The sequence below is a fragment of the Callithrix jacchus genome, chromosome 11 (genome assembly GCF_049354715.1).
Source record: "Callithrix jacchus isolate 240 chromosome 11, calJac240_pri, whole genome shotgun sequence".
NCBI classification, from domain to species: Eukaryota; Metazoa; Chordata; class Mammalia; order Primates; family Cebidae; genus Callithrix; species Callithrix jacchus.
The window spans coordinates 125,640,144-126,127,730 of NC_133512.1; the positions used below are offsets into that span (position 1 = coordinate 125,640,144).

At 37.0% G+C, this 487,587-nt stretch overlaps 3 protein-coding genes, 2 non-coding genes and 1 pseudogene across 37 annotated transcripts; 3 read left to right on the top strand and 3 right to left on the bottom strand.

Annotated features, from left to right (window-relative positions):
- The first annotated feature begins 39,123 nt into the window (after positions 1–39,123).
- On the top strand, positions 39,124–39,842 carry LOC100386429 (large ribosomal subunit protein uL6 pseudogene; annotated as a pseudogene). Its single transcript, XR_013524305.1, has one exon. The product of XR_013524305.1 is annotated as a large ribosomal subunit protein uL6 pseudogene (transcript).
- Positions 39,843–71,382: 31,540 nt separating this feature from the next.
- FAM3C (FAM3 metabolism regulating signaling molecule C) lies at positions 71,383–119,483 on the top strand. 25 transcript variants are annotated; one of them, XM_078343905.1, is made up of 13 exons: positions 71,443–71,595; positions 72,132–72,150; positions 74,567–74,680; positions 79,691–79,750; positions 85,425–85,479; positions 89,363–89,467; positions 96,249–96,278; positions 97,015–97,138; positions 104,748–104,806; positions 105,940–105,990; positions 108,426–108,510; positions 117,082–117,208; positions 117,801–119,483. In XM_078343905.1, the coding sequence occupies exons 5-13, from the start codon at positions 85,467–85,469 to the stop codon at positions 117,888–117,890; spliced, it is 684 nt and encodes a 227-aa protein (XP_078200031.1). In that variant the 5' UTR covers positions 71,443–71,595; positions 72,132–72,150; positions 74,567–74,680; positions 79,691–79,750; positions 85,425–85,466; the 3' UTR covers positions 117,891–119,483. The 25 variants fall into 25 exon arrangements, with proteins under 25 accessions (XP_078200022.1, XP_078200026.1, XP_078200032.1 ...); XM_078343904.1 differs by having other exon boundaries at positions 79,704–79,750; XM_078343907.1 differs by having other exon boundaries at positions 74,593–74,680; positions 79,704–79,750.
- Positions 119,484–132,671: 13,188 nt separating this feature from the next.
- WNT16 (Wnt family member 16) lies at positions 132,672–144,615 on the bottom strand. The gene is made up of 4 exons (XM_002752073.6): positions 144,229–144,615; positions 143,799–144,049; positions 141,661–141,947; positions 132,672–135,016 (listed from the first exon to the last, which is right to left on the bottom strand). Exons 1-4 carry the CDS (start codon positions 144,321–144,323, stop codon positions 134,552–134,554), a joined length of 1,098 nt encoding a protein of 365 aa, XP_002752119.3. The 5' UTR covers positions 144,324–144,615; the 3' UTR covers positions 132,672–134,551.
- Positions 144,616–168,628: 24,013 nt separating this feature from the next.
- Positions 168,629–484,754, bottom strand: CPED1 (cadherin like and PC-esterase domain containing 1). Of its 8 annotated transcripts, XM_078343913.1 has the most exons (26): positions 484,552–484,754; positions 484,188–484,256; positions 483,838–484,071; positions 483,592–483,747; positions 459,317–459,464; positions 453,876–454,059; positions 417,351–417,457; positions 402,234–402,309; positions 366,678–366,810; positions 364,563–364,731; positions 339,041–339,183; positions 337,597–337,669; positions 336,236–336,403; positions 334,898–335,002; positions 333,183–333,352; positions 329,542–329,612; positions 328,737–328,781; positions 323,755–323,941; positions 322,612–322,780; positions 232,401–232,518; positions 225,194–225,330; positions 198,413–198,633; positions 198,047–198,148; positions 197,564–197,651; positions 193,247–193,393; positions 168,629–170,671 (listed from the first exon to the last, which is right to left on the bottom strand). In XM_078343913.1, the coding sequence occupies exons 6-26, from the start codon at positions 454,045–454,047 to the stop codon at positions 170,459–170,461; spliced, it is 2,814 nt and encodes a 937-aa protein (XP_078200039.1). In that variant the 5' UTR covers positions 454,048–454,059; positions 459,317–459,464; positions 483,592–483,747; positions 483,838–484,071; positions 484,188–484,256; positions 484,552–484,754; the 3' UTR covers positions 168,629–170,458. The 8 variants fall into 8 exon arrangements, 6 of the variants coding, with proteins under 6 accessions (XP_078200039.1, XP_054093740.2, XP_009001437.4 ...); XM_054237765.2 differs by lacking the exon at positions 459,317–459,464 and adding an exon at positions 191,073–191,159 and having other exon boundaries at positions 168,629–170,667; positions 483,592–484,071; XM_009003189.5 differs by lacking the exon at positions 459,317–459,464 and having other exon boundaries at positions 483,592–484,071.
- On the top strand, positions 269,580–269,685 carry LOC118143931 (U6 spliceosomal RNA). The gene has a single exon (XR_004728416.1). It is a non-coding gene; the product is annotated as a U6 spliceosomal RNA (small nuclear RNA).
- On the bottom strand, positions 307,395–307,496 carry LOC118143941 (U6 spliceosomal RNA). The gene has a single exon (XR_004728424.1). It is a non-coding gene; the product is annotated as a U6 spliceosomal RNA (small nuclear RNA).
- Positions 484,755–487,587: the final 2,833 nt, after the last annotated feature.

Sequence of the window (487,587 nt, forward strand, 5' to 3'; positions counted from 1 at the left end):
ACTTTTTCTTCATTATTTTCTTCTAATTCCTATGAAATTTCCTAAAATTTACCCTTCATTTTAAACTCTCAAGTGAAGATTTTCACGCTGTTTTCTTAATTCTAATTTTCAATTCCATGTTAAATTCTCTGGTGTTTCTTTTATATGTCCTTCTTCTTATTGTTTCATGATGCAATATCTACATTCTGAGTCCAAAAATTATTGTGTTTTAAGAAGTTGTCTTCTACATTCTTCTCTGCTTTCTCTATGTTCCTTTTTTTTTTCCTTCCTGTTTTTTCTTCTTTGGGGGTCTCTTTATACTGGAGGTTTTTCTTAAATATCAAATTCTTAGCTAACCATTCTTGTTAAATTTGAGGCAGTTAAAAAACTTGAAGAAAGTTCTGTGTTCATAGGCAAAGCTTGTTAGTGAACTTCTCCAAAGGATAGTCAGTGGTGAGTGGAATTTTTCACTGGGTGACCCAAATGTCAGTAACTGAGGTAATTTTTCCTGAGGATGTCATTCCTGTCCTCTTCTGCCTGGGAGATTTATGCCTAATTCCTGGAGTCTTGGGAGAAGAGGAGGTGGGGCTAGGGACTTCCAATTCCATTTGCTGATTCTCACTTTATTTCCCTGCTTTTAGAATTCTCTGTTTGCCTGAATAAGTAGCTTTTTAGTTCCGATTTCTCCAGAGGAAAAATAGCCTCCTTCTCCTTCAGGGATAGAAGGTAAGATGAGGGTAGTTGCCTGACCCTGTGAAGTGCAGGGGCCCTTCAGAACTCCCAGATCTATTTCCAGACTCAGAGAAGTCCCCTCAACAATGCCTGGTGTCCCAGGTCCAAGATTTCCTGGGACTTGCTTCTTGTTGGCACTCTTCCTGGGTGGCCTGTAAGTTTTTTTTTCATCTTCCATATCAGGAGATACTCCCTGCTATTCTTTCTATTTTCCAAAAACTTATTAACATCTCTTGTCTACTGTTTTTGCTTCTGCTTGAATATTGCCTCCTATTTTTTTCTTGGTGGATTTAACCTTTCTCCTTCCTTGCGTGACATTTAACAAAAACTTTAGAGGGTAGACTCAATAGCAGACAGGAGGGTGACTAAAAACTATTATTTGACACCAACCTTTCTTTACTGGTTTGAATACTATGTTATCTAGAAATAGCATACATTGGCAGGGCTTAGTGGCTCACACCTGTAATCCCAGCACTTTAGAAGGCCGAGACAGGCGGATGACCTGAGGTCAGGAGTTTGAGACCAGCCTGGCTATAATCATGGTGAAATCCAGTTTCTTCTAAAAATATTAAAAAATTAGCAGGGCATGGTCATGTGTGCCTGTAATCTCAGCTACTTGGGAGGCTAAGGCAAGAGCGTCACTTAAACCCGGGAAGTGGAGGTTGCAATGAGCCGAGATTGCACCATTGCACTCCAGTGTGGGAAACAAGAGTGAAACTCCCTCTCAAAAAAAAAGAAAAGAAAAGAAATAGCATACTTCAGTGCAAGTTGTGGCTACGAAAGCATTCTCTACTGCATAATAAAACCATCATAAAATGTTTCTTTGACCTTTGAAACATTAGAGTTTACTTTTAGGAGCAATAATTAGAGTATGTCATACTGAAAAGCTCTAAAGTGTCTAAATTACCTAATCAAAGGTTTTTAGGTATTGAAAGAAAATAATAAAGAAACTAATACTTCCCAGTGTTGCTTATGTGTGCATCACTGAACAGCTGCTTTCTAATTTAGCTTTCACAAAAATCTTTTGAGGTAGGTTCTACCATATTGTCATTGAAGCTGGAGCAGCCGTGAGAGAAACAGACCTCTTGGACACCAAACTAGAAAGAAGGCGTTTTATTACTGCCCGGGAGCAAGGCTTTATGTTTTGTCCAAATGGCCAAGCTCTCCTAACAAAGAGAAGCTCTGCATTTATGTAGGCTTACACTCTAGATATTACACGTGAAAGGATCTTAGGTTTACAGCCTTAGAAATTACAAGTGAAAGGGTCTTGGGTTTACAGCTTTAGAAATCACATATGAAAGTGTTCTGGTCTCCAGATGGAGGAGTGGGGTGGGGGTTTGATCTTATTTAAGTAAAAACAATGTCTTCTGGAGAGATTCCCCCATACCACACCTGCTATCTTATAGGAAGGTGAATCAAGAGGCGCTGCCAGTCGGCTAGCCTTTTCTTCTATTGAAATGCAGTGTGGAGGTCAAGGGGTAGGTGATCCTAGATGCCTGGGTCTCCTTCCTCATCATTACTATTTTTATACTGGGAACCCCAAATCAGAGGTTAAAGAAACTTTCTTAGTGCAATGCATAGCCAGAGAATAAAGGAGTCAGGGTCCAAGCCAGGACTGACTTCAAAGCCTACATTCTCCCATAATTTAACCAACTGATGTGACTCATTGCCTCTCCCAAGGTGAGACTGACACATTCTGGGTAAGTATTATCAGCATTCAAGTGATAGACTATGATCAGGTATCATCTCCTTTTAAGTTTTTCTGTAAATCATGGCTTACAAATTGTGTTCTATATGTCATAGCTATCTCTAAAATTATATATTCACACTGAAAAGTAAAAAACACATTTCAAAAAAGACTCATACATAGTTAAATGCATTTTTCTTATTAAAGTATTTTACTTTTAAAAATAATTTTAAAAACACTACTTCAGGACACTGTTCTTTTGTTTTTCAACTTAGAACCCACCTATTAAAACATTACATATGGACACAAGAAAGGGAACAACACACACTGGGGCCTGTGGAAGGAATCGGGGGAGGTAGAGCATCAGGATTAATAGCTAATGCATGTGGGCCTTAATCACCTAGGTGATGGATTAATAGGTGCAGCAAACCACCATGGTACATATTTACCTACATAACAAAACTGCACATCTGGCACATGTATTCTGGAACTCAAAATTAAATTAAATAAATAAATTAAAAATTAACAACAACAAAAACCCTACCTAGATGCAATTATTTGGCATATGTGGAAAACGATGGTATTTGAGCAAAGAAGGTTTTAAAATAATTGTTTTGTTTTTGTTTGTTTTATACCTGTATTTTTAAAAATAATACAACATAAAAGAACTTTAGCACTTGTGATACAGTTTGGCTGTGTCCCCACCCAAATCTCATCTTGAATTGTAGCTCCCATAATTCCCATGTGTTATAGGAGGGACACAGTGGGAGATAATTGAATAATCATGGGGGTGGTTTCCCCCATACTGTTTTCATGTGAATAACCCTCACAAGAATTGATGAATTTATAAGGGGTTTCCCCTTTCACTTGGCTCTCTTTCTCTCATTCTTTCTTGCCCACTGCCACATAAGAAGTCCCTTTGCTCTTCCTTCATCTTCCGCCATGATTATGAGACCTCCCCAGCCATGTGGAACTGTGAGTCCATTAAACCTCTTTTTCTTTATAAATTATACAGGCTCAGGTATGCCTTTATTAGCAGCATGAGAACAGACTAATACAACTTTGGAGCCAGACAGTCCTGAGTTTGGTTTTTATCCATGACACCCACTAGTTATGTAAATCTGAACAAATTTCTTAAACTTGTTTCATCTCCATTTTCTAAGCTGGCGGTGATTATAATTAACTCACAAGTTTGTTGAGATGGTTAAAAGAGGCAATGTCTAAATGGCTTTGTAGAGTGTAGAGTGCATCCTTAGTGCTTGTCTCAGCTAAGTTTGTTTGTTGCGAAGAGGAGTCTGACTCAAGCTAGCTCAAGCAAAAGGAGTTACCCTAAAGCTATGTGTGAATGGAAAGTTCACTGAGGATCCATCAGGAATGGAGACAACTTGAGAAACGGGTTTTGCCTGCTTTTACTTGTACTGTGTGTGGTCTCTGTTTCACAGAGCTATCTCTGCTTCTTTCCAAATTCCTGCTTCCTTCTCTCTCTACCAACCTGCTTCCACGGCTCATTCATAATTTTTGCTCCATATAACTTCTATTTGTGTGTTTTTGTGATTACAGTATCACATATCTTTCAATGTACCTTTTGCTTCTGCCTCTGCTAATAATTGGCAGTTTACTTCATTTTTTTTTAGTCCAGATTTTCAGGAGCAATTATCAGATTGACCCAGCTTACCTTTTCAGTTTTTGACCTAGCTTATAGGTAATATAGGCTCCTTGCCAGAGCATAGCTTAGTTTCTTTAGGTTTGGTTCAATCATTGTTAACTAGAAAAGGAAAGACAGATGACCCTCCCATGCAATGCCACTTACCCTTCGGCAAGTGATAATATGGTAGTTTCCTTGGAAGTTATATGAGTTAAGCAGATAAGCCTAACATCTCTAGAATCACAATCTAGAATTTTTTTTAATTTCATATGCTTGAATGACAAAAGTATTTTACAGATTTATCATTTGTTCCCTAATCTCATTCTATTTCTCTTTCATCTTGGAAGATTGAGTAATGTTATCAGGAACAGAAAACAATAATTTACCAATAGTTTCAGCAGTCAGTTTACCATTTATTCTGGACCTGTCAGAGTTAGTATAGGCAGATGGCAGAATTGAAAATCAATTTACTGAATTTTTGCTAAGATTCCTCATGAGTTCATCACAGTGCTAAGTATTATGGTTCATTTGAGCAACTGTAAGAATCAAGTGTTATTGCTAAATAATTCAATCTTATTTATTTATGAGATAGTAATTCAGAAGAAAATTTTCTGAAACAATGAATAGGAAGGTAGTGAGTGCAGTGGGAAGACAAATGCATTTGACGCTATATTTTGCTCTTACCCTGACTACCTTTACCAGTCAGCTTGTTTTCCAGGCCTTAGCTAATTTAAGATGAGGAAATTATGGCAGGCTATCTCTAAAATTCATTTCTAATCAAAAATCCACGTTGGCATTTTTTTCTTATAAGACAAAAAAAGATTTTGTTTTTATTATTTTTCCTCTTGCATTTCGCCAATTGAATTTAAAATCAATGTAGTTGCATAGGATTTCTACTATGAAAGGTTTATCCATCCCTTATTCCACAACTTGTGAAAAGTCCAATGTCCTGAACAAGATTTTGGTAATATCTTGGTAGGTTTTTTGTTTAAAAAATTTATTCTGACACTTGTTAAGATGGTAAGAAGACTCCATTCCAGATTACTGCAATTGTGATCAACTCTGTTGAAACAGAAGATAGAGAGAGCTAAACTCTGAACTCTTTAATAATAAAAAAGTTGGAGATTTATAGCCAATGAGCAGAGTGAAGAGGTTAGTGGATAAGAAAGTAGTAAGAGGAGCATGAAGGGTAGGGGAATTCTTACTTAAAAAATCCAACATGATTCTCGCTAATGGCAGGCCAAAGACATACATCAAAGATTGGGTAAAGAACCTGATCAGATAGCAAGGGCAATCATATATATATGATTTTATATATCTATATGTGTGTGTGTCAACCTGCTATAGCAAGGATAATCATATATGTACATACACACACCCCTACATATTCGCATACATATATACATATGTAAATCTATATACATACATACACACAAACCTACTGTACTGCCACTTGTATAAAAGTATATAGCACAATTATGTACCATATGTAATATTTGATGATGATAATAAATGTTAGTTGGTTCAGGTATTTAGTATATCATGCTTTTAATCTGTAATTTAGAATGTATTCCTTCTACTTTTTTTTTAAGTTACCTGTAAAACAGCTTGAGGCAGGTCCTTCAGAAGGTATTCCAGAAGAAAGCATTATTACCATAGTACATGACAACTCCATGCCTGTTTTGTTATTGCCCCTGAAGACCTTCCAGTCACACAATATGTGGAGATGGAAGACAGTGGTATTGATGATCCTGGCTCTGAGTAGGCCTGGGCTAAAATGAAAAAGTTTAAAAAGTTATAAAAATTAAAATAGAGAAAAGTTTGTAGAATAAGGATATAAAGAAAAACTAATTTGCACAGTTGTACAATGTGTTTGTGTTTTAAGCTAAGTATTATTACAGAAGAGTCAAAAAGTCTTTAAAAATTTAAGTTTATGAAGTAAAGAAGTTACAGTCAGCTAAGTTTAATTGATTATTGAAGAAGAAAAAAGTGTTGTTATAAATTTAATGTAGCCTAAGTTTACAGTGCTGTAAAGTCTAAGGTGGTTTACGGTTATGTCTTAAGCCTTCACATTCACTCACCACTCACTCACTGACTCACCCAGAACAACTTCCAGCCCTATAAGCTCCCTTCGTGGCAAATGCGCTATACACGTGTAACATTTTTATCTTTCGTACTGTATTTGTACTGTACTTTCTCAAATTTCGATATGTGTAGATACACAAATACTTATCATTGTATTACAGTTGCCTTTGGTATTCAGTGAAGTAACAACACTGTACAGGTTTTTAGCTTAGGAGCAATAGACTATGCCCCATAGCCTAGGTTTGTAGTAGGCTATCCCACCCAGGTTTGTGTAAGTACACTCTACGATGTTCACGCAACAACAAAATGGTTTAAGGATCCATGTCTTAGACTGTCCCCCTACATTCAATGACTCATGACTGTGCATACATGCCATCGTGGGCTGAACCTAAACTGTAAAATAATGACTGAAATTTAGTTGAAGTAGTGTGTAGAATATACATTTTCTGTGACAGAGAGAAAGGCAGAGAATTTGAAACTTTACTAATAAATAACTACAATTAGTTTGATAGTGATTATACTGTAACTTAGCTCTCATTTGATACGTAGTTCTAATTCCTTTCTTTATTGGTTTTCACTTGAGCTGGAGTTTATATTTGATCTCCCCTGGACCTTATTCTCTTTTACCCACTTGTTCTCTTTAAATGAACTCATTTTCTTGCCCTAGTGAAAATTCAAATCCTTTTTGATTTCTTATCCTTTTTGTGATGATTAAGGGTGTAAATCTAGAATGCTAGGAGTTATTGTCCCTTCCCTCTGCTTTCTCTCCACTTCCAAATTGCAATTAAGTCTTTTTATTTCTTTTTCTTTTCTTTCTTTTTTTTTTCTTTTTATTTTTTTGCTTTTGAGACGGAAGTCTTTTTTTGAGACAGCCACCTGCCCAGGCTGTAGTACAGTGGCGTGATCTTGGTTCACTGCAACCTCTGTCTCCCGGGTTCAAGTAATTCTACTGCCTCAGACTCCTGAGTATCTGGGACTATAGGCACGCCCCACCACTCCCACCTAATTTTTGTATTTTTAATAGAGACGGGCTTTCACTATGTTGGCCAGGCTGGTCTCAATCTCCTAATCTCGTAATTCACCTGCCTCAGCCTCCCAAAGAGCTGGTATTACAGGTGTGAGCCACCACACCCAGCCCAGGTCTTCATTTCTACCATCCAAATACAGGACACTAGAGTAGAGTGGAATGACAGATGGTAGAGCAAGATTATGGCTTTCCTTGGTTTTGAGTATTTTAAACGCTTTCCATGACCTATGAAACTGATTCCAAATGTCTTAGACTGACATATAAGGCCTTTATGACTTGACTATCCTTTGCCAACTTCACATCAGGTTGTTTCTTCTATTCATCTCTGTTGCAGTCATATTACATGACCTTTAGTATGTCCATGCCCAGCATCAGTTGTTCTCTATGCCTCTCACACTCTGCATTGTCTGGCACATAAAACTGTATATATTTCAGCTCAAATATTACCTCCAAGAAAACTATTTCTTTTTCTTTCCTTTTTTTTTTTTTTTTAGACAGAGTTTCGCTCTTGTTACCTGGGCTGGAGTGCAATGGCGTGATCTCGGCTCACCACAACCTCCGCCTCCTGGGTTCAGGCAATTCTTCTGCCTCAGCCTCCTGAGTAGCTGGGATTACAGGCATGCCCAGCTAATTTTTTGTATTTTTAGTAAAGACGGGGTTTCACCACGTTGACCAGGATGGTCTCGATCTTTTGACCTCGTGATCCACCCGCCTCAGCCTCCCAAAGTGCTGGGATTACAGGCTTGAGCCACCGAGCCTGGCCAAGAAAACCGTTTCTTTACTGCCAAATTTGGTCCCTGCCTCATATCCCTTTGCGTAACATTTTATTTTGGCATATCTCCTATTGTTTAGTAACTTTCTTGCTTGCAAGCCTTTTTCTCCCACTAGATCAAGTGAAAACAATTTTTAATTTGTCTTTGCATCCTTAGTATCCAGCGTAGTGCCTGACACAGAGTATGCACTCAATTCATGTTTGTTGAATGAATAAATTATTTTATGTTACAGGTTCTTTAGGAGAAGTCTAATTTACTTATTATTATTATTTTTTTTTTTTTTTTTGAGATGGAGTCTTGCTCTTGTCACCTAGCCTGGAGTGCAATGGCACAATCTCAGCTCACTGCAACCTCTGTCTCCCAGGTGCCAGTGATTCTCCTGCCTCAGCCCTTCAAGTAGCTGGGATTATAGGTGCCCATCACCATGCCCTGCTAATTGCTGGGATTACAAGTGCCCACCACCATGCCCTGCTAATTTTTTTATATTTTGAGTAGAAACAGGGTTTCACCATGTTGGTCAGGCTGGTCTCAAACTCCTGACCTCAGGGGATCCACCCGCCTTGGCTTTCCAGAATTCTGCAATTACAGGCACTAATTTACTTTCTATGACATAGAAAGTACCTTCAAAGAGTAAGCTTCACTGTTGCAAACTAAACACTTGGTACTTTTAAGAGATTTGTCTTTAGTCTAAGATCTGAGAACACAACCCACATTGCTCTCATTCTTTAAAACCCTCTACTGTACTTCCTCCTAATAATATGACTAGGAATATCATACCCAAGTATACATTTAAAGTATAAGAAACCATTTTACCCAAATGTGAGAAGTATAAAATCTTAGTATCCACCGGGATATTAAGCTATAATATAACTGTTATGGATTGACTTGTGTCCCCAGAAAGATGTATTAAGTCCTAAGCCTCAGTACCTGTGATTGTGACTGTAATTGGAAATAGAGTTTTTGCATAGGTAATCAAGTTAAGATGAGGTCATACTGAATTAGAGTGAGCCCTAATCTAGTATGACTGGCATCCTTATAAGAAAAGAAGAGACTGGGCATGTTGGCTCATGCCCGTAATCCCAGCACTTTGGGAGGCTGAGGTGGGTAGAAAACCTGAGGTCAGGAGTTCGAGACCAGCCTGACCAACATGGAGAAACCCCATCTCTACTAACAATACAAAAATTGGCCAGGCATGGTGGTGGGCGCCTGTAATCCCAGCTACTCAGGAGGCTGAGGCAGGAGAATTGCTTGAACCTGGGCGGTAGAGGTTGCAGTGAGCCAAGATCACACCACTGCTCTCTAGCCTAGGCAACAAGAACAAAACTCCATCTCAAAAAAGAAAAGAAGAGGCACAGACACACAGGGAGAACACCATGCAATGACAGAGGTAGGGATTGGAGTGATGCAGCCGCAAGCCGTGGAACACCATGGATTTAACCACCAGAAGCAAGGAAGGATTCCACCCAGATATCAGAGGAAGCACAGCCCTGCTGACAATTTGATTGCAGACTTCTAGCCATCAGAACTGAGAACATATTTCTGTTGTTTTAAGCCACACAGTTTGGGTAGTTTGTTACAACAGTCCTTGGAAACTAATATAATAACCCAGGTCTTACTTGATGTTTTCAATATTGAAAATTGTGCTTGGGTAATTCCTGAAATAGGAGACTTACTACATCCAAAGGAAATATATTTGGCAGTAGTAGAGCCCAATGTGCTGGAATGTCTCAGGAGGATTTTCCATTTGCTTCTTGTACCTCTTGCTTATTATTCTCAAATGGAAGATCATGCCATCTTTAAATCTCACCATTTCAGCAGCTTTTAATGATAATTCACATGAGGGTGTTTCTACAGCAAATAAAATTGAAAAATGGAGTCTCCAAGTGTCAGGCATCTGAGCTTGATGGCTATTTTCCCTGCATTAACTAGAGACACTGATATTATTTCAGAGCAACCTTACTCTAATTGAAGGACTGTTTACATTTGTAATTACATCCTTTCAAGAAGAGGGAAATTATGTGGCTGCCTTCCCCCTACCCAGGCCTAATTATATGAAAGAAAGGGTTTGCCAGCTTTCTGATTCCCTAGTTGTCCTGGCACCTATTCGTGTGGAAGACAGGAATAGATATCAACAAGCCCTAACACTAGATTAAAAGAATCAAAAGTCAAAAGCAGCTAAGAATCCAAGCAATATGATGGGATTAAGAGAATGAGAAGGCTGCTTGTAAAGTGATTAAGCTTCTCCTGGCTATAAAGTAAAAGAGAAAAACATCACTTAAGTTTAGGATTACCATCTCTGAAGAAAGGACAACAAAAGATTTTTGTGTATTTTTACTTTCCAATGCCCCATGCGGTTGATGTAAGTTGTAATTTGAAGATCATTTCGCTTTTTCAGTTAGCAAAGCTTCAAAGAAAACAGAAAACAATTGCCAGGAAAGTAAATGAACACTTCAGACAACTGCCAACAGAGGAAAATAAATGTTATCTCTAAAAGAAGTGAGTGTTTACCAAGATAGAAGTATATATAGGATGCTCGGATAACCATTTAAGATGTTAATCAATGTGAACACTGAAAATTCCTATGAATGAAAAAGCTCCAGTAGTTACTATTCTCCTCCCCCTTGCTTCTTCACCAATTTAAACCATCTCCCCCACCTCCACCACAACACAAATGACTTATTTGTAAGGCAAAGGAAATTAAAGAAACCAAAAACATAATTGCCATGCATTATCCTTTACACAAAATAACGAGTAGAGAATAGATTAGCTTATAAGCTTTGTTTTCAGAGTTTTACCTAGAACACTATTTTATATCATTAAAAGTGTGAAGTAGTACCATGGGCTTCACCTCACCAGTCCAGACCCATGGTACAGTGAGCAACATGATGTTCTCATGACACTGAAGAAAACTCTGGAGGAAGACATGGCTGTTCCCCTCAAAGTTTTCAAATACTGAGGTAAGAGCTCTCAGATGGGCTACTGGGCCTTCTGTATTTACTTCATTTGGGTTTTCTGAACATCATTCTTTCAATATAATTTCTAACAGACTCAGCTGGACTAACATGGAAAATAAAATTCAATATTCTTTTTTTGAGATGGAGTTTCACTCTTGTTGCCCAGGCTGGAATGCAATGGCATTATCTCAGCTCACTGCAACCTCCAACTTTTGGATTCAAGTGATTCTCCTGCCTCAGTCTCCCACGTAGCTGAGATTATAGGTGCCTCCACCATGCCCAACTAATTTTTGTATTTTTAGTAGAGACGGGGTTTTACCACATTGGTTATGCTGATCTTGAACTCCTGAGCTCAGGTGATCCACGTGCCTCGGCCTCCCCAAATGCTGGGATTAGAGGCGTGAGCTATCAGGCCCAGCCCAACATTAATTTTAAAGACAGGCCCATCCCTATTCTGCACTAGCCAGGCCTGCCCAGAACTGGGGAAAGGGGAAGATTTGGAGATATGCCAACCATCACTGCGTCCCTGACTTTAAGTCTAAGATAGTATGCTGCAGCCTCTACTACTGTCTTCCAAAATCAAGCATAGAAAGAAGCATGTCAAATCTAAATCCAGGAAATCACATAAAAGATTTACCAGCCAGGCATGGTGGCTCATGCTTGTAATCTCAGCACTTTGGGTTGCCGAAGTGGGCAGATCACCTGAGGTCAGGAGTTTGAGACCAGCCCGGTCAACAGGGTGAAACCCCATCTCTACTAAAAATACAAAAATTTAGCTGGGTGTGGTGGCACACACCTGTAGTCCAGCTACTCAGGAGGCTGAGGCAGGAGAATCAGTTGAACCTGGGAGGCAGAGGTTTCAGTAAGCCAAGATCACACCACTGCACTCCAGGCTGAGTGACAGAGAGAGACTCGGTCTCAAAACAAACAAACAAAGACTTAGCAATACTCCATTATTTCCTTCTATTTCTTCCTTGAATTTGGCCAACTGCCTTTTTCACTGTGCTTACTTATTTATTTCTCTGGTTCTTTCTTCCTCATACTCCTCACCAGTTATTGTCTAGGAATCCCTCTGGTTCTCCAACTGAAAACAAAGCATTCTTTACCTGTACTGAATGAGAGCACAAAGTACTCAGATTACACCTCCATAGAGATGCCTTCCAAAGAGATCTTTCCTTTTCAGTTGACCTTCTAGATGTGAGGCCAAATGTCCCCAGTCCTAGAGATCTCTTAGCCTGCTATTCCAGTCATGCTAAATATTCTGCAGGAGTTAATCAAATGGGGTGATGACAGCCTTCCACCCAGAGGGACCACAGTATATAGAGAATTTACTACAACAAAAAAGAAAGTTTGTAAAAGCAACTAAAAATTGGTTTGCTTTGTATCATCCAGTAGCTTGAAAAGTGAGTTTTGTGGAAAAAAAAAAAAAAAAAAAAAAAAGGCTGCTTAGGAGTGGCCAATCACTAACCGGCATACCAAATCCACCTCTGTCTCTGATTATTTGCAATTCTACGCTTTTTTCTGCAGCTTTGTTAAGATATACTTGACAAATAAAAATTAAATATGTTTAAGTATGCAACTTGATGTTTTCGTATATTTATAGTGAAATAATTACTGAAATAAAGATAATTAACATATTCATTACTTCACATTTTTGTGTGTGTCAGGTAAGAACACTTAAGATCTACCCTCTTCTAAATTTAAAGTATACAATACAGTATTAATTTAATATAGTCACTGTTTCTGCTTTTAAGAGTTTGACTTTTTTAGATTACATGTATAAGTGAAATAATGCAATATTTGTTGTTCTGTTGCCTGTTTTATTTCACATAGAATAATGTCCTCCAGGTTCATACCTGTTGTGGCAAATGACCACCTTATTCTCTTTTAATTTCCAATTAAAGCCTTATTTTGGTCTTACCTTCCTCCACGGAAATCATCTTTTGTTATTTAAGAATACCTTAAACCGGAGTTTCTCAAACCTTAGTCAATCTTATACCACCTTCATAAATCTTCCTGTTTCTAATTACCACTTAAACAACTATTCACTTAATGATTGTTAACATCATGGCTCATTCCCTCAGTAACTTTAGGAAGCCTAGTTGCAAACATACAGTATCAATAAGACACCTTTCCACTGAAGAAAAGGTAGGCTATTCCTTTTCAGTGCAGTATCATTTTGTACATGAATCATTTCCTAGATGAAAAGTACTATTATGTAACTATGTTAATTTGGTTGTTACTATGTACTTGCTATTGACATTTGTTAATGCCTTTTTTGAAAATCAAGAGTGAAGTCTGTAAATTTAGGAACAAATTGTAAAAAAAATTAGGAGACTATATTCGTATAGTCTTGGAACAGAGCCCTTCTAATTTCTCTACCTTTTTTAAAATACAAAATCTAGGAAATTCAAAACTCTGAGGCATCTAATCAGTTGATTAAATTATTAATCAAATTCTTTGCAGGATCTAAGCTTTTTTAAAAAACAGACACTTTTATGTCGATGGTATACTTTTGTGTAAATTTTCAATAATTGAAATTTGAGTAATCTGTACAAGGATCATTGAATATTACAGTGAGATTCACTACACACAAAATCTTCCATTTTGTTGAGTATCATTTACTAACAAGCTTATTTATGTTTTTGGCTTTCAAAGTGGCTTTCTCCATGAGCTGTTTTTGTTAGAAATGAACTTCTGTCATCTGTTTTTAATCCTTTTTTATATATAACCTTTGAATCACAAGAATGATTATGGGAAGGTATAAGAAAGCTGTAGCTTTCAATAACTACTACAGACAGTAGGAAATGGAGTTTTTCCAGTGTTTAGTAACTCGAACAATGATCAAACACTGAAATATCCCATTCTAGTTATTTTGCTCTTCAGAATTCAATTAATGTCTTTCAAAGACACTGGCGAATTCAGAAGCTTTTGAGATAAAATGACTAGATTCCCCAAACTGTGCTGTTTTTCATCACTCTCATGAGAAGGGGTAATACAAACTCTTGGAATCAAAACAAAAGAGGAAACAAACAATGACTTGAATGTCTTTTCATCTGCATGGTGAGATAATACATAGGAACTCCTGGGTTAACATGGGTTTCTTAAGCTGCAGCCTCTCAACATTGAGAAAGCAACATCACTCCACTATTCTTATTGTCTAATTGTGCCCTTATTGTCTGAACATGGTCAAGATTAGATTCAAAATCTCTTACACTTCTTGGGATGCAGAATAATCTTATTATTTGGAATTGGGTCCTGCTCTGAGTCCAATAAAGTCAGGGATATTTGTGTTTAATGAGTAAAAATGTCATGTGCCATTATTAGATCATCATGGTTAAATATAAAGTGATGTTGTGAGAAGACAGGATTGGACATTAGAGATGTTTCATTTGAATAAATTGGATACTAGCAAATTTTCTAGTATACTGAGCATAACATTTTAAGAAATACTGTGCTTTTATTAACTGAATTGGAAATGCTTGATTAATTGATGTGATAGATTCTAATTTTTAATCCCGATGAAAATTTTAGATTTGTAAAGTGAACTAAACCATGATTCTAGTAGAAAATACAAGAATAGAAAGTGCCGTGTTGCTACGGAAATTCAGAGGATTTCAAGGCTGTGTTCTAAAGAGTTGGACAGGCTAGAAGGGTAGGCTCCAGGTACCTGTGAGGCATTCTCGAATACAGTGTTGCATCCACATATCAGGGTTAGAGGTAAAAGTTAACCCTTTATGTATCATATACTAATGTAAAATGTTTTATGTAGGCAATATATGTAATGTAAAAAGTCATATAACAAAAATAGGCACAAATGAAATGAGAACTGAATAGCTATAAAAATAAGTTAGAAATATTGGAAATGAAAATGATAGACTTATGGAAATGGAAATCTTAAGAACTGGGAAAGATTCTAGGATTGAGAGATATCAGTGAGTTAAAAGACTGCATTGAAGAATTCCCTCATAGAACACAGAGACAGAGATTCTAAGAACGTAAAAGATACGGATTAGAAATTAAGAGGCTCCAAAATGTTACCAATAGGTGTTACAGAAGAAAAGGAAGGAGCAGAGAAGCAACATGTGAAGAGAGAACTAAGAATATTCCTAAACGGGGGAAGAGTAAAAGTCAGGTTGAATGTACTCTCTGGTTGTCAAGGATGTATAAATAAAGACAGATCTGCTCCTGGACATTTTCTAATGTAACTGCAGAGCATCAGGCTTAAAAGAAAAATCTGAAAAGCAAGTAGAGAGAAAAGACAGATCACTTAAAAAGAAATGCTAATTAGAATGACAGAAGACTTTGGAATATTGCAACATATGTCAGCAATCATATAATAATAAAAGTAAAAAACACCAAAAAATTATAAAAGTATGACATTATGTTTCTAAGGCATAACTTTCAAATATATAAAACAAAAGCTGAAATCAAGCACAGATGGTGAGTAATCCACTATTATAGGAGGATATTGATTGTAGTATTATTTATGGTATTAAAAGCTCGAAAACAAAAAAAAAGTACATCATTTGGGTAATAATTTAAAACACAATTATATCCATAGCATGCAACATTATTCAGTCATTTAAAAGATTGCATATACATTTGTGTATGATTATGTGAGCATGAGGAAAGTTATGGAAAAGTACATACCAAGTTACTTAAGTCTTTTGGGGAGACAGTGATGGGCGCAGAAACAGGTAGTGAAGGAGATGGGAAAATGCTCAAAATTTTAATAACTACAGAAAACAATAATTTTGATAAAAGGCATTCATATAAAACTCTTCAATAAAAGCTCCAAAGCAAGAAGGAACAAAAACTGGTGAAGGGAATCCAGAGTGGGACACAGAAAAGAGGATCTTTTTCTTTGTTTTTGTTTTTGTTTTTTGAGATAGAGTCTCACTCTGTGAGATGCCACCATGCATCTCGGCCTCCAGAGTGCTGGGATTTACAGGCATGAGCCACCAGGCCTGGCTGGATCTTTTGTTATAGCCACACTAAGGGGACAGAAGGGACTATCTGGCCCTTATACAGATATAACTTACCTAATGTTTTGGATAGCCACACTTTCCTGTGTAGAATGCTCATGTTTTCATTCCTTCCAGTTATTATACATGTGTCCTTATTACACATTTCTGCTTAAAAATATTTCTTGTTATACGTTGATCAAGAAATTAGGAGAAAGCCACTAAATAATTTCATTTTGTGCTATATGATTTTTGAAAAACTAAAAACCATACATTTCTCCAAATAAAAATTTCATTCATAATTCAAATTTTCTATAATAGAATTTTAGAATTTAGGTATATCTCAATAATACCTCATAAGTCCAAGTGCTCTTCTCTTCTGTGTAAAATGCTTTCAAATACTTTACACATGTTATTTTTGTTCATTTAACATGGCAAGCACATTAAAGGGGAAAAAAATCCCCTTCTTGGATTATTAATGAACTTTGACTTTCTGGTCTGCAAACGTTAGAGTGTCACAGGATATTATTATGAACTAGCCAGGATTATTGCCAAGTTAGTTTTGCGTTGGTGACTGTGGCATGTTGAAATAGAAGAGTAGGCTTTTTTTTAAAATGTGGAAACTGTTAACAATAACTGGTAAAAATTCCCTGCTTATTCTACCTATAAATTTGAATGGGAAGGCTATATATAAAATAATAATACCCAGGGTTTCATAATATTAAAAAGAAGTAAAAGAAAAAACAAAAACAAAAAACTTCGTTTAATAATCATCAGTTTTGTTAAAAATAGCTGTCAGTCTTCCCGAAATGACAGCAGAAGGAACTATGATCTGGGTCTTGCTGGCTATGGGTCTAACACATATAAAGCAGAAACCAAACATAGGCAAAATTAATTAGAATGAGAATACCCAAGAAACAATTTTAGCAATTTCTATCCACTTTTTCTAGGTCTAGGTACTTAAGAAAAGCCACACTGTTGTTTGGAAAAACTTCACAAATACACAAAAGTAGAAATAACTATTTAAGGAACCCACATGTATTTGTCACCCAGCTATAAGGATGATCAACCCACAAGCAGTCTTGTATCGTATATGCCCCACTCACTACATACTCCTCCACTGGATTATTTTGAAGCAAATTCAATCATTATTTTATCTATAAATGTTTTAATATCTGTCTCTAAAACATAATGATACATTCGTCTTGGGAATTTTGATGTCTGAATTTGTAGGAAAGTCTTAGACTTTTCCATGTGGTGTCAAGGCAAAGGAAGTACTCTTCAAGGAGAAGCAATATCTTCGTGTACCACAATGGATGGCCAGGACAGTTGTTCTTCTTCTTTTGTAGGGATAAGTGCAATTCCCTATTTTAAGGTTACCCAAACCTTAGCGTTTCTAACAGCTCTTTCTAACCTCATCTTCTCTTTCTGTTACCTCTTTGGCCCTATTCTTTCATTTCAGTAATGTGTCACTACTAAAAAGTCAGGAAGATCATGAGCTATATTAATGGAAAAGAGTGTGCAGATTTCAGAAAGTACATTTTCACCATAATTTACCTAATTAGTTGCTTGGTTTCTGAGCACCTCATTTAAGTGAAGCTACAAAGAACTGGGTGCTATATGAAAAAAGGGAACCAGGATTGTATGTTGGTTAATTTTACGTGTCAACTTGACTGGACTAAGGGATGCCCAGATAGCTGGTAAAACATTATTTTTGGGTGTGTACATGAGGGTGTTTCTGACAGAAATTAGCACTTGAATTAGTAGACTAAGTAAAGAAGATATAGCCTCACCAATGTGGTCAGGGATCATCCAACCCATTAAGAACCCTAAAAGAACAAAAACTGACTTGCTTTGCCCAATTATATGTATACCAGGACCCTAGATTGAATCCTGAGCCAGAAAAAAATGTGGCTTTTGTTGTTATTATTGTTTTCCAATAACGACTATTATGAAAATTGATGAAATTACACAAAGCTTTAGATTAAATAATAGTATTATATCAATGTTAATTGTTCTTGATAATTATACTGATTTTGATCATTGTACTGTGGTTAGGCAAGAAAATATCCTTGTTAATAGGACACTGAAGTATTTAACTTAAAACAGCATTATGGAGGAGGCAGAGCAAGATAGCCAAATAGAACCCTCTAGTGATCACCCCCTCCCCAACAGTAACACCAAGTTGAACAACTATCCACACAAGAAAGCACCTCTATAAGAACCAAATATTAGGTAAGCAATTACTGTACCTGGTTTTAATATCATATCAAGGAAAGAAGCACTGAACAGCATAGGATAGAGAGTCTTGAATTGCCGACCACCCCTTCCCTATACCCTAGCAGTGGCTGCACGGTGTAGAGAAAGAATCTATATGCTTGAGAGAGGGAGAATGCAGTCATTTTGGGACTTTGCATTGGGACTCAGTGCTGCCCTGTAACAGTGGAAAGCAATACAGGGCAAAATTCAGCCCACACCCACAAATGTGGCATTTAGACCAGCCCTAGCCAGAGGGGAATTGTCCACCCCAGTGGTCAAAACCTTAGTTCTGGCTAGCCCCACCACTGCAGGCTAAAATACTCTGGGGTCCTAAATAAATGTGGAAGGCAGTCTAGGCCACAAGAACTGCAATTCTTGGGCAAGTGTTGGTGCTGTGCTGGGATAGGAGCCAGTGAATTTGGGGTGAATGCAACCTAGAGACACACCAGCTGGGGGTAGTCAAGGGAGTGCACTAGCTCCTGGGTGACATTTCTAGACATACCCTGGGCCAGAAGTGAACCCACTGCCTTTAAGGAAAGAATACAGTGCTGGCAGGATTTATTACCTGCTGAGAAAAGAGCCTTTCTGCCTTGAATAAGCATCAGCAGTAGCCAGGCAATTCAAGGTTAAAAAGGACTTTGTCTTGCCACTTTGATGCCACACAGTCTCACTAAAATAAAGCACCAGACTCCTGAAGTCCCCAATTCCAGGCCTTAGCTCCTGGTTGCATTTCTAGACCCATTCTGAGCCAGAAAGGAACCCACCTCCCTGAAGAGAGAGACTCAGGCCTGGCAAGATTCACCACAAGCTGACTAAAGAGCCCTTGGCCTTGAATAAGCATCGGCGGTAGCCAGGCAGCACTCACTATGGGCCTAGGGCACTGATGGCCATGGGGAAAGACTCCTTCTGCTTGAGGAAAGGAGAGGAAAGAATATGAAAGATTTTATCTTCAAACTTGAGTACCAATTCAGCCACAGTTCAATAAAGCACCAAGTAGATCCCTAAAGTTCCTGATTCTTGGCCCCAGCACCCAGGTAGCATTTGTAGACCCACCCTGGGCCAGAAAGAAACCCACCAACCTGAAGGGAAAGATACAAGTCCCGTAGGACTCACTACTGGCTCACTTGGGTTTTGGGCTTGGGCCTTGACAAGTCTCAGAGGTACCCAGGGAATAGTCATCACAGGCTTCGAGAAAGGCACCGTACTGTGCTGGCTTAAAGTCCGACCCAGAGCAGTCCCAGTGGTGGTAGCCACAGAGGTGCTTTTGCTACCTCTCAACAAACTCCAGGAAGCTCAGCATGGAGAAAGAGCCTCTGTTTGTTTGGGGTAAAGGAAGGGAAGAGAAGAAGAGACTGTGCCTGGTAATCCAGGGATTCTCCCAGGACTTACCCAAGACCATCAAGGCAGTAATTTAACCAGTCTGCAAGAGTCACAGTGTTGCTGGGCTTGAGGTGCCTCCCAATACAGATAGAGCTGGAGTGACAAACACTTTTTTCACAACACTCAATTCCCTTTGAATAATTGGAAAGTATTCTCAAGAAGGATGAGTGCAAACAAGACCAGACTGTGAAGATGATAATAAATACCTAAATCTTTAATGCTCATTCATTAATCAACATCCACAAGCATCAAGACCATCCAAGAGAGCACAACTTCACCAAACAAACCAAATAAGGAACAAGTGACAAACCCCAGAATGACAGAGGTATGTGACCTTTCAGATAGGAAATTCAAAATAGCTCTTTTGAGGGCACTCAATTAATTAAAAAAAAAACACAGAGAAGGAATTCAGAATCATATTGAATATATTTAACAAGATCAAAAGCATTTTTTAAAATCATGAGAAATTTAGGAGTTGAAAATTTCATTTGACATACTGAATAATGTGTTGGACCTCTCAATAACAGAAGAAAGAATGAGACTGAAGACAGGCTCTTTGAAAATAATGATCAGAGAAGACAAAAGAAAAAAGAATAAAAAAGAATGAAGCACTCCTGTAAAGACCTAGAATATAGCCTCAAAAGGACAAATCTAGGAGTTACTGGCCTTAAAGGGAAGTAAAGAGTGAGACTGGAATAGAAAGTGTATTCAGAGTGATAATAACAGAGAACTTTCCAAACCGAAAGAAAGACATCAATATTTAACTATAAGAACATTATAGAACACCAAGCAGATGTAACTCAAATAAGGCTACCTGAAGACATTTAACAAACTTCCGAAAGTCAAGGATGAAGAAAGAATCCTAAAAGGAGTAGAAGAAAAAAAATAACATACAAAGGAGCTCCAACACGTCTGGCGGCAGACTTATCAGGGAAAACCTTACAGGCCAGGAGAGAGTGGCATGGTACTCTTAAAGTGCTGAAGGAAAAAATAAAAATTCTTCTATTAGAACTGTACATCTGTGAAAATATTCTTTACACATCAAGGAGAAATAGAGACTTTCCCAGACAAATAAAAGCTGAGGGATTTTATCAACACTAGACCTGCACTACAAGAAATGCTAACAGGAGTTTTTCAGTCTGAAAGAAAATAATGTTAATGAGCAATAAGAAATCATCTGAAGGCACTGGTAATAGCAAGTACACAGAAAAGAACAGACTATTACAATACTGTAATTATGGTGTATAAACTCATATCTTGAGTATGAAGACTAAAAGATGAACCAGTAAAAATAATAGCTACAAGAACTTTTTAAGATATAGACAGTATAAGATAGAAATAATAAAAAAGTTTAAAAGTTAAGGGAATGAAGTTCAAGTGTAGAGCTTTTATTAGCTTTCTCATTGCCTATTTGTTAGTTATTTTTGGTTTTGTTTGTAGTCAGTGTTAAGTTGTCATCAGTTTAAATAATGGGTTACAACACATTATTTTCAAGCCTCGTGGTAACCTGAAATCAAAAAACTTAGACAGACAAAAAGTCAAGAAATTAAAACATACCACCAGAGAAAATCACATTCACAAAAAGGAAAACAGGAAGGAAAGAAAGAAAGAAAATCAGAAAACAAATTTTAAAATGGCAAGAGTAAGTTCTCACTTATCAACAATGACATTGAATGTAAATGGACTACATTCTTCAATCAGGACTTAAGTAGATAAAAAAAGACAAGCTGAACGAATAAAAAAAAGCAAGCCCCAACTATCTTCTACCTATAAGAAACTTCCCATATAAAGACACACATAAACTGAAAATAAAGTGATAGAAAAAGATAGTGCATGCAAATTGAAACTGAAAAAAAAAACCATAGAAATAAAGAAGGTCATTTCATATTGATAAAGTGGTAGATTTAGCAAGGGGATACAATAATTGTAAATATATATGCATTTAATATGGGAGCATCCACAGATATAAAGTAAATATTACTAGAGCTAAAGAGAGAGATAAGCCCCAATAAAATAAAACCTGGAGGCTTCAGCACACCACTTTCAGCATTAGATGGACCACCAGGCAGAAAATCAACAAAGAAATATTGGACTTAATCTGAGCTATAGACCAAATAGACCTGATAGATATTTGCAGAACTTTTCACCCAACAGCTGTAGAATACACATTCTTCTCTTCAGCTCATGAAACATTCTCAAGAATAGATAATATGTAAGGCCACAAAACAAGGCTTAAAAAATTCAAATAAATTGAAATCATATCAAGTATCTTCTCTGACTATCATGGGATAAAACTAGAAATCAATAACAAGAGGAACTTTGGAAACTATATAAGAACATGAAAATTAAACAATATGCTCCTAAATGACCAGTAGATTAGTGAAGAATTTTGAGGAAAATGAAACAATTTTTTGAAACAAATGAAAATGAAAACAAAACATTAAAAAAAACCCATGGAGTTTGGCATAATCTGTACTGAGAGGAAAGTTTATACCACTAAGTGCCTATATCAGTATATTAGTCTGTTCTCATGCTGCTGCTTAAGACATACCTGAAGCTGGGAAAATTATAAAAGAAAGATGTTTAATTGGACTCAGTTCCACATGGCTGGGGAGGCCTCACAATCATGGCAGGAGGGAAGGAGGAACAAGTCACATCTTACATGGATGGCAGGAGGCAAAAAAGAGAGAGCTCTCACAGGGAAAATCCTAATAATGTCAGATTTCATGAGACTTATTCACTATCACAAGAACAGCATGGGAACCTGATTCTGTGATTCAATTACCTCCCACCAGGCCCTTCCCACAACATGTGGGAATTCAAGATGAGATTTGAGTGGGGAAAAGGCCAGAGCACATCAATCAAAAAAGTGAAAAAGCTTCAAATAAACAATCTAATGATGCATCTTATAAAACTAAGAAAGCAGGAACAAATCAAACCCAAAAATGGTAGAAGAAAATAAATAAGATCAGAGCAGAAATAAATGAAATTGAAATGGAAAAACAATACAAAAGATCAACAAGATAAAAAAATTTTTTTTAAAAAAATAGAAACGAAAACAAACTTTTAACCAGGCTAAGAAAAGAATCAACTAAATAAAATTAGAGATGAGAAAGGAGACATTACAACTGATACTTCAGAAATTCAAATTACAGACTACTACGGGCAACTATATGCCAGTAAATTAGAAAACCTAGAAAAAAATAAATTCCTAAACACATACAACCTACCAAGATTGAACCATGAAAAAATTCAAAACCTGAATAGAACAATAACAAGTAATGAGGTTAAATAAATAAAGGTCTCACAGAAAAGAAAAGTCCAGAACTCAATGGCTTCAACTGCTGAATTTTACCAAAGATTTAGTGAAGAACTAATACCAGTCCTACTCAAACTAGTCTGAAAAATGGAAAAGAAGAGAATACTTCCAACCTTATTCTACAAGGCTAATATTACCCTGATAGCAAACTGGAAAAAGACACATCATAAAAGGAGAACTATAGGCCAATATCTCTGATGACTATTGATGCAAGAAACTCAACAAAATACTAGTAAAACAAATTTGGCAACACATTAAAAAGATCATTCATCATGACCAAGTAGGATTTATCTCAGGAATGCAAGGATGTTTTAACATATGCAAATCAATCAATCTGATACATCACATAAACAGAATGAAGGACAAAAACCATATGATCATTTAAACTGATCCTGAAAAAATTTTGAAAAAACTCAACATCCCTTCATAATTTAAAAAAAAAAAAAAAAAAAACCCTGAAAAACTTGGGATAGAGGGGACATACTTTAACACACACACACACACACACACACACACACACACACAAAACCCATATATGACAGATCCACAGATAGCATCATATCAAATGAGGAAAAGCTGAAAGCCTTTTCTTTAATACCTGGAACAAAACAATAATGCCCACTTTCACCACTGTTATTCAGCACAGTACTGGAAGTCCTAGCTAGAGCATTCAGACAATAGAAAGAAATAAAAGGCATTCAAGTCAGAAGAAAAAAGTCAAATTATCCTTGTTTGCAAATGATATAATCTTGTTTTTGGAAAAAACCTAAAGACTCTACCAGAAAATATTAAAACTGATATACAAATTCAGTAAAAATTCTAGAATACAAAATAAACATACAAAAATCAATAGAATTTCTATTTTCCAACAGCTACAATCTGAAAAATCAAGAAAATCATCTCATTTACACTAGCTACAAATAAAACGCATAGGAATAAATAGAACAAAAGATGTGAAAGATCTTCACAGTAAAACATTGATGCAAGAAATTGAGGAAGATATCAAAAAAAGGAAAAATATTCTATGTTCATGGATTGAAAAAAATAAATATTGTTAAAATACCCATACTTCCCTGTCTACAGCTTCAATGTAATTCTTATCAAAACACCAATGGCATTCTTCACAGAGATAGAGCAAATAATCCTGAAATTTATATGGAACCATGAATGACCCAGAATAGTCAAAGCCATCCTGAGCAAAAGGAACAAAACTGGAGGAATTATGTTACCTGACTTCAAGTGATATTACTGAGTGATAGTAACCAAAACAGCATGGTGCTGGCATAAAAATAGACACAGAGACCCATGGAACAGAATAGAGCATCTGGAAATAAAACCATGTATCTACAGTTAACTCATTTTTTATAAAGGTGCCTTCATAAATGGTGCTGGGAAAACTGGATATCTGTATGCAGAAGAATGAATCTAGACCTCTATCGCTCACAAAAAATCAAATCCAGATGGGCTAAACACTTAAATTTAAGAATTCAAACCTATGAAAACTACTAAAAGAAAGTATTGAGGAAACTTTCCTGGACATTGGTCTGGGCAATGATTTTTTGACTAATACTCCATAAGCACAGACAAATAAAGCAAACATGGACAAATGGAATTATAACAAGTTTAAAAGCCTCTACCCAATAAAGGAAATAATCAACAAAATGAAGAGATGACCCACAGCATGGGAGAAAATATCTGCAAACTATTCATCTGACAAGGATTAGTAACCAGAATGTATAAGTAACTCAAACACTCAACAGAAAAATCATTTAACAATTTGATCAAAAATCAAACAATCTAATTTTAAAAAATGGGCAAAATATCTGCATAGACGTTCCTCAAAGAAGACATACAAAAGGCAAACAGGTATAAGAAAAGGTGCTCAACATCATTGATCATCAGAGAAATGTGGTTCAAAACTACATTGAGATATCATCTCATTCCCCTTAAAATGGCTTTTATCCAAAAGATGGGCAATAACAGATGTTGGCAAGGTTGTGGAGAAAAGGGAACACTCATACTCTGTTGGTGGGATGTACATTAGTAATACCACTGTAAAGAACAGTATGGAGATTCTTCAAAAAAAACTAAAAATAGAACTTCCATATGAACCAATAAGCCCACTGATAGGTATATACTCAAAAGAAAGGAAATCAGTATACAAAAGAGATGTCTGCACTTCCATATCTATTGCAGCACTATTCATAATAGCCAAGATTTGGAAGCAACCTAAGTGTCCACCAACAGATGAATAGATAAAGATGTGGCACATATACACAATGGAGTACTATTTAGCCACCAAAAAGAACGAGATCCTTTCATTTGCACCAACATGGATGAAACAGAAATGTTATGTTGAGTGAAATAAGCTGGACACAGAAAGGCAAACTTAGGTTCTCACTCATTTTGGGGTGCTAAAATTTAAAACATTTGAACTCATGGAGATGGGGCGTGTAATGGTCATTGCCAGAGGCTGGGAAGGGCATCAGGGGGCAAGGGAGTGAGGATGGTTCATGGATACAAAAATATAGTTAGATAGAATGAATAACACTACAGGGTGACTACAGTCAACAGTAATTTCCCGTGCATTTAAAAATAACTATAAGAGTATAATCGGAATGTTTCTAATGCAAGAAGATGATAAATTCTTGAGATGATATAGATGCTCCATTTACCCTGATGTGATTATTATGTGCTATATGCCTATATCAAAATATCTCATGTACCCCACAAATATACACATACTATGTACCCATAAAAGTTTAAAAAAATGAAATATAGCATCATGGAGAGACAGTAAATGTGATAAAATGATAATGATTGAAGACATGTGAGTCTCTAATACTATTGCAACTCTTTCATAAGTTTGAAATTATTCCCAAATAAAATTATCTAAAAGACTTTGTTGTATATGTCAATAGTTTTCATTATATGCTTTCATGCAAATAAATCATACACATACACATAGGAAAGAATAAGAGGTGAGAAAGTAGGGTTGTTGAGTATGGAGAACACTTTTTTGGAATTTTGCTGTAAAAAAAGAGATATGAAACAGAGGCTGGAGATGTTGGAGTTAAGAAGGTTTGCTGTAATTGCTGGTATTTGAAGAGTGACATTAAAGCAAGTATATAATAGAAAACGAGGAACATCCAACTGAGGAAGGCCAATGGATGAGTCATGACAAAGAGATAATATTTTCAGAAGCAAAACCCTTCCACAGCTAAGCAGTGATGAGTTCTGGTGCCTACATAACGGCTTAGCCTTGTATTACAGCATGGACAGTTCACCCACTGTAAAGGAAGGGACAGTCTGGGTGTGAATGCAATTAGTTTAGTCTATTTGATGTTAGAGAGACAAGAAGTGCTTTTCTAACAGCTTCTATTTTCTCAGTTCAATTAGAAGCAAGGTCTCCAGCTACAATGGAAAAGGGGGAGGAATGTTGAAAATTTAAGATGACTACAGAGACAAAAGCGGAACTGCAAGAAAGCAGAGCTCAGGTGAAGAAATCAACAATAGTCTCAGCAAACATATATTTATAAACGAACCATGAAGCTACCTTACTTTAAAGAGGAAATAAAACTATTTAGTCACGCATCACTTAACGATGGAAATGCATTCAGAGAAACACGTTGTTAGGAGATTTCTATGGTTGTGCAAACATCGTAGAGTGTACTTACACAAACATAGATGTATAGCCTGCTACACACGTATGCTATGTGATACAGCCTATTGCTCCCCAGCTACAAATCTGTAGAGCATGTTGCTGTACTCCGTACTGTAGTCAGTTGTAACACAATGCTATTTGCATATCCAAACAGATCTAAACATTCGAAAAGATAGAGTAAAAACATGGTTTTAAACTCCTATGGAACCACCATTGTACATGCAGCCCTTTACAGATGAAAATGTCGTTATGTAGCACATACCTTTGTTGATTTCCGATTAACAGAGGCCCATAAGTGGGTAAAAGGTTTCTAAGGACAAAGATCTCTACAAATCTGCAGCGTATACATCTGTTAGAATAGAAGGGTGAATCCTCATCACGTCCTCACTGATCTAATAACTACTCTGGCTTCCAAGGTGCTTCAAAAACTCAACTCAGCAAAAAGTGCAGCCCAAATATGTGGCAGAAGTTGAACTGAGCTCATTAAGTTTCATATTATGTACATCCCTTAATATAGCCTTTTAATGCCAATAAGTGTGTCATGCATAGATGAAATGCTAGACTGTATTATGGCTTAGCAGTATTGGTCTTGGTCTCAGATGGTTATTTAGAACTCAGCCTCTCTTAAGACTTTTCTTCTCTGCCAAAACCTGCTTAGTCACCATCTAGAGTACCCCAAGGTTTTGTTGCTGTGCCCAAATTTAACTGAGAAGGTATTCGCTGTCCTAGGCAAAGAGCTTAGTACCAGTTAAACTATTTCTGAGGAAAAGAACATAAGTCAGTCATATAGTGCCAGCGTGTCTGAGGAAAATGCTTTTAATCGAATAATGCTGAAATGCATAATAAGAAATATGATGAGAGAGTAGGATTCCACTAAGATGCTTCCTACTCATCAAATTCTTTCTAAAATATAATAATCTACCAAAGTGCTTTATGCTTCAATCACAGAAACCAATTCAAGCTTAGACTCAGACTTAAGGACGATCCAAAGATTATGCCACTAGCCATATGTAAAGTTAAATAAAAATACAAATGCTGCTTCTCAGCTGCACAAGCTATGTGTCCAATACTTAATAGTCACATGTGGCTAATAGCTACCATTTTAGTGCAGATATAGAACATTTTATCATCACAGAAATTTCCACTGGGTAGCAGTGGTCCAAACCATGGAAATCCCCTGTGGTTTTTTCCATTTTTAAAATTGTTACTGGTCTCAGGGAAGCATAAAGAAATATGAACTTCCGATGTAACCTCAGAACCACCTTGGACTTCCAACTGACCCCAAACTGTAGCTCTGAGCTTTCCCAATCTGGATCTGACTCAGGATGGACCCACATCAACCATCAGAGTTTAGGAGGAGGAGGAAGCAGCACTTCCCTCAAATGACAAAGTGATGCCTGGGAAAGTCCTTTTAAAACTATGAAGTGCTATGCAAAAATATTCTTTCTATTTCCCTAAGTGATTGCCTTCACTTTGTTGTGGGGCTCTCCCTAGATTATTATATTCATTATTGGACTCCAGAGCTTAAGATAAATGCAGAAAATTTGGAGTTCAGAGGAGACACTCAAAGATGATGAAAGGTTTGAGAAATAAAATTTTGTGACTAAAAAAACAGAAGTCATCCATCCTGGAGGAAAATTGTATGATTGTCTTCAAGCATAAAGATACATATTATATAGAGAATTATGTCCAGCTACATTGATAAACGCTGCAGACAGAATCGAAGAATTAACAACAGAAAAGTAAATTTCCTGATAACGATGGTTGTGCTGACACAGGCTGTTACAGAAGTTTAAGAAACCTTCTCTGGATGTATTTAAAAGCAGAAAAGTTTCCATGCACAACATTTTCCGGTAATGATGCCTTCTGAGGAAAGCAGTCAGATATATATGCATTCACATGTTTTGTAACGTGTGCAAATCTGGTTCCGGCTGGTAGGCCTAGGGATTGCTTCTGCTGCCTATCAGGAGTCCTATAGCCAGGCAAGTGGCTACGATGAGAGCCCTATTCAACAGAGATACTGTATGCTCAGAATAATTATATTAGAAGAGAAGGTCATTGCTTCCCCAGAAGCCACATCTCCTTTCCCTATATCATATCCCATGGTTTGTCTTGTGGTACTATCCTTCTCTTATCCTACACATCCCTGGTCTGGTTAATCAGAGCATCCATTCTCCTTGGCCAGAGTGATTGGTTCAGCAATAACAAGTAACCCAAGTCAATCCAATATGACTTGACTCCAGGACTATTTTTTTGTTCAAATTATTGGGAGCAGAGAACCACTCTCTGTGACATATTTGAAAAATATGAGATTTAAGCCTGGTTCTAGTGGTCTGGGGTGGGTTGTCATTACACACAGAGTACAGCAACAAAGTGCTTCTGTAGGGACTTCCATTAAATTTCTCCAGAGCAAAAGCACTGGTTCTCCTGCCAAGAAGCAAGAAGCTAGAGATGGTGAGTAACCTGCTAAGCAACAGAGCTAGAGAAGGGGAAAGAAATAAAGAAGGAAAAGAAGACCATTCTTCAGTACACAGACTTTCAATTCATCACCTTCTTTACAGCACCATTCTGTCTCTCTTTCAATGGTCCTTGGCCCTACCAAAGTTCTTTGGGACAAATAAGCACTCTTCTAAACGGCTTCCTCTGTCCCTAATTCAGTTATCACTGCTCCAGGCTTTCCCTCTGCTAAACATTTACGCAAATTTCGCCACCACTGATACCCTCTTTCCTATTTATCCTTCAAGGTGTTTTTTTATTTGTTTGTTTTTGTGTTGTTGTTTTGAGACAGAATCTTGCTCTGTTGCCCAGGCTGGAGTGCTGTGGTGCAATCTCAGCTCACTGCAATCTCTGCCTCCTGAATTCAATGATTCTCCTGCCTCTGCCTCCCAAGTAGTGGGATTACAGGCATGCACCACCATGCCGAGCTAATATTTGTATTTTTAGTAGAAACAGCGTTTTCCCATGTTGGCCAGGCTAATCTCAAACTCCTGGCCTCAAGCGATCCACCAGACTCAGCCTCCCAAAGTGCTGGGATTACAGGTGCGTACTACTGTGCCTGGTCCTTTGAGTATTTTTATTGTTGTTTGCCATCATTTTAGCATGCTTTCAGGAAGACAGCAAATATTCATGGTCAATCAATCCATCATCTTTAAACTACTTTTATGTTAGGAAAAAGCCGAAATACCAAGAAGAATATAAATAGAATGAAGGAGAAAGAAAGAATTAAAGCAACACATAATGTCTGCTAGCAGCTGTCATGAACATAATAATAGGGACTAGGGTCCACTTACTCAAGCATCTCTGGAAACCCCTTATGCATTTGCAAAAGCTCAGAGTGACAATGCTTCAGTGAGGCTGAAGACCAAATCCTGCTGGGTCTAGGCAGACACCCAGTCTGTAGATGTTTGAAACTGAAATTTTCCCCTGCTCCACTGAGAGAGATAAATGTGTTCATTTGGTTGTTTGGTCTTTGTTTTTTTGGATTGATTTCAGTTCTCTTAGGCATTTTGTTTAACAAATATTTACTAAGCAACTAATAGGCACACACAGTATTATGTTATTTCCTAAAATACAACGAGGAAGACTCAAATCTTGCTTCAAAAAAGTATTGCAGTCTTTTGGAGAAAGTAACCTTTATCTTAAGTTATTTTGGAAAGAGGAGGGTAGAGCAGGGAGGGACGTAGGATAGAGTGGTTGGAACAGTGGTTATAGGAACAAGAGGAAATGTTTGGGAGGAGTCAACCCTCTGGTGCCAAATTGGAACACTCATGTTTCCAGATGTCTCTTTAAAATCCTGTCTCACTAGCAGGATTAATATTGAAGAGACTTACCCAAATTTTGGGGTGGAAGAATTGGCTTGGTGAAGGTATTATTACTAAAATAGACAATTTCACTCTATTCTAGAGCTATAATCTACAATCTTTTGTGACCCTTCACTTCCTCATTTAAAACTTGAAGGTTGCTTTCAGTTCTAAAACTTTAGTATTTGAACCCAAATTCTAGCTTCTGGGCAATCTTCCCATAGTCTTTCTATTTCTCTCACATCCTGTCCCCAAACCATTGTATTTTTTTACTTTAACCCTGATTTGGAATTCTGCATTATTTATTTCAGTCCCCACCCTAAACACATTTTTGCTTCCCAATTTATTCTAAAGGTTGAAATAAAATTCAAATGAAACCTAGCAACACATAAACCTAGAGAAAAGAAGTAAATAATTTATTTTCTGGTATAGAGGAAACTATTTGTAGCTAAAAATAAGCCAAATGTTCTCAAATATGTGAATGGAATTATATTAACTGTATTTTTTCAAGAATATTCTGAAATGGAATTTTTCTGACCTAAATGAATCATCCAACTGTTATGATAATAGCCCTCCCAAGCTGAGGAAGCCCAGATTTTTTGATAGTATAATGTACTGTAGAGTCATCTATCATATAATTTGAACAACAATCTATAATTGTGTTTTCCTTCATAACCAAAAAGAGCATCTTAAAATTGGATGACTCTTCGAAATGGTCAGGAATTCTTCATTTTTGTTCTTTGAGTATTAGAATCATCCAAGATTATGCCCAAAGACATTTTAATGCTAGCATTCACTGAAAAAAAAAATAGTTCTACATAAGCAGGGCCTCCCAGCATTTTTTTGCGTTATGACACACATGAAAACTGATTATATTAGCCAGTCATGGGGTCTCATGCCTGTAATCCCAGCACTTTGGGAGGTCAAGGCGTGTAGATCACAAGGCCAGGCGTTTGAGAACAGTGTGGCCAATATGGTGAAACCCCGTATCTACTAAAAACACAAAAATTAGCTGGGTGTGGTGATGGGCACATGTAGTCCCAGCTCCTTGATAGGCTAAGGCAGAGAACTGCTTGAACCCAAGAGGAAGAGGTTGCAGTAAGCTGAGACCATGCCACTGCACTCCAGCCTCGTGATAGAGTGAGACTCTGGAAAGCAAGGAAGCAAGAAGGAGAGAGAGAGAGAGAGAGAGAGAGAGAGAGAGAGAAGGGGAGAGGGGAGGGGAGAGGAGGGGAGGGAAGGGAAAGAAAGAAGGAAAGAAAAGGAAGGAAGGAAGGAAGGAAGGAAGGAAGGAAGGAAGGAAGGAAGGAAGGAAGGAAGGAAGGAAGGAGAGATAAAGAAAAAGGAAGAAGGAAGGAAGGAGAGAGAAAGAAAAGAAAGAAGGAAGGCAGGAAGGAAGGAAGGAAGGAAGGAAGGAAGGAAGGAAGGAAGGAAGGAAGGAAGGAGAGAGATAAAGAAAAAGGAAGAAGGAAGGAAGGAGAGAGAAAAGAAGAAAGAAGGAAGGCAGGAAGGAAGGAAGGAGGAAGGCAGGCAGGCAAATTGATTGTATTTGCACAGCATGCTGGGATCAACTTAGAGTGACCTCAGCTAGAAGCAATAAACCTAGGGGTGGCAGATACCTGCTAGCTGGGGAACTAGTACTTTAGGGTTCCAGCTACACAGCCAAGGCATTAGGGAAGCTTTAGAGTAGCATAGGCTTTCATTAGGGAGTTGCCTAAAACTCCCTTTAATCTTCTTAATCAAGACACCTATCTCTCTACTCCTACCCCAATCCCTGGCAAAACTGCATTTTTGCCCAAGGTGGGCTAAACATATGCAATTTTATTTTTACATTGGTTTAGTACATTTAAAAAATCAAAAGAAAATAATATACGAAAATAGAATGTGGGTATGGTGCATTAGAGTAAGTTGGTTGCATTATACATATGATTTTAGAGGTAGAGCTGTTAGGAGGAATTGGCAATAAAATTAATAACTTTCATAGTCTATATTTAGCAATCACATCAACCATAAGTTCTCAATGTTATTATCCATATGATTTGAATTGCATATCTAATCAAAAGCCCACTGAGACATTATGAATTCTAGAAAAATGTCTATGTTATTATCCAGGAGATTAATAAAATTTCCTAAATTCTCTGTTCATGGCTTCCTACCGGCTTAGCTTCATGAAAGATGCTATGATGATAATTAAATTAGATGCTAGTTAGTGACTGCTATTGTACAGGACTTTCATTTCCATTTTATAGAACAAAAGAGTGCTGGAGAGAGTTTGTGGCAAATGGTATACATCTTGCTTCCTTTTGCAGAAATTATTTTTGTAATATAAAAGAAATATATAATTATTATGAAATCTTTAGAAAACAAGTAAAGGAAGGCTTATGGTAACTTTTTCAGGTGACTTATTCATAGACTTTTTCTTTTTCTTTTTTTGAGATGGAGTTTGGCCCTTTTTGCCCAGCTGGAGTACAAGGGACCATCTTGGCTCACCAAAACCTCTGCCTCATGGGTTCAAATGATTCTCCTGCTTCAGCATCCTGAGTAGCTGGGATTACAGGAATGTGCCACTACGCCTGGCTAATTTTTTGTATTTTTAGTAGAGATGGGGTTTCTCCGTGTTGGTCAGGCTGCTCTCAAACTCCTGACCTCAGGTGATCCGCCCGCATTGGCCTCCCAAAGTGCAAGGATTACAGGCCTGAGCCACCGCGCCCAGTGATCTTTTTCTCATAAACATGAAACATAGGTTCAAAATCCTAACAAATTGTAATGATGGCTAGAATGTATCAAGTTCTGGGTACCAGACTTCATGCCAACAACTTTCCAAAACCTTCCAAACTCATTCCATCTTCAGAACAATGCTATAAGGTGGGCACATATATCTTTGTCATACAAATAAGAAAGCTGAAACTAAACAAAATTACCTGGCCAGTCTGTGGACATAGAACCAGCAGAGGTTGAGCAGAATTAAGAAGCAAGCTGTCTGATGCAAGTGCCTGCAATCTTGACCACATTGCCTTAGGCCCAACAATTGCAAAAACATCAACCTAATACATGACAAACTAGCTCATTTTACTAATTTAGAATAATACCAAATATCAGCAGTTTCCAAACTTTGTTCCACATTAGAATCACTTGGGGAAATTTTACGATTCCTGTTCTCATCCCCCACCAATTAAATCATCATGTCTTGTAGAGTTAGGGGCAACCAAATATCAGTATGATTAAAGATTCCTAGGTGAGTCCCTTTGCCGCAAAATTTGGGGACCACTGACCAATAGTGATTTTGGAAGTCTCAGCTTACAGCTGGTCCTATAGTCCTAAATTTCACTTAGGAGAAACCATTGTGCTACCTGGAACTAGACACTTAACTGTAGACTATGACTAGTCTCTGTTCGTGTAAATATTCTCTTCCATGTCTCTACAACCAAAAAGAATTTCTATCAGTGCACTATTTAATTATAGGAAAATGCATAGGTGGACTGAGCAATGATAGCTTTTTTTTTTTTTTTTTTTTTTTAATGTAGTAGAGCAATACTGGTTAAGCATACAGAGAAGGGAGAGAGAGATTTGGCAATTAGCAGTTATTTTGATACTGCTAGACAGCCAAATAAGAAAATTAAGGTCCTCCTAAAATCCACTTCGGAATCTATTTATCCAATTTGACTCCTTATAATCAAATTAGCCAACAAACTGCCTTTTCACTTGTCCTACGTATTCCAGTATATTATAAATGAAAACGTAAAAACTTCCTTTTGCTATTTTTGCAGAAGATGAATTAAAAAGAAACTCGCAGTGGGCGAGGTAGCTCATGCCTGTAATCCCAACACTTTGGGAGCCCGAGGCAGGTGGATCAGGAGGTCAAGAGTTTGACACCAGCGTGACCAACATGGAGAAACCCCGTCTCTACTGAAAATACAAAAATTAGCCGGATGTGGTGGCACGTGCCTGTAATCGCAACTACTCAGGAGAATCGCTTGGACCCGGGAGGTGGAGGGGTCGTGGTCAGCCGAGATGGCGCCACTGCACTCCAGCCTGGGTGACAGAGTAAAAACAAAGAAACTGACAAGTCATTTGAGCCAAGCCCTTCTTTTTTTTTTTTTTTTGAGACGGAGTTTCGCTCTTGTTACCCAGGCTGGAGTGCAATGGCGGGATCTCGGCTCACCGCAACCTCCGCCTCCTGGGTTCAGGCAATTCTCCTGCCTCAGCCTCCCGAGTAGCCGGGATTACAGGCACGCACCACCATGCCCAGCTAATTTTTTGTATTTTTAGTAGAGACGGGGTTTCACCATGTTGACCAGGATGGTCTCGATCTCTTGACCTCATGATCCACCCGCCTCGGCCTCCCAAAGTGCTGGGATTACAGGCTTGAGCCACTGCGCCCGGCCCAAGCCCTTCATTTTAAACTGAGGAAATGAGGTCACAGATTACTGCCTTACTCTCCCAACAAAGCAACCACAGCCCTCAGGGCCCCTGCTACAGCTTACTATGGCAGGAAAAGACCCAGGGGTGACGCAGTGCTAAAGGGGGCTGTTGGGATTCCCAGCGGAGGCAGTCTCTCCGGGGAGGGACATGTGATTCTGATACCCACCATGTTTGAATCCTTTGGGTTGGTGATGCAATCTATTTGGTGTTCTGAATACAGAAAAACAAAGCCAATAAAACATAATTTGAAGAAAAGTTGTCTATAAGAATTCACTCTCAGGGTTGGCTGTGTTACAGATACTTGGCCTTCCTATGGTGACTCAGCTAACCAGGGACTTTCAGGGGAGAGGCTGAGGAGTCAACGCTCCTGCTGTCAACTCGCTACAGATAGTGAGGTGTTAGAGGGTGGGCTGTTTCCTTGGCATCAATGCTTACAATCTAGGGCACCCACCTGCAGACCTAGATGTTTTGTAACCTCAGAACTGTTGTGGTTCCTAGGCCTTTGCTGATGTAGTTTACTTTGCATCCCTCAGTCAAAACTAGAGGGGCTCAGCAAGGAAGGGAAGAGGGAGTCAGACCTGCAGTAGCTTCTTGGGGTTTCTACCTCTGACCCTCCCTGCACAATTGTAGTGTAACACTCTAGCTTCCAAAGTGTAATTACTTATCTTTTTTAAAATTACAATTATTCTCTTAAGAGCATCTATATAGAGGGGGAAAAAGGAACATTAACAAACCAAACATAAGTTTTCCATTGAATTAAAAAAAAAGTGCAATGACTATTCACTTTATAGAAGCAAAATCTTATTGTGTCTTAATATGACCAAATAAAAACTGAAACAAAACAGAACAAAAAAAACCCAGCTAGTTCATTAATGACTGTACTACCGATAGATTCCTTACTATGCTCCAAATGCTTCCTTTACTCCCCGTGGTAAGTACTGCAGAATACGACTACACTATTACAGAGACTATCATCGCATTCATGCAGCCTAAGATACTAGTCAGCTGTTTTGGCAAATCACTGGACTTGTTTGTATTGAACTTACTGTGAACAAAACCCCTGGCCTTTTTTCCACATCTTAGGCCAGTCAACATGGCTCTTTCAAAACACGCCTGGATATAATTGGCTTATTTGTGTACACTTTTTATTGGCTCCATATAAATGTGCTGTCTAGGATGCTGAAAACAGATGGGTTGTCTTTCCTGTGTTTGTATTTAGGTATTTATAAATCTCTATATATGTAAACTATCCTTTTAATATCCATCTAGCTCTCCCTACAAATGACTAATAGAAATCTTTTCCACCTTCAGCTGAAAAGCTCCCTCCATCTCCTTTTCTTTATTTTACTGTTCTGGGCAAAAGCCCATTATCCACTCCTAAAAACTCTCTTGAATTCTATCCATCCCAAGCTCATTTTTTCCTATGCCAAATCCTTCCCTCTGTTATTACTGTCTTTGGCAACAATGCATTTGTAGCAAGAAGACAAAATTCCTATTACAAAAGATGACTCAAGCTTGCTTTCATAACATAGGAGAGCCATATAAATAATGACTTTGTTGTTTAGGTTCATTTAGTTAAATGTAGGTAGGCCTTAGAGCTCAGTTAGAATTGAAATGGTTGAGAAAATGAAGAAATAAAATTCCTTGCATAATGAAGAATTGTTTAAAAGAAATATTCCATTGGAAGTCAAGGGAGACAAGGAATTGGGGGTCCTAGGACTGGAAGAGAAGCTTTAGAAGAAAGATTTAAATAGAGGGCAAGAAAGGCCTGAGGGGAAAAAAGAGAGAAAGCGAAAGTGAGACTACTCCTCTGATAAGGATATTTAGGGCACTTTAGGAAAAGTAATATCTGTGGTCAGGAAGGGTTAGGAGAACTATCTTTATCTAGTCAGAGACCAGAGACCCTCTCTTTTATTTGGTCAGAGTTCCTCCTTTTCTGCACCATTTTCTAATGGAGTGTATAAAATACGAAGCTACCTGTCCTTGTTACAACAGAGAGAGAAGGTTTGCCTCTGTAAATTGCTAAGATAAGTAAAGGAAAGAACGTTAACTGTAACTATTAATCATGAGTTAAGAACTGAGAGAGTTCCAGAGAAGAGTTGTCTTAGCACTAAGTGGAAGCCATTTATCAATGCGAGAGGCATGAGTGCAAGTATGTAGGGAGGCTCTTCCTATAAGTAAAAAGGAAAGGACCCACACCCTGGAGGAAGGTTTCAGCTGATATAAGGGGGGTGACTTCAAATGTCAGATCATCCATTTGAGGAGATAAAAATCTGGGAAAATGTACACTAAGACAGACTCCCTCTCCAGAATTCTGTGAAGGTGCCTCACGTGAAGTTGTCTTGTTACCTTTTTTTTTTTCCAAGACAAGGTTTCACTGGAGTGCAATGGCACAATCATAGCTCACTACTGCAGCCTCCAACTTTTGAGTTCAAGTAATCCTTATACCTCAGCCTCCTAGAAGCTAGGACTACAGGCGGACACTACCATGCCTGGCTATATTTTATTTTATTTTATTTTTAGTAGAGAGGAAGTCTTGCTGTGTTCTCCACGCTGGTCTCCAATACCTGGCTCAGGCAGTCCTCCTGTCTGAGCCTCCCAAAATGCAGAGATTACAAGCATGAGCCACTGCACCTGGCCTGGCCTGTTGTCTGTAGGAATCCTCATCTGATCACCTTTCTCCCCTCATTTTTTCCTCTTTCTTTTGTTCTTCAGAGAAACACAGAGGTGTGGGAAATAATAAGGAACCCATTAAGCAATCATTTAAAGAAGCCAAGCTCTAAATTTTTCTAAATTCTCAAGATCATATTGCCACTTTGTCTAACAAAGAAAATTAATTGCAACCTTAATATAGTTTTTAAAATTACTTGCTGTCTGTGATCTAAATAAAATGTAAGCAATATGAAGAAGTAGATTTTATCCTCATTGTTCCATGCTTTGTGCCCATCACCTAGAAAAATGTCTATATGATGTGGTAGGAGTTATTAAGAAATCATTTTAGGCAGATAGAGAGTAAAAGGGGTCCCTGGAAAGTCTTCCTTTTTTTAAAGCATCTCAGGAAAAGTTTCTTGTAAAGCTCAGGCTCTTAGAGCCAGGCCAGGAAGCTTTTATATGCAAATGTTGAGCATTAGAAACTGGGTCCACCCAAGCATGGCAATTCCCACAGCCTTCTTGCCCTTGCCTATGTGTTCCTGGCACCGTGGCCGCCCCCACATATCCCCATGTATGTAGAACATCATGGCACGTATGTAGAACATCATGACACCCTACATTTGCATATTAAAAACCTAGGGTAAGACGGACAGCTTTTTCATGGGCTACATAAATGACATGCCTCGTCAAACTAATCACCTGAGCCCCATGCAAATCAGACACCACCTCCTCCAGCCTCTGCATATACCTGGCTGGTATCGATCGCACTTGGGGTTCCCTCTCTGGACTTTGGAGCCCTCCTCTGTCTTTTTTTTTTTTTTTTTTGAGACGGAGTTTCGCTCTCGTTACCCAGGCTGGAGTACAATGGCACGATCTTGGCTCACTGCAACCTCCGCCTCCTGGGTTCAGGCAATTCTCCTGTCTCAGCCTCCTGAGTAGCTGGTATTACAGGCACGCGCCACCATGCCCAGCTAATTTTTTTGTGTTTTTAGTAGAGATGGGGTTTCACCATGTTGACCAGGATGGTCTCGATCTCTTGACCTCGTGATCCACCTGCCTCGGCCTCCCAAAGTGCTGGGATTACAGGCGTGAGCCAGCGTGCCCGGCCTCCCTCTGTCTTTTTATGGGGGCTTTCTTCCTTCTGCCTTCTTTCTTTCTTGCCCGTTAATTCTCCACCCTTTAAAACCACACCACGTGTAGTTTTATCTAATTCGACTCGAGACGAATAACAGGTGTTCCTCCACTCATCAGAGCCGTGTCAATAACAGTTGTTAAAAACTATTTACTAAATGGGATGAATGAATGTTCCTGTGTTCCTATTATTTTCAAACCATAGGCAGACATCTATCCCATAAAACAGCCCAGTGTTCACAGTGCTTTGCTGAATGCCGGTAGGAGAACAGTGGCCATGTGCAGAGAAAAGGAATCAAGGGCATAAATATGAGATAATAATTAAGAGGGAGCAGGAATTATGAGTAACAGGAGAACAGGAAGACATGGAAATGTGAAGGGAATGTGCTTTCTTTCCAATAGCACATGGATTCTGACACCAGCTAATTATTTGGATTAAAGCAAAGGGTGAAACTAAAAGTCAGGAATTTTGGAAAAATTGACTGAGTAAATTGTAAAACTATTCTTTCACTGTAGACAGACTCCCTTTCAGTTAAGTCCTTTATTTCAACTGAAGATTTAGAAGAAAAGATGTAAACATCAGTCACAACTTATCAGATGAAGGCCCAAGAGCCAATTTCACCCTGCCCCATTGTTTGTTCTTAAAACTTTGCCGCGTTTACTACGAGAATGAAGACGATTCTCAGCAATCAGACTGTCGACATTTCAGAAAATGTCGACATTACTCTGAAGGGACGCACAGTTATCGTGAAGGGCCCCAGAGGAACCCTGCGGAGGGACTTCAATCACATCAATGTAGAACTCAGTCTTCTTGGAAAGAAAAAAAAAAGAGGCTCCGGGTTGACAAATGGTGGGGTAACGGAAAGGAACTGGCTACCGTTCGGACTATTTGTAGTCATGTACAGAACATGATGAAGGGTGTTACGCTGGGCTTCCGTTACAAGATGAGGTGTATGCTCACTTCCCCATCAACATTGTTATCCAGGAGAATGGGTTTCTTGTTGAAATCCGAAATTCCTTGGGTGAAAAATACATCCGCAGGGTTCGAATGAGACCAGGTGTTGCTTGTTCAGTATCTCAAGCCCAGAAAGATGAATTAATCATTGAAGGAAATGACATTGAGCTTGTGTCAAATTCAGCGGCTTGGATTCGGCAAGCTGTAACAGTTAAAAACAAGGATATCCGGAAATTTTTAGATGGTATCTATGTCTCTGATAAAGGAACTGTTCAGCAGGCTGATGAGTAAGACCTTAGAGTGGCCCAGCTACAGGAACAAGATGCCTATCATAGCTGAGACCTACTTGTGATACTAAAATGATGCAATAAAAGACCTATTAATTTGGAAAAAAAAAAAAAAAAAAAAACCAAAAAACTAGACCAGACCACCCACACCATGAATGGCTGAAGTTTCACCAATACTGCGTCCATGAATCCTCCTTTTTCTTTTCTTTTTAATTGACAACTAATAATTGCATATATTATTTTTATGAGGTACAGTGTGATGGTTTATATATGTTTACATTATGAAATGATCATTTGTCCTCACTTTTTCCTTAATTGCTCTTCATCTCTGGTCCATGCTCTACCCAGCTCTTGGCCCAGCTGTGCTACTGTTGGTCTTTTAAATTTGAAATTAGTTATTGGTCATCCTGGCATTTGAATCTTGGTTATACCCTTTGAGAAAAGAGTGCTTATTTCTCCAATGTTGAATGAGAACCCATGCCCAAGTTGCAAAGTCTTGGCAATCTGACACCAGTTATCCTCTGCTGGATTGACTCCAATTTCTCTGTAAAGTAAGAGTTAGGGACATTACTTTAATACATTAAGATAATCTATTTAAAAACCTAACAAGATTAAAGCAGATACATGTGAAAGTATTCAGGAAAAGGCAAGTATAAGCATGTGTCATTTGTATTCAACAAAATTTATCTTAAGTGCTTTGTTTACTAAGCATTATGGCTTAAGTGCTGCTGTTATGTCCCTTAATGTCTCTTCTCACTCAGGCTGATAAACACACTTTCTCTCTAACAGTAACTTGTTGCTCTATTACTCTCCTATAGTTGATTGAAGAGAGATAAGTAGTAATTTTCTTCCTCGGTTTCTTGGTTTTTTTTTTTTTGGTTGCCTGTTGACTTGTCTCATTGTACAGTCTGTTGACTGTTATTTCTTTCATTGTACAATCCCTCTCTTTCTTTCTCTTTCATACACACACACACACAGACACATACACATTCTCACACACACATGCATACCCATATTGCCTTAAGGGCAATGCAATCTTTACCATGTTCTGCAGATCTTATCTCCATATTCTTCACACTTACACTTTTGGCTTATAATTTGTTTCTCTATGAGCAATGACCTCAGCCCCTTCAGTAATCTTATTACTAAGCTGCTTTGATGCCATATTTACTGAGTTTGTTGCCTTAACTCCTCTGCATTTCTATTTAACATCATTTACACACCAGGGTAGTAATATATCACAGCTCACTTTTTTTTTTTTTTTTTTTTTTTTTTGAGATGGAGTTTCACTTTTGTCAACCAGCCTGGAGTGCAGTGATGCAATCTCAGCTAACAGCAACCTCCACCTCCCAGGTTCAAGCAATTCTCCTGCCTCAGCCTCTTGAGTAGCTGGGATTACAGGCATGTGCCACCATGCCCAGCTAATTTTGTATTTCTAGCTAAGACGGGATTTCTCCATGTTTAGTTAGGCTGGTCTTTAGTAGAGATGGGGTTTCTCTATGTTATTCAGGCTAGTCTCGAACTCCTGACCTCAGGTGATCCACCCACTCAGCCTCCCCAAGTGTTGGGATTATAGGCCTGAGCCACGGCACCTGGCCCAGATCTTACTTTTAATAGGCATTCCTACTTCTCTAAGATTCAACCATGTGCTCCTTACCTGCTCTATATCAAATTTCTCTGTGCGTCTCCTGCCCGCTTTTTCACCCTTTAAAACAAGCACTCTAACTTCAGAGATCCCCAGGCCTCCAGTGTCCTTGAATTCACTGCATCCTATCAGGGCCCTCCTTATGAAACTAGAGTTTGTCCTCAGACTGAGCAGCATGGTCTACAATACTTCCCTCTCCACTAGGCCAGATGTCCTGAACCCTGACATTTTGCAGAACTGGACACCATTGTCTTATATAAAGGGCCACTACCATGGCTGGCTTTCTCCACTGTTGCTTCCTGGCCACTGAGGATTCTTAGAGGAGGATGCAGAGTGGTTCAGAACTAACTCAGCTTTGTTTTCAACTGGATCCTCATGTTCTTGCTTGATCTTTTCATTGTTTTCTCATTAATACTCAGTAAATCCCCTTCTTACAAAAGATATTCCAGGCTCCAATCACAAAATCAAACACAGAATGTTAGGGACTTTAGAAATTGAGCCCTGTACCTTTACATTATAGGTGAAAAATCTGAAACTTGTAGATTTGCCTGAGGTCAGTAGATATTCTTAGCCAGCTGAAACTCAGACCTCCTGACTCCCACCTGATACATTACAGCCAGCCTCCTTATTTTCCTCATGCTGCTCAAGTCCGGATTCCTGCCTGATCATTTAGTAGGTGATGTTGCCTTCCTGTCACACAAACGATCTGGGCCATCATCTTCAGTATACCCCAGCATTATCATCTTTAAAAAAGTCAACCCTGACCTAAAGAAGCATTATGGCTTTTTGTTTGTTTGTTTTGAGACAAAGTCTCACTCTGCCTAGGCAGGAGTGCAGTGTTGCAACCTCTGCTCACTGTAACCTCAGCCTCCCAGGTTCAGGCAATTCTTGTGCCACAACCTCACAAGTAGCTGTGATTACAGGCAAGCACCACCACACCTGGCTAATATATATATAGTCTATTTAGTAGAGGTTTCACCAAGTTGGCCAGACTGGTCTTGAACTCCTGACTTCAGGTGATCTGCCTGCCTCAGTCTCCCGAAGTGCTGAGATTATAGGTGTGAGATACCGAGCCTAGCCAGCATTATCATTTTTGATAGGACTTTCAGTCTCTGCCATAAGTTTCAAAGGAAGAGACAATCCTCTTTATTTCTGAAAAAGAATCCCTCTCCTCTTTCACGTATACTGCAAAGTCCAATCCTTCTATTCTCCCTGATTTTTAATGGTTTTCTTCTGTTACAATTTCAATTCCTCCTTCTCTGAAGATACTTTTATAAAATCATGCTTTCATCTCCCTGCCCCAATAAACAGCATTAAAAAAAAAAGAAGCAAAACCAAAACAAACAAACAAAAAAAAAACAAGGTAGATCCCACTATTTTATTTTATTTATCAAACTATTTCTCCCACTGTTAAACTTATGAAATGAGTGATGAATGCCTGGTAATTCTCTCCTTCTACTCCTTACTCCAAAATGTACTAATTGTATAACCTACCAAAACTGCCCTTGCAGATATTATGATCTCCTTTTCTTCTTTTCAAAGCCCAAAAATTCTGTTATATTCTTATCCAAAAATTCTGCAGAATTGTATTGTGTAGAAGACTGTTTTCCTTGAATGTCTCTCTTCTCTGGAGTTTCATGTTTGTTCTGTTCTTCCTTCTCTGATCGCTGCCCTTCTACTTCACCTCTTCCTACATCTAATACACCTAACTCTCAAACAGAAGGTCCTATCAAAAGACTTGTATTTCTTTTCCTTTTTGAGACAAGGTCTGGCTCTCTCATCCAGGCTGGAGTGCAGTGGCGTGACAGCTCACTGCAACCTCCACCTCCTAGACTCAAGTGATTGTCCCACCTCACCCTCCCAAGTAGCTAGGAATAGAGACACACGCCACCATGCCAGACTAATTTTTGTATTTTTAGTAGAGATGGGGTTTCACCATGTTGGCCAGGCTGGTCTTGAACTCCTGTCCTCAAGTGATCCACCTGCTACCGCCTCTCAAAGTGCTGGGATTTCACTGTCACTGTGCCCGGCCCCCTTTTTTTTTGTATCTTCAACTCTTCTGCAAGCTCTCTCAATTTCAGAGTCTCAAATAGTAAATCTATTTGGATAATTCTCAATCCAACATCTCTAGTACGTAAATCCTGCCTATAAACTAGATTATATTCCAAATGCTTAATAAGTCTTATAGGAGAAAATACATTTTTAAAAAAATATATGTATATTTACTTTTATTTATAGTGAAATACCCACATATTAATTATACAGCCTGATAAATATTTCTCTCTATATATACACACATGTTTATATATTTCATACATATGTTTACATGCCCAGATACATTATATATACCCATATAAACATAACCTAGATGAAAATATGGGACATTTCCAGCAGCATCCCAAAAGGCTATCTTGTGCAAGGATGAGAATTTTGAATTGTATTCTGGGTAACATTTGAAGCCAGTACAGGGAGTGGCATCATCTGACTGATTTTTAAAAGGATTACTCTGGATGCCACACAAAAAATATACTGATGACATTGCAACATCCGAGCAAGAGATGAAGGTAGCTTGGACCAAGTGAGTGGGGGGATGATTGTAAGAAGTGGTCAAATTTTGATTATGTTTTGAAAATAATGTTCTCATGTTTTATGATAAATCTGAACTGTAAGATTAAAAAAAAAGTAAAGAATGTCTGAGAGATTTGTGGCCTGAAAAATCAATGAAGCTGCCATTTGGTGAGAGGAAGAACCAGAGGAGAGGAAAGTTTGGAAACTCGAGGAATCAATAGTTATATTTTGGTTATATTAGCTTGAATTGGATACTAGACATTTAATCAGAAATATTTAGTGGAGGCCAGACACAGTGGCTTTAAGCCTGTAATCTCACCACTTTGGGAAGCTCAGGCAGAAGAATTGCTTGGAACAGGGAATTCGACACTAGCCTAGGCAACATAGTGAGATCTTGTCTCTACAAAAATAAATAAATACATACATTAATTAATTAAATTAAAAATGAGCTGGGCATGGAGGAGACTGAGGCGGGAAGATTGCCTGAGCCTGACAGGTAGAGGCTGCAGTGAGCTGTCAGAGTGGCACTCCACTCGAATGTGGGCAATAGAGCAAGGTCCCATCTCAAAAAGAGAGGAAGAGGAAGAGGAAGAAGAAGGAGGAGGAGGAGGAAGAAATGGAAGAGGAAGAAGAAAGAAGAAGTGTGGCAATGTGTAAATAATTGATGGCAATGTCACTGACTACTGACAATTCTTATCCTCCAGTAATTTCTCCCTCCATTCAAATTGTGTGTGTGTTGGAGGGGAGGATTTTTTTTTTTTTCCTTTCCACTGGTACTTGATTAAAGACTGGTAATTTTGCTCCTTAAATGGGTGCTTATCCTACATAATTAACTTGTCTTCATTCTTTAAGAATAGATTATTATTCAGTAATTTTCGTTTCCCTTTTTCTCACCATTATAGGCATAAATTTGGACAAGTGATTTAAGGAAAATGATGGGTAAAAAAAATCAGAAATCTAGGCAAATAAGAATTAATAAGCTTTTCACAAGGCATATCTAAGAAGGTTGAAAGTATTACCTGAAGGATGCATTCCATCTAAAAAAATACTCTAGTAGAGATACAGCAAGGAATAAGATGATGCAGATGTCAGTTTAATATTAGCACAAAATAAAGCTATTGTCATAATCACCTCAACAAAGTTTAGGACCCTAGTTTGGGGATTTTTGTTTCTATGAAACAGTTATTAGTGTTATTCACATATTTCCAATTCTCTGCTTTCTAGCCATATGCGACAACTTTATTCCCCACCTCTTTTTGAAGTTAGACATGCCCATGCTATGTGTTATGGCCAATGACATGTGAGTAGAAGTGACTCGTGTCATTTCTATTTGATAACTTTGCAGAGTAATGCATAATTTTCCTGTTTTCTTGCCATACTGATGTGACCACAAGTGTGAGTTAAGAAAAAGCCTTCAGTGGCCTGGATTCCTGAGTAACTATGATATACAAAGCCATACATCTGGCTTTCGGTGGACATGTAATATGAATGAAAAATAAATTTGTGCATTAAGAATTTCATTTTATTTTGCTTATTTATTGTCTTTTAGAGAGAGTCTTGCTCTGTCACCCAGGCTGGAATACAGTGGTGCTATCATGGCCACCGAAGCCTTGAATTCCTGGGCACAAGCTATCCTCCTACCTCAGCCTCCAGAGTAGCTAGGGCTACAGACACACACAACTATGCCAGCTAACTTTTACTTTTTTTTTTTTTTTTTTTTTTTGCAGAGATGGAGGTCTTTCTATGTTGCCCAGGTTGGTCTCAAACTCCTGGACTCAAGTGATCCTCCTTCCTTGGCCTCCCAAAGTGCTGGGATCACAGGCACTGTGCTCAGCCAATTTTTGCCTTTTTAAGCAACTAAAATTTGGGGGTTGCTTGCCTCTCTAAAAAGATCTCGGCCAACCTAACACACACTATTAAATTAACCTTTGATTAAGAAGTTTAAATGTTTTCATCACCTGCAGAAACTTATGGTAACAGAAAAAGTAAAATAGAAAGAAATGAGTATTTACTTGCTGAGTTTTGGGTGTCCATGGAAAATATGTTCTGGGGTAGTAATATCTTGATATTCTTCTATTCTGCAAGCAGTTCCTAATGGGAGAAAGAACAAAATCAAATAAATCATGGTTCTCTCAAGTTTTATCTACAACTTCATCCTTGCCTGGAAAAAAGGAGTAAATACAAGTTGCATTTTATGTTATACATGACCGAAAAAGTGCCAAATATTTTTTGAAGGCTTTATGAGATAAACTTACATAACATAAAATTTTCCATTTTAATTATTTTAAATGGTCTTTAGCATATTCCATATGTTAGGCAAGCCTCACTGCTGTCTAATTTCAGAACATTTTTATCACCCCAAAATGATAACCTGTACCCATTAAACAGCCACTGTCCATGCTTCCTCCCTCCAGCTCTGGCAATCTCTCATCTATTTTCTATTCTGTGGGTTTGCCTATTCTGAATATTTAATATTAATGAAATTGAACAATATGTGGCCTTTTGTGTCTCACTGCTTTTACTTAGCATAATGTTTTAATGTTTTAGAGGTTCATTCATATTTACGGATATGTCACATTTCCATTCAGCAATTGATGGAAATGATGGTTGTTTACACTTCTTGTCTATCATGAAGAGTGCTGCAGTCAACCTTTGTATATAAGCTTTTGTGCAAATATATGCCTTCATTCTCTTATTTGTTTGGGGCACCACAAAACTGCCTTCCACAGCTGCTGTACTATTATATTTCCACCAGCAATGTATAAAGTTCCAATTTCTCTACTTAAAAAAAAAAAACATTATAGCCATTTAGTAAGTGTAAAGAGATATCTCATTGCAGTTTGGCTTTGCATTTTCCTAATTATTAATAATGTTAAGCATCTTTGGCCCGATGTGGTGGCTCACATTTATAATCCCAGCACTTTGGGAGGCTAAGGCGGGAAGATTGCTTAAGCCCTGGAGTTTGAGACAAGCCTGGGCAACATGACAAGATCCCGTCTCTACAATGAAAAGAAAAAAAAAAACATGATTAGCATCTTCCCATGTGCTTATCGGCCATTTGTACATCTTCTTTCTAGAAATACATATTCAAACATTTGTCCATTTTAGCTTCGATTATTTGCCTTTTTGTTACTGAGTTATAAAAGTTTTTTTCAGTATATATTTTGCATATTAGACTTTAATAAAATACATAGTTTGCAAATATACTTTTACATTCTCTGGGTGGTTTTTTTTTTTTTCATTTTCTTGATAGTGTCCCTTGATGCACAAAATTATTTAATTTTGATGAAATCAAAATTTTCTCTTTTGATGTTTGTGCATTTGGTATTATATTTTCAAAATTATTGCCTAACCCAAGGTTACAAAGAGTTGTCCCTATGTTTCCCCTCTAAGAGTTCTTTTTTTTTGAGATGGAGTCTCAGTGTGACACCCAGGCTGGAATGCAGTGGTGGTGCGAACTTGACTCACTGCAACCTTCACCTCCTGGGATCAAGCGATTCTCCTGCCTCAGTCTCCTGAAGTAGCTGGGATTACAAGCTCTCACCACCACAGCTGGCTAATTTTTGTATTTTTAGTAGAAACGGGTTTCACCATGTTGGCCAGGCTGGTCTCAAACTCCTGCCCTCAAGTGATCTGCCTGCCTCAGTCTTCCAAAGTGCTGGAATTAATTTGTATATATGGTATCAGATAGGAATCAAATTCATTCTTTTTCATGTGGTTATCAATCTGTCCAGCATCATTTGTCAAGAAAGACTTTCTCCATTGAATAGTCTTGTTATACTTGTCGACCATCATTTGACCATAGATAATTGAATTTACCCCTGGACTCAGTTTGATTGCTTTAGTTTATATGTCCATCCACATGCCAGTACCATACTGTTTTGATTATTGTAGACTTGTAGTAAATTTCAAAATTCACTCCCTAATTGGGTTCTGGGCTAAAAATGGAATATACAACTATGATGCTCTGTTTTTAAATAGAGTCCCCTCTCAAGTCAGATTATCATTTAACCCCTTTATATCCATCCACTGCAGTGTGGGCTGATAATGTGTAATTCATCCCTGCTTTGCACAGTTCTTTTCTCTCACTAGATGTGTTTTTTTAACCTATCTTAGCTTGGGCAACCATGCAAAATACCATAGACTGGGTGGCTTAAACAACTGGAACTTATTTTTCACAGTTTCATAGGAGTCTGAGTAATCCCAGATCGAAGTGCCAGGCAATTTGGCTCCCCGGTAAGGGCTCTCTTCCTGTCTTGTGGATGGCCACCTTCTTGGTGTGTTCTCACATGATGAAAAAGAGAGTTCTAATCTTTCTTCTTCTTCATATAAGGACATTGTTAAAAAGGTAAGTTTTGGGCTGGGCGCGGTGGCTCACGCCTGTAATCCCAGCACTTTGGGAGGCCGAGGTGGGTGGATCACGAGGTAAAGAGGTCGAGACCAACCTGGTCAACATGGTGAAACCCCGTCTCTACTAAAAATACAAAAAACTTAGCTGGGCATGGTGGCGCGTACCTGTAATCCCAGCTACTCGGGAGGCTGAGGCAGGAGAATTGCCTGAATCCAGGAGGTGGAGGTTGCCGTGAGCTGAGACACGCCATTGCACTCCAGCCTGGGTAATAAGAGCGAAACTCCGTCTCAAAAAAAAAAAAAAAAAAAGGTAAGTTTTAAGGAGTATATTTGAGCAAACAACAATTATGAATTGGGAAGCTCCAAACCAAAAGTGGACTGGGAGCTCCACCAAGGAAATGCAAGAGAGAGGCTTTTACAGGAAAAATACAGAAGCAAAACAAAGAAAATATGTACTTGGTTACAGTTATAGAGTTGCTTTATTAGGTTTATCTTGTTCCTAGTTAACATGATTTTAGGCTTTTTGTCTGTTTCTGAGTGGTTGGCGCCTCAATTCTGTTTTTCTTTAATATAGGCATTTATAAGAAACTTAGCTCAAGCTAAGTTTTGCTTATGTTTGAAAATTGAGCAAGGTTGAAGTTACTCATGAGGCCTCACTGGCAATATCTGCTCAGAGATTCTTCAAGCCTGGTCTCCATTTTCATTTACTTTAATGTCACTAATCTTATCATGGAGGTCCATGCTGACAACCTCATCTAAATCTAAACCTCCCCAAGGCCCCACTTCCAGATATCATCACATTGGTGGTGAAGTCTTCATTACACAAATTTTGGGGAAAAGTACATCCAGTCTATAACATTACCTATCACTTCAACAGAAGGTGGTAATATATGAGAGGGATAAAATCCTGTAGTTTTATAAATTCAGAGTGATTGTTAACAGCTCCTATGGGACAAAAATAAAAAGAGTGTAGGTTGGGAAAAATATAGATCTACCCACAGTTTGGCAAGAATTTTGACTGCTGCTTCTTCCCAAGCAGTGATAATAAGCAGCTCAGAATTAATTAGATTTAATAGATTTTTAAAAAATTGTGTAGCAAAAGAATCCTCTTCTATTAGGAGTTTCTTGTTTCGTATTCTAATGGCATAGCCTTTTAGTTGTTGATTTAAATTTTGTAAAAACTGGGGAAGTAGTCAAGACCCTTAAACTGTATACTGAGCTTTTATTTTAATTTCAAAATTATTTAGTTTAATTAATAGAGACAATCTTTTATTTGATTAAACTTATTAAACTATCCAGGGTTGCACATTTTTTACATCATAAACAATTAGTAAGGGACAATAAATGTCTAAATTCTCCAATTTTAGAATTCTTTTACAATTTGAATATATAAATACTAGTGATTTGGACATATTTATATATTAAGGTTGATACATCATTTTATTGTTCTCCTTTTAAAATAATTGTTTACCCAATGAAATTAACCTGAGAAAAAGCATCCAGATCTTTTCTGAGATACTGAACCACACTTATGCTGTCTGTTTGTACAGTACTTGTTGATTTTACAACACTGAAATTGACAGCTGATTGTCTACCAATATCTGTTCTCCCTATTTCTTTTTTCCTTTGTTTTTTGTTTTTTGTTTTTGAGATGGAGTCTCACTCTGTTACCCAGGTTGGAGTGCAATGGCATAGTCTCGTCTCACTGCAACTTCCGTCTCCTGGGTTCAAGTGATTCTCCTGCCTCAGCCTCCTGAGTAACTAGGACTAAAGGTGCATGCCACCATGCCCAGCTAATTTTTGTATTTTTGGTAGAGATGGGTTTTCACCATGTTGGCCAGGAAGATCTCAATATCTTGACTTCATGATCCACCAGCCTTGGCATCCCAAAGTGCTGAGATTACAGGCAGAGCCACCACGCCAGCTGTTCTCCCTATTTCTTAATAGTACAGCTGTGTCTGGCACATGCCCTTCTTGCTAGAGATGATTGGACTCCCATGATGCTGGATATGCCCAAGTGAATATCCCAAGTGGAATAATGTATTCCACTTGCTTAAAGAGAAGGATTTCACTTCCACTTCTCACGTTCCCCTAACCTGTAATCTGGACCATGCAGATGAGAGAAAGCCTAGAGCAGAGCAGCTGGCTAGAAGGAGCCCAAGACCCTGAGTGACAGATCTTATGGGGCACAACTGCCCACCTCTCTAAACTACCACCTTCTTCTAACCTGTTGCATGAGAAAAAAAGATGTTATTATACCATTTCACCCTATGTAATAATATAGACACTATAGAATAAGTGCACTCTATTTATTTAACATTATATGTCTTAGTTTTGAGGAAGAAACATAAGAATATGTAATATTTTCTCTTCTCTTACTGGGTTTCTAAGTCAAGGAAAAAAACTAATACAGGAGAGAAAACCTGGACAATGAGGCACTTCACCTAACTAGTACAGAACATTAATGCTCTTAGCGAAAGAACTGGATTAATTGAAGAAGTTTATGATGATAGAAGAAAAATCTTGAAATAGGGGTAAAAACATTTTCAGAAGATGAGAACAGGAAGAAAGATATTCAAATTTACAGAAGTAAATGTATGGGGGCAGAAAGAGTATGTTATGTGAAGAAAATAATATGAAATTGCATGATTGGCAGGTACGTTTCATAATGTGAGGAAAGAGTGAGTATGTTAGGGCTGTGTATGCAGAAATTTAGGTTCTTAATCCATAAAATAACATTGATACAATGGTAAGAAAACCAGATCAGCATGGAAAGAGAGTGGAAGCAAGGATGACCACTTAAGCTATAACCTGAATCCTGGAGTATGACAAAATGATTGTAAAGAGAAAACAGAGATTATAAAGTTTATAAAGAGACAGAACAGAAAACAAGACATATTTGCTCACAGAATTTGCATTTGTAAAAGTCTAAATCTATATGAAAATCAAAGTTTTCATGAAGCATTTTTACTCTATCAATAATGCAGCTAGCGGTAATTCAGGATAAAATTACTTAACACATAATTGTTTTCCATTTACTATCATTGCTACTGACACTCTTAGCAACAAACTTTCTGTCATCATGGGAACTTAATCTTGACTTATTTATAGTAGGATTAGTTTAGTTAGTTGTTTCACTAAGATAATATTTTATAATCTTAGTCTACTTGATTGCAAATACAATGTCTGTTACATAGAAAGGGTTCATATAATTTTTGTTGAACTGAGCTGTACAAAAACTGTACAAAATTTCTATTGCAAAATTTCCTACATATGTTTGGCATAGATGATGAAGATGGCCTCTCATGGGATAACGGGACTTTATAGAGTATTCAGTTTAATAATTTAGAACAAACCCTTTGAGAAGTGATTGTGTCCTCACCTACAATTGCACTTTCTTTGTTGCAATACTTATGCTCCAGGGAAGAGGTTACGCTAATCATAGTACTGTTCCCTTGATTCATTCTTTGAACAAATGTTCACTGAGTGCTATCGGGTGGTAGGCCTTGCTCTATGTTCTAAGGAAACAGTGGTTGAACAACCTCCTTGCTCTCAGGGAGTTTAAAGTATTATAGCAGAGATAAACGATAAATAAGTTAAAAAAATTAGTGACAGGAACTTACTATTTGTACGATGAAGAAAGTAAAGTAAGAGTCTACTGAATATTGAAGTAGGGAGATCAGGTAAAGACTTCCTATTGGTAAGTGGTCAGAGAACTGAATGATAAGATAAAGCAGTCGTGCAATGTCTGGAGAGAGCAAATTCCAGGTAAAGATAACAAGAAGTATAAAGTCCATGAGGCGAGAGCCAGCCTGGCAGGTTGACGAAAAAGAAGGCAAAATGACTAAACAGAGTGAACAGCTGAGGGAATGAGTGGAAATAAATGAGGTCAGGGAGATAAGAAAGCACCTGATTATACTGGGCTATCTGGATAGAACAGAAATGAATTCTATGTATATCATAGAAAATAAATATGGTTGTGGTTGGTATCATAATCTGCAGCTCAACTTAAGACAGAAGCACTTATACAGTACACCACAACTACGCTTAAAGCTTCCAGTAAGTTTTTTAAGGGCCCCATCTTTGACGTAAGCTACACAAAGTGACACCAGGCACCCGAGGGAAGCACTAGAAGAACGTCAGAAATCCAAGCAAATACAAACCAAGAAGGGGACAGTGCAATAGCAGGAAAATTGCCATTTTTATTCTTATTTATTTGTTTTTCAATTGGCCAAGTCAATACGTATTAAGAAAGACACAAATACATGCACAGTGGTAACAAAAGCAGAGACAGGGAAAGGAAACTCAAGATCTCCTATCTGGGAACAGGCTGACGGCACTGCATTTCCACAGAGCACGCCTCACTTTAAGAAAGAAGACACCTTCAAGACCAGATTAACAAGCTAGATAATGAGGAGGTATCTTCGTTTTTGTAAGTGAACTCATTTTTTGAGATGGAGTCTTGCTCTATTATCCAGATTGGAGTGCAGTGGTGTGATCTCGGCTCACCGCAACCTCCGCCTCCCGGGCGCAAGTAATTCTCCTGCCTCAGCCTACCAAGTAGCTGGGACTACAGGCTAGCGCCATCATGCCCAGCTCATGTTTTGTATTGTGAGTAGACATGGTGTTTCACCATGTTGGCCAGGCTGGTCTCAAACTGCTGACCTCAGGTGATCCACCCGCCTTGGTCTCCCACAGTGCTGGGATGGCAGGCATGAACCACTGCACCTGGCCTGTAAAAAGGCAGTTTCACTCCTCTGAGGAATGGGAAGTAGAAGAGATTTGTGCAGCAGTATTCACACCCCTCCAGTTGTGCTAAGAGGGCTCATGAGTACCTAAGGTGGTACTAGAAGCAAGAAAGAAGAGACTTGATTTCTCTTCAGACTATTTTCCTTTCCCAGAAGAGGAGAAATATCCTCCAAAGAAGACTGGAGATAGAGGCTCCCCCTAGAAGTTCTGGGAACAAGCTTCTTGGGAAAGCAGGAAGCAAGTGCAGTCCCATGTTGGTGCCTGCCAGCCTGGCCAGACTTTGGCACAGGAACACAGGTCCAGAGCCTTGCCTAGGGTCACTGGTCCTTCTTTCTATAGAGCTCCGTAAGGGCCCAGAGCCTGCGGCTTCATCAGATAGCTACATCTGTGGCTTGGGATAAGATCTTGTAGGACAGCCATATGCTTGCCACACATGATAGATGGCCACAAAATCAAAGATATGCAGTCAAGAGATAGGAGAGGAAATTACAGGCCAAAGGCCTATCACTTGCACAATTCTTTCTGTTTCTCATCTCTATACCTGTTACCTGTATGTATCTGGCCAGAAAGGAGCTTGGGTAGTCATCTGACACAATCATCTCACCTCATCCTCACTCAGGTGCAAAGATGAAGCCAAGAGAGGCCCAGCCACTGGCCTTAGGTCCCCTAGGTTGGGTCCAAGTCGGACCTGGCCACCAAGCCTCTGGGTCACCACCCTCGGCCCTTCTCATTTAAGCTTCAGTGCCAACATGTAGGTTTATATTTACAACTGTGTTGGCTGGATGTGATTATCCACTCTTCCTACCAGTCCAGTTCTAGTTGTAATGCTTGAAAGCCACCATGAAAGAGGTGATTAGGAGGTGATTAGGACATACAGGTATGCATGCAGAAGAGGTGGACAAGAAAAAATCATGAGGATCATCAGGTTGAAAATGGTGACCACTCCAAATTAGCTATAGGTGCTGTAGTCAGTCCACAGAGAGCTCTGAATGCAGATGAAGGCAATCAGCAGGGTAACCTTGTCATTTTCTAGTAGTGGTGAACTCTAAAAGAGGCCCAAGGCAGGGGAAGCCATTCTCCAATGGAACAGCCTTTGTAGTGATTTCCTAAGTCCCTTGAAAGACACAGTCTGCCAAAACTCACAGAAGGAGAAATAGATGATCCAGATGGGTTTAAGTTTATTAAATAAATTGAATCAATAATAATCTTCTAAAACAGCACCAGATCCAGATGGGTTCACAGGTGAAATTTACTAAACATTTAAGGAAGAACTTCTAAAAATTTTCCAAATCTCTTTTAGAAGATAGAAGCAGAGGGAATAACTGTTAACTCATTCTATGAGACCAGTGTTAAAACTGACAAAGGCATTATGAGAAGGGAGAACTACAGATCAATAGTTCTCATGAATATTGATGTGAAAACCTTCAGCAAAATATTAGCAAGTTAAATCCAGCAATGAATAATATATATGTATACATATAATGTGTGTGTATGTGTATACATACATATATATATACACACACACATTATATATGTTATATATATCACTATTAGATTTTTCAACATTTTTAGCTATTTTTCTTCTGGTATTATCAACTACAAGCCATCCTGAACACACACACACACACACACACACACGAGTTCACTTCCCAATGTCTTTCTGATGTATTTATACCAGTGATATTTTTCATTTAGTTTTAATCTTCTCAATTTATCAAGGTAAAACATTAAAGCACAATTAGTGATCACAATATTTTTTGAGAAAAATTATTGTTGTGTTTATTGTTATTGCATTATAATAGGTTTGTCAAAAAAGGTCTTCCAACAAAATGAAAACACAAGACTATGGGCTAAGCAGCCTCAATCTAGCTGAAGTGAGCGCTATGAACTCAGCTGTGGGTACTGAGAGCAACAGCAGGCAAAGAGACTATGAATCTGTATTTTTCAAGCACAGGACTGTCCCTAGAAGAAAAGAGTAAAAAAATATTGTAAAAGACTGATTATGTTCCCTCAAGTTCCCAAATGCTGTGCAATCCTAACCTGCAATGAGATATTATTAGAAGGAGGGCCTTGGGAAGTGGTTAGGTCGTGAGAATGCAGCTGTTGTAAATGAGATTAGTGCCCTTGTAGAAATGGCCCCAGGGAACACTCTCACAGTCTTCTCTATATATGAGGATACAAGGAGAAGTTGGCAGTCTGCAACCCAGAAGAAGGCCCTCACTAGAACCTGACACTACTAGTACCTTAATTTCAGACTTCCAGCTTCCGGATAAAAATAAATATTAGTTGTTTATAATCTACCCCATCTATGGCACTCTGTTGCAGCCACCTAAGCATACTAACAAATAGGAGCCACAAAATTGAGAAATCACAGAACGGAAGCTTGAGGAGAAGGCTAGCTGCTGACAGATGTCTATGAAAAGTAGACCTTGACTGTAGTTTGGAAGAATTTTTCCAACACGAAGAGTTTGACATTGAGATACTTCGTATAAACATCAGGATTTCCCTATGAAACAAGAATTGAATGGTTATTAAGCTGTGATGAGTAACGTGATGGGTTCATGATGACTTTTGCAAAGATACATCCACATTGTAATGACCAGATCCTGTGAACATTGCCTGACTTCTAAAAAGGGTATCTGCATATGTAATTAAATTAAAGACTTTGTGATGAGGAGATCATCCTGGATTCCCTTGTAAATCCAATTGTAAATGTTCTAACAAGAAACACACAGATGAGAAGACAAACAAAGAGGAGAGGCAATTTGAAGACAGAGACAGAGGTTGGAGTGATGTGGCCATAAGCCAAGGGAGCCCAGGAATGTCTCCGGTCACCTGGAGCTGGGAAGAATTCTCTCCTAGAGTCCCAAGAGGGCTCAAGCCTTCAATACATTAACTTCAGACTTCTGCCCTCCAGAGAGAAGAAAGCTTTGTTTTAAGCCACCAAGTTTGCAGTGCTTTGTTACAGCAGCCACCTGAATCTATTAATAAGGCATTATATATATAAAATGTAGGTCAAATAAATAAATATTAGGAATAGGTGACAATGCGTTTGCATGCACACACACACATACAAATTAGGGTGAGCAGTGGGAAATGCAGGCCATGACTATGCCTAGGATATTCCTTCAAACTCTTTAAAATAGGTGATAAGGTAGCTTTTAGTCTTCCTTTGTGACTTCTGATATACTTTTCCTTTCAGGCAATAAGAAAAGAAAAGAGATAGATATAAATATAGATATAGAATGGATATAAACAAATTTATACCATCAATTACATTTACACAGGTTGATTCTTAACTTTTTTGGAGATATCTAATTAAAACACCTAACCACCATGCTGCTAATTTCCATCTATTTTGATGTGAGTTTGCTCTTTTTTTGTATAATAGGGTTAAAACAAATCTGATAAATTACTTTAAATGACATTTTAGTGGTGATATTTCTCAGCATATTCTTGTATTTTATTAAGGGACTATTGAAAACAATGAAACAACTTTTAATTGTTTGTTTTGGAGGTTTTCTTAGATTTCAACTTAAAGAGCAGAAATTCAGGTCATCCTCAGGTTTCAGTAAAGTGGAGGTCATTATTCAAATTTCTGTGCTGCAGTTGATGTTTAAAAAATGATATGTGTGTGTCTGCATGTACTGAAATATTTTATCAGTGAACTGAAATTTATTATTACTAAAAGGATATTGTAGGTGTTATTAACCTCTCTTTTCCTCCTTCTCTTTTTATTTCTTCTATATAGAAGCAGAAAAGAAAACAAAGCCTATAAAAATCATAACTTCAAGCAATTCTAATAAATTAGCATAACTAAGCATTAATTTATGATTAGAGTAAACCTTTTGACTGGTTATAAACTTTAAATTTAATTTCATCTTTCCTTATAAGTAGACAAATGCTATAACAATTCTTTTCTCTGTTTGTTACTAAAACTTAATGTTTTCTGGTATTATAAAATCCCTCTCCATTTTGATTTCTGAGGGTTAGAAAGATACACTGTGTTAGCTTAATTCATTGCCTTTCAAAAAATTTCTAACTGTGTAAACCAAGAGTTGAATTAGAGTCCAGAGGCTGACATAAATTTGTATTTACTCTTCCCTTGATATACATTTAGGTCAATGACAAGTTCGCCTTCCTTCAGGACCCAGAAGACTCTTTCCCTGAGCCAGCTTTCCTCCTTCATTTTCAATTAGATCTCTTCCATGTATTAGTCTTGGTCTCTATTTCTGAATTTGCAGAGTTTATCAAATTCTCCTACCCTGGAACCTACCATTTTGGGCCCCCTTTACCCTGACTTCTCCCCAATTTTAATGTAAGCTCTTTGAGGACATGGACTTTTCATATTTCTCTCCAACTCCCCAAATCTCAGAACTGTTATATGGCACACAAGTAGATATTCAGTAAGCATTTGTTCAGTTAATAAATTCTCACAGGCATGAGATTGAAGTAACTAAAAGACAGAACTTTCTTCTGCTAATTATCATCATTCTTTTCTTAAAGACTTCAAAGGATTTGAATGAAAAGACAAAGAAGGTGGAGGAAGCAGAAAATTCCGTCCTATGAGAATAGTAAACCTCTTCTGGGAAAAGAGCCATCAGCCAGCACCTGGGAAACTGGATTGCATGCTTATTGGGTGAGGTGCATTGAGTGATTACATCTGTACCACTAGCCAACTAGGATGAAGTTATTTATCTGAAATTTCAAGTCAGAACAGTGGAGAGTGCATTGAAGTATGGGCAATTAGGTTTTTTTTTTCTTTTTTTTCCAAAAAGGACTTTTATGATGGGTAGAGAGCAAGACAGACATGAGATGAATGAACATTTTATAAAATGGCACAACCATCAAAGGCCATGCAGCTGTCACAGAGATTAGGACAAGATGTTATCTGAGGCCAGAAGTGAAGAAGCCGTCACTAAAAGATGAGATCACATTAATGTCCGATGATAACGGTCCTCTGAAATATGGATTTCCCCTATCCATAGGCTCAGAATTAATTGGGCATATAGGAAAATTATATATGTGGGGAGAGAAATCAAGGAGTAAAAGGAGGCAAAACATTATAGTTATAAAAAAGGAAAAAAGGGGGCAGCCTAAAATCATAGCTTTCTTAACCAGTTGAGGCAAAGAGCTCTGAGGAAAGAGAGAGTCAGACAGTTGGAAACCAGAGCAGAACCAGGTGACAGTCAGGAGCATAAACTCAAAAAGAAAACCAGAAAGCAGTCTCTGGGGGAACAGAGATTCCCAGTGACCGATCCACCTTTTCTAGCTCTAGGGAGAACAGAGATACCAGAGATTGGGTGTCTCTGACTTCTTTCCTTGGATGCTTGAATGTTTGTCCTGAAAACTTTTTCTAGCCAAGTCTATAGCTTCACCTTGCTCATTTTTAAGGATGCCATGTTGCCATACAATAGCTTCTCCTTCTATCTTTCTGTTACTTTTCTTCATTTCAATTTTGTTTTCTCTTAACTCCTTAATGAATTCATTTTGTCATATAACTTGCTCAGAAGTAATCAAGGTGAAAAGATTTTTCATCTCCTACCTTGAACAGGAAGCCAAAATAGCCTCAAAGTTGGTTTATGCTGGTGGTGACAACAAATAAAATCCACAGAACCTGATGAGCGGGTTCCAGTGAGGAAGTAGCAGATAATTGTGGTAAAAAAAACCCCAGGAACTAGATTTTTAGAAAGGTCTCAGATTACTATATCTTCCTTTTTACAAATAGAACATGGGGAAAACAATAGAAGATAGTAAAATTGCATATTAAACATCATTCAAGTGTCCATTTAAGGTCACTGAAACTTTACCATGAAAAAGGACTATGCAAAAAGTATAAAGGTTTTATGCGATAAACTTTTAAAGTCCTGAAGTTTTCTAGATTAAGAAATGAAAATTAAACATTTTAGGTATGCTTAGTAACATTTATCAGTTCTTGTGGTCAAATTTGTACAAATAACCAACCATGTACCCTTCTAACTATGGCATTTATGAAAGTTTCATCAAATGCTAACCCTATAAAGTGAAATTCTGAACACAGTTATATCCCTTGCATTATATGTGGGGGAGAAGTACTTGAACAATATTACATAAGAGATAGTCTTTCTCCCAGTTCATTAAATTCATTCTACCTTAGGAAAGCCATGTTAGCCCTTGGGGAAAAAAATAATTGTATGAAAGGGGACCTAGCCACTGAGGTGCTTTGGTTAGCAACCCTTTGGTAATTGGAAAGGTAGCTCAGGTGATCATAATCTGATGTCTGTTGATGGGCTTCAGAAAGTTCATATATCTTTTGAAATGATCATCATTTCAAGAAGGAAAAATGCTATTTTGAAACAAAACTTGCTTCCAAGAAAGTTTAATGTGTTACGGGAAACCATGAGGTCTCAGAAAATGCTTGGTGCTTCTTGCAGAGTAGATGGCATCTTTGTTGGGATGAGCATTTCAACCTGTTTTCTTGGCATCTGATTTCTGTACATTACATAGAATGTACATCATGGGATTATTCTATGTAATGTACATGGGAGAAAAGGAATAATTGAAAAGAAAAGAAACTAATAGGAACACTTTTTAAAAAGTAATTTTATATTGCATATTTCCAGACTTCCTTGTATTTTAAAAAATCTTCATGTGCCCCTTTTTTACAAAGACAAGTCAACATATCCAGGAAATTAAGTTTCCTTTTTGGCATTTCCTATTTTTCTTCTTTCTAGTTATTGTACTTTGACTTTGCTGCAAAGATCTTTTCAGAGCCAAGATAATCCATCCTTTCCTTGGATTTACTTTTTAAATTTTAAAGACAGATTCTCTGCCTTTCCTTTGTGAAACTCACTTCACGAATTTCCATTAGATATAGACTGGCAACACGCCCAAGGGAATAACATCTGCCCCTTGAATGTCTATATGGGGCTGGCATGTGAGTGCATGTATAGTTTAAGCCTGTTCTAAACCAATTTGCTCCTTACAACTTTTAGCTTAATTGTGGTAGCTAATAGTAGTTGCCAATAGAGGTGGTTAAGGGTTAACTAATATGTACAAACTTGCTAATGGTTTATAATAAAAATGAGTCTCAAACTAAAATCTGCTACATTCACATGTGTTAAACAAATACTCATTAGCAAGTGGGCACAAAACAGCATAAAGCTGTTCATACAGCCTATTCTATAAATTCAATGAAATTCCAGTTCTCTGGACCCTGAAGAGATTTGAACGCAACTTGCATGAGAGGTTCATTTGATATTGAAATAATATTCTGGCAAAAACATTCTAGAGGCAGTACCTTTAGGGATTACCCTTAAGAATACAGCCTTATAAGATTCTTGTATCTCGTTCATGCAATGGAGAAAAAGGTTTCCAAATTTTTTTTCTTATATATATATTAGTGTTTATATATATATAATATATATATATATTAGACTATATATAAAACATATGTTGGATATATTATTATATATAGTCTATATATATTCTCTCTATATATAGTCTAATATATATTATATGCATATCAAGAACACTAATTTCACTAATAAGGCAATATCTAACCTTTGTTACACTAATCAGGAAAGTCATTGGTATTGATGGGAGATACAGATATCCAAAATACTTGTACCATAGCTGCATCTAAGGGACAACTTTTATTAAATGTGAACAGGCAATCCCTAAATTGTGAATTTCTGATTGGAGCAACTGGCTACCCTAGAATTTATCTCAAACTAAAATAAATATTTTCTCACACTTCCAAGGCTGAAATGCTTGACAGTAAAATACATACGTCACAACAGCCCTGTAAGCAAGTCTTTCATTCTTGAGACATCTACCCATGACCACTTCTAAGCTAAACCAGCTATTTACACCACATGCAAAGAGCAGCATTTGAGGCGTTGGGAGAGTGGAATGTTTGGTGGAAGGAGGACTCTCCAGAAGTAAGGTGGGAGCCCCGCACTTTGAACGTCAAGCATAAGGAGCATATATGGGTCCACTCAGTGAGCAGAACCCAAACGTTATTCCTGGCAGCCTAGGGTTTACACAATTTCACAATTTAACACCTCTAACGATGTGTGGTATAGTCTCCATTTAGTGTGGCTGTAAAGGAATACTTGAGGCTGAATAGTTTACAAAGAAAAGAGATTTATATAGCTCATGGTTCTGCAGGCTGTACAAGAAGCATGGGCCAGACATGATGGCTCATGCCTGTAGTCCTAGTGTTTTGGGAGGCCAAGGTGAGAGGAATGATTGAGGCTAAAATTTTAAGACAGGCCAGGGCAACATAGGGAGACGCTGTCTCTACAAAAATTTTGAAACTAGGCCAGGCCTGGTGGTGCATGCTTATAGTCCCAGCTATTTGAGAGACCAAAGCAGGAGGATCTCTTGAGCCCAGTAGTTTGAGGGTAAAGGTGCAGTGAACTATGATATTGCTACTACCCTTTGGCAGTCTAGCCTGGGCAACAGAGTAAGATCTGTTCAAAAAATAAAATAGACTTTAAACCAACAAAGATCAAAAGAGACAAAGAAAGACATTACATAATGGTAAAAGGATCAATGCAACAAGAAGAGCTAACGATCCTAAATATATATGCAACCAATACAGGAGCATCCAGATACATAAGGCAAGTTCTTAATGACTTACAAATAGACTTAGACTCCCACACAATAATAGTGGGAGACTTTAACACCCGATTGTCAACATTAGACAGATCAAAGAGACAGAAAATTAACAAGGATATCCAGGACTTGAACTCAGACCTGGACGAAGCAAACCTAATAGACATTTACAGAACCCTCCACCCCAAACCCACAGAATATACATTCTTCTCAGCACCACATCACACCTACTCTAAAATTGATACATAATTGGAAGTAAAGCACTCCTCAGCAAATGCAAAAAATAGAAATCATAACAAACAGTCTCTCAGACCACATTGCAATCCAGTCAGAACTCAGAAATCAGAAACTAACTCCAAGCCACACAGCTTCATAGAAACTGAACTGGCTCTTGAATGTTGACTGGATAAACAATGAAATGAAGGCAGAAATATGTTCTTCGAAACCAACGAGAATGAAGACACAACATACCAGAATCTCTGGGACACATTTAAAGCAGTCTCTAGAGGAAAATATATAGCAATAAATGCCCACATGAGAAGCAAGGAGAGATCTAAAATAGACACCCTGTCATCAAAATTGAAAGAGCTAGAGGAGCAAGATCAAAAAAACTCAAAACCTAGCAGAAGACAAGAAATAACTAAGATCAGAGCGGAACTGAAGGAGATAGAGAACCAAAAAAAGCTTCAAAAAATCAATAAATCCAGGAGCTGATTTTTCAAAAAGATAAATAAAATAGACCACTAGCCAGATTAATAAAAAGGAAAAGAGAGAATAACCAAATAGATGCAATAAAAAACGATAAAGGAGAAATCACCACAGATTCCACAGAAATTCAAACCATTGTCAGAGATTATTACAAACAATTCTATGCACATAAACTAGTAAACCTGGAAGAAATGGATAAATTCCTGGACACTTGCATCCTCCCAAACCTAAACCAGAAAGAAGCTGAAACCCTGAATAGACCAATAACAAGGTGTGAAGTCGAGGCAGCAATTAAGAGCCTACCACACAAAAAAAGCCCAGGTCCAGATGGGTTCACAGCCAAATTCTACCAAACATGTAAACATGAGCTGGTACCATTCCTTCTGAAACTATTCCAAATAATCCAAAAAGAAGGAATCCTTCCCAAATCATTTTATGAGACCAACATCATCCTGATACCAAAACCCAGCAGAGATTCACTAAGAAAAGAAAACTGCAGGCCAATATCCATGATGAACAAAGATGCAAAAATCTTCAATAAAATACTGCCAAACCCATTGCCCCTCCGCTAGCTGCTGGATCACCTTCCAGGCTAAAAGTCCTCTCCGCAACTTCTAGGGAACAGGGACCCACATGATTGCAACCTCCCTGCCAGGACGTGCTCAGTCCCTGGAATGGGGAAGGGCCAGAAGCTCACTCTCGTAGAATTGCCCATTAAGCACAGCAAGGCTCTACCAGCTAGGACTGGGACAGCTGTCTCCACGCTCCTTCCCATGCCTGCACCAAGCCCCACCATGAGCATAAGGCAGCAATAGTCACTACTTTGGAGCAGGAAGGAGGAGGTCAGACAGGCTTCAGGACACCAGGAAATGGTGAGGCTGGAACCAGAGAACCTGTCTTGGCGAGAAGAGACTGTTGGAGGTGGGATTGTATGTGAGCAGTAGCTCCAAGCCTCTCCCATTCTCCCATTAGGTTTTGCTTACAAAGCACAGATTCAAAGAGAAAATTAATAAGAATTTTAAGATGGTGACACAGTGTATCAAAGCCCAAGCAGGGCCCTTCTGAGTTTAAGATGCTTCTGAGTTCAGAGCCCTGAATAACTGCTCCTATGCTCATGAAGCTTGCCCCTGGATATCTCCCATATCCTTCAGTTTCTTCAATTCCCATTGTTCCTGGTTAAACTCAGACCTTTATCTCTTCTTACATGCTCTATGCCAGAGCTCCCTAGCTGCTCCCTCCCTTTGGACAATTCCCTTCCAGAGTTCCACAAATACAATCAATCAGTGACACTCTTAGTAAAGAAACCTCCCATAGTTTTCTATATTCTTAAGCTTCCTTAGTTGCATTCATTACCCTTTGGCATCTAGCCTCAATGTACATGTTCTAGTAGTAAAACGCAATATTAGGCATTTGTCCTGGCCATTTTTATTTCCTGCATACTTGCATTCGAACACTGGTTATTTTCACCACAGTGCCTTTATTCCTTAAGACAAAAATGCAATCCGCCACCCTTTCAGGTCCATCTCAAGCTACCTTACTTTGATAAGCTCCCTGGAAATTCTACCTCAATCCAGTTTCCAATGCATCAGCCTTCTCCCATCTACTGCCTCAACCACTGCCCTCACCTATACTTATGCATTCATTTTATCTATTGTCCTTAAGCTTTGGCAAGTCCCCTCAATGTGACTGCAAGCTATTCAGACATTGTAGTGTATGGACTGTCTTTCATAGAGTGCTGCTACATTCCTATTAGGGGCTCAAGGGACATTTCTTGAAAGAGTAAATGGATGAATTGATCGTTGTTCACTGTAGTGGGTTGAATGGTGGCCTCCCCACTCCCCGACCCTGCCACACACACAAAGATATGTCCATGTTCTCATCCCTGGAACTTTTAAAGGTGATCTCATTTGAAAAGGAAAAAAAAAAGGTTATTTGCAGAAGTAATTAAATTAAGTGTCTTGAGATGAGATCACCCTGGATTGCCCAGGTGGACCCTAAATTCAATGACAAATATTCTTATAAGACACAGAAGAGGAGAAGATCATGTGAAGATGGATGCATTGATTGTCACGATGCATCTACAGGCCTAGAGACCCTACGTTGCCACCATGGAATTCGTGAGGCAGCCAGAAGCTTCAAGAGGCAGGAAAGAATTCTACCCTAGAGCATCTGAAGGGAACTCAGCCCAGCCAACATCTTGATTTCAGATTTCTGTTCTCCAGGATAGTGAAAGAGTACATTTCTGCTAGACAAACCATCTAGTTTGTGGTAATTTGTTATGGCAGTTCTAGGAAACTAATACATATTTCATTCCCTTGGGCTGTTTGTAGAAATTAGTCTCTATGGATGATAGTATAACTATTTTTATGTTAGAGACTGAAGGGAAAATTGCCCCAGGCACCTTACATAATATGTACTATCTGAATTCTTTAAAATGGCATGTGCAGAATCCCTTAAGCTTTGTCAAAAACTGACATTTGAATTACACGATTCTTCAAGTGTGCTGTCTTTCTCTGCTAGTCATAAATCCCTTTGGTATGTTCTCAATTAAGCTTTTTATTTTGAGGTTATTGTAGATTCACATGTAATTCTAAGCAATAATGGATCTATGTAGCCTTTATCCAGTTTCTTCAAATGGTAACATCTTATAAAATTATTGTGCAATGTAACAACCAGGATATCCGCATAGATAGAAATCTACTGATCTTCGGATTTCCCCAGTTTTAACTGCACTGACTTGTGTGTACAATTTTGGTCTATGTAATTTGACCCCGTGTTGGTTGTGTATCCACTGCCACAGCTGAGACACAGAACTCATCTATTGCCACAAGGATCCTTCATGATGCCTCTTCAAAAACACACCCATTTTATTCTCTCTTTTCTCCTAACCTTGAGGATAACAAATTGGTGAGTCTTAAGGGAATTATGCTAAGTGAAAAAAGCCAATCCCAAAAGACTACATACTGCATGATATCACTTCTATACCATTCTTAAAACGACAAAATGATGGTGATAGATAACAGGTCAGTGGTTGCCAGGAGGTGTGTATCCTCTTGAAAGTGAGATGTATTTAAAATTTTCAGGGGTCAGGTATGATTCCAAATTGTCCTGTATTTCAGATTAATTTATTAATTTAATGGACATTTGAAGAAATCGTTTGTGTACCTGCTTCTATTCAAATGCCGAAAACATTTCATCACTATTTCAGGAAATGCTCAAAGATAACAAGTGAGAAGCATGAAAATGAAATCACATGTTAAACTCTTGGTGAGATCTGTCATGAATGAGAAGCTCCAATTAAAAGCTCTGTCTCCCTCAAGGAACTGCGAGAAACTGTGAGAGGATTTGTCATCTGAGTTAAGGATTTGGGAGAGTAAGCCTCTGGAGTCCTGGAAGAGGGCAAATGGACCAGTAATGAGTATGAGCATGCAGTAGGTACCCAGCACACCATTGCTGGGCTGGATGGAAGCAATGGAAATGAGGAGGTGGAAAATGTTGGCTTCTATGAATCGGTGCAGGCTGTGTGTGAAGGGCAGTGCAGAAAAGAACAAAACACAAGGGAAAAAAAATCTCTGTAAAATGAGTCCCGAGTCTTGGAGAGTGCTATAGTGAGACCATGCAAATGAGTTCTAGGACGACTGGTAGCTTGAACTAATAAGCAGATACCTCACCAAAGTTTTGCATGCAAATCAGGGGAGAGTGGGTAACGGCATTTAAGAATTATTTGGAACCATAGATCTGATATGAATTCCACCTCCCGTGCTAAAAACTTTATTAAACATTCTCCAATACCAAAACAAAATGGAACAAACGAACTAAAAATCTGTGAGAGAATTGTTCTTGTTCTCATTTACAGGGAAGAACTGGTTTGGGCAGACTAAGCAAGTAGCCTGAGGTCACTCAGGATCTATTAACAGATGTAGCCAGGATCCAAATTCATCTGTGTGACTTCAAGTCCAATCCTTCCATCTCAACCCTTGCAATGAGTTAAACAATGATGGGGGGCAAGTTAACCAATGATGGTGGTATAGAAGAGATAGGGAATTTTGGAAGGTGAGATTATCCTGGAATCTATAGAATCTGAAAGTTTGTTAATTCCCCATGCTTGATTTTTCAAAGTAAAGTGAGAAGCTTTCTTGGTTTTGGCATCATGAATAGAGATGGAAATTTTGACTACTGGATAAAATGCTCTGAAATACCAGATGCTATATTTGAGCAGAGCTTCTCTGAGTAAATAAATTACACTTAAAAATACGTCCAAGCCTTAGCAAGGCCACAACAGTTCTACAGAAAATATTTCAAAATAAAAGTGCAAAAAATGAGCAGCTGAGGGGTTCATACCTTTTCTATTTAATCAGAAAACAAGTTCACAACAGCACAGATGTGGAACCTTTGTGTGGTGGTGAGGGGTGGGAGAGTGACCTAGAATTGGAAATGCAGCCAGTGAAACATATTTGGAAGGGTAGGCTGATTCCAGCTTCCTATCTAGGTCACAGGTATACCACAGAAAAGCATTCTTGCACATAAAATACTGTCAGCCTGTAAGCTTTGAAGGTCAATGTCATTGACTAGAATACAATGGTTCTATCTAATTCCTTGGGACAAATATTATTGACATGTCATGTTAGGAAAAAAATGTTCAACAAATTTATAAGACTATATAACACATGAAAAAGCATACAAATATTGCAATAACAATATGCAGTATATTTTGTTTTGCTTTGATTTATTTTGCGCTGGTTTTACTAGTTGTATATTTCTTAGACTTGTTATGACCACATGGGATTTTGGCCGGCTGGAGTGTTGCTGAACTATCTGTAGCAATCATGAAATTCACTAGAGAACAAGTTTATTTTATTTTATTTTATTTTGAGATGGAATCTCACTCTGTCACCCAGGCTGGAGTGCAGTGGCATGATCTTGTTTCACTGCAACCTCCGCCCCTTGGATTCAAACAATTCTCCTGCCTCAGCCTCCCGAGTAGCTGGGATTACAGGCACCTACCACTACTCCCAGCTAATTTTTGTATTTTTAGTAGAGATGGGGTTTCAATCTCTTGGCCTGCCTGGCCTTGAACTTCTGACCTCATAATCCACCCGCTTAGCCTCTCAAAGTGCTGAGTTGCAGGCATGAGCCATCACACCCGGCCAAGAACAGGTCTTAATGCAATACTAATAATTGAGTGACATGTATTGAGTGATATGACCTCTTGATGGTAAAAAACAAAGTGGCAGAACTTAGAGGAATGGGGGAATTGTTGGTAGCCATATTTGGATATAATTTACTACTCCATATACAGAAAAATGATACCAAGTGGACTTCTCTTCTTGAGAGTGGGTACAATTAAAATTCTAAGACTTTGAGTAAACTTTGTATTTAACAGTATTATCTAATTCATATACATTTATTTTTATATATATTCTTACATAGTTTTAGTAATATGAAACAGGTTAAATTTTTTATATAGAATATGGTACCCATTGAAGAGAAAATTCAATTTTCAATGAATATTCTTTTTTTTAAATCATGATCTGTGGTTTTGCTTTTAAGTCTTATGATTACACATAATTTTAAAATTTGTGCATATCTCCTCTGCTTTAACCCTTTTAAGTTGGCAAAAGCACCATTCCAGATCATAAATACACAGCAGTTCAACAGCTCTGTTTCTGAATGGCTGTTTAAAGACAATCTTAAGTTATAACTTAGTTTGACTGAGATTGGAAATAATTCAAGAGTGGAGTTTAACTTGCTACTATTTTAAAAGCATGTGACCTAATAGATCATTTATAAAATGTGAGAAGTGTTAATCTTTATTTGATATTACATATAAACCACACTAAAATGCCTTTCAATAAGTAAAAGGAATACAGAGAATTCTAATTAGACTGGAATTGTTAAGGCCAAAAATATAAAGTAGACTTTGCTACCTTATCTTCAACCCTTGCCTTTAAAAGGCAAGTGAACACAAAGGATGGTTGAATGTTGCTTGGTTCTGAGATAGTGAAGGAATTTCCCTAGTATTCAAATTTATTCATATAACCAATTATATAAATCTAAATATAAAACCAATCGCCAATAAGTTTTAAGATGGCACTCCCATCTTTGTGAAAAGTTGAATATTCCCAAAAAAGTGAGTCTAATCATATTTTTAGAAGGGGTAAACAGTCATAGCATTTACTAATTGGAATTACTATTAAAATTCAAAAAACTGAACATATTCGTTTAACCACAAGCCAGTCACAGTTTTACATCAGGACTGCCCAACAAAATATTCTGTCAGTTATTCATGATCTGAATTCTGGTGTATGAGGTCTATTAAATTATGGTACATATAAATAAGTCATGAGACATTTCTGTTTTGTAATAAACAGGGCAATGGCCAATTATTATTCATTAGTAGCTTTTTTTGAGATAAGCTATCAAGTCTTCCCTTTCTGCCTTCTTTTTAATGCTGGCAAAGATCATTTTTGTCCAGGGATGTACTTCTTGGGATTCTCCAAATACTCCACGAGTGTATCCTCTCCCCAGGTGATGCCTTTGTTCTTATTGGCATCTGTGTAAGAGAATTCAATGGTCTGACCTGTCTTCTGCCCAAAGAGACCATGGAGATTAGGCCCAGTCTTGTGCTTGGCTCCCTTTCCACGGTGTAGCACTAGGCACACTTCTGAACACAAATCTTCTTTCCTTTCTCAGCAGCATCCATATTTAAACCTCTCTTTCATCGCTGCTGCTACGAAGGTTCCCACTCAGAAGTCAGATGTCCCACTCTCTAAATTTCTTTTCAAGTCAACAAAAGAGGTGGGTTTTGAAGGCGAGCACATGGGTTTGAATCTTAGCTCTTTCTGGTCATAGCAGAAGTACCTTGAGCAAGTTTCACTTTTCTCCTCTGTATTTGTAGGATTATTGTGAGAATTAAATAAGTCTATCTACATAAAGTGCTTAGAAAACTGCCTGGTACATAGTAAGTATACAATAAATATCAGCTTTATAAATATAAATTATCAGTAACTATTATTATGTAACAGCAACGCCTTTGGCTTGTACCTACCTCCTGGAGCTGTAAACCTCTTTGTGGTTTTATTAAACTTAATCATTAATCCTGATTATCTTCTCCTGGCTCCCCCACTTCCTGCCAAGTAGAAGTAGGAAGTTATCTTTGCTCTTTTTTAGGTGGAAGAACTGGCTAATTACCAGGAGTCCTAAAGAAGTAATTTGCCAATGTTAAAAAAATTGAAACCCATATAATTTCTAGTGTATCCCAGAACATAAACACAGACGCTCACCCACACATAACACTGTACAAATGTTTCATAGGCCGGCGCGGTGGCTCACGCCTGTAATCCCAGCACTTTGGGAGGCCGAGGCGGGTGGATCACGAGGTCACGAGATTGAGGCCATCCTGGTCAACATGGTGAAACCCCGTCTCTACTAAAAATACAAAAAATTAGCTGTGCATGGTGGCGCGTGCCTGTAATCCCAGCTACTCGGGAGACTGAGGCAGGAGAATTGCCTGAACCCAGGAGGCGGAGGTTGCGGTGAGCCGAGATCGCGCCATTGCACTCCAGCCTGGGTAACAAGAGGGAAACTCTGTCTCAAAAAATAAATAAATAAATAAAATGTTTCGTAAATACTTATCCTGAATTTATGCTTTGAACTCTATTTTTGTTCTTTTTTCAGCAAATCAACAGCAAGGAAATGTTGGTTGTGACCCACTGTTACTAATTTCATTACCTACCAAAGGGTTCTAAGCTATATCTTATGGTCAATGGAGAATAGGATATTAACACATTAGACTTTACGCAGAGGAACTGATTCAGGTGTGGTGCTATAAGAATATGTCACGTGCTCTGAAAGAGCAAGCTCTTTCAGAAATTCACCCTGACCTCCCTACTGAAGAAGCTTCATAAATTCTTTCAATGAGACATACTAGTCTAGGAGAGGCATGTGTACAATAAGTGCTATGGTTTTTTGGTACTATAACAGGCAAAGTGACTTTTTGTTTATTTGGAGCTATATGAAATTAGACTGGAATTCCAACTTCAGAACTTAACTACCTTGTATTTCTGAGCAAGATATTTAAACTCAGTTTTGGAGTCTTGGTTTTTCTTTTTTTAAATAATACACAAATAACATAATATTGGCACATGGAAGAAACTCAGAATTCATTTAATGCTTTCTCCCCGAACATAGATCACTCCAGAATTCACAGTTATTACTAGTTTACACAATCTAATTTTTAAAATATTTTTGGAGAAAAGCTAAAATTTGGTAGAATATCAATTCTTTATCAACATACTATAGTCAAACCCTATTTTTTAATGCAATTTAATTTCTGCAACCACTGATGATCCCAATATTCTATCAAATAGTCAAGTTATTCATTATTTTATAATATGTATCTGAATTATAAAATATTTTGCATTCTCGGGTCTTGTATAGTAAGATTTGAATTAATTTACCAATTATCAACACAATTGTGGGAAAATGTCCTGAGAAAAAAACCTTTCTAACTGTTGTGTAGCTCATAGTTTAAAAAATAAACATGACTTGGAAAAGGCAAGCACTACTCTTCTTCTTGGGTAGTGCATTTAAGATTATCAGAATTCTAATACGCTGGACAGGTAGAATTTTCAGGATCAGTTTCCTAGGGTTCAAGAAGCCAAACGGCAAATAACGCAAGGTCCTTGGTTGATCTGACCATCTCAGCTATCTCAAGATATCTAAGATGACCTAACTGGTGAATCTCTAGGATGGGTGGGTCATTTAAAACGTTCTGGCCTTGAGGCTCGGATTTTGTGCGTGTGAATGGTGGGGAGGAGACGTTAATACGTTTTTATCCCTTCCCTAGTGCCACCCAGCGTAGCGCCGCCACCGCGGCAGCTCCCACGTGGCAAGTTCAGACTGTGCAGCGCCAAGCGGGGGGCGGAGGGCGGGACGGCAGACCCCTCCCTCCGCTCTCCAGCCCTTCCCTCCGGCCGGCGCCGGCGCCCGCTCGGTCCTCCACCACCAGGGGGCGGGCGCGGCTCCCCAGCGGCGGGGGCCCATTGGTCGCGGCGGGGAAGCGTGGGAGGAGGCCCAGCGGCGAGCTGGCTTTCTCCCGGCCACTCGCAGGGGTGAGGGGAAGCCGGAGGACCCTGGGAGGAAGCGGAGGTGCGAGCTGGAGGCGGCGGCGGTTCCCGTCGGCCTCCGGCAGGCCTGAGCGCGGGAGGCCGGAAGGCGGTCGCGCGCAGCGGAGAGGCGGGCGGGAGGCAGGCCGGTGAGACGGCTGGGAGGCGGACGGAGCCGGGGCTCAGCTTCGGGGAGGGATGGAGGAGGCTGGGGGACCCGGACACCCACCTTCGTCCTCGGCCTCCGTGCACTCCGTGGTCGCTGGCCAGGGGCGGGCCCCGGGGCCCGACTGCGTCGTCACGGCGTGTCCGGCCGGTGGGGAGGGTGCAGGAGGGACTGGGGGCCCGGCGGCCGCTCCGTTGAGGGCATCCCTGGGCTCGGCGGAGACGGGGCGGCGTCTGCACCTGGCGCTGGCTCTCGGCGTCCTGGCCTTGGGGCGACACCTGGGGCGCGCCGTCCTCACGTCGGCGGCGGCTCGCGAGGGCTCTGAGATGCGGGGACGGAGTGGGGTGTTGAATTTCAACTCCGCAGGGGGCCGTTTTGACTCGCTTGTAAAGTTTTAGTGTCTCCTGTACCAGAGGCACTTACGGTTTTCACAGCCTCTCCAGCCCTTGTTCGGTGTCTCTCTTTCTTCCCACTTGTCTGCTCCTGTCCTCACAACTGGGGCCCACGGATGATGATTAGTGCCCCTAGATCTGAATAGGTGAGTGACGGATTGGCAGTTTGAGATTGAGCTCCCCAGCTGTGTTATTTGTGGGAGGAGCTGTTTCCATCATCCTCTTACCTTTTTTTTTTTTTTTTTTTTAAATATTGCCTGTAATACAGAACTGCTATATAATTGATAGGACATTTCTTTGTTTCTTTTTGGCGAACATGGTGAAATTCTGTTTCTACTTATAAATACGAAAATTAGCCAGGTGTGGTGGCAGACGCCTGTAATCCCAGTTACTCGGGAGGCTGAGGCGGGAGAATCGCTTGAACCCAGGAGGTGGAGGTTGCAGTCAGCAGAGATGTCACCATTGTACCTCAGCTTGGTTGACAGAGCAAGACTCTATATCAACAAATAAAGTTTAAATGTGTGTGTGTGTGTATATATATCCATATATATGGATACAATGACGTAAATAATACTAGATTGCTTACTTTGTACTAGGCGCTGCCGAATGCTTTCATGTGCTCATTTTTTCTTACAACAGCTCAGTGAATAGGTCTCTTTTATCTTTCCCAATTTTACAGATGAAAATATGAACTCCCAGAGAGTAAATGTCGATGCTGACAGCATAGGCTCAGATCTCCTGAACTTATGGCCAATTTACAGTTACGTTTTCTTTTTTCTGTTTCTTTTGTTTTTGTTTTTGAGACGGAGTTTCGCTCTTGTTACCCAGGCTGGAGTGCAATGGCGCGATCTCGGCTCACCGCAACCTCCGCCTCCTGGGTTCAGGCAATTCTCCTGCCTCAGCCTCCCGAGTAGCTGGGATTACAGGCACGCGCCACCATGCCCAGCTAATTTTTTGTATTTTTAGTAGAGACGGGGTTTCACCATGTTGACCAGGATGGTCTCGATCTCTTGACCTCGTGATCCACCCGCCTCGGCCTCCCAAAGTGCTGGGATTACAGGCTTGAGCCACCGCGCCTGGCCCTACAGTTACATTTTCTAAATTTTGGAAAGCGTGACTGTTAGTCATACAGTATCTTAGTACCAGGAGATCTCCACTGAATTTAGAAGATAAAAGTTAATCGCTTACTGAAAACCATTTAACAAGAAATTGGCAGAATCAGCAAATTAGCATCTGGTTTTGTTCACTTCAATGACCTGTACCTCTTTCTAGGGGCTGCTCTTAGTCTCTTGCGTTTCGTGGCTGTTTACCAATTAAGTCACAAGGTTTGAGTTTTGTGCAGGTGTTAGGAGCTTTGTTTCACAGATTTCTTGTAATGTTTCCTCAGCTCATTAAAGACTAGCGTTTCTTCATAGGAAGAAATAAGAGTTGGAGCCAATAAAAGGAGTTCAGTCCAGCGATTCTTAACCGGAGGACCTCTCTGAATTAATTACCAGTGGGAACTTTGTAAGAAGGACACAGGACAGGTTTCTCAAAATTCTCATTGTAAGGGGCTTCTGTTTCAAAAAGGAGTCAAAATAAGGCAACACTGTTGGGTTAAAGTGAGTTTAAAAATAAACTTAATGGATGTCTTATTACAGTTACAAAGTTTTAATATGGATTGCTGCCTTAAGCATTGCCAACTAATATTTCATAATTTATGAAGATGCATTAAAAAGAAAAAGGAAATTGGAAAAGGGAGTCAAAAGGTTAAGAGGCTATGGAATGGCAAAAAGTAATGTTCCCTGTGGGGGTATCAGAAGACTCTTATTTTTCACTATATTTTAGGTTTTTAAATGAGTCATCTCATTTTTCAAAAATGTTTATAGTCTTAAAAATATTGGCGTGCCTACCCATGTGCCAGTAATTATAGATGTCATGCATACTATGAATAAGAGAGCCTGGGCACTCAAAAAGCTACTTTATTTTCTCCAAGGCAGGGAGCTGAAAGGTGTGAGACCCAAATAGCAAACGATTTTTGTCTTAGGTCTGAGCTAGATAGATTTTTGTGAGACCTTGGTACAATAGCAAAATTTGTCTTGAATTTAGGCCAGAAGCATCTCTGTTCTTGGGATCGAAAGATCAGGATTTTAAGCTTTGGTTCTGTATTTGGTTATTTCAAGTATGGCATTGATCAGATTAGTTAATATCATGCAGTACTTGATTAATCTAATTGAGGAGACTGAACCAGGTAATTTCCCAAAATCTTGAAGCTTTAAAAGGTTTTGTACTTTCTTTTAATACAGTTCTTTGAAATGCAATCAGCTGACTTCCTCTCAGAGAAGAAATTAAGTGTTCTGATACCTCTGAGTCTCTCCAGTGTACCCTCCATTTTCTTCTTAATTGGCCTACTCAGTTTGATTGAAGCGATTCTATTTCCCTTATTTCCAATCTAATTTTTAAAATCTGCTATTCATGATTTTTCTAGCTTCATTTCAGTGAGATTCTTTTTTCAATTTTCTATTTTAAATTAAATTTAATTCCTATACAGAGTTTTTTATTTTATTTTTGGATTATTTACAGAGACATGGTCCCCCTCTGTTCTGCAGACTGGAGTGCAGTTGTGTGATCATAATTCACTGCAGCCTTGAACTTCTGGGCCCAAGTAATCCTGCCACCTTAGCCTGTGGAGTACAGGTATGTGCCACCACACATGACTTAATTTTTTAATTTTTTATTTTTTTAAGATGGGATCTTGTTATGTTGCACAGGCAGGCCAAATCTGCCCTCAAGCGAATTCATCCACCTCAGCCTTGCAAAACTCTGGAATTACAGATGTGAGCCCCTATGCCTGGCCAAATTTTTCATTTTAAATTGTGGCATTTATTGGCACGTTCACAATGTTATGCACCCGTCACATTTCGAAAATGTTTTCATCACCCCAAAAGGAAACCCCATTTTTAGTAAGCAGTTGTTGCTCATTCCCTTCTCAGTCATTCCCTTGCTCAGTCCCTGGCGACTACTCATCTGCTTTCTGTCCGTATGAATTTATCTATTCTGGATTTTCATAAACATTGAATAATACAATATGTGTTTTGTGTCTGGCTTCTTTCACTTAGCATGTTTTATAAGTTTATCCTCTAACCCAGTAGCAGGTATCAGTGCTTCATTACTGTTTATGGATAATACACCATTGTACATTCCATTCATATACACCATTACATATATATCATTCCATTGATAACGTACCACATTTCATTTACTGAGTTTTTGTGTGCTGTTGAGAAAGGTATATGAACATCTCTAAATTGACTTTCATCATAATCTCTACAAGGCTTGCGAGGTATTGTTATGGTATCAGGTGTGCTACCTAACATACCATTCATTATCTAGTTAATTGATTATTAAATGAGTTTTGAAGGACACAAAGTCAATAAAAATGGATTTTTAAGTTGGTTCAGTTGATACGTGGTGTGATTAGGCTCTGCATCCCCACTCAAATCTCATCTCAAATTGTAATCCCCATGGGTGAAGGAAAAGAAGTGATTGCATCTGGGGGCAGCTTCCCCCTTGTTCTCCTGATAGTGAGTTCTTACATGATCTGATAGTTTTATAAATTGCACTCTTGCTCTTTTCTCTTCTGCTGCCTTGTGAACAAGGTGTTTGGTTCCCTTACACCATGACTGTAAGTTTCCTGAGACCTCTCAACCCATGTGGAACTGTGAGGCAGTTAAAATTCTTTGCTTTATATGCTGGTCCGAGTGCAGTGGTGTTTACAACTAATTGATCACAACCAGTTACAGATTTCTTTGTTCCTTCTCCACTCCCACTGCTTCACTTGACTAGCCTTAAAAAAAAAAAAAAATTCTTTGCTTTATAAATTACCCAATCTCAGGCATTTCTTTATAGCAGTGCGAAAACGGACTAATACATTTTCATAAAATTTTACACAGAAGCATCTTACCGACTGTTCTTTGCAGGTGGTTGCTGTTAAAAAAAAAGTTAAACCAAGTCTGATAAACTTCAGAGTTTATTTGAAGAAACAACAATTCATGAATTGGGCAGCTCCAAACCAGAAGTGATCTGGGAGCTCCTTCAGGGGAATGCAGGAGGGGGGCTTTGATAGGTGGGTCATAGATGTAAAGCAAAGAAAATATTTGATTGGCTACAGTTTACAGTTGTTTTATTTGGTCTGTTGGAAGGTCCCTTAGATGTGTAATTAGAAGTTTGTTGGATGTTTCTGATTGGTTGAGCTTAAGTTCTGTTTTTCTGTAGCATAGGCATTTATAAGAAGTAACTTCAAATTTCGCTTATATTTGCAAATCAAGTAAGGTTGAGGTCACTTATGAGGCCTAGTTGGTTTTGTCTGCTCAGGAATTCCTCAGGCCTGGTTTCCATTTTAATTTACTTCAGCAGAGCTAATTCGCGTTCCGTTTTTGTGGCACAAATAGTGTGCCAATACTGCATTTCAGCCAGGGCCATTGGGCATTGGAACTATTCTGTTTCTCCATTTCTTCACTTAGAGAGTGTGAGTGATGGAGTTATGTCTATCCTGGTATACTTAAATTCTGCACACTATTTAAAAACAGCGTAAATAGAGTGGATACCTAGGGGAATTCTTCAACATTTAGAACAGAAACATAGAACTTCTTGTATAATGTAAAATAGTTACATGAGATGAAGATAGCAGTTCTAGTGTATGTAACTGTGTACCTTTCTCTAATCTCATTTTAGTAGTTTACAAGCAGGACACTTCATTACTCCATTTATGTTCAACCTCTAATAGTTCAAATGTATTTCATTTAATTGTTGTCATTGTTTCCAAAAATAGCTGTTTCTTTTTGTCCATCCATTCATTCATCTATCCAACTCTCCCTGGGTGGTGTACTGTAGGATTAAGGTAGTTTAGATTACAACTGTTTAAACAATTGTAGAACTCAGCAGTCCAAACCGAATGTCGTTTTTAGAGTTCTGTCCTGTTTTCAGTTTTGGGCATGTTTATGCTCTGCGTTACAGAAATCCAATCACTATTTCATTTCTTCAAATGGATTATAACTTTTTAAGCAAAATTCTGCTTTGGCTTATAAAACCTGCAAGAAAACATTTGAGTAATTTTAAGTCTAGTACTTAGGTTTAACCACTGCAAACAGGAGTTCTTTATTACTTATGCCTTACCACGTTTTCTCAAGATTTATCGCCCACTGAAACTGAAGACCTGTTCTGGAGGCAGGTTGATTTCCATTCATTGTTCAAGAAAGAATGAAAAATCTTGTCATATGAATTTTACTTTTGAATTTTTTTGATTTTTTTGTTTGTTTGTTTAGGTCTGTCATACCACCACCGCCCCCTCCCCGGAACCCCTGTAGCTTTCCTTGACCCTTGTAGCCTTTCCTTGTGTGTTTGGATTGATGTGCTGTAGATCTGAAGCTCAGATATGAGCACGAATGACAGTCATCTGAGGAGCTTGTTAAACATGCAAGAGTTTTAATCCCATTCCTAGGGATTCTGTTTCTCCAAGTTTACTGTTGGCTCAGGAGTTTGCATTTTAAAAAACACTAGTAATTCTGGTGTGCATACCATGGGTAATCCTGTAATAAGAGGTTCAAAGAACATACGATGTTTCATTGAATCTGTGATGCCATAGTTTGTAAGGGTCAGAATCTGGTAGCTTTCAGCTGCATGACTCCTAAACCCTAATTTCTAATCTTGTGGCTAATTTGTTAGCCTACAAAGGGAGTCTAGTCCCCAGGAAAGAAGGGGACTAGATGAAATTAATATGGGGCCAAACTGGAGTCTGTTCCACCCCCATATTGTTTTGGGAAAGGTCTGTTTTAAACTATAAACTAAGTTCCTCCCAAAGTTAGTTTAGCCTATGTGCAGGAATGAACAAGGACAACTTGTAGGTCAGAAGCAAGATGGAGTTGATTAGGTCGGATCTTTTTCACCATCTCAGTTATAGTTTTGCAATGGTGGTTTCAATACTAAGAAATAAAAATGTGGTTGTAAGCCTCATCCTGAGTTTAGTTGAAATGAGGGAAGCAACGTATACTTTAAGTAAAATAGGGTATTAAGTGCCTGACAACCAGAGGCTCCTCTTATTATCTTAACAGATTATTATTAGGCAAAGTGGATATGAGATTTTTAAAAATTATGAAGCAACAGTTCTTCAGATTTTTTACTATGTGAATTATTTGATTGCAATGATGTGTTTATGTAAGGTGTCCTAGGTTGACATCTATTTGTAATGAAGATTGTACTGATAACTTTGTTTTAAAGTGCAACTTAGGTGTATATGGGGGTGTAATAGACTACAGTTTGACCCCATATTAATTTCATCCTGCTTATTTCCAGTCATTTAGATGTTGCTGGCTCAGTTCAGAAGACTTATTTCTATCCTCCTTGTACTTCAGTGATTTCTGTTTTGTAGTTAAGGTCCACTGAAATAGTAATGTGTGACATAATCATTTGATTTCTACTTTTTTTATTGCCACTTTCCTGTTAGAGAGTCCACAGCCCTCATTAATGCCAGCTTGCTGATTATACACATATACACCAGTCACGTAACATCTTGTACTGAGCAGTGGTAGGATGTAGTGGCAGTATTTGGGGTAAACACCAAATTTGTGTCAGTGTAAACCTGAACTCTGGCTGCCAACTCAAAGAGAAATGCTGTAGTGGCATATTGGGTACTCAATGAGGGTATATCTAGTATGTATGTTAGAACAAATCTTTCCCCATGAATGAGAATTCAGTGAAGAACAACTCCACTTGCTTAAGATGCTTCCTTCAGTAGTATTATCTTGGAAAACAAACTAACTTTGATAGGAAAAAGTTGCCTAGCCATGTTATATTTGGGTATAGAGGAGCAGAAGAAATACATTTAGTTTTTAAGTCCTTAAAGTGTTTTGGGAAAACGTGGTTAAATACTGTTAATCCACTAAATACCAGATCTGAAAAGGAAATAATAACTCTAGATTGCTTTAGCTAATTCACATTGATTGAAGGGGTTGTACTGTGAAATTCTTAATGTTGAGATGAATCATGTTGGAATACTTTTGTTCTCAGGATGTAGTGTGTGTGGTCTGTCAGGCTTGGCTGCCTCTCCCTATACTAAGATTTTGGGTAAAAGTTGGCCTAGATGGGGCACTTTCATGATTTAGCTGAGTACTTTTGCTAACCTGTTTTTAAGTGGAGGTCCAAGTAGGTATTATATTTTACCAATTTCATTTTTAGAAGAATGGAATTTTATGTAAATTGCTATTGATAGAAGTTTTCTGAAGTGTTTTTCTCTATTTACTGTTAGGAAAGCCAAATGAAAAGCAAGGTAGAGCAGTTTATGGTGGGTTGTGGAGGAAAGCTAAACTTGCCTAGTATAATCCTAATTTGCTTCATATGTAGTATTGGTTAACTTTCTAGGGAATGTTAAAAACACTTTCTGGCTCATTTGTGCATTTCCATAGTATACTTCTTCCTCTATTTCTGTTTCTTAGCCACATTTAGATGTTAGTTCTATTTTAAATGTAATTTCAATATGATGCTACTTAAGAAAACAAGAAAAGCCAGATGATGTTGATTCATGTAACTGTCAAAAATCTAGGCATAGATCATCTATATTCTTTTCTTCCCAAGATTTTCCATATAACATTAAACATTTATTATAAAACACTTATTGGTTCACTTATAAGTTTCTGGTCTATTGATTTGCAGTCTCATCTTTTAGGGGGCAACTGTGCAGAAGGAGTGGATGCATTTACATCGTAATTGTCGGTGAGCTTTTGAAAAATTGGTTATTGGTATTATAGAATTCATATGGATCACCTCTTCCCACACCCCAGTTTTTTTTTTTTTGTTTTTGTTCCTTTTTTTCCCCTTTTTAAAATGTAAGTTTAGCTTGATTCTTTAAAAATCTGTGATGGTTTTCTAGTTGCTAGGTAGTCATGTAAAAATTTCCCTTTATTTATGATTAGGTCATACCCACCTTTAAAACTGTGTAATAGGAGAGAGAGAGAGTGTATGTGTGAAAAAATGGTATTTTCTTTTAAAAGAGCATGTCTTCTAGGATTCGGTATCCTGCTAGTATTAAATACTTTCTTAAGTTAGTAATTGGATTTTTCTTTTAAGCTTTAATGTTAAAAACTGTTAAATTCTGTTAAATTCACAATATTTCTAACACAATGATAGTGGCTCAGTTTTTCTACTGAGTTTTTAAATGTTAATGTTTTTTTCAAACGAATGCAGTCATCTTATTCGCTTCCATTTTGTTATTTCAAAAACCTAACTAGCTTTGCAAAGATGTGTGTATAGTTGCATTCAAGGGAGACAGGGTACTTGACAGCAGTCTGTATGTGCAGGAGTTATTAAAGAGAAGTTTTTTTAAAGCTAAATATTCAGAATTTTAGAAGTTTGTTAAGCATTAGATGCACATTTACCTCTTTTTAAAGCTTATCCCAAAAATAATCCCGTATAAACACCCACATAAAGGAAATAGTAATGTCAGTTTTTTTCCCAATAACATAATTTTATAGTTACTGAAGTGTAATATAGTGAGATTAATTTTTATCGATTTCTTTACATTTCCTGGGATTGGTTTGGAAACATAACAGTGTCTAGATTTATTTCCACCTTTGCTATAGATGGATAGCTTCATCTACAGGAAGGGAAGGACTTTTTTCTTCCTTTTAGAGAGGATCCATTCTGTTGTTTCTCATGGAATTATGCTTCTTTCCATGGAGAGCAGAGTATGAAAATGTTTGATGAACATGTATGGAGCACAGAAATTATGATTGTTTTATCTGTCCTGCTTCTGTAGTAGGACTTCTAAGAGGATCTATGGAAGCTAGGTGGGAGTTTCATGTCCTGCACGTTGCCCAGCAAAAAGAGTTGTGCAATGAGGGCCTGATTGGGAAGATGTTTATTCCTTTATTTTTAAATTTTATATTTTTATTCCTCTTCATTAGGGGTTGGCAGAGTTCAACCCATAGGCCAAGATGGCAGCCCACAAGTCAAAATTGATTTTTCATATTTTTAAGTGAGCGGAATTAAAAAAAGAATTTTGTGACGCATGTTTTATGAAATTTAAATTTTAATGTCTATAAAGAAAGCTTTATTAGTATATAATTAGACAGATTGATTCACATGTTGTCTATGGTTGCTTTCTAGCTACAACTGCAGAGTGGAGTAATTGCAATAGAAATTGTGTGGTCCACAAAGCCTAAAAATATTTACCATCTGGCCCTTTTACGGAAAATGTTTGCCAACATTTGCCCTATTCTACTCACATAAAAGTAGTTATTTATAGCAAACAGTTTTTTTAAAAAAAATACCATACTCTTGTTTGTAAGTGTAACATCAGAGTAACTTACCCTAATGACTCTTCTAATTGTAGCATTCTTTTGATTTCAATATTACCTCATTTTTCTTTTTTACTTTAAATGCTCTGGAGATAAAAATTTGATTTTTTGCATTATGTTTTTGAGGGGATCTGTATTAGACTGAGTTCTGTAGAAAAACAGAGCCAATTATATATATAGGTGTGTGTGTGTGTGTGTGTGCATATAGATAGAGCTCTAGATAAATCGACATATATTCCTTGTAATGACATATGGAGATAGTTTTATATACAGGTGTATGATTTATATGTGTGTGTGTGTGTGTGTGTGTGTGTATGCATATATGTTATAAGGGATTGGCTCATGAAGTTATGAATGCTGAGAAGTCCAAGATCTGTAGTTGGCAAGCTCTGACAGTTCAGGAGAACAAATGGTGTAGTCTGGTCTGAGTCTGAAGGCATTGTCTCAGTTTGAAGATAGGCAAAGAAGGTGATTTCTCCCTTACTCAGTTTTTCTTGTTTTATTCAGGTCTCCAGTGGATTGGTTGAGGCCCACCCACAGAGGAGAGGGCACTCTGCTTTACTCAGTCTATGGATTCAAATGTTTATCTCATCCAGAAGCACCCTGACAGATATACCCAGAACTGAACTAAAATTAAATATATGGGCATCCTGTGGCCCAGTCTAGTTGACACATAGTCCATCACAAGACCTAAATGTACTTTATGTCTGTCTGTTTACACTTTGACCTTTATTTTTACACCTCTTGTGAAATCCCAGGTCCCATGATTATTAGAATCATGGGAAGTTTCTAAGTTGCTTCAGTTAAAATGGTCATTTGTCCAGCATTGAGTTGAAGTTGGATTGAATTGAAAGATAGTTTCTCTATTTGTAAAGGATAACTTGTAGTATTTTCCTCTGGTTTAATTAAGTGTTGCTTGTTAATATTAAGTATGTACATCAAAGGGTGTATTTGTATGCTTCGTTTTCTTGTATCATTTCTGTTTTGAAGAGGGATTCTAATACCCAAGCTTAGTCATTTTGACATACTGTTAAATTGCTGGAGTGGGTAGGTTGCAGCAATTCTCAAAGCAGTTTGCAAAAGCCAAGTTGATTGGCATGACATTTTGTCAACAAGCCTCTCATATTAGTGTGTGTCAGTGAACAGCTGGAGAGAAAAGGAAGTGGATTGGTTTGTAGCGTGAGCTTCTTACTTACCCTTCATGTGACCCTAGAGAAATCCCCTGACCTTGTCTATGATGCTGTTTTAATAACCCCTGCACCTAGAGGACTGGTGGGAAGATTACATAAAATAAGGATGTGTGTGAATTGCACTGACACATATATGTATTCTTACTTAGTTTATGTTAACTGGCAAGACACCCCCCTCGTGGTAAATAAGTTTTTCATGACGGTTTTATCAATATGGGATGATGTTTTTGTGGTTTATGTGATTTAGTCTATTTCTCAAGGGAAGAATGGAAGTATCACTTGACCTTTGATTTTACTCTGTTGTTCCTGAAGTTAATTGATCCTAGAACAGTGACTCCTTATTCACATAGTAGCTTGATTTCTACTGAGTAACAAAACTTCACTAAATGAAATCAGTGTAGATAGTTGGGCCAAAGGGAATATTTAAATTGTAAACCATGTAAAGAAGTTTAGTAGGTTCATCTGAGGCCCTAGTTCAGGCACTCTTTCCAGCTTAGTGTTTTATTGACATCGTGGTGGGTGTGCTTGCTGTTGAATCTCAGGTGATTGTGTATTAGCAGCCAGATTTGATACAGTGACATATTTATCGAAAACACTAAAGCAAGTTTTGGCCTATGTAACACATTTTGGAGCAAATGTATAAATGGACTAAGTTGAGTTTTGGGGTTTTTTTTTTTTCATCCTAAAAGTATCCTACTATGGCTTATTTTCTGGTTTTGGTAAGTGGCTCTAATTTCTGTATTTCTACCTTTTAATGGACATATAAAATTGTATAAGCTCTTTCACCTGTTGCCTCTAGATTTAGAGTTCTGAATTTCTACCAAAGGCCTTTTTCTCCCTTTGCTGTTGTGGTCATTTTCTCTGGACCTGTTTGATCTTTAGTTAATCGTTGATGGTTTTCAGCCTGAAGTTTCCATTAAGTTTTTGCTTCTCCCTCCATAAGATTATATGTAAATATTTTATTTGTTTTTAAATGCCCCCTCTAAGAAGACAAATAGAAATAATTTAGAATTAGCACATTATCATCATACATAGATGCTCCTTAATTTGCCGTCAAATATATTCAATATTCCTATGCTGATCTAGATTCTTGAATTATTAATTTGCTTCTTAAGCAGATTAATTGAGGCATGTTATGGCTGATATTTAATTTGATGAGATTTTAATTTAGAGATTTTACTAAATGTGAATTCTTTGAGTTATTTTAATGGAAAACAGTTGTATTCAGCTAGACAGCCCTAATAGCTTATATTGTGGTATTAGGGATGAGTTTAGAAACAGCCTTGTTGGGAGGTACAAACAGGTGGCAGGTATATCAGCAGTCACTATAAGGTGTGGCCCCGGCAGGCCACAATGAAATAGAACATCAAGTACCTGGTCATAACTGCTTTCACACTTTCAAAGAAATTTTCCCAGGTCATGCTCAGATAAGAGTGAAATTATTTTGGAGTATTAGCTGGCAGGAAAGGCATGTATGTGTTGTGAAAGCTGAGTTCGATTTTGCCAGAAGCCAGAAAGAGGATGTATAACCAGATGGGGTTTTCATTTAAAAAGCCGAGGTTTTTTTTCTGCTTTTATGTGATGGTTTGTGGATACTTCAGTACCTTGTTTCCTTTTAGTATTTTCCTAGCCTGTGGCTAAGTAGTTAGTTGAAATAGATATATAACATTGACTTTTTCTATTACGTGGAAGGCATTCAGATAATTAACAAAGGAAAATAAATCAATAACACAAAACTCAATTTAAGTGTCATTTTTTCCTTAGGGCATATTGTGCAGAAGAAAGAGAGCTAGCTAGCTAAGAGTGTTGGACTTTTGGGTGCTGTCCAGCCCCCTGCCTAGTCCAATGAATAAGAAAACTGCATGTCTTTCTTCTTTTTAGTGTCCTTCAGAGATGTGCCATTATTATTTTCTTGACACATTCTGTGAATTACTAGATTAGGCAACAGTATTGAAACATAGGTATCAAAATACAATGTAAAACAGAGAAATATGTGCTGCTGGTAAATGTGATTCATCCATCAAAATTTCCTTTTGAATTCCATTCCACAGTCATGTGCAAGCTCCCCAGCTAAATTTGAATGTGGCTTGCTTATCGAACTTACTTATTTTTTCATTTTCTTTTAAAAATGTTATCTCTCTTGACTTATTTCTTAGGAGGGAAATACTCATGTACATACAGACTTTTTCCAGCGTCTGTTTCTTGTTGATACCATGGTAATATCAAAGAACAGTTTATCCATTTGATGTATTCATATTACTCTGTCAATCATGATAATTGCTGGGATATTTAAAAATTGTAATTGTGTACTTCTGAACATATTATTTTACAAACTTGAATTGAAAAACATGAAGAGGTTTCTGGTATTGAAATTGGAAGCCCTTGCTGTAAATGCTTATGATAGTGACACTTGAATTATGTCTTATCAAAAATGAAGTGGCATTATATACTGGAGTGAGCCAGCTGGCCTAAATTCTTTCCCCGTTTCAACAAATAATTTGTTCCACAACTACATAAGCAGCTTAACCTCTTTGGACTTCATTTGCAAACTGAAGATTTTGAGCTAAGCATCAAAAGTTTCTTACAGATGCATAATTACTGAGAATAAGAAGGCATTCTCTTCTATTCACAAGCTTGATATCAGACTTTTACTCTTTGGTCATTCAGTTAGAGAGCTGAGGACACAGCAGGATAAGACACAGACCTTCCTCTTGAGGTCTTATGGTCCAGTGGAAGGAAACAGGCCCAGTGATGAGATTTTTTTTTTTAATGCCAGTGTTGGCATAATACTTAGAAATGTCATAAAAATTTATTAGTTTGTATACCCCATTTCAAACTCAATTTAAGGAGGAATGTTTGTTCTAGAGCTATTGATATTTGCTTTTTGTTTTGATTTTTTAGGAGCATACTTAATGAAAAGCGCCATAAACTGAAAAACCAAACATGAGGGTAGCAGGTAAGATATTTAATTTAGTAGAAGTAATTGTACTTTTTAAATCTGTTTGTTAAAGAATGACTAAAGGAGAGGGTAAATAATCTTTCTTGATATTGAGAAAGTTAAGCTGAAATATAATCTAAAGAATTATTTAGTCCTTTATTTTTAGGTAGTTGGCAAATCACAAATTGGACATTTAGTCAATAATACATAAGTTTTTTGTTGTTGTTGTTCAAGTCTTGTTGAAATTACAGGTGAGCATCTTAAATCTGAAAATCTGAAATGCTCCAAAATCCAAAACTTTTTGAATACCAATACGTGATGTTCAAAGGAAATGTTCATTTGAGTATTGAGGGTTTCAGATGATCAGATTTTGAATGTTTGACTGGTAAGTATGATGCAAATATTCTAAAATCTGAAAAAAAAATCAAAAGAATATATATAATGCCCAAATAAAGAATGGTTTGACAACCTAGGGAGGCTGATTTTTGTTCTAGCTTCTTGAGAAAAATGAGTTATGAAGTTTTAAAGTTGAAATGTTTCATATGTATGTACTTAAGAGGTATGAAGGATTTGATAAAATACATTTTTGCTCAGTATTTGTTCAAGTTTAATCTGCATAGGTGAGGCTATGTATAAGAACATTAATCTGTTTAAGAAGCATATTGAGAAAATTAAAAAACACCATTAGATATTCATAATATTAAGGTAGTTATATTTAAATATTCTAAAAATGGAGGGGCTGGTGACCTCTTCCTGCATGTGTAGTAAAAATAATTGTGTTTTCTCCTATCCTTCCTATCAACCAAAGCCCTAGAAGAAATACATACTTTACATGGAAATTTCTACTAAGCATGTGCCCAACATAGGTAACTTGTAATTTCTCAAAATCAAGATAATTAGTCTTTTTCTTAATTACCATCTATCTCACCAGCAAACCAACTGTTTTCCTAAGGGTGCATCTCTTAGAAATGCGTAAGGTCAAGTTGGGTGAACAAACCAGTCTTCATACTGTGGTCATACTTGTATAGATTCAGGGGCAATTGATTAAACATCATGATTATTAAACACAGATGAGGGCTGTTACAAACACTTGTAGAAACTTGAAAAACTGACTTTCTTGTGAAATTATAAAGCATTTTTTAAAAGTAACTGTACAATTGTTAAAGAAAAGTATTCTCAGAAATGAAGAGCTTGTTTGTGGTTAAAATAAATATTGTGTTTTTATGTGTGTGTGTGCATGTGTGTGTGGTATATGATCTTTGAGTACAGCAAGACTTACTATTTATGATTTCATGTCTTCAGATGATTTTTAAAGTACATTATTTAAACATGCCAATTTGAAATAAAGTAAGTTTCTTCTTCTCACATAATTTTAAATTCATGTTATTTGAAATTAACTTTGTCATTTAGTCCGTTTCTCTGGTTCTCTGACAATTCCCAGGTTAATTGATGAGTAATTATTCACTGAAGCTTATTTTGTGTTTGGCACTCTTCCTAGTATAGGTCTTGAGGGAACTGCCTTGAATGAATGAATAAGGACAATTAGCTATTAGTTTATTGCTTTTAACTAATTAATCTCTTCTAATTTTTTTTTAAATCTGATTGCTTTGAAATATCCTCATAGCCATTCTTCTTACAGTGAGGCATGAATATCTGAAGTGTTTACTTTTTGGCTAATGAAAAACTGGAACACACTCAGATAAGTGCAGTATGTGACTAGGAGGAAGTGAAATCTTATGGAAAGCTAAGAATGGGAATTGTGGTTGGTATGGTCATTTGAGCCTAAATGGCTCCATCAAGTCCAGAATGGGTTGCTGGTTCTGGACGCAGGCCAGCTCTGGGGGCGATCTCTGTAACAGAAGTTCCAGAACTCTACCCTCAAGGAGTCTCTGCTAGTTTCTCCACCTAGTTGCTCTGATGGTTCAGTATAAGTGAGTAGGTCTTGGTTTAAAACTCAGTATTGCTGCTGACTAGTTATGTGACCTTAGACAAATGATGTAAAATTTTAGCCTTGTTTTCCTTATTTGTAGAAGAAAAATAATGCCTTGAAAAGCTATGCAACTGAGATTATGCTTATAAAGCATTTAGTGCTACAGAAGACACTAAGGAAACGGTATATGTGAGTGTGTATTACGTGTGTGTGTGTGTGTGTATATATATATATATATAATGTTTGTATATTGCTTTTTTTAAAATTTTAGGCTCAAGGGTACATGTACAGGATTGTTATCTAGGTAAAATAAATTGAGTGTTGCAGGGGTTTGGTGTATCGATTATTTCATCACCCAGGTAGTAAGCATAGTACCTGATAGGTAGTTTTTTGATCCTTATCCTCTTCCCACCCTCCACCCTCAGGGAGGTCCCAGAGTTTGTTGTTCCCTTTTATATGTTTGTGTGATCCCTTCTCAGTGTTTAGCTTCCATTTATAAATAAGAATATGTGGTATTTGGTTTTCTGTTCCTCTGTTAGTTTGCTTAGCATAATGGCCTCCAGCTTCATCCATGTTGCTGTATATAGCTTTTTTAATGTAGGCTCATATTCAGCTTGGTATAGAATTTAGTTTATAATGTTCATGTTACTGTCTTGATATTTTAATTATTCAGTTTTGAACAATGAAGTTTTCATGTGATTGTTTTATGGGACAGGGAAAAGTTATCTCTGGTTGCATGTGCCTATGATTGCTAGAAAATAATTTGGTAAGACTATCATGTGACATGTAATTTTCGAGCTTTTGGTCTTAGTCTTAATTGATCAAGAAGGACTATGCCACCTGTTACTACTTATCTACTTAGCAAACAGTTGTTGATAGTATTACTATATAGAATGCACTCTGCCAGATCCTGGGGAGAAGAGTTCAAAGCCTAATGAAATTTTGCTGTCTTACTTATGCACTAAAAATGTAGCCAACTTCTAGTTGCTCTTGAAAATAGGAAGCATATTTTGGAGGGAACAAGGTAGGAAATGGAGAAGAGAGGCAGGAATTGATTAGTAGATTAGTATTGTAGTTAGGCTTCCTCATTGATCTTTCATTTCTATATTAATAGTATTTCTTTTGGCTTTTTTAAGACTTTATTTTTTTTTAGAGCAGTTTTAGGTTCACAGCAAATTTGGGAGGAAGGTACAGAGATTTTCCACATACTTCCTGCACCACTCTTCACATAGTCATCAGTAGAGTGTTTCTAAGTAGAAATGAGTAGCCTCTGAGAAGCAGTAGCTTTCTAAGCATCTTCAGTTCATTGAAGAGTCTGCCCACTTGGAGCTTTCCATGCAGCCATGTTATGAAGCATATGCGACAGATACCCAATTATATCTTGCAGGAATGAAGAAGGCCTGTCCTAAGGTACTAATGTATTCAGTATGAAGAGGAAGTCTTTGCTGATTACCGTACCAGTAGGGCTTATATAGCTCCAGGAGATGTGTGGTTAGTGATAGGACAACAAATCTAACATGTCACTCAAGAATTCCTTGCTTAGTGGACATCATAGCCTTAGCATCCCCGGAAGGTCCACTGTTTTTGAAACATCCTATATTGTATTGCTCTATATATTTGTAAAGGATAAGGACTGTGTCATTCAACAAACTTGGTGGTGGTGTTCCATTAGTCATGACACTTTTGAGTAGTCAGCAACTAATAGGTAATTTTTTTGCATATAAAACTAGGCAGATGGTTCAAGCAGTTCTTTGTCTAGATAGCTAGATAATCTGAGAATTCTTTGGTCAGGAAAATTCTTTATCTTGAATTGTTTGTATAATTTTTGTGTAACTCAATTAAAATTAAGAGCTAATAGATACAAAGTAGGAATTTATTAATCTTAATTCCAAACATACATTTTTTCATTGAAATGCAAAATAAAAGTTCTGTAGGCTTATAAAATTATGCTGAAATATTTCTGCCTTTTAGGTGCTGCAAAGTTGGTGGTAGCTGTGGCTGTGTTTTTACTGACATTTTATGTTATTTCTCAAGTATTTGAAATAAAAATGGACGCAAGTTTAGGAAATCTATTTGGTAAGTTTTATTTTTTTTCCTTTCTGAAATCTTATATTTGATGTGGCCTAAAGTTTTATCAGTTATCAGCACTGAGTCACTCAGCAGTTTATTTAGAAAATGAAATGTAATTGTTATATATCCATAAATGTGATTTGTTAGAATATTTAAAAGTATAATAAGACATCTTGGAATTAATTTAGTATAAAGTATGAATATTCTATTAACATTTGGAACATATGTAATGAGTCTCTTTTATACATTTTTAGAGGCATTAATCATGACATTCTAACTGCACTTCTAAAACATAAAATACCTCCAGGCTTAAACTGTTTTCCCATTTGAGTTGGCTGCTAGAAAACTTGAAGCCAAATCGAGCCCTCAGTTAACCATATGATTCGGAATCACAATAATCCATTTTAGATACCAGCCATAGAAATCCATCTTGCAGCTGGCTGTGGTGGCTGGCACCTGTAATTCCAGCTACTCATGAGGCTGAGACAGGAGGATCACTTGAGCCCAGGAGTTCAAGGCTGCAGTAAGGTATGATCATGCCGCATTGCACTCCAGCCTGGGTGACAGAATAAAATCTCATCTCTTAAAGAGAAAAAAAAAAAGAAATCAGTCCATTCTGCTTTCCTACCCTTATTTTCTCTCTGTGGAGTTTTTTTTCTAACCCACTCATTTAATGTTGCCATGCCATACTGTAAATGTACCATTATAAGGTACCTTAACCTAGTTTGTTTTTTTTTTTTTCTGAGACAGAGTTACGCCCTTGTTACCCAGGCTGGAGTGCAATGGCGTGATCTCGGCTCACCGCAACCTCCGCCTCCTGGGTTCAGGCAATTCTCCTGCCTCAGCCTTCCGAGTAGCTGGGATTACAGGCACGTGCCACCATGCCCAGCTAATTTTTTGTATGTTTAGTAGAGACGGGGTTTCACCGTGTTGACCGGGATGGTCTCAGCCTCTTGACCTTGCAATCCACCCACCTCAGCCTCCCAAAGTGCTGCGATTACAGGCATGTGCCACTGTGCCCGGCCACCTTTACCTAGTTTTTTAACAGAATCCTTAAGTTCATAAAACAACATTTGAATGTTTTTATAGGAACTAGTTATACATAGTGCTATTGTAGATGATTGTTTATGAATATCTTATTGAATCTCAAGTAATTGCCAAGCATGCATTTCTTTTCTATAAGTATAGCATTATGAGAGTGAAGAATGTAATTTAATGTTGACATAAAAGTGGAAAACAATTATTAAACCAAGGTGCTATTTAAGAGCACAGTCATGTGTCACCTAAAGATGAGGATACATTCTGAAAAATGCATCATTAGGTGATTTATGTCATTGTGAGAACATTACAGAATGTACTTACACAAATCTAGATGGTATAGCCTACCACACACCTTGGATACATTGTACAGCCTGTTCCTCCTAGGCTATGAACCTGTACAGCATGTTACTGTACTAAATTCTGTAGGCAGTTGAACACAATGGTAAGTATTTATGTATCTAAACTTGGAAAAGGTGCAGTAAAAACATAGTGCTATAATCTGATGGGACTGCCATTCTGTGTATGGTCTATTGTTGACTGAAACGTCATTAGGCAGCACCTGACTGTAACTCTGAATCTCTTCTGGAAGCTGTTTTCGTAGACTTTTGTTATTTGAAGCTAGTGAAATGATGAGATTCTTCATAGATCCTTGTACTTACATTGAGTAAACTATGACTAAATTGTTGTTTATAATATTACATAATTAAGCATGAAAAATGATTAATCCTAGAAACCATATTTTGATGTAATAGGCAGAAGTCAGTTGAAATAACTGAGATCTTTGGACTAGCAAGTTTTGCCTTCCATAAATTCATGTTTGAAAAGAAAAATCCCCAAGACCTAATTCAGTTTCTGTTCTCATGCTGCTGTGAAGAAATAAACCAGACTTGGTAATTTATAAAGGAAAGAGATTTAATTAACCGACAGTTCTGCACGACTGGGGAGGCCTCAGGAAACTTATAGTCATGGCAGAAGGATAGCAAACGTATTCTTCTTCACATGGTGGCAGCAAGGAGAAATGCAGAGTGAAGCCAGGGCAGGGGGAAAGTCCCTTATAAAACCTTCAGATCTTGTGAGAACTCACTATCACGAGAACAGCATGGGGTTAACTCCCTGCCATGATTCAGTTACCTCCCACCAGTCCCTCCCACGACACATAGGGATTATGGGGACTACATTTCAAGATGAGATTTGGTGGGGACACAGCCAAACCATATCACTCCCTTTCACATCTAATCTGAAGACTCCATTATTCCAGTGCTTCTCAAACATTAATGCCAAAAATATCTCCAGAGAATCTTGGTAAATGCACATTTCAGATTTAGTGTCTGGAGTGGAGCCTGAGATTCTGCATTTCTGACAGTTCCAAGATGATGTTGAGATTCCTATCCATGGACTGCATACAGAGAACCAAGGCTTTAGACAATTCTGATATGTAGTCTTCAGTTTTGGCATAAGCCTTTTCAGGTGACTTTTCTTATAGTGACTACTTAAAAGTACTTTCTTGTACAGGTTGAACATCCCTAATCAGAAAATTCAAAAGCTGAAATGCTCCAAAATCTGAAACTTTTTGAACATCGACATGATGCTCAAAGAACATGCTCATTGGAGCATTTTGGATTTCAGATTTCTGGATTAGAGATGTTCAACTGGTAAGTGTAATGCAAATATTCTAAAATCTGAAAGAATTCCACATCCAAAATACTTCCAGTCCTAAGCATTTTGGATAAGGGATTCTTAACCTGTATTGCACTGAATTCCTCCTTTTGTACTCTCAAGTGATTTCAGTTCACTGATCTTGTTTCTGCCTGCTGGAGCTCCCTTTTTCATCACTCACCGCTCTGTTAAATTGTAGTCATTGTCAGACCTTTCTTTACAAGTTTTCATCTTTTCTAATAATGGAATCCTCCCTTTCAGCCATTCCTCTTGATAAACTGGTTATTTTCTTCCTAAACTTGTTTGTTTTCCAGCACACATCCTAAAATGAAGTATCCAGGTTCCAGCATAAAGTAGTTATTGCAAAGTATAGTGAGATTTTACTGTACTTGTTCTGGTCTGTGTACTTCTGTTATTACCTAGTGGCCAGCCTTCTGGCCTTTGAGAGTATAGTTGGTTTCAGTTGAATGACGGGGCGGAAACCACATCGAAGGCATAAAGGACTTGTTCCATGTTGCTCTGGAAGCAGTGTGTATGGCTAATTATTCTGAGACATGTTGAGAGTAAGGGAAGAAGCTTATGAGATGGTAGCTTGACCCAAAAGCACATTGCACATATTTTTCTTTTTTAGAGTAATAGGCTCTCACTTGTCTATAGGCCTTAAGTGAAAGTTCAGTGAATGACGAATGCCAAGAGACTGAACCAGCAAGCAAAGGAGGATCTTTGGGAAAAGGAAGGCAGTGGGACCATTGGTACAAATAGAAGTTATATGGGAAAAGACCCAATGTTTTTAGAAAGAAGAGTAAAGAGAAGGCTGGTTGAAGCTATAGTGTGATATAGGCACTGTGCACATGCAGCTGGTGGTTCTTCTCTGTGGTAACAGTCATGTCTGTCCCCTTCCTTTGTCCTCCATCTTTACCCTACTTTAATCTAGACTGTTTTTATAAACACATAGTGATGTTCCTATGTCATTCCTCATCTCTGATACCTGCCTATCTCACTACTTTCAGAACCGTTTTCTTAAAACTCAACAATCTTTAGTATTTCCTATTACTAGAGGATAAAGCCCTAACTCCTTACTTAGGGTGGCACCCAAATTCCCCCAGCCTGCCTTTCTCAGCCGTTCTTCACCTCTCCTTCCTGCACAGGTCACACTCTTGTGCCAGTCTGCAAACCTTCTGCAACTTCAAATCCCCTCCTGTTCTTGAAGCCCTAGCCTTTGCTCATCCTAGTTCCTCATCCTGCACATCTTTCTCACTTTTCAGAACTTTGCATAAATTCCCCTTCTTTGGAAGAAATTGTGTTTGAATCTCCCTCTTTAAGAATGTATTGCTTCTTTTTCTGAATGTTTGTTCTAATTTCATAGTACTTATACTTTAATTTGGCACTGATTTTAATCAGCCTTACATTAAATAACTTTATTCTTTTTTTTTTTTTTTTTTTTTTCCTTTTTTCCTGTTTCTGTCTCCCTTCACCTAAGAATGAATCTTAAAGGCAATATTTTGGTGCTTCACTCAGCATCTAGCATTGGGTGCTACAGATAGTAAATGCTGATTGAGTGAAAAAAATGTAGGTAACCGAGAATTAGGATTTCTACATGGAAAGGAAGAATATTTCCAAAGTGAGATTCACAAAAAGCTATATTAGTTGGAAAATCACTCATAGTCGACTATGAACAAATGTTGAGCTACTTTAATCTCCTACTTTTTATTTTTTTGATTTTTCCTAATGTTGAGAAGGTGCATAGTGTTCTCGCATGCATTTTAGCTATTTGATTTAGACATTATTAGGGCAGGTGGTTATTTGATGTCAAAACTGAAGTGTAGTACTTTGTAACCTCACTGGTTGCCAATCTATTGAATTGGCCAAAATTTAATTTGTGTGGGTTTATTCTCATTTCAGACTATTTTAGCGAAGATGGATGTATGGTTATCTTTGTCATCTGTTTAGTATCTTAGTATATGAAAGGATAGTGAGTTTAATCCAGCAGGAGAATTCTTGCTATAATTACTGTCTTAAGGACCCATAAGATTAAATAAATACAGCTCTTTTGGTGATTAGTTTTCCATTTTTTAAACTTACTTGACAGTTTCTATTAATTATGTAGATTCATGTTTATTATATAGTATTAATTTAGAAAAATAAAACACACATTTCTAGAAAGGAAGAATGAAAATTTTGTCCATAATTAGTAGTTGAAATTACCAATATCAATTGTGAGTTTTTAAAAACAATTTTTATAAAACTTTATTTTGAGATAATTGTATTTTTTTTACAAATGCATTTGAATATACAGAGAGATGCTGCATACCCTTTACTCAGCTTCTCCCATTGATAATGTCTTACAAAACAATAATACCTTATCACAATCAGGATATCAACACAGATACAATTCACCCATCTTACTCAGCATTGTGGCTTAATGTAGTGTTGGTTTCCAGTGTGAATACTTAACTAGTAAATGTACTAAACACAGTCCGAATTATTTTTGTGTATACTGATGCAGTAAATACTTAATGTTCTATTGAATTGATTTATTTTTATCCTTTCAGATTTAAACTCTTGACAAGCAGTATATATATATAAATTATTTGAGACATTATTATAAAGTACAAAATAGTTCTGATTCGTTAGCCTGACTTATTGAAAGACATTCATTGATGAAATGCAATAACTAAATGTTTATTATTGTTTCTTGAAGTGAACATTGTATATGCAGAAAGAAATTAAGGATTAAAGCTATCAGTGTATTTTGAGGGGAAGAAAGTTGTAGGAGAGGAGAGATTTCTGTATTTGGATGTTGTACCTGTATTCTGTACTTGGACAGCAGCCTGTTTATAAAAATCAGTTTATCTGTTTAGTCACCAGGTGCTAAGACTTAGTTTAGGCCCTTTGGATTTGATGTGTATTGGATGAAAAATGAGGTTTTTCTGGAAAGAAAAGTCTCTCACAGGAGTTTCTTTACCTTTAACCATCTACTCCCCTTACTCTTACATAAATTAAATGGAGGTGATATTATTTACTAAAAGCCTGATGATTAAAAAACTGATTTTCCCAAAATTATATCCCAGAAAGTTTTTTTTTTTTTTCCCCCCTGAACTGAGTGTAGATAAGGTTTGTTTTCTGCTTTGTTTTGGGCAGTAAGCTTTTTCCATGTTATTCTATTACCTTCATGGTTTTAATGGTGCATAATATTCTACTGAGTGTTCTGTTGAGTTAAGGAGCTTTTATTTACTTGATTGTTTTCCTCTTTTTAAACATTTCAATACAGTCTTTTAGCTTTAACTTTCAGCTTACCAGTTTGAGTATTGGACTTACAGGAAATTCACAATTATCTAAAATAGTACAAAACTAAAAACTGTGTGACTATTTACAGCAAGACAGCTGGTTAACATTTATCACACTGCATGCTTATTAGTCAAATCAGGAAGGGCTGTCCATGATACTTTGATGATCTGAGTTGTAATCTTCCTAGGCTAAGATCAGATGTTACTGCTTTTAAAAAACCCTAACGGTAATTATGATAGATGGTCAGGTTGAGAACTACTACATTCAAGTTAAGATTTGACTTCATGGATTCCATGAACTGATAAATTATAAATCTTTGAGTAGTGACCTTCTTCATCCCCCTCCCTGGCCCTCGCAATCACCTAACCTCACCACTAAGATAAGTTCATGTGTATTCTCTAGGGCTTTCTTTGCATATCTATACACCACCCTACAGCAGCAACAATTTTTAAACACCATCATAGTCACCAAATTAATATTTATAAACATTAAAAGGTAGGTTTGTATAATAACTTCCTGATTTAAATTTAAATTTATAGTAACTAAAATTCAAAACAAAATGGAAAGGAAAAAATAAAACGTTCCATTAGTATTAAAGTACTACCCTCCATTTCTCTACTTAATAGTTTATAATGAATTCTACAGTGTAATGTTACTTTCTCACTTTTTCTTATGAAGTGATATTCATGTTTTATTTGTTGTATACTGAGTAATTAGTTGAACATTTATTTTAAAATATATTTTAAAAGTGGGTGCTTATCAATAGGCTCATTCCTTCTAACAAAAGTAATTTTTTTTCCAGCAAGATCAGCATTGGACACAGCTGCACGTTGTAAGTATTTCCTCTCAATATTTTATATGTGATTTATTCTGCCTTATCTTAGGCATATGCGAGCTTACATTCAAAGTGTCAGTATTTCAGTGTGAGCAAAAACTGATTGAGAAATTGCTTTTTAAAGTTAGAAGGATGCTATTTGATTGGACAGCCCAAATACTTTTGGTAGTTATTCATGATGGATATTTTGTGTTTTTTTAGCTCCAGTATTATAAGTACAGAAATCGGTGTGAGGAGTAAGAGCAGAATTCCTAGTTAGAGCAGTACTATATATGGGCGGGTAGTCAATGGGACATTAGGCTTTTTTTTTTTTTTTTAATGATCCTGGAGGTGACGATTTTTTTGTGCATGTATGGACTAGAAGTGCAAAGTAACATTCAGAACCTCCCACATCCTGAAATTTAAAAATAAACTCATAGTTAGAGAAAATACATTTACCCTGATGAAGATCATATTACTTGATCCGTTTATGTCCATTATTAGTTTGTTTTCTAGGAATTTCTGGTGTCTGTTGTGGGGTTTTGTTGTGTTTTTTTTTTTTTTTCTTAATTTTTTTGGAGGTTCTTTGAAACCCTCTGGGGGAAAAAAATAGCATGTATTTTAAGATATGTGTATTTGATGTTTTACGTAATGCCCTTTGTGGTTTGAGATTTGAAACAAAGTGAGGTAGTCTATTAACTTGTTTTCTAAAAAAAAAAATAAAATAAAATAAATCATGTTTTCTCCCTCAAAGCTACAAAGCCTCCCAGATATAAGTGTGGGATCTCAAAAGCTTGCCCTGAGAAACATTTTGCTTTTAAAATGGCAAGTGGAGCAGCTAACGTGGTGGGACCCAAAATCTGCCTGGAAGATAATGTGTAAGTATTTGTTGAATTGAGATTGTGAGATGTGCTATTAAATTACAGCCAATTGAACCTGAGTTTAATGGATATTTTGAAACCTGGAAGATAATGTGTAAGTATTTGTTGAATTGAGATTGTGAGATGTGCTATTAAATTACAGCCAATTGAACCTGAGTTTAATGGATATTTTGAAAATGTATTAGGCATACTTTATTAATGGAAAGTGATTTCAATTTTATTAGTTTTTTTTTTTTTTTCATGAATTCAAGGGGCCTTAAGTTCTTAAATTTTCTATTAGCGAATGACTAAGAACATAACACTTAGGTAGCTTTAGAGAGATGAGAGATTTCCTCTGAGTGAATTCTCTAGATCTGTACTGTCCCATTTACTAGCAACAAAACACATTGGCTATTTAATTTTGATCCTTAAGTATTAGGAAGAAAGTTAATTCACTTAAATTAAAATGAAAAGTTCAATTCCTTGGTATTTGTCACCACATTTCAGGTGTTCAGTGACCACATGTGCCTCATGGTCACCAAATGGAACAGCAGAGAGGACATTTTCGTCATGGTAAAAATCCCATTTGCAACATTGCCCTGGACAATGAACATGTTCTCTTATAAACCTTTCACTTAAAATATTTGAGTGCTGTTTGTCGAAGTATGACGTGATCCAGTGATAACCTGAGGTTCATCGCAGCACAAACTGGTTGCCACTAAGCTGAATGGTTTCATGTGTTGAGATACTCTCTAAAGGATGTTTTTTAGGATTTTTCATATTCTACCTCAGTATCAACTGTTGTTTGAAGGTTCCTGCCACTTAAATTGCAAACCCTACTTTTAATTGGTGGCTTTTAATATGCTATTGCCTAGAAAACTAGACATGTGAGCTTATTTAAACTTCATATAAAATAATACATTTGTCACTAATTATATCAAAGAGATAGTTTTATAGCAGAGAGGAGACCTAGGCAGATTTTTTTTCAGCTGTTTGTGTGCCTCTTCTTTTTAATATAAAAGCTCTTAAATTTTTATCCTAGCTGCTTTTCAGGTAGTTAGCTATAAGAAGTTTATTGAGTTTCATGGGACAACACTTTTCTTGTAAAATTAAGGGACTGAGCTAGACGATCTTTAAGGTCTGTACTCATTTTCTTTTTTTCCTTTATTATAATGATGATATATTGTTAATCCATTTGTCTTCTGATTTCTCATTAGAATAGTCCTGTTTTACTGACATGTAATAAGACACTTGCATTTTAGAAGTTTGTATGTTTTTGAAAACATTTTCATTTTCTCTTTCTACCTCGTTTGGTTAAATAGACCCCAAATTTGATTCTAAATAACAGGAACAAATTTCTTTTAGAATACCTAGCCCATAGATTATCTTGGATATCTATTCTGCACTTTCGATGCATGTAAATTTTAGTTCAGAGAAGATGAGATCAGACTGTTTTTACTAGCAGGTTATTTATTCACAGATTAAAACCGTAAACAACAAACACACTCAGAAAAAAAGTTCCACTGTTTACCCACATGGCCTACCAGTTCCTATGTGTCCTGACCTTTATTCACTTCTCTCCAGAGCTTCCTGATCCTGGAGGCTTGGAGCATGCTCTTCTGTCTAGGATGATCTTTCCTCACTCTTCACCTGGCTGTCTTCCTTCTTGTCCTTCAGTTCTCAGAGTACATACCACTGTCTTAGAAATTGTTCTCTATCCCTCAACCTAAGTTAGCCAGCTAAAGATCTAATGTCAAAAAGAGAACAGTGCATAGACAGTGGAGCTTGGTAAAATACACACTGGGTTTAGAGCCAGAGAATTTGCTTCTAGCATGGTGGACATGTCATGTAGCATTTGTGTTTCAGTTTTTTTTTTAACTTTAGATGGAGGCAGGCCACCTATCCATCCTTTTTTCAGGAACCATTCTGCCATTACCATGAGAGATTAAATACTTAGCAGGATTTTATATCCAAGCCTCAGCTTATAAAACTAGTTGCCACAAAAGGGTTGAATAATTGGCCCTGGATCCCCAGTGTAGACACTGCGGGGACCAGTGCATAGTCCAAGGCATTTTCCAGTATAGTCTGTTTTTATGTTGAAAGCTTATGAAAAGGTGTTTTTTGTTTGTTTGTTTTAAAGTCCAAAGAAAGAGTCTTGAGTTTTCTGAGGATTATTTATTCACCTGTTCAGTATTTTTTGAGCATAGTCCCTCTTGTCACAGAACTAACAGTTTAGTAGGGGTGAAAGATGTTTTAAAAGTGAATGCAAATATGTACTTATAAATTGTGACACCAGCCCTGCAGAGCAGCAGGGTGTGATGACTACTGGTGGAAGTGGATGAGAGGAGGTGTCCAACTTTAGATCGAGGATAATGGAACAGTTTCTAAGACTGTGTATTCTGAGAAAGGAAGGATGGAAGGGAAGGACATCCTAGACAGAAGGAAAGAGCCTGTTCACAGGCCTAAGATTGAGCAGCTCTAGATAGACATGAATTAGGGACTTATAGGCCATGCAGGTTGTATAGGAACTTGTAGGCCATGCAGGTTGTATAGGAACTTGTAGGCCATGCAGGTTGAGACTTTTTTTCTGAGTATATTGAGAGCTTGTGGAAGGATTTCAAATTCTGGCATGTCACGATTTTATTTATATTGAAAAAAGTTATCTGGCTGTCATGTAAAATAAGTAAAGAAAGAAGATAGAGAGGACAATTGCAGCCCATTGCCAGTCACTGCCACAGCTCTTTGCTACTGCCTTCCTATTGGTAACAGACTTTACTGCTTGTACATTCACTAAAATTATATAAGTAGATAACAACAATACATAAGCAGTGAGTTTAATATTTTCAGATCACCTGCTCTGAGTACATGTAACTCATTTTGGAAACTACTGTTCTTGGATCAGTGTGTCTCAATGGGGGCAATTTTGCTCTCCAGAGGACAGTGTAATTTTGGGTTGTCATACCTATGGAGGTATTACTTGGAGAGGCCAGAGACACTGTTAAACATCTTTCAATGCATAGGTCAGCTTGTCCACAAGAATTATCAGGTCCTTAAAATTAGAGTCTGGATTTGAGAAACTCTGATACAGACAAATGATAATTACGATTAGGATGGTGGTCATAAGTAGATCAAGTCAAAATCTATCATGGAGATGTATTAGGTGCCACGATGGCTCACATAAACATCTTTCAGTGCATAGGTCAGCTCGTCTGCAAGAATTACCAGGCCCTTAAAATGAGAGGCTGGGTTTGAGAAACTGATACAGACAGATGATAATTACAGTTAGGATGGTGGTCATAAGTAGATCAAGTCAAAATATATTATGGAGTTAAATTAGGCACCACAGTGGCTCACACCTGTAATCCTAGCACTTTGGGAGGCAGAGGCCTCAGGTGTCAGGAGAAACAGGAATTGCAGCTTCCCCCCCTTTCTCTTTCCCCTTCCCCTTCCCTTCCACCTCCCTTCCCCTTCCCTTCCCTTTCTTTCTCTTCCCTTCCCCTTTCCCTTCTCTTCCCTTCCCCTTCCCCTCCCTTCCCCTTTCCCTTCCCTTCCTCTCCTTTTCCTATTTTCCTCCGTTTCCCTTTTTCCTCGCTTCCCCTTTCTCCTCCCTTCCCATTGCCCCTCCCTTTCCCTTTTTCATCCCTTCCCCTTTCTCCTCCCTTCCCCTTTCTCCTCCCTTCCCCTTTCTCCTCCCTTCCCCTTTCTCCTCCCTTCCCCTTTCTCCTCCCTTCCCCTTTCTCCTTCTTTCCCTTTCTCCTCCCTTCCCCTTTCCCTTCCCTTCCCCTTTCCCTTTCATTCTCCTTTCCTTTCCCTTCCCTTCCCCTTCCCCTTCCCCTTCCCCTTGCCCTTTCCTTTCCCCTTACTCTTCCTCTTTTGTTTTTTGCTTTATTTTATTTCACTTAGAGACAGGATCTCACCAGGCTGGAGTACAGAGATGCAATCATAGATTACTGCAACTTTGAATGCCCGGACTAAAGCAGTCTTCCCACCCCTGCCTCCCAAGTAGCTGGGACTACAGGAACATACCACCACACCCAGCTAATTTTTCTATTTTTGTAGAAATGGGGTCTCACTGTGTTGCCCAGGCTGGTCTTGAACTCTAGGGTTCAAGGTGAACCCTCCCACTTCAACCTCCCAAAGTGCTGGGATTACAGGTTTTTCCTTTCTTATCAGCGCACTCATAGAACTAACTCATATTCCAATAATAACTTTCATCTGATGCATATATTCATTTGATTTCAATTTGTATGAATTTGATACTAGGAATAGTTCTTTATGTTTGATTATAATGGTGATGTTTGCTGCAGGAATATATAAAATGGTTTTGAGGGATTTTTTTTTTTAACAAGGGATCAGATAATGTTTTTGGCTATGAGAGCAAAGAGGTAAAATCAGTTATTATGTAGGTACATAATCATTTAAAATGTAACCATTTTAAAATGTAAAATCTATTCTAAACTCATAAGTAGTAAAACAAATTAAAAAAACCAATTGGTGGGATTTGGCTCAGGAACTATAGTTTGCCAAGCCCTGCTTTAAACTCACCATCTTAAGAGGTGGTAGCTGACATAGAGTAGCTATTCAAAACAAAACTATATTTGAAGATACAGTTTATCTACAGATGATGTAATCATTTCCTTTAGAATTTCGCCTGGAGGTGCGGGGAGGGGGACCTTTATATTCATGAAGGATAAAAGAAAAGATTTCAGCTTGTGTTAGTAAGGTGACTAACCTTTATACATTTTAAACCTCAGTGGGTTTTGTATGTTAGATTTTGTTTGAATTTCAGTTTTTAAAAACTGATGAGCTGCTGCCCTCTTGTGGGAAGCCTATGTCATTGTGCCTCTTTGTTACCTTTATTTCTTTGCTTTATAATAGATTTCAGTCTGTAAAATGTAACATCCTACTCCTAGATCTTTACTTGGAAAAGTCACTGTGGCACTTAACCTGTTAATCACAGCAGTTGCTTCTTAATGATGGAGTTTACTTATCTAATATATTTCTAAAAGAAACAGAACAAAGGAATTCTGAAACTTCCCTCTTCTTTGGTGCAGCTGAGCCAATAGTTCAAGTAATAAAGCATAGAACTTTTTAAATGTATGTGCCCCAGACTAGTACTTTTAGACAGCTTTGAGATATAATTCACATGCCATCCACTTTTCTCATTTATATTATATTGTCAGTGGTTTAGTATATTCACAGATATGTGCAATCTCTGCCACAGTCAATTTTAGAAAATTTTTATGCCCCAAAAAGAAACTATGTACCCTTCAGCTAATACCCTTCTATGCCTTTCTTATCCTGCCCTACTTCCCCATCCCCAAACCTTAAGTAACCATTAGTTTACTTTCTTTTTTTATAGATTTGCCAATTTTGGACAATTCATATAAATGGTATATAATATTTGGTCTTTTGTGATTGGCTTTTTACCATAGTGTTTTCAGGCTTCCTTCGTGTTATGTCATGTATCAGAACTTTATTCCTTTTATGTCTTAACAGTATTCCATTGTATGGATGTACCACATTTTCTTTACCCATTCATCAGCTGGTAGATATTTGAGTTGTTTCCACTTTTTGACTATAATGAATAACACTTACAGAAACATTTATGTCCACATTTTATGTGGACATATGTTTTTATTTTTTTATACTTCCAGGGAGTGGATTTTGTTTCAGATGTTAACTCTGTATAATTATTTGAGGAACTGCCAGATTGTTTTCCAAAGTGGCTGCATCTGTTTGCATTTCCACCAGCAGTGTACGACAGTTCCACTTTCTACACATCCTTGCCAACACTTGTTATTATCTGACTTACTGATTATAAACAGCCTAGTAGGTGTGAAGTGAAATCTCATTTGCATTTCTCTGATAAATAGTGATCTTTTTGTGTGCTTATTGGCCATTTGTGTATCTTGGAGAAATGTCTATTACCCATTGATAAATTGGGTTGTTTCTTTATTATTGAGTTGTAATTTCCCTTTTGATTAATGTTTGCATAATGTGTGTCTACGCTTTCACTTTCTACTATTTATATCATTATGTCTAAAGTGAGTTTCTTGTAGACAATGTGTTGTTAGTTTCTGTTTTAATTCACTGTGCCAATTTCTATCTTTTATTTGATATGTTTAAACTATTTTCATTTATTATAATTATTGATATTTGAGGGCTTAAGTCTACTCTTTTATTATCTGTTTTTATTTTATTTTACCTGTCTTCCTATGAGTTACATGAATATTTAAAAAATTGTTTCTATTGATTTATTTATAGTGTTTTGAGTGTATCTCACTATGGTTTCTTTAGTGCTTTCTCTCTTTACAGAAAAAGTTTGCAGACTCAAGTTCTAGACATCAAGTGAGGGAGAAAATATTATACAGTTTAAATTGAAAAATATGTCATGTCTATATCTGTTAATATGGTGGATAGCACCAAAAATGTAGGAAGTAGTCTTCTAATATTTGAAAACTCATTATCTGATTCAGTTATCATTGACAGGCAAGTGGAATTCCAACATGAATCTTCATTATTTGTTTATCTTACTTATCAACATACATTAAAGTATCATCCAACATTTGTTAGAACTGAGCTCATTCATCAATTGCAACCATAGTTTAGCTGCAGATATGAGTTTTCTGAAAAATCAACTAAAACATTCTGTGAGAATCAATTGACTATGGGATTTATAATAAAGTAAATTATAGATTTTATTTAGGAAATTGTGTGCTACACATCCTTTATATCAGTAGTTTATAATAAATTATTTGCCTATATGTATATATGTCTATCAATATATGGATATATGTGTTCACGTGTAGTCACGTGTATGCATACTGCCTCTCTCTCCTAAATACAGACCAGTTGTTAAATATTTAACAGCACACCATTGGGAGTATTACTTATACCTTGAAGTTTTGAGTTAAAAGAACTCACAATTTTGGTTTAATAATTCTAATTTGAACATTTGAACAGACTGAACTGATAACCAACGAATGTGTCACTGGTTCTTTCCATTATACAGTGTGATTGTCTTTATATCATGGTCACTGAACTGCCTGTGGAAGTCAGTTATCTCAGGTAGTCACCATGTAAGTGACTGTCATTCAATGCAGTTATTTCATAAGTACAATATTCCCTCTTAGTATAGAGGAACTTTACAGTGCTAATCGCTAGGAGAATGTTCACAGTTAGGTAAAACATTCATGAAAGAGTGCTCCTCAACTGTTTTAAAGATGGGATAGTATCTCATGTTCATTTCATGTCACACTGATATTGCAGAAAGCAGAAAAGAGATTATCTGTTGTTTGATACCTTAAGAATGGTGCAAAGTATGTGCTTAATTCCATGGTCTAAGAATAATCTGAAGCAGGACAGTACAAAAAACGGTCTATTATTTCAGCTCTAATATTTTAAAATATATATTTCTATTTGTGAATTATTTAAGGATGTTGCTTTAAAATTATTCAGTATTAGACTGTCTTCTCTTAGACATGTTTTTAATTTCCTCTGCAGTGCTGAACAATTGAAAATATGTATAATGTTTCTCTAACCTTTTTTTTGCATGACTTTCTTTTTCTGATATGTTATTGTATAATATTTAATTCTAAATTTATTTCAATTTCTCTCCCTTCAGTTTAATGAGTGGTGTTAAGAATAATGTTGGAAGAGGGATCAATGTTGCCTTGGCAAATGGTAAGAACAATTATTATAGCTTATGGATGTAATCTGGGTATTTTTGTGTTTCAAAGTAAAATGCACTATCAAGGGGTCAGGTTTGAAAGTGCTGCCCTTGATGATAAAGCCCTGTCTCCCATCCTTGCCCTGCTAAAAAAGCTATAGGTAGAGACTTGGTATCTAAGAACTCATAGCATGTTTCTTGAAAGTATCCTAACTTGCTGTGCAAGAGCTTCCCACAGGATTGTTAGAAAACAGGCAATCTAACATCACATTGATAAAATCTTGCTTCAGATTTTGGAATCCTAACAAGAAGATAGGTTGACAGGATTAAAGGGGTGTAAAATGACAAAGGATGGTGGACGATTAAATAGTATAGGGGGAGGAACAAAGAATAAGAATTTATTGTAATTTTTCATTATTGGCCACATTCTTCTGGTAGGTTAATTAGTATGAGTAAGTTCATTGAATCCTGAACATCTCAAGTTTCCCTTCAAAATCAAAGCCGAAACCCTGAAACCTTTAAGTGAGGCCTAACTGCATATTGATCCTCTCTGTTCTGGTACAGTAAGTATTCCATAAAGCTGTGTAGGATGCTTGTGGAATATATAGAAACCACTCTAGTTTCATAGTGTAAAAAGCTGTATTTTACTACTGTCACAGCAAGAAGTAAATTTTTATGTTTCTGCTTTCTTCATTTCCTTAAGTAAACGGTTTGGCATCTATCTATCTATTTCATTAATAGCAGAAAATACATTTTATAGGGCAAGTTAATGTAAATTTTATTTTAAAAATGGATTTAATGTAGAACATAGCATCTGATTCAAGGAGATACTTTTTTGTAAAAAGTTTATTTTTGAGTAATTTTAAAATAAGAGAATATGATAACAAGAATGAAATATAGCTAACTGAATTAGAATGGTCTACAGTCAGTAATGAACTTCTGTTTATCATCCTTTGGCTTAAAAGATTAATGAGAAAGTTCTATTAAAAAATTACCCTTTAAAAATATATTCAGATTTTACATTATTCTTAAAATAATGTTTTCTCTCCTAATGAATTCGCATCAATCATTGGATAAGATCATTGGTCTTCCACAGTGTATGATATATATCAGTTGCATAATTTGATATGAATTTAATCTCTTTTAGGAAAAACAGGAGAAGTATTAGACACTAAATATTTTGACATGTGGGGAGGAGGTAAGTGTAAATAGCATATGACTTTGTGTTCTTTTGCTGGGACTGACTTAATCACCTCAGTACAATGCAGCCCATTAATGAGAGAATGATGATGCTATTTGTGTTAGTTCATTTTGTTTCTCTCATTTTCTGTTCACTAATTGTCCAGTTGTATTTAAGTTATCATTCATGTTATATATACTTTGTTCTTAGAAAAAGTTTTTGTGGTGTGTAATTGAAGACAGTAATGTCAAAATTGAGATTTGAAAAAAAATTGTTTTCTACAGGATAATCAATTCAAAAGCTTTGGGCTCCTTTAGGTTTCTGTCTAAAATTAAAAAAAAAAAAAATAGGTAATTTGAAGACGAGAATAACCAATGTAAGCATTCCTAAGTGATAGGAATTGATTTTTTTTGTTTGACGTGTGATTTTTCAATCTCAGAAATAGATAAGAGCATTAGAAAGACAAGATAAACTATCAGTTTTAGAAAAGCAGTTCTGTTATTTATCCCAGTTCTACCCTTTGACTTGTGGCTAATTTTTTAGCTAGATGAATATTTGAAGGAAGAAATAGAATTTTCTTTCTTGTTCATTGGACATAAATCAATACACAGATATTTTCCCCTTCCGTATTTGGAAGTCCCACAAGGAGTGGGAATAAGTCACCAGCACGCGGAGGCAAGGGACTGGCACCCCAAAGAAGAACGCTTTTCAGAAGAATGGGTTTATTCCTCAAGTCTGAAGGAAGGCCAACACAATCTTTTGATTCTCTACGTTAATTTGAGAGATTTAACAGTATGAGGATCTCCTCTGCACCTCCCCATTCCATTTATATATTCCCTAGAAGCCAACAGTGATTAGGCTTCCTAAAATTCACATGAAGAGTTCTCAGATAATTTAGCTTTTCTAACATATCTTCAGCTTGTAATAATATGCCATGTATTATTTTGTTCTTAAATGAGATTAGGACAGAATTCCATAGCTGTCAAAGCTGTGTAAACTTAAAATGTGACCATCCATTTTAGATTCTAAAGGCATAAATTGGTCTTGACAAAATTTATTAATAGAACCAGTCTTACAGAACTGTTACTGAAATGAGTCATGTGACCAGAAGCTCTGATATTCCCTACTCCTCTTGTCACAGGTGGATTAATTACTGCCAGAAACATTCTTCTAGTTAGGAAATGGTTGCAGTTTATTGCCACCTTTGCATTTAAATTGAAGTAATGTGTTAGCTGCTTTGTTATATCTTTTTGAATTGAAAATGCTATTATAAAATATAATCAATTACAGAAAGTCCTTGGAAACTCTGCTGTGGAAAGAAACTGAGTACATTTGAAGTAACCCCATTTTGGAGTAGAATTAGACTTTGGAGCTATAAGGAACCCTGACATTGTAAAGAGTTCAAGATGTTAAGTGGTGTATAGAATATGACCTATGTATCTGGCATCAGCAGTTTATAGTCACTGAAGTGGTTTGTTTTGAAGTCCTTATGGATTTTGATGCAGTAGATAAAACGAGTAGTGACTGTAATATTTGGTAAAATTAGTCTGGCTTTTAGACCTAACCTACATTCCTTCTTCCAGTTTATAACAAGTGTTATACCCAAAATATTCTTTAAATCTGTGTATATGTGTATTTTTAGATTTTCTAAAAATTACAGGTATCTTTGAGAATTGGAGAAAAGCTGTGTATCCTTTCTAGTAAAGTTCCCTTACAAACAATATTATCCTTTATTTCATTTGGTTTTTGGTTTCTTGAGACAGGATCTTGCTGTCATCCAGGCTGGAGTTCAGTGGTATGATCTCAGCTCACTGCAACCTCCACCTCCTGGACTGATAGCAGTCTCCCTGACTCAACTTCCTGAGTAGCTAGGACTGTAGGCACATGCCACCAAGCTCAGCTAATTAAAAATTTTTTTTTGTAGAGATGAGGTCTCACTATATTGCCCAGTCTTGTTTCAAGGTCCTGGAGTCAACAGATCCCACAGTCCTGACCTTCCAAAGTGCTAGGATTACAGATGAGTCACTGTGCTCAGCCCATACAAACAATATTACATACACTTAGGGAGTTCACAAACCTCTCATGTCTTCTTAAGTTTACGCATGGACCCCAGAATGTTTTTCAGGATCCTAATTAGTCACATTACATTTCTTACTTCATAAGTCATGCTTTTACATGACTTACTATGATTTTTTTCATATTTAGTCCCAGGAATATCAGTACAAAAGACACACGATAAATCAGAAATGGGAAATCGTAAGTCGATAGTGGAATTATATTAAGGGACAAAACTTAACAGTTTTTCTCTATAAGATTTGTCTATCTTTTGGATTACTTTATGTTAGAAATTGTTGATTTACAGATACTTTATGTTTTATAATATTACTTTTAGAGATGATCATGATGGCTATTCAGTCATTTTTTAAAACCCTTAACGCTTTATTTTTCTTCAGATGTGGCACCATTTATTGAGTTTCTGAAGGCCATACAAGATGGAACAATAGTTTTAATGGGAACATACGATGATGGAGCAACCAAGTATGTAAACTTAAAACTTTACAGAACTTTTTGGAGCGATAATTTGTAATTATAAAGGCATTACATTTTCATTAAAAAAAATCTGTAACATTGAGCAAAGTAATCAAACCACCAGATAAATATAACTAACAATTTTTTTTCTTTGCTTTCTTCCTGTTTTTTTTGTGTAAGTATGTATCATGCATATATTGTCATGAAATTAGAATCCCATCATATATAACATTTTTTATACTTTCTTTTATATTCTGGTGCTTAACGTCCTCAAATTATTTTTCCTGGCATTAATATTCTTCAGTAGATACTCACCTTTATTTAAAAGTGACCCTATTATTATGTCATTAGGGTAAATTTCTAGAAATGGAGTTAATTGTCAAAGATACAAGTGTGCTGTATTTTAAATAAGTTTAATAAATAGTAGTTTTATAACTTTTTCCTAAAATAGTGTATGTTGTAAACATTTGGAAAGCAAAAGAATAGGCCAAGTTTCAGTCCGTCTCACAGTCCAGCAGTAACCATTGATGCTGTTCCAGTTTCCATTCCAGACGGAAACTTTTTTTTTTCATTTTAAATATTTAGAATGATAGTATTTATAGTACATCTCTTCACTTATGTGGTGAATATTTCCCCTTATTATTAAATATTTTTTATAAAAAATTGTTTATCTGCCTAGTCTGGTTTTTTAAATGTTATGATTTATAGCCTGTTTAATGGGTTGCCTATTGCTGGACTCAGGCTGGTTCTAATTTTTGTACTTAGCAAAATAATCTTAAAGTGGAAATGATCAATTAAAGGATTTGCACGTTTTTAAAAATGGATTTTAAAAATTTTTTCCCAATTTTTTTTGTAGAAGTTCCGTGGCACCAATTCTTAATTTTTTTAAGTTTCATTTCTAAAAGTTTGAAAAGATATTTTCTTTTAATTTTGTTGGTTTAATTTTGAATTTTAGAAGTTTAAACTAATGCCTATATAGTCAATTCTGTGTATTTTTCTATGAGTCTCATCTACTTTTATACTTGAGAAGTATTTTTCCATCTCCAGATTAGATATTTAGATTTTTTTTTCCAGTGATTTCACTGTTTTCATCTATTTTTAAAAATCCGTTTGTAATTTCCCATGACACACCGTGCCTGTGTTCTTATGTAGATTTGGCTTTATCTCTGGAATTTCTGTTCACTGTTCCATTCATTTGACCTGTTTATCTCTGTTCCAGAAAGACACTATTTCAATTATTTTAAAATTGTTTTATAAAAGTAATTGTACTTTATGCCTCTGGTTGAGATTAAATCCCCTTTAATATTCTTCTTTCTGGAAAAAATAAAGTTTTCTCTGACTTTTGTTAAGATGACTTATCAAAAATAAGAAACATCCTTTATAGATATTAATTGACAGAGAACCTTAATACCACAAGATTTATACAAAAATATGCCATGTCTTTTTATGTATTGATTTTTATTAATGTATTATTTTATACCTATATTATCACAGATTTACATGAAGAAAACAGTTCTACTTTATAAATGGTTGTAAGCTGAAGTAATTTCATTGACATTGTGCATTTTATCTGGTTCAACTAAGAATATTTTAAATCCATAAGTTGAAGGTTAGCATAAAATTTGCCTATTCATGCATTTTCGTCTGCTTAAACAGAAGAAACAGGATGTAATTAGGCTCTCATTATCAAAAAACAGGTAATTTGTTATTTGCTTTTGCTGAGAGAATAGGCTATGACGTGCTAAATTTGAGGTTTTTAACTCTAAAAAGAAAAGGCCCCATTTTGCTGAATTGACAAATATGACCTCTATTTTTCACCAGATTATTTCATTATACCTGATGGGAATCAGAATTGTTTCCTTAATCTGCTAACATGCTAATAATAAATTGTAACCACAACTAAGAACTAGGGCAGGAACGATGTTTACTCTTCTACAGCTAGTTTTTGGTGCCCATTAAATACACCAGAAGCAGCACTGGAAGAGAGTTGAACCTATAGAGCAAAACTGAAAATCTAAACTTTTAATTTCTTTACATTTGGTCACCTGGTCAATATATGATTCATCCTCTGTGTTTTTAAATGAATTGGGTTGTATGAGTTTGGGGCACATGAATTTATATTTCAAAGATTTCCTTTTCCTAAATACTGGTAAAAAGGAATTGTAAACGTCATATCTTTTATATTGAAATGGACAAATCTTATGAAGTCTACATCTGTTAAATATATTTTAAAAACATTTTATCTTGACAGGTGTCTGACTGTGGCACATTTGCAGTGATTTACCAGTTGTGCTATACCCTCTCTTATATATGAATAGAAATTCTGCTTACTGCTGCTGATTATTTCCTTATTTAAGGCCATTGAATTTTACCTCATTTTCTTCCAGTTACACTCAAGAATGTTAAGTATGTAAACTGAATGCCCCTGCTGTTTCCAAGAGAGAAAGTTGGGTGGCATGTTGACCAGAGAAAGCAGGACCCAGCTGTCTCTGATCCTAGTTTCTCCCAGTCATCATGAGCCTGCTGTAAAGTGCCATGAACTTCAGCCTATTGACTAGGACTGATCTCTATCACATCGTTTCCCAGAGTGTGTTTGGTAGAACCCCGGTCCTTTACAAGCACATGCAATGGTCAAAGAAGTTGGAGGATGGTGCCTTGTATTTTGCCCCTCTTCGGGATTTACAGTGAAAGGCTCTGAAGTGCTGCCCTAAGGAAACCTCTTTTCCTATGTTAATCATGGTGTTTCTTGATTCTGTGAAGCCCATTTATAAAACAAGATAGAGAAAAACTTACATGTAAGAAAACTTATACTTGAGGGAATGTAGTTCTCTAATGATGCCTACCTTCCTCCCCGACTCTCATTAAAATAAGTTGTTCTTTGTTTATAAAGGATATAATGGCTTAAATGAGCAAGCTAAACTTGGCAATTGTATTTTTCCTTTTGGAGAGAATACTCTGACATGTTATGCCTAAGTGAAGGGTTTCAATATGAATGTCTTGGAGTAAGAAGGGATCTTATAAAGGTCACCTAAAGCAGCATTGGAGCCTGGGCAAGCTTTCCTTGTTCTCTATGAATACCTTTGCTTAACTCCCTACTGACTAAATGTGCCAGTACCCTTTGATTTCTCCATTTGAAATAGATTGAAACAAAATAGTCACAAGACAATGTCATGTTCTCAGAGTGTTCTCCCTCTAAATTCTGCATGATGTTCTTTAATTGGGATAGATGAAACAACAAAACAGTAAGTGTATTCCCGAAATCATTTGATACTTCAAGTATTTGAAGCTAATTGGTATTTTTTTTTTTAGTTTTCTCTTTTTCAGGTTTAATACACAGGCTCTTTTCACTTTTTATCATGTTGAGTTTCTAATTTGTTTCATCCTCCTGGCCATATTTCTTAGGCATTCTCTAGTTGATTATTGTCTCTCTTAAAATGAGTGCATCAAATCAAACACAGAGTTCCAGATGTGGTCTGGCCAGTACAAGGTACAATGCAGATGCTAGCTTACCATGTTGTAGAGATTACATTTCTTTGATTATTCATGCAGACTAGAATTGTATTAGCTTCCTTTAAACAGTCACATCACATTTTTGGCTTGTGAGTTTTTGGTCAAGTTAAATTCTCAGATCTTTTTATTTGATGTCGGGCTTTTTTTCTTTTTTCTATAAACCACTGTCAAATCAGGTCTTTCTCTTCATTCAGAACTGGACTTTGTTTAATCTAAATGAGGGCCTTTATTTTCATTTATCCTTGTTAAATTTAGTTTTGCTGATTTTAGGCCCACTTGGTCTTGATTCTGACATTTGTCCTGTGACGTTTCCATGATCTAGGCTTTGTACTCTCTCCAAAGTCATACTTATGTCTAAATATAAGTCATTGATAAAAGTGTTTACCAAGGGCAGTGTGCCACCCTGCTAGAAGCTTCCTCCAAAGGATGCATCTGTTAATCAGCTGCAGAAACTACTTTCAAACAGCTGCCAGTGTACCCTAACAGGATACCATCCAGTTGCTATTTCATTATTTTATTCATACAGATTATTTTCTGAGTCTATCAGATGCCCACTTGAAATTCATGGACTGTGCTAATTACAGTACCCTGATCTACTGCCTGAAAGCCTCTTCAAAAGCTGAAATAGTTGAGATGACGCTAACTTGGCTTTACTTATTTTCCTCTCCTGCCCACTAGTTCCCCTTTCTTTCCATACTGCTTTTTAATGCTTATAGGATCTTCTCGTCATCCCTTCAAAGATTTTGGTAGGAATTCACATTATTGGACCTAATTTCTAAAATTTTCCTTTTTTGAAAACTGGGATATTTTACTTTTAATGTATTAGCATCCCCCATTTTCAATGATGCTTCTAAAATAACTGACACTCCCTTGAAGATTACGTCAACAAGTTCCTTTACAATCTAAAAGTGTGGAGGCAGAGGTGGGTTCACAGGACTGGAGGCTTCAATTTACTTTAGAGCACGTATATGGACTTCTTGAGCTACTATTCCCTTTTTATGTGGATCAAAGAATGCTTGCCTCCCTGGAAGAAATAGTCATGCTTTAATCTGATGATACATCGTTTGCATGAAACAGTGGGTTCCTTTGTTATTCATGCTTAGTAGCAAAAGCTATTTCTGTGGCTTTTATTAATTTTATGAGTTTCATCATTCTGAGCACCACAGATCTTCCCTGGTAGTAGTATTAAAAATTCTGTCATTAGTAATGTGGTTTGTTTTGTAATTTTGCACACTTCCTTTCTTAAGTTTCAGCCCATCATAAAACATTCCTTATGGTAGCACTAATTTAGAAACTATGCTCCATTTTTTTTCTGGGAGTGTTAGCAATTATATAGTGAAAATTATCGAGTTTTTCTGTTGTTCTCAAAGAGTTGTGTTCCTTCATAGAAATGTGTAATCTGAACTTTCTATAATATGTGTTTTAAATCTAGGCCGGGTCACCATTTATGCCATATATCATTAGCATTTCTTATCCTTCAGCGCCCTAACGTAATATGGTGGTTTTCTTCCACAGTTTCTCACACTTCTCCTTCCCGGCTTGTTCTTCCCTGTTAATTAGAAATGAGCCCATAATATTGTCCTTGTTGCTTTCTGTGCTTCCAGGAAGGCAGCATTGGCTTGGTTTGATGGTGCAAGCGTAGGACTGTCAGATGTGCCTTCTTTCCCAGCAAGGATTGAGGCAGACTCCTGTGTCTAGTTTCTGCTTCCTCCCTTTTCTACTTTCGATTGCCTCAGCGCAGCGTTAGATTGTTTTATAGCCAGACTTGATACCTTTCTCTGTCTGTCCTGGTTTATTGCAGGATAATTTCTGTTCATTTTGAAGAAAAATCTTCACTAAAATAATTCATTTGACATAAATTTTTAACGACTCAGCAAGTTAAGACCATTAGTAAGGATTAAAATATATGTAACAAACTCAGGGTGCTCCTGTGTAGAATAAAAAGCTTCTATCTCTAACCTTCATGCTATAAACATCTGTTTGCTGCCCTGGCTTTTAAAAAAGGGGGGCATTTTGACACTTCATGTATATTCAATGTATTGTCCAAAATACTGGCTGTGTTACATGATTTTAAACTTTTGAAATACAAAGGTTTTCTTTACTTAAATAGAAGGTATCTAAAAATAATAATAAAATAATCCACCAAACTCTACATAGGCAGATCAGAAAGTGTTAGAAGTCATTGACAAAGTCATCTTGTTATAAAACTATAGTTAGATATAAAGAGGGCTATGTGTCAGGTATCCCCTAAATCAACCCCAGTTTTGATAGTTCTCCAGTAGGTCTCAGGGCTATGATTTGTTAAAGCAAAAATACACAAAGCAAAAGCAGCAAAGGGAAAAGTTCATGGGACAAAGTCTGTAGGGAACCAGGAGCCTTCTCCCAAGTGGAGTCAAACAGGGCATGCTCAATTCTTCCAGCAGCCAGTTAGGACAACACATGGGAAATGTCTACAAGGAAGCTTATTAGAGACTCATTGTCCAGGGATGGTATTAGGAGCTGATTGTGTAGGCACCCTCTGCCCAACCTATTGCAAAAACCAGACTCCCAGAGAAAAAAACAAGTGTTCAGCATAAATTTCATTGTTTTGCCCACTATTTAGACACAGTGAACCATTCTTACCAGTTTTGAAAATGATAGGAGCCCTCCCCAAATTCAAGTGGCCAGATGTCAGTCAAGGGTCAATCTTGCTATTAGGCCTTTCCAAGCTCAGGCCTGCTATGTTAATACGTGTCTGCACAGGATCTCAGTATCTTCTAATGGAAAAGCAAGAAGAAAGATTAATGGAGTCAAAACATAAAGCTCAGTCTAAGTTGCCCCCAGATCTCTGGCTAAATAAGCTTGGTTTATTCATACAGATCATAACGATCACTTTTGAAATTCAGAAGTACAAAAATAAGAATGCCTGACTGCCCTTCATTCTTGGATAAGATTTTCCTTTTTGCAGCAGGCTAGGCCTGCATTTGGATAACCTCTTACTATGCAGGGAGTTTTTCCTGTATAAAGCAATCTCTTACCATTTGTGAACTTCACATCCACTATTTCAGCTGTTTATGAGCAGCTCTAAAGGCCTGTGAGGTGTCAATTTATAATTTTTTGAGATGTAAATGTGAATGGAACCCCAAAGCCTCTCTGCAGGAGGCAGTCCACTTAGCTGACCACTGAGCCTACTGCCTTGTGCGCCGCACATTTCAATACTATTCTTGTTACAGCAGCAAAACTTATCACTAGCGCAGATGATGCAAGTGTAGATTCCTGTAGGTAGTTAGAAAGTAGAATATTTGGATAAGCTATGCAAGTGGAATTTGCCAGTCTTTTAGATCCATGGCATCCTAATAGCATTTGGAAACAAGAAAACAAGGTACAGGTGATAAATTTGTGGCATTTCCCTCTAGCACAAAAGTTGCATAACAGGTGAGCAAACAAGTGAAAAGTGATGGATAATTCATGTCAGGGTGGACACAGGAAACAAAGCTCACAGAGGAACTGTGGAGGGAAAGCCAGTGCAAATGCGCAGATTTCATGTGAAAGCCTCACAGTCTTCACAGAGACTGAGATTGGTTATTTTGCACAGTCATTTCACTTCTTTTTAGTTCACTTGGCTATAATGTACCACTTTATATAGGAGGTGACTCTGAAAAGCTAAATACTCCACAGGCTATGGCCTATTTTCTTGCTGATTCTAGTGAACTTCCTCCAGGTGGACAGCACTGCCCAGGCTGTGGTCGTCAGAACAGCTTCACTGCCTCTACGGATGTGGTTGGCATCAATCATGAAAGTTTAATGATATGTGTAGTTCTTTCCTGTTTCATGAAGCTTTAAAAAAAAATGAGTATCCCGTTTTCTTTAGTTAAATGAGAAGTTCTATGTAGTGTTTCTTTCACTAAGATATTAAAGGAGCTAACTGATACTAGCATGAGATATTCGAAAGAATAGTGTAGAATGATTAAGTGCTTTCCTCACTGACTTTCCTGCTTTCTGCAAATATAAAACTTACCTTGCCTCAGGTTTTAGCAGTACAGACCTCTCTAAGTGACCTATTAGAAATGTCTTTTTGGCAATATATAGGACTCAATGCCAAATATGTGCCCAAGTAGCCCTTAGTTAACTTTTTGTTCTTTTCTTTTTTTTGAGACGGAGTTTCGCTCTTGTTACCCAGGCTGGAGTGCAATGGTGCGATCTCGGCTCACCGCAACCTCCACCCCCTGGGTTCAGGCAATTCTCCTGCCTCAGCCTCCTGAGTAGCTGGGATTACAGGCACGCGCCACCATGCCCAGCTAATTTTTTGTATTTTTAGTAGAGACGGGGTTTCACCATGTTGACGAGGATGGTCTCGATCTCTTGACCTCGTGATCCACCCGCCTTGGCCTCCCAAAGTGCTAGGATTACAGGCTTGAGCCACCGCGCCTGGCCTCTTTTCTTTTCTTTTTTTTAGCTCTACAGCTAGCATTTATCTACTGAGTTTCTTTTTCCGTTAAAGGAGAGAGAGAAAATCATTGAACATGAGGATGTTCACTTACATAAAATTTTTTAGTAACATCTTTCAATTAGTAGTTTCTCTAGTGGTGGAGTTTTGCCACTGCTTCTCCTCCTGCGAGTAGGCATTTAGCTGCTGTGTGGTTAAAAGTTTCGTTTTTATTAAGTAACTACTTGGCAGTTATCACTGAAATATAATTTATATCCCTGTTCTCAAAATTCATTTTCTTTTAAATAAAACATAGTGTTAGAAACATACAGATTTTTGTCAGCATTTGCCTTTATTCCTTTCAAATGTAATTTACAGAGGATTTAGTGGAGATTCAATAATTTAATAAAAATATTGGTCACTTAAGACCTTGGGTTAGCCTGACTAGGCTTCTACTAACTGTGGTATCCCTTATTTATTTGATGAGTGTAATTTAACAAGTTAAATGAAGGTGAATTGTTGTTATTAAATAAAAACCTAACAGGTACTTGTTCTGTTATTTAAAGTCTCATTTTGCCTCATGTTACCTGTTAATATCCTAGTGAATCAGTGTTAGCATATAGTACTCTCTGTTTATTGTTGTATTCTTTCTCTCCCTCTTCAAGACTCAATGATGAGGCACGACGGCTCATTGCTGAATTGGGGAGCACATCCATTACTAATCTTGGTTTTAGAGACAACTGGGTCTTCTGTGGTGGGAAGGGCATTAAGACAAAAAGCCCTTTTGAACAGGTTAGTATCTTAGACTCTCAGAAATAACAAAAACAAATTGTGTGAAACCTTACATACATATTCCCATCCCAGCTATTTGAAAATTAGATCAAGCAAATAGTAATATGATCATATATTTGTCATAAATACTTGGTAATCAGTTATTTGAAAAAACCATCATACTTTTAAATTTCAAAACTTAAAAATTCTGCACGGGAATATTTTTTTCCTTCATGACAATGCAATGGAATAGGATTGCCTATCTTAGGCCTTTTAGGAAGCTTTAGTTATTAAAAATGTTAACTGAACTTTGGATTTTAGAATAAGTTAAGTTTGGAAATAATCTAGAACTTAGTAGAATGTAAATGTTAAGTTTTGACTAGCAAATAATCCTTTAAAAGTATCTGTAGTGTCTAATTCTTTCAGCTGTTATTTGAGGGTCTGCCATGTGTGTGATACAGCCTGAGGGTCACTCATTTAATATCTTGAACAGTAATTTATATGAACTCATTGTTGACTTGAGTATTACTGAAATGAGAATGTGAAAAATGTTACTGCAAATTAGTTCGTAAAGGTTTTTTTTAAACTGTATACTATTACTGTGTTCCAATAGCACATAAAGAACAATAAGGATACAAACAAATATGAAGGATGGCCTGAAGTTGTAGAAATGGAAGGATGCATCCCCCAGAAGCAAGATTAATGGCAATGTGGAGAGAGTTGAAGAAAGCGCACTTTCATTATTAATGGGAGAGCTATAAAGGGGAAAGCTATGTGTAAATATTTTAAGAGCATGCAGCCATCTTGGTGTGTGCATGAGTATTGTCTCTTTTGATATCAGGATTATTTATTGCTAACATATATAGATAGCATTGTAAATAGTCATCACAATGATCAAATCACTGAACCATGTCTCAGCACATTTCCTTAAAAGTACAATTTGAGACTGCTATGGTAATACATACTTTAATTCTAAAATCATACCCAATGTGTAACTGAACAGATTGTGAAAAATATATTGATATATGTACTAGTTGCTGTGAAAATGTCATGGAATAATACGGATTTTAGGGTGGGTACTTTATTTTCTATTACACCTCTATATATTGCCTTGTGATGACATTATCTTTTAAATTAAAAAGAGATTTGGCTAGTTGTGTGTACAGTGTTACAGTCCAACTCTCCTGATGTACCTCTTTTCATGGTCTTTTTCTTTCCTTCCCAAGAAACTGAGAAATGTTTAATATGAAAACATACATCGGATATGAGAAAAGCACAACAGAATTCTTTTTTAATGTACACAGTAAAAAAGGAAATATGTAAATGTAGATGGCATTTAGGACCACAACTTGCTGGATTTGTGTTAGCTGTGGGCATAACTTGATTTTGTATAAGCTATTTAGAGTAAGGCTGGAGGTGGTAGCTTCACAGAACTGGAGAACCAGGCCAAGTCCCCTCCCCCAGTCTAATTAGGTCATTCAGGACAGCTAAGTCAGTATATTTAGAGCAATACTAGCGTATGTTTTTAATTGTTATCAGCATTGACCAAGTGGTTTGGAAGGAGGCATGCTTGAATATCACAGCAATTTTGATTTGTAAACCAAGAAATTAATCCTGTGTTTATCTTACTTCATAATAGCAGTTATTGCCCGAAGCCATAGTGGCATATTTACAAAAGTTCTTATTACTGGGCGGACTGATAACATTTAAAAAATAATTATATTTGACCCCAAATGACTTTATACTCAATTCTACATAAAAATATAGAAGATCTAACTTTTTTGTTACCTTCAGATGTTCACTAAATAACTCAGTTTTTAAGCAGAATTTTTCAGAGCATTAAATATATGTTGTGTATGAAGTATCTCAAACTGGAACAAATTTAGTGGTTAAACTGCCATTCACAATATAAGGAGTATTTAAATTTTGAACCTGAATTTTAGGTAGGTTGGATAAAAAAACCTGAAAGCAGTATCTGTTACTTAGCTGTAAACCAACTTGGAAGCTATTTGGATATTTCTTGATTATTACTGAACTTTGGAGTACTGTTTCTTCCTTTAAATTGAATGTAATTCATGAATAAATGCACCTTATATGTCTAAACAATTTTTGTATACTTGGGATTTTTGGTGCTTATATGTTTAAATCACCTTCAGCATGTGTATTTTGACATTTAAAATACTTCCCCCCCAATTCTGTAAATTAAAAGAATAGTTATTTTACAGTTCCAGGGATTGTGAAATATTGCATTTTTAAAAAATAATGAAAATAAATACTTTTGGTTTTGCTTTGTGAATTTGTTTTGTATTATCTGGCAAAGTAATATACTTACAGAACTTCACAAAAACTCAACAAAAGGTTTTTCAGACATTTATTGTACTGCTTAACATGGAAAAATATATATTGCTTTGGTTAAAGACAGTAATATCCTTGATGTATCTTAACATGTAAGAAGTTAAGTAGCTAGATGGCAGGAAAAGCCCTTTTATTAAGACTAAAACGATGGCTTTTCCAGATCTATAAAATGTCAAAAGAAGACAAAGTTTGGTTGTGTAACTGGTGCAGTTTGCTTTTGTCTCAGTTCAATCTCGTGTAGGTTGTGCCAATTTAACTTTGAAAGCAATAATTTTATACTACATTTTCAATCTCTTTAAAATATGCTTTAGATGTGAAACTGCTTATTTAATGTTTAGAATTTTCTTTATTAAAATCAAATTAACATTGACATAGTATTTGAAATGGTGCTTAAGGGCTTATAAGTGGGTATTTTTTATTTGTAAACAATACTGTCCCAGAATAAGTTTATTGTAATGTGAATGTTAAACAAGAGAAAGCAGGAAAATAAGTGGTATTTGGGAAATTAAAGAAAAATTGAACCAAAATCTTTATAGTCCTGAATTTAATTGGATTAATGTAAAATTTATCATTGTTCTTTCTATATTGGACTTGTTTTTAAGTGAATCATCTATTTTATCATTTTATGACAGAAAAGCTCAGTTCATTTAGCCTGTATTGTACTTTATACTTTAAAATTTTACGTAAATCATAAATAACTTGACCAAAAAGTTATTTGGTCAACAAACTCTCCTTTAATTCAATGCAAAATGTGCCATGTTCAGTTAGTAGAGCAATTAAAAGTGGAAATTGATTTAGAATACTTTTTCAAGTGAATATGGGAGTGAGAAATGGTGTTGATCAGGGAGAAGAGTGCCACTTACACCTCTTTAATTATTTTAACCTCTTGTACAGCAATAAATCTATGTAAATTTAGAGCTATAGAATAAAGTAACAGATTGCACCTTTGCATTCCTCAAAGGATTATTCTTCTGTCTCTTTTCAGAATGAGTTTTCTACCATATACTTTATTTTTGATGATGCTATAACTAATTTATATTTATCTCAAAACTCCCTCAATTTAAGCCTTTTTTTTTTCTCTGCTTGCGCCTTACTGCGATCCCTTTTATTGAGTTTTCAGTCAAATCAAAGGCTAGTTGGAGTGAAAAGCAGGCCTGGCCAAGAAGTGTCAGTCATTTGTTGCTAGACAGCATGAAGAGAGCATCATAGGTTCGTTCAGGCAGTATGGCAAAAGCCCTCCATCAGAACCTTCCTCCTGGCCAGTGAGGGGGTAGAGACCTTGAGGGCAGCTATACTGGGGAAACACTTTGGACAGTTGGATGTCTCTTCTGGGAGTGGTCAGAAAGGAAAAGGGACTGGGAAGTTCTCAGGTTAAAACAGAAGAAATATTTCTCTTGGGCTTGCCCTATGGCAGTTTATAAGCATACTTAACATTGGGAAGACAGTCTTCTCAGTACAGCTAGTTCACAGGTACAACTTGTTGCCATTACTAACCTCACCATTCAGCTCTGCATCAGTTATGCCAACCATTGGGGTGCATTTAATGTTGAAAGAACAAGCTGAGGCTATATTGATAAAAGATATTCCCTTTTGTCAGGGAAAATTATAACCTGCAAACTTGTGATATTCCATATTGTCAGCCCATATTTCTTTCACTTGATAAGCAAAGAGAAAAGGGGCTGTAAAACCTTTAAAGAAGAGAAAATTCTTTAGTGGGCAGTGTGGTATAGTGGTTAAGAGTGCAGATTGGGGGTGGAGCCAAGATGGCTGAATAGGAGCAGCTCCGGAGTGCAGTTGCCAGCAAGAACAGTGCAGAGGGTGAGTACTCACAGCATTTCCAAACAAATTTTCACTGCCTACAGACCAGGAGATTCCCGGGCTGAAAAGCTCCACGAGTTTTCAGCATGGAGGTTTCAGCCAGTGCTGGGTTGGCACACAGAAACTCACACAAGTCTGGGTGGCCATTTCAACTGGCACCTGGAATGCCAGAGAGAGCCTCCCATTCGACTGAAAGTGGGGGGCTGAAACAGGGAGCCAGGTGATCTGGCTCGGCGGGTACTGCCCCCACAAAACAAGCATTCTGAAATGCTTTGGATTGAGAGTTTCACAACAAGTGTAATTGGACCCAAGACAGTCCAGCTCGGTGCAGGGAAAAGCAACCCCACAACTGAGGCAGTTCGCCACTACCGAGGCAGTTCACAGAGCAGCTGGGAAAAGCCTGCGGCAGCTCAGCAACACCTCTGCTGGCAGACTGTGACTAGACTACTCCTTGTGGGGCAGGGCTTCTATGAAAAAAGGCAGCAGCATGACAGGAACTTATAAATAAAGCTGACCCTCCTAGGACAGAGCACCTGGGAAAAGAGGCGGTTATGAGTTCAGCTGCAGCAGACTTAAAGGTACCTGCCCAGCAGCTCTGCACAGAACAACGGGGCTCCCAGCACAGCACTTGAGCTCCTATAAGGGACAGACTCTCTCCTCAAGCAACTCCCTGACACCTGTATACCCAAAGAGACACCTTATAAAGGAGAGCTCAGGCCAACAACAGGCAGGTACCCTTCTGGGACAAGGATAACAGAGGAAGAAACCACAGCAACCCTTACTGTTCTGCAGCCCCCATGGGTGATCCCCAAGTCAGTGGGGTCTGGAGTGGACCTCCAACAGTCCTCCAACAGAGGGGCCTGACTGTTAGAAGTAAAACTAGGAAGCAGAAAGAAATAGCTTCAACATCAACAAAAAGGAGGTCCACTCAGAGACCTCATCCAAAAGTCACCAACTACAAAGACCACAGGTAGATAAAACCACTAAGATGAGAATAAACCAGTGCAAAAAGGATGAAAACACCAAAAACAAGAACGCCTCTCCTCCTACAAGGGATCACAGTTCCTCACAGCTAGGGATCAAAGATGGATGGAGAATGAATCTGATGAATTGATAGAAACAGGCTTCAGAAGGTAGGTAATAACAAACTTGTCAGAGCTAAAAGAACATGTGCTAACCCAATGCAAAGAAACTAAGAACCTAGAAAAAAAGGTTAGTGAGATGATAACTAGAATAAACAGTTTAGAGAAGAATATAAATTACATGATAGAGCTGAAAAACAGCACGAGAACTTCGTGAAGCATACAAAAGTTTCAATAGCCAAATCAACCAAGCAGAAGAAAGGATATCAGAGATTGAAGATCAACCCGATGAAATAAAATGAGAAGGCAAGATTAGAGAAAAAAGAGTAAAAAGAAATGAATAAAGCCTCCAAGAAATATGGGATTATGTGAAAAGACCTAATCTATGTTTGGTAGGTGTACCTAAATGTAATGGAGAGAATGAATCCAAGCTGGAAAACACTCTTCAGGATATTATCCAGGAGAACTTCCCCAACCTAGCAAGGCAGGCCCATATTCAAGTCCTGGAAATACAGAGAACACCATAAAGATATTCCTCAAGAAGAGCAACCCCAAGGCACATAATCTTCAGATTCACCAGGATTGAAAAGAAGGAGAAATGCTAAGGGCAGCAAGAGAGAAAGGTCGGGTTACCCACAAAGGGAAGTCCATCAGAATCACAGTGGATATCAGCAGAAACCCTGCAAGCCAGAAGAGAATAGGGGCAAATATTCAATGTCCTTAAAGAAAAGAACTTTCGGCCGGGCGCGGTGGCTCAAGCCTGTAATCCCAGCACTTTGGGAGGCTGAGGCAGGTGGATCATGAGGTCAAGATATCGAGACCATCCTGGTCAGCATGGTGAAACCCCGTCTCTACTAAAGATACAAAAAAAAATTAGCCGGGCATGGTGGCGCGTGCCTGTAGTCCCAGCTACTCGGGAGGCTGAGGCAGGAGAATTGTCTGAACCCAGGAGGCGGAGGTTGCAGTGAGCCGAGGTCGTGCCATTGCACTCCAGCCTGGGTAACGAGCGAAACTCTGTCTCAAAAAAAAAGAAAAGAACTTTCAACCTAGAATTTCATAGCCAGCCAAAGTAAGCTTTATAAGCGAAGGAGAAAGAAAATCCTTTATGGACAAATAATTGCTGAGAGATTTTGTCAGCACCAGGCTTGCCTTACAAGAGCTCCTGAAAGAAGCACTAAACAGGGAAAGGAAAAACAGCCACTCCAAATATGTACCAAATGGTAAAGACCATTGACACAATGAAGAAAGTGTGTCAATTAATGGTCAAAACATCCAGTTAGCATCAAAATGGCAAGATCAAAACAATATTAACCTTAAATGTAAATGGACTAAATGCCCCAATCAAAAGACACAGATTGGCAAATTGGATAAAACATCAAAACCCATTGGTGTGCTGTATTCAGGAAACCCATCTTACGTGCAAGGACACACATAGGCTAAAAATAAAGGGATGGAAGAAGATTTATCAAGCAAATGGAGAGTAAAAAAAAAAAAGGAGTTGCAACCCTAGTCTCTGATAAAATGGACTTTAAATCAACAAAGATCAAAAAAGACAAGGGCATTACCTAATGGTAAAAGGATCAATGCATCAAGAACTAACAATCCTAAATATATACACATGCAATACAGGAGCACCCAAGTACATAAAGCAAGTTCTTAACAACCTACAAAGAGACATAGACTCCCACACAATAATTGTGGGAGACTTTAACACTCCACTGTCAATATTAGAAGATCAATGAGACAGAAAATTAACAAGGATATCCGAAACTTGAACTCAGATCTGGACCAAGCAGACCTAATGGACATCTACAGAAATTTCCACCCCAAATCCACAGTATATACATTCTTCTCAGCACTGTGTGGCACCTACTCTAATAAAACTGACCACATAATTGGAAGTAAATCACTCCTCAGCAAATGCAAAAGAACAGAAATCATAAACAATCTCTCAGACCACAATGCAATCAAATTAGAACTCAGAATTGTGAAACTAACTCAGAACTGTACACTTTCATGGAAACTGAACAACTGGCTCCTGAATGTCGACTGGATAAACAATTAAATGAAGGTGGAAATAAAGATGTTCTTTGAAACCAATGAGAATGAAGACAAAATATACCAGAATCTCTGGGACACATTTAAAGCAGTGTCTAGAGGGAAATTTATAGCAATAAATACCCACATGAGAAGAGATGAAAAATCTAAAATTGACACCCTATCATCAAAATTGAAAGAGCTAAAGAAGCAAGATAAAAAAAAAAAACTCAAAAGCTAGCAGAAAAAAAAGAAAGAACTAAGATTAGAGCAGAACTGAAGGAGATAGAGACAGAAAAAAATCCTTCAAAAAATCAATAAATCCAGGAGCTGCTTTTTTGAAAAGATCAACAAAATAGACAGACTGCTAGCCAGATTAATGAAAAAGAAAAGAGAGAAGAATCAAATAGATGAAATAAAAAATGATAAAGGGGTTATCACCACTGATTCTACAGAAATACAAACTACAATAAGAGACTACTACGAACAACTCTATGCACATAAACCACTAAACCTGGAAGAAATGGATAAAATCCTGGACACTTGCACCCTCCCAAGACTAAACCAGGAAGAAGTTGAAATCTTGAAGAGACCAATAACAAGGGCTGAAGTTGAGGCAGCAATTAATAGATTAGCAATCAAAGAAAGTCCAGGTCCAGATGGGTTCACAGCTGAATTCTACCATACATATAAAGAGGAGCTTTTCTTTATAAATAGTTTCCTTCTGAAACTATTCCAAACAATACAAAAAGAGGGAATCCTTCCCAAATCATTTTGTGAGACAAACATCATCCTGATACCAAAACCTGGCAGAGACTCAACAAAAAATGAAAACTTCATGCCAATGTCCATCATGAACATAGATGCAAAAATCTTCACTAAAATACTGGCAAACGGATTGCAACAGCACATCAAAAAGCTTATCCATCATGATCAAGTAGGCTTCATTCTGGGGAAGCAAGGCTGGTTCAACATACACAAGTCTATAAACGTAATCCACATAAACAGAACCAAAGACAAAAACCACATGATTATCTCAATTGACGCAGAGAAGGCCTTTGACAAAATTCAGCAGCCCTTTATGCTAAAAACTCTCAATAAACTAGGTATTGATGGAACATATCTCAAAATAATAAAAGCTATTACAACAAACCTACAGCCAATATCATACTGAATGGGCAAAAACTGGAAGCATTCCCTTTGAAATCAGGCACTAGACAAGGATGCACTCTCTCACCACTCCTATTCAATATAGTATTGGAAGTTCTAGCCAGAGCAATCAGGAAAGAAAAAAAAATAAAGGGTACTCAATTAGGAAAAGAGGAAGTCAAATTGTCTCTATTTGCAGATGACATGATTGTATAATTGGAAGACCCTATCATCTCAGCCCAAAATCTCCTGAAACTGATAAGCAACTTCAGCAGTTTCAGGATACAAAATCAATGTGCAGAAATCACAAACATTTCTATACATCAATAACAGACTAACAGAGAGCCAAATCATGAGCATTTCTCCCCATGTCATTCCTCCCCAACCCCTGCTCTCCCTTCCTTGGCCCCCCACAACCGACACCAGTGTTTGATGCTCCCCTCCCTGTGTCCATGTGTTCTCATTGTTCAACACCCGTCTGTGAGTGAGAACATACAGTGTTTGATTTCCTGTTCTTGTGTCAGTTTGCTGAGAATGATTTCCAGATTCATCCATGTCCCTACAAAGGACATGAACTTATCGTTTCTTATGGCTGTATAGTATTCCATGGTGTATATGTACCACATTTTCCTTGTCCAGTCTATCATCGATGGGCATTTGGGTTGGTTCCAGGTCATTACTATTGTAAAAAGTGCCACTGTGAACATACGTGTGCATGTGTCTTTATAATAGAATGATTTCTAATCCTTTGGTTATATACCCAGTAATGGGATTGCTGGGTCAAATGGAATTTCTATTTCTAGGTCCTTGAGGAATCGCCACACTGTCTTCCACAATGGTTGAACTAGAGTACACTCCCACCAGCAGTGTAAAATTGTTCCTATTTCTCCATATCCTCTCCAGCATCTGTTGTCTCCAGATTTTTAAATGATCGCCATTCTAACTGGCATGAGGTGGTATCTCAGTGTGGTTTTGATTTGCATTTCTCTAATAATCAGTGATAAAGAGCATCATACCCAGCCAGAAGGGAACCATTAAATGACTTGAGCAGTAAGTTCCCATGATGAATCACAGGAGAGGATTAATCTCGTCACCTGAGATTCTCCTTGACCTCCAAACCTCTAACTTTCATGTACTACTTACCTTTTCACTTATTACACATTGACACCAACTCCCCTTCATACGTAGAATTCAGGCTTTTATGTATCTCCAGGTAGCTAGCATTTTAAATGGTTATATATATTTTTATTTTTATTTCTTATTACACTTTTAAGTTCTGGGTACATGTGCAGATTGTGCAGGTTTTTTACATAGGTATACACATGCCGTGGTGGTTTGCTGCACCCATCCCCCCGTCATCTACATTAGGTATTTCTCCTAATGCTATCCCTCCCCAATCTCCTCATCCCCTGCTATCCCTTCCCTAGCCCCCTCCACCCCCTGACATGCCCCGGTATGTGATGTTTCCCTTCCTGTGTCCATGTGTTCTCATTGTTCAACACCTACTTATAAGTGAAAACGTGCAGTGTTTGGTTTTCTGTTCTTATGGATGAAGCTGGAAACCATCATTCTCAGCAAATGGTTATATTTACCTCCAGGTTTCTCTGTTATCTTCAGGTGGATTGCATTTTAAATGGTTATACTTGCTTGCTGGTCTGGCCTTTAGTGGAAAGTCTGTGACAGGCCAACGAGGCTGGGAGCTCTTGCTGCTCTCTTCCTGTGGTAGCAGGTGGTTGATGAGCCTCACTGCAGAGTGCGGACCTTGATTTCTGCTCCTAATAACCTCACCACTCCAATTCCTGCTGCAAGGCAGGATGGCATACTGATTATGGTGGGGAAGATGCTGGGGCTTAGCTGGCACCCTCTGACACAGAACAAACTCAACAGTGAGGCCAATGACTTCCGCACCAAAGTGTAGCCTCCTGTATCACCAGTGGAATAAGATGGCTGATTTGGATATCTACCTGTCGAAAAGAATTGATCTGTTTTCCATAAGTATATCCCTCAAAGCAGAGGAGACTAATGCTTACGCTTGGGAATCTTGTCTTTTAGCTAAAAGCCTAGTGTGAGCCTGTGAAGTTCTCTGTAAAACTTCATATGAATTTTGCATTTTGTTTTATTATATACAGATGTTTGTATTAACATGGAAATCTCTTAAATTATTTTAAGTTTCAACTCCAAAAACTATTTAGCCTGTGTATGCTCTGTATTTTTGAAGGCTGGTTACAGAAGTACTATGTGCTCTATTTGGCAAGAACAGAAAGGAACCCCAAGGAGAAGGTATTGAGTCGAAGCTCTGAGAAGAGGAGAAATTTAAAAGCAAATGATGGTAGGATTATTGTTAGAAATATGTTGGGTTAGTGGAGAAGGCAGTATTCCCTGAGAGTTGTGGTTTGCAGTGGGTGGAAGTGGGAGAGTCAATTGGTGAGAATTTCCTTAGGTATGAAGAATGAGCAAGAACTGGGCCTTAAGTCCTGCCTCCTCCTTACCTGAGGACTGTAGCCTGCCCCAAATGGCTTCTAGTTCGCCCTTCAGGAAAGGACCTGAGATTTAAGGTAAATGTGCTCATCTTTAGAATTCTGTAGAAATCTGAAGCTTTTGGCCAAGAATGAGATTGACAGCTAATTCTTGTGGAACTGTTAAAAGACCTTACAAAAGGGTGTTAAAATTCTAGTATGGAAATACTCTGGATTCGGTTCCCTGTGGTTTTAAAGCACTGGGTGTGAAGGATATGGGCACAGTTACAGGAATTGTGACAAGTGAAATTTTGAATCATTCCTGTGTTTAGTCAACAAATTTTAAAGTACAGTTTCTTAAAAAATGATGAACTGGGCATTTGGGGAAAGCAAAACAACTTCAAGCTGGTGATGGAAATAATTTCTCACACTGAGAATTGAAATGTGTCTTTCAGTTTGCAAAGTTCCTGTGCTCATTAAGTAGGGGACATGTTAGAGAGGATTTGTCCCATTCACTTCTTCAGGTTTCCCATTTTGCTGTTGTGTCCTATGCCATTTCTTACCTTACATAAAGCCTTGTTGCCAGGGAGTTTGAGATGAAACAATGACAATGGATAGGACTAAGAGAAAGTAGGGATTATGTACTAGCAATAAATAGGTTATTATTGATTTCCATTTTGTATATCTACACCTTTCTTTGATTTCCAGAGAATTTGAGGTGTATTTAAGTGTACTAGTATATTTGGTGATATTTCTCTCATCAAAGAGTAATTAGGGGCCAGGGCCTGCCCTTTCTTCTTGGCTAAACAGGGCCAAGTAGATGGGGCCATGATCATGGGTGTCAGGTGATTACTAAAATGTAGAAGAAAAGGCTACTTGGCCTCTGTGGAGCAGAGCTAGCCTGAGGGTTCCAAATGGTCATCTGATAGAGAAAAAGGCAGCCCTGCATCCACCACCCTTTCTGCCATTCCAATTCGCACACACGAATCAGATGCTTTTACTTGCTCTGCAAATTATAAAGTCACACACGAAACTTTGGTTTGTGTTGACTTCTCATTTATTACTTTATAACCACATGGGAGAGGCTGCTTTTGCTAATATGATTTTGCTTCAAAAGGTTTTAATCTGGTGCAAACCACCTCTAGTGGTTTTCCTTTGGATGTGAGTGTAAACCATTACAAATAGTAAATTTTAATGCAGCTGTTAAAAATAACACCTTATGTAACATTTGGCTGTAAGCACAACAATAAAAAGGACGTAGTATTTATTTTATGTCACACCAAATTAGTTTGATCTTTACCCCCAGTTATTTTCTTTTGGAATGGTTGTTACATTCTTGCACAATCCAACTGTTAGCCACATTGCAATCTAAAATAGAAGTGAGCGTAACTCATTTTGGGCTCAGTAATCAGGAGACAGTGTATTTTAATCATATTTCATAGTAAATTCGAAGATCTCAGTTCTCCCATCACTTTGCTCCCTACTTTTCAACCAAGTTTATGTAACGAAACCATGAAGAACATCCTGTAACTTTCATTACATTTACAAATCCCCCAAACTTTTTTTTGTTTTTGAGATGGAGTCTCACTCTGTTGCCCAGGCTGGAATGCTGTGGTATGATCTTGGCTCACTGCAACCTCTGCCTCCTGGATTCAAGCGATTCTCCTGCCTCAGCCTCCGGAGTAGCTGGGACTACAGGTGTGTACCACCACTCCCAGCTAATTTTTGTATTTTAGTAGAGACAGGGTTTCACTGTGTTGGCCAGGGTGGTCTCGATCTCTTGACCTCATGATCAGCCCACCTCGACCTCTCAAAAAGCTTGGATTACAGGCATAAGCCTCCATGCCCAGCAAAAATCCCCTAAACTGTTTAAATGATATATGTTTGTAAACATAGTCTGACAATTTTGATACTGTGAGAAGCACAATAACAATGTGGTGGTCAAGGACACAGACACTGAAGCCAGATCATTCTGTGTGACCTTGGGCTGGGAACTTACTGTGTGTCCCAGTTTCCTCAGCTGTAAACAAAAACCACAATAATGTACCTACTTTACGAGATTGTTGTGATGGTTGAATTTATATATATATATATATATATATATATATATATATATATATATATAAAAGTTAGCCCTTTCCTGGTGTATCACTGCATTCCTCGTCATGCTATGCCATGTGTCATCATCCTGTCCCCAAGAAATGTCATGATTTATCACATCTGGTCTACAGTAAAAGTTAAATTAATTTTAAAAAGGAGGCATCTTAGCCAACTTTCTTTAAGAAGGGCTTGTCTTGAGGAGCATTCTTGGTTTCTGGAGATACTATTCAAATTTTTCTTCCCTCAAGTCACCCAAGGTAATCAGTGTTTAGATAACTATACCTGCCTCTAAATAGTGAGTTGAATTTCTCAGTCTTTGACGACCTTTGGGAAGTGATGCAAAAAGGATAAACAACTCACCAAATTGCCTAGAAATAAATATTTTGATGAGAAGCTTTTCTGTTTCCACCTTTTAAACTAAGTACAAACAAATATATTAGTATTAACAGTCCTTGAGAAAATTAAAATGTGTTTTAAAATATTAACCGTGTGTATCACATGGTTTTAAAGCTGCCAAAACATATAAGTTCACAGCGTCTAATGTGTATAATTAAAAATGTATTGTTCTTAATATAAATATTATAGTCTCTAAAATACAAAATGAAATTACTACCATCCAAATTGTAAATAAAGAAATAATGCAGTTGTTTATATTCAAAAGAATTAATGTGTTGTTAATGTTGTGTAAAGTACAGTTATCAGGAAAATGCCTTAATTATTTAACTTCCTAATCCAGATATTACAGATAATATCAAAATATATTTTTCTTGATTTTGTTTCAGGATGAATCATAGCCTCTTATCACTGCCTCTGTTAGTTCCAAATTTACAAAGAAGTTGAACTCCTAAACTGAAGAATAATCCACTGGAGCACCTCCCTTCCCCCTTTAATATTACGAAAGGCATTTAAACAAATGGAAGCACTTCATAGCCACATACATAATCCACAGTGCTTAGGGCTTGCTTTGTCTGCTGTGAGCTCCACGTGACACCAAAGGCGATCTCCTAAACAACTCCCGAGAACTAAGACATCTAATGTCTTTGCTGCCCAGCGTCCAGGTACTCATTACCAGTAACATAACACCCTGGTTTTCCTTTAGGTAAACCATCCCCCTCTCTATTCTCATGCTGTGTAATTTTAGTTGTGGGGAAACCCACTTCCAGACATGGGTCATGATGGCCTTAAGATGGATCAATGTCCCTATGACTCACCCAAAACCCCCGATGGTCATGGTGATTGTTTCAGAGAGAGGCACATTTAACCAATTAGAACCATCGAGACTCAGAAGACCTTTGCTGAGCCCTCTGAGAAAGACAAGGTTTTCCTTCCATCTGTGTGACCAAACCAGGAAAAAATCTCTCTCTCTTGAGGATGGGATCTCTCTTTCCTTAGAATGAGTGGTAGGTAGGAAAATGTGAGGTCTGGAAGCTTGGCAGCCATGTTGCTAAGAAAAGTAGACTGGAGATTCAGGGGGTGAGAGCGTTTCTAAGAGGTTGATGCATAGCACTGTGTGGACCCTTAAGTAGCAGACTGCCAGTAGCCAGCCTAAAGAGATGGAGAGACCTGAGCCCAGGGAACATGGTGTGAGCTTATGGATCAAGCTTCCCCTGAACCAGTCATAAGTCTGGAGTTTTTAGTTACTGAGTCACCACATTTAATGTTTAAATGAGTCTGAGTTGATTTTTCCATTACTTGCAACATACGGGGTCTTAATAAATACAGCCCATGTAGTTTAGACTAGATAGGAGCCTTTGGGTCTCAGAATTGTGTTCCCAGGAGCACCATGACTGGGAGTGCAATGGAAATAGACTAAGGGCAGGGTGTCAGCCAATAAGACAGACAGGTGATGGTCGGGTTTGGTGGTTCATCCCTGTAATCCCAGTACTTCGGAAGGCCGAGGTGGGTGGATCACTTGAGGTCAAGAGTTTGAGACCAGCCTGGCCAATATGGTGAAACTCCTTCTCTACTAAAAATACAAAAAGTATCCGGGCATGGTGGCACATGTCTGTAATCCCAGCTACTTGGGAGATTGAGGTGGGAGAAATGCTTAAACCCACCTCAATCTCCAACCAAAGTAGATTAGGCTACTACACTCCAACCTGGATAACAGACTGAGACTCTGTCAAAAAAAAAAAAAAGACAGGTGAGAAACTGAAGGATGGCTTCTGTGGTGATATCAAAGGTGAAAAGAAAAGAAGAGCCAGGAGACACAGGTTTGGAGTTAGGAAGAGGTTTTGCTGAGGCATCCCAGACAGATGTGCCTGAGTTAGCATCATTGTTTTTAAAACAATGGCTACACAGTAATCAAGTGTTTGGAAATTAGACGCTACCAGATTCTCACAGTCAGTTGATAAGGTAATATGAAAGGTTTTCTAATTAATAGAAGAAATTGGTTGTTAATAGACACTACAGTCTTTCTGTGGGTGCTTCTGTTCGACAAAGATAAAACAGATTTACTTTGAAAAAATAAGCAGGAAAGAGTGTCTATTTTCAGATTATTCTATTCAATGGATGTTAAAGAATGGAAAACCACTTTTAAATATGCACTATATTTATATTTGCCATTTCTGTGTCTCTCATTTAGTAAATTATAACTTTGTCAAACTTTACGAGTCACAGTTAAATGCTTAGTCTTGATTTTAATATTAGACCTGAGACTTTTTCCATGGGTTTGCTTTTTTCCAAAAATTATTGCTCTTAGTGAGTAAAATTAAAGGGAAATAGAATGAAGACTGTGGGACAGGGAAACATTTCTTTGTCTTATTAATATGAAAATGAATATTCTCTCTGTTTTCATTCTGAATTTAGGAAATCTGTTTTTTCTATATAATACCGAAATATTTGACAATTCATAAAAACATAGGCATTTACATTAAAATACAATCTTAAATAGAGCCCTGTAATTTTTACCAGGAATCTTGTAAAATATGATGAATATACATGCATGAATATTAAAACAAGAAAGACCACTCAACATTCAAATAGAAATGCAGCATTACATAAAATATAATAAATATCCAGGATATCAAATCCATAAATTGATCACTATTCTGAATTAGGTGCTTTTTTCCAGTTAAGACTTTTACTATATAATTTATTACAACCTTATGAGTTAAGCATGACTAATGTGAAAAGAGAATTCAATTAATCTGACTGCTGAAATAACACAATTTTTGATATTTTGCAGCTTATTTTAATCTATAACATTATTTTAGCAAGAAGTACACCTCCATATAACTAACTGCTAAATTGAATTCTCTTCTGTGTCCAAAAAAAAAAAAAAATAGTCAGTGTTAATAGTATGAAAAAAAAAAAGAAGTTAAACTTATTTATGAGATAATTTTACTGCCTTAGCTCTTGGGCTTTGTCAATAAATGTTTTAAGTTTTAATATAGATCATATAACTTAAATACTGTATTTACAAAATAGAAACATTTTCAACAAAATACTTTACAAAATACTGTCTTTACACATTTAAAGGGTGCTTTTCTTTACAATGTATGAAATTATATATTTTTTGCCTCTACTTTTCTCGTATGTTTCAGGATGCTCCCTGTAGTATCTCAGAGGTGGGTTTTTAACAGTGGAAACTGGTCTGTAATCAAAGTATGAATCTAAAGATGAAAGACAGCTATATACCTTATGGACCTTTTTCTAGATTCTCCCACTTTAAAGGCACTTAAAATAGAAATCATCCATTTTCTCATTACATATTAATTCTTTGTCACTAAACAGCTGCAACAAGTATTTTTTAGGGATATCGTATCACTTAAGAAGATTCTTTTTTTGATTACCTTTCTTTGGAAGTGCATGAAAAGATAAGTCAGCACCCACTGCTTATGTTAACTTTTCAACATCTTCTGTCTATGCCCAAACAGTATAATCTCTTCAATTAAAATACTGACAGAATAAATGAGATTCATGTTAACGTCTCCTTGTTGCTATTAGAGGTGTCTTTTAAAAATGACTAATGATCACCCACCACTATTCAGTCCTGTAACTAAGTTCCATATTCAAGGATCTTATCCTGAGTATGGCAGGCCTCCTGGCATGAGGAATCTTCCCTGTTATTTCTTGCTTAGGAAACAGATTATCTTCCTTATATGTCAATATATAGTCCCCAATTCACTAAAAGATGAATATAAACCTTTTTAATGTTAGAATTCCAAGAAATCCACATGATCAATGGGTTGATCTGGCAAAGGAAAATATGTCTATCAGGTAAAGGAAACTCTTAGAGAGATCCAGGGTTCTGGGGATTTCACCGTAAGAATCAACTTAACTAGTGCTGCACAGGGAGAGGCACCCTCTGCTTGCAATGCCATTGTATATTGCTGAGGCGTCTTGCCCAACGCTGGATGGAGTGGTTACTTGCACGTGTGGACATCAGTCATGCTTTCACACCTCCTGCAACGGACATAGCAGCACCAGATGAACTTACACTCACACCTCTCCACGTGCCTGACCACATGGGTGTTGTAGCCTCGGCCACAGCAGAGGAGGTTGCAGCCGTCTGCACCCTCTGACGTACGGTTACATTCTCTGCCTTGTGTCCCTGGGATTCCCAGTTTCTTATCTTCTACACAGTAGTTGGGAGATTTATTAACATAGAGCAGATCATCCTTGTGGATTGGTATTTTCTTCTGATCTTTTTCTCTCCTGCGCATTTTCCTCTTTATTTTGTCTGATATCTGGATACTGTTTTCATATTTATCCTTCAACAAATGGCCAATCTTTTCAAAAGAAGACATCGTTTTCCAGCATGTTTTCACAGCACAAGAGCCGGAAACTCCGTGGCAGCGACAGTCTACTGACATCAGCTTGGCGACAGCCTGAAACCAACAGTAATTGTGTTCAACTATCAATCATAAAGTGTTTTACTCAACAACAGAAGCATAGTTAATCTAATCACTTAATTTTCTGGGTCTGTTTTTTCTTGAATAAAAATGATGGTTTTGAAAATAAACAGTCTTTTAAACTGCGTAGGCTTCAAATGTTTCGTCCTTTGTTTTTTGTCCCAAATGTTTGTCCAAATTTCTTGACCATTCAGAGCAAACCTTTCCAAGTTGTACCTAAAGTAGTGGACCAGACTAATATTATTGGAGATTATCTGAGATAACAAAATGAAATTACTTCTATTTCTAATCCCTGGTCTAATTTTGAATGCTCATGCATGTCCGTATGTTCCTGATACAATTCAACTCCTCATTTATCAGATTTCAGCTCAGGGACCAGCAACATCAGCATCACTTGTGAGAAATGTAGGCTCTCAGGCCCCACTCCAGACCTGCAGAATCAAAATCTGTGCATTTTCACAAGATTGTCATTAAAATTTGAGAAGCACCAAGTAAGAAGTTACCCTCAGCTCTCATGGTGCATGGAAACATCATGGAACTTTACAAATAACGCTCAAAGTTCTCAGACTCTGATTTCATTGGTCTGGCCGGGGATGGAGTGTCCAAACGATGGTACGTTCACCAAGCTGCTGAGATTATTTTAATGGGGATCCAGGGATAAGGCCTATTGATTCAACGGGGAGTTCTCAAGTTTGAACACTAGAAAAGTCAGTTACATACAAAGGGAGGGGGAAGGTGGGGAACAATGCTATCTCCTGGTTCCAGGCCACATAAGAAACTATGACAAATCTGGTTTAGTTCGTAAGAAGGAGAAGGGGCTACAGTGTGGTGGCTCCACCTAACAGATTCTCCTTTTCTGGGAAATTAATTCAAAACATAGGTCCTATCCTTGATTAATCAGTAGCAGTATCCTAGCATGGAAAATAGTAAGGCGATAATGTTTATGTAAGTTTCCCAATTCTAAGTGCTAAGTTCAATTTAAACAGACCAAGAAATTAAATGAAACTACATATATTTGTAATAGCCCACTGCCTGGCACACACTAAGATCTCAATAAAAGCCCCTTTCTCTGAAAAAGAAGGTACAGTTAGAGTTGAGATAAACATTTCCAGTGAGGCTAGGGGTGCAAAAACAATATAGAGATTTCAAAAGTTTAGGGCTCTAATCTCTTACATAGCAGGCTAGCCAGCATAGCTTCCTTCAATCCCCAGATGATGGCAGAACAGATTAATAAATCATCAGGGCTAGCTGTAGAGTTGACGTTCTATCAACATACTGGGTAAACTGAAAGATGGATCCATCCATTCAATAACTTGGAAATTATGGATGTAATCTCACCAAAGAAAGGAAAAACCTCACAGTTTAAATTCCATTTATAGTTCTTATCAAAACTACAAAATTGACAGGGGTCTACACTTTGCTATTTTGTACCAAACCTGACATTTGCAGAATGTTATGTTTTCAAACAATGATAAAAAAATCTGAACTATCTAATGAGACAATATTACACACAAATAATATTTGCAACCTCAAATAAGAGCAATGCTTGATATTTGTGCAATGCTTGATATTTCTTAGTAGTGTTTAAAATCATAAACAGAATAATATTTAAATTATGTCCTTTATAGCATATGGCACATATGCTTTTTTTGAATTCACAAAACTAAGAAACTAATAGATGTATCTATTTCTTCTTAACCCAGGAAAAAGGTGTCCTGCGATTATATGACAGCAATTTATAAAGTATGTCACAGAAGCTTATTTGGTTAAATTTATGGCATTTCATATTCACAAAGCCCTCAATTCTTTAAAATACTTCCAGGCAAATAAATGTGATCTGCCTACCTTTGTTCAAATTTTAAGCTCCAGAGGTTATGAGAAAAAGAGAGCACAATTAGTGCTAGGTAATAACAAAACAAAATTGTCCAAAGAACACTAAAAACATAGCAATGTATGTTTACATGTTTGACCAGCCTTCTTTACAACCATCACTTAGTGATTTAAAGCTGTTTCTCCCCCTGGATCATGACTGAGGAGCCGACTTTTTCTTTTATTGGCCATTTCAGACACCATGTAAGATGCTGCCAATTTGCACAGCACAAGGGACAGAGTACATGCTCATCAAATGCTTATTGAATAATTGGTCCAGCTCACTTGAACAGTTTTATCTCATGCTCTGTTGGTAAACTCAATCAAGAGGGAGTAGTAAAAACCACTTCTTAAACAAGTGTCACTGCTAAGAGGTTAATGGTATCGTTTTGAGCTGGCTGGGCTCTCGCTTTCAATTCCCTCAGCTTTAACCCCGTCCAAAATAGTGTTATTCTACCAAAGCTACAATATCTATATCTATAAGCATATATATATATATATATAGCTATTCTGGAAAAGAAAGATAAATGATTTTCAGGGAAAAAATTATCAGTAACCTGACTTAAAATTTAAAAGATTATTCCCTCATAATACTCCAAGGAAAGAACTTGGACCACCTGGAATTAGAATAAAGCAATGTAATCACCACTCAGAACTGATGAAATGCAAAATTCAAGGGCAGTTAAACACGCACACATACACAAAGTTTAATTCTACAGAACTTAGTGCTTCTCAGAGCTCATTTTAATAAACATTTTACCTGATTTAGTTTTAGAGGAAGAAATCTGTTGCACATAGTAGGTAGGTAGTTAATAAGCAGGTACTTATGATTTAAATTTTACAGAAAAATAAAGTCTGGTTAAGACGTTTGTCTTACAGAAGGAGAGTTGGTGATAAATGACATAAAGTATTTATATGCAGCAGGATAATTTTAGTAGAATAGGAAAAGATAAAAGTAGAAAATGCAAGCATATTTAAGAAAATTGCATGAACATCCCCCAAAAAGTATATTCTGGAGATTTTCCTCTAGAATTCTTAATTAATGTTAAATAGCCATTCTGAATTGCAGCGATAGCACCATTATTTTCTGCTAACAGGAACATAAGAGAATAGCAAAGGAATGAGTGCTGTGTGGTTATGAGAAAATTCCTTTCTCTCCTCTAGTTGAGTTGTTAAGGTTTATAACGATATTAACAGAAGAATGTTTTGTTAACTATTGCAAACAGATGTGCACATTTTGGTGGAATATTTTTAAACTATGTCAGAGCAATCAGGAGGGTAACATTTAATCTACTGGGCTCCTTGTGTGAGTTTTGGTTTGATAAATTTCTAATGAAGTGAAATAGGAAAGATGCATCATTAATACTTAATGTAAACATAGAAACCACTTGAGAAGTGGTTTAAGAACTGATTGGTTCCATAATTTTGACTCAGAGGTAATGTGGCAGTTGGTGATTGTTTTTCAGTAAATTGCTTTGTCCAAATTTTACAAAAATGGCCAGAAAATTGTTGTGGAACGTTTTGTGACTTAACATTTCATTTTCTCAACTATCAGATGATTTAAGTTTTCATAAAAACTGCGACATGAGGTTGGATGGGTATACGTAGGATTCTTGTTCCTCTGACCCATTTTGCCCTTTCTGTCTAAAAATATATTTGAACCTACTGAAAAGCAAAACACTATGTGTTGGTCAACTACTTATAAATATTCTTGGAATAGGTCAATGAAAATTTGGGATTGAGCCCTTCCCACTTTGTTGAGTTACTCATCATAAAACAAATTATGGGGTAGGGAAACTTAAAAGTTTATGAGGTGGACATGGGAAGAATGGAAATATTTTAAGCACACCAAAAGAAATACCCATAAATATTCCAAGTCACATTATTCCCAGAAGTTCTGCCCCTGGAAGACATCACATCATTCTGTTAGCCAATCACCATTCAGGAACATTATTCTTGGAGTCATAACTTTAGGAATGGTGTCAGAAACCAAGTGGGAATCAGAGTATTTAAGGTTAGCGGTTAGAAAATCATCTATCCTGCTCACAGTACTACTAAGCGCCAGTACCCACATTTTTCTGAACGCTTTCCTACATTTTGAGTTTGGGATTTTGAGGCTAAAAAATTAACTCAATTGAATACAGACCTGAATTTTACTCAGAAGAATATGCCCATTAGATTAAAATTCTAATTGCCAATGTTGAAAAAATTGAGTTGATTGTTCTTCCATGTTAGGTAATAACCAGGAAACCTGTTTTTTGGTGTTTTTGTTTTGTTTCCCATCCACAGAAAGAAAAATACAAAACTATGTTGAATTATAATACCTCATGAGAAAATAAAAACAACAACAAAAACACCAGCATAGTACCTACCAAATAACCAGGTAAATGTTTTCTAATATTTTAAGATTTCATTTAAATGTGAAACAATGTGAACCAAAAATGAACAATGTGAAAAAAAAATTCAGTAGAGAAAACTCAGAGATTTATACAAAATGTACATATATGCATAGGTTGAATTGTTTTCAAGCTAGTTAGAATAATAACAAGAACCTAGGTGATGTTAGAAAATTATTTTTGCCAATAAAAGTGGATTAAAATTAATGCTGAATAAAAGGTATGCTTTTAATAAAGTCAGAATATAAATAATAATTTAAGATTAACATTAATGGTTACAGAGAGGAATATTACCTACCTAATTTGAAAAACACACAAGATAAAATAAAGCCAGATAGCTGCCGAATGCTACCAATAAAAGTACATTTATGTTTTTCGGTTATTTACAGGTCCCAAGATGATTTTATTTAAGAGAATCAATTATAACATGAGATTTTGTGTTTTGAATTTCTAGTTCATTAAAAATCCCTACCAAATTTCCTTAAAAAATGGCTAAAGAAGACTTAAGGTCTGTTAATAACAAGCATTCGTTTATTTGTTTTCTTGTTTTAAAATTATATTAATTTGAATAATCTTACCTCTAGTTTTGACTCCAGAGTTTTAAGAACATATGCTAATTAAATTTGACCTCTTTTAATTAGTATGCTAGAAATAATAAAAATTATTTTATTGGATAGTATTCAAATTGAGGCAACATCTCACTCATTTTTTTTTTTAATGTAAAATCTTAAGAGAAAGAGACGTGCATAACTATGGTGTTAGGCAAGAGTTATTTTGGTAAAATAAAATAACATTGTTAAAGAAAAATACGAAAAGCTTACGTGGCTGTTTACTGACATTCCTACTATTTTGCTATTTTGAATTAAATATTTAAATGGAATTAAAATTCAAATTTGAATTTGAAGTGTTACGGTGATGGTGATATATTTACTGACTTTTCTGTTTTTGTATTTGAAATTGACTAAGTAAAGATAACTGGTAGTGACTTGTAACTATTCTAAATGGGTTCCATTTATTCATTTTCCAAAAATGAAAAACAAATGCAACATATACTTTAAAGATTCCTAAGAGATATTGCAACTTGTTTTACTTATTTCAGAAGAATGTGGCAGATTGAAATGATTACTTTGGGACCTTTATAAGTTATTGAATATTTACAAGATTATATGATACGTACTAATATTCCTGTACTGAAAAAGTTTATTACAACATAGAAAATATATATTCGTATAAAAGATTTAGACTCTTTTAGAAAAGTCACTATGAATTGCCAACTAAGTTGTAGAACTCAAAATTTATTGTGTCAATATTCACTAATATGAATATGTATAAGTTAAATGTAGCTAAAGAATGATCCATTTTAAGAAAACTGTAAAAATGCAGAATTCAAAGACAGTAATTAAGTAGCAGTTCTTCAAAAGTGTCTCCTCTGTATCTTTAAGATACTTATATTATAAAATATCTATGTTTAGCATATCTATAGCTTCCTTATGCTTAGGTGTATTTATGAATTAGAAATGAACCTACATTGCTTTCTAATAAAATAACTATTTATCTTTTAAAAAACTTTCCTTTACAAAATATATTAGTTAAGCGTGTGTATTCCCTAAGAATGTTTGCTACAAAAAGCTAAGTACAAAACTCACAACGTGTTTAGGAGCCACTGCCCACTAAAAAGTAGATTTCAAAAAGTATAATAAAAATTTTAATTGGGGGAAATGAAATTTGATTCAGTCCTATAACAAAGGCATATGCTGTAGATCATATTCTGGCTCTGCAACTAAGGGGGTAGAACCAGCGAAGCCTATAGGCACTTGTGCATCTATTATATTATAATTAAAGTTTTAGGCATACGCAGTATACAACCACAAAGACATCCTATTACACGATTTAACTCATATCAGATAGAGAACCAAAATTGTGATTAGTACATATTCATGAAAGAGTGTATATATATATATATATATATATATATGTGTGTGTGTGTGTGTGTGTGTAAGTACACATATGTAAAATATATGCAAATGTGTGTGTACACACAAACACACACACGAACACATTCATTCTGAACAAAGCCTTCTATTCATCCTCTTACTAGAGAATAAATTTTTCTTTTTTTTTTTAAGAGAAGAAATATTTCAATTGCTTACCATGGATGCTTTAATGCATATGTATTTAGAAAAGAAGATTTTCTGTGTCTGTCGTCTTTTGAAAACAATATTAATTCTCAGCATCTCACTTGAAGGCTGCCAGTGTTAGGTTTTTAAGTCTTTTGGACAGATTCATCCAGATGTGCTATCCTAGTTATTTACCTAAAGCCACTGGATTTTGATTATTCCATTTTCTAATACATACCTGCCTTCCAGCTTCATTGTTATGTAGGTTCATGGCTAACAGTACTTTGTTTTCTTTGCCCGTGGTGTTTTTGATGGGGAAATCTAGGAACTTTCTGCTGAACCACATGCCGTACTGGACATCATCGGAGCAGCCCCCCCAGTGCCAGCCCTCACTTGCTGAGCCGCCGTTCTGCAAGGTGGCATCACAGGAACACTCTGTCATGTTGACTGCACTGCATGACCTGGTCACAGAATGCACCAGGCCTGCAGCCATCACGGCATAAATAAATGCTGTCTCTTTGGTGCCTAGAAAAAATATAAATGGCTAAATTAGAGAGCCAGGCAACTCTCTGTTTATGTTCAGAACAAAGCCTCCTACTCATCATCTTAACTAGACAAGTAATTTTCCAATTGCTTACAATGGATGCTTTAATAAGTACCTATTCAGAAAGGAAGATTTCCTCTTCTTCTAGTCTCTTAAAAAGCAACATTAATTTTCAGTATTCCACTTGAAGAGATTGTCATATATTGTATGATCATACGTTGTCCCTTTACCTTAAAATCATCTCTTTATTTTTAAAATGTAAACGTACGTTTTCACCCAGTTCAGTGCGTAGTTGACAGTCATAGCTCAGTGATGCATGTTGAATTAAAAATTCTTTGCATGGATACTATAAACGATAATACAACACCCAAAGAAAACCAGATTATTTTTCTTTTCAAATTTAAAATGTGCTCTCACAGAACACAAGCTGAACATTTTGGTGTGATTTTTGTTTGCATAAATAATACAAGTCAAAATGAAAATTAAAATTAAGGAAAGACCAAAGCAATTAGTAAATGATACAGTATACTTTCACATTAAAGATTAGTCTTACATTAACATGAAACAATTAAACATTTTATATAATACTAGCTAGTCCTCTTACCGTCTTAAAAGCAATGCAAAGTAAGATAATTAAAATGTCACGGGCAAAACAAAAGTTCTATTGAAAAAAAGTTGAACATTGAAAATCGTGCATTTAGCACTCCTGCAGTAGAGTTTGAGCTAAAATCTTTGAAAATTAAAGTCCATCAAAACACTAATAACACGGACTAGAAGGGAATCAGCAGGCAACTTTTTTTTTTTTTCTTTCCAGATGTTTAGTTTGGAGTAGAAAGAGTTTCATGCCCGTTGTCCAATAAACCTTTTCAACAGCTGATGCTTCTGCATTTCAGCAACTGCGAAGAACGCGTCTTTTTTTCTTTTTCTTTCTTTCTTTTTTTTCCCCCCTACGGGGGCCACGGCTCCTTCGGAAGGGCGTGCTGGCCAAAACGCAGCGGGGGAGGTGCGCGGCTCGGCGGGGGTGCGCGCAGGGACCGCGTGGAGAAGGGTCAAAGGCGGAGGGGGAACGGAAATGAACATGAAAAACGATAGCGCATCTATCAGCGCCCCAGTCCTAACTTTCTTTGGATCTGCTGATATTCCAGGAACAATCCTGGCTCCCTGTACCTTTATCCTACCAAGTATCTACGCACGTGGAAGTCGAATTTTGTTTTCCCGCAGCTTCCCGCGCCTCAAGAGTGAGCCGAGGAGGGAAGAGATAGGACAGAGAACCATGGAGCGCGCAAGTGGTCCCGCTCAGGTTAGCCACAGGTTGGGTGGTCGCTGACAGTCGCTTTAAAAATCACCATTACTCTGTCAACTCGGTGCTCCTAGGAGCCAATAAAGGTGGGGCTTCGCTGCAATTAGCCACTTGTCCAGGGCTTGGTGCGCAGCGGAGCTGGTTAAATCAAAGCAGATGCGGCAGCCGCATTCCCCGTGGCCGACATCATGTTTCTCCAGCTGGTCACCCATGTAGGGGGGCGCTACGGGGTCCGAGGGGGTCGGCGGGGTAGGAGAATTAGAGTTTTTTTTTTCAACTCTGGCGGGGCGCCGCAGGAAAGAGGAAGAGCTCCAGCCCCGAGCGCTCGGCTCTGGACCTGGGGAGTCACCTCCCTCCAGGCTCGCACCTGCCCCCCAGGTCTGGCCTCTGAAGCTCTCAATCCCCCTGCACTAAAGGGCCTCTTTTGGAACTCGGAGAACTACAGAGCCAAGTAGCACTATTTATTTGAAGGAACCGGTGGAGGAGTTGTCGCCTTCCGTCCCCCACCAACCCCTAAGGTCCCGGAACTCACCGCTGCTCAGCTCGTAGCCAAAGAGGGGGCTGGCGCCCGTAGGGGCGGTGGTGGAGGCCGCGGTGATCATGCAGTTCCATCTCTCGTGTCTGAACTGGCTCCTGCACTCCTGAATGCCCAGCCGGGCGCCCTCTCGGATGCTCGGCAGCAGGTACGGTTTCCTCTTGCACAGCTCCTTCTGGCGGTTGTTCAGCGGCAAGTTGGCACAGCCCAGCTTCTCCGGAATCCCGAAGGAGGCAATGCCCAACCACCTGTAAGACACCGCCGCCCGTAGCGTAAGCCTCTCCCCAGTCCCAGATGTTTTCCGAAAAATTACGTCAACTCCTCCGAGGGTCCAGGCCCTTCTCCCTCAGCCTCAGTTGACAGTTCCCCGGGATTGGGCACCCCTTTTGCCATCTACCCGATGCGTCCCTGCCACCTCCATACTCACATCCAGTTTCCTTGGGCTCCGCAGGGGAACAGCACGAGCAGGGCTGCCCACAGCGCGCACAGGCGGGCCAGTCCCAGGAGCGCCGCCCTGCCCATGACCCCCGCATCAAGTCCCCCAGCCCAGCCGCTCCTCTTTTGCCCTCCCTCCCCAGAGGCCTTTCGGGTCGGAGGTCAGTTGCCCGGCTCCAAGTTGTCCCTCGCCCTCTTCCTCCTTGCATACAATATTAAAAGGCTAGCGGTGTTAGGGGCTCTCAGCAGCTTCCCCCTCGTTTGCAACGAGCAGTACGAGAGGTGGAGAGAGCAGCTTCGGCCCCTCTCCCGCGCAGAGGTGGAGATACACAGGAGATGAGGGAGCGCCCCTAGCATTCCTAGGTGAGAAACTTCTGTTGATGTATCAGCCTCTCCATCGCCCCGGGTCTCTCCTCCCATCCCCTCCCCCTGGCCGCGCCTGGCGCCTGATTGGCTGAGCAGCGGCCCCGCATCTCATCATCTCGGGACCTCAGGCTCTCATTGGTGGAGAGCGGCTCCGAGGGGGGCGCGCCCGGCCTCCGGGACAGCGTGTCCAGACCTGGGTGTGTCATGACCTTTCCTGCTGTCACAGTCTCCTTGGAGTGGGTCGCCGTGGGGTTGATTCAGCCCGAAGACTGACAGGGCGCTTCTATCTGAGGAACCTTGGGGGAAGGCGTGGGTTGGTGAGTCCCACGCATCCCACCAACATCTGGGTTACCCTCTGGGTGTAGTGGCTGGAAAATGTCACTGTCCTTCTTTTTTTTCTTCTCCTTCACCTCACAGGAGAATAATCTTTCTGAGTCAGAGTTGGTACCAAACAAATTGACCTTCCAGTCCCCTGCTTGAGGTCCCACTGTCAGGAGACTTTGGAGAATGGATGAAGTGCTGTCAGGCTTACAGTCACCGTCATTTATGCATGCATTTATTTTGAGCAAAAGAGAAGATTCCAGCCTAGCATCTCATCTGCCATATTTAAATCGTGCTCTGTGATTTCCTTTTCCCTGTTTGTCTTATTTCCTGCAGTCCCTGAGAACGCTGTAGGTCCTCTGCAGAAGACAGGGACAAAGAAAGTGAGAGCTGTCTGGAGAGGTCTAGAGTACATGAGAGATGTACTCTGACCTTTTTCTTCAGTTCCATACGGTTTTCATGGAGACCTTGGGCAGGGCTACACATTGAAGACGCATTTTTTAAAACGTACTTATTAAACACCTGCTGTGTGCCTAGTCTTGTGGGAATTCATAAAAACAAGATCTTTTTCAGCTGTGCAAATCAACCACAAACAAGTGTAAAGGAAAATAATTTTAGATTATCAGTAAGAGAGATTAAAGAATCTAGCAGGGTACTCCATGGAGCTGAAGATGGTTCAGAAGCAGGAAGTGTTCCAGTGACTGGCAGACTTGGAAGGTTAGTTAATCAATGCTTTGTAGGATGGAAGGTCTCTGAGAGCTATCTAAAGGCGAGTGGAACATGTTTAGCTGTTATCAGAAAAGCCCGCCTCACCTAATTAGACACAAGAGGTGTTTCTAAGAAGCATCATCTGTCCTCAGAGATCTTCTGAAGTGCTGATAAATTCTCATGGTGGATGCATCAGCTCAGTGGGTGCCCAAAGCCAAATTACTTAAATAAAGGATTTGGGGTCAGGTGCGGTGGCTCACACCTGTAATCCCAGCACTTTTGGATGCCAAGGAGGGTGGGTCACCTGATATTAGGAGTTCAAGGCCAACCTAGCCAACATGGTAAAACCCTGTCCCTACTAAAAATACCAAATTAATTGGGCATGGTGGTGCATGTCTGTAATCCCAGCTACCTAAGAGGCAGAGTCAGGAGAATTGCTTGAACCCAAGAGGTGGAGGTTGCAGTGAGCTGAGATACTGCCACTGCACTCTAACCTGTGCCACAGAGCAAGACTTCAACTCAAAAAATAAAATAAAGAAAAAACCAAGAAATTGATTTCATAACATTTGCTGCTCCTATATCAATCCACTTAGAGCAATAAAATCCCACTGAAATTTTCATCCTATCCCATTCACTACTTTATCCAACAAATGTTTATTGAGTGTACACTATGTACCAGGTTCTAAAGCCAAATTTTAGAGAACCGAGTTGATGATAGAATGTAGATACTGATCCAGAAATGTTTTGGCTAATGGCTAGTGGCCTCTGAAAGTCAGAGACTTCATCCAAGCTCATTTTATTCTGTGAGCTTCTCCAAGAGGGACCATAGTGGATTCCTTGCTGTACCCCTGCCATTGGGCCCAGTACATGAGATCCTGTTTTTGAACACAATTTATTGAGTGGATTAACCATGAGGAACATCCTGAGAAGATATCTAAGGGGCCTCAATGCTGGAACTAGATAAATTACTTCATTTCAATCTTGGGGTTGGGGATGCTGGGCAATATCCATACCTTAGGCTGATTTCAGGGCTAACAGTGGTAGATGCTTTATAGAGGTTGTTTGAATTTTTAAATTTGAAAATATATATTGAGTCTCTATTATGGGTTAGAAAGTGGGATAGCACCGAGTCAAATGATTGTGGCATTCACAGTCTACTTGGCAAGACAGATAAGGGAGCAGGCCGCTACAATACAGTGCAATAAATGTATGAAGTAGAGTGTGCTGTGAACACAGAGAGGAAGATTATTTCAGTCTTGAAGATCAGAGTGGGAAAGAGACACTTGAACGTTGAATTCATTGTTATTCTGGGAATCTAGGCATCTGGAATCTAGAATCTGGTGAGTCTAGGCATCCAGATAAAGCCTTTGGGGTGCAGTCAGAGGGTATTCTGTCCTTGTAGTTGGATACCACTGTGTAACAAACATTCTCAAACCCAAGACACAATTTTAAGGCCTGAGTCATCTTTCACCTCTTTTATATGGGCTGGAGCCTTAGGGGTCATTCTGTCTTTATCTTCAAAGCAAAGGAGACATATTTTTAGGAGTTGACCCAGCTGAAGAAGGAGACTTTTCATTCAGCCACCAGACATTTGAATGACGATTTTGTGCCAGGTATTGTGAAGTTTCATATTCTGAGAGCTGTCATGGCCCCAACTCCCTCTTACTCTCTTTCTTTGTCTCCCTGTTTCCGTCTCATTCTCCATCTTTCTCTACACCAAATTGATAGTCACTTTACAGATGAGGAAACTAATTTGAGGAGATTAAGAAACTTGCTCAAGGTTACTCAGCTAATAAGTAGTAGGGTAAAACAAAACAAAATAAAAACCTTCAACCTTATTTCAGAGGCCCCTCCTTTTTTTTTTTTTTTTTTGAGGTGAGGTGTCACTCTGTTGCCCAGACTGGAGTATAGTGGCTCTATCATGGCTCACTACAGCCTCAACTCCCAGGCACAAGCGATCCTCCCCCTCAGCCTCCTGAGCAGCTGGGACTACAAGTGTGCACCATTATATTCAGTTAAATTTTTTATTTTTTGTAGAGACAAGGGTCTCACTATGATGTCCAGACTGGTCTCAAAACTCCTGGCTCAAGCAATCCTCCTGCCTCAGCCTCCCAAAGTGCTGGGATTATAGGCATGAGCCATGGCACCTGGCCAATGCCCTGTTTTTTTCACTACAACGTACTGCTGCATAACCTAATTCAAAACATATCTGCCAGGATATATATATACATACATAAAACATTTTTTCCCAATCAAATTCCCAAATCTCAAAACCCAGATTATTGGGTTTTGAGTTGAAATTTTTTACTGGTGTCTTATGGTTCCTTACATCACAGTTCACAGATCTCTCCACTGAAACATTGAAAAAATTGTTTTGTTCTCCCAAAATAAACAAAACCTACCATAGGGAGGTCTTTTGAGAAGCCCATGTGAAGCGGGCCTCTCTGAGGCAAATGGTGAGATGCATGGGTGCCTTTCCATCTTTCCGGTTTTGCCGTCTGCGGTTTTTGCAGGCTGAGATGGGCAGTGGAAAGAGCACTGGGCTGGGTTGGGTAAACTAGGGCTCCTGTCAGCAGGTAATGATATGTGGACTACTCATTTCAACTTTGAGTCTCAGTTTTTTCATTTGTAAAATTATCAAAATTTATTTTTCAGATCTGAATCTCTTACTGAAGCTGCCATAGGGCTGGAGGGAGGAGGGTGGTATTTGTGTGTGTGCACGCGCACGCACAGGTCATGGGGAGGGCAAAGCTGCATTTGCTAGGGGGCTGCAGGAGGAGGAAACCATAGCCACTGACAGGGCCTTGTATACCTGAAAGATGGTTCAGTCCCCAAGGTGGCATAGGCTAGGGTGGCATGGGCTAGAGTTTTTTGGCCCCCATCTTGTATTAATATCTCCAGTTTCACTTTTGCTTCTGGATTTCAAGGAAAATGAATCTATGTTAATTGCAGAAATCATTTAAAATTGTAAAATGGTTGAATTTTAAAATATAATCTTGCCAAGTCATGTGAAATTTTATTTGGAGAATATAAGAAGTTATAGATATTTTATTTATCCTGACATGAAAGTGAGGAGCCCTTTCATAATCTAATTTATGTCTATTAATATAAAGCAGCTCAACTCTACTCTCATTGGAAGGGATTATGCTATTTAGACTTGACAAATGAAATAAAGGATAAATCAAATCCAGACATGTGTACAATTGCATATTTCGAATGTTTATTTCTTTCGCAGCAAGTAGGAGCTTCTTCTCCTATTTTTTATTTTTTTGTTTCATGACTGAAGAGAGGACAAAATATTAACTGACCAATAGAATGTGAGACCTGAGGCTTACTGTATTGTACACACTTTTTAAGCTTCAAGGATCCATATATGTAAAATGTTGTAAGGATTTTATCATTCATTGTTTAATAAATAAATAAATGAGAGCTAATTTTATGTCATGTCGTGATCTGAGCCCAGTTGACTAGAATTTGATTAGTGATACCAAGAAAATCACAAGACCGCAAGTTGCATAGGTTATGCAAGCACGTGTAGTCTCTGGATTCCACATAGAGGGCATACACTTAAACTCATTTTCCTAGCAGGAGGTAAGGTGCTCTGAGCTGCATTCTGGGAAAAGGATTTCAAGCATATTCATTTCATTCAAAAGAGCTTTCTTAAGATGCTGAATCTGTTACTGTGGTCATCTCCAGTCAGCGGAGCCAACTGAACCAAATAAGTAGCTGGACAGCAATAAATCCCATCTTCCACCCAAGAGAGTAGTAGATTACTAGTTGTAGAACACAGGGGAGCCTCTTCCTTCTGATAGTTTTCTCTCAGTCCCTAGGAAACTCAGCAAGAAAAGTCTGCCTGCAGAGATATGCCTTGGACTCTGCCTCTGGCAGCCCATCAGAGGACAAGACTTCTAAGGGCCCTGTTGTAAGAATTTCTGCTGCAGATCACAGAGACTTATGTGCTGGAAACTGATACGAGAAGCACCCCAGCTGGTCTTAACTCCCATGATAGAACAGAAGACCAGAGGTGACTTTTTACATAACTGGGTCCCCATCCATTCTATTTTAAATTCCACCTGGATGCTACAAGTGTGGAACAGAGCACAGGCTTGTGACCACTGACTCTCAGGAGGGGGTGGAGAATGGCATTCTGGATAGCTTTCTGTCCTTTAGTGGCCAGAAAAACCCGCAGGAATGACAGACTTGGAGGAACAGAGGAGACATCAGTGATAGTCCCAGGAGAAAAAACAGGAGTTGGAAAGGGATGATGGTTTGCTTTTTAAATTTCCACAACCACAAAAGTTAAAGTTTTTTGTTTACTCATCCTAGTAATTAAGGTTGAAGAAGCCTTGTCAAGTGTCAGTAGAAAGTGATATATCTCTTACCAGCATCTCCCCAGCAATCCTTAAAAAATTTAAAATAAAAAAAAGAGGGTACCTCAAGATTTTTTAAAGTGGTATTTTGTAGGCATTATGCAATTTTTTTTGAAATAAGAGAATTAAAGTAAAAACATTCCTTGACAAGTAAGAGTGGTAACTTCATTCAGAGGGTGAAAGTAAGCAAAATGCACAAAACTGAAATATATTGATAGTTTTTATTGTTTAAATACTTTTTTCCAGTAAATTTTTCCAAATAAAGCAACTTCATTAAATAATGAATTATTTCAATGTTTTAATATCAAGAAAATTAAAAATCTGGCATTTACATTTTTTAGAGTAATATTTATGGAGTAATCACTAGGCTGCCTATAATGGAAAAACAAATTTTCTCTTCTTGGAGGATTTTCCTAACATAGAATAATTAAAACTTTAAGGGGCCAGGCGTGGTGGCTCACACCTGTAATCCCAGCACTTTGGGAGGCTGAGGTGGTAGGATCTCTTGAGCCCTGAAGTTCGAGACCAGCCTGAGCAGCATTGGGAGACACTGTCTCAACAAATAATTTAAAAATTAGCTGGTGTGTTGTGCATCTGTGGTCTTAGCTGCTTGGAATGATGAGGCAGGAAGATTGCCTGAGCCCTGGAGCTCCAGGCAGCGGAGAGTAGTGTTCGCACCATTACATTCCAGCCTGGGTGATGGAGAATCAATCTCAAAAACAAACAAACAAACAACTTCAAGGGAAAAGCCATTTAGAATAGGCTACGTCTATCCTAATCTACCTGTTGGTCTGCATAATTATACTTGATGTCATGTCATAAATATCTTTGAGTCAACAAATGCCAGTCAAAAGTCAGCAACTGCTGATACTGCTTTTGTATCCAAGGTCATTGTTTGTGTGTCTAACCATTGGTTACTGTCCTCATTATGAGTGGGAGCAATTTGAAATGGAAGTTTTTAAGTCTGGCCAAGCAACAAATGCCATTTGGTGTTTACTTATATCTCAATGTTCACACTTAAACTTAACCTTAATATTTTCACTTTGCTGCCTAAAATCTTTAATAATTTATATACTCCTATATCAGTTTTAAACCCTTTGATTTGACTTCTAATATTCTTTCATTGGATTTGTCTATAACTGTCATTTCTGATTAGATTCACTCTATTTCCTTGTACTCATTCTTCCTAAGCAAGACAAATTCTTTCTTCCCTTTTCTATACGCAGAATCTGCATATTTGTATTTCAATTTCTTGAGAGACACGGTCTCTATTCCTAAAACTTTCTCTTCTCTTTTTCCACTTACTCAAACCCATCCACCCATCTTCTAGGTCATACCACTTTAGGAGTTAACCATGTTAACGTTTCTCTCTGCCCAATTCCTATATCACCTGTGGTCCCTACTACAATACTTACCACTTACTTTACTTTTATACCTTTGTTGTCAGTCACCAATTAGATTATAAAACATTTTCAAATCAGCGAGTATGAGTAATTCTTTTGTAACTCCTATTGCCTACCACCGGCCTGAACGCATAGTAGGCGTTCAATAATGGTTGAGTGGTGGTTTTTTAACAGACAAGGAATCTCTTACAGGAATCCTGGAATCAATGAAGCATGAAGTTGAGAGCTGTCAGCATTGACATAATCTACTAATTTACCACTTCGCAATTGGAAATTTGTCATGACTTCTACCTACTACATTACATTAGTATGTGCCATGTGATTTATACAAATTCCAAGCGGACCACCAGATGGCTATGCTGAGAGTATTCACAGCTTTGGTTTCTGCTAGTGTTAAAATCAGTAAATAAACCAAGACTTAAATCTTTCTGACAAAGCTGTAGCCATGCCATGTGCTCCTTCCAGGTAAGTTTGTTGAGCTAGTCTAATCACTCAAACTCTTACTGGAGTTTTCTCCAGAGAACGCTTTTATTTGGGTAGGCAAGTGCTCAGAGCCTGGGAGATTTACGAGGGTTCAGAGACATAAACACAAACTGCATAATAGGTGTGAGGTGTGTTCCAACTGCAGCCCTCTCACCTTCTGTTAATGATTATGGGAAAGAGGCATCAATACAAAAACAGCCAACTCGAGGGCTCTCAAGTTCGCAATCCGATGAAGTCTTCTGGTGCCAGACCAACTTTTGGGGTTGTCACATGGCTTAGTGAAGCAGCTTCCAAAATGGACTGAAACCACAATTCTGATATACTGGGCCAGATGCCAGAACAGAGTCGGAGTCCAGCCGGCTGGGTAAAAGTTTCCAGTTGCTACTTTAGCACCAGTCTATTGTCTGAAATCCCCAGGTCACACTAGTGGAACCAGCACCAGACAAACACAGTGGAGCCACATTTTAATGCTGTTTTGGGGAGAGAACTAATATTTGCCTTATAGGTTAGCTGAGTTATGGCAGGCTTTGGCTGGAAGGAGTTTTCCTTCAGGAACTGATTTGGCCTTAAGCTTATGGTAATTGTTGGCAGTCTGGGGTGGGGTTCAGTGCTGGAATCTCACCCTTCATACTCCACTCCCCTCCTTTCCCCAGGGGTTCTGATGAATAACGCATGTACAGAGAGAACTGAACCAGTTTGGGCAAAGTATCAGCTTTATTAAGTATAAAGCTTCCTAGTATTATTTTACTATGCAAAGTGAAATTTCCTACTTCTTCTGCTTGAAATGAAGACTGCAGGCCAACGAAGCAAGGTTGATCTGACACATCCACCCAGTTTCAGGCTCAAAAGCTGGGCTGGAGAGAAGAAACTAGGAAGAGGCACAGGCAGTGGAGAGGAGAGCTCACTCTAATTGAGGACACTGAGATCTATGAAGAGGAAAAATGGAACCGTCCTCTGAGTCACCCACTTGTGATGGGGACCAATTGACTGGCCACTCCTTTTCCACAGGAAAGGAACAACCATAAGGTGGGAAATTGAGGAACATATTCTTCACCATAGAAGGAAGATATGAGAGTACAGAACGGCCAAAGGAAATTTCACTCTCTTGGGCAGAGAAGGCAAGTTAATCAGTTCTGCTACCTACTATAAAATGTAGTACTGCAAGCCCTCAAAATAGACAGGCAGAGAGATTAAGAGCCTTCGCAGAAGCTACAGTCAAGATAACTATATTGCAAATCCTTTGGACTGTATTCTGAGAAAAGACAAGCTTTGCAGTGACAATTAGCTGGGAGTAAGAGGAGTGGTTAGTATAGGACCTATTAATGCCCATTGAAGCCCTTTCCATTTCTGCACTGAAGCCATGTTGAGACAGAGCAGAGTTCTTATTGTCATCCCCTCAGCTGTACAAGTTAACCCAAAGGAGCAGAGAGGATGATTTCACCAATAATTATAGTGTTTCTAAATAATATCCGCCTCTACCTTTTTAACCTGAGAACACATTAGTTGGTTTGTTTTCTGTTTGTGGTTTCCTCTGGAAACATTAAAATTAATTCATGATTCCTCACACATTATCATCTCAGGCAAGTGGCCCAGGAGTATATCAGGTGGCCTAATCAATATAAGCTTGGAAAACTGGATAGGATTAAATCACAAAATAGATAATCAGCAGGTGGCCTAAAATCAGTAGGTTAAATATTAGAAATGTAATACTGATGTATTTAGATGCTCATAAAAATGCTGAAGAAATATTTTGATTCATATAATATTCACAATTATTTGTGGTTAGATTTGCATAGACTTTCAGGCTTGACAAAACATGTTCTAACCGCATGTGATAGCATAGAAAAAATATGCTACAGTTTTTCAGAATAATTTAAGTGATTTGGTAACACCATGGAGGGTTATTTTTGGTAATTGCTTGCTTTAAGGTGTGTCTTGCTTGGAATTCAAAAATGAACAAAAGAAAGGAGTTGAAAGTCATAAAAACATTTAACAGCTGGAGGAAACAGAAGAACCTCTTAGAAAGATTAAGCTCATCCAGGATTGTTTCCCTTAGTTTTATGCAGTAAACTCCCACAAGTCTTGAAACGTTTTTGAGGCTCCTTCCTTATATTAATATTTAAACTGTACTATTCAGGAGCCTAATCAAACTTTGCAAAACAGCTTAAATAAAACATCCTCTCACTAAAATTGTAACAGTACCAGAGATTTTTTAAAAAAATCACATACATGGAGTAAACAATTCTCTAAGTCTTGCAATAAAAAACAAGTACCTCGCTTCCCTACCATTTTCCCCTCCCCAAAAATAACAACCTGCAGCACTTTCACTGTATTCTTTTGATATTTTTCTTCAATTGGTTATATATTAATACTTATGTCATTACTTCTTAATTTTTAAAATTTTAGGCAATATCTGTGATCTTCACCTCAATCCCTGCACATATGTACTTTCTTATCCTTTCTATTTTGAATATAGATATATTAAAATTATGGTTACATCAGCAGTGAGTTTTTACACTATTATGACACATAATGTTATTTTTGCTAAGCTAAACAGACAGTGATTATTTCCCTTTTTCTCACTTGCCTTCCCCGCCCCCACTTAGTTTTCTTTTCCTAAATTTTATAGTAAATCGACAAGTTGTAATTATATAAATTTGGGGTACAAAGTGAGGTGATGTATACAATATGGAATGATTAAATCAAGCTAACTAATGTTCCATCACATCAAATACTTACCTTTCTTGTGGTAAGAACATTTGAAATTTACTCTCTCAGCAATTTTGAAAAATGTATTATTATTAACTATAGTCACCATAATGTGCAAAAAAATTTTAAAACAATTATTATTTCTATCTAACTAAAACTTTCCACTGTTTGATCAACATCTTCCTATTTTTCCTCCGTCTTCGGCCTCTGGTAACACTATTCTGTGAGCTCCCATTTGCTCGGCTTTTATGTGCTTACCATGAATCAAACTCCAAACCTCATCAGTTTTCTAAATCTCCTCAGATGAATGAGAAGTGCTTTCAATTCTGTTTTTGGTTCAGTGTCTTGCAAGATCCCCCGACCCGTTCCCATCAGGAATGGTTGCTTTTACACCTGATGTGATGCCCCCTGTCCAGGGATCCTCTTCACCTTCATACCAGGGATTATACTTTACTTGTTTTTAAACCTCATTTTTCTGAATCTTGTGTATTTCTCATTTCTCATTTACTCTCCTGTTCCAGTGGAGCACATACTAACGTAGCTTCTTGATAGAAAATATACATGGAGTAAATTTGTACCAGAATTCACCTGTTTTACGATAGCTTAATCCTACCTACTCTGATAGTTTGGTTACATATCAAATTGTAAGTTAGAAATAATTTTCATTCAGATAGTTGAAGACATTTCCCCATTGTTTTCTAGCTTCCGTGGTTACTACCGAAACATTCCAGACCCTTTGTGTATTAATTAATTTATTTTTTGTCTGTATCTTTTAGAATACCTGTAATGGTTGGAAACTTCATGGTAATGTGACTACATGTGGATATATTTTCATCAATTGGTCTAGACACTCAGTAGCCTATCTACATACAAGAACCTATGATTTTTCTTGTAGAAAAACATTTTCAAATTATTTTATTGATTTTCTTTCTTCCATTTCTTTTCTTCATCTGAAATTTTATGAACATTGGATCAACTTTCTGAGTCTTTAAGTTTTGTAACTGTTCTGTCCTATTTTCTTTTGTATGTTTTTCTCTAATTTATGTGTAATTTTTCTCAGTTACATCTTTATAGCTTTCTATTGAGATTTTCATTTTGCTAATGTAAGTATATATGTGTGGACCTGTATATGTGTGTGCAGGTGCTTGTGTATGTGTATGTCTTCCAAGTGCTCCTTGTATGTTTCTTTGCAATGCTTTTTTAAAAATGAAATATCCTATTTTAATTTTGAGTGTGCTATGTTTTCTTATCATTGCATATTATGCATTGGTCTCCCATTGCTCCTTTAAAAAACTCCCACAATTTGAGTGGCATAAAGCAGCACACATGTACCATCTTACAGTTCTGGAGGTGAGAAATCTACAATGGATTGGCAATGCTGGGTCTCTTCTAGAGGCCCTAGAGGAGAATTGGTTTCTCTGCCCTTTCCAGCTTCTAGAGGCCACCTCTTTTCCTGGACTTGAGGCTCCTTCCTCACATCAGTCTAATATTTGCTTCTGTTGTCACATCTCTTCTATCTCTGCTTCTATTGTCATATCTTCTCTGACTGTGACTCTCCTGCCTCCCTCTTGTAAGGACCTTGTGATTACATTAGGACCCCATGAATAATCCAGAAAAATCTTCTAAAGATTCTTAACTTAATCACAGCTGCAAAGTCCTTTTTGCCATGTAACATATTCATAGGTTCCAGTGACTAGGACATTATAGTGGGTTGAATGATCCCCCCAAATAGACATATCTATGTTCCTTTAAAAAAAATTTTTTTTTGAGATGGAGTCCTCACTCTTGTGGCCCAGGCTTCAGTGCAATAGCACAATCTCGGCTCACTGCAATCTCCGCTTCCCAGGTTCAAGCAATTCTCCAGCCTCAGCCTCCTGAGTAGTTAGCATTACAGGTGAGCACCACCATGCCTGGCTAATTTTTGTTCTTTTAGTAGAGATGGAGTTTCACTATTTGAGGTGGGTGGATCACCTGAGGTCAAGATAGCTATGTCTTAATAACCAAAACCTGTAAATGTGATCTTGTTTGGAAAAAAAGTATTTTCAGGTGTAATTAAGAATGTTAATGAAATTCTCCTGGGTTATCTGGGTGGGCCCTACATTCTGTAACAAGAATCCTTATGAGAGAAAGAAGAGACACAGACACAGATAAGGAGGAGAAGACCAAGGTAGACACTGGAGGTGACACAAGGAATGTTTGGAACCAGCAGAAGCTGGATAAAGTGAGGAAGGATTCACCTCTAGAGCCTCCAGAGGGAGTGTAGTCCCCCCAGTGTCTTGATTTTTGGACTTCTGTCCTCCAGAACAATAAGACAATAAATTTCTATTGTTTTGAGCCACCTGGCTTGTGATGCTTTGCTATGGCAGCCCGTGGAAACCAATACAGTTGTGATCATTTTGGGGGAGGGGACATTATTCTAACACAAGGTATCAGTAATATTTTCTGAAAATTTCCTCCTGCTTCTTCCAAGTTATTTCACTGCTTTTCTTTGTCATTTTAGAAACTTGCGTCAGATGTCTGGTAATCCTTGGTTATTGCTCATGATTATGAAAGAGTACTTAAAAGCCAATTAGATGCTCACACCATGTGGGTGGGACTTATTGACTTTGGGTTTTAATTTAGGATGATTTTGATGGGTGATTTTATTGGCAAATCTTCAATGTCAATATATTTATGTCTTGTCTCTTAGGTTTGTCAGTCTCTCCAGAGAAGAATATTTTGGTCTTCTGTTTTGATGATATTGGCTAATGTTCTTCAGTCTAGTAGAAGAGAGCTTAAGATTCACTTAAATTCACTGTCTAATTTTTTTTTAAAGATTGATATATGAATTCTCACTTTTCTTTGTGTCCTTCAGTCCAAATACTCTGTATGTTACATTCTTCAAAGAGTGGAGCCACCATCTTCTTCTGGGGTCTCGTGGACACTTGTGAAGCTCCCTTTAGTGAGGGAAGCAATCTGGGGTTTAACTGCCTCCTAAACTTTTAGCCAGTCCTTTTATTTTTAGCCTTACTTTCAATTCAACCTACAGGGATTGTAGTGGTCCCAATTTCTAAGACTCTCAGAAATACTATGGTGTTGAACGGGTGGCTTCTTGACCTTCCACAAATGGCTTAGGTTTCTACTTACTTGAGGCTGATAATTCAGTCATTACTCAGTTATCTGCTTTACAGTTTTCAAAACCATATTGCTGTGTTTTCTGTGTCTTTCTTTGTCTTTTAGATATATGTTCCTTAAACATTAATTTACTGTTGTTATTGTAGACTTTTGGAAAAGAGTAAAAGTAAATATTCATGTTTAATCCACCACCTTTAACCAGAAATTCCATAAAAAGACGTATTTCTTAGACTCGTCATTGTTATTGATTAGGTCCGTTCAATGTCAGGACACTTGGGGTTGTATTTTTATTATTTATTAAATGTTTTCATTTTTACTTTCCTACACAATCTGATTTTTAAAATATTTTGATTATTCTTTCAAAACTTTTAACCATCTTAATGTATATTCATTATAGAAAGATTAGAATATTCTAATAAACAAAAAGAAAAATCATTTGTAATCCTAGGACCAGAGATACTTTCTGTTGACATTTTAGTGTGTTTCTTTGATTTTTTTCCTTGATTTTGTATGTTTTATACAAAAGTATCATATCGTACATACTGTTTCCGTAATCTAGTTTTTTATTTAATATATCAGAACAACATATTGTTTTAGATTGTGAGAATTTTATTCAGTTTTGTGGATGCATAAGTAGATGGGCAGAATTCTTTGGAAATTCTTGATCCTAACTCTTTGAACTGAGCTACTCTTGTAAACTTCCTGTCATCTCTAAGTGCATCTATTAGAGATATTAGAGGCCTCAGCAAGAATCCACTAAATAAAATTATTATTTATTGTTTGATCATGCTCATTTCTGTGTCAATTTTTTTTATAAGTCTTGCAAGCACACTGTGACCCTTGTTTAATGGCCTTACAATACCACCTAGTCTGGCCAAGTAGTAGGTTTATCCATAGTATGCAATTTTATACTTTCCTACAGTTCCATTGAAGTCATTTGCTCTGACACCATCTAAGCAGGTTGACTATGTAGCAGCTTCAGCCGTCTTCACTCCAGATAGTCTACTAGTTTGAAAGCAGGAATACAGGAAGATAAGAACAATGGACAAGAAATCCACGCCTACTAAGTTTGTGGTTCTGGGAAACAGCTGATTTTGTCAGGATCACTGCTAAGAGCCAAGGCCAGTTAAGACTTGATGTCAGTTACTGAAATGTTTGCCTGGAAACAGCTGATTTTGTCAGGATCACTGCTAAGAGCCATGGCCAGTTAAGACTTGATGTCAGTTACTGAAATGTTTGCCTGGCCAACAGAAGTTGCTTTTTGGTATTGATGTTCAGTCACCGTAATTCTAGTAGTATCACGCACTGTCTGGTATATTACGAGGCCAGGCATATTTGATCTGCTAGTTCCATGTTTCAAATCATGATTATTGAAAATAGATTCTGTTTGAAATGTGTACTGGCAGTTGATAAAACAGGAATTAATTTTCAGATGTTATTTTAACTTTCCAGGCTGATCGTCTTTCGTGTGAAGCAATTAGAAGAGTATCTTTGTGAGAAAGTTGAATCATGACCAGGTACTGAAAATATAGTACTCACTGAAAAAGTTTCGTAACTTAAAGGGTTAATTTCTTACACTTGGAAGTTTTGAATCAGAATTGAGGACAATTTTTATTACTAAGAGATGTTAGAAATACAGTAAGCAAATGAGTTATAGTGGTTAGGTTTATTTCTGAAGCAAGAAAACTCATGATTCTGATGACTAAGCTAAGAAAAGGGTTAGTTGTTTCCAAAAGTACCGCTAATCAGATTAGTTTGTACAAAATATGACATTTATTTTCCTTTTGTGACTACCATTATTCTGTCCCTGATTAACAGCATCTTTGTATGCTGTTGACAATGCAGTTACTTCATGGCTGTAAAGCCAAACACACATCAGGATAATTGAACATTTTAGTTTTCAACTAGAGGCAGTGACCCTTTGCTGCCCATTTGTGGCAGCTTCCAAGATCTGCTTGCTGAATTTGTGGTTAAATTCTGGAGTAGTTTTGCTGACTGATAATGCTGACACCAAATAACATCTGTCACCATTTCTTTAGGGTTTATGAACCTTTTCTTTCTCTTTTTAATTCTTACAGCTGTCATTCCTTCCCTTTCCTTATTCTTCTCACGTTCCTTCACTACCTCCTTTGTCTTTTATTTTGGAACCATAAGAATGGTGCTTTAAGCGTTTGAATCCTCTTCCCCAACAAGAGTTTAGCCAGTGCACATCTCTTAGGACACCATAGAAATAAACATGGCAAAATGGAGCAGATTCTGTTTAGGTAACAGTTATGCTTTTGCTTTTTATTTGTATGATAGGGACAAAATAATAGAATTTTTGTAGTTCATCCTCAGGCTATGAAACTGCCTTTTGTCTGTGGAGGCCAAAGACAATGAGCATGGTCAAATTTCAAAAATCTTTTAGAAGATAGAATGTCACCACTGCATTCTTTTTAATCTTCCTGGTTTTTCAGAAAAATATTCTTCTCACACACCTGTAATCTTAGCACTTTGAGAGGCTGAGGTGGGCAGATCACTTGAGCTCAGGAGTTTGGGACCTGCTTGGGCAAAATGACAAAACACTGCCTTTACAAAAAATAAAAAAATAATAATTGTACATAGTGGCATGCACCAGTAGTCCCAGCTCCTCAGGAGGCTGGGGTGGGAGGATTGCTTGAGTCCAGAAGGTCAAGGCTGCAGTGAGCCATGATTGTATCACTGCACTCCAGCCTGGGAGACAGAGTGACACCCTGTCTCAAAAAATTAAACTAAAAATAAATAAAAAAGAAAAAGGAAGAGAAAAATATTCTTCCATAGCATGAGATAGTTAGCATCTCAGCCAGACTTCACTGACAGACTATTCAAATTATCTGAGCTATAAAGGATGAATGTAGCTTTTAATTTCCATCAACTTTCAAGCAGGTTACTGTCTCCATTTCAACAATGCTTCTCTTCCTTGGCAACCGTCTAGGTGGTCTGCATTTAGATGCAGAGGACTTCTGCTTGAAAGTGCAGTGGTATAAAGAAAAATCTTTTGCTGCTTTGTGCAGTGGTGGAAACCAGGAAATGGTGAGATGGAGGCTCAAGAAATGTATTTATTAGGTCTTCTGATTATGCTGTATTGGTAAAATACAAAACAGTGGATAATGGGAGTAGCCCAATCAGGTCGTATCTGAAGTTTCTGCTTTCCCAAATAAATTGTTCGAATTCCTCTAGCAATTCCTCAGAGGTGCTATATGCCAAATCCATTGCTCATCTGTAAGTGATTTTAAAGTTCAGTCTTTAGAGGTGAACCTGGCACAGGATGACACTTGGTCACAGTGACCTCTAGGTAGCCAATGTCCCTCTGCCTCTCTGGCCCCCCTTTCCCCCACAGGAATCTTTATCCCAAAAGGGTTCTCTTCAAAATTACACTCTGTTCATCTTATTTACTAAATGTATGGAATTTAGCCAGTTATTGGTAGAAAAACAATGTGATTAAATTCACTCATATCATAAATGTGTAATAGCCCAACCCTCCCAAAGGTATTAGCATCTTAAGAGAGCCTGGAGGTTAGTTTAAGTGATTTCACTAATTGAAAGGATTTCAAACAGTAGAATGTAGTAAAATAAAGAATTTTGGACACAGTGGGGAATCATTTGGTAACAAAGCAAGAAAGCTTTTCATTTGCCCTGAATACCAGACACAGCTTTGTACAAAAGTATGAGTATCAATCTTATGCTTTGCAGTCCTCTTTATCCTTCCCAGATTCATATTTTGAAATCATATATAATGCTACTTGCAAAATTACATTGCTCAAGAATATGTCTGCTATCTTGGTTTAGGAAAAAATATGCAGAGAAATCTTTTAGCTAATGCACGGTTGCAAAAAAATTATAGAATTGGTGAGCGTAAAAGACACAAGTACCTATTTGAAACTCACCAGAAACAGATGTCTCCCCACCTCTGCTTTTCGGTGAAAATGTGATCTCTCTACCCATAGCACTTCCAGTTCCATAATTAAATTCAGTTGCATTGTTAATGTACTGTTGACATTAACTTGTATCTCATATACACAAGACTGGGAATACACACATGCTAACTTGAAACAGCTGTTTGCAAAATTATTACAATATGGCATACTTCTTTTAGCCATTATTTTCTTCTATTTAAACATGATTTGCATCTGTAAGCACTTATTTTATACAAACTTAAAGGAAGATTTATAACATAAAAATGAATTTCGATGTTGCATTAATATTGCATTTGTTGATAGTATGGTAGAAAAAGAAAGCCAGTAGAAATATTTCTATGGATCGGAAGCCATGCCCATTGGTCTATATGTTGGAAGGGCAGAGGTGGCATGAATATCTTCGCATATACTTTAGGCTCTGATAACTCATGTCTCTGAATGGGGCAATCAGTATAGCTTCTTTCCTGGCTCCTCAATTTGTGATGTCAAAATAGCAGACTCTCCCAGATAAGTTATGTGATACTCCCTGCTTCCTTTAATAATCCCATTTCTGGCTAGCTGATACCTGAAATTCCACAACTAAAAATGTCTTACTCTGCCCTCTCTTAAAAATTCAGTTCCCTTATAAAAGCTTGAGATATGGTTGATTTAGGCATGGGCATAACTTCATCAAATCCTTTCCAGTTTTGATCGAGTCAGAGTGGAGAGAACATCTGCTCCTGCTGAGATAAGCGAGGTATAGGGTACAGCAAAGATGAGGCCTGCAGCACCATAGCCCTGTGCAGACTGCAAACCTCAGGGCCCAGCACTGGGTGTCAGCAGCTCCCTGAACTTCTAGCAGTCTCCCCACTGAGTCCAGGAGGACAACTTCCACATGCACCCGACATCTTTCCAACTACTTCTTTCATACCCCACCTCAATCCCGACTGCCAATATACTAAATGCCACTGAATTTTATGCTTTAAATGAGTAAACTTCATGGTAGGTAAATTGTATCTCAATAAAATAGTTAAAAATAATACGTATACACAATGGGAAAAAACATTTGGTACTTGCTAAAGAGGGTATCAGGAAGTGATATTAATATAATTTCTAACATAGTGCCTTGTCAAAGCCTTTTAGGTAATTTCTATTTGGAGCACAATTTCTAACCCCAGAAAATATTGGAGTTTGTTAGTGCATTTTTTGTGGGTTTTTTTTTTTTTCATTTTATAAAAATTCATGAGTGTCTTTACTGTGCCGGGTAATTTGTTTCTAAACTGAGAATGCAAAGATTAAAACATAATAATGCTAAGTGAGAGAAAGCAGCCGAAAAAGACCTCATATTGTGTCATCTTATTTATATGAAACATCCAAGGTAGGCAAATCCATAGAAACAAAAACCAGATTGGTGGTCACTGAAGTCTGGAGAGCGGAGGAGGGGAAGGTTGAAGAGTGACTGCTATGTTTCTTTTTGGGATGATAACAAAGTTCCAAAGTTAGATTATCATGATGACTGTAAAACTGTAAATATGCTAAAAACCACTTAATTTCATACTTTAAATGAGTAAATTTCATGTAGGTAAACTGTATCTCAATAAAACAGTTAAAAATTCTGCATATACACACTCAGATGAACAAAAAACTCAGTCCTTTCCACATGGCATTAACATCCTAGGGAGGACAAACTTAGACAAAGAGAAAAAGGCCAGGTTGGAGTAAACAGGGAACATTAAGGGAATGCAAAGAAATAATACTTTGATCAGTATATGAGGAATCAGAGAAAGATTCCTAGAGGAAATAGCATCTGGGCTAAGAAGTAGTGAACAAAGAGAAGAGTGTGAGAGAACAATGTTTGCTAAGCCCCTACTGTACATTAGAGATTGGATAGTAGAAAGATGAATGGCTCAAAGTAATAACATAGATGATTATAGGTAATTATGCTGTGAAAATGCAATGATGGAGGTGGACACAGAAAACATCTAAGTCAAAAAGGGGAAACAAAAGGGTGGAGGCCAACTAGAAATTCGATTTGGAGGCAGGAAGCTGTGAGCTGTAGGGCGTGATTGTGCTGGATGTCCTTCACCCAGCGGATCCTCTGACACAGCTTACAGGACTCAGTCACTCTTCCGCGTAACTGTAACTAAGGATTATGAGTTACCTCTTAGCCATACTGAGGGTCATGTGAGCCATACTGAGGGGATGACTTACTCCTCAGCTGCCCATCTCAGCATTTGCCAGTGAGAAGGGCCCGTTATATCAGAGGACAGAGGCAGGGCATGTGGCAGGAGTCCCTTCTAAGAGTGATTCCTGTAAGTGATCTTTACTGATCCATTTACTTTCATCAGGGCACAGAGTTGTCCTGCTCTCTTTCTTTCACCGAGTTCTCTATAGTTTTAAAGGTTGGAGACTTCACACCTCCATGGTTTAACGTATTCTAGCATCTTCTTATTTTGGTGATTTCTGGCAGTTGAGTCACTTGTCACCTCTTAAGAAAAGCATCTGGCAGACGCTTACCCTAACACGTCCCTCCCTGCTCCATTGGTGCTTGGCGGAAGCTGTGAAGCACATTCCCCACATGTTCAGACCAGCACCTGGCAAAGACATCCAGAGATATAGAACCTGTTATACTAAAGGTTTTACATACTGCTATAAATCAAAAATAAGGGTAATGTTTTAATGGAACTAATTAGATGGATCTAAGATTATTTGATACTTCTCCATTATCTATTTTGTTGTGTGTGTATATGTGTTTGTGTGCATACATTTTATCTGTACATACACACACGTTTATTTATACAGTATCGATGAGTTTTTGTTTAAAAATAATCCAGAATTCCTGTTTTCAAGTCCTTTATTTGACACATACTCTGCCCAGACACAAACCAGGGAAGGTTTGGCTTTGACCCAATGGTTTTGACTTTCTTGTCTGCAGAGGCAGCATAACAAGTCCATGATCAGTGGTGAAGGGAAGGCATTTATTTTTACTGTATTTAGTGACAGTTTACTAAAGATGACTGCCCAGGGATGCTTCCATTGGAAGAGAAATCGACTTCAAGAAGCTCAGTACTTCAAAGACTTATGATGACCCCAGGAAAGAGAAAAACACCACGTAAGCCAGTCACTCACTTTATGATTGCCCATTCTTCTGGGAAATAAGAACCTGAGATTCAATGCCTGTATCAGCCTCATCTCAGAGTCCATAAATAATTCATGGACGGTATCAATTTATTTATAGGATAGGTGGCCAAGAGAGAGTTCCGGCTGTTTACCAATAACATGGCCCTGGAAACTCCATCCTATTGAAATAATTCCTGTTCTTGGCAGGAATAACTTGAGCTAAGGGTGTATCCACACCCTTTTAAAAACATACCATTGATTTTGCATAACTAATATGAACATTGAAATGGGTATTCTATAGAGGCAAGTGTGAACAGAGATCGGGTTTTCCCCAGTGGGTATGCCCATGTGGTGGAAACTGATGAACCCAAATTTGTGCCATTTGATGACTAAACTCATTTTGGGCTACAAGGGCATTGTTTCAGTTTTCACTCATACTATTTTTAATTCAGACCAAATTTTATCTTATAAGTAGAAGAGTTGTTGCAAATAATTCCATGCCCTGCCAATGACATAGGCCCTGATTTTTAACAAAAGACTCATAAACTCCTTTTATGATATTGTAAAACTGGAGAGCCCATGCCCATTAAAATATAAGCTTCATGTTACATGTAATTAAGGCAAGAAGGAGAACATAAAAATATAAGCTTTAAAATGTATCTTGGATTACATATTAAATGCACACAGAAAAATACTGCATAAGCCCCATTTCAAAGGCAAAGGTAAGGACAAGCAGGAATGATCACAGTAGATGAATGAGCCCTTCAATGAAAAAAAAATTAGTAAAAAATGGGTTGTTATTTCAAGTTCTTGAGGATATACTATATGGATGATTAGAGCATATTTTCTATTTTTCCTGATTTTAAATCAGAAAATATCATTAGAGTCACATTCGCTTGCTATTTGGTTAATCTAAGTTGTAATTTTTGGTCCACTAAAGTTTGCTTTTTCTTTGGAAATTGGACCCTCCAATGTGATTTGTACACTGAGAAGAGGTTGAAGAGAGATGTCCAAGGACTGTCAAAGATAGCAGGAAGGTGCTCATCTATAGCCATCCCCAAACCCAGTAGAGAAGCGTTTCTCCTGGTATGAAGGCCTATGCTGTAGCTTCCTTTCAATCCTTCACTGACTGTGGTGTACTTCATGGACTATCCTGGGCTGCACTACATTCAGTATTGGTTATATTACAAGTTACAACATATATTTGTTTCATTTTAGTATCCTTAAATTGTTTTCTTAAATTCAAATTTATGATTTAATTTTAAAAGCATACCAATTAAGGACCAAATAAAAAATCTGAGACTGGAAAGAAAATTAAAATATTTACCTTGATGCCATACACTGAAATTTCAATCAGGATATTTTGAACAGTGTTTATCATAAAAAAGAAAGTGGAAATACAATTGAACAAAATACATAAATAAATCACATACCATCATCATTAAACTGTACAGTTAGTGCTAAAAGCTACATCTAATTGATGCACTTCACCAGCCAACCATAAAATAAGTCACTATATAGTTGAAAATCAATTGAATACATCTTGTATTTATGAAACCATGTTACTTCTGAATTCTTAGGTACCAATAATCAATTGTAATTATTTTGCTTTTAAAACGTATCTAAACAGTTCAATGGATTTCACAGGAATTACCCTTTCATATTATGAAAAGTATAAATTTTTTTATTTTATATAATAAAATGAGTCATGTGATGCTACACATAAATCACTTAAGAAGACATCTTGGTTAGAGATATTAAATGTCTATTCATATCTAATCTACAATGAAATATTTTTCCCAGATGAATTACAAAGAGGGCTAGAAAAAATGTCTTTGAAAAACAGAATTTTAGAAAGTCCTCTGCAGAGAGTGCTACAGACTTGGGAGAAAACATCACTCAATATAAATCAAATCTAAAACCTAAGCTACCTAAATAGTACTACACTGTAGGAATTCTTTTATGGTGTTTTCCCAGAAGTGACAGTTTTTATTTTGCCACTACCATTAGATGGTTTTAAGTAATTATTTTTATTTACCTTGCAAATAGACTTACACAATTTAAATACTCTTGATCAGTTTTTACAGTAATATTTGATCATGTATCTAGTGTGTTAAAGCATAGTGATCTGTTGTTTAATAGGGCCATAAAAGAAATTCTTTACATTTCAGCAAACATAAAGAAAACACATGGGATACCATTTTAGAAGGACTGCATGGTCTATATGAATTAGAAAAAAAATGAGTTCCGCATCCCCCTACACCAAGTGAATGAATCATAAAGGAAATATGAAGTGGATAATTGCAGTTACTGCAGCAATAAAAACATGATCAAAGGCTTTTTGACAGTATGAAACCTTGGAAGTTGTGCCAAATACAAAATCTTGTTTGTAGGTGCTGGCAATATCCTGTTGTCTTTAGTAGGTCTTTGGGGGTTCCTGAACAACTTCTGGTTCATCCCCTTAAGCTGAAGCAATCTATTAAAATACCTTAGTTTCCAAGAGCAATAAAAATCATTTTAACTTTATGTACACATTAAAAAAAAACTACAGTAGCATTTGGAGAGCAATTAGTCCTTGATCCACTCAAAATGGAATCTGCTCTGTTGTCACTTTGTGCTTGAACATGTATGTATTTTTGAAGTTATCAGTTTATATGAGCTTACTCGGTCATTTTTGTTCATTTTAAATACAATATAGCCACTGGTCTTGATGAATTTGGAGATTTTTTTATAAGATAAAAATTCAGGTAAATTTTAGATAAAGACAATTTTTTCAGCATTTACTCACATGAAGGACCCCTTTGGAAAATACTTCATAAAACCCTAACCCTGATTTAGTATCTAGGCTCTTAATCTTGCCACTATAGTAGACACCCCTTCCTGTTCTACCAAAGCATTATACCTTTGAAACAACTCTTATTGGATTACATAATTTTGCACCATTTCTATATTCCCTCTTGGATTTGTTCAGTGAAAGGAAACTAAAAGAAGACATTTCAAATGCAGAATATTATTAGTTTTTTTTCCTCCATAAACATCATGGGAAATATTTTGATCTCAAAAATCAGTAATTTCTTCCAACAAATTCTTAAGTAGGAATCACTGCTCTATAGAGAAGGCTTCTAGGCACATGGGCAAATAACACAAGGAAGATTTAATGATCCAAATGTAAACCCAACCAGCAGGCAAATGTGAGCCCTTCTTTTTCAAGTCTGTGCAGAATCTTATCTACCTACTTGGGTGGCTGGCAAATAGTATACTGTGCCTTTAAACACACACACACACACACACACACACACACACGCGCACGCGCGCCCACCCACGCCCACCCACACACAAGATCAACAGTGATGCTTGCAAATGTTTACGCAGTTATTCTTGACTTTTAATGTTATAAATGTTTTCTTTAGTTTAGTTTGGATTGGATTCTAATAAATTCTTACCAAAATAATACTTTTACGCCTGAAAATGTGCTAAAATGCCTACTCCCATTTTTTCTCCCATTGAAATTAGGAACTTGCTAAATACATACAAACACATGAGTATACGCATATGCATACATCTAGGTAAAATAAAATGAAGTTTTAGTTAAGGACCAATTAAAATGATTCCTAGCATTTAAGTGTCTTCTTCTTAATGTTTTTAAAAAGCTTGTCACTACAATACATTATCTCCAAACACTTTGGTCATTGCACAGTGGGGAGTTCATCTGATCACAAACTTAGAGAACATTAAGCTTAGAAGGAACAATATAGTTAATCCTGTTTAACCACAGTGTAATACTTGAGTCCACATGATAATATCCCTGCCAAGTGGTCACTGTTTGCATGGTTGTACATCTTCAGTAAAAAAGAAAATAAAAGATACTCTGTGAACACTGACTATTACAAGTAAGACATTTATTAATGATATAATTACAATTGTTTCTAAAATGCATTATTATTTCAGCAGTGAAGAGGTACATACCAGACTAACCTCAGTCAGATGATTATGGTTAGATCAAAAGAAAATTACAAGAAATACTGATTGTAATACGGCTATAGAGTACACAATATGTTAAAACATGATGGAGAGGTTGCATACATTGGTAACATTTTGTGTCATTAAAAAAAAAAATCACTGAAAACCTAAAAATGATGTTTGCATTTAAGTGTATACTAGAAAAGTCTTTTATTTTTAAAGTTAATTCTGCATCATTCTTCTGAAAAAACTATCATCTGTAAGATGCAGATTTGTATTGTTTATATCAAGTGATATTTGCATTTATGTAAATATAATTTAAGACAGTTAAATATAAATTCATGTTTATCTTCATATAAAAATATATATAAAAATAGAGTATTTAAAGGAGGTGGATATTCATACAAAAGAATTGATAAATCAAAATAGGTGTTTTTTTCTATTATGGTAGTGAAATTGAGGTATTTGTACATTTGGTAATTTCAGCCATGTATTGAATTAAACCTATCAGCTTCCCACTTACCCCCAAAAAGACAAACCTTTAAAATCCTGTAACTGTGTAATGTTATCTCACAACAAAGCATTTGTATAATAAAGAAATTTACCATTTTGAGCCTAAACAGATAGAAGAGATACATATAATACATACATAATTCTTACTACTAGAATTAGGTATGTATAATATGTATGCCACAGTTTTAATTAAAATAAAAATTTTATGTCTACTCTAAATGTGGATTGGATACAATTGCTCAGGAAAATCATAATATAGATTCTAGTAACATAATACTACTTGTGGACATATGCAAATGCTTGATGGGAAAAAATGCCTGTGCATTTGAGAATGCATAATCCTTTGCAAAATATTTACATAAAATGTAATTGTAATTTTAAGTTACATAGGGCTGTAACGGCAAACACAAGATTTAAATAATATCATCAATCAAACATAATAAAGTAATACATGAGGAACTACATTTTGTTGCTCACTTAAAAATCATGTATTTCATCAATTCAGACTGCAGTTTCCCATCCAAGTTTACAGACAGGACAAGAGGGAATGTTTATGAAAAACACAAGAAGTGTAAAGTTAAATATATTGGTGTTTTAACTATAAAATACTTCCCTTTATATCTCTCTCATGGAATCTCTTCAAATTCCCTGTGGCACATTCTTGTTCTTTTCCTTTCATTAATACAATTTTTAAAAGTATAGGAAGAACTGTTTTTCGTAAGCATTAGATTTACAAAGCCTAAGCCATCATAAACACCACATTTTCTCTTGGTAATGAGTGCAGGCACTACCTCTACATGCCAGTGGAATGTAATTGGTTTTTCTCCTTTTCAATACTGATGTACCTATAGAGACGGTAAGACAAGACAAAAGAGCATTATCCTTTTTTTTTTTTCACATAATTCAAGTGTTTATATTTCTCCTTATTATCACAATGCCATACCTGGCCCACAGTGGTTCTGGTTAAAAATTATGTTTCAAGTAATGTTTTTCTACATATATATATTTCACTGTGAAATGAACTGGTGTTCAAGGTCACATCTTGAATTCGTAAAGCTGTAAGAAAAAGTTATCATTGCTTTGTTTTAGCTGTGTGTGTACTGGTGTGCATACATGTGCTGGTGTGCACAAGCATGTGTGGTCAATCCCAAATGTGTGTGATGCACAGTGCTTGGCTTCTAGACCATTCTCCAAGTGAGTAGCTTGTCTCCAGCTCCAGATTCAGTTCCCCTGCAGGGAGCCTACATAGTCCTTTTACTTGTACACATCCTGCTGAGAAGGATTTCAGAACAAACCTGATTTATTGGACCTCTGACATGATATGGTGATTGAAAATTTGTTACAGTGCCTTGTTGTAGTTTGCTTTGATTGCTGAAATATCTTCCTACGACATGATTTCTTGATCTTTTCATTTTAATAAAGTGATATTCTTTGGATAATTTTGATTTCACTACCTGCAAATGAAGAGCAAGAAAATTGTGAGACAAAATCAAGAACATCTGATCCCTGTATAATTAACTCTCAGACTTGAACACCCATCCCTGCCACACGGATGTTGCCAAAAGGGCATGAATATGACTTACGTAACCAAGAATGGCCGTAACTCATGCTTCAAAAAAGACCGAGGTTGAAATTCAACTTTGTCACTTTTCTTACCTCGTTGCAGCTGCCTCCAATGCAACTAAGGAACAGTCTCAGGTGATTTCTCTACCATTCTCTCTCTCTCTCTCTCTCTCTGTGTGTGTGTGTGTGTGTGTGTTTTCAGACCAGGTGTACTAACATACAGTTTGACATAGCACCACAATAGGAAAGGCACTAATGTGCCTTTGCCAGGCCACTGATTCAAACATGGTGCCCTAAACCTGTCATGGTACTCTTCTATAAAATGGCAACTAAAACTATTTTCAGAGAAAAGAAAAAAATTTTTCCATTGCAGACTTATAAGCTGTTATTTTTAGTGGTTTGGTTGCTCTGGGCACTTAGTATGTTATGGGATCTGGAGAGCTGCCAATGCACTATTAAGCTAATAACTTTGTATATTTGGAGATATAAATGTAGATTTAGTTTTAGACTTATTTGTTTTTTGAATAGGAGGCTAAAGTAAATCCATGTTGGATGCCAATATGCCATGTTGACTTCTGATTAACCCCAATCCTGGGAAGGTCTGTAAGATTTCCAGTATATCTATTGTTCTTTTTGCAAGAGCAGACTTATGTTATATCTTGCCCTTAGGTCAAAACAACCTTGATGTTTTCATACTTCAGTCTTCCTACACATCCCTGTGAATCGCCGTTTTCCAATGGCATATAAGCCCTGGTCTGAGGTGACAATGGTGCAGGGATCCACCATCTTGTCTTGCTGCCACCTGAGACACAGACATGGCTTCTGTTTGTAAGTCCCTTTTAAATGTTTCTTTAGAAGAAAATGATTTGTTTGCCTGTCTTCAGCCTCTCAGCTTCCTGAACTTCTGAAGGTAGGTTTGCATAGATCTGCCTACCACAGAGAACAGTGTTATTGAGAAGCATCATTCATAAAGCATAAAAGGGAATATAATAAAAAGTTTATTTCCTGTTTCTATTCCTATTCCTATTTGCTAGTTCCCCACCACAAGCTACTAAATTTTCTCCCCAAATATATTGTTAGTTTCTTGTGATTTCATTCATGGTTATTTTACATATGTGTATGTGTATATATATATATGTGTGTATATGTGTGTGTGTGTGTGTGTGTGTGTGTGGAGAGAGGGACAGAGAGAGACATCTAAACAAAGAGGCTACATTTATAATCTACTTGTACATTTTACAAAATTTGTCCTGGTGAAATCAAATAATTATCAACTTTAATTACTGGGTTAATCAAACTCAGGTTGTTAGCAGTAGAGAGCAAAGGGAAGACCAAGAGAGAGATTGGGGAAAAGTCGGGAAGTAGAAAAAGAGAGGATGGGAAAGAGAGAAAGTACTAATAAGGATGTTTTGTGTGCCTTTATAAATGAACAACAAATAGGGAAGCTGGCAAAATAGCTGAATAGGAAGAGCTCCAGTGTGCAGCTCCCAGTGAGATCAACGCAGAAGGAAAGTGATTTCTGCATTTCCAACTGAGGCACCCAGTTCATCACTGGGACCAGCTGAGGTACCCAGTTCATCTCATTGGGACCCACTAGACATGGGGTACAGCCCATGGAAGGCAAGCAGAAGTGGGGGGCAGCATTGCATCACCTGGGAAGCACACGGAATCAGGAAACTCCCTCCCCTAGCCTAGGGAAGCCATGAGGGACTGTGCCATGAGGGTTGGTGCTACCCTGCCCAGATACTACGCTTTTTCCTTGGTCTTTACAAACCACAGACCAGAAGATTCCTTTGGGTGCCTACCACCAGGGCCCTGGGTTTCAAGCACAAAACTGGGTGACCATTTGGGCAGACACTGAACTAGCTGCAAGAGTTTATTTTTGTACCTTAATGGCAGCTGGAATGCCAGTGAGAAAGAACCATTCACTCCCCTGAAAGGGGGGCAGAAGCCAGGGAGCTAAGTGGTCTTGCTCAGCAGATCCTACACCCATGGAGTCCAATAAGCTAAGATCCACTGGTTTGAAAGTCTGAAGCTGACCTGGCATGCTCCAGCTTGGTGGGGAGAGGGGCATCCACCATTACTGAGGTTTGAGTAGGCAGTTTTCCCCTCACAGTATAAACAAAGCCACCTGGAAGTTCAAACTGGGTGGAGCTCACCACAGCTTGGCAAATCCACTGTACCCAGACCGCCTCTCCAGATTCCTTTTCTCTGGGTAAGGCATCTTTGAAAGAAAGGCAGTAGCCCCAGTCAGGGGCTTTTGGATAAAATTCCCATCTCCCTGGGACAGAGAACTGAGGGGAAGAGGTGGCTGTGGGTGCAGCTTCAGCAGACTTAAACGTTTCTGCCTGCTGGCTCTGAAGAGAGCAGTGGATCTCCCAGCACAGTGCTCAAGCTCTGCTAAGGGACAGACTGCCTCCTCAAGTGAGTCCCTGACTCCCATGGCTCCTGACTGGGAGACATCTCCCAGCAAGGGTCGATAGACACCTCCCACAGCAGAACTCCAGCTAGATTTGGGTGGGTACCCCTCTGGGACATATCTTCCAGAGGAGGGAGTGGGCAGCAATCTTTGCTGTTCTGCAGCCTCTGCTGGTGATGCCCAGGCAAACAGGGTCTGGAGTGGATCTCCAGCAAACTCCACGAGACCTGTAGTAGAGGCTCCTGACTGTTAGAAGGAAAACTAACAAAGAGAAAGCAATAGCATCAACATCAACAAAAGGGAAGCCCATGTAAAAACCCCATCCAAATGTCACCAACATCAAAAACAAGTTAGATAAATTCACAACCATGAGGAAAAAAGCAGTAAAAGACTGAAAACTCCAAAAACCAGAATGTCTTTTCTCCTTGAAAGGGTCACAATTCTGTGCCAGCAAGGGAAAAAAACTGAATGGAGAATAAGTTTGATGAATTGACAGACGTAGGCATCAGAAGGTGGGTAATGAAAAACTCCTTTGAGCTAAAGGAGAATGTTGTAACCCAATGCAAGGAAGCTAAGAAACTTGATAAAAGTTATAAGAACTGCTAACTAGAATAACCAGTTTCGAGAAGAACATAAATGACCTGATGGAGCTGAAAAACACAGCAAAAGAAACTTGTGAAGCATATGCAAGTATTAATAGCTGAATTGATCAAATGGAAGATAGGATATCAGAGATTGAAGATCAACTTAATGAAATAATGAAGACAAGATTAAAAAAAAAAGAATGAAAAGGAATGAAAAAGACTCCAAGAAATATGGGACTATGTGAAACGACCAAACCTATGTCTGACTGGTATAACTGAAAGTGATGGGAAGAATGGAACCAAGTTGGAAAAAACAATTTAGGATATAATCCAGGAGAACTTTCCCAACCTAGCAAGACAGGCCAACATTCAAATCAGGAAATATGAAAATACCACTTGACCCAGCAATCCCATTACTAGGTATATACCCAAAGGATTATAAATCATTCCACTATAAAGACACATATGTTTATTGCAGCATTGTTCAAAGTAGCAAAGACTTGGAACCAACCCAAATGCCCGTCAATGATAAACTGGATAAAGAAAATGGGGCATATATACACCATGAAATGCTATGCAGCCATAAAAAAGAATGAGTTCATGTCCTTTTCAGGGATATGGATGAAGCTGGAAATCATCATTCTCAGCAAACTAACACAAGAACAGAAAACCAAACACTGCAAGTTCTTACTCATAGGTGGGAGTTGAACAATGAGAACACATGAACACAGGGAGGGGAACATCACACACTGGGGCCTGTTGGGGGGTGGGGGTCCAGGGGAGGGATAGCATTAGGAGAAATACCTAATGTAGATGATGGGTTGATGGATGCAGCAAACCACCTTGACATGTGAACCTGTACATTCTGCACATTGTATCCGAGAACTTAAAGTTTATATTTAAAAAGCATTAGCCAGGTGTAGTGGTGCATGCCTGTAATCCCAGCTACTTGGGAGGCTCAGGCAAGAGAATCACCTGAACCTGGGAGGCAGAGGTTGTAGTGAGTTAAGATTGCATCACTGCGCTCCAGCCTGGGCAAGAGAGTGAGACTCTATCTCCAAAAAAAAAAAAAATTGTAGGTAATGAATGAGTGATGACAACTTTGTATGTAAATATGTTAAATGTCAAATAAATACACAATTCAAAATGAACTACGGTATATTAAAGCTGAGCATAAAATCTTTAAAAAACAAAGCAGTCTAGAGAAATCAGCAGGTTGTATTGAGGAATCCCTGTGGACTATAATTTTGAGCTCAGTTTGCAGTTAACTACTGATTAATATTCTAGGTCCTGGGGTTGAAATTTTCGACTGTGTACAGCTCTTTCCACTCTTATTTGGCTATAGGGTAACTCTAAATACGAAAGGAAGGAGAGGTGCACCAATGCTTTCCTGAAAGTTTTGTCCATTTTGGAGGAGGTTTGTACTCACAGCAAGATTAGTGAACAGTCTTCAGGAAGTTTATTTAAGGAAATATTTAAGCATAAATATAACATTCGACCTTGAAATAATATTATTCCAGTGTTCTGAAGCCAAAATAAGGTTAATTTTGTTTACACAATTTTATCTAGAATTCTGGCTTTTGCAAGTGTCTGATGGTCTGCATACTAATTATATGCAAAATAAAAAAGGGTCCATCTCAGTGAAAAAGGTTATAGTTCTTAAAACGTTATTTTAATATTTGTGTGATTTTAGGATTGATTTTAAGTTGCACTACGAACAGTGGATAATGCTGGTGTAGATGATTACAACAATCTTAAATGTGATCCATAAGTGGGATACACAAAAACACAGATCTTCAGTGTATCTGCTGAAGCATATGGCTTCCATTTGGGAGTAGTGTCAGTATTTTGACAGATCTCAATGGGAAGGTTGATAATCTATTTCTATATTTTAGAGATCCTTAAATTGATGTCTGAGAAAGGAAATCAGGATGATGGGGTCTCCTGTAGCTTCTGAGGACTAGGCTAATCCTTCTATAGGGCCAATGCTTCCATATGTTCTTCAGGATGGAACCCTTCATGACCAGGCCAGTGATTGGCCTGACAACACTTAATTCACTTGGTTTCCCTTGAAAACTATTTTGTAGAAAAATGCAAAGATGATGTTTCCTAATCTCTTTGTTAAGTCATTATCATCCTGATACTGAGTTCTAGCTGTATATAGAGAATTAGTTCAATTTTGATTTGTCAAAATGTAGAAGTAAAAATTCCTTCCAAAACGCTATTGTGAATTTTATCCAGGAGCATTAAAAACATCTGATAGTATTATACACTATGTCATTAGCCTACACAATTTATTTCATGAATGCAAAACGTTTCAATATTATGAAATATTTCATTATAGGAAATTACCAAACAATTATATGTAACTGTATGATTGTTTATCCTGAAAATCCAAGGAACATACTGAAAATTAATTAGATATTATAAAGTTAACATTTGAAAATTTTATAGCTTTTCTGTAGTCTATCAATAATTAGTAAGAAATATATTAGAGGGCTGGGCGCGGTGGCTCAAGCCTGTAATCCAAGCACTTTGGGAAGCCAAGGCGGGTGGATTACGAGGTCAAGAGATCGAGACTATCCTGGTCAACATGGTGAAACCCCGTCTCTACTAAAAATACAAAAAATTAGATGGGCATGGTGGCGCGTGCCTGTAATCCCAGCTACTCAGGAGACTGAGGCAGGAGAATTGCCTGAACCCAGGAGGCAGAGGTTGCAGTGAGCCGAGATCGCGCCATTGCACTCCAGCCTGGGTAACAAGAGTGAAACTCCGTCTCAAAAGAAAAAAAGAAAACGAAAAAGAAATATATTAGAAAAAAGATCTCATTACAATACTGAAACAACTTCACTAAATTCAACAGTGATATATATGATGCAGGTGAAAAAAATCTATAAATAGTTTAATGTATCATTAAAAGGCACATGAACAAATGCAGACACGTGATGTCAAATCTTCCCAAGTTAATTAAAGTGCTATTCCAGTTGTAATTACAGAAGAATTTGGGGAAAACATGACAAAGAAATTCTAAAATACATCTTAAAGAATAAATGTAGGAAAATAGTTACGACCATTTGGAAAGAAAAAAAAAAGTGATTAGAGGAGACTTTCAATACCAGGTATTCATTAGTTACTATGAATAGAGTTTACAATCATGATTCATCATGATTTAAGTCTACCATCAGCTGACTGAAGGTGCACTAGTGGTCACAAACTCGGTGCTTCCTCTCTGGTTCCTGGTAAACAAAGTATCTTAGAGAGTCACCAACATCACTGAAGATTTCCTTGTCTTCCTTGCCAAAATTAAATTGTTGCTTCTCCAGGAGGACACCACAACTGTCGTGTGTGTGTGTGTCTGTGTGTGTGTGTGTATGAGTGTGTGTGTGTCTGTGTGTGTGTATGTGTGTGTGTCTGTGTGTGTATGAGTGTGTGTGTGTCTGTGTGTATGAGTGTGTGTCTGTGTGTGTATGAGTGTGTGTGTGTCTGTGTGTGTGTGTCTGTGTGTGTGTATGAGTGTGTGTGTCTGTGTGTGTGTATGAGTGTGTGTGTGTCTGTGTGTGTGTGTGTATGAGTGTGTGTGTGGGTGGGTGGGGTGCAGGAGAAGCTTGGGTCTATAAAAGGGTGGCATTTGTGGTGCTACTCGTTCTACCATGGTTTATGATCTTTAAATCCCAGGTCATATGGTTAGACTTTGTGTCCCTGCCCAAATCTTGAATTGTAATTCCTACAATCCCCACGTGTCAAGGGAGAGACCAGGTGGAGGTAATTTGAATCGTGGAAGTTGTTTCCTCCATGCTGTTTTCATGATAGTGAGTTCTCATGGGATTTAATTATTTTATAAGGGCTCTTCCTCCTTCATTTGGCACTTCTCCTTCCTGCCACCTTGTGAGGAAGCTGCCTGCTTCCCCCTTTGCCTTCTGTTTCCTGAGGCCTCCTCAGCCATGCTGAACTATGAGTCAATTAAACCTCTTTCCTTTGTAAGTTGTGCAGTCTCAGGAAGTCCTTTATAGCAGTATGAAAATGGACTAATACACTAAGTCTATTGGGTTTTCTCTGAACACCTAGTGCTACTTCAAGGACACCACTTTTCCATCTGCGGTCTTTAATCCTGCTCTTTGTGGATGCATGTCATCCACTGATAACTTTCTCTGACATTTCTCCACTGCTGCTATCCACCAACTTTTTGAGCACAGCTATAATCCTGTTATCATCCTAGATATTAACTGGATTTATAAAAATCAAATTTGATCAGCCACTCCTCTTAGAACGCTTCAAAATCTCCCACGGGTAGGAGAAAACATGCCAGTGGAAAAGTAGTGTGTCTTCTAGGAGGATCCCAGGTTTGGACTGAGGGATTCAGTAATACACAGGCCGGTGTAATGTACTGACAGGCAGGCATTCCTGCCATGCTTGTTTAGTTAAGAGGCTGAGAAACCCCTGGGGAAAGAACCCAGAGGCTGTGTCTTCTACTTAATTTCAGATGCAACTTGGCATGTCTCACCTCTACAAAGGTGAGCGACATGATTTGTCCATATCCCCACCCAAATTCTCATCTTGAATTGTAGTTCCTGTAATCCCCACATGTCATGAGACTGACTGTGGGGGGAAACTGAATCATGGGGACAGTCACCTCCATGCTGTTATAATGATAGTGAGTGAGTTCTCCGAAGATCTAATGGTTTTATGAGGAACATTTCCCCACTTTGCCCTGCACTACTCCTTGCTGCCACCATGTGAAGAACGACGTGTTTGCTAGGGAGCATGATTTTCCACCATGCTTTCCACAATGATTGTAAGTTTCCTGAGGCTTCCCCAGCCATGCTGAACTGTGAATCAATTACACTTCTTTCCTTTACAAATCACCCAGTCTCGGGTATGTTCTTACAGTAGTGTGAGAACAGACTAATACAGTAAATTGGTACCTGGTAGTGGGGCACTGCTGTTAAGATACCCAAAATGTGAAAGTGACCTTGGAACTGGATAACAGGTAGAAGTTGGAATAGTTTGGAAGGCTCAGAAGAATATAGAAAAATGTTTGGAACTTCCTAGAGACTTGTTGAATGGCTTTGACCAAAATGCTGATAGTGACATGGACAATAAACTCCAGGCTGAGCTGGTCTCAGAGAGAAATATGGAACTTGTTGGGAACTGAAGCAAAGATGACTCTTGTTATCCTTTAGCAAAGAGACTGGTGGCATTTTACCCCTGCCCTAGAGATCTGTGGAACTTTGAACTTGAGACAGATGATATAGGGTATAATGTAAAAGAAATTTCAAAGCAGCAAGTGTTCAAGAGGAAGAAGAGTTATTTTGGGGGAGAAATTTAAGCCAGCTGCAGAAATTTGCATAAGTAATTAGGAGCAAAAGGTTAGTCACAAAGACAATGGGGAAAATGTCTCCAGGGCATGTCAGAGACCTTCATGGCAGCTGCTCCCATCACATGTCTGGAGTCCTAGGAGGGAAAAATAATTTAGTGGGCTGGGCCCAAAGCCCCATGCTCTTTGCCGCCTCAGGACATGGTGCTCTGTGTTCCAGCTGCTTCAACTCCAGCCATGGCTCAAAGAGGCAAAGATATAGCTCAGGCCCTTACTTCAGAGAGTGCAAAGCCCCAAGCTTTGGTGGCTTCCACATGGCATTGGGCCTGTGGGTATGCAGAAGACAATAATTGAGGTTGGGAACCTCCACCTAGATTTCAGAGGATGTATGGAAATGCCTGGATGTCTAGGCAGAAGTTTGCTGCATGGGCAGAACCTTCATGGAGAACCTTTGCTAAGACAGTGCAGAAAGGAAATGTGGGGTTAGAGCCCCCACACAGAGTCCCCACTGGTGTACTACTGAATGGAGCTGTGAGAAGAGGGCCACTGTCCTCCAGACCCCAGAATGGTAGATCCACCAACAGTTTGCACTGTGTGGCTGGAAAAGCCACACTCAACGCCAGCCTGTGAAAGCAGCTGGGAGGGGGGTGTATCCTGCAAAGCCACAGGGGAACTGCCCAAGGCTATGGGAGACCACCTCTTGCATCAGCATGACTTGGATGTGAGACCTGGAGTCAAAGGAGGTTATTTCGGAACTCTAAGGTTTAATAATTGTCCTGCTGGATTCTGGACTTGAGTGGGGCTGGTAGCCCCTTTGTTTTGGCCAACTTCTCCCATTTGGACTGTGTGTATTTACCCAACGTCTGTACCCCCATTGTATCTAGGAAGTAATTAACTTGCATTTGATTTTTCAGGCTCATAGGTGGAAGGGACTTGCCTTGTCTCAGATGAAACTTTAGACTTGGACTTCTGGGTTAATGCTGAAATTAGCTAAGATTTTGGAGGACTGTTGGAAAGGCATGATTATGTTTTGAAATGTGAGGACATGAGATTTTGAGAGGGGCTGGGGTGGAATAATATGGTTTGCCTGTGTCTCCACCCAAGTCTCATCTTGAGTTTTAGTTCCCATAATCCCCACATGTTATGATAGGAACCTGGTGGGAGGTATTAATAATTGAATCATGGGGGCAGTTATCTCCATGATATTCTCATGATAGTGAGTGAGTTCTCACAAGATCTGACAGTTTTATAAGGGGCTTTCCCCTCACTTAACTCTGTACTTCTTTTTGCTGCCCCATGTAAAGAAGGACATGTTTGCTTCCCCTTTTGCCGTGATTCTAAGTTTCCTGAGTCCTCCTCAGTGATGCTGAACTACACATTGATTAAACCTCTTTCCTTTACAAATTACCCAATCTTGAGTATGTGCTTATAGCAGTGTGAGAATAGACTAATACAGTGAGATTACCTGATTTCTATGATTATGAGCAACTATAAGTAAATGCTGTAAAAAGTGTTTCACTAAACAGTGTAACTCATTGGAGCCCAGGCTTTGGAAATCCTCCAACTGAGAATATACAAAGGGACATAGTGAAGCTCTGCACAGAGACTTGTGCAGATTTGAGACCCACTCTGGGAGTGGACTTATCCCAGAGTCCCTGTTGGGGAGGACCTGTAACACTTACACAGAGTTAAAGTTCCAACATGAGCAGATGAGAAACAGAGTCCAGGTAAATGGGGTCACATATACTCAATTTAAAGTGTCTGTGTGTCTCTCTTCCCCACTCTCAGTGGCTAGAAATCTAAACAGGAGCTGGAATGCATTGCATACTCAATACATTTTAGTTAAACTGCAAATATATTTTATCTTATATTATTGTTTTCTTGTCTAGATTAAGGCTGCAAATTCCTTTGTGGATAGCTTTCTAGAACTTGATGGAAAAATATAAATTAAAAGCTAAGTAAGAATTCAATACTGAGATAGAAGAATAGGAAAATTCACATTACCGATTAAAACGAGGTTTAAACTACTATTTCCTGAAATGTTTATGGTGAAATAAGTAGTTCTACATAAAGCCCAATCTTAGAAAAATCCAGTGACCATAAATGTGGTCCTAATACTTTTAATTGCATGAGATTAAAATCAAGGATGTAAGTTTAAAACTGAACTACATACCAAAGGGCTGAGTGTCTAATGTAGAAGAAAGGAGTTTTTGTTTTTATTGTATATACTTATTTTTAATTGTTATAGTGAACAAGAATTCATAGAATTCTTTGTAATGAAAAAGCAGAAGAGAAACAAAATGAATCTGTATCTTGTAAAATTAAAATTTAATGATTTGTTTTTTCCATATATTATCCATCTTTCAATTTTCAGAGTTCTCTGCGTCAGGAAACACATGGAGTAATTCAGATATGGTCCCTATCTTCAAGGGGACTATATAAAGACACATGTCTAAGATACTTGAAGTAAGAACAAAGACATTGTCTGAGACTAGCTCCCCAAGGTCAGGCACCATGTTGTTTCCATGTTATGAATAGTTCTTTAGTACATTCAAAAGCCTTAGCGCTAATTTATGGTGGGCATGATTATCTCTTCACACAGTTATTATTCCTTTGAACGTATGTGTAAAATTCAGTGTCCAGCATTGCTGTCAAACTGCTGTTTCTGAGTCCCTGAGTTTCAAAATATTACGTTATTTTACTTGCTCTTATAAGCTCTAAAGTGGAGAAAAAGGGGTCAGCTACAGTTTTAAGGCTTGGACATGTTATGCCAGTGAAAGATGTTTGATACCTGTACAATAAGGAGCAAACTCCTCCATTCCTTTGATCTCATGTGTGGAAATGTGCCCATTTGGGTCCTTTCCAAAGTCAGAGAGCCATTTGGGGTTCTTAAAATCCAACTAAAGTGTCAACTGGAATGTGACTTTGAAAGAGAGCTGCTTTGCAATGCACATGTTAGGTTACCTTTGGGGCACAGTAATTATATTAAACAACAAAAATGAGACATTAGAAAACATCAGTGAAAGACTTAGGCCTTGACACTGAGACAAAAGGCCTCAGATGTTTGCATACAGTGATTACCTTAATCAGAAACAAATTCTAACAGTTTGGCACATCCAAATGCTTCTCTAAATTTGGGTGCAGATGACTTGACACTGACAAAGAGACATGTGTCTCTAAGGGGAAAGGAGCGACTAGGTATGGTTAATAATACATACACGTATGATTTGGCAAATGTTTGTATTATGTTAAATATGAGTGTTAAAGGACAATGTTTATTTTGTCACTCTAATCTGAAGTAATTCCTCTTTACTTTTGTGTCTGTGTGTGTGCGTGTGTGTGTGTGTGTGTGAATATGCTGTGTTGAAGTACAACTGATCTCCATGAAGTGTGATAACCTATTAGATCAGCATTGTTCTATAGTCTTATAATAAAAATTATTTTTCTCACAGCAATGTTCACATTTGATTAAGTTACATGTAAGACTTTTAAGTAAAGATTACGGTGTTTCAAAGACAAATATTTTTAATACATTGACTATAGAAATTTAGGAAAACAATTTTGGAGCTAAAATAGAGTGTTATAAGAAGATCGTAAAGGTTATACAGATGATCACACTTTTCTGTGACTCATTGTAGCAAGAATTGAAATTCTGTGCTTTGGAGTATAGAGGTAACTTTTACTTTTTTATAGATTCCTTATACCACAAGTGATCTCCCAGTTTAAATTATAGATCTTTCCACATCTCAACACCATTAAAAATGTGGGTACAGTGACATTTTTGAAGGCATAGATATGGCCACAATTCAACTTGACTGGATTCAGTCTATGGGAATTACAAGACTTCCCAAACAAACAAACAATTGTGCTAATTACGAAACAAAACGTTGCAACTTTTACTATTAAATGTAAGTAACTTCAACAATTGACTTTACATAAACAGTCACCAGAACAAGTGTATTGCCATGTCAATTAACTGCTGCATCTAAAAATAACTCTGAATTTCCAAAAAGCCAGTACAAAAGGGAAGGCTTGGTGAACTGGAAAGGTGTCAGGCAGATTACAAGCAAATACCTTTCTTAAAATTGATCTTGACCTGAATAACCCCCAAAGAACTTCTGATGTGGTTCCAGATCCACAGAATAAAAGAGAAAACAATTTTTGTAGCGCAAGTGTTGCAAAATTGCCTTATACTAGATTAGAGGATATTCTGATTACAAATATGTTTCATGATACTGGATGGGGTCTGAAGAGGAGGCAAGGAATTGTCTTTCTGAGGCTGGAAAACTTGATATTGGCTAGGCAAATGCGCTAGTCTTAAGATAAATGTATACTGTGGAAGTACTTTTTGTTGGATGTAGTCATTCTGCAGATGGAACTCAATCCAAGATCCAGTCACCAAATTATGACCAGCTGAAAAAGTAGCCTAAGAATTCATGAAAGTGGAATAAAAATAACGTGGCAAACAATAGCTAGAAGTCAGTCCTTATAACTCATAATTTCTCTTCAGGACATCATGGAATTTTGACAGAAAATAGGGAATTCTTTCATTTCATTGCTTAGCCCCCAAATATTTAATTATGGCCATATGAAATAAACTATATTTTGATTGAAGGGAATCCAACTTCTGAATCCGTCAAAGATGCTGGGGATTAGGGGGCAAGACTAAAATTTTCTTTAGGAATGAGTTTTTTGTTTTGTGTTGTTTTGGTGTTTCCAGATTTGCAGTCAGCATATTGTCTGTCTCCCACCCTTCCTCTAATCCCCAGCCCTGCTTACTCTGACAGCTGAGCCTTTGTAACTCCTGCCCTTGGACAAAGCTGAACATTGGCTCTAGGAACAAATTCTGCACTGAGGTGTGAGACTGATTGTAAGGAGGTCCAGACCAGAAGTTTACTAATTTAATATTAAACTGTTGGTTCTATCTTACAGTCCCATGCAGTTCCCTAGATACTAAATTCCCCTGTCTTAAACTCAGTTTCCCAAGTGACTATGTTGCTGAATTTACATACTATTGGAATGACCTTTATTAGTCCGGTTATAAGCTAATTCTTTTCTTGCTCTATTTAGATGTGCATCTTGGGTCTTAGAATCTACTGGACCTTAATACATAGGTATTTGTTTCTATCTAACTCTATTGAACTTAAATATTTTATTTAAGATTAAGGCACTAAATCTTATACAATTTGTGTGGGGCTTAACATTTCCAACTACTGACTTCACTGTAGGAATTTGCTCAACACTACTGTGGCCTTTATAAAGAAAATCTTCCAGTGGGTCATTCAGTTTCTTGTCAGAAGAGCTCTCTAGCCTCCGATCTGAAGCATCCTATGTATGACTATGGAATGCTAGGAGGTCCAGGGAAAAGTTCAGGGCTCCTCCCTTCACAGGCCAAGTTTACCTTCATCTTTCTGTTTTCAGCCTCTAGATTAATTTATTCTTTACTATATTTGTGTTTCTGAGTCCAGACTTTCTGCAGTTCCATTTTGAAAGATATTGTATGTGATGATGTAGATTCCTGACTGTATGGGCTGGGGTGAGGAACTCAGGGGTCTACCAGGTTTGCACAAACAATGGTTTAGCCATTGTTTTCTGACCCGTGTCTCGGCCTTATCTCTTTCAACACTTGGTTCCTTTAGATTGTGGACCATCAAGAGGATCTGAGAAGCAAGTATGCCTCACCCTCAGCTGGTATTTCTCTTCGCTAGGCACTTTCAGTTGTACCTTATGTTGCCTACTAAGTCACACTTCATAGAATGAATTCAAATGAATTCAGATTTCTTGTCTGTTATGAGTTATTTCTTATTTTGTCTTTTCTTTGTTGCAGAGGGTTGGGGGTAACTGAGTAGCTTTATATCTTTAAAGTATTTTTCTTGGGGTTTCAAGTGGAAGAGAATATAAATGCTTGTGGTCAATCTGCCTCATTTAGTCTGTACTTCATGCATGATTTTTTAGACCTTATCCTTATGCCAATTTTCTCAAAGTGTGTTTAGTGGGGTGTTAATAGTTATAATAAAAAAAAGGAAAAGTCATTCTGTGGTCAGAAGTGCTGGAGAAAAACTGGGTCAAACTAAGCTAACCAGCTTCTTTAGTGTAAGAGCTTCTGGGTTTATTTACAATACTAATTTTTTATCTGAGAGCCCATAAGGTAGAGGTATATTCAGTATTTCTCAAACCACAAAACCTGTTTTCACCAAATTAGAACATTAAACCTTAATGTAGGAAATGCTAATCAAAATAGTTCAAACTCTGACTTAGCTTGGTTCTTAAAGGCCAGTAATAAACTCCCTGACATTAGGGTTGACTGCAAAGAACGAGAAGGAGTTTATGGGTCAACATCTCTTTCTGATCCGCACCGACATTCTAGGTTTCAGTGCTGCAAAGGCTGGGAAGTATAGCTGCCTTATGGACTCATAATAGTAGTTCAACTTAAGTTACTTTCACTGTTTGTTGATCCTCCATTTAACTATCCTTCTTAAGAGAGAGACTCTGATAAAATTGGTGTTATCGCCATTCAATATAGAGTGCTCCCTTTGGAAAAGGATTTTGGACCAAGTCATCCCAGAAAAGGCCGGGCTCCCTCATGACCAATGAATTCATTCTCTCTGGGCACTGATCTCTAATCTAATCAACTAGTAGCAGAGGCTAGAATGCACTTACCGATGATTGAATGAGCACTAATCATCTTACACAGAAAGGACTGTTGGAAACTACATTTCTGAAAAAGGAGTGTAGGGATCTGTAACTCCTCTTCAGCACAAGGCCATTAAAAGATTTTAAATACCAATACCAAATCTGAAGTAAAGGTACATTCTCCTAGTGGGGGGTAAGAAGGATGAATTCAATAGTTGACATTAGAGGCTCTGAGATAAAAAAAAATATTACAAAAGCTGAGGGCAAAGAAATAATAAAAACAAAAACAAAACAAAATGCTACTCTGAAATTAATAATAGGGAAGGAGAGTCCCTTCTCCCCACCTTGTTCATTTGCCACCCCACACACTGTTCACCTGAATCCTCAACCTGATCCTCAGGGGCCTTTCTCCAACTGTGCTTCTCTGTCTTGTGTTTTTTTCTACCTCTTGGTATTTATTTTTCCCCTCTGTTTAAAAGCATACCAAAGTCTTTCCTCCTTTAAATCCATTATCTTTCCCCCTTTCTTATTTTTATGTGTTGAAAGCTGTTATCAGCTCCTTTTCTTACTTCTAAAACTTCTTCAATCTATTCTCGTCTAATTCTTGCCCCCACATTTTACCAAAAACACTCTTAAGATGATCAGAAAGGACCCTACCCCTCACCCTCATGCCAAAAACAGTATTTTGGAATCCTCCCTTAATAGATCTATTACATTTGGCAACATTGATCCTGTCTCCATCTCTCCGTTTTACAAATAGTTATTCTGTGGCTTTATCACCTTTTACTAGAGTTTTCCTGCTGTGAGTTTATGCTTAAGTTCAAATGCTTATTTCTTTAGATTTTTGCTTAAATATTGGTGTTTCTAGGAGTTTCTTCCTCATCCACTCTACTCACTTTCTCTGGATGATATATTTTCATGGTTTTAACTACTGTCTATTTTCTGATGACTCCCAGTGCTCTCTCCCATCCCTATCTATCCCTCCAGTGTCATATTTGTATATCAAACTGCCCATTGGAGATCTCCACCTGAATGTCCCACAGGCAGCTCAAACACATCATGTTCAAAACTGAACTCAACATCTTTTCCTAAGACAATGTCTTTTCAGTTATTCTCTGTCTCAACTTCCAATTTAGTTCTCTAATCCATCACTCAGGTTAGGAGTCATCTTTGATTCTTCCCACTCCTGCATGCCATAAATAAGATCTACAGGTACCATTTCTAAAACTAGGCTTGGTTTTGTCCACTTCTGTCTTAAACTTTCTGTCTCTGTCCTGGTTTGGGTGGACCTTTACCCTCTCTCACCTGACTTCTGGAAAAAAATTCTCCTAACTTCTCTTTCTAACTTGATGATCCTCAAATCTTCCTTCCTCACCGTTATTAGTCTTAACTGTTTGAAACAAAACCATGACCATCTCACTCCTCTCTTGAAAAGCTGTCATGGGTCTCCATCACCTACAGGATCATCCAGCTCTTACCATGATCTTGCCCTCACCTACTTTTTTCAAATACCCTTTTGTGATTGATATTCAACTATCTACAGGATTCCCTGTGATTCTGAGAATATCATGTTATTTCAGAGCTACTACTTTGATTCACACTTTCCTAGGGGGTTGCATTGGCCTTCCTTCCACCATTATCCTATTATCTTGATTAAGTCCTGTTCATCCTTCAACAATTAACTTGGATGGTTATTCAAGGAGAGTCACTTAATCCTCAGATTGAGTACCCCTTCTTGGTTTTATCACAATATTCTATTCATATATCTGATGGGCTATCGAATGTATTGTTTCATAATATGGGTTTTTAGACCTGACCCTCATTGCAATGTCCTGAGTAGGTCTTACTTAGTTTTATATTACTGCTGTTTAGTTCAAGTACTGGACTCACAAAATAAATGTTGAATGATTCAGTAAAAGAATAAACAAAGTCAAGGCAGTTGGAATGGAGTGTAGGAGAAAGGCGTGGAAAAGATATAGCATGTATACAGGATTTGGTAACTGGCTGGCTAGGGGTCATGAAGGGGCTGAAGAAAGATAAACAACAGTAAAAGATGGCTCCAGTTTATAAGTGGCAGTGTGATAGAGTAAATTAGGGAACACCAAAGGGGAAGAAAGTTTAAAGGAAATATTAATTCTCCGTTTGGGAACATGTTGATTTTGAGATGCTTATGGAAGTCCTATAAAATGCTCTTCTAACTCACTTACAGCAGTAGTACAATGCTTACACAGTGTAGATACTTAAAAATATCTATTGAATTAAATTTCCATACTAAGTCATTAAAAATAGCCATGCTGAAAGTTAAATTCTGGGTTCTTCAATATCAGCTAAATATGCTAACCATGTTTGGATCTTTTGTTTTTGTATTTTTCCCTAAAAGTCATTATTTCAGTTTATTTACCAGATGAATTTAAAGGTTTTTTTTTAATTTTTAAATTGTGTTTAGATAGTAAACTTGTAAAGTTTAAAGGAGAAAGTAAAACACTTCATTTCTAGGTCAAATAATCTTTTGTTTATTTAATTAAGATTAAATTAATTGTGGGAAACCATCTCTGACAAAGAACTGAAACTCCCTTCTTTTCTTCTTTCCATGGTACCAGAATCAAAGGAAAATGCTGATATTAGTGGTAGTTTGATGCCAGATGTTTTTTGTTGACTGAGTCAAAAGCTGTAGCTACATTTGCCAGAAAAGGAAGATATTATATGAGGTCTGGATAACCTATTAGACTAATGAATAATAACATAATTGGTTGTGGATTTGTTCCTTCTACAGCCAGGTTTGTGTCAATAACATTACCATCTCCTTTCCAGGTTTTAGCTTGTTCACAGTAGGTGTTTGCCACATAACCGAAGGCACCATCCAAAACCTCTCTTGGGCAAGAGCTACCTGGATCCTGTTTGTTGTCCTATGTAAACACTGAGAAAACATAATCCATTTCTACTCATAAAAAGAAACACCTGCTTTTCTAATCAGCAGGAACATGTTAGTCAAAATTGATGCACACCAGTTGGGAAATTGTTTATAGTTTCTTAGTGGCAACATATTCTCTTTTGCTGCCTTGACAGATGAAAGAAACACCTAAAGACCTTTAATCTCACCTATGGCAGTGAGAGCTCACTGAAGCAAGTTTGTTATGTCTATGATAGAATTCTAACCACAAACCAAAGAAAAAAACATCAATATCTTACTGTAATGAGTATACCAATCCTTCTCAGCTATCCTTGAATCTATTGTGGAAATAGTTTAGTTGAACATTAGAAGATGAAAGGCCCCCAAGCCAGAATTTTTATGGTTCTAACACAAATTTTTCAACTCTTGTTATTACTTTATGGGAAGACTTATTTGCCAGGCTCTTAAAATGAGCACAAAGGGGGAAAAAAGGTTATCAACAGAATTTTTCCCCTTAAACTTTTTAGACATGAGACCAGTAATCAACCTTTTTCCAGCTTGCTGCATTCATTATCAATCACCCTTTAAAAAGACTTTCAGATTTTTCTGGATTGTTTTTAATAAGCTAATATTGCTATTACATTACTGTTAAGATGTTAGGTGATGATTTAGAAACATTATAAAATGTTAGTGTCAGCTCTAGAGACTTCCTGAGGTACAAGTGGTACAAATTGTTCAAGAGTTACACAGTAATTATGCCTAAGTGATGAATGAATTTAGAGACTTTATGATGAAGGGAATCAGTTGAGAAAGAGGATCATATCAGCTGTATGTTGTGACTGGAAAGGCAAATGCTCCCAGAAGCTTATTTTAGCTTAAACATGAAAACTTCAAAATAGACCAGGCGCAGTGGCTCACATCTGTAATCCCAGCACTTTGCCAGGCCAAGGCGAGTGGATCACCTGAGGTCAGGAGTTTGAGATCAGCCTGGCCAACATGGTGAAACTCCATCTCTACTAAAAAAATACAAAAATTAGCTGGGCGTGGTGGCACACGCCTGTAATCCCAGCTGCTCAGGAGGCTGAGGCAGGAGAATCACTTGAACGTGGAAGGGTAGAGGTTTCAGTGAGCCAAGATCATGCCATTGCACTCCAGCCCAGGTGACAGAGCAAAACTTCGTCTAAAAAAAACCACAAAACAAAACAAAACAAAAAACACCACAAAATAGATAACACTACCCTGAAATCAATTGAGATAATTTGGGGGAGACCTATATGGCTTGCTATCAAGACAGCCTACATCAGAAATAGAGTTAAGAAGAAGAAAGTTGTGATAATTACACTTCCAAAACTATAAAGTCAAACAAGCAAAATAATTTTACCTGGCATGCTTGAATCATTGTTATTATGCAAGTTAAGGATAGTTTTAGTCAGTAATAATTATAAGCCAATATTCTAGTGCTGATGGTTCAGAGTCGTGTTTTTTGAAAACCGTGGTTATTAATGTGAACTGGTTGCTGCTGTGGTAGCAGATACACATAATGTAACCATGTGGAAAGGGCACCTTCTGTTTTTAATTGGGGCCATGTTGAAATCATTCGAGGACGTTTTCCTCTTTAGACTTTCAGGGCACAAAAGCTTAAAAAAAAAGTGGATACCTTTCCACAAAAATATGAATTGAAGATACATTATGTAAAAATAAATAAATAAACAAAAATCCTTTCTAAAAGAGGAACAAAACCAATCTGTATGCCGTCTTTCAAAAGCCCTGTTTTCTATGAGTTTGGCAACCACTGGCTTGCTTTTGCAGCCAGCTGTGATCCTGGGCTGGCTCAGCTGCCAGATCTTTGCTTCTTTCTGTTCCAGGCTACTGCCCTTGCATTTCTAAGTCTTGACATTTTGCAAATAGGATAAGTACTCTAAAGGTTGTATATGTTTTTGTGGAAGACATTAGTAGATACGCAGCATCCTACAGCTTAAAATCTGTTCTGTAACAGCACGATTCAGCTTCAAGCTGCTAGGTCAAAATTTAAAATGTCATGTTCTGTACTGTGGCTGCAGGCTTTCACTTCTCTGAAATGCAGTTCCATTTGGTCATATTAAAGGATAATGTAAATCCACCTATAAATCATACAGAGCAACTACTGCAGTGCCAGTAACTTTTTTAGTATTTTAACACTCTTGGGACCAAGATGGATTCTTTTTTTTTTTTTTTTTTTTTTTTTTTGAGATGGAGTCTTGATCTGTCGCCCAGGCTGGAGTGCAGTGGTGCAATCTCGGCTCATTCCAACCTCTGCTTCCAGTTTTCAAGTGATTGTCCTGCCTCTGTCTCGCCAGTAGCTGGGATTATAGGCACCCACTGCCACACTCAGCTAATTTTTGTATTTTTAGTAGAGACAGGGTTTCACCATGCTGGCAGGCTGTTCTCGAACTCCTGACCTCAAGTGATCCACCTACCTCGGACTCCCAAAGTGCTGGGATTACAGGTGTGAGCCACCGCGCCTGGCCCACCAAGATGGATTCTGATAATCAGCTAAGGGCTGAAAAACAGAATCAGAAGAAACTTTAGTTGTCACCTCACTAGTCAATACACTAATAAATGCATCCTCGTTTACAAAAGAAGGCCAGCAAGAAAGAGTGAATCAATATCTGATAGAAAGATAAAATCAGGCACTTTTCATCTCCGTTTCAGCTGAATTCCTGAAACCTACAGCAAAATAACAGTAGCCAAAAATTTCATATTACAAGTAATTTCTAGACAATCTATGCAAGACTTGCAAAAGTATGGAAAAATCCAGTTTCCCATATCCTTCTCTCACCAAAAGAGTTGTGGGACAAAGAGGAAGAAAGAGATGGAATTTCTGTGTGACCTTTCCAATGTTTTGTGGTCCTCTTCCCCACTGGGGTGTTGTTTCATTTTTGCCATAAGCCAAGTGAGAGGAGCCTTCAAGAGAGCCAAACACATGTCTCTTGGGGTTTGGGAAGCATTAGAACTGGTATGATACACTGTGGCTACAGATCAACTTGAAGGTGGCAGAAAACGTGAGAAAGCTTCATTGGGAAATAACTGTATTTCCAGCAACAACAGAGCAAGGATCCATTAATATTTCTGTAGATAAAAATGTATATATTTCTTTGGTTCAAAGTATAGTAAGCCTAATGCCATTTTGAGTATTTTTCAAAAGGATGCATGGAGGGGCAACGTGATCCTCAACAGAGCGATGGACAGTTGGATACCAAGGAGCCAATAAAGGAATTTAGCTGGGGGAGAGGTATTACTGCCATCAAGGAAGTTGTAGCCAGAAAGTTCTGCTGGTGGGGAGGAGGCTCTTCAAGACAATTCACTAAAGTATTCATCAAAGAAAGAAGTAGCATGTGAGACTCAGAGAGCACATCACTGGGTTATGCTTGTACTCTTCAAAAAAGACTCTTCTGGTCCTTAGCATCCCATCTCTAATCTGACCAATGCAGAAAAATGTAGAAGCATAGAGAAGGAAGTTGTGGAAATGGCAAAGAAGTCTCCTGACTCCGGTGGCTCATGCCTGTAATCCCAGCACATTGGGAGGCCGAGGCAGGTGGATCACGAGGTCAAGAGATCGAGACCATCCTGGTCAACATGGTGAAACCCCGTCTCTACTAAAAATACAGTAACTCAGCTGGGCACAGTGGTGCATGCCTGTAATCCCAGCTACTCAGGAGGCTGAGGCAGGAGAATTGCCTGAACCCAGGAGGTGGAGGTTGCGGTGAGCCGAGATCGCGCCATTGCACTCCAGCCTGGGTAACAAGAGTGAAACTCTGTCTCAAAAAAAAAAAAAAAAAAAAAAAAGAAGTCTCCTGGCTCCTCTCCCCTGATTTGGGCTTTTGAGACTGAGGGAAACCTAAGCTGAGGAGGGAAATGACTTATGTAGTTATGACCCAGAATGGGACAATTTTAGTATTGAAGTGATACTCCTATGCCCAAAGGTGACTGGAGACCTTTTGTTATCTGAAAGTGGTGTTAAACTTATGGGTCCTACCCAAGACTTTTATTCAAGGGTAGGGGAGGAAGTAATCCACAGAGGGTTCAAAAGGACAGGAGGAAAAAGAATAAAATTGTTTTAGGCTATTATCACCTTATCAGCTTAGCCTATTTATAGGTTAAAAATAAAATTATTTTCACCCTCGGGGAGGGAAAAAACTACTCAAAAAACAGGTCCTCCTGCTATGCACTGGACAAGCCAATGAAAGAAGGTCATTCATTAGTTTAGCACACCAAGTAAACTTGTTTTGTAAGCTGCTGCTAATGAAAACCTTTGCCACCTTTTTTTTTTTTTTTTTTCTGATGGGAAGGCTTGAAGTCTATTAGAGAAATTAAGTACTCTCCAGTTTTTCATATTCCTGCCTGCATTGACCAATGGTCCTAGTTTTGAAGTGTCTAAACAAACATACATTTTTTAACATGTCATTCGGTAGAGCTAAAGCTGTGGTTACCACATGCCTTGGCTGAGTGATGATGAACAGATCATTTAATCTTCACCTGACATTGTTTTTTGTTTCATGCAAAATAAGACTGACAATACAATTAAAGACACAACAAAAAATTTTTAAAAATCAAAAGCTATAAAACTCAGAGAGCCAGCATAAATACCTCATGGAAATGACATCCACATTTCCCCTGTAGAAACTCTTTGTATCGTCCCATTGTTATGGTGAACGTGTCAACTACTTCATAGCCATATTTTTTTGCAGTATCCAGAATAATCAGATTTTCTTTCCATAAGTTCTGTACTTCACTCTGATTGGAAAGCAGAATTTTTATTAACAGAGGATTGTTCTATGATTCAATATCTTAGTTGGAAATTATACCTTAGTTGGAAATTATGTAACTATCTGTTTGACTGGGATTGGTCATAGTGTAAGACAAGAAATTTCACATACATTACTTAAATAAAGATGTGTTCTAATTTTTTTTACTCAAAACATACATGTAATCATTTATGTATGTATAAAACAGCAATATCTATAGTGGCACACAGTTTTGAACTTCTTCAGTAAAAAGTGGTTAAATTTATTGCCCACAAAGACTCATCAAAATATCTAACATTCTCAATTTAAAAATCAACATTACTGCCTAAAGCAATCTACAAATTTAATGCTATTCCTATCAAATTACAAATATCATTGTTCACAGAATTAAAAAAAAAACTATTCTAAAATTTATATGGAACCAAAAAAGACCTCTAATAACCAAAGCAATCCTACACAAAAAGAATAAGGCCAACACATCACATTATGTGACTTCAAACTATGCTATAAGGCTACAGTAACCAAACAGCAAGGTTTTCGTATAAAACCAGAGACAGACCAATGAAGGAGAATAAAGAACCCAGAAAAAAAGCTGTGCCTATAACCAACTTATTTTAACAAAGTCAACAAAAATAAGGAATGGGAAAAGGACCTTTTACTCAATAAATAGTGCTATTTATTGGATAGCACTATTTATAACTGGCTATCCATATGCAAAAAAAAACGAAACTGGATTCCTACCAATTACCCAATATAAAAATTAACTCAAGTTAGATTAAATACTTAAATGTAAGACCTCAAACTATTAAAAATCCTAGGAGAAAATTAGGAAATCTTCTTCTTGACATTGGCCTTGGCCAAGAATTTATGACCAAGACCCCAGTAGCAACTGTAACAAAACAAAAAATCAACAAGTGGCACCTAATTAAACTAAAGAGCTCTACATAGCAAAAGCAACTATCAACACAGCAAACAGGCAATCTACAGAATGGGAGAAACTATTTGCAAACTATGCATCTGACCAAGTTCTAAAATCAAGAATCCTAAGGAATTTAAACCAGCAAACAGAAAACAAGAAACCCATTAAAAACTGGCAGACCCTTCTCAAAAGAAGACATACGATTTGGATATTTGTCCCCTCCAAATCTCATGTTGAAATATGAGCCCCAGGGTTGGAGGTGAGGCTTAGTAGGAAGTGTTTGGGACATCGGGGTGAATCTTTCATGAATGGCTCAGTGTCCTCCTCATGGTAATGAGTTCATGTGTGATCTGGTTGTTTAAAAGAGGCTGGCACCTCCCCTGCTCTCTCCTGCTCCCTGTCTCATTCTGTGTCTCTAGTTATGTGACACACTTGTTCCCCCTTAGCCTTCTATTGTGATTATAAGCGTCCTGAGGCCAGAACAGATGCTGGTGCCATGCTTCTTGTATAATCTGCAGAACAGTGAGCCAAAATATCCCTTTTCTTTATAATTTACCCAGTCAATGGTATTTCTTTATAGCAATCCAAAGTAGACTAATAGAAAATACAAGCAGCCAACATACATAAAAAAATGTTCAATGTTACTCATCATCAGAGAAATGAAAATATAAACCACAATGCAAATATAAAAGGTCTCCCAGTCAGAATGGCTTTTACTGAAAAGTGAAAAATTAACAGATGTTTGTGAAGCTGTGTAAAACAGGAATGCTTATATACTGTTGGTGGAAATGTAAATTAATTAAACTACTGTGGAAAGGAGTTTGAAGGTTTCTCAAATAACTAAAAATAGAACTATCATTTGACCTGGCAATCCCCATACTCAATATGTATCCAAAATAAAATAAATCATTCTACCAAAAAGACGTGCATTTGTATGCTCATTACAGCATAATTCACAATAGAAAAGACATAAAACCAACCTAGGTTCTCATCAAAAGTGTACTGGATAAAGAAAATGTGGTACATATTTACCATAGAATACTATGCAGCCATAAAAAGAACAAAACTATGTCTTTTGAAGAAACATGATGCACCTGGAACCTTCCCTAAGCTAAATAATGCAGGAACAGAAAACCAAATACTGCATCTCCTTACTTAAGAGGGGGAGCTAAACACTGAGTACATTTGAAGATAGAATCAATGGACACAGGTCTATAAGAAGCGGGAGGAAGGGAGAGGACAAAAAGTTGTAGAGCTACCTATTAGATACTATGCTTGCTACACTCACTTGTATACCAGGTATTTTTTGAGGATGTACTACGTGCTGACAATTGTATTTGGCATTTGAGCTGTCAGTGTGAGCCATGCAGCCTCCCCTAACCCCCAGCTCCCTTATTGCTCTCACAATTACCGTCCAGCAGAGGAGACAGAGAGTCAAGGAGTATACATGCTGAGTGACATGAGTAAGAACATAAGACACTGTTAGAGGAGCTCATGGCAGGAGCAGCCAACCCAGTCTAGTGCATCAAGAGGTTTTCTCTGAGGAACTAGCATATAAGCTAACATTTGAAGAGTAACTGAAAGTTACCCAGATGAGGGGGCGGTGGAGGAGTTGACTCCAAGTAGAAGGAGCAGGTACTTCTTTTAAAGGTCTGGAGGTGACTGACAGCATGGTGTGATTGAGAAGCTGAAACATGCTCAGCCTGACTGAGATCAGTGGTGTTGTGAGTGTGAGTGTGTGTTTGTGCATATCCATTTGTGTGCATATGCACTGGTAGCAAGGCATAAGTCTATAGAGAAAGGCGGAAGCCAGCACTGAATCGTTATATGAGCACATGAAGAAAAATTTGAATTTGTTTTCTGCCTTCACTTGCAATTATCCTCTTTTCCTTTTTCCTATTCTTTGCCTCTCCCCTTCTTTCCTCCTTCTGTCTTGACTCAGTTTAAAAAGATTGATGAGCAACATCAAAGTTCAGGCGGCAGTCATAATGTTTAACACAATATGTGGCACATAGTAAGTGCTGAAGAAATGTTTGCTGAGAGGAATCGATTCTGAATTGTAACCTAAGTATGAGCAGAGGCCACAAGTACGCCAGTTACTGTGAGGAGCTGTCATCAAAGAGGCACAGTGGAGCTACTGGAGTCCTCCAGAAGAAATTGCAAACTTGACCTGTAACCTTCAAATAACATTACAGGTATTCAACCCATAGAAGACTTTATCAAAGGTCCCCTCACCTGATCCCCAATAGTCTTAAACCCTTCAGCTATCCCAGATGTTAATTGCCTCATCTCATTTTGAATGACCTTAACCCCTGCTGTCCCCAAGATGCTGAATTTAGAGGCTGTACCTTGGCCACTTTCTACCAGTTCTCCTATCTTTGTATCACAGAAGATCTGCCATCCAGGCAGGTATGTTTTTGAGAAAAGAGCAGGGGGTCTTGTGTTCTGTGCTGGGGAAAGGTAATAGCACTCAACGGAGACACAAAAATATAAATCTCAACCTCCTTCCACGTTAAATGAACAGCTTCCTGTCTCCCCAATTCCCAGTGCTCACCAGCATCATTACTTTGCAATTGCCCAGTAAGTCTGGCTGCTCCGGAGCTCTCTTCGCTTTCGCAAGAGCAGCTGGTTCTGATCCCTGCAGATCCTATCTTTCTTTTCTTTTCTGAGACTTCTAACCAGTGCTGAAGCTAATTTACTATCTTCTATAAGAACTGGTCAGAGACTCCTACTCCTTTCACTGATGAATATCCAATTACAGGAAAAACCAACGATACTACTTCAAAGACAATTTTTAAAATAAAGCAATCAGTTTGAAATCATCTTCAAAAAGACCACTCTTTCCCGAAAGACTCATCGATAGTGACAATTTTGTTTGTGGTTTCAGCATGAACCTCACAAAAGGAAATCCTTTTAATATAGCCTTTAAAGGTGTATGCAAAATTGGAGGGGTAAGGGATACTTAAAGCACAATCTTTGTCATATACCCCTCAGCTTTTTATTTTTGCGTAGTTCAACACACTGTTTTCTCTTTTATGAAGTCAATGCATTATTTACAACGTATTTGTGGGTTATATGAAAATAATTATAATTTATTTCCAATCATAACCATTAAGTATATTCTCTTCTTTTATTTTCATGAAGGTTACTTAATATTTTATAGTGCCTTATGCATCTTTTTCCATCAGGGATCCTTATAGGAATCATGAAATTCACCTAGCCCAGAGGAAATGTGCTTACCTGTGTCAAGAAATGTACTCCATCCACTGGCAGATGAAATCCAATTCCCAAAGTTTTGATGATCACTAGGATATTGAGTAAATTTTCCCTGAATGAGATAATTATAATTCTAGTCAGTAATTTAATTACATTTCTAGATGTTTGTTATTTGTACAAATACAGTAGAAATTTTCAGAATGTGATAATTGGCATGTAAGACTAAATATTCATTTACATATTTGATGTATATTAGTTTTTTTTTTAAAGATAGAGTTTTGGGTGTCAGTAGACACATTTTGAACTGTACTGAATGTAAATCTGGATAATTAACAGCCATGTTGCAACTGTACAAAAGACTATTTTATTTTAGTATTTTAAATGACTTTAAGTTTAATGCTAAATTATAAGTTGTTCTTTAAATAAAATCTGAATAAAACTCAGTCACATTAATAGTAACTTTTTTGACTTGGGATGCTAATTACAGTTACTGTTGCAGACATTTACCTCCTCAACACGTTGTGAATAATTTGCAGGTGATGGGAATTAAGCCACTGAACGCCACCAACAACCAACACAGTCTGGCCAGTATTCTCTAGAGGACGTGATCTGAAATCCAGAAAGAAAAACGAGCATGTCACCCTAAAACAGCAGGTAAACACTTTAATTGCACTGCCTCACATTTCACTGAACTGTATCTGGCATCCTGATAGCAAGACTCCTTGTCATTTCCAACTAGTTTTCCACCCCCTTACTTGGTATCTAAGCTTTTGAGTACATTTAATGTACAGTGAGCAGTTAAGCAGCGATGACTACTTAGTAGAACATCAGCACTTTGTGATTTTGGTGTCACTAATTGCAGTTTCATTGTACCTTTGCAAGAGGTGTTCAAGAGCATTTTCAAATGTTGGTCGCAATGAAGGGCTTATCCAGAACTGAGGATAGTAGGAATAACTGATCAAAGTCTTCCCACCATTGATGTTGTGGTAGAGTTTAGTGCCATGTACTTTCTGCCATTCCTGCAACGTTTCATTCAGCCTTTCAATAAGATAGTACATGATCCCTCTGTTGGTTGAATCTCCAATGAAAAGAATCTATAAGTTAAAGAGAAGGTATTTGTTTAAAAGCTTATGTTTACATGGCACAGAAGATACTTTAATGAAATTTTGAATATGCACAGCATTATCTAATTGTTTAAAGGACAGCCCTTCAAACTGTTAGAAATCACATTCGTCATATTCTCTCCCAAACCTGTTTCTTTTCCTCTCTTCCGTATTCTTAGTAATGTCATTATCTTCAATTTCTCTATTTCCCTTGTGCTTTCCACTTTCTCATTTAATAAGCTTAACAAGTTCTATTGATTCAAATACCCACGAAGTATTTTACTGCTCTAGGGATGCTTGGGGATTTTCCAGTGTCTTTATTTTACAGATGTGCAAACTGAGAACTCACAGAGGTAGCTCAATAGAAGTCAAAAAAGCCACAGAACCAGAATCTGGTTTTTTTTTGTTGTTTTTTTTTTTTTGTCTTTTTTTGAGACGGAATTTCGCTCTTGTTACCCAGGCTGGAGTACAATGGCGCGATCTCCACTCACCGCAACCTCCGCCTCCTGGGTCCAGGCAATTCTTCTGCCTCAGCCTCCTGAGTAGCTGGGATTACAGGCACGCGCCACCATGCCCAGCTAATTTTTTGTATATTTTTTAGTAGAGACGGGGTTTCACCATGTTGACCAGGATGGTCTCGATCTCTTGACCTTGTGATCCACCCTCCTCGGCCTCCCAAAGTGCTGGGATTACAGGCTTGAGCCATCGCGCCCAGCCCAGAACCAGAATCTGATTTGCTGAACAGCAGTGCATGTCCCAGGGTGCCTATCCCAGTGCCGTTTCCTCTCCACATCACCTCCTACCCATTCCCAGCAGCACAGTCCTGTTCAGGCTTTCACTGCCTCAAACCTGCACTAGTGCAATCCTCTCCTACTGGGTCTTCTTTCCTGTGCAATGGCTGTCTTTTAATTCATTCTACACACAATATTGCTGCAATGCATTTCCAAATGCCTAGTTCTGGTCATCTCATTTGTGTGCTCAAAAACTTTATTGATTCCTTGTTTCTTACGGAATCCTATAGGTTCATCTCACATATACTGAGTTTTTATTACATATCAGGCTTTGCTACGTTAAGATTTCACACAGAGGACTCACTTTTAATCTCACAATTGTGAGTTTGAATCAGTATCTCCTTTTCACAGATGAGGAATTTGAGGCTCAGGAAGATGGAGGATATAAATCTACTAAGTGGAGAGAACACAGGATTCAAACCCAGGTCCTTTAACTCCAAGTGCAGGGTCAATGGACCCATCCTCTTAATGCTTCCCTTCATGCAAGCATGTTAGACTCCTACTTTTCTGCTAGACATGATTTGCCTTCAACATCTGCTTTTCCTTATGTTAGTCTGTCTGCCTTGAAAGTTCCCTCTGCAACCCCACTTGTCACCCTCCAGACCCGATGTGAATGCTTCTTCTACCAATAGGTCTCATCCGGTGCCCCTAGCCACAAATACTTTTTCTGTTCTCTTTCACTTTATTACATTTTGACTGCCATTACAGATTTTACAAAAGCCTCATGAAATTATGGTTTCTTTGTGTCTGCATCTTCTTTTTTTTTTCTCATAGCCTGTCAAGAAATACTTGAGGTCAAGGTCAATTTCTAACTCTAATTTCCACCATAGGACCATGCATGCACTTTAGAAATATGTAGTAACTTGAAAGTCAAAGGGATTTTTGTCATGGACAACCCCTTCTAATGTCTTTGGATAAGATTTAATTCATTCTTCATTTTTTTCTTTCTTTTGAAATTTCTCTTTCCATTCGTCATGCACATGTTTTCTTCTGATTTTAACAGCAGGCATTACTATCACTTCTCAGGTACTTTTCTATTTGTCCTTCCACAGAAAATTTAGTGAGAATCTGCAAAGGTTTAAACCCTTTCCACAGTAAGTATATCCAAGTAGCTGTGTGAAGAAATCTAGAAAGCTTCTCCAATTTGCCTTCAGCTCAAGTAGCAGTATCATAATCATCATTAGGCTACCCCAAATAACAGAATTTCAAGGACGCAGACATAGATCCTCTCAAGCCAGGTTGCATTTGGAGCAATAACATTCCAGTGTAATAAAATAGTTGGTGAAATAACTTGAATTTCTTCTTACTACATTCAACCTTTAACAATTTATGTTTGATTTTCTTGCCTACATTTCTGATTTTTAAAGAACGTTGTATGATTAGGAAAGCTCTTAATTTTAGATATCAGCAGTTATGCAACTCCATTAGTATTGGTTTGCTACAGCTGCCATAAGGAAGTGCCACAGATTGTGTGGCTTCAACAACAGAAATTAATTTTCTCATATTTCCAGAGGCTAGAAGTCCAAGATCAAGTAGCTAGTAGGGTTGGTTCCTTCCTAGGTCCTCTCTGGCTGTCTTTTCTTCATGTCTTTCCTCTGTATGTGTCTATGTCCTAATCTCTTCTTTAAAGATCCCAGTCAGTTTGGACTAAATAGACCCCACACATAGGACTTCATTTTACCTTAATCAGCTCTTCAAAGGCCCTATCTCTAAATGCAGGCATATTATGAGGTAGTTGGAATTAGAATGTCAATGTACGAATTTGGTGAAGTGGATACAATTCAGTTCATAATGATAGTAAAGGATCTTTTAGATCTAGTTTTTAAACTAAATTGTCAGTATGGGTTTTTTTGATAGGTTCTTTCATTTCAGTATCAGGGCACAGTCCCTCCTAGGGTCCCTCCCTAGATATCTGTATTGTGAGCTACACAGAGCGATATAAAGGTTGAGAAAAATCAAAGTAGCTCTATGTTACTGAGAAAGACAACAAAATTCCTAGATTTCCAGTATTTTCTGGGTGTTTATATGTGAAAAGGCAGCCCACTAAAGCATATCAGTGGCACAACAGTCCTGTTTCAGAATTCTTAGGTACTATTATTATTATTTTTGAGACAGAGTTTTACTCTTGTTGCCCAGAGTGTAGTGCAATGGCGTGATCTTAGCTCACTGCAACCTCCGCCTCCCAGGTTCAAGCCATTCTCCTGCCTCAGCCTCCCAAGTAGCTGGGATTACAGGCGTGTGCCATCATGCCCAGCTAATTTTTAATATTTTTATTAGATATGGGGTTCCTCCATGTTGGTCAGGCTGGTCTCAAACTCCCAACCTCAGGTGATCCGCCCACCTCAGCCTCCCAAAGTGCTGGGATTACAGGCATGAGTCACCACGCCCAGGCTGGTACTATTATTTCTTAACTAGGTGATTTTAGACAAATCATGCAACCTCTCCAAGGGTTCATGTCATTTTGTGTATGGTGGGGAGAAACAGAGCTCCATGTAGGAGGACTTAAATGTGATTTTACATACTTTTCATATTCTTGGCACACAGTAAGCACAAAATGAATGTAAGCTGCCTTGCTAGGCACTTAAAATTCATTTGCTTCTCTAGAGAAAATGACAGCAAAAATAGGAAATGTCTAAGTCACAGCAATTTCTTCCCTGCCCTACTAAACCTCCTTCTGATCTCCATCAGGACTTGAAGGGTGGTTGGAAAACTGGAGTTCTGGATGGAGACTGGAAGAGAGATAGTCCTCCTGAGCAAACCAGTGCTCTCAGAATGGGTTCCAGGTGGCCCCATTGCTGATCAGTGACTAGAAAGAGCTACCTGAATAGGAGAAGGAAGCATCACCACTGTCATCCGCACAACAAGCTCTTCTAAATAGCAAATATCTCAACAACAAATTTGAATCTAGCAGACATAGTTCTGGGATTTCTAGAGGGTTATGCTATTCTAGTGCCTTTCTATTCATAAAAGATGGAAATGATAAAGTATAACTACAGTGAAAATGCAGTTGTAATTTTAAGATAGATTGTTTTGTTGGAAAAGCAATTCTTGTAAAAGATTGATATTTCTAACTAAAAGATATCTAACTTCAAAATGTCAGCTTTTTAATGCACATATCACACACTTTGAAAATATTGTCAAGAATTAAAGAGTGATTTGTTTCAGTTACATGATTCCTATTCAATCTTTATATCTTTTAGGCCAATCAGTTTTGGTAAATTTTTATAAAGGAAATTTGCAGATTATTTGTTTTAAGGAAAAGCTTCTGTTTTAAAAGGCCTAGATTATATAACAAATATCTGTGACTAGTCAAGCAATTTAGATATAATTCTTTCTCTCTCCTGTGAAAATTATTGCCTTACACTAGAATCCATAGGTATTTTTGTCTCTTTGGACAAACAAAGAGAAAGAAAATGTGATTTGGTTTTAAATACAAAGATATGTTTAGAAAAGTTTTGCACTGTTCTACTCCCATGATTCTGCATGCAGTGTGAGCCACCACAAAGTATACAGGAGGTGCTATGAAAAAGAATGGTATTTTTCCCATTCTTTTTCATAGGATTATGAACCATAGGACCTAAAAGGATGTCATATTCCTAGGCTCTACACAAGCTTGAAGCTTATTTTTAAAACATCACTATAAAAGAATGCCTCAGGTGTCTCCCAGTTGGCGGATCCAAGATGACTGAATAGGAACAGCTCTGGAGTGCAGTTGCCAGCGAGAACAACACAGAGGGTGAGTGATCAATCACCACATTTCCAGATTTAAAAGGCTGAAAAGTGCAACGAGTTTCTAGCATGGCTGGTGCAGTGGGTCTCAGTACAAAAACTCACACAAATCTGGGCAGCCATTTCAACTGGCACGTGGAATACCTGGGAGGCAGAGCCGCCTATTCAGCTGAAAAAAAAGGGGGCTGAAACAGGGAGCCAGGTGATCTGGCTTGGCGGGTCCCACCCCCACAAAGAGCAGCAATCTGAAATGCTTTAGATTGAGAGTTTTACAGCAAGCACAGCTGGACCTGGGACAGTCCAGCTTTGTTGAGGGGAAGGGCGTCACAATTACCAAGGAAATCCACCACTATTGAGTGGATTACCTAGACAGCCCGCCATTACTGAGTCAGTCTGCCATTATCAAGGCAATCTGCCATCACTGAGGCAGTCCAACATTGCCCAGGCAGTTCTAACTATACCTCTATTAACAAAATCACAAGGAAGTTCACACAGTAGCTGGGCAGAGCCCACAACAGCTCAGCAACACCTCTGCAGGCAGACTGTGAATAGGCTACCTCCTAGCTGGGCAGGGCATCTCTGAATAAAGGCAGCAGCATGTCAGGAATTTATAAATAAAGCCTCACATTCCCAGGACAGAGCACCTGGGAAAAAAGTTGGTTATGAGTTCTGCTGCAGCAGAATTAAACGTACCTGCCCAGCACCTGTGAATGTAACAACAGAGCTCACAGCTCAACACTTGAGCTCCTGTAATGGTCAGACTGTCTCCTCAAACAGCTCCCTGATCCCCGTATATCCAAAGAGTCACTTCATAAAGGAAAGCTCAGGCTGACATCTGGCGGGTATCCTTCTGAGACAGAGATAGCAGAAAAAGAAACTGGCAGCAACCCTTACTGTTCTGCACCTGCTGCAGGTGATCCCCAGGCAAGCAGGGTCTGGAGTGGACCTCCAGCAGTCCTACATCAGAGGAGCCTGACTGTGAGAAGGAAAACTAAAAAACAGAAAAAAATAACTTCATAACCAACAAAAAAGGACGTCCACTCAGAGACCCCATCCAAAAGTCATTAACTACAGAGACTACAGGTAGATAAATCCACAAAGATGGGAAGAAACCAGTGCAAAAAGGATGAAAACACCCATATCAGAACATCTCTCCTCCTCCAATGTATCACAACTCCTCACTAGCAAGGGAACGAAGCTGGATCAAGAATGAGTCTGATAAATTGACAGAAACAGGCTTCAGAAGGTGGGTAATAAATTTTCTGAGCTAAAAGAACATGTTCTAACTCAATGCAAAGAAACTAAGAACTTTGAAAAAAACAGTTTAGAGAAGAATATAAATGACCTGATGGAGCTGAAAAACACAACACAGGAACTTCGTGAAGCATACACAAGTTTCAATAGCTGAATCAACCGAGCAGAAGAAATGATATCAGAGATTAAGGATCAGCTCAATGAAATAAAATGAGAAGGCAAGATTAGAGAAAAAAGAGTAAAAAGAAATGAACAAAGCCTCCAAGAAATATGGGATTATGTGAAAAGACTATGTTTGATAGGTGTACTTGAATGTGACAGAGAGAATGAATCCAACCTGGAAAACACTCTTCAGGATATTATCCAGGAGAACTTCCCAACCTAGCAAGGTAGACCAATATTCAAGTCCAGGAAATACAGAGAACACCATGAAGATATTCCTCAAGAAGATCAACCCCAAGGCACATAATTATCACATTCAGGGTTAAAATGAAGGAAAAAATGCTAAGAGCAGCCAGAGAGAATGGTCGGGTTACCCACAAAGGGAAGCCCATCAGACTCAGAGCAGACCTCTTGGCAGAAGTCCTACAAGCCAGAAGAGAGTAGGGGCCAATATTTAACATCCATAAAGAAAATAACTTGCAACCTAGAATTTCATATCCATCCAAACTAAGCTTCATAAGTGAAGGAGAAATAAAATCCTCTATGAACCAGCAATTGCTGGAAAATTTTGTTACCACCAGGCCTGCCTTACAAGAGCTCCTGAAAGAAGCAGTAAACATAGAACAGAACAATCAGTACCAGGCACTCCAAAAATGTACCAAATGGAAAAGAGCCATCTTCACACAATGAAGAAACTGCATCAACTAATGGGCAAAGCAATCAGCTATCATCAAAATGGCAGGATCAAATTTACACATAACAATATTAACCTTAAATATAAATGGGCTAAATGCCCCAATCAAAACACACAGACTGGCAAATTGGATAAAAAGTCAAAACCCATCAGTGTGCTGTATCCAGGAAACCCATCTCACATGCAAGGACACACATAGGCTCCAATAAAGGGATGGAGAAAGATTTACCAAGCAAATGGAAAGAAAAAAAAAGCAGGAATTGCAATCCTAGTCTCTGATAAAATGGACTTTAAACCAACAAAGATCAAAAGAGACAAAGAAGGGCATTACATAATGGAAAAAGAATCAAGGCCACAAGAAGAGTTAATGATCCTAAATGTATACACACCCAATACAGGAGCACCCAGATACATAAAGCAAGTTCTTAACACCCTACAAAGAGACTTATATTCCCACACAATAATAGTGGGAGGCTTTAACACTCCACTGTCAGTAATAGATCGACAAGACAGAAAATTAAAAAGGATATCCGGGACTTGAACTTAGATCTGGACCAAGCAAACCTAATAGACATCTACAGAACTCTCCAACCCAAATCCACAGAATATACATTCTTCTCAGCAGCACATTGCACCTATTCTAAAATTGACCATATAATTGGAAGTAAATCACTCCTCAGCAAACGCAAAGGAATGGAAATCATAACAGTCTCTCAGACCACAGTTCAATCAAGTTAGAACTCAGGATTAAAAAACAAACTCAGAACCACACAACTTCATGGAAACTGAACAACTGGCTCTTCAATGTTGACTGAATAAACAATGAAATGAAGGCAGAAATAAAGATGTTCTTCGAAACCAACGAGAACAAAGACACAATGTACAAGAATCTCTGGGACACATTAAAAGCAGTGTCTAGAGGAAAATTTACAACAATAAATGCCCACTTGAGAAGCAAGGAAAGATCGAAAATTGACACGCTATCATCAAAATTGAAATAGCTAGAGGAGCAAGATCAAAAAACTCAAAAGCGAGCAGAAGACAAGACATACTAAGATCAGAGCAGAACTGAAGGAGACAGAGACACAAAGAATCCTTCGAAAAATCAATAAATCCAGGAGCTGGTTTTTTTAAAAGATCAACAAAATAGACCACTAGCCAGATCAATAAAAAAAGAAAAAGGAGAATCAAATAGATGCAATAAAAAATGATAAAGGGGATATAACCACCAATTCCACAGAAATACAAACTACAATCAGAGATTACTACAAACAACTCTATGCACAGAAACCACTAAACCTGCAAGAAATGGTTAAATTTCTGGACACTTGCACCCTCCCAAGCCTAAACCAGGAAGAAGTTGAAACCCTGAATAGATAAAACAAGGGCTGAAGTTGAGGCAATTAATAGCTTATCAATCCAAAAAAGCCCAGGTCCAGATGGGTTCACAGCCAAATTCTGCCAGACATACAAAGAGGAGCTGGTACCATTCCTTCTGAAACTATTCCAAACAATACAAAAAGAGGGAATACTTCCCAAATCATTTTATGAGACCAACATCATTCTGATACCAAAACCCAGCAGAGACTTAACAAGAAAAGAAAACTTCAGGCCAATATCCATGATGAATACAGATGCAAAAATCTTCAATGAAATACTGGCAAACCGATTGCAACAACACATCAAAAAGCTTATCCATCACAGTCAAATAGGCTTCATCCCAGGGATGCAAGACTGGTTCAACATATGCAACTCTATAAATGTAATCCATTACAAAAACAGAGCCAAGACAAAAATCACTTGATCATCTCAATAGATGTACAGAGGGCCTTTGACAAAATTCAACAGCCCTTTATGCTAAAAACTCTCAGTAAACGAGGTATCAACCAAACGTATCTCAAAATAATAAAAGCTATTTATGACAAATCCACAGCCAATATCATACTGAATGGGAAAAAACTGGAAACATTCCCTTTGAAATCTGGCACTAGACAAGGATGCCCTCTCTCACCACTCCTATTCAAAAAAGTATTGGAAGTTCCAGCCAGAGTAATCAGGCAAGAAAAAAAAAATAAAGGGTATTCAATAGGAAAAGAGGAAGTCAAATTGTCTCTATTTGCAGATGACATGATTGCATATTTAGAAGACCCCATAGTCTCAGCCCAAAATCTTCTTATACTGATAAGCAACTTCAGCAAATTCTCAGGATACAAAATCAATGTGCAGAAATCACAGGAATTCCTATACACCAATAACAGACTTAAAGAGAGCCAAATCAAGAATGAACTGCCATTCACAATTGCTACAAAGAGAATAAAATACCTAGGAATACAACTAACAAGGGATGTAAAGGACGTCTTCAAGGAGAACTACAAACCACTGCTCTGCTCAAGGAAATAAGAGAGGACACAAACAGATGAAAAAACATTTCATGCTCACGGTTAGGAAGAATCAATATTGTAAAAATGACCACAATGCCCAAAGTAATTTGTAGATTCAATGCTACACCTATCAAGCTACCTATGACACTCTTCACAGAACTGGAGAAAAACTCCTTAAACTTCATATGGAACCAAAAGAGAGCCCACATAGCCAAAATAATTCTAAGCAAAATGAACAAAGCCAGAAGCATTACACTACCTGACTTCAAACTATACTACAAGGCTACAGTAATCAAAACAGCATGGTACTGGTACCAAAACAAAGATATAGACCAATGGAACAGAACCGAGGCCTTGGAGGCAACGCCACACTGCTACAGCCATCTGATCGTTGACAAACCTGACAAAAATAAGCAACAGGGAAAGGATTCCCTGTTAAAAACTGGTGTTGGGAAAACTGGCTAGCCATGTGCAGAAAGCAGAAACTGGACCCCTTCCTGACACCTTACACTAAAATTAACTCCAGATTGATTAAAGACTTAAACGTAAGACCTAACACCATAAAAACCTTAGAAGAAAACCTAGACAAAACCATTCAGGACATAGGCATAGGCAAGGACTTCATGACTAAAACACCAGAAGCAATGGCAACAAAAGCCAAAATAGACAAATGGGATCTAATTCAAATTCAGAGCTTCTGCACAGCAAAAGAAACAATCATTAGAGTGAACTGGCAACCAACAGTATGGGAAAAAATATTTGCAATCTACCCATCTGACAAATGGCTAATATCCAGAATCTACAAAGAACTAAAACAGATTTACAAGAAAAAAACAAAGAAACCCATTCAAAAGTGGGTGAAGGATATGAACACTTTTCAAAAGAACACATTTATGAGGCCAACACACACATGAAAAAATGCTCATTATCGCTGATTATTAGAGCAATGCAAATCAAAACCACATTGAGATACCACCTCATGCCAGTTAGAATGGTGATCATTAAAAAATCTGGAGACAACAGATGCTGGAGAGGATGTGGAGAAATAAGAACACTTTTACACTGTTGGTGGGAGTGTAAATTAGTTCAACCATTGTGGAAGACAGTGTGGTGATTCCTCAAGGACCTAGAAATAGAAATTCCATTTGACCCAGCAATCCCATTACTGGGTATATATCCAAAAGACTATAAATCGTTCTACTATAAGGACACATGCACACGAATGTTCATTGCAGCACTGTTTACAATAGCAAATACCTGGAACCAACCCAAATGCCCATTGATGATAGACTGAACAAGCAAAATGTGGCACATACACACCAAGGAATACTATGCAGCCACAAAAAATGATGAATTTGTGTCCTTTGTAGGGACATGGATGAACCTGGAAACCATCATTCTCAGCAAGCTGACACAAGAACAGAAAATCAAACACGGCATGTTATCACTCATAGGCAGGTATTGAACAATGAGAACACATGGACACAGGGAGGGGATCATCACACACTGGGGTCTGTTGGGGAGGAATAGGGAAGAGGCAGCGGTGGGTAGGGAGGTTGAGGAGGGATAACATGGAGATAAATGCCAGATATAGGTGATGGGAGGCAGCAAATCACATTGCCATACATGTACCTATGCAACAATCCTGCATGTTTGGCACATGTACCCCAGAACCTAAAGTGCAATTATACACACACACACACACACACACACACACACACACGTATGTATAAAAAGAATGCCTAAGACTGGGTAATTTATGAAGAAAAGAGATTTATTTGGCTCACAGGTCTGCAGGCTATACAAGCATGGCACCAGTATGTGCTTGATTAAAGCTTTTACTCATGGCAGAAGGTAATGAGGGAACGGGCATGTCACATGGCAAGAGAGGGAGCAAGAGAGATGGAACGCTCTTTTAAGTGACCAGCTCTCATGTGAACTAACAAGCAATAACTCACTAATTATTGTGAGTAATTACTGTGGGGAAGGCACCAAGCTATTCATGAAGGATCCTTCCCCATGACCCAAACACCGTCCAATAGGTCCCACTTCTAACATTGGAGATTACATTTCAGCACGAGATTTGGAGGAAGCAAACATCCAAACTATATCAATAGGCTTATTAAAAAACATACAATGGTTTTATTATCTTTGTTTTTATTTCCAATTTCTCAGTTGCGTATTTCCTGTATTAGGTGAGGTAAGCTGCACTATAACAGATAGCCCAAAAAACTTGCAATCGCTCAAACCCAATTAAAGTTTATTTCTCTCTCAGAAAAATAGTCCAGGTGATTCTAGGCAAGATTATGCAAGGTGATTTAGGGTCCCAGGATGACTGGACTGTGTCTTCAGTTATGGCTTCCAGGGACTTTTTGGATATTGACACCCAACTGAAGGAAGGGAAAAAGGTGCTATCAGATTTTCTATGGGCCAGCACTGGAAGCTGGCCACATCATTGCTGATGGCATTCCACTGGATAGAATTCAGCCTCATGGCCATATACCTCATGTCAAAGGACACTGAGAAATATAGTCAAGTTGTGTGCTTTGGAGAAGAGAAACTGACTTTGATGAATGCTTAGCTATTCTCTACCGCATTCTCTTACATGCTAAGTCTTCCTGGGGAAAAACTAAATCCTTTGTTCAGATTTTTTCACCTATGAATTAGCAGAAGTGGGAAGTATGTGAAAGGCTAAATTTTAATTTGTGTGATGCCTGAGAGGTCTTCTATTTTGAGATGTTGTTTTCCTGAGACAAATAATATCAAGAAATATTATTTATTGGTAAAAATACAATGAAGACTTTGGGAATTTTTAATTTAAATGTACAATAAAATGTTTTTATCTCATTTTGTTTCATCATGGAGGGAACTAACAATGAGAATACTTAGACTTTTAAATATTTTAATCCATAATCTCTTTTCTCCAGCATCACCAAAAGTAACTGGGATGTAGTTAGAGAATCAAGTTGGAAATGAAAGGAGATTTGGTGGCTATCTAGGTTGAGTCAATATAAAGGTAGTGAAGGTTGTTAGCTTCCAAGAGTTTTCTGATCTATTGAGGCAGGAAAAGAAATGGGTATATGTAGTATCAATACACAAGAAAAGAAAAAGAAAAAAAATTAAAGTAAGTTTCCTTTCTCCTTTCTTCCCTCCTGAATCAGTTCAATCATTAATATTTACAGAAGTGGTAGCATTTCTCTGGATCCAATAAAGTGCATGTAGATTTCAACACAAGACTGAGCCTAGCTAACAGGAACCCACTAGAACCTTCCAAAAAGGGAAGTTATATAGGAGTGCAGTAGGAGCTAATTGTCCATGAATCCAGGTAATGCCTGTTTACTGGAGACCGTTCACATTGTTATAAATAAAGGAAATAAAAATGAGGTGAGGAGGAGTCTTATTTATTACAACTCGTCCAGAGCCAAGCATAACCCATGTATTTAGAAAGCTCTTCAGTGATTCTGATGAGCCCTAAGGTCGAAAACCACTGATCTCCTAAGATAAATACCCATTTCTAAATTATGCAAAGGGTGGTTTAGTTTTAATATAAAGCTGAGACTGATTAGATGGCTAATGATATTTACATCATGATGAAAATCTAGCTCAATACAGCATCTTTCTGTGAAATGTGATGTGGTTACAATAAATGTTTTCCAATTGTGCATTTTAATTAAGTTATATATAGATAAGCAGCTAAATTGATGTTTGCAGTAAAAAAACAAATGTAAGACTAACACTTAGGCAAATCATTCTCAGACATAAAATTTGGCAAAAAAACAAACAAAAAAAGCAAAGCAAACAACTGCATAACATCACCTAGATATAGCTCTTCTAGCTGCTTGGAACAGAATTATTTGTCCATTTTGCCATTATCTCTGGATTGCTGTTGTATTTATTGAATATTGAAGGAGGGCATTATGTGTAAGTCATCATTTCCTGGTAAGAGTGAGTTGCACTCTTTCCTTGTATATGACCCATTTATTGAAACTGACAGGCAACAATGAATTACATAACCATAATGGAATTCACGTATTAGTCAGAACATATTATTATAAATTAGCCACACTTTGAAAATTTAAACACCTTTAAATCTAAGACACTACTTATTATGAAAACATTACTTAAAAATTTCGGTTACATTCTCTGTTTTAACAGCTGAGTTTAAGTAGTTTTTGTAAATATTGCCTTTTTATATTTCCCTTTCTTAATTGCACTCTCCTCTCAGATATTTTATTACTGGTTTATATTCTGAACTGCTTTCCACAGACAAACAAAATAAGTGCTTGTTTAATTCAGTTAGGTCAGGCTTCTAAGTTTTTGCAGTTGTAAATTTGATTGTCATATTTCTAAACTATTTCCTATATATTTGACAATGTGATTACAAAATTATGTTATCATAAATTTTATGTGTTCCATTCAGCATTTATAAAGAGGTATCTATTTAAAGAAATGTGCGACAGTATCATTGAATACATAGCTTGCTTTTTTCAATTTTCCTTTAATTCAACATAATTGATATCACAAAACCTATGCACATATACAAAAACCTAAAAGTGAAATAAATCTATAAATGAAATTAATTGAAACATTTAGAGTTTCATCTAATCTTCCTACACACACATAAAAACAGGTGATATAAATGCTCAGAGGGAAAACCTGTTCCGACTTTCCACCCAAGATCGACCTCCTGTTCACATTGCTGAAATGAAGACAAATGACTGTATGATCTCCTTCACAGGCCATTAAGTGTGGTTAGATTACTGGGCAAAATTACTAGAAGCTTGAACACCTCTTCAGATCTCCACTGATTTGTATCTTGTTCCTTCCCTATAGGCAGGTGGACTTGTATTGGCAAGTACAGTCTTGGCATTCATCAATGTAAAACAGTAGGGAAAAGATATAAAAGGTCACGATAACAACATAAGGAAATTCAACTGAGAGAAATCACTACTTGGAGATTCTAAAGAAAGCAGGGGGCCGGGCGCGGTGGCTCATGCCTGTAATCCCAGCACTTTGGGAGGCCGAGGGGGGTGGATTACGAGGTCAAGAGATAGAGACCATCTTGGCCAACATGGTGAAACCCCGTCTCTACTAAATACAAAAGAAATTAGCCCGGCGTGGTGGTGCATGCCTGTAATCCCAGCTACTTGGGAGGCTGAGACAGGAGAATCGTTTGAACCCAGGAGGCGGAGGTTGCAGTGAGCTGAGAATGCGCCATTGCATTCCAGCCTGGGTAACAAGAGTGAAACTCCACCCCAAAAAAAAAAAAAAGAAAAGAAAAGAAAAGAAAAGAAAAGAAAAAAAGAAAAGAAAAGAAAAGAAAAGAAAAGAAAAAAGCAGAGAACTATTTGAAAGCCTAACTTTCTAACAATACTCAATGCCCTGGCCAGATTTTGTTGCCTTTTAATTCAGTTCTTCAGAGAAAGACAATTCACTTTAATATGTTCCCAAAATAGAAGCTTGCTGTGATGTGATGTAATTGACATTGAAAATAACGTTTCTGTAGCATAATATTTTGGACTACTTATTCCTGGCAACAGTGAAACTCCTAGAGTCTAATTGTTAAAAATTTGAATTTTATATATTAATTGAAAGTCTTGAGGAAGGCAACTATATCATTAAAAACTGTGTATTTAGGTTTTAGATAATCCAAGGGAGGTGAACTGGAGCACACTGAAATGAGAATCTCAGAATCTTCTCTGGTGCCTTCTCACCTGTGTAGTTCCTGTGTTCTTAGCATTCCATTGTCTGTTCCCCCCAGTACGTAGGAAATCAAAGACAGCATGAGGCTTGAGTGACAGGATTCTCATAGTAGATGCTTTTGTAAAAAAATAAATACCTGTATTTTTTTCTAGTTCAACTAACCTCTTTCAAAGTAATATGATTCATAGATTGCCTCTAACTGCAAACATCACTCCTTTTGTAAAAAAATAAATACCTGTATTTTTTTCTAGTTCAACTAACCTCTTTCAAAGTAATATGATTCATAGATTGCCTCTAACTGCAAACATCACTCTGCTCAGGCAATTTCCTTCTGGCAACTTTTCCAGATCTTTGCACTCTTGATCTAGTGCCCACCTGTATTCTCTCTACTGTTGCAATTATCATCCTATATTGCAATGATCACTTTGCTCATTTGTCTTCTTCCACTAGAGATTGAGCACCTTAAAGGATTATATGTATGCTCCTAGAACAGATATTTTGTTCAACAAACACTCAATGAATGAACAACATAATATAAAAAAAAGGTGTGAAAAATATTCAGAAGTTGTTTGTTAAGTGCTCAGTTGGACTCTATTCTGTAGTAACATGTTAGGGTAACTGATATTGCAGCATTTATGTTATGGGGAAACAGAGTTAATCTGATGGGCTTAATAAATAAAAGAATCACTTCATCTTGTGGGATCAGAACTGTAGCTTAGGCTTCCTGATTGCCAGTCTGAGGATCCTACTCCAGTAATACCCTGCTGTCCTTATGTATATGTGGAAGAAATTTCTGTATGATATTGCCCAAATAATGTTTCTTTCACTGGATATATGACATGGTAGGAAGAGAGGTAAAAAATGTCAGCATATAATGTGTTTAAAAAACAAAATATATTACTTGTATTTCTATTTTTGTAGTTGTTATGCTTTAACATTTATTTGTCTTTGGAATGGAGTGGTGATTATAGGAAATTCTGGGCAGAATGAGAACTTATTTGTCTTAGTAATGAAAGAGAAAAATTACAGGATTGTTTTGTATATTTTTATTATTCTCATGAAAAGTAAAAAATAGATGTACCAGGAAAACCCATTGCTCATCTACTTCTATTCATAAGTGACGCTTTCTTAAAATAAATGCTAGTCATAGTTGCATTTGTGAATGTTAACACAATTATCTCTGTGTTGTGTGAAATATGAGTGTATGCACCTGACTGTTTATGGCTAACTCCTGTGTTTCTGAATAAAAAATGTATTTCTCAGGCTTTTCCCTCTGTATTTCCACTGCCTCTGCCTTGGTTCTAACTTATACAATCTTTTAAAATATAGATTTTTAGATTAAGAAAACAATGCTCACACATTGCAAAAATAAAAATTGTACAGAAATATTTAAAAATATCTCTTCCTGCTTAACCAACTATGCTTTACCACCCAAGCTGGCTTCATGGGCATGTGGCCTGGGCAGTCTTGCAGGGCCACATGCTTTGAATGCTCTTGATCTGGTGCTTAGTTTATTGCTCGTCTGCTGTGTTTTTTACCCCAAACTTTCATATTTATTGCAGATATGGGGGTACATGTGCAAGTTTGCTGCATGAGTATATTGCATGATGCTGAGGTTTGGGATATGGATCCCGTCATGGAGATAGTGAGCACAGTACCCAACAGGTAATTTTTCCACTCATAGCCTCACCTCTTCCTCCCCAATAGTCTGTAGTGTCTGTTGTTCTTATGTTTATGTCCACTTGTGCTTAATGTTTAGCTCTCTCTTACAAGTGAGAAAATGCACTATTTGATTTTCTGTTTCTGTGTTAATTTGCTTAGAATTATGGCCTCCAGTTGCATTCATGTTTCTGCAAAGGACATAATTTTATTCTTTTTATGGCTGTGTAGTATTCCATGGTATGCATATATGTACTACATTTTCTTTATCTAGTTCACCATTGAAGGGCAAGTAGGTTGATTCCATGTCTTTGCTATTGTGAATAGTGTGGTAATGAACATAGGAGTGCATGTACCTTTTGGCAGAACAATTTATTTCCTTTGGATATATACCCAGTAATGGGATTTCGGGGTCAAATGATAGTTCTGTTTTAAGTTCTTTGAGAAATCTCCAAACTGCTTTCCACAGTGGCTGAACTAATTTATGTTTCCACCAACAGTTGTGTGAAATGGGATCTTACTGTGTTTTTCTTTTAGGATTTCTATAGTTTGAGGTCTTACATTTAAATCTTTAATACATCTCAAAATATTTTTTTGTATATGGTGAAAAGTAAGGGTCTGTTTTAATTCTTCCCCATATGTCTAGCCACTTATCCCAGCACCATTTAGTGAATAAAGAGCCTTTTACCATTGCTTGCTTTTGCTGACCTTGTTGAAGATCAGATGATTGTAGATGTGAAGCTTTATCTCTGTGTTTCCTATTCTGTTCCATTTATCTATTTGTCTGGTTTTGTATCAGTACCATGCTGTTTTGGTTACTGTAGCTTTATAGTATAGTTTGAAGTTGGATAGTTATGTCTGTGGCATAAGCTTTGTTTTTGTTTTTGTTTTTGTTTTTTACTTAGGATTGCTTTAACTATCAGGGCTTTTCTGGTCCCATATGAATGTCAGAAATGAAAAGTAACATTGGTAGTTTCATAGAAAGAGGATTGAATCTGTAACTTCTTTGGGCAGTATGGCCATTAAAAATTTTTTTTTTTGAAGAGATGATGGCTAAGGATTTTTTCTTTCTTATTTTTTTTTTTAGAAAGAAAAAAAAGGAGTGAAGGAGGAAGAAAAAGAGGGAGAGAGAATGGGAATATAGCTTTATTCTAAAAATGGGTATTAATAATGGCCAATCAATATTTTGTGTATTTAAGGTGGAGAATGTATATTTTGTGTATTTAAAATGGAGAGCTCTATAAATATTTATTGAGTTTACTTGTTCTGAATCTGAGTTCAAGTCCTGGATATCTTTATTAATTTTCTGTCTCATTGAGTCTAAATCTCTTTATGAGTCTTATGTATCTGGGTGTTAGGATCGTTAGCTCTTATTCTTGCATTGATCCTTTTACCACTATATCTTTGTTGCTTTGAAATCTATTTTATCAGATGCGAGAACTCCTGCTTTTTATTTATTTATTTATTTTTGCTCTCCATTTGGTTGGTAAATCTTTCTCCATCCCTTTGTTTTAAGACTTTGTGTATCTTTGGATGTGAAATGGGTCTGGATGTAGCATACCACTAGGTTTTGGCTGTATCTTTTGATTGGGGGATTTAGTCAACTTAAATTTAGGGTGACTTCCATTTGATGTTAACTGGCTATTTTATCCATTCGTTGATGTAAATTCTTCTTCATGTTGATGCTTGTTGATGTTGATGCTCTTACTTTTTGGTATATTTTTAGAAAGGCTAATACTTGTTGTTCCTGTCTATGTATAATGCTTCTTTCAGAAGCTCTTGTAAAGCCAGCCTGGTGGTAATAAAATCTCTGAGTACTTGCTTGTTCATAAAAGATTAATAACAATATTAATTCTTCTGATCCATAAAGATGTAAGCTTTTTCCATTTATTTATGTCATCTCTGATTTTTTCAGTAGTATTTTGAAGTTATACTCGTAGAGATCTTTTACTACCTTGCTTAGCTCTATTCCTAGGTATTTCATTTTCTTTGTAGCTATTGTAAATAGGATTGTGTTCTTGATTTGACTCTCAGCCTGAACAATATTAGTGTACAGAAATGCTACTGGGTTTTGTACATTGATTTTGTAACCTACAACTTCTCTAAAGTTGTTTATTAGTTCTAAGATCCTTTTGGCAGTCTCTAGGACTTTCTAGGTACAAAATCATCATTAACAAAGAGAGATAATTTGACCATTTTTTCCTATTTTGATGCCATTTATTTCTTTTTCTTGCCTGATTGCTCTGGCTAGGGCTTCCAGTACTATGTTGAATAGGAGTGGTGAGAATAGGTATATTTGTTGTGTTCCAGTTCTCAAGGACAATAGTGCCAGTTTTTGCCCATTCAGTATGATGTTGGCTGTGGGTTTCTCATAGATGGCTCTTATTATTTTGAAATATTGATGTTTAATCTGTTGAGAATTTTTATCATGAAGGAGTGTTGAATGATATCAAAAGCTTTCTCTTTATTTATTGAGATGATTATGTGGCTTTTTGCTTTTATTTGTTTATGTGGTGAATCACATTTACTGATTTGCATACATTGAACCAGATTTGCATCCCAGGAATAATGCCTACTTGATTGTAGTGTATTAATTTTTTGATGTGCTGCTGCATTCTGTTTGCTAGTATTTGGTTGAGAATCTTTGCATCTATGTTCATCAGGCAAACTGGCCTGAAGTTTTCTTTTTTCACTGTGACTCTGCCAGATTTTGGTATCAGGCTGATGCTAACTTCATAGAATGAGTCAGGGAAAAATCCCTTATCCTTGATTTTTTGGGATAGTTTCAGTAACATTGCTACAAATTCCTTTTTTGTACATCTGGTAGAATTTGGCTGTTAATCCATTTGGTTCAGGTCTTGTTTTGGTTAGTACGTTTTTTATTACTGATTCAATTTCAGAGCTCAATATTGGTCTATTCAAAGTTTTGATCTCCTCATTTTCAGTTTTGGCAGTTTGTGTGTTTTTAGGAATTTATCCATTTCCCCTAGATTTTCTAATTAGTGCACATAGAGTTGTTCATAGTATTTTTTGAGGATCTTTTGTATTTCCAGGGGATCAGCTATAATATCATCTTCGCCATTTATGGTTGTACTTATTTTGCTCTCTCTTCTTTTGTTGTTAATCTAGTTAGCAGTCTGTCAATCTTACTTATCTTTTTGAAGAAAACACTTTTGTTTTCATTGATCTTTTGTATGGATTTTTACATCTCTGTTTTGTTCTGTTCTTCTCAAACATTAGTTATTTATTTTCTCCTGCTAGGTTTTGGGTTAATTTGTTCCTTTTTTTCCTAATTCCTTTAGATGCAAAGTTAAATTGTTAATTTGAGATCTTTCTTACTTTTTGATGAAAATGGTTAGAGCTATAAACTTTCTTTCTTTTTTTCTTTTCTTGAGATGGAGTTTTGCTGTTGTTACTCAGACTGGAGTGCAATGGCACGATCTTGGCTCACCATAACCTCTGCCTTCTGGGTTCAGGCAATTCTCCTGCTTCAGACTCCCAAGTAGCTGGGACTACAGGCGTGCACCACCATATCCAGCTAATTTTTGTATTTTTAGTAGAGAAGGGGTTTCACCTTGTTGACCAGGATGGTCTCGATCTCTTGACCTCGTGATCCACCTGCCTCAGCCTCCCAAAGTGCTGGGATTATAGGCATGAGCCACCACACCCAGCCATAAACTTTCTTCTTAACACAGCCTTAGTTGCATTCCAGAGATTTTGATAATTGAGTTCCTATTTTTATTAATTTCAAACAAATTTTAAATGTATGCCTTAATTTCATTGTTCTCCCTAAAGTTATTTAGGAGAAAGTTGTTTAATATCCTTAAATTTGGGTAGGTTTGAGAGATCTTCTTGATATTGATTTCTGTTTTTATTGTACTGTGGTGTGATAATGTGCTTGGTATGATTTCAGTTTTTTCAATCTACTGAGATTTGCTTTATGTTAAAGCATGTGGTCAATCTTAGAATATGCTCCATGAGTAGATGAGATGAATATATATTCTGTGGCTGTCGAGTGGAGTATTCTGTAGATGTTTATTAGGTCCAATTGTCAAATGTTGATTTTAAGTCCAGAGTTTCTTTGTTAATTTTCTCCCTTGAAGATTTGTCTAATGCTGTCAGTGGTGTATTAAAGTCTCCCATTATTATTGTGTCTAAATCTGTTCATAGGCCAACAAAACCTGTTTTATAAATCTGGGTGTTCCAATATTTGGTGTGTAAAGATTTAGGATAGTTAAATCTCCTTGTTGGATTTACCTTTTATTATTATATAATGCCTTTCTTTATCCTTCTTAATTTCTCTTGGTTCAAAGTCTATTTTATCTGCTATAAAATAGCAACTCTTGCTCTTTTTTGTTTGTGTGGTATACCTTTCTTCATCCCTTTACTTTGAGCCTGTGTGTGTTCTTACACCAAGAGGGTTCTCTTGAAGACAACAATGGTTGGGTCATATCTTTTTACTCGGATTGCTACTCTATGCATTTTAAATATGTCATTTAGCCCATTTACATTCAGGGTCAGTTTTGATATGTGAGATTTGGATCCTATCATCATGTTATTAGCTGGTTGTTATGTAGACTAGATTGTGTAGTTGCATTACAGTGCCAGTAAGCTGTATTCTTAAGTGTGTTTTTGTAGTAGCAGGTGCTGTTCTTTTGATCCATATTTAGTTCTCCCTTAATGACCTCTTGTAATGCTGGTGGTCTATTTGAAACAAATTCCCTCAGTGTTTGCTTATCTGAGAAGGATTTTATTTCTCTGCTACTTATAAAGTTTATTTTGGTGAGACAGAAAATTGTTGGTTGGAATTTCTTTTCATTAAGGATGCTGAAAATAGGCCCCTAATCTCTTTTGGCTTATAAGATTTCTGCTGAAAGGTCTGCTGCTAGCCTATTGGGTTCCTTCTGTATGGGACATGATCCTTCTCTCTAGCTGCCTTTAAGATTTTTTCTTTTGTAATGTCCTTAGTGAATCTGATGTGTATGTTCTTTGGGGATGGTCGTCTCATATAGTATCTAGCTGAAGTTCTCTATATATCTTGAATGTGCATGTCAACCTCTTTCATGAGATTAGGAAGATTTTCCTGAACTATATTATCATGTATTTGACAAGTTGTTTAGTCTCTGTTGTCTCTCAGGAATGCCAGTGAGGTTCAGATTTGTTCTCTTTATATAATCTCATATTTCTTAGAGTTTTTGTTTAATTTTTTAAGAATTCTTTTTTCTTTATTATTGTTTGACTGAGTTGATTCAAAAAACCAGTCTTTGAGTTCTTTCCTCAGCCTGGTCTATTTTGCTGTTAATACTTCTAATTGTACTATGAAATTCTTACAGTGAAATTTTTCAAGTGTAGAAGTTCAAGTTGAATCTTTCTTAAAATGGCTATTTTATCTTTGAACTCTTGGATCGTTTTACTGGATTTCTTGGATGGAGTTTCAACTTTCTATTGAATTTTGATGAGTTTCCTTGACATCCATACTCTAAATTCTATGTATATCATTTCAGTCATTTTATACTGTTAAGAATCATTGCTAGGAGGCCGGGCACGGTGGCTCACACCTGTAATCCCAGCACTTTGGGAGGCCGAGGTGGGTGGATCATGAGATCAAGAGATCGAGACCATCCTGGTCAACATGGTGAAACCCCATCTCTACTAAAAATACAAAAAATTAGCTGGGCATGGTGGCGCGTGCCTGTAATCCCAGCTACTCAGGAGGCTGAGGCAGGAGAATTGCCTGAACCCAGGAGGCGGAGGTTGCGGTGAGCTGAGATCGTGCCATTGCACTCCAGCCTGGGTAACAAGAGCGAAACTCCGTCTCAAAAAAACAAAAAAAAAGAATCATTGCTGGGAGCTAGTGGACTCATTTGGAGGTAAGGGGACCCTCTGGCTTTTAAATTGCCAGAGTTCTTGGGCTGATTTTTTATTACCTGGAAGGGTTGATGCTCCTTTAACTGTGGTGTAAGTGGAGTATAGTCACTTGGCTTTATTTCTGGATGATTTCAAAGGGCCAAGACTCTGTATAGCATCTTTATTTGTGGCTTTTTTTGTTTGTTTGTTTCTTTGTTCCATAGAGTGTTATATTAGCAAAATGCTTTTGGTGTTGCAGTTTGGGCTATGACCCAGTAGATGGCACATAAGAGTAATGGGTGCTGGGCCCTCACTCAGCCACAGGGCTCCTCTGTATTTACTCAAGTTTGTAGCCATGCTCTGTCTTAGGTGGGAAGCAAGATGACCTCCCCTCATTAGTTTTGCTCCTACACCTTAGGAGAGCCTCCTTTAATCACTGGCACTGTGTCTACATTTTTTTTGTTAGGTGTTCCAAGATGTGGGGTTCCCTGAACAGAGGCTCAGGCAAGGAGATAGGCCACATTATTTCCAGTCTGGTCCTGTGGAGGGAGGCGTGCCTTGTTTCTGTTACAGCCCATGAAATCACACATCTCATCCTTCTCAGTGCTCTGAGAGCGTGTGGGTTTCCTTTCCACTTGAGTGCTGGCCACAGATCTTGGCTCAGCACTCTTGAGTTGCACACTGCAGCCTTGGGCACCAGGATCAGCTAGTGACTCTATCCTTTGGACCCTCGGAATTAGGTTCCAGGTTTGCTAGAGGAATCTAAAGTGCTCCCAGGTCATCAGGAACATAATCAGGTAGAACAAAGCATCCAGCTATCAGTGGAGGCTGCTGTGCACATGCTCCTGCAGAGCAGCCAGGCAGAGTGGGCAGGAGGGCCTGCAGAACAGATGTGCTCCAGTCCTGTGGAAAAGTTGGACACATTTTCTTCTGGCCAGGCAGTAGGCTGGGGCTAAAACTTCTTGGAGGGTACCTATAGCTAGGTTCCACCAGAGATATGACATGCACTAAGGCCCCTGTTTCTGCACTGACTGAAGTACCATCTCTGTCTACTCTCTGGGTAGATTCCTCTGTCAGCTCAAACGTCCATGGGGTATGTTGGCCCCACTGCAGCCAGGAATCCAGAAGTAAACAGCAAGGGTGGGTAGTCCCACACTTCCTCACTCACCCATTCACCAGTACCCATTCAGGGGTAGGAACTAGCCCCAGCGTTTGGATACCCTGGAGAGGGTTACCTGTCTCCTCCCTCCTCAGCCTTAGCATCTGCGTTGCCATCAGCTCTTGGCATTTTCTCTCTAAAGATCTGTTCAAATGCTGGTTTACCTGAAACGTTGATCTCTCTCAGGCATTTCTTGGCTATGTCATTGGCCATTTTGTTCACCTTTTGTTCTACTGTTGTCTTGAAACTTACTAAATTTTGAACACAGGATCCTGTATTTTTATTTTGCACCCTACTCCTCTCCCAATCCTCTCCATGTATGTAATTACTCTTAACTGTTTGTTACTTCAAGAAATTCTCTATGTATGTAAACATGTTTGTATGTGTGCACTGGTTTTTACATCAATGGGATTATTCTGGATATAGTCTATAATTGCTTTGCCTCCTCAATTACACATGTTGGAATTTTCTCATTAAACAGCCTCTGCCTCCCTAGCATCTATTTTTATTTCCCCTAGAGAGTCTCTATACTACTTGAGACTCTCTAGGGGAAATAAAATAAAATAAAAAAGGGATGGCCTTTCTAATTCTGGTTGTGCCACTTCTCTGTTAAAAATGGATAATGTTTCCCTTTTGCATATAGAATAAATTAACATATTGATAAATAAATCAGACTATGAGCCCTGCTGGCAGTGTGCTGGCAAATTTGAGTTTCTGAGCATGCAAATTCTGAAGGAACTTGCAATACTCTCTCTCTAACAAGTATGAAAAATAATCTTTTTTTAACTACTACTTTGTAGGGTTACTAATAATCAGCCTAGAAATTAGTAAAAAATAATTTTGTAGGCTGAACATCTATGTTTTCTCCAAATTGATATGTTGAAATTCTCATCTCCAATGTGATGCTATTAGGAGGTAGGGGTCTTTGGGTGGTCATTGTGTTCAGATAAGGTCATAACGGTAGAGGCTTCATGATGGATTTCATTTCCTTAAAAGAAAAGTCAGAGACTGAAACACTTTTTCTCTCTTTGCTGTGTGATGACAAAGCCAGAAGGCAGCCAACAGAAGCCAGGAAGAGGGCTATCCCAAGATTCTGACCATGCTGGCACCCTGATCGAGGACTCCATAACCTCCAGAACAGTGAGAAATAAATGTCTGTTGTTTAAGCCACCCAGTCTATGGTATGTTATTAAGGCAGCTTGAGCTAAGACAGACAGGGAAGAGGCCCTTCAGCTTTGTACAAAGTTGATCAATCTACCACAGAGGGTTATTTTACAGATGAAGAAAATGAGCCTGAGAAACAAGACATGTCATGTCCAAAGCCGCAGAATTTAGCGATGAAATTAAATGAACATCTACTGCTTTTCAGGTTAATAGACTGTGACAGCTTCTTGGAATTTTTGTGAACACTCTAAATTCTGAGGTCAGAATGGTATTCTGAGTTTACAGAAGTCTGGCTGTGGGGCAACAGCTATTGCTGTTGCTCCTAGCACAACATTTATAGTATATGGAGGCTGGATTTTCCAAGTTGATGGTTTAAAATGACTGTGGAGGGCCCGGTGCAGTGGCTCACACCTGTAATCCCAGCACTTTGGAGGGTGAGGTGTGTTGATCACGAGGTCAGTAGTTTGATACCAGCCTGGCCAACATAATGAAACCCTGTCTCTACTAAAAATACCAAAAATTAGCTGGGCGTGGTGGGGGGCACCCCAGCTACTTGGGAGACTGAGGCAAGAGAATCACTTTAACCCAGGAGGTAGAGGTTGCTGTGAGCTGAGATAGTGGTATTGCACTCCAGCCCAGTCGACAGTGCAAGACTCCATCTCAAAATATATACACATATATATATGCCTGTGGAGTAGCCACACCCGTACATGTATGATCATCAGTGAATTAATCTCTCTGAGCTTTAATTATCTTAGGCAGGAAAAAGATAGGATAATATCTACCTTAGCTGTGATTAGGAATAAATACAATTTTATTCATTTACTCAACAAATATTTATTAAGTTACTATTCTGTGTCAAAAATTGTGCTCATCAATGAGATCATGGCAGTGAATTAAACACATTCCCTGCCCTCATGAAGCTTACAGTCTGGTGGGATTTAAAGTGTAAGAAAGTTACCACAGTTTCTTACACAAAGTCAATGCTCAGTTAACACTGAAATATAAGTTTCTAAATGATTTTCTTTATTTTAAAAATAAGACTGCTGATTGATCCTTAGAGATATTCTCAATTATGAAAATTGGAACATTTATACTGAGATCACCATGAAGATGTCCATCTTATGCCCTGCCCCTTACCTCCTGTACTCTTCTTTAACCATTTGCTAGTAGGAAATTGGCATACCTTCTGTCCAGTGCTTTTTTCTATGTGTATTAAAGAGCTTTGTGAAAATCAGTTTTTGAAATGTCTTGCTCATGTGTGAGAGCTAACAAACAGTGTAGAAGGAAACATCCATCTAATAAAAAGCACTTTGAAAATCGGGTTAAGGATTACTTACTTGATGATAAGCAAGCATCTCAGTCTATGTGCCCATTTTGCATATGCGAGAGTTCTGCCAGACTCTACCTAGTCAGAGCATGCCTAGCGAGAAGACACTGCATGTCCCAGAAATCAGCTTAGAAGCCTCACTAAAGGAAAAATCAGCCTAGTGAGGTCCATGTGAAACCCGCCCAGGAATGTGAAAGATCAGTAAGGTTAGTGTGTAAAAACGAGGCCATGCACTTGGAAAGCTCTAGAAGTGAGTCTTGCATGCAGGACCTCTTGATTTCCTGTGCTGAGCTGCAGATGTCTGTTTTCACAGCAGTGCCTGCCAGAGCTGCAGTTGACAAGGCCAGCTGCTCTCAACTGCCAACTGTCAGTTGACGTGGCAAGTTCCTACCAATTTGTGCTGAGAAAACAGCATGGAATCGGGTCAGCATAGGACATGACTTTAATATCCTCCATCTGTCAAATAGACTTACTTGGAGAAAACTGAACATTTGGAGCAGGAATTGTTGAGGCTATTCTATGATAACATCTATACATGATTCAAAAAACCAAACTGTATTCAGTTAGTTTTCCTCTGCTGTGAGACAGCAGGAATTGGTCTAGTAGATACAACTATATGACTTTAAGTACTTCGGGTGGCATACATTAAAGGTTTCCCGCTCTAGATCTGGAACCTACCTTCCTTCCTCCCAGGCACTGCTGGAGCTGAGGCTTAGTGAGGACACCATATTGGCAGTTGTGGGGCTGCCAGGTTATTTCTCTCCAGTCACACGTCCTGTTGTCTGAACAGCTAAGGCAAGGCACAATCCACTGGCCTGGAAAAGATGGCAAATCCTGTTTTTGGTTCTGTTTCTACTGGTGAAATTATATTTTGCATGTAACTTTGAAATTCAGCTATGGCACATCATCACAGAAATTATAGTAAGACTATCCTTATCATTTAAATCTAGTGGACCAATGAAGGTATGGCTTCCTGCCAATCAAGTAGAATAGCAACATTAAGTAAAAATCTGGAATAGCACATTTCATGCAGAAATCAAATATGAGCTCTGTTCCATGAAACCATATACTTATTAAAAATCTAAGTATTACTCAATCATTACCTTATTTTTAAACAGTACATTGGGCACGTCAGTAGTACAAAAGCATTAATAGATTGGGAGCCCTCCTAAATTGGCAGTTAGTCTCAAATATTTATTAGCCTAACACATGCATAGGTTCTAAGTCCAATCATATAATACATTTATTTCCTGCTCTCAAGAGATCTGAGACACAAGAGAACTACTTCAGTATGCTGATAATTTATTATTTTGAAGATTAGTGTTCTTTGATTTGATTGATGGCATTTTTGGTGTGAATCTCTTCACCTCTTTCTAACTGTTGCCTGGATTTCTTCATCTGTTAGATGAGGTGTATACTGTTCCCCTCACATGACTGGTATAAGGATATAATGGAATAATGTATTTAAGGCACATTTGCAATCTTGCATTTATCTTTTGTCACTAAGAGAATTCTGACAGAAAGTAGGTCCAAAGTGTTAGCAAATGTTTATAAAAATAAATATTCTCTATGCATTTAAGGACTTTCCTGTTTTACTAATAAAATAGCATTCATGAAAAACACTTTAGCTTTTAGTGTGAGTGGATACATTAACAATGTGGTAGAAAAATATTTTTAAAAATTTTTGGTTTTTTCTTGTTCATCTTTTCAGAAATCGAGTGTGAACATAGCACATCGTATAACAAACATGGAGTGGTTAATTTCTCTCCCTGTTGGAGATCATATACCATGATATCACTGATAATCACTCCCTCTATCCTAAATGTCTTGCTTATGTTACTAGTATATGCTTATCCTTCAAAACGTTGAGGAGCTAAATATCACCCAGATAGTTATTGAGTTAGAAAGGAAAAAAGATTAAAAACTTTTTCCATTCTGGCTCTGATTAATTTTACTGCTAATAAAAGTATCTGGTATTATGTGAATTTTAGTGGAAAGGATTTCTATTTTTAGGAGATGAATATAGTGCATTTTATATTTATGACTTTAGGGATATTAGAATTGTGAATATGTTTGTGTGTGGAAATAGTTATAAATAATAAAATATGAAAGGAGATATAGTTTATGACTCTTACTGATTGACCACAGAAAGAGAAAGAAGTGTAGGTATATTATGAGAGAGAAACTAGAAGACATAGAAAATAGGAGGGAAAGGAGATGAGAAAATTATGAATTCCAGAAAAGGCAAGAAATACACAATAACTTCGAGGGGTATCATGTCAACTGGAAGACATTGTACCTTCAAAAGTAATGCAGTCTCATTTGTTCTTTTTACCATAATTTTTTTCTTTTCTTTGAGTTTTACATGTAATGAGAATTCCAGAAAACTGCCTTATGAAATGTCTATTGACTAATTACTTTCTACACAATTTCAGGAATGATAAATTAACCTTTCTGTCTTCACATACATATGACTCTTTAGAAGGATTTAAGTTTAATACATTAAGTAAATACTCTATTGAAGTGTTAGGTACTATTGGTGGTAAAATATCCTAATATTTTTTTAAATAGTTAACATTTTCCAGTACTTCCCAGATGCTAGGAATAGTCTAAAAACTTTAATATATCAAAATATTTAAACATCAACAACCCTATTATCATCTCCTTAACCAGGGCTCAGAAACTTGTCTGAGATCCTCTAGTTAGTAGGTGGCAGAGCTAGGATTTGAGCAGGCAATCAGTTCCGGAGTCCATGCTCTTAACTATAATGCTAAACTTAAAAATTTATAATCAGGTTAGAAGGTTATAATTTATATGTAATATAGAGTAATCATAGGATAATAACAAGTAACACATAATGGAGTAAAAATATCTGTGTGAATGAAAGAGTTGGGGCTTTGGAGACCAGGCACACCTGAGCTCTATCTCCAACTAGCCTGGCGGACCTCAACATTGACTACATATTAGAGTCACTTGGAAAGCTTTTAAAAATTCCCCCACCTAGATTGTGCCCCAGACTGATTGAACCAGAATCAATGGGGATGGAGCTCAGGCATCAGTATTTTTTTAATGCCTCTTTGGTGATTCCGGTATGCTGCCAAAGATGAAACCCACTATTTAAATTGTTAGAATTACTTAATCTTTTCATGATTAAATTTACTTCTCTATAAGGAAAATATGTATAGCACCTGCCATGGTGCCTAATACCTAAGAGTCAGCATATATATTTTGTGTATTTTCACACCCCTACTCTCAGAAAGCTACCATTGTTCAAAAATAGGTAAGAGTAATGGAGGTGAGAGTTTGAAAGGGTCCATGAAGCAGGTAAAATGCGAACAGGTCTTTAAGGACAGAGAAGATTTGAAGAGGTGGAAGTAATGGCACTTCAGGTACAGTGAAGAGATGGGCCTGACAGGAGTGAGACTGAAGAACTACTGCATACATTGGAGAAAAAGAGGGTCTGACCTATGAAAGATGTTTCTGAAGTTTCCAGTTGTAGAGAATGGCAGAGCTACTAAAAGAAACAACACAGAAAACTAAGGAGAGACGCTGGTTTTTGAATGGCAAAATAAAGATTATCCTCCGCAAAAGTTCTCATTTTTCCATCCCATTCTCTTTTATAACTTCTTTTTCATTCAGAATATATCTTGCTTTCTCATTCTAATTTTGTTCTGGCAAGCATGGTTTGTCATTAATAATCAAGCTCCTTCACATCTTTGATGTAGACACAGCCTAAAATTTAGTCTTTGTTGATGAATTTCTCAAACAAACCTCCTTAGATAAATGATAGAGAGGTTCACATTGAGTGGCTGTGTAGAATCTCACTGGATGGAGTTAGAGAAGGCCTTAGAATAGGTCCTTTCTCCCTCCCCTCCCCCTCACCTTTTTCTTTCTTTTTTTTTTTTTTTTTTCAGCAGAAGAGGCAATCTGAGGCCCAAAGAGTTAAATAATAGAAGTGAGGTCATGTTGTTAACGATAGGGCAGGCCCAGAACTGAGGTCTCTAAGTCTTCAATTTGCCTATCCTTTTATCATATTAGGCTGGGTCAGCACAAAATAATCAGTGGAAAATAAAATATACCCCCACAGCCACTTTGGTAGCACTTATAGGAAAACTCACAAACTGATTGTTATAATGAATTTATTTTAAAAAGCTGAATTTACTTAGTGAGTTCCTGTGTTGACAGAGACTATGTTTAAGCAAAGATTGTTAATTTTCTTTCTAATATGTTGAGGGAATACATGTGTCTCTGCTAATGAGATTACATTTAATAATCTTTTGAAGGGCTAAGTTTTCATCAGATCTCTGAGAATCTCAGAGCATATGCATCCCATCCCTACTCCGACACTCTCTCTACCCTTCAACCTTGCTTATAGCTAATTTTGCACAAACTGAAGCCCACTTTGGCCACTTGCTGCCAAGGATGAAGAAACAAGTGGCTACTTGCGTGTACAAAGATTCAAATATGGGTACAATTAGTTTCTGGGCATGAATTCTCATGCACATAAAAAGGAAGCGTGATTAGGTCTCTGAAAACTTGGCCCCAGTGGTTCATACTACTCTATATTTACACAGTCATAACTCTGCATTTTTGCATTGGTTAACAATTCCTTTTATTTATTGTGAGTTAGATACTGCTTGAAATAGGCATCTGTACAACATCTGCAAAACTGGTACTCTTTACTAAAATTGCCCAAAAAAGTACCATAAATTCTATGTTATATATTTGAACACTGAATGAATCAAAGCTGTGATTTCTGAAGTAAAGCATGACATATGTTTTAGGAAACAACATTCTGAGGAATGAAATTGGCTTTTGGGAGAAGTCATTTGATTTATAATTGCAGCTCTATATTTAATGCAAGTTAGATTTCAGCCATTTCAGTGATTCAGATTGAATGATACAATGGAGGGAAAAAGTTCCATTTTGATTTAGGGTTGAGGTGAGATATGAAGTTATGTAAATGTTAGCACTAATTCCTGACCGTATAATGTTATAATACAAAGTATTTTTATTTCAGAATAAAAAATACATACGTATTTTCAATATTACTGTTAAAGTATAAGTTATCATATTTCCTTGCTAAAAAAGGATAGGATAAAAATATTTTTATCGTAAAATGCAATCTGAAATGTTTTCCCTAACATTTATTCTCATTCAATGACCACTGCAGAAATTTTTATTTTTTCTAATTAGAATAATTATTTTTTCCTTTTTTAAGCAACAGATATAATTCCAGGTTGTCTCTTACAGTTAAATTATTTACTAAAAGATAAAAATAAATTTAAGAATAAAAAATACATTCAAAAGTTTAATGACTAATGTTATTGAAAATGATATCTTGCGATCAATACATAGGCAGAGTGAAAAAAAATCCAGTTTTGCCAAATAATTGTAATGTGCTTTTACAATAAGATTTTCAAACCAATCTATCTTTGGCCATTAAAACTAAATCCAGAGCTCCTAAATAAACTTTCTCCCAATTTTATCTTTTAGTAAATAATTTAAAACAACTTCTTTCAATAGGAAGGAATCCTGCTACTAAGGAAGGAAATAATCTCTGGCAGCAAACAATACATTCTTGCAGACTGCCATCCTGACCTCACTGGTTAATTTTTGTCTTGAACTCCTGACCTCAGGTGATCCACCCACCTCGGCCTCCCAAAGGGCTATGATTATAGGCGTGAGCCACCGCACCCGGCCGATCACTGGTTAGTTTTTGAGTCTTTGGGCCTTCTGGAGCTTAGGGATGGAGCAGTTGGTTGTTGTGATTGTGCCCTGGCTGCTCATGGTCTTCTGTGGATGGGAGGAAGGTTTGGATCTTGGTTTTAGATCAGCAGTCATTTGAAAATCACATATAATATATTGGAAGATGGATAAAGGACAATCTCTTCTCTGGAGAAGCCTATAATCTAGGAAAGCCATCAGTAAAAACATATTGCTCATGCACCCTTGATGTATTAATGAGTACACTGCAATACATATGTACAGATATTCGTGTATTTTATCCATTATAAAACATACAAAGAAAACAGATCAGGTAAAATATAAATACATGTATATTTTAATCTTTACTGGCTTCACCCTATGAATGGCCCTGTGCCACTTCCTCCTTTTCCTGGGGAACATCATTTCATTTTGGAGACTAAGTGAGAAACATGTAAATACTTAACAGAATGTGGTGAGTGCTATTCTAAAGGTGTGCCCCAGATGCACTGGGAAGAAGCTAAGCTGGGAATCTGGTGGTGAAAAAAGGCTTCCTGGAGAGGACTTCCATCATTAGAAGTTGGGCAAAGATGGGAAGAGGACTTGTAGGTACAGGGAAGAGTGTGGATAAAAACCTGGAGTACTAACGGGGCATTATCAACATAAAGAGAATCAAAGAGTCTGGGAGGAAGCTGGAAATATAAAACAGGTCAGATTATGGAGGCTTAAAATTGTCAGGCTAAGGAGCATGCACTTAATTTGTGAGTCAATTTGGGGCCTCCTCTAAGGGGGCCTAGCTCCTCAAGTAACAGAAGGCCACTGTTCTATGACAGCCTCACCTACAATGTCCAGGCACAAAGCCCAATATAAATTAGTGTACATTTAGTGAACACAACAAGTTGCCACTTCTTGAAGGATCCAAGTAATGTTCCTTGAACTTTTTGTTGAAGAACTTTTGCCTCGGTGCAGTAGGAGGAATAGAATTGTTTTATGATTTCTCATAAATTGTCATCTGATAAAAAATATTTAATTGGACATATCAGTGTCTCCTTCGTATGGAAGAGCATATATGTCAATTAGCAGAGAATCACAAATCACACCACCTGACACACCATAATGAGTAAATCCCTCTCTACTCCCTAACTGTAATTTATTATTTAGAACACATGTTCAAGAATGGGGACATGCCCACGTTTGTTAACTCTGCGTGCCAAATTGCAATTTGTCCTGCCCATTTGGGAAACTCATTTCCCATTCAAGCTGTAGTGTGAAGTTCATGGCAAGGGTAGAAAAGCTCCTGAGTGTTTTTTCAGACTTTTTAGATGAAGGGAGACTTAGGGTCAGGAGGACAGAGCGGTAACCAGGGAAGCATGGAGAAGATGCTCTCTGTTCCTCTAATGGTTTTGAAGGCATTTTTAGCCCCAACTTTGGCTTGACCATCTCCACTGAAAGAAGACTGCTGAGGAAGGGGAGAAATAGGGGATGTTGAGCATGGCACCAAAGAAGTATCTCATTCCAGATCTGCCCAGTGCTTAGGCAGGATTTAACACAGTAATTAAATTTGATGTCACAATTTTCCTGCCTCTATAAATGGCCAATATATGAGGAACACTAGTGATCATGGCCCCCAATTTTTTTTAATGAAAAGGAATAATTTAAAACTGAACTTGTATACTTTGCAGTTAGTTGGTTCATACCAGATATTTATTATCTAACTACTATGTACAAATTATGTTGCCAAGTGAATTAGTGTAATGCAAACAAGTCAAGCTCTCTGCCCTCATGAAGCTGATATCCCGGGGAAACTGACATTAAGCAATTAATTAGATACTTAGTCATTTAAATAATTGTGGTAACTGCTATGGAAGAAGAGTACTGAATGCTGTGGACTATATAATAAGGAAGGCTCTCTGGCAAAAGTAATGTTTGAGCTAAGATTTGCAGATGAATATGGATTAACTAGGCAGAGAGGGGAGAAGAAAAGAACTGATTTATCCAAGTATATCAAATATTAAAACAATGTACTTACATTAATTATATGTTTATAGATATGTTTATAGTTCATAGTCAATAAAAATTAATGCCCTTAATTTTTTTTTGTTAAAGGATAGTTTAAATAAGCATATACTTATCTATACTATTCCTTTTTTAGAGAAGAGATATCCAATGTGATAGTCACCTTTCATGTCCCCAGATGGACATCTTTTTAGTTCAGACTGTAAAATGGCTTCAATGTAGTCGGAAGAAATAGGCTGTAACCCACAGGTTTCCTCGGGGTGAATCAGCAAACCACAATCCTGCAATAAATAATAGATAATAGTTGTCATATTAATTAACCTGACCCATAATAAAATCTAAAAAATAAGATTTTCTGTGCCAAATAACCTTTATGGATAAAAGAAAGGAAATATTTTTTATCTTTCTCATGCTGACTCATCAATAGTTGTTTGTGCTAAAAAGTAGATAACAATTTAATCTTTATTTTGACATTGATATTCATGCCATTATTCTGCCAATCAGAAAATGAATACAAGTTTTAATTTAAAAATGTATCTCTGACACAAAAACAGTAAACCAAACACCACATGTTCTCACTCATAAGTGGCTGATGAATAATGAGAACACATGGACATCACACACTGGGGCCTGTCAGGAGATGGGGGCTAGGGAAGGGATAGCAGGGGGTGAGGGGATTGGGGAGGGATAATATTAGGAGAAATATCTAATGTAGGTGACGGGGGGATGGATGCAGCAAACCACCATGGCAAACCTGCATGATCTGCACATGTACCCCAGAGTTTGTAGTATAATAATAAAAAAACTAAATAAATATATATGTATATATCTCAATGTCAAGTCATTAAAAACAAAACAAGCTATAATAGAGGACAATATAGCAAGTGGAAAAAGACAGCTACGGTGAGAAGGGAAATGGGAACTGTTTGGAGAGAATTTAACAGATGAATTTCATTTTAACAAACTTTTATTAAGAATTCATGATATGCCAAAAGTGAAATCAGATGCATGTATTTTATTCAAAGCAGATTCTTATATTTACAACATTGGGTAACATTTCATTGCACTGAATATCATTACAGAGGCATGTACCATACTAAGCAATGCTTTCAATAGTCTGACAGATGTAGTACAGAAGCATAGTGCATTGCCTCCCTGAAACTTCTCTTTTTCGCCTTCCTCTGCCCCATCCATGGAGCTGCACCTACAGGCTGGACCACTCTCATTCTCTCTTAGCTTATTCCACAAAGCTATTGGCCCAGTACCTGTCCTATTTCCTTCTATTCTACCTCACCTGGTTCCACTGCCACTCTTCTCACTGGGTTCTCTCAGTCTATCACAATTTAGGACATGTTAAAATCCTATAATCTCTGTTGGGATTTATTTCCCCCTAATTTTGCATGAAGACATCTTCTTGTATTTTAGGTCTCAGGAAGGTCGGTCTTCCTGAAACTCCAGCACAGTTTTATCTCCCTACTTTTGTTCATGTCAGTACCCCATTTGTTTTCTTTATGCTCTTCAGCGTTTGATAATTGTTTGTTTGTTTGTTATTTGTCTGGGTCTTTTCTACTAGTCTGAATGTGCCATGGGAACAAATAATTATTTCACTCACATATGGAATCAGTACTTATTATGCAGCAAACAATAAACATTTGCTGAATAAAAAGTTTGAATTTATTGTGTCCCTTTTTATATCAGAAATTCTCAGCAATGGAGAGAAACAGTGAGTTTGACCTGTTCTTTGCTTTGTAACTCTGCGTCTAATCAGCAATTTATGGTTGCATTCTCTCATATTCTCTGCTATCCTAACCTCAGATTCCTAGATCTCATACAACATGTCCATGATATTAAGGAACAAGAGAGATGGCGGTGGTGAGTGAACTTAAAATCTTGATTCAGTATACATGTTTTAATTTCTTAATTCATGACTGAACATGGAGTTTAAGATACCGATTAAAATTAGAAATATGATTTGCATTAAAATGCTCATTATAATAAAGCAATTAAAAATAACACAAAGTTTATTATAATGTGGGAAGATCTAGTCTGAATAAACATCTATGAGTGATATTTGTGAGTATACACGTGTATGGCTGTGATATCTATCCAACCAGTTATTTTTGGTGGAGACTGGATCTTTTATAAGGCCAGAAAAAGAGTGTCACGATTCATCTTGCAAAAATGTCACATGTTAGAGAGAACAATGAGAAAAAATTATCATTATACACTGCTGAAGGGAGTACAAATTAGTTCAGTCGCTTTGGAAGGCAGTTTATACTAAAATAAAAAGTGCAGAGGCTCTGCAATTCTGGAGCCAGATTTCTCTGAGTCTACTCTAGAAAAACATAAGGCCATATGGGTAAGAAAGTATCCAAAAGTTATAGAACAACTCAAGCAATCTGAAACACACACATGTACATGTATGTTCACTCAATCAAAAACATACTAAATGCTGATTTTGTGGGAACGGGTATGTCTCTGTTAAGAGAATAAAAGGAAATCTGGATGATAGTAGTTACATGTAGAATGTGCTCCTGGATTGAGTGGATGTCAAGGAGGCTTTAGCTCTATCTAGAATGCTTTTTTATTTAGAGAGAATGTTATTCTTGTTTAGTTTGAAATGTTATAAACAACTGTCACCACCTGAGCTGGAGACTTGGCTGTTCCTTCATTCTAGGAGGTACAGTGTTAGGTGTTACTTTTAAATGCAAAGTATTTATCTGCCTATAGTTTTATATGCTATAATGTCACCTAAACTTAGGCACCTCAGACTGAGATATTGTGTTCAATTTATTGATAAAAAGTATACATACCCATGAAAATAATGTTGAAACATTTTTTAAAGTTTGGATTTAGATTAAACTTTGCCTGAAAATTCTTGTTTGAGATTTCTGTGGGGTGTGTGTGTGTGTGTGTGATCATGTGCCACTCCTCATCCAGAGGGCATTAGAAACAGATTCTAGATCACAGATGCCAAAGTCCTAACTGGTGTCTTCTGTTGAAGCTCTACATGTAATTGGCAAGTATCTATCAATCAGAAAGATGTATTGCTTCTTGTGTGCTGAGGACTTGTCCCAGGCAGGTGACCACTCCTGCTACCTAGAACCTCATGCTGAAATTTCAAGTCATACCCTTTTCTCTGCAGTTTAGAACAAAGAGTATTCTATGACATTCTGTGCTTCCTACTCAATTTCCCCTTAGTGTTAATCTTGGTTTGTAGTTGACATATCCTAAGCCTTTCCATTAAAGTGTTCACTATTCTGGAGAGTCAGGGCAGCCCACTGGAGTGAAGGTTAATCATCTTCTGAGCTGTGGCCAAACAGTGTTACCCTGAAAGTTGAATAAGACAAACCATATGGTCAAATGCAGACCCAAGTCCTGGTTTACAGAGCTGAGGGAGTTAAGGGAAGAAAAGGTGGTATCAATACAGCAGGGTAGGCTTAGTATACATTCTATGGAATAAGATAATGGTGAGATACGTAGAAAAGAGCATTACTGTGTTGGGAGTTTCACTTGTGAATTTTAGTTCTAGCTGTGTCATAAACTGGCTGTGTGACACTGAGTAAGTCACTTGATCTAGATTTCTCATTACAAAATGGTGAAGGCTGGAGAAAGAAGTCAAAGAATTGCATTAGGTGAGCTCAAGTCTTGACACTGACTACCTTAGGTGGCTACACCACATCCATTCTCCTTTCTTCCTTTTTGCAGAAAAAGCCTTTTTTGTTGGAATAATGTACCCAGAATTAAAACACCACCACCACCAACAAACTATTTCCCAGCCTCTCTAGTTAAAAGAAGTCAGGAGACGTAGTTCTAGCCAAAGAAATGTAAGTGAACACCAGCTAGGGAGTTCTGGAAAAGTTTTACTTTCCTGATGCCACTTTTTCTTTATCACTGTTTCCTCTTTCTGCTTCGAATATGAATGTGAGCTTGAATGTGAGCAGCCATCTTGTGACCACAAGGCAACCATGGGCAGAAAAAGTAGAATGAGACCAGGACATAGGTGATGCTGTGGAGCTACCTCCACCCTTTTTCCTATGAAAGAAAAACAAACTCCTACTTGGTCAAGTCACTAGAGAAATGTGAGATGCAGCCAAACTTCTCTATTCCTCAAAGAGGCTATGAAACTTATAATTTGAAGGCCACATGAATCTTTTTGAGTATTTCTTTAGATCTTGAAAATGAGTAATCACAGTAATAACATTTTTAAACGTCTTAAAAGGAAAATTCTCATTAGTGTCTCTCATTTCTTTCTTCACTGGGATTATTAGCAATTTGGTCAGGTTTAGGCATATTGAATACATTAGTTATTAAAAACAAATAAAGAACTTTTTTGTTTTTTTGAGACAGAGTCTTGCTCCATTGCCCAGGCTGGAGTGCAGTGGCACCATCATGGCTCACTGCAGTCTCGAACTCCCAGGCTCAAGCAGTTCTCCCATCTCAGCTTCCCAAGTAGCTGGGACTGTAGGCACTTGCTACTGTGCTAACAGCTCTTTTTTGGTTCTAAATGTCATCTCTTGGAGCCACAGATCTACAGACACAGAAAATGTAGTATTTAGCAGAGTTGCTTAAAACAGTATTAGCTCCAGAAATCGTCACACACTTAAGAGTGAATCATTTTGTTGGAGACTTCAAAAGGAAGCTCCAAACTCCAGCATAGATCGTCATGGTTCTCAATTGAGTGCAACAATGTACTTAACAGGAATATTCTTGTTCATACATGTGAAAAGTAAATATGTTTAGTACATAATTTAAAACATATACTAAACTTTTCATGAGGTGCTAGAGTGACTAATAAAAATCATTATGATGCTTTTGGTTTTTCCTCCTGCTTGATCAGTTTCTCATTTCCCTGGACACCCATTTCATTCCTTGCAGAATTGTTTGTACACAAAAGAATGAGCAATATTTCTCATTTTAAATGATATTGGTATATTTTTAAAGCAATATCAAATTGGTCAATTTGAGCTGATCAGTGTCTTAAATCTTACATGCTTTTATTGATCCCGTGGATTATGCCTCTAAGATGAAAAAATTCTTTCCTTCTCTGGCTAAACAATTTTAAATGCCCACCAATTTTAAAATTTAAAATATACACTTACTCCCTCCAGCACCCAGCTCCTTCCAAAGAGATCCATTTCCTCCCCTTTCCCTAGGCTACTGTCATTTCCAGTAAGTTAGTAATGATCTCTCAAAATGTGATGATTCTGGCATGGCCAACTCCCTCCAGAAAGACAGAGTTCCCTTCCTTACTAGAGCTGTTCCTTTCCCCCGAGAGTTGATATTCCTGGGGAGATAACTTCACTCTTGGCCCACCTGAAGTAAGATTTATTTGAGATCTCATTATGTATTTCCCCCAGTGTTCTGCTAAATGCTGATCAAAGGCATCTGCTGGTGCTCTTGAGGCCAAACGCTTACTAAACCTAAGGCCATGTGAAACCTGGACACCAGCCACCACATCTCAAATCTTTAGCACTCTCATGCATGGACCAAAATGCAAGGCCTGCTCTTCATCTCTCCTTTAATCCAATTTTACTGATCCTCTGCTACTCCCATCCGTGGTGAGTAAACTCTTCTACAATCTCAAAGGCTTCACACAATGTACCTTCCATCTCCTCACCTTCCCAGAAACCCAGGCCTGCACAGGGGGAACAGGTGAGCGGGAGTGGAAAGAAAACTTTCCCTGCAGCTTTGTGGGAAAAGACAACTTGCCTTCTTTCTCTGTAGCCATCTCCAGGGAAGGCCACCTGCATAGTCAGGAAGTTTACTTCCTCTTATCCTCCAACTGCCTCTCTCAGACCATTGTGTTACCTGCTGCTGTGGCTCATTTCACCTGCCCCCTTCCTTGTGGCTGTCTTCTATCAACATCTTAATTATGCTTCCACATACCAATGGGACACCTTAGTCGTTATCATTCTCTCCATTTCACAATTTGGTGTCAAACATCTGTGTGGATTCTTTCTATTTCATTCAACAATATTTTTGGTCAAATGCTAGAATGTTTCATTCAAGCCAGAGATGCTCTACCTGTAATCTTAAATTCTAATTCCTTTTCTCCAAATAAAACATGCTTTTCTTCTACCTTATTCCTGCCTCTTCTGCAGTCATGCAGAACTCCTATGCCCATGATCATAACTCTTTCAATTTCTGTCTATACTGCTCATTTCCATCCCTAAACAATCCACATCTTCCTTTATTTATTTTACCAAAGGTGCACAGTAACTCTCCAATCCCAGAACAATCCAACCTATCTCCATCCAAGGTTCTACATACCAGTCAGTGACACTGGCAAAAATCACACAAGTGTAAAGATAAATGCCAGAAACATTTCCTGGTGGTCTCTCAGTGCTTCCTGGAAATTTGTGTTCCATTATCCTAGTTGGAACACTTCCCCATTCTTTACAAAGGCTACTTCAAAGCTTCATCATGCTCCTTAAGTTCCCTCATTTCTACATCTCTGTTGATCTCAGGAGACAAACTTGTCTCCCAATACATAAAAAATTAGAACCCATTCAACAGTAATTTGCTCAAATTCTTGCTACCTGCCAATAAGACAATCATGCCCAGATGTCTCTTCTTATGTTGTGATACAGTAAACCTTCTTTCATCTGTGAAAATTTGCTTCCTTCACTTTTATTTTTCTTCTCACTCTATTCTACTTCCGGAAATGCTCACCTCTTGCTTTCGTTCAGTTAGCCTTATTACCAAATACCAACTCCTTTGAAGATTCTTTCTGTTGCCCAGGTCTTAAGGTCTGGCCTTCTCTAGAATCATGTCTTTAGTGCTGTTACTTTGCATTCTGGGAGATATCATTCATCTTCATGGCATAAACACAACTTGAATGATTATGACTCCCAAACTGGATCCCTGTCTAGGCCACTCACAGGGCTTCCAGACACACAGTCATCTGCTTCCTGGACATCTTTGGATGTCTCAGAGGTACCTCAATTTCAATTTAACTATGACAGATACCATAGGTTGAGTCAAAACCCATTCTGATCTTACTTTTCCTTGTTTTGCTCTCCTGGAGAGAGCACTAATAACATGCCTCCCCTGTTTACCTTACAGCCAAAAGTGGCCACTGACACATTTCTGGTCAGTGAAATGTAAGTATAACCTTGCAGGGAATTGCAGAGAAAGCCTATGCTTTTCTGGTACAGAGGCTGTTCCTTTTTCCTCTCATTCTTCTTCCCCATTTGTGGAACAGGAAATTAATAGCTGGAAGAACAACAACTATCTTAAATTATGGAGGAAAGGCCAAAACTTTGTGGAGACTTTAGTGCTGACATCCTTGATCTTCTGAAACCATTTTGATCTGTGCTGACATCCTTGATCTTCTGAAACCATTTTGATCTGTGCTGATGTTCTTGATCTGCTGCAAATGTCTACTTCTGGACTTTTTGTTGTATTAGAAGAAAATATCTCTTATTTGTTTAAGCTACTATTAGTCAGGTTTGCTGTTACTCACCAAACAGCTGAAACTGAACTTAAAAAATCATTCCAAAATCTGATCCATCCCTAATAACCTCAATACTGTTGAGCTTGGAAGATTCGGTGCTCAGGCCAGACACTTCGGTTATCCAAGTTTCCCTTCTCTCCATTTCCTCTAGCATTCAATCAATCACCAGATATTCATATCAACTTTCTCTTCTTGATTTCTTTTTTTCTTGATTTTGTTGGATACTATCTGTGTCTTTATGTTCTTTTATCATGGGAATTGCCATGACTTCTTAGTGGGTCTTCTCTGCTGTAGCTCTATGGACCACCCATCTGTCTGTTTTCCACATTGTTGCTAATGTCATCTTCCTGAAATGCAAAAGTTTCTAACTCCCTTTGTTGCTTGAAATAATTCAAGAGCTTGTATTGCATTTAAGGTAAAGTTTGACTGTTGTCCTCCACTTTGGCTAATCTCCATCCAGTCTTCACCCCATACTCTGATTGAATTAAATAACTTCTACTTTGCCCAGTGCTACTTTCTATGATGTTTCCATAAGTTTAAGTAAAAGCATTTCATTCTTGAGGTCTTTTTTTGAAGTGCTGACATGTCTTTTTTCAGGACATGCACTAAAAAAAACAAACATTTAGAATAAGGGAAAAATTAAATTGCATTGAAACACGAGCTTAGTATAAGATGCACAAACATTGTGGTAGAGAACTTTAGTTTCCATCATTAGAAAGTGTTTCATCAGCTCCTGCCAAAAACAAATAGAATTTCTATTTTTCAAATTTAGTTATAGGTTAATGATGGTCAACTAAGAAGCTCCCTGGGTGCCATATATGATATAGATTATAATAAGTACTATAAAGTGAAAATCATGAAGTATTTGGATTTTGAGATTTCTAGTGATTTCCCATTACAATGACCTTCATTTCATGTATTTTCTACTGTGAAAATCAATCTATGAGACTTATCATTTTGATTTTGAAACTTTTTTTCTCCTTTGGCAAGAAGACTGATTTCTTAGGCATATATTGAGAAGCAAGATAACACATCCTGAGTTGTTAGCGATTCACATTGACGACGTTTATCATGGAAAATATATCAAATAGAGAATAACTTTAGGAGATATTTCAATATGGCCATTTATGTATTTAGGATATGAGCATTTGTCTCTCTCACTATTTAATTATTTTCATATTCTTTTAAAATACCCTATTTGTGAATTGGAAGGAGACATTAACAAATCTATTTGTAAAATTTGTACAAATTTATGAGGTGCATGAGAAATTTTCTTAAATGGGTATATAACACTTAGTGGCCACATCAGGGTATTTTGGTTGTCCACATCTGAGTATAATACATTTTTGTTAGCTGCAGTCACCCTACTCTGCTATCAAGCATTGAATTCATTCCTTCTGTCTCACTGTATGTGTGTATCCTTTAACCCATTTTCTTCATCCTCCCTCTTCACACCCACCCATCCTTTCCAGACTGTTATCTATCTTTTCACTCTCTACCACCATGTGATCAATGTTTTAGCTTTCATATATAAGTGAGAACATGTGATATTTTTATTTTTGTCCTTGATTTATTTCCCTTAAGATAATGACCTCCAGTTCCATTTATGTTGCTACAAATGATGTGATTTCATTTTTTATGGCCAAGTAATAGTCCACTGAGTATATGTTCCACATTTTCTTTATCCACGCATCCACTGATGGGTGCTTATGCTGATTTCATGTCTTTGCCGTTGTGAATAGTGCTGCAACGTATGAGTGCAGGTACCCCCTTGATAATCGTATGTTCTTTCTTCTGGTTAGATACCCAGTAGTGGAATTACTGGATTGGATGGTAATTCTATTGTGTGTGTGTGTGTGTGTTTTAGAAATCTCCGTATCATTTTCCATAGTGGCAATACTAGTTTACATTTTCACCAATAGTGGATAAGAGTTCTCTTTTCTTCACATCATTGCAAATTTCTGTTATTTTTAGTCTTTTAAACAAGAGTCATTCTGATTGGTGTTAGATAATATCTCATTGTGGTTTCGATTTGCATTTCTCTGAAGATTAGTGATATTGAGCATTTTTTCATGTACCCATTGGCCATTTGTATGTCTTCTTTTGAAAAATGTCTATTCCCATACTTTACCCACTTTTTGGTGGGATTGTTTGCTTTTTCACTTTTGAGTTGCTTGAGTTCCTTTTGTATTCTAGATATTAGTCCTCTTTCAGAAGAGTAGTCTGCAAATGCTTTTCTCTCATTCAACAAGTTATCTCTTCACTTTGTTAATTTTCTTTTGCTGTGTAGAAGCTTTCTAGCTTAATTAAGTCCTGTTTGTCTATTTTTGTTTTTGTTTCCTGTAATTTTGAAGTTTTAATCATAAATTATTTGCCTAAACCAATGTCCAGGATACTTTTCCCTAGGTTTTCTTCTAGTATTTTTATAGTTTCTGGACTTAACATATAAGTCTTTAATCCATTTTGAGTTGGTTTTTGTGACAAATCTTAAGTAGTTTGCCAAAAATGAATTGTCTTTTCTGCTACAAGTTTATTCTGAAAATATTTTGCAAATCTCAGGATGAATATCAGTTGCCACTTGGAGTTCTAACCTGCCTTCCAACCTACCAGAAACCTAGTATAGATTTGTCAAACTTCTCAAAAATGGAACTGGAGCATAGTGATAATTTATATAGATATATTTCTTAAGCATCTATTACATCCTGGCATCATATTAAGTCATTTACACATAATATTTTTCTCACAACAACTCCTCCCTTTATTTTAGGAATAAGAAAACAAAAATGCTAAATTACTAAGAGGTAGCAATTTTAAATGCATGTCTATCTTACTTTAGATCTCTGCCACTTCATCTTAATATATAGCTGACTTTCCTAAAAGCTGAGCAAATCATTGCTTTTATAGTCTGATTTCAATCTTCCTGTGAATGAATCAATACCGCCTCTTTCATTTTTACTCCATCTCCACTCCAATCCCAGTTGAAAGCTAGTTCCTGAAAATCAACATGTATTGCTTTATGTCTTTTCATGTACAGTCACACTGAGGCTGTGTTTGGTATAAATCCATCCATGACATAAGCCCAGGTCAGAAAGTGTGTTGCAATCTTTCTGTTTCTAGCACTTATTACAGTCCTGGGCATGTGACAAACAATAAAAACATGGCTCCTGACTGAAGCTATTGTCAGTATATGGGATCAGTGGAAGGAGAAGAAATGAATGGATGTAGGTGTGGAGCCCTGCGCTGCAGGGGAAGGGCCACTGGAATACAGTAAAAAAAGGCTGAGAACATAAGGGTAAATATGACCTATATGGCCAATACTGGGGTCTTGCTAGCATGGATATTTGAAGAACTGGAATGACTTATAATATAATCTTGGCTCTCATGTTTTCGAGTCTCTACAGAATAAGTGTCTAAATAATTCCCATATGATCTATTCAGCTCTAGAATTTTGTGTTTGTGGTTTTCCCTTTTGAGAAATTTCCAAATGGATTCCTTGTGCAGACTTGCATCTTGTTCTAAAGGAATGAATTATTTTCTATGTTTACGTGGTCTTTAAATTTAACAACTCTCCTTGCATTGTAGTCAGTCAGCCATAAAATACTGAGTAGCTATTGTCTGATTCACAGTATTAGACATTTAATAAATATTTATGAAATAATTAGCTGAGGCTTACATTAGCAAGGAATAATTAATAATGATCTATCTAAAATCACCCTTGAAATTCCACCTTTATCCCCAAATTGACAGTTTTCAAGAAGAAAAGAAACCAATTTATGTAAATTAGTAAGAGAGATTTTTTTATCTTTTATAAAGGGCATTTCAAAATATCTGTAAAAATAATTGCATATAAATGTAAACCAGCAATTATACTGCTAAGAATTCATCCTACAAATATACTTTACAAAGTACACAGACAGATATACAAGAAACTTGGTTGTAATACTTCATAAAATACTAATAACATAAAACTAGACACATATCAAGTGTCCGTTAATACAAAACTGGTTAAATAACTTAGGGTCCATCCAGATAATTGGATATTTTGTAATTATTAGAAAAGATAGATGTAGAGTGAAGATATGAATATATATATAAGAAAAGTTATTAAAAAGCAATAAAGCAAATTGCAAAAACATGATGTATACCATGATCTTATTTAAGTAAAATAAAGTGTTAGAATATATATACTTGATTGTGAACACATAAGTTCTGAAATGATACACAAGAAATTCTAAACAGTTGATCTCTTAGAAGATTAAGAATAGAAGACCAGAGATGGAAAGGCAAAATTTGCTTTTACCTTTTATTTTACCTGCTTTAATATTTTACCATTAGTATGAATTATGGTTGTATTTTTAAAACTAAAATTTTAAACAATATTCTTTAAGATGTTAAAGCACAATATTAGAAAAGAAGAGAACTGACAGCTCTTTGGAGTTGTATTAATTTCCTCAGGCGACTCTGACAAAGTACCACAAATTATATGGCCCAGAACAAATCTAAATTTATTGTCTTTCAGTTCTGGAGGCCAGAAATCCAAAATGGAGAATTGGCAGCTTTGATTCCTACTGAGGGCTATGAAGGACTAGCAGCCTGTATAGCTGTTTACTACTGTCTTGTGTTCCCAGACTTATAGTCCATTCAAGGAAACATAAGAGTGAGTTGAGGGATGAGCACCTGAAACATTCTAGAGCTGGGTGAAAACATGGCCATTCAAATTCAGAGTGGATGATGCTCGGAGACCAGATAGGAAGCGGGTGGAAATTAGTCACGTTCACTTGAAATCATGATTTCCATGCTTGGATCATTCTAATGACACAGAGTCCTTGAATGTGACAACAAATTAAGCTTCTTTCACTTTGTTGTATTTAAGAATTCTTACCAGGTAAGACTGTAAACTCTATTTCCTTTTATAAAACTTATAAAATTATTTACTAAGTAGCTGGCTTTTAAAGGTATAGGCAAAATGAAACGTCTTTACTAAGGAGTAGGAAACATTTTGACTTTACTTACAATTCATTCCAATAAAAATCAGCAGTGAAGAAGGTTTACCTATGTAATCACCTTACATTGAGTTTTAAGAAAAATGTATAGCTATTTATTCTAATTTTTGTGTGTGTGCAGAAAATTTTTCTAGTAATATGGATTTAAAAATCGATAAGCTTAAATGCTGGATGTTTTCCTGTTTTAGTGAGAGATTACTAATATGTTTTAGCTGCATTAAAAATAATGAAACTTGAGGTTAGGTAGAGGATAGCATATATGGCTTCCCTTGCTATTTATGTTTGGAATGCATAGTCTTAATTATAACACATTAGAATCCACCTAGTAATGAGCCATCATAGGATGTGACACAGTTGTGTTTCTTCCCTAAACAAATGTCAGCTGAAAAGTGACTATACATTATACTATGAAAGAATTGTAAGTTAGTCCACAAGGAACTCAGGAAGGAGGGAAATTGAAACAAATTACGAGGAAATGAATTAGTTCTACTCAATTAAATGTATTAATATTGGAAATATTTCTTTACATTTCTCATGCATTCCAAATCTCTGAGTAACATAAAGTTTTTTTCTTTTCCAACCTAAATGGCCTTCGAGTTAGCCAGGATGGGGCCAATGTGGTCCTGCTTGCTGAAGCCCATTTTGAAAGACGCTCTGTATTCTCCATTTAGAAATATGTGAGCTTCTGGGCTCTGTAGAATTGGGACTGGAAAATTTAGTGAGATGAACGCTGTGAATACCTAACGTTGCCTACCTCCAGTGAGCTAGAAAACCCAAGGAAAGCAGCCTTTGTTGTGGTTTCTCAGCACTTTTGGTTTTGGTTCCAGATGGAATCCAGAAGGGTAAATATGAATACAAATGAATGTAAGAATGAATTTATATGCTTCAATACAACATTCAGTTCTTTTTGACTTGTGAACAAAGAAATGTAGAGTTCGAACTCTGTGTTACTACTTTGGATTTTTTCATACTGTGAAGAATCTAAATTAGTTTTGAAAGTGACAAAATAATAACAACAACAAGAAAAAGTTATTTCATATTTCAAAGGAGCAAACCTGTTTTTGTAAGTTGAAACAGAAATAATACTGCTTGGAAATAGGTAATAGGCAGCAGAGATTTTAAAAGACAACTTTTTTTTATTTTTGAAATTATACTTTAAGTTCTGGGATACTTGTGCAGAATGTTCAGGTTTGTTACATAGGTGTACATGTGCTATGATTGTTTGCTGCACCCATCAACCAGTCTTCTGCATTAGGTATTTATTCTTATTAGCCTCCTCTAGCCCCTAATCCCCTGACAGGCCCCGGTGTGTGATGTTCCCCTCCCTGTGTCCATATGTTCTCACTGTTAAACTCCCACTTATGAGTAAAACTTTTAATTGATGTATACTTGACAACAATTGTGACACCAAACAACAACAAATGTTTGCAGTAAGTAGGTTGCCCAGGGAATATCGATCACTCATACTCAAAATAATTGCTGTTATAAATACTTCAGCACGGATGGACTGTCCCACATATAAATGGTTTGCTGATAAAGCATATGAGGTTGTAATCCTTAAAAATGCAACTGGTGGGGGATCTTAGGTCTGAGTGTCACTACCAGTAGAGTTGAATATTTAATAAAAGATGCAGTTGCATTAGTTTCAGGCACCATGTGGACATTTCCTATCTATAATTATTAGATGGGTGTAAAAGTAATTGCAATTTTTGCCATTGAAAGTAATGGCTTTGGGAGGCTAAGATGGACAAATCACCTGAGGTCAAGAGTTTGAGACCAGCCTGGCCTGATGGCGAAACAGTCTCTTCTAAAAAAAAAAAAAAAAAAAAAAATTATCCAGGTGCTTGTAATCCCTGCTACTCAGGTACTCAGGAGGCTGAGGCAGAAGAATCACTTGAACCAGGGAGGCAGAGGTTGCAGTGAGCCGAGATTGTGCCACTGCACTATAACCTTGGTGACAGAGTAGGACTCTGTCTCAAAAAAAATTGGCAGAAACCACAATTAACTTTGCACCAACCAAATATCTTGGTAACTGCTACAGAAACACACCTATATGCACATGCCCACACAGGCACACATACAGGTACACACCTCCAATGATCCTTCAATGATAGAATTTTGAAATTTGAAGGAAACAAACATTTACAAACAAGTTTTTCTTTTCTCCAGTCACAGTGATATATTGATTTCTTATATACAGGATTTCAGGTGCTGTGAGACACTAGCACATATAATACAGATGAGGCCAGTGCACTCAGAAGAACATTTGGGAATGAATTATTGTGTTAACTGTTGAAGAAACCAGCCAGACATCATGCCCTGTCAAGTCTGTAACAACCTTTCCAAAGCATTTCCTGAATACCCCCAAAAGTTTTAAGTATAAAAACAGACTAACCAGTGAACTGCAGCATATGCCAGAGTCCAACTAATGCTTTAAGGTGATTAAATGGCCAACAGATGCCTTTAGGAAATGGTAATAGAAAATATGGGGAAATACAAACAATGGCATCTTCCAAGGGTAAATCTTGGCTTAGACAAAAGCACAACTAGTTAACGTAGAGCTGACTAGAAGCAAAAAATAATATAAGTCCACTATATTTTTAAGGGAATTATATTTCCCTTGAAATCACTAGCCTGGCTTGCAAAAGCCTTTGATAGCTTAGCCCTTAAAACAAATTTCTAACCCTGATTTCTAACCCTGCCCCGGAGGAGAGTAGGAGGCAAAAACTGTGGCCAGGCATAGTGGCTCATGCCTGCAGTCTCAGCTACTTGGGAGGTTGAGAAAGGAGGACTGCTTGATCCAAGAAGTTTGAGGCTATAATGGCCTATAATTGTAACACTGCACTCCACTCCAGCTTGGGTGGAGATGACAATAAAAATGAAAACTACCAAAACTGTGCAACCCCTCAATTAGGGAATATTCTCAAACAACCACTTCCAAATAATAAGGAATAAATCTCAAAAAGAGTTACTCCAAAAAATGTAACAGTTGAGCTAACCAAAGAACAAACTCCATGTTGAAACAAGTAAATCCTGCCACTGAATATGATAATTGCTGTGGACAACTGACCACAATATATTTGCCATTTCTTTCTTATTCAGAATGGGAGTTTTTTTAAAAGGTTATTCTCCATTTTGAGTATGGAGTAGCTATAGCACATAACTTGTCTTTTTGGCTATAAGTGACTTCTAGCATCCAGTACTAGGTGGTAGGTGGAAGTCTAAAGCCAGAGAGGCAGGTTCTAGCAGAGTCTGCTAATTTCCCCTCAATATTCATTCTCCCCTTGTTTCTCTTAATAATAGAACCCAGAGGGTTTAGTTGGACACATGGCAACTCAATTAGAGGACATTGCCCTACCTTTCTTGCAGATATGTGTGGCCGTGTGACCAAGTACTAAACAACAGAATGTGAGCAGAAGTGAACTTCTGGCCACATCCTTCCAAAGAGGGTTGCTTCCCTTCACTTCCCTCCGCCTTTTTCTGACAGATAGGAGATAGCAAACAAGGCATGCAGACACTTTGAACCAGAGATGGAGGCTATGCACACAAGACAGCAGAACTGCCTCGCCAGCCCTGGGCCACTCACTCCTATACTGTTAATGAGAGAGAAATACTTTTCTATCTTATGTAAATCACTATAATACAGGACTCTTCATTATACCAACTTACCCTGTAACCTATCTATCTAGAAAGTTGTAGAGGTAAGAGTTTAAGAGTGTAGACCGAGGTTAGATGGCCCAAATCTGAGCCAAGGCTATGCCACTTACTAACTGTGCAGTCTTGGGCAAGTTGCTAAGTCTCTTTTTGCTTTAATTTTCTCATCTGTATAATTGGGATAATAAGAGTATTATTATTATTATTATTGCCATTACTGTCATTATTATTTTTGAAGCAAACTTCCCACTTAACACTTACTCCACTAAAAGCTTATAATTTAAAAATATGTGAAACACCTTTTTTTAAAATTGCATTTTAGGTTTTGAGGTACATGTGAAGGACATGCAAGATTGTTGCATAGGTACACACATGGCAGTGTGATTTGCTGCCTTCCTCCCCATCACCTGTATCTGGCATATCTCCCCCCAACTCCCCATCCCCTGCTTTCCCTCCCCTATTTCCCCCCGACAGACCCCAGTGTGTGATGCTCCCCTCCCTGTGTCCATGTGTTCTCATTGTTCAATACCCATGAATCTGGAAACCATCATTCTCAGCAAACTGACACAAGAACAGAAACACCTTTTTAAAAACTCATTGGTGCCTATGAGTAACTTAAGATAATTTCAAATTTCACAATAATCCTTGAATCTTAATTTTGTGTTAAATTTCATTAAAAGTATTGGTGTCAGGTGGCGTTCTCCTATACTAACACTTTGTGAGGAGATTGGGACTGCTTCAAATCATATGTCAAATCAAATAAATAATGATATAAAGACAAATCTCTATTAATAAACTGTACTCTATACTCTTGCTACATCAACAACCAAAGTTTACCTTTGTTAAAAATATATAACTTCAAATCACAGGTACTGTGCAATCCACATATCTGGGATGATATTCTAAGATAAAGTGTGCAGTTTCCCTGGCCTTAGAGTCAAATTTTCTTAATTTTCTTTACATTTAAATGCATTGTTTTTTAAAATATATGAACATAAAATTATATTGCTCATAAACTTTACTTTCAAGTTGCAATAATAAATGCTTGCTAGCCTGTTTATAGTCTCTCATTGAATCCACCTATGTTTAATGACTGAGTACATATAGGGCCTGACTTATAGGTGTTTATTACATATTTATTGCATTAACAGATGGATAGAAATATGAATGTAACTGACATATGAAACAGATCCAAAAGGATGGAGCTGGGATACTAGACTTCTTTGGAATATTCTCTCAATAGCAGAGCTCACCTGTCATAACCATATATATACGGCATTAAAACATGGTTGAAAATTAGACATGGGGGTAGAATAAAGGGCCTGGCAGTCTGCATGCACACACCACAGCAGAAGAGCAAAGGCTTGCCTTTCACCATTAATGCAAGTTGAATGTATGCAACCAAGTGACATATGGAATATGATCTGCTGCAAAATATTTATCCCTTTACATGCCTTAAAGTTACAAATTGCATCTCTCATTGAAGCTTTACTAGCAATTATTTAGAGCTGAATAATTTTTCAAAGATTACTCACTGATCACATGCTATACATCCACAGTTAAGCTCCAAGCATGCTAAAAGGAGCTTAATTCTGCCTAGAAATGCTAATGCTTTCAAAAATGAACAATATAACTACTATGGCATTGTGAGATTGAAAGTTAATATTCATTTTTAGTTCAAACATATTCTAACAATGTAAAAATTGGTAACCTATGAAGCATACTTTATGACATGACAGTCCTTTCTATGTTTAGTCTCGCATTTTTATACATGTTAATAATACTTTTAAAATACTCTAAAGAGAGGTCAGGTGCAGTGGTTCACACCTGTAATCCCAGCTCTTTGGGAGGCAGAGGTGAGTGGATCATTTGAGGTCAGGAGTTCAGGACCAGCCTGCCCGATATGGCAACACCCTGTCTCTACTAAAAATACAAAAAATTAGCCAAGCATCGTGGCATATGCTTCTAATCCCTGCTACTTGAGAGGCTGAGGCATGAGAATCTCTTGAACTTGTGAGGTGGAGATTGCAGTGAGCTGAGATTCTACCACTGCACTCTAGTCTGGGTGACACAGTGAGACTTTGTCTCAAAAAAAACTAACAATAATGATGATAAAATAAGGAACAGACTTAAAAGTCACTATTCTATGATATTTGTTAATGACACAGAGAAAAATGTAACTTTATAGTCAAGAAACCCAGCAAACACTACCCTCGTCATGCCAGCAAGAAAAACACATAACTTCTGTTGCATTCTTGCCACAAATATACAACTTTATTTAATCAGCAGAAAACATTATATAATTCCAAACTGTGAGACATTCCACAAAATAACTGACCCTCATTCTTTAACATGTCAAGGTCATGAAAGATAAGGAAAGACTGTGGAATCATCACACACTAGAGAGGAATAAGAGGCTTGATAACCAAAAGTAATGTGGGTCTTTAAACTGGATCCTGAAACATTAAAAAATGTTAATGGAAAAACTAGTGAAATCTAAATAAGGTGTTGGGTTAAGTAAATCAATTGTACCAAGTTTAGTATCTTAGAAATACTAAATGTACCATGGCCATGCAAGATGTTAACATTGGAAGAAACTGGGGAAGAGTATTTGAAAAGTTTTGGTGACTCTAAAATTAATTTTAAAATTTAAAACTAAAAGATTAGCAAAATTTGGTAGTCATATTTTTGTACTCTCTTGCAAGGTAAAAAATGTGTTAACAATAGAATAATGTTCTAACCTATCAGAAGTTTTGTGTGAAGTTTCCTACAGCAGAGTAATGGCTCTGTGTAGTCACATCTTATGGGCATTCATCTTATCCCATTGCACAGATTGTGATCTACAAGCGTTTGCTCTTTAAAAACCATGGGAATTATGAGAGAACAGTCAATAAGCTAAAGAAGAGATAAGGTTACACCTAAGTCTTAAAGAGTGTCTCCTAAAGAGTTGACAGGAGAAAGGGAAATTCCATTTATAGAGAACCTGGTTATGCCAAGCCCCAGGGTAGGAACTTCAGATGCACTATGGCACTAAATCTTTGCAGCTGTCTGAGGTAGATATTATCATTCTCATTCAACAGATGAGGAAACAAAGGCTTGGAAAGTTTGGAGGAAGCTTTTCTTGGAGGTACACAGCTTAATAAGTAGAACAAATAAAGTCTGAATCATGGTTTATCTGACTGAAAACCCATGCTTCATGGACTGAAAAATAAAACAAAATAGAACAAAACACACTGTACAAAGAAACAAAGTTTGTGTTTGTGAAACATTTACGGACCAATTAAATCTTCATCAGGGGATACTCTTGTCAGGGCTACAGATGACTTCTCTAAACATAACCAGCTGCACTTTAAAATGCTTACAGTTGGCCAAAAGTGAGACTAAGCGAAAACGTAAATAAATCAGGCCAAATGCATCCCCTCCCCTGGAAAAAAGCCTCTCTACACATCTTTCCACCTCATGCAGGGGCACTCATATAATTTCTACTTTTGGATGATAGTACATTAGGAAATCATTTATTAACTAAAGATTTAAAACAAATTTCCATGGTAGGCAATGAAAAAATATTTATAAATTTGTGCCTATCATCAAGAAAAATATTTGCCTTATGATTTTCAAAATCATCAGTACTCATTTGTCATGTGTTTTTAGTTCTCCAAATCAGTTAACAGTTTACAACATTTATTCATTTTTGTTCAGTGGATTCCTTTAACAGACATTTGTTTAATATCTATGTGAGCCTGCCACGGCCCCTGCCCTCGTGGAGTTCTAGAAGAGAAAACAGATATGTAAACATATGATTGCTATAGCGGGCGGTAACTGCTGAAAGGAAGATTGTTCTGGACATAGTGTTGGCACAAAAGAGCATGGTCAACTCAAAATGCTTTAGTTTGAACTTGAAGTATATTGAAGTTCACCAGGAGGCTAGGAGGTTGACAGGATTCCTTAGCAGAGGAAACAAGTTAGACAGGGGAAGTGGTGCCTAAAGCAGTTGATCCTCTCCTATACTCCCACCTGCAAAGCAGTGGGCATCCTTTGTCTCTGAGGCTTATGACCCTGATTTATAAATTGCAAATTTTTCTTCCAGGCTGTGAATGTTAGCTTGCAATTCAGTCCTTGGCCATAAAATACACAAGACAGTCTGGGACAGATTGGGAATGGGTTTTGTCTAATCGCATTTGGGGACTGTGTAAAGCATATGGTGTCAGTTACAAAACTCTGAAGCAGTTTGTCCAGAACCCAACACAGCCATATCAGTTCCGGCTCTGATACTGTCAGTTAGCATCAAGCATGCCCAGTAAGGTGCTGGCATTTTCCTGTGGAAAATATGCTATCATCTTTGCCATGCAATGCAAAATTAGGGGTTATCTGTCTTAATGGAGGAAATTAAGACACCATGGCCCCGATTATAAAATAAGGTATATTGAAGAAATGTCAAGGTGTAAGAGTGTCATTTTAGCTTGTCTTAAACTCCTCCTGGTTTTACGTTAGCTCATTATTTCTTGAACTTGAAAGCTGTTGCTGTGATTTGATCGTCACTGTTAAGCAGTTGTCACAATTCCCTGTGTAGGATAAAATGACTCTTTCATTCAAGGCCAAGTCTGGCAAATCTGTTCTTACAGATCACATATTTCTAAGTCTCTATAGTTTTCACTTTAAAAAGCTGATGCTGTGACACTAACCCGGGTTGCCTCTCTCCACTCTGCTGAAGTCACCAGGTTTCCCTCCTCTGTCACAGGCTCAGCAGATCTGCGTTCTCCCATTGATTCTCAATAATCCACAGCCACGTGGTATTTCACGCTGATCTCCAGAATAGGTCATGTATCTGAGTTGGCACAGTTCTGGGATACTGCTGTCCCAATCAGATATGCTTGCCTGGCCTAGAAGAACTGAGCTAACACTGCTTTAAAGTCAGAGGCCTGGCTTTGTTTCAGAATTTTGTAGTTGTTGCTCTGCCCAGATCGAATACCATGTGGCTCTTCTGCTTTATCTTTAAAAGGCCAACTATGTTTTAAGTCTCCACTGAATTGGCTAACTTCAACGGGTCAAAACCAAAATGAATGTAGCATTAGACACTACCGATTCCTGGGGAGTCCCCCTGCCTGGCCTCAGGTGTTCCTTTTAATTGGAAATGTGTATATGACAGAATAGTTTAACAGCTTAAGGCTGCTAACTGGGGAAAAACTACTATCTAGGAAGATAAACCATTCATTGGTCATTATTTTTTATCTTTCCCTATGGCATTACATAAAGTTTCAAAATCCTATTTTAATTGTACTCTAAACATTTTATGGAAATAAAAATGATATAATAATTCTTAGTAAGGTCATATGTTCCTCAAAGTATGTTCCATTAAATAGAATTTTTGGGGGGGAGTTAGTAAAGTTAAGTAAAAAAAGAATGGTGTAGATCAACTAAACGTTTTCTTTATTGTGTTTTAATGATTTTTATTTTATGTGTACATAGTAGGATCCTAATATATGATACTTACAGAATATATGAGCTATTTTGAAATAGGCATACAATGTGTAATAATCACATTAGGGTAAATAGGGTATTCATCACTTCAAGTATTCATCATTTTTTTGTGTTAGAAACATTTCAATTGTACTCCCTCAGCTATTTGAAAATGTATAATATTGTTGACTGTAGTCACTCTATTGTGCTTTCAAATACTAGATCTTATTTATTCTATGTAACTACATTTTTGTGTACATTAACCATCCCCATTTCCCACTCTCCAAACCCCCCGCCCTTCCTAACCTACCTCTGGTAACCATTATTCTACTATCTCCATGAGTTCAATTGTTTTAATTTTTAGCTCTTGCAAATGAGTGACAACAGGTAAAGTTTGTCTTTCTGTGCCTGGTTTAGTCTCATTTTGCATAATGTCCTCCATTTCCATCCATGTTGTAAACAACAGGATCTCATTCTTTTTTATGGCTGAATAGTGCTCCATCGTGTATATGTGCTACACTTTCTTTATCCACTCATCTGTTGATGAACACTTAGGTTGATTCCAAATCCTGGCTCAAGTGAATAGTGCTGCAATAAATACAGGAGTGCAGCTATCTCTTCTGTATACTAATTTCCTTTCTTTTTGGTATATACTCAGCAGTGGGATTGCTGGATCACATGATAGCTCTACCTTTAGGTTTGAAGAACCTCCATACTATTCTCCAATAGTGGCTGTACTAATTTATATTCACACCAACAGCGTATAAGGGTTCTCCTTTCTTCACACCCTTGCTACCCTTTGTTACTACCTGTCTTTTGATAATAGCCATTTTAAGTAGGGTGAGATGATATCTCATTGTAGCTTTGATTTGCATGTCACTGATGATCAATGGTGTTGAGCACCTTTTCATATACCTGCTGGTCATCTGTATGTCTTCTTTTGAAAAATGTCTACTCAGATCTTTTGTCCATTTAGAAAAACTGAATTATTATTATTTTTCTATTGTTGGCCCATTTTTAAATTGGATGATTAGATTTTTCTCTATTGTTGTTTGGGCTGTTAATATGGTTTATATTTTCTGGTTATTAATTCCTTGTCAAATGGATAGTTTGAAGACATTTTCTCCCATTCTGTGAGTTATCTCTTCACTTTGATGATTGTTTTCTTTGTTCTACAGAAGCTTTTAAACTTGATATGAACCCATTTGTCAATTTTTGCTTTAGTTGTCTGTGCTTTTGGGAAATTACTCAAGAAATCTTTGCCCAGACTCATGTTCTGGAGAGTGTCCTCAGTTCTTTTTTTAGCAGTTTCATAGTTTTGAGTCTTAGATTTAATTCATTTGATATTGCTTTTGTTTATAGCAAGAGATAGGGGGCTAGTTTTATTCGTCTACATATAGATATCCAGAACCAAATGAACTTTTGGAAAAAACTTTTAAATAGTTGCCTAATTTCACTGCCAATATTAAGATGTTTCGCAAACAAATTTTTATGGTTTCATAAAGCTGACAAGTTGACATTGCTTATATGGAAGCTAATTCAGCCATCTCAAAGAGTTTTAATTTCCTGAGAAGACAGTAATTTTTGATGACATATCTTTGACTATCTGTTAAAGAACCTATCACCAGGAGAATCTATATAAACTGAGTCAGCTGTTCCAATGACTAGCTAAAACACACTGACCTGAGAAATTATGTGAGGCTATTTATTCCATGATGGATCATTAGTGAAAAATTCATATGTGGCAATGAGGACCAAAAACAGAAAGAAAATACCACAGAACTGTATATAAACAACTGTCATCCATTTACTATTTTCTTAAAATTATAAACAAAAGGATTATTTTGTGATAACAGACATCTATCTGGCACAACAAACAAAATTGTTCCTGGGAATGAATAAGATCTTGAATTAGCTGCAAGCTTTCCTTTGTCCATAAGTCACACATTATGCACATGCTATTCTCACGTATTCTGTCAATCCACCCATTTCTTTGCTCATTTATGGCAATTTTCCTGCCTATCAATATCAAGGTCATTATTCAGACTATGAACTATATTAGTAAATCAATTTTTAAAATACGATTCCTTTTCTGAAAAATATTAATCATATTTTACATGCTACATCAGATGCTGCCCCTTGTTGTACCCTTAGCATTGGTCATACAGTATGGAGTTCTCCTGTGAACTTCACTTGAATGCAGAAAGCTGGAAACCAGAGTCATTGAGGCAAGGGCGGCATAATGACAAGAGATAGAAGGATCTACATCTAATATTATTAGTGGCAGAGTGGTTAAGTGTGGGACTACTGAGTCAGACTAAATAATTCGAATTTAATTCTACCATTTATCCGTTTGGTGACCCCGTACAAATCCAACCTGTTGTTGCCTCAGTTTCCTCCTCTGTGAAGGCCTGCTTTATAAAATTGTTCAGAATGTTAAATGAAAAGATACATATAAAGAACCTAGAACCATGCATGACAAATAGTGAGGGCTCAATATGTGACCATGGTTGGAATTAAAGGTCTACTCCATGCCACTAATCACATTGTGTACCTTATACAACATATCTGCGAATTAGATAGTGTAAGTTTCACTTAATAGATATTCTAAACAAATGGCAGTTATAGAGCTTGAGGAATTTATCTGGTATTAGTCGGAACTTAGAAACAGTCTGTATGATTCTATAACCCATACTCGTTGTATTATTCTGGATTTTAAAATAAAAACACATAGGTTTCTTTTTAAATAAAAATATCTTCCCTCCCCCTCTTTCTTATGTGTTTAGTTCACTGTAATATGTAAGTTCATTAGAAAGTTGGAAGATAAGAAATACATTTAAAAAAAGAAAATGTAAAGTATAGGTAATAGTTTGGATTTCCTCACACATCTGTACATGCATACCATGTTTCATGTGAATACTATACATACATTTATTACACATGCATATATGTAATATATAAAATGAAAATAAGCTGCACATTACATACTGTACCCATTTATTATTTTTCATCCTGATAATATGCCATGGACATGTGGGAGGATTTTAATGATGATGAAGCTGGGATGGGCTATCTCAACATAATTAGATATGCATACTTAAAAAAATACAAAAGCTAGACAGAAGGTAAGTGAGTCTAGACGGAGGAATGTGAGTTAAAAGGCTATGACAATTGTTCAGGGGGGGTGATGAAAGTCTGCATTAGCTTGGTGGGGAAGGAGCCAGGATACAAGAGATGTGTAAAAGGAAGGTGTGAGCAATGAAGGAAAGGGGGAATAAATTAGGATAACTTGGAAATGTTGGGGTAACTGTCTGGATAAATGAAAAGAGTTTGGGGTTCCAAAAACATAGCCATTCCCCTTCCGACCAAAGGAATTTGTACTCTCTTTGCTGCAATGTCATAACATTTTTATCAGACCTATTGTGCTCTATTGTAATACATTTGAATTTTCCCCAAGACCTCAAAAACCTGGACAGTACACAGACAATAGCATCTGCTGGATAAATGTGGGTTTTAAGTCACGTTGATGGGTATTAAGACATATGCTTTATCAATACTAAATTACAATTCTCTTCCATCTTCTTGGCATGTAATGATAACCTCCTTGGAAATAAGAAAACCTGAAATTAGTGCTCTTGGAGAGAAGAATCAATAGCTCTAAGTCACATATAAAAATTAATGAAGCACTTCCCTGTGCAACTTTTATCACTGTGTCTCAGAACTGGGAGGATCATTTGGTTTATATTTTTCACTTTAACATATAATGATATTAACTAGCGTTAGTTGGTGAGAGTGTGGGGAAACAGGCATACTTACACATTGTTTACAGTAATTAGCAGAGCATATTAAAGTTTAAAATTGTCACTTAAATTTTTTTTAATTCCATTTCTAGAAGTCTTTGCTATAGAAATGAATATAAGAATAAAAAGATTTGTATGTAAGGTAATCATCAGTGTAGCAATATGTATGGTAGCAAAGCATAAGAAAATCTGAATGTGTGTCAATAAATGACTAGATAAATACAGTACATTCATATAAGGAAATATTATGTAGTCATTTAAAAGATGAAGGTAATTTTATATCTGAAAAGATGTGCACAGTATATTAAGTTGGAGAAAAAAGAAAGTTGCAGGCCACTATTATAGCATTGTTTCATTTTTATTTAAAATACAAATTTATGCAGGTATGTGTATAAATAAATCAGTGTCAGTTTGGGCAAAATCTTGAAGAATATGCTCTCAACTGTTATATGCTATTTAACCTCAGAGCATAATGTGACTGAGTATGACAGGATAGGTGGAGAACGGAAGCTTACTAGGTATTTTACATTTTTTTTTAAGCGGTGGGATTCTGAGTAATTTGTTTTTCTTCTTCAGCAATTATCAATATTTTTTAGCCATTAAAAAATAATAAAAACAAATTAGTATGCACTGATCTAGAAAGATATTTATAATATTATATTATAAGTAAAAAAATGTGGGTTACAAACAAAAGTTTGTATTGAATTGTATCATTTATTGGTAAATATTTATAGTAATAAAAAGGCTAGATGGATATATACCAAACTATGATGTCTGGGGCAAGATTAGAAAGAACATAGAATGACTAATTACATATATTTTATATTATTTATAATAAAAATAATAAAATATTAAAACAACCATTAATAAAAGGTCATCATGGCTGTTTTATATCTTAGAAATGTGCTTTAAAAGTTAATAGATTTTAGTAAAGAAAACAATATTCTAATTAGATCAGTAGTGTTTTCCATTATGCAAAATATCCTTCTGTAAAGTGAATTAACTTTTTGTGATATTAATATTCACAATGCCTGGCTGCCCATTTTGGCCTAGTTAATGCTTGCCTTTTGGAGAAATAGAGGTCAAAGTTTCTTAATTACCTGTTTAAAACTTATTGAGAAAATGTCATTATTTTGCCTTCATTAGCATCTCAAGGAAAGCTCTGTGCCCCACTTCTATGGATTTGGTCCCTTTTTTCCTTTTTGAATGAGGGGTATTTATCTTTAGCAGTTGAAGCTCTTTGAACATTGACATAACTTAGATTTCAAAGTGGAAGAAGGGAGGTTACTATTGCCTGTACTTACATAGATGGAGCAGATTACTACATTTGCCTGAATACAGAAATCCTGAAAAAGCAGCTGTCTAGTGGGGCTTCCCTGTAGGTGAAATGAGCTTTCTTTCTTGTGGACATTAGGACTTATGTTTGGAAGTAAATCAGCTTTTATAATGCTGTTTGGAGTAACAAATGAATTGGCTGGGTAACCTTCAGCTTTCTATTTGCTTCCAATCCATGTTTTAAAAAGCCTTTTAATTTCTGAGTATTTAAAATACATTTGAACTCAACAAGCTCTTACAGTGTGTTGTGCTTGCAAAATTTTCAAAGGGAGAAAAATGTTAGGTCGAACTTTGTAATCCTAGAGCTGAGTGCAGCTGAGAGTTTCAAGAAAAGTCAGCAAAATGCATGGCATATTTTGTATTTATTTATTTAAAATCATATGTCATTCTGTTCTTTATTTCAGGACTCCTAAAAGAACAAATTATCTGTTTTAATTGAAGCTCAATTTTCAGGAATAGGAAATAAAAAAAAAAAAAAAAACACCAGAAACTTCTGAAAGTGCAAAGAAAAGATAATATCCAAAGTACCTAAAATAGAGTTTCCTAAATGTCAATGGAGGAGTGACTGTAAAATCTTTCAGCAGTGTGAAAAGTGAATAAAAGACTCAGAACTACCTATAGGGTAAAAAATGTAAGAGGGATGAAATAACTAACTTACTAAAAATGAAAGTGTTGCTTCATTGACGGATGAGTGAGATGTATAAAATCCCACATTATAAAAAATGATGTATTTTTTCCAGTTCCGACTAATAAAGGACAGTATGCCTAATTCACTCATAAAAAAATGGAAAAAGCTTTTTGCATTTAATGACATATGTAAACTTAAACAATCTTCAAAATTCATAAAAATTATAATAATGACCATACCTGTCAACAGGCTTAATAATGAGTTTTCATAGCATTTAAAATTCATCTGAAATCCTCATCAGCAAAATAAACCTTGCTTTCCAGAGAGATCGGCCTTTGCTTTACTTAATAATGAAAAGGAACAGCATCCCAAAAAAGAAAACCAATGTTTTATGGAGGTGGCCTGCAGCATCCATTTGAATCATCAGGATCAGGCAATGACCCTCTTTTGGTTATATTTATCTGACCATTTTCTGCAGGAAAGGAACATTAATAGTTACATAAAGCTTCAACACATGTTGCACAGAGAAGACTATATAATCCTCTATTATTTCTGCCTGTAAATGACTACATGTCTAGCACTAGCCTGGGGCAGAATCGGCTGCCAGGAAACTTGACCTGCATCATGGGCTGTAATGTTCTGTTTATAATTCTTTCCACTTTTAACTAGTATTGTATCAGGGGAAATGAGATAATGTACCTCTCCTTTTTGGATCATTGGGGGTACTGACCAGTCCTCTGTGAAGGGACAAGGAATACAGTGTGGACACTGTTCGGGTTCTGTGACTCGCTCTGCCCATTATTCTGGAGGATCAGTTCAGACTGGGGGAGGTAGGGCACCTAATTTTCACCCATAGGAACAAAGTCTGACATATGGCTGCCTGTAGGTGTGTGTGGACTGGTAGGCTTGAAATATATTTGTATACCACTTCCTTCTGCCTTTCTTTCTTCCTTCCTTCCTTCCTTCCTTCCTTCCTTCCTTCCTTCCTTCCTTCCTTCCTTCCTTCCTTCTTTCTTTCTTTCTTTCTTTCTTTCTTTCTTTCTTTCTTTCTTTCTTTCTTTCTTTCTTTCTCTCTCTCTCTCTCTCTCTTTCTTTCTTTTCTTTCTTTTTTTGAGACGGAGTTTCGCTCTTGTTACCCAGGCTGGAGTGCAATGGTGCGATCTCGGCTCACCGCAACCTCAGCCTCCTGGGTTCAGGCAATTCTCCTGCCTCAGCCTCCTGAGTAGCTGGGATTACAGGCACGTGCCACCGTGCCCAGCTAATTTTTTGTATTTTTAGTAGAGACGGGGTTTCACCATGTTGACCAGGATGGTCTCAATATTTTGACCTCGTGATCCACCCGCCTCGGCCTCCCAAAGTGCTGGGATTCTTCTGCCTTTTCTACAATGCCAATAAGTGGGGCTGGGCCTTTCCATTATTTTTGATTTAGAGATATTTTCCTTCAGCATCCCTATCCTTTTTCCGATCCTTTGTCTCATTCAGGGGCTTCTACTTTGTAAAACTATTATGTGCTTTTAGACTCCCAATCTGCTCAGTCTCTTCTGGTCACACCAGCAAGAAAGAAAAAGACATAATATTTTTTGTTTAACTATTTTTAACCTAACCTGCAATCAAAACAGTGGCCCCTCTCACATTTTGGAACGAAGAGTTTAGAATGGAGGCATAATTAAACAGGTGAAAGAGGATTTCAGAGTAGGCATTTCTTCTCCCGCAAGGGTTCTGAAATGTGGGGTGTTTGAAGAAATACAGACTCGGGTGGATCTTCTCCTCCTCCTCACCTCCCTGAGAGTGAGGGATGGGAACTCTCACTGAGCGTAGGTGCAAATGCAGGTGCTCTAGTGGAGACGTGGATGTCTTGCCTCTTTTGGCCCTTTGCTTGACAGCCCCAAGACCTAGGGCCAACCCTGCCATGTGACATGCAACTGACCAGCAGCTTCCCATCCTTTTTCTTTCTGTATTCTTCTTCTGTTCCTCTGCTCTTGAATACCAAAACAAAATATAGCCTCATAATCTACTCATTTAATATAGTTACCCTTTCCACCCCTGACACCTAGTCAGAATTGCTCCTGTTATTATACACTTGTTAACAATTCCAGTGGCCCTGTTTTCCTCAGAGAGAAAATTCAGAGTTTCCTCAGCACAATGAAGTCAGAAGCAGCACAGGAGGGAGACAGAGGGTGATGGACTTACTGCTCAACTACACTGAAAGCAATTGTTGTCTTAACTAAGGAAAAGGCCCACAGAGGCAGTTAGGAAGTCACTGTGACGTTCGAGACGGTATAGAATTGTCCGTTGGCAGAGTGGAAGCCATGCTGGGGGAGCCTATCTGTTGACAGAGAAGGAAAGGGAAAGATGGTAAGATGTCACCAGGAGTCACAAAGATAAAGATTATTTTTAACATGGGGGTGATTTGTATGTTTGCTGACAGAGAAGAAGGAGGCAGTTGAAAAGATAAGTTTGAAGAATGATTAATTGGTGGGTCCAGGCTCCCAGGAGAAAGGAAGTAGTGAGGTCTGAGGATAGGGGAGGGATTAACCTCTGAGAGTAGGGACAGCTCCCTCTTAGAGAAGGGATCTGTGAAAGTATAGAAGGATTTGGAGATGTAGTTTTATCCTAACTGCCTTTGATCTTCTTAACAACCTGTTGAGACTTAGTGCATAGGGATGAAAGCTTGAGGAGAGTGGAAAAGATTTGGAATGGATGTATCATGTCCTCTGGTGGCGAGACAGGTGTGTCTTATTTATTTATCATGGGCTGCTAGTCAGTGGATCTTAAAATAGGAACAACTGGTTTCAGAAATTAGCAAAAGCCTCAGCCAGAAGGAGGGAATAATTCTAGAAAAAAAAAAAGGCACTTGGTGAACCACCACACGTTCTGAAAACTCATTGGGTCGATCAGTCTTCTTAGAGGCTCCTTGGGAAATGAATCAGAAAACCTGGGTTACAGCATTGACTCAGCTATTTAACATCTTTCCTATTTTTTGGCATGATCATTCATTACTTCCCAATCAGGCTGACCACTTGCAAAATGGGTATCCATTAATTTACTAAACAAATACTTACAGACTGCTCACTACTGCCAGGTGCTGTGTTAGGGATGGCAGGTACAAGAGAAACAGTTTCCATCAGTCCTCAAGTTTTTCTCAGTCTAGTGACTCCCTACGTTGCTTCATTTACTGGTCAACTGAGATAATAAATCAGAATGTATTTTTAAAATTCTGGAGTCCAACTGTAGAAAAAATCTATAGGAAAGTAATTTTTTTCTTGAAACAATTGTCTCATTGTGATCATGACCTAAGGATGATCATAATTTCTAGATAGAAGACTACCTCCAAATGAAGCCTGCAAATGAGATAATAATGAGCCTCTCCTTTCTGGATCATTGGGTAACAGATCAGTCCTCTGTTAAGGGACAAGAAATACTCTCTCCCAGGATACAGCTCTCCCAGGCTTAAACCCTCTTATGGCAGTCATCATCTCCCACTGGGAAGCAGGGAGTGTAGCTTTTACACGGCACTCATGCTATCCTCACCACTTCCTCCTGTCACCAATGACTGGTTGCCCTATTCCTGTGGCTGGCTCCTCTGATGAAGACAGCGCTAATTCCAGCAGAGGCACAACACAGAGCTTTCACAGAAGCCAAGTGTAAACCAGCAGAGTTCTTTGATCTTCAGCCTGGTGCATTCTTTGGGTGGCCAAAACTTTGGAAGGACAAGCTGAAAGAGTATGTCTGGTGTTTGGAAGCCAGGTCAGAGGTAATGTTCTGGAGATGCTTTCTGGGAGTAGAATTAAGAAAATCGCCTTTTCTTTTTGATGTCTAAGTCTAGAATAGGAAAAATTATTCTCTGAAATGTATCCAGAAGTTCTGGGAATGGTCTGTCATTGCAATTATGGCTGCAGGATTAATTTTGCTATACTATACCCGACTTTCATTAGCATACTCAATTTTGTTCCATATTTCAGTTTTATCTAACATTAAAAATTTCTCATCAGTGGTGGAATATGGAGGAAATCTTTCACTTCATTTGTGTTCAGGCCAAGGGGAAAGTCTACTTCTAAAATGAGGATTTGTCAGATGAGAAAAAATATAAGCTGCAGATTAGGTGAAGAGCAGAGGAGGAGGAAGATAAAACTGAGATTACCTTCTGCTTTCTATCTTCTTCTGTGAAGGGCTGTATTTATAACTGGATTCAGAAATTAGATTCCTAGAGGGCTTACCAGGTAGAAGTAGGAGCTAATTGCTCCCTATCGAGGTGTGAGAAAAACAACAAAAAGCTGCAAAGAAGTCAATTTTCTGGGAAGTCCTCTCTAAATTTCTTTCTTTCTTTTCTTTCTTTCTTTCTTTCTTTCTCTTTCTTTCTTTCTCTTCCTTCCTTCCTTCTTTCTTTCTTTTTCTTCTTTCTTTCTTTCTTTTTATTTCTTCCCTCCCTTCCTTCCCTCCCTCCTTTCTCTCTCTCTCTCTCTCTCTCTCTCTCTCTTTCTCTCTCTCTCTCTCTCTCTCTCCCTTTCTCTTGTTCTATTTCTTTCTTGATGGCATCTCACTCACTCTGTTGCCCAAGCTGGAGTGCAGTGGTATGATCTCAGCTCGCTATTACCTCCACCTCCCAGGTTCAAAGAATTCTTCTACCTCAGCCTCAGGAGTAGCTGTGATTACAGGTGCGTGTCACCACTCCAGGCTAGTTCTTGTATTTTTAGTAGAGGTTGGGTTTCGCCATGTTGACCAGACTGATATTGATAAATAATATATTTCTGTAAACTTTGTCTTTCCTGGAGTGTCTTGGTAGAAGAGTGGATTTTCTAGAGTTTGTTCCCCAAGCTCTGGTTCTTGACCTACCCATCTGATGCGGACTTCCTCCTACCTTGTATCTCAGATCTGATTTTCTCAAAAACCTACATTTGCAAACAGACTCCCAGGACCCCTGCATTTTGCCTTTTTCTGACTTTCAGATTCCTACATCACTTATTTGAGGCTTAAATCACTGGGCCCAAGAGATGCTCCGTGAAAAAACAGTTTCATGACCAATTAAGAATAGGAAGTGTATACACAATCTCCTCCTGGAAATCCACAGTCTGCATTGACACACCTGATGCTTTCACCAGCAGAGAGGCCGAAGAAAATTTCTTTAACCCAGAATTTTCATGATCTTATATCCTTGCCCACCACTTTTTGCACAATACCTTATAAGAAAAGAAATGTTTCTTAGGTCATGCTCTTGGAAACATTGCCCTAATTGATTCATTAAATAATGAATATGATAATGTTATGAAAATCTTACATGTATGCACCTTTATCATCACATGAAACCTTTTATACCAGCTGGCTTTTAAAGTACCTAGAATTGTGCTGCCCGATGTGGTAGTAATGAGCCCTGTGTGACCACTGAGCGCTTAAAACACAGCTAGTCTCAGGTGAGATGTACTGTAAGGGGAAAACACACCAGATGCAGAAGACAATATAAAAAAGAATGTGAAATGTCTCACTAGTAATTTTTATATTGATTATATATTGAAACATAATATTTTAGGTACAATAATATATTATTTAAATTAACTTCAACTCTTTCTTTTTACTTTTTAAAAAAATGTGGCTACTAGAAAATTTAAAATTACGTATGTGGTTCACATTGTCTTTCCACTGGCTGACAATGCCTTAGAAAATAGAAATACTTTTCTATATTTGTATTTTTCTACAGCACACAGAAAGACCATATACCCAATGAAAATATTTAAAATATTTAAACATTGTTGACTGAATATTATGGTTGGGAAAGCCAGTGAGTTGCGTCTTATTCTCCAAGGTGTTCACACTCTTACTCATGATCATACCTCATATGTGAGCTGTCCCTATGGTCCCTTCACTACGTCAGCCTATAAATCATAGAGAACCACACCTAGTAATGCTGTGCTTCTACAGATGTTCTAAGACCCCTTGTTATATTCTTCTTAGCTCTCCAATTACAAAGGCTAATGTATATTTGTAATGCCCATTTCAAAGCCATCACTCCGATGTCACTTCTGTGAATAACCACAGAGTTATTCCCTGGTGTTGAATCTAATTTGCTAAAGGCATCATCACTGTTTCTCATAACCTAAAATACCACTCTGGTGGGCAGCAAAAAAAAGCAGAAGTTAAAATCCCTACTATTATCACATTTGCTTCAGAGGAATCTTCCCAGACGTGAAGGTCCATGTAACAGGCTCAGAAATAACTGATAGAGACAGTGCATTTAATTACTGACAGGAATGAAACTTAAGAGAAAATCACATGCTTTGGTAAGTCATGCCATATCAGTGAAATCATTATGCCAGCACGTGGTATCTTATAATCAACTGAATCTACAGCTACATGAAGGGCTTTGAGTTAGCTGTGTTTCACATGAGCTGCAGAGAAGGCTCTGGCGCAATGAATTTCAGAGAGTAGTGAGAAGACAACCCTGAGGGCAGCTGATATGAAAGTTGCAGTGAGAAGAAAATAAGCAGGATTGGGCAGCACTCTATAAAGCATGAGTCAGGGTAAAAGAAAAAATAGGAAACAACGCCATGGCAAATAAACTGCAGATGCTTCCAATTAGGCAAAAGTGTGCTTGCTCCACTCACACTTGTCATCTGAGGAAAACTGCAATGAAAATGGATCTGATTTACTCGTCTTTCACGCAGAAGCATAGCATGTGCACAGGAAACCATACCAAATGTAACTATCAAGAATGAGCTTTCATCTAAGAAGCTATAAAAAGGCATCAAGAAAGATGTGTGCTTGTGACACTAAGAAGTCGTATTTGAATAATAAAGCCTTCTCATTTTGTCAGTTTGGTTCAATAGCATTTTCTGAGACTGTCTAGTTTATAAATGCCAAGATATAAGGCACTGAGTGACTTTTTTCCTAAACAATGAACTCTGCTGACACCACCTTGTCTTTTGCATAACTGCTACCCCAACACAATTTTCTGACTTTTTATCGTAATCTTATTCTAAACACGTGTCAGTTGTTCTCTACTGCAATCTAACCACATATTGTTATTAAATATAAACTCTGAAACACATTTCTGAACATATCTCCTTAATATTAATAAAAATAAATGATTCACCATTGTCATTAAACAAAAGCCACACTTCCTAGGCTGACCCTTAGGTTTACATTTTGGTTTAATCTACTAGCTTGGCCTTACCATCCATAATCAACTTTGTGTACTCCATAGATTAGGTAATTAAGACAGCTTCCTTTGCTACTCTTGTGCTGCCAGGTTCAGCTTCCATCTCTGCACATCCAGCTCCTACTCCAAGTTCATGGTTCAAGTCAGTTCCACAGCTCTCCCAGTAGCTAGAACTCTGTAACCGCTGCCCTCAGCATTTTTCTAAGAATGCTTAGAAAATGTGTTACCACTATTAACACATATGCACACACACGCATAACACACCCATATATACACACTCAGCTGTAGCAGTTATTCTGCCTGAATCAAATCCTAGCTTTGCCAATTACTGGCTGTTTAACATGGGGCATTACTTAACTTCTCTGTGCCTTAGTTTCCTCAAGTATGAAAAGAAGGATAATCATAGGACTTACTTCAAAGGGTTGTTGCGGGAATAAATGAGTTTCTGTACAGTGCTGAGAACAGTGCTTGATGTATAGTTTGCCCTTTGTAAGTAACTCGGTGTTATCCATAGCAGCAGTCACAGTAAAGGTATTAGAGTTACTGTTATTATTTTTGTATTCCTGGCAGTACTTTCATGTGATGTCATGTATTTCTTATGATCAAAAAACATTTATAGAGTAAAGCAGTAAGTAAATGAGCATAACGTAATAAATTTTAAAATAAGAGTAATGCTCTAATTTGCTATTACTTTTAAAACCTGCTTTAGGAATGCTCTCTTAATAGTACCAGGACTTATCGGGTACTCTCTAGAAAGAAACACATTTCTTTTCAGGAAGAACTAAAATAAAAATAAAGCTCTACTAACTGGAAACTTGTGGATTAGCTACTTTTGAAAAGTGCATGATTTTAGTGTGCACTTCTGGAGAAGTGAACACTTATCAACATTTATATTTGATATCCTTAACTTCAACAAATGTACACAAAATGAAAATTGAGTTCAGTCTAGTATAACAGTAATGACAACCAAATGGAGTTTTTAAACTTTCCCGATTGACTTTATGCCCCTTATTTCATTAAAGTTCTTTTGCTCTAATGAGCTAGACTTATGGGAAAAGGTTTAAAAATAAAGCTGACAGAAAAAAAAAAAAAGAAAATTAAGTGTGATCTAAAAGTCAGCCTCATCTATTCTCTATCAGTGTACAGTAGCACGGGGAACTGAAGAAACACGCTTCAGCCTTTGAAAATCAATGTGCATTTCATAGAGAGCTGCTGCCTTTCAGTCATAGCATTTTTCCCTGCTGTCTTATAACTATGTCCTGCATTAAATTTTACGTGGCCCCAGACTCCTATTTAATTCTCACAGCTGGGAGACAGGACTAAGTCCAGCCAAATCTGTTTTCCTAGAGTGCCTACAAATCTCCCCTTTAATAATTTATTTTCTCTACTATAATGGTCTCTAACTAAGCTCTAATAGATTTCATCACACGGTTGCTGCTTTAATCAGAGAAGAGAGTTTTATGGGTTTATTAATCATGCCCTTTTCAAAAGCTGCTGATTAAGCATTTGCCCGATGGTAGTGAGCAGTCAGAAGGCATCATCGAGGCTGTGTGCTCACTGAGTAGCAGCCTGCAGGTAGCTTTCTCACAGGGCTCACAGCAGATGGCATACAGCTAGTGCCAACCAAGCAGACTGAAGTTTCAACTGCCCGCCCCGCCGCCCCAGCTCCTAGCAACAGATGGTTCTCACACATTTTCTCCCCACCATTTTATTCACCAGGACTATTCCAGCAGCCAATAGCAAGATTCTTTCCTGCTCCCCACATCCCAAAGCAGCTAAATTATTTCTGAAAACTGAATGACATGCTTGGCAAAAGAATGTATTCCTCCGTGAGGCGCTACTTACAACAAGGTTTACTTTGGCCTACTCAGGCAGCAGACCCACTAAACACCATCTCCCCCGCCTCCCTGCCTTCTAGGAAAGCGGCAACCTAAGCCACATAGTCCCTTTATGTGTTATAGTCAAGGCACCAAATAACAGCCAAACAATACAACGAGACTTCCTGGATTCAAGAGAACCCTTATTTCTCCAAGGCCAATTTACAGGGCACTCATAGGAACACACATTCAGACCAAACACCAACCAAGCTTGAGGCTGTTAGAAGACAAGACACCAGGAATAAGTAGCAAGTGCTGTTTTTGAAAGAAAAATAAACTCATATTTATTGAATTTTTTTACACTGAAGATAATTGTTTATCAAAATGCATAGCTATCTTGAAGTTCTTCACATGTCTTAGATATGAGTGCAAATTTCCCGATTCCCTTATTACCAAGTAGAGAAGACTGAAAAGATCCCTGGGTGAATTTAGTAATGATTGGTCCATAACTTGTCTAAACTTTTCTACATTTGGTTTCTGAGCAAATATTGAAAGCAGTATTTCATATTCTCAACCTGGCCTAAGTGTGTTACATGTACTTCTTTGACTTAAAACTATCAGATTTCTAAAATTAAATTTTTGCTGGAATTATTAACATTATCTATGTTGATGTAACTGTAATTAATCACTAGAAAATGAGCAATTCTTTGTTTCAGTATGTGTTTTCATATAATGAAAGGTGATTAAAAACTATAGTAATCAAACTATGGAAAGAATAAAGCAAAAATATTTTTAAATTATCTTATGCTTCTTCAAAATTAAGTTGTTAACCACACAAAGATTTCCTGGGTCAATATTGTAGATATCTGTGTAGATATTTCATCATGTCTGTGAAGGTCTGGGGTCTTACATGTTTCTATTTGAATCTCCTATTTTGAAAGAACTAATAGACAAATCAACCAAAACAGGAGACTTTAGTATGGTAGTTTATACATTGTAGTACACTAAGCAAGGGAAAACATAATATTAAAAACTAATAGTGCTCACTTCGCCAACACATATTCTAAAATTGAAATGATACAGAGAAGACTAACCTGGCCCCTGTGTCAGGATGACATGCAAATTCATGAGCATTCCATATTTTTAAAACAGAAAATTTAGCCTGGCATGTGGCAGAACAAGCCTGTAGTCCCAGCTACTCAGGAGGCTGAGGCAGGAGGATCACCTGAACCTGGAAGGCTGAGGCTGCAGTGAATGGTGAAAGAGCCACTGCACTCCAGCCTGGGTGAGGGAGTGAGACCCTGTCTCAAAACAGAACAACAAAAAACAAACAACTAATGAAAGAAAGGGTTGTTTTTAAAAACAGATCATTTTAGTTCTCTCTAATGAATTTGTAAAAATTAAAAATTTCTTTTATGAGATGTTAGAAAGTCCCAATGCACACATTTGATTCCTATCCTTCACACCCTATAATGTTTTTAAATAAGCAATGAGACATACCGCATTTAAAAGCTTGGCATATTTAACAGAAAAATAAAACCCCAAACCGTGTCTAGCTGGTAATTGAAATAATCATCAGTTACAGTTTTGATATGTGGAGACCATATATGATCTACTTCAATTGCCTGGAAAAATGGTAAAATAAATCTATAGTTTGGTCCATGTTAATTAAAGTATATTTAATCAGTATTATCCAGGTAGTGCCATGAACACTATTTACTACTATCATTTAAAAATATGTAATAGGCCCAGTGTGGTGTCATGCCAGTAATCCCAGCACTTTGGAAGACCAAGGCAGGAGGATCACTTGAGGTCAGGAGTTTGAAACCAGCTTGGCCAATACGGTGAAACCCTGTCTCTACTAAAAAAGAATACAAAAATTAGCTGCACATGGTGGGAGAAACTTGTAGTCCCAGCTACTTGGGAGGCTGAGGCAGAATTACTTGAACCTGGGAGGCAGAGGTTGCAGTGAGGCGAGATGGTACCACTGCACTCTAGCCTGGGTGACAGAGCAAGATTCCATCTCAAAAAAAAAAAAGTTTATATATATATAAAAAACGATATATATATAGTTTGTTTTACATATATATATAGACAAAGACAAAAGACGAACTCTGTGTGTGTGTATGTATATATATATATATATATATATAGAGAGAGAGAGAGAGAGAGAGAGTCAGCACTCACTCATCCATGTTAATAGAGGCCAAGACTGTACAGATAAATCAAGTCCACAGATGTTAATTTCTAACTCTTACTTGGTTATATACATATAAGAAAATACTTCTGATTTATCTCTGAGGTTTTTTGTCAGGCATGTCTTAATCTTGCACCTGAGTTTTACAAGAGATAAGAAGTAGAAATTTAACATAAATCAAAATTAGGTTTAAACCTTAATTACCACTAACCCTGGGCAAGTTGCTAGCCTTTTAAAACTTAAGTTCCTCCTCTGTAGAGTTGACAACACTTACATAGTGGGATTGTTGAAAGGCTATGCACATACTAACACATAGTAGGTGCTCATAAATGGGAACTTCTCTCTATTTTCCAACTTTTCCTCTGCCCTGAGTCTCCTTCCCTTCATTTGCTTCTGACTTACTCTTTAGAATTTTGGAGCATACCATGCCATTGCTGACATTTTCAGATGATCGATCTATGAGAAGAAGCAATTAAAGAAGAAATTAAATTAATGTAATTTTGATTTTATTAGTTGAAGTGACCCAATAGGAACTTTGACACAAAAGCAAGAAAAGCTTTCATAATTACCAACAAACCTAAAAGGTATTAGGGTACTAATGGTTTATTTTTTCAGCTAAAGTAACCCAGATTGTTCACATTTTCCATCATTTAGCTTGGTATCTTTAATAAATGTTGGCCAGTCTAATAGTGCTCACATTTCACTTTTGGTTTCTCCTCTTTTAATTTTTTCATCAAACATTTGTTCATATGCATTGTAAAAACAAACAGAAATTAACCATAGCAATGGCTAAAATACAAACCGCAAATTTGACTGAGTCAGCAGAGGTTTTTTTGGGTAACCCCAAAATTCCATGTCTCTGTGTATTTCAGTCCCTTTGTCAACTTATTACATGATAAATGAAACACATCAGAAGAACAGAGTAAAAATTAATCCATCTTAAGAGTTCTATATGCTCTTGGTCAGATCTCTGATCCAAAAGGAAACCTGATCTAGGTTTTGAAAGCACTTTGGTGTCCCAGAATGATTTTACTTGATCAAGTTCCCAGAAAATACACAGCTCAGCCTGACAACAAATTGTCAGAAAGTCAGTGGGGAAGTGCTCTGCTTCTCCTCAATGGAAAACATAAAAATCCTACCTATTTTGTTTATTTTAAATTTTTTATCTGAGTGTTTTCTTTGTCATCAGGCCTGGATATTTATTATTTATTTTATAGCGTGTGCTTTGTATTGAAATACAGAAATCAATAAGAGGTAGTTTACCCTGAAAAATTTCTGTAACCTTCATTCTTTGTCTATTCCCTTGACTCCTAAATAACTCTTGGTCTGCTTTACCCCTCAAAGCCTGACCTGTAGTGATTCAAGTTTGAATGTAATGTACCAAACATTTTATTCACCATAATAAGCTATGTGTTGGGTACAAAGAATAACAAGGTTAGTTAGCTCTGGTACTCGAGGGATGTCCTGCTTGATTCTAGAAAGCACAGACACAAAGCAGCATGTACACCTCATGTATATCATCCATCTTATACATTGTATATTTCTTCCAAAATATTTGAAACCAGAAGTGTTTTGGACTTCAGATGTTTTTAGATTTTGAGATATTTGCAGTAACTATTTACCGGTTGAGCAGCTCTAATCCAAGAATCTGAAATCCAAAGGCTCCAATGAGCATTATTTTGAATCTCACATCAGAACTGAAAAAGTTTTGAATTTTGGAGCAGTTCATATTTTGGATTTTCAGATTAGGGATAGTCAAATTGTATATGCATACATACCTTGTAGGAAAGGATGAGGGAAAACGGTGGAAGAATAAGATGACAGAAGAAAGAGCCAATCATATTTAGGAAATGGCCAGTGGACATGCTTCTGGGTCTCTAATTTACTCATAATGCCAGAAATGGGATCACTGCACAAGATATTTTCAATGTATTTGTAAGGTCTACTTATTGTCAAGAAAGTGTTTTGGTTTGCTGACATCTAGACAAGAGATCAAACAACACTCTGACTAAAATAAAATATTGATTGTGGACCTGACTGTAGGGCCAGTTTGTTGGTAAGCCAGGGAAATGATGTTGAAGGAAAGTTCAAAAACTGAATTGTTTAAATAATAGCATTTCCTTTTTTTCTTCCTACCATCTTTCTTAATTTCTGTGATGAGCTCACCAATTAAAAATAAATTTTGATCAAGGTCTGAAACTGATATACCTCTCAGAGTTTTGGACCCAAAACTATGAAAAAAAAAAAAAAAAAGCCAGAGAGGCATGCAACCATTAACTACCCAAATTTGAGTGAATTAGAACTTTTCTGTTTTGCCATACTAGTTCCAAAGCCACAGGCATTCCACCACCCCAAAAGGATCTGGAGAACTGATGGAGAGAATAAAAAATGAACAAAGATTGTACATAGTTGTGCTGTTGCATTCTTATTTCAACAGCCATAGAAAGAGCACCAAGTTTCAATTCAAAGGTCTCCCTTGCAAAAATAACATCCATCTCCTCAGCCTTCCTTGTACTGGTCCTTCAAAATCATCTCAGATGTCACCTCCTCCAAGAAGTCTTCTCTAACAGGCTTACATGGCAGACTTCAGGGTGTAGGCTTATGGTATCCTTTGCTCATCAGGGCATGAATTTCCCTATAAATCTGCAAACTATTTGTTAAACTCTAAAAACGCTGTATTTTTCTATGCTTGGTGTTTTTAGAAGATTTTGGATTGCCGTTAATATTCTAAAAGGTGGCAAAAAGCATGAATCCAATAGTTCTTTTACTTTATTCCCCAAATATCTATTCTCCGAGATTTTGAAATATTTTCCTCATTCCATTAATTCTCTATTTTGCTATAACCACATGGCCCTTACCTCCAAGTAACTTGACATTTAGAGGCTAAAGGAACAATACTATAACAGCCAAGACTGGCCAGACAGGCTTTAAAACTCAGCACTGACTCTGGGAAGGGGAAAATCTGATTTGTATGTGTTTGACTTTTGTAAACTAATTTGTAACTTAACTTAGATGACTTCACTAAGATTTAATAAAATCCTGTCATCACATTCAGGCTTCAGACTTTATATGTTTGCTAAATGCGGTAGAATAATCCAGAGCTGGTTTTATCTCTTCAGAGTTTGAGAGACTGTATTATTTGAAAGAGAAGTTTTTGATGGTTAAAAAAGGATACATGTTTCTCTGACACTGGAAAATAAAAGTGGAGAAAATTATAGTATTTTCCTAAAGAGTATCTAATTACTCATTTTCTAGTTCTCCTGAGTCTAGGAAACTTTCTAATTTTTCTAAAGTTATAATTGAAATTATTTCCTGAAATTAATATTTGGGATTAGAAGAAGCTTAGTATCTGGAACACACAGATCTGAAAGTGAGAAAATCTTGGTCTTATCCAACTTAAAATACTCAGACATATCTTTTTAAAAACTAAATCGATGCCATGATTGTTCTCAAAATGATGCTATAACTGTTCTCAAAATCACCCAATCCCTCCAACCCCCATCCAATAAAATCTGGTCTTTGGCCTAGTCTGCCAGGTGTTCCATGATCTGTCTCCACTGCCCAACCTCTCTGCATCCATCTCATTGTTTTTTTCTCTACTCTCTATCTCAATATTTGCCAGAGTTAATGCCGCCTCTACTGATTGTTTCTTAAATCAGCAGCATGTGCCCACCGCAGAGCTTTTGCACTGATTGTTCTTCTGCTTGGGATATACCTGGACCAGATATCTGAAAGGCTTCTCCTCTCCCTTCATTCCAGTCTGCACAAATGCCACCTCAATCAGATGAGTTTTTCTCACCAGTATTACAATAGTGCCCCTTCCCATTCTCTTTTTTGTTGTTTGATTTTTTATAGCACTTATTATTATGTAACATATGTATATTTATTTGTTAAAATTATTTGACTGTCTCTTCAGCCCAAATGTAAATTTCACAAAAGCAGAGGTTTTTTTGTCTCTTTTTGTTTGCTGCCTAGTTCTCTTTCGCTGTTGTTGCCTGGTGTCTATAATAGTACCTGATGCTCATAGGCACTCAGTAATTACTTGTTGCAAGTATTTATATCCATGGAATTAATAAATATATCTTTGTATCTATTTCCTAAGTGGATATAGAGTTAAGATAATAAAGTAGGCAATAAATACAAATTATATTTAAAAAAACTCATAAGAAAGTAGAATACAAGTATGGCTAGAAACACTGTCATTTCTTTTCCAAAATTCATGTGTTGACTTTAAAAAATCATCTATGGGTAAAATTTTTATTTTTTATAAATTGAGAGGCATCATAGTTAAATTAATTTTTCTAACAAATCTTCTGATATGCTTTGGCTCTGTGTCCCCACTCAAATCTCATATTGAATTGTAATACCCAATATTGAGGGAGGGACCTGGTGGGAGGGGACTATATCATGAGGGTGGATTTCCCCCTTTCTGTTCTCATGATAGTGGGTTCTCATGAGACCTGTTGTGTGGCACTTCCCCCTTTACTCTTTCTCTCTCCTGCTGCCATGTGAAGATGTGCTTGCTTCCCCTTCTCCTTCTGCCATGATTGTAAGTTTTCTGTACAGCCTGCAGAACTCTACAGCCATGTTTCCTGTTCAGCCTGCAGAACTGAAGAAAGTAAACCTATTTCTTCATAGATTACCCAGTTTCAGGTAGTTCTTTATAGCAGTGTGAGAATGGATCAATACACTTTCATTGATTTTACAGGACTTTTTCATACAGGCTTCAAAATATCCTTCATCTTCATAAATGAAGAAAGCTATCTTGGAGCAAGGAAGAGGTTGGAAGTAAAGGTAGAACGGAACACTATTATGTGATAATATGACTGCAGGACTCAGAGATGCCTAGATCCTGCTATAAGACATAGTCACTACTCTGTTAGCAGCTCCTGACAAAATCAGACAAGGCATGATGACAAATGGGAAGCAAGATTACCGTTGCCCAGGCTTGTGTCTTTGCCTCAGCCTTCTTTAGTAATAAACCTGGCAGTCACATACTCATGTACAAGGAGTATTACTTCCCTTACCCAAGCTCAAATCCTAGTCTTTTCTTCTCTTTACACCTTCTTGCTAATGATATAATAGTGTATCTGAGCCTCAATCACACTGGAGATTAGAAGAATTTTTCTATCCTCATCTTAACTCTGTTTCTCGGCTACATTCCCGTGTTTTACCACTGTTCCTATTCCTTCTTGGCTTTCCCATGCCACACTCTCCTCATTTACTTTCTTTGCCATTACCCCTCCATTTAATTTTCCTTTTCTGATACTCCCCTTTCCCAATCTCTAAAAGTTATGGTCCTCAAGGCTCAGTTTTGGGATCTTTTAGTTTTTCTCCTCAAAATCTCTCTCTAGGATGTGTCATTCATTCCCACAAATGTATTTATTTTTAATGCTTTATTTGTAGAAAAGTTCCAACAAAACAAAAATAGATTAAATTTAGATTGACTGACTACTGAGATTGAATTGTACATTTAAAAATAAAGAGTGTAATTTTGCTGTTTGTGATTCAAAGGATAAGTGCTTGAAGGGGTAGACACCCCATTCTCCATCATGTGCTTATTTCACATTGCATGCCTGTATCAAAACATCTCATGTACTCCATATATATATATATATATGTACACAGACACATATATATCTACTATGTACCCATAGAATTTTAAAAAAATAATAAATTTGGCTCGGACATCCATATTCAACAATTATCAGCATATAGTCAATCTTATTTTATCTAAACTTCTACTCCCTGATTTCCTCTCACTGGGTTATTGTAAAGTCATTTCCAGATATTGTAAAAATTTCATCTATAAATGCTTTGATACATATTTCTAAAAGACAAACACTATTTTATGTAACTAAAATACCAATCGAATTTAGAAAAATTAATAATTACTTAATAGAAGCAAATATCCAGTGTTTAAATTACTCTTATTGTTTATCTATGTTTTTAAATAGTTGGTATGTTGGAATATGAGCCTAACAGAATGTAAACATTACATTTATTTAGGTATTACTGTGAACTTCCTCATTGCATCATATCAAAAAGCACATAATGTCTAGTTGCACAGTCTGTAAAATAAAATAAAGTCTATGTTTCCCAACTATATGGCCACATTGTAAAATGGGGTGAGAGGGCACCAGGACCTGAAAAGCCAGCTCATCTTTTTGTTTCTCTAGGTAAGTAGAGATTTTGTAACTCTGGGGTGCAAAACTATACTTTGTTTTGCTTCTCAATTCTTCTGTCATCTGTGCAAGTAATTTTGTCAATTAAATTAACACTGTTCAAAAGACCTAGAGTGTTTACTGTTCTTGAGTGTTTACTGCTCTTGGCTGAACTGCTTGATGCAGACAAGATTACAAATTCAATTTTGTAAGTGATGAGGGTGAGGTGTCTTTAGATGCAATAAACACAAAACCTAATGCTCCTGCCATCACATACAAAGTACACCTAAACTGCCCCCATCTACCTGTCCATCCTCTTCGTATATCATCCTCTCTCTTATTCAACCACACTTGCCGCACTGGTCTTTGTTTTGGTTTTGGTTTTGTTTTCCAAAGTGATAAGCTCTTTCTTGCCACTAACCTTTGAACCAGCAGTTTTTTATACCTAGAATTTTCTTGCCCCAGCCTTTCTCAAAACTGGCTTCCTCTTGGTTGAAATATACACTTCACAGTGAGTTGTTCTCTGATAATCCTACCAACCTACTGGGCTCCTTACCATGGTCCATTATAGCAGCCTCCCCTTTTCATTTACAGTACTTAGTATAATCTGTAATTATTATATTATTTTTGGATGCTTATTTAATGTCTAGATCATAAAATATATTGTAAACTCCACAAAAGCAGGAGAGAAAAATTATGTCTATTTTATTGACCATAATACCCTAGTGGGTACCCACCGTACCCTAGAAAATTGCATCTGGAATGAATGAATGTGTTCCAGAGCTCAGGGGCAGGCCCAGGTTTGGCCAGTTTACAGCTTATGCTGCAAGGAAGCAGGAAGTATCAGAGCAGGCCACACTAACGTGCAGACTCTTTTGAAGCACAATGACCCAGCACAAGATAGGTTTAAATGAATATCCTGGATTTTAACCCTATTGAAAAACTGGGTCAAGAATTTTTATCTCCTCTAGAAAAGACAAAAAAAATTTAACCAACTTGAAACATTGGGTAAGAAATCCAGCTATTGACTGCTTGATGAAACCAGTCCCACTTGATTGCTAAGCATGTAAGATAATTTTAACATAACAATATTTAAAGCAAATTTATGGAATACATAATTTTTTTATTTATTAGGGTCTCAAAAAGACTTTCTTCAACAAACTGGCAGCTATCTATAGCATGGGATATTTGATTTTGATAATTTTGGTAGATGTGTGCATAATGTCCTTTATGTTAGGAATCTTGTAAAGAATCTGTATTATGCTGGTGTTCAGCTTTCTAGGCACCAGGAAATTTAAAAATTGTATTGGCCTAGGGACAGAATTTTCATAGGTACATAAAATATCAGGAATTTCAAATAGGGCTATGAGGATTCATTTTATAATAATAGATATTAGCACTATCAGGACTCATTTTATAGTAACAGATAAGTGCTAGTGTCACATACACAACATTCAAATATTATTTAACAAATTTTTAAATTTATAGAGAAAGCAGCTAACTATAAATTCTCATGCATACAATGTTTAGGTAATTTGCAAGTACTGAAGTAAAATTTGAAACAGATTTTACCAAAGACAGAAGGAATAAAGGGCTGTGACAAAAGTATGGACAAGATTTGCAAATTTGTCACTCTATCTTCTCAAAAGTGTAAGTAACAAGGTCTTAGATATAGAATAATTTTGGGAAGAGAAGCAAATTAGAGAAGATAAAACTAAATACCTTTTTTTCTTAGTCTATTTTTTAATGACTTTATGGAAGAATGACCAGTAGAAAATAATTATAATTATTATAATAATATTGCATCCAGTTTATTAAATGTAACTCTCAATAATTTAATACATTAACATATATGACTAATTAGTTGTTTGCAAAACATTTGAAATGCCCCGTGTCAGATTACTACCTGACCACTGAAATTTTCCCAGCATATTGCTTTCTTTCTTCTCACTGGAATGAGACTTACGGATTGTTTAAGCATCAAATCTCAGTTAGCAGCAGCATGCCGTGGATCTAAAAATCCGTTAGGAAACTGATAATTGGACTCATAAGTGCAGTAGCAATTCATTCCTACAAACCGCCAGTAGATGCAAAATTTGCCAACATTCACCAAGTGTAGTTGCTTGCTGAGTTTTGCACTCTCGAATTATACTGCTTTGTAGAGATTTGGAATAGGGTAGAAAGTAGTCTTGTCAAACGTTATCTTTCTCCATCCACTTACTACTAAAACCTCCAGAATTACTTATTGATTCCACAGCTTAAAACTGTGTCCTTAATTATTACTAATAAAACAACAATTTCTATACTCTTAGTCCTTATAAGTATCAAGCTTTGTATATTGTGCATTTATTTATCCTATCTCCTGTGATTTAATAGAGATTTTAGAATTGAAATTTAAACGTGTTTTGGGTAAAAATAGATACTTTAAAATTATTCTACAATGAATTTTTTTCTATGCTATTTGTCACAGCCATTTTTGAAATATATAGGTATATTTACTAAAGGGTACTCTAGTAAATATACCTATATATTTATGGATATATATAAAGTAAATATATATATTATAATTTATGGATATATATAAAGTAAATATACCTATATATTTATGGATATTTATATATATATAAAGAGTCCATTTACTCTTTAGTAAATATACCTATATATTTATGGATATATAAGAAACAGTGAACTGTTTCTTGCATCTTTTGCCATCTTTGTATAGAGATACATCATTTGTTATAATCTCAGTCTAGTGAACATTTGTATTTGTCTATACCACTTAAAAATTTCCAGGAACCATGACTGTTGTTCTTCATACACAGAATGGATGCTGTTGACCTAGAGAACTTGATTCTGCTTTGGGTCTCAGGAGTGGTGACAGGGTAGTACTGAGCCATACTTCTGCTTGCTCCCATTGTGAGATCATTTATGATAAACAACGTTCATTTCTAAAAGGTTTTGATGCAAGAGTGTGTGTGATTTTAACCACAGAAAAGAGTGAGGTTAGTCTCTTCATAAAGAAATCTCTGTGTCTGCTTCTCTCTTCACTTAACCATAGGAATTAAATTGTTCCAGACATAACAACAACTATTTTTATGCTTTCAAGTACATACTTAATCCAATATGGCATATTGTTCTCTTCTCTAGATTTGGTAAAGTTTACCTTGTTAAAGAAACTTAGCTGTTTAAAGAGCAAAAGTAACCTATTTATTCTACTATTTTCTCATTAATTTTCCACGAGTAAGAACTGAGCACAATTTCACTGCATCTACTTTACAATGAATTTTTTTGTTCACTCACATCCAGTTCTTACTCTATTTTTATTGCCAGAATTTGGTTTAGGCAATTGTTAAGTGTACGCAGAGTGTAACTCAGCAAATAGAATTGTCTTTAATATTGTTAAAGTTGGAAGAAGTAGAAAACTTATCCACTAGTTTTCTGTAGGAAATGTAATGCAAAACTTTAAGAGGAAAAATGAGTCCCTTCTAAAGTTTAGCAAAAAAGAGTAAATACTATATGGCTTTTGAGGGTGTAGTGAAACTCAGAAATGATTAAAAGCAGCTTTAGGGTTAAATTAAAATAGTATTTTTTATTTCACATTTATCTGAAACAAAACAACAATCTCAATTACATTGTCATTTTAACTGTTGACAAAAACTGTTGCTTTGCCCTCAGATTTTTCACTAGGCTTAAGACACTCTTTTTCCCTTTTTATTAGGGCAATCTATCACTTAAATAGTAGAAAAAATGGCTAAATCAGAACTCCCACATCCAGTTAAAAACTACAACAGTGGTTCTTCTTCCCTCCCTTTGAAAGAAAAGAGTCACACAAAAGACATAATTTTTTTTTCTTTGAGACAGAGTCTCGCTCTGTCACCCAGGCTGGAGTGCAGTGGTGAGATCTCAGCTCACTACAACCTCCATCCCCTGGGTTCAAGCAATTCTCCTGCCTCAGCTTCCTGAGTAGCTGGGATTACAGGCATGTGCCACCATGCCCGGCTAATTTTTGTATTTTTAGTAGAGACAGGATTTCACCATGTCAGCCAGGCTGGTCCCGATTTCCTGGCCTCAAGTAATCTGCCCACCTTGGCCTTGCAAAGAAAATAAATAATTTTTAAAGAAGAGTGGAAAACAATTGTTCTCCACCCTCAAGTGAATTGTATAAACCTTTAATCATCAACAGTCTAACACTTTTTCAGTTACCAGAACTTAAACTAATTCTCTGCTTTATTCTCACTTTATATTATAAACCAATGTTGAAAGCAAAATTGAAATCCTGAAAATAAAAATACATAGAAAACAAATATGTTCTTCTATTCATATCCAGTGCCTACTCACATCTGAGGTATTTCACACAATCTAAGCATTTATTTGAACAGTCTGCTATAGCTATTCATGTATCCACTGCTAATTGCTTGGTCTATTAGATCTGCGAGAGAACATGGAAACAAAATCTGTACCTTGAGGAATTTACAGAAGACTCTCAGCCTTCTGAAATACTCTGTGGACATCTGGAATTTCTGAGAGTATATACTTGTCTTCTCCCTTCCCTTGGGAAACCTCTGAGGTCAAGGGTTTATTATGTTCTCAAATCTATGTTCAAGTTAATATTCAATAAATATCTCTAGGCCAAATAGAGTCACCAACTCTAGATTTCAAATGTTTTGAAAACTTCAAAGCACTATTACTTAAAATTCAGAATTTTTATTGCCATATGTCATTTTATTTTCTGCCGACCATTGTGAAAAAGAATTTCTAGGATGAATGGAAGCTGTAAGTCTTCAGAAATAAAACCAATTGGGTTGTCATTAAACCAAATGATTTCTAGGCTCAAAGAGTTTAGATAAGCACTCAGCACTTGGGGACAGCATATAGGTTCCACAGCACATAATTACTATGAATTATCTTACTTTTAATCATTGCTGTTTCTTGGAAGATTCGTGCATTTTTTTAAGACTTTGTATAAAAACTTAGTTTTTTTATTGAAGAGACAAAGATGGGAACTCAGGATAATAAATAGAAATAAAGTTTTGAAGAAAAACGTGCTAGCATAAAGGAAAATGAGGAAAAAAGAAGTAAACTAGGATTTCTGACACCTTCCATGTGCCAGGCTGACAGTGGTCCTCAAGCTACATAGAAACTCATTTTATTTGATTAATGTTCGCAATAACACAGTGAAATAGGTACTATGATCTCCATCTTAGAGACACGGTAAGTAATTTGCCCAAAGTAATCCCAATAGTAAGGGGAGGACCAGAATCTAAACCCAGGGCTGGCTAGCTGACTATAGAACTTACAGTCTGGCCAGTGTTATTTCTCTGTGGCACGCCATTTCAAGCTACACTGAACATCAGTTGAAATAGATGTCTCATCCTTAGAAACATAATGACACTCAATAACCACAGAACAAATAATGACAAGGAGAAATGAAAAAGGGATAGGAGGGAGAGGGAAAAATAAGGGAGAAAGAGAGGGAGGCAAAGAAGTAGAAAAGAAAGGAATTAAGAAAAAAGAGAAAAGAAAGAAGGAAAAGAGAGAGGGAATGAAGGTAGGATGGAAAGTTACTGAAATGCCACGTCACTCCTACTATTACCAGTTACTGTCTCTATTAAGTGAATTTCTTTAGTTTTGCTAAGAGCTGATCAGTTTTTAATGAAGTAAAAATACCTTAACATGGTCTACTAACTCTTCTGGCACTATTTTTATGAATTTTATATGAATTTTTTTCAGGAAAGTTTACATCGTTAAAACAAAACAAAAAAAATGCTCTCATTGAAGCGTTTAGCATGGGCCGACATATTCTAATGTCAGTATAGTTCTTATAGTGGTTTTCATTGATTCTTATTGTCTAAAATAACAGAAATATGCAACATGCTGTAAAGATCTGGGGCACAGAAGTTTTATAAGGGAAGTACGTTATGCGACAGATGATATAAACATACATGTCCCCTAGTTCCCCAGGTTCATTATGAAATAGATATGACTTTTAAATTTCCAGGTACTAGCTTTTTCTAGGAATATCTAACTCAAAACCATATTAAAAGTTGTGAGACTACAATATGCCCAATTAATATGCCTCTAATATTCCTTGATTTAGAGTTATCTGAAAATAATATGTTAGTCTTGCCAGAAACTAGGTGTGTGACCTGTGTAAAGTCACTCAACCACTCTGTGCTTTATTTTTCTTATTTGTAAAGTGAACTTAATAATTGAACCTTGTAGTTATGAATGATACAGGCTTTAACAATTTTACTAAAGATTGATTAAAATATTGGAAACCTATTCATGCAAGCAACAGTATTTGCAAACTTTTAATATTAGTCAAGATGAAATTTTGGTTAAGAAACAATGAACATCTTTTAAAGAAAAAAATTAAAGAGGACTTTTTATGGTGTCTTGCTGATATACAAATTTTTTTAATATCTTATGATTATCTTTAAAAATCAATAATGGTTTTACAGATCACAGCAATATTTTGTGAGAAATGTATTTCAAACAAAGATCTTTAATTGCACCCAAAAAACAATTGAGATTCTAATATGATTTAGTTTTTCTGGGGACAGTCATTCTTTACCAACCAATATGTAAATATTTCAAAATTATAGCTACTACGAACTTCAAGTTACACTGCACTTTTTATATTGTTCCCCCGCAAGGAATATTCTTTATTCTTAGATGATAAGTGAAATGCTCCTAAACCTTACAGACCATCTGAAGAATATGCTTGCATTTTAAACAAACCATGGAAACCATTTAAAAACATATAAAACAGGCATCGGCTGAACATCCAGCTTTCTCCTGCAGTATAATAATCTCTCATACAAAAGCACAATGAATCCATTTAAGAATCATCACACATCAGCTCATACAGTTTGCCCGAATACAATACAACCTTTCTGTTGTCTATTTCTTGAAAACGATGAAAAAAATTATAGTTTAAAATGTTATTCTGTGAAAAAAACAAAAACAAACCTCAGGTCCATTTAGAGGTGAAAGAAAGCCCAAATCAAATGTGGCACAGTTACAGTTTTAACCCTGGCTGACCACCTCGATCCGATCATGTCAGAGAATGCTGGGACGTGTTCTTGCTCATCATTACATTAGTCTTAAAAGTAACTCCGAACATTACTTTTCGTTTTACAAGTAACCACCTTCCATGTCTCAGCTACAATGGAAGTATTGGAGATGTATTAATTTTAAAGCCTATAGGTAGATCATCTAAAAAACATATTCTGTTTCTATCACAAAGGGCACATTTAACTCTCTTCCTGTTCTCTCTTCACTTCTCCATTGCATAGTAAAGAAAAGTCAGTGGGGCATTGAAAATCTCGAGCTGATAATAGTATATGAAAGAAGAATAGAAAGTGTGTGCTAAGGTATGACCCACTGGGAGAACCTTTGAGACAAGAGTGTACAGATAACATACCATGTTATTCTAGATTTTGTCATGAATTCCATGATGTATTAAAATAATTACATCAGGATATTATTGTCTCATGGGCTTCAAAGTATAATGGAGAAAACTAAGTAAAGAGCCTCAGAATTTTTAAAGAAAAACAAATTTGCTAGCACATTTTTATTCTATTTTTTCAGTCTATTTTTAGTCTATTTTAGTCTATTTTTATTTCATTGTTGATATTTTCCCAGAAAAAAATACATATCTAAACCTGGGGAAACAATTTATGTGTTGCCTCTTAAAAAAGAGGAAAAAGGTAAAATAGACCATCAGCTGAAAACAGTTGTTTCTCCTACAGTGTGATAATCCACTCATATGAAAACATAATGGCTTAGTTTAAGAATCATCACACACAGTTCTCGCAGTTTGCCCAAGTGCAAAACTGTTGGGAATGTGTCAGGAAGAAAGCTACCTATCTTCTGGTCTTTTGGACCACTACGTGATACTGTTCTAAGATTCTGAAAATCCAAGCAATCTCATTCACTGAGAGAATAGTCAAGAGATGCGTACTTCGTGAAAGTCATACAATAAACAGAACAACATAACAGTAAATCAGTTTTACACTTTAAAAGTGAGATTTTAGATTCCAGTGTGTATGATGGAACACAGTGCAATCATTGTTAGTTTCATTTTTTCTCCTTCAAAAACTGCAAGGTATTTTACATTGTAAATAATTTAAAATATTAAATGTTTACTAACAAAACGTCTGACTTTCAAATCAATATAATTTATTTGTCTTTGTACTATACTAGTTAAAATGTACTACTTCCCTTACTACTTTGGAGAAGGGCTGAACAACAATGACCTTTAATACATGTTGACTAAGAAGCTAACTATAAACTGTTACATTGGGTTTATAAGTCATTAACCATTGAGCCCATTCATCCCAAATCTTAAACATTTGAACACACTTAAATTCAGGTAAACAATAGAAAATCAAATAAGGATATGAACAAAATTAAGTGATTTTCATAATTAAAGACTTAAAAATACAGACACATGAAAAAAACTGTTTCTGTTAGGAAGAAAGTGCCAGAAACATTCCATTCTGCACACTATTGTGACAGTACATCAGCAAGGTCCAGGGAATAAATCTATCTTCTGAATAATCCTCCCGACCCTTTAAATTTATTACACATACACACTAGGATATAAAGGTCTACATTAAGTTGGATACTTCCTGACATGCTTTGCTGGACTCACTCCAACTATCACTCTCTATTTTATTCAGTGCCAAGTTCTTACAGAGTATATCTATATCCACAGCGGTTAATTCCTCCTGACTCACTCCTTTCTTATGCTTGCAGCCTAGCTTCTGCCCTCACCATTCCAGGGGAATAGTTCATCTTAAGGTCTCTAACCTTCTAACTGACTAGGCCAACAGGTTGGCTCACAGTCTTAAACACCCCCCTACCCCATCATTTTCCTGCAAGTCCGACTTCACTGATCACTCCTTTTTGAAGCATCTTTCACTTTTGGTTTCTAACACATGGTACAGCTTTGTTCTCCTCCCATATCTCAGAACTGGTTTTTCTACTGCATCTGCTGACCTCAAACTTTGTCCTACCTTCTAAGTATATATTGTCTCCTTGGACCTCTTTGCTCCGTCCTGTTCTTTAGTTAGTCTTACCTGCCTTCACAGACTCAGTTGTCACATTTAGACCATTGACACTTACATTTTCAACCCCAGTCTCAACATTCCCCTTTATATTTCAATTTGGTTGCCTGACAGCTCTGCTACATGACCTACCTGTATCTTAAAAATCCATCTTGTCCTGCGAACATCTGCATATCCTCTACAAGGTCAGTTCTTCTTGCTTTCACTGTGTATTTATGGGGCCACCATTCGCCCTCAGTCATCTAAATTCAAATGCTTGTATCATGCTTGACTGCTTTGGCTCTGTCACTCCTGGCATACCATGCCTCCAGTTTTTCTTTGGGACACGTGTACTTTGCCGTTGTACTATAGGTGTAACATCTTACATAATCCTTACATTGTCTGAACAACTTTTTAGTACATGTTTAATATTCAGAAGATTCATTATCAAATGAACTTGAAGTGGATCTTTCGGATCAAGCTGTCCCCCATTCCCTGTTTATATCTCCACATTAAAGCACAAAGTTAGTACCCTTCACCATAACCAAAAAAACCACAACAACAACAACAACAAAAATACACGTGTATAATAGGTGTAAGTTTCAAATCCACAAACTTGGTGTGTAAAATATAACATTTTTTCTCTGAAAAAAAAAATAGTTTCTAGTTAAATACCCATTCCTCAAGAAAGTCAGGATGGGCAACTTCTGAATGCTTTTTTGTTCAGTGCTGTTGTCTCCAATGCTGTATCCCCAATATTCAACACCATCATTTCTCCTGCTCTCACCAGTTGCTGGTACATTGCCCCCTCCACAGAGGCTGCATGCCCAATTATTTATCCCAAATCTTAAACATTTGAACACACTTAAATTCAGGGTGAGGTTCTCTGTTCTCTATGCTACCAGGTTCTCAGCTTTTTGTGATTATTGTGACAAAAAGATCTGGATTCAAGAGCCCCTCCTCATGACACTTCTAAGTACCTACCTCCCTTTCTTCCCCAATGCTTTTCCTTTCTGTATTTCAAATCAGAGAACTGTAATATCTTGGGAATGATTATAAGGGATTAATTCCTAGAATCCTTACCTTTAGGGCAGAATCCAGATTATCAAATGAACTCGATTTTCTTACTTGTGTTCATGCTATAACAATCTTAACCCCTGGGGCATAATAAGTATAGAATACACTAGTTGCTTCCTGCACGGGAGGTAGAGATAGTAGGAAAAAGAAGGAAAAAAGCATAGCTTATCACAAAATGTCATGTCATGACATTATAGTAGCAGAACTTAAAGGCACCTTAAGAGGACCATCGCCAAACTGCAGTACAGCACTTTCTCCTTGCTGCTTTTTAGAAGGAACTAGCCGTTGCACTGGTGTGTGTATGTGTGTGTGTGTGTGTCTGTGTGTGTGTGTGTGTGTGTGTAACTCTTTATGGAAGGAATCATTTTGGGTAAATATATGGGCAAAATATGCATTTGGTTTGGCTTATACACAACGTATGCATTTTGTTTGGCTTGAATTAAATCTTTAAAAAGTGTTTTTTAATTGAAAATTTTCACATAAAATCCACATTTTCTGCTTTTTAGAAAAATATGAAAAGTTGGCAACATCAAGTACTTGTACAAAATTGGCTTAAATAGAGCTTGTAAAGTTTGATAGAGAGACATGGTGAGTAGGCAAAGAGACAGAACTAATACCAACTAAGCACTTTCTGTGAGCTGGACAACTGCACACCCGAACACACCATTGAATCACTGCAGTTAGGGAGGTAAGATATTATTCTCAAGTTAAAAAGCTACTAAGTGACAGAGACAAGAAACCTGCATCTCTCTCACTAGGAAAGCACACAACTAAACAAGCAATGGCTAGAAAAGAATGTAGTCCCAATGCACCTGAACCTCAGTGGTACTTTCCAGGAACAAGAATGTGTAGAAACTAACAGACCAAACAAAATACCAAAATATAAGTCTTTGCTATTCTTTGCTACTTTGAAGCAAGCCTCTTTTTGCCAGAGTTCTCTTACTTCGTAGGTAGTAAAATTAAGTAGCTTTAAGTCAGGGCATGACAGATAAACTTTAAAGCTATCAACAATTCTATACTTTGGAGTACTTCCTGTCACTATTATCACAGATGCTTCCTTTCCAAGGATGGCAGAAATCTCTGCAATAGAAAGAATGAAAATAACCCACGTTTTACTTCAGATTGCCCTGGTCCTTTTCAAAATAGGAGAAAACATAGAACAAGTTATATTATAGTGGCTCTTTCCACTGCCTCTATAAATGCATAAAGTAGCAATTTGCTTTCTAACCCAAATCTGTTTGGCAAGATATACTTGCTGTTCTACAGATGTAAAAATGGTCCTCTTCAGGGAGGTTTACATGTTTCAGATATTTGTGAGCTATTGTCATGATGTTCACCTTTCCCTTTGGAAATATTTGGCTCCTTTTTATTCATTGCTAATAAATCAATCCTTTCATCCACTTCATAATTTATTTTGCTATTCTCTGAACTCCATCCAGTTGGAGTATCTGTATTTAGTAATGGGCAAACCAAAATTAAATGTAACATTCCAATTGTGGTTTTGTTTTCAGTATTACAAAGGTGATTTTTTTTTTTAATGACTAAATCTAGCTAACATATGCATTACGTCTAATCTCTTTTTTTTTTTTTGAGGGAAAAAGAGAAAAAGAAGGGGAAAAAAAGAAAAAGAGGGAAAAAGGAATATTACTTCATTCCTAAAATGGGTTTCAATAATGGCCGATCAATATTTTGAGTGTTTAAAGTGGTTGATGCATATTTTATGTGTTTAAAATGGAGACCTCTATTGTGTTTATTTGTTCTCGCTCTGAGTTCAAGTCCTGGATATCGTTATCAATTTGTTGTCTCGTTGAATCTAAATCTCATTATGTGTCTTATATATCTGGGTGTTAAGATCTCTTATTGTTGCATTAATCCTTTTACCCTTGCATCCTTGTAGCTTTGAAATCTATTTTATTAAGTGTGAGAATTGCAACTCCTGCTTTTTATTTATTTATTTTTGCTCTTCATTTGGTTGGTGAGTTTTTTTTCCATCCCCTTGTTTTGAGTCTTTGTATATCTTTAGATATATCTTTAGATTTTGTGGATAATGTATATTTTGTGTGTTTAAAATGGAGAGCTCTATTGAGTTTATTTGTTCTGGATCTTAGTTCCAGTCCCAGATATCGTTATCAATTTTCTGTCTCATTGAATCTAAATCTCATTATGGGTCTTATGTATCTGGGTGTTAAGATCTCTTATTATTACATTAATCCTTTTACCCTTGTATCCTTGTAGCTTTGAATTCTATTTTGTCAAATGTGAAAATTGCAACTCCTGCTTTTTATTTATTTATTTTTGCTCTCCATTTGGTTGGTACTTTTTTTTTTTCCAACCCTTTATTTTGAGTCTATGTATATCTTTGGATATACCGTTAGATTTTGTCTGTATCTTTTGACTGGGAGATTTGGTCGATTTAAATTTAGGGTTGCTGCCGTTTGATATTAACTGGCTATTTTGTCCTTTCGTTGATAAAAATTCTTCTTTATGTTAATACTCTTTACTTTTTGGTGTATTTTTAGAAAGGGTCATACTGGTTGTTCCTTTCTGTGTATAATGCTTCTTTTAGAAGTTCTTGTAAAGCAGGCCTGGTGGTAATAAAATCTGAGTACTTGCTTGTTCCTAAAAGATTTTATTTTTCCTTCAAATGTAAAGCTTAAATTGGCAGGATATGAAATTCTGGGCTGAAAGTTCTGTTGATTAAGTATATTGAATATTGGCCCCCAATCTCTTCTAGCTTGTAGGGTTTCCGTTGAGAGATCTGCTGTAAGCCTGATAGGCTTACCTTTATGGGTAACTTGATCTTTCTCTCTGGCTGCCCTTAATATTTTCTCCTTCATTTCGATCTTGGTGAATCTAACGATTATGTGCCTTGGGGTTGGTCTTCTTGAGGAATACCTTTGTAGTGTTCTCTGTATTGCCTGGGATTGAATAGTGTCCTGCTTTGCTAAATTAGGAAAATTTTCCTGGATAATGTCCTGGAGAGTATTTTCCAGCTTGAATTCATTCTCTCCATCACATTCAGGTACACCAATTAAGCGTATATTAGGTCTTTTCACATAGTCCCATATTGCTTGGAGACATTGCTCATTCCTTTTTATCCTTTTTTCTCTATTCTTGTCTTGTCGTTTTGTTTCATTAAGTTGGTCTTCGAACTCTGATACCCTTTCTTCTGCTTGATCCATTCGGCTGTTTAAGCTTGTACATATTTCACTAAGTTCTCGTGTTGTATTTTTCAACTCCATAAGTTCATTTGTATTCCTCTCTATATTGTCTATTCTTTTCAACATTTCATCGAACCTTTTTTCCAAGTTCTTAGTTTCTTTACATTGGGTTAGAACAAGTTCCTTTGACTCCCAGAAGTTTCTTATCATCCACCTTTTAAAGCCTACTTCAGATAATGGAACACAGTCCTTTTCCATCAGGGCTTGTTCCGTTACTGATGAGTCCTTTTCCATCAGGGATTGTTTGGTTGCTGATGAGTCCTTTTCCATCAGGGCTTGTTCCGTTGCTGATGAGTCCTTTTCCATCAGGGCTTGTTCTGTTGCTGATGCGTTCTGATTTTGAGTATACTCGGCCTTCTTAGGCTGTTTTTTTCCCTTCATTGTAGATGAACCACCTTTCTAATTAGTTTTCTGAGTCGACGTCCGACTTATTGATTCCCAGTGTTGGGATCCGAGCAACCCACTGTGGCGGCCTAAATAGCAGCGATAAGACTGATGGTGCTCTTCTGCCCGGGAATCTCTGGTCTGGCTTCCCTCTTGAGTCCGCAACAAGCGGCTCTGACTTCCCGGAGCTCCAAACTCCGGTCAGTAGGGGAAGCAGTCCCGTTGGCTCTGCATGAAGAGCTGTTGCGCCGAGACGCCGGCAAAACCACTGCGGCGGCCACAAGAGTCGCGCTGGCGACCCGTGGGGCTCCTCCACTGGGAATCGGCTGATCGGTGAGTGACGAAAATTCATCTAAAAGTGTGGCGTCGTCTCGTTCTCTGAGTTTTCACTGGGAGCTACAATCCTGAGCTGTTAGTGGTCGGCCATCTTGGATCGATCTCCACAAAGGTGATATTTTAAAAGCTATTGATTCCCTGTAACCATGTTGCCTTTTTTACCAAAAAAAAAAAAAAAAAAAAAAAAAAAAGGAAACCAGAGAAAATGAAAGGAAGTTGTAAGAAAGAAATAGTAAGGGCTCCTATTAATGTTACAACTTCATGATTTATTTATGGCTATTCCCTGATTTCAATTATAGGAGGCTTGTGACTATTAATTATTTAACTGCAATTCGGATGATTTCCAGAGTTTTTTTGGGGGGGGTGGTGGGAGGCATATTGTTTGCCTATTGTTTTTAGCACATAGAACTCTCAAGTTATTTCTTTAACCCTATCCCTCTGGCCTGGGTCCTGCTAGTATTAGACTAATTCCTTAAGTAATTTACACCTACCTGTCCTACTGAATCACCAAGCAGTATACATTCCAGACTCTCCGTTATAGGAGGCCACTTACCTCAAGTTAATTTGCTGCTTCTTGGACCCCTGCTGCCACTGTTTCTCTGAAAAAAAGATGAACTATATCCCTTGGTCCAGCTGCCTTACCCGACAAATCTATCTGTTACCGAAAGCTGCCGTGGAGCTTCCCCTGTCCTTCACTGGCTCACTCATGCCAACCTCAGCCTTCCTCTATCACTCTTTCTTATGGTGGATCAACAGCCTTGTTGCACTGAAAAGTTCCAAACTGTGATAGTTTTTAATTCAAAGTTTATTTTAACTTAAAAATTAGACCTTTGTTTTAAAGACAATTCATCTTCAATTTTGGAATTTCCTTGAAATATTCCCATTTGAATTCAAGAAACAAAAGTGTTGTTGCAGTAGTAACATTGATGCTTTTCTGCTAAGTCAGAATAGAAGACTGGCTTTCAGTACAAGATTCTGGAATGAACCTTCCAACATTTGAAAGCCACTCCATTCGCTACCCTGTGTCATTACACACAGGGTAGTCATTAGATACTTAAATGGTCTCTGCCTCAGTTTTTGTAACAATTAAATGGGGATTATATAATTTTGAGGTATGTTCCTTCAATAACTAGTTTATTGAGAGTTTTTAACATGAAGCAAAGTTGAATTTTACTAAAAGCCTTTTCTACATCTATTGAGATAGCCATCTATGACAATTCCACAGCCGACACCATATTGAATGAGGGAAAAGCTGGAAGCATTCTCCTTGAAAATTGGCACAAGACAAGGATGTCCTCTCACTACTCCTATTTGACATAGTATTGGAAGTCCTAGCTAGAACAATCAGGCAAGAGAAAGAAAGGCCCTCAAAATAGGAAGAGGAAGTCAAATAATCCCTGTTTGCTGATGACATGATTCTATATCAAGAAACCTCCATAGTCTCAGCCCAAAAGCTCCTTCAGCTGATAAACAACTTAAGCAATTTTTTGTGATACAAAATCAATGTACAAGAATCACTAGGATGTCTATACACCAACTACAGCCAAACTGAGGGCCAAATCAGGAACACAATGCCATTCACCATTTTCACCAAATAAATTACCTGGGAATACAGTTAACCAGGGAGGTGAATGATCTCTACAATAAGAATTACAAAACACTGCTCAAATAGATCAGAAATGACACACAATTTGAAAAACATTTCATGTTCATGGATCAGAAGAATCAATATTGTTAAAATGGCTATACTGTCCAAAGAGGTTTCCAGACTCAGTGCTACTGCTACCAAACTACAAAAGACATTCTTCACAGAACTAGAAAAAACTATTTTAAAATAAATATGGAACAAAAAAAGCTCAAATAACTAAGGCAATCCTAAGCAAAAAAAAAAAAAAATATCTGGAGGCATCATGTTGCCTGACTTCAAATTTTACTATAGGATTACAATAACCAAAACAGCATGGTACTGGTGCAGACAGACACATAGACCAAAGGAGCAGAATACAGAGCCCAGAAATAGGACTGCATACCTACAAACATCTGATATCACACAAAGCAGACAAAAACGAGCAATAGGGAAAGGATTACCTATTTAATAAGTGGTGTAAGGATAACTGCCATTCATATTCAAAAGACTGAAATTGGATCCCTTCCTTACACCATATACAAAAATCAACTCAAGATGGATTAAAGACGTAAATGTAAAACCCAAAACTATAAGAATTCTGGAAGACAAACTGAACAATACCATGCTAGACATAGAAACAAGCAACGATTTCACAACAAAGATGCCAAAAGCAATCGCAACAAAAATAAAAATTGACAAATGGAATCTAATTAAACTTAAGAGCTTCTGCACAGCAAACAAACTATCAACAGAATAAACAGACAACTCATAGAATGGGAGAAGATATCTGCAAACCATGCATCTGACAAAGGTCTAATACCCAGCATCTATAAGGAACTTAATTTTACAAAAAAAGAAAAAAACAAAAAAAAACCACTCCATCAAAAAGTGGGCAAGAGATATGAATATATACTTTTCAAAAGAAGACAAAAAGCCAACAATCATATAAGCAAAAGCTCAATATCACTGATCATTAGAGAAAAATACAAGAGTTTGAACTTATCTATCCATCCATCCATCCATCCATCCATCCCTCCCTCCATTCATTCATCCATCCACCATCCCTCTATTGATTCATCCATCCACTTATGTCAGGTCTTCCTTATGTTTTAAAAGGGCAGACACGTCAATCAAAATTCTGAAAGAAAACATGTTTTTAAAATATTTTCTTTTAATTGATTTACCTTTCTAGAAAAAAGGAGCAATCTATAATCTTTAAGTGCCATGTGAAGTTTATTAAGTATATTAAAGGAAGGAAAATATTTCTAGTTGCTCCATGTCAAAATAAAGAAAAAAAAGAGTAAGAATATTTCAGTGAAGACAGGGTTAATAAAACTGTCAAACAGAAAAATATTCTTGACTTTCAATATCTGCTTAGCATTGTGAACTGAGTACTAGTTTTATAGAAAAATCATCACTTATCTGTAATACTATAAACATATATCTCTCCAAACATTCAAGCTATAAGATACTGATTACTACCTTTCTGGCACAATCTTTTCTGGGGTAGACCTAAGGACCCTCGGCAGTGGTCAGAGAGAACTGGGACTTATATGGGGATGTGACCTATGAGTGACCACAAGCTGTTTGACCTTGACAAGCTGTTTTACCTTTCCTGCCTTCCAGCTCTATTTCACCAATTTATTTTATATAGCTGTCATTGAAAGCCACCTTAATGTCTTCCTGTTCAAAGTAGGGTATGAATAAATAGATTATTAAAAGAGAAATGAACTCAAACAAAGACCTTATGATTCCAAATTCCAAAGTCATCATTGAAGATATATTTTTGCCCATTTTCACATCAATTTAGTTGCATATTCACTGATTTTATAAGGAATTCATTTTAATTTAGGAAAGATTAAATTGAGATATCCAATTTCTAGGCATTGATAGATTTAAAAACAGTAAGAAATACCAAATTATCTACTGTGGTAGGAATACACAGGATATGTTTACAGGAAATTAGGAGAAGTCTGGAAAAGAAAATATTCAGGGTTTTTCAAATATTTTCATAACAATACTTTATGAAAGAGACTACAAAGACTATCCAACTAGGCTATAATATATTATGTTTAATAACATGTTTAGGTTCCAGGAAGCCACTGGGGGACAGGCTTGGGAGATGTTGGGGCTAGTATATGGATATAAAAGCACTGTATATTTTAAAAATGCTTTCTTCTAGTACAACTGCAATCATATGAATAAAAGCAGAACTAGGAAATTGGTGTATTTCCAGTGAAGATACAGCTATTTTTAATCAGGGAAAATTTACCAGCTAATTGGACAATAGGTGATCATACACTAAGTTGATGGATTCCTCTAACTCTAGATATTACATTTTTCATTTGGTAATGTAGAGTATTTGTTCTATAAACAAGCTCAGTCTTTGGAAAATATGTAAAGATGTATTAAAAGCAGAAATTTAAGTTTGAGTAGTTTTAATGCTTTGGCATAGAGATATTCTAAACTTAAATGGTAGTGGGGGCATTTTTACAGAGTAAATTAGAAATGATTTAATAATCACTTTACAAACTATTGAATGATGACAGAAAACCTGCTTGGTAGGCAAAATTAGTAAATTAAGAGACATGAAGATTTTCTTTTTAATTTTTAAATTTTTTTTTGAGAGATTCTCTCTCTGTCACTCAGGCTGGAGTGCAGTGGTGCAATCTCGGCTCACTGCAACCTCCACCTGCCAGGTTCAAGTGATTCTCTTGCCTCAGCCTCCCAAGCAGCTGGGATTACAGACATGTGCCACCACACCCACTAATTTTTGTATTTTTAGTAGAGATGGGGTTTCACCATGTTGGCCCAGCTTGTCTCAAAGGACCTCAGGTGATCCACCTGCCTTGGCCTCCCAAAGTGCTGGGATTACAGGTGTGAGTCACTGTGCCTGGCCTCCTTTTGAATTTTAATAAAGCATGGAAACTCATTTATTATTACACTTTGATCTTCTCCATCATTGTATTTGTACCAATGATAATAAATTAATGATTTGTATAATATATTGAACCTTTGTTTTTCCCACTAGGCCCTGAGTTCCATGAGAAGAGGGATGATGTCTATTTTAATCAGCCCTGTATCTGGTATATACTAATAATAACAGTAAGTGTTAGCTTTTACTAAGTGCTTATTATTCATGACTAATAGTAATAGTCAGAAAATGTGTTAATCTTAAATAGAATGAAGCCCAGGGTGAGAAAGGCCAGAAAAATCCAGCTATTCCATAAAAATGATGAAATCAGGGCTCAGAAAGGTATGGGCTTACAGCCACAGAAAAAATGTCACAAATTCCAGTGTGTCCGGTTAATGTGTCTGATGCCATTGATCATAGAGCATCTGAGAGATGCAGTGAGTTAGTGCCTCCAAAAACTAGACAGATTTCTTATATGGACTCACTCTTCATCATACACATACTCAGCAAACATTCACTGGCTATCTACCTTACACCACATGCTGTTGTATAAGGTATACAGGTGAAACTTATAGTATTATATTTATTTATATATTAGACCTGTTATATATTTATTTATATATTAGACATAGGAATAAGACATTGACATGTCCTATTCTTAATATAAAACAGAAAGTTCCATTTAAAAACAAAAATCCATTTTTAAAGCGGGAAATAGGATCAAACATTTCATATACAATAAAGTTGCTTTCCTTTTTTTTTTTTTTTTGAGACAGAGTTTTGCTCTTGTTACCCAGGCTGGAGTGCAATGGCACAATCTCGGCTCACCGCAACCTCCACCTCCTGGGTTCAGGCAATTCTCCTGCCTCAGCCTCCTGAGTAGCTGGGATTACAGGCACGCGCCACCATGCCCAGCTAATTTTTTGTATTTTTATTAGAAACGGGGTTTCACCATGTTGATCAGGATAGTCTCGATCTCTTGACCTCGTAATCCACCCGAAATAAAGTTAATTTTCCCAATTACCTTCTTTATAGAACTTAGTTTTTCATCCAATCGCTTAAATACTGTCTTATAAATATAATTTCAGTTAATTTAACTTATCTCTAAAAGCTATAGGCAGCTTGCTAATTTGTTTGATGGTTTTATAGAATACAGTAATTTGGAACCTATTGAAGGTTGAAGCTTGTATACGTATCCATTTATACATGCATTCTGAACTTTAATCAATTGCATTTCATATTTTTAAATAGCTTGCAATATTTGTTTTGCTAGAATATTTTATAAGCATATACACATATTTGTGTTGTATTTGAATATTAAATTTCCATTATTAGCCATTATTAATGTATATAGCAAAGTCTTACAGAGTTTGCCATACGAAAGTGTGTACCTTTACAAATAGTCTTGTTTCTAAAAAAATTTACAGAAAAAATCGTGTTTTCACTTATTTGTGGCATCTAAAAATCAAAATAATTGAACTCATAGACACAGAGAGTAGAAGGATGGTTACCAAAGGCTGAAAAGGGTAGTGGGGGGTGGGCGGGAGGAGAGGTGGGGATGGTTAATGGATACAAAAAAATAGAATGAATAAGACCTAGTATTTATATCATAATAGGGTGACTAGGGGCAATAATAATTTAATTGTACATTTAAAAATAACTTCAAGAGTGTAATTGGATTTTTCGTAAATCAAAAGTTAAATGCTTAAAGGGTTGGATATCCCATTCTTCATGATGTGATTATTACACATTGCATGCCTGTGTCAAAACATCTCATGTGTCTCATATACACCTACTACATACCCACAAATACTTTTAAATGTTAAAAAATTAAAAATTATGCAAAACCTGTTTTAGCAAATAAAAACATATGTTAAAAGTGATATTTAAGAGAATACAGAGTTTTGATTCTTTTTGTTTTTTTTGAGACGGAGTTTCGCTCTTGTTACCCAGGCTGGAGTGCAATGGCACGACCTCAGCTCACCGCAACCTCCGCCTCCTGGGTTCAGGCAATTCTCCTGCCTCAGCCTCCAGAGTAGCTGGGATTACAGGCACGCGCCACCATGCCCAGCTAATTTTTTATGTTTTTAGTAGAGACGGGGTTTCACCATGTTGACCAGGATGGTCTCGATCTCTTGACCTCGTTATCCACCTGCCTCAGCCTCCCAGAGTGCTGGGATTACAGGCTTGAGCCACCGTGCCCGGCCTTGATTCTTTAGATAGAGGAAACTACTTTTAAAATATTAACATCTTGTCACCCACTTTTTAATGGGTCCTACATCAGAAAGGTCTCAATCAATCTCGTATTTAAAAAAAAAAATTAGGAAGACACAGTAGATACTCATATAGGTTCAAATAATGAATAAGAGGATCACAAGCTCTCTAAGTTTTTAAATACTATTTCAAATTAATCATAGTCCGCAACTCCATCCTCAACCCCAAAGGAATTTTCCTGAATTAAATTGTTGTTCACTATAAAAAAAAAAAGAATTGTAAATTTTAAAAATTATTTCAGGTTTTCTTAAAGTGAAAAGAAAGTTTAAATATCCAGTGAGTAAAAGGTCAACTGATAGGAGCTTTTATTTGAGCAACATTCTCAGCATATTAAAACTGACCAGTAAGAGATCCTCCAGCTATGATGCTGTTCAAAATGTAAGCCAGTAATGAAGTGCTCTGCATACATAGAGAAGCTGAGCCCATCAAGGACCTCAGGAACTGAGCTCAGCTCTTGAAAATTTAAAAGCAATAGACTTTTAAAGGTGAACTAAAACTAATGGGTTCTACTAGGTTCTTTCAGACCTTATGATTTACAAAAATTGATTAACTTTTACATCAGATCTCAAATATGTTAGGTATCTGCTTCAAATTTTTATAGAATGCAGACAACACATCTATTCTCTTCATTAAGTTTCTCAAGAAAACTTTATGCTGTGATCTCTTACATCAATCCCATGATCTTAAACATGACTGCTCACCTTGTTAGGATATGATGCTTATAAATTAAACAAAACTTGCCGAAACGAGTGAAGGGTGAAGGATTCAATCTTGCTTGCATTCCAAAGAACTCCTTTTTCCATAAAGAAATGAATTCTGTTGACAGCCCCTTATTCTCAGGGTTCTTCCTCTCTCCTACAGGGGCCAAGGAAGGTTTCCTATGCTCTTTTGCCATCATCTTGGCTGCACTCTGATTTCATGACCTCTGAGTTAATCCTTCTTTTTTTCCCTATTAACAAGTGTAAGCAGGCCAACTTCAAACAGACTGCAATAGGTCACAAGGTTTAATGGGCACAGAGATAATCATCTAAATTACATTTCTAGGCCTGATGGGCTAGACAGACTTAGAGGGTCATTTTACTAGCATTTGCAGTTAATCAGCAAGGTTGGTGGGTCTCAGAGCATAGCTGCTTTTGCCTTCCTCCCTGAGGGGCTGGGTCATACTGAATGATTAGCAAAGGCAGCTGCATTAACTTTCTTCTTCCGCAAAGTGTGTCGTGTCCCAAAAGGACATGAAAGTCAAATGTGGCCACAGCTCAAACACCAGACGCACTCTTTTCATCTCAGTGGAATTATCTGCCCTCTACTTGAAGATCATGATCCTCAGCACAACAGTTGTTGCTCATTTTCACAATCTGTTAGCAGTTAGGAATTTTTACATTAAAGAACTTTCTCCTACATTTATTTCTTGTAGCATCTAGAAAATGCCATAACCTACTGTATATTTTTTTAATGCTACGTGATTCTTAACTTTAAAAGGAATGAGAAATACAGCATTCCTCTAAAGATAAGAAGAACCAAAATAATTTTACCTCTTCAAATTCAAAGGTAAATATCCTTTGGGAACTGGCAGGGAGAATAGCATCATGAGTTGTTTTTACAATACAGGCTCACATAATTTTGGTTACGTATTTCAGTTTATTATCAGATAAAACAGTAGCCTTTCTCCTGAGATGTTAGAATGTTTATGTAACTGCAATTCAAGAAAAGGATGAACTGGAATTATGTAAAATCTATCAGTATATCTAATATATAAATAATTATAATACAACATGTCTCACCTGTATAATACTCCATAACTTAAAAAGTCTTTTACATCCATTATCATTTTATTCTTAATAACAATCCAGTGATGTAGGCTGTGGCAAGTATAAATTATCTCCATTTTACATATCATAACGATATTCTGGAACCTAAGTGGCTTGCTCAGAATCACTGCTGTAATAAGCAATAAAGTTAGCACATAAATTCAAATCTTCTGATGCCACACCCAATCCATGTATCTTATTGAATAACATTATACAAAATACAAAATGTGGTCTTCTGGTAAAATGCATTAGTATATGTGTGTGTGTGTGTGTGTGTGTGTGTGTGTCTACACACACACACGTATACACATATAAAAATAATATATATATACACACATACATACACATATATATGTGTGTGTGTGTTGTGTGTGTATGTAGATATGTGTTGTTTAAAGCCATCCACTCAAACAGGCCCTTCTGGCAGAGCTCGTGGGTAAGTTGTGTTTACATAATTAGCATTCTAAAGTGAGCAAAATTCAATACATCAAGCTGATTCAATAAGAAGAATGTTGATTTGTCAAAATAGCCACATACATTATAATGTTTCTAAAACTTGGATGACTCTCAAGAGTATAGAGTTTATAAAAGCCACAAATATATACAATTATATTTTAGTTTGATGCTGAAGAGGCCATTTAGAAAGTTAACACATAATTGGAATACAAATGATTTAAATGAGAGCCAGAATCAAAAGAAATGCTTGATCTTTATCAGTGCAAATCTTTAAATATATTATCTTTCTCAGAATTGTAAAAATTTTACCTTTTCCTCCACACATGCCAAAAAGTAGAAAAAAATAATAATTTAGAAACTTTAGACTTAGTGGTGGTTAATCTTATAGGGGACTGAAGTAGGGTGGGGACATATGTGAACTCTGGTGAGGTCTCTAAAGATTGGGGACAGAGTGAAAGGAAATTAAAGTATAGAGGGTGTTAATTCTAAGAAGGGGACATTTTTAATGATGTATGGCTTGGTCAAATGATTACTAAACATATCATTCTTTGATGACTGAATAGTAGGAAGACTGGGGTAAAGATTATTTGAAGCTACTCATATGAAATTATGTTCTCAAACATGAATTTGATCATTAATGAATAGAACTTTTATTTTCATTTCTGGTCAGTTAATGAGTTTTTAATTTTTAAAGTTTGATCAAAAAAATTTACTTTTGCTTTTAGAAGTTGCTTTCTCAAAAACAGTTACAAACAACAATAACAACAAAAGAAACAAGGGAAAACACTTACTGGATACTTAAATGAAGTTTATATCCAACATATACTACTTTGTTTGGCAGGTCTTTTGACATTACTTTTCCTTTTTTTGTTCTTTTTGTTTTCTTTTTTCTTTTTCTTTTTTTTTATTGCATTTTAGGTTTTGGGGTACATGTGAAGAACATGTAAGATTGTTGCATAGGTACACACACAGCAGTGTGATTTGCTGCCTTTCTCCCGATCACCTATATCTGGCATTTCTCCCCACGCTATTTCTCCCCAACTCCCCACCCCCCGCTGTCCCTCCCCTATTTCTCCCCGACAGACCCCAGTGTGTGATGCTCCCCTCCCTGTGTCCATATATTCTCATTGTTCAACACCCACCTATGAGTGAGAACATGCAGTGTTTGATTTTCTGTTCTTGTGTCAGTTTGCTGAGAATGATGGTTTCCAGGTTCATTCATGTCCCCACAAAGGACCGTTTTTATAGATTTAAATTATGTTTAACAAGGGCAAATAAAACTTGAGAAACATTGCAATTTATGTTAGAAAGGCAATCACTGAAATACTCAAATGTAAGAAAATAATGAATGGATTTCAAAATTTCAGAGAGTTTAAGAAAAAAAACTTGGAAAAATACCTTTGATATTCAGAATCACTTATAGGAAAAGTCAAAAAAGTTGAGAAAATGAAGACACATTTATGTCATAAAGAATACAGAGTGGACAATATAGGATTAGCAGTCAAGTTACGGGAAGTACCACTAAAGGTGTTCATTTTATTCCCTGAAAAATTTATCTCCTTGGTGACATTACTTAAACTTTAGTCTTTTTGTACACAAAACAGGGTATTTTGAGAGGTAAAGAAATAGCCTTTCATATCAGACAAAATAAATGGAATATGGAAGATATGTATGAAAAGGAGAATGCACCTGAGCTACATAATGGTAAAAGGAGGTACTTTTTATATAAAAAAGAAAAGGCATTAGCTTAGTGGTAGTAAAAGGCAATGTGTCTCAAAGTGTGGTTTGGGGACAAGAGGCATGGCATCAGCATCGCTGGAAAGGTGTTAGATATGCAGATTATTGGACCCCACCCTAAACCTACTGAGTGGCAATGTGGAGTTGAAGTGAAGCCAGCAGTCTGTGTTTTAATAAGCCCTCTGGGAAATTTCAATGCATGATTAAGTTTGAGAATCCCTAGGATAAGGAAAAGCAGTGACAAAAGTGGAATGAAAGAAAGTGAAGCCAGTGCCCTGGTCAACATGGTCCTATTGTCTTTCAGGGAGGGGATTCCTAAGTCCCCACTTTGCTCATAATCAGTCAGAAACATTTAAGGCTTAGATGAAACTTGAGAAGTGAACTAAAGAAGTATACTAGGCCAGAGAGGAATTGGGTGGCAAATTGTGGATATAATCCTCCAAATCCACAGTGACACACATCCCCTTCAAATCCTGGGCCAAGTATCCAGCAGTGGGTGAAGCCCTGTGGCATCTGGAAAAGGAAGTGATCACAGGGTCTTATTAGGGCCCTCAAATCAGATATGGGATGTTCAGAGCTTTTGTTTCTTAGTATTTACAAACACACAAATAGTGGAAGAAAGAGCAGAACACCTAGCAGTAAATTGGGACTGAGGGCATACTTCTAACTTGACATTGATCTAAAATGTTTAGATTATTGAGGTTTTAAAAAATCATTTGGTCTATCCAACCCTGTGATGCCTGGACTCTTTCTTTAATATTGCCACCAAGTGGTCAGTGAATCTATGCCTTGGATACTTTAAAGAGAAACATAGAATGAAAAAAAAGAGAAAGAAACATATTGCCCATAGAGATGACATATTTATTTTATCTTTAGAGAGCTATAGGTATGAGAATGGACTTATTTATATTTAACTGGTAGCTGTCTTGTTGTGAGGCTCCATGAAATATAAGAATTAAGGACATTGTCATTTTTTCATTGCCCATTGTTCAACCCTCTCTTATTCAGAAGTAATCCTATACTATAAATGCCAAGTAATCCTGCTCTATCTAGTGAGTAGGACAAGACATGTGATTTAAATGTGGCTAACTAGATGCCCCAACCTAAGATTCTGAATTTGGAACAAATGACATAAATAAGAGAGGACAGTTTAGAAATCACTCATGACCTTGACATTCAGCAGCAGAGGCAGAAGCAGCAGCCTGCAGGCTCTGGGGAAGAAAGTGTGTCCAGAGACAGTGGGATTTGGGGTAGTACCTTGCCTGCAGCTCCCCCTATTTCCCTTGATTCCTGTCTAGTCTCTGCTTCTATAATCTTCCCACAGTAGCTAAATTCTGTAAGCTACCAGATATGTTTTGAATAAAGTTCCTTTTCTGCTTAGGTTAGCTAGAACTGATTTCTATTTCCTGCACCCAAGAATGTTGACTAAGAAATTAGATGTAGTAGAGTGTTGTGGGAAGCGGGGTAGAAAGGATAAAATGACATAGCGATGTCTAAGTAAAAGTGGATTATATGCATTTGGATAAATAGATCAGAGTCCACAAGGAGAGTTGAGACTGGAAGTAGATATTTCATAGACGTCTTTTAAGTCCTAGAACTGAGGAGGTATTCAGAAGACAAACCTCAGATAGATTCTGTTCTTTGTTTCCTAGCATCTGTCTTTCTTAAGAGTATTTCTAATTTCCTTTGGGAATTGATTGTTGTTTATGCTTAGCTATGAGGTTTGAAGGATTGGCCTCTTACCAGTTCTAGGGTTAGACTTCATTGGCTTAAATCAATCAGCTGTTAGGACCTGGGCACGAAATCCAATCAGTGATAATGATATTTATGCAGGTTTTGCAGGGACTCCCAGGAAAGTGATGTAAGATTTTGAAGTTCAGCAGGACCACAGCCATGTGTGGACATCTGAGAGAACCTGCAGCTGCCTAAAGGCTCCCATGTGGAGTCTGAGGGTGAAGTAACAACTAAAGTATACAGCAATGAGATGGAGAGGAAGCAGGTGTCATTGTTTAAACACTGAATCAAACTTCACCTGGAGCTTGGAATATCTGGATTTTTTTTAGTAAAATCTGCTAGTAATCCTCTTTACTTTAAAAACCACATCAAAGTAGGCTTTTTAAATTAACAATATAAATTGTTCTAGTCATTATATCCCTTCTCATCAACTCCCATCCTTCCTTTCCCCATACACATTAAGTTTATCATTTATGGTATGAGTACATTGGATGATATCAGAAGACACGAACTGATGGTCCCTGTGCTGAATCTGATCACAGAACTTTATTCACTTCTCTGTTTGTCATGGAGAGGTTTCCCTTTTAAAAATTAGTTACCAATATATAAAACTTGAGAGATCTTCCATTAAAATTCCAATGTTAAGTTTCTTTGAAAGGATCAGGAGATTCCACAATACTGAAACAGCCTCCCAAAATAGCAGCAAATATCTTCAGCTGAGCAGTTGCTGTTCACATTTAACAGGGCATATGCTTTCCACTTAGCTGTAGTCCTCACCACTTCCGATTGCCTCACACCTGGCCTAATTCTGTCATTTACATTAGCCAAAAGTGAAAAGATTTGTGTTTGCAACGCTTTATGGATTTAAGTCTCAGGTCTGCCTTTTATTTACTGTGATGATAGTACCAATCACATAGGGTTATCTTAAACATTAATGTGATAAAATATAGCAAGAACAGTGTAGGCATCTACTACAATAAAATGCTCTACTGTATGAGGATGTTTCAATCATAGATAATAGTTTCAATTGAAGATTCTCAACTTTTAAGGTAAATAAATAAGAAATAATTTTATTTTTTGAATAACTGCTACTATCCAGCTCTGTTGACAAACCTACCCCTTTTCTTAATGGATCTGGCTCCCTTAATGATATTAAAGTCCTGTGTCATTACACTTAAGTTATTGCCAGTTATTAAAAGTCTCATTTTCACTAAAACTTTATTCTCATTTGGATCCAAAACCTTCCCCCAAGGGAAGTATAGATTTGCAGCTCTCACACTTAAAGGTAGGTAGAGAAGTATGACAGAGCTAATTATGAGATAGCTCTTAAAATTCCTGGCCCTTGATGTATATACATCTTCCTCCACTTACTCAAACAAACACTAATCCAGGTGTTGCTGGAAGGAATTTTCCACATGTAATTATATTCACAAATCAGTTGAACTTAAATTAGGGAGCTAAAATCTGGGTCTAGATGTCAGAGACAAGGAATATAGAGAAAGAAAAATTCTGGGAGAGATTCAAGGTGTCAGAGTCTCCATTGCTGGGTTAGAAGATGGAGGGGACCAGGTGGCAAAGGAATGTGGGCAGCCTCTGGGAGCTGAGAGCAGTTCTTGACTGGCAGCTTATAAGGAAACAGGGGCTTCAGCCCTCCAGTTGCAGGGAGGGGAATTCTGCCAGCTTCTCAGTGGGCTCTTCCCCAGAGGCTCCAGACAAGAATTTAGCCTGGCCAATGCTTTAATTTTAAATTTTGAGCTCTGACCAGAGAACACCCATCCCACTGCCCCTGGATTTCTAAGCTACCAAACTGTGAACTAGTGAATGGATGTGGTTTTAAGTTGCCATGTTTTTGGTAATTTGTTGCACAGCAATAAAAAAACTAATAACTGAAGAGTTGGAGGTGGTGAATGAGGTCCATTCTCTCATAACTTTCCCAAATTTGTTCCTTTTGATTTAAGGTAGAAGAAGAGGACAAACTAAATCTTTTTTGGGGGGTCATTCCTGTTAACCTCACTCATTGTCTCATTGTGGGGGGGCAGCCTCAGAAAGCTCTGATGTTGAGTCAGTTGCCTGGAGCATTGAGAGGCTCAGCTACAGTTTCCAGCTGATCCTGATTAAAAGCCTCAGGTGTCTTGTCATCTCATGCCAGGTCCCTGAGAAGCCTAGATATCGAACCTAATTTCTTCTACCTTCTATAACTTTAACTCTGGGGCCTGTGGCCTGGGACAGATATACCTCTACCTGGAATTCCTGAGAACTCAGGGGACTGCTTCTTGCCCCTTCTTAGCCTGGCAAACCTCACCAGCAGCAATATCTCAGCATGCTCTTTCTTCCTTTCTGGCAGTACAAGGACATTCCTCAAACCCTGTTACTAAGCAGATATTCAGCCAGGTAAACATGCAACTTTCTCTCCCTCTTCAAGTCATCTCTAAGCTTCACAGGTGATTACCTTAGGGGGAGAACTCATGGACCCCTATCCCTTCCCCCTCTGGGAGCAGGGGGTGGGGACATAGTCATTTTTCATGAACAGTATATTCCCCAAATGTTACCTCTTCTCACTCTCTATCCCCTCATATCTCTCTTGCAGCCAAATATATGAAAGTCTGAGGCTAAGAAGGAGACCTTCTTTTTTCTGAGATAAGAGAAGAGAAATTGTATTCATGTAACCTTCATACACACAGTATCAACACTATTCTAATGTAATAGTGAGGTAATGTCATAATGATATAATGTAATAGTGATGTAATGTAATGATGCATTCAACATTTTTAAGTCTCATGTACCCCACAAATGCATACCCCTACTATATATCCATAAACATTTAAGATTAAATAAGTAAATAAAAATGTAAAAAATATTTTGGGGAATCTGGATATAAAGTGTACAGGAATTGTTTATGCTGTTTTTCAACTCATCAGTTCAATATGATTTCAAGACACAAAGCTAAAACAATTTAAAAATTATATATGCAAGAACCCATAAACATAATCATGTATTTTAACATTTTTAAAGAATGTCATATCAGTGTAACCTAGAGCATAACTTGTAAATTATGGCATGTGTTTAATTTTGTATCTGGTTTGAACATTATCATTTAATTTTACAAATACTAAGAACTTCCCAGGCATCGCGCTAAGTGAGGACGATAAAAGACCCAGGCTTTGGCCTGGAGAAATTGACTGTGTGAGTGTTTGTGTCTGTGCATATATGTGTGCAAATGAGGGAGAGAGACAGACAGAGAGACCACAGAGACAAAAGAGTAATATCAAAGAATGAGTGTTAACTAGAGTTTTTATAAAGATACAATAATTACTTTACCATTGTGAACAATATTGTGCTAATGGGTGGGAGAATCCATGCCATTTTTTTTTTTTTTTTTTTTTTTTGAAACGGAGTTTTGCTCATGTCACCCAGGCTGGAGTGCAATGGCATGATCTCGGCTCACCGCAACCTCCGCCTCCTGGGTTCAGCAATTCTCCTGCCTCAGCCTCCTGAGTAGCTGGGATTACAGGCACACACCACCACGCCCAGCTATTTTTTTGTATTTTTAGTAGAGACGGGGTTTCACCATGTTGACCAGGATGGTCTCGATCTCTTGACCTCGTGATCCACCCACCTCGGCCTCCCAAAGTGCTGGGATTACAGGCATGAACCACCGCGCCCGGCCCGCCATTTAAAATAGAATTTGAATAAGATTGGGATTGCTTCTTGTGGTAACAATAAGAGGTAGGTTCATTTAAAACTATTTTTGAACTAAACATTTTAGTATTTAAATATATAACTAGCTTCAAATTTTTTCTTATAATGAATCCATGTACCTAGCATAATGAATCCATGTACTTCTTTTTTTTTTTTTTAACTTTAAAACGTTATTATATATGGAACGCTTCACGGATTTGCATGTCATCCTTGCACAGGAGCCATGCCTTCTCTGTATCATTCTAATTTTAGATATGTGCTGCTGAAGCGAGCACGAATCCATGTACTTCTATTCATTTTTTTGAAGAGAAAAACAAGAAGAAAAACTTTTGATCAAGTCAGAGGCCTTCATTGATCTCCCCCAAATTATAATCTCTTTCCAATTGATTACTCCCCAGATTCTGGTGCAGTTTTGAATCAACTTGAGTTTTACAAATCAGAAGAGCAATATAGATGTCTTTTTCTGAAATGTAAAATATAAAATTTATACCATTTTTTAATATCCAATAAAAAATGAAACCTCTATTCTCTGGGTCTTAAAAGCAACTTTTGAAGTCTAATATATTTATCAACATACTCATTAGGGGTAATTTTTCCCTACAGTTTTGGAGTGAGTCTGAAAACCAATACCAGTATGGTTTAGATATTCATAATTGTTTACACATGTTTCAGTAACAAAATATATTTGGGGGGGGTTGGCACTTTATTTTAGGATTTGGGATAGCTGGAAATTATTATCATTATGGTTAAAAGTTTTCTAACTGGATAATGGCATTAAAGAGAATATAACATTCTGGAATCTTTCCTCTTAATATGGAAAACATATTATTTTATTACATGGAGTTATTTAAATATGGCTTGGCTGTTGTCTAGCTAGTTTACATATGAAAGTGTCTAAAGAAATATGTTCTTTAGACCAAGAAATAGGTTTAGAAGGTTTTTGGAAGAAGCATCAAAGAGAAAATGACTATCATTTCTTATTATTTCTAATTCTATATCTATATCTATAAATGATTTCTATGTAACTTCTGATTCTTATTAATAGTATTATTGATATGCAGAGAAACCTTAGTACTCTTTTTAAGGGCAAGATGGTTAATATTCCATATACTGCAGTGACAGATTCTAATTAAATATTTAGGAAGTGGGACATCTTTTACAATCATGATACACAGTATCTATTACCTTGGAGAAATATAAAAATCCTTTTACTATTTGTTCCTTCAGAAAAAAAAAAAAAGATGATTAATAAGGGATTCTGTGGGTCCCAGAACCTGAAATGTTTCTTCTAAGGAGCTAGACTATGTTAAGAGCCAAAAGGAAGCAAGGTTCAAAGGAAATTCATCTAATATTTGTGCTCTGGTTATAAAGGGGGGTGAGAAGCTGTTCATCAGTGGCATGTGTCCAGTTGGCAGGGAGGGCTGAATGCCAGACTGAGGGGTTATTGTGATCACAGATGGACTTAGCATGGGAACAGGGATGTCAAAGACTCCCAGTCAGTGCAGGCTATTTTGGGGACTTTATACAAATCATTATTCTTGCACTCTGTACCAGTATGGCCTCAGACAAATGTATTTGTTTAATTTCTAACAAACACGCAATCCTTTTAATAGCAGCGGAACTTAATACAACAATTACCTCTCATATGTTGATACCATGACCCAATAATTATTTCCTATTTGCTGATTGGCTATTGGGAAGATTTGCAGATTACCAATGTAGGTTTTATCCTTGTAGATATCACTGAAGGAAGCTTATTAAAGTAATGAATTATAATCGTCTCTGAATATAATGAATTCCTTTCATCAAAAAAAAGTTTTACAGTTTTTATATTTTGTGATGTCAAGACGACGCCACTAAGACTTAACAAGTAAGGGTATAGAACAGCTAACTCAGTGTTCTAAAGAAGAAACAGAGACCTTTTTCAGCCAGGGAGGGTAAATTATCAGTGAACTGGCAATCCAGCATTCATTTCATACATTTAGAAATAGTCCGCATTAGTGAATTTCTGAAGGATGTGGAGCTGGCTCCGGGAACCATATCGAGATCTGTACGTTAATAGCCCTTCTACATAAGGCATAACTACAAACTGCCAGCGGGTTTGCCACCTGATCCATGGGTTCTCATCCTTACTCTGCCATTGGCTGGCAATGAACGTTGGTCAATTATTGATAGTGAACCTTGGCAAACTATTGAGGTTTACTGATATGCAGGGTGAGGTGTTAGATGTCAAAGATCCTCCTAACTCTAAAGTTCAGTGTGACATTGGAAGAGAAGGCTCACAAATGGCCTAACTGTGAACCTGGCTACTGGCCATAGAACTATTGGTCATCAATACTACAGCTAGAAACATGCCCCGAGCTCACACCCTTCTTTACTGGTGTCTTCCCCATTAAGAGCTTTGGCCCCTAAAACCTTTTCTCAACATGTAATTGTTGCAGGGCTCCCCGGTGTACTTGACCCCTTTCTTATGATTGCCCCCATTACTATATTAGTGATATCATATATTAAGTGGGCTTTTGAAGGCTTGCCTAAAACCCAACCTCATTTATACATTTCCTTCTATACATCAACAAGAAATTAATGACAAGTTCCAAACAATAACCTACAAATTAACTCTTGGAGCCAAAGCTATATGTAAAGTAGATATAGTTGACCCTTGAACAACAGGAGGTAAGAAGAGGGGTGGTGGTTAGTGGTGCCAATCCTCAAGGCAGTCAAAAGTCCAAGTGTAGGCCAGGCACAGTGGCTCAAACCTGTAATCCCAGCGCTTTGGGAGGCTGAGGTGGTTGGATCACCTGAGGTCAGGAGTTCAAGACCAGCTGACCAACATGGAGAAACCCTGTCTCCACTAAAAATACAAAATTAGCTGGGTGTGGTGGCTGGTGAATGCCTGCAATCCCAGCTACTCAGGAAGGCTGAGGCAGGAGAATCGCTTGAACCTGGGAGGCAGAGGTTGCGGTGAGCTGAGATTGCGCCATTGCACTACAGCCTGGCCAGTAACAGTGAAACTCAGTCTCAAAAAAAAAAAAAAAAAACAAGTATCACTTTTGATTCTACAGAAACATAACTACTAATAATGTAATATTGACTTGAAGCCTTACTAATGACATAAACAATTGATTAACACATATTTAACTGATGATAGGTATCAAGCAATTCAACTTTTTCTGTTATATCATGACTTTTCTCCGTGTCTTAGGAGCACTTCCAGCATCATTAGTGATGGCACTTTGGATGCATCCCCTGGTGTTGTTCAAGTTTACAGCATTGCACTGCATACAATAAACATTTGCAAGAGTCATGAGAGATCACATTTTATTTTTAAAATTTTTTATCCAGGTAAAATATGTATATAAAATTTACTATCTTTATCATTCCTAAGTGTACAGTTCAGTGGTAATACGTATAGTTATATTCTTTTTTCCTTTCATCTTTCTCCTCCTCCCTTCCATTTCTGGCCTCTGGTAACCATCATTCTACTTCATGAGATGCACTTTTTTATCTCACACATATGAATGTGAACATGGAACATTCATTTCTGTGCCTGGCTTATTACACTTAATATAGTGGCCTCCAGTTCCATTCCTGCTGCTGCAAATTATACGATTTCATACTTTTTAGAGCTGAATAATATTCCTTTGGGGATACTACCATGCTTTCTTTATCCACTCTTCTGTGACAGACCCTTAAGTCGATTCCATATCTTGGTTATTGTGAATAGCACTGCAATAAACAGGGGAGCACAAATATCTCTTACGTATATTGACTTTCTTTCTTTTGCATATACACTCAGCAGCAGGGTTGATGGATCATCTGGTAGTTCTATTTTTACTTTTTGAGAAGCCTCCATACTGTTCTCCATATTGGCTGTACTAATTTACATTCCCAACGACAATGTGCTAGAGTTCCCCTTTCTCCACATTCTTGCCAGCATCTGTTGTCTTTTTGATAAAAACCATTTTAACTGGAGTAGGATAATATGCCATGGTGATTTCGATTTGTATTTCTCTGATGGTTAGTATGTGGAACATTTTTTCACATTCTTGTTGGCTATGTGTATGTCTTCTTTTGAAAAATGTCTTTTCTGAAATTTTACTCATTTTAAAATCAGACTTTTTTTGCTATTGAGTTGTTTTAGTTCCTTACATATTTTAGCTATGAAACCCCAGTCAAATGGACACTTTGCAAAAGTCTCTTCCATTTAGTAGGTTATCTCTTCTCTTCACTGGTTGTTTCCTTTGGTGTGCAGAAGGTTTTCAGCTTGATATAATCCTGATTGTCTATTTTTGCTTTGTTTCTCTAATCTGTGAAGAAGTATTAGCATTTGGAAAATATCTAAAAGTCACTTGGAATAAAATCTAATTTCAAAAAGTTTATAGTCTTTTAGAATAATAGTATTTTTTAGAGATTATGGATACACAATAATTAAATCACATTATGGTTGTGCCTCATTCCTCATAAAACATAGATAATATCTTTATCCTTTGCTACTAATTTATTAAAGTGGCACAGAGAACATTGATCTCCTCATCCTTGTCCTTAATGGAATCTACAAAGTAAAATCTGAGAAAGATGTTTCTGGTTTTAGTAAAGCAATGTTTCCTCTCTTATTGTTAAATAATTCTTGAATTTCCAGTCTCTCAGCTGAGACTGCTAATAAAATGACATTTACCATTAATTATGCAGCTGTCAAAATACAGGTTTAAGGATAAGTTTACACTCAATTCTGAAATGTTTATAATCACATTTAGTACAACAATGTAATGTATAATTTGGCACAGGTGATTCATGCTGCAAAGTCCTTTATATTTTTGCATCTTATTAAATCTAAACTTAAATATAAGCAATTTGAAAATTTCCAGTACATTTTACTAGACTTCAACGGGAAAATAAAATTTGATGTTTTAAACTTTCCTCTTATGCCAATCTGAAGACATATTTTATTTATCTATCATTTTTAACATATATATTTTGCATCATGGATACTGGACTCTTTATGTGCCCAAGCACTAGTCCAAGATCTTCACAGTATTAACTCACATTTTCCTTGAAACTCCATTGAGTGTCAGTATCATTACTGTCCATATATGACAGATGAGAAATTGTCCAAGGTCTTTGACAAGTGAGAGTTGAGCTGTGACTCAAATCCAAACAACATAAATAGTACTTTTGATCAAAGTATTTAAGAGGGATTATTTCACTCAAAGAAAATTTCTCCCTCCCTGTTATTTCCTGAACCTTTGAAACCTGGGTCTCTTAACTTTATCAAGAATTTAATTTTAAAATAATTTGTCAGGTCAAGAAGCCCACATGCAATATTTATTTTCCAATTCATTAGGTCTGGAAAGATCATCTTCAAGCATGTGGAGGGGTGGGGAGCTGGGGGATGTGGAGGAGGTAAAAACCCAGCAAACACAGTGAACGTCTGTACCACATTGCTAAAGAATGAGGCCCTGAGAGCTGGAGGGCACTGGGTAGGGGCCTGCTCTGCTTTGAAGAATGAAGTCATGCTCAATGTTTAAAACTCATCAGTCCTGCCTATAAAAGGGATGTGGGTGAAAAAGAAAAAAAGACAAATTAGCATCATTTTCAAAAGAAGTTAAATATGTCAGGTGGTAAAGTGTCCTACTTCTGTCTTCAGGGAACATACATCAAACCAGCCTGTAGTAAGTTCTGTAATCAGTGAAACCATCTGCAAGGAATACTCCATCCCCCATTCTTGTTCCTACAACACATGCCTATTGAAGGAAATGTCACAGTTAGTCAAATGCATGTGGAAATTTTCTCAGCATTACCTAATTGAAACATTGGGCCAACCTTTCTTTTAACAAAAACAATTTGTTATAGCCTGCTGAAAGAAAGCACTCCAATGGCTTTGACTAATGAGTATAATATAAATAGTCCAAATGATATATTGTTCAATTTCCCTGAGTTTTCAGGAGTACCATTACCTACATCTCATAACCACTTTTTGAGCCTGTAAGAGGAAAGCAAGGGCTAGTAGCTCTTTACAGATATTTATTTCTAAGGCAAATAATAAATTTGGTGACAATTTGCCTTGAGAATTAAACAATTGCTGCTTATTTCCACTAATACAGATCATTGAAAAAGCACATGTAATTCCGAAATGTCATATTTTTATATAGACACTAATTTATTTATCATTCAAAACTACAAATCAAACAATGTATATAAATAGTGCAGTTGCTGGAACAAAGCAAGTGCTCAATAAACTGAATTATAATAATGTACATTTATGCCAGAAATGAAACTGTCCTTATTATGTGTGTCACTACTAGTATTATTCTGCTTCAGATTGTGAGTTACTAGGACAGGAATTTTTACCTGGGACTTTTCATACTTCTGACACTGTGTACACCATTGGGCATATATATGTACATTATTTCTTGAGATGAGGGGTCAAAACTTTCACAGCTATTCTAGGGGGCACATTGCCTCCTCCAAAAGGTTAAGAACCACTGGCCCAGAGGAATCATTTGCTTTATCTTATCCTATATAGAGCCAAACTTTGTTGTTTGATAAAGCCAAAAATATCTTTTTCAAAAAATAAATCAAGTTTTAGACTTGGTTTGGTTGTGGGAAAAAGGATTTACAAAAATGCCTAACCTGAGGCAGCAGAGAAAAGGAAATACTTATGCTGTTGGCGGGAATGTAAATTCACTCAGCCACTGTGGAAGACAGTTTAGAGATTTTTCAAAGACCTTAAAACAAAATTACAATTTAATCCAACAATACCATTACTAGGTATGTATCCAAAAGAAAAATCATTCTATCAAAAAGACATATGCACTTCTATGCTCATTGCAGTGCTATTCACAATAGCAAAGACATGAAATCAACCTAGGTGCTCATCCACAGTGAAATGGATAAAGAAAATATGATACATATGCACCATGTGGAATACTACACAGCCATAAAAAAGAATGAAATCATGTCCTTTACAGCAACATTGATGCAGCTGGAGCCCATCATCCTAAGCATATTAATGCAGGAACAGAAAACCAAATACCACATGTTCTCACTGGTAAGCAGGAGCTAAACACTGGGTATGCATGGACATGAAGATGGCAACAATAGACAATACTAGAGCAGGAAGAAAGAAAGGCAGGCAAGAGTTAAAAAACTACTTCTTGGCTACTATGCTTACTCCCTGGGTGGTGGGTTAAACTGTACCCCAAACCTCAGGATCACCCAACATACCAATGTAACAAACCTGCACAGGTCCCCCCCCCCATAATCTAAAATAAAATCTGAAATTATGAAAACAAAATTCCTAATCTCGTACCTATGATCTCTTCTCTCACCACCATCCTCACTATGCTGGTATATACCTTTGCTAGAGTTAGTTTGGATTGAGAAATGGGGAAGGAAGTGAAGAAAGAAAGATTAAAAATAAAATTTGGGAGCAATTCAAGCCACAAAGATGTGGGCATCAGGGACTGGCATTATCAAAAAGAGGTTCCCTCTACTTCTCTTTTAGCCACAACCTCCTTCAAAGTTTCAAACGTCACATTGAAAATTCAGCTACTCAAGCAGAATATTTAAAAAAAAAAACCCTCAGGATTTCTTTCTATTTCTATGTCCAGTTCAGAAATCAGAAGACAAATCCTTAGAATATTGAAACACAAACTTGAAGCAACAATGAGGAAATATAGCAGAAGGCAGTACTCAGAGAAACTCCTCTGGATGCTGTCAGAAGCTAGGAAGACCCAATTCTCCTGCACATTGTACTGGCTCTGCTGCTCTGCTGGATAGCAAAAGTTTGCTTCTTCTAGTAGAGGAAGCAGATGTGAGTTGGAGAAACATGCAAAACAAATGTGCTGTGCAAAAATTTTTATTTAAATGGTAATCTATCTAATCATAAGTGACACTACCTCATGAGGTGAGTGTTTAACTTGATTTTTCATCAACACAAAAGATAATTTATATAAGTGCTGAAACAGATCATGATTGAAAGAATACATCACTCTCATCTTTGCTTGCTTTTGTAGAAAACTGAATGTTAAAACCTCCCAAGCCTTGGATGTATGCAAATGCTTCCTGACCACTGGGGAGGTCTATGCATTCAGAATGTCTCCACGCTGCTCATGGAAATAACATTTCACTTCCCTAGGTGCTTTGTGGGCTCTTGAAGAGCACGGGTAAAAGATGGCTCAGTCCATGGACAAAGAATCTGAAATACCTGCAAAGGTTATACATTTAAATCAAGGGCACTTAAGACTTGAAAGAATGCGGACAGTCCAGGCCATTTGACAGCAAAGTAGGTGCCACTGCTAAGGATCTCTAGAGTGAAATGTTAGAGTAGACCCAACTTCTCTATTAGACACAGCAGCTGCAGTGCATAGAGCATGTGATCTTTTTAGGGGCCCCCAAATTTTTATTTTCTTTAAGAGCAGAAAAAAGAAACAAACTTTTCAGTCAGAGAAGAGAGTCTACATCTGTAATATTAATATATTTATCTTTACATCAACACTATTGTAAAGTGCAATATTTATTTATTTGTTGGAACAAAGGATCCACAGAGGCAAAAGTGACTAGGACCCACAGATGTCAGGAATACAAGCTATGGAACAGCCCAGTTTACTCAATCTCATTTCTAACTCCCAACCAGTTCTTATCCCTCTTCCCCAGTTCCCAACAAGTTCTTCCTGTCCTTTACAATTCTGGCATCGACAGTATTATCTGCTCCTATTTCTTTAGTTGTTCTCTATCTTTCTCCCTTTACTTGAAGCCAGCAAGACCTGTATTCAAATCCCACCTTTACTAATGATCTGTCTGAGAGAAAAGGCTCACAAGATTTCTAGCCTTTCTAAAGCCTTAGTTTCTCTATATATTAAAAAATAAGAGGAGCATTAAAAATCACCTATATTTGAGGTTGGGGTAAACATTAAATAAGGCAAGAAAGTAAAGTGTCTAACATATGCCTGGCACATAATAAAAGTTCTGTAAATGCTGCATTGCTATTAAACCTATTACCTCCGTGGCTGCTGTAGCTGGTATTGTATTCCCCTACAGCACACAGTGTATGTCTCAGAACATGGTGCATAGCAGATACTTAATAATCAGTTACTAGTTGAGAGAATTTCACTACAGCACATATTGTATTCTTAAAAAATTAAATCATATTCCTCTGGTAAATTAAAGTAGGCAAGGTAATTAATAGCCATTAAATAGGTATTTAATTGACAGTATAACCTTGGAAACTAACAGGTTTTTATTAATTATTGATAAATGTACTTAATATGAATATTTGCTAAGATATTAGATAACTATCACTTGAGCTATTTTATAATGGCCCTCTATGCTGTTGGAAAGGTAGAAAAAATAAATGAGAGAGTTCTAAACCACTTCAAATATCATAACTGAAGTCATTTACACATCATTTAATATCTCAGAACATAGATGGCTAATTGATGTTTTAAAAATAAGTCATTAAATACCAGTTTCAACTGTGTAGCTAAATGCTAGACAATTTTTAAACACTATTTTGTCTTCTCTTGGTATTTTCTATTTGCAAATTGTAATCTGTTTTAAAATGAGAGCTATTTCAAATATATCTGTGAAACGTATATACATAACTTCTCCTATATATAACTTTTCTGTAGCTTTTATTTATGACTCTATTCTGGTGCAACATTTTGGGGACAAAATGTATGTGACACCATAGATCATCTATACAAATCAACTTGTGTGAATATTATATTGTTCCCCATGTCAAAAAATTTTGATTTGGAAAGGAGTACTAAAAGAAATGTTCCCCCATATGTATATTGATTTTCTTATAAGTATATTTTATTAATTCCTAAACATGAAATATTCTAGCCACAATAACAATTTATTATTTTATAAATCTTTCTTCCTAACAGCAAAACATTATATTGTTTATGGGTAAATCAAAATGAAATAACAGACTCACTCTATTATATGATATTTTATGTTTCATTAACAATGTTTTCTGTATTTGAATGCAAATTTTTGATTGCAATAATTACATTGGAGAGAAAAGAAGGGAGATTAATGAATAGAATAAAGAGTTGTCAGAACAGTATCACTGTCTACAGAAATGATTTAAAATACAAAGATGAAAAATAAGAATGCTTCTCCAATATACAACATTGTAGGATTACTCATAAATTATTCACACTCCTAGTAAACACATAGGACAGTAGAAAACAGACACCCATTTGTCTAAACCAGTGGTTTTCAATCAGGGTTGACTTTGTCTCTCAACAGGCATTTGACAATGTCCAAAGACATTTTTGGTTGACACATTTTGGGGAGGGGGTTGCTATAGGAATCTAGCGGATGAAAGCCAAGAGTGCTGCTAAACATCCCACAATAAATAGAATAACTTCCCTGGAACAAAGAAATATCCAGCTTCAAATGTCAATAGTGCTGAGATTGAGAAACTTTAGTCCCGATCTGGTGATGTGAAATGTAAATTAACTCTCCTTCACTGGTAATAACTAAACTAAGAGCTAACTAAACTAAAAGCTGCCTCTTGGACAATCATATACAAATTCTAATTAGCATAAGAAGAATTAAAATATAGACATTAAATAAACTCAAATAGTTCATTATGGTTAAGTAGGTACTTAACAATGTTTGATAAAATGTCTATTAACAAGTTAATCAAATTATTTTACTATTCATCAAAATGTTACTGTAATTGATTTTTTAACTGACTGGTATGCTTTATCTTTGCTTACTTTGCCATGTTAGTCCTTTGGCAAAATGGTAACATGCAGAGTTGATGCTCAGAAGGTAAGAGAATAGGGAAAGGAGAAATTAGGAGCCTTGATTAATCTTAAACTGGTTTCTTCTTTTTCGGTTATTTGGAGGTGGATAGCCTTTTAAGTTTGCTGTAGTTTGAATGTCCCCAAAATTCTTGCGTTGAAACTTAATCCCCATTGTGATGCTATTAAGAGGTGTAGATTTTTAGGATGTGATTAAATCATGAGAGTTCCACCCTCGTAGATGGATTAGTGTCATTTATGAGGGCACTAATTATAAAAGTGCTGGAGAGAACTAGTTTAGACCTTTTTGCTGCCCTTTGAATCTTTCCCCATGTGAGGACATAGAATTTCCTCCCTTCCACCATGTGAGGATGCAGCACAAAGAACCTCACCAGACACCACCAAATGCCAGTGCCTTGATTTTGGACTTCCCACCCTCCAGAACTAAGGGAAAGAAGCTTTTGTTCTCTATAAACTGCCTAGTCTCAAGTATTTTGTTAGAGCAGCACAAATAGATTAAGACAATGTTTATTTAAAATTTAAGAATGGTGTTCATTAGACCAAAATCTAATTTGAAATGTAGGAAGAAATTGTAATTTTTTCCCCTTGACCCATAAATAAAATATAATAAATGTTTAATTCGTTTTCTTTTAGATTTGCCTGCATAGGCTTTGGGGATTCAAATAAAACAGCTTATCATTTATTCTGTAATAGTTTGACTCTAGATTTCAGCCCTACACGTATAGTGAGGACACCGTGGCTGTTGACAGAAAAAGAGAAAAAAAGAACAACTTGGAAAACTAAAAATGTGTAAGGCTTATGATGTATATCTGCTTAGCTATTAATTTAGAAGTTCTCAAATACCTGAGAATTGATAGAAGATTAGAAATTGTACGCATCACTTTTTATTTGTCTTTTAACCTTTGTGATGGTGTCAGCTTGCTGGGAGACCTAAAGACCCTACTGAGATTAAATATAAAAGAGAAATAAGAGAAAAGTCTGCGAGTTAAAATTTTAAGTGGACTCTATGGTGAGAAAATTTTACCCCTGCTGATGACTTCCCCCAGCTCATGAAGCCACTTGTGCCTAGTTAAGTGTCTTAAGCAGTCCACATTATTCATGCCACATTTTTCTGTTCAGTAATTTGACACTTTCTAAAAAATACTAGTGCTTATCAGACAATTTTCCATTTTATAAAATACAATACTTACTTTGGGACCACACGTAAACTTTAAATTAAGACCTTGTGGAAAAGGTTGTTATAAATTACCAACATACTTTTCTGCAATCATCTGTAGGATTCATCCCACAAGAGTTTTCTCATGTTTTTCTTGATATTATAGTAACATTTTTCTGACATAATCTATTCTTTAAAGTCATGGCATGATAATTAACTTGTTTCTGATCAATACAACATTGGAGAAACATGTCATGCAAGATAGAAATACGTACTTTGCCACCAATCTTTTTTCTTACTTTATTGAGATATAATTTATATGCAGTATACATAATTCATATATATATACACAAATATACATGTGTATTTGATATATAATTTTGAACAGTAGATTGCAAAAATCTTAAGTTCACAGTTAAGTAAATTTTTATGTATCTAGATAGCACCTAGTTATATGTGTAACTGTCACCCGGATTAAGATAAGGACATTTGCCCAAAAAGTTCCCTCATACTTAGTGGTACCACACCCTCTAGGTACCTGCTATTCTGACCTCTATAAACATAGATTAGTTTTGTTTATTCTTGAACTTTATATAAGTGAAATACAGTATTTCTTTATATGTCTGGCTTCTTTTAATTTTTTTTATTTTTAATTGTTGTGATTACATAATAATTGTACATATTTATGGGATACATGTGATATTTTGATATAAGTGTACAATGTGCAATGATCAAATCAGAGTAATTGGGATATCTATCACCTCAAGTATTTGTCATTTCTTTGTGGTAGGAATATTCCAATTCCACTCTTCTAGTTATTTTGAAATAAATCATAAATTATTGCTAACTATAGTTGCCCTGTTATGCTATTGAACATTAGACCTTATTCCTTCCATTTGTGTTTTTGTGCCCATTAACAACCGCTCTTCATCCCACCCTCTCCATTGCCCTACTTAGCCTGTGGTTAACCATCAATCTACTCTTTATCTCCTGATATCCACTGGTCTTCGGCTCCCACATATGACTGAGAGCATGCGATATTTGTCTTTCTGTTTCTGGCTTATTTCACTTAATGTAATGTCCTCCAGTTCCATCCGTCCTGTTGCAAATGACAGGATTTTATTTTTATGGCTGAGTAATACACCATTGTATACATGTATCGCATTTTTTTATCCATTCATCCATTGACAGACACTTAGGTTGATTGCAGATCTTGGCTATTATGAATAATGCTGCAATAAATGGAACATAGTGCAGATATCTCTTCAATATAATGATTTCCTTTATTTTGGAAATATACTCAGCAGTGGGATTGCTGGATTATACACTAGTTCTATTTTTAGTTTCTTGAGGAACTTTGCTACTGTTCACCATAGTGGCTGTACTAATTTACTTTCCCGCCAACAGAGTACAAGGGTTCCCTCTGCCCCACATCCTTCTCAGCATTCATTATTGATGTCTGGCTTGCTTTTATCAACTTGAGGTTTTGAAGATTCTTCCATATTTGTACATATCTGTAGTTCATTTATTTTTTGTGCCCTAATAGTATAATATTGGATTTGTTTCCTTTCTTACTGATTATTTTCAGCTGTTAGCTACTGTGAATAAAACCAATATGAATATTTTGTGTATGTGTGTCTTTTTATGGGCATATGACTTCATTTGTCTTAGGTGTATAGCTGGAAGGATTGCTGAGTCATTTATACATATTTAGTTTTAGTGGATACTGCCAAAGTTCTCCAAAGTGGTCAAACATTTTACACTTCCACCAGCAACGAAAGAAAAAATAGTGCTCCACCAAAAAGGTTAAGAATATTTAGTTTAGAAATGATTACGCACACATAAACATACACGAATAGACAAAAGCACACCTCCCTCTAGAGTTTTGTTTATTTTTTTAAACACTTTTGGTGTGGCTATATTATTTGTTCTTCAATTCAGAAGCAGATTGAGACAGCAATCCAAATAAAGCAAACTGAAAGGTCACAACTTGAGAGGAACATATTTTAAAGTCTTCTCTATAGCGTAGACCAGTGTTTCCTCAAATATTTTCCACAGAAAATATTAATAGCTATTCTATTAAAAGCACATCAGATAAGCTTGATGTTGGACATTTGCCCAAAATGTTCCCTCATGCTTACTGGTACCCACACCTTCCAGGTAACTGCTATTCTGGCTTCTATAAACATAGATTACTTCTGCTTATTCTTGAACATCATATAAGTGAAATATATATTTTTTCCAGACTATAATGAACTACCATTTAAATCAGTATATTAGAGGTTCAGAGAAATCCTATAGTAAAGACACTTACTTAGCTTTGTTTAACTCATTGCTTCATCAACCAATGGGTTTATTTGACCATGAAACTCTACTCTACTCTGTTTAAGTATGCTTATTAATATCTTTGAGAATAAGATCGTTATCTTTTTTTGAATGAATCTTCAGACATGTGAAATTCAATTTGGTTTAGTAGTAATTCATAAATTAGTGATATGGTTTCCTTAGAAAATAAAAATTATGTCTATCCCTCAGATTGTTAAAGCTCTTGAAAACAGATAAGACAGTGGTGGGGTGATTACTGTATCTGGCTGTTACATTAAAAATCATGGTAACCATACTACCTCCAAGGCCCAGTCAGCAATACCTCTATTTTACTAACCATCTACACTTCAGAGCTCATATTAGTATGTAATTTGACATGATATATTAGCAAGTACACTTTCTGAGAGAATTAGTAGATATGTGATAAAAATACCAGTTACTACTTCCCTGAAATCACCTGCAGTAAGGGGTACACAATATGAGGAAATGTACAAGATTATACATAGGATTCTTAAAAGAGAAAAAATAGGGAAAAACCATAGAACAAAAGTGTTAGGGCAACATTCAGCCTTCTCCAAAATGAACAGGTTAAAAAATAGTACATTTTGCTCACAAGAGAAACTACAGCCTTATGAAATGATGAGAAGTGAATCTCACTGCATGAGAAGTGAATGAGAAATACATCTATCCCAAACAAATTTAGTTTTACTTATCCAGTATGCTTTCCGTAAAATAGTTCCATAAATTTTCCTCTTATTCTTTAAAGTAAATTCTACTAAATCTAGTTTAAAATTTCAAAAGTAGATCCAGGGACAAATCCAAGAAAAATAGCCCAGTTTAAAAGGAAAATGTGAAATCGATTTTATAACTCTAAGTCCTCACATGTTTTTGAACATTAACCACAATAAGTCCACTGAACACAATGAACACAATGAGCACACTACAAAGAAAATCACTCACAATGAGGTGCCTTAGACACCTGGCTGGGATTCTCACTCTTTTGAAATGAGATCACAATTTTGATTTCAAAGCATACAATTTCCTAAAATAATTTCCATTTGGCACTTTCCACCCGGGTTAACAGCTCATTCCCAATTCAACCCAAGTGCAAATGTAAACTTCACTTACCTGCACAAAACCACACGCTGTGAAGGCCTCAAACAAGGGCAGACTTGGGCGGTCTTCTCTATAGATGGTGAGTTTGTACGTGATCAGGGCCTCACTGTGTGCTGGAGATTCATCCACCACAAATATTGAGATTTTGTTCATTCCTAAGCCCAAAGGGTAGCTGGCAAAACTAGAGAGAAAGAGAGAGAATATGAATACGGGAGATTTACTCAGCCCAAACTGATTCATATATCCATATTTATTAACTGCCTATTTGAATAAATAACAGAAAGGTCTATACAATTTCATAAGAAACCTAAAACAGGAAAACAAATAAACATCTCTCTCACAGTAATTTACTATGCCAAGAGTCTTCTTGTAGAGCAAGTTATATCTTCCATAATTAAAGACAAGGAAACTAATATTTATTAGACACATTCTAAGGTCACACATTATCTCATTTGATACAACTATGATTGTTCCCATTTTAAATATAGAGATCATGACCTAGAACTGGTAAACACATCATTCAAAATCACATAGAAGAGTCAGGGTTGGGAACCCAGGTTGTCCCGACTTGAATCCTTTCTTTCTACTAGACTTGGTTCCTAAGGGTTCCAAGCGCATTTCTTTCCCCACAGCATGGAACCATGGGTATCTTCTTTGCAATGGATACAGTACAGAATAAGGTTCTATCTTCTGTTCAAAATTATGAATAAAAGAGTCACTGACTTTTAAAAGATCAATAGGAAAAAAATGTCAGTGAAAGTTAGGAAAGTTAGTGGTACTGTCTCTGCAAATCATGCTCCAATAGGTTTAACCAATCACTTTTTGAATATTAAAAAATGATATCTTCGACAATCTTAAAACATGAATCTCAAAACATGACAACAATAAGTTAAATTTTTCCTTACTTGATCTTCTCTATATTTCATGCAACAAGATCACTTCTTGTTAAATTATTGTTACAAAGATGAGCTGCAAAGATTGCCAATCTTTAAAAACAAAACAAAACAAAAAAACCTGAGAAGGGGAAAGTTCACACCCTGGGAATCTTTCAACTGATCTTATGAATCAGCTTTTCTGAACCACTTTCAAAATTTGCATCAAATGTCTGCTTTCCAGCATGGTGTCTCAACAAAGCCCCAGGCAACATCCTCATACCTTGGCCCTGCCTGCTCATACAGGTGCACCTTGCACTGACACTTAGGAGTCTCCACTCCAATTGTCACTGTTACCACATCAAATGGGACTTCAGAGTAATAATCTTTGATCTTTGGATTAAACTCAGGATTTAGTTCCAAATTCGGATGTGTGAAGATCTGCTTGATATGACATGGTGTGTCTTTATCTGTTAAAAAAACAATGACAGAAAAAATACAACTGTGAAGTGGATAAACTTCTTTAAATAATATATGATTAAGGTTTTTCTTTTTCTGTTTCCTTTGAACAACTTCAATGATCCCTACTGACCTTTCATTCAGTACCCTGATCATAGTCGATTTGTGGTTGCAGCTGGCTTTTCAATTCATCAGATTCTGTAGAATTTGCCTCATATATCAGCTGTTGATTTTAGTTTGTGTTATATAGATGGTGGTTTTTGCTCAGCCCTTGAAAGTTTAAAGGCCCAGAAGGTGGGAAAATGTCTCTCCTGTAGATTAATAACATTTTTGTGATATTTACTGCATATATCAAGCAACTATGTAAGTGGAGGTGATGGCTCTGTGGGGTTGTGGCAGAAGGAGACCAGCAAGGAATGAGGAAAATTTCTTGATGTGGAGCATCACTGAAATGCCATTTAATTGATATAGTAGCTCATAGGCCATGTGGGGCAAAGACTGCAAACTCCAATATTATACCAAACAGACACACAAGCAAGGGCATCCTGAAACTGCTCCCTTCCCAGGCCACCTTACTAGGGAAAGTACCATCAAGTATAAGAAGGAAATACTATACTATGCTCCATCCTGTCACAGAATATTACTTCATATCCTTGATTCTGAGGTATTAAAAAAATTTCTCTTTGTTAGCCCAATTATTTACAGCTGTATTTCAGTGCACAAACAAAAAAGAAAAAGAAAAATAGCTTTATAGGCACATACACCAGCTACTGTTAAGTTATATTCAATATTAATGTTTGGAATAAACAAATTACCCAAAAGCTAAACAGTGTTTTTCAAAGAAATTTCAAGAAGTATTTAGTTCCATCAATATTTTCCAATTGTCAATAAAATGCCAACAAAGATAAACATAGAAAATTCTATAAAAATCTGTAAGATGAAGGTATCTTGGTGTGTCCTTACATAAAATCTTCAGTGACCTTTATGTCACTGAACACAGAATTTGCTACAGGAAGCTATGAAACTGAACATAGAGAAAGGAGATCATTTTATTAACTTGGTTTTTCCTCTGCTTTTAGATAACAATAATACTGATTTTTCTAAGGCCAAATCTGACGATTTCCCTTCCTTTCTTTAGTGGTTTCTCATCACTTCCAGAGTCAAGTCCAAGCTCCTAAAAAGGCAAACAAGGCATTTCACAAGCCCTTCCTTGTCTTGCTCTCCAGCGGCATTGCCCAATATGTCCAGACTTTGTGCTTCAACAAGACCAACATTTTTGTTTTTCTTTGATGGACATGGAGATGCACCACCAAATCCATGACAATGAGTACCACCAACCTATATAGATGCTTCATCCTAGTTCTGGGGACTAGGTCTCTATATAGCTCCCATCATGGACTAAAAGAATTAAAACTTTGAAGAACCTATATATTTCTGATCCATATTCTCTAGTTTTCTTAGGCTATGGAAAAACAACAAATTAATGTATAAATTATAAACAGTAGTAATACGATAGATATATATTACAACAGATATATTGTAATTTTATTTTATAAAAAAGTCTTAATAAAAAATAAACATCTAATAATGTTGGTTGAATAACTCATTAAATTGGGTAAACTATCTGCTTCATTAATTTTACTTGTTATTTGTCCTAATGGTCGATCGAAGATAGTATCTGGCTGATGGATGTAGGTGGACTACATCTATAATTTCAATGATCATATCAGCCCCTGAAATCTTCTTATAATAAAAAAGAAAAAAGAATGAAGGCAGAAATTATTTTTATTAGAAGTCATTCTGTAAAGGACCACAGTTTTTAATTCAAATTCAACCACTTATTAATAATACATTCTTTTTCATCAAAGTTTTTTTCTCCAGTATTTTCTTGTTAAAGACCCCGAAATAAGCACAATTAAAAAAAGGGATATTATTAATCATGAGATTTTATTCAAATGGCTGCAAACTCAACATAATATTAAACAAGCTGGAGCTGAGATATGGACTGTGCTTTGGAAATGACCATGGCCCAGGCAAAAAGGGAATATCAACACTTGCACTTTTATGCCCAGAACTAGCTAAGTGAATAGCAAAGAGGAAGATCTTTTTTCAAAATAAAACATAAAAGATGTACTTTAACTTAATAGGATATATTTTTATAAAGATTCCCTGAGAGTTAATTTCCCTGCAGTTTATGCTTTCACTTAATAGTCACGGTTTTCAATGGGGCTTGCTTTTCTTAGGAACTGAAACAGCCCTAGATGACCTGAAATAAATGTGCAACCATTCTCTTCAGCAAATGCTTACTTTTGGTTTCATCAGAAAGTCTCTGCCTCCTGTGTGAGCACTATCTCCTAAACCCCTGTCTGAATGCTGATTTAGTTCTGATATCATCTTCAACTGAAGTATCAGTGTTGCCACCTACAGACACCTGGTGTTTGCTTGGCATCTTGCCCTTCCCAGTCTCAACTTGTCTCAGGCCAGCTTACCTGAGATCTATGGAGAACCCAGCATGAGGTACAGTGGTAGCAGGCTGCTTAACCTATTTGGCAAGGATCTATGGGAAAGCTCTTTGAAGATTTGGTTGTTTTTAATGGATTTCTTTTAACTGCAGAATTTTATTGACCTCTTGAGGAATAATCATAACTCATATTGAACATGAGAAGAGCCTAGACTCTAAAATAATCCCACCTGTTCTGAGGCATCATCACATTATTTTTTAAAATCTTATTTTATACGACAAAAGCAAGAAGATTAATTACTCAAGATCCAGGCAGGACTAATTTTTATCAACATAAAAACATGAACAAAGTTAAAGAGCCATCTAACATGTTAACATCATCAGCACCATATTACCTGGGAACCGAAAAAACAAAAATAAATGAGATCATCCAATGCAATCCTTTCATTGTGCAAATGAGAAACTAGAAGCCCAAAGAGGCAAACTGGCTTTCTTGATGTTGCACCTCGCCTTGGGCCTGGCACAGAGCAGACCCTCAATAAGTGTTCACTCTAATTTTGCTCCTAGTTTTCTCACTAGACCTTTTCACACCATACCCTAGACAACAGTTTTCCAGGAGAATGGAGTAGCATGTATTTTTCTAGGGGTAGGAGCTTGGGTGATGAGTGCAGGGAGGAAATGGCATAAATAATACCTGCTGTCTTTATTCTCCACACATGATCTTAGCCAAAAGGCCGAGAAGCGATGCTATCTTTATTCTCTATTAGCAATACTTTATTTAAAATGCCACTTTCTTTAATTGGCTATATATATCAATTCTATTAAATCATATTACAACATCTCAGCTTACCTTGATCTTAACAATAGTGATAAAACCTCACGAATGAATTAAACTGGATTTTAGATTGTAAAAATTAGATTTTATTACATTCAAATAATTCTATTAATAATAAATTAGGCCAGGCACAGTGACTCATTTCTGTAATCCCAGTACTTTGAGAGGCTGAGGCGGGAGGATCACTCAAGGCCAAGACTTTGAGACCAGCCTGGGCAACATGGCATCTCTACACAAAATTGCAAAATTATCCAGATGTGGTAGCTCATGCCTGTAGTTCTAGCTACTTGAGAGGCTGAGGCAGGTGGACTGCTTGTGCCTAGGAAGTAGAGGTTGCAGTGAGCTATGATGGTTCCACTGCACTCCAGCCAGGACAACAAAGTGAGATCCTGTCTCTAAAAAATAAATTAATGAATAAAATAATATAATAAATTAAATTAGATATATACTTTTTTATCGTTAGTGTTTTACTGGAATTGATTTTTTATTTGTAGAAAACTAAATTTTCTAAGTTGATTTTTAGCACCAAATACATATATATATATATATATATATATATATATATATATACATATATATATATATATACATATACACATATGCACACACATATATTTTAAGGTATATATTGTCAAGAAAAATCTTGCTAATATAAAACTCAATCTTTCTACAATATATTATAGAATACTAAGAAAACTCAGGAGTTTTTCTTTTTCTTTTCTTTCAGAGACAGGGTCTTGCTATGTCACTCAGGCTGGAGTACGGTGACGCAATCACTGTAACCTGGAACTCCTGGGCTCAAGTGATCCCCCCTGCCTTGGCCTCCCAAGGCACTGGGCGTATAGGTACATGGCACTATGCCCAACCTAGTTCAGGAGCTTTGAACAGAGAATTTGAAGACTCAGCTTTGTGATACAGCTCAGGCATTTAATAACCCTGTGACTTTGGAAGTGTCAGTTTGACTCTCTAAGATGATATATTTGCAAGACCATTGTAGTAATAATACTGACCAATATAAAGAAAATTATTTTTTAAATTTCAAGTTAATACAAACTTAAAAGTATTTTTCTCCTATTATGGCTTGGTTAAAAATGAATTAGAAAATAAATTGAAAATTGGCTTAAAAACTCTCAACTGTTACAAAAACACTCTACTCAAGACTAACCATTATAGAAACAATCTGGTGAGAAAGAAATCACTGCCAGGTAGTGAGACCTCTGAAGATCAATGTATAAAGCTGATAAGCCAAGCTCTTACACTTGAAAGGCTTCCAAAGCAATGCCCTAGAACCCAAAAAGCCCCTCAAGGTGGGTTTGGAAGTCATTGTCCTTAAACGTGCGAAAGTGATAGATACTGACTCCATCAGAAATCTAATAACTTCTAAAAATTTACTTTAAAAATTATCAGCCTAAAGATACCCAAATATAAAAAAATTATGATTTTTTAATTCAAAGTGGTACTGTTCCCTAATTGTCAATTATGCTGCTAAAACTCTTCAATCTCAACTTACCATCACTGCAATGTATTTCTTTATTTTCATTCTTAATTTGTAGAACTGCAATTAAAAAAAAAGAAATGTAAATTTAAAATAAAAACTATTAATCAAATTTTTAAAATATACATTCAGCTATCAAATTAGACAATTTGTTTAATCTGTTTAATAGATCAATAGAATTTTTTCTTCTATCAAACCATAACCAATCTCTGGCCATCTTCTTCCCTCCCTATCCTCCCTGTCCTCTAGTAACTACTATTCTACCCTCTATGAGAGCATAAAACTGGTAACCTCTCTCTATTCTGTGAGATCAAATGTTTTCAATCTCACATGTGAGTGAAATTATCAGGTTTTTATCTTTTTGTGTCTGGCTTATTTCACTTAACATTCTCCAGGATTATCTATGCCACAAACTGACAAATAACAGGATTTCTTTCTCTTTTTGGCTAAATAGTATTCCATTGTGTATATATACCCCCATTGTCTTTACCCATTTATTTACTTATGCACACTTAGGATGATTCTATACCTTGGATATTATGTATAGTGCTGTAGCTAACATGGGAGTACAAATATCTCTTTAACATACTCATTTCCAGTAGTGGGACTGCTGGATTTCCTCTCTGTCATTTTTTAAAAATTCTTTCCAAATTTGAGGGATAATAGCATTTTCTCATTTAATTTTCATTTTTGATTGCTAATCAGGCTAAATATTTTACATTTTTTGCAAGAAAATACTTATTTTAAGTTGAAATACATGGGTATATATATATATATATATATATATATATATATATATATATATATGTATATATTTTACCTTTTTTATTTTCCGTTGCATCAAATGGCACTTGTGGTTTTTCAATGTTTTTATCCTCTGTGAAAGAATTCCTGCAAATGCAATGCCAAACAACTCTGGATTAATGAAATGATCAAAACCCGTGGAAATTATATCTAACACACTGTCTTTTCTTCTGTATGGGCACAGTTACTTTGATGAACACAAAAACACTTTCTGCATTTCAGTCCTCAAAACCGGCAATCTACCCTCGAATGAAGTAGGTGGGAATCTCATCATCCCTAATCAGTAGAAGCACATTTGAAGAAAACCAGGGTAAAAAGTCACTCTTCAGTGCAAATCCAAGGAATCTCAGACAGCTTGGGTCCAATAGAAGTGACTCAAGAATACACATTCTTATTGGAAATCTGTTTGGCTATAGTTATACTGTTTTGGAGCAAAAAGTCTTAGAAGCACTAAGACAGCCTGAGAAGAACATACATTTAATTGAAGAAATGTAAGTGTACCACTCAGAAAATGACCTGTGTCTTGCCAAGTCTTCCATCCTTAAACTGTAATTAGCAGCAGGAAATCGTAAGGGTTAGTTATATTCCGGTGTGTTCACCTCATTTTCTGTGTTGTATAACTAACTATTTTGCCAGACTGCCCTTTAAGTCCTCAAATTTGAGACCAAAATAATTTAAATTGCAGACAGAAAAACTGCTGGTGCAGATGATAAAGAACACCAGGCATGATCATCTGCAGGCCCCTGACAAGATTTTTCTGTGCTGGTGCAAATCTCCATTTCCGTCCCAGCACAATAGAGATAACAATATTTACCTTACTTCACAGGGATGCTATGAAAGTTAAATACCATTTTATTTGTTAAATAACATTTTAGAAATATGTATTGTCCCAGATATTGTGCTGGGTACTATAATGGAAAAGAGATGAATAAGACATATTCAGTAGCTTCCAAAGGTAAACATCAGCTAAAAAATTTAAAAGAATCAAGGAATTAAAATTGTTGCTAATGGTGGAAGCCATGATAACTTTTTGCAGTTTTATTTTAAAAGCCGTTTATTCCAGGTGACAAAAAAGACACAACCCTGAAATGCACAGAAACTGAAGTTTGGAAAGGTTACTATCTTAATACAATGAGACACTGTATATAAAGGCATCTTGCAGTGATTTTCTACATAATTTTGTGAATAAATTGTTTTGAATCCAGGTGGATTTTTATTGAAAGCATTTCCTTAGTGCAAAGTACAATGCAACTTTATTTCTAGTAAGGTAAAATTAGCACATAGTGCACAATGTTGATTTTAAGATTTTCATTCTGTTCAGATTTACACTAATTCTTTTGAGATCTCTGGATTTTGAGCCTCAGAATACATATATAACTGTTAGCTAGTATCATAATGCTTTTCTGACTTTCTCTCTTCTCACATCACTGCTACAAGAGGATGGTCTTTACTTAGAAGGAAAGATGAAGTCATTGAATATGGGTAGTGTACATCTATAAAGCTGACACTGTCTATAGAAAAAACTGAGGTAACCATTGGGAACATAAGGACAATGATGACCTCCATATCTGCATGATGTACTGGACCATGGATGAGCCCTAGACCAAATTACTGGACCATGGATCAAAAGGCCAGGGTCCTAGTTCCAACTCTACTACTATTAGCTTTGTAACCTAAGCAAATGACCCATCTTCTTAGCACTTCATTTTGTCATTTGGAAAATGTATATAACATGCATCCTCATTGCAATATGGCATGAATTATAATTAAATATATATATATGTTCACTGACAACCTTGAAGAGAATTAGATTTGGACTTTTTTTTTGTCTTCAATGCAAGTGAAATTAGCCATATACTAATTGCTTGTTGAAAATACAGTAAGGTTTGCTTATCTCATTATTAACAAGATAAACATTTCAAAGTTGTCTTGCTTTTCCCATTAAAAATATAAAAACATTACCCTCACTATAGAAGCTAAAATGATCATTGAATAGAAACATAGAAAGAAAAGCATATTGATATTTACTACCTATCTGTGCTACAGCATATCAGATGCTATGTAGCAAATGAAAGTTATTTTTATGTAATCATATCAAAATATACATAATTTGTAGTATAATGTATATTTTACAGATAAAAAACTGAGTCTCAGAGCAGTCCAAACCTTGTCTTCATAAACTCTAAGGTTGAGATTTTTGAATCTAGTTTCTATAATTCAAAAATGTCCTCACCCCATCTAACTATACTCAACACTGACCATTAGTAAATCTTATTGGAAGAAGAGATTTCAATCTTCTAAATTTAAGATCAGAGCACCGCTTAATCTTACAACATATGTGGAACTTGAGAAAAATCTGCTGGGGAACAAACTTTTCAAACTTTGAGTATCCTGAGGGAACTTCCTCAAAGTTAAAAACGATATTTTTAAATAGCTTCCTTTGGAAATCAAGTCTGTTTTTCGCCCATCTGTAATAAAAGAGACAGTCTTAGATTATTTGAGTGAGTGTGAAGTGCAAACAATGTGTCTCTGAGGTATGTTATTTGAAACCTAATATCCAAACACATAAAAAATCTTCTGCTGAGCCTATTCCTTCCATGTATTGAGGAAATAAGACCAACTTCTTAGTGTTGCAGCAATTAAAGGGAACTCTGATCCTGGGAGATGTCCTAAGAATTCTTGAAATAAATGATTATTGAAATTTTTGAAACATAAAAAATTCAAATTTTTGAATTTTAAAAATAAAGCTTTTATAGACCTGTTTTCACTATATCCTAAGCAGAAAGAAGTGAAGAGTAAGTCAACAGAACGGACGCCATTCCCTAGGGTGGCTGCAAAAGACTTTAATGATTATGTCAGGGCCATTTAGTCTTTCATCTCCCTAGGAGGTTTAGGTTTACTTCTGTTTTGCTGCCAGTAGAAAAGGCAAATACTCCCGTAATTCAATCCATATAAAACAGAAGTAGACAAACCCTTAGGTGTTGTCCCTTTCCCTAACTAATGGAGGTAAAATTTTATCTGTCTCAGCTCTCATTCCCTAATTACTATCTCTCATTAGAATCGAAGTGAAGGTGGGAAACTTTTATCTTAGCCAAATATTTTCCTCTGAGATTCTACCTTCAAAAAACAAAACGAAACAACAAAAACAAAAAACAAAAGTTCTATCTTCTAAAACCAAAGTAGGAATAATTTGTGAAAAAGACAGAACATATGTATATACATTCAATGGGTTTTGCTCAGAAAAAAGTCACACCTTAAAAACCCTTCTAAATAAATAATCTTACTGTATCAAGCTGCCACTCTGACTGATGGTTTGTAAAACGAATCTCAACTAATACTTTTTGTCTAATACTTCCACAATTCAAGAATATATGTCACAAAAGGAAACTAGATTGAAACTTTCAATTCTAAGCATTACAGTGGAGTCAAGTCTTGTTGGTTTAAAAAAACTGTTGGATTCATTTTTATTACAGTGTTTGAAGACCACTAGAATCATTATGGTTTCAATGTTTAAAGACATTTATTTTCCAGAGCATGGAAATTTGGACACAGTTTTTTGTTGTTGTTGCTTGCGTTAACATAGGCAAAGCCTTTTGAAATCAATCTGTAGACTAGAGATTTTTTGGATTGTACAATTCAAACTTGTGGCTATCTTACCATTCCAGTGGATATAGCTGTGTCTTTTTATTCATGAACTGAAACTGTTCAAATACATTTAAAAGAGACCAGTATTGGGTCAGGACTGAGCCAGGTTTTCCCACAGGATTTGCCATATCATAAAATTCATGCATCAGTGACTGAATCCCAGGAGTAGTAGATGGGAAGAGCTGAACACATAAAACATCAGTATAAGTTACTGAAAACAAATTATAATGCAGTATTACTATGAACAGCTTTATACTTATTTATATAAGAAATCAGATATTTGTTAAAAATCCATTGGTGAGTACCATAAATTAGTTTACTGTGAAGTTGTTGAAATAAATGCCACTTTTTAATAAAAAACTAATTTTGTTGATGACCATATTTCCAAATAGGGTTTTTTCTTTCATTGAATATAAGTGGATTTCTCTTTCCCATTACAGATACCTGAAGATGCCTGAATAAAAAAGTTAAGCAGCAGGAAGAATGAGAAAGCCTCTTGGGTTGCAAGTGAATTACGTCACAGTGACAAATATTAATCTTCCCCTCTTGCCCCACAAAGAAAAATCTGTGGTTTTCTCCTTTCTACTGTGAGAACCAGGAAATTGGAATTTTCTCTTTCTCTTGAAAAATAATTATTTAGTTCTTCCTCAAGTTATGGTGAGAGATGTTCTCCATATTCACAATATCTAAAGTTATAAATTCTTGAGGAGTGAAGCCATGTCTCTTTTATTTTCTTTTTATAGTATTAAGTCAAACTGTTGTGAATGTAATACTTACTATATTTAAAATAGTTAAAATGATACTGTGTCAACTCAATTATCTTTGGGGAAATTAGCTTACTTTGAATCCTTTAAAATTTGGGAGTGAATTAGAAAAATGAGTATCAAACACTCATTAATTAACTTAGTAAGCTGATTAAACTCATCATGTAGTGTATGTGGTGTATATATTATATATATATATATACTTTTTAAAAGTCAAATAAATACTTGCGTGAAACATCAGCGTAATAATAAATTATTAATGATCAAGAATGCTATTTTAAAAAGATATTTCATATGAACAAATCTTAGGGAGAAAAATACAAATTCATTTTACTCTATATAGGTATCAGAACTGGAAAGAAAACAAGTACTGAACATGCATTTTGTATGCAACAAATTATCCTTTGATATTGACCGAGGAACTAACAAAACCCAAGAAAATACATGAGAGAAAATAAATGTCTTTTAAAAAAGACATAAACCAGTAAAAGTTATAATTATTTACATTTTCTTTCTTTGAAGTCTGATATAGAGTTATAAGAAATTAAGGTTTAGGCACTTTTCTAAAACTTTTAAAAAAATATATTTGATTTTACAAAAACAAAAAGGGTATAATAAGCAGAAATAACCGTTGGTTTCGTGTGAATGTTCTGAAGCTAAAGGTAAAGCTTCTTCAGAAAAATGTTGACATTTTCCCCTTGAGAACCGTCAGATACTGGCAGCTGTGCTAATCCCATGTTCTCTTACCTTCAATAAGTCACATATTGTTTCAAACTCTTAAAGTAATGCATATAAATCTTGCTTATTTTGCTACTTAGATCTCTGAAAAGAAGAAAGTAGCTTATAAAGATTTCTATTTCTTAAAGAAATACTTCATCTAGCTTGAAGTCAAAATCAGGTAGCTTACAGTGATCTACTCTGATCTCAGTCATCAAGAAGAATCAAACGTCACTTTTGCTTTACCAGTTGGAATTGTCCCAGACTTCCAAGTTCCTTTATGAAAGTCAGAATTGAGTTAATGTCTTCTAAGGACAGACACTGATTTAGTTCCTTTTGATAGTTTTCACCCTGTATTGGTGGGAGGAAGAAAACTTTAGCAACTGTTAAAAAGTCAAACCATGTTCAGCCCAATTACCTCCCGTTTCTTAAGCAACTTCAACTTGCCACAGTGGTGTCTGAATATAAGAAAACTTCATATTTGACATGGAGGTCCTGTACAAAATAGCTCAATGATGCTTTGGGAGTAAGGCTGGGGAGATGTTAACATATCATAAAAATCAATCAATGTTATTTTGAAGCACTATGCCCTATTCATTGGCATTCGCCCTAACATGACAATAGATGTGGATGCTTAAACAAAATTAGTATTATAACTCAAGTCCTCTGATGTCAATCTGGAGCACTCGCTGCTCTTCTAGACTACCTCCAAAAAGTTCTAACATTCCTTTCAAAGTACTCTATAATACATGTAACAAACCTGCACATGTACCCTCTGAACTTACAAGTTGAAAGGAAAAATCAAAAAATTAAAAAGTATTACATACTATATAATACATGTTATTCATAATTTCCTCAACATTTTGTAATCCCAGCACTTTGGGAGGCCGACGCAAGTAGATCATGAGGATCATGAGGTTGGGAATTTGAGACCAACCTGGCCAATATGGGGAAACCCCCATCTCTACTAAAAATACAAAAATTAGTCATGTGTTGTGGTGACATGCACCTGTCGTCCCAGCTACTCAGGAGGCTGAGGGAGAAGAGTCACTTGAACCCAGGAGGCAGAGGTTGCAGTGAGCTGAGAGGGTGCCACTGCACTCCAGCCTGGGCAGCAGAGCAAGACACTGTCTCAAAAAAAGGAAGGAAGGAAGGAGGGAAGGAAGGAAGGAAGGAAGAAGGAAGGAAGGAAGGAAGGAAGGAAGGAAGGAAGGAAGGAAGGAAGGAAGGAAGGAAGGAAGGGAGGGAAAGAAAAAGAAAGAAAGAAAGAAAGAGAAAGAAAAAGAAAGAAAGAAGGAAGGAAGGAAGGAAGGAAGGAAGGAAGGAAGGAAGGAAGGAGAAAGAAATTATGAACGTTTTGCTTAATTTTCAACCCATAATTTCACCATAATCAGTCACTTGCATACTTAGTTGACATAAAAATAATATTGATCCTGAGGCTAGAAAAAACAAGAAGTGTGATATAATAGATTCCAATTAATTTCAAGTGAATTATTAAGTTGCTGAAATTGCACAATAAAAAGAATGCCACCTTCTAAGAAATGACTTGAAAAAATACTTATCAGTACACAAATATGCACTTACCTTGAATACATCTGATCTATAAAGTTTCTGAAATATCTCAGAAAACATGGAAAGTGATGATTCATTAGAAAAGAGAAAATTGAAAGTGTCATTTAATAGAAATTCTTCTGTATTTTGGTCCTCAAAATCCATATTATCATTATCTTGAAAATTTAAATGCTCATGTACCTTCGAAAGAACAAAAGCACAGCAAATATAATTCATTGATTTACTTTTAAGACAATGGAATTACTTCTAAGACATGATTTATTTCCTGTTGGATTATAGATCAGAACTGACATCTAGTGGTCCTTTTGGAGGTCAACAGTTTTATAAATGTGAGTAATGTTTTTTTTAAGATACAATTTAAAAACAATTATTTAATGTACAGTATAAGAAATTTAACTAATATATTATAAAGTCACATGAGCTTACCTTAATGCCCTTTATAGTGGAAGAATATGCTTTTATTTAAGATGGTACATAACATTTTTCCTGAACAGATTTTAAAAAGCATAATACAAACTATTAAATATGCATGCAAAATAATAAAAAATGACTATTAAAAAGTGTCAATTAATAGTTTTACGTTTTTATGGCTAAATCTTGGAACTATTTAACTAAATGTCTGAACCACTTATAATGTAATTGGTTTACCTGTATAATAGTTTGAAAACATGTAAATATTATACAAAGATGAATTCTAGTTACACATAATTTTATTTTGCCCTTCTTCCTTTTTTCCCACCCCATATCCCAAGGTACAACTTTCTACAGACTAATTTAATAAATTATTTTTTATCTTTTTGCCACTAAGGGCTATGTGAGAGGAAAAAAATATGTTGGGGGAGATGATCTGAATGAGTGTATTTAACATGAGAGGAAGGTAAAGAATCAAAATGTACAAAAACACTTCATCTACACATAGTATCTATAACGAAAAAATTTTCAAAAATTTCCATTGCTTTTAAAATTAAATATAAACCAGTTTTAAACTAAATATCTATATGTAAAAAATAAAAGTTATATTTTTATAACCTCATGTAAATACACCAGATAATCTGTTATTTTCTATTATCTGCACTTCCTGTTCTCTCCATTAATGCACACTTGACTTCATACCACATTTATTTCACAAATAGTACTTGAACCATAGAAAAATCCATGTTTGTTTTACAGAGACACACAGGCAGGATTGGACTCATAGATTCTCTACATACTAGTTAATTCTCTGAACCACAGTGAATATAAGCCTAAAGTGACTTTTGCAAATTGCTCTTTGTTGATTGGTTATTACTATGAGTGAAAACAACAACACACACACTGATCTTTCACCACAAGGAAGAAACTCACACCACTCATGAGGCCTTCGGCATACTGACCTGGAGTATTACAGGGTACGTGAAACTGCCATAACCAATATCAAAAGTTAGAAGTTGAAAACAGAATCTGCATCTAAAATGAAAACACAAGGCAACATAAAACTAAAGACACATACACATGTATGTTTATTGCAGCACTGTTTATAATAGCAAAGACTTGGAACCAACCCACATGTTCATCAACGATAGATGGGATAAAGAAAATGTGGCACACATACACCATGGAATACTACGCAGCCATACAAAAGAATGAGTTCGTGTCCTTTGCAGGGACATAGATGAAGCTGGAAACCATCATTCCCAGCACACTAACACAGGAACAGAAAATCAAACACTGCATGCTCTCATTCATAACTGGGAGTTGAAAAATGGGAACACATGGACACAGGGAGGGGAACATTACACACCTGGACACAGGAGGGGAACATCAACAGGGGACTGTTGTGGGTGGGAGGGCAAGAGGAGAGAGAGCATTAGGACAAATACCTAATGCATGCAGGGCTTAAAACCTAGATGACAGATTGATACGTGTAGCAAACCACCATGACACAGGTATACCTATGTAATAAACCTGCACATTCTTCACAGGTATCCCAGAACTTAAAGTAAAATGATAATAAAAAACTATATTCTCTTAGGTATTTACTCTTATCTAGTATCATATTAATAATTATATAGTTAAATTTCAACATGTCTACTAATTAAAAACAACAGTGGCTTCGATAATGTAAAATTACATGTGATCAATTTTTGGATTTGGATCCTGTTTTATTTCTTGCAGAAAATAAATTATACCAAAATATTCATAACACATTAAGCAATAAAGTTATTCCATGGAAACCTAAATATGAAGAAGAAAATTCTCCTACTCCTACATGCTAGGCACTTATTCACGTCTAAATTATGATAAGGTTTAAATTGATGTTCTTCTCTTGCTTTTCGACATACTAGATTTAACATTTCCTTAGAACAAAGGCAGTAAGTTACATTCAAGTAAATAGATATGGGAATAGGAGTTATTGAATTTTCTTAATAAAGTTTTTCATTTTCTCCTTTGCATTATAAAATCAGTGGGATATTTGAGAACAAAATTTATTATGTATAAGTAAAATGACACCTAGTCAATGCTAAGCATCTATGATAGAATTAGTTGTGCTTGAAACAAAAACTGCAATTTAAAAAGTTTTCCTTTTAAAATGTGTACTTTACTTCTTATTACCACTACTTAGATACTATTGAGTCTGTTAGGTGTTCTGAAGTTTTGGGATCTGTAAATATGGCCAAATATTAAGCAAATTTGGTTTAGATTAGATTTGTATATTGACATAAAATTTTCCAAGTACCACCTACTTATGATAAATACGATATATTTCCACCAACAAGTTTTAGAAGATAGGTTTCTTTCTTTCTTTTCTTTTTTTTTTTAATTACAATTTGTTTTTACCTATGAAAGGCCTTTGGCCCCAGAGTAGATGTTTCACTGAATGCTTCAGCTGCTAGCAGGAGTTTGCCAATTGCTTCCTTCATAATATCAAAAGCCTGATGAGGTGAATTGGCTCTCAGGAATGTCTCAAAAAATGTTTGCAGCTGTGAATAAAGTAAAGGATTCTTGTGTTAAAACAACAGCCTCAGTTTGTCTATCATTTCCAAGGTCACCAATTTGAAGGATTCCTCTAGGTTATCTCTACTTGTCACACCCAAAAAACCCCCCTAAATCAGAAAGTTTGGCAATCTAAGATATAGGTATACTGAAAGAGAAAGGTTTAAATATCTTGTAATTTAAACTTCTTTAGAAGTGCGTACTCCATTTTATTTTCCTCATTTCACAGCATCTAATCATGGAAAATGCAAGTCTCGTTATCAGAACTCCAAAGTTTAATTTGTAACTCTACTAACTAGGTGAGCTAAACTTGTCTCTCACTTCTCCGAATCTTTGTGTCCTTCTCTTTAAATTAGGATTAATATCTACCAACAAGAGAGATGTGAAGCCAAATTGAAGAAAATGTATTTGAAAGCCCTGTCAAAGTGTAAAACTCAAATGTTAGTTTTCTATTATTATTTTCTATGCATATTGGAACAAAAATAAATGTATCAAAGTTGCTTCTTCCTCATGTCATTATTCTGTGCAAGATCTAGCCAATCAGAGAAGACTCTGAGAGAATCCCAGTGTCCTGCTGTTGTTTTGTTGTTTTGTTTTGTTTTTTTGAGACGGAGTTTCGCTCTTCTTACCCAGGCTGGAGTGCAATGGCACGATCTCAGCTCACCGCGACCTCCGCCTCCTGGGTTCAGGCAATTCTGCTGCCTCAGCCTCCTGAATAGCTGGGATTACAGGCACGCACCACCATGCCCAGCTATTTTTTTGTATTTTTAGTAGAGATGGGTTTCACCATGTTGACCAGGATGGTCTCGATCTCTTGACCTCGTGATCCACCCACCTCGGCCTCCCTAAGTGCTGGGATTACAGGCTTGAGCCACAGTGCCCGGCCCTGCTGATGTTTTAATAATTAATTATTTCATGTGGATAGAGGGTATAGGGCAGTATTACAACAAAAGGGGAAATGAAGCTGAATTGTGTCAGCTTAAAAACACAATTGTTAGTATCACAAATAGCTGATTTTTGCTTAAATATTAAAATGATGAAAATAAAAGTTCTTGAGGATGCTTCATATAAAGTTCAAGTGAGTATTTTTTAAAGTATAAAGGTATCTCATATTGATTCATAAACTTTTTCTGTGTAAACGCACTCTTTTAAAGATAAAGAACAAAAAATATTTTTTGAAAAAACATGCAGCAGTTATTCTATTAATATTTTTTGGAAAAACAGACTAAATCTATCCAAACTACACAGGATTGCAAAGTGAAAAACTTTGTTGCTGTGATAAAGAGGGACAAATATTGGCCTGAATTGCCTGTGAAAAATGGTAAATATGTCTTCTCAATGCAAGCAAAATTCCCTCAAGATAAACGAATACTGGCTTCATAAACTTTTCCAGTTGAAAAACAGAAACCTAATAAGATTACACATAGAGACGCTAAGAATGCATCATTAGTATTTGGCAATTGGGATGTTTTTCCATTTTACTTAGGAAAATAAATGTAATAATTGTATGATTAAAAGAAAACAAATTATTGCTAACACTAAAAATGTTAACACCCTTGATTCAAAACAGAGTAACATTATGTTTTTCTCAGTAAAAGTAACTCATCGTATTTCACTAATTTCACCATATTATGTAGAAAGGGTTATTTGTGACATTGTTGCATTTTCTTATTTTAATGTTACCTGAATATCATAGAGGTTAAGGCAAATAATATATGCAAGTTGGAAACGTCTATGTAGCAGATGAGATAAATAAGATTATTTATCAGATTATATGTCCATGAGGAAGAATAATCAGTAAATTAATGTCTTAGAGTTGCACTTATTTTTTTAAAATGAAAATGATTTCTTAATTTCTGACTGTGACAGTAAGCATTTAAATATGGAATGCCATTCAATTCAACGTTTAGTGAGAACTCTAGCCTTTAGAAAGCCCTGTATTCTTTGTTGTGTGGGACAAGTTGCATATATAGATATTACCTCTATAGACTATAGAGGTAAAAAGGTCTAGGTTTAACTTTGGTTGTGCCAAAGTTGTGAGACCTTGTGGGATTAATAACAGCACCTACTTTATAGAAGTATCGCTGAGATTAAATGAGAAGATGTACGTAAGGAATTCCACGACTCAGCACATCCATATTCAGCACATGTCAGCTCCTTTTATTTTTTTATTAATTAAAACAAGACAGCTGGGCATGGTGGCTCACATCGGTAATCCCAGCACTTCAGGTGGCCAAGGTGGACAGACCATCTGATGTCAGGAGTTTGAGACCAGCCTAGCCAACATGGAGAAACCCCATCTCTACTAAAAATACAAAAATTAGTTGGGAATGGTGGTGTACATCTGTAATCCCAGCTACTCAGGAGGCTGAGGCAGGAGAATCACTTGAACCCAGGAGGAAGAGGTTGCAGTAAATAAGCAAGATCATGCCAATGCACTGCAGCCTGAGTGACAGAGCAGGACTCTAACAACAACAACAACAAAAGTTCTGGGAACAAAGCTGCTCTAAAAATAGTCTTTTAAGAAAACAAAACAAAGAAAAAGAAGTCCACAGCCACATAAAGGAGATTTCAATTAAAGTGGTTGTGGCACCTAGACTCTCCTAATCCAATTCATATTTGTAATACCAACCAAAGAAGAACATTTTAAAAATATAAGACTTTCAATGTAAATGTTTTTAAAGAGAGTGAATAAAGGGGTGTATATGATGATTGAACAGACCCTTCCATGGGTGTGCCTCCCAACAAAAATGAAAGAGTAGAAGGGGGGACCCAAATTACTGGTCTTTCTCCCATTTCTCTAGGAACTCAGCCTGCTGAGAGAAGGTCTAACATCAACCAGCAATCATGAAAGCAGAATTAGAACATAACTGCATTTCTACCCAGAACTGTGAAGAAAGAAAGAGGAAAATGACCCTCAAAAAAGCAAGACTCAGAAAGGAGCTACTTTTCTTTTTGCATTAGTTTCATTCTCAATGTTGTCTCTGCATTCCTTTCTCTCTCATTGCATGCATTTCAGTTTATGTAAGCCCTTCAATTAAAAAAGAAATCCAGATGAGTGTGATTTTCTCTTTTTAATTCATGTAGTATAGTGGAAAGCAAACTACATATGCCAAAAATGAAAGCAGAATCATACAAGTGCTTAATACACATTTTTTAAAAACCATAAACTTTCGAAGTCTCCCAAAGAAGCCACAGATTTTATCAGATCTTGTAACTAACTCACTTAGACTGAGTGAATCACTTTTTTGAGTGTCTGGTTACACTGCAATTTGTTACTCTAATTGTGTTTCCTTGGCCATATTACATGAGTTCTGTGAGTCTCAGTGCAAAATGACAGAACTACACTCAACGATCTCATAAGATAACATTAAATCTGAAATTATTTGATGTTAATTCCATTCAATTGCCGCCGGACCTGAACTATTTTATCCAGGCACTTCTTAACTCACAAATACCTGAAGGCTCACCTTCACCTTTGCTGCTTATTTAGAAAAGACAAGCCATGAACTCAAATATTAAAGACACTCCTTCTCCATATCAACACTTCTAATCAGCATTTTTGAATTAAATAAATGTGAGAATGTAAGTTTGCAAGGAAATCGGTACATTGGCAGTAAAATAAAAATGAATAAAAGAACATCTTGAAACTTTTAACATGACATGAAACTATTTTATAAACTATAAATTTTCTGCCTTCAGTGTAAAAATGAAATACAAATTTAGTGCAAAATAAATTATATGGAGAATGCCCCTGTAAGATCCTGGTCATAAAACCAGTCAGCTAACATACCACCATTTGTGTGTACTTGTATAAAATTCAAGCAATAACTAGTAAGGTATTTACATTTTTCCAACATTGATCCATTCAAGCAACTTATTCAGATATAAGTGGGTGAACTAAAACTATCAATTAATTAAAAATGGAAGGACAAGAGCAACAGAGTGAACTTAAAAGAATATAGAAAACTTCGATCATGTCTGATATCTTAAAATACTTCCAAGGTGCCCTTGTTATCCACTTCATTCCACCTCATATTTTACAGCTCCTCCCATGTTATGTTCTGGGTTCCAGCTCATTATTTCTCTCCATCCTCCCATAAGACCTTGCTTGGGTGAACTGATCTCAATGTCAACGTGTCATTCGTTTTGTGTTAAACTTGCCGACCTTCTTGTGTGCTCTTTCTGCTAGACTGTGAGTGTTTTATTTTTATTTTTTGGTCAGAAACTGTCCCATTTTATCTTCTGGATTTCAGTGCCTAATACCAAGTAAGTATTCAGTAAATCTGTTGAGTAAACAAACCTATGACATTACAGAAACCGCAGATACCTTGATAAGAAAAATACCTTACTAGAGTTTCTGGGTAACATCACTTTCCTCAGGACAGCATATTTATGTCTTGCTTCCATCTCGTGAGAGAGGGAAAATATATACTTTTCTGATGTCTTATAATAAAACCTTTGAAGAAGAGAAGCTTGCAGCTATTTGACAGAATTTTAGAGATAAGAAAATTTAATCTATGAGTTAGAACAGAGGATTAAAGATTAACCAGTATTAGGGTTTTCAAAGTAATATTCTTGACTGAGAAACCATAGCAGAATGTCATGTTTAACAGCATTGTACCTTACCAAAGTATATCAGGGTTTCTCTTGATGTTTTTATGTGTGAGAGAACTTTTCATCTTCTCAGATTAAAGAACATTGCTACGTAAGTCAGAGGAGGGAATATTGGTACATAAGAACAGAAAATCAAATACCGCATGTTCTCACTCATAGGCGGGTGATGAACATTGAGAACACATGGACACAGGGAGGGGAGCACTACACACTGGGGTCTATTGGGGAGACTAGGGAAGGGACAGTTGGCGGGGGGAGTTGGGGAGAGATAGCATGGGGAGAAATGCCAGATATGGGTGAAGGGGAGGAAGGCAGCAAATCGCACAGCCATGTGTGTACCTATGCAACTATCTTGCATGTTCTTCACATGTACCCCAAAACCTAAAATGCAATAAAAAAAGTCATTTTGCACCAATATCATATGAAAAGATGCTCACTATCACTATTCATTAGGGAAATGCAAATTAGAACCACAGCAAGATATTATCTCACACACATTAGGACGGTGACTAACAAAAACAAAACAGAAAATAACAATCATTGGTGAGGATATTAAGAGACTGGAATCCTTGCGATTTGATGGTGGGGAAGTAACATGGTGCAGCCACTTGAATAGCAATTGGGGGTTCCTCAAAAAATGACAAGTAGAACTACCATACAATCCAGCAATTCCACTTCTGGGTATATACTAAGCATAATTGAAAGCAGGGTCTCAAAGGCATATTTACACACCCGTGTTCATAATACCATCATTGACAATAGCCAAAAGGTGGAGGCAACCCAAATGTGCATCCATAGAAGAAGGGATAAACAAAATCTAATATATGCATACAACAAATATTATTCAGCCTGCAAAAGAAAGGAAATTCTGACACACGCTACAACATGGATGACCCTTGACAATACTTGCTAAGTGAAATAATACAGTCATGAAGACACTGGATTATTCCACTTATATGAGGTATCTAAAGTAGTCAAATGCATAAAAACAGAAAGTAGAATGGTGGTTGCTAGGAGCTGGGAGGAGGGGGAAATGGGGAGACGTTTACTGGGTATATAATTTCAGTTATGCAAAAAGTTAACTAGGGATTAGTTGCATGACAGTGTAAAAATACTTAATGCTACTAAACTTTACACTTAGAAAGGATTATGGTAAATTGTATGATACATGCATATGACTGCAATTTAAACTTTTAAAAATAAATTTGCAGCCTTCACAGCTGTACTTTCTCTAATAATCACGCTTAACCACTTGCTAATTTTGTATCATCAAAGTCCGCAAAAGCAGTTGTCTCAAGGTTAGAAATTTTGCAAAAGAAAATGAAACAAAAAAATAACCCCTCCATGACTCTTACTTCTCAGTTCCTGCAAACGGTACAAATATTTTCCATTTTCATGCCACCTACTTCTAGTCTCTGTTTTAATCTTGAGTACCTTTTTATCCTTGAAACTTTCACTCATTTTTTTAGGATGTGAAATATCAACAGCAAGCTTGAATATTGATAAGAATGAGCTAGAAAAGAGGTCAAACTAATGATGGAACACAAAATCTAGGGGATGATCATTTCAGATTCTAGTCAATGCTTAAAATAAAGGATGACATAAGAGCTCAGACCCACCTAAATCCATGGGTGAAGCCAAGGGCACTTAATCAAATATATAAAATCCAAGATTGTATGTTCTTCGTCCAAATTAAAATGGCAATAAGGATGCATTCAAATCTACCTATTTGTAATACAGCTGGAATTTAAGTCTATTGTTTGGATATCAGTTAATACTATTATTTTGCCTGTTTCAAACTCAGTGGGAATCCATTTGTCTGATTTTGACCTAACCAGTCAGTCTCTCAGCCTGTTACAGAACTCTTACAACGAATCTGAAGTAACCCAAATACCTCAAAATTTCATCCTAATATTTTTATATATGAAAATCTTTTTTTGATTGGATTGTCCTATAATTCTCAGTAAGAAAAAACCTTTATAAATTTAAACTTTAAAATTTCAGTGACCATATTGCTCTAACATTAAAAAAAATTCTTCCAAATAGTTAAAATTATGGTTCATACACAAGAGAAATATATTACAAATCATCCAAAATAATTTCTAGAATAAAAAGTAAAATTGTATTGGAAATGCAGCTCTGATACAGTTTGAGTAGATGTCTCCAACAAATATCATGTGAATTGTAATCCTCAGTATTGCAGGTGGGGCCTTTTGAGAAATGTTTGGGTCATGGGGGAAGATCCCTCATGGCTTGGTGCTGTTCTCACCATTATGAATGAGTTCTCAGGAGATCTAGTCAGTAAAGTGTGGTCCCTCCTCACCCACCCCTCTTGCTACTGTTCCCACCATGTGAGATGCCTGCTATCCTTCTCCTATCAGTAAAAGCTTCCTGTGGCCTCTCCAGAAGCTGAGCAGATGACTGTACCACACTTCCTGTACAACCTGCAGGACTGAGCCAATTAAATTTCTTTTCTTTAAGAACTCCAGTCTCAGGTACTTAACAGCAACACAAGATGACCCAGTGCAATCTCCAAGATGTGTGTGTGTGTGTGTGTGTGTGTATTGAGATGGAGTCTTGCTCTGTCACCAGGCTGGAGTGCACGGGCGTGATCTCGGCTCACTGCAACCTTCAACTCCCTGGTTCAAGTGATACTCCTGCCTCAGCCTCCCAAGTAGCTGGGATTACAGGCCTGTGTCACCATGCCCATCTAATTTTTGTATTTTTAGTAGCGACAGGGTTTCCCCCTGTAGGCCAGGATGGTCTCGATCTCCTGACCTCGTGAATCTCTGCCTCAGCCTCCCAAAGTGCTTGGATTACAATTAATTCATATATCCATTAAAAGAACATTACTTATTTCTAGAACAAGAAGGGTTCAGCATCAGTATTAACATTATTTTAAATATAAGCATGAAGGAAATTTGTTTACACAAATACACAGATGTGGATGGAAGGATTTAGTTATGGCAACATGGCTTATTTCTCTCAACTCCCTCCAGGATACATGCTATAAATCACATAGTGGTTTATCATGAAATATTCAGACTTATTAAAAACAAAGAATTGTGAAGAATTTGTTATCTAGTGATTAGCATCCTTCATTTGCTCTAACGAACACCATATTTAAATTTGTCTGTTTCTTTCTTTTTTTTCTGGCAAATGTATTTTCACCTTTGAGTAACCATCATTATAGTATCAAGGCTAGCAAAAGCTGGGTTCTTTCTTTTGAAGAGCATAAGGATTTATAAAAAGGATGAGAAAGATCAACCTGCTTTAGAGGTATCTTTTCAGCAAGATCAAACTTCAGAACGTTATCCGTATGAAAGGTGAAGTTCTGGGCATTAATTCTCTCAAAATTATCCATGTGCCTGTGAGCCCATTGGGGACTCATCATGGATCCCCAAAGGTATATGACACCTAGCTCTGGATATGGCTGCCTGTCCCTACTCCAAAATGCATCTGAGAGAGCTGTGGCAGGAAATGAAGCACTAGTGAGCATCCTGGACCCTTGGAAGAGGAATGTGTTTTAGAAGGAAAAAAATCAGATTTTTAACAATAGAAAAAGAGAAAAAATGATTTGAGAAATGGAGAAAAATGACTAAGTTACAAACCTAAGTAGTGATGTAATTTTTTAATTTAATGCACCTGTTGTATTTGAATATAATTTTTCTGGGCATGGTGGCTCATGCCAGTGGAGTCACCAGCACTTTGGGAGTGCTGAGACAAATGTATCATCTGAGGTCAGGAGTTTGAGACCAGCTTGGCCAACATGGCGAAACCCTGTCTCTACTAAAAATACAAAAATTAGCCTGGTGTGGTGGTGCTCACCTGTAATCCCAGCTACTCAGGAGGCTGAGGCAGAAGAATTGCTTGAACCCAGGAGGCAGGGATTGCAGTGAGCCGAGATCACATCATTGTACTCCAGCCTGGGTGACAGAGTAAGATTCCATCTCAAATATACATATAATATACATACATATATATAATTCTATGTTGTATTTAATAATAATCACCACCCTTAGCCAAGCTGACACTATGTGGCTAACACTGTGCATTTTACATACACTGCTTTGTTTGTATTCAGAGCAGTGCCATGAGTATGGTATTCATCATCCTTATTTTATTGATGAAGAAACTGGGGGTTGAGAATGCAAGGTACATGCCAAAGGTTGTACAGCCAGGGGCAAGCAACATGGGTGTTGAAGTCCATCTGCTTTGCTGCAAAGCCCCAGCATACTTCTGCCCTGTGTTTTTTATCGTATTAGCTTTAGGACTGTGGATGGACCCTAAAATCCAGAAGAATGAATCATCTGTGTTTTTACTTTCATCGAAAATGTGTTTGGAACTGACACAATTCTCAAGCACATGCCTTTGCACCCACACAATTAACAACAACTCAACAACTTGAGAATTTATGTAGCCTAATTACCTTTTGGAAAAACTAAGAATTTTTTTTGTATGTTAAATCAAATTGCCTGGATTAAGAAAAAAAATCATGTTAAGTCAAATGATTTAAGAATATAAATACTCTCATCATTTGTTTTAGTTCACTGAAAATTGGCTTGCTTCAGGGTAGACCACAGAAAACCAAATTGGCTGAACCTAAATTAGGATACTTTTACTCATTCCTTGTAATTAGATTAAAAACTCCAATATTTAAATAAGTTTTCTGTTTCCAGTGACGTGAATAATTTTATTCATTCATACTTCTTAACAGCTCTAAACTTTATAGCATATATTAAACTTGGAAATCAGAGTGTAGATTCTATACAATTTAATCAGTTTCACAGTTGAAAACTTTAAACTCTCCCATCAGCATATAAGGGAATTGTTCAGAAGCAGAGTATAGAAATATAAAAGGCTGTGAATAGCATAAAAATTTAATTATTTTCTTTGAATGATAGGCCCTTGATTGCATTATATTCGACCTTCTTAGAGAACTGGCAGGTTTTCTTTATTAGTCCTTCTGGAAACTCTCAGTGGGATATAAAGGAGCAGAGAGATTTAACAGCAAAGAGCAAAAGCTAAAGTTGTAAAGATTTTATCATTGAACTCTCTATGTGTATGCCTGCTCATTTTCTTTATATGAATGCCATTGTTCCAGCAGGTCACAACTATTTCCATTAAAGTTAAAACACAAGCCTTCTTTGAACTCCCAATAAAATAAGATCTGACAGCTCATTCAAAAACATTCCATCTTTTATTAATTATCTTGACTAGAAGATGGCATTGAAATCTGGTTATATGTGTACCAAGTAACATTTGTTGCAGGCAGTACAAAAATTTGCAAATAAGGATTCATTTGACAGAAAGATACCTATCTCATATCTGTAAATACTCTCAAAAGAGTAAGAAAGTAAAAAGGGAAAATGTTTTCAATTTATATTCTGGATATTTCATGCAGGGTATCTAATTTAGGTCTTATTAAGTCTCCTGGTCAATCACAAAAGAAAAAGAAATGTATTCATGATAATGGGTTCTGGTTGTACAAGAAAGAAAATGATTGAACAATTTGACCTGACTTTTAAGTGGCTGTAGTGTTAAAGGCTGTTGAATCCATAGGAAATTTACGACAACTCTCTGCTGTTTCCTCCTACCTTTCTCATGAATTACCTTACACCTCTCTCACACCAAAGTTGTGAGTCTTTTACATGGGATATTTTAAGTGGGTACTTCATTATGCATAATTAAGGTTTATGATTTGGCATCTAGTTAAATATAATGCTAGATAGCCCAAATCCATGCCATCTCTTTGTGTCCTGAGTACTGACTACTGACTTCCCTGCCCACAATAATTTCTTTTTCTTTGCTGCCAGTCATCATGTCAGTTCCCTGCTCATAAAAAACAGAAGTACCCAACATTTACAGAAGGATATGAATCAACTGTGGCTGAACTTTTCTTGAACATTCCAAGTCAGCTTAAAAACCATAAGGTGCTAATTCATTCATGCTTGGAGGACATAACAATTAATCAATAGACATTTAAGCACGCACTTAACATTTACGCACGCAATAGTGAAATAAACAGTAAACAGTAGAAGTGCCTTTATCTTTTTTACTGTAAAGTGCATTATTTTTATATGAGAATTCAAAAAGTGATACATGCAATTCTTAAGCTTTTTTAAAAATAAAAAAAAATGTGTATTCCTTTGTCAATCTTCTGACATATGGCCAAGGCCTTTTATATGACTACAGGTGAACTAATGAGAATTGCAAGTCATCGAACTTACAGAAACCTCACCCATAGGCACTGACTTAACTGCAATTAAGCCAAGAACACAAAGACACTTGCAAAGAAATCCCAGGGCAGAATCATTCTAGGTTTTACAGCTTCCCCCCACCCAACGTTTTGAAAATTGTTATACCCACATTTAATTCATCTGAAATGTTTTAACTTGGTTTTTTTATATTGACTTTGTAATAAATATTCAGCTTTGCTTCTACAGAAACAAGTCTGTCTCTTTTGCACTTAGAATTCATCAGTTTATCAAGGTAGACATAGAACTCAAGGGTGTAAGGGACAAACGTGAAGGCATCCTTGCCTCAGGCATTGAGCTCTTGGGTTCAGCAGTCAGCAAGCCTTATGGGGGGAATGCAGAGTAGTACTACAAGTTGTTAGTGGTAACTAAGAGAGATTTTATTCACTAGAGATCTGAGTCCTAATCCTAACCACATTTATTATCTCTGTCCTCTTCACTAAATCATCAATCTTTATTTCCTCATCCATAGAGTAAATATAAACATATCGACCTATCTCCCAGGCTTCTTAAAAGTTTCAAATAAGGCCAGGTGGTCATGCCTGTAATCCCAGCATTCAGGAGGTCGAGGTGGGTGGATCACCCAAGGACAATAGTTTAAGATCGGCCTGGCCAACATGGCAAAACCCCATCTCCACAAAAAATACAAAAGAATTAGCCAGGCGTGGTGGCGCGCACCTGCAGTCTCAGCTAATTGGCTGCAGTCTCAGCTAATTGGGAGGCTGAGGCAGGAGAAGCGCTTGAACTCAGGAGGCAGAGGTTGTAGTGAGCCGAGATCATGCCACTGCACTCCAGCCTGGGTAACAGAAAGAGACTCCATCAAAAAAAAAAAAAAGGTTTTATATAAGACTATGTCCAAGAATACATTCAGAAGTGTAAAATGACAGTAGTGTCGCTTAACATTTTACATTCCATAAAATTCAAGCTCTTCAGGTTTCATCTCCAGTATATCTTTATCTGTTCTAACCTACTCCACAAATCCTGTGTGTTTGTCTCTTCCTTCCTTCTCTATCCCTCTCACCTCAGGCCACCCTAGGATTCTCCCTGCTCTTACAGATATTCAAATTCTGGCCAAGTAAGGCAGTTCATTTTACCTGCATGATTCATGTTGTCTTTGCAAAGCAAATGTAAACATCCCACCTCATTTTTAAAGAAACCCTACTCATTCTTCTAAGCTCAGCTACAATATCATCCGTTCTGTGAAACCTATTCACTTTCTCCAACCTGAGTGATTTTCCCCTACTCTTCACTATCTCTGCAACTGAGTCATCCCTTGCATTTTGCCTTGTATTAGAGTTATTTATAAATATGTATTTCCCCCCCACTAGAGAGTTCCTTGAAAGCAAAAACCACCATTTCTCTTTGAGTCTTTCTCTATATGGCCCAGCACATAGCAGGAATTCCTAAGCAATTCTGGAGTAAGACCGTGTTGAATTAGCTGTGAACGATTACTGAATTATTCAGTATTGCTTTTCTTTGAGTTGCTTTGCCTCCATGATCATACGAACAAACATATGTGAGAAGATATTAATTAAATGTGGGTGAAATTATACTGTTTCTATACCTTACTTGATGAAGGACATAAACCATTAGAAACTTAATCCTCTTTTAGTAGAGAAATCATCAGTCAAGATACTCATACCCACTTCCTATTCTATTGAGGCTGGTTCTTACTCATCTGCCCCTTCTCAGGCCTTGTTTGCTCTGTAACCTGACTGAAGGAACAGGAACCTGTGTGCCTCTCCACCTCCTCATTTCACGTTTCTCTTTTCCACTCCTCCTCCTGACTGACTGGTTGTCCCCCCATCTGATCTCTCAGTCGATGGCACCACCACTCAAATAATGGCTGAAGACTCCTCCTTGAACCCTCTCTCTTAGCCTCTCTCTCACCCCAACACCAATTCTTGTTTCTACCTACAAAATGTATCCACATTTCTCCTTTAGACTTTTTTCTTAACAACCTAGGTCAAGCCACCATCCTCCTCATCTGGACCCCTGAATGGCCTTGCAACTGGTTTCTCTGCCTCTGTTCACAATTCTCTTCAATCTGTCCTCCACACAGCAGCAGAATGGGCTTAAAAAGTAAATCAGATTATGATAACCCCCTGTTCACTATCTTTTAGTGGCATCCCTTTGCCCATAGGAAAAAATTCAATTTATTACCTTTCCTATGAGTCTTGTGTGATTAGACTCTTGCCTCTCTCTCAATCTCTCAATGTTCACATGTAACACAGTCAGTGGTTGTGGCATTCTGTGAATATGTGAAGACTCTCCTACCTTTGGAATTGTCCTTTTGCTGGGAATATTTTACTGTCATCTCTTCAAATGGCACTTAGTCTCATCACAGAACTACACCTCAAATCTCACCTATTCAGGGCAATCTTTCTACCTCTCATAAAGTGGGCAGTCCAGTTACTTCTTAGTCAACATCCACCCTGTTCACTTCATTCTTAGATATAGTAAATACCTGTAACTATCTGAATTTCTTAAAATGTATATAATTGATTATCTGTTTTTCACCTGTCATTCCTTGCAAGAATAAACTTTACAAAGGCAGGTACTTTGCCTTGTTTCCTGCTATGCTACTAGAGCTTAACATAACATCTAGCATATAGGAGGTAGCTGGTAAACGTTTGTAGAAGGACTCAAAAGACAATTCCTATTTTACAGACATGGAAAATGGTCGATGGATGTTAGCACATTTGTCTAAGGTCATACAGTTTTTATAAGGACTTTCCTACTGCACATGCGTCCCCAGACCTATAGAAGTCATGGCTTGGGATGTTTCTTTCCTTTCCTGCATATCCAGTGCTATAGATCTAATGCTGGTAATTTATTTCTCTCTCCTTTAGAGTAAAAATGCAATCAGATATTTGCTTATTACTCAGCCTGAAAGGATGTCATCATTGTCCTATTCATATTTTAAAATCACATTTCTTTTTCCTTAACAGTAACTACTTGAAGGCATGAAAATGAAATATATTCCCTTAGCATAATGTTTTTCTTCTGTGACTTCTGAGTTTAGAGTAATGTTTTCTCTCTGTGTGACTTGAATAAACATTCTTCATGTAGATAATCTGGGTAATCAAGCACATAGAAAAATTCTTAGAATAACTTCTAATAGAAATTTCTACCAAAGCATTAGTTTGTAACAGTATGTTTTTTTAAACAGGTTGATGAGGCTGCGGTACCTGGAACTGTCAGATTCTGGAAGACTAGAGACCACATATTAGGAAGCTGCTGTGGAGGGGAAACAGTGCATATGGATACACATATATATGTAAATAAAGGGGTGCTTGGGATTTCCACTGCTGTTTGAAGTCCCTTTCTCTAAATTTTAAAGACTTACTTCATAGAGATTCTAAGAACTGCTTTTACAGGCTAGGAATAGGGAGTGAAAGGACTAATTGTTTTGAGACAAAGAGGATAGAGTGATGTGTATAGGAATGCTCTGTGTCAGTCAATGGGGCAATGAGAGAATAACCGCTTATAAGCAGATGCTCCGTAGAGATATAACAAAAGCAGTGAGATACATCTTTATATTGCAGAAGGTACAGAATATAAAGGATGTGTGAAGAATCCCAGGAAAGAAACCATTTCTGCTGCCTCAGTAGCACTCAGAGAAATAAAACACAAATTTTCAGGTCTATATCATAATATCAGGTCATTTAGATAATTTAAAGGAATTCCAGTTAACAGTAGATTTGAGGTTTAGAATGTAATGAAATAGAAGTAACACGGAAGATTCATGGATACAAGTAGTGCAGTCTTGCATGTTGAGTATATAATGCCAGTGTTAACTTTATAGTAATTTTAAAACTGGTATTGTGTAGTAAGTTTAAAACTCTGTGTTGCAAAATCTTTTTTTTTCCCCAAGGAAAAAAGTTTAGGCCTTGATTTTTGGGCGATGGGACAGGGTGATGTTTTTGAGCTTTTGGTGACTGGCTTAGACTAGAGTTTTATGGAAATCAATCTGTTAATCACTTACATCCCTGATATATTTTGTTTGATCTACAAATAAGACAGTGTAGTATGTTTATGAGTCATTTCTTCCAAGTAAATTCAATATTCCATAAAACTATATCCTATATTTGTGTACTTTGCATATTTATACCACTCTCAAATAAATTTCTTGAGGAGAAAGAGCTCTAGAAAATATCACTGAGTCCGCAGCCTCCCCCTGAGCTCTCTGCTCCTCCTGTTCGACAGACAGCGGCATGTTGTCTCCCGCGGCCAGCCACATCCCTGAGACACCGTGGGGAAGGTGACGATGTGAGTCAACGGATTTGGTCGTATTGGGCGCCTGGTCACCAGGGCTGCTTTTAACTCTGGCAAAGGGAATGTTGTCACCATCAATGATCCCTTCATTGACCTGAACTATATGGTCTACATGTTCCAGTATGATTCCACCCAGGGCACATTCTATGGTACCGTCAAGGCTGAGAACGGGAAGCTTGTCATCATTGGAAATCCCATCACCATTTTCCAGGAGCGAGATACCTCCAAAATCAAGTGGGGCGATGCTGGTACTGAGTTCATGGTGGAGTCCACTGGCGTCTTCACCACCATGGAGAAGGCTGGGGCTCACTTGCAGTGAGGAGCCAAAAGGGTTATCATCTCTACCCCCTCTGCTGATGCCCCCATGTTCGTGATGGGCGTGAACCATGAGAAGTACGACAACAGCCTCCAGATCATCAGCAATGCCTCCTGCATCACCAACTGCTTAGTGCCCCTGGCCAAGGTCATCCATGACAACTTTGGTATTGTGGAAGGACTCATGACCACCGTCCACGCCATCACTGCCACCCAGAAGACTGTGGATGGCTCCTCCGGGAAACTGTGGCGTGATGGCCGTGGGGCTCTCCAGTACATCATCCCTGCCTCTACTGGCGCTGCCAAGGCTGGGCCCTGCTGGATATTGTGGCATGATGGCCGTGGGGCTCTCCAGTACATCATCCCTGCCTCTACTGGTGCTTCCAAGGCCGTGGGCAAGGTCATCCCTGAGCTGAACGGGAAGCTCACTGGCATGGCCTTCCATGTCCCCAGTGCCAACGTGTCAGTGGTGGACCTGACCTGCCGTCTGGAAAAACCTGCCAAATATGATGACATCAAGAAGCTGTGAAGCAGGCACTGGAAGGGCCCCTCAAGGGCATCCTGGACTACACTAAGCATCAGGTGATCTACTCTGACTTCAACAAAGACATCCACTCTTCCACCTGGGTCTGGCATTGCCCTCAATGACCACTTTGTCAAGCTCATTTCCTGGTATGACAATGAATTAGGCTACAGCAACAGGGTGGTGGACCTCATGCCCCACAGTGCCTCCAAGGAGTAAGACCCCTGGACCACCAGCCCCAGCAAGAGCACAAGAGGAAGAGAGGCCCTCGCTGCTTAGGAGTCCCTACCAACTGGGTCCCCCACCACACTGAGTCACCCCTCCTCTCAGTTTCCAGCAGACCCCTTGAAGAGGGAGGAGACTAAGGAGCCCCACTTTGTCTTGTACCATCAATACAGTCCCCTGTACTCAGCCAAAAATCAATCAAACAAACAAAACAAAATAATCACTGAATTTTCTTATATTAAACAAATCATTAAAAATGCACATTTCTTCACTTAAAGGTATACTCACAAGTTTATGACTGATAGGTTTAACTATTCCCTAGAAAAAAATTAAGATTATTATATTTCATATGAATTTGAGCTGGAGGAATGAAGTTTCTTAACATATAGTCACCTGAGTGATACCATTCTGTTTTTTTTTTTTTTTTTTTTTGAGAAGGAGTTTCGCTCTTGCTACCCAGGCTGGAGTGCAATGGCACGATCTCGGCTCACCGCAACCTCTGCCTCCTGGGTTCAGGCAATTCTCCTGCCTCAGCCTCCCGAATAGCTGGGATTACAGGCACGTGCCACCACGCCCAGCTAATTTTTTGTATTTTTAGTAGAGATGGGGTTTCACCATGTTGACCAGGATGGTCTCGATCTCTTGACCTCGTGATCCACCCGCCTCAGCCTCCCAAAGTGCTGGGATTACAGGCGTGAGCCACAGCGCCTGGCGGATACCATTCTTTAATAGTGCTGCATATTAACTTTCAGAAAATATTCTTAAGTGATAAAAAAGTCAATGTCCAGTGGCTGACAAACACTGAAATCATCCCAAATTAACTGCATGGGCTACGTAATTTAAATTGTATTGAAGAATTATCATCATTCACAATATTTACTTAAAACTTACCTTTTGTAAACCATAAGTGTGGGTTATAAAATAACTTTTTAAAATAAACATGTATAATCCTATGGGGAAGAAAAAGTCCATGCTTTCCTAAGCATTTTTGCCTTTTTTCCCTCTGATCATTGGACAGCTCAGACTATTTGTACAATAGCAAAAAAGACCACTTGGGGGCAATACAGTAATTGTTTTGCTCCATCTCATAGCTATGTAGGTTTCCTCAGTGAAAAAAGATTGCTGTTTCTTCTAAATTTGAAACCACATTTTAATATATGGAAGGAAAAAGGCTGTATTTCATTTTAAACTTACAATGAATAAATCACATAAGACAAATGCAAGTCAGATTTTCTCCTGAAGGGAGCAAAAGCCCCTTCAGCAAACAAATCAGTTTTACCTAGTTGGCACATTTGGGGATATTTTATATTTAGAATTTGTCACAGCCTTTGAGACAGATCTCAAGGAATAAAGGATACTGTTAATGAAAATCTCAAAAATGATATGCATTTAATAAGTTTCAACATGTACTGGTAAAAACTTACTTTTTTTCTATACCCAAAGTGGAAAAGTGCAAAAATAATTTGTCTTCCCCACTAAGTACATATTCTGTAATACACCTAAACATTGAAGCAATTAATTTTTAGAAACACTTACTGCCATTATTTTCACTGTTATTACTTTGCATTCACATACCACTTTGTAAAGCAGTTATTTTTATTACTATTCTTTTCAGCAATTTGATGAGTGGAGTCTCTATTCTAATCCACTTCTCTCTCCCTGAATCTGCTGACTACTAGGTACTAAGCCAGGCACTGAAGATTTGTTTCCTACTTAAATAAAGAATAAGCATAATCTCTTCTCTTAAGGATTTCAGAAATATTTAGGCAAGTAGATTTTTCCTCTTGGTTTTTGTTCTGTTGTTTGCTGACTTTATGTGATCTTTTGCCTTCCAATATATTTTCCTGTCATCAGAAGATATTTAACATTACCACAGTGATGAAAAATTCAGTTAAGCCTTGTTATTAAAGTCTTAGGGATAAAGATTTATAAAATTAAATCTAATAACTTTCTAAGTCCCTGTACAGAAATGAAAACATTCAGGAAGATTGCAGGAAGTTTTGCCTCAATTCATGGTCCATTACTCAAAGGGCCATCTTAACAATCCTTTCTTGCATCGAGGGTAGTGAAGAAAAGGAATACAGCTGCTCTGTCTTTGAACATCTTTCTGGCTTAGTTGGCTCATCTATTCAAGAGATAATAAGAAACTAAAACATTAAGATGGTGCTGCTCTCTATGGATGCTTAAAGTGTTTGAAAAGATTTCTTATACTAGACCTCTTTGCCCAGGCTGTTTCCACTCTGAACACTTGTTCATTATATAAACTTGTGATAAGCAAGGTGTACAGAAATCAGAGCGACATTGCTGTGCTGGGCAGCGGCAGAAAGAGGAAGAGCCTCAGAAGTAAACTTTTAAGAGCTTCCGTGAAGCTCACAGGCCATACACTTCCAGCATCCAGTTCAGAGAAACAACACTTGCTCTTTTCAAGTCCTCAACTAGGCCCCTTCTTCATTTCTTCACATACATTCCTTTGACGGCTCCAGGGAGAAGCAGGTTCTGAACAGGACAGGTGAAGGGGAGGAGCTGAGAAGGGAAATACACCTTCTATCCTCCAAAGTACTATTGAGGAACTTTTCCATCTTTCAAGCATCCTGAAGGATGGAAGGAGGAATGAACTTCACTCACCTGATTTCACACAGAAATCCCTGAGTATTAGCTCACCTCCATTTATCTGGATATATAATTAACATTTGTCTATTGATGTTCTAGTATTAAAGGCAATAATAATTAGCAAATTTATTCATTAGTGTTAGGTTTTACCTTTACATTGCCATTATAATACATTATATATGTAGATACACACACATACATATATGTGTGCATATATATATGCCTATATAAAGCATTATTTTAGTTAATTGTATTTGCATATGAGTTCATTACACTAGTTCAGAAGAGAAAAAATACTTGAATTAGCAAAGATGGAATATGTAAATTCATAGTACCGTCTTCTGTTACAGAACCTGCTCTTAAATCATATTTTCTCCAAATGGCAGTGTTTAATGTTATTATTAATGAGGTACCTTTAATTAAAATGAGGACGATACACAACTATTCACTGAAAAACATTTTTGAGTGTCTGCCATGCACCAGGCACTCTGTGAGACTCTGGAGATGCAGACACATTGCTTGCCTTTTGAAGCTTAGAGTCATTCTGCTTAAGTTACCGTTTTTGATGAAATAAAGATGATCATCATTAATGAACAGTTTTCTTTACGTTGAGGATAATAATCCAAGTTTAGCCTTCAGAGTTAATGAATGTTCAAAATGACTTGACAAATCTTTAATAGAACAAAGTTGGGAATGAAGGAATGAAATGAATGAGTGCATGAATTGTTTTTAAAAAAGAGATAAAGTTGCCATCAAGAGTATCAGTGCAAAATAATAAAATTATTTTACATTGATGTACTTTAAAATCATGTACATTTAGAAAAGTCATTCTTTTTCTAGAGCAAATGTATATTTGAAATAATATCTAACATCAATGTGGGCTGATTAGTTTTCAGTTATTATAAAAGTTTTTACAGTAATTTAGTTTTGATCACAAGTTTATTCAATTATATGCTGGTTACCTATAATTTCTATTTATATAAAATCATACTTTAAAATGAACACCCTGATGCAATTTTAAAATTTAATCCCAGCAAAAGTAGGTTAAGTAATACATCAACTCTTTTACAAACTCTCAGGAGAAGACTTTTATTCACATTCTTTCTACAGCTGACATAAATCTCCCGGGCCTAGTGAAGGGCCAGATGCTCAGTGAAAAAGTCTTTTACAAGGTCTGCTTCATAGCCTGCAGTTTTAGACATAAAATGAAGATCAGGAGAAGAACACTTCCAAAGGTTGAAAAATCTTACTGTCACTTTACACCTTCTTCCAAAGACATTACTCATTTTTACCCTGGGAATATATGAGTGATCTCACCCAACATTATCAAAGGCACTGCATAAATATTGACGACAAATGAAGCTAACTCCATCCCTGCAACTGTGTCCTGTTTCCAAAATAAATAAAGGATATATGCATCTTTTAAAAAGGAACCTTGTATATAACAACATTCCCCTCTTTGCCACAGTTCTCTTCTCCCCTCTGTGCACATTTGCTGATTGCATTGATGTGAGATGGAAGAATGGTCCCCTGAAGGCCAGTGCAGCGGTGACAGAGAGCTGGTGGTTTAGAACTCACAAATCCAACTTAAAAATGGCTACAGTAACCCAGATTTCCCTATTTCTATTAAAGTGGCCCTATCCAGAAATTCAGATGATGACATCTGTCTATGGCATTTACTGAAAAGCAAATGATCATTTATATAATATTTATCTATATCATGTATATATCATTGCAAAGTAGAGTGGCTGGCTTAGAGCAGTTAGGGATAAAGTAGACTCAGTCAATTTCTTCAGGCAGTTAAAATTTTTTTCAACGACCTTGGATTCAATTCAATTGAAGAGACATTTATAGGGAGCTGATTATATGCAAGGAATCATCTTCATGTAACTTTATATCTGGTGTCAAATATGGAATATATCAAATCTAACATCTTCAAATATGGTGTGGCTGACCAAACAATGAATTAATTTAATTTATGTCTTGTCTGGACAAAATAAGGTTTTTTACAAGCTTTTCTGCCAGAATTCACAAATCCCTTCAGCAATACATTGTCATAAAAACAGTCAGTCAACTATGGCCAGAAGTATAAAGAATCTTCAGACATCATAAAAGTTACAGATATTACAGTTGCCTCTCTGTCAGGTAGCTTATTTTATGATTTACAATGGATGAAGGGATGACTTGTGACTTTTTACTCTAAGGACCAAATTTAAATTTATGACATTTCTTGCAGTTAATCTATATGACCTATGTATAAAGGCAGACATAGATGCATTTAACCAAAAGTTATAGTTAGAATAGTTTTGGAAGAGTTCTACTCTTGATTTTATAGATACAACTGAAATGTTTTATAATTAAGTAGAGAGCTTTTTAAGGGAAGACATTTTTGAATAAAATATTTCTTAAAATTGAATTTATTATACTCATGAAGTAAACGATATTGTCTTAACAGCAGCAAATAGAGTTGTTTGAAAATCAGATCAAAGAACATAGTAAGCAAATATTGAATTTGCTATTTTTTCCCTTTCACATCTGCCTCTGCTTTTAGGTTTGAAATGTTTTCTTGGGAAACATTTAACACTTAAATTTTTAAATACTTGATTCTATAGAAGGGTATTAAACATAGTTTACAAAGCTTCCATTTTCCATCACTTCTCAAATTTGTATTTCTTAATATTTTCGACTCTATCCAAAGCTGTAACAGATAAAGTATCTTTAATTGAAAATAAATGAGCTCATAATTATATCTGTTACTGCTGTCATACCTCCTTTAGCTGCCAGAATGTTCTATAAATGGCCACTGATAACTAGTTTATTGGGCTTGCCTCATCACACAATACATAAATCACTACTGATTTAACTAAGTAATTTGGCCTTTGAATTCAGGACTCAGTACACACACACATGCACACACACACAAACACATACACAATTAGGTTTTGTGGAATTTGAGAACAGTGTTTAATAACATGCTGGCGTAGTGTGGGTAGTTTTTAAAGCAGGTTTTGGTTTTTACCTCCACTTTAGCAGTGAGAAGTTTCTGTGTATTTTTTCACATCTAAAAGCACCAGGAGAAAACAGTATTTCTGAGGATGGTTAAGCAATTTAACAGATGAGCTATAATCTATTTGTTTTAACTGAAATAACAAGTACATCAGTTAAAGGGTAAATAAATACCCTCTTGTTTTCTGAAACGTATCTGTGTCCTCTAGCATAACTTTGACCCAGGAAGCTGCACTGCCTCCCTCTGAGAGGACATAACAATATTGTCCAGAATAATCAGGCAAGATCTTGAAAAGATAAATCCCAAGGAAAGGATGCAAATGACAAGAACTACATGCCTTCCTGTGCTACAACCGCAGCTTGCATCTGTCTCACAGAAAAGGCAAAAATATAAATAAGAAAGGAAATAGTGAATAAAGCGTGAAAATCTAAAGAATACCAGATCACAAAGAGATTCCTTTTTTCCTGATCCATTTCCAGGAAATACATACATAAAAACTATCATAAAAAGCCTATTATTTCTATCAGGGCATGGGGAGTGGCTCTTCAGAAAAGGAAAAAAACTTTAAAAAATTATTTAAAATACCTAAGAGTTTCCTGTTAAGATAATTCATTAGCACAGGTAAAATAAGATCGAAGCAAGAATTTGATTAAAAAATAATAACAATAACAAATACCTCTTTAAAAGGGATTCTAGAGCTATTTTGAACTGGTCTGACCAGAGGTAGCCACAGGAAGGGATAACTAGAGTTTGGGGAGGGGAGTTCTTGGAGGTTACCTGAGAGGATAGATAGGCTAAAGGAAAACACTTTAGTTTTCCTCCTAACTCTCCCCCGTCTCCCTCTAGGACAATCATTGTTTGTTCCTTCCTTGCTAAGGATGCTAAACCCAGGCCCAGGATTCAGTTTGCTCAATTTCTTGGGAGAGAGGATGAAACAATATGTGGAGTGACTGGTCACATGTGGCATTCACTCCTCCACCCTACTCTCTGTCAACCCCAAGGCTTGATGAAGTATAACAGACAGGTGTGCTTCCTCCCAGTGCTTTTACGCCAACCAGTGCTTTTATACCAAAGACAGTTTAAGGGGTAAAATTCTGATGAGGAAAGTTACCTGGCTACAAAGGGAAGTGATCAAAAGGAAAGTGACCAAAAGTAGTTTCTTCATGTTTGAAGTACATTCTCTCCCTTCTCCTCAGATTCACCTGAAAAGACTGACCTTCCTCAAACACTGTTCTGGCTAGAATAAGTAATGCCTCCAGGAGGACTTAAGCTCAAAGGACAAAATAGTGATGCACAGAAAATACAGCTTCAGAAGAAAGGCAACAAACTGAATAATATATATCATGCTACCAAAACGGATAAATGAGGAATTTAAAATAAACATCAGGGATTTACTCAAGGAAATAATGGAAGATAGCAGCAAAATAAAATGTGAAGAAGAAGTCATTAAAAGAACAAAGAGGAAATACGGTAATATTGCAAGGAAATATTGCAAGTAAATAAAAATATACATAGTTTTTAAGTGAAGGGGCATGAGCATTTAAGTTATACATGCAGCATTAAATAAATAAATAACTGAAATACAACAACAGATGAGATAGCAGCAAAGTTACAGTGTAAGAAGGATTTTGATATAATTTGGATATTTGCCCCCTTCAAATCCCATGTTGAAATATGATCCCCAATGTTGGAAGTGAGGCCTGCTGGGAGATGTTTAGGTTGTGGGGTGGATCACTCATGAATGGCTTGGTGCCTTCCCTGTGGTGAGTTCTCCTTCTTCCATTCATTCACGGGAGAGTTTGTGGTTTATGAGCCTGGCATCTCCCTTGCTCTCTCTCTCACCATGTGACATGCCTGCTTCCACTCTGCCTTCTACCATAAGTGAAAGCTTCTTAAGGCCTTACCAGAAACCAAGCAGAGGCTGGTTCCATGCTTGTACAGCCTGCAGAACCATGAGCTAAACAAATCTTTTTTCTTTATAAATTTCCCAGCCTCGGGTGTTTCTTTACAGCTTTGCAATACGGACTAACACAGATTGAATAATTTGAAAGACAAAATTGAAGGACTGTCTTGGAAAACAGAAATGCTTCCAGAAAGCAGCTAAGAAAAACCAAATAATAAAAATAGAAATGGAAGGATCAAATCTGCTCAACAGCAGAAGGAAAAATAAAGACAATGAGCAAAAATATTTCAAGAAATAATAATAAAAACAAATTTTTAGAGTTAAAGATGAAAGACTTCAGACCCAAATTGAAAACATTCAAATAATAAAAGAAACAAATCCAGGAGGGCATTGTAAACAGTGTGGGAAAGTAAAGATGGTTAAGTTTCTTGATAAAATTTTGTTTTGTTTTTGAAGAAAAAGAAAAGACCAAAAAAAAAGAAACAAGAGATTATTTCAACTAAAACTAAAAATCTATATTGTGATAATGGGATTTGGTGAAGTGGTACAGAGAACAAAAGGGTCTTGAGAGGGCAAGGTTGGGAAGCAGACAGAGATATTGAAAAATGTAAGAAATCAATAGGAAAACAAACATGAGCCCATGTTTTAAATTAACAGTGACCACTGTATGTTATGTAGGTATAGAATGCTCAACTTTAAAACTTACGATATTTAGGCTTTACAGTGAAAAAATAGAAAAGTTTAAAAGAAAAAGAAAGCATACTAAATAAAAAATAAGATGGCAGAAATGAATTCTAACAATTTGCTCATCATCTTGAGCTGGAGGACTTTCTAACATTCAAAATCCAATTTATGTAAGATAAATTCTGAAAAAAATCAAGTTCAGTCATTTTTGAATTTCTTGAAACTATGAGAAACCTTGTGCATCCTTTCAGTTTCTTCCCATTTTCTCCTATCTGTACTTGGAACAATATATTTCTGTAAAATCAAAAATTCTTTAAAACTTATCACACATATTGTCACTAGGCCTCATTTTCAACCAAGTTGACCTGGGCTACCTTTTATAACTAAACTTTTTGGGATTATTATTAAGTTCTTCCCTGAAAACTTTCTTATTATCCTTTATGTCATAGCTTGTTATATTAGGCACACTTGAGAGCTTCATTTTTCACTCAGCAAATATTCCATATTGACTGGTATAATGAACTAGCATAATGCTTCCTAAGGGTGAAGCAAAAGGCACAAAGGCAGAATTGTATTTTCATTTGTTGCATTGACTGTATTTTTCTTGAATAAGTGAAAAATTAAGAAAAACAGAGTATAGCTGTGAACTAGCTCTACTCTATAGCTATACTTTATACAGCTGTAATAAGTAGGTCAAAGAATTGACCTGTGATGATGAATTGAGGACAAAGAATGTAGCCTTTGTGATCTCTAGTGAACTAAGCTGCTTCCAGGTCATTGCTAAGCCTGCACCTATTAAATGAAAATCTTTTCTTGCAGCAATGAAAAAGACGCGATCTTTGTTCAGTGGGATTTGATAACCATAAAGGTAGGAGAATGGCAGCCCAACTCACTTTACTTTACTCTAGTGTACTTGTGTGAAATAATGGCTTCAACCAAGAGTTTACCTTGACAGTGAAGCGTTTTTTCCTTGGTGGATTCCAAACTGTGCCAGTTGAATGAATGAATGCACGCAAAGGGGTTAAGGATGTCACCAACACATACGCTTTAAGAATCACAGATAGATCTTCGGCTCTAAAGATTGCTTCATGTTGAGCAAGGGCTGTCGTTTTATTCCTAAAAAGAAATAAAACAACATAGTTAGCACTCCATAATGTAGGATTGAGTATATAATTTGTAAATTACCTACAAGCTTTGAAACGTCTTCTATCCTTTGTAGGACATCCACCTTCAGTGTGTGGGTTTCCTTGAACCATTTCAACTGCTTATTAGCATCACTACCCGGCGGGTCAAGAGGTATGGAGAGAAGGCGTCAAACCTGTATAATAGTTCTCCAATCTGGCAGATTTAGTCAAAGTATTTTTAAAAAGTAAAAAGGTGGCTGGGCATGGTGGCTCACTCCTGTAATCCCAGGACTTTGGGAGCCCGAGGCAGGCAGATCACAAGATCAGGAGTTTGAGACAAGCCTGGCCAACATAGTGAAACCCCTCTACTAAAAATACAAAAATTAGTCAGCCATGGTGGCGTGCACCTGTAGTCCCAGCTACTCAGGAGGCTGAGGCAGAAGAATAACTTGAACCTGGTAGGCGGATGTTGCAGTGAGCCGAGATTGCGCCATTGCAGTTCAGCTTGGGTGACAGAGGGAGACTTTGTCTCAAAAAAAAAAAAAAAAAAGGTAGAAAGATAGTATGTAAAATAAGATTGAATTTTTTAAAAAAACTTAAATGAGTCACACTACCCATGACCTCAGATGCATGGTACCATTGCCACAAAAGTGGCATACATTACACTTCGAGTGGAACTTTCTAAAATCTTCTGCCTCTGCCTACCTGTGCTGTTTTTTCTTCTCCAGAAAAACATGTTAAGTTTTTAAATAGTGGACTGGTCATGAAGAATATCCACTAGTTTAATCTTCCCTAATGTCCCTACTCTCAGATAATGAAGAGTTAACTTAAGCGATGAAATATTTCAAAACAAAAAAACACTCAGGCTACAAAAGAAAAGTAACACCAGTTTAATATTTTGTAATGAAACAAATATACTTTCATCATAAATGATACCAAAATGTATAATTATTTGCTCTTCTGCATCATGTTTCTATATATTAAATATCTAAGTTTGATCAATAAAAGAATTGCGCTATTTTAAACTATATATATATATATATTTTTTTTTTTTTTTGAGATAAGGTCTTCCTCACTCAGGCTGGAGTGAACTGGTGCAGTCACAGCTCACAGCAGCCTCCACTCTGAGGGCTCAATTGGACCTCCTGCCTCAGCCTCCCAAGTAGCTGAGACTATAGGCATACACCACCATGCCTGGATAATTTTTCTACTTTTTGTAGAGATGGGGGTCTTGCTATGTTGCTCAGGCTGGTCTTGCACTTCTAGGCTTAAGCGATCTTTCTGCCTTGGCCTCCCAAAACATTGGGATTCTAGCCATGAGCCACTGCACCTGGTCTAGCTTAACTTGAAAATTCTAGGTAGGCATAAGATGCTTATGATTCTTCAATAAATACTCTTAACTGTTTAAATACTACTTAATAATTATAAAATTAGATGAGGCAAACTTATTTGTGTCTTGGATAAGATAATTAAAACCTCTTAATTTTTCGCTATAATTTATCTACATTATCAAATCTTTTCCCTGGAGGAAATGAATAACTTGATATACAGCAGATGCTAGGGGTCATAAAAAAATAATAGCAGAAAAAATGCATCCAGCCATATTCGTACTCTAAGGCAAAGTCATTTGAGTATGAAATGGCAGTTAAAATTTTATAGTTTTGCATTGTCAAGGTTTTAAATTCAATTTCCTTTAATGTAACTTACTAGATAAGAGTCCAATTTACCCAAATGTTTATTCTCTGGCAGGAAAGGTTTGAATAATCTAGGAGAAAGTCAATGATGGCATTCTTTATTTAAAAAGGAGAGCTGAAAATTTACATAAGAGAACCTAACAATTCACACGTGTGAACGACCCATATCTGTTCTGTACTTTTCTCTGGTTAGCTGTCTCCTAAAATGCATCCCGGTTATAACAATTCAAAATGATTATCTTACAGATGTTCATGTCTCCGGTCCCCTGGTTTCCACATATGTGACTTCACTGTTTTTAAAAGGTGACTCGAAGTACTCGGCTTTAATTGTATTTGCTGATCCAGACACACAGAGGGACTCACTGGAAGTTGCAGTTCTGGAAAGATTCAAGAGAGAACACAGTTATTGTATTGTTTCTTTTTGGAATAGCTTTGAAAATAGAGTATGCTGTGTTAAACTGCAGGGTACATGAGAAATATGGAACCATATTTCTCCCCATTGTGAATCAAAATTAGATCCACTAAGTATGAATGCATATTTAGAGAGGACTTTGTTTGCCATATGTTCTCTTACTACAGAGGAGGAAAACAATTGTAATAATTGATTTCATTTTCTTGCTCAGAAAAGAAGTAGATATAATGTCTCTAACTGTCCAACACCAAGCTGATCTAACCTCCATAATGGATGCATTCTCAATGAGGGGGTGGTGGTTGCAGGGGGTAGACTTTTGTTTGTGATGAGAATATTACATAGAAAACTTGAGCTAATTTTCTGACAATACAATGCTCATAAAGTTGGTTATGCCTTGTGACCTTGGGAACTTCAACGACAGTGCTTTATTGTCTTATAAAATATTAATTATTGGGTTTTAAGGTATATAAAAATAAAGAACAATAATAATGATTTATTTAAGAACACTCATATTGATATGCTTAAAACTAAAGGTATTGCATATACATGATTACGGAAATCAAATATTACAGAAAGCTATCAAATGAGCAAAAAAAGCATCCTCCAATCCACTTCCATCTAGAACCTCTTCCCACCAAAAACCAATGCTTACATATTGACTTTTAAAATCTGGATAAGCACATTGGGTCAGATGCATATGTTTCTTTAATATAAAAGTTGATGTAATTAATATAAATATCAGTGTATCTAAATGAATCTATATATGTAGGTATTTCTGTTTTTTTAATTATCCCAAAGAGATGTTATAATAATATATGTATGGCTTATTTACCTACTAACCCATCCTAGCACCTTTCCATATCAGCATATTCAGAGTTATTTCACACATACCTCTTACCAGCTTAGGGTGCTTCATTAAATAAATATATATTTGATTTAGCCATTCTCTATTCTTGTGTATTTAGATTATTTTTGTGATGTTTTTCTTTTGACATCTCAAAAGTACTGCAATGAATACTCTTATATGCCTATTATGCTGTACTTTTACAAGTTTGTCTAGCGGCAGATTCTTATTGTATGTGAAATTGCCAGGTCAATGGTAAACACACTGCAAATTTGTTAGACATGACCAGATTGCCTCCCAAAATGATTGCTCCAATTTCCACTCTCTCCAACAGCATTTCAAAGTTGTTTCCTTAATTCCAGGTCACAGTACTTTGTTTTTAATTATATAATTTATGTAGCTCTCAAAATAGAACAAAGCCTTTAAATTATTTTTCCCCTTTGTGCACATTTCACCAATATAACATAGTCTAATTTAAAACACTTCATACTCTTAAGTAAAAGTCAGCAGGAGTCAAGCTGTTCAACGTATTCCTATATCTTATTATTTAGCACAGTGTGATCTTGCTCTAAAAATGATAGCTTATTTGTAAGTTTTCCCTTTTAATGAAGTTCTAATACATCATAATAAAGGGAATATTCAAACGGCTTTGGTTTTGGAGATGATGAATGAACAGCCATTAAGTTAATTTCTTTTCTTGGAAATCACAACTTTCAAAAAGTTTAAATGTTTACGTAATCCTTTAAATTTGTGGTAAGAAAATACATGTTCTTAACTAAAATTTTACTAAATAGATTTATGTTTTCAGAGTTTATTACTAGGGAAAGTTTTATTTCTCCAAAGAGCTGATTTGGAAGCTTTGTTTGCATGGTACGAGAAAAGCAGAGTTTACTCTGATTCCCCCTTTACCTTGCTGCCAAAAAGCACAGCACAGTTCGAGCCCAAGCACAGCTGACGTTAAAGAAGCTGGGCGTATTAAGTGTTTTGCAAGGTAGTATCTCAGTGGTTGTGAGGAAGCTGTCAAAAAGAACATGTCAGAAGAATAAACAGTTTTATGTCACATTTTTGTGGTTTAGCTCAAGCGAAGCCATACATGGAACTGAAGGGGCCCAACACAGGAACTGCCAAGAAGATGTCAAATTTCCACATGAATCCCTGAAACTGTCCTCAGACAATGGAATTGAATATTGGGCAAAATAACTTTACCTTTATTTTTATATTTATACATATATAAATACACTCTAGGCTTCCTATTATATTATTCCAAGCTTGGAAATTACTTTTCATTATTCTAAAAGAAAAAAAAAACTCTATAATGAGCTGTTGCCTGACATCTAAAACTATTCTCATTTGACTTGATTATAGCCACAACTTAGAAATAAGCTAAATTCATATCTTTAAAAGCTGCAAATGCATTTTATGAAATTTTATAAACAATTGTGTAAACATTTCAGTGTCCTAGGCTACCACTTAACAGATAAAGGTATGTCTGGAGCACTGTTTCTTTCATCTGGCATAGCCATCAAGGGCTGTCTCAACAGTCCAGTCTACTTCATTTATTATCCCAATTCACTTCTCCATGGGCCAACCTACACACTCAAAGAGCCTAGAAATCTACAAACAATGCTCAAACTACCTTTGTTTTTGGAGGGACTTGGGTGATGAGGCTGTATGACACACACAGTCTTCCAAGTAGCCTATACTTGTTAACATACACTTGTTAAAAATGTTGCAGTAACTTCATACGGAATACCTAATATGAATCTTTAGGGCTTTCCTGCCATACAGTATGAGGATTGAATGGATAACAGATTAAAATGTGAAATATCGTATGGTTAATAGTGCTGTACTTTCATTTACTGGCTACTCTTAGCTTATTTTAGAGAGCCCTGAAGCCTGAAACTTTGTGATCAGTAAAATTTACCCAGAGTAAAAGGGAACAATTTGTTAGGAATGCATGAAATCTGCTTTTCAATAACTTTTAATATCTGATTGGCTAGGTACTGTCTGTCTGCTTATGGGGAAGAAGTATTATGAAAATGATGATTAAACCAGAACCAGGAGACCTGGGCTTTCATTTTGGGTCTTGTCAATCAACAATTAATAGGCTTGCAACACTGTCAGGAAGCCTTCTAAAATCCAGAACATAATTCCCATGAATCTTCCGAACTTCCCATATCACTGAACACTGTACTGACTAAAATAAGCACTGAAATAAGGGCTCAGGAATTATTTGAAATATTTGTTCTAACAATGAACTTGTTTTGGAGGGTTAAGCAAATCAACGGTTAGAGAACAAAAATCACATTGCAATGAATTAAAAACATTTTATTTGGTTACTTCTTTCCCTTGTATGTGGCACGTGAGTATATACAACATAGTCAAATATTAAACACTGAAAAAACACTTGTACTCACAAAGATTACCTGCCAAATTTTTATTACATTTGATTTAATGTTTTGCCTTATAGCTAATAATGTATACTGAAGTAATAATAAAAATATAATTATATTTCACAGATATTTGAATATTATCTTGCATTTTCACATTAGAAAACTAGATTTCCCCAGCATTTTCTTATTTTAAAATTTTCAGTGAAGATAAAGGCCTGACTTAATAATTAGCAATCAGTTTTGAGATTAGAAGTGTAAATGAGTACCATTTATGAGTGCATTAATCGTTCCTCCTGCCTGAGGGCATTGATAAGTCTTACAACTTAGCCTGCAGGTATAAAGGCTCTGCAAATACAAACTCAGAACTTTCACATACAGCAAATAGAAACTAATACATGCACAAACTGGAGTCACAGTGAGGAAATCACTCTACCAGTCAGGGACCCAGAAGACAGCAGAGTAAAAGGAGTAACTGAAGAGACTATTAACCAAGAGACTATTGAAGAAGGGACTCTTAACAAACACATGGGTATAGTTCAGGAAAATCAGCAAGGAGTAGAGAAGCTCCCCAGGGCTGACAAAATGGGAAGCTTTTACCAGGCTTAGCCCAGGGAGGAGAAGTTTCCAGAACCAGGCAAAGGCATTGTTATAGGAAAGGCCATTAAGAAAGACTCCAGGACATAGGAGTAGGCAAGGACTTCACGAACAAAACACCAAAAGCATTGGCAACAAAAGCCAAAATAGACAAATGGGACCTAATTAAACTCCACAGCTTCTGCACGGCAAAAGAAACAGTCACTAGAGTGGATCGGCAACCAACAGAATGGGAAAAAATTTTTGCAGTTTACCCATCTGACAAAGGGCTGATATCCAGAATTTACAAAGAACTCAAGCAGATTTACAGGAAAAAAACAAACAAGCCCATTCAAAAGTGGGCAAAGGATATGAACAGACACTTTACAAAAGAAGACATATATGAGGCCAACAATCATATGAAAAAATGCTCATCGTCACTGGTCATCAGAGAGATGCAAATCAAAACCACATTGAGATACCATCTCACGCCAGTTAGAATGGCGATCATTAAAAAATCAGGAGACAACAGATGCTGGAGAGGATGTGGAGAAAAAGGAACACTTTTACACTGTTGGTGGGAGTGTCAAGTAGTTCAACCATTGTGGAAGACAGTGTGGCGATTCCTCAAGGCCTTAGAAATAGAAATTCCATTTGACCCAGCAATCCCATTACTGGGTATATATCCAAAAGACTATAAATCGTTCTACTATAAGGACACATGTACACGAATGTTCATTGCAGCACTGTTTACAATAGCAAAGACCTGGAATCAACCCAAATGCCCATTGATAATAGACTGGATTGGAAAAATGTGGCACATATACACCATGGAATATTATGCAGCAATCAGAAATGATGAGTTTGTGTCGTTTGTAGGGACATGGATGAATCTGGAGAACATCATCCTCAGCAAACTGACACAAGAACAGAAATTGAAACACCGCATATTCTCACTCATAGGCGGGTGATGAAAAATGAGAACACATGGACACAGGGAGGGGAGTACTAAACACTGGGGTCTATTGCGGGGAAAAGGAGAGGGTCAGTGGGAGGGGGAGGTGGGGAGGGATAGCCTGGGGAGAAATGCCAAACGTGGGTGAAGGGGAAAAGGAAAGCAAAGCACACTGCCATGTGTGTACCTACGCAACTGTCTGGCATGCTCTGCTCATGTACCCCAAAACCTAAAATCCAATAAAAAATTAAAAAAAAAAAAAAAGAAAGACTATGGCTACAGGTAGAGGAACACAGCCACTTCCAAGACAGGATTCAGAAGGGAAGGAGCCAGAGAACAAATATTTCCAAATTATTTCCTCCTGTGCTCAATCTTTCACTAGATACCAGGGTATAAGGACACTCTGTGGATGCAGTCTGTAGAGGATGGCTCCCTGGAGAAGGGTGTAGGGTGAATCTGCATGGCAAATAGAGAATATTCAGCACAAACTCTACACAGTACTTGGTAAATACAAGTTTTGGCCATAGTATCCTCAGTAACCACATGTCCTACAAACAACTCTATGTGTACACGTGTGTGTGTGTGTGTGTGTGTGTGTGTGTGTACAGAAAAAGGGAGCAATATTAGTTTTGATTTCAAACAAGAGCATTTAGATGTGGCAGCAGGGGATAGCACAGGTCGAGCCATATAAAATTGCCTTTTGTTAAGTAAAAAAGAAAAAATCATTGACTATTGATCAAATATCAGCAATTTCATAATGTTCAACCTAATATTTTTTTCCTATATCATGGTAATTACAGGGGGAAGAAAGACACAGTGACTAAACATACTACTTTGAAAAACAGTTCCAGTGGCTAGAATGTCTGTGGGTAGAAACAGTAAAAAAGGGACTTTGAAATCATTCAGTGAGTGTTCGGCTTATGCTTTGAAAAACATAGAAGCCTAGTCTAAGTTCTGCCAGTTGCTAGAAGAGAACAAAAATCTTCAGCTCTAATCTATTTACTCTTTGTAAGGTGATGAAAAAGTCTGGCAGCAAGGTGACTGAAAGAATAAGTAGATGGTGTCTAAGGTCCATTGTAATCTTCAATCTCTGTGATCCTAGATGCAAAGTTATGATTTCTATGTATGCTATAAATGGCCTAATGGAGAAGATGGTAAGTGGCCAGGGTCCAAGCACCAGAGCTGAAATGCAGTCCCTCTGTGAATCTGCCATGTTCTGGTAATTGTGCATGCTCCACAGGGTCAATCAAATACAGTTTTATTTGAGTGAGACTCAATAAGCCTCATGGGAATGGATTGTAGCTGAACAAGCTCCTACCCCCTAACTAGTATTTGGGGAGAATTGACCACCCTTTTACCTCTTAAGCAGTGTATAAAATGGTGAGAAAACATATCCCAAGGAAGATTCAAGGTTACAAGCTTGATCATTCATTGGCAGTTGAAGGGAAGGGTTATTTTGAGTGCATCAAAGGGTATTCTCAGTTCACTAGACTATAAGCTCCATGATGGCAGAGATTCTGTTTTTCATTTTGTTTTGTTTTCTCCATTGAATGGCTAGTGCCAAGCACAACCTGACACTTAATATAGGATCTCAGATAAGTCTATACTTAATAAATGAACTCCAATTTCTTCTTACCCAAGTATCCAGTTATGTGCAGAAATGAAAAGAGTAAGCAAGACAACTGCTGAGTAGCTTTACTGGAGTTGTACAATGCAAACTGTGTATAACATGGGTGGGGATTGGTTTTCCCTCTCTACTACAAGGTGGGGTTAGGTTGGCCCAATACTATGTACATAAGAAGAGGTTGCAACAATGGCACCAAGGCAGCCCCAGGAAGGGATCCACAGCTCAGAGATTAACTATCGAAGGTCAAGAGGCCTAATACTGGCAAAGCCCCTGGAACCCACAGTGAGCATGGGAAAGCATAGGAGAAAATGTCACCAGCAGACAGCCAAGAGGAAGGCTACTCCTTACAGGACATTGAAATAGTGAAGGATTTGGGGGCCTAGGGTTCATCTATTTTACCAAATAACCTGAACCTGGGCCCAAGAAGAAATGAGGGAAACCAATACGGACACATATTCTAATTTGTCCAACACATTGTAAATAGTTGCTAAATAATATTTTTCCAAAAATATTTTATAAATAACATTTATTTAAAAAGTACTAATTCCCTTTATTAATAGATGCCTATTCATAAGTGTAATCATGAGTCAATCTTCGCTTTCTAAATTCGGTCTCTGAATCTGGAAAATTAGAATAAGAAAAATAGTAATAATAAGAACTTACCTCATGTGGATGCTGACAGAATTAAATATGAAGTTCCCTTAAAGTGCTTTGCACAGCATTTGACTTATATTATATGCTCAAAAAGTGTTACATAGTTACTGCTATTAAAGAGTAGTTGTTTAATATATATTATATATTATATTTAATTGTATATATAATACAATTAAATCTTTATATAATAAGTATGATTTATTATATATATTGAATGGTTAAATATATTAATATGTTAAATATTAATATAGTTAATATTTAACAGTTAAATACATATTAATATTTAATATATTTAATATATATTATATATTTAAAATATATTTTAATATATTTAATATCTTATATAAACTACTACTATTTAATAGCAGTAACTGAACTGTGTACCACTTTTTGAGCATATAATATATATAACATATAATGTATAACATAATACATAATATATTATATATAGTACATCATATATATTATATATTTCATATATATTATATATGAAATATATAATATATGAAATATATATTATATTATTATATATTATAGGTTAAATATATATTATATTATATATTAAATGCTCAAAAAGTAGTACGGTTACTGCTACTAAATATTATATTATATATTAGTATATTATATACTGCTATTAAATATATTATATAAGTATACTTAATATAATTATATAAATATAAATTATAATTATATAATTATATAAAATATATAATTATATAATTATATAAAATATATAATAATATTGAATATAAATTTTATTTATATTTATTTATAATATATATTGATATAATTAAATTTATATAAAATATATAATTATATATAAAAGTATATTAAATAATTTATATTAATTTATATGAAATATATATAATCATATAAATTATATACATTATATAAATTATAATTTATATGAAATATATATAATATAAATTATATACATTATATAAATTATAATTTATATTTATATAATTATAATATATTAAGTATATTTATATAATACATAAATATAATTAACTTTTATAAATATATTTAATATTATAATTATATATATTAATATATATTTTTTTTCTGAGACAGAGCCTCTTTCTGTCACCAGGCTGGAGTGCAGTGGTGCAATCTCGGCTCACTGCCACCTCTGCCTCCCAGGTTTAACTGATTCTCCTGCCTCAGCCTCCCAGGTAGCTGGGACTACAGGTGTGCACCACCACATCCAGCTAATTTTTGTATTTTTAGTAGAGACGAAGTTTCACCATATTGGTCAGGATGGTCTCGATCTCTTGACCTTGTGATCTGCTCCCCTCAGTCTCCCAAGGTTCTGGGATTACATACATGAGCCACTGTGCCTGGCCAGATTTTTTTTTTTAATAATCTAGAAATTCTGTTTCTAACTCTGGAAATTTCAAAGTGTAGCTACAATATTATTCCTTTTGAGTTTAACACTAAGAGGTTCCCACCACTATCACTATCAGATAAAAGCTAATTCATTGCATCCTCTTACAGCATTCTTAAACATCTGGTATTTGACATTAGTCTTTTTAAAACAAGTCAAAAATAAAACACAGTATCTTTACTTATGAATGGCTTGTAAAGACACTGTATTTTTAGTGACCTTCCTCAAATTTAGCATTGCAGTATCCCAGGAAAGCAATGCATTTCTTGTTCAGTTTCAGTTATTTAAAGGAATTCTGTATTAGGTTTCTATGGATGGAGTAAACCTAGGACTGAGTCAGTTACTGCAATATTTAAGTCTGTTCCTTCGTAGTTTGTTCAGAGAGAGACTTCTTTGCAAGCAACCAACACAAATTAAAACAAAAATAGCTCGTGGTCAGCAGATTTATGATACCTAGACAAAACTCCGTCACCTATTTCAGACCTACACTGGAGTTTAAATAATATAATTTGGAGATCAGTATACTCTGAATACATTGATTCCTTTTTTTTGAGACAGAGTCTTGCTCTGTCATTCAGGCTGGAGTGCAGTGGCATGATCTCGGCTCACTATAACATCTGCCTCTCGGGTTCAAGAGATCCCTGCGTCTCAGCATCTTGAGTAGCTGGGATTATGGTACCCGCCACCACGCCTGTATTTTTTTAGTACAGATGGGGTTTCACCATGTTGGCCAGGCTACTCTCGAACTCCTGACCTCAGGTGATCTGCCCTCCTTGGCCTCCCAAAGTACTGGGATTACAGGTGTGAGCCACCATGCCTGCCTTAAACATGTCGATTCTTTAATAAATTATTACTTTTATTTTATGCAAATAGAGTTGGCCAGAATATCTTTGAGAGAATGGATACACCAAATACACAAAGGTATTAGTACAGAATTCTAGCCTTAAGTTAGGCAACTCATATTTCATTTATCAAGATCTGACATTATTACTACCTGTGTGACTTTGATAACAATATTTTATTCTCTATGGTTTCAGAATATCTTTCATGTGATATTTTCATACCGGGCACATTAAACCACAAATACAAACTGCTTGTCTTTCTATGCAGTACTCTTTGGTGGAAAAACAGTAACTTTCACTTTATTATAGGAAATGAAATGCAGTGTGTGTCCCAGTGGAAGTGGAGTCACAATTTGACCATGAAAATGACCAGATCAATGACACGGCAATGTGCTGTAAGGGGGTAGTCATTGTATAAAATTTCCACCAACTAACCAATCAATCAAATGTTTATGGAGCACTCAGTAAAAGCAAGCCATGAATGCTCTTCTTTCTGTTCTTTTTCAGTGGAAGTGTCAAAGTCAGGCAATTCTACAGAAACAATTTTCCCCATGGACTGGCGTACGTTCTGACCGCGACAACATAACAACCTTGATTCTGCTCATTCTCCTCCATTATAAAAGCCGTGTCTAGGCTACTACTTCAATTTTCTTGCCCTGTGATTTCGCTGCAATGACCAAACAGCATGAAAGATTGTTTTATTACTTTATGGCAGCTTAATTTTCTTTGAAGGTTTTTCTGCAAGAATTTTCCAGGGGAAATGCAAAATTTTTAAAAAAGAAAAATGCTTGACTACTGCAGCAAGACAAAAGGTGAGTACTTTAGTATAAATTAATGAGCATCATTAATAACAATTTAAAATACAACCTCTGAAAATATTAATACATAGAGTGAAACAAATATGATAATAGAATGGCAGCCTAAACCAACCCACTGTGAAAATAAGTTTATCACTTTATTAATAGTAAATTTTTTCCTCAGGAACATTTTCTGGAGTAACTATCAGATATTATTAAAATAATTTAAGTCAGAATAATAACTTACTAGAACTCTATAACAATAATTCCAAATTATTTATATATATATATGAAAGTCAATTCTTATTTAAATGTAATGCACAAACACTAGGGGTCATTGCTCCTATTTAAATAAAACCATGTGTTAATGTATCTTTTACTTAATGGCAACCTCACAGGCGAATTTAACTTTCAATTTTTACCAGGTATTTTTGGTGTAATAAAATGTACACAACATTCTTGTCAATTTACCTCCACTTCTATGTTATATAAAGTAAACATATTATATATGAACTAAGTACATATTTAAAAATCAGGATTTTTATAATATCTAACTCTCAAAGGGAGGTCAGAATATAGACCTTAGAGGGGCAAGAGTCACTGGTCAAAATGAAATCTCATGAGGGTTAGAGTTCCAAAGGCCAGAAATAGGTCAAGAACGTGGACATATGTCAGAAAAGATGTTCCGTTAGGATTACTGAACCATTTTGCCTTGAAGTTCCTTCCCTCCAGTTGCTCAGTGATATGATTGGATCCTGAGGGGTTCAGGTTTGGCGGAGTGACACATGACACAAGAGTTCACTCCTCATAGATAAGGACCCAGGGGCATGAGTCAGGAGCCAGGCAGAACCTGAGAAGAGTTTCAGAAATGGTGTCTCAATTCTCAGCCTTAGCTAGTTATGCCCTTCATCAGCCATGTGCATCTGACTAACTTGTATCTTACATATGACTAAAGACTTCCCCAATCAATTGAACCAAGAGGGGAATGGCCTTCCTATCTGAAGTGCTAAATAACTGCTGGTCTTTAAAGATGTTAATGAGATCATTAAAGTTTCAATTTTTTTTTTTTTTTTGCCTATTTTTGTCCAGATTTTAACCTTTGACGTTAACCTGTTTCTTTTTCAAGTAGAATTTAAGCCACGACTTTACACTCAAATGACTATTTCTATAAGGATATTCTTCCAAGTTTTCTGTAATCAACTCTCATTTGTGCTAGCAAGATGTTTTTACCATATACATGAATATACATATGTATGAATTATTTTTCACAAAGTTAACATACGGTAACTCAGGCTTCAAGGTTTTGACATCACCACATTGTGTCAACTAACACCACTTGTTTGCATGGCCCTGTATAGCTTATTGGATAACAATTAAAAAAATGTCAAAATAAAGATCCCCCTCTTCCTTCCCCTTTAAAAAAGAAGGATACAGGCTAATTTGGGAACTAAGTCTTTATTATGTTGTTTCAAGTAATGGGAAATAATAAACTGATTTATTAATCTCTATCAGTTTGTTGGAGAGAGAAGAGCAGACAAAGAGACCAATGAAGAGAGATGCTGGGTGGGTTAGTGTTTTGGTGAGCTAGAGGGAGTTGCTTAGAAGAAGAGGGTTATAAAAACTTAATTTGGCAGATATTTTACGCATCGAGGATGGCTAATTCCCCTTTTGCTGTCTTTTTGTTTGCACTCTCCCTTCCCCCATCAAAAAAAAAACTATATTAAAATTTCCAACTCCTATTCAAGACTTTGGGAATCAGATCTGTTGGTGGATAGAGAGGAGATTTGCTGTTTTAATTAATGTATTTATTTACTTGCTTAACACAACATAATGCTGACTCTCTAAGGGGTGATTTCTGCCTAGGTCCCCTGCTATGCCTGGCTTAAGCCCTCGTGGCTGGGGTCAGGTTCCCTTGCCTGAGTTGGCCTCTGGGGCCAGGCAGTGAAGAGTAGTGGTCATTGGTAGCAAAGCAAAATCAGATTAAGAGAAAAAGTGTATGAAGTTTCTATCAGATCTGTTGGTTTCTATCAGATAGATCTATCAGATTCTATCAGGAGAGAGGATAAACTCAAGAGTGTTCATTCAATTTCATGGATCTGGAGTGAAAAGTGGCAAAAGTTCATGGCCACCAGTATCCATCAAATGTTTTGCAATTCAGGTTTTCAGCACTGTGCTTCAAAACCACTCACCTCATTTCCAACTCGTAGTGACTGCCACTTTCTCGGAGAATGCTGCTGTTTACTCAGCATTTTCTTCTATCCCTGAATCTGGCTTTTCCCACCCAAATCACTTTAAAAATTTACAGTATCTACTAGTCCCAGGAGCTTGAGTTGACATTTGGGCACATGTTTCTGCCTAGATACTTTCAAAATCAACATAAGACTCAAGTTTTTTTTTGTTTTCTTTCCAGTTTTGCTTTCCCTGGTGTGCCATAGTCTACATAATTGAGGGCTTTTTTATCGACAAATAGCTTAAAATGTTGTTGCAATGGCTTTTAAACAACAACATACCCTATTAAAATCTGTCCATTAGGTAAGGTTTCTCTTAATTAAAAATTCTGAGTATACATTTTTCATTTTGCTCTTGGCACAACGCATGTGTAGATTTACCAATAAATCATGTAATTGGAAACATTTAGGTATCTTTTTGTGGGTGATATCTTTGCTTTTTATAGCCTGCTATGAATACAGTCGAAAGTTCTTTCCCTTAAATGACACAAAACTGTTCTAAAATTGGCTGTTGGACTGACCTACACGAGACTGAGGGAAGGAATCTAGAAACAGAAACATTACAAAACACTGAACTGAAGAAGACAGATTAAGCATTACCTTTCTACTCAACCATGTCATCTTCCTTCCTTTCTTCTCAATTCTGTATTTGGATCCAAAGTAAACCTTCCTGCTTCTGTGATATTTGAATCACAAGGATATAAATAGTTATGGCTTTCTATTTGAAGGATAAATACAGCTCTGTATCCAAACTCTGTTCAGGAGAAATATTTTAGGTTCAGTTGGGACATTGTTAAAACCCAGGAATACTAAACACACCATCACAAGTCCCAAAATAGGAAAAGGTAGAACATACATCTATTTTTTGTTGTTGTTCCTTTAAACCTTATCGTCAATGAGAGATGACAAAATATTATTTGGTTATTATTTATCAGTGTAGTGCAGTTTTAGTGAGAAACTAATCCATGTTCAATGAGAAGTCTACTGTGTCTGCCCTTGACTGGCAGAACTGTGAGTAAGGGTTAAGAGTAAGGAATCTCTCCTAAAGAAAAAAGAGGTAGATGGCAAGAGAAGCCCAAAGAGACCAAGTTGACATAAGAGAAAGGCATCTTTTTGTATGCTGTTCTTATATTCCTTCGGCTCCACTTCCACTCCAGGTTTTAGGTCAAAAGCTAAAACAATACTAAAACATTTTTTTCAAGTTAATCTGTGAGAGGTTGACACTATAATATTACATACAATAGAAAAAATAATAAAATAAAGAAGGATTTTGCCTACTGAAGTGAAAAAATCCAATTTACTTTTGACTTATTCAAGCTTTGGAAAACACAAAGGGATGGCGGGTGCCGGGCAGAACAGTGATTGGTACAATGGGCTGTGCACCAGCAGTTTCAGCTTTAGCAGCAGCAGGAGGAGAAGCAGGTACAACATGAATCTCAGCATCCCTGATCCTGGACATGGCACCTCAGCACAGACACGGGCAGCTGCAGCAGCAGGACCTATGCCACATTGAGTCAGGGGCAGAGTGCCTTTGTGGGCATAAGCAGTGGTATACAGCAGCAGCAGATGGCCACAGGGGACTCCAGCAGAAGTGGAGTAAACGGTGAATAGTTGTAACAAGTATCAGAGGATCATACTTGTGAATACATAGGAAATGCCCTCTGAGACAAAGGGAGCATTTGGGGTCATCACAATGATGAGCAATGCTATTTAAATTTAGTGGATTAGGGCCACAAATAGATTTGTGCCTTGTGTACAAATAGATTTGTGCCTTGTGTACAAATAGGGAATGCACTGGTAAGTAAAAAGTCTCACATCTGTTTAAATGGTCAGGCATTTATTCTCATACTACAACAGCTGTTACTATGCTGAGTATCACCCTGTGCAATAACACATTGCCTTTTGTCCCACGTCACTTTTGAATGTCTCAGTGGACGCTGATGTGGATGAAAAGCCTTACTCATTTTAATTAGTTTTATTATACACTGAATTTTGCAGAAATGAAATTCCATGGCCAAGCAAAAGGAACACTCAGCTTTGCTTTATTTGGAGCTTTCTTAAGAGCTATTTCCATTTTGGAAAGGCACATCACTGATAGCAATGTGAGCTATGGAATCTTAGTTAACCACACCAGTTTGAATTTGTAGCTGTCACATTCAGGGTTACTCTAAAGAGTGGAAGCATCTGACTACTTCGTTACATCCTATGGTGTCATCATGCATAAACATTTACATATTGAAATCCAGGTTGTTATACCTTAATTTTCCTGTATAATATAGTTAAGATATTACATTGGTTTGTTAAAATTATGTGGATAGGTGAGTTATAGATATTTCATTCTGGATCAACCAGGTGTCGATAAATACATATCTATTATCAAAAGAGAATTTGGGGTCTGATAGGAATGAGAGAATTGCTTTATGAGGACTCACTAGTGGTTAGTAACAGGATGTTAAGGGAAGGGGCCTGGAAATAGCAAATGCAGGCAGAGGCAAAGAAATATTTTTGTAATGATTTTAGAATCCAAGTTCTATTTCCAGGTTAGCGAGTCTTAAAAACATGGGTCTCACCAAACTAGATTAAAGTTGTAGCTATGAATTATAAACTAATAGGCCTGGAGATACTTATTGAAAGAACAATCATAATACTCAGCATTTGTGAGGTGTTCACTCTGTGCATTGTTCCAAGTATCTGAAATGTATTAACACATTCTGTCCTGTTAGCAACCCTAGGAGACAGAGTCCTGATCATCCCGACATTCTAGACAGAAGGCTGAAGCACAGACTATGGTCACACCACCTTGAATGTGCTCAATATCATCTGATCTTGGAAGCTAAGCAGGGCCGGGGCTCGTCAGTACTTAGAGAGGAAAAAACACAGAGTTTCACAGAGAAGGTACAACTTGCCCGAGAACACTGTGTTATCGAGTGGTCAGGACAGGATTTACGCCTATGCAGCCTGACTCCATCTGTACCTCTCCACTATCCTCCAGAACCTATGCAATCAGGTCAAGGCAATTACTCATTCTGAAAACTATTTTCAAGAACCATTAATTCCACAGAAATCATATATTTCCCATAAAACGTAATTTGGCTCTACCTGTACTCATTAATTAACATTCCCAGATTGGTGTTATACAAACCAGTTTGGCAGCACAGTCAGTGAATTCTAAAGACCTCCCACCCAGGAAGACCAGAAGAACAGCTTCCAAAAGCCAGGACAACAAATTCTTGGCCCTTCCAAGTGTCCCATGGGGGAGGAGGTCATTATTATTTTGGAGGCCCAGACCTAATGCTGGTGTCTACACCCATATCTGACTCATCATGAATTCCAGGCATAAGACTGCACTGTGAGGTTTGCACTGGTAAATTTTCTATGCTGCAGATGGTCTGAGGAGCTGAGTCTGACGTAGGTACTTCAGAAAAGGGGTAACAGAAGAAAGAGTAAGGAGGACCCTCAAGAAGGAGCATGCCAGTGAGAGCCGAGGACTGGAGCTCCTGACTCTTCCAGGGCTGGTCAGTCCCATCTGCTGTTGAGTGCTCTATAAAAACACTAAGACAAAGCAAGAAAAGATAGATAATCTTTTGCCTTCAACAATTCACTTAACTTCTGCTTATGCATAAATATAATTATAAATAAGAAATTTAAAGGATCATTTTAGTTGATGGAAGAATAATAATAGAGGAGGTAAATGCAGTTTCTCATTAGGCCTAGCTGTAACAATTTTCTTTAAATAGCTCCTTTCTTATTTATTAGACAGACTTAAAACACAGTATAGTGCTACAAGTTTATCATAAAGTTATAGCCTAGTACTTTAGCTACGGATATGCTGCTTTATAGCTGTGTAGCCCAGAGGTCCTTGAAGCCTTCATTTACTCATCTAAAAAAGGCATGAACATATCTATCCTTTAGATGATTATCCTATAGATGGTTAAAAGAAGGAAGTATAAAAAGTACCCAACATAGTGTCTGACATATAAGTTAAAAAATTAATGTCATCTCCTGCTATTATTTTAGGGTAATCTATCTATAAAATAATTCTGCAGCGTAAAATCATAAAGCCCCCATAATTATCTATAAAATAAACAAAAATCCAGTACTAATTATGTTTTTTGACTATCTACAACCTCTGTGTTGTACTTACTTGCCTATTTCTTTCTAAATCAGAATGCCTCAAAAAAGCACATTATATATTCTTGTGACAGCTTTATGTTGAGGTAGAAAACAGAAAACCTCATTCAATTTCTTCCTGCAAATCAATCCCTGGATACCCAGAGTAATATAGACATAATCTCTTATATATTACTTTCATAATTCAGAATATGTATTCTTTTATAAAGCATTTTTATAAGAACCCCATAAGAAAAGAATGGCCAGTTTAATTATTTCCATTTTACAAGTCTAGAAAAGAAGCCCAAATGGACAATGGACTTTTCCCAGAGTCACGTAACTATATTTAGCAGCTAGGTGGAACTGGAATTAGGTTACCACAGGCCTGGGCCATAGGATTCCTGATTTCTGCCATCACTGTAAATTCTTATCAGAACATACATGCATACATTCTCATAGATGCTGAGAAACAGGTGAGGCAAAATGAGCCATGGAAAGGCCCTCTCAGCTAATGTGGAAGAATTACCTGCTATAAAGGGTTAAAAGAAGGAAATGCATAAAGTGACTGATACAGTGTTTGACATTGATAAGTTAAACAAATTAATGTTATCTCTTGTTATTATTTTAAGGTAACATTTATAAAATAATCCTGCAGTGTAAATTATAAAGCCCACCATAGTTATTTATAAAACAAGATAAAAGAGAGTACTAATTATGCTTGTTTACTGTACTCCATCTCTAAGTTGCACTTACTTCCCTATTTTTCTAAATCAGAGTGTCTCTTTTTGGCATAAGCTGGCATTCTCAAATGCAACACATTCGCTTGTGAAATGAGTATCGACACTGGGGCTGCACTGCTGCTCTAACCCTGTGATGTTAATGAAAGTGACGCAGAAGATAAAGTTCCGTATTTCACCATTAGATGGTGCTAAAAGAAGTTGAAAGAAAATGGCCTTAAAAGTTATTGATGCAATAAATCACAGGATTTGAATGGGGTTTTCTACATAATAGAGTTCATGCTTCTCCCCAGACAGGAGCACACCCAACCCATCAAAGAGCAAAACATCTTACAGAGCTACTCCATTTATTCAGCTAATTATACTTCTGCCAAGATATGCTCCTTTCTAACCACAACTTCAAATGCAAATGAAAGCTTCTAAGATTCTATTAAGGAAAATGAATGTAATGCACTTTGCATATAGTTTGCTGCAACTCTCATTTTGGGTCTTTATAAATATATTTTTCAACAGGATGTGTCAGATTGGAAGAGACTAAACGCCTGTTACAATGCCTTGATCCTAATAATATTAATTATTATCCTTTAAATGAAAGGTAAGTTTAAGAGACTAGTCATAATGAGCATTGCCTTTCCATGGATAACATGTTGTATAGCATACAATTTATGGAGGTTTGTGCATTTCAGCTAATGCATCACTTTAGTGGGCTTTTATTTTCTGATATTGATGACATGTTACAAATCAAAAGTCAATGCATAGCCCTGGACTTCTGTGAAAATAAATGAAAACAGCCTTGAGCACTGCACACTTGCTAGCACGGTTTTTCTTTTATAACACTTGTAAGTTTCTTGTTATTCAATATCTATATCTACTTCCAGAAGGAGACTGGAAGCGTAATTGTCTTGAAGTTCAACATACGATGTCCCCCAACACCAAACTCTTTCCCTCCCTTTCAATCTCTTTCTCTCTGGGTATACGTATGTGTGTATGTGTGTGTAAAATGGAGAGATTTTTTAAATGTATAAATAAATAATAAAAATTACAGTACAGTATATTTCTCTTTCACTTACTGGATTTATTCACAAAGTAGGTATGTACATTTTAGGGTAAATTTTTACCACCTCAGCAGCTAAATCCTTGAACTTGATTGTGCTCTACACTTTTAACCTGGTTCTTGTAATCCCCAGGCAGAGCCTGTGATGGCTTCAAAATAAAAAGTTTGACCACTTCTGCAAAAAAGTTCTCATCTATTTTGAAGCAAGCAGTGTGTTTTAGACATCTGATTCAGATTTCAAATAAACTCCTAATATTTCTGTTGTAAGCATAGTAGCTCAGGAAGGATTTATATGGGGCAATCATATCACAATCACTGGGCAGTGTATTTGTTGAGGAAGATGCGAACAATTGCAGTATATTTTATAATATACTTTATTTTCACAGACTATATGCTGAGACATGGAATATGTCTGCACATAACTAAGAACAAACTATTGATTGATAAACTCAGGCTAGATGAACAGGATAACCAAATCTGCACAGTAAAAATATGGTATACTTAGTGTTTATTATGTAATGCAAAATAAATCCAGTATCAATTGGTTAAAGTTTGTGTGTTAGCAAGCTATTTTGGTATTACACAGACACAATGCTAAGCATCTATGTTTATTATCTACATGAGCAAATGGGCCTGCTGGAGAGATTTAAATCACAAAAGTGAGTATCTTTCTTTTTACTTCTTCCTTTTTGGTCTATTGAAAATCAGAATTAATATTCATAATCCTACAAATTATCAATATGCTACCCAATATTGCCCATGATATCTAGTGGCATTTGACATAAGATGACAAACTCTCTAAGTGAAATAGATAAATATCTACACAGAGCAACATAGGTATAGAAGTCACAAACCAGAAATGTAAAAATTTACCAAATCTGTTCAGCACTGGGGCTTTGAAATTTACTATACCAAAAAAGCAGAGAGGTTATTCAGCTTTCTCAGCCAGTCAGTCTTTTGTACAACTTCAGAGATGTCAGCAAACTGCAAATGTTTTCTAGAAAATGAACTTTTAAACTGGCCTTATGCCAAATATAAAGCTATGAGCAACAAGGAGCAAGAGACATCTTTGGCTCAGTGAGTTTGATGCAGCTTTTGCAGGACAAAGAACCAAGCATGCACAGAAAGGCAGTTCTACATATAGACCAGCAGATGGGCACTTGGGTAGCCAGTGGGCAGTATCAGAGCTCTTGGTGCTGAAAGGAAGAAAAGATTAATATTTCCTTACTTTAAAATGATTTTGAAGGTACTACATCTGCTTAAGAATTCCATGGGCTTTACCATAAGCAGTCAACAAACGCCTCTACTAATACACATCTGTTGATTTTGTCCAGAATCTCTTTCTTCTTTGGGGATCTGTTCTCCTCTTTCCATGTGATATCATGAATCTGCCACTCACAGTCTCCTTTCTTCTCCACCCATCACTGGCTGCTATGAGCTGAACTGCGTTCCTCCCCCATATTTATATGTTGAAGACATAACCTCCAGTACCTTAGAATATGGCTGTATCTGTAGTTAAGGACTTTAAAGAGGTAATTAAGATGAAATGAAGTCACTTGGGTATGCCCTAATCCAATACGGCTGAGGTCCTGAGGAGACTAGGACACAGACATAGGCTTGCACATAAAGAAAAGGACATATGAGACTATCGCAAGAAGGCGGCCATCTGCAAGTCAAAAAGAGGCCCCAGAAGAAAGCAGCTCAGCTGACACCTCATCTTAGACTTCCAGCCTCCAGAACTGTGGAAACAAAATTTACTTAGTTTAAGCCACCCAGTCTGTGGTATTCATGATGGCAGCCCTAGCAAACTAATATACTGCCCATGGGAGCAACCTCAGCCCAACCATTCACAGGAGATATTCTCCTGGTCACAGCGTTGAGCACTGTGACACATGTTGGTCTCCCAATTTGGAGGTGGCTGATGACACATGTTGTTCTCCCAATTTGGAGGTGAAAAAGAACTGGCTGCATTTCTGAACTGGAAGTACCTGGTAGCCATCTTCCCCATCATGTGGAGAAAGTCAGTCTGCAGAAAGAGAGAATGAGGCCGACATACAGAAATAGTGAGGATACATGCAATTCAAGCATAAAATGATCAGGGTTTCAACTAGCAGGTCAATAAGAGAAAACTTTTTTTTTTTTTGAGACAAGATCTCATTATGTTGGCCAAGCTAGTCTGGAACTCCTGGCCTCAAGCAGTCGTCCTGCCTCAGCCTCCCCAGTAGGTAGGATTACAAGTACATGCTACTGCTGCACCTGGCTAGAAGAGTCATTTATTTCAGAACTAAGAAATGTTCCACAAAAACGTAATGCTTCACTAAAAATTAAAAAAAAATCATAAAGTAGCATGAAGTAAAAAGAAGCAAAAAACAAATCATAAAGTACTAAACAAAAGAGTACAAAAAAATGAAAAACTAAGTGAGGATGGTGAATTTACTTCTGAGGATACTGTACACCTGAAAGTGAGGTGTAAAAACTACTTTAAAAATAATAATTTGATTACATAAAAATTTTAAACCTATGTGAGCCTAGAAATACTATAACCCAAGGTAAAAGGCATGCATATTTACATTTAAAAATAATTAATATGTTTGCATATATGTAAGTGTATCTATTTTAAAACAAAGTGTGTTGTTAATATACATTTTAAATATATTGTATAAATAGCAAAATGTATAAAATATATTAATATATATATAATACATACATTATTGAGCCTACTTTCCTATTATTTTTATCACAACAATATGGTTGGAACATTTTTATAATATCAAATTTACATATCCATCATTTATAATGTCTTCACAGTTTCCCATTGATAAATGTGCAATAATTTGTTCACACTTGAACTATGTAGCATTCTAGTATGTAAAAATTGCACATGAATGAGAAAGGTATGTAATTTCACTAAATTCATTTTTTTTTGCTCCTATGTATTTTCTATTCTTTTCATAATGAATGTGTCTTACTGTTTAATAAAGACATAATTAAATTGAAAGATGAAAGGAAAAAAATGCATGTGCAATCATTTTTAAAATTTGACTTCCATTTCCATTAACTTTCTGCTCATGGATGGCCAGAAACCTAAACAGGATACAGAAAGGAAAAAGAAGAACATTCTACTAAGTTTCATTCTTGATAAATGGAGAGAATCACAAAAAAGTGGGGGTGGAAAATACACTCACCCCTACTGACTGCTGTTAACTCAATCTATTCTCGAGTTCCTTAGCTGGAGTCATTATTTTCAGACTGAACACCCCCAAGTTTAATGGGAGATGGGGAGGTGTCAAGGAGGAGTCTTCAGGAGCCATCAGGAGGAAGGGAGGAAAAGGGCAAAGGGGAGGATAAAGGGAAGAGGATCCTACCCTTTATCATAGTCATTCTATTCCTTTGTTGGTCATATGGGACTCATGAGTATTTTTTTTTAAGTTTAGATCTTAAAAAAAATTCATCAATATTTGCTGTGATCTAGATCAATGTTCTTTCTGATTTAGGTTTTTCTGGCTTATATCATACACCCTCACTTTTTCTTTACAAGATCCATGGAGAAGAAAAGCTAAAGCTTGATAGTCAGCAAGAAATAGCAGATTTATTCCCTTTTCCTGGAATACAGAACCATTAGAATGAAGACATTGTTGAGAGAACTAATCTATAAGAAGTACTAAAACATCACTGGATACGAACAGAGAAAAACTCTCACCACTGTCTTTATATTCCATCCTCTGGCAGTCAGCACTCAGCTTCTCCTCAAATGAAAGGTGAACAAATACTTAAAGACTTACATTGAAATGTACAAAACTATGAGTCTGCATGGAAAAAAAAAATACTGGTTCCTCTCTAGATCACATGCATAAGGGTCAACGAACCATGTGAGAAAGGGTCAAACCTGTCCTTTTAGATAGGAATAACAGTCTTTTTTTCTTTTTTTTTTTTTTTTTTGAGAGAAGGAAAGAAAAAAAGGAGTGAAGGAGAGGAAGGAAGAGGAAGAAAAAGAGGGAGAGAGAACAGAAATGTTGTTTTATTCTAAAAAATGGGTATTAATAATGGCCAATCAATATTTCATTTAAACCTATGAGTAGGTATGATGTGGTATTGACAAGAATGTATATTTTGTGTATTTAAAGTGGAGAGCTCTATAAATGTTTATTGTTTACTTGTTCCTGATCTGAGTTCAAGTCCTTGATATTCTTATTAATTTTCTGTCTCATTGAGTCTAAGTCTCTATGTATCTGGGTGTTAGGATCGTTAGCTCTTATTGTTGCATTGATCCTTTTATCACTGTATCTTTGTTGCTTTAAAATCTATTTTATCAGATACGAGAATTGCATCTCCTGCTTTTTATTTATTTATTTATTTTTGCTCTCCATTTGGTTGGTAAATCTTTCTCCATCCCTTTGTTTTGAGTCTTTGTGTATCCTTGCATGTGAAATGGGTCTGGATGTAGCATACTCTTGGGTTTTGGCTGTATCTTTTGATTGGGGGATTTAGTCAATTTAAATTTAGGGTTACTGCCATTTGATGTTAATTGGCTGTTTTATCCATTCATTGGTGTAAATTCTTCTTTATGTTGATGCTCTTTACTTTGTGGTATATTTTTAGAAAGGCTAATACCAGTTATTTCTTTCTATGTATAATGCTGCTTTCAGAAGCTCTTGTAAAGCAGGCCTGGTGGTAATAAAATCTCTGAGTACTTGCTTGTTCATAAAAGATTTTATTTTTCTTTCAGTTGTGAAGCTTAGTTTGGCTGGATATGAAATTCTGGGCTGAAAGTTCTGTTCTTTAAGGATGTTGAATATTGGCCCCCATTCTCTTCTGGCTTGTAGAGTTTCTGCTGAGAGATCTGCTGTAAGTCTGATAGGCTTGCCTTTGTGGGTAACCTGACCTTTCTCTCTGGCTGCCCTTAATATTTTCTCCTTCATTTCAACCCTGGTGAATCTAACGATTATGTGCCTTGGGGTTGCTCTTCTTGAGGAATATCTTTGTGGTGTTCTCTGTATTACCTGGGGTTGAATATTGTCCTGCTTTGCTAGTTTAGGAAAATTTTCCTGAATAATATCCTGAAGGGTATTTTCCAGCTTGGATTCATTCTCTCCGTCGCATTCAGGTACACCTATCAAAGGTAAATTTGGTCTTTTCACATAGTCCCACATTTCTTAGAGACTTTGCTCATTCCTTTTTATCCTTTTTTCTCTAATCTTGTCTTCTCATTTTATTTCATTAAGTTGGACTTCCACCTCTGATATACTTTCTTCTGCTTGAACAATTCAAGCGTTTAAACCTATGCATACCTCTCGGAGTTCCCGCATTGTATTCTTCAGTTCCATTAATTTACTTATATTCCTCTCTAAGTTGTCTATTCTCATTAGGATTTCGTCAAAACTTTTTTCAAAGTTCTTAGTTTCTTTACATTGGGCTACAACATGTTCTTTTAACTCACAGAAGTTTCCTATTATCCATCTTCTGAAGCCTGATTCTGTTAATGGGACACACTCGCTCTCCATCAAGCCTTGTTCCCTTGTCGATGTGGAACTGTGATCCTCTTTAGAGGGAGAGGCATTCTGATTTTGAGTATTCTCAGCCTTTTTATGCTGGTTTCTTCCCATCATTGTAAATTTATCCACCTGTCATCTTTGTAATTACCAACTTTCAAATTAGGTCTCTGAGTGGACGTCCAAGTTGTTAATTCCCAGGGCCGAAATATGGGCAACCCACTGCGCCGGCCAAAACAGCAGCATTAAGACTGATGGTGCTTTTCTGCCCGGGAATCTCCAGTCTGGCTTCCTTCTTGAGTCCATAATAGGCAACTCTGCCTTCTCGGAGCTCCAAACGTCGGTCAGAAGGGGAACCAGTCGCGTTTACTCTGCACCAAGAGCTTTTGCGCCGAGGTGCCGGCGAAACCACTGCACCGGCCACAAGAGTCACACTGGCGACCCATGCGGCTCCTCCAAACCTCGGTCAGAAGGGGAACCAGTCCTGCTTACTCTGCACCAAAAGCTGCCGCGCCAAGGTGCCAGCAAAATCGCTGCACCAGCCACAAGAGTCGTGCTGGCGACCCGTGCGGCTCCTCCACTGGGAATCTTCTGCTCTGTGAGCGACCAAAATTTGTCTGAAAGTGTGGCATCCTCTGGTTCTCTGCGCTTTCACTGGGAGCTGCAAACCCGAGATGTTAGCGATCAGCCATTTTGGATCGTTCCAAGGAGTAACAGTCTTTTGGCTACAATGGTAACCACCCAGAAATTGATCCTGTATTATGAAATGCATTGCTATCTTTCTACCTAGTTTATGGATAATATTACAACTAGTTGTCTAATTCTTTCACACATGTAGGCAGCTTATTATTTAAAATGGGTACTTTCACACATGTAGGCAGCTTATTATTTAAAATGGGTACTCCTGCAAGACTTCAGGAGTGAGGAATTGTATTTTTGACTTCTCCTACCCTTCTTCTCTGCCCCATAGCATTATTAGCTCAATATCGAGCTCATAATGCATAAGTAGAGAAATTAGTCCAGGCATTGCCAAAACTCTCTGATGATTGGCAGGGCTTCACTTCCATAACCCTGACCCCATCATTAGCATGTTTTGTTCAAAATTATTAGAGTGACTATTATATATTAGGGACTATGACCATGTACTGAATTTGAGAAGTGAAAAAATAAAGTCCCACCCTCAGGGCGTCTCAGTCTTTGTGGGGAGACAAACACATACACAAATACAGCTGACTCTTGAATAACATGGGTTTAAACTGTGTGGGTCCACTAATAAGCAGATTGTTTTTTCAATAAATAGATTGGGAAAATTTTTGGAAATTTGCAATAATTTAAAAGAAACCTCATAGGTGAACCGCACAGCCAAGTAATATTTTTAAAATGAAGAAAAGGTTAGTCATGTTATGAAAATGTAAAATATATGTAGATTTCAGTATGTTTTATCACTTACTACCATGCAATGTACACAAATCTTATAAAAAGTTAAAATTTATTGGTGGGTGAATCACCTGAGGTCAGGAGTTTGAGACCAGCCTGACCAATATGGTAAAACCCTGTCTCTACTAAAAATTCAAAAATTAGCAGGGCATGGTGGCATGTGCCTGTAATCCCAGCTACTCGGGAGGCTGAGGCAGGAGAATTGTTTGAACCCAAGAGGCAGAGGTTGCGGTGAGCCGAGATCATGCCACTGCCCTCCAGTCTGGGTGACAGAGCAAGACTCCATCTCAAAAAAAATTCTAAAAATTTATAAACACAAACATATGCAGACAATGCATGGTACAGTAGAGAGAAATGTAAACAAATGTAAAAATGCAGTATTAAATCATAACTGCATAAAATCAGCAGTAGTACACACCATACTACTGTCATAATTTTGTCGCCATCTCCTGTTGCTACTGCAGTGAGCACAAGTATTTCCTGTATTTGCTTAAAATGCCTTTTGATGCTAATCACCTTCTTCTGAGCAGTTTGTCAGACTAGTAAGCTGTGTATTGCTGTAAAAACTAAAATAAAATGCTGTTGTTCTTCTGTATTTCTCCTCATGCTTAATGCAATGCTGTAACCTTGAATAACACTGTGGGACTCATACAAATGCCACCTGTAATGCTGAAAATGCTCCCAAGAAATAGCCGAAAGCCATGATGTTACAAGAAAATGTGGAATTCCTCGATATGTACCATAGATTGAGGTCTGTAGCTGCAGTTGCCCACCATTTCAAGATAAATAAACCCAGCATAAGGACCACGGTAAACAAAAGAAAATAAAATTCATAAAGCCATCACTGTAGCTACACAAGCAGCTGTGAAAACATTGCACGTTTTGGGAAACATCTTTTTATTGTATTAAAAATGCAGCTTTTATGTGAGTGTAGGATTGCTAAAAGAAAGGCATTCTTGCAGACTCTAATGTGATTCAAGAGAAAGCAAAGTCATTATATGACAACTTAAACCAAGAGAAAGGTAAAAGATCTAAAGCTGAGATTTTAATGCTAGCAAAGGATGGCTTAATAATTTCAAAAAGAGGTTTGGCTTAAAAAATGTCAGGGCGGCCAGGCACGGTGGCTCAAGGCCTATAATCCCAGCACTTTGGGAGGCCAAGGCAGGTGGATCACGAGGTCAACAGATCGAGACCATCCTGGTCAACATGGTGAAACCCCATCTCTACTAAAAATATAAAAAATTAGCTGGGCATGGTGGCACGTGCCTGTAATCCCAGCTACTCAGGAGGCTGAGGCAGGAGAATTGCCTGAACCCAGGGGGCGGAGGTTGCGGTGAGCTGAGATCGCGCCATTGCACTCCAGCCTGGGTAACAAGAGTGAAACTCCATCTCAAAAAACAAAAAACAAAAAAAATGTCAGGGCAACAGGAGAAGCATTTTCTGCCAACCAAGAGGTAGCAGACGAATTCCTGGACACCATTAAGAAAATCATTGAGGAGAAAGGATATCTGCCTGAACAGGTTTTTAATGCAGATGAAGGTATCCTCTTAAAAAAAAAAAGTCACAAAGGAAATATACTAGTAAGGAAGCAAAGTCAGCACTACGATTTAGAGGTAAGCTAACTCAATGCTTTTGTGCAAGTGCAGTTGCGTTTAAGATCAGGTCTGTCCTCATCAAGCTTCTAACCCCTGAGCTTTGATAGGCAAAGATAAATGCTAGCTGCCAGAATTTTGGCTATACAACAAGGCCTGGACAAGAACCCCTTCTCTGGATCGGTTCCATCAATGCTTTGTTCCTGAAGTCAGGAAGTACCTTGCCAGTAAGAGACTGCCTTTTAAAGTTCTTTTCTCATTGGCCAATGACCATGATCACACAGAACCCCATGAGCTGTACACTTTGAAGGCATCAAAGGGGTCTATTTGCCTTCAAATACAATATCTAATTCAGTGTCCAAATCAGAGGGTCATAGGATCTTCAGGGCTCATTATACACAGTACTCTATGGAAAGGATTGTCAGTGCTATGGGAGAGAAGTCCAACAGAGAGAACATCATGAAAATCTGGAAGGATTACACCATTGAAGATGACATAGTTGCTATAGAAAAATCTATAAAAACCATCAGCCCAGAAGAATAAATTCCTGCTGGAGAAAACTATACCAATGGTGTACATGGCTTTACATGATTTATGAGAGAGTCAGTCAAGGAAATTGTGAAAGAATGTGTGGATTTGGCAAAAAAAAAAAAAAGTAAGAGATAAAAGGCTTCAAGATATGGATCTTGGAGAAATTCAGGAGCAGAGGAATTAACAAAAGATGACTTGAAACATTCATAGTTTCATGGAGATGAGTGCTTCCAAACCAGTGCCAGCTCATGAGGAAGAAGATGTAGAAGAAGCAGTGCCAGAAAACGAGTTGTCATTAGACAATCTGGGAAAAGGATTTGCATTACACAAGCTGGCTTCTGACTTCTTTTTCAAAATGAACCCTCCTATGATATGGGCACTGAAGCTAAAGTAAACTGTAGAAGAAGGACGGGTGTTGGGAAGAAACACTTTTAGAGAAATGAAAAAGCAAAGAAGTCAGACAGAAATTACGGTATATTTTGTAAAGTTACACTGAGTGTGCCTGCCTCTGCCTCCTCTTCCACCTTCTCTACCACCTCTGCCTGTGCCTCCCCAAGACAGCAGAACCAAATGCTCCTCTTTTTCCACCTCTTCAGTCTACTCAGCATGAAGATGATGAGGATGAAGGCCTTCATAACGATCCACTTCCACTTAATAAACAGTGAATGTATTTTATCTTCCTTATGGTTTTCTTAATAACATTGGTTTTCTCTAGCTTACTTTATTGTAAAAATACAGTATGTAATACATATAGCATACAAAATATGTGTTAACTGACTTTGTCAGTAAGGCTTGCAGCCAGCAGTAGGCTATTAGTAGTTAAGTTTTGGGGGAGTAAAATGTTATGGGCAAGTCTTCAAGTGCATGGGGTGTCAGTGCTTCTAACACCTGCACTGCTCAAGGGGCAACTGTGCAACAAAGCCACATTGGGACACTGCTACAATGGAGGCTTTTCAAGGTATAATAAGAACACAGAGGAAACATAGTGCAAATATATATATATATATTCATTTTAAAACCACTATGTTCAATTCAGAAGAAATGTATCTGTGATCTGCCACATGACTTCTCTTAAGCCCATGGTTAACTGACAAATTAATGCTCTATTTCTCAGTGTCTAAATTGTCTATTTGAACTGATGACTGGAAAAAACTCTAGGGAGGCTTTCTTTTACAAACCATGTCTCAACCAACAGCACATTCTGTTGGCTTTTCTTTTAAAATACATCCTGATATGGAGGTGCAGCATTCCTCTGCCCATACTGAATTGAACAGAGCATTAGGAACTACAGTTTAGTTCCATCAGCCTTGGAATGTATGGAAATTTCTTCTAGATGCTTCTATGCTATAAATGCTGGAAATAGTTCTTAACATTTTTTGGTATGAATATTTCTAAGTATTTTAGAGGGTAATTGAATGAGGCTATTTCAGCAGCCACTAGCTAATTTTTCTTGGTGGTGGTGGTGGTTGAACTGACAATTTCACAATTAGTGTGATTTATTTTTTCTATTTTAGTAAGTGAGGAATGCATCCTAGGGGGAGAGAACAGCACACTGTGTGATTCACTCCCATTTTTTGTGTATGTAGGAAAAGAGAAATCAGACTGTAGGACTGGTTGATGGCTTAAGCGCTGATGTGAAAGAATGTTCCAGGTATTTTTATCTCAGCTGAAAGAACAAATGGTCCAGGCTTGGTAGCAAAGACTTTATGATTTTAAAAATGACTGTTGGACTTGGAGAAAGTGACAGAATTAAGAGTACCAAAAATGTCATCTGATTTTCCAAGGCTGGTGGTGTTGAAGGAATGAGGAAGCCCAAAAGGATGTGATTGTAAACTGGTGAATAAATTTGAGTTTCCAGAGGTAGAATTGTGGGTAATACATGTTACTGAGCAGGGCTACGGAGGTGGGAGGCTGAAGCTGAAGATAAATAAGGTCATGGATAAACTCAAAGAGGTATGAAATTAAAGGATCATCTTTACAGATGTTGAATCTGACAAGAATGATTGCAGATTTGAAGTGGAGGGGAAGAAATTAACCCAAGTGATAAGCATCTTATCAAATACGTTGGGTGAGCCAGGCATGGTGGCCCACTCCTGCGGTCTCAGCCACTTGGGAGGTGGAGGCAGAAGGATCACTTGAACCCAGAAGTTTAAGGCCAGCCTAGACAATATAGTGAGATCTTGTCTCAAAAGAAATAATTTTTAAAAAAAGAGTTAAATGGTTCAAAAGTTAGTAGATGATAGTAAGAAAAAGTAGCAAAGATATGTTGAAAATCCCTGCTAATACCAGAGAGGAAAGTTTTAACAGAAAACCCAGCTTCATTGTCATCCTTGGATAGAAAAATTTCTGTTTTGTAAGGGAAAATGGAAGCTAAAGTTACTGAGAGCTAAGGGAATGTGCTAAAGGAAAGGAGTACAGGAAAACATGTGAAGAAGGAAGTGGGAGGACTAGAACACTGGATGGGATTTGAATCATAGGATTTGAATTTCACATGGATAAGAGACATGAGGCAATTTATCCAGAGGTTTCCAAACTTGCTGAAAGAGGTCTCCGTGAGGGCACTTGCCCTTGCCTTGCACTTTTCCTCTATCAACAACTCTTTTCTTATTGGAGACCAAATGGCTTTTGTTAAAGTCTACATTTGAAAGCAGGCCAAATACTGAAAAGGTGCAGGTTATCTGGCTTCTAAAGCTTCTGAATTTGTTATGTCACATGCTAAGGCCCTGTGAGCATCTGGGCTTATGGTTCCTATTCTAGGTAAAATCTGTCCCTGGATCATGTCGGAACATCAGAGAGTTGGTTACCTGGGCTGTACTGTTTCAGTCCCTAGACAGACTTATGTGAGCAGATCTAATACACTCAGTTTAGTTGTTTATGAAATGGTGGAAGGAAGATCACTCTTGCTACAGGCTGGGTAATGGAATAGACTGGATTATTTAGGAGCAAGAAAGGAAGTGAGAAGAATATGAGAGAATGCCAATTTGGACTAGGCTGGTCATGGTAGAAATGAAGAAAAGTGGATGGATTTGGTAAGCTGTGGGGATGGATGGCTTACTGAAGAATTAAATGGGAATTTGAATGCACTTCCAGAAATTCTACCAATTAGAAATTCATTGGGTTTGCAAGCTTCTATTATAAAAATGCAAATACATCTAAGAGGCTTATAACTGGGGTGAGGGTATAATTTAGTCTGAATTAGTTCCATCAGCTTCCTTTCTGCTACCACCTAGCTGAAGTCAGTCATACTACAGAGATGATAATTTTACCTGGGGATGGAATGTTTTGTATAAGGAATATAATCATGTTGGGGACAGAGGTCAGATTCTTTGGAATGATAGAAACATCAAGAAGTCCACAGAATGCACAGAGTGGGTATCAGGATTTGAAAACACAGAGAACAAGCAAACTTTAATCTTCTCTGAAAGTTTGCTTAGCATATTAGACCTGGAATATTAAGAACAATCATCAGTGCCACCTAAAATAAACAACTATTATTGGTCAATGTTTAAAAGTTATTTTAATTATATTATTTTGAAGATATATTTTATATTTGGTAGTAAATACTATCTATAATTTTTAAAGCTCTAACTTGTTTTTGATGCAACAAAAGGTATTATCTTTTACCTATTATTTTCCTTTTTCTTTATATACTCGCGTTACTTTTAAAATGAGGACATATCCTAATGTTCAAAACGCTATCTTTGAATACAAGTCCAGGTGTATTTCAGGCTTCACATGAAGGTCAGTGCTCAGAACTGGAAAGAATGAGTTATGGCCAAATATTGGGCACACTTTTAGCCCAGACTTTTTGGATGGTGATCTGCACTAAAAAGAACAAAAACAACAACTCACAGCCCAAGCAAAACAGTTCTCTTATGTTCTATTTTATATTTTGTCTTCCAAATATGGAGGGGGGATGTCCCTGTTATCAAAATAAGAAAACTTAATAAAAAGCAACAAAAAACATTAGCAACAAATTTGGGCCAATTAAAAACTATGAAACTTTTTTTCAGAAGGCCAAGCATTAAGTGGCAAGATAAAAATAAATCTTTGTGCTAGCCACTAAAAATTCCGTGGATGTGTGCCCTTCCATGTGAGTCACATGACTAATGTCAGGTACAGTCTGGCTATGGAATGGAACAGACTGTGTTAGCCTTACATGCTATCTCCAATCACTCCTCTGCATCTAGCCAACACTCTGTCCCTCCTCATTTGCAAGAGTCCCAGCCACATTTACCAGAATGATCATTTCTCCTTTCTTAACATTCCTGTCTCTACCTAATACTGAAGATAAAGTCTGTGACAAGTCTATATGGGGAAAAGGCACAGCAGAATTATGGGATCTTAGCATTATTGATCATTGCCAAACTTTAGATTTTTAGAGATAAGAAAACCCAAGTACAACTAGGTTTTAAATCTTGCTCAGAGTCATACGATGACAAAGCCTCAGAGCTAGGACCAATCCTCTCTGAAATTGTTGGAGACACTGCTCTATGTATCTTTTATATTTCCGCACATTTTGCAAACAGAGGCCCTGACCACATTTGTTCTGAACTAGCTTTTCAAAGAAATTTATATAGTGGAAAGCCTTGAAAAATAGAGATGGTGCCTCACTCCAGAGCAAAGGAAGGTTTATTTTTTGTCCACTATAACAAATATAATGTCTCCCTCTGGGGTAAAGTGTAGGCATACTCACTGCACATTATTAAAGATTCAAACTTCCTAAGCTTGGGGTTCCTTCCCTGAAATGCAAACCACCAAGTATAGTTGATTGGTTCTAGGACTGCCCCTCTCCCCACCGCCCAGCCATGGATTCAAAAATCCATGGGTGCTCAAGTTCCTGGTATTAAATGGTGTAGTATTTGCATATAATCGATGAAATCTTCCTGTATATTTAAAATCATCTTTCGATTACTTATAATACCTAATACAATGCCTGCACATCACTTAATTCCCATGAATTCAGTGTAATACTCAGCATGCAGCAAATTCAAGTTTTGTTTTTTGGAATTTTGTGAGATTATTTTTCCTAATACTTGTATCCATGGTTGGTTGAATCCACAGATATGCAACCCACAGATACAGAGGGCCAACAGGCTTCAGTGAATGGGTACATGTGCTGATAGTTGGCTCACCACTATTGCTGTAAATAAAAAAAGACATTGGTCTCTGACCCAGGCATGTATGTCTTCTGCCATGAAACTGTGGCAGGTTGATCTGTGACCTTACGAGAGGGAGTAAAATCTTAGACCCCTTACAGTTTTTAACCAAAAGATAAAATCTTAGTGATAATATATCATGTAAAGGGAGAAAATATTAAGTATTGTGAGGCCTTTTGCCTCTAGATTTGTGGCTGCTTGATTTTTCTAATTCAGGGTAATCTAATTACCGTTTTTTTGGACATTATGTGTTAGGACTAACATATAACATACTTTATTCAAATTAAGTTATACATACACACATACACAATCTACCTGACTTTTAAAATTAAACCTATGACATGGGTCTTCTTAACCCCACTTTGTGTATTAGAAAAAACAAAACACTCTCAAGTTAAGTCACATAGCGAATAGGTGGCAGAGCTAAAATCTCTGGTCTCAAAATTTGTGTGTTTTTCACTGCCAAATGAAACACAGCTTAAAATTACACAGGACATTTTGGCTTTAAATATCATGTCTAGATTCTATAGTGTTATGTTTAGTTTTATTATTGTACTTTTATAACTATATCCTATATTTAGGTAATGACATGTTGTTACCTAATCTGTATTCAATATTAAATATTCAGCATTCACAATAAATAAAATGTTAATTTTGTGAATATCGAGTTTATTATATATGGTATCTTTATAGCATCATTCTACAAAGTAAAGCTGTAGTTTATAAAAGGTCAGAAAATAATTCTTCAGACATTTCTTTAAAGCTACACATGTAAGAAAATTTTCTTCATCTAGAGAAAGATAGCATGATGGTAGAAATAATTCCACTTAAAAGGCTGTATATTCTGTGAAACTACCTTGTTAGTCACAAGATAAACAGAAAATTAACACACTAGACAGAGTGTGGAAAGAACTAAAAATTCCTAAAGCTTATAAATATTCTTGAGAATAAAAAATGTTTGAAGCATAAGAAGATAGAAAATACCTCTTAGTTTTATAGAAGCAAAATGTAAAATATAAACTTAAATAAGAATTACTTGGGAACTTTTTTTAAAAACTGGTAATCTGTCTCTGACCATAAACAGTTTTTCATCTCTATGATTTTATTCTGCCTAAGTACAAAGCTAAAGAAACTTAATGTTCTGAATCAACGATTCTGAAATGTAAATAGCAACAAAGAAAAATACATTTTTAAATCTGTAGGATCTGGTAAAAACGTAAAAATAATTTCTCCAGATTGCCTTTACTAAGGAATTTCTGGATATTTTTAATATTGTATTAATCAAAGTAATTATTTTAATTGCTTCTCCCCAAAACATTACTTTTTTAATACAATTAAAAAATTGTCTAGCTAGAATTTACAAAAAAACAAAAACCTCAGCTTATATAGTAAGTTACAATTGTTATATAAAACAATAACTACAGAAGCAAATCTACATAGATATTTAGTTTAGACATGTGTCTTAAATTGAAAGTTGAATTATGATTTATTATTTTATTTTAATTCTCAGTAAATGACAGTAGATGACTGTTATCTTTACAGTGGGACAGGCCAGTGTGGCTTACGTTTGGAGTGAGAACAGAAACCCCAATAGAAAAGCTGATGGATTAAGATAGATTAGTTGATAGATCCAACTAGGAGACAAATTAATACAAAACAAAATTAAAGGTATGCAGATCTAAGCTTTAATTATGCAGTAAAGAACTTTCTGGGGGCATAAGCTATTAAACGTTAAATGGGTTTTAAACAAGAAATTTGAGGAGCCCTTTCATTGATGGTTTTTAAAGTAGGCCATCATTTTATCTAAGAAGGCTTATTTTATCTATGAGGGCTCATATACCTTCTGATTTTTTGTATTTTTATATTTTATACATATATAGATAAATATATAAATATAAATATATATATATAATTGCACCTTAGGTTCTGGGGTACATGTGCAGAACATGCAGGATTGTTGCATTATGGCAATGTTATTTGCTGCCTCCATCCCCTCATCACCTACATCTGACATTTCTCCCCATGTTATCCCTCCCCAACCTCCCTACTCCCTGCTGTCCCTCCCCTATTTCTCTCTAACAGACTCTAGTGTGTGTTGCTCCACTCCCTGTGTCCATGTGTTCTCATTGCTCAACACCCACCTATGAGTGAGAACATGAGGTGTTTGATTTTCTGCTCTTATGTCAGTTTGCTAAGAATGATGGTTTCCAGATTCATCCATGTCCCTACAAAGGACATGAACTCATTGGTTTTTTTATGGCTGCATAGTATTCCATGGTGTATATGTGCCACATTTTCCTTGTCCAGTCTATCATCAATGGGCATTTGGGTTGGTTCCAGGTCTTCGCTATTGTAAATAGTGCCACAGTGAACATAGGTGTGCATGTGTCTTTATAATAAAATGATTTATAATCCTTTGGATATATACCCAGTAACGGGATTGCTGGGTCAAATGGAATTTCTATTTCTAGGTCCTTGACTCTGGGAACCTATGAGGAAACTGAAGATGGTAATTTTTGTCCCAAATTCCTAATATAGTTAAAACACAGAATTTATTCATTCAGTGTCCTGTATTAAACAGACAGACAAATTGAGAGGATTCCAGAAAGGAGAAACAGATTTTTTAGATCTGAATAATTTAATCATGAAGAAATGCATAGTTTGAAAAGAAAAAACCTGTGCTACATAGCTAAGAACTACTGTAATAATTACTTTTAAAAACAAACATAAAGGAGAATAAGAAACATTTTAATCTGGCAAATCAGAAGGCAAAACTAAAAGAACACCAATGTTATGACTGTTATTCCTCACTGTAGGTCTTTCCATTGGCAAAGCTTGTGAACTGTGGAAGACCTGTGGTTGTGGAATTCATAGGCAAAGGAGCCACAGATGCTGATCTGAGACCATGTTAGCTAGTGTCTGCTAAGGAAGCCTGAATATCTCACATGTTTAAGCATAAGGAAGCAAATGAAAGATTACCTGGGAATCTTCTAACTATTTGACATAATCCTTCCTTTCTGCAAAGTGGCTGCTGTATTTCTGGTAATATGTTTGCCTGAAAGGAATGAAAAAGATTCTAGTGAGTGAGGCGTTCATAAATGCTAAAGCAAAACAAAGCAAACATACACAAAAAAACCAGAAAGTATAGATGTGATGCATTGTATAAACCACCAACAACCCACCTTCAAATCTCTGCAAGTCACCATGCAAATCCAGAATAATGAAGTAGCTTATTTGATAACATAAAACTAAAACTTGCCCATAGAAAGCTTCAAAATATTTGGGACCACTTTTGAAAACCCTTTCATACTTTGAAGCCATGATATTTGCTAGATATAAAAAGAAATACTTGTGGCTAATATAGTAACACAAATAACTTGATGTTTAGTGGTAATTTAGTGTGAAACCTGTACCAAAGTTTCATAAACAGCATTAAGGGCATTATTGTTTCTAAATATAAAACCCAGTCACCCACAAAACTTCACTTCAACCAAGACTTGTTTCTAGAAAGCTTTGTAAATATCATAAATTCAAATATATGAATTTGAAAATATTATAAAAGAAAAGATACAGACAACTTTAATTTTTCCCTTCTCTCGTGAATTTACAGATTGATTAACTAACATCATCCACTTAATCCCCAAACTAAAACCCAATATGAGAAAACTTGTTAAAGCCAACAGAAAGAGATCAGTATGAAGTAGCCTGAAAATTGGATTGATTTTTGAGACACTATTGATTTTACTTTCAAATTAACACACTCTAATCTAATAAAGTATTACAGTTTCTCCACCATGTTCTGCTGGCATGACATGTTACAAAGAACCCAGGTGCAGTTGGAGAAGTGAGGTAACTAGAAACAGGGGTGGTAGCCCTCTTCTGGCATTTAAGACAATCATAATTTGCTCTTTTTTTTTTCAGTTTCTTCATTTGCAAAATAAAGCATTCAGAGCATTTGATCTCTAAGCTTTGATTATGCTCTAAGATTTTTACCAAATCAATAAGATACAGTTCTAAAAATTGATTCACTTAAAGTGCTTGGGAACAGTGCATCAACAAAATCATCCCCAATCTTTGCTACCTTATTAACCCTGTACATGTGTTCAGCAAACTTTCTTTTCCCCAATATTAACTATTAGAAAGACAAACTTCAGCCCAGATCCTGTATGAATGAGGCCAAGCTTTAGCAGAACCCACTGTTGTGATTCTGCACCAGTGGCATTGCTAAACACTACATTGTAACAGTCTGCAAGGACACCAAAGTGTGTATTCATCCTTTTTCACAATGCTGATGAGGACATACCAGAGACTGGGTAATTTATAAAAAAAGAAGAAGTGTTTGTTTGTTTGTTTGTTTGTTTGTTTGTTTGTTTTGCCCAGGCAGGAGTGCAGTGGCATGATCTTAGCTCACTGCAAACTTCACCTCCCAGGTTCAAGCAATTCTCTGCTTCAGCCTCCCAAGTAGCTAGGATTACAGGTAACTGCCACCACGCCTGGCTAATTTTTGTATTTTTAGTAGAGATAGTGTTTCACCACCTTGGCCAGGCTGGTCTTGAACTCCTGACCTCTTGATCCACCCACCTTGGCCTCCCAAAGCGCTGGAATTATAGAAGAAGAGGTTTAATGGACTCACAGTTCCGTCTGGCTGGGGAGGCCTTATAATTATGGCAGAAAGTTAAAGGCATATATTGGTGGCAGACAAGAGGATGAGAGGCAAGTGAAAGGGGAAATCCCTTTATAAAATTATCAGATCTCATGAGACTTATTCACTACCACGAGAATAGTATGGAGGAAACTATCCCCATGATTCAATTATCTCCCACTGGGTTCCTCCAACAACATGTGGGAATTATGGGAGCTACAATTCAAGATGAGATTTGGGTGGGGATACAGCCAAACCACATCAAAGTTGATGACCCTTACATTTATTTGCACTGAGAATTGAGAAATGGCTGTTACACTTTCCATCTCAAGGTTGTCTTGGTTTCTCAAATCCAAAATTGAGAAATCTCAGGAACTAAATGTAGAAAAAGAAAAGTTTTCATGAAAACCTGAATTCTTCAATTCAGAATTTAAGAAGGCCTGGAGGGAACAGACAGAGCACTGCAAAAGTATAAAAAAACCCATAATAGAGATAATTTTTTGTTTTTTGTTTTTAAGCTCAGAAAGTATGCTTCCAAATTAGTCTGTGAAAAGCTTCAAAAATCAGTGAAATTGAGCCATTTTCCCTAAATAGGGCAAAATCATTCAGTTGCTGGTGAATTAACAGAATCTTTAACAATATGACTCAGGAAGAGAATCACGCATTGGGTAAGCTGCATTAAAGGTTTTGGACTGACTCAGGTCCATTGCTAACCTTGTCTTTACCAACAAAGCACTTCAAAAACCTAGAGCCAAGCCAAGGGAAGCAATTGTTCTATCCTTCTGCCTTCTATTTTCCTACCACCCACACAATGACTTCTCCCTGTGTTCCTTCCTCCAAAGTGCATCTTTAGAATTGATAGCATGGCTGATGACATAACTGTAGTGACATGTGACACCAGAAATATCACCTCTATTCTACTCTGGAACTGAGCACCAAACTAAGCAGTTAAACTCAGTAAAGTAACAGAACAAAGAAGGGAAAACATTCAAGGGTCCCGTGTCATACAGCTGTGGTAACAACTATATTACACAGATTATACATTTTTTAATTGTTAAACCCAGTAATATGCTAATTTTTACTTTTATATGTATCACAAATTATATAAGATTTCCATCATTATTAAGTGGAAAGGAGTTTTAATTTGGATCAGCTGACTTTTATATGATGAACTCCAGTCTAACACTGCAATAATTATTTTTTAATGGACTTTATTTCTTAGAGCTGTTTTGGGTTTATAGCAAACGTAAGCAGAAGTTACAGAGATTTTCCATCTACTCCTTGCCCCGACACATGCAGAGCCTCCTCCATTATTAACATCTCCCACTAGAGTGGGCCATGTGTTAACACTTGATGAACCTACACTGATACATCATTATCCAAATCATCCTTTATCATAAATACCAATCTTGTATTAGGTTTGAATGCCTTACATCCAATATGCATCTATGTATATGTGTGTATATTTATACACAGACTTATTTTTCTTTATTTAGCACATCCTTTCATATCTTTGAAAGGATTACAATGCACAGATAAAAGGATAATAATATTTAAACCCTATGATACTTCTATGAGGTTAAGTTTCAAAAAAGGGAATATGCATTTTAAAAGATTTCTATCCCAATATATCTTTCACAATCCCTATCTGCGATAATCTGCATCTAAATTGTTTCTATTACATATTGTCAGAAGCAAAAGTTAAAAAAATTCTTTGAGACAGTCTATTAATAGGAAGATTATAACATTAATTATAACCATTTATGTAGTGCTTATAAATAAAAAAAACTAAATCTATAGTAATATTATTAATTTATTAGTGAGAGCAGACACCTGAATTTCAACTATTTATAAAGCATAAGAAAACACTGGAGGGGGAAGGAATTGATTTTTTATTATTCCTGAACATTGAGAGTGACAGACACATCGTGTTGTATTTTAGAGAAATGCTGTTTTTCCTCATATCTGTAGAGATGTTCGTGCCTGTATTAGAACAAAAATTAGTTACTTCTCCCAAAGCTGTTCATTGTCATCCACAATGAAAAGAATTAATGACAAGAAATTAGGAGAACCAGCTAATCTAGGAAAAAAAGTTTTTTCTCCCTATGTCTCTCAAGTGCAATTATCATTCCAGCAAATTCATCTGAAAATTCCCAGGGATGCTTTAAAATAGGCATTTTGGTAGTTCTCAGTGCTCCAAGTACTAAAAACAGCATCCCAGCTTTAGGGACTGCCAATTCTACAACAATTTAGAGCTAGAAATCAATCCCTCTGCTTTTGAAACACTGGCACCTCACCTGCCTACTGGAGGTAAAACAGAGCCCCAATTACTAAACTTAGTGTTATCCCAAATAATGGACCTCACTTCACTTTTATCATCACACAGACTAACAGGGTTTTAAATTCATGTTACTATTCTGCTGATTGGGGAGAGTCCTGGTAGTTTATTTTCAATAACAGATCTTATGACCATTTTCTTTAAGCACTAAAATTATAAAGCTCTAATGTGATTAGTAATCCTAATTTGAGCACTGTCCTCTCTTTGTTCATTTACAAGGCTATTGACAATTCTACAACATCTCCAACAAATTTGAAACAACTTCTGTTTTGAGTATCTATGCTGTTTACATAATAGTCATGGTTCATAAAGCTTTAAATTACTCTTGCTAGAGAGGGACACTTATCTACATGTATCATTTAGAATTTGTGTTTCCTTAAGAATACTCATTAGGTTATGCTCCAAGTACTTTGCCTAAATATTTTCTTTAAATGGTGCTATTGATATGATTAAGAAAACATAAAATTGAAATGAGACTGCCTAAGTTTGAATCTTGGTTGCTTTATTAGCTAGGAGGTCTTAGACAAGTTTTATAACCTCTCTGTGCCTCAGTCTCCTCATCTATAAATAATGGACATAAATGAACAGGTAAGCAGTTAGGATGGTGCCTGGCAAACAGAAAGGAGATATAGGTGTGAGCTATTATTATTTGTCATTTATACCTTTAAAATATCTTCTGGATCTGGCCACATATCACCACCCCATTGCTACTCTACTAGCCCATGTCACTCTCATCTCAGACCTACATTATTACAAAAATTAGTCTCCCTGTTTTAGTCTTTCCTTGCTGGATAGCTTATTTCAACAAAAACAATCAAGGCAATCCTGTAAAAATGCAAATGCACTGATGTCACTTGTCATCTGTGTGCTCAAAATTGTTCAATTAGTCCCCACATTCCAAGAGTAAAGGCCCACAGTCCTTACCAGGGTTCCCATGGCCCCATCACTGAGCTTCCCAGCTCCAGGTACGTCTCTGCCCTCACCTCCTACTACATTCACTCTACTTCAGCTGCAGGGAACTCCTTATGTTCCTCAGACAAACAAGACTTTCTCCCTTTATTGTAGGCCTATTGTTCCTCTCCTCTGAGTCTCAGTAGATTTACCCCAGACACTGGCATGAGGAGCACCCTGTCTTCCAGACCTTACTCAAATGTCACTTTCTTGGTGATCTTAAACCCAATTCTCCAATATTTTGTCTCCTTGTTTTACTTTTCTCCTTAGTGCTTTTTGCCATCTATCATATTATTACTTAGTAATTATTTTCCCCCTATCTACACTTGCTTTACTTTTCTCCTTAGTGCTTTTTGCCATCTATCATATTATTACTTAGTAATTATTTTCCCCCTATCTCCCCATAAATGGTCTAACATTCCCAAGAATAGATATTTTTGTCTGTATTGTTAATTGCTATCTTCCCAGCACCTAAAATAAAGCTTAATAAATATGTTTAATAAATAATTGTAGAAATATTGAAGGGATAGATAAATAAATAAGTATATGAATAAATGAATGAGTCAATAAAATCAATAATAAAATTACTGAGACATTCTGCAGGTCAAGCCTCTCAGGATTTTTGTAGCCTTCATCTTGATAAATTGTATTTGTCTAAATTTAGTGTAAAGCCATCATCCTAAGTGAATTGAGGCAGAAACAGAAAATCAAATACCACATGTTCTTACCTCCCACCTACAAGTGGGAGGTAAACATTGGGTACTAGTGAACATAAAGATGGCAACAAGAGAAACTGCAGACTTCTAGAGACGTGGGGGACAAGGGTTGAAAAGGGAACTATTGGGTACTATGCTTAGTACCGGGGAGACCGGATCAATCATACCCCAAACCTCAGCATCATACAATATACCCAGGTAACAAACCTACACATGTACTCCTGAATCCAAAAGAAAAGATGAAATTCTTTAAAAAGATGGAGAGTATGTGCTGTATATTTCAAATAGCTAGAAGAGAGAACTTGAAATGTTTTCATCATACAGAAATAATAAATACTCAGGGTGATGAGTAGCCTACTCTGACTTGATTATTGCACATATTATTCATGAAACAAAATATGGCATGTACCTCATAAATAAGTTCAAATATGATGTATGAATTCTTTGAAAGTGAAGCTGGTATCAAGAAAATTAGAGAGGAATCCAAGAGGTTTAACCCATGATGAATAGAAGTTCCAGGGAGTAGAAAGAGGAAAGTGAATGGAGAAATGATTTTAAAAATAATGTAAGAACATATCCCAGAGAAGACTTGAAAACTTACAATAATAAATGTTACTGATGCTTTCATTGTCACTGTTTTAGAGAAGTTTTATAAGAATTAGGAGAACACGGTAAAGAGTAAAAAGGGGATGTGGAGAGAGAATGGAAAAGATACTGAGTGTGGGATAAAGGCTTTAGGACTATCTGCTAAAGCAGTATTCACAACTCACATACTTAAATGAACAGAAAATAATGATATTGCCTCATCCAACTGCCACATCAATTCAACTAAGATTGTTAGTTGTTGCTTTTTGCTTTTTTAAAAAATAAGAATTAGCAGAATAAACTTATTTTAAGTAGGGGATTGCCCTTCCTTAAAACAGTTGCCCTTTTTCCTGATGGTAGAATTACCATACATGTATGATAGAATAATTAAATATAAAGAGGAAAACAATAATTACTCATAATTTTTCCAACCAGAAATAAATACCATTCCTAACATTTTAGTTATTTGGCATTTTTCTACACATACTAAAAAACACAGTTTGGATTTGGAAGGTCTAAACTGTTTTCTGCTTATTTTACTCCTCTTATGAGCATTTCCATGTGATTAATCATGTATTAATATCATGAGTTTCATGTGCATTATTAGTTTTCCAGAGTACTTATCCTGGTTCCAATGTTTTGCTATCATAAATAACATCATTAGTATAATCTTTGTTCAATCCTCTGACCAGAAAGAATAATATGTAAATTCTGAGAAATAGAATTGCAGATAAAACATATTCAAAATTTTGATTTTTTGTTTCTATTTTTGGCTTCTTCTGTTTTGAAATATCCAGGAAGTGAGTGTATTTCTATTTGTTTCTGAGAGAAACTGTATTTTCTAACAGCTTCCGAAACATCTCTCTAAAAACAATTGTCTTTAAATAAATGTGCTTTATAGGCTTTACTGCTCAAGTCATTCACTAAAACAAAACGTTGACTGGGCACAGTGGCTCACGCCTGTAATCCCAGTACTTTGGGAGGCCAAGGTGGGAGGATCACAAGTCAGGAGTTCAAGACCAGCCTGGCCAATGTAGTGAAACACCATCTACTAAAAATAGAAAAATTAGCTGGCCATAGTGGCTCAAGCCTGTAGTCCCAGCTACTCGGGAGGCTGAGGCAGGAGAATCTCTTGAACCTGGGAGGCGGAGGTTGCAGTGAGCTGAGATAGCACCACTGCAACTCCAGTCTGGTGACAGAGTGAGACTCCATCTCAAAAAAAAAGAAAAAAAAGCCAAGTGTTAACTATGGACCTTGTGATCATCAGAGAAGAAAGTGAATCTTTACTAGCAACAACAGAAAAAAACTGAACTATATAAACATTTAACTATATATGTTACTTATACTTTTACACATATAATTATATTTTGTCACACCTGTAATTCATGCTGGTGTTTGTGTAATATACCCACATTCAGTGTAACTAACTGTTATGATAGCTATGTAAACACTGCTTCACAATCAGATAAAAGTACGAAATAAATGATATGCTTACAGCAAGATTTAAAAAGTCAGTGTAAAGGTAACCTTGAAGGCAAGAAATTTCTCATGTGTGACTTTTTCTATTTTTTAAATAAAAGGAACTCCAACTTGCCATATTTATAGAAAAGCTGTGCAGTTTCATAAAATTTAAAAAAAAATTTAATTTTTAAATTTAAAACAGTTTTTAAAGTTTCTTAGTTAAACATATATTTACCATATGAATCACCCTCAAGAGAGAAAACTTATATTCACACAGTCATACAGAAACCTGCATGCAAATGTTTATGGCAAGTGTTATTCGTTGTGGCCATAAATTGGAACAATTCCAGATGTCTTTTAACTTCTGAATTAATAAACATACTATGGTACATCCATAAAATGGAAACTTATTCAGCAGTAAAAAGGAATAAACTACTAATTGACAAAACAGGGATGAATCTTAAATGAGTCTGCTAAGGTGAAATAAGCCATACCCAAAATACTACAAATTATGATTCTGGTTATATGACCTTCTATTTAAGAAAAAGTGGGGGGACAGAAAATAAGTCAGTGATTGTTAAGGGTAGGGATCACAGGAGGGGTTGACTTCACAGATGCAGCACAAGTGAATTTTGGAGATAATAAGACTATTTCGCCATCACCTGGGTGGGGATGGATACATAACTCTGTGCATGTGTCAAAAGGGGCTATAAACCACAAAGAATGAATCTGACTGTATGCAAATTTAAAACAAAACTCAACCCTGATCTGCAGTGGGGGTGGAAGGTGGGGACTCAAATAACTTACAGATTGCTGCAAATGACCCTAACTCTATTACTAATGAGTGACATAGCCACACTGAAGGGAGGGAGGAGAAAAGATACATCCTAACTTCAGAAAACAATATTTTGACTAAATATTATTAGACAAAAAGACCACACAAAAAACTTTCACTTTTATTAGTAAATTTGTTTCTCACAGGGGTATAGGTTAACAATTCTGAAGTGAATATATGTGTATGCTAGAGTTAAACAAACAGGGAAATATGATGTAAATGAGATCCAATTTTCTTCCTGTCTGAGAAAGAAGTTACAAATGAGGATAGCAGAAGGCTATGATAAACCTGTGGTGGTGGATGGCAAACAGGGGTATGGTAAGAATCAGATATTTTATATGTATTTAGAGAGACGGATACAGAAGTAAGTTCAAGTGTATTATTTGCATGGGTTAGTATACATACAGACATTTCTAAGCTCTCTCTGCTGAGAGAGTTCAAACTCAATGGCACCCTAATAGCAATGGGCACACCTAGTACCCAGATCTTTTTTTTTTAAATATCATTCTGCAATAACAGGAATGGGGTTCCTGGATAAATGGTTAACTCTAGCCTGGGACAGGAAAAATGCAAGATGAATTTAGAGTATTTCATGATGCTAAAAAGTAAGGAAGTGTCCAGGGAAAGAAAAACACATGACATGTCAAAAGGGCCAGGAGCCAACATGAGAAAGCTCTCAATGACCAAAGCTGGAACAATTTGAGCAACAACAAAAAAATTAATAACAATAGTACTGGTTTATATCCCATAGGATACAATAAATATCCATTAGTCCTTACTGACATAGATAAATTATTGAATAAACAAATAAATGCAGGAGAAAGAATAGCTATTCCTTACAGAAGGATTCCAATTAATAATTGTGAAAGTAATAAGAGAAATAGAAAATCACCATTAGAACACCAGAATAAAAATTGTTGTGAGCAAGAGCCACCTCTGGGTCCTAAAATTAGCGGGCAAAATTTGAAGAAAAACAGGATCTTTGTACAGTCTCAGGGCATCATCTCCCAAGATGTTTATTAATCATATGGGGGGAAAATCCAACAAACACCACCTTAGCCAAGTGATCAAGGTGAACATCACCAGTAACAAGAGACAAGGATATCACATGCCCCTGATATTTTACCCTGAGAAGGGTAAAATTTCCATGAAATTCTTGCCAAAGATTTATAACCTTGTGAAGAAATCAACAGACCTATCCAAATTGAGGAACATTCTACAAAAATACCTGACCAGGACTCTTCAAATATGTCAAGGCCATGAAAGAAAAAAAAATGCAGAACTGTCAGATTGAAGGAGAGTAAGGAGATATGAAAACTTAGGGCAATAAGGGGTACTAGATAGGATCCTAGAGCGGAAAAGGGGCAAACTTTTTTTTGTTAAAAAGGATGCAATCTAAATGACATTTACAATTGAGTTAACAGGTTGTATCAATATTAATTTCTTATTTTGATGAATGTGCCATGGTTATTTAAGGTTTAACATTAAAGTAAGCTTATTGAATGGTATTTGAAAAAATCTTTGTACTTTTGCAATTTTTCTGTAAGTCTAAAATAATGTCAAAAAAAAAAATTAAGGCTATGCACAGTGGCTCAGGTCTGTAATCCCAGCACTTTGGGAGGTCAATGAGGGCAGATCATTTGAGGCCAAGAGTTTAAGAGCAGCTTGGCCAACATGGCAAAACGCTATCTCTACTAAAAATTAAAAAAAAATTAACCAGGTGAGGTGGTGCATGCCTGTAATCCCAGCTACTCAGGAAGCTGAGCAGAGCGCAAGAATCACTTGAACCCAGGAGGCCGTGGTTGCAGTGAGCCAAGATCATGCCACTGCACTCCAGCCCAAGAGACAAAGTTTGACTCTGTGTCCAGAAAACAACACAAATTTAAATTTAAAAAGAGAATCCCAGAATAACTGGCACTAGGCTTTATGACTTTCCTTTCTACTTACTTCACCCATGACCCCCTTCTTGTGTTCTCCATTGCTATTGCTGGCTGATCTGCTCTGCTCTCTTCCTATCACATATTCCACTCGTCTCCATGACTCATGCAGACTTAAAGCTAGCAGGTGTCTTGGAAACTGTCCAGCGTCTAATGTCTTCTTATTTCAGGAAAAGACATTGAAGGCTACAGAGATTAAATAACATAATCAAAATCCTTTAGCTAGTGAGTGATGGCACAAGAGTTGACCACAAAAGCCCTGGGAGAGGGGATAAGAGTCACGAGAAGAGTTTTTATGTGTAGCTCTGTGCTGGCCGAGTGCCAACTAATGTCTTGAGGCTCAGGAAACAAAGTGAAAACTGAGTTAAATAGAATAATATTCTCCTTGATCTATACTGAACAAGGTCTAGTTTCAATTCAGATAGGACTGATGGAACACAAGGACTTCGGGCATCTCAAAAATTTTGCAGCTGTGGGGAGACATTTTGCACCCCAGGCTGGGAACTTATCTATCAGGAGCCATCAGTGGCAGCCAAAGTAGTATAGGGTGTTCCTCAATGCTTTTAGTGTAATGGTCTGAAAAAGAATACTGAAAACACTGTTTCTAAGTACAAGGAAGACACCTGCTAGGGAAATAGATGGGAAAGCTGCTTTTTTTTTTTTTGTCTTTCATAATTGAGATTTTATTAGTTGAGGATTAGTACAGACATTTCAATTCGTATGTAATTCTTTTTTTTTTTAATAATTTATTTTATTTTTTATTTTGGAGACAGAATCTTGCTTTGTCATCCAGACTGGAGTGCAGTAGCATGATCTCAGCTCACTGCAATCTCCTTCTCCTGGGTTCAAGTGATTCTCCTGCCTCAGCCTCCTGAGTAGCTGGGATTACAGGTGCCTGCCACCATGCCTGGCTAATTTTTGTATTTTTAGTAGAGAAGAGGCTTCACCATTTTGGTCAGGCTGGTCTCAAATTCCTGACCTCAGGTGGTCTGCTCTCCTCAGCCTCCCAAAGTGCCGGGACTGTAGGCCTGACCACCGCACTCGGCCTGCCCATTTTTTAATTGGGTTATTTGTTTTCTTACTATTGAGTTGCTTGAGTTCCTTACATATTTTGCATATTAACTCCTTCAAATATAAATGGTTTTCAAATATTTCCTCCCATTCCACAGGTTTTCTCTTCACTCTGTTGATCATTTTCTTGTCTGGGCAGAAGCTTTTAGTTTAATGTAATCCCATTTGTCTATTTTTGCTTTTCTTGCCTGTGCTTTTGAATTTGTATCCAAAAAATCATTGCCTAGATCACTGTCAGGGAGGTTTCCCCCTGTTTTTTGTTTGTTTGTTCGTTTATTTTGTTCTTTTGAGACAAGGTCTTACTGTCTCCCAAGCTGGAGTGCAGTGAAGCATTATAGTTGATTATAACCTTGAACTGTTGGGCTCAAGTGATTCTCTCTTCTCAGCCTCCTGAGTAGCGAGGACCACAGACATGTGCCACTTTGCCCAGCTAATTTCTTTATTTTTTATAGAGATGGTAATCTCACTATGCTACCCAGGTCTTTTTTTTTTTTAATTTTTTATTGGATTTTAACATATGTACTGAAAAGCTAAAAAGCCATGTACTGTAATTCTACTCTAAAGTTATCCCAGTGACCTTCCAGCTCAAAATTTGGAAGCAAATTTTCCTTAAGAGGCTATCAAGTACCAGTATCTTCACATGTTGATAAGCTGTTACACACATCTCAGCAATTCACAACTGAATAGCATGTACACTACATATTCACATGTTTAATCTTTCACAGCACAGTACCAAGGACAATCATCTGCCCAGAACAAAGGTTGCTAAGTACAAAGAATAGATAACAGACTTGAGAACTATTTAGAGGTTAAATTCCATAGTATTGGCAACCGATAGACTATAGATGACTAGGAAGAAGAAGGGCTCAAGGGTGAAGGCCAGATTTCTCTCTTAGGAGATGACAGAGTGGGTGATTCCGCTTATAACCAACAAAACAGAAGCACTGAAGCTTCTGAGGTGATAGTAGTGCTGAGTCTAATGGACTTAAGCAGCTGACTTTAAGCCAAGGGACCACATGAAGGTTTCTCAACCTTGCCACTACGAACTTATCTGGCCACACAATTATTTGTTGTGGTCATTATACAGTATTTAGCAGCATCCTTGGCTTTAACCTATAGATGCCAGTATGAACCTTCCCCTCTAGATGTGGCAAAATCAAAAATGTCTCTAGACGTTGCCAAATATTACTAGAGGAGACAGAATCTCTCCCTGGTTGAAAATCATTGAGGTGGAGAGGACTGAGAAACAGCAGACAAAACAGTAAGAATAAAGGTATGTGGTGAAAAACAGCACAGGTGTTTAGGGAATAATAAGCAGTTTCATAACACTTGCAGCATGACACCCAGTTAGAAAGAGATAAGAAAAGGGTACTGTTAGGCAGAAGCCTCCCACAAAAAAATCTTGAATATTGTGCTAAATATTCACCATTTGGCCCTCTAGGTCTCTGCCCCCTGCTCTGTCCCCCAGGAGGCTGACTTTTGTGGGTAGCATCACAGAGAAATCTCTTGCACTTTGACTAACAGTTAGCTTGGACCAATGGGAGGCATTGGCAAGAGATTGGAGGGAGGGATTACAGAGAGGCGGGGTGTTTATCCCCAAGGCTCCTTCTCTGCAGGTCTGTGTAAAGGCTACACTCCACTAAGTTTGCAGCACCTCTCCGAGGACGCCTCCTTCTTGGTTGTAGCTCTCATTAGATTCTAGCTATTCCATTCCTTCTACATATCCCTCTTACAACCCAGTGTGGTGAAACTTTCATAATGTTGCTGGTTCCTGAGTGCCTCACTAGGCCTCTCAGTTTCTTTTACACTGCCAAAACCTCTGTAAATAGTTTCTTTATTAGTTTGTCTTCAGATACACCTTAATGAGTATGGCATTTGATTCTTTCCAGAAGCAAATATTAAGACTTTATTCTAGAGTTGACGGAAAGCCACAAGATTTTAAGCATAGATTTAAAAAGGTTAATTCACCATTTTATATTTTTCATCTCATAACTGTGAGTAGGATAGATTTCAGGGGTAAAATATTTGCTTCAGAAAAACCAGTGAGGAAGATTTAGTCATCATCTCTTACTTGTGTTATTGCTAAATCTTCCTCACTGGTTTTTCTGAAGATTTAGTACAGCAAGTAGATGACAGATGTTTAGAAGAAGGCCAGGCATGGTGGCTCATGCCTGTTAATCACAGCACTTGGGGAGGCCAAAGCAGGTAGATCACTTGAGGCAAGCAGTTTGAGACCATATCTGTGATACCAGCTACTTGGGTGGCTGAAGCATGAGAATTACATCAACCTGGGAGGCAGAGGTTGCAATGAGGTGAGATCACCGCACTGCACTCTAGCCTGGGCAACATGGGAGACTGTCTCAAAAAAAACAAAAACAAAAACCCTCGTTGAGAAGTTAAATTCAGTAGTATTGGTAATTGATAGAACATTGATGACAAGGAAGAGGAAGGAAGGGCTCAAGGGTGATGGCCTTCTATCTTAGGAAATGACAAAAGCGGGTAATGGGAGATGACAGACTGGGTGATTCTATTTACAACCAACAAAACAGAAGCTCTGAAGCTTCTGAACACAAAAGCAGAAGATAATTCACTGAGGAAAAGAAGAATTCCGTTTTTACCAGGTTGAGTTTCATATGTCTGTAGAACATCCAAGTGCAGATGTTTGGGAGCCTGTTGCTTATGCAACCCTGCAGCCTGGGAAAGTGCTCTGTACTTTAGGTAGATTTGTGAATCTCAAGCACAAACAGTTGTTGAAATTTCAGGATTGCTGTTAGGGAACACAGGCATTCAAAAATGAGCAGAGAAAAGGTGGTTGTAAAGAAAACAGAGGAGGAATGGCCAGAGATGTACATAGAGGCACAAAAGAATGTGCTCAGCCCAGATGCCAAAATGGTGAAGATTTAGATGAAAAGGACTATCTAGATGGTCAATTGTAGGAATAGCAAGTAATCTGGGTATACTACGCCATCTCTAGTTAGGGGCTGAATAATAGCTATTGGTTTCAGCACTTTTCTTACAGATTTGTTATAGATATTAACAATGTGTAAATTTTCCAGCAAAGTGACTAGCACAGGGCAAACACGGGATAATTTTTAGTTAATTTTTCTAAAACCATTTATAAAAGTTCACACAATATAAACAGTAAGTACTAAATGTCAATTTTAAAAGGTAATTAGAAATTTTATAATTTTTTTTGTAACTTAAGATACCAACTTAAGTTAGAAAAATTAGAACAATCATCTAAGAAATAAAGACTTCACCACTTTGGATGAACAAGTTGTCAGATTAAGCTACACTTTATAAGCTACAGACTTCTAGATAAAGTTGAGTCTTACTGAGTAAAACAACAGTATCTGCAGCAGCTGAAGCTGAGGGAGGTCTTAGTAAACAAAAAGTGGTGACTATTTTATGGCAAAGTATAAAAGACATGGCCAGTTGGAATATTATCCAAAGATAAAATAACTTTAATTCTTTAAGACTCTTAAACATTATAGACCAAGAAAGGTCAGTGTTAATATCTGTAGAGTTGATAAAATCTGTGTACATTTTGAGAGTATTACCTTTTGATGTAAACCTAACTGGCACATGATATCCTTGGATATGCAGGGTTTTCCTTCAGCTTTCTTAGAAGACAGGCAAATGAGCAGATCCCAAGAAGCCAGATCACCTAAAAGCAAAAGAATATTTAAAACAAATTCTCATCAGATATTTTAAAGGCAATATTTAATTCCTCAAATTAAAAAATGTAATTATTTAAATTCTAAAACTGATCCCAAATATACTTGATAAAAAGTCAACAAAATAACCAAAATTCAGCTTTTAAATTTAGAAAGCCTAATATTTTTACATTTAGTGTTGTATTCTATAGAAAATTTAATTGTTTAAAGACATTTAGAAAATTCATTTAAAAGACTGAGATTAGAATACATTGAGATTAGTTTATAAAATAAGTCCCTTATTTTATAAACTAATAAAGTCTTATTTGTAGATTTGGGAGAAAAAATAATACAATCTTTTAAAATAGAAGGAAGTTTTGAAATCAAATAATTATAGGAAGTGAAAACACCAAATATTTTGTTCTGGGCTTGGATATTTACACTATTTTTCATAAATCTAAACATCAAATATACTTTTGTAATGTTTATGTTGTAATAGGCAGAAAATAAGATTTAATGAAAATGAAAAAGGCAGGTTTTGCATAAAAGAAATTTGTAATCTAGTTATACAGCAGAGTTCAGTTTAAACTACGGAGTAAAACATGGACCAAAGCAAATGACATTTCAGTTATTTCACCAGGGACGAAGCTCTTTCCCAATAAATCATAGTAACTTGCCAAAGTAATCTCAGAAGGGTACATTCCTGCCTAATCTCTGAACATTTTAAAATTAACATTTATGTATATATGTGAGTTTATTTTCCTTTATTTACTTTGATTAGATATATATTTGATTATCTATTATATATATATGCATATGTATATATATATAATGCCCTGCATATAATTGGTGCTATAGAAATATTTCCTGAATAATGCACGAATAACTATCCCTTGGGAGAATGGTAAACACATTACCTCATGGAGAAAAAACAACAGTAAAAGCAACAGAAGAAATGTACTTCAATTTTTAATGTTACTCAGAGACAATACGGAAACAGGGATCTCAAAAATAACCATAAACCCAGTGGGTAATGTCTAAATGAATTGGTATTACTTGGGGAATAGTCCCCATTTTGGATGAAAATCCAATTTAAAAAAACAATTAAACAATTTCTATATACATTGGCTCTTTGCTCATCAATCCTGAGATAAATATTCCAAGTAATTTTTTATGCCAGACCTCCCTAGTCATCTCCTGCATTAGTTATAGCAGCTTCTAAAAAAGCTATGAAGTAACCACCTTCTTCAAATACCTCTCTTTTCAAATTTTTCAAGACTTTCTCACTTGAGAAGTATAATGTTTCCAAAGAAAGGCTTTTTAAGAAAATTATTAATACGGAAGAGGGATCTATGACAATTAGAAATGAAATTTCTCTCCCCACCAATCAAGTCCTTTTCAATTTCACCAGTCCTGTGCTCTCCGGGCTACTGGTTCCCCTGTTTTTAATTGTCCTGTTGCTGGAAGGGAAACCTTTCTGCCAAACAAAGGAGTCCAGGCAATTGAACTCAAGCTCTTGTTCTAGAACTTCTTTGTTTGCTTGACTTATCCCAAGACGCTGAAAGACAGCACAATTCGGCAAATGGGCAAGGAGAAGTGCAGCAGTTGATTTGGGGATGAGAGAAATCTCATCATCTAGCAAATCAGGCCTTAGGCTTGCAAGATCTACCGTGTACCATACACTCTCACTTTCAAGAAAAGTTCCCATTGATTCTTTTAGGTAAAACCAAATACTATATGTTGATTCCAATACTTTATTTTAAAAGTGCACCTGGCTTTTTCATCCCCAAAACCTTTTGATTTGGATTCAAAGCAAAAGTCAAAGCCCTTTTATTCAATATCATTTCTAGTCCAGGAAATACTAGAACCCTAGAAGGAACCTCCTGTCATATGATTCCCAACTAAATATTTTAAGAAGACAAGGATATGCAAAGAAGGATTTCAAATCATGACCTGCAGTGTTTTGGTCACAGAGTATGTTTTATATTCCTCTATGTATAAGGCATGTCCTTCTTCACTACTCAAGGTACACACATAATTTCTAGAGTTGATAGAAATATATATTTAAGCCATAAATGTTTAAAATGGGAAGACACATTTAAATAATTCAAAGCATTGAATTTATTAAGAACCTTCTGTGAACAGAACATTGTACTCAAAGTATGAAAGTAAATAGCAAAAAAAACAAAGAGCAGAAAGTCACTGCCCTCAGCAATCTCCTTGAGGGATCTAAACACTAAAAACAAAGTGGGAGCACTCAGTAGGATAACTTATAAAGCATTACACACTTTCTTGGCATTCATAAGGGTGACCCCCTCATCTCTCAAAGATATTTAATAATATTTTAAATTAAAGATTAATAATTCAACAATGCTGTTTAGTCCACAAATCTCCTCTTAAAATGAATTTCAAGTAATCTCTTCATATACCTTCTTCCCGAATGCTTACTAGTGTGGTCTAAAAATGCTGATTGTTTCCACTCAAAACCCCCACTGTTACCCACATTGAAGCCTACCTCAATGTCCCAAAAACTATTTCCTGATTAAATATTTAGTAGACCTTTTTACTTTGTCTTCATTTCTATCTCCAGCTTTAGAAGTCAGCTCCCTCCCCTGCTTTCCAAAGCCCTTTTTCTTCTTTTAATTAAGTTTTATTTGTTTTATGAGAGGTACTAGGTATTAAAATTTTGTTAAAGAAACCCTAAAGCCACATTGAAAAGTAGTAGAAACTGGGCAGAAATCAAAGCACTTTCACTAACTAAGTAAATCACATTGAGAAGTTAGCCTTGGAGCATTTTGGATACAAATCTGTACACCAGCACAATTACAAATCACTATATATTGTGGGGCTTTGGATCCGCATTTCACAGCTGAAAGCATGAACATTTAAGAGGCAAATGCCCAAGGTCTCCAGCAGAGATTGCAAACGAAAGACACACAGGCAAGTCAAGCCCTCAGAAGGGATACATTTGGCCTGGATAGCGTTTGTTTTGTTTTTGTTTTAATGTTAAGTATTTGCCAAAATACAAATGTCAGCACAATGTACATAGAAAATTCAGATTTCAGCCTTTATTTTAAAACTTCAGAGCTCTGGTAACACTGGGTCTGTATCCTACAAGGCAGTGACTGGCTGGAGCCACTTCCCATATGTTCTCCAGTTTGCCATGGTCTCTTACCCCTGCACTTGGCCCTAACTCGGCTTGGCCTCTGCCTGGTACAGCACACAATTCTAGACCTGCTATAAAATAATAGTGTGCCAAGTTTCCCTGAATTGGCCATTTGACAAATTGATATTCCATCTATTAGCTTTTAATGAATTAGATTTGTTCATTAGATAAATTGGTTTTGTTAAGATAACATTAGGCCAACTGCTATTTGGTTAATTGGTTCTAGAGGGGTGTTTGGATATATCCTTTGATCTCTAGATTTAACATGCTATCCCATAAGATTGGGGAAGGTGATTCAACTCCAAGAACATTTTGTTGGTTACACTAAAGTTGGCAAGGGCTGCACCTTACCCTCTTAGGGTTCCTTCCTTTCAGAGCCTGGAAAAATCAAGAGTTGTCTGATCATCATTTTCTTCTTACAACTCTTTCCATTTGGAGTGCAAAAGTGGCCCAGATTCTGCTCCTACCTGGGCCATGCCTCATCTCTTTTTCATTCACACTCTCGTTAGACTTTTTTCTATTGTAAATGGCCTAGAACAGGCTCTTTCTTTCTTTCTTTCCTTTTTTTTTTTCAAGGATATTTTATTTTTTTATTGTACTTTAGGTTCTGGGGTACATGTGCAGATCATGCAGGATTGTTACATAGGTACACACATGACAATGTGGTTTGTTGCCTCCATCCCCCTGTCACCTACATCTGAAATTTCTCCCCATGTTATCCCTCCCCACCCCCCATCCCTCTCTTGGCCCCCCAGCAACAGACCCCAGTGTGTGATGCTCCCCTCCCTGTGTCCATGTGTTCTCATTATTAAACACCCGCCAATGAATGAGAACATGCAGTGTTTGATTTTCCGTTCTTGTGTCAGTTTGCTGAGAATTATGGCTTCCAGATTCATCCATGTCCCTACAAAGGACACTAACTCATCATTTTTTATGGCTGCATAGTATTCTATGGGGTATATGTGCCACATTTTCCTTGTCTAGTCTATCATCAATGGGCATTTGGGTTGGTTCCAGGTCTTTGCTATTGTAAACAGTGCTGCTATGAACATATGTGTGCATATGTCTTTATAACAGAAAGATTTATAATCCTTTGGGTATATACTCAGTAATGGGATTGCTGGGTAAAATGAAATTCTATTTCTAGGTCCTTGAGGAAGCGCCACAGTCTTAAACAATGGGTGAACTAATTTACACTCCCACCAACAGTGTAAAAGTGTTCCTATTTCTCCACATCCTCTCCAGCATCTGTCTCCAGATTCTTTTAGTGATCGCCATTCTAACTGTCATGAGGTGGTATTTCAATGTGGTTTTGATTTGCATTTCTCTTATAATCAGTGATGAGCATTCATATGTTTGTTGACCTCATATATGTCTTCTTTTGAAAAGTGTCTGTTCATAGCCTTCTCCCACTTTTGGATGGGTTGTTTGTTTTTTTCTTGTAAATCTGTTTTAGTTCTTTGTAGGTTCTAGATATTAGCCCTTTGTCAATGGGTAGATTGCAAAAAATTTTTTTCCTATTCTGTTAGTTGCCAGTTCACTCTAATGATTGTTTCTTTTGCTCTGCAGAAGCTCTGGAGTTTAATTAGGTTCCATTTGTCTATTTTGGCTTTTGCTGCCAATGCTTTTGGTGTTTTAGTCATGAAGTCCTTGCCTATGCCTATGTCTGAATGGTTTTGCCTAGGTTTTCTTCTAGGGTTTTTATGGAGTTAGGTCTTATGTTTAAGTCTTTAATCCATCTGGAGTTAATTTTAGTGTAAGTTGTCAGAAAGGGGTCCAGTTTTTGCTTTCTGCACATGGCTAGCCAGTTATCCTGACACCATTTATTAAACAGGGAATTCTTTCCCCAGTGCTTGTTTTTGTCAGGTTTATCAAAGATCAGATGGTTGTAGATGTGTGGCGTTGCCTCCAGGGCCTCTGTTCTGTCCCATTGGTCTGTATCTCTGTTTTGGTACCAGTACCATGCTGTTTTGATTACTGTAGCCTTGTAGTATAGTTTGAAGTAAGGTAGCATGATGTCTCCAGCTTTGTTATTTTTGCTTAGGATTGTCTTGGCTATGTGGGCTCTCTTTTGGTTCCATATGAAGTTTAACGTGGTTTTTTCCAGTTCTGTGAAGAAGGTCATTGGTAGCTTGATGGGGATAGCACTGAATCTATACATTACTTTGGGCGGTATGGCCATTTTCATGATATTGATTCTTCCTAACTATGAGCATGGAATGTTTCTCCATCTGTTTGTGTCCTCTCTTATTTTGTTGAGCAGTGGTTTGTAGTTCTCTTTGAAGAGATCCTTTACATCCTTTGTTAGTTGTATTCCTAGGTATTTTATTCTCTTTGTAGCAATTGTGAATGGGAGTTTGCTCATGATTTGGCTCTCTGTTAGTCTGTTATTGGTGTATAGAAATGCTTGTGATTTCTGCACATTGATTTTGTATCCTGAGACTTTGCTGAAGTTGCTTATCAGTTTCAGGAGATTTTGGGCTGAGATGATAGGGTCTTCTAAATATACAATCATGTCATCTGCAAATAGAGACAATTTGACTTCCTTTTTTCCTAATTGAATACCCTTTATTTATTTATTTTTTCTTGCCTAATCGCTCTGGCTAGAACTTCCAATACTATATTGAATAGGAGTGGTGACAGGGCATCCTTGTCTAGTGCTGGATTTCAAACAGAATGCTCCCAGTTTTTGCCCATTCAGTACAATATTGGCTGTGGGTTTGTCATAAATAGCTTTTATTGTTTTGAGATATGTTCCTTCAATACCTAGTTGAGAGTTTTTAGCATAAATGGCTGTTGAATTTTGTCGAAGGCCCTCTCTGCATCTCTTCATGTGATCATGTGGTTTTTGTCTTTGGTTCTGTTCATGTGGTGGATTATGTTTAAGACTTGTGTATGTTGAACCAGGCTTGCATCCTTGGGATGAAGCCTACTTGATCGTGATGGATAAGCTTTTTGATGTGCTGTTGCAATCTGTTTGTCAAGATTTTACTGAAGATTTTTGAATCTATGTTCATCATGGACATTGGCCTGAAGTTTTCTTTTTTTTTGTTGAGCCTCTGCCAGGTTTTGGTATCAGGATGATGTTGGTCTCATAAAATGATTTGGGAAGGATTCCCTTCTTTTGTATTGTTTGGAATAGTTTCAGAAGGAATGGTACCAGCTCCTCTTTGCATGTCTGGTAGAATGCAGCTGTGAACCCATCTGGATCTGGACTTTTTTTGGTTGGTAGGCTATAAATTGCTGCCTCAACTTCAGCCCTTGTTTTTGGTCTATTCAAGGTTTCAATTTCTTCCTGATTTAGGGCTTGGGAGGGTGCAACTGTCCAGGAATTTATCCAGTTCTCCAAATTTACTGGTTTGTGTGCATAGAATTATAGTAATCTCTGATGGTAGTTTGTATTTCTGTGGAATCACAAAAATGATATCCCCTTTATCATTTTTATTGCATCTATTTGATTCTTCTCCCTTTTCTTTTTTATTAATCTGGCTAGCAGTCTGTCTGTTTTGTTGATCTTTTCAAAAAACTAGCTCCTGGATTTACTGATTTTTTTGAAGGATTCTTTGTGTCCCTATCTCCTTCAGCTCTGCTCTGATCTTAGCTATTTCTTGTCTTCTGCTAGCTTTTGAGTTTTTTTTATCTTGCTCCTCTAGTTCTTTCAATTTTGACAATAGGGTGTCAATCTTAGATCTTTCCTCGCTTCTCATGTGGGCATTTATTGCTATAAGTTTTCCTCTAGACGCTGTTTCAATTGTGTCTCAGAGATTCTGGTATGTAGTGTCTTTGTTCTCATTGGTTTCAAAGAACATCTTTATTTCTGCCTTCATTTCATTGTTTATCCAGTTGACATTCAGGAGCCGGTTGTTCAGTTTCCATGAGGCTGTGTAGTTCTGAGTGAATTTCTTAATTCTGAGTTCTAATCTGATTGTCCTGTAGTCTGAGAGACTGTTTGTTAGGATTTCCATTCTTTTGAATTTTCTGAGGAGTGATTTGCTTCCAATTATGTGGTTTATTTTAGACTAGGTACAATGTGGTGCTGAGAAGAATATATTCTGTGGCTTTGGGGTGAAGATTTCCGTAGACATTGATTAGGTCCGCTTTGTCTAGATCTGAGTTCAAGTCCTGGATATCCTTGTTAATTTTCTGTCTCCTTGATCTGTCTAATATTGACAGTGGAGTGTTAAAGTCTCCCACTATTATTGTGTGGGAGTCTAAGTTTCTTTGTAAGTTGTTAAGAATTTGCCTTATTACATGGGTTCTCCTGTTTTGGGTGCATATATATTTAGGATCATTAGCTCTTCTTGATGCATTGATCTTTTTACCATTATGTAATGCCATTTTTTGTCTCTTTTGATCTTTATTGGTATAAAGGCCATTTGTCAGAGACTAGGATTGCCACTCCTGCTTTTTTTTTGCTCTTCATTTGCTTGATAAATCTTCCTCCAGTCCTTTATTTTGAGCCTATATGTGTCTTTTGACCTGAGATGGGTTTCCTGAATACAGCACACCAATGGGTCTTGACTTTTTATCCAATTTTCCAGTCTGTGTCTTTTGATTGGGGCATTTAGCCCATTTACATGTAAGGTTAATATTCTTATGTGTGAATTTGATCCTGCCATTTTGATGCTAGCTGGATGTTTTGCCCATTAGTTGATGCATTTTCTTCATTGTGTCGATGGTCTTTACCATTTGGTGTGTTTTTGGAATGGCTGGTACTGGTTGTTCCTTTCCTTGTTTAGTGCATTTTTCAGGAGCTCTTGTAAGGCAGGCCAGGACAGGCTCTTTCTAAGCACTGGAGTAAATTCTATTTCTTTTTGTCTTTCTTGATGTGCTTTCTCTGCACTGAGAAGGTTGACATTAGAGTAAGAAGTGCTAAGACATCAGATTTATGTTAGCTGAAAACAGGCAAAGCTCCTGGTCAATTTGGATGATGCCTTTTAGGTTCTCCTGGCATGGGAGAAAGGACAACTGTGTGATTTAGCCTTGCTCTTTAGACTACTGCATTAGGATTTGCGGGCCAAAGCCACTACTAATGAATAAGTAGTAGAAATAGTAGTAACAATAATGATACCAACAGCTAATAATTGATATTACTTAATATATGAAGAACTTACAAAGTGCCAAATATTGTTTCACATATTTATGTTATCTCATTTATCCCATACAATAATCTATTTGATATTATTATTTTATATTTTACAGGCCCATAAAGGTTAAATAACTTGCCCAAGGTCACCCTTCCAGCTAGTGGTGGGAAGAGAATCTGGATACAGGATGTCTAGCTCTAGTGGCCATGTTCCTGAACATCACACCATTATGTACTCTGAAAACAGAGAAGCAACAAAGAAATTTAGCTATTGATGCCTTACAGGTATTAATTTATGTAATGTTTCCAACAGCCCTGTGGAGTAGAAATAATTATTACATGTTATTTCATGTACTTTGAAAGTGAGGAAACAGACACAGAAATTACCCAGTTCTAGCCCTTCTTACTGTCCAGTGCATCTGTTTTTCTTTGGGAGCTTTGAGGAAGAAAAAAACTGTAGTAGGTATAACTCAGGTATCCCCAAACCATCACCTAGGTATAGTGCCCCAACACACTATTAGCAATACCGATGGTAATCAAAGTTAAATCTTCCTATGTAAATATGTACTTGGCCTCTACCTATTTTTGAAAATAAATCCTTAAAACTTTCTTAGTTTTTTTTATGGTTAAAATTATTTCTTTCCCTGTTATGAAAAAATCAGAGCTTCCTGATTAGGCTCATCAAGGTCTTAAATAGAAAGGTCATAGGGCAAAATTCTAGGAAAACAGGATGTGGATGCTCCAGTCCCCATCTCATAATTACAGAAACGTGAAAAACCTACACGCATTTCCCAAACACTCTAAAGCAAAACTGCTGGTAACACTAATCATTATCATGCTTTCGTTGTGTTTTCTCTGGAAAAGATAAAAACTCTTCAGACGATTTTGGAAGAAGACATCAGGGTCCAGATCAATTATTTCAGATATAAAATGGTACTGACTATAGTTTTTATCCTTCTCTTAAGTGTTCTCAGACACCATCTAACATCTTTTAGTATTAAAAGTAAGAGCAATTTTTAGAGGGTTTTGTTTTGTTTTAAAATAAAGCATCTGCCTTAAGGAGTGAGGCTGCCTTTAGCATATTTCCAGTGTCTCACAGACAGGCTGCCATAAAGTAAACACTCATTCCCTGGCTCACAAATGACCTCTTTCACTCATAACATCTGCAGGATCCATAATTTAATCCAGAGCAACAGAGAACTCTGAGATAGCATCGTTCATATTAGCATCAAATGCTGTTTATTTTCGAGGAATGGCAATTTTAATTTTCTGGCACACTTAATAAAAATCAAAGAATATTAAGTTTATTCCTGCTTTATTCTTCTTCATAGCATTTACCACCATCTGACAGATTACATACACACACACACACACCCCTATTTTATATTTGTTTATTATATCTTCCAATTTGGATGTCTGCTCCATGAGGGCAGAAGCTATGTCTGTTTTGTTCACTGTAGGTATTCTCAGTGCCTACAATAGTGGCTGAAATGTAAGAAGCATTTGCCACATATTTGTAAAATGTATAAATGCGTGAATCTGTGAATAACTGCATGTGAACAGCAGACAATTATAATTCAATCAATCAAAGGTCAGCATATTAAAATTCTATTCTAAAAATTAAAAATAGAATAATAGTAATAAAAAGAAAATAAATAAAATTTTGGTTCTTAGCCGGTAAGATCAAAAGAGGAGAAATAAACATGAGAAGAACAAAGTTAATAATTCATTATGCTTAAATTATAAAAACAAATGGGAGATTCCAGTGCTTTACATATTGGAAATTTTTTACAAACACTTACACATTAGTCTAAAGCAGAACAGATGTATAAAGTACAGTTTGGAAAACAGACTTGTCCAAGAGCTTCCAGAATACAAAGCCACAAAAGCTAAGTCTCATGATTCACTTGTTCACAATATTAGACTATCATATTCCATAAGGGTACAACGAAGATGATTTCCTTAGCTTTTTTTCTTTAAGGTGAAGTACTAAAGATGTTTAAGTTTTTAGTAATTAATAATATTCCTTTATAATAAATACGTGAGGATATTTTATCTGTTCACTATTCATTTGTAGTACCCTTTTTTTCACAACTAAATTATAAAATCTCTGTTAGATAACAAAATCTTTACCTTTACCCATTCTTTATCAGGATTAGTACACAGTATGATGTTCATGAGTACATTTTCAGCTTATCGATGATAGATTACAGTCTATAACTTGATTCCACCACAAGATCGGTTAGATATAAGTTAACCATTGCAAATACCTCTATCCCTTTCCAAATTTCTCAAATTGCATTAATCAATTCCTTACTTTGCACTCTTCATGTAGTGAATCTATAGAGCTGTACTGTACCACTCATAATTAATTTTATTTATGATTGTCATCTAAGGACAAGGAACGGTCACCTTATTGTTTCTAACACTGATTATAGTAGACACTTAGCAGATGTTTACTGGGTTGACTATTTCAATTTTCAGAATTAAATTTAAGAGAAATTGTATGTACAGAACCTTGAGATCCTGAATGAACTAGAACATGGCCATGGCCATAAAATCTAATTAAATCTGGTCTTTTCACCCCAAGAGGCTGGCCATAAGTGTTTACTTGCTATGCTTCTGGCTCCATGTCCTTTAAGGCTTAATGAAAATGTTATGTTTCACAACGGAGAGAATTTCTTAACCATTTTTTCCATGAACGGCCTAAACCCATAGTAGGGACCCTCTTTCTGCCAAAAAGAGGTTGTATAGATCAATGAGATATAATAGTATCTGTCATGAGTTTTAAGCTTCCTAAATTTTTCTAAGCTTTTCATAAATTGAGGAAAGAAATGTTATCCTTGAGTTTTGCAAAAGAAAAGATTTTTGCTGTGAAGAAGTTTGCCATTTAAAAAAACATAAAAGGAAATTAATGAGTTTACTCTTGTGAAACAAACCCTTTAAGAAATGTTCACTTTAGAAGGCTTGCTAAAGTTCCCTCCTAGTTTTTTAAAACCACTTTTAAAAAATGTTTTTATGTCATTTATCTCATCTTCTTTTGAAGTGTAGCCAACTATATCCATGTGTGGGTATGTGTGTTTACGTTTTTACTGCTTTCAAGATTGTTGTCTGTCAGGGACAAAACTTACATTATTGCATGTTACCAAATTTCTAAGTGTCTGAAATACTCAGCAGCTTAAAAGACCTTAAAAGATAATAACACTGCAACAATTTAAAAATCAGAAAACACCCAGAGCAAAATGTTGGTTTACGATACCGTTCTCTAATAAAAGGAACCATGTTGTTGGAGGAATAACTGATTCAAGAGTTGGGGCAAGAAATACACAAGATGAGCCTAGAATGTTGCAATGTTAGAAAGTAAGAAAGTGCTTTACACTGTTGGTGGGAGTGTAAATTAGTTCAACCATTGTGGAAGACAGTGTGGCGATTCCTCAAGGCCTTAGAAATAGAAATTCCATTTGACCCAGCAATCCCATTACTGGGTATATATCTAAAGGACTATAAATCGTTCTACTATAAGGACACATGTACACGAATGTTCATTGCAGCACTGTTTACAACAGCAAAGACCTGGAATCAACCAAAATGCCCATTGATAATAGACTGGATTGGAAAAATGTGGCACATATACACCATGGAATATTATGCAGCAATCAGAAATGATGAGTTCGTGTCGTTTGTAGGGACATGGATGAATCTGGAGAACGTGATCCTCAGCAAACTGACACAAGAACAGAAAATGAAACACCGCATATTCTCACTCATAGGTGGGTGATGAAAAATGAGAACACATGGACACAGAAAGGGGAGTACTGAACACTGGGGTCTATTGGGGGGAAAAGGGGAGGGCCAGTGGGAGGGGCAGGTGGGGAGGGATAGCCTGGGGAGAAATGCCAAATGTGGGTGAAGGGGAGAAGGAAAGCAAAGCACACTGCCATGTGTGTTCCTATGCAACTGTCTGGCATGCTCTGTTCATGTACCCCAAAACCTATAATCCAATAAAAAATTAAAAAAAAAAAAAGAAAGTAAGAAAGTGCTAAAAACAAACAAGCAAGCAAACAAACAAAAGCAAGGACAAAGGTATGTTAAAGATACACTGAAGTCAACCATTAGAGCCGGAGCAATCTGAGCAACTAAATAAATAGAGTAATGTTGAATTATAACCTAAAGTAGAAAATAAATATCCATGAGCCCATAATAGTGCAAATAATCGACTGAATAAATAAATACATAGAGATGAAGAGACAAGTCTCTCATGCAGAAGAATTCCAAAACAGTTATGTAGCTACTCCACCTTCAAGGAGGCAGAGCATAAGTTCCTACTTCTTAAGTGGGAATGGCACATGGTGATACCTTTCCAAATAGTTCAATATGGAAAGAGAGAAAAAAAATAATTTTACAGTGGAAAAACCTAGCAAACATAACCTCAGTCAGAGAATCAGGTTAACATGAACAGAGCTAAGTCACAAACCCTTGACATGATGTGATAAGGATGATGCTTTATCTCTGTGCTCACACTTCCTAAAACCATAGCTCTAGTCTAATTATGAGAAAAACATTAGGCAAATTCCCACTGAGGGACATCAAAATAGCTGACCAGTTCCTCTCAAAACTGTCACAGCCAAGAGGAGTGAGCCGAATGAAACATGATGACTAAATGTAATACAGTATCTTGGATGGGGTTTTGAAACAGAAAAAGAACATTAGATGAAAACTAAGAACATCTTAATAAATCGTGGACTTAGTTTTTAAAAAGTCTCAATAAATGAATTCTCCAGAAGAAATGAGATGATGATTGTTATATTGTGGTAACTAGACACAAAGTTTTACATATTAATTATATATTTCAACAAAATATTTTATACTAAGGATGTAGTATCACAAAACCAATCAGCATTATAATGCCAAAATGGAAAATAATTACTTTTCATGCAACATGCATTCTTCCACAAATAAATTCCAATTTTTAAAAAACATTCAGAGGACTGAAAAACAGAGCAAGTTTGGGGTTGAAAGCCCTTTTTTAATACACGCAGCCCCTCACATGCCTTAAGGTAATAAAAGCCAACTAAGACGAAACCACAGCCAACATTATACTGAATGGGGAAAGTTGAAAACATTGCCCTGAGAACTGGAACAAGAAAAGGATGCCCACTTTCACCGCTCCTATTCGACATAGTACTGGACATCCTAGCGAGAGCAACAGACAAGAGAAAAGAAAGGAAGGAAGGAAGGAAGGAAGGAAGGAAAGAAAGAAAGAAAGAAAGAAAGAAAGAAAGAAAGAAAGAAAGAAAGAAAGAAAGAAAGAAAGAAAGGGCATCCAAACTGAGAGGAAGTCAAACTGTCACTGTCTGCTGATGGTATCATTGTATACCTAGGAAACCCTAAAGACACATCCAGAATGCTTCTAGAACTAGTAAATGAATTCAGCGAAATCTCAGGATTCAAAATTACTGTACACAAATAAGTAGCTCGGCTATATACCAACAGTGACCAAGCTGAGAATCAAAGCAAGAACTCAATCCCTTTCAAAATAGCTGCAAAAAATAAAATAAAATAAAATACTTAAGAATATACCTAACCAAGGATGTGAAAGATGTCTGCCAGGAAAACTACAAAGCACTGCAGAAAGAAATCATAGATGACACAAACAAATGGAAACACGTCCCATGCTCATGGATGGGGAGAACCAATATTGTCAAAATGACTAAACTGCCAAAAGCAATCTACAAATTCAATGCAATTCCCATCAAATTACCAGCATCGTTCTTCACAGAACTAGAAAAACTAATCCTAAAATTCATATGCAACCAAAAAAGAGCCCACATAGCCAAAGCAAGACTAAGCAAAAAGAACAAATCTGGAGGCATCACATTGCACTACTTGACTTCAAACAATACTATAAGGCCGTGGTCCAAAACCGAATGGTACTGGTATAAAAATAGGCACACAGACCACTACAACAGAATAGAGAGCCCAGAAATAAACTCAAATACTTATAGCCAACTGATCTTCGACAGAGCAAACAAAAATATAAAGTGAGGAAAGGACACCCTACTCAACAAATGGTGCTGGGATAATTGGCAAACTACATGTAGAAAAATGAAACTGGAACCTCATCTCTCACCTTATGCAAAAAATCAACTCAAGATGGATCAAAGACTTCAATTTAAGACCTGAAATCATAAATATTCTTGAAGACATCAGAAAAACCCTTCATTAGCTTAGGCAAAGACTTCATGACCAAAAACCCAAAAGCAAATGCAACTGAACCAAAGATAATAGAAGGCACTTAATTAAACTAAAAAGCTTATGCACAGCAAAAGAAATAGCAGAATTAACAGACAACCTACAGAGTGAAAGAAAATCTTCACAATTTACATATCCAGCAAAGGACTAATACTCAGAATCTACAAAGAACTCAAATGAATCTACAAAGAACTCAAACCAATCTACAAGGAACTCAAACAAATCAGCAAGAACAAAACAAACAATCCCATAAAAAAGTGGACCAAAGACATAAAAAGGCAATTCTCAAAAGAAAATGTACAAGCATATGAAAAAATGTTCAACATCACTACTTATCAGGGAAATGCAAATCAAAACCACAATGTGATACCACTTCACTCCAGCAAGAATAGTCATAATCATTGAGCTTAGGAGTTTGAGACCAGTCTGGCCAACATAGTGAAAAAAAAAATAGTCATAATCAAAAAATAAAAAAATAACAGATGTTGGTGAGGATGTAGTGAAAGGGAACACTTTTACACTGTTGGTGGAATTATAAACTAGTATAACCACTATGGGAAACCATGTGGAGATTCCTTAAAGCACTAAAGGTAGATCTACAATTTGATTTAGCAATCCCACTACTAGGTGTCTACCCAGAGGAAAAAAAGTCATTATATGAAAAAGATACTTGCACATACATGTTTATAGCAGCCCAGTTTGCAATTGCAAAAAGACTACATATATATATATATATATATATATATATATATATATATATACCATGAATTACTACTCAACCATAAAAAGGAATGCAACAATGACATTCTCAGCAACCTGGATGGAACTGGAGACTATCATTCCAAGTGAAATAACTCAGGAATGGAAAACCAAACATCATATGTTTTCAGTCATATGTGGGAGCTAAGCTATGAGAACTCAAAGGCATAAGAAAGATAAACTGGACTTTGGGAACTTGAGGAAAAGGGTAGGAGATGGCAAAGGATAAAAGACTACACACTGGGTACAGTGCACACGGCTTGGGTAATGGGCGCAGCAGAATCTCAGAAATCACCATTAAGTAATTTATTCACGTAACTAAACACCACCTGTTTCCCAAAAACCTATTGAAATTAATAAAAAAATGCTTTAAAATACATGCAGCCCCTCAAATCCTAATCTTTCCTTTACCTTTAGGACTATTTCCCTCTAAATTCAGCAACTCCTTTGGTATTTTATTGACATATATTGTTTTAGCTATTGCTTCTTGTCACTGGCTCCCAAATTCACATTTCTTAATCTTATGATTCAAGGGACATTTCCAGTAATACTCTAGAAGAGATGCCCTGCTGAACACATACAAACCTGAACTCATCATCTCCCACCAAAATACCTGCTCTGTTTCCTTTTTAAAAAAATTGTTATTATTATTTTTTTTTTTAGAGACGGGATTTCTTCATATTGGTCAGGCTGGTCTTGAACTCCTGACCTCAGGTGATCCACCCGCCTCTGCCTCCCAAAGTGCTGGGATTAGAGGAATGAGCCACTGCGCCCGGCCTCTTTTTTTTTTTAAGACAGGGTCTCACTCTGTCACCCCGGCTGTAGTGCAGTGGTGCAGTCATGGCTCATTGCAGCTTTGACCTCCTGGACTCAAGTGAGCCTCCAGCGTCAGCCTCCCAAGGAGCTGGAAATGCAGCTATATACCACTATACCTGTCTACTTTTTAATTTTTTATGGAGACAGGGGTCTCACTATGTTGCCCAGCATAGTCTCAAACTCCTGGGCTCACGCAATCCCCCCACCTCTGCCTCCCAAAGTGCTAGGATTAGAGGCCTGAGCCACCGTGCCCATCCTTACATTTGTTTTTTTAAATCATCAAAGCTATAGCCACTCTTTCTCAAACTAGAAGGCATAAGGACACCTTCAACTTGTACACATTCCTCATTACCAAATACTATTAATTTCGAACACCATCAATTCTAAATTTAAATTTCTTAAATATTTCCTGGCCTTTCTAAATCCTATCCCATTCTCTAAGTCTAGGATCTCATCATCTCTGCAAAGTCTTCTAGCTAGTCTCCTTGCTTCTAATTATTTTTCCTTCTAGAATCTATTTTTCTTCCTATAGTCAGAGTTATCCTCTTAAAATACAGATCTCATCCTTGTGAAAACAATACAGGTCAAATTCCTTAGCAAAGCAACTAAGTCCCTTCACATGGACTCCAACCCAGTCTTCTAGTCCCCTTTCCCGACAAGTAGCCCCCTCCCTACCACAAACACTCCTGTTCTTCAGCTGCACCTGCCTTTTCTTGGCCCCTGAAAATCCAAGCTCTAACAAACCCGCATGTTCTAGGACCTAGCTCATGCTGCTGAATGCTCTCCCCTCCAATATTTGCTTGAGAAATCAATCTTACACACCAAGTGCTCTACTTGTGACACCTTCCTATCTCCCCACATTCAGAATTGGCCCTTTCCTTTTCTGTTCTCCCAAAACATTTTATTTCTGCCCTTCAGACTGCTTCTATTTTATCTGATATTACATTTAAACACGTATAGCCTTGCTACTTAGAAATGGTCCCTAGATCCACATTGTCATGACTTGTTAGCTTGGTAGAAATGCAAATTTTCAGGCCCAAACTTTGACCATACCAAATCAGAATTTGCCAATAGGATTCCTAGATAACTGGCATACACAAGAGACTTTGAGAAACACTGATATACACCTCTACCCGATTGTTCTTGGAAAGGCTTCACCTTTGTAATGCTCTCTCCCCTGCCCACACCAACTGTAGCGTCCTCCATATGGCTCTTATTTAATAACTGTGTGTTGAATAAAACTTGATTGTTTAGTGTCACTTATAAAATCCTTGATGTCTGACTATAATAATGTCCTACTCATAATATCTATTATGAGTTTGATGCTTTATCTTGGCTTCTTTTATTACTTGAGTATATAATATGGCTTTTTGACAGACATTCCTATGCCAAATTCTGCAGAACAGCAAAAGAGGTTTTAGTGTATAATTATCATTATGACACTTTGCCAAATATTATTCCTTCTTCTTGTTCTACTAAATGTCATTTTGCAGGACTTTTGTGAAATGTAATGAATAAAACCTCATCATATCTGGGTTAACATTATATAATAAGGCATTGGGGATTGTGAGAAGTCTGAGAGGAAGGAGAGAACCACTGATTTCTAATTTATTTCAAGAATAAATCTATACTAATTCAGCACAGATGAGAATTAAGCCTTGAGAAAATATAATTTGCTAACAGGAGAAAAAGAATCAACTGTCTCTCAGTGGCTTATTACTTAATGCCACAATACTTTAAATTACACATCTCCTATTCACAAGCATTATTTTCAATAATTTTTGGAGATTTATTGAACCCAACCATAACATGACTGTGAGATATTTATGAAGGAAATCTTATTGTCCATTTTAAAATCAAACAATAGATAATCTAATGAGCTTGGTCAGGGTCATTTCAAATAGAGGATGTGAGGCATAAAACTCAGACCTCCCAGGAATGATAATACTGACATTCTAGGGATGTTACAGGGATAGTGATTTAATATTTGTAACGTGTTTAGGACACTGCCTGGTATCTGATAAGCTTTATATAAGTATTTATTTGATGAATAGCTATGTAGGTGGTAGGTAGATACAGGCAGATACATCCCAGACCCAGGTGATGAACTTTCAAGTAACAAAACGTGACTTCTATGTGTCTTGTCAGACTATTATTTAAGGCTTCTGAACACAGTGACATAACATAGTGTCATGTAGAAAACACAGGAATTAATGTCTTCTAAGTCCGTCCCACGCCCTCATGTTTCTTCAGCAGGCGTTCCTCCCATAGAAGGAAGAAATATTAACTTGACAGACACTCAGCGGTGGTTTCAGTCTAAGAAAGAGAGGACCTCACACAGTAGTTTGCGTCAGTTACAATGTATGCATATTACCTAGAATCAGGCTCAGCAGTTTCCTCTTACTGTCACTACAAGTGCATTTGCTAGAACAGATGGTATCTCGAGCCTGAAATATGATGGAGGAAGGTACATGTTCATGAGTAAATAACAACAAGCTCCAGGTGGTAGGCGCCACCTGGCCAGCCAGCCCAAGCATCCTTGGATCCTCTGTGGGTGCTTTAGATAGGGAGGAATCTGGGTAATGAGTAAACAGGGCTATTGCCTAAGACAAGTTTCATCCACTTCACAATTTTCCTAAAATTGGCCCTGTTCCCAGGAGCCAAGGCTATATCAGAAGTGTCTCCTAAGGCTAATAATTCTGTCATCTTTGAGATGAAGAATATTTAGGCCAATGTGAAGTCATGCCAACTACTGTTAAACTGTATCATTCCTAAGCCTCTAAGAAGCACGTTTTTCTTTTTTTTTCTTTTACTCTAAGTTCTGGGATCCATGTGCAGAATGTGCAGGTTAATTATATAGGTATTCATGTGCCTGATGGTTTGCTGCACCTCTCAATCCGTCATCTAGGTTTTAAGCCCTGCATGCGTTAAGTATTTTTTCTAATGCTCTCCCTCTTCTTGCCCCCACCCCCTGACAGGCCCCGGTGTGTGATGTTCTCCTCCCTGTGTCCATGTGTTCTCATTGTTCAACTCCCACTTATGAGTGAGAACATGCAGTGTTTGGTTTTCTGGTCCTGTGTTAGTTAGCTGAGAATGATGGAGAAGCATATTTTAATCTCACATATTTTAACAGAATTATGCCAAATCATAGTTTCATTTGGTCTCATAACATTAACTTTCTACCTTTCCAGAAATACTTGGAACATAATTTGCTGTTTTTATCTCTAATTATTTACTACTAAAATTTTGTATAGCCATCTCGCTTCTTTTGTTCATCCTTATTTTAAATCATTTTTCTACTTCATTAACAGCATTAATTTTAAGATTTATGTATATACTTTATAATGCTTTGCTACTTTAAATTCTATTATACTGGTTCCCAAGAATAAGATTGCTGACTTAAAAGTATATTTAAAGTTTTAGAGATGATTCCAGATTGCTCTCCCAAAAAAGGCCATAATATTTGACATTTCCACAAGCAATATATGAGAGTTTTCTTTCTCAGAATCCCCACCATCAATAGATAATATCACCAATTTTGGGTTTTGCCAATCTCATGAATGTAAAATAATACATTATACTTTAAATTGTCTTTCCCTAACTTTTTGTGCATTCCAGCATCTTTTCTTCATTTTGTCATTTGAATTTGCTTTTCTATTAACTGTTTGTTCATATAATCATAGTATTAAAAGTTTTGCAAATAAAATTATTTAAAATGGCATTTAGTATCTTTTCAATTGATGTAAAAATCAAAATTTTTATTAAAAATAGAAATTTGGCATCATTTTTTTAATCTGATGAGATAAATGTCTAATACTGAAGACACATAGGGAATCTGCCATGTTGGTGGAAGTAAAAACCGAAACCATCTTTTTGCAGAGAAATTGGCAGAGAGTGGCTGGATGTGGTGGTTCATGCCCGTAATTCCAGCACTTTGGGAGGCCACGCCAGGAAGATTACTTGAGTTTAAGAGTTTGAGACCAGACTGACCAACATGGTTAAACCTCATCTCCACTAAAAAATACAAAAATTAGCTGGTGGTGGCAGGCACCTGTAATCCCAGCTACTCAGGAGGCTGAGGCAGGAGAATTGCTTGAACCCTCAATCGGGCCACTGCACTCCAACCTGAGCAACAGGGCAAGACTCTGACTCAAAGAAAACAGAAAATAGTTGGCAGGGAGGTCCACAGTTTTAATATTTTTACCCATTGATGCAATAATTTTGCATTATTACTCAAATCTCCAAAATATAATATAAATGAATATCACAGCAAAGTTGTATTTTATAGCAACAAGTTTAAAAAAATCTATTAAGAAATAATTCATTTAAAAATATGGTGTATGCATACAATAATATACTTAAAAGAATTAAGCATATATTTTCTATACACTTTCAGGAAATTTATATGATATTCTGGTTAAAAGCTAAGGTTTGATGATAGACTAACCTTTGGGTCAAGCCTCAACTCCACCACTTATGATATGAACTGCTTTGGATATGTGGCTGTCTAAATCTCAGTTCGTCAGTGAAATAGAAATATCTACCTCATGCTAGATGTGAGAAATAGATTAGTTAATACACATAAAGTGCATAGAACAATGCAGTTAATTAATATAGTAGTCCCCCTTATCTGCAGGGGATATGTTTCAAGACCTCCCAGTAGATGCCTGAAACTGTGGATAGTACCAAACCCTAAAATTCCATGTTTCTTTTTCTATACATACATATCTTTGATAAGGCTGAATTTATAGATTAGGCACAGTAAGAGATTAATGACAATAACTAATAATAAAAAGAACAATTATAACAATATGCTAGCATCACTACTCTTGCACTTTGGGGCCATCAAGTAAAATAAGGATAACTTTAGTACAAGCACTGAGTTGAAAGTCGATCTGATAACCAGAAAGCTTCTAAGTGACTCAAGGGTGGGGAGCATCCACAGCATGAAGATGTTAGACGAAGGGATGATTCATGTCCTGGGACAGAACAGAGAGAGACAGCTTGGGATTTCTTCATGCTACTCAGAAGGATGCCCAATTAAAGCTTACAAATGGTTTATTTCAGAGTTTTCAATTTAATATTTTTGGACTGCAGGTCACTACGGGTAACTGGAATCATGGAAGATGAAAACAAGGATAAGGGAGGAATACTGTACTCGATAAAGGCTTAAAACTACTGATTTACACACTGGGGTCTGTTGAGGGGAATAGGGGAGGGACCGCGGGGGGTGGGAGTTGGGGAGGGAGAGCATGGGGAGAAAGGCCAGATATATGTGATGGGGAGGAAGGCAGCAAATCACACTGCCACGTGTGTACCTATGCAACTATCTTGCATGTTCTTCACATGTACCTGAAAACCTAAAATGCAATTAAAAAAAAAAAAAAACAGAAAAAAAAGAAAAGTAGGGAGAGGAATTTTTTACCATTTAAAACTTCCCCAGCATTGGGAGGTTGTTGTTCTGCTTCTCCATTTGGTTCCAGATCTGTAGGAATTGGGGGGAAGAACTATGTCTTGATTCTCACATCTGGAGTATCCGGGGTGGTGGCCAAACTTCAAGGTGTCCCCAGGGGACAGTGGAGATCCTCTTAAGCAGACCTATACTTTGGGATTTCTGTTGAGTATTCAGAGGGTCCTTGCTAGTCCCTTCATCACTGCTGTGCCCTGCCATCTTGGCTTATTAGAATCTTAGAAACCTCAGAATTCGGGCCGGTCGCGGTGGCTCAAGCCTGTAATCCCAGCACTTTGGGAGGCCGAGGCGGGTGGATCACGGGGTCAAGAGATTGAGACCATCCTGGTCAACATGGTGAAACCCCGTCTCTACTAAAAATACAAAAAATTAGCTGGGCATGGTGGCACATGCCTGTAATCCCAGCTACTCAGGAGGCTGAGGCAGGAGAATTGCCTGAACCCAGGAGGCGGAGGTTGCAGTGAGCCGAGATTGCACCATTGCACTCCAGCCTGGGTAACAAGAGCGAAACTCCGTCTCAAAAAAAAAAGAAACCTCAGAATTCAACATGTCTTATAGATATTTTGTTTCCTCAAAACAACAACTTTGGAATGGATTGTCATTCACTACACATGTATTGTGCCAAAAAAAAAAAACAACTGATTTAAAAATTTATCATTTTTAATCAATGTTGATATAGCAAGACTTTCATCATGTACCGTTTGTAAAGAGGCAGAAGGTAAAAGAGTAGCGTTTAAGTTATACAGATATGAAACTGTATATCAAATTAGCCTGGATATTGATCATTTTTAAAATTCAAAATGTCTCTGACATAAGAAAGGGTGCCTTAAAAATACTCAATGTAACAAGACAAGATAATAGAATTTCTTTCCATAAGAGAAGAAATAAAAATCAGTTTTATCAGGAGGTAATTATGCAGTGTACAATTATAAAGTAGAGATTTCAGATACCACAGAAAATAAATTGTTGCTGATAAACCTTAATATGCTGTCTCTCCTTAAGGTGGACAAATAATGAATAGAAATATTTGAGCAAACAAACCAATGGAAATGTAAACTCTCATTATTCCTGATACATTTGCTATCTGGATGAGTTTTCAGATAACTGTGGAACGTGCCTGCCATTCTTCCATTCCCAGCATTTCTACTATGACACAAATAACAATTTTCTAGAAGAAACTTCATTAGTTTTATACTATGACTATGAATTTAGAATTTCATTCTATATTTCCATAGAAAAACAGGTAAAGTTCTCAATCTTAAAACAGCTTCACTTATTAAAATAAGAGATTTGATAGATGAACTTTGGTGACATGGGAAATATGCAACTGATGGGAAATGACTTAACCTTTTCAGATAGAATTTTGATAACACAAATGAAGAGCTTTAGAAATGATTCTCACTCTTGGCCAGGTGCAGTGGCTCACACCTGTAATCTCAGCACTTTGGGAAGCTGAGGAGGGCAGATCACCTAAGGTCGGGAGTTTGAGACCAGCCTGACCAACATGGAGAAACCCCATCCCTACTAAAAATACAAAATTAGCCTGGCATAGTGGCGCATGCCTGTAGTCCCAGCTACTAGAGAGGCTGAGGCAGGAGAATCGCTTGAACCTGGAATGCAGAGGTTGCAGTGAGCTGAGATCATGCTATTACACTCCAGCCTGGGCAACAAGAGCAAAACTCTGTCTCAAAAAAAAAGGAAAGAAGTGATCCTCATTCCTTATTCCAGTAACTAATTTCAGAAATCCATACTAAAATTAATTAGGAATGTGGACAAAGATTTATATATAATAATGTTATCAGTGCATTACTTACAACAGCAAAACAGTGGGAAATATAATTTCTAATGATGTTGGAAGGATTAGGTAAATTAGGTTAAGAAAACATTAAATAAATTTATATAACTTTATGCAGCCATTGAAATAATATTTACAAGGTTTTTATAGCTAAAAAGGCAAGCTAGAAAACTGCATAAATATATAAAAGCTTATAAAGAAACATCCAAATTAATTATTATTGTTGGTGGGTTACAGGTAATCGCTCTCATTAATTGGTGTACCTCTTTTTGTACTTTTCAAATGGAATGGACTTTAAAGGTCATTTAACCCAAAATATACATTTTATGAAAATAAAAGACACCTAGAGAAATTATGCAATTTAGACATGGTTTCACATGGACAGTGTAACGTAGGCCAATGTTCTTTTCCATAATATCACCTTGCTCCTCCTTAGGGGCCTATAATTATTATTTGCAACAAATCATGTGTCCATATTTTTGCCTCAATCCTACTTTCTTCCTGAAAGTTTAATGTGTCCAAAGACAGTCTAAGCTCAGCTGCTTGTGCTGTTATTTCAAAATGAGATAATCAGGTTTGACTGTAAAGAATTAAACTAACATGTAGAAATACTTTGCAAGTCAACTCATAATTCATAAGTTCAGCGTTTATGCAAATTCAGTAGTGGGGCTTCTCACCAACATGAAAGGCTGATTCAGGGTCCTGGCAAGGCAAATGAGGAGTTGTTTGGCTACTAACTACATAAGTAACAAATATCCACAAGTTCTTTGTGCTTCTGTAAGAAAAGCTGAAAAAATATAATAAAAAAGGAACTAGCGCAATCATTCTCAATACGTGGTCCTAGTACTAGCACATTGCCGTTACCTGGACACTTGTTAGAAATCCAAATTTTTAACCAGCCTCCCATTCTTATGGAATCAGATCTACTCTGAGTAGGGTTCAGCAGTCTGCAACTTAATAAGCCTTCCGAGAATTCTGATGCATGCCAAATTTGAAAATCACCATACTAGCAAATCAGTAGGTACCATGGCAGAGCTTTGCCAAAACTATGATTCCAGGCAAACATCCAGACAGGGATTCCCTTTAGCTTCTGATAATTATAAAACATAGAGCTACTCAGGTCTGCTCTCCTCATCCCTTAACACTTGTTTAGTGACTCTGATAAGGAGGTGGAATGTTAAATAAGATTTTTTAAATTCCAAGAGTTCTCCACTCTAAATGGAACATTTTATTATATAAATGGTGAGATTCACATGTGACTTTCCTCCTTTTCCTTTGAGAAAGAGCTGAAGCCCGTTATTATTATTATAACTGGTTGTAATTAACTTGTTGGTAGAATTATTTCTTTGGAAACAGAGCTATGCCTGGTTTGTTGAAATCTGGAAGAAGGTTACAAAGAGCCTTTACTAGTAGTAGTGAGGACGTAAGTCCTGTCCTCAGTTGGTTGAGCTTAGAAACAGCCCTGAGCACATTTCATTTTGCTCTATGATACAGCTATTTCTTATCATGATTACTAATTTTTTTCCAGAAGTCAAAAGAAGAAAATGGTACTTGAATATCTAAAGGAGAGATTCAGCTATTTTATTAGAGTATTTGTAGGTTTACTTTTTCAATTGCATATACATTTAATTGTGTATCTACTAGGTATATGCAAGACATTGCTTTATGCAATAGATGAATAAAATACTCTCTGCTTCACAAGAAGTTTATAATACAAAACGGGAGATAAGATGAACACACAAAAATTATCAAAAAGTATGACACAAAGCATACCCTAGGCATCAGAGACATATGGATAATGTGTGATGAGTTCTAAGGAAATTTGTTCACCATTTCTAGTTTGAGAAGAATTAAGGGGGGAATTCATATATTCACTTGAACTTTAAGAAATGACACAGCCAGGTGAGATGGCTCATGCCTGTAATACCAGCACTTTGAGAGGCTGAGGTGGGGTGATTGCTTGAACCCAATAGTTCAAGACCAGTCTGGGTAACATAATGAGACCCCCTCTCTACAAAATATAAGAAAAATAGGCTGGGCTTGGGGGCACACTCCTGTAGTGCTGGCTACTCAAGGGTTGAGGTGGGAGGATTCATTGAGCCCAGAAGGTCAAGGCTGCAGTGAGCCAAAAAAAAAAAAGAGAGAGAGAAAGAACTGATAGGAGGAAAGTCTAAGAAACAAGAACTTCAACAGTAATGCAAGGCAGAAAGCTTTGAAATGTGATCAGGCAAAGGTGAGTAGGCCAATTACTACAGTTCTCCTCCCTAGCCACATATTAGTATCACATGGGAAACTTTTTTTTTAAATAATGATGTCTTCGTAAACATTTTTTTTTTATAATGATGTCCTGGTCCATCTCCCTCACCCAAAATCCTGATTTAATTTTCTGTAATGCCACCTGGACATTGGCTTTTTTAAATTTTAAGATCCTTAAGTAATTGGAGTGCGTGGACAGGCCTGAGAACCACGGCTATAGCAGGGATGTGGAAGTGTCTGACTCCACGGCATGGGAAGGTATTGAATGCCTGATTAAGAAATATATGTTCTGTTTAGTAGAAAGTAATAGGGGTGTTTAATAGCTACTTTCATAGCACAAGGATGAGGCAAAGCAGCTGTAGGGAAAGGGGAGCCATGGCAGAGCAGAGGCACACTTTACAGGGCTTGGTGACAGATGTGTGTTGTGATTTCAGGAAAGAAAAGCCGAAACTGTAAGGAAGGTAGATCCCTGGACAGGCCAGTTTTTCTAGGAAACTTGAAATTCCAGTTCACCTGAGTAAGGAAGTCCTCTCTGTTTTTTCGTTTTATTTTGTTTTGATAGGTATACCACTGTCTTTCGCTCAATGGAAATATAAAGTTGGAATCACTGAAATGAACATGTTATGAAGAAAGAAACAATAGCTCAGAGCTTAAGAAAGACTACTCAAATCATAGTGATCTCCTAATGGGGATGAGGGATCTGACAATGAGCTTTAGAGCTGAGAGTGAGGGAATATTGAACTAGCAACAGAAACATCAGGCAAGAATGACAGATACTGCTAGGGTAGCACCATCAGTTGTGTTTTATACATGTTGAGGCCATAGGACACACAAATCAAAACATCTGTCAGGTACCTGGACAATCCTGACTCTCCAAATTCTGCCCACAGGGGACAGATTAGGTAGGATTCAACCTTATTTAGAGGTTATATCTCCTGAGGGGAATATTGCATCTGCAGAGCAGAAATAATTCTTGGTGGGAGTATCAAGAAAAGAAAAAAAAATGACTGGGGATAAATGTATGGGAGAATGTCCATATTTAGAGAACGAACACAAAGAAGGAGAGCTCGAAAGAAGGGAGATGCAGGTTAAGGCATCACTCAGGAGGTTAAGAGAGAAAAGGGTTTGGAAGAACACGCCCAACCACTATCACGTGCAAGGACACGGTGGTGTTTATTCCACTATGGCTCATGCATTCATTTCATCAAGTTTGGGAAACACTGCTAGAGTAACAAAAAAGAAACTGAGAAATTACCTCAGCGAATTTACATCAATGCTTAATTCATTATTTAAAAAGAATGTATGTAACCTTTGAGAAACACTGATTTTCTACTCATGCTCAAATCTATTCTCATACCAAAAATATTGCAATTAAACAGTGACTGAATTTCCTAACAAAAAGGAGTTTCTTGGTAAATTTTGACGGCACGATTTTAGAAGGTGGGTGGGGGCAAAAGTCATTATAGACAGTTAATTGGAGAGATATTGCTACCAAAAAAACACTTCACTTATCCTTAAGTCTTTATTCCTCAAATGGTAGTTTGTGCATCCACCAAGAGACATTGTTAAAAAGAAGCAACTTCAGCTAAAAATGATGAAAGACCATCAAGGGAAAATGTTAATTAATTTGGGAAATCTCAAGTCTAAAAAGGAAATGAGTTGGGAGGTTTCGACAATATTTATAATATTGAGAGTAGAAAGTAAAAGTTGTACAATAATTAAAAGACAGTCTGGGAGCTACAGTTAGATGTTCCGAAACTCCTCCCAAATTGAGGAAAATGTTGAAAATGCTTCAAGCAGCTAAACGTCACAGTGCATTGGTGTAGTAAACACACTGCATCTGGAGTCTCCAAACTCCCTTCACAAACTGCAGTTTGAAAGGTCCCATATGAAGGAGTTTGTTTATCTTTCCTCAAGTCCTTCCTCAATCTGAATATAATACGAATATTATTTGTTTTTACAAATTACATCTGCCATTCAAAGCATAGTTTAGTCTGGCAAAACCAAACAAAAATGTCTAATTTCTTCTTTTTAAAAAAGTAGTCTTTTCCATTGTAAAGATATACAAAAAGAACAATGATCTAAAATAAATTACGTATTAAACTTTCAATGCTGCACTTTTCATTGAAAACAAAAGTAAAAGAAAGCACATCTAACAAGACAGTTCAGAGAAAGTATCTTCAAAGCTTTATTTAAACGTTTTCCAGCTTTAGACAATTTAAATACCCAATCTGGTTTCTATGAAACTTAAAAAGATCAAACAGTTAGAAAGAAGCTAGGCTTGAAGGAGCAGTGTTAGGGACTTTGGTAAACATCTGGTTGCCATTTTCAGTTTTAAGGGCTAACCCATTTAAGGAAGCAGTCTAGTTTCTTTGGAGTAAAAATGAGACACTGGCTTTTTGTTCTCAGTGCACAGCAAAGGGTAAAGAAAACATCAGAATGCTGGGAGGTCACTCTAAGCTCAGCTTTTATAAATAAGAATTTTTTTTTCAAAAATTAAAGTAAATTGAACTCAAGTCCCTGTAGTCTAAACAACTCAGCGGAGTTAAGGTTAAATAAACATTCCTTGAGCTCCAGTGAGCCAATTAAAGAACAAATTCTGTTTGGTCATAAATACATCAGTAATTCTATAAGCACCGAGGAAAATAACAATAAACCTGAGCATACAATTACTGTGTGTCATAACACAATAAAATAGAATAGTGCAGTCCTATATGTTTCTTTGATTCAATTTCTTTTTTCCCCCAGTTTGATTAACTAAAGTACAGAAGCACTTCTGATACCATCCAAAGCCAATTACTTGTGTAATGAAAAACGTATGTCAAATGTGTTCTCAGCAAAACACCGGCAAGGCAAAACACACAGTGCCTTTTAAATGTGACCTTTACTCTTTTGTCTCCTGCTAAATAGTCATAGAGCATATTAAACTCAGGAAAGCAGTGGGGTGTTGATGTGGGGCTGCAGGGGGAAAAAGAATGAGAACAGAAGTTCATTAGGCTCTCAAGTCTTAAATTATCAGCAGAAGCATCTGCTATAAACGTGCACTACTAGTCCAAGAGGGCCAAGTCCAGATTTGCTCCAGACTGGTGTTTCTCCTTCTCTTCCTTGCCTGCTATTCCTCTCTTATACTCGTACCACACCAGACAAGGTAAAGACTAAAGAAAAGGAATCCCTGCAATGATAGAGATTCACATTTTTGTCTTGTTTTCTCTCATTCCGTGGGTTTGAGTCATATATTGTACCACAGAACTGTAGATTTGAAAAAAAACTTTGGCGGTCATTTCAGTCATTCTGCTATAAAATATAGCAACCCATAGTTGCTCCTGTTCCACCAAAACTTCCTACTTTTTGGTCTGCGGTATTCTATCACTGGATAACTCTGATCCATAAAATGTCCTTCCATAAACTGGTCCTAGTGATGCCTTCAAGAGTTATTAAAATTAATCTTGCATTCAAGCACCTTGTTAAACAATGGGAATAAAAAATATTGTTTCAACTACTTATAGGGCCTCCCAGAAACATTCTTTTCAGTTGAGCAATCTGTTTTCTCATTCCTGCTAGAGTTCTGGCTACTGCTGCAACTCTAGAAATAAACCCTCTAGAGTACACACAAGTCATTATGACAAAATGGTAAAATATACTCTGTATCAGTCTTTGGAATTACGTATTATTGAGACTTGACCCCAGGAGAAGGTTAAAAACTTAGAAAAATGTGTATCTCTTTTTAGGTCATTTACTATCCTATGAACCAAAACAATGATTTACCCAGTAGCACCTGGATGATAGAAAAGAGAATAATTTGATGGTGTCTTTTTTTTCTAGAGAAGTATGTTATTAAAATTCTGGATCATAATACATGTTTTTTCAAAGCAAAGAACTGGAAGACCAATAAAACTTACATTATACTAAGAAATAAATTACAAAGCATAATATAGAGGATGCAGATAGGTCCTAAGTGATCTGACATGGTTTTTTACTGTTTCACCTTCCTGCTTTCTATGCTCACAAGCAGCAAAAGCTGTGTACTTACTTTCATATGTTATTTACCTGAGAGCATCTTTAGGTGACACTATGTGTTATACTGTTTTATAAGCTATTAAACCTTCAGTAAATCAATTATCACCTCTCAGCAGATGATCTACAAATCTACATTTCCTGACCTGGCCTTTCTGCTTGCTTGAGTTTCTGCTGAATATATCCCTATGAAAAGTTCACAGCATCTATAACTGAATATGTTTAGAACAAAACTCGTCCAACCTGTCCAAAAACCAACAGGTCAAGTAACCTGGAAAATGTAACAGGACAGCCTCGATAGCAAGGAAAGAGTAAAACTCTGAAAAATGGACACAAGTACCTAAAAGCCCCAGAAGTCTAGAATCATTTGATGTATAAACCATCAGCCTTACATAATACAACAGTTACGGTTTCATTATCTTTGGTGTAAGGGTGGATTTAACTCTAAGGAGAATATCAGTGTTCCTCTAAAGTCATATAAAATTAAAGTTTTATAAATTAAATTTTAATATGAGTTTCCTGAGTGAATTTGCTGTTTAAGGAGCCCAAATATTGATGCACTATTTTATCTTCCTTTGTTCATGATTTAATAAATCCTAAAACAAATTTATCATATGTCCCTATGTGAAACGTGTGGTTATAAATGATAAACAGAAAACACACAGTCCCTGACCTTAGGAAGCTTATAGATTTTTTTTTTTTTTTTTTTTTGATATGAGGGTTTTCCAAGGGAACAATCCAGGAGAATATGTCAGAATTTCAGGAGGATTTACAATCCAGATCTTTTCATGAGAACATATAAATCAAGAAGGCTAAACTGAGGAAGAGCCATCAAGTTCATTTTACCCACAATAACATCCACAGCAGCACCCTTACACTACTGTGTATTTTAAAGGCACCTCCCTACAGGGAAATGTCATATTTTCCTTTCTGTAACTAGTTCTTGACAGCAGTAACAATCTTATCTCCTGCTTATGGGGTGATTACTATGTACCATTCTTAAGTCAATCTCAAAAGGATCAACGTGTAGATGAGAAAACCAAGACTTTGAGAGGATAAATTACTTGCCCAAGGTTATGTAACCATTAAAAAGCAACACTAAGAACTCCAACCTAAGTTTTGTCTTTCTGTCTTACTTCAAAGCTTATGCTTTTAAATTTCCAAAGTCTACTACCTCCCCAAGAAAGTTATTATCATGGTTAAGCTCTTCTTACTTATAGGTTATTTAAAGCTTGACTTCCTTAAAGCTTCTTTTTTATTACAAAGAGAAAAATGTAAAATAAGTTTTTCATTACAAAGGTTAAGATTGATCTGTAGTGGATGTTTATTTTCTATACAAACTTCAGAAGCAGCTTTTGGCAAGTAGCCACTATAAATAAACCTTCAAAATCAGACTAAATTTCAAGTGATACTGATATGTTGGACATTTTTTAAAGTGCAAGTGAATGTAAATAAAATATAGGAAGATAGAAATTATTAAATTATAAACAAGGAAGAAATAGGTATTTCTTTTTAAACATATTTTCCACAACATTAAGTAGTGATCTGTACCTCTTGCTCTATTAAGCATATCTTTTAATAGTATTTCCCAAGAACACATTTGGGTAAATAACAGTGTCCTTATTGGGAGGTGAAAAGCTGTGAAGCAGCATCATTTAAACACTATTCTCCAGAACACAGTACATCATGTTTAATATCAATACAAATACCAATAAACAGTATTTATCATAGTATCAACTCTAGCCCTTTATAGGATTCTCTTCACTATATCATGTTGTGATCTTATACTCTCAACTCATATTAGAATGTTGTTATATGAACCAAGATATGACATCTACTTCATTTGCAATACAGAGGTTGCTCTGGCTTTTGACACATTGCACATCTTACAGTTGTTTACTTAATACTCCCCTTGAACAAATTATTTCAAATATCTTATTTGAACATGTGGGAAGTTAGGGGGATGAATCATAATGGTTTCTTCTTCCTGAGAGTAAACTTCTAATCTTTTTCTGATTGTTCTAGGTACTTGGAGGCTCACAAACAAAACTAAGCCTAAATTATGGTAGCTAAGTGGAATAGCAACTTTGGGTACTAAGAGTATATGTACATTTTATTAATTTATTTAGTATATATTTTATTATAAACCATCAAATCCTTTTCAAATAAGGTTTGGTGTAAGTTGAAAAATCAAACATCTTAGTCTTACAGTTTAATCATCTACTTGGTATGGGATCAAGTTACGTAGACCTATTCTGGATGTAAGGGCTAGGAAACTTTTTTCTGTAAAGGGCCTAATAATAAAAATTTTAGGCTTTAAAAGCCATACAGCCTCTGTTGCGATTAATCAGCTCTGCCTTTGTAAAACAAATGCTGCCAAAGCCAATACCAAAACAGAAGAGAGTGGCTGTGTTCTAATAAAACTTTATTTACAGAAACAGGGAGTGGGCCAGATTTAGCTAGTGGGCTAGAGTTTGGCAGCCCTTGGCAAGACTGTCTATATGTTCTGTTACTTTTTGCATTTCTTCAAAAACATTCTATGTGAAACCTCTAAGTTGTAAAAACAAGAGCAATTTTAAACGGCAAGAGTGACTTTAATTCTGTAGCTTGATTGCAGGTTTGTATTTTGGTTTTCATGTAGATTATAATAGACATAATTTAAAAGTGTAATATGTATTCAGAAATTGACAGAAAATTGCCAAATATGCACTACTCTTTAAGTATACATAAATAAATCTGATCTAATGATAAAATCTACTCTAAGTCAGAGTCCCTTGACCACATACTACTTGGATTTCACCTCTGGAGAAGGATAAAAACTTTTCCTTTTAGGCCACTGTGCACTGAAGCATAAATTCACTAAATAGCATTTACATGGTAGGAAACAGTATAATTGAATGGTGTTTCTATCTTTTCCTTTAGAAGATTATATGTTCTCACAAATGCAGGGACATAAGATATATTTTTCCAAAGCAAGGGATAGGAGAACCATAATAGTGTATGTTTTCACTCTGCTACATTTTGTAGGCCTAAATCTATGAAGACAATTGTTCTCATACTGTTCTCAAAATCAGATTAAAGATGAAATGCTGTTTGTAAATACCTATGCAGTTATATCATAGGTAGTGTAATAGCATAATGGCAAGCAGACTGTTGCATTGTTTTATTCCCAAAATTAACTCTAAAAATTGATACTCTTTGAACCAGTGAAATGTCCCTCAGAATATATCTTCCTCAAACTAGGCAAAGCATAAGAATTACTTGTGGCTGTTTTTAACAAGGAAAATTCTGGCAGCCATTCTCTGGCTACTGCATGAGATAAAACATTGACAGGACTTTGTCTCCTTCTAAAACTCTGTTAAGGTTGGACAAAGTGATTCAATCCCTGCCACATACTACTCTGAAGTTAAGATAATTAATGCCTTTAAAAGAGAAGCAAACTAGGGCTTAGAGAACTTAACTTGCTTAAGTGATATGTTCATAGCTCTAGAATCTTTCCCAATAGATACATCAACTTCTCTTATGTCACTAGAAAGGAATTAGCCAGTAGGCGGGGGACCATAACACTCATATTCTAACTTAGGACTCAAAATTGCCTACTTTTTCCCTTTCAATAAGTGTCTAGTAAATAAGTCATAGGAAAACTAAATCAAATACAAAGCTCAAAGTTTACTCTATCCGTAAAGATAATTTTTAATAGTGAAGTATTTACTATCTGGCCTATGACCATTTTAGTTTTGCTAATTTTTATCCTTTTATGTCCCTCAAAAGGTTTTTAAAAAATGGCTCCAAGCTAGAAAGAGACCACTTGTGCTTCAAAGGATGGTACGAAGTGAGTGACTTTAATTCTGTAGCTTGATTACAGGTTTGCATTTTGTTTCTCGTGTGGATTATAACATACATATTTTGAAAGTGCAATGTGTATTCAGAAATTGACAGAAAATTGCTAAATAGGTACTATTCTTCAAGCATGCATAAATAATTTGGATCCAGTCTACTCTAGATATATTTTAGAGGTCAATGGGGAGGATCAGGTGAGTGGGGTGGATCAGGAGAGGAGAGGAAAGCAGGTGAAATAGACAGACACAATAGAGAAAACACCGTTTATATTTATTGTCCTAGGATGAAAAATACTTTTATCAAATCTGCACCTAGGTACTCAGTAACATTTGTGAGAGTATCTGTTTTGTTTTTAATGTAATATTTTCAAATTACAAGTTAGCAAACAGCAGAAAATGCTGTGGTAAAAGGAAGTGGAATAGGGCTCCAGATCATTCTGAATTGTTCCCTGCTCCCCAGGCCACTCAACTTGGGGAGTTTCATTTAAATATGCTCATTGTAGTTTCATATTCTTTGTTGATGTTCACATGGTAAAAATAACCATGAAGTGAATATGTGAAACTAAAGCAAAACAAATTCTACGAGAGTCACATCTCTAGGAAATATTGTTTTGGAGTAATTCAAAACATAATGTATAGATGAAATTTGTGGCATGGAAAATAAGCTGCAATAAAAATGTTTTCTTTCTATACAATAAATCATCAGTGAAATGTTAGATTATAGTCACAACTCGTTTTTTTAAATTTCAGGTATCTGATGCACATTGTGCTCATAGTAAAAACTACAAAATCAAATGAAAAAAACAAAAATCAATGTTCCATACTCATGAGACTGTGAAATTGCTACCCTTTCTTGAGGTCTACCCAGTAATAATACCTTATTTTGCAGAGTAAAAGAATGCCAAAAATGAGGTAGGAACTAGGTGTTTTAAAAGCTGTGGGAATGTGGGAAAAGAGAACCAAATCAGCATTTACACTGACAAATTCTAGTGACATTACATAGTTATCTTGTGCCGCTGGGCCCAGCACTTCTTTTGGCTGCCAGATTCTATTGCCTTCGGGCTGTTTTTGCACTTCCTTGATATTTGGAAGCTGCAGAGTAATTCTCCTTTTTCTGGTAAAACTGACCCAAGGACATCAAGGGAAAGAGGAGATATAATCCATCTGCTTTGTAGCTGGAGAAAATTGAAAACTAAAATTGAATTCAAGTTGAAATGTACAGATAATCCATGTTGTGCCCATAGAAAGTCAGAAGCAGCACCAAAAAGGAGGGGAGTTTAGGAATTTTAAAAAATAGTAGCATGTTATCAGGGCCACTTTACACAACTGCAGGAGCATGAGCATCAGTCCCATGGCAGCGTGCAGTGGTTATACAATCACCCCTTCAGCGATAGGCTGAAATATTTTGTGGAATAAAAGAAAGATTAAACATTTTATATCTTTTTCTTTATACCAATAGCTATTCTGATAAACAGGTTTCTAAAGATCCTTTCTGGTATTCCAGAACTTTAGACTGGTCTTAAGTAATAGAGCCAACACCAGTGAAACTGTAAGGTTTACAAAGTTTCTTTTCAGTTCAGAGCTTTCCTATTCTGTTTTATTTTTCCCATTTGCTTCCAGAAGCTCGGTGCTTTAGATTTCCACACTACTCCTAGAAGGCAGTGATGACTAAATGGCATAAATGAATGCCTGTGTCCCCATGACCCAGGCTCTGCATATTTTAAGACCTTCTTTCTTCTCATCAAAGCAGATCTTCTGGGCTCTATTCCCTCAGAATTTCTTCTGAGTAGCTCACAATTTCATAGCCAATGTGATAAAGGATGTTAATGGCTAAAGAGTCCCTCAACCATCAAAGGGTATACCTAACTGGAGTACTGTGAAGATGGCAAGATTGTTGTGAAAACTACTGTGATACCAAGATCTGACCGTTCTCCCCAAAAGGTAAAAATGACTGAGATCAGCAGTTAATTCAAATTGCTTCTCCTCTTCCCCTTTTAATAAATAGGAAAATAGATATATTATACAATCACAAAGAGAAAACTCGGATTTGCTTATGCTGAACGAGGGATTTGCACCATTGTAGCACTCATGATGATAGGTAAGTGGCATGATTATAGACCAAAAGAAAGACTGAAGTATCAAAGAGATAAAAAGCCAGAGCAGAGAAAGTGAGAGTTGAAATACAGGCATCTCCATCTCTCTATCCCTCACACCAGATGTAAGATGCAGGGTGAGTCACTTCAGCCCACAAAGCCTCAGCTTCCTTTTCTGCAATCTGGGTTAGGAATTGGGATTAACATTTCTTAATCTTAGGATGCTTGGCAGCTACAGTGTGGGTTAAATGTGATCATGAATACAGAGTACAGCATGGAATCTGCCAGTTAGTTGCCCAAGAAATGTTAGGTCTTATTGTTATTGCCCTTTTGACTATCATTATTTACTCAACTTTCTTTGCAAATAACTTGTTTAAAAACTTGTCTCTTATTATTCTCTCCAAATGACAGAAATAAATGTACTTGACAGGTAATGGTGCATATGATCAATATACTTTTTTCCCATTTAGAGCCAATCTGTGAATCACATTTAAGCCGGATTCTGGAAACAATTTCCAGCACATTCTACTTGCAGTCAGATGAAGCGGCAATTTTCTTAAAATATGAAGCAGTTTGGGTGCTGGGCAGAACATGTATTCAGTCTCATAAACATAAACATTTTTTATGTAGCATTTAAACATGAACTATGCAACTCCAAAATGCTGCAAAAATATAAACAAAATAATCTCAGGAATAAAGAGATACAGTTAAAAATAAAGAGGAAGTATAAAAAGAGAGATAACTTCTATATGATGTGAGAAAGTTGGTCATGGAGAAATATTTGCTTTTACAAATTGCTTTAAAGGGAGATAGTAGCACATTCTAGAAAACTGTTTAACATTTTGTCAAGTGACTTTGGCAGTTAACTTCTTATTGTTCTGACCTTGTTCTCGCCGCCCCAGTCCAAGGCCAGCATTGAGCCTTTCTTCAGCGATGACAACCGTATAGCCATGCTGAGTAAGAATGTGCTGGTGTAGCCGGAGCTCTGTCTTGCTGTAGAAAGGAGGTCTGTAGAGTACGGCCCTGCGGCCCTGGCTGCCAAAGTGTGTCTCCATTGATTCTTGGATCTAAAAAAGAAGGCATAAAAATTCAATATAAAAAGTAGTACATCTCCCTTGAAGGACACTGAAGGACCTCATGAATGCAAATCAAGGGCTATTTGGGAAGTCATTCTGAAGTCTTTCTCTAGAAGTAAAAGACAGTTTCTCTGAAAGGCTGACAAAGAGAAAGACAACCTCATATGCAAGAAATGAAGGTCAACTGAATTGTCCTCACTGTAACAGAAAGATGAAAATTTTAGGCCATAAAATGTAAAGGTCCTTGGAGGAATACCGATGTATAGAAATATAGAGCTCAACTCTAGCTGAAAATACAAATTAATAGCAATGCCTTTCATCTGCATTGTGCTTTTGTAAAGTAGTTCTAGCTGCATTGTCTTTTAATAGCTGTTTTAGGTAAACATGGTAGAGAAAACAGACTCAGAGAGGATGAGTTTTGTACAGAAAAGACATGGTCAGGAAGGGGTCAAGATGAGAAGGAATCTCAGAGCTCTCTGCAGATAAAAAAGGCTGCAGTTTCTCTCAATTGGGATGTAGCAAAACTGGAACCCGTCTCAGTGAGGCAGAATGCGTCTTCACGTGTGAGGAGAGGAGAACTACTGAAGTATCATAATTCTAGGTTATTCCCTCAAGAGTTTATTGATTTTCATATAAAGATTCCTCTTTCTTACAATGGGAATAGAAATTCTACTAACAAAGGGAATTTTTGAATTGACAAGAAGAAAGAAGGCTGCAATTTAATTCAGTATAAGGCATAATGGCAGACACTGTTTTTTTTTCTGAACAATTCAGATTAAACCTTGATAAACTACAGATGATTTTTATTACTAGAAGGAGTGGTGAGATTGGATGGAGGTCAGCGAAAACCACGAGAGAGGCTGAACAAGAGGAGCCAAAGGAGGTGGTGGCGGAGATGATGGGGACTCAGTAAAAAAACACAATTGGGAATCTCAAGTACTTGCAATGACAGCTCTGAGTCAACCTGTCCATTTTATGAATCTAAAACACAATCTTTTCATATTGTGAATGCCATGTTTTTTAGTAATTAAATTTCTTTATTATTTCCCACACTAATAGAATCAATTCTACGTCTTTATCAAGGAACTTTTTAACAAGTGATCTTTAACAAGATCACTTCAACTTATGCCCTTTCTTCTGTGGTCAGATCATATCACACTCTTAATCATCCTTATTCCTGATCCACAACCTGCCACTTTATACATCACTGTACCTTCCATCTACAATTCCTTCCTCTTTTCATTATTTCACTTACCAAATTCCACATCAGTCAAACATAATCTCCTTTGGAAAGAGATTCTCAATATTATTTGACTATCGTTTCCTAATAGTCCAACATAATCTCTTTTGGAAATTTCCAATTGAAATGCATACTTCCATTAGAACTCATGAAAGGAAATTACATTTTTTTTAAAATATCAGCTCCTGAACAGCCAGGCCTGCATTGTTTATGTCTCGCAAACGTTTATCCCAACACATGACATATGGTATATGCTTAATAAATGAATACATTTAATAAATTAATGAATCATAGCATCTATCAAAATGTATGAAGCTGCATATTGATAGAAAGAAGAAACAGATTTAGATTGTAAATCCTCTTGACCTTTGAGGGGCAGGAACCATAGCCAATTTTTTTATTGCATAGAAACTATTTCTAGCTGAAAATTCATAGACAAAGCATAGAGTAGTTCAGAAGGACACAAACTCTGGATCTAAACTGCTGGGTTCAAGTCATCTGGCTGTGCCAGTACAATTTGTGTGACTTCACACAATTCCTTCCTCCTAAGGTGCTATGAGGATAAGACAGTTAATACTTGTAAAGTGCTCAGAACCATGCCTGCCACGTAGGCGGTACCATGAGGTCTTATTTTTTAATAATAATATATCACAATGAACTATGAGTCTGAAAAAAAAACTGTTTCTGAGTTTGCATTCTGCCAGGCACATGCTAACATAGTTGCTTACTACGTGTGTGATGATATAATGAAAAGGATTAGAACCCTAGCAAATCATATCTTCTATACATGGTACTTTGGGAGGACAAGGTATTTTCCTTTGTTGAACGATACTGTCTTTTATTGATGAGAAAACTATTTAAATGCAACAGTTTAAGTGAAAATTGGGACATAATTCTCCCCAAATGTTATAATTGTTGGCAATATAAACATATAAGGAGTATTTGAAACCAAATACACATTGAGCCTTTGGACAGAGGGCTTAGCGGGAACTGAGTAGCCTGTAGAAAGCCAAAGTAAACAAACAAGTGTCTATGTGAAAGGGGAAGACTGATGCTTCCCAAAATATCAGTGTCACTCAAGTAAACCCACTGTATCCAGAATTCTCACCTCACATTTTCTTTTGTAATCACAGGATGCTCCTCTCTATTACAGCTGGCTTAAGTACAAACAGGATTTCACACAGGGAAGGTATATTTTTAAACTTTAAGTAGCTTTTATTTTGAAAGATACCATCCTTTCCCCCTGCCCCTGCCCCATCAAGATCAATTTAAGCAAGAACAATATCACTTTTACAATGCCCTGCAGAGGGCATCGTCTAAATAAATTGTAATTATTGGCCATATTTGGTAATAACCTTCATAGCATAGACTGAAATTTTAACCCACATCTCAGACTATAGAGAATAAATAGGAAATGAGCTTGTCAGTAGAATTATGTTGTATTATCCTGTAATACAAACTGCTGCTGTCCTTGTCATATTTATAACACACTGTATCAGCAGAATGGCCCAATACCAAAGGGCAAGAACAGTTTTAGCCGGTCTGACAACAGGTGCACACATTGCGTATGTGAAATTAAAACGATGTGAACAATTATGTCAACCGCACCAGCAAGTGCAAGATCATCGAATGCTAATAGCAGCCCTTTAAGAAATAAGAGGTCCTGAGTATTCCCACAATTCCAAAAGTGTATTTTTAGTGGAGGAATACATTTGGCCTGGCCACCACTACAACGACTTCACTTGACACAACCCTGCTGGCCCAGAATTTAGAAAAGAATGAGTGTTATTGAATGTTAAAACTGTGAACTCCTGAGTGTTCACCAGCTTCTCTTTCATCTTGAGAGAGCTGCAAAACATTTGCTTAGAAAAATCCCTTTGCTAGACCATATAGAAGTTGTTTTATAACTGGACACTATTTATTTTTACTGAAAGGATGCCAAAATCTGAAAACTTTGTGCCATCTGAGATAAAGCCAAGGACAGAATGTGGTCCTAAAGAACTGGAAGCACTAGATGCAGCAATGTAGAGTAAAAAGAGAAGACTGGGGATCAAAAATCTGGATTTGAATTCTGGCTCCATCACTTGCTTGCTTCATCCACTGAGCTAAATTATTTAATCTGCCCACATCAGAGTTTTCTCACCTATGTAATTGAAGTAACAAATCCTATTTCATGAGATGGTATTGGGAATGAAATGAATTTTCCATATGAAAGTGTCCAACACGGTGTCTCACTAATAAATTATGTTAAATATATGTAAATAAAACTGAATAATAACCAATATAATATTGCAACTTTATATGCAAAATTCCATAAGCTTTTCAATTAATATGGCTTGATCTCTGTCATAGAAAGCATTTTTACAATAACATGTATGATTACATATACCTGATGCACATTTTTCTCTATAGGAGTGATTATGTTTTAATGCATAAATATAATTTGTTTACTTATTACATTTATTTGATTTTTGTTCCCTGGGCCTCCTATCTTGGAAACTTATTATGTTTATTTTCTGTCTCTCCATACCAGAGTGGAAGCTAAATGAAAGCATATGTTTTTGTCTGTTTTGTTCACTTTTGCTTTCCCAGCCTAAAAACAGTACTTGATATATAAAAGACACATAATAAATATTCTTTGAATGAGTGAATGCAAACATCTTTTCCTTCAATATGTAAAAGTCTTTGTTATAAATATGGCCATGGAAGACTGGGAATGGAAAGCAGTTAGGATTTGTATTAACAAATCTATTTCAATAGAATTATAAATAGTAGCAGGAATGACAAATATACAGTGAAATATATAAGCAAAATAATGAATTTACAGTAAAAAATTGAATAAAGAGCTACTTTATAAAAGTACTGTATTTCTGTTACTCACACTATTAAAAAATCTTTACTAAGACTTACCATGAAACCAAGAAATATACCTCTTCGAAATATAGTAAGGCTGAAAAATAAAACTTGTTTCTTTTTTCTCACATAGCAGAAAGATTTTTTTTCTGGATTTATCAAAGTAGCCATGTATTTATGACATCTTTTGATGCTCAAATACAAATCATACAGTAGACTTTGGATGTGTGTCATATATGACTAAAAGTTAAATTGCCTTCCTGGTTCAGATTTTTGGCATTTTAGAAATATTATAGAGTCTATCATAGTGAATTATGTTTTCATTTTTCCACTGTAAGAATAAAATATAGATTCTTTCTCCCATTGGTGAAATGTATGCTTATTTTAGGGAATGTAATAAATAAATGGAAGGAATTTTCTAGAATCTATAACATATATATTTTCCATTAAAAATTACCTTATAACTGCAGACAGTTTAGGGACCACAGCTTTCTCAATATGCAAGGCGAGGCTTGAAAGAATGTCCCTCTCTAAACAAAGCTTTAGTGTATTCTGTCTGCATCTTACAGCTAATTTAACTATATCTCAAGCTGATGATGGAAATGCTACACATTTCTCTGAACTACTCCGTGTCTGAGCATCTTCTGACTCTACTCCCAAACTGTACTTTGGGGCTATCCCCACCCTCAACATTCAATAATAGGCAAATTCACTCACCTGTGGATTTATGCACAAATAAGAGAGATAAAAAAAGTAATAAAGTTTCCTTATCAAAAATGTATTCCTGACGGGTGCGGTGGCTCACACCTGTAATCCCAGCACTTTGGGAGGCTGAGACAGGAGGATCACTTGAGGTCAGGCGCCTGGCCAGCGTGGTAAAACCTCATCTCTACTAAAAATAGAAAACTTAGCTGGGCATGATGACACGCCTATAATCCCAGCTACTCTGGAGGCTGAGGCAGGCAAATCACTTGAACCCAGGATGTAGAGGGTTCAGTGAGCCAAGATCATGCCACTCCAGTCACGGTGACGGAGCAAGACTCTGTCTCAAAAAAAAAAAAAAATCTTAAAAATTTAAAAAAATGTATTCCCAATAGAGCTTTGATAAATTAGCACCCACTTAAACACGCATTGCCAAAACCCATTATCACCTACCGCTCAATGTAATTTTCCCACCGGCACGCTTCACAATGTGTAATTATATATTATTTGTTTAATGTCCACCTCTCCTACTACTCTGTTCCATGACGGTCTAGATTTGTCTGCTTTGGCCATTGTTGTATATGCAGCTTACTGTCAGGTTCTAAATAAGAGAGAATGGATAAATAAATGAGCAAACCAGTGGATACATAAATGCAAAGTATGAGCTTTTTATTTGTAAATACACACGTGTCCTTTATTTTACTATTAGGTGGAACAAAATCTACTAGAATATCTCAGTCAAGTCTTCAAAATCTGCATCGCAAGCCATAAAATATTCATGACCCCTTTATCTCCAGTGATTCTCCTCTACTTCCTTTCAAACCCCGCCCTAGTGGCTGGATCTTAGACAGTGGGGCCCCAGAACAGCCCCGCCTCTGAACGTATAAAATGAGATATTCTGTTCTTTGATTGCACTGAAGTATTTGGCTCTTCTCATTTATTTCCAGTTTATTAGTTCTTCAGTCATCAGTCTTTTCACCTACTATAAATTTTCTTTCTCTTTCGTTCTTCCTTCTTTTTTTTTTTTTTTTTTTGAGACGGCTGGTTCTGTGGCATGATCTAGGCTTATTACAACTTCCACCTCTCAGGCTCAAGCCATCCTCCCACCTCAGTCTCCCAAGTAGCTAAGACTACAGGCATATGCTACCACTACCAGCTAATACTTTTGTAGAGATGATGTTTTTACCATGTTTCCCAGGCTGGTCTTGAACTACTGGGCTCAAACAATCCATCTGCCTTGGCCTCCAAAAGTGCTGGGATTACATGTGTGAGCCATGTGCACAGCCTGAACTTTCTGCTGGCCTCCTTCTTCTTCAGCTTCTCTCTCTGCAGTTCAGATTCTATGGCACAACACTCAAACCACCCTCTATCTAATATATTAAATTTCCTTGCTCTGCTTTACTTCCTTCATATCCACATGGCAAAACATCAAACATGCAACAGTTTGAAATCCACAGTAAATCCTCTGCCTTTAAAGAGCTAACAGCCCATCAAGAAAATCAGACACAAACAACTAGTTATAATAAACTAGGATAAGCCTGGTAAATCAGGTGGCATAGGATACTGTGGAAACACTGAGCTGAGGGGCCTGAGGAAGATCCTAGTGACCGACCTGTCTTGTACCTGGGCTGGGATTGCTGATAGCTGCTGAAGAAAAGCACTTGCTGGGGCAGATTATGGTTGGCAAGCCCAAATCTGCCTCTGTCCTCTTGCTTTTTCTCATCATTCTGTCATTTGTCTAATTAACATTTTTGAGCATTTTCTACGTGACAGGCATGATCTTAGGGTCTGGGAATGCAACAGTGAAGAATCCTATCGGGGTTCTAGACCTCACTGAACTTATTGTTTAGCAAGAAGAGCAATAAATCATCAATGAAATCATATAAATCCCTATGGAGATAAGGGTTCTGGTTTGTTACAGAATGACCCAGGAGCTCTTTTTAGATGATCTGGTGTTATTGCTTGCCTCTATTGTGAATATTGTGTATGGAAGAAAACAAGTAATTAAATTAAATCAGTAATTTATCTTCCTATCTTTTCCTTGCCTTGAAGAATTATCCTTTTTCTCTCTTGAAAGGCAGTCCTTGAAGGTCCCTGAAGGCCATCAGCATGAAAACATTCTCCTGTGAGCGGCAAATAGGGTCAGATAGGAAACAAGAAACGACTGGCAAGTAGCTGGTAGGAAACCTAAACGTGGTGAGTAGTGGAGAATTTAGAAGTTGATAACTCTATGCTGGTCTCTACGGGTAAGTCCGATTTTAAAGAACTTTGATTCGGCTTACTAAAGCCATGTCAGTGAGGAGGCACATGAGGAAAACTGGACTTAGTATAGACAGACAAAGAGTGATTTTGTCGTGTTTTCTGGATGGATGAGTACCCTCGTAGAATTTCAGAAGGCCGGAATTTCACTGTCTAAATTGCAGTATTTTCTAAAAACTGCAAGCCACCCCTTCCATATTGCAGAAAAGAGGCTTTAAAAAAAGAAAAGAAAATGGTTATCCTTGTTAATTTTCTGTCTCATTGATATGATACTGACAATGGGGTGTTAAAGTCTCCAACTATTATTGTGTGGGAGTCTAAGTCTCTTTGTAAATCATTAAGAACTTGCCTTATGCATCTGGGTGCTCCTGCATTGGGTGTGTATATATTTAGGATCATTAGCTCTTCATGTTGCATTGATCCTTTTACCACTATGTAATGTTCTTCTTTGTCTCTTTTGCTCTTTGTTGCTTTAAAGTCTATTTCATCAGAGATGAGAATTGCAACTCCTGTTTTTTTTTTTTTTTTTTTGCTCTCCATTTGCTTGGTAAATCTTCCTCCATTCCTTTATTTTGAGCCTTTGTGGATCCTTGCATGTGAGATGGGTTTTCTGGATACAGCACACCAATGGGTTTTGGCTTTTTATCCAATTTGCCAGTCTGTGTCTTTTGATTGGCGCATTTAGCCCATTTAAATTTGGGGTTAATACTGTTATGTGTGAATTTGATCCTGCCATTTTGATGCTAGCTGGCTGTTTTGCCCATTAGTTGAAGCAGTTGCTTCATTGTGTCAATCCTCTTTACCTTTTGGTATGTTTTTTGGAGTGGCTGGTACTGGTTGTTCCTTTCTATGTTTAGTGCCTCTTTCAGGAGCTCTTGTAAAGCAGGCCTGGTGGTGATGAAATCTCTGAGTACTTGCTTGTTCACAAAGGATTTTATTTTTCCTTCACTTATGAAGCTTAGTGTGGCTGGATATAAAATTCTGGGTTGAAAGTTCTTTTCTTTAAGGATGTTGAATATTGGCCCCACTCTCTTCTGGCTTGTAGGGTTTCTGCTGAGAGATCTGCTGTGAATCTGATGGGCTTCCCTTTGTGGGTAACTAGACCTTTCTCTCTGGCTGCCCTTAGCATTTTCTCCTTCATTTCAACCCTTGAGAATCTGACGATTAGGTGCCTTGGGGTTGCTCTTCTTGAGGAATATCTTTGTGGTGTTCTCTGTATTCCCTGGACTTGAATATTGGCCTGCCTTGCTAGGTTGGGGAAGTTTTCCTGAATAATATCCTGAAGAGTATTTTCCAGCTTGGATTCCCAGGACTTGAACTTAAACCTGGACCACACAAACCTAATAGACATTTACGGAACTCTCCACCCCAAATCCACAGAATATACATTCTTCTCAGCACCACATTGCACCTACTCTAAAATTGACCACATAATTGGAAGTAAATCACACCTCAGCAAATGCAAAAGAATGGAAATCATAACAATCAGTTTCTCAGACCATAGTGCAATCAAGTTAGAACTCAGAATTCAGACACTAACTCAGAACCGTACAGCTTCATGAAAACTGAACAACTGGCTCTCAAATGTTGACTGGATAAACAATGAAATGAAGGCAGAAATAAAGATGTTCTTTGAAACCAACGAGAATGAAGACACAACATACCAGAATCTCTGGAACACACTTAAGGCAGTCTCTAGAGGAAAATATATATCAATAAATGCCCACATGAGAAGCAAGCAGAGATCTGAAATTGACACCCTATCATCAAAATTGAAAGAGCTAGAGGAGCCAAAATGAAAAAAAACTCAAAACCTAGCAGAAGACAAGAAATAACTAAGATCAGAGCAGAACTGAAGGAGATACAGACACAAAAAATTCTTCAAAAAATCAATAAATCCAGGAGCTGGTTTTTCAAAAAGATCAACAAAATAGACAGACCACAAGCCAGATTAATAAAAAAGAAAAGAGAGAATAATCAAATAGATGAAATAAAAAATGATAAAGGGGATATTACCACAGATTCCACAGAAATTCAAATCATCATCAGAGATTATTACAAACAACTCTATGCACAAAAACTAGTAAACCTGGAAGAAATGGATAAATTTCTGGACACTTGCATCCTCCCAAGCTTAAACCAGGAAGAAGTCAGGGGGAAATAGGGAGGGACAGTGGGGTGTGGGGAGTTGGGGAGAGACAGCATGTGGAGAAATGCCAGATATAGGTGATGGGAGGAAGGCAGCAAATCACACTGCCATGTGTGTACCTATGCAACAATCTTGCATGTTCTTCACATGTACCCCAAAACCTAAAATGCAATAAAAAAATAAAATAAAAAAATAAAGATATTGAAAATGCAAATACACCAATAACAAGGTCTGAAGTTGAGGCAGCAATTAAGAGCCTACCACCCAGAAAAAGCCCAGATCCAGATGGGTTCACAGCCAAATTCTACCAGACATACAAAGAGGAGCTGGTACCATTCCTTCCAAAACTATTCCAAATAATCCAAAAAGAAGGAATCCTTCCCAAATCATTTTATGAGACCAACATCATTCTGATATCAAAACCCGGCAGAGACTCAGCAAGAAAAGAAAACTTCAGGCCAATATCCATGATGAACGTAGATGCAAAAAATCTTCAATAAAATACTGCCAAACCCATTGCAACAGCACATCAAAAAGCTTATCCACCATGATCAAGTAGGATTCATCCTGGGGATGCAAGGCTGATTCAACATACACAAGTCTATAAACATAATTAATTCACCAAATAAACAGAACCGGAGACAAAAATGACATGATTATCTCAATTGATGCAGAGAAGGCCTCTGACAAAATTCAACAGCACTTTATTCTAAAAACCCTCAATAAACTAGGTATTAATGAAACGTATCTCAAAATAATAAAAGCTATTTATGACAAACCACCATCCAATATCATACTGAATGAGCAAAAACTGGAAGCATTCCCTTTGAAATCTGGCACTAGAAAAGGATGTCCTCTCTCACCACTCCTATTCAGTATAGTACTGGAAGTTCTATCCAGAGCAATCATGCAAGAAAAATAAATGAAGGGTATTCAAATAGGAAAAGAGGAAGCCAAATTGTCTCTATTTGCAGACTACATGATAGTATACCTAGAAGACCCCATCGCCTCAGCCCAAAATCTCCTGAATCTGGTAAGCGACTTCAGGAAAGTCTCAATATACAAAATTAATGTGCAAGAATCACAAGCATTCGTCTACACCAATAACAGACTTAAAGAAAGCCAAATCAAGAATGAACTGCCATTCACAATTGCTACAAAGAGAATAAAATACCTAGGAATACAACTAACAAAGAACATAAAGGACCTCTTCAAGGAGAGCTACAAACCACTGCTCAGCAAAATAAGAGAGGACACAAACAGATGGAGAAACATTCCATGTTCATGGTTAGGAAGAATCAATATCATGAAAATGGCCATACTGCCAAAGTAATTTACAAATTCAACGCTATCCCCATCAAGCTACCAATGACCTACTTCACAGAACTGGAAAAAAACCACCTTAAACTTCACATGCAACCAAAAGAGAGCACGCATAGCCAAGTCAATTCTAAGCAAATAGAACAAAGTGGGAGGAATCACACTACCGGACTTCAAACTATATTACAAGGCTACAGTAATCAAAACAGCATGGTACTGGTACCAAAACAAAGCTATAGACCAATGGAACAGAACAGAGGCCTCAGGGGCAACAGAACACATTTACAACCATCTGATCTTTGACAAACCTGACAAAAACAAGCAATGGGGAAAGGATTCCATGTTTAATAAATGGTGTTGGAAAAACTGGCTAGCCATGTGCAGAAAGCAGAAACTGGACCCCTTCCTAACACCTTACACTAAAGTTAACTCCAGATGGATTAAAGACTTAAACATAAGACCTGGCACCATAAAAAACCTAGAAGAAAATCTAGGCAAAACCATTCAGGACACAAGTGTAGGCAAGGACTTCATGACGAAAACACCAAAAGCATTGGCAACAAAAGCCAAAATAGACAAATGGGACCTAATGAAACTCCACAGCTTCTGCACGGCAAAAGAAACAGTCATTAGAGTGAATTGGCAACCAACAGAATGGGAAAAAAATTTTGCAATCTACCCATCTGACAAAGGGCTGATATCCAGAATTTACAAAGAACTCAAACAGATTTACAAGAAAAAACAAACATCCCATACAAACGTGGGTAAAGGACATGAACAGACACTTTACAAAAGAAGACATACATGAGGCCAACAAACACATGAAAAAATGCTCATCATCACTGGTCATTAGAGAAATGCAAAATCAAAACTACATTGAGATACCATCTCACACCAGTTAGAATGGCGATCATTAAAAAATCTGGAGACAACAGATGCTGGAGAGGATGTGGAGAAACAGGAACACTTTTATACTGCTGATGGGAGTGTAAATTAGTTCAACCATTGTGGAAGACAGTGTGGCAATTCCTCAAGGACCTAGAAATAGAAATTCCATTTGACCCAGCAATCCCATTACTGGGTATATATGCAAAGGATTATAAATCGTTCTACTATAAGGACACATGCACACGAATGTTCACTGCAGGACAGTTTAAATAGCGAAGACCTGGAACCAATCCAAATGCCCATTGATTATAGACTGGACTTGGAAAATGTGGCACATATACACCATGGAATATTATGCAGCCATCAAAAATGATGAGTTCGTGTCCTTTGTAGGGACATGGATGAAACTGGAAACCATCATTCTCAGCAAACTGACACAAGAACAGAAAATCAAACACTGCATGTTCTCACTCATAGGCGGTGTTGAACAATGAGAATACATGGACACAGGGAGGGGAGCATCACACACTGGGGTCTGTCAGGGGGAAATAGTGGAGGGACAGTAGGGGGTGGGGAGTTAGGGAGAGACAGCATGGGGAGAAATGCCAGATATAGGTGATGAGGGGGAAGGCAGCAAATCACACTGCCATGTGTGTACCTATGCAACAATCTTGCATGTTCTTCACATGTACCCCAAAACCTAAAATGCAATAAAATAAAATAAAATAAAAAATAAAAACTTGAAAAAAAAAGAAAAGAAAATGGTGACAGTAACCTGAGTCACTAAGCCATAAATGGAATACATGATACCTGCCCTATGGAGGCAATGAACCATGCAGGGGAACCCTGGGAAGAGAGAGAACTGTGAGGGTATGTGCAGTGAGTTCTGCACTATGGAGCCTGATTTGGTGTAGAAAGAGCAAAGAGAAGCAGCATCAGGATGGTCAAGTAATGTTATGTGTAACTGAGAAAGAAAGAGCTAAGGTACAGAGAATGAAAACGTCCCAGTAGTGGGGAGAAAGTTTCAGGAAAGTTAATTTGTTGTGAAGACACTCAATAAACAGAAAGGGAGTCAGTAAGCCTTGTTCTTTTAGAATAGAGTAAGGCACAAAATAAGAAAAAAGAAGGACACAGCAGGACAGACCCCGACTTGGACATCCCACGCTAGAAAATAATTAATGATAAATGCTGTAATGCCTTAGTTGCTTTAGTCCACATCTGAAATACTGACACCTCAGAGATTGATCACAATTCTTCGTTATCAGAAGATTTCCCATCAAATCTATAAAACATATAATCTGAAGGTAAACTCAGAACTCCTGGGTAACCTCAATGTTTAATGCCCATTCTCCTCACTCAAAGCTTTGGTGTCTTTCTGAAAAAAAGTGTACAACAAAGAGCTTGTGTAACTGAAGGGGGAGAAGGAGAGAATGAAGAATGGAAGGGTACAAGTTGCAAGACAGTTAAAAAAAATACAACCTGAACAATTTCACAATTCTTCAAACTCCAGCAAATGTAGAATCACGCTGGGTGTAGCTTAAGCTCCAGTGCAGTTCCTTCATTCCCCAGGCTAACCCTTACACATAGCGTGAATCTTGGAGGCAGAAAGAAATTAAAAGCAAAACTAAGAACATAAGAACGGCTATTTCTCCTCAAGTGCATATCTACGATCACCAGCTGTGACTTCTTGCCTGCCTTTGCCTCGCATTGGTAGTTGCCTGCCAACCTTCAACTCCACTGGCATGCTCATTCGTGTCAACCTACGCGAAGGAAGCTATACTATTCCTCTTTTCTGCCTCTCCTAAATTTTCCTTTTTCTCTTTCCTAGCTGTTTTGAAAAGCAGTATAAAGCATCGTTTTCAGCTTTCTTTTCAAGGCTTCTTCGAGTTGCCACCCACGATGCACAGCTGTGGGTCAGCAGTTTACTATTTACTGTAACCTCACAGACATAACGGAGATCCAACCGAGATTATAGAAACACAGGGAGAGCTGAGAGAGGGTGGTCTTGACAATTTCCTTCATTATATCTGTAAAAGTAAGGCAGATTTTGAAAATAAGATAGAACTTGAAAGGATCAAAGAGAGTATAGTTTGCTTGTTTTCTTTTTTTTTGACACCATTTGATGTGATTCACTGTTTTGTAGCCAACAGAAACCACTCCTGAGTGTGTCCCTCTTTAGTCTATTCTCCCTCCCTCTGCTTTCCTCTTCCTTAGACTCTTCTTGTTCCATCCCTGTCCTCTCTTTCTCAGACACTCATACAGTGCTTAAGAGGAAGGAGACGTTATTTTCTTTCCATCTCCAAGCCCTGATTGCTTTTGCTGGTGTTAAAGTAAATGCTCTCCAGCTGACTCTGTGAGGTTCCTTATTGCCCTCTGAGTCTTACCACCGTGTCAGAAGTAGTTAAAGGATGTCCGTAATGAAGAAAATAGAGAATTGACAATCCACAATTATGAAATAACAAGCAGAGGACAAGGAAAGACCTTGTTCTTTTGAAAAATGTTAATATAATAGCAAGTCTCTGTCCCCTGATGCCAAAACAACAAGTTAATTCAGCAATTCAGCCTTAAAATAGTAAGTCCATACAGAGGCATTGTAGCAGAAGGGAAAGAGCACTGGGGCAAGTACGACAACAATATCAATACCTAAGCATCATGCGATTGACCAAACATTTTCACAGATGCCAGAGGCTCCGAATCTGAGTTGGAGGCTTTTCCAGACACATCGCAAGGCCGCCTGAATCTCAAGTCTCTCTATTCTCCCTCCAACCCCATTCATTATCAGCTGACACTAATTAAGTTCCACTTGATGAACTCCATTTTCCTCATCTGCAAATGAGCACTGACACCTTCCTTCTACTTTTTGTGCTACTGTAAGAATCCAAAATGACTCAGTTTAGAAGAAAGCATTCAAAATATGTAGTCCCTCAAAAATGTAAGATATTAAAGAAATAAATAATTGTCAACGTTGAAAAATTAACATAGTTTAAGTAAAAGTCTTTAAAATTTTAATCGTATTGTTCATAAGTGTTCTGTCAAATTACAAGTAGGATATGAAAAGGTAGTATTTATATATGAGACATTAGATAATTTCAAAATAATAAATGAGCCACCATCTCTATGATTATTCTCTGACAAAAACTCAGTATCAGAAGAAACATATCATTATAAAAACACATAGGGGTATGATGCCATACAGACAATGAACATACTTCTTAGATTTGGGGGCTGGACCAGAAATGAGGCCATTTGTTAATTGGCCAACTAAATATTATTTCATTTGTACTTTGTTATACTGTTCTATAAATGAATTCACACATTAGTGTATAAAAAGCCCTTCATGACACATTACATTCTGTTTAAGGCTCAAAAAATATGGTCATCAGTGTCTGGTCTTAGGGCCTTTCACGTGTTCTTCTAGAAATTCCAGAATTCCTTGGTTTCATTCCTCATTCAATTTTTATTCTCCTCTATCGACTTTCCCAACTACAAGGTGTGCTCCTCATTCTCCCATCTCCATTCTGCCCAGCTTATGGCCTCAGTTGTCCTCCTAGCTCTGCTGTCTCCTTTGCATTTCACTTCCGCACACACACAGAGCCCCGGGTTCTGCAGTGGGTCATCATGAAAAACTTGTGGCAGCTGGCCTACAATCTCTTTCTGGCACAGAGCAAACATGTCCTCCTCTGGGCAGAGTCCAGTCTAATGGAACACCTGCCGGATGTAAGGCTCGAATTCAGGCACTGAGTTGGGGATTAAGAGATTCTCCATCCACTGCCTATCCAGTCACCACACTTATACCCCTTGGAGGAGGAGTATAGGTTCTAAGCCCATTTCAACTGTTTAACATTGTCAATCCCAAGAATAGCATCTCTGGCTCCTGTCTTTTCCCCTTGGCATTCATACGCATGTATCAACCAGTTCATCTGGATTTTCCCCAGAAATCCAGGGCTTCCTTGAGCTGAACAGATGGTTAAGGGTAGATAGCCAACATACTCCATACAGGTGGCTCTGCATCTTCAGGGCGGCAAAGATCTGCTCCACTTCTTGTTGAATGAAGAGCTGCAGGATAGGGGCCCATACCGGGGAAACCCAGAGAAACATTGCCTTATCCTATTCATGGAGAGACCACAGTGTCAAGAAGAATGTGGGGAAGAGGCACCACATTCCACACAAAGGAAATAGACAAAGTTTCCTTCAGCACACATTTATGCCAGGGCATTCATTCTGTTTTCTTGCTTACTCCTTAGCACTATTCACTCTCCGTGGCCTTCTTGTCTGGTCCTTTCAGCTTACTGGCCATTACTGATGAGCAACCTTGGTCTCCCTTGAGACAACCCTGGATAACACTTTCTCCAACCTGACTGAGCTCCAAGAACCCTCCCTGTCATGCTTTACCTCGAGAGGTCCCCCCACCCTACCTTGTCCACCTGTTCCTGCTCATGTTGCCAGATGCTGCACAATCCCACTAACACATAACACAACCTCACATATTCTTTCAAAATCAACCCTGGAGGTTTCCAAATTACATTTTCATTCTAGAATGTTTAAATGTCAGATGGCCAACTTCTTGCTTCCACAGTCAAAAAGTGGCAGGAAATGCCAATATCCAAAATCCCCAAATATAAGCACTATTTCTAAAGGAAGGAATAAGACATCATCTAATACTGATATCAACTTTTCAAGTCCCTAAACTCTCTAATCCTTTCTTTGTGGAACCAAATGTGTTCCAGAATAGCTCTGGGCTTTCTTCTGTGGCTGGCTGGAAAAGGAAGTTCCCTTCCTAGATTTCTAGTTTATTCTTAAATGGTCTAGCAGTAGGTCTCAGGCTGGTCTAAAGTGGAAACCATGTCTTAGCTGCTCAAACTGCTTTGGTCTTCTCAGGAAAGCAGGAGGTGAAGACATGTTTTGAATGAAGAAAGACCTGGGTGGGGAGGTTGTTTGGGAGTAATCAGAGTTTAAAAGCCAAATGGAAAGTACAAAAGAAGAATTCAAGGACTGCTGCCCACCACAGAGAGCTCTATATTGAATACACAGCACAAACTTACACTAGATCTCATTCATCCATTCATTCAACATATTACTTACCAGGAATTATGTAAACTTGATCTCTGCCCTGATCCAACTGACAGTAATTTATTGGAAAGTTTTGCTTTAATGCTAGATTTCACAGGGTATGGTTACATTACTATAAATGCTTGGTTACTTTGGAAATGTGCTTAGGATTATGTGCACATTACTGCATAATGAGATATACTTTTATTTATATCCCAGAAGAGGGGCTTCCTTTTAAGATATTATTTTATAAGAAAAATAGGAGACAATTCTAGCTTTTGAAATTTATATGTCTGACAGAATATGTTTCCACAAATACAGTTTATCTGCTCTCGAGCAAAACAAGTTTGTTTAAAGCAAACATGGTAGTACTTTAATCATTGTTTTTTAAAAGAAACATAGTACATTTCCTTTCTTCCCTGTCCTCATATACCCCCCCACAAGAAAACTAACTCTGCCTCAAATCTATCTACTTTTAAAATAGCTTATGTAGTTCTTGGATAAGTAGGTTTAGCTTGTACTTTGGAAGTTTCCGATGTGTTATTAATGTTTTCACTGTTTATTCAAAAAAAAGATAGTTCTTAAAGATAATAACACAGAGAGGAGTAAAGGGAAACATTTAAAATCACTTCTTCCCTCTGGGCATGTCCAGTAGGAGGTTTACTGCTCACTATGAAAGTCAACTTTCTGATTGATGCTTTGCTAAGGTCAGGTAGTTCCTTCACTGCTATAGAAAAGTTAATTTCCTGTTCCATTTTTCCTGAAGCATTTGTGCACTTTGGCTAAATTAATACTAGATTTTCCACTAGGGAAGAAGTAGGCTTAGGGCTGTAGCTATCGGAATGCTATTATACTTTGTATTGCTTGTTAAAGAAATAGTGAAACATCAAGAGGAAACTCAATTGTAGCAGCACAATTTTGGGCTCCTAGTGGCATTTTGAAACATAGCTTTATAATTTGGCATTTATATAGCAAACTATACTATAAATTTTTAATGAAAAAAAGTGTTTCCAGTAATCACATTTGTGTTACATATGTGCTTCTTTTCCCAAGAGGCACTAAATGCAATGAGAATATTTTAATGATATCATTCTTTTGGATATGAAAATATATATTCCCCCATCTTTTGTGATCTCAATGTTTTTCAATGTACTCTCAGCTAAAGTGTCTAATTAGCTCCAATAGCACCTCTGTGACAGGCATTTCGATCCCTGGACCACAGACTAGGAAAATAAAACCCAAAGAAGTCACTTGTCTACAGTCACTCAACTCTTCATTATTGAAACTGGGATTCCCCATTTCAGTCCCAGGTAATTTCCCCTTCTTGTGGAAAGAGTGAATGGGTCACAGCAGGATCTGTTTCAGGCACATGAACTAATAACAGGTTGTTCTGGTGGTTTCTAGAAGTCTGCACCAACACCTCAACACCACCCACTTTTTCCTCTGCCAAAAGAAATAATAAATATCAAGACCCTGAAGCAATATTATTTTTAAGTAAATTCTATTTTCTTCCCATAGTTATACATTACCATCAGGCTTCTTCCTCCACTGACTCTCTCTTCCTAGATTGGCTACCCCAAATCCCTCTCTCAGGCACACTCAAAAATGTTCAGGCCAGCAGTTATCAGCTTCAATTGTCAAGATTAGCTGTGAGGTATGTAACAAGAAATTAGCTATGAAAAGAACGAAAATACAAATTTGCAAATAACGGATGTTTAATAAATGAAGGAAGATATGCTGCATTCTGACTACTGGCAATCAGAGTGACTTTCTTGAGCAGATGAGGAAGTATCATGCATATCCCTGATGCTTGCATTTGACTGTATTGATAGGTGCAGAAGGGGAAAGTGGACAAGAAGCTTTAAATATTTACCTGAGCAAAAGGTACTAAAGAAAACACAGGGTGACGAACATGTAATATATAAGCATTATTGAATCAAGTACAATGTAAACTATACTGAGTGCTTAAATCCAGCTTCTCGGGGGAAGAAAGGACACACATAATATTTATTGAACATTGACTCTGGGCAACCACCATGCTTGATGCTTTCAAACATATTATTTTATTCAGTTCTCATAAATAGGGGTTAGTTCCATTTTCCAATAAGAAAACGGAGGATTTTAAAATGTAGATAAAATGTGCCAACTGTTGTATAGCTATGATAAAGCTGGAATTTGGACAGATGTATTCCACAACATACCCACGATCTGCTAGGCTTCTTACTCAATATACTCAACAGGTTTGATTGAAAGCTTTGCTGGAGATTGTAAGATCTATTTTCAACAGTAATATACAGGTTGCAGTGCTTCTCTCTTACCAAGTTACTCTGATTGGACTGCACTATAAATGAACTGGTGGGGTTCCTGTTGAGAACCCCTACATAAAGATTAGGGACACCAAAGCTAGTTATATGTCAAGAAACATGATAAGGTCCATTCTGCACTGGCAAATCCACGTGTTCTTCTTCATAATTATTTTTATCCACCTATTATTTTGGATCATAAATACCCCTAACCTCTATTAGTGAACTTAATTAGAAATTGAATGAAAAATTTTGAGATCCTTATACATGGCTGACTCAGTCTTCTATTGTTATATTCCCTTCTGAACTCCATACATGATAAATCAAAATGCTTAATTTTACATTTTGAACAAGTCTCCAAAAAGTGCAAAAGGTGACAAAGCTTTGTTTACCTTGCAAATTTCCAAATTTGGTGTAGTTTCTGCCGCAGAACATAAATCCCATGTTACAAAATGAGCTCATTCTTTCAGTGAGAACAGATTCCTTGGAAAAAATATCTAAAGGAAGCCAAGGGGAAAAACGAAACCAAAACATTCTTTTCACCCAAAAAGGCCACAGACTCAGAGTTGGTAACAGGAAGCGCTTTTTATAATGTCAGTGTATCTAGTGGTTTCCATTCAGAGGGTTCATCTTTTACGAATTTTCAGTTCCATTAAAACAAGAAACAGAATTGCTTAGAGGGAGAAAGAAGCAGACGCATCTGCCACTATCTGAAGAAAACGAGAGAGAATGACACTTATAAAATGATTAATTCTTTGATACATATGAAATTTAATATAACTTGGTTAAATTTGAGCTTCATCAAGACTTCATTAAAATGTATCTAATGTAAACAAATTTGAATTTGTTTAAAATTCTCTCATGAGCGATTTTTCACCCATATGCATATTTCATTATAAAAATTTAGTGTAGCTTTAATCAGCTGTCTCAGATAAATTCACATGCATTAAATGCTCATCAGGCAGTCTAAGAAATTCCATGAAAGTTGCATACCTGTTTGTATGTTGACAACATCTCTTGAGAGCCTCCTATACATAGACTTTTGTATTTAAATTCCATCAGCAAGATTTTTAAATCCACACCTTCCAATCCAGTTACAATATAAAAATTTATAAAAGAAAAGGTTCAATTTTAGATAGAATCAATCTGTTAAAAATGGAAATTGCTTAACAGAAATAGAGGTTAGATGATGGAGACTATAAGATAACAAAGAAGAGATGTACTTTGGGAGGCCAAGGCAGGGTGACTGCTTGAGCTCAGGAGTTTGCCACCAGCCTGGGCAACATGGTGAAACCCTGTTTACACTAAAATACAAAAAATTAGCAGGGTGTGGTGGCATGCACCTGTAGTCCCAGCTACTTGGGAGGTTGAGGCAGGAGTATTGCTTGAACCTGGGAGGCAGAGGTTGCAGTGAGCCAAGATCGCACCACTGCACTCCAGCCTGGACAACAGAGTGAGACTATCTTGATCAATCAATCAATCAATAGATGTAATTAGAAAGGCACAATGATTAGGAAAGGATGCTACTATTATTATGTCAGATACTTGAGAATGTTTATAGGCTAAGGATTTCAATGAGACAAAGGAGCTGATGATAACAGGAGAAATCAATGATAATTAATCAACTTTAGTGTAGAAATGGCATAATGGCTCCCATTAGCCAGCAGTCCGAGAGACAGTACAGTAAAGAGTTCAACAATACTTGTACAGGAAGAAGAAGTGGAGGAGTTTTGAGTTCAGTAAGAAAAAGAAAAGAGGGAGAGAAGGAGTTCCTCTCATATCTTGGCCCTGCTCTAGAGTTGGCAAATTCAAATTCATCATTCATTTATTTATTCATTCATAGGCCCAATATTTATTCAATGCTCACTATGTACCAGGTACTGTTTTAACACTGGGGATGCAGCAGTAAACCAATCAAACAAAGTATTTGATCTGAAGGAGCTTATATTCCATGTAGAAAGACAGACAATAAACAAATATATAGATACATTACTCAGGGTCCAAAATCTTAATCTCTTTCCTCCTATCTGCACTCAACTTACCCCTCTCCATCCCCAGCTATAACATGCTGTTCATCTCTGCATCTCAGACTTAAAAAAATAAAAAGATTCAGCAAAACTGAGAACTTGCCTATAGATAAGTAAGTCTGACAATGAATGATATATCAGCCTCCTTAAGTTTGGTCTTGATTCAAAAGATTCATTTTACCGTGAAAAGGCAACAGCTTAGAGGTTAAGGGACAGAAAGAGAACCCCAACAAAGCTTTCATCTCAGGCATCTCTTATCCAAAGACTTATATTCATTGCAGCAATTATTTATTGCTCACTGACTTTGTGAAGGCCAAATGTTAGGGTCTATAGGGTCCACAGAGATGAGTGGGTCTTCAAGGAAATTAAATAATAATTATTTTGATAGTTAATATTTATTGAGTGCTTTCTATCTGCCAGACACTTTAAGTGTTTTGTGTGATTTATCTCACTTAAGGCTCATGTTAGCCTTGTGGAGTTGGTGATAATATATCCATATCCAGGTAAGGAAAGTAAATCCTAGAGAGGTCAAGAAATGTGCCCAAGGTAACAAGGTAACAAATTGCATTAATTTGAATGCAGTGTTCATGTGCTTAACTATTCTGCCTTGCCAAATTTATTAGTTTCCTAGAGCTGCTGTAACAAAGTATTTGAAGCCAGATGATTTAAAACAAGAGAAACTTACTTATTAAGTCTCACAATTCTGGAGGCTAGAAGCCTGAAATAACAGTGTCAGAGGTGCCATGCGTCCTCTGAAACTTGGGATGGAATCCTTCATTGACTCGCTCTAGTTGCTGGGGGGCTGCTGCAATCTTTTGTGTCCTTTAGTGTGTAGCTGCATGACTCGAATCTCTGCCTTCAGCATTACGTGGTATTCTCCCGTGTGTCTCTGTCTTCATATGCTGTCTTCTTCTTCTTTTTTTCTTTGAGATAGAGTTTCACTTTTGTTACCCAGACTGGAGTGCACTGGCATGATCTTGGCTCACTGTAACCTCTGCCTCATGGGTTCAAGCGATTCTCCTGCCTCAGTCTACTGAGTAGCTGGGATTACAGGTGCCTGCCACCATGCCCTGCTAATTTTTTATATTTTTAGTAGAGATGGGGTTTAAGGGGTTGGCCAGGCTGGTCTCGAACTCCTGACCTCGAGTGATCCAACCACCTCGGCCTCCCAAAGTGCTGGGATTACAGGTGTGAGCCACCACGTCTGGCCTGCTGTCTTCTTATAACAGCAATTGTCATATTGGATAAGGGGCCATCTTACTCCAGTGTGGCCTCATCCTAACTAATTATATCTGCAATAACCCTATTTCCAAGTAAGGTCATATTCCGAGATATTGGAGTTTAGGCTCCAACATATCTTTTCTGGGGTGAGGGACACAATTCAACCCGTAATACCAATGAATGGAGTTAGCATATGGGGCCATAATAAAACAGAAAGGGCATCAGTCTCAGTCCAGTCCTGTCCTATCAACTTATGTTATTTTGAGAGAGGCACTTTCTTTCCATGGCCTTCATTTTCCTCAAGAAAGAAATATGTTGAACTTTATCATCTCTAACATATTTGCAGTTCTAACATTCTAATGTTCCTTCATTTATAAATAGTTATAATGAAACATAAGTCTTATTAGGGAAGTTTAAGCACATATCCACTTACAGAGATGAGGGCTGCTGTGATGAAGGAGATGAAACTTCATAGGCTCTCGAAAGCTTTCAGAATGATCAGGACGGTTTCTAGAGGTATTGACTAGGGAAGGCTCCCTGGAGGAGACTCCTGACACAGGGAGATATGTTGGATTTTAGAGAATAGGCTGTTGGCTGGATGATGAATTGCAGGCAGAGAAAGGGTGGAGATAGGCTGGAAAAGTATGTTGGGACATGCCAGGATCAGAATGGTTTCTACTCAATTGAGTGTGCTCAACACTACCACTCCTAAAGGGTTTCAGCAGAGGTATTATGGGACTCGTGCACAGACTGCATAAAATACGCAGGCAGATGAAGGAGTAACTAGTTAAATCACTGAACGAGTCTAGGTTAGTGGCAATGAAGACATAGCATTGAGTTTGTGAAGGCAGACGCCACGATTTTGGAATCTGATGGACTCTTATCTGAATTAATTTGGAGGGCTAGAGAAATTCTACTTGACATAGTTATAAAGTCTGTACTAATGTGATATTACTAAAATTATAATAGTATAATAAAAGGCTAAATTCAGAGCATGGTCCCAGAGAGAAATTAGAAGTTAGAGCTAAAAAAGGAGCACCATGTCTACAGGCAATATATAAACCACAAGGAGGAAATCTAGGTCTGGGCCAGATGCCAAGGAGAAGAGGAAGCAACATACAAGCTGCTTGAAAGTAATGGTTCTGAAACAGGGCTGCAAACAAGGCAAGAATGTTTTGGACTTTATACAACAATGTAAATATGACAAATACTACCTAACTCTATGCTAAAAAATGGTTAAGAGGGTAAATTTTATAATATGTGTGTTTTTAAACCTCTATTAAAAACATTTTAAGGATAATTTTTCTTCTTTTTGAGACAGGGGCTTGCTCTGTCACCCAAGCTGGAGTGCAGTGGCATAATCATAGCCCACTGCAGCCTCAACATCTCAGGCTCAAGCAATCCTCCTGCCTCAGCCTCTCGAGTAGCTGGGGCTCTAGGTACATGCCATCAATCCCAGATAGTTTTTTAAAACTTTTTGTAGGGACAGTGTCACCCCATGTTGCTTAGACTGGTCTTGAACCCCTGGACTTAAGTGATCCTTTTGCCTCAGCCTCCCAAAGTGCTGGGATAACACATATGAGCCACTACTCCAGTTTTATGAAGAGGAAGAAGAAGAAGGAACAGGAGGAGGAGGAAGAAGAATGTTGTGACCTTTCTAATTTCGAGCTGGCCATGTGGCTCAGTGGCAGGTCTCAGATTTGGTAAGGAGCCAGGCCTGATGGATTTGGTGAGGAACATGGTATGGGGAAGAAACAAAAAAATATCGGAGGTTTAAAACCTAGATAAATGGTGGTTGAGTGTCAGGTCCTATTCATCGAAATAAGAAGGTTAAGAGGAGTCATTGATTTGAACATTAAATTTGTGAAATAAATTTTTTAAATTTTTGTAATATTGTATAATATTCTAGAAAAAGGTAACAGGATGAAAATTAGCAGTAGGCAAAATTGACACATTCATCAAGGAAAAGCATAAAACAATACAATGCTCCAAGGACGTAAGATTGGAATGCCTACCTTTATCATTAGAGAGAGGAAATGAACTCTATAGGAGACCATGAGTTTTTCAGAATAACCTTGTTGTGTTGTGGAATTCAAAGAGGAAATTTCAAGAAAGAGGCACTGCCCAACAGCAGAAGATGCCTCAGAGAAGAAGGATATAGACTGAAAATAGAGCATTAGATTTGGTAGTAAGGAGTTCACCAAGAGAGGTTTCAGTAGAAAGGACCAAATGTAAAGCATAAGGAATAGGAAGAGGTGACCAGGAAGTACATGCAGAGAACAAATTACAGTTTCTCCGAAGGGAAGTAGAGAGACAGGGAGCATATTATATTAGGTAGATTGCCAGGTACAAAGAAAGTGTATTGTTTTATTAGTTCTAAACATGTTTGCTGGCAGGAGGAAAGATTTGGAATTGGCAGTATTGTAAGTAACAGAGGGTAATTGTGGAGCCAGTTTTGGAAAAGATTGAAAAGGGGTGTTCAAGAACACATATGGAAAGTAAGATTTGGCAAGGAAGAGGCATTTTGAAACAGCGTACCAACTGGTCTCCCTGAGTTCGATTCTACTCCAGTCCGTTCTGCAGTGTGTGTTCATACTGTTCTCTCTAATACACTTATGTATTTAAGCCAATCTTTGCTTAACATTCTTCAGGGATTCTCTGTTGTCTTTGGAATAGAATCCAGGCTCTTTATCATGTGCACATTTCCAACATCCAGACCCTGCTGAATTTTCAACCTTGTGTATTTGCCTTCTGGCTTCCATCAACACCACCACCACCAACACACACACACAGCAAAACAAATATATTGAACTCTCCAAAGGTATCAGACTATCTGCCTATTTCATTTTTTATTTGCATACGTGGACTATTCGACTGACTTGCAATACTTTTTTTTCTCTACCCTCTCTAGTTTCTTCACAGCATTCAAAAAGGAGTCTTGTAATTATCAGTTTCCTATCACCGTGTTAATTTGCTTGTCTGTCTCACAGAAACTTTTATTTCTGTATCACTAGTATCTTATAAAGAGGCTAATATATACAAATGGCTCAATAAATATTTACTGAATGAATGAAAAAGAATGAATAAAAGAAAGGTATCAGTAGGAGAAAGGGTAGAGATGAAGCAAGGTTCTGTGGGGTTCTTTTTTCAGTTGAGGAGGAGGATTCTCCGTGAGATAATTACAAAATTTTTATATAAAAGAAGAGAGGCCTCTTCCCAAGAGTGTGAGAATTTTTGCTGGATTTTTGGTGGATTTCTAGAAAGCAAAATTATCCAAGTAATGTTTCAGTAGTTAGTAGATCACCTTGCCTCGTCTACCCCTCTAGTGTGCATTACTCATCATTGCTGTGATCATCAAACTAAAGACAGTGTTTTCCCGGTTTCTGCACCACAGACCTGAAAGCGCCTACTCACAGTACTGATGGAAAAGGAGGATCCGCCTCACCTTTGCACCTGCAGGAACACACCCAGCAAAGTGCTAGCTTCTCTAGTGTATGCCCTGAGAAGCCAGGTAACTAAACCTGTAAGTACCGTGAGAGGGACTCCAATCAGTAAAAGACAGAAGAAGAGATCAGGAGATGAATTGCTTGCCCTTTCTGCTCCTTTTGGCCAGCACCTGTACCGAGCATGGTGGTTGAAGAAAGCCTCTCTGGAAATGACTCACAATAATGTACTCCCTTGTGTCTGCTCTCCCTACTCTGTTCTTTCCTCACTCTTGTGTCCCTGGGATTGTATTATCCATTAAAGTGTTAGCATGCAAGTGTTTGCCTCCAGTTCTATTTCTAGAAAACCTGGGCCAAGTAAGGAATTTTTAAGAAATTTTCTAATGTTAAATTTACTGTTAGAAATGCAAACAAGATTAATTAGATCGTTTTTAATTGAGAACATTCACTTATTTGCATTGGGCTATGTTTGGATCCTTGAGAAAGTAGATATCATATAGAATGGTCATTGAAAGAGAAGGGAGAGTCGTGAATACATGGGAAATGAATAGTCAAGCAACAGTTGACAAAATAGTGGTTCTCATTCTGGAGCCATCAACAGGAGGTAATCAGAAACACATGGCTATGGTGAGCATAAATGTATTCCCCAAATAGCAAAGTTTCCATTAAAGGAGCATATACTAAGGAGATTTTCTTTCATTGTTTCTGTTTATAATTTAATGTGCTTCCTGTGTTATGAAATGTTAAAGTGTTAATGCTATAAAAATAGATAAATCTATTGAGTGACCTACTTCGATAAAGACAACACAGCCATGTTTATATATTAAATTGAAATAATGTTAAGACTTGGCAGATTGTAGGCAATATTTAAACTAACGTAGGGAGAAAATTCAGAAGAAGTGACAAAAATACATTTGCTTAGCCAGGCCCTTTGGATTATTCAAATGGAAAAATGAATTAAAGTTTGGCAAGAAAGAGGGAGAGTACTTCCTTACTATGGAAAGTTGGCATATACTATACCATGATCTCAATCCATACTGAAAACAGCTTGAGACATTGAACCAGATCCCATGTGTAAAAGTGTACAGGGTAAAGTCGCCCGTCATCAAATATTTGCTAGTACAGAACCCTCCGTCAGGAGGCTGATAAAGTACAGAAGGTCTTCTCATAGACACAACTGCAACAAAAAAAGGCTGAGAAATATGTATTGCTTATTCATGAGTAAAAACTCTGATCCAAGAAGTTCTTATTTCTGTGTATTTGCTTTGGTTTCTGAATGTTTATCCCTGTAAACACTAAAACGTTCACTGAAATACTTGTTTTAATATGCTCAGTTGAAATCTTTAATTATGATTTTTTTGATTTTTGGTTTTTAAATCTAGTTCCAATTTACACATCCTGGAGGGGCAGTTAGTTTAACATGTAAACATACTGGTCGTTAAGCATTTTTAGTAGTTCTTAGCATGTTTTTAACTCTGAATATCTGACAGAAATCTATAATTTTTCCCTCAAAGATCTGCACATACACCTACATTACAGTATTTTGCACAAAATGTCAGGGACATATACATTTTATACATCTAAATGCATTCTGGAATCCATGAACCCCAGGTCAAAATCAATTGTGTTAAGTAACTTTCAAAAACACTTAAAGCAAAGATTTGACTAAAGAAAGTCCGAATAACAGGAATATATTGGTTTACAAATAAAAGTAATAGCACAATCCAAAATTTACAGATAGAAACAATGCTACTTTTATAAAATGCCTCAAAGCTAATTCTATGTTTTCAGGAAAACCTATATAGCATCTAATCAGTTTTTTTTTTAATAAGCTTCACAAATAGTTATTTTAGAAAATGATCAATATATTGATAAAGACATTCTGTCTTCATTTTAGCCATCTAAAAGAATAATAATTTAAATTGGAGCATGATTCGACTCTTTTTCGAAACATATACTATAAGTAGAATTAATTTGTAGCTGGTTTTAATTAATGTGTATGTGATACTTTCTCACTTCCTTTCTGTCTCAAATAAAAAGTGGCTTTAATCCAGGGGCTGGCATAGGTTAAAAATGGAAGGACATGGCTAATGTTTGGAAATCTGCTTGTCATATCCACTAGGCTCCTGAACTATAATTGTAAATTTAGAATCTTGCTCATGGTTAAAATACTTAACACTGTGAATCATCTGTAAACCAAATTCATCATACATTTGGCATTTTTGGTGAAGAAAATTCTCAAGTGAATGTTTTATACCAGCAGCCAGTAAATTTCAGATGGTTTACAAGTAATAGGAAATTCAAAGTTGAAATGGCGTTTTCTATGACAGCCCACAAATAACATCTAACATATGCCTAAATTACAGACAAAGCAGGAATCACACAGAGCAAAGAAGGGGAATAAGAAAGCCATAAGTTCATGAATAAAACTTTTCCATCCAAAATTCTTCGCAAAAATTTTAGGCATTTAAAGCAAGACTATCTCTACTATTTTTGAAGAAATTGCATCTCTCAATATCAGAAACAAATAAAAAATGACTTTAATAGTCACTTTACATCCATTGTAACTGTGGTGTATTCAGGAAAAGAAAACAAGTTAATGCTATAAATTAACAACAACGACAAAAATACATATTCCCCAATCACTTTACTGTGCCTAAAAATAGATACACAGTTGCAGTTGCAGCTTCATTTTAAAGTGTTTCTACTTATACTATCTGCTATTCTTTGTCAGAGATATTTCTTCATACTACTATAACAAATGAAGTCACTTAAAAGTTTCACATTTTCTTTGTTTTAACTTAATGTTATTTTGTATTTCAATAATTTCTTGTAGTTATGGTTTCAAAAGTTGTTATAAGGGCTTTGAATTTACTTTTATTGAGAGCATCAGCCCTGTAGCAGGAACCGAGCAGCTTGGTAGCTATTGCTCTGGGGATGCATCATGTCATAATGCTAACCATGTGGCCCGCCTAAACAACACTGTCACGCTCCTTGTTCATAAAATGATGACAATCATATCTACCGTACCTGTCACACAGGGCAGTAGTCTGAAACGGAATAAATAAAAGAGTTTTTAAAATAAGTGAACAAGTGATGCTGGTCAATTGTGGATGTGTTGGTAATCATGGTAGCAACAGAGCTGATGTTCAAGAGGAAATTCTACTTCAAACGGTAACCGGGATCATAAAATCAACTGGAATCTACTGTAGATATAAGATGCTACTTACAGAGCCCTCAGTTATGTTGCTCCAATACTACTTGCTGTACCATTAAAATTTAGTAGCTCTGCCACCATGATTTTTTGGGGGTGGAGTTCTTTTTGGTTTGTTTGTTCATGTTCTGTTTTACACTTGATTATTTTATAGGTTATTATTTTACTGGCATGAATGAGATTCTGTGTTATTTTGTGTGTTTTATGTGTTTTTTTCAACACTTGACAAGATTAGTAGTTTACCTGAGTAATATATAGAATAATCCGTATTTCCCTGATTCTATAAACAATAAAACACAGTGTACCAACTGTTTTGAAGAAACCTATTATACTATTACTTTAAATGCTTTAGACGTAAATATATTGCTTTAGAGATGTGGTCACCAATTAAGAATCGATCTAGCTAAATATAAAATAAAACTTTGGAGTATCTTTGAGTCTGGAATGGTCTGGGCACTCATACTGACTGCCTAGAGAAAAGAAACACTCAAGGTTTATCAAAGTTTTTGAATCTTTGATTCATGGTTTTGAATTGTAAATCCTCAGATCTCTTAGAATCCTGATATTTTAGAAAGAACTCATATCATTTTACGCCTCCTCTAAGCTGTCTACTTCATTCCACTGAAATGAAGTGAAATCCTAAGAGATAAAGTAAGGCCAGAACTTTCTGGAAGTAACTATAAGAAGTTGAAGCTTATGTAACGTGTTTCCCTGTCACAGGTCACTCTCTAGGCTGTTTATACTCTGGATCCCTTTCAGACCTCATGGAAGTTAATTTTAGTTTTATAGAAAGAACAGAGAAGCAGATTGCTGTCTTCGTAGAAACGGTCTCTATGAAGCTTATGAGAGCCTTACCTTTCTGGTTTCCTCGGCATTACCAGAGAGAAGGAAGCACTGTTTGTCCTGGGAGAATCCTTTCTTGCATCTGCCTGCCTGGGTTTCAGTGGATGTGTGTGGGACAGCTCCAGGGCCAGCGGCTGTGAGCTTCCTCGTCCCTCGGAGGGTCAGAGTCTGGTAGAAGAGACAGATTGCTACCACCAAGCCCACCAAGAAGGGTCGGGGGCAAAATCGCCGACGACAAGGGAACACTGGGCGACAGACCATGACCAGTTCAGCTTCACTTGGCCCCTGTTCACGTTGCGGGCAAAGTCATAGCAGCTATTTTTTGTTAGCATGAAAAATACTAATCTGTCTTCCTTTTCCACGACTCCAATCAAGTTTGCTTCATTCCTGCTTAAGAATTTTCCAAAGGTTTGTGCCAAGGAATCATAGGTCCCGAAAGTCTGAGGCATTTAATAAGAGCTCTTCCATGGATGACAGTCAAAAGTGGATGACCTGAGTTTAAAAAGAGACATCAAAATAATAATAGTTGTAACGAATAACCTGAGCGTACCCCGGGCTGCCAAACTGTGGCTTCCACTAATACCTTATGTTGACATCTTTAAACTCACAGTGAAGGAGTCCGACTCTGCCTCAGCTTTGCAGGAAGGGAGAAAACAACACCGTAGTAAATCTGGACTCTGAAAACAGCAATGAAGAACGCAAAAGGTTAAAACCCAAAGTGCCTGTTGCACAGCTGAACGCAGGCCAGGTTGCCTTAGCAGTTCCTCAGTTTTCCTCCGGTTTTTAAAGCAGTCTTGCCTTCAGCCTTTTGTATGCTCCCCTTCATTTAGTTTTAAATTCCCACTGTCCTGTAAGCGTTCACGGCTTTTAACATAAAAAGGGCATACACGATTTGAATGGACATGGATACTGTCAGGGTTTTTGCTTGTATTTGTTTCATTCCCTTTCAAGTTCAAAGTTCTATGTACTTACTCAGTTTTCATCCTTTAGCCAGAAAAAAAAAAGTTTCCATGATTTCCTAATGGATTGCTGATCAAAACCACTCGGAAGGAAACACCCAGTCGTATGACTCCAATTCATCTCACATAGACACACACACACACACACACACACACTCACAGACACACAGACACACAAACACACTCGCGCGCGCCCGCTGCACGCCCAGCCAGAGCAGAGGAGACCTCGGCATCGCAGCCACCCGGGCCGGGCTGAGCGGGGCGGAGCTAAGGCCGGGCTCCTCCGGCCCTGGGGGCTGCTGGAGCCGCGCTGTCAGCTCTGGCTCCAAAACGGTGGGCTTCCCACGTTGGAAACAGCAGCCAGCATATCCCCAAAGGAGGCCGCCCACCCAGGGCTGCAGAATTCAGAAACGTATCTGATGTCTGATCTTCTATACAACTTCTTTTTCCTAATACAGAATTGTAAAAACAAATAGCCTGAGCCAACTGGTGACAAAGGTCGAGGACAGAACTAAAGTGGACTCCATGAGTGATTGGGAGTTTCTTCACTCCAGGGTATTGTGGTTACGCTTCTGAGGATAAGAGGGTCACGAGTACTGTCTGGACCTCAGACAGCAAGCACCAGAATTACTCAGTCGCCTCTGTGCCTTAGAATCGAACTCATATCACAGATGTTCTTATTACTCCTTTCCTGGACTATAGTTGGGTCTCTCAATGACCTGGTACTTTAAGGCCTGACATTTTGCTCCTGAAATGCGTTGATCATAGCAGGTGTTGGGGGTAACTTTTGCCCAATAGATAAAGGTACACAATGGGCTTTGTCCAGAATCAGCTCAATCGAATTAGGTGCAGACCTTCGGGGGGACGCTGCTAATACTGCAATTCTGCAAACCCCCAGTTAGTTTTGCTGAGGCTTTCACCGGGAAAGGAAATCAGTCTGGTGCATGTCGCTCCCTCTCCCAGTCCTTGCTTTGCGAACTCTGTATACCCAGGGCTGTCTTAGGCTCATAGCAGGCATTACTTGAAGGCTCTGGACCTGAAGAGGTTTTCAAACTTGTTTCTAAGCCAAACTCTTGCGGGCTGAGGTTCTCCCGTGAGGCCACACCCCTAGAGTGAGCCCCACCCAGGGGAACGCTGCTGTCAGCCGCTTGAATTTTGAGAAACGGAGCGCCCCCTAGGGGTGTCCAGCTGTCACAGATTCAGAGAAGTGGGCATCTGGAGTTCCTCGCTTGTGAGAAACCTTTTTAACAGTTGTAGAACAAATTAATTCACATATTACAGAAGAAATATTCACACGGAAAGTGGATTTATCCCAAGCCCTTGCATGTATCACATCCAGTGGCTTTAATATTACTTTATTTATAGGTTCAGAGTCTTTAATCTCATTACAAACGGAGTAGAGAAAAATAAAGTGATGCTTCACTTTTAGAAGCCAAAAGAGCTTTAAGAGAAAATGGCTAAACAATGGTGTTGCAGGACATATAGTTTTGGTGGATGTAATGTGATCTGAGAGATAGTAAGAATTATGAGATTTCTAAATTGGGATCCGGGGTGTGACAAAGCTGTTACTGAGTGATAAGGAATCACACGGTTCTGTTAAGTTCTGTTAAGGCAAGAAGTCTGAAAAAGAGAGTCTGGGGAATCTTAAGTTATTTGTATGTATTGTTTAATTGTTAAGAACAAGGTACAGAAGAAAGAGTAAATCAGATGCTAAAATAAAATTGCCTTTGGGTTGGGAGAAATGAAAGACAACAGTATCGAAAATTTTAAGATGATATAGCTAGACTTCAAATAATAGGAATTGGGAAGAAGGTGGAAAATTAGTATCCCAGAAATGATTCCAGTAGATTGAAGAACCCAATTCCCCATTTTAACTACTGAGTCCAAGGGAGACTCATGCCTATAATCCCAGCACTTTGGGAGGCTGAGGCAGGTGGATCACGAGGTCAGGAGTTCAAAACCAGCTTGGCCAAGATGGTGAAACCCCATCTCTATTAAAAATACAAAAAATTAGCTGAGCATGCTGGTGGGCACCTGTAATCCCAGGTACTCGGGAGGCTGAGGCGGAGAATTGCTTGAACCGGGGAGGCAGAGGTTGCAGTGAGCTGAGATTGTGTCACTGAACTCCAGCCTGGGCGACAGGGTGAGACTCTATCTCAAAAAAAAAAAAAAAAAAAAAGAAATAAAGAAAGAAAAGAAAAGAAAAATATTTGCAAGAGAGAGAAAAGAGGTAGCATGAGAAGGTGCAAACAAGAGGTGGAAAGGAGATATAGCAGCAATCATCACCCAACAGACTAAGGTGATCCACAAGCATCTGATTTTAGAGTAAGCCCAATCTGGATATGACTCATGTCACTACTTTTTATCAGCTGTTCTTAAACAAGTAGTTTGACTAAGGATACTAATGTTTCCTTTCAAGTGTTGTTGGTACAATTAGATGAGATAATATATGGAAAGCACCTAAGCATTCTGTGAGTATTTGCTGGATAAATGAATGCTGAATGCCTGTTAAGTTTTGAATCCTGAGGCTGTGCTCCGTCTTTACTGAGCTTATGCGTGATGTGGTGTCAGACACTTAAAAAGATAATTATCAAATAATGAGCCCTGTGGAGCATCTAAACATCAAAAGCAAACATGAGCTCTTAGTTCTCTTCTCTTCCGTCTTTGAGGTAGAAGTGTACTAACCCACAGATGCTGGTTTGGGAGGACGAGGGCAAAGGTGGCATGAAGGCAGCATGTGGAGACTCCACCTGGGATTTATTTACACCTGGGCAGTAGGATACACACAATTGAATTGAATGATAGAGCCTGAAGGAATCAGAAGAGTGAACGAGGCCTGTCACAATGTCTCACACCTGTAATCTCAGCACTTTGGGAGGCCAAGGCGGGAAGATCGCTTGAGTCCGGGAGTTCGAGACCAGACTGGGCAACATGGTAAAATTTCATCTCTGCAAAAAATACAAAAATTAGCCGAGCATGTTGGTGTGTGCCTGTAGTCCCAGCTTCTCAAGAGGCTGAGGTAGGAGGATCATCTCTGAGCCTGGGGAGG

Excerpts from the sequence above, each read along its gene's own strand:
- WNT16 (XM_002752073.6), bottom strand. The coding sequence starts at position 144,323 with ATGGGCAGGGCGGCGCTCCTGGGACTGGCCCGCCTGTGCGCGCTGTGG. Across the intron at positions 144,050-144,228 it reads GGAGCCCAAGGAAACTGGAT|GTGGTTGGGCATTGCCTCCT; the intron begins GTGAGTATGGAG and ends GGTGTCTTACAG. Across the intron at positions 135,017-141,660 it reads ACAATGAAGCTGGAAGGCAG|GCTGTCGCCAAGCTGATGTC; the intron begins GTATGTATTAGA and ends TGTTGGTTTCAG.
- FAM3C (XM_078343896.1), top strand. Across the intron at positions 104,807-105,939 it reads CAATGTTGCCTTGGCAAATG|GAAAAACAGGAGAAGTATTA; the intron begins GTAAGAACAATT and ends AATCTCTTTTAG. Across the intron at positions 105,991-108,425 it reads TTTTGACATGTGGGGAGGAG|ATGTGGCACCATTTATTGAG; the intron begins GTAAGTGTAAAT and ends ATTTTTCTTCAG.
- CPED1 (XM_002752075.7), bottom strand. The coding sequence starts at position 483,840 with ATGGTCTGTCGCCCAGTGTTCCCTTGTCGTCGGCGATTTTGCCCCCGA. Across the intron at positions 323,942-328,736 it reads AGAAATACATTGCAGTGATG|ATAAAGACACACCATGTCAT; the intron begins GTAAGTTGAGAT and ends TTTTTTTAACAG. Across the intron at positions 193,394-197,563 it reads GAGTACATTTCTTGACACAG|AGTGAAGTACAGAACTTATG; the intron begins GTAAGCACATTT and ends CTTTCCAATCAG.